The sequence below is a fragment of the Ornithorhynchus anatinus genome, chromosome 2, assembly GCF_004115215.2.
Source record: "Ornithorhynchus anatinus isolate Pmale09 chromosome 2, mOrnAna1.pri.v4, whole genome shotgun sequence".
Taxonomy (NCBI): domain Eukaryota; kingdom Metazoa; phylum Chordata; class Mammalia; order Monotremata; family Ornithorhynchidae; genus Ornithorhynchus; species Ornithorhynchus anatinus.
The window spans coordinates 127,426,343-128,003,058 of NC_041729.1; the positions used below are offsets into that span (position 1 = coordinate 127,426,343).

At 40.2% G+C, this 576,716-nt stretch overlaps 1 protein-coding gene, 2 long non-coding RNA genes and 1 other non-coding gene across 4 annotated transcripts; 1 reads left to right on the plus strand and 3 right to left on the minus strand.

The window, feature by feature from the left end:
- Positions 1–50,262: 50,262 nt before the first annotated feature.
- KLHL1 (kelch like family member 1) lies at positions 50,263–318,182 on the minus strand. The gene is made up of 11 exons (XM_001505519.3): positions 317,602–318,182; positions 233,905–234,087; positions 223,909–224,045; positions 211,574–211,770; positions 156,845–157,057; positions 136,477–136,663; positions 115,850–116,074; positions 92,324–92,486; positions 73,289–73,501; positions 58,903–59,074; positions 50,263–51,718 (listed from the first exon to the last, which is right to left on the minus strand). Exons 1-11 carry the CDS (start codon positions 318,171–318,173, stop codon positions 51,659–51,661), a joined length of 2,322 nt encoding a protein of 773 aa, XP_001505569.1. The 5' UTR covers positions 318,174–318,182; the 3' UTR covers positions 50,263–51,658.
- Positions 265,220–265,357, minus strand: LOC114809668. Its single transcript, XR_003757445.1, has one exon. It is a non-coding gene; the product is annotated as a small nucleolar RNA SNORA7 (small nucleolar RNA).
- A 48,129-nt stretch (positions 318,183–366,311) lies between the features above and the next one.
- LOC114805734 lies at positions 366,312–370,420 on the minus strand. Its single transcript, XR_003753762.2, has 2 exons — positions 370,307–370,420; positions 366,312–366,667 (listed from the first exon to the last, which is right to left on the minus strand). It is a non-coding gene; the product is annotated as an uncharacterized LOC114805734 (long non-coding RNA).
- Positions 370,421–398,125: 27,705 nt separating this feature from the next.
- LOC114806411 lies at positions 398,126–399,618 on the plus strand. Its single transcript, XR_003754437.2, has 2 exons — positions 398,126–398,230; positions 399,484–399,618. It is a non-coding gene; the product is annotated as an uncharacterized LOC114806411 (long non-coding RNA).
- Positions 399,619–576,716: the final 177,098 nt, after the last annotated feature.

Here is a 576,716-nt window from a genome sequence, read left to right on the forward strand (position 1 = left end):
ACCTTGGTGCTCACCTACAGTAGGGGTTGGAAGACAGCTACAGATACCGTGGAGATACATGGACTGGGGTCCAGCAGGTGCAGAAAAGAAACCTTTGTCCATGAGTTCCCTGAAGCCAGTCCTGAGAAGAGGGTTGGTTTTGAGAGATAACTTGGCTCAGTTGAATAGCAGCAACAGAGTATTAAGCATGTGAGTTTCCCCAGTAGCAAAGATTCCCAAAACTTGCAAGACAAGAATGTGAAAACTGCAGGGCTTTAGGATCTAGTGGAGACTGATGGACTCCAGGTGCTCTTTAGATTATACCAGGGGCTCTTTTGGGGCCGGATTTAACCATTCATTCACTCATTCAATCATATTTATCGAGAGCTTACTATGTGCAGAACACTGTACTAAGCACTTGGAAACAACAATTAGGCAATAGAGACAATCACTGCCCAACAACAGGCTCACAGTCTAGAAGGGGAAGACAGACCACAAGACTAAACAAGTAGACAGGCAACAATAGCATCAAAAACCAGAACCAGAAAGAGGAGCAGCATGGCCTAGTACAAAGAGCACTACCCTGAAGTCAGAGGGCCTGAATTCTAAACTGGCAGAACTCAGACTCTGCCAGTTGTTTGTTGTATGACCTTGGGCAAGTCACTTAACTTTCCCATGCCGCATCTTTATAATTGGAAGTCAATGGCTGTTCTCCCGGGGATTAAGACGGCGAGCCCCGCGTCGGACGTGGGCTGTGTCCAACCTGATTTTGTATCTAGCCCAGAGCTTAGAGTGCCTGGCACAAAGTAAGCACTTAAATACCTTTAAAAATAAACAACAACAACAAAAATGGGATTAGAATCCAGATCCTCGGACCCCCGCAGGCCTAGGCTCTTCCCACTAGACCCTGCTGATATTCCAGGCCATGGGATGAAGACAGACGGTGGACCGGAGGGAAAAGAACAGCCGCCCCCGCTCCGACCAGCCTATGCTCGCCTAGAAGCCAGTCTGGTTCCCTGTCCGCCTGTCACGAGGGGGGTGGCAGGTGATCCTCCAAACAATCAATAATCGTATCTATCGATAACTTCCTGGAAGTTGGTTGAGGATGCTGCGGGAAGGGGCTACGGCCTTTCCGTTGCTCTGGGAAGTTCGGAGGGCAGAGAGGGAGGGTCCAGCCCCAGCCCCTCCTGCTTCTCAAGAACTTTCCAGTCATTCCCCACCCTCCTCGCCAGTCATCTGGCCCCTCTCTGCCTTTACCTTGCTGATTTCCTACTTGGGCCCAGCTGGCACACTCTGCTCCTCTCAACGCCGACCTACTCGCCATACTCCATCTCATCGTCCTCGCTACTAATCCCTTGCCCGTAGGCTCCCTCGAATTTGGAATTCCCTCTCTCTCCCCATACGACAGACCACCACCTTCAGAGCCCTATAGAAATCCCATCTCCAAGAGGCCTTGCCCGATTAAGCCTCCTCTCCCTCTCCCTTCCGCGTCACCAATGCACCTGGATCTGATCCCTTTAAACACTTGATAATCTCTCCACAATCAGCCCCACAAAACTTAGGTACATATCCATTTATTTATTTTAATGTCTCTGTCACCCCTTCTAGGCTGTCAGCTCCTTGTGGGCAGGGAACCTGTTTTTTTGTCTGTCCGTCTCCTCCGATTAGACTGCAAGCCCGTCAAAGGGCAAGAACTGTCCCTATCTGTTACCGATTTGTACATTCCAAGCGCTTAGTACAGTGCTCTGCACATAGTCAGGGCTCAATAAATAATGAATGAATGAATGAACCCCCATGTTGGACTGTAATCCAACCTAATAACTTGTAACCACCCTTGTGCCTTAGAACAGTATTTAACACATAGTAAGCATTCATTCATTCATTCATTCATTCATTCAATAGCATTTATTGAGCGCTTACTATGTGCTGAGCACTGACCTAAGCCCTTGGAATGTACAAATAGGTAACAGATAGAGACAGTCCCTGCCTTTTGACGGGTTTACAGTCTAATCGGGGGAAACGGACAGAAAAGAACAATAGAGAAATGTATATACTAAAGGCTTCTGAAGAAAGCCAAGAGTCATTTTAATAAAATTATCTGGAAAATAAAGTTAGGTCTGGAGAAGAGAGAGGTTGGAGACACACAGGACTATGAGGAGGTTGATACAGTTTTCTTGCCAAGATATGATGAGCATGAGGATCAGGATGGTATCTGTTTAAATGGAAAGGAAAAGGAGGATCTGGGAAATGCTGAGGAAGAAAATTGGCAGGATTGATGAGAGAATGTGAGAATTGAGAGTGTGAAGAATCAAGAATAATAGCATGGTTGTAGGTTTTGAGTGTGACAGTATTTTTGAGTGGAATGCCAACGTTAAAGGAGGAATATATTTGAGAGATGTATATCTGAGAGCAACTTTTCAGAATGCCATAGAGTACCTTTTCCCCCAATCTCACCAATCCAATATTCTGTAATTTCTAATTCCAGTACTAAGGTAGAAATATTTCACTGAAGATGAGATTCTCTCTCCCTCAGTTTATAAAGTAACCATCAACCTTCTTTGAAACATTCATCAAAAAGTATTTTGATTTTTAATGTATCCTGCCCACAATGTTACAAAAAAATTTACATTTTCCAGAATATATTTTTCTAGTCTCCAGAAGCAAAGGATTTTAGCTAAAAGCACAAAGGACCATAGTGGAAAAAAAAGAACAAAGTTTCATTTTTGCTTTTATAGTTCTTTGCTATATCAAATTAACAGCAAGTCAGCAGCGAACATTTGGTTTGCCTGAGGCAAACATGAAATCGGCTTTCCTTTTTGTAGTTACATTATGCTTTGTTCTCGTCTGATAACTCTTCAAAATACGTGCCAGTCTTCCTCTCTAGTTCACAGTCAGCAACTGTGGTGCTCCCCCTTGAATTTATTCATTTTATTACAATCATCTGAAGCTCTGCTGTACAGTTTGCGTTCATAAGCAGAAGTGATGATGCACTTCGAAAGAAAAGCTTGGGAAAAAGGACTCTTCCATCAGAATAAACAACTTTTCTACCCACCCAGCTTTCTTTCCTTATTCTCTCTCATTTCTTTCTTCATTTTGACTCCATTCCTTTTCCTCTTCCATAATTTCTTTTTCTCCTATTCTCCTCTTTCTCCCTTTCTATTATTTTATGTGGTATTTTTAACTGCTTAATGTGTGCTAGGCACTGTATAAGCACTGCTGTAAATTCAAGATAATTGGGTTGGGGGGCAATCCCTGTCCTACATAGAGTTCACAGTTTTAATCCCCATTTTTCAGTAACTGAGACACTAAGAAATTAAGTGCCTTGCCCAAGATCACATAGCAGGCAACTGGCAGAGCCAGATTTATAACTCAGGTCCTCTGACTCCCAAGGCCCATGCTCTTTCCCCTAGGCCACACTACTCTTGCCCTTGATCATCCCTCAATCATTAAATCCATGGTACTTATTGTGTGCTTACTGTGCAGAGAGCTTTCTAAGCAGTTAGGAGAGTACAAGTCAACAGAGTAAGTGGATAACTTCATTCATTCATTATTCAATCATATTTATGAAGCGCTTACTATGTGTAGAGCACTGTGCTAAGCACTAGGGAAAGTACAACAATAAATTGTGACATTTCCTGCCCAAACTGAACTCAGAATCTAGATGGGGGGAGACAGACATCAATTCAAATAAATTACATTTATATACATAAGTATTGTGGGGATGGGTATGGGGGGAGCAAAGGGAATAAGTCAAGGAGACACAGAAGAGAGTCGGAGATGAGGAAAAGTGGGGTTTAGTCTGGGAAGACCACTTGGAGGAGATGTGCCTTCAGTAAGGCTTTGTGGTCGGGGGAGGGTAAATGTTTGTAAGATTTGAGGAAGGAGGGTATTCCAGGCCATTGGCAGGACATGGGCCAGAGGCCGGCAGTGAGACAGGCGAATTGGGGCACAGTGAGCGGGTTAGCATTTAGAGGAGTGAAGTATGTGGGCTGGGTTGTAGAAGGAGGGAAACTAGGTGAGGTAAGAGGGAATAAGGTGATAGAGGGTTTTAAAGTGTTTTAGAGTGATTTTTAGTGAGGAGTTTTTGTTTTATACAGAGGTGGCTGGGCAATCATTGGAGATTTTTGACGGTGAGCTGGGGAGTGACATGATCCAGTGAGCGAAGTGAAGTATGGACTGGAATGGGGAGAAGCAGGAGGATGAAAGGCCATCAATGAAACTGATGCAGTAATCTAGGCGAGATAGGATGAGTGGTTATGTTAACATGGTAGTAGTTTGATGGAAAGAAAAGGGTGGATTTTAGCTATGTTTTTTTAAGGTGGGACTGACAGGTTTGTTGACAGATTGAATATGTAGGTTAAATGCGAGAGAGGAGTAAAGGATAACGCTAAGGTTATGGCTTGTGAGATGGGAAGTTCTCTGTCCACAAGGAACTCTTCTCTTATTATTCTTTCTTCTTTTCTGAGGGAAATTTCAAAAGTATATGACATGGGTCCTAAAGTCCATCTGTTCAATGGATGAGTATAGTTTAAACGAGCTAGATAAATCTTTATGTATGTCTCATACATTACTGGTGCCAAATGAAAAGCTTCGTATGGGAAAAGAGATGAGAGGGCATAGGAGAAAACAGCACCAGACTCTGTAATCATTATGGTAGCACTACAGTGTCCTCTGTGGTCAGGACATTGGCCTTCTCAGTCTCCTAAGTGCCTAATAGTTGAACTTCCTCATGAGTGGTATCATCTGAAATATGGAGAAAAATGAATAAACTGTTGAACTACATATATGAATATGTAAATGTATATATATATACACACACATATATATACATATATTATGCAATGTATTAAGTGTATTATATTTATATATACACACACATATACATATGCAAGTACATACACTGGTTACTGCCTCCATTTTTTAAAAGTTCCTTATTGCCCCAGTGTACTAGAAAACACAATCTGCCTCACATACAGCCTGTCCTACCTTTCCTTTACCTTAGAATCATCTATACAGGGATCCAGTAATTCCCATTGTCAAGTCACGCTTGGCATAGTTTTCAATCTTCCATCTAGACTGTAAGCTCATTGTGGGCAGGTAACGTTCCTGCTAATTTTGTTGTATTGTGCTCTCCCAAGCACTTAGTATAGTTCTCTGCGCATAGTAAGCAATCAGTAAATATGATTGATTGAATGGTTGTGGGCAGGAAGCATGTCTACCAATTACAGTATTCTACCAAGTGTTTGTTAAATTGTTCTACACACACAGTCCTCAGTAAATACCACTGATTGATTGACAGATTCTTTGCATAGTCCACTATCTGGTAAAATTAGATAAATACTTAGAAAAATATAACTTGCTGAATGTCCAGCTGCTTCTAGTGAACTTTCCTGATGTACTCACTAGAGTGAGAATAACCAAGGCACTTCTCTCTCTCATATGCAGTATACAGCTATTGGTATCTTAATGGGGGAACCATGAAGTTAGCAGCTGTGAATTTCTTCGGCCCAGAAATAAAGAGCAGTAAAGCATTCTTAAGGTGTTTTACTTTGAATGTATTACCTTTTTCTTTGGCTTCACAATAGTCCATTTTGCTGCCTTGGGGGCAAAGTCAGATTGCTTTCTTTCTTTTCCAGTTGGTTCACAGAGAAGCAGCGTGGGTCAGTGGAAGGACACGGAATTTGGGAGTCAGAGTTTGTGGGTTCTAATCCTGACTCTGCCACTTGTCAGCCATGTGACTTTGGGTAAGTCACTTAACTTCTCTGGGCCTCAGTTACCTTATCTGGAAAATGGGGATTAAGACTGTGAGCCCCATGTGGGACAACCTGATCACCTTGTATCTATTCCAGCACTTAGAACAGTGCTTGGCAAAGAGTAAGCGCTTAAGAAATCCCAACATTATTATTAAATGAAACATGACATTCATTTATATTATGGCATAAACATGTTATCTTGCTTGGAAAAAAGAAAGCTGAAAACATTGGTAAATGAAAGAGGAGAGAAATATAAAATCTCAAAAGGCATTTTCAATGCTGTTTATAGATATACAAAGAGTAGCAGAACAAATAATGATTTATTCACTGAGGATTTTTATTACCAAATGTTGAAATTGGTTTATTTTAAATATGGCCTGTCAAATAGGATTAATGGTAATTCACTTATGCATTTGTTAAAAAAGTGGTTGATAAGTGCTTAACAAAGGATTTCTTGAAATTGGACAAATAGGAAAAAGATATCCCATTTTCCATACTTTATTACCTAATTATCTGTATTTGTAAGAAACTATAGGGGTTATTTATACTTATTGCTTTCATTAAGTATGTTATCTATTGATAACATAAAGAAGTCTCAGTTTTCTATAAAGAAAGGTTGTTTGGTACTGACAGCAAATCAATGAAATTCAGAAGAGTTCTTATCTACTCTAACTAAATGGTTTTTCCACCTTCCCTTTAGATGCATAAACCTATAATGATCCAATAAAAATCCAAGTGAACTGTAACATTTCTTTGGGTATTTGGCTGGATAAACTAGTAAAGTGATAACATTTATGAAAACCAAACCAAAGTATAGTTATAACTTAGTACTAACATTATCAATATACTTAAAATTTGAATTCTAATTATGAAAATATGTCTTCAAAATATGTAAGTAAACTTCCATTCTGTCACTTTCACTTTCTTCCTATAATGTTCAATACAGTTACAACATTCTGAGTTCTTATGGCAGGATTTCTAATATGTCATTTAAATGGGAAAAATGAATCCCAAAAAGACTTTTCCATAGTTATGTATGGCCAATTTTTCTAATTCTTCAAAATCTTTGACCACAGGATACATTTTCACATTTATCTCTTTTATCAGAATGAAGGCTCACTATGGACTGGGAATACGTAACTGTTTTGTACTTACCAAGCAACCAATATAGGGCACTAGAGGGGGGGTCATTCAACAGATTTTGATATTACTATTACTTCATCTACTGCCACTACTGCATGCAAATGTAGGTTTCTCTAATCTCTATAAAACCATATCAAAGCATATCAAAACCACAAAACTGAAAAATTCAAAAGCTGTCAAGTCACTTAGCGGACCTTGAGTTTTACAGATAGCAAAAATGTACCAGAGTGTTGAAAGTCAACCTGAGCTTCACCTACTTCTCTTCTTCTCTCCCCCTTATAATCCAAGGCTCCAGCAGAAAAGGTCTTGAATGATTCAGAATAGAGGAGTAAGTAAAAATAGAGACCAGGGAACCAGCGGTCTTGACCATGCCCATTGTCAAACAGAAGCATTATTCAACTTTTCAGAGAAGTAGAGCCAGATGAGTGTGTCTCTCTAGCTTTCATTTGCAAGCAAACTCTGTCATCAGATCATCACTTCTGCAAGATCTAAGTTATTCAAGGAGAGTTAATAATCAGTGGTCTTGAATAAAGTGGGCAGGATTAAGGGATGAAACAGAATGGAAAAAGGTAAAAAATATCAGGCAGGGGTATTAACCTGCAGCTTCCTCTGATAAACAGGAGCTCACTGTGGTTGCCATCCCCTTACCCTTATACAACAGTGAGCTGTGTAAGTGATCGTCCCACTTTCCTGATGTGTGACCCTGGGCAACTCACACAACTTTTTGTGCCTCAGTATCCTCATCTGCAAAATGATGTTTAATACCTTTCCATCCAGACCCCTTAGACTGTGAGTCTTAAGTGGGTCATGGGTTGTGTCTGATCTGATTTTCTTGTATCTACCTCAGTGTTTACTTCAGAGATTAACACATAGTGTTTAACAAATATCCTTTTGATGATGAGTAGGGGAAGGAGGCACTAGGGAGAAATACTGGAGTTCCACTGCTCTGTCACAATGCACTAACAGCTGGAGACAAGGGGCTGGCTTGTGGGAAGGATGAAGAAGTGAGTTTAAATGTAGGAGAGGGGGAGAGAGATTCAGCCCTCTTTTGACCTAAGTACAGAAGCTGACATGAACAGATGGTCACCAAGAAGAGAAAAAAAGAAGGAATGGAGACATGGGGGAAGATCCAAAGCTCTTCTCAACTCCCCTTTCTTTCACCTCATATCCACCTGCTTTGGATGTAAAAGGTCCCCTGAGGCCCGGAAGTAGAATGTAGGGAAGAGTTCTGGGAGCTCAGCAAGGGGATTAAGGAAAGCCTAAGATCCACAGAGCAAATCCTGTGGATGACTTCCTGTTAATAATGTTGGTATTTATTAAGCGCTTACTATGTGCAGAGCACTGTTCTAAGCATTGCGGTAGACATGGAGAATCAGGTTGTTCCACGTGGTAATTAACAGTCTTAATCCCCATTTTACAGATGAGGTAACTGAGGCACAGAGAAGTTAAGTGACTTGCCCTCAGTCACACAGCTGACAAGTGGAGAGTTGGGAATCAAACTCATGACCTCTGACTCCAAAGCCCATGCTCTTTCCCACTGAGCCACGTTTCCTGTGAATGACATAGTGGACAGGGCAAAGGCCTGGGAGTCAGAAGGTCATGGGTCCTAATCCAGGCTCCGCCACTTGTCTGCTGTATGACCTTGGTCAAGTCACTTAACTTCTTTGTGCCTCAGGTCCCTCATCTGTAAAATGCGGGTTAAGACTGTGAGTCTTATGTGGGACAGGGACGGTTACCAATCCGATTATCTTATATCTTCCCCAGTGCTTACAACAGTGGATGGCACATAGTAGTGCTTAACAAATACCATAATGATGATGATGATGATTATTATTATTATTGATAAATCTCCCCCTCTATAGGCTGTACCCTAATCTTCTGCTCACTCATTCCTTGTGAGGAAGGAGGAAACTGGAATAGGGAGATGGAATTAATGAGTATGGACTTGGGATCCCTTATTAGTCAGTCAATCATGTTTATTGGGCACTAATTGTGTGCAGAGTACAGTAAAAAGCACTTGGGAGAGTACACTACAACAATAAAAGCAGACACATTCCCTGCCCATATTAAGCTTACAGTCTAGAGGGAGACATTAATGCAAATAAATAAATTACATATATTTACAAAAGTGTTATGGGGTGGGAGTGGGGATAATAAAGGATGCAACTAGAGAAGCAGCATGGTTCAGTGGAAAGAGCATGGGCTTTGGAGTCAGAGGTTATGAGCTCGAATCCCAGCTCTGCCACTTGTCAACTGTGTGACTGTGGGCAAGTCACTTAACTTCTCTGTGCCTCAGTTACCTCATCTGTAAAATGGGGATTAAGACTGTGAGCCCCACGTGGGACAACCTGATTCCCCTGTGTCTACCCCAGCACTTAGAACAGTGCTCTGCACATAGTAAGTGCTTAACAAATACCAACATTATTATTATTAGAGTGACACAGAAGGGACTGGGAGAAGAGGAAAGGGGCTTAGTAAGGGAAGGCCTTTTGGAGGAGATTTACCTTCAGTAAAGCTTTGAAGATGAGAAGAGTAATAATCTGTTCAGTGGAAAGAGCATGGGCTTTGGAGTCAGGGCTCATGAGTTCGAATCCCAGCTCTGCCACTTGTCAGCTGTGTGACTGTGGGCAAGTCACTTAACTTCTCTGTGCCTCAGTTCCCTCATCTGTAAAATGGGGATTAAGACTGTGAGGCCCACGTGGGACAACCTGATTCCCCTGTGTTTGCCCCAGTGCTTAGAATAGTGCTCTGCACATAGTAAGCGCTTAACAAATACCAACATTATTATTATTATTATCTGTTGGATATGAGAAGGGAGAGCATTCCAGGACAGAGGCAGGAAGTGAGCGAGGATTGGTGGCAAGGTAGATGACACTGAGGTACAGTAAGAAGGCTAGCATTCGAGGAGCAAAGTGTGTGGGCTGGGTTGTAGTAAGGAGAGTAGCAAGGTGAGGTAGGAGGGACAAGGTGATTGATGCTTAAAAGCCAGTGGTAAGAAGTTGTAAAGCCAATTGTATGGATAATGTGGAGGTAGATGGGCAAACATGGGCAAACATTGCAAGTTCTTGAGGAGAGAGGAAACACAGCCTGAATGTTTTAGCAGAAAAATGATCTGGGCAGCAGAGTGATGTATGCATTGGAGGGAGGAGAGACAGGAGTCAGAGAGGTCAGGAGGGAGAGTGATACAATAATCAAAGAATAAGTGATTGTATTAACATGGTAGCCATTTGAATGAAGAAAATAGGGAGGATTTTAGTCATGTTGTGAAGGTCAAATCGACAGGATTTAGTAATGCATAGAATATGTGGTCGTATGAGAGAGAGGAGTCAAGGTGAACGCTGAGGTTTCAGGCTTGTGAGAAAAAAAGGATGGTAGTGTTGTCTACAGTGATGGAAAATTTAGGGTTGACAATGTTTAGGAGAGAAGATAAGAAGTTATGATTTAGACAAGTTAAGTTTGAGGTGACGGGAGGACATCCAAGTAGAGATATCCTGAAGGCAGGAGGAAATATTAGACTTGAGAGAGGGAGAGACATCAGGGCTGGAGATGTAAATTTGGGAATCATCCACAAAGATGTGGTAGTTGAAGCTATGTGAGTAAAAGACTTCTCCCAGGAGTGGTTGTAGATGAAGGAAGACAAGGAGACCCAAACTGAATCTTGAAGGACATCCACAGTTAGGAGTGAGTTAATAGAAGGTTTTTAAGATGCAAGCACTAGACAATCAGGTAGAAATTAAAGTTAATTCCTAGTCTTCAAGACACAATTGATACACTTGGCATAACTGAATCATTCATTCATTCATTCATCATATTTATTGAGCCCTTACTATGTGCAGAGCACTGTATTAAGAACTTGGAACAGTAAAATACAACAATAAACACATACCACCTTTCAATCGAAGAGAAGTGACATGGGAAATTTTCACCAGTTGACATTTATGCAGTAATTGGATATATACTCGATTATCGTTGTTAACAGAATCAATTGTAAATCTGTGTGCAGAGCATTGTACCAGGTACTTGGGAACATAATACAGGAATAAGAACCACAATTAAAATATGATGGGGGGGAGGGGAGCTGGTGTGTGTGTTCCTCATCGTGCACGTGAATATGGCTCAAAAGTCTATGGAAGTCCGTACTTCTTCCCTATACAAGGTGTGCAGTAAGGACAAATCCTTCCTGGGCTAATGGCTTTGTTACTGACTCTGCTTTTAATTTTATGTCTTGAAATCATGTTTTTCAGGAAGACTTTTTTCTACTGGTAAACTCCTCTCCAGATTAACGTCCTCTTGGGTGATCTGCCTGCAGCAGTGGCCAATAAGAGTATAAGCAGAGATACAGATGATGAAAAGAAAAATAAGCAAGCATGTAAATTAGTAAGAAATATGCTAAACAAGAGGGCTAAAGTGATTGATGGGCAGGCAGCACCAGGAAGGTGGAGATTAATCAGGGAATGCTTCTTAAAGAAGGGAGATCTTTTTGCTTTGATTGAACATAAGGGAATACAGATGAACAAATGGCAGAGACTACCATTTATCAAGATATTACCTATAGATCATCTGGTAAGAATGATTTGTAAAAGTTATTTTTTTTTTATTATCATTGGAAACACTCTCACAAGTTTAGGAATAGTGCATATAAAATAAAATATATGTGCATTGTCCAAAACTCTTCATTCAATGTAGACATCATAATTGATTTCATAAATCTATAATGAATCTTATAATTTAAAGGTGGCAATACAACTTTAGTAACCTTGCTGGTTAAAATCCATCATTTCACTTTTCTGTAGTTCTTAATGCCACAATGATTTGCCTGCTGCATGGATAAGCTTCAGTAAAATTTCATGACACAAATTTGTTTAGAAAGATTGCATTTGCACTTAATGTGACATTACAACGATGACTTATCATTTGTCATTCTTTAATGTAGAAGTTCCAAGTATAAATAGTTCAATTTAAAATATACAGCAGAAAATCAAGTTGTATCTGATCTATTTAATCATTCCTGCCTGAAAGATTTAGTCACATACCATAGCTCTAAATTTTGCTATGATTCACTACTATGCTATATCATAGTTATAGTTTTTCTGAATAATTTATGTTTGGTTGCCTCTGTATGCTAACAAGTGAATATAAGGTGATACAATAAAACTAATTAGCTCACAGTATTCTGCCTTTCTATGTATCTTGGCATTGCATGAGGATTTATTCCCAGAATGAATTTATTTATGCACATTTTCTTTGGAGACGGACTTCTGAATCAACTATTTTGTGGTAATTTACACAGGCCATCAATAAATTTTCATTCATGCTAATTCTGCTATCACAAGCTGCTTCAAAGTATTTCTCAATTGGATCTGTTTTCTTGACTTAAAATTTTTTATGTTGAACTCAGCATATTTTTAAGAAAGCATTTTGCAATTCTTTAATGAACAATTCATACATTCTACCCTCTAGTTCTGCTTTCTAAAAACTTTTTTAGAAAATGGGGAAAATTTGAAATGCCTGTAAATGATTTCAAAACTAAAGAATGCAGTCAACAATCTCCCAAAAGAAAAGTGATTTACTCCATAAATTTTATACTTTTCGATTTTAAATCTTTCTGACAGGTTCTGGAAAAATTTAGTTTATTTTACATAACCTTATCAGTAGGGTATTCAAAATAGCAATATTTAAACTGAATAAAATAATATAGGGAATGTTAGGAAAAATAAAACTAAACTTTAAATATTGGAAAGAACTGCTGCTTTTTAAAAATCACCTTATATTCTTTGGAAATTAATTTATTCTGAAGATGCTAATAATCAGCTTAACAATAATATCAATAATACAATTATATTCTTCCAAATTCATGCACAGTATGTGCATCTAGAATGCTTAGAAATTATCTAGCATGTATATATTAACATTTAGATTGATATTATGATTGGTGTCCCTCTGTTGGCCCCATTATATGGCAAAACCTTGAGGAATCAAGACCTCCCTTTAATTCTAGTTCCCTTCCACATTCAGTACAGTGCTTCACAAATTGTAGGCAGGCAATAAATACGACTGATTGACTGAGAGCACATGATTGTCTCTGTGGTAACTATCATCATTACCACAAAAACACCTCAACCTTACATCCTCTTCAGCCAAATGGCAAGTGGGCAGAAAATAGGCTCAATTGTATTTTCATGAACATAGTGTGAAAGTGAAATCCTCTCTCAGTGATATACGGTCATGAAGACAATCTCAGTGAAAGCAACATCATCTTTGAAACAAAGGCCAACCCTCCATATTACAAGCATGGATAATATCACCATTAGCATCATCTTTGGAACTGAGGGCAAAATTCTTAGTAACTTTCTTTCCAAGTATGACATTAGGGAATACTTGGCCTTGCAACTATTACAGCTGAAACTAAGGAAGGATTGTTTCCTCTTCCTACATCCTCATCTACCATTAGTTTCATGGGCAACAAGAACCACAGAAAACCAAAGAATGGCTTAAAAAGCAGCATTAGAAGGAGCAGGTAAAAGAATCAACCCATTCAGCATTCTTAGACTTCACTTTAGGCTGAGTAATCAACTTATCAATCAATCAATCAATTGTGTTTTTTGAAAACTTATTGTGGACAGAGTACTGCCTTAAGCTCTTAAGAGAGTACAATGTAATAGATTAGTAGAATGTTCCCTGCCCACATGGAACTTACAACCTAGAGGGGGAAACAAATTGAAATAAATTATGGATATATAAATGCCATGGCACTGACATTAGAGTGAATATCAAGTGCATAAAGGTTACAAATCTAAGTACAAGGGTGATGCAGTGCAAGGGAGAGAGAGTAGGGAAAATGAGGGCTTAATCAGGGATAATAATAATAATGATAATAATGATTACAATTGCAGTATTTGTCAGTTGTTTACTATGTGCTGAATTCAGTGTAATCAGGTCAGACACAGTCCTTGTCCTCCACTTTGCTCATGGTCTAAATGGGAGAGGGGTCAGGTATTGACAGGTATTAATAGGACAGGTATCTCCATTTAACAGATGAGAAAACTGAGGCACAAAGAAGTTAAGGTTACACTACGGGCAAGTAGTAGAGCTTTGATTAGAAACCAGATCCCCTGACTCCCAGGCCCATGCTCATTCCACTAGCGCATGCTGCAAACAGTCAAAATATTAACTCCTTCTTGTAGCCTCCCATGACCCCACCTCCTTCTTCCCCAATCCCTGAAATCCTTTTTGTCTTTCTCCTGCTTCCAGTTACCTCATCTGTAAAATGGGGAATAAAAAACTCTGAGACCCATGTGGGACAATCTGATCACCTTGTATCCCCCAGCGATTAGAACAGTGCTTTGTACATTGTAAGCGCTTAACAAATACCAACATTATTATTATTATTATTATTACTATTTTTCAAGAGAAAGTTTTCTGGCTGTTCATTAGATCCAACTCCTCCAAGAAACCTTTCCTGAATAATATCTTATTTCTTTACCCTGTTGTACCTCTCTTCTAATTTATCCATGCACTGGAGTTTGTGTCCCTTAAGCACTTTAGTACCACGTTCCTGGGCCCTACAGCACTTATTTAAATATCCATATACTCTTTCACTTTCCTTATCTGTAATTTATTTTAATTTCTCTCTTCCCCCAGTACATTATAAGCATCTTGAGAGCAGGAATCCAGTCTAACTACTCTATTGTATTGAACACCTCCAAGATCTTAGAACAGTAAGTTCCAAGTCAATACTACTGATTGATTGATCCCCTCTACCACCTACACCCCCCGCTCATGCTGTTGCCTTCATTTGCAGCTAATTCCCTCTTCACAACAGACAGAACTCATATTCAAATCCCTCCTCAAATGCTACCTCTTCCTCACAAACTTGAGAAGCAGCGTGGCTCAATGGAAAGAGACTCGGCTTGGGAGTTAGAGGCCATGGGTTCTAATACCAGCTCTGCCACTTTTCAGCTGTGTGACTTTGGGCAAGTCATTTAACTTCTCTGGGCCTCATTTACCTCATCTGTAAAATGGGGATTAAGACTGTGAGCTCCAGATGGGACAACCTGATCACCCTGTATTCCCCCCAGCGCTTAGAACAGTGCTTTGCACATAGTAAGCACTTAACAAATGCCATCATTATTATTAGTAGTAGTAGAACAATGTACTAAGCCCTTGGAAAGTACAATTCACACATGTTTTTATGGGCAGGGAATGTGTCATTTCACTTTTGTGTACTTCCCATACTAAAAAACAGTGCCTTGCACAAAGTGAACCCTCAATAATTGCTATTACTACTATTATTATGATTATTACTACTACTATTACTATGACTATTATTGCTACTGCTACTGCTTCTACCATGAGCCTTTTTCTCAAGGAGCTTTCAGTCTAGTAGGGGAGGCAGACATGGGTAAGGGCAAGCAAAATCATTTAAAGATATGTGCATATGTATATAACATGCAACCCAGAAGAGAGTTGGTTGATACCCACATGGTTAGGTAATGTGAAATGTTAAAGCTCAGTGGTGTGCTAAAAATCTGTCCAGATCTCTTCAGGGTTGGAGGGCTGCACAATCCCTGCCTGTGTCTTCTGCCCACTCCTCCACAGAAGAGAATTACCCTCAATTCATAACTCTTACTCTAGCAATCCCTAATCTTGAATACCACATTAGCATTTCAGAGTAAAATTCCAAATAATAATAATCTCATATGAATGTAGATTCCTGTCCAAAGGACTTTTGATTACTTTGAACAGATTATCTCTGAGATGCCAAATTCCAAAAATGCTTTTCAATAGGTAAATCAAATTCCTCTTCAAGCACTGATGTCTCTGTGCATTTGTATGCATCACATGCACATGTGTGTAACTGGCATGTTTCCTCTGCCACCATAATTCTGCCAATTTCAGAAAAAGTGACACATTTTTTAAATTACTTGCTCTGTCTACTATTCTCCCTTAAATATCCTAAATGCTACACAAGTTGGAATATGAGTGGCAAAATTTATCCCATACATTAAAAATCCAGTTATAATTTAGCTCATATTTCAACAGTGCATGCAGAAAGAGCCTCTACCTCCTCTATGGGTTCTGAATAAGATTATTAATAATAAAAATAAATCCTTCATCACAGATTCTCTGGTTCATGCATTAGTAATATCTCTCCCTACCCCAAGAGAAATAGCTAAAAACTAATAAATATACTTTAATAAAAGAAACTTCCAAAGTCATGGTCGGCCACAGAGGCTATGAAATACGTACATTATAAATCGAAGTATTACTACCCCGAAGACTATAGAAGTGGCAAGCTCAGTCTATGCAGAATCTGAAAACTCAGTCTTCAGAGATGTGTGTTGTAATACATTCTATTATGCTTCTTCTCTCAGTGTTTTCACTGCCGTAGCCTGATGGAAAAAAATTAGAATTACAGCCAAGATAGCTATACTATTGAGGTTTTATGTGCCTCACTATGCTGACTGTTGTTTTAATCTCCATAAAATTGCAAAATCTATCAACAACTATCTAAAACTAGAAAAAATATTGAGGCTGATAAGACCTAATGTACTAGAGGGAGAAAGCCCAAATTCTCCAATCTTAAATAAGCACCATATTAAAGGGCACATGAAGAATGCAAATACTTATATAATTTGCCATGCACCCATTTTATAAAAGTATTGCAAATTCCTTTTGTGGCCTGTGCTCTGAATGGCAAAAAACACAGCAACAGAGTGAAATAGAGTTCTAATGTTTTGTTTTTTTCATTGAATTTTAATGTCACAGCACTGCCTCAGCATTTTAAAACTATGTCAAAATGAAGAGTGTTCAAACACATTGTTATATAGCATTCAGTTCTCTTTCCACCTTTATGTGTGAAAGGTATGCATTCCTTTTTGTTAGCTACTTAAATAAATGAAATTCAGTTTTTAAAAATGTGATTTTCCATCCAGCTCACAAATCATATGTCCTGCCTGCCTGCTTCTAATAATTTTTGAAGGAAAATCCCTCTCCTCCACCTCCATCTGACTCGTTCCCACCCCTGCACCACCCCCATCCTCATCCCCCACCCCATCCCTGTTACCTTGTCCCAGAGCCACTCTTCATCCCCCTTCTCCACGTCAGTCCTTATCAGCTCACTCCCATTCACATTCCCTCCCCACCCATCGCTCCATCCCCTCCTCCCACATCCCCTGCTCCCCAGCCTCAGCCAAGTGAAGCCTATGGAACCCTGCTTCATTATGGGAAAGCTTCTCTTCATCCATGATCTGATCCTGACCAGATCACTGCTCCTCCTCACCATTCCTGAAACCTGGCTCTCCCTAGATGACACGGTCTCACTTCTTCTCTCTCAAGAGAAAAGCTTTATATTCTCACATGAAGTAAGGCACTGGAGACTCTTTGTTCCATTATTATAGAGATATACACTAAGTCTGTTGGAGAAATCATGTCAGTCAGTCATACAACAATCACATTCTGAAGGATTGTGCTTGATAATAGAGGTGAGTTTGGACATTATATATACTAGATGTAGATAGACCAGATATACTAGATATATCAAGAACCCTTCCTTTTATGGTGTGTTAGATACCAAAGCATGCATACAGACGTGACAGAATAGGCAAGGAATAAAAAGAAGGAAGGTATAAGGATACAACTAGAAAAAGGGTGAAATATGCAGAAAGGCTATTCTTTTGCTTCTCTGGTGCCTTTCTGCCTTTTAAGGTTGCCTGATTTTTGCCCAGTATAGGAATAGAACAGCTTCAGTTGCCACAGACAGAGTGCTATACCAAACCTATTCCTGAAAGGGGTGGGATTGAGGTTGTGGAAGCAGTGACCTGGTGTATAGGTTGGGGAAAGGAAAAGTTGCCTTTCTTAGGACCACTTTCCTCATATGCTTTCTGAGAGAAAAGCTGCAGAAGGTTGGAGAGAAGTACCTTAAGCCGTATTGACAGTTTCCATTAATCAATCATTTTTTGAGCAATTACTCTATCTAAGACATTGAGTAAAATATCTGTCAGTATGATAAAGCTTTGAAACACACAGGATTCCTGCCCTCAAGAAGCAAGAGAAGGGAGATGTAAAATCATAGCATCATATAAAATCATATAATCATTTAAATTCATAAAATCATATTAGATAACTTGCACCTTCCATTATGCCCTTCATGACCACCATTTCAACTGCTCATTATCCAACAGTTTCTTCCCTACTGCTTTCAAACATGTTCATATCTACCCTATCTTAAAAAAATAAAAATAAACTTCTTCCTTGACTGTCATGCTCCCTCCATTTATTGCTGCATCTCCCTCTTACTATTCCTCTCCAATCTCCTGGAGAGAGTTGTCTACACCTATTGCCTTTACTTTCTCTCCTCAATGCCCTCTAATCTGGCTTCCATCCCCTTTCCACCAGAGAAACCGCTTTCTCAAAGGCCATCAGTGATTTCCTTCTTGCCAAATTCAATGGCCTCTACACAATCTTAATCCTCCTTGACCTCTTACTTGCCTTTGACACTGTCAACCCTTCTGGAAATATTATATGACTTTGATTTCACTGACCTTGTCATCACTTAATTCTCCTCCTATATCTCTGGCCACTCCTTCTCAGTCTTTTTCATGGGCTCCTCTGTTCACTCTCCATGACTTCTTCCCCACTGCTTTAAAACGTGTCTTTCCTATCCTAAAAGAACAACCCCTCTCTTGACCCCATGGAATCCTCCAGTTATCAACCCATATCCCTCCTACCATTCATCTCCAAACTCAATGACCAAGTTGTCTGCATTCTCTGCTGTCTCCCCCTCTATACTGTAAACTCATTGTGGATTTTGGTAAAGTATCATTTGCAATTTATAAATATACTCAAGTATTCCAGAAATAAAACTGATTAAAACTGATCTGGTTAAACCAGACAAATACTGTGCATTGATGTTCATTTTCTTTTACTCCATTAAGTGATTTATTAACAGTGACCTAACTGAAACCTAGGTCCCACAGTCTTCGGGGGATCGTAGAACTGATGTCCAACAAAGGCAGAGACTTCCATCACAAATTATCATTACCATCAACTCTCATGCTTGCTAAGAGGGAAAAGAAGATGTACAGTCTTGGAAAAAGAACCGTTTTTCTCATTCTTCACCAAGAATGATGGAGAATCCATCAAATAATTGGTTTTAAAGAAAATTCAATTTAAAAAAATATTTTGAGGTTTAATAGTGCCCACAGATTAGAAGTGAGGGGAGTCTAGTGTTCTGAGTTCTCAGTATCTCTTTTTTGTTTTTTGTTTTTTTTAAGGTAACTGTTAAGCTTTTATTATGTGCCAGGTACTGTACAAAGCACTGGGGCAGATACAAGCTAATCAGGTTGGACACAGTTCTTGTTACACATGGGCACACAGTTTTAATCTCTATTTTACAGATGTTAACTGAGTCACAGAGAAGTTGTGACTTGCCCAAGTTCACCTAGCTGACAGTGGTGGAGCCGGGATTAGAACCTTCATTCTTCTGTATTTCCAGGCCTGTGTCTATGTCTCTTGTACCAAACTCGAAGACTTTTTCCACATCAAACTGATGATCTGAAAAATAACTCATTTATAGCCTGATAGGTTACATATTTTTTTTCTTCATATCATTCAGAGAGTCTCTAGGAAAGATGAGATATGGATTACCAATTTATTGAAAGCACAGTTGGTAAACTATTTTGGTTCTCTGGGTATTTTGCTGACTTTACAACACTTAGTTTCGGTTTTAGTTTATCTGTACAAAAAGTGTTATCTGCTCCTATGTATTAATTCTACTTAGCCTGAAGTTTCTAAGTACAGGCTATTTGACTAAATAGTGTTAGCATATTATAGCAATTAAATAAATATTACTTGGTAGTGATAATCACTCATATTCAATCTACTTCCTAGAAAATGTTTGGTTAAATACCAAGTTTAAAATAAATCTGAATGTAACAATGAAAGCTATTGTCATGAGCATATGCTAAGGAATTTAAATTTCAAAAATTCTGAATTCATATGTAGACATGATGTGAATCAAAGTTCTATCTCATCTCAGGTGACAGACATATAAAATTATTAATTCAAATAAAAATAAAGGGAAAGAAAAAGGTTTTGGTTCAGGATGTGTTTTGAGATTTTCAGTGCAGCAGAGGATGAGTGATTTAAAATGACTGCTCCAGTAAGGAACACCATGAAATAGTGAAACTTACATAAAAAGAAAAAATAAAAGGAGCAAACTAGCAGTAGTCTATGGAGACAGAACAGGAATGAATTATTCTAAGTGCACTTTCTCACTGAAAACATATTCTTGTAAAGCTGCTTCTTCCATTTTAATATTTAGTAGCCAATATTGCTGATAACTAAAACCAATGATAGGAACCCAACGTCTGCCCTCATGGCAAGTGTGTTCTATTCAGGATTTTATTTTGAATTACACACAAAACATATCCTTCATTAAAAACATCATTTTAGAAATATTTTTTTCATTTATCATTTTTAAACTTGTAAATATTATTCAAAAGAATATCCTAAGCACTTCAGACATTGACAAGAAATTTCAACATAGTAGCATGACAATTAGCCTCTTTCAAAAGTGCATTTATTATAATGATTATTGTTATTACTATTACAGTTAAGTGCTTACAATATGTCAAGAACTGTTTGAGGCACTGGGTGGATATAAATTATGAGAATTCATACAGTCCCTGTCCCACATGGAGTTTACAGTCTGAGTAAGAGGGAGAATATGCATTGAAACACAATTATTCTGTATATAGACAATGTAGCTATATAATGGTGTTTTAAATGTGTAAATTTCATATTTCTTCAAAAGCATATTTTCAAGGAAATTTGGGCTTCTGTAATCTTAGATTTATTTCCCCAGGTCAAACTGTCCAGATATTCAGACTACTATCATCTAAACTACAAACTCGCTGTGGGCGGGGAAACATGTCTACTACCTCTGTTGTATTATATTCTTCCCAGTTCCTAGATTAGTGCTTGAACACAGTAACCCCTCAATAAACATAACTGATTGGTTGACAGATTACCAAGGTAATTTCTCATGTTTATTTTTAACTTCAATCATAAAATCCAACAATAGACTGAGGCAATAGACATTAACTGATACTAAAAAAAATTGTGAGCACAAATCAAAGAGAGAAATTCAATTAATTGTCAAGAATAGCTTTAGGCTTTGGGAATTTGTAAATGATTTTTTACACATCTTATACATATGATCCTTTGTGAAAACCCTCCTTTGTTCTTCTCCCAATCTCTTCTGGGTCACCCTGAGTCACTCCCTTTATTCATCCCTACTCCCAGCCTCACAGAATTTATGTTCATATCTGTAATTAATTTATTCATATTAATGTCTGTCTCCCCTCTAGACTGTAAGCTCACTGTGGGAAGGAAGGGAATGTGTCTGTTTATTGTTGTATTGTATTCTCCCAAGCACTTACTACGGTGCTTTGTAAATGGTAAGTGCTCAATAAATACAGTTGAATGAATGAATGAATCAATTGTGTATATGATTCATTACATATCAATATGCAATGATTCTTTTTATTTTCATATGACTTTTACCCTAAAAATATTTCCTTGTTTTGCTATTATTTCTAATATTCCATTTTTTCCATTGTACTCTAATTGAATATGATAATCATTTGAATGTGAAGCTATAACCAAATCCAGTATGGGTCGAGCGGCAGCAACTGGTATTGGAACCAGACACTTAACTTGAGAAAGCGAAATTAAGATAGGAAGAAATTCTCAATTAGCACTTTCCCGGATTAATTTCCAATGGTTTATGAAACTACCCTCACTTTCATCTCTTAGTAGTGAAGTTGTGGATAACCTGAAATGAAGACCTAAAGGATGCTTTCTTAAGAGTACATTCAAGATTCTGTTTTTGTCATTACATTTCTAGATCTAAAAAAGCCTGCCACATCAGCTATTCATATTCTGTATCAAATGCATCAAAAACACCTAAAAAAAAGATTTTAATTCTTAAATTTTGGAACTGCAACACTAAGGAAATCAATACTGGTATTAAAAAAAACTGACAAAGCAATATATCTCATCCTTAACTAGGGATGTCATCTCTTTGAACATAGTGACAGAGACTTCAGGTAGTGTTGATAACTTATATCTGAGTCCTTGAAGTCCATCACACAATGAATACTAACAAATGCAATATAATTTCAATGACTTTTCTCACTAAAAGATTTTGAATTTTTGTTCAGTATAAATTCTAAGTTTGGGCAGTACTGGTGCACACTGAATCATGTACTGGAATTTCAAATACAAAAAAAGTGATCTGCATAGGTGATAATCACATGAAAACAATGTTATTAAATGTTTCATTCATTATCATAAAGAAAAAGATTTACTGCTGTAATTTCAGGAATGTTATCCAGTGTTGACTCCAGGTCTGATCAATAAACTGGTTGATGAAACTGTAATTTCCGTCTAGGCAAGTACAATCTAGTATATATTTAAAATCAGAAACTTTTCCTTGCAAAATTGATTATGCTAGATGAAAACATTGATTCCCCAAGTCAGAATGTTTAATTTAGCCTGAGGTCCTGTTTTCAAATGGACCTTTAAAATGATATCACAAATTGAAATGAATAATTTAAAGTAGAATATCTGCTCATATCTTCAAAGAAAGTAGATCAGGATGTAACGATCTGTATTCAGTTATGTATTGGCTAGTTCCTGTTCAGAGCTATCAAAATAATAATAATAATAATAATAATTTTAGTAAATCCCTTGCAAAATTATTCAGTATCTATTTTCACTTGTAACCACTGAATACAGATCATTCTTATTAGGAACCTCCATCCATCATGGGATTCAAAGGTTTTTAATTTTAATTTTTATGTTTGCATAGAGAAAATGATGGAAAAATCCATACTAATCTAACAAAAACTTGAGCATTATCCAGTACTTGTTTGGTTAATAGCTTTGCTGTAATACCAATATTTACTTGCTTTTGACTCTGGTCTCTCCAAGCCTCATTCCCATTTCCAGATGAGCATAGAAGTCTTTAAAAACCTCTCTTTGACTATAAGTAACCTTGTTATATAAACATAATGTGGCACTTGCTGAGGAAAGGAAACAATGACAACAGCTGATCCCAAATATGATTCTACTAGTAAAACACTTAAGAAAACAAATTTCCCTCATTTATTAAAAACCAGACTACATCTCTCAGAAAATGTACAAATGATAGAAGCCCTTCAGATATAATACTATGACCAAAGCTGTACCCCAGAGCTTAGAACAGTGCTTGACACACAGTAAGTACTTTACAAGTACCATCATTGTTATTATTATTTTAATAGCTCTGAACAGGAACAAGCCAATTATTTATGTTATTTCCTTTTTAGTGGAATTTTGAGTAAAAAATGTTGAACATATTGGTTTTCTCTTAGGTATTACACCCTTGCTAGTTAGTGAAAGTGTTTGTATTGCATATTGTTAACATGATGCTCTAAAAGATTGCTTTTTCTTAAGACTATTGCATTTGTGCCATCGTAAATTGTTATTCTGTTATATTGTTATTACATGTCCACTTTTAATTATTAAAAATTAAAATAGGATTTGTACAGGATTACTATGCAAAGCTCGGTCAGTCCTCTCTCCATAGGCCCCCCCCCACGTCCCTCCCCCCCCGCCCCATGCAGAATATTGTTTTGTTGCATTCACAGGTGCTACAAAAAGCAGGGTGGCTCAATGGAAAGAGCACGCGCTTGGGAGTCAGAGGTCATGTTTTCGAATCCCAGTTCTGCCACTTGTCAGCTATATGACTGTGACCAAGTCACTTAACTTCTCAGTTCCTCAGTTACCTCATCTGTAAAATGAGGATTAAGACTGTGACTTTCCCCTGGGACAACCTGATTATCCAGTATCTACCCAAGTGCTTAGAACAGTGATCTGACTGTAAGCCCGTCAAACGGCAGGGACTGTCTCTATCTGTTGCCGACTTGTTCATCCCAAGCGCTTAGTACAGTGCTCTGCACATAGTAAGCGCTCAATAAATACTATTGAATGAATGAATGAATGAATCTGCACATGGTAAGTGCTTAACAAATACCAACATTATTATTACCATTATTATTATTATTACAAGATTATCCAGGTAATACAAGATACAGTTGTAGTGCATTTTCATACATATTAGGTATCAGAAGATTCAGTACCTCTTTTCGAGTCAAATGGGTATTTTTATAAGTTACTAATTCAGTTTAATAAATAGTTAATTCATCTTACAAGAATGCCTAACTTTGAATGAGTTCTGCACACATTATGTGCTCAATAAATGCCATTGATTAATGTACAGATTTTGGTTTACATGTCAGAAGACAAAGGATATCACTATTTTGTTAAAGTAATGGCTATCAATATTACCAAATGATGCGTGAACTGGGTTTCAACTCTTTTTTTTTAATCTATTAATTCCTTTTTAGCTACTTTAATGGGAGAGATTTTGCCTTGTTTGGAACCAGCAAATAGCTTTCACTATGCATTCAGGGCTATCACATACCTTTAAATACTATTTTAGCTAAATTCAAATAGAACAAGGAATTATGATCAATCAATCAATAGTAATCATTGGACATTTACTACTGTGAGCAGCGTACTTAACTAAGCACTGGGGCACGTGAAATACAATTGACAAAGTATTTTCCCACAAGTTACTTATGGTCTATTTGGTAGACTGGCATTTAAAATAAATTATAGCTAGGAATAGCAGTAAAGTATAAGAACATGTACATAACTACTGTATATACTTTGGGTGCTCCAACATCACCTCAAACTTAACATGACTTATTCAGAACACCTTATCTTAGAACCCAAACCCTGTCTACTGATTTTCTTGCCACTGTAGATAGTACCACCAACCTCCTTGTATCACAGGCCTCTAACCTTGGTATTACCCTTGACTCATCCCTTTCATTCAACTCACATATTCAATCTGTCATCAATTCTATCGGTTCAACCTTCAACCTTCAACATTGTTAAAATCCACCCTTTCCTCTCCATCCAAAATGCTATCATATTAATCCAAGCACTTGCCCTATTTCATTTTGATTACTACATCAGTCTCCTTATTAACCTCCCTGCCTCCTATCTCTCTCCAGTCCATACTTCATCCTGCCACCAGGATCATTTTTCTACGAAAACACTCAGTCCATATTTCCCCACCCCTCAAGAACCTCCCATTCATCTACACATCAATCAGGAACACTATGCTATCAATTTTAAAGCACTTGATCACCTTGTCTCCTTCCTACCTCACCTCAGAACTCTTCTCCTACAACCCAGTCCACACACTACACTCTAATGTCAACCTATTCACTTTACCTCAACCTCGTCTATCTCGCTGCATATCTCTTGCTTACATCCTATCTCTGGCCCAGAATGCCCTCTCTCTTCATATTCGGAGACTATCAATCTCCCCACCTTCAAGCATTATTGAAGGCACGTCTCCTCCAACAGATCTTCCCTGACTAGGAACTCATTTTGTCTTCTCCCTCTCCCTTTTGTATTACCCTTGTACATAGATTTGAACCATTATTCACTCCTCCCTCAGCCCCACAGCAAATATGTACATATCCATAATTTATTTCTTTATTCATAAATAATTCATAATAATCATCTTTCCTTTGGACTGCAAGATCATTGTGGGCAGAGAACCTGCCTACCATCTCTACTATACCGTGCTCTTGTACTATACTAACTCTGTTGTACTGAATATTCCCAGGTGTTATAACAGTGTTCTGCACAGTGGAAGTGCACAATAAATGCCACTTAGTGACTGATTAATGTGAACGGGGACATTCTAGGACAGTGGAAGAATTTGGGCAAGGAGTGGGTGGTGAGATAATTGAGATTGAGGTTGATTTAGTGGAGTACAGCATGAGATTATCACTGTAGCAGTAATGCAGCAAGCTATGTCAGGAGGGGAAAAACTAGGTGCTTTTTTTTTACAGTATTTGTAAAAAATACTATGTGTTACATCTACATCTGATCCCCAACCCCATGCTCTTTCCACTAAGCCACACTGCTTCTCTCCCCAATGTGGTAGTCATTTGCGTGAGCAAAGAATGGATTCCAGATATGTTGCGAAGGTATACCTAAAGGATTTTAAGACAGATTGAATGTGTGCATTGAATAAGAGAGATGAGTCAAGGATTATGCAAGGAATACACAAAGATTACAAGTTTTGAGACAGGGAAGCTTGTGGCCACGTCTACAGTGATACGAAAGCAAGAGGGAAGGGGGACAAGAATTGGATGGGAAGATGAGGAATTCTCTTTTGTACATGTTAAATTTCAGGTGTTGGCAGGTCATTTGAATAGAGATGTTCTGAAAGCAGGAGGAAATGTAAAACTGCAGAGAAGGAGAGGGGTCAGGCCTAGAGAGGTATATTTGGTAATTATCCACATAGAGATGGTAGCTGAAGCTATGGGTTGAATAATAATAATGATAATTATGGTGTCATTTATTAAACACTTCCTCTGTGCTAAACATTGTACTATGTGCTTGTATTTTCTATCTATCCAAGTTAATCAGGTGAGATTGAATTCTTATCGTAGATGAGACTGACAGTCTAAGTAGGGGAAATAACAGGCATTGATCCCCATTTCATAGATGAGGCACAGAGATGTTAAAGGACTTGCCCAAGGACACACAATAGGCATGTGACAGGGTAAGGATTAGAACATAAGACCTATTCTCTTTCCACTAATCCACAAAGTAATTACAAGGAAGTAGTTGTAGATTAAGGCTGAAAGACTCAGAACTAAATCATAAGGAACCACAATGCTTAGAGGGTAGGAGAAGGAGGAGGGACTAGCAAAAGAGACTGAGAAGTCATGGTCAGAGAGATAGCAGGAGAATATCAGGATAGCAGTGTCAGCGAAGCCAAGGTTAGACGATGTTTTTAGGAGAAAGGGCTGGTCCACAGTATTGATGGCAGCAGAAACTTTTGAGGAGGATTAAGGTGGAGTAGAAGCCATTCAATTTGGCAAAAAGGAGGTTATTAGTGATCATTCTCTTAAAGAGTAATTTATTTTAATGTCTATATTCCTCTCTATACTCTAAGCTCCTTGAAAGAAGGGAAAGTGTCCATTAACACTCAGTAATGATAGCAATAAGAATAATAGTATTCTTATTGATAATACTAATACTAATTTAGTAATAAAAGTTAAGCGCTTACTATGTGCCAAGCACTGTTCTAAGTGCTGGGATAGATTAAGCTAATCAGGTTGTACATACTCCCCGTCCCATAGGGGTCTTACAGTCTTAATCTCCATTTTACAGATCAGGTACCTGAAGCACATAGAAGTTGTGACTTACCAAAGGTCACACAGCAGAGAAGTGGCAAAGCCGCATTAGAACCCATCAGTGTTCATTCATTCATTCAATCATATTTATTGAATGCTTACTGTGTGCAGAGCACTGTACTAAGCGCTTGGAAAATACAATTTGGCAACAGATAAAGAAAATCCCCATGTCTTCTGACTTCCAAGCCCATGCTTTTGCCACTAGGCCATGCTGCTTCTCTATACTGCTCTCTCCTGAACACTTGGTCCATGCACACAATAAGTGCTCACTAAATGGATTGATGAGTAAAGCGATGTAAATTCCAAACAGTTCTTGAAGGTAGGAATAAAGTTTATTAATTCTATCATACTCTCCCATGCACTTAGCTTACTGATTCACACACTGTAGGTGCTTAACAAATACTGTTGATTGATATTGTTTGATTTGACGCCTTGTGTCACTTCAACCCATCAGTAACCTCTAGCACATATTTATTTGAACCCTCCCTCAGCACTTATGCTTATCTTCTTAGATTCTGTAAAGTCCTTTCTGACTTACAGTGACTCTATAGTTCTTTTTTCCATAGAGTTTTCTCAGTAAAAAATAAAGAAGTGGTTTACCATTGCCTTCTTCTGCACAGTAAAAACTTTAGTCTCTGCCATTGTCTTTGATCAACATTTTGATCACCTGATCACACGGCTTTGACTCTTTCCCATGCAGCTGCTGCGCAGCACATGAGAATCAACTTTTCCTGATGCTTCTCCTTGGACTTTTCCATTATGGATAACGCTGGCAAGAGAATAGATCTTTATATCATAGCTCTAAGCTTCATTAGCATGTGTAAACTCTTCTGCCACTTTAAGAAATTGATTCATAGGAGAGACTTATGAATAGATGCATGTGTAATTTATTCTAAAGTGAATGTATTTATTATTTATTTGTAAATGTATTTGTGGCAGTGTCCTCCATTAGCGTATAAGTTCGATATGGACAGTAAATCTGTCTCATGCTTTTCTCAACCACGGTGTATTCAACACTGAATCCAGTGGATATTCCTGCCCTGTTAGCCTATTTACAATCAATCAATCGATAAATCAATCCATATCATTTTGGGAGTGCTTATTGCATGCACATCACTTCATTCAGCACTATGGAGAATAAAATACAAAAGAGTTGGCTGCTGTGATCCCTGCCCAGAAGGATGTTTTTTGTAATGACATACCTCTGCTTTGTACTTTCTCTGAAATTTGTTGCCTTTGATTCCCTCAATTCAGGTAACCTTGCCTGCAGAAAGCTAACTTTTTATGGTATGGGCTGGGCATACAAATGAAATAAGGGAAGAGAAAGGGAAACAACATGAAAAAAAAAAACCAGAAAGAGAATAAAAGGAAAAAGAAACACAGCATTACATGGATCATTTGTGATGCAGGACATACATATATGCACAATGAAAACAACACTATCCATCAATCAATTAATATATATATTGAGCCATTACTGTGTAGAGGTCAGTACTAAGCACTTGGTGAGTACAGTAAAATAAACTACAGTGCTATAGGAATTAGATATTAGAAGCAGTGTAGTCTAGTGCTAAGAGCACAGATCTGAGAGGTAAAGGACATGTGTTCTAATCCTAGCTCTGCTACTTACCTGCTCTGTGACCTTAGGTAAATTACTTAGCTTAATTTTCTTCAGTTCTCTTACCTTAAAATTTTAATACCTGTTCTCCCTCCTACTGAGACTGTAAGCCCCATGTAGGCCCTGATTATCTTTTTAACCACTCAATCTCCAAGGGCTCCTTCCCCTCTGCCTTCAAACATGCCCACGTCTCCCCCATCCTAAAAAAACCCGCTCTTGACCCCACTTCCCCCTCCAGTTATCGCCCTATCTCCCTACTACCCTTCCTTCTGTGTCAGCCTTCTCTCTGATTTCCCTTCCTCCTCTCTCGCCCCGCTCCAGTCTATTCTTCACTCCGCTGCCCGGCTCATCTTCCTGCAGAAACGATCTGGGCATGTCACTCCCCTTCTTAAACACCTCCAGTGGTTGCCTATCAACCTCCGCTCCAAACAAAAACTCCTCACTCTAGGCTTCAAGGCTCTCCATCACCTTGCCCCTTCCTACCTCTCCTCCCTTCTCTCTTTCTACCGCCCACCCCGCACGCTCCGCTCCTCTGCCGCCCACCTCCTCACCGTCTCTCGGTCTCGCCTATCCCGCCGTCGACCCCTGGGTCACATCCTCCCGCGGTCCTGGAACGCCCTCCCTCCTCACCTCCGCCAAACTGATTCTCTTTCCCTCTTCAAAACCCTACTTAAAACTCACCTCCTCCAAGAGGCATTCCCAGACTGAGCTCCTCTTCCCCCTCTACTCCCTCTGCCATCCCCCCTTTACCTCTCCGCAGCTAAACCCTCATTTTCCCCTTTTCCCTCTGCTCCTCCACCTCTCCCTTCCCATCCCCACAGCACTGTACTCGTCCGCTCAACTGTATATATTTTCGTTACCCTATTTATTTTGTTAATGAATTGTACATCGCCTTGATTCTATTTAGTTGCCATTGTTTTTACGAGATGTTCTTCCCCTTGACTCTGTTTATTGCCATTATTCTCGTCTGTCCGTCTCCCCCGATTAGACTGTAAGCCCGTCAAACGGCAGGGACTGTCTCTATCTGTTGCCGACTTGTTCATCCCAAGCGCTTAGTACAGTGCTCTGCACATAGTAAGCGCTCAATAAATACTATTGAATGAATGAACTATCTCATATGATTATCTCATATCTACCCCAGTTCTTTGTACATAGTAAATGCTTTAATATTATTATAATCATTATTATTAACCCTTGGTATAGGCTTATCTCAATTTACACATATTCAGGAGGTTAAAAAAGCTAAAAAAATGCCAATTCACCTGCAGATAGTCATGTAGACATCTATAACTAGGATGAGATGTGCTCAAACAAAATCCAGACAAACCCTTCTGCAACATTTGAAACACTAAACAGTCTTTTCTTTCTTTGATACTACAAAAGTCACCTGTTTTAAGTAGAAATACAGGGAAGTGATTGTAAAAATCACGAGGATATGTCACCACTTTCTATTCCTGCATTACTATCAGAATTTACCTCATCTGGCTTCTGAAAATTGTAGTTGCTCCCGAATATAGCACAGTTAATGTGACAATAAGCAGAACCACGGACACATATAAGTCCACACATCAGTGCTAAGACACTGTTTTTACAATTTCACACTGTGACAACAGACCAGTATTCTTGAAAATAGTGAGTTTATTTGGATACTTTGGAAATTCACAAATAACCATAGTAACAAACTCAGTGATGGTTTAGTCAGTTGAGTTGGGTAAGGATTGTCTCACTTTGTTGTCAAATTGTACTCTCCAAGCGCTTAGTACAGTGCTCTGCACACAGTAAGGGCTCAATAAATACAATTCTATGAATGAATTAATTAATATATTCTTTCACAATCATTATGATTGTATAGAAGAGATATACTATTTAGTTATGCCACTAGGCTTGAAAAAAGCAAGGAAAGGATTTTAAACCTGAAGTCAACATATAATAATGTTGTTATTTGTAAAGCACTTACTATGTGCAGAGCACTGTTCTAAGCACTGGGGTAGGTACAGAGTAATCAGGTTGTCCCACGTGAGACTCACAGTTAATAATAATAATAATAATAATAATGTTGGTATTGGTTAAGCACTTACTATGTGCCGAGCACTGTTCTAAGCGCTGGGGTAGACATAGGGGAATCAGGTTGTCCCACGTGGGGCTCACAGTCTTAATCCTCATTTTAAAGATGAGGTAACTGAGGCACCAAGAAGTTAAGTGACTTGCCCAAAGTCACACAGCTGACAAGTGGCCGAGCCAGAATTCGAACCCATGATCTCTGACTCCAAAGCCCATGCTCTTTCCACTGAGCCACGCTGCTGGTAGCTGTTATACTATAATACTATTGGTTGATTGATTAACCTAATTCCATTACTAGATCTAAGGTTACTAAGATCTTACTAGATGCCATATAATGATACATATTTAGATAAATAATTAGAAAAGGCAATTTGAAGGTTGCCTGACAAGTTTAGAGATTAAAAAGGGTCATCAAACCTCTTACCAAATTGAAGGTTCAGAAAGCTAGAGTTTTGTCCAATTTGCTCATCAACTAAATAGCCGGTTCTAGTGAGAGAAGTGGCAAGGCTTAGTGGAAAGAGACTGAGGGTGGGAGTCAGAAATTGTGGGTTCTAATCCCATCTCAGCCACTTGTCAGCTATGTGACTTTGGGTAAATTTCTTAACTTCTCTGTGCCTGTTATCTCATCAGTAAAATGAGACTAAGACTATGAGCCCCAAGTGGGATAACCTAATAACCATGTATTTATCCCAGTGCTTAGAAGAGTGCTTGGCATATAGTAAGTGCTTAACAAATACCATCATTATTATTATTATTGTTCATTAAAATATAAGAGATCATGGCTCAGAAGCAGAATCTACTTGTTTATGAATTCCCACTCCCACCTCAAAAATTTTCTTCCAGGCCTTGACTCAAAACACGTACAAAGATTGCTTTATTCTCACCTTTATGAACACGTTTTGCGAAGGTAAAATGTGTAGCATCTTTCTCAGTCTCTCTGTTGCTGCCACTGGCCATTTGTGATGATACTGCCAAGTTTATCTTTTTCTCCTAAAGAGACCTGTGTTTCTAACCACTAGTTTCCCCTCTCAGATTCTGAATCTTTTCAAACTCCCCAAATCAGTGCTACCGAGTTAGCCCCACCATTGGACACCATTTGTGACATTACTTGGTTTTACTGCCCTAAATCTCTTCCAAAAGATTCCCCTCCCTGAAGACACTGAAGGTGTGCCCAGATTCCAGTCAACCTCTGTGGGTCCTAAAGACCTGCAGTCTTAATATCTTCTATCACAGATTTTGGGGCATACTATTCAATATGCCACAAGTTCCTCAAATGTAACTCCTACTCTATGGCTCAAGTCCTGAAGCCTCTGAAGTCACTGGGCACTAGTCTATCACCCCCTTTCCAGTTCAAATATCTCCTCAGCAACCAGAGGCTATTCCCCAATCCTATACTGGGGAATGGAGAAGCAGTGTGGCTCTGTGGAAAAAGCATGGGCTTGGGAGTCAGAGGTCACGGGTTCTAATCCTGCCTCCACTACTTGTTAGCTGTGTGACTTTGGGCAAGTCACTTAACTTCTCTGTGCCTCAGCTACCTCATCTGTAAAATGGGGACTAAGACTGTGAGCCCCACTGGGACAACCTGATCACCTTGTATCGCCCCAGAGCTTAGAACAATGCTATGCACATAGTAAGCACTTAACAAAACCCATCATTATTATTATTATACTGCAGCAGACACCAAGAGCTGAGATCTCAAAAACAGGTAATATATTATTATACAATAAAGCAAATCCAGTTCAAACTTCAGTTCCCTGGATTTACTATTCTTCCCTTCCAGGTCTCTCTGTACTTCCCTGTCAGTGCTCTGGGGCATTTCTTTCTCACTCAGGGACCGCTTATCTCGCTCTTTCAGAATCCTGTTCACTGGAGTCTGAATCTTCAGGGATTCTCTCTGAGCCCTTTCTGGCCTAGGTCCATGGGAGGAGCTCTCCTTATGTCCTGCTCTCCCAGGCCCAAAGCTAACAGTCTCCTCATCTTAAAATGACTGAGGGTCATCTTCTTCTTCCTCCTGGCCCTTCCACTTCCTCTTCAATCATTTCCTCTGATTGGTTCAGCTACCTCTTCTGGGAGGGGCATCAAGGAAGACCTCTCCTGGTTTCCTCCTTACTCTTACTAAATCTAGTGGTCCTATGGAATTCTTTATCACAAAATCCACTGGAAAAGCCTGGGAATCATAACTATGAAATTGCAGCAACTATGACACAGGGCTAATGTTGGTCTATGGAGCACATGTTTGGGTGGATGTGGGGAAATATGTCCCAAGAAATAGGTAATTTAGCCATTTGTTCCATTCCCTGTACTCAGAGAGGGCTAAAGTGAAGCTGGTGGAGGAGTTTGTGCTCCTTGTCCTTTTATACTGCTTGTAATTTCTTCCTTCATCTCTTTCTATTTCCTTTCTCTTATTCCCTCTTCCATCTCCGTCACCTCCACTTATTCTTCCCCTGTTCTTTCCACCTTGACTGTTCCACCTACAAGTTCACCTGTACACTCACAAAGAAAAGTTGATGTCACTCTCTGAAGTGTTAATACCCTTTCCACAAAAGTGGAGGGCATAGTCCGAATATTTGAACACTGCAAGTACTTCAAAACTCTGGATCACTAGGATTCATTTCTGCCTTAATAATCTGATGATTCCTAAAATCTTTCCAACTTTTTCAATAGCTTGCAAAGTGTCTAGAATGATGCAAATTGGCCCAATGTCAATTTAATAAACACTAACAGCACTACTTAGTAAAAGGAAAGGGCTTGGAAACTAATAATTACAACTTATTAACATGTCAAAAATAACCATTAAGGACAAAAAATTCTAAAGAACAGAAGTTTCTTTATACTGACTTTATCAAAAGTGTAAAATTCTTTCTATTTTGTTTTCATCTATTTTTCCCTCATGATGACTTTACAAAATCCTTCAAATAACTTGCTTTTTTAGTTCCCAAACTGAACAATGTAGACACAAACAACACTTTTTAAAGCTACTTGTACATAAAGATAAAATAGAGGCCTGTTATATAGAAGAAATGGAATAGTTTTACAATCAGATATTGAGAGAATGTAATTCTAGAGAAAGTAAACAACATTTAGGTGAGCTAGGATATAATTAAATTGGAAGTTTGAAAACACATAAAACCCATTGTGATGGTGCCCTTATAAATAACTACAGCTGGATTTAAATAAACACAGGTTTCGATCCTTGGCAAACTAAAAGGGTCTGATAAAATTGGATTGTGTATATACGATAGAGGTCTATGCAATACTCTATTTTCAAATTTACATCTTTCACAAAGACACAGTTGAAAGACTACTGCAAAAGACTGACTAGCCTGGTGCATAGCAATTAGAAATGGGTGACTGTTGTAGAATAGAGCCTATGAAAAGTTCATGACACCAAGAGACATAACTCCAGGAACACCAAGAGACATAACAACTCCAGGAACTGAGAGGAACAAATCCAACAATACAGTCTTTGTAGACTGTGAGCCCGTTGGTGGGAAAGGATTGTTTCTGTTGTTGAATTGTATTTTCCTAGCACTTAGTACATTGCTCAGCACACAGGAAATATTCAATAAATACGATTGAATAAATGAATGAATGAACAATGCCAGCGAAGGCAATATTTACTCAGACTGCTTAAAATATTGCTGTAACTCAATAATGTATATTCCAGTACTCTTTGGTCCTCTAATGCCAGGCCCCCATCAATTCATCATTATTTATTAGGTCATTACCATACACAGACCACTGTACTAAGCACTTGGGAAAATACAACAGAGTTGGTAGTATAATCTCTGCCCACAAGGGGCTTATAGTATCCAGGAAAAGACAAACATTAAAATAAATGACATATAAGGAAAATAGTAAAGTAATAATATTTACCTTACTTCTGTAGGGTGGGATGAGTAACAGAGTGCTTAAAAGGTGCGCAGCCAATTGCATCGAGATGCAGAGGAAAGGTCATAGAGAGGAAATGAGAGCTTAGGGAAGGCCTCTGGGTGAAGATGTGATTTTAGGATAGGTTTGAAGTGGGGAGAGTGTTGGATATGAAGGGGAAGGAGTACCAGGCCCAAAGTAGGGTGTGAACCAGTAGTTGGTAATGGGACAATTGAGATAGAAGCTCAGGGCACATGCTGGCATTGAGAAGCAGAGTATGTGGATATAATTGTAGTAAGAGATAAGAGAGGCAACGTAGGATTGTTGGGAACTGAAACTTGAAACAGATGGCAAGGAATTTCTGTTTTATATGGAGGTGGATGGGTAACCATTGGAGTTTTTTAGGAGTGGGGAGATATGGATTGACTGATTTTTCAGAAAAGATATTCAGGCAGAAGAGTGAAATACTGACTGGAGAGGGGAGAATCAAGGGGCAGGGAGGTTAGTCAAGAGTCTGATGCAGAGGTTAAGGTGGGAAATGATAATTGCTTTAATCAGCATGGTAGCAATTGCTTTTGCCTCTCAAAAATATTTGCTCCTGTTCTATTTTCTCCCTCTCTTGATGTTTAATTCAACCTCTCACTTTTAAATGAGGCCTCTGCTGTCAAACACTGTCTCCCCTCTGTTGTGAGTCCCACAGCCCTCTTCAACTGTTACCTAATCTCCCTGGACCTATTCCTCTGTGTATAATTACTGCCTTCACTTCTCTTTACCGACTCGCTTCTTGATCCACTAAAATCTGGCTTTTGACTGCCTTGCTAACATTAATATGATAATCTTCAATTTTACCCATAACCTACTCATAATCAAATCCCATGAGTTTTCTTCTGTCTTTATCCACCTTGATCTCTATGAGGTCTTCAACACTGTGGACCAGAGTCTCTGTGACTGTTCCTTCTCCACTACTCTTTCACCAGATATGGATCCTCAAATTTCATTCACTCCTTAGGGAAGATCTTCCAATTTCATCAAGGATTCAGCTACAATCTCTAAGTGGATGAAGTCTATCTCCAGTTTTCTCTCCAGCTCCAACCTTAACCTAATCCACAATCCCACATTTCTTCTGACTCCAAAACATATCCATTTAGATGTCCCAATAACACCTCATAATCAACAGGTCTAAAGCTGAACTTTTCGTATTTCCTTCTAAAGCTAGTTCTCCTACCAATATTATCATCTGCACCATTAACATTACCATACGTTCTCTCCCTGATTCTGCAATCTTGGTGTCAAATTCGCTTGTCACTTACTTCTCACATTCAAATGGGAAAGCAGCATGGGCTAGTGGAAGGAGCAGTAGGAGTTGGATTTTGTTAGCCCTGCCACTTGCATGCTCCATGACTTAACTTCTCTGTGACTCCATTTCCTCAAGGGCATAGAGCGTATCTACTAATTCTGTTATATTGTACTCTACAAAGCATTTAATACAGTGCTCTGGATATAGTAATTACTCAATAAATACCATTGATTGATTTATCAATAAAATGGAGATTAAATACCTGTTTTCCCTCCCACTCCCAGGTGGTGAATCCCTTGAGGGACAGAAACAGTTTCTAACCTGATGATCTTTTGTCTACCTCAATGCTTAGAAAAGTGCTTGGCACATAATAAATGCTTAGCAAATCCCATTACTAAGAATGATTTAATCAATTGCTATATCTTCCACGTTTTTCTCCCTAGCATTTCCTGTCTGTTTGTCCACAGAACAGGTACCACCCTACCCCAAGGTCTTGTTTTATTATAATTAGATGATGATTATGCTGCTTTATCATTGTTTTCTTGACTCCAAACTCTCCACCTTTCAACTGATACTTGTTCCTGAAACATAGATCACCTCCCTGAAATGTCACTCAGCACACATCAGTCTAGTACTCCAAATCCACCCATATACCTAGCCATCATGCATAAATTCCTCATTTCAAGCTCTCCACTGCTGTGTCCCTCCTTTATATTGCCTTTTTACCTGCTACACTTAACTCTCATTTTTACTAAATGATTTTAACGTAATCCTCCCTTGATCACCTCCACTTCCTAAATGCAATTTGCTTAACTGGCTTGAGGAAGAAGTCTGCTTCAGAAATCAACAACATTTCTTGTTTGAGGCAATAACACTGGGAAATTACCAAGAATCCCATTCTTTAGGCATGCTGGTTTGCAAATGTTTACATTTACGGCTCTTTTGGGGATTTATGTCATTCCACCTTGATTACTAATCTTTCTCTGGCTTAATTTTTTAGCTCTTCATTAAAATCAATCATGATAATGCCCCTTGGCAATTCCTGTTAACAACTAAATATTATTTGATATTATTCACATTTGTATCAACAACTATTAGGAAAGATTCAAAGGACATCAACAATATGCTTCTCTCCTTCTCCCACTTAGCCCACACACTTCTCTTCTCTAGTGCTAACCTTCTCACTATGCCTCAGTCTTGCCTGTCACACCACTGACTGCTCACCCATATTCTACCTTTGGATTTGGCAAGATCCACATCCTGGCAAATAGGGCTGAAAACACTGGTGTATTATCACCAAGCCAAGTTTTTTTCTTTTTGCAGTTGCTTTTCTGTTTTCTAATCTGTCTCTTAGCATGAGTGATATAGGTGCTAGACCTAGTGATTGAAAAGTTTTTCACATTCATGAGCAACTCTTCTGTAGCTGAGTGACAGTTGTTTCCAGGCATTAGAAGGGAAAGGATTGTAATTGAGAAGCACCTATCATTGCTTCTCAAGCCCTCCCTCTTCCAATCCACAGACAACCACTCTCCACCACTTCAAAGTCTTATTGAAAGCACATCTCCTCAAAGAGGTCTTCCCAGACTAAGTCCCACTTTTCCTCATCTCCTACTCCCTTCTGCACTGCCCTGACTTAGTCCCTCTGCTCTTCCCCAGTCCCAGACCTAAAGTACTTATGTACATACATATCTGTAATTTCATTTATCTGTTTGTTCTTCCCCACTCCCTGCCCCCAAACATTTATGTATATATCTTTAATTTTATTTACATGTACTGATGTCTGTCTCCTCCACTTTATACTATGAGCTTGTTGTGGGCAGGGAATGTCAGTGATTATTGTTATATTTTACTTTCCCAAGCACTTAATACAGTGTCCTGAACACAGTAAGTGCTCAGTAAATATGATCGAATGAACGAATGAATATTACAACAGATAAATGGCTCATTTAACCAAGAATGTGCTATTTCAAAATTTTGTCTACAAAGGTTCAGGTTTGTTGTTGAATTTCAAACTAATTATTTGCAGATTTTTGTAGAAAACCTCTGTTAAAAAAGAGGTGTGTTTTGTTTCTCAATTTCAATATGCCAGTGTTAGTGAATTTTCCTTGTACTGTCATTCTTGTTAAATTGAAATGTATGAAGTAAAATCATAAAAGCAAGGTGCTTACATATCTCTGTAAGTATTTTGAAACATATTTTCTAGATTTAAATTTCTAATTACATATGTAATTACACTTGTCCTAATTACCTTTTGGTAGAGCAGGTTGATAATTAGGAAGTTCAGAAATTCTACTTAGATGTCCCAAATAACCTAAACCAAACTAAAGTTGTCCCAAACAGAACTCCTTATCTTCCCACTCAAACCCAGTTTTTTCCCATCAATGTAGACAATGCCAATAACATCCCAATCTCACAAGCCTGTAACCTTAGCATTGTTCTCGACTCATTTTTCTCATTTAAGCTGCATATTCAATCTGTCACCAAATCCTGTTAGGTCTACCTAAACAACAGTGTTGAAATCTGCCCTTTCCTCTCTATCCAAACTGCTACCATGCTAATCCAAGCACTTAGTCTATCCCATCCATCTTAATTATTATACTAGCCTCCTTACTGACCTCCCTGCCTCTTGTCTCTCCCATTCCAGTGTACACTTCACTCCATTATCCAGATTATTTTGTTGAAATAACATTAATGATAATGATTAATAATTGTGATATTTGTTAAGCACTTACTATGTGCCAGGCACTGTAGTAATCACTGAGATAGATACCAGCAAATCCGGTTGGATATAAGCCCTGTCCCATGTCGGGCTCACAGTATCAACCCCCACCTTCTAGACTGGAAGCCCGGCATGGGCAGTGATTGTCTTTATTTCTGAATTGTACTTTCCAAACGTTTAATACAGTGCTCTGCACACAGTAAGTGCTCAATAAATATGATTGAATGAATGAATTTTAATGATGAAGTAACTGAGGCCTAGAGATGTGAAATGATTTGCCCAAGGTCACACAGCAGAGTAGGATTTAGATGGCAGAGTCGAATTTAAAACCCATGACCTTCAGACTCTCAGGCCCATGCTCTATCCTCTATGCTATGCTGCTTCATTCTCTCCATGTCTCCCCAGTCCTCAAGATGGAGCTGCCCATCCAACACTGTATCAAAGAGAAATTACTTAACATTTGCCTTAAAAGACTCAAACATCTCTACACTTCCTACCTTACCTCACTGATCTCCTACTACAGCCTGGCCCACTCTCTTCACTCCTCTAGCACAAGCTTTTTCACTGCGCCCCAATATCATCTATCGTGGTGCTGACTCCTTTATCACACTGTCTCACTGGCCTGGAATTCTCTTACCTTCCATGTACGCCAGACAACCACTCTACCCACCTTGAAAGTTCTATCAATGTCACATCTTCTCCAAAAGGCCTTTCCCCATAAATCATCTTTTCCCTGGCTCCCTCTTCCTTTTGAGTCAACTATGACCTTTTGGCAGTTTATATTAGCCCCACCCTCAGTTTCACAGTACGTATGTATAAATATATAAATTATTTATCAGAAATCATTTATTTATATTGATGACTCTCTTTCCCTCTAGACTGTAATCTAGACAAGGTAGACTGTGGGCAGGGACCATAACTACCAACTCTATTGTATTGTACTCTCCAAGCACTTAGTACAGTGCTCTAAACACTAAGCGCCCAATAAATGCCATTGATGATGATGTGAAAATAAGGATTAAATACCTTTTCTCCCTCCTAATTAGACTGTGACCCTCATGTGAGACAGGAACTGTGTCTGACCTGATTAATTTGTATCTACCCTAGAGCTTAGAATAGTTCTTGACTTGTAATAAACCCTGAACAAATACCTAAAAATATATATTCTCAGTCTGTTGTGGTTTTGAGAAGGAGTTAACTCTGGACCCTGATGGAGGGACCAAAGAAGGCTATGTGACTACTGGGATTAACGGAAGTCTTTCTCCTTCTTCTAGTAATGCCTGGAAACAACTGTCACTAAGCTAAAGAAGAGTTGATCATAAATGTGAAAAGCTTTTCAATCACTAGGACTAGCACATATATCACTCATGAAGAGGCAGATTAGAAAACAGAAAAGCAACTGAGAAAAGAAAAAGCATGGCTTGATGATAACACTCCAGTGTTTTCAGCCTTACTTCCCATCATGGGTTGAAGTTAGCATTACAGGTATACGAAAGCATAATGAAAATTCACAGTGAAGGTGTATACTTGGGTAGATACCAACTTATATGCTCTACTATTATTTATTGAATTGTTTTTAATGATGAAGGTCTTGCATATGCAGTTTAGTCCTCATCCTCTGGCCATACATTGCCCCTAGTGACCTGGCTACATACTTTGTCAATAAAATTGAAACCTCACTTACTCATCTGCAGTCCCTTTCTCCTCCCCTTTTCAACTCTGTCATCCTTCCCAGGAGAATCTCATGAAGAGATCTCCCACCTTCTCTGAAATTCTGGATCTTCCACTGTGCTTCTGACCCCATTCTTCTTCACCTAATCAAAACAGCTGTTCTGTACCTTCTTCCTTCCTAGATCATCATATCCATCCATTCACTTTTCAGTGGCTCCTTCTGCACTGTTTTCAAGCATGTTATGTATTCCACATCCTTCCAGTTATTGCCCTATTTTCTTAGAGAAGCAGCGTGGCTCAGTGGAAAGAGAGCAGGCTTGGGAGTCAGAGGTCATGGGTTTGAATCCAGGCTCTGCCACTTGTCAGCTGTGTGACTGTGGGCAAGTAACTTCATTTCTCTGTGCCTCAGTTACCTCATCCGTAAAATGGGAATGAAGACTGTGAGTCTCACGTGGGACAACCTGATAACCGTGTATCTACCCCAGCGCTTAGAACAGTGCTCTGCACATAGTAAGCAGCGTGGCACAGTGGAAAGAGCACAGGCTTTGGAGTCAGGGCTCATGAGTTCGAATCCCAGCTCTGCCACTTGTCGGCTGTGTGACTGTGGGCAAGTCACTTAACTTCTCTGTGCCTCAGTTCCCTCATCTGTAAAATGTGGATTAAGACTGTGAGCCCCACGTGGGACAACCTGATTCCCCTATGTCTACCCCAGCGCTTAGAACAGTGCTCGGCACATAGTAAGCGCTTAACAAATACCAACATTATTATTATTATTAAGCGCTTAACAAATAACAAAATTTATTTTTATTTTTTATTTTATTTTCCTAACATTCCTCTCCAAACTCATTGAGCGATTTGTCTCACGTGCTGTTATCTACTTCTACTTAGAGAAGCAGCGTGGCTCACTGGAAAGAGCACGGGCTTTGGAGTCAGAGGTCATGGGTTCAAACCCCGGCTCTGCCACTTGCCAGCTGTGTGACTTTGGGCAAGTCACTTAACTTCTCGGTGCCTCAGTTCCTTCATCTGTAAAATGGGGATTAAGACTGTGAGCCCCACGTGAGACAACCTGATTCCCCTGTGTCTACCCCAGCGCTTAGAACAGTGCTTGGCACATAGTAAGCGCTTAACAAATACCAACATTATTATTATTATTCCTCTCCTCCATCCCTTTCCTTGCCCCCCTGCTATCTGGTTTTACCCCTTCTCCAAAGTCATCAATAATCTCATTCTTACCAAATCTAGTGTTCTCTACTCCATTCTAATCCTTCTTGACCTTTCAGCTGCCTTCAACACTGTGGACCAACTCTCCCTCCTTGAAACATTATCAAAACTTGGCTTCACTAACACCATCCTCTCCTAGTTCTTCTCCTATGTGTCTTTCCACTCTTCAATCTCTTTCTTTAGTTCCCCTCTGTCTCTACTTTTTTAACTATGGGATTCCTTCAGGGCTCAATTCTGGTTCTCCTTCTAGTCTATATCTACACCCACTCCCTTGAAGAACTCATTCATTACCACATTCAACTACCATTTCTATAGAGATGATTCCCAAATCTCTCTCTCCAACTCTGACCTCACTCCTTTTCTTAATTCTCACATTTCCTACTGCGACATATGCTACTTCCTTCTGGACATATCTACTTGGATGCATGCTGACACATAGAACCTAAAATGAGCAAAACAACTCATTTTCTCATCCAAGGCGTCTTCTCCCCAGGACTTTCTTATTATTCTAGGCAGTACCACCATCTTCCCTGCCTCACAAATCCAACCTTGGCAATATCCCCAATTTATCTCTCTCATTCAACCCACACATTCAATCTGTCATGAAAAGCTCTTGCTTATATCTTCACAAAATTTCTAGCATCCACCCTTTCTGCTCTATCTAAACTGTAACCATGCTGCTCCAAGCCTTCATTTATCATTTTCTACTTTCACTATTGCACTGTTCTCCTCACAGATGTCCCTGCAAATATGTCTTTCCCTTCTCCATTCCATACTTCACTCTGCTACCTGGATCATTTTTTCTGAAGAAACAGTCCATATCTCACCTTTCTTCAAAATTCCAATGGGTTATCCATCAATATTTGTGTCCAACAGAAACTCCTTACCACTGACTTTAAGCCACTCAGTCAACTCTTTCCCTCCTACCTATCCTCAGAAGTTCCATACTACAACTCAGCCCACACACTTCATGCCTCTATCATTAACCTAGACTCTCTGTACCTCAGTGTTATCTATTCTCACACTAACCCCATTGTCTACATACCCTCTTACGCCTAAAACTTTCTCCCTTTTCATATCAGAATAGCATCATTCTCCACACCTTCAAAACTTCCTAAAATCACATCTCACTAGAGAGGTCTTCCCTGATTAAGTCCTGTACTTCCCCTATCCACCTCCCCTCTGCATTGACTATGTACTTGGCTTATATATTCACTTCAGCCCCACAGTACTTACATAATTATTCTAATACTCTACTAGCTCTAATCTACTTTAATATCTATCTCCTCCTGTAGACCATAACCTTCTTTTGGTCAGGGATCATATCAACCAACTCTGTTGTATTGTACTTTCCCAAGCATGTGGTACAGTGTTCTGCAAACAGTAAGTACTCAATGAATAACACTGATGGACTGATCAATAACGTTGTTATGTATATATAAAGAGAAACATTTATTAACATTCCTCATTTTCCCAAAAAGAGAATCCATAAGGAAAAATGTCATAAAAACATGTTATTTATCGAGTCGTTTAGCTTTAGTCATACATTATCTTCAACCAAGGAGTTTGCCCAAGTACTTATTGTTACCTTGAACTCACAACAGACCCTTCCCTAGAAGAGGAAGAGGCATATATGATTCAAACAATTAGGAGTTTATTGCCAGGTGGATTCTACTGGCATAATATGCAGACAGCCTAACCTGGAATACAGCCTGATGTTATGTCCTGTCCCTCTCCTGACTCTGGGTATTCTGTCTACATAAATCTTGGTGAGGCTGTGGACCAGTACCTTGACTATAGTATCCTTACCTGGATTTTCTTGGTTGATCCCCTTGATCTGTCCATCAACAGATAGGGGTCCTGGGGACTCACCTCTCATTTCTTATTTTGTCCTTCACAGGGAAGATGGGCTTCTCCCCATTATGACTTAGAAGCTGTTTGTTATAATATGTGCATGAACCTTTCCACCACCAAATTTCCACATCTAACACTTATTAATTACTAGCATCCAACATTTATGTTACATTTTGAGTATCAGAATTATACTCAGCTAAAAATTTATATAGGTACCTTAATATATTCGAGAAGCTACCAGCAAGAAAGCACCTCTTGCCAATTAGAGAGAATATCTCCAAATTAAAAGTGAGGTGGTGAAGTTTCTTTGAAACAGTTAGGTATACTAGGAAGAGCACAAGACTGGGGGTCAGGAGACCTGGAAACTGCTTTGCCAATTGGAGAGCATATCTCCAAATTCAAAGTGAGGAGGTAAAGTTCCTTTGAAACAGGCATACTGGAAAGAAAACAGGACTTCCCAGTCAGTCAGGACTTCACAGTCAGAAGATCTGTGTTCTAATTTTAGTTCTGTCACTTACCTGCTGTAAGATTCTGGGTGACAGCTACTCCATGCCTCAGTTTCTTCATCTGTAGAAGAGAAATTCATTACCTGTTTTCTCTCTGTGTGAGATTGTGAATCCTCTATAGGACAGGAACTTTGTCTGATTTGATTGAATTGTATCCATCCAAGTTTATTTAGAAAAGTTTATTTAAAAAAGTGTTTGGACCACAATTATTGTTATCAGACTAGTGGAGTGTAGTACTGTGGACATGGCAAAATCTGAATATTGTGAAAGCTCATTTTACCAGCCAATTTTGAAGCAATATGAAGTTAGATAGACAAGGGATTAAGCTAGGAGAGCTGTGGTGGTCAAGTCTAATGAATTGAAGAGCCACAAACCAAAAGCACACTATGTATGAGAGCAGAAGTAACTGATTGTCCAGCAGGCATCAGATGGGAGGAGTGTCATAGGAATTGGGGAAGAGAGGGTGTTCTCAGGCTGGGGGTTGTGCCAATAGTAACAGTAAGCAAGAGACTGCGGAGAGGGGAGATGTGTTCTGAGCATGGATCCAAGAATGTTTGAGTCCACTATCACAACTTTGGAACAGTGGCCCACTGCAGTCCATCATGACAGAAGCATGACATCTGGGGGTCATGGAAAATTCTTAATTTAGAACCAACTTATTCCAAGTTAGAAATATGTCATCACCTAGTGAAAAAGCACAGGACTGGCAAAAGATCTGGGTTCTAATCCCACTCCCCACTTGTCTATTGGGTCATGCTTGTAGACTGTGAGCTCCATGTAGGATTGGCTCTGTGTCTGATCTGAACCCTGAAAAGAGGTATTGTACGCATATTTGAGGTGGACCAAGAGTAATGAGGCTCTAAATTCCTTTCCCTCTAATGGTCTAAATCATAGGTAAAGTTGCATGGAGATAAAAACAATACAAAATTTGGGAGTATAGATATTTACATATGCATTTTTCTCTACTCAAATTAGAAGAATCTTATATGTATCCAATCTGAAATGTTATAAATACACCATGAGACAATCAAATTATGATTTTATATGTAGCTTTTAGATTTGTGAGCTTGAAGAACAGGTAGCAAAAATATTTCATCCAATAACAGAATTTTGCCATAGAAAATACCACATTGAATATTTTCACTGTAAGATTGTAGGAGCTAGGATAACAAAAATATATTTTGTTCAGAAATGACAGATTATATTTTAAAATAACATAATGGCTTTATTTAATATTAGCTAATAATGACACATTTGATTGTATTATTTATTTCATTTATTGAAATGCTGAAATGATGATGAAGCAGTGTTATTTTTGTTTTATTTTAATTTATAAGGAAATGCCTGCATTTCATTCTGGACTCAGTTTATTGATTCACATAAAATTTAGACTCAAAGCATAATTGGGCTTCTCTACTTGTTAGGATGGATTTATATGCTACTTTTCAATAGCTAAAATGTAACCAATGCAGCAGTGAGGCATTTAGAATTTCATTTCTCTTAGTTGGAAGAAGGTAAGAATTTTCCAGTGGATAATGAGCTTATAATGAGCTCTAATCTCCTGAGGGAAAACAGGGATGCTTTAAAAGTGCTTAAACACATATTGCAGGTTTAAAGTGGCAGGGGAAAATTTAGTATCAGGATGCTAGAGGCTCAGCTCAGTCTCGGGGGCCTGCTGTGTGTAACAGACAGTCCCTTTGGGGATAGTCCAGTGTTACGTTACCCCACTAGAAGATTGCAATCTATCCAGGGAAAATTTCCTGAAATTCCACCAGAGATTTAATTACTTGCTATAACTCTGAATAACCACACCACATAGATGTTATGCTCCTGGAGAGGCACAGACCACAGCCACACTGAATTGCCAATCCTACATGGAGCTTACAGTCTACAAGGTTAGGAGAACAAAGATTTAGGAGTGATTTTACACATGAAGAACCTTAGGAAAAGTGATTTACCAACATGACACAGCAGACAGGCAGGGAGTGGGATTAGAACCCAGATCTCTTGTCACTCAGTCCTGTGCTTTTCCACTAGGTGACATATTTCTTACTTGGAATTAGGTGGATCTAAATTAAGAATTGTCCATGACTACCAGGTAGGTCCAGATGATTCTAAAGCTTACGATGGTCATAACCCCCCAAATCATCATCAATATATTTGTATTATCTGACCCAGTCTTGTGATTTCTTTTAGGAGCTCAGTTTCCTCATAGTTATTATACTCTTTGATATGGCTGGTAGTAAATTATGCTTTTCTCATTTCCCTATAGGAGGAAAGAGATTATTCAGTCTTGAAGCAGGTAATGCTAGTATATACCCTCGGTACTATCTCATAAACTACCTTTGTACCTTAAATGAGTAGTACGTTTTCTGGAACTCTACTATTAAGAAACTTAATCAAGAAATACAACCTTGAGATTTTGGTGTATTTATTTCTTTTGATAATATTAGTAGATATGTCTAGACTAGATTTTGAATATCTCCCTTTTATGATGATAGTTTAATATAAATTATTCTTTTTTGAATAATAAATTATTCTCTTTCTTTTTCTATAAGTTCATGCACTTAAGAACAGACACACAAAAACACATATGCACAAACATACAGTCTTTCAAATAAATGATCTCACACATCAGTCAATCAATCGTATTTATTGAACATTTATTCTGTGCTGAGCACTGTACTAAGCACTTGAGAGAGGACAATACAATAGAACTAGCAGACACAGTCCCTGCCTTCAAGGGACTTACAATCTTGTGAGGGAGACTAAAATAAATTACAGGATGGGGGAAACAACAATGTTTAAAGATATATACATAAGATACGTACATACGTTTACCTGGGGGAAAAACAAGTGCTTAGGGAAATTGTGCCCTAGTGTGTATGTTCATATACCATTTGACATGCACATACACTGAGACATACTAATATAATGACACTGTCATGTACAAAGTAGATACTTAGAGTTGTTCATTTTTGCTGAGATGAGCTGTAAGAAATCCAAAATGGAAATGATGAAAAGGAAAGTTGGATCATTAAAAAGTGTCACAGCTTTAATCACACTTGAGAATTCAAAAATTATCCTTCAGAAACCAGAAATGTATGTTGTTTACAATTACTGTATGTCTATTATATTTCAAATATCAAGTTATTGAAACATGAGCATTGTGAAATAGTTAGTTTTCTTTGAGAACTATACTTTTTCTGGATTTTTTTATTCTCATTTCTATTTTCAAAACAATAAATTGAAGTGTCTATTATATCTGTGACTTTCAAGACTTGAGACCTGACTGCCTATTACTTGTGACTTTAGCATAGAAGCTGAGGGAATTATTTTAAACTGTAATTTTATTTCACCCTTTTGTTTTATATTCACTGAACTAATATAATCAAAAATTAATATTGAGCCATAGTCTATTGCTGGAACTCCCAAGGGTGCTACAAATTCCCTCTCAAAATCTATAGAAAGGAAAAGAAACCCCTCAATTTCCTCCCTTCATCTCCTTTGGGAGCAAATTTATGTGTTTGGCTGCATAATGAGCTGACCTTATAACTGCCAACTACCACAGGAATCAAGACTCTGAAGGAAAGTTTATACTTAATGACTTGAAGCTCAGTAATTATTGTTCTGTTTAGAATACTTTTCCCAGAAATACTTATCAAACAAAATGGCCACCGATCACTACTACAACCATTGACTGCAATCTCATATTCGTGATAATCAGTTCCATCTCAATTAAGTAAAACATCCCATACAAGAGTTCCAGGTTGGGAAGTAGCTCAGATGAAATAAAATCAGTAGTTGTCAGGACCAAGCAGTCAGAATTGTTGAAAACGGTAGATTTTTTTGAACAAGTCTACCCAAATTAAAATATATGGTCTTCCTTATTAAGAGGGACTGCCCAGTCTGCTACTTGCCTCCTTCAGACAGGCTTGAGAGATAGGGGAACACAGCAGGAATGCTGTCTATACTGTTGGAAGGTTCATCTTAGGCATCCCAACATTGTCCCCCTTCACTCCCTCTTTGTTGACAACACCAAATTGTGTTTTTTGTCATCTTTACCATTCTAAATAGCATTCTTGCTCTTTGCGGAGAGCACACTTTGAATGTAATGCAGCAGTCCTTTCTCTAAGGAAAAGCATTTGACATAACATTAGTAAATAAACTAATTAGGCTTTCCAGGACAGTTGGGAATAAAATCATTTAAATCAGTTCCTATTTCATTTGATTTCAAGTACAATTCAATTTTAAATCCTTATCTTTTTCCTCACAAACAAGATATGTGAAAGAGAAATTATGTTCAAATTAGGAACATAAGAAATGTCAGTATGAATCAGACCAAAAGACCACTCAATCCAGCATTCTGATTCCAACAGTGTGGTCCCTGGATTCTTAGATAAAATTCCCGATAATTGCCTGCCTCGATATCTAATAGCAAGAGCTGACATTGAGTTCTTCATACTGTTTTAGAGCTAATTTACTAAATAAAAATAATTCTTTTGTCAATAGCAGGGTAATGAGTCTGGATTATCTATCTAACTTTCATTTAACTTAGCAATCAGTCAGTCCATCAATCATATTTATTGAGCGCTTACTGTGTTCAGAGCATTTTACTAAGCACTTGGAAGAGTACAGTACAGCAATATAACAAACATATTCCCTGTCCACAATGAGCTTACAGTTTATAGGGGGAAACAGACATTAATATAAATAAATAAATTACAGATATGTACATATCTTATACATCTTGTACATGCAAATATGTACATACTGTGGAGCTGAGAGGGGGAATGAATAAAGGGAACAAGTAAGAGCTACGCAGAAGAGAACTGAGGAAAAGGAAAAGAGCTTAGTCAAGGAAGGCCTCGTGGAGGAGTTGTGCCTTCAGTAAGGCTTTGAAGGTGGGGAGAGTAATTGTCTGTCAGATATGAGAAGGGAAGGTATTCCAGGCCAGAGGCAGGATGTGGGCTAGAGGTTGGGACTGAGATAGATGAATCGAGGTCCAATGAGAAGGTTAGCTTTAGAGAAGCTAAGTGTACAGGCTGAGTTGTAGTAACACTGTTGGCATAAAAACAACATATTCATGACATACATAGCCAGCTGAACAGTCCAAGCCTATTGTTAAACCATAAAAGCTGCTTTTCATAAAATAGTAAACGGCATACAACTCTTTAGTGTAAGCCAAAATGTTGAGTTGAGTATGGTAAAACCTCTGTATTTTAGTCTATCCATCAATCTTGAAAAATAACGAAAACACTGAATAGCGTAGGCCCAAACACACACATGCACGTACACATGCACACACAGGAAGAGAAAAACAAATGAGCAGTGTCTTTGTTGTTATCATTTGGTCCTGAACTCAGTTCCTACTCTAGAAAAGGGTGGTATCTATTATGGACAGTTACTTTTTCAAGCTTGAAAGATTCTTCTTTTCTAATTGTAGAGTTCAATGAAAGCTATCTTCAATTTAGACTATTCATACACTTTAGTGGATGTTATTTAATTTTAGTGGGTGCCAATGATCTTCAAAATGTCACTTAGAAAGAGTAATAGCATTCAGGCACATATCCACTATTAGAAGGAAATATATTTCAAAATCATTAATAATAGCAATGCATTGTTGAAAAACTCCAAGTTTTCCTTGAGCCTTAAGGCTCATCTCATCAATTTCCTGACAACTAATTGTGTCCAGGGAATGAGATGAAAAAAAAAAAACAAAACCAAAAACCAAAAACCCAAAACCCCAATCAGTGTAGAATGATTCTTAACTATTTCAAGATCTGAAAGGGGGATTCAACTTGTAATTGAAATTTCATTAGTTCCAAGGAAATGAATTCCTTGCTCTGCAAATTTTTGCCCATTTCTAAGAGTTGTTATTCCTCCTCAGTCCTCTGATGTGTAATTCCTATGGGTTATCACATTCTACTTGGTATTTTAGTGGTGCTAGCTGTCTCATCTGACCAACAATGAAGACCACAATAACCAAAACTCGTTGTTGACAGCTGTTGGTTACATAAGAAAGAAATCCTCCTGAGCTCTTATATTTATTGTTCAACTAAAATCTGTGCATTTTTTTCACTGTCAGTCATCTTCTTGAAACACAGGTGTGTGTGTGTATGCACATATATGTACATGTAGATTAATTTATAGTATATAGGTATATATATATGTGTATATATATATATATATATATATATATATATAAATATATATGGAAAGATACAGAGATACAGAGTCATAATGTTGTATATTTTCAGCAAGTGATTTTCTCATTTTGGAGCTCCTTTGGTCAATATTTCATCTAGATTTTACTGGACATTTTTTGGGACAGCTGGGTGGACAGAGGACATTACACTAGACAGTGAAAACTGGACAAAACATTGACAGAAGAACTTCAGTAAAAACAATCCACATGCAGTGCCCAATGAAAAAATGAAACCCCTTTCTATAATATAGTGAAAACCTATTCAAACATACACATATATATATGATCAATCTTTTCCTTGGAAACAAAATTTGTACTGAGAAGAATTGGATCATATTAGTGAATATGAATCCAAAAGGAAATCCTTTTAATATTCAAATATTCACAATATTGAAAATATTTTTCAATCCACTCTCATGAGGCATATAGCATTGTGTTAAGGATAGTACATAAGTCATAGATATGTTTTATATAACAAATTTTTTTGGAGTCCAAATTAGAACTTTTCCCACTGTTATTTTCCAGTTCCTACTTCTATTGGCTACCTTCCAGAAAGGACCGTCTAGTTTGGAACACAATAACTTTCTTCTGCAGAGTGTCTGGCTTAATTTTAACTTACTGTTCAGGAGAAAATCTGTCCTATTTCCAAGGATTTACATGCAAAGAATCAAATAACATTCAGTGTGACTATAGTTTCCATGCGTACACTGAATTGAACACTAAGGCTAAAGCCAATTAAGTCTATTTCTTTGGCAAATATTTCAATAAAAAGAGACAATAGGTTTGAATATAGCTAAAAATGTATATTTCTTATTTGCTTGCTAGGCTTACTCAGACATTTGGAAGAAAATGTTACCACAATCTTTTAAATGAACATTTCTAGTGATAGTGATAGTTTGGTTCAAGTTGAAGAGGCAATCACTGGTCTTCATTCTCTTAATCCTCCTTCTTTATGTAAATGAGGAAGAAAGAGTTCTGTCAAATTCCTTTGAACTATTCTTCTTCAGAGAATCGAACAACCTGCTTTAACAGAAGACTGGATGAGGTTTAATGCCTTATTATCTACCTACAATTTTTGAAAAGTAGCCACAGTACATAAAATCATGTAATATCTTATCATCAATATAAATAGCCAGGACACAAGTATATTTCCCTCATGAATTTTTTTTTAATTTTATTTTGCAAGGTAAATAGGGCCCTGATGCCTCTGGTTATCTACGGTTGTACAAAGCATCAAGAACATTTCTGAAATAGATACCCATTGGCATACATGCAGACCAGGATATGCTTTTTCTCCTACTTCTCTTTGATACCAGTGGGTGAATCTCTATGGCACTCCACATTCTTATAAACATATTCTCATTTTCTGATACAAAAATAATACTTCCAGCGAGTAAAATCACAAATAATGAGAACAAGTCAAGTTTGTTTGATCACTACAACACAGGCACCTGCTCTTCCAATATTTAATGAGGCCATCTGTTGAAAAAATAGAAAAGTTAGTTTACCATTAAAAACATTATGTTGAATGAACTATCATGCAAAAATATAAAAATACGGTATTTCAGAAGGGTCCAAACTTGCAATACCTAGAACTAGAAATTTTAAATAATTGATATGCTTATGGTATTATACAATGGAGATTAGTCTAAGTTATAAAAAGATAAAATTAACTACAATAGTAATAGGCAAATAATAATAATGATTGTGGCATTTGTTAAGTGCTTACTATGTAACAAGCACTGTACTAAGATCGAGAATAGGTTCAGTATCATCTGGTCTGCCTTGGGGCTCACAGTCCAAGTAGGAGGGAGAAGAGGGATTAAATTCCCATTTTGCAGATGAGGTAACTGAGGCACAAAGTAAGTAACTTGCACAAGGTCACATGGCACACAAGAGGCAGAACCAGGATTAGAACCCAGGTCCTTTGATACCCAGGCCCTTGCTTTCCATTTGGCCATGCTGCTTCTCAAGCACAAACTTTGTGATTAAACTGAAGGCAGCAAGTGGCATTAGTGCTATAAGGATCCCCATTGGAGCACTGCAGTCAATGTGTCCAGGGAACTAGGAGGAATGGCAATGTATGCATGAAGGGGATTTCTGCTTCCTTTCCCTAACAGAAGCTCATGTAAGGACCCAGTCCTTAGTACCTTAATGGAAGCTATGGGTGCCTGGGATTATAATTGAAAAGAAGCATAGACGGGAGATTAATTTTAAAGCAGTGCAGGAAGTCAACTGCAATGAGTCAAAAGCTTATCCATTTGCCTCAAATCAGACCATAGATTACCTGGGTTCAGTAATGGTAGAGGAATGGGAAATGAGGGGTGAAGTACATCTCAATCTGCAGAGTCCCAAGATGTTGGGAAACAATTTAAGTACCCTTGGGGAATCCAGGGTTTCTTTTCAGCTGATCCTGCTTGTTCATACTGAACTGAACATCCAGGAAAACCAAAGTGATTTTCAAAACAGTGTCTCCAGAATCTGTACAATCTGTTAACTTCTCAGGACAGAAAATAATAGTCATTTACAGATCCATGGATACCACAACCAGACTCAAGATGCTCATAATAATAATGATAATAATAGTATTTGTTAAGTGCTTACTATGTGCAAGGCACAGCACTAAGCACTGAGGCACTGTACTTCCTAGACCCACTGAACTCACTAAAGTATTGCAGCAACAGTGTTCTTCCTTATTCAGCTCCAGACTGATGAGGAACTTAGTCTCTCTGGAGGACTTGGGTTCTCATACCAAAATCACAATACTGTAATTTTGGTCTCATTTAAGCCATTTTCTCACTCATGGTTTACTAGGTAGGAAACAGCTGTTGTTGATGAAATACTGAATACTGCTCCCCTAATGCCAACTTTCTCACTGTACCTTAATCTCATCTATCTCAACTCCGACCTCTTGCCTCTTGTCTTCATACCTAACAGCCAATTACTCTCGACTTTCAAGCAATCTCGAAGGGACACTTTCTCCAAGAGGTCTTCCTCTGACAAATTTCTCCTTTCCCCTTCTCCCATTCCGTTCTGTACCACCTTGTCTTCCTCCCTTTATTCATTCCCCCTTAGTACAGTGCTCTACACACAGTAAGCACTCAGTAAAGGCAATTGACTGTCTGACTGACCGACTGAATTGTTAACTGTATGCTAATATCTGTAGTATATTTTTACTTGAAATATGTAACCTTGTGGCCAAAGACGGTATCTAGCAACTCTGTTGTATTGTATACACCAAGTCCTTAGTTACAGGGTTCTGCACACAGTAACCCTCAGTAACTACCAATGATTGACTGAATTATACATTAATGGTATTTGTTAAGCACTTACTATGTGCTAAGCACCATACTAAGCACTGGGGTTAATACAAGATAATCAGTTGGATGCAGTCCATGTCCCACATGGGCTCACAATCAAGTGTACTTATTGACCACTTACTGTGTGCAAAACACTGTTCTTAGCACTTGGGAGAGTACAATATAACAATATAGCAGACACATTCCCACAATGAGCTTACACTCTAGAGGAGGAGACAGACATTAACATAAATAAATAAATTACATATAGGTACTTGAGTGCTCTGGGGCAAGGAGGAGGGATGAATAAAGGCAGCAAGTCAGGGCAACACAGAAGGGAATGGAAAAAAAGAAAAAGAGGGACTAGTAAGGGAGGTTTTTTTAATTAATGAGGTAACTGAGATACAGAGAAGTTAAGCGACTTGCTCAAGGTCACACAACAGTAAAGCGGCAGAGTCGGGATTTAGAACCCAGTTCTGCTGATTCGCAGGACCATGCTCCTCCACTACGCCATGCCGCTTCTCTAAATCTGTGAAGATTTACCTCATACTTTGCCCTTTTTCACCAAGGTCCAAGCTGCAGGACCAGGACAGGCAGAAACTGAGGCTACAGCAGGGCCCTTTGGGGTCAGTGTATTCTGTGAAACTCTTTCTTATAAGGCTCATCATTAAGTTAATAATAATAATGGTATGTGTTAAGCACTTACTATGTACCAAACACTGTTCTAAGCACTGGGGGGAGATACAAGGCAATCAGGTCGTCCTACTTGTGGCTCCCAGTCTTAATCCCACTTGCCATATGAGGTAACTGAAGCACAGATAAATTAGGTGACCTGCCCAAAGTCACACAGAAGACAAGTGGCAGAGATGGGATTAGAACCTCTGACTCCCCAGACCGTGCTGTTTCTACTGAGCCATGCTGCTTCTCTCTCATATCACTAAAGTGAGGTCAGGCATAATCCTGTGGCTCACATAATCAGATTTTTGTAAATATTGACTTCAGAGCTCTTTATCACCTTACCCCCTCCTACCTCACCTCCCTTCTCTCCTTCTACAGCCCAGCTCACACATTCTGCTCCTCTGCCACCGCTCACCTCCTCAGTGAGCCTTGTTCATGCCTGTCCCACCATTGACCCCTGGCCCTTGTCCTACCTCTGGCCTGGAATGCCCTCCCTTCTCACATCTGCCAAACAAGCTCTCTTCCCCTCTTCAAAGCCCTACTGAGAGCTCACCTCCTCCAGGAGGCCTCCCCAGATGAGCCCTCCCTTTCCCTCTGCTCCTCCTCCCCTCCCCATTGTCCCCAGACCCCAGTCCTCCCCAGACTGAGCTCCTCTTCTCCCTCTACTCCCTCTGCCACCCCCCCTTTACCTCTCCGCAGCTAAACCCTCTTTTTCCCCTTTTCCCTCTGCTCCTCCACCTCTCCCTTCCCATCCCCACAGCACTGTACTCGTCCGCTCAACTGTATATATTTCCATTACCCTATTTATTTTGTTAATGAATTGTACATCGCCTTGATTCTATTTAGTTGCCATTGTTTTTACGAGATGTTCTTCCCCTTGACTCTATTTATTGCCATTGTTCTTGTCTGTCCATCTTCCCCGATTAGACTGTAAGCCTGTCAAACCGCAGGGACTGTCTCTATCTGTTGCCGACTTGTTCATCCCAAGCGCTTAGTACAGTGCTCTGCACATAGTAAGCGCTCAATAAATACTATTGAATTGTCCCTACTCCCTCCCTCTGCTCTTCCCCCTTCTCCTTCCCAGAGCACTTGTATATATTTGTACTTGTTTATTGCTCTATTTATTTTATTAATGATGTGCATTTATCTATGGTTCTATTTATCTGTTTTGATGGTATTGATGCCTTTCTACTTGGTTTGTTTGTTGACTGTCTCTCCCTTCTAGACTGTGAGCCTGTTGTTGGGTAGGGATTGTCTCTATTTTTTGCCCAATTGTACTATAATAATAATGTTGGTATTTGTTAAGCGCTTACTATGTGCCGAGCACTGTTCTAACCGCTGGGGTAGACATAGGGGAATCAGGTTGTCCCACGTGGGGCTCACAGTCCTAATCCCCATTTTACAGATGAGGGAACTGAGGCACAGAGAAGTTAAGTGACTTGCCCACAGTCACACAGCTGACAAGTGGCAGAGCTGGGATTCGAACTCATGAGCCCTGACTCCAAAGCCCATGCTCTTTCCACTGAGCCACGCTGCTTCTCCAACTATCCAAGCTCTCAGTACAGTGCTCTTCACACAGCAAGCACTCAATAAATGTGATTGAATGAATGAAATATTTTAATTGTTGAATTTTATGTGGCCAAGACAGGAAAGGTGAGGGGCACGGAAATTTTTCCTTTATCAATAATGTTCTAGAGTTTTTATGATTATTGTTATTATTATTGTTATTGGCCTTATTATTGGTGTGTATTTATCCCATTATTTCTTTACTTGTATGCATGCTGTGAGTTATTCCTTTTAGGTTCTAAGCTCCTTGTAGGCAACTGGCGAAGTCTGATTAGCATCCCTTATCTTTCATATACACTCAGTATAGTGCAAAGCCTGATAATTAACAAAACTTATATATAATTATAATTATATTAAGATATGCAATTCATTTGATTCTGAGAAAATATTACTTTGCTTATTAAAATTCAAGCAATATTTATAACTATTGCTTAACTCAATCTAGTTTCACTAACTAGTGTAAATATTTTTTTTGATAAATACCAAGATTTAAATAAAATTGGAATGCATTTTCAAACTTTAGACACTATTTAGTTTATTTTGTCTTCCACACTGCTATTCTTCATGATTGCTCATTCACTAGTTGATCTTTAGGAATTCATATTAAAGCACAGACCACAGAAGTGTGCAAGTCAAACACATATGATGGAAAGAATGAATAAGCATAACCACAAATCAAACTTCTTCTTCTGAAAAGGACAATTAAGAAGCAGTGTGGCTCAGTGGAAAGAACACGGGCTTTGGAGTCAGAGGTCATGGGTTCGAATCCCTGCTCAGCCACTTGTCAGCTGTGTGACTTTGGGCAAGTCACTTAACTTCTCGGTGCCTCAGTTACCTCATCTGTAAAATGGGGATTAAGATTGTGAGCCCCAAGTGGGACAACCTGATTGCCCTGTGTCTACCCCAGCGCTTAGAACAGTGCTTGGCACATAGTAAGCGCTTAACAAATACCAACATTATTATTATTATTATTAGCCCAGCCTACAGGTGTTAAAAAGAAGCCTTGTATTTTTCTTGTCCCCTATTCCCTCTCTAGCCTCTCCCTAAAAATACTTTAAAAGTATTTAAAAATATTATTTTTTTCCCATAACTAACTTTATCCTTGTGGTTAGGTCAATGATTCAATCTATGAAACCTATTGGGAGCTTACTATGTGCAGGCCACTGTATTAAGTTCTTAGGAAAGTCAAATACAATATATTAACAACTCTTAAATAGTGTAGAAAAAAAGTTGCTATGGTAATGTTTGCATGTTGTGAATATTAATATTAGAAAAGGAAAAATATTACTTGAGAAGGACAAATAACTAAAGCCTATAAGAATGATGAACATTTAAAAAAATATGAATTTCACCAAAATAAAGTTTTTTCAAAATATTTTAAAGGCCCTTGCTGCCCAAAACCACTCTTTCTAAAGCAATGTATAGCATTACTTCAAATATTACTACAATTTTAATTTTGGAATAACTAGAAGTAAAATAACTAGTTCTAAATAAGCAGTAAGACTATTATATTACATTCTCCTCATACCCATAGCCTATAACTTATTTGTTCTGTTCCCATACTTAGAAATAGACAATGTTTTTTTATCCTCTTCAAGCCCAGAAGGATGCTAGCTGTGAGTCTGGGCATAAAGGGCCTCAGGAGAAGCAGTGTGTCCTAGTAGAAAGGGCCTGGAAGTCAGAGGACCTGAGCTGTAATCCCAGCTCTGCCACTTGTCTCCTTTGTGACCTTGGGACAGACAGTTAATTTCTTTGTTCCTCAGTTGCCTCACCTGTAAAATGGGGATTATGACTGTGAGCCCTATGTGGGACAGGGACTATGTCCAATCCAATTATCTTGAATCTATCCTAATGCTCAGTACAGTACTTAACACATAGTAAGCACTTAACAAATACCATTTATAACAACGACAATAAAAAATAGGTCTTCCCACAGGTCTGCTCTTGAATTGTTTAATTGTTTACCAGCATTGGGCTGATACTTGGTATCAAGAATGACAGTAGACCTGCTCCATGGCCAATGAAATATGACTTTTTGTATTTTTTTGCCAGGGAGAAAAGCTATTAAACTACTGCAGCTATGATTTTCATCAGTAGCATTTATTGAACATCTCTATGGAGAGTACTATACTAGTCACTTAGAAACCTGTTAATTAAAATGGAAGACATGGCTAAACTAAACAAAAATCAATAGCTTAATAAATAAGGGAAAAAAGTGGAATAGCCAGTAAAAATAAAAATACTAAGGTAGCTAGTGGGATAACCTGGCCAACTAGATGGGGCTTATTTGGGTAATGTCTCCGGGAGAAGGGAGTTTGGGAGAGGGCCACATTTTAGGTATAGTCCCTTGTGTAGGTGCACACCATGACTCTACACAAATGCAGCAAGTCTATGAAGAGAAATAAACCAAAGTCTTCCTCTGTGGTTTTAACAGAATTCACTTTTCACCACACAGTTGGAAAATGAGGTCCTAAAATTGCAAGTCTGGAAGGAAAAGCAAAAGAAAGGCATTCCAATTATCCCCCTTCTCCCGCCCCCAAGATGACTGTTGTTTCATTCTAGATTTTATCCAGTCCATGTTGTACTTCAATTATGGGGCTCCAAATTGAGCAGAATATAACTGAAAAGAACATAAAGTCAAAATAAATTTGACTAATGGTGGTTATAGAATGTGCCTATAGAGACAGTATATTCTACAATACTTAGTATTGATTTTTCTTCTGTATCTGCTTACTTCCATTTGAGATTTCCTGGGCTTCCACATGTTTTTCTGTTATATCTAATTCTGTGGATGCTCATCCCATCTTGCATTTATGAGTTTATTCATTTTCTATCAGTTATTGACCTTAGAAAATATTTATTCTTGTTTATATCCACATCCTTTGAACAGTCATATTTTAATTAGTTTCTTTAAGGACTCTCCAAACAGCCCATTTTTGTTGATCAACAAATTTAATGATCATTCTTGTGAGGTCTTCATTTGCAGCCCAGATCTCCAGGTCTTTAGGGTGGTTTTCTTCTGGGACAAGACACTATGTCATGCAAACTTACTGAACATTTTCCAGGTATTTTGGAAAAAGTTTAACATTTCTGTTTAACATCCAGAAATGTAATGCTTACCTGAGTCCATTCATTAGTTTGTGGGTCATAGGATTCCATAGTGTTCAAGTATGTCTGTCCATCATACCCCCCTACTGCATACAACTTATCACCAAGAAGACAGACACCAACAGCATCTCTAGGCATACTCAGTGGAGACACCATTGTCCATGTATCTGTTTTGGGATCATATCTAAAATTTAATGGGAAAAAAAAAAGAACTCAGGAATAAAGACACAAGTGAACTACTTTCAAAAAAGACTTCTGAAAAATAGGATAGAAATAAAAATAGAAATAAAAATAGAAATTATAATAATGGAAAAGGGAGTATATTCTTATTGCTTAGTGATTATATTCCTAAATATTCAAAAGCAGTGCATAGTCTCTAATCTGGATTCAGAAACATCACTACACATATTTAAAGTCCTTACATATTATTTACAAAACCGAAATACTACACATTGTGGCCTTGCACACATCTAAAAATGTACATATTTATGTCCTAACTCAAGTGTTTCAATGCAAACACCAACTGCATGATTTTGGAAAGCTGTGTAAGTCTGTCACTAATAAAGATTTACAGGCAATATATGTAGGGACCTTTTGTGACTCTTTTAAATCTCTGTTAGTGACAGAGAGAATTTAATACTGACTGATTTCATTTCCAAAGGAGTAGTTCACAATAATCAGGCCAGGATAAGTGTGGGTTTGGGGTACCACTGAACCTATCTTCCCCACAATTCTGTGTAAACATCTGCTTGACTGCTGGGATTAGTAGGAAGGCAGGAACATTCTTGAGAAGTATTAGAAAAATGTTGCTTCTGTTACTTCCCGAGATACAAAGGTGAACCTAGACATTAACATGAATCACTTCAGCACTAAGAAATTCTACTGAGAAACCACTTTTGCAATTACCATTCACTTCCATAAGACTGGTAATAATGTTCAAGTATCTCGAGTTTGTAATGTCTGGGAATATAGGCTCCTTGAGTCAGGAATTGTGTGTTCCAAATCTCTGTACTGTCTCAAGTGCTTAGTACAGAATTCTGCATACAAGTGCTCAGTAAATACCATTACCTGATTGATTGTAGGAGAATAGTCATTTATATTAATTGCAAAACATAGTCACACAACAAACATCTACTTAAGTGTTCTTAACTAGATGCTCCTATGATTAAGTAGGAAGAAACCTCTACTTCTTCTTCTGGTTTGCAGTCTTTAATCATAGCTGCCCTCGACAAGGCTCTGTCCTGGTTCCCCATTTTCCCACTATTTACAACTTTCTCAGGGAACCCATGCACTCTCATTACATCAGCTATCATAACTATACAGATTATACTCAAATCTACCTCTACAGCCCTGATAGCTTATTTAGCCTATAATCCCACATTTTCCCATTTTCCCAGGATATATAATTATAATAATAATGGTATTTGTTGAGCGCTTACTATGTTCCAAGCACTGTTCTAAGCACTGGTGTAGATAAAAGGTAATCAGGTTGTCTCACGTGGGACTCACGGTCTTAATCCTCATTTTACAAATGAGGTAACTGAGGCATAGAGAAGTTAAACGACTTGCCCAAAGTTACACATCTGACAAGTGGCAGAGCCGGGATTAGAACATATGACTTCCAACTCCCAAGCCTGTGCTCTTTCCACTAAACCACATTGCTTCTCTCCACTTGGATATTCCCCTGGAACCTCAAACTTCAAATGTATAAAATTCAACTGCTCATCTTTCTTCTTTAACCTTCTATTTACCATTCTGCTCCTCCCAGCTTTAGTATCTCTAGTAGTGACGCTGTATTCATCCCAGTCCCAGAAACCTGAAACCTTGGCGTCATTAGCTTTACTTTGCAACTGCCATGTTGTTGACTGCTAAATTCTTTTGGTTCTTCTCACATAATATTTATTGTATTTACCAATTTCACTCCTTCCATACTGCTACCTCTTTGGTTCAAGCTCATGGCGTATCATGGCTTTCCTGTTTTATCATCCTCCTCACTGATCTCCCTGTATTTAGGCTCTCACCTCTCCCAACTATACTGAATTCTGCTGCACAGATCATCTTCTTCAAGCATCATTCACCCCACATCTCTCTTTCCTTCATAAATACCTTCTCTCCATTAGGAAAAAAATCAACTTACCATTGGATTCAAGACTCTCCATCTCTCCATCTACTGTTCCTATCGTTTATATCTGCCCTACATTCTTGCATTTATCCAATCACATTTATTAGGTGCTTACTGTATTTGGAACATTTGGGAAAGTACAATACAACAATTAAGACTGACATTCCCTGCTTACAATGAGGTCACAGTCTAGAGAGGTGGAGACAGACATCAATACAGATAAAAAAATTACAAATATATACATAAGTGTTGTTGGGCTGGGAGGGGTGGGAAGAGCAAAGGGAGGAAGTCAGGGGTGTGGGATAAGGAGAATAGGAGAAGGAAAGTGGAAGATGAGGAAAAGAGGGGCTTAGTCTGGAAAGGTCTCTTGGGGGAGCTGTGTCTTCAATAAGGATTTGAAGAGGGGGAGAGTAATTGTCTGTCAGATTTAAAGAGGGAGACAGTAGGACAGAGGCAGGACATGGGTTAGGGGTCGGCGGTAAGACAGACAAGAAGGTTAACAGTAGAGTAGCAAAGTATGCCTGCTGGGTTGTAGAAAGAGAGAAGTGAGATAAGGTTGGAGGGGGCAAGGTGATGGAGTGATTTAAAGCCAATGGTGAGGAATTTTTGTTTGATACAGAGGTGGATGGGTAAACACTGGAGATTTTTGAGAAGGGGGTGGCATGTCCTGAATATTTTTATAAAAAGATGATCTGGGCAGTGGAGTGAAGTGTGGACTGGAGTGGGGAGAGACAGGAGGGAGGGAGGTCAGAAAGGAGGTTGATATAGTAATCTAGGAAGAATCAGATGAGTGATTGTATTAATGTGATAGCAGTTTGGATGGAGAGGAAAGGGTGGATTTTAGCAATGTTGGGAAGGTGGGACCAAGCGGATTTGGTGACAGATTGAGTAAGTGAGCTGAATGAGAGATAGGAGTCAGGGACAACACCAAGGTAATGGGTTTGTGAGATGGGAAGGATGGTGGTGCCATCTATAGTGATGGGAAAGTCAGGAAGAGGAGAGACCTTGGGTTCATTCTTCCTAAACTCACCTACTATCTGAAACTTGTTCTCAATTTTTCCATGTCTGCTACCTTGTTCATACTTTACACCAGTCTGTAAATTCCTATTCACCTTAAGCCAAGAGATAACACTTTTCTCTACTTTCAAAGCCTTCCTAAGATTCTACCTCTCCAATAAATCTTAAACAATTAGGACTCCTCCTCTTCTCCTCCTCAACCCTCCTGCTACCTTCGACCACTCCCTTTTCCTAAAAACATTATACAAACTCAGCTTCACTGACACTGCCCTCTCAGGGTTTCGTCCTCTCTGGCTGCTCGTTTTCAGTCTCTTTTGCAAGCTGCTCCTCTGCCTCCCATCCCCTAACTATTGGTAGTCTTTCAAGGTTCAGTTTTGGGTCTACTTCTTTTCTCTATATACACCCACTCCCTTGGAAAACTCATTCATTCACATGGCTTCAACTTCAAGCTCTATACTGATGCCACCCAAATCTACATCTCCAGTCCTGATCTCTCTCCCTCCATGCTGTTTCACATTTCCTCCTGCCTTCAAAACACTCTACTTGAATGTTGTCCTTTCACCTCAAGCTTAATAAAATAAAACTAAATAAATAAAAATGAATTAAACTGAAACAGAATTTATTATTTTCCCACCCAAACCCTGTCCTCCCACTCACTTTCCCATCTCTGTTGGAGGCACCACTATCCTTCCTGTCTCACAAGCCCATATCTTTCGAAACTGTGAGCCCATTGTTGGGTAGGGATTGTATCTATCTGTTGCCAAATTGTACATTCCAAGTGCTTAGTAACAGTGCTCTGCAAACATTAAGTGTTCAATAAACATGATTGAATGAATGAATTATCCTTGATTCCTCTCTTTCATTCATCCCACATATTCAAGCCATCACTAAATCCTGTCAGCTCTACCTTCACAAAATGGCTAAAATCGATCCCTTCCTCTCCATCCAAACTGCTACCACATTAATGCAAGCACTTATCATATCCTGCATTATTTTATCAGCCTCCTTGCTGATCTCTCTCCCTTCTCTCTTTCTACTGCCCACCCCGTACACTCTGCTCCTCTGCCGCCCACCTCCTCACCGTCCCCCGTTCTCATCTATCCCGCCGTCGACCCCTGGGCCACGTTCTCCCGCGGTCCGGGAATGCCCTCCCTCCTCACCTCCACCAAACTAATTCTCTTCCCCTCTTCAAAACCCTACTTAGAGCTCATCTCCTCCAAGAGGCCTTCCCAGACTGAGCTCTCACTTTTTCCTCTGCTCCTTCTGCTCCCCCTCTACCCCCCTTTCACCTCCCCTCAGCTAAGCCCTCTTTCCCCCCTTTCCCTCTGCTCCTCCCCCCTCCCTTCCCTCCCCTCAGCACTGTACTCATCCGCTCAACTGTATATATTTTCATTACCCTATTTATTTTAATGAGATGTACATGACCTTGATTCTATTATTTTGTTTTAATGAGATGTACATCACCTTGATTCTATTTATTTGCCATTGTTTTAATGAGATGTTCATCCCCTTGATTCTATTTATTGCTATTGTTATTGTCTGTCTGTCTCCCCCGATTAGACTGTAAGCCCGTCAAAGGGCAGGGACTGTTTCTATCTGTTACCAATTTGTACATTCCAAGCGCTTAGTACAGTGCTCTGCACATAGTAAGCGCTCAATAAATACTATTGAATGAATGAATGATCTCCCTGCCTCCTGTCTTTCCCCACTTCAGTCCATACTCCATTCTGCTGACCAGATCATTGGATCATTTTCCTTCAAAAATGTTCAGAGCATGTTTCCCCACTTCTCAACAAACTCCAGTGGTTGCCAATCCACCTCCTCACCAAACACAAACTCCTCACCATTGGCTTTAAAGCACTTGATTAGCTTGTCCCCTTGTACCTCAACTCATTACTCTCCTACTACAAACTCAGCCTGCACATTTTGTTCCTCTAAATACTAACCTCACCGTACCTCAGTCTTGTCTGTTTTGCTTCTGACATCTCAACCTCTAGCCTGGAACCCCTTCCTCCTCATATCAGACAGATAATTGCTCTACCCCATTTCAAAACCTTATTGAAGGCACATCTCCTCCAAGAAGCCCTTCCCGCACTAAGCCTTCCTTTCCTCTTTTCACACTCCCTTCTACATTGGCCAAACTTGCTCCCTTCATTCAACCTCCCTCCCAACCCTACAGCACATATATATATATTATATATATATATATAATTCATTTATTTACATCTGTTTCTCCCTCTAGACTGTGAGCTCATAGTGGACATTAAATATGTCTGTTTGTTGTGGCATGTATTCTCCCAAGTGCTTAGTACAGTGCTTTGCATGCAGTAAGCACTCAATAAATACGATTGAATGAATGACTGAGGAAATAAGCCCCAACAACTCAAGTCACTTCAACCCAGCAGTTATTTCTACTATCAATCAATTAATGCTATTTGAAGAAGTGGTCCATTATGTATGAATGGGGAGTGAGTTCCAAGGCCAGAGAGAAAGACTAAGTTGCACGATAGATGAGGTTGATCTCCAGAGAGTCAGTTGATGTTAGAAGAATGAAGCGTATGGTCTGGGTTTTAGTACATCAGCTAGCTGAGATAGAAGGAAAGAGGTGACTGAATGACTTAAAGTCAATGATAAGAAATATTTGTTTTATGTAGAGGTGGCTAGGCAACAATTAGAGTTTTCTTTAGAAAAATGATCTGGATAGCAGAGTGAAATACGGACTGAAGTGGAGAGAGACAATAGGTGTGAAGGCCAGCAATGTGGCTGATGCAGTAGACAAGGATGGCTATGATGAATCCTTGTATCAGGATAGTAACAGTTCAAATGGAGAATAAAGTCTGGATTTTGTAATATTGTGAGGTACAAATGACAGGATTTTCTGACAGATTCAACTATATGGGTTGAGTGAGAGAGATTAGTAGGGATAATGCCAAGATTATTATCCAATACCCACATATTTATTTATCTATACCTGCTTTTGTAATCCCTTCTCCATCATTAGAATACATAACTTTCTCCCTGTGTTCATCTCCCCTCCCAATCCACGGCACCTATGAACATATCTGTAATTTACTTATTTATAGTAATGTCTGTCTTCCCGGCTCTAGAGAGTAAGCTCATTGTGGGCAGGGAATGTGTCTATTTATTGTGGTTTTGCACTCTTCCAAGCACTTAATACAGTGCTCTGCACACAGTAAGTGCTCAAAAAATACAATTGAATGAATGTTCTGTTCTAATAGACAGGAAACATGTCTAGTGATTCTGTTGTATTTGCCCAACACACCCAATCATCCCTCAACAAATATCATTACTACTACTAGTAGTACTACTGTGTTAAAAGCCTCAGGCCAGCAAGATTCATTCAATAGTATTTATTGAGCACTTACTATGTGCAGAGCACTGTACTAAGCACTTGGGATGAACAAGTCGGCAACAGATAGAGACGGTCCCTGCCGTTTGACGGGCTTACAGTCTAATCGGGGGAGACGGACAGACAAGAACAATGGCACTAAACAGCGTCAAGGGGAAGAACATCTCGTAAAAACAATGGCAACTAAATAGAATCAAGGTGATGTACAATTCATTAACAAAATAAATAGGGTAACGAAAATATATACAGTTGAGCGGACAAGTACAGTGCTGTGGGGATGGGAAGGGAGAGGTGGAGGAGCAGAGGGAAAAGGGGAAAATGAGGCTTTAGCTGCGGAGAGGTAAAGGGGGGATGGCAGAGGGAGTAGAGGGGGACGAGGAGCTCAGTCTGGGAACGCCTCTTGGAGGAGGTGATTTTTAAGTAGGGTTTTGAAGAGGGAAAGAGAATCGGTTTGGCGGAGGTGAGGAGGGAGGGCGTTCCAGGACCACGGGAGGACGTGACCCAGGGGTCGACGGCGGGATAGGCGAGACTGAGGGACGGTGAGGAGGTGGGCGGCAGAGGAGCGGAGCGTATGGGGTGGGCGGTAGAAAGAGAGAAGGGAGGAGAGGTAGGAAGGGGCAAGGTGATGGAGAGCCTTGAAGCCTAGAGTGAGGAGTTTTTGTTTGGAGCGGAGGTCGATAGGCAACCACTGGAGTTGTTTAAGAAGGGGAGTGACATGCCCAGATCGTTTCTGCAGGAAGATGAGCCGGGCAGCGGAGTGAAGAATAGACCGGAGCGGGCCGAGAGAGGAGGAAGGGAGGTCAGAGAGAAGGCTGACACAGTAGTCTAGCCGGGATATAACGAGAGCCCGTAATAGTAAGGTAGCCGTTTGGGTGGAGAGGAAAGGGCGGATCTTGGCGATATTGTAGAGGTGAAACCGGCAGGTCTTGGTAACGGATAGGATGTGTGGGGTGAACGAGAGGGACGAGTCAAAGATGACACCGAGATTGAGGGCCTGCGGGACGGGAAGGATGGTCGTGCCATCCACGGTAATAGAGAAGTCTGGGAGAGGACCGGGTTTGGGAGGGAAGATGAGGAGCTCAGTCTTGCTCATGTTGAGTTTTAGGTGGCGGGCCGACATCCAGGTGGAGACGTCCCAGAGGCAGGAGGAGATGCGAGCCTGAAGGGAGGGGGAGAGGACAGGGGCGGAGATGTAGATCTGCGTGTCATCTGCGTAGAGATGGTAGTCAAAGCCGTGAGAGCGGATGAGTTCACCGAGGGAGTGAGTGTAAATGGAGAACAGAAGAGGGCCAAGAACTGACCCTTGAGGAACTCCAACAGTTAAAGGATGGGAGGGGGAGGAGGCTCCAGCGTAGGAGACCGAGAATGATCGGCCAGAGAGGTAAGAGGAGAACCAGGAGAGGACAGAGTCCGTGAAGCCAAGGTGAGATAAGGTATGGAGGAGGAGGGGATGGTCGACAGTGTCAAAGGCAGCAGAGAGGTCAAGGAGGATCAGAATGGAGTAGGAGCCATTGGATTTGGCAAGAAGGAGGTCATGGTTGACCTTAGAGAGAGCAGTCTCGGTAGAGTGGAGGGGACGGAAGCCAGATTGGAGGGGGTCTAGGAGAGAATGGGAGTTAAGGAATTCTAGGCATCGATTGTAGATGACTCGTTCTAGGATTTTGGAAAGGAAGGGTAGTAGGGAGATAGGACGATAACTGAAGGGGGAAGTGGGGTCAAGAGTGGGTTTTTTTAGGATGGGGGAGACGTGGGCATGTTTGAAGGCAGACGGGAAGGAGCCCCTGGAGATTGAGTGGTTAAAAATAGAAGTTAAGGAAGGGAGGAGGGCAGGGGCGATGGTTTTAAGAAGGTGAGAGGGAATGGGGTCCGAGGCGCAGGTGGAGGGGGTGGCACTTGCGAGGAGGGAGGAGATCTCCTCTGAGGATACTGCAGGGAAGGATGGGAAAGTAGGGGAGGGGGTTGGTGGGGGGGAGGGGAGAGGCGGAGGGGTGACTTTGGGGAGCTCAGACCTGATCGTGTTGATTTTTGTGAGGAAATAGGTGGCCAGATCATTGGGGGTGAGAGATGGGAGAGGGGGAGGAACAGGGGCCCTAAGGAGAGAGTTAAAGGTCCGGAACAATCGGCGGGGGTGACGGGCATGGGTGTCGATGAGGGAGGAGAAGAAGCTTTGTCTGGCAGAGGAGAGGGCAGAGTTAAGGCAGGAAAGGATAAATTTGAAGTGTGTGAGGTCGGCTTGGTGCTTGGACTTTCGCCAGCAGCGCTCAGCAGCTCGAGCATAGGAGCGTAGGAGGCGGACGGAGGAGGTGATCCAGGGCTGTGGGTTAGTGGAGCGAGAGCGGCGGAGGGAAAGATATACTGCTAGCCACTAGTGTAAAATGGGTGGCCCCTGGGAACCATAGTATATGGGAGCAGATTCTAGGGTGTGGGGATTTACAGGGAATGTTTCTACCAACTCTGTTATATTGCTATATCGTACTCTCCCAAACTCTTAATACAATGCTCAGCACACAGTAAGGATTCCATAAAAATAATTGATTGATGTTTTGTTTAAAAAGAGTGCAGGGGAGTTTTGGGGAAACAAATGTGTAAAAAGAATTACTGCCATAAAAGAAGCTCTCACCATGATGTTGACATGAAAGTATTGACAAGCTCAGATAGAAAGAAAATTTAGAAACACTATAGGTGACTAGCATTGTAACAAAACAAGTTTGTTCATAAGTACACACATATACACAGATAAGCAATACACAAATATACAATAAACACACATACATATGAACATGCATGCACATGTTGTTTCTTAAATCTACTCATACTATTGTGATTATTTTAGAAAGGACTTTTCTTGCCAATTGAATATCTACAAAAGGTCCATTTTGTTCATAGTGAATAGCATCACATATCTCATAATGCAAATCATTAAAATTGTATTGTTTGAATGATAGTAAGGACATGCTTTCTTTTCCTTTTTTTTTTTTAACTCTTTGTTCTGTATACAGATATTTCCCAAAAAGCCCAAGAGACTTCTAATTTTCTTCAACTTTGAGTAGCACTTGCTCTCTTTTTCATTACTTAATTCCCAGGAAATTGAAATAGGTCAGAGGCAGTGGAAAAGGTCAATACCACCGTATAAATAAGGAATTCCTCAAGACAACAAATATAAATAGACTGCAATTTATCTCTGTGGACTAAAGTTTGAGGGGTGGCAAATGTGAATGTAAAGAGTAGAATCTTAAGTTTATAAGCTAACAATTTGGAATTAGTTCACCTAGTCCTATTTGCAAATATTTTCTGATGTTCTAACAGGTAGAGGAATAAGTCTCTGACAAACTTTCCTTTGTCTTAATCTAATAGATTTTTACATTTTGAAAGAGGTTTTAATGAAATAAACATTTATTCATGGGGAAAACAACATTGAAACTATTGATAAAATGCCCCAAGTTAAAACACTTGTTAGATGCAATGAAAAAGCTCATGAGATTAAATAATTTTATTTGCTTGCATTACTCAATACAGTCATAGTAAGTGGACAATGGCCTGATTATGGAGTTTTAATTCCACATTTAGGATACAAACCTACTCTAATAATTTTCAGTAGTTAACAGAGGTCAATGTTTTAGCTAACTTGGAGCAGAACTGATGTAATTTCTGATTCTCATCAATACACTATTTAAATTATTATCATATCTTCTTTAAGGGGAAATGATGAATAAATGCTCATGACTCAAGAAGTATTATTTGTGAAATTAAATTGTATAGGAGGTATTGCAAGGGAAGGGTGCCAGCTGCCACCTAGTAGATTCACCAAAAGTATAATTTATTTATATACCAGACTTGAGGCAATAGATTTGGGGATAACAAACATCAACAGAAATCAAACAAAGCTCTCATAAGGGGCAGCCATAGAAAAGAGGGATCTAGAGGCCCCTTTACAGTAGAAAGGAACAAAATGCTTTTTTCTTGATGGCAGTGCTGTGGGAGGCAGGAGACCCAGGAAAATTGGGGATAAGTGGATGAACTCTGAGGAGGTTATGAACTTTTGAGATAGGGAAGATGGTGGCACTTGTGACTTTGAAAAGAAAGTTAGAAGGATTATTCTAGGTTTTTCATTTGTATAGCTCCATGTTAGGTTGAAAAGAAGCTGCTTAGTTAAACTGGGATTATCAAATTTACTCCTGCAATCTCCCAAGCTTTCCTGCAAGGAGAGCTTTCCTTCAAACAGGTAAGCTGACTCCACTGTGAGATGATCTATATTGCCATTTAAGATTGAATAAGGCTTCCCACCCAAACTATGTCCCTCCCCTGCTTTTCTCATCACTTAGACAACACCATTACCCTCCCTGCTTCACAAACACATAATATTGGCACTGCATTTATGTTATTTCTCTCATTCTATTCATGTATTCTATCTGTCACCCAATTCATGACAGTTTGACCTTCAAAACTTTACTTAAGTCCCTCTGTTTCTGTCCAGCCAAACTACTACTACATTCTACTGGGCCACTGGGCATGACATGCCATCTGTGGGGTAATTGCAGGCAGATATCTACACTGAATCAGCATCAGTCCTAGATGGACAATCTGGTTTACTCTGAAACTGTTCAATAGAAGCTTTTTACATACCAACATTGAAACAAAGATTTCTAAAGGAAAATGAATGTGTATTATATCAACAGGATATATTATCATGAATTTCATTTGAGACTCCTGAAGGAATTTCCTTTGTGAACAGATTACCTGAGAAGAGATAGTCCCTCATACTCTCAGAAGAAGAAAGAATGAACTTCCTCATCCTGAAGGACTCTAGGTTGGACTAGGATCTAAGGACAGGTATCTGGGAAGCACTCTGGAGTTCAGATTTCCTTAGATATAAAAAGTACAAGCCTTTGTTTCAAAAGTGAACATCTACCAGACGATGCTGGGATAGTGCACCCTGCTTACATGTGGGGCCAATGGGTCACTTTAATAAATGTGGTTTGTCATAAACCATGATCCTGCTGTGTGGTCCCTTTGATAATGGTTACCTAGTGGGGCAGTCCTGTTACCAAAGCAAATCAGTGGTAACACTACACTGATCCAAGCACTTACCATATCCCACTATGACCACTGCATCAGCTTCCTCAATGACAGGCCTTATATCTCCCCAGTCCTTACTTCACTCTGCTGTCCTGATTTTATCTAAAAAAAGTTTAATTCAATATCCCCCCCTTTTCAAAAACCTCCAGTGGTTTCCCATCCACCTCGACATTAAACAGAAACTCTTTACCATCGACTCGAAAGCCCTCATTCAGCTCACCCTCTTCTATTTTACCTCGCTGACTTTTTACTACAACCCAGCTGGCATGCTTCACACTACTCCACCACCAACCTATTCACTATACTTTGATCTTGTATAGGTCTCTCCCATTACCTTGTCCACATCCTTCCTCTGGTCTGTAACTCCTCCACCACCCTATCTGCCCTTCATATTTGACAGCCTACCATTATCCCTAATTTTTAAAAGCTTATTGGAATCATATATCCTCTTCCGTGACTGAGCTCTTGTTTCCCCTATTCCTCTCCCCTCTATGTTGCCTATGTATCTGGATCTGTAACTTTAAATAACCTCAGGATAGTAATCCCATCTTCAGCCCCCATAGCACTTACATACATATTCTTAATTTATTTTAATGTTTATCTCCCACTCTAGACTGAAAGTCCCTTGTGGAGAAAGAGAGTGTCTACCAGCTCTATTTGTATTGTACTCTTCCAAGCACTTAATATAGTGCTTTGCACAAAGTAACTGCTCTGGTTGACTGGCTGACAAGTAAGAGCAATGTGTGCCAACTATCCCTCCCACATCAAGGGCTTTTAATGGTTGGCCTCTACAGATTAAACTAAATGTTTAGCACCATTTTAGATTACCACCTTGGTAATATACTCTTCTTAAGCTTTTGTACAAAGAAAGTAACTCTATTTCTAATATATGTAGATAGGCCAGGCTTTCGAAGACTTTCTTTTAGCTATATACAGCTTATACACACACACTCTCACAGTATTCCTCACATAATGGGTTACTTGATGCCCAGATGAATCACTGATTTAAGCATATTAATAAGGAAAAAATCTTGCCCAGAGATATACTAAAACTATTAACCCTCTATCTCAATTACTCTTTTGAAAACTCTTGGCCAGCATATGTGTCTTTTGTATTTGGTTTTCCTGCTTTTTCAGCTATTCATCTAGATGACTGCAGTTACAAGAACACTGCATCCAAGACTCTATTAAAGTTTACGGCCTTCAGGCAGTGGAAGATATAACATGTGGTTGCTAAAGTAAGTCGTTAAAGATCTATAACAGCTAGAGGCATCCCAGAGTCCTAGAAGAAAAGTTGGACTGTCTGAAAAAGTCATTTACCTTTTTCTGGTTTGACTTTCAATTTTCAAGCATTAAACATCATCACATTGAAAGCTGGGATTGTGTCTACCAACTCTGTTATATTGTACTTTCCAGCATACTTGTATAGTGCTCTGTAAATAGTAAAGGCTTGATAAATACCATTTCTTTTATTGATTGGTTTCAATATCTTGTCAGAAAATTCATTAGAGATTTTAAAGGAAAAAAAACATTATTTTTCAAAGTTTAAATATTTACTGTGGTGGTAAATGTATATTTGGTGGTATCTCTTAATAAAATTAGAACTCAGAAGAAACTATAGGTTTAATCCTACTTTTTAAGAGATCTCTGTGAAAATATGAGACTATCAATAAGCACCATTGGTTTAACCTCCAACTCACAAAAATGATGGCTTCTAATTGCAAGACCCTGAAATCCCATTTGGCACTCATTCTGAGCTGGATATTTACAGGGAAAGTGATATAAATATAAAAAACTTGAGTTATGTAGGGAGCTTATCCATTTATATGGTTTTAGCCACTACTGTTGGATGATTCCTAAATCTTTTGTCTGGACAATTCATCTGCTTTCTTGTCTTGAAATTCTTCCTACCTCAAGGACATCTCTACCTGACTGTCCCATCAATATCTTAAAATCAATTTGTGAATAGCTGAACTCATCTTTCATTTTCTTTTCAATACTATACTGTTCACATCACCATCCACACTTCCTCACAAATTCATAACCTTGTGTTATTCTTGACTACCCCATGAAATTTAAGTGCTATAGTCAATCTGTTTCTACATACTATCTGTTGTTCCTCTTTAACATTACCATTGTACTGTCTTTCCGGACAAAAATGATTCTCATAAGCATATAAAATTAACCAGAATGTAGAGACATAACCTCAATCCCCATATTCAAGGAAGTAACCTACACAGTCAAGCTTTAAACAAATTTAAACTATTCAGATCTGTTGAAGAAATCCAGAATAGAACATTATGAGAAGCAGTATGGCCAAGCATAAAACGCATGGACCTAAGAGTCATTGGACCTGGGTTCTAAATTCTTTTCAGAATTTAAATTAGGGGCTCTGCAGGATATCAACCTATCCAAGAGAATAATGCTTTGATCTCATTTTTTTGTTTTCCAAGTACTGACGCCAGAGGAAGAGAGCAACAGTCTGTAGATACAGAATTTTTATGAATCCTCAACACTAGTGAATATCACTGTACACATGTGAAACACACACACACACACGAGCATACATGGACATAAATCCATATGTAAACACACCCAAATTATTCAAGAGTGGGCATCTCAAACTGCAGGTTTGGCTATTGAATCAAAAGTCCTTTCACTCCCTATTCATTGGGCAGATCACATTTGGAGGAAAAGGGCAATTTTCATGCCCTGAATTATCCAAGATTGATCACTTTTCATCTCTCCAGCAAATTTTGCCAGGAGAAGACATAGCTAAGGAGTCCCACAGGTATACATTTTAAAATCCATACCTCTCAACATAGTCTAACAGCCGAGAACAGTGATTGGAAGCAGGAGCATCATGTCCTCCTACCGCATAAAGAAAACCATCACAGGTGGCTACTCCTACACCTCCTCTTCTCTTACACATAGGGGCACACATGTTCCACTTGTTTGTGTGAGGATCATAGTACTCCATTGAACTCAAACAGGAACTTCCATCCCGACCACCAACTGAGTACAACCTGAAATACAGAGCAAAAAATTCAATAAAGTATTATTTAAAACACAAGGAAGGCAGTGATCAAATACATAGTCCCTGAAAGTGACTTTTCAAACCCACCATAAAATCAAATGGTCTATAACGATGATAAAAGTAATAAAACTGCCAACCATTCTATGCCAAATATTATAGTAAGAGCTAGAATAAACACAAACTAAACAGATTAGACACAGCTCATGTCCTCTGTATGGGTTGGAAAAATCAGTATCTTATTCCTGCTGTTACTGATGAGAGAAATGAAATGCAGAGAAGGTAGATGACTTCTTATGTGCCAGATAGTGACAGAGCTTCAATAAGAACCAAATCTCTAGACTTTCCATCCCATGTTTCCCCCCATAGGCCATGCTGTTTCTCAAACTGTATTCCCAGTCTTAAATGAACAACTTTAATGTGTCAAATATGCTTTTTTAATCAAGTAATTTTGACTGATCTTTAATAAAAGGGCTTAACACTGAAGAAACAGGAAACATTTTATCATCAGCACTATTATAAGAAATTTTGAAATGCCTGCAGGATTTGAAATTTCATTCAACTTCAATTTCCTTCGAAAAAGCAAAAGTTACTTCTGCCTGATAATATTTTCAGTGAAACTACTAAGTAGCAGCTTATCATTTTGTTGTCATTCATAAGGAATACAAGTATACACATAATTAAAGGTAAAAATAGCCCAGTAGTGAAGAAATATTTTAAGTTCTTAACAAATAAATCCCATAACTGACAAATTTTAAATAATAATGATAATTATGATTATTATTAATAATAATAATCATGATATTTGTTAAGCACTTACTTTGTGCTAGGCACTGTTCTAAGCACTGGGATAAATGCAAGCAAATTGGGTTAGATACAATCCCTGTCCCACATGGGGCTAACAGTCTCAATCCCCATTTTACAGACAACGTAATTTAGGTCCAGAGAAGTGAAGTGATTTGCCCAAGGTCACATAGTAGACAACTGGGGGAGCCAGGATTATAACCCATGACCTAATGACGCCCAGGCCTACGCACTAGCCACTACACCATGCTGCTTCTCTAATGTCATTGATGTGACAGAATAATTGTCTACTTACACTCTCCTTATGGAAAATATACTTACATAAAAGTAAAATGATTCCATTGCTTTACTATTCAATTTCTTTATTTACTCAAAGTTTTCCTAGGCAGAAGCCATTTTTAGGATTCATGAAGCTTCAAGTTATTCTCAGGTGAGGGAAGAGAAGGCCTGATATGAATGAAGTTAAGCAGGAGTCTCCACCAGGGTCTAGTCTTATTCCTTTGGTATCTATATCGGTGAGTTATCCCATAAAGAAAAGGAGTCAGGTCACTTGGAGGAAAAGTAGTGTTGAAGTAAAATGAATGACTACACGGGTAGCATGGCAATTGAAAGTGTGTAGCAAAAAACCTTTGGGGCTAAGTTAGTTTCCTTTGATATGAGCTAGGTCCTTGATTGCCATTTTCTTTTCTGCACTAATGGCATGTCTTGAGTTCTTCTGGGTTTAGCCAAATGCCCAGTTAATTAGTATACTGCCATGAAAATGGATGCCAAAAGGAACAATGCATAGGACATAGCAATGTAAATCTCCCTTAGAGTGTAAGCTTTGTGTAGACAGGGACTGTATGGCACTTAACAATGCCATAATTATTTGTGGTAAAAGCATTTTACTTCTACTGCTACCATTACTAATTATTACAAGCATTTATCATTATTAGTAATAGTAGCTTTTACATGATAAATGCTTGTAATAATTAGTAATAGTAGCAGTGGAAGTAAAACAATTAAAAATGCTTGGCTATTTTTAATATTACAGAAAATATTTTAAATTCCCAAATGCATGTTTCTCTTTTATCCAATCCCTTGGTTACTAGTTTCCCACATTCTATTTAATATATTGAGATTAACCTATTCAAACAAGTTAAAGTCCAAACATTTGGTGATTTGAGTTGCCTAACCTTCTGGTACTGAAGCTATTATGCATTTGGAAGTGTTTACTGATTGTCTAAACATCCCATGATTCTGACCTGAACTTCTGTTAAACTCAAATTAAGGATATCCTGGAAATAACTCCAAATATGAATAATATGATCTTTATATTTTCCAAGAATCCATAGGGTTCGACTGAAATTTTATGAAAGGCCTTCTTATTCCACCTTTTTCATTTTTATGTGTTAAGGGGATAAAAAACTTGGACACACTCCAGAATATTTATCCATTTATATATAGTTATAACATCTTAAATTCAGTAACAGTGCTTTGTTTCACCCAAAGACAAATCAGAGGTTCTCTTGGAATCAAATTAAACTATAAGAAAGAAAATGAGAATTCCTCATATATAAAATATTGAATTATTAGCAGTATTGAGAGAAAACAAATTACTTGCTTCATTTTAACAGACCTGGTGAAAAGGAGAAAATCAATTTGAGGAACTGACATTCTGTATAGTGCCTGACTAAAAAAAAAAAGAATAAGAGTAAGATAGTCTGGGTAAGGTGATTTGACTGAGTGTCTTAAAGCCCAGTGGTAAAGAGTTGAATGGTCTCCTATCCAACCAGTCCTTGAATATGGCACTGTTTCAGTTGTATTTATTAAGCATTTAACATGAGCAAAGCACTGTACTAAGCACTGGGGAAAGTACAGTATATCAACAGACTCATTGCTGCCCACAACAAGCTCACAGTCTAGAGACAGATGCTAATATAAATAAATGGATAGGTAAATAAATAAATAAATTACAGGTATATATATATGTGCTGTGGGGTTGGGAGGTGAGATGAATGAAGGATCAAGTAAGAGTGGCAGAAAGGAGTAGGAAAACAGGAGAGGAGGGCTTAGTCAGGGAAGGCTTCTTCAGGGAGATGTGCCTTCATAACAGTTTTGAAGTAGGAGAGAGCATTTGTCTGCTATAAGGAGGGAGGATGTTCCAAGACAGAGCTAGGATGTAGGTGAGAGATCAAAGGCAAGATAGACAAGGAATAGTGAGAAGGTGAGCATTAGAGTATGTTGTCTGGGTTGTATAGGAGAGTAGCAAGGTGAGGTAGTAGGGCGCAAGATGATTAAATCCTTTAAAGCCAATGGTTTGTTTCATGTGGAGGTGGGTGGACAACCAATGGAGTTTCTTGAGGAGTGGGGAAACATAGTCTGAATGTTTATGAAGGAAAATGATTTGGGCAGCGGAATGGAATACGGAATAGAGTGGGTAGAGATAGGAGGCAGGGAGGTCGGCAAGGAGGCCCTTACAATAATCAAGGTGGGATACAATAAGTGCTTGCATTAATGTGGTAGCCATTTGGACAGAGAGGAAGGGACAGCTTTTGGTAATGCTGTCAAGGTGAAACTGACAGGGTTTAGTGAGGGCTTGACTATGTGGGTGGAATGAGAGACAGGACTCAAATATAATGCCAAGGTGAGAGGCTTGTGAGACAGGAAGGATGGTCAAGTGACTAGTACAGTGTTCTGCACACAGTAAGTGCTCAATAAATATGAATGAATGAATGAATGAATTAATTAATTAATTAATTAATGGTGCCATCAACAGTGACGGGAAAGTGAGCAGGGGGAAAGGGTTTGGGTAGGAAGATAAGAAGTTCAGTTTTTGCCATATTAAGTTTGAGCTAATTGGAAGACATCCAATTAGAGATGTCTTGAAGGCAGGAGGAAATGCGAGACTGCAAAGAGGGAGAGAGATAATAATAATAATGTTGGTATTTGTTAAGCGCTTACTATGTGCAGAGCACTGTTCTAAGCGCTGGGGTAGACACAGGGGAATCAGGAGAGATCAGGGCTAGAGATATAGATTTGGGTGTCATCAGCAGAGAGGTGATAGTTGAAAACATGCGAACAAATGAGTTTTCCAAGGCAGTGAGTGTAGATGGTAAAAAGAAGGGGACCCAGAACTGAACCTTGGGGAACACCCCCAATTAGGGGATGGGAAGCAGAGAAGCCCATGAAAGAGATTGAGAATGAGTGACCAGAGAGATAAGAAGAGAACCAGGAAAGGACAGTGTTAGTGAAACCAAGGTTGGATAATGTTTCCAGGAGAAGGGAGTGGTAGATAGTGTCAGAGGCAGCTGAGAGGTTGAGAAGGATTAGGATGGCATTGGAAGCCATTGGATTTGCCGAGGAGGAAATCTTTGGTGATCTTTGAAATGGCGGTTTCTGTGGGAGTGAAGAGGATGGAAGCCAGATTGTAGGGGATCAAGGAGAGAATTGGAGGAGAGGAATATGAGGCAGTAGGCATAGGCAGCTTGCTCAAAGATTTTGGAGAGGAATGGTAGGTGGGAGATGAGGCAATAACTGGAAATAATTGTGGGGTCAAGTAGGATAGGGGAGATATGGGCATGTTTAAAATCAGTGGAGAAGAAGCCACTGGAACAGTTAAAGATGGCACTTAGGAAGGGGAAGAAGGCAAGTGTTTTAATGAAGTGTGAGGGAATGGGGTCAGATGCACAGGTGGAGGGCGTTGATTCTGAGAGAAGGCAGATTTCCTCTGGAGATAGTGCTGGAAAAGATGGAAGAGTTGACAAAGGGACAGGAAAGTGGAGGGACTGGAGAGGGGCAAGGAAGGCTTTTGGGAGATCATGCCTGATAGTGTCAATTTTGTCGATGAAGTAAGTGACCAGATCATTGGGAACAAGGGATGGAGGAGGTAGGGGAACAGGAGGCATGAGGAAGGAGTTAAATGCTTGGAACAACTGAAGAGGGAGATGGGCATTAGTGTCAATAAGGACAGAGAAATAATTTTGACAGGCAGAGGAGATGGCAGAATTAAAGCATGCCAAACCAACAGTGAGAGTACATCTAGCACCACTACCATGAAACTGATCTCCCAACATTGGAAACCACATGGCTCTCTTCTTCATAGTCCACAAAAAATGTACCTGCTCCAGAAGGCATCTCAAGATTAATAAGGAGCAGCATGGTTTAGAGGAAAGAGTGCCGATCTGGAAGTCAGAGGACCTGGATCCCAATCCCCAAACTTAGTTGTTTGTTTATGTGACTTTGGGAAAGTCACTAAATTTATCTGTGCCTCATTTCCCTCATCTGTAAAATGGGGATTCAAAACCTATTGTTTCTCCTATTTAGGCGGGAGCCCCTTAAGGGACAGGGACTGGGACAGGACAGGGACTGGCACAGGACAGGGACTGTGTCCAGTTCCAATAAGTAGTTTAGTGCTTAACACATAATAAGAGCTTAAGAAATACCGTAATGATATTCACAACTTCCCTGTCTCACTGTACTATCATTCACATCAGAAGTCCTACATTTTTTTTTTTAATTTATTCATCATTTATTTATTCTCACAGACTCTGAGCTCCATGTCAGACAGGGAATGTATCCAAGTTGATTAGCTAATATCTACCCCAGCACTTAGAAAAGGGCTTGTTACATACCAAATGCCAAACAAGAACCAACTTGAACTAATGCAAAGAGTAAGGGCCTATGAGTCAGAAGAATCTGGGTTCTAATCCCACCTCTGCCACTTGTCTGCTGTATGACCTTGGGTAGGTCATTTGACATCTCTGTGCCTCAGTTATCTCAGTAAAATGGGGGATTAAGACTATGAGCCCCTTGCTGGACATGAACTGTTTCCAACATAATTAGCTTATATCTACCCCAGTGAATATTACAGTGCATGGAACATAGTAAATGCTTAACAAATGCCATAAAAATAGAATTATCATTTGAGTATTGCTTATATCAACTTATCACTTTTAGCAATCAATTAGTTAATTAATCCTTTTTAAATAATCCACCCATTAGATTGTAAACAGCTTGAAGAAAGCATGAGATCTACGTTAATATGTTACCCATGTGTACAGTGTGATTATCTGGACACAATAAGCACTTAAAAATGATTATGAGGTGAACTTGGTTCCACATTAGCCAGGCATCAATCACTTAGTAATAACAATATAATTCTGGTATCTATTAAGTGCTTAGTATGTGTCAAGCACTGTACTAAACACTGAGGTAGATACAAGCAAATCGGGTTGGACAAAGTCGTCACATTGTCAACTTCCATTTTACAGATGAGGTAACTGAGGAACAAAGTTAAATGACTTGCCCAGTGTCACTCAGCAGACAAATGGTGGAGACAGGATTAAAACCCATGACCTTCGGACTCCCAGGTCTATGATCTAGCCACTACACCATGCTGCATAGTGGTTGGGTGTCTGCTGTAGTGAATTCAACAGAGAATTACTGCTACATCATTTTTCCTATTCTAATCCTCCCATTCTCAATGGTTTCCTGGCCTCTCTCTTGCTAACATGTGTCCTGCATTTGCTTTCCACTTCCTCTGTTCAACATCTAAATCTGTTCTAGTGGCTCCAACATGGTGGACCTTACTTTCCCTCCTATTGGTCCATCAACTCCTTTGATGGCAGGCAGTCCTTTGATCCAGTGCCACAAAATCAGTGGGCTAGAGCTAGATCAGGGTAGGTTATGGAAAGAGCCAGTGGTGGTGTCAGAGAATGTATGGTGGAGGGATAGGAGACTTGGAGGTTCATAGATGATGCTGATAAAAACACTGGATGTGTTTTCAGTACAGATCTGGATTTCATGGTCATACAGAAAGTTGGACACCACATTATTCTTGTAGCCCATCCACTTGATACGCAGTTGTCACCTTACTCTCTTCTGGTCTCAACCAAAGGTGGTGCATTCTTTGATTCTGTTTTCTATTTCTTCAACACTCATTGTATAATTCTACAGAAAACTGTTGAGGAAGCCAAATTTGATGACTGCTTTCAATCACTGTCAGGAATCAAAACCTTCAGTTGTATGAGCGCTTTTGAATGACTTTGATTTCTTTCAGAATTCAAGTCAGGTTATAGTACTGTACTGTAGATACAAGACAATTCATCTGCATGTCTTTTTGTGTACATAGTTCTAGAATTTAGGAACTACATTCTAAATACTAAACTACATTTAGTTTCCTGAATCACTGTCTTCTAGGCAAATCTTTCAGCCAGTCATTTATTGAGTGCTTACTTTGTGTAGAGACTGCAGTATTAACAATATAACACACATTCTCTGCCCACAACGAGCTTACAGTCTAGAGGGGGAGACAAATATTGATAAAAATAAATAAAATTACGTATCTATACATAAGTGCTGTGAGGCTGGGAGAGGGAATGAATAAAGAGAGCAGGTCAAGGCTACTTAGGATGGAGTGGAAAAACACACGATGACGTTTTTAACCCGATGATCAGTAAACGTTTCCCAGTAGATTAGAATAAGCATATTCTGATGCCAGACTACTCACTGCATCCTCAACAATGGTGGCATGGACTGTGTTGAACAGACCTACCATACAAATGCACTATCATACAATTAAGTAACATAAGAATCTTGTTGAATTTCTCAGGACAGACCAATTTGCTTAGCAATTTCCAAAATTTTGGTCAATTAATTTTATCAAAAGCTTGAACATAGCACATATTGACATTTAATAAATACCATAACCAGCTATCTTTATTTTTTATACTACTTTTAGATCCATTTATTCAATTTCATCCTTAAGTTAACTCCGAGATAGGTATCATTATTAAATACCATTTTTCAAATGAGAAAACTGAGGCATAGTGAGTTAAAATGCCTTTGTCAAGTCACACTACAGGAGAAGAGTGGAGTTGTGCCCAAAGGATATGTCTCCGAATTCCTAGACATGCCCTCTAGAATTCAAACAGGGAACTAGTGTACCAACTCTACTGTACTGTAAGCATTTCTCAATTGCTATTTCAACTATCAATGGCTGATTGATCGATTGTACCTTTCCTACTAGTCCATACTATCTTTGTCCTGCCTGACTGGAAAAAGTAAAAGCAGTTTTTACTTCCTTAGTTTCCAATTTCAAAGATGAAGTTTATTGTTATATTGTGACACTAAATGTTTTTGCTTTTAATCTTGGTATCAAATCAAAATTTTAATTCAACCTTGTACTGAAAGTAATCTCCAAATAGAAAGAAAGACATCTTGATTACTAATAATCATTGCTCAGTGAAAGTCATCAGGCACAATTAAGGGTATTTTCTAATCTTGATTCATGAGAATTAATACCTAAGTCGTTATGAATCAAGATGAGAATATTATTTAAATTCTGCTTCTGATGAAAAAGGTTGAATGTTCCTATTCCAAATTGCCTTTTTTAAACTACTAAGAAGGTACTTGACAAAATAAACAGAACTATTTATTTTCATATTCATATGACATTTATTCAATTTAAAAATTATTGAATTCCTTATCCTGGAGTAAAAAGATCTTAAATCCATACAATTCCATAGAAATATTCTACTGGGGTCCTTGTTTTATTAGAATTTGGATTAAACGATTCAAAGATACTCCTGAAAAATTAAGGCATTTTCTTTTGGGGAAGGAGAGTCCCAATGGATGTAGTCAGGAATTTGTTAGTATTTTACTTAAATATGCTTGGAAACATTGATTTAATGTCTTCTTAAAAATGAGGACACAGGTTTGCACTCTTCGTGCAAAAATTCAGGAGAAACTGGTCTTTTGGACTTCTACTGTGTTTACCTTGGAGACAATGTGATGTCAGTCAAACAATCAATAAGTGGCTTTTATTGAGTACTTATTATATACAGAACACTATACTAAAGTGCTTGGGAAAGTACAATAAAATTGGGAAATACAGGCTCTAATAATAATAATAATGATAATAGCACTTTTTAAGCACTTACTATATGTCAAGTACTGTTCTAAGCACTGGGGTAGAAACAAGATAAGCAGGTTGGAGACAGACCCTGTCCTACATAAGGCTCACACTCTTAATCCCATTTTACAGATGAGGTAACTGAGGCTCAGAGAAGAAGACAAATTGTGGAAAAAGATTTATACCCAGTCCTTTTGACTGTCAGGCCTGTACTCTTTCCAGTAGCCCATGGTTATCCTGAACAACCCACTCAGGGAAGACTCAGGGAGAGCTGCTGGTTTCCTGGCTCTCCCAAGCAGACCCACATGGCCTCAGAATTTGCTAAATCAGATCGTGTTTACGTACACCGATGCATGAGATTATACGTCAGCTGTTCCCACACCATCTGGCATCTGAATGCAAATATTTCTGTCCTCTTAGAAACAGATTTACAAGGCCAGAAAGAAACTGACTGTCTTGTTAGGTTTCTGTCCTCAGAAGGCGCTAGACAGGGAAAACTTCTGAGGGGATTTCCTCCTGAGTCCACTCTGTGTCATCCCGACTGGGAGCAATGGCTAAGAGTTTCCTATCTTCACGGAGGTTATAATCTAATGGGAGAGACACACATTAAAATAAATTGCAGGTAAGGGAGAAGACACAGCATGTAAAGATAGGTATACAAGTGATGTGAAGTATAGAAATCTGGGCTAATGTTCAGGCTTTAGCCAGTTTTAGGCAATCACCACTGGATGTTTACTTGAAGTTCCACTCTCACAAGGGCCCCTTAGCCACCTTCTGTAGTGGATTCTCAAGGTCTATCAGCTTTTCAATATCAAGCTTGAATTCCATGTCATTATTAATTACTAAGTGTAAAAAGGAGTCAGAAAGGTCTTTACATTTCCTCCCCCTCTTCACATAACTCCTTGTATTACATACAACATACATAATAATTATAGTATCTATTAATCATTAACAATGTGTCAGGCCCTGCATTACTGTACTAAGCTCTGGAATAGACCCATTCTATATAGATGGGACACAGTCACTTGTCTCACACGAGACTCAAAGTCTAAGTAGGAGGGAGGACAGCTATTAATTCCCATTTTACAAATGAGGAAGCTTGGGCAGAGTGAAGTTAAGTGACTTGACCAAAGTCACAGAGCAGAGAAATGACAGAACTGGGATTATAACCAATGTTCTCTGTCTCTTAGGCCTGTGCCCTTTCCAATAGATCACTCAGGGCAAAAGAAACTGGCCCAGATGACTAACCTCAGGAACTGAGAAAATATGGCAAAGAGCTTACTTGGTCATTATGGAGGCCATATTTACAAAACTAAACCCCAGTTTTTATGTCTACTCCTCTGAAATAAAAAATTCCATAGGATGGGAGGGTAAGAACAAACACATGAAGGTGAAGGTGCATATGGAGGTGAAAGCTGCAAAGAGATGGGATTGGTTTGGGCTCAAACATGTCTCAATCACCTCCAGTTGTCTGCCTGCTGCCAAGCATCACTCAAAGTCATGTAAATCAATTCTAACCAGATACTGCTACAACCTAAACTGCTGGACCTCATGGAACTACAGTGGATGCAAACTGAGCAATGCTGGGTTTTATATGCAGCCACAGGATGGGCTAAATTTCAAATAAGCATGCTTCCTTTCAATACTACCCTTCCGGTTTTGGTAAATTTTTCAGAACTTTGAGATTTCTGTCACAAGTCTTTATCCCTGTGTCATCTTTTCTGATTTCATTATAAATATTGTCATTGTTACTATTATTTTATTTTTTAAGTGTTCCCTATTTTAAGTGTTGTAATAGATACAAATTAATCAGGTTGTTCACCTTTCGTGTGCCACATGGGGTTCATACTCTAAATTGTTCTCCTGTACTTTTGCTCAAACTTGTTCCTCTGTCTTTCACCTTCCCATTTTAACACCCTTCCTCTTCTCCTCATTTTAACCTCTTCTTCCCATGTCTCCATTTCTCCTCTCTGGCCCTGCCATTATATATCTCTTTCAGTCCAGAGATTTGCTCCTATTTTTCAGGTTTCTTTCCTCTTCTCTAGAATGACCAAATGTCCTTCATTAGATAGAAGTGTCATAAAAACATATGACTCTCCCACCAAAAAAAAAAAAAAAAAAGTAAAAATGAACAAAAGGGTCCTGGCAATCTAGCCTTAGTAAGTACAGTCATGCTGGCAGCTTGCTGAAGTAACAGTGACCTCATGTGTATTTTTGTGCATATGTGTTTGAGGTGCTCATGTATGAGTATGTTTGATCTGCGTGTGTGTGTGTGTGTGTGTGTGTGTGTGTGTGTGTGTGTGTGTGTGTTTGTCTAAATGGGCCTATCACTTCTGTCTGTATTTCTCTTTCTTTTTCTGTCAATCACCCTATATCCTCTTTTTGTCTTTCAACTCTCTCTCCTTGAATACCATTTTACTCCCACTTTACTTGTGCCTTTGGCCACATTTCTGAAAGCACCCCCTTTTATAACCTTCCGGAATCTTCCAAAGCCCTGCCATGTATTTCTAATTGAAATATTCACAGTCATTTCCCAATTCCTGATCTCATTTCACAAGTCATACTGGGTGAATGGTCAGGATACAGGAATATAGGGAGGCAGAAGGAAAAATATGGAAATGGAAGGAAGAGAAGAGAAGGAAAAGTAAGATGGAAGAAATGAGAATGTCAGGTAAAAATGATGGAGGGAAGAGGAGTTAAGACAAGAGATTCAGACAAAAATATGAGGCAATGAAATGCAGGAGAAAAAAACAAGTTTTTTAAAGTCATGCTATTTATTAATAATTCATTGTTATGTATTTTGACATAAATTTCACTGCTATTATAAGGCAGCTAATGGTCCAAATCTCAATTGAACTGTTCATGTAACTACATGTTTGAAAGCAAAATGTAGTTTGGAATATTGCTACTCTTCCTGTAGATAAATATATCTTGAGACACTAGAATAAAATTTTGGCTCCATAACCAGAAAATGCTGAAAGAATAAAAATATGTAGTTCACAAGTTTATTATAAAAATCAATTGGATTTATGCTACCTGCTGTGGGCAATAGAAATAAATATGATATAAAATTTGAGGTCATAATAATTATATATAGATATCAAATGTATAATCGTGTGAAATATATTAAATTACACAAAACTCAATTTTAATGAATCCCTAACCCCCATGTAACAATATATTTTCTCCAAACATTTCTTAAATATTCATATATGCAAGTATATGTTCACCTAGGAACAGGCCTATTTACATGTCAGGCAGGCCTCTGGTTTTTTGGCAAGACATTACAGTCTGACAAGTGGAAGATAACCAGATGTGCACAGTCTTTGTTAAGGCCATAACTAAAATTCGCTGCTTTTGTCTGCCCTATTAGCACTGTGCTTTTTGTCCTAGTACATTATCAAGAGGCTTAAGACAGATTACAGAGTCAACATCAGCAATACCTGCATCTCTCCCTCTAGACCGTAAACTCATTTGGGGCTAGAAATGTGTCTGTTATATTGTTATACTGTACTCCCAAATGCTTAGGACAGGGCTCTGCACACAGTAAGCACTCAAAAGATATGAATGACTGACTGGGGAAAAGTAGAGTGCCATTTGTTTCATACTTTAATAGTTTAAAAATTTGCATTCATCACCATCACCCTATATCTGTAGAGAAGAGCAAAAAACTGTACTGAGTTAATCTTCAGTGACAAGTGGAAAAATCAAAATTGACTAGTCCCCCTAGAACATGAATAAAAAAGAATAAAATTACAAAGAAAATGTCATACTGGATCACCTGGCCCAACGATAAGAAACAATGCTGAAACAAACAAAATGATACGGATCTTGCAAAATCCTCATAGTTAGTTATGCACCATATAATAAACTTATAATTATCCCATTACATATGTATCTACTCAACCTTCTAACTTCTCCTAACATATCCGAGTTTTTCTTTAGCAGTTCTTTCTCTACAATCAACCATTATTGATTGTATAATCACCAAACCTGTCCACATGAAATCAGAAAAATAACCAAGAGAAAGTTCCTGGGATATTAACCTAATAAAAATAAATGAACTTAATATGTAAATAAAAAATAATCCAAAAAGTGCATTCACACAGAAGCCAAGAGCTCTGTGTGATTGTGTCTGACTAATTAACTAAGTAGTGGTTGTTGAGCCATTATCTAGGTTGTTAGAGAAGCAGCATGGCCCAATGAATAGAGCACGGGCTTGGAAATCAGAAGAACTTGCATTCAAATACTGGTTCCACCACTTGTCTTCTGTGTGACCTTGAGCAAGTCACTTTACTGTCCTATGCCTCAGTTACCTCATCTGTAAAATGGGTATTAAGATTGTGAGCCCCATGTGGGACAGGGACTGCACCCAACACAATTTGCTAGTTTCCATCCAGCACTAAGTACAGTGCCTAGCACAGTGTAAGTGCTTAACAAATACCACAGTTGTTGTTGTTATAATTATTGCCATTGTTATCATAATAAACTTTCCATTTTGCTAAAGGGAATCATATACTCTCTGAATAAAAGATGTATTTTCTTCAGCAGATTGAAAGTGATGTAGATGCAGAATTTAACAAAATTTCTATTTTCTGCCTCTGGCCATGTCAGGTAATATTTTTGTGATATGTTCTCTTATAATTCATGCTAACATACACAAAACTGTACACTGAAAATTAGCTATGGGAAATAATGTAGAAAAAAAAGGCCAGAGGAAACAAGTACAGGGGACAAAAATAATATGAGATCATATCTACAGAAGAAAGAAAATACAAACAAATTTGATAGATGCCATAGGGAACAATTTTCTGCCTAACTTTATCATACGAGTGACTATCCTTCTGTTTGAAGCACAGAGTAAGAAAAACTGCAGTTCAAATATCACTTTACAGTACTGTACAAATTGAGACATGATCATGCTCAAATGAAAGATAGATTGTGAACCAAAGGAAACTAAAGTTATAATCAGAAAATAAACTTCTAGAAAATAAATTTACATTTAAAATTAAAATAGAAAAGTGTTTCTTCTTTCCCATATTCCATATTAGGACATGGTATTTGATAGGAAATTCACAACAGATAGAACTATAATCCTCTAAAACAGATCTTTAAGGCCAAAGTCGGATTCTTTTTGTTGTAATTATTATATCTATCTTCCCATTTAGAGTGTAAAACCCTAATAAGCAATATTGGTTGTATTTTCCTAAGAATTATATACGGTAGTTGGTTAGTAAGTACCTTTACTTGTCTCATCTTATGCTGTTGACTCATATCCGACCCACAGCCACACCATGGATACATTTCTCCCAGAACACCCAACCTCCATCCATAATTGTTCTGGTAGTGTATCCATAGAGTTTTCTTGGTAAAAATATGGAATTGATTTACCATTGCCTCTTTCTGCACAGTAAAGTCGAATCTCCATCCCTGACTCTCTCCCTTGCCACTGCTGCCCAACACAGGCAAGTTGGTTTGTAGCAGATTGCCTTCCACTCACTAGATCAAACTAGGATTAGAATGGATATGCCTCTGCTTGACTCTCCCTCCCATAGTCAAGACTGGTAGAGTACCGGAAACCCTCCAGGTGCAACTCCGAGAGGGGAAAGTACCATTCTTACTTCTCTCCAAACAACCACCACTCTTGGTCAAAATCCTGTCATTTCATCAATACCTTTACAACTGATTTCTCAATTTACAGCCTTTCTGCACTTTCAGTATATTTTAAAAGCTTCAGACCTTCATTTTTCTAAACCATCGTTCAGTAAACATCTCATCACCCTCCAAAAACCTTCAGTGGTATTGTTTCATTGCTCCTGATGTGTCTGTCTTCACTCTTCTCCCAATCTATAGTCATAGATTGTTAGACTCTCGAAGGCCACAGTTCATGTCTATTTCCAATTTTTGTACACTTTTTCTGCTCTAAATACATTGCTCTGCACCATGAAGCACTTAATAAATACTACTATTATTACTACTACTACCACTGAATATGACTGTTGAGAGGGACACCAGTAACAGAAGATGAAGAAGTAGATATTTAAAATGGGGAGAGCTGCTGGAGCTGCTGCCTTGAAGTCAGTTGTGAGAAGGGTTTTCTCGCTGTGGAGAAATATAGGGAGCCATTGGAAGTTTATCAGACACTGAATAATCACCTTGACACTCCTGCTTCCAACAACTTGATCATGCTGTCTGCCCTCTCTGGAATTTCTTCCCCCTTAAAATCTTCCCTTCCTGTCTTTAGAGGCCTAATGAATCCCAATCTCCTTCATGGAAGTAATCGCCCTTCCTCCCTTTTCCAACTAACTGGTATCTCTGTGTACAATCAGTTATTAGTCATTATTATTATGTTAATAATATTCCCATTAAGTGCATAGTCTATGAATACTGATATTAGCTATGAATATGCCTAAAGAAAAAACTGCTTATGAAAAACCATAAAGTCTTTATAACATTGCAATAATTGACTACTGTAATGGTAATAATATTCAAATTCTAATCAAATATAAAGTTAATCAAGTTTAAGATTTAGATGCATTCCACTTACCTCCCACTGAATTGTTCTAAAATTCACTTTACCCTACTTCCTTCCTTATGCCTTAAACCATGAGAATGAAAATTGCTTTTTTTAAAAAAATTATGACTTCAGGAGCAAACAAGCTGCGATTAAGACCAAATTATTTATTTCATGATAGTGTTTCCCTTTAAACTAAAATTAATGTCTGTTTTCATTTCACATCACTTCTGAAAAGTGAAACAAGTTTTTTTGATATAAATCTGGGAATGACAAGGTGGCAAACTAAATGATTGATGTTTCACCCTCGTGGAGAGTTATTTACCATCATTGTCTATTATTACAGTCTGTAATGGTGATTTCCTCTTCTAAACGTTTCTTCACCCTACACTATAGATTTGTTGTGGGCAGAGATAATGTCTATAAACTCTGTTGGTACAGTATAGTACAAAGCTTAGTACAGTTCTCTGCACACAGAGTAAGCGCTCACTAAATACCATTTGATTGATAATGGTACTGAAAAACAATTAAGGAAATACAGTTTAAAAGAATCTCATATTTCCAAATATCAAAAAAACTTTTTAAAATGCAATAAAAATAGATGCATTTGCATAATGAAAATTCACTTTCTTTGAAGTTTGTATGGTATCATATAAGGGATCAGTTTATAAAAGGAAGGAAATAATTTTCTCCATTGTAATTCATATCACTGTTTCATTTCTGTAATTTAGGGAAGCTAGGTTAACCTCAGGAGAGTGGTGCTGAAGTCTCCTCAAAGTGAGGAGGTCTGTTATGTATGGACTGATATTTGGAAAACTGGGCCCAAGAATGGTAATGATCTGATCAGGGCGACTTAGTCTCCCACCAATCATTATCTTAGTGTGCGTCTCAGGGGAGTTTGAGTTTGTGCAAACTTCCCTTGTTTTTTAATAATGGTGGTATTTGTTAAGCACTTACTATGTGCAAAGCACTGTTCTAAGCGCTGGGGGGATACAGGGTGATCAGATTGTCCCATGTGGGTCTCACAGTTTTATTCCCCATTTTACAGATGAGGTAACTGAGGCCCAGAGAAGTGAAGTGACTTGCCCAAAGTCACACAGCTAGCAAGTGACAGATCTGGGAGTCGAACCCATGACCTCTGATTCTGAAGCCCAGGCTCTTTCCACTGAGCCTATGTGTTCCCTAAAAATGGATAGAAAGGAAACTGTATACATGTTCAGGTTGTAAATGAAGTATTGCAACCCCTTACCAAAGGGAAGACCTTGTATAATGATGTATAATGGAAGCAGCAGCTGAACATCAGTGAGTAAGGGAGATGACTATGACAGACATTCTTGATGCAAATCCAGACTCCATTCCTGATCCAGCTATTATTCATATCGATATGTATTTAGCAGTAATTATGAATATAAGCTTTGGTGAGGTTACAGTTTAATTATTTCCATTTTTCTTTGCAAGGCTACGTTGAGCTTACTTTAAATATGAACAAATTTATATTACTGCTTTGGAACATTTTATTCACTTAGAAATTGATTCTGTTTAGGTTACATTGAGCTTCAGAAGAATAGTTCATCATTATGATATTTTCAAAGTCAAATTCAAGACATCTACATTTTAAAGTAGGCAGCAAGCAGATGGGTTGTGCACTTTAGAATATGTAAAGCTGTGGCTTCCTGCTCCTGCTACAATATCAGGTTTCTCTTAAACAGGGCAGGATTAACATAGCAACTTTAAAGGTGAAGTCCAGGGCTAAGGTGGGGTTGTTGGATGGGGACGAACACATCACAATGTGGCTCCCAGGCTGCACAAATGGCTACTGCCAGTGGCTAGATGTGGCTCACTAGAAAGAGGACATCCCTGTGAGTCAGAGGACCTGGGTTCTAATCCAGGCTCTGTCACTTGTCTGCTGTGTGACTGAGCAAGTCACTTAATTTCTTAGTGCCTCAGTTCCCTCATCTGCAAAATAGAGATTGAGACCATGAGCCCCACATGGACAGGGACTGGCTCCAACTCAATTTGTTTGTATTCAGCCCAGCACTTAGTGTAGTGCCTGGCATACAGTAAGTGCTTAACAAACACCATTATTTTATTTCTATTATTATTTTTATTACCTGTTCTCCATCCTACTTAGACTGTGAACCCTATGTTGAACCTGATTACCTTGTATCTTCCCCAGCAATAGTATGGTGAATGCTTGGCACATAGTAAGCACAAATACCTCCTATCATCACCAAGAGCATACCCACCACAAAGAGCATACCCACCCCCACCAAAATATATCCCCTTTGCAGCTTCCTGCAGTTCCCAGCCATTTAGGAGTGAAGCCCCAACCTTGCAGAAGCCATGGCTCTGGAAGACCCCAGTCACCTTTCATGAATAAGGAAGGAGAGAGAAATCACACCCTTCACCTGTCTTCTCTCCTCCCTAATCCCAACACAAAAACACTTAGCAGTGAGTGTGCCTAACTTTGGATGAAGTTGCACTGCTACAGTCTAGAGAAAATTCCAAAAATGCAAATAGCTCCATTAGCAGTTGTTAATGGGAGTGGCACCAGACATACAAGCAATCCAATTTTAACTGGGCTAGAGTGGTGATGTTGGCTGAGAGGGGAAGGCTTTTCTCCAGGTCCTAATTAATAAAGGTGGGGATATGAATCCATGTTGTTATATAATCATCACATCATAGCAGCATCATGTGACCTGGGGGTAAAGAAGAGCTGAAAACAATCTATTCACCACAGGCCCATGCGAGTGTCTATCACAACCATGGTCTTCAGAACTACTAGCTCATTGCTTGAGTCTCTGGTTGTTTAAGGGACCTAAAACCAAACCCTACCATTCACTGGGCTAAGTACTCCATTGGGAAAGCAGAAAAAATGGGAAACTTGCATCTGGTTCTAGAGGCAACAGTTAAGAGATGCTAGAGTCTCAACCAAAGATGTAGCCAGTGAGCCAAAGATATAGCCAGTGAGCCAAAGCTTAATTGCAACTAGAGAAATGCAATTAAGAGAGTGAAAACAGAGTAAAAAGAAAGGTACAGAAGTCTAGAGAGGGAAATTCAAAGATGAAATAGAGACGGCAACAGCATGCAGGACAAACAGTGACAGACAAAAATATATAAACTACCTTGGGTCTACTTTTGTAGTATTTCAGGGTGAACACATCATGCCCTGAAGGAGAGGAGGCCCAGCCCACTGATGTCTCCAGTGGAAGGCTGAGAAAAAAAGTCTGCCATACCAGTGGGTAAGGGAGAGTACAGTGAAAAATGATAGAAATTGGACCTACCATGAAGGGTTGGGATGGAAGCTAATGGTCAAAGCAATCTAGGGACTGAATTGCAAACATTCTCCACCCTGAAAACAAGTCACCCATGTACCACCATATTAATTGTTCATAGATCCCTGATGGTTTGATACACAGAGAAGGCATGGTCTGGCATTACACTGGTATTAAGTGGTAGCAAATTTAACAAATAATTATATAACAAAGAACTCAGTTATTTTGGGAGACAGAACACTTTGGATGGTAGTGTCATCTTTAAATATGATTGATAACTATTTAGGATTGTATACAATGCAGAAAGAATAAACATCACCTACTCACTTGCCATTTAATGCTGCCACACCAACTGTGCTTCTGGCAATTGACATACTTGCCACAAAAGTCCACTGTTGACTTTGTGGATCCCACCTTTCAACTGTATTCAAATAACTCCAGCCATCATGGCCTCCAACAGCATACATAGGTCCTTCCAGGACAGTCACGCCTACCAATTGAGAGAGACGATACGTAAATTGAGTTTGTTTCACAGTAATCCATGTGAACATTTTCCATAGCAAAGCTAAAGTTTCTAAAATTCAAACACAATTTGTCCTTTATGATTCTGCCAGTATGAGTCATTTTTATAAAGTGCATGTTAGAGAAGGCAAAGTAAACAAAATTTTAAAAAAATACAGTAAACTGAAACTGAGATCACAGATCATGTCTATTAATTCTATTGTACTCTGCCAAACATTGTAACCTAGTATACAGCCAGTGCAATATTACATGATACTGATTGATTGATTGATTGATTAATGCATTGTGTTGGCTAAAATCTATGCTACTACTTACATGTTCCACTATTTGGTAGGTTTACTACATTCATTCAATAGTATTTATTGAGCAACTACTTTGTGTAGAGGAGTATGCTAAGGGTTGGTAGATAAAAATACAAGATTGGCAGTTAAGATATGATCTCTGATTTGCAGGGTGCTCCTACTAGCCCTGCACAGTACCCAGTGTCTCTCAGGGGTTAATAAGAGAAGACTGCCAAAGGACTGCCAGGGAGAATTAAAAAGTTAATATAGTAAAGAAAAATAAGATTACAAGGACAATAGTAAACACAGTGAGTTGCAATCTCTATGGCTCCTGACTTATCTGACCAGAATGTCCAGTGTCCAATCGTTATAGCAGCCAAAACCACCCCCAAATTTGAAACTTTGGCAAAATAGTCTACTCCTGCCACTGCAGCCAATCCCTTTCCAGTGGAGCAGGTTTGGATCCCCTGTCAGGATTGAGAAGAGACAAGCAGCATTTCATTCATGGACCTTGATAATCTGAAAGAGCAGGATATCCTTCACTGCTGGAGAAGTTTAATGTTTTTTGAAGTGTTCTCAAGAAGCACTTGCAATTAAGTGATTAGTGGAGCAGAAAAAAAAAAAAGAGCCAGGAACTGTAAACATTAAACATAACACAATACGCTACAGCTGTCTTGTGTGCATGATCTCACTTGGACTGTGGGGTGCAGATTGCCCTTTCAGTCAAACATGTACTCATAGGTCAGTCAAACTGTCAATAGTGTCTTCTTTGAAAATGAAAGACAACTATATCATTTTCAATTTCATTATATTTTAGACTCAATTTTTAAGGATGCAGCATGAGTTCTGGGTGTGAGTGTGAGTGAAGAGTCAAAATTCAGATGGAGCCGAAGCAGGGCTAGTCACAAAAATATGCACCTCAGCATAATGATTACCTCCCCTAGAAAGCCAAATTTCCTCAGTGGTAGCCAGATGTTAGTAAATTTCCAGTGAAATTGTACTTTTCAGTTTTACTGTCTTATGCTATTAGTAGTGTATGGAGCTATCAACAACTAATAAAGAATAAGATTACCATAGAATATGCAGAATTAGTTATAGTTATTTTGTGTTCCTTAGAGAAATCTCGATATTTCTGAAATTTTCATTTGGTTCCAAATTCCTTCTTTATCAAATTTTATTTTGAATAAATAAGAATGATAATGACGAGCTTTGGCACAAAAAGCCCAGTGCATTATTTTTATATAATGAAAACAAAACTCTGAATTCAGATGAACTATTACTTAGGAATGAAAAGATGATGGTAGTTGGTGATAAGTGAAGGAACTCTATTTTGTGAATCAAATCAGTCATATTAAATAAGCTTTAGGATGAACAAAACTGAATATATTCTATTTTCTTATAATAAAGATAATCTTAGCTCTTTATTAATATCATTTTGACAGACTGGGAATTTTGAACAGCTTCTTCTCCTTTAAAGATTTACTCCTTCAGGAATTCAAATAATTTCCCAGGAGTGTTATTTTTACAGTGCTCAGCACCAGTAAGCACTGAATAAATACCATAAAAAAGCATGAGCATTACGTGGGAATGTAACATGTGTCAAGTTGGTGGGATAACATTGTGAATACAAGTTCTTGTCATCTGTGTTAGTATATGTTAGCTTAGCATATATTGGTGTTGTTCAGGGAGCATCCCCAAAGTGCACTTTTAAACTTGCAAAGCTATTTCAGTATCTACTTGCATATTAAGGATATAGAACTCTACTTTACTTTCCCCACAACCTTTGTAATGTTCCCAGTAAAAAGAAGCCTGAAACTTAGACCAGCTCCACAGTAATCATGTAGAATCAAGAAAAGTCTACACACTTTAGCAATTTTAACAATGAGAAGAATAAAGGTGTTTGATTTTCTTTACTGTCTTCAACTGTCAGATGCAACTGCAACTATCAGATGCAGACAATGTAAGTGGAATATAAGACTCTAATGTGAACGTCAGTTTCGTGAACTTCAGTTACAGAAAGGGAGTTTTTTGGTCATACTGTTCCCCATGAAAACTTGGTTTGTCTAATTTATGTCTTCATTCACTTAAATAATCATGTAATTTGCCTATCGAGTCACTGGTAAAACACACATTCTTAATTACATTTAAATATTTTGAGAAAGTGAAATGATGGGTTTATAGTAGTAAATTATAATGACAGAATTTCAGATAAAGGTTTTTGAGGTACATTTGTTTGTTTTTCTCCTTCCAATACATAGTACTGTAGTTTTTGAAGTATTACTAATATTAATGACAATAATGGGGGCATTACAGTAATATTATTTTAATAGAGAGATTTCATAAATGTATAAATGGATTAAGACATTAAAATCACAAAGGTATTTAGGTCTTTAATACCTACAGTACTTTTGAATTTTACAAGAAATATTTTTCCTCATCCATATTTACATCTCATCTGCATCTCCAGGTATAAAATGTATCAGATAGCCAAATCCAAATATTGATTGTACAAATTACAAATCAAATTATGGTTGAGGAGGGGAAGAAGGAAGGAAAGCTGTGCCAAGGTGAACCTGAGCACCGGCTATTCCGAGGTCCAAATGCTCTCTGTGAGGTAACTTCTCTGGCCGGAAGAAGCAGGGAAGAAAGATAGGTGTCCCTCACCTCAGTGCCTACCAAATAAGCTGTTGAGGATTCATTCATTCATTCAATAGTATTTTTTGAGTGCTTACTATGTGCAGAGCACTGTACTAAGTGCTTGGAATGTACAAACCAGCAACAGATAGAGACAGTCCCTGCCCATTGATGGGCTTACAGTTTAATCGGGGGAGACAGACAAAAACAATAGCATCAAAAATGAATAGAATCAAGGGGATGTACATCTCTTTAAAAAAATAGCAATAAATAGAATCAAGGTGATGTACATCTCATTAACAAAATAAATAGGGTAATAAAAATATATACAAATGAGCGGACGAGCACAGTGCTGAGGGGAGGGGAAGGGAGAGGGGGAGGAGCAGAGGGAAAGGCGGTGGGGGGGGGAGGGGGCTTAACTGAGGGAAGGTGAAGGAGGAGGTAGAGAGGCAGCAAAAGGAGCAGAGGGAAAAGGGAAAGCTCAGTCTGGGAAGGCCTCTTGGAGGAGGTGAGCTCTCAGTAGGGGATGAAAGGGGCTGGGACAACCCAAGCCACAGGTAATAAAATACCTGTCACCTCTGACCTTCTGGGCAGCAGACTGAGATGTGCAGCAGCAGCAGCAGGAGCAACAGCAGGCTCTGCACCCATGAGTTTTTGGGTGGCCGGAGTATCAGCCGGCCGCTGTGCAAGCAAGAACAGTGGCCCGACACAGGGGCCAAGGGCCGGGTCAGTGTCTTGCCCTACGGCCGTTGGTGGGAGCCAGGCCAGCTCGCCATGGGCGGGGAAAGCACAGGTGGATTTCTCCCGAGTGTGAAGGGAGCATGGGTTCATCCATTCATTCATTCAATTGTATTTATTGAGTGCTTACTGTGTGCAGAGCACTGTACTAAGCGCTTGGAATGTACAATTTGGCAGCAGATAGCGACAATCACTGCCCAACAACGGGCTCACAGTCTAGAAGGGGGTGTCAGACAGCAAAACAAAACAAGTAGTCAGGCATCAAAACCATTAAAATATATAAATAGAATCATAGATATATACACATCATTAATAAAGTAAATGAAGTAGTAAATAATATATACAAATATGCACAAGTGCTGTGGGTAGGGGAAGGGGGTAGAGCAGAGGGCGGGAGTAGGGGCAATGGGAAGGGGAGGAGGAGCAGAGGGAAAGTGAGGGCTCAGTCTGGGAAGGCCTCCTGGAGGAGGTGAGCTCTCAGTAGGGCATTGAAGAGGGGAAGACAATTAGTTTGGCAGATGTGAGGAGCAAGGGCATTCCAGGCCAATGGTAGGACTTGGGCTAGGGATCGACGTGGGACAGGTGGGAATGAGGCATAGTGAGGTTAGCGGCAGAGAAATGGAATGTGCAGGGTGGGCTGTAGAAGGAGAGAAGGAAGGGGAGGTAGGAGGGGGCATGGTTATGGAGAGAGTGGGAGGTAGTTGCCTCACCACTTGTGAACAAGCCCTAAATCAGCTTCGCCTGGATGGAACCTGGGGATTCTGCCACTCTCTACTAACGTATAAGTATATTCCTCCTGATAGGCAACCTCTAATATCATTAAATTATCATATTTCTCCTGAAAGGAAAGTTCAATTCATTGCCTCTAAACAATCAAATAATTCAGTTCACCTTGCAGAATCAATTTTATAGAAAACTCAGGCTTTCTGTGCCTGGCCTCTCTCTCTCTCTCTCTCTCTCTCTCTCTCTCTCTAGCCTCGTCAATTCTGAATGAAGTCATCCCCGGGCGACGGGTGACAAAAGCTAAATAAATTAAAGAAACAAAGGGAGAAAAACAACTTGGATGGGTGGATGAAGGAAGAGGAGGAAGTATAGGGTACCTTCTTCAGTTTTTCTATACTAAAAGAAACCAGACTGTACAAAATAACTTAGGAGAAGCAGCGTGGCTTAAAGGAAAGAGCCTGGGCTTGGGAGTCAGAGGTTGTGGGTTCTAATCTTTCCTCCGCCACTTGTCAGCTGTGTGACTTTGGGCAATTTGCTTCACTTGTCTCAGTTACCTCATTTGTAAAATGGGAAATAATACTGTGAACTCCACATGGGACAAACTGATTACCTTGCATCTACCCCAATGCTTAGAACGGTGCTTGGCACTTAGAAAGCAGTTAACCAATTCCATCATTATTTAAGCCCCATGTGGGCAGGAATTGTTTCTCTTTATTTTTTCTAGATTGTGAGCCTGTTGTTGGGTAGGGATTGTCTCTATCTGTTGCCGAATTGTGCTTTCCAATCACTTAGCCAATCACTTAGTACAGTGCTCTGCACACAGTAAGCGCTCAATAAATATGATTGAATGAATGAATAAATGACAGTCTATTAGTACAGATAATTATCGAGTGCTTCCTTGATGTAATGCACTCTATGAATGCTTAGGCGGAACAGAAGTAAAATTGATACGTTCCCTGTCCTAAAGGGAAGAATCCAACATAAAAATTTTGACAGAAGTCACAATAAAGGAAAGTCGCTCCCATGACAAATATTGTATAACACCAGTACTAGCTTGGCTTATTGATAGCAGAATTATATTTCTGTCACATGATGATATTCAAGTCAGAGCTTCCAAGTCTTTTCTAACCCTTATTTCCCCATATTTGATTTGCATCGTTTTCCTCTTTAATCAATAAATATATGATATTTATTGAGCACGTATTGTGTGCAGGCACTATGGGCATGAGCACTGGATAAATATGATATAAAGAATATATGATAAATACTACTGCTACTACTATTAGATATAAAAATGATGGTATTTGTTAAGCGCTTACTGAATTATGTGTCTGGCACTGTACTAAGCACTGGGTTAGATACCAGCAAATTGAGTTGGACACAGTGCCTATCCCATGTTGACTTCACGGACTCAATCCTCAGATGAGGTACCTGAAACACAGAGAAGTGAAGTGACTGGTCCAAGATTACACATCATATAAGTGGCAGAGCCAGGATAAGAACCTATGCCCTTCTTTCTCCCAGGCCCAGGCTCTAGCCACTACACTGTTTCTCTCATATTTTTGCTTGGACAATTACAGAGAGAAGAGAATTCAGAAGAAAGGACTGTGAATATGCCAGAAAAAAAGAAGGATTTGAGCTTGTATAAAGATCCAGTTTAGGTTTTCAAACAGAAAGTCTGATTTCTGGTTTGCTTCTCATATGATTAAAGACCAGAATACATCAGAATACTGCCCTGTAACACTATGTATAGCCACTAACACTGCAAGTTTCAGGTTACCTCAAGCTGAACAAGTCTAAGAATTCTTGAAAGGATGTACAAAGTTATATGGAGAAGAGGGAAATGAACTGCAACTGTTTAATGTCTTATTCGCTGTAAATCTAGGAATCTAGGAAAATCTAGGAAATGGCATTTTCTAATTTATATTGTTAAGATGATCAATAAATGCACATAAATTACTCAGGGAATACACATATTTAAGCTGGTAATATTCTAACCACGGTGCTTATGTTTAAATCTGCAAAAGGTTTCCCACATTATAAGCATAGTACAAAGTCAGAAGGGACACTGGCCAAGCCCTGTCCCTTCCTGCAGGGGCAATCCCATAGAACTGGGGCTTGCTGCCTGAAAGTCATAGATACTTTTGTCTTTTGGAGGAGATTATTTGGAAGTTACGGTAGAGCTGGCAGCAAAATCAGAGTTCCCTTGAGGAAGACAGCTAGAACTGCCTGGAAGGGAAAAATTCTGAGGGGTTTTAGGCACTCTATACACAGAGAGAAATTTATAAAAATTTTTGCCCTGAGTAAAATTACCTTTTTCAAGTCAACTTGTTAAAGCAGAATGTATTCAATATATTCAACAAAATATAAAGAAAGCTAGTCCTCTGGAGGAAGTCCTGAGCTGAAGGCTGACCCAACATGAGGGAGCCTTTTGAAGAAGAAATTCTGATTTATAGAATGGCTATTATAGTTGTAAAAACAAATTGTCACTATGCATAGCAGAATTTGTGAATTAGTTTGATTTATCAGGGTATAAGAGGTTTATCAGTTAAAATGAGCATACCTACATTTGAATTACTTTGATTCATTAATTTAAGAGCCCTAATTCTCATCTGACTTTCAGACTATTATTTTGGAATGAAAACTGAAAGTATGGAATTGACAGACCTGAAATAAATAAAATGAAATGAAATAACATTTTTCTAAGCATGAAAACAATCATAAGAATAATCGTGGTATTTGTTAAGCACTTACTATGTGCCAGGCACTATACTAAGTGCTGGGGTGGATACAAGCAAGTTACTTCACTTCTCTGTGCCTCATTTACCTCAACTGCAAAACAAGGATTGAGAGTGTGAGCCCCATATGGGACTGGTCTGTATAAAATCCAATTTGCCTGCAGGGGTTCCTGGACCCCGATCAGCCTTTGCTTGGTTCTAAAGTCCTTTAGATTTCTCATTTCCATACCCTAGGTTTAGTTCAAGATGTTCCTAGTCACTATTTTCCAAGTCCCAAGCAAGTCTCTTGCTGCCACGACTGTATGATTGAGAGCATCTCGCCAAGGTATGGAAGTCATTCAGGACTACCTATCTAGTGGGTAATAAGGGCTGGTGGACAGAGCACTAGCTTGGCCTAATGGATAGAGTCTAGGCCTGGGAGTCAGAAGGACCCAGGTTCTAATCCTGACTCTGTCACTAGCCTGCTGTGTGAAATTGGGCAAGTCATTTCTCTTTACTTCTTTATGCCTCAGTTACCTCATCTGTAAAATGGGGATTAATATTTTAAGCCCCATGTCAGCAGGAACTGTTTCCAACCTGATTAACTTGTATCTAACCCAGTGTTTAGAACAGTGCTTGGCATATGATAAGCACTTAAAATATTATTATTATTATTATTATTACTTCCTTCCCCTTCCCAGGGCTGGCTGTGTGAAGTCCACAGACAAAGCACTCCTACCCGTGGATCTCCTGACCATGTTTTCCTGGGCTCCTGGAGCTTCTCCCCTAAACACCACAGTAGGCATACACCATTCATTAATTCATTCAATTGTATTTATTCAACACTTACTTTGTGCAAAACACTGTACTAAGCACTTGGGAGAGTACATTATAACAGTAAACAGACATATTCCCTGCCCACAACTGGGATCTTAAAATTTTTAATACGTTCTTAATAAGGTAACCACCAAAGCAAATCCAAATCAAACCACTCTTCCCTGAATTTAATACTGTTCCTACCAGGATCCTCTGTATTTCTCTGTAGGCATCCTGAGACTCATGCTATTCTCTCACTCAGGGTCAGGCATCTCGGTCTTCTGGAATTATGACCACTGGATTCCAAGATTTTAGGGATCCTATCCAATCCCTTTGCTGTATACTGTGTCCGCACAACGTTTCTCCCTATGTCCCGCTCTCCCTACAACACTACATCCTTTCAACTTGCCTCAAGATGGCTGAAGGTCTCCTTCTTCTTCCCACCTAATCCTCTATTATTGGTTAGGCTTACAACCTAACCAAATGATCTCTTGGCTCCATCTCCATTTCTTAAGTATGGGGGGGCCAGTAGAACTGGTCATCACAATACAACAGAATTAGTCACTACATTACAACAGAATTGGTAATCATAATACAACAGAATTGGTAAACATGATCCTTACCTACAGGAGCTTCCATTCTACAGGAGGACATGTACATTACAATGGATTAGAGTTAGGAGAAATAATGGAGTATAAGAATACAATAATTGTACATTTTGTAAGCACTTACTATGAGTTCAGCAGTGTCCTAAGCTCTGGGCTATATACAAATTAATCAGTCCAGATATTGTTCTAGTTCTATGAAAGCGCTCACAGTCCAAGTAGGAGGGAGATCAGTTTCTGTAATAGAGTATCTTTATAAGTACTATGGAGCTGGGGTAACTAGCAAAGTGCTTAAGGGAAACACATCAAATTCAAAGTTTGAAGGGTGGATGGGGAATAGGGGGTATATAAAGAGCTTAGTCTGGTAAACCCATTGGAAGAGAGGTGATTTTAGGAAGATTTTGTGAAGGTGAGGAGTGTGGCAGACTGTCAGATATGAAGTGGGAGATAGTTGGCTTAGTGGAAAGAGCACAGGTTTGGGAGTCAGAGGTTGTGGGTTCTAATCCTGGCTCTGCCACTTAGCAGCAGTGTGACTTTGGGTAACTCATTTAACTTCTCTGTGCCTCAGTTACCTCATCTGTAAAATGGGGATTAAGACAGTGAGCCCCATGTGGGACATCCTGATTACCTTGTATCAACCTCAACACTTAGAACAGTGCTTTCCACATAGTAAGCGCTTAACAAATACCATCATTATTATTATTATCAAGGCCAAAGAGAGAATATGTGCAAGGGATCAGTGGTGAGATAAATGATTTTGAGTTATAGAGAGTAGGTTGGAATTAGAGGAACAGAGTGGCCATTTGGGGTATAGTAGAAGATAAGCAAGGTTAGGAGGGAGGGAGCTGATTTAGTACTTGAAAACCAATGAAAAGGAATTTTTGTTTGATGCAGAAACTCCCTCTCTAAACTGTAAGTTCCTTTTGATCAGGGACCATGTCTGCCAACGCTGTTATATTGTACTCTCACAAGCGCTTAGTACAATGCTCTGCATACAGTAAGTGCTCAATAAACGCAATCGATTGATACAGGGGAGAGAGATAACCATTGAGGGGTGGGAAGTTGTGAACTACACCATTTTCACAAAAGTGATCTTTACAGCAGAGAGGTGTGGATTGGAGAGGGGAGAAAGAGAATTCAGGCAGGTCAGTGAGGAGTGATACAATAAAGGAAAGAAATGACAAGTGACTGAATAAATGTGGTAGCAGTTTGGATGAAAAGAAAAAGGTAGTAGTAATAGTAAGTAGTAGTAGAAATAATTATAGTAACAGAAGTAGCATTTACTGTGTGTCTATTGGTGTGGTACACTGTAGTAGGCAATGGGGAAGTACAGTATGATGAATCAATAAGTTCCTGACAACAAGGAACTTACATTTTAAAAGGAGAATTGAAGATAAAAGTATGTACAATACTCTAAATATAATAAATTGAGTGTGTATATATACATAAGTGGGAAAGAGGCTACATATAAGTTCATGAGTCCAGGAGGAGCAACTTGAGGTAGGGGATAGAAGTGAAATGTAAGCTCTTCAAGGATATGGACCATATCTAGTAACTCATTTTGACTATTCCAAGCATTTAATACACAAGAGATACTTAATAAATACTACTGCTTGATTAATTTTAGTTAAACATCCAACGAATAAGCCTTCCCTCTCTATTCCCAACACCATTCTCCATCAAAAAATAAATTGCATAATTGCTTTCCCTCTCACCAGAACCTAATGTTTAAGAGAGAAGGAATATGAGAGATAGCCAGAAGGTGGAGCAGGATGTCTCATTCCCTAAACTTTTTTTTCTGCCTATCACATAATAATCAAAAAAACATTCTGGGTTTCCTTTAGGTTCCCTTCAAGGCAACTTCTGGAGACTGTGAACTCAGATAGAAGTGATAGCGGAGAATGAAAAAAGAGATAGTCTATTATGGCCCCTCATCCTAAGTAAACAAAATTTTATATATTAAAATGCAAAATTATTCAAAGAATACTTTATAGGAAATTTTCCGCATAATTTTGACTTTGAAAAGCAGAATTCAGTTTTGCAATGTAAATTTTTAATATGATATTCAATTGATGTTTAATATACTTCCTTGAAACACAGAGGTAAATCAATATATTGTAATTCTTTATTTTTTTTTTAATGTAGCTGCACAAACTTCCAGTCAACTTTTTTGCTTCAATCATTTTCTGTTGACTCAGCATAATAAGCAAGGATAATACTCCTTTGATTATTTTCTTTATGCAACTGCTTCATGATTAAAGTAAATTCCTATGGCACTGTGATTTAATCTAGTGCAAATATTGACAGTTTTTCTACCAGCTAGTTATGGACTGTGATTAAGATAAGGATGAAGAATGAACAAGCTATTGTTAACAGGATTAATGAGAATGACTTGATCTAAAGTGCAAGAAATGTCTTCTATAGAGTAGAGGATCATTAACATTATGAACTTCCAATTAATTGAAGTAGATTTATAAAAACAAATCATTATACATTTTGGCCTCCCTTACTATAAAATATCAAAGGCATCACATTAAGTTCAGGCAAGTGGATAACCATGGGTGATATATTTCCAACTCATGGATAATTTTCAGTTTACATAATTATTTCCTAGTGAGAAATCAATTCAGGTCTTCTGTACAATAAATGTGTAGAGTAAGCTTTCAAGCCTAGAGTCATTATGTTTTCATTTTTCCTTCTTGTCTATCATTGAAGGTAGCAATAATTTAATCAATATTCAATAATGATAGTAACATGTTTTTTCCTATCTGACTTCAAAGCAATTCCCATGCCCAAGCATTAGAGACTTCATAGAGAGTAATTTATTCTTATTGAGATGAATTTTAAAAAGCATGTTTTTGCTCCATTTTATCTCTGTAAATGTCTTCATTAGTGTGTTTAAGTGCTTTCCTAGAAAATTTCCACTAGCAAACAAAATGGAAGCTAAATTCTGGCCTAGAAGCATGTGAAAATTGCACATAATATTGATACCTTTAAAGGGAACAATAACTGAGTTTAAAACTGAAATTGCTAGCAAATCTGGAATGCTACATATATAGATTTAAACTTTTATTTTATTTAAAATTAATTAGCTTTGCTATAGGAAGTAAATTAAAAGTGTTTCCACCATTAAAGTAAAAATAAATCTTGTATTTAATGTGAGGAGGATAAATTCTTGATAACAGTTGTAAATCACAAATCTACTCTTAAAGCAACCATTTCATACTAAGATAATCCTTCATAAGAAAAAAAAAATAATGAAAATCATATTTTTTTCTACTCCAAATAGCTTTTCCAAAACCTGTATTGGTTGAGAGATGTTCAAATGGCACATAGTAAGCATTTAATAAATACCATTTTAAATAAAATAATTTAAAATGTCATAAATGTTTTAATTGCATAATGATGAATTGGAGCAATTATTAGTGATAAGTGCATCTTATTTATTTTATTTATTTAATGGCATTTGTAGAGCACTTACTAAGTGCAAAGCACTGTTCTAAGCACTGGAGAGGATACAAGGTGATCAGGTTGTCCCACATGGGGCTCACAGTCTTAATCCTCATTTTACAGATGAGGCAAGTAAGGCACAGAGAAGTGAAGTGACTTGCCCAAAGTCACACAGCTCACAAGCGGCAGAGTTGGGATTTTAACCCATGACCTCTGACTCCCCAGCCCATGCTCTTTCCACTGAGCCACGCTGCTTCTCTAAATATAATGCACATCGAGGCTAAGTTTTAAAGTACAGAATAGATTGTAGAGCTGGTTAGAAATTTAAGAGTTCATTTTAAAAAATTATCTCCCTACTGCTACGAAGGCTATACCTAATCATCTGTTTTAAATACTGTAGAGGTCTATGTCTGTCTATCTAATCTATCTTTATATCTATCATTTTAATGTTGGAAAAGTCAGGCTGGTTCTAAACAATGCCTGCTGAGAGCTTATAAAACTGGATTCAGTGGAACAGGGGAAAGATCCTAAATATTAGGGCATAAGAAGGGACATTAAAGGAAGCTCATTGGCTCATTCAGCCCAGTCTTCTGTATGCACAACAAAAAGCAAATGCTGGGAGGAAGAAGGATCCTTGATATACATCTTAATTACTTAGTAAATTTCACCTGACATCTTTAATTTTTCCCTTTATATCTCTGAATAAGCCATAATGTAACACTCCATTGTGATTCAAAGATACTGCAGGCTAGAATAACCCTCTATTCAATAAATGACATCACCTTTATCACCTTTTCTTCATGATAGTTCAGTGATGTGAAGGAGTAAACTCCCAGTCAAATAATTGTAAGCAGAATGCTTTACTTACTGCAGTCTACTTCACTGTAAAATCCTCATTCACAAATGAAATATTTCTTCCTGAAAATTGTATCACATGAACTAAGATTGAAATATGAATATTCGTTCAATCTCTCACATAAAATGCCTTTTATCAGGTCCACCTCTAATCCTACTGGACTTCTAAGGTTCCTATCTTTCAGGAATCCGAATTACACCCATACAAGGTTGTTTCTTGCCATTAATAAGTGTTTGGTTACCTCAAAACAATAAAACCCTAAAAACACTCTATGCGTTTTTACACTAGAAACATATAATCACGTCAAAGTAAGCCATAGATCTAGGAAGAAAGAATGAACAGTTATTTTTCTGTCCTGGAAGATAAAATTTGGTGAAATAAAATGACAAGAACAAATAATCCATTCAATAAAATGCAAACATCTTTAGCATTAGCATGACACTCTAGAATGCGATACCTAACCCTGCTCTGTTTAACTACATTGGGAAGCTGCCATCTGCTAGACTTTTCACACTCGGCTACTGCGCACATTAAGGCTGCTGACAGTGCAAAAAAAGCAGCCCTGACGAATTGTTCAATAACTCCATTCCGTTTCAGTGGCAATTGAATGCTACTGCTAAAAGCGAATGTGTTTACTGTTCAGTAGGTGGAAAAAAGAGTCGCTTAAGTGTGAGGGAATGCTGATGAAAAGCCTTAGAGCCATAGGAATTTCAGTTTGATGCAGAGTGGAGAGGGCAACCGCTTTTTTTTTGGTTTGTTTTTGAGTGGGAAGACGAATGAAATTAAAAAATATATATATATCTGGGCAGCAAAGTGAAGTATGACCAGGAGGGGGGAGAAACGGTAAGAAGGGAAACCACTGAGAAGGCTGATGTAGTCTTTAAAAATGAAGGAGCTTCTGCCTGAATATAATTTCACTCTCTCCACTGCTCTTTCTTTTGCCGCCTGCTGAGCTAGTTTTGACATTGTCCAAGCTTCTGCTCCCTAAGAGTTCCCATGATAGAAAGATCAACTTATCACACCTTTCATTTGAAAGGGGGTAGTTTATTTGAAATGCAAATAGTTGTCAAGTACCTCTCTTTAACCAATCAATCAAACAGTGGTATTTTATGAGTGCTTACTGTATGCAGAGCACTCAGGTAAGTGCTTGGGGAGGACAATAAAGTAGGCAGACACAATCGCTGACCAGAAATAGTTTTAAGATTAGTGGAGAAGATAGACATTAAGATAAATTACAGGTGGATGTGTTCATAAATGCTGAAGTGGTAGGTTTGGGTGAATATCAACTTCTAAAGTGCCTAAGGTTTGCATACCAAAGTGCATATGTGAAACTGAAGGGAAGACAAATCAGCGACGTGAAGACAGTTTGGGAAGGCTTCTTGGATTTTAGTAAGGCCATTTGAAGGTGGGTGGTGCAGTGGTCTGCCAGATATGAATGGGAAGGAAGTTCCAGGCTAGATGGAGGATGTGAGCAAGGGGCCGGTGGCAGGACAGACAAGATTAAGGTACAGTGAGTAGGTTGATGTTAATGGAATAAATTGTACGTGTTAGGTTGTAGTAGGAGATCAACGAGGTTAGGTTAGGAAAGCTGATTAAGTGACCCTACATGAATGGTAAGACATTTCTTTTGTAGGGGAAATGAACCATCAATGTTTAGAGGTTTACAGGAGACATGGGCTGAATTTTTAGAAAAATGACCCAGGCATTAGAATGTAGTATGAACTGGAGAGGGGAGAGACCGATCAGTGAGGTCAGCAAGGAGCTGATGTAGTAGTGAAAAGTGCTTGGACCATTATGTTTGAAGTTTATTTACAGAAAGGGTAAATTCTAGAGATCCAAAGTTAGAACAAACAGGATTTGGAGATGCACTGAATATGTGGATTGAATGACTTTTGTTCTCTGCCTGCTCCTTTGATCTGGTGATGATGTTATTGTGTGGAAGAGCCCAACTTCATTTCTTAGGTTCCTAGGTCATGAGTCCCACAGGAGATAAGGGACCATGGCCAAAGCCTACAAGCATATTCTCTCTTAGCATTTAATTCAGTTGATCCAGAGGGCAAATGCTTTAATAAATACTATCACAACTACTAACTCAGTTATTTAATAATAATAATAATAATTCTGGTATTTGTTAAGCGCTTACTATGGGCCAAGCCCTGTTCTAAGCGCTGGGGTAGACAGAGGGGAATCAGGTTGTCCCACGTGGGGCTCACAGTCTTAATCCCCATTTTACAGATGAGGTCACTGAGGCACCGAGAAGTTAAGTGACTTGCCCACAGTCACACAGCTGACAAGTTGCCGAGCTGGGATTCAAACCCATGACCTCTGACTCCAAAGCCCGTGCTCTTTCCACTGAGCCACGCTAAACTCTTTATCATCTGCTTTAAAACACTTAATCCATTTGTCTGCTTCTATAAATCAATCAGTCAATTGTATTCATTGATAATTTACTGTGTGGAAAACACTGTAATAATAATAATAATGTTGGTATTTGTTAAGCACTTACTATGTGCCAAGCAGTGTTGTAAGTGCTGGGGTAGTTATAAGGTAATCAGGTTGTCTCAAATAGGGCTCACAGTCCTCATCCTCATTTTACAGATGAGGTAACTGAGGCACAGAGAAATTAAGTGACTTTCCCATGATCAAACAGCTAATATGTAGCACAGCGGGATTAGAACCCACAACCTCTGACTCCCAAGCCTGGGCTCTTTCCACTAAGCCACACTTCTTCTCTGTACTAAGCACTTGGGGGATTATAATAGAGAAGCAGCATGGCTCAATGGAAAGAGCCCGGGCTTGGGAGCCAGAGGTCATGGGTTTGAATCCCAGCTCTGCCACTTGTCAGCTGTGTGACTTTGGGCAAGTCACTTAACTTCTCTGTGCCTCAGTTACCTCATCTGTAAAACGGGGATTGACTGTGAGCCTCACATGGGACAACCTGATTACCCTGTATCTAGCCCAGCGCTTAGAACACTGCTCTGCACATAGTAAGCGCTTAACAAATTCCAACATTATTATTATAATACAACAGAAACATTCCCTCCCACGGTAAACTAACACTCTAGTGAGGCAGAGGCAAACATCCAGCTGTGTGTAATCAAATGTTATTATTATTATTGCTGGCACCTCATCGATGTTCCCATGTGTTACTATGCTAGCAGGGGGAGTTGCTAGTGCGGCTGCTGAAGCTGCGAGCTCTGCTACTGCAAATACATCATCGCCATTAGCACCAAGAGGTGCTGAAGGTAATCGCCCCACCCCAACTTCTACCTCACCTCACTGCTCTCCTACTAGAGAAGCAGCATGGCTCAGTCGAAGGAGCACAGGCTTGGAAGTCAGAGGTCATGGGTTCGAATACCGCTCTGCCACTTGTCAGCTGTGTGACTGTGGGCAAGTCACTTAACTTCTCTGTGCCTCAGTTACCTCATCTGTAAAATGGGGATCAAAACTGTGAGCCTCACGTGGGACAAGATGATTACCCTGTAAATCTATCCCAGCACTTAGAACAGTGTTCTGCACGTAGTAAGCATTTAACAAATACCAACATTATTATTATTATTATTACTACCACCCAGCACGCACACTTCACTTCCTTAATGCCAACCTACTTACCGCACCTCAATCTCATCTGTCTTGCCACCGACCTCTCAACCAACGATCTACCTCTGGCCTGGAACACCCTCCCTTTTCATATCTGACACACAGTTACTCTCCCTACCTACAAAGCCTTATTGAAGACACATCTCCTCCAAGAGGCCTCCCCAGACTAAGCCTTCAGTTCCTCTTTTCCCACTCTCTTCTGCATTGCCCAGCTCCACAGCACTTATGAAAATATCCATAATATAATTACTTATATTAATGTCTATTTCCCCCTCTAGACTCTAAATTCGTTTTGGTCAGGGAGTTGTTATATAGTTGTGTTGTACTCCTCCAAGCACTTAGTACAGTGACCTGCACACAGTAATCGCTCAATAAATATGATTGATTGGCTGAAACTGTCTCTAATTTTTAAAAGATGTTTTTCTTTAGAGAACCTCAGTTTAAACCAACTTAACCTCTTTCTCTCAGGTCCCTCTCCTAGCAAATCTGAAAGGCCCACACATGGTTTCTCTCATACAGCTGATCATTGCAGTGGTAAGGCAAGAATTCATGTCTATGAAAAAACTCTTCCTGTTTAGACAGCATGCAGCGTGGCTCAATGAAAAGAGCACAAGCTTGGGAGTCAAAGGGTGTGGGTTCTAATTCTGCCTCCGCCACTTGTCTGCTGTGTGACCTTGGGCAAGTCACTTAACTTCTCTGTGCCTCAGTTCCCTTATCTGTAAATTGGGGACTAAGACTTTGAGCCCCATGTGGGACAAGCTGATTACATTGTATCTACCCCAGTACTTAGAACAGTGCTTGGCACAAAATAAGCACATAACAAATACCAACATTATTATTATTTGGTCACTACCTGAAATCAATCAATAAGTGACTCAATACTATGGTGGCATGTGCTAACCACTTACTGTGTGCCAAGAATTGTAACAAAGTGCTGGGGTAAATACAAGATAATCAAGTTGGACAAAGGCCACATGGGACTCATGGTTTAAATTAGGGAGTAGTCAGTCTATCATATTTACTGAGGGCTTACTGAATTCAGAGCACTCTACTAAGCGCTTGGGAGAGTACAATATAAAAGACACATTTCCTACCCACACTGAGTTTACAATCTATAAGGAGCAGCAATTTAATCCCCATTTTACTGATGAGGAAACAACAGCACAGAAAAGTTCAATGATTTGCCCAAGGTGACATAGACAACTGGTAGGGGCAGGATTAAAACCCAGATCTGTGTGTGCAGAGCACCCAACTAAGTGCTTGGGAGAGTACAATATAGCAGGGTTGGTAGATAACATCCTTGCCCTCAAAGAATTTACAGCCTAGAGGGAGAGTCATATGTAAAAATAAGTTTGGACATGTGCAAAAATGCTGTGGATCTGATTATGATGTGAATAAGGGGTATAAATCCAGGTACAAGGGTGACATGGAAGGCAAAGGGAGTAGGTGAAATGAAGGTTTAGTCAAGGAAGTCCTCTTAGAGGAGATATGACTTCAATGTAGCTTGAAGGTGGGGAAAGTGATCATCTGTCGGATTGTAAGCCCAATGTTAGGTAGAGATTGTCTCTATCTGCTGCTGAATTGTACTTTCCAAGTGCTTAGTACAGTGCTCTGCACATAGTAAGTGCTAAATAAATGTGATTGAATGAATTAATGAATGAATGAAGGGGGGAGCTAGTTCAAGGCCAGAAGGAGAACATGGACAAGGGTCAGCATTGAGATAATGAAGCTGTGGCACTCTGAGTAAGTTGGTGTTAAAGGAGCCAAATGAAGGTGCTGGGTTATAATAGGAAATCCATGTGGTAAGCCTAGGGCTATGATCTTCTGTTTGACATGGAACTGGATGAGAAACCAGTGGACGTTCTTGAGTGGGCAAACATGGACAATGTTTTTTTAGGAAAGTGATCCAGGCAGTTGAGGGAAGTACAGACTGGAGTGGAGAGAAACAAGAGGCAATCAATCAATTGTACATTATTTAACAGCTACTGTGTGCACAGCACTGTGCTAAGCACTTGAGAGATTACAGTATAACAGAGTTGATATACATGCCTCCAGCCTAGATCAAGTTTACAGTCTAGATGGGGAGACAAGATGAATATCAATAAATAAATTATGGATATACATGAGAGTTGTGGGGTTGTGGGAGGGGTGAATAAAGGGTTCATTCATTCATTCAATAGTATTTATTGAGCGCTTACTATGTGCAGAGCACTGTACTAAGCGCTTGGGATGAACAAGTTGGCACCAGATAGAGACAGTCCCTGCCATTTGACGGGTTTACAGTCTAATCGGGGGAGACAGACAGACAAGAACAATGGGAATAAATAGAGTCAAGGGGAAGAACATCTCGTAAAAACAATGGCAACTAAATAGAATTGAGGCGATGTACAATTCATTAACAAAATAAATAGGATAACGAAAATATATACAGTTGAGCGGACGAGTACGGTGCTGTGGGGATAGGAAGGGAGAGGTGGCGGAGCAGAGGGAAAAGGGGAAAAAGAGGGTTAAGCTGCGGAGAGGTAAAGGGGGGATGGCAGAGGGAGTAGAGGGAGAAGAGGAGCTCAGTCTGGGAACGCCTCTTGCAGGAGGTGAGTTTTAAGTAGGGTTTTGAAGAGGGAAAGAGAATCAGTTTGGCGGAGGTGAGGAGGGAGGGCGTTCCGGGACCGCGGGAGGACGTGACCCGGGGGTCGACGGCAGGATAGGCGAGACCGAGGGACGGTGAGGAGGTGGGCGGCAGAGGAGCGGAGCGTGCGGGATGGGTGGTAGAAAGAGAGAAGGGAGGAGAGGTAGGAAGGGGCAAGGTGATGTAGAGCCTTGAAGCCTAGAGTGAGGAGTTTTTGTTTGGAGCGGAGGTTGATAGGCAACCACTGGAGTTGTTTAAGAAGGGGAGTGACATGCCCAGATCGTTTCTGCAGGAAGATGAGCCGGGCAGCGGAGTGAAGAATAGACTGGAGCGGGGCGAGAGAGGAGGAAGGGAGGTCAGAGAGAAGGCTGACACAGTAGTCTAGCCGGGATATAAAGGGTGCAAAATCAAGAATTGTGACAGAATAGAGTTGGAGAAGAGGCAATGAAGGCTTAGTCAGTAATGAAAGTTATTAGTGAGGGAAGCAGGGCGATCAGCTAGGAGGCTGACACAGTAGTCAAGGATAAGATAGTCAAGAATAGGATAGTACTTTGATTAATGTGATAGCACTATGGATGGAAAATAAAGGGTAGATTTTAGCAATATTGCGAAAGTAGGACCAACAGGATTTGGTGACATTGAATACATGCATGAAAGTGAGAGATGAGTCGAGGATAGAATGAAGCTTTTAGGCAGATAATATAATGTTTATGGAGCTGTGAGACAGGGAGAATGGTGGTGATGCTACAGTGATAGGAAAGTCAAGGGAAGGAGAGGGTTTGGGTGGGAAGATGAGGAGTTGTGTTTTGGAAATGTTGAGTTTGAGGTGTCAGCAGGACATCCAAGTAGGGATTTCTGTAGGCAGGAGGAAATATGAGACTGTGCAGAAGAGATCAGGGCTGGAGATATAGCCTTGAGAACCATCTGCATAGAGGTGGTAGTTGAAGCCATGAGATCCAATAGAGTAATTATAGTATTCAGTCTTCCTTCTGTCTTCCACATAACTTACATATGAAGTTTTAGAGGAGTTCTTCAAGCACCCTGAATGTAAAATACATTCTACAGCTAGACTGTTAGCTCCCCTTTTGACTGTATGCTCATAGTGGGCTGGGAACTTGTCTACAAACTTTGTTGGGTTGTGCTCTCCCAACCACTTAGAACAATGCTCTGCATATAGTAAGCACTCAATAAATGTGATTGATTGATTAATTGATTGAATCAATGGTATTTAATGGGTTCTTACTGTGTGCAGAGCACTGTACTAAGTATTTGGGAGAGTGTAGTAAACAGGGCTGGTAGACACAGTCCCTGCCTACAGCAAGTTCATGATTTAAAGGGAAATGACGCTTACAGGACTTGTGTGACCTGGCTTTTCCACTTTCTAAGTGTTCAAGGTTTAGAAAGTTACAGAAATGCCTCTTCTGTGTCTTGAGCAGAATTTTTCTTTTGCCTTTAGTCATTTATTCTTATGAACAAGTCAAATGCTTTTATAAATTGTTGCCTCATGGGCAAAATTTGCTGACAGTTTCAAATTGCTAGACACTTTAGTTATCTGAATAGAAGTCTTTCCAAACCAGTTTTTTCAAGCAACAAATAAGTTATTCATTTTTATATTAAACTGTTTATAAGTGCATTTTTGATACTTTCTTTTCCTACTATTCTTACTCCTTGTGAAATTATTTTGTGTGAATCTTAAAGGGGAAGAAGAGTTGAAGGCTATATAAATATGCTCTGGTGAACCAAAAGTTTTGTCTCAGCCATTTTGACTCCCTGGGCACAGAGCTGGGTGGACCTATAAGGGCAGCAGCTCAGGACAACAAATGACCAAAGTACTACAAAATTACCTCATATTGGGCTCACAGCCCTGCCTGTGACTCAACTTCTGATCTGACCCATTCTCGGGGCTTCTGGTGAGGTTACAGCTACCTGTTTGTGTCATGTCTGAAACTCCTTTTTACACATAGCCATGGATTCTGCCTGTCCCATTAAAGTGTCAGCTCTGTCACTGGGGGGAATGTGTCACCCACTGGCATGTTTTCTACAAGCGCTTAATTTTACATGGGGGTTATACTATAAATAAATATTTATTAATAATACTTTTTTTTTTTTGGATAAGGGAGACATGAGCATGTTTGAAAGCAGTGTGGAAGAAGCCACTGGAGAGTGAACAGTTGAAGAAAGTGAGAAAAGTAAAAAGGGAAGGATAAAGTAAGAGGATTACAGCAAGAGAACCACAGAAATTAGAGAGACACTGAAGATTGAAAGGTAAACAGCAGTGACTACCGTTTGAGAGTAAAGGAATCTCTTCACATGTATTCACAGAGGAAGGACCACTAGACTTACTATAATTTTCCCTTTCCATCTATAAGAATAGTAGTAAGTTCCACAGAATTATGCTTGAATAGCTCTCTTCCCCCTTCAAAGCCCTACTGAGAGCTCACCTCCTCCAGGAGGCCTTCCCAGACTGAGCTGTTCCTTTTCCTCTGCCCCACCTTTCCTCCCTATTCCCGTACTCCATCCCTCTGCTCTACCCCCCTCCCATCCATACAGTACTTATATATATTTGTATATATTATTTACTACTCTATTTTATTGATGTGTATATATCTCTATGATTCTATTTATCTTCATGGTATTGATCCCTGATTACTTGTTTTGTTTTGTTGTCTGTCTCCCCATTTTAGACTGTGAACCTGTTATTGGACAGGGATAGTCTCTATCTGTTGCCAAATTGTACATTCCAAGTGCTTAGTACAGTGCTCTGCACACTATGAGTGCTCAATGAATACGACTGAATGAATGAATGAATACAATAGATTAGCATTCTCATATTATCTGTGCTGTAGGGGAAGATCCTATTTTCCCAGAAGAAGGGGAGAAAAGATATTAAGGAGGATGTAAAGTCAAGACTGGGCAGCCTAGGAGGACTTATTGATAAGCAAACCATATATGGAACACATAGACACATACGCACACACATAAATATCCTGGCTGTCCTGTGATATATTCTTTGAGCAAAAGATACTATTTTTCTCAAGAAAATTTCCTCCTACATAACTCACATTGAATGGCAAATTACGTCACGTGATGATGCTTCAATTTCAGCAGGAGGATACTTCAATTTTCGAGAATAACTTTACTCTGCTTAGCTTTTCAGCATATTGTAAGCCGAGTTATTCACCATCAAGCAAAAATTACATATTTAAACTGAACTGAATTACCGGTGTCTTTCAATAAATTTCTCCAAGGCTGAGATATTTATCTACATTTTTTTTTGAAAATTAGCTATCTTTCTGATGCTTAGATTGTGCATAAGTATATATATATTCATAAGTATATATATATATATATGCTGTATATATATATACATATATTTCTACTGGAACATGGAAAAATTGTACTTTTGAGTTAATGATAATTTATATTTTAGATGATTCAAAAATGGAATCACACAAGTTCATAATTTGTTTTTGTCCATCATTAGTAGAATGTTTTACAATTGCTACTTGTTGCTATTCTACAGTGTTGAATTATGCAAAACTGTAAAAAGACAAATAAACACAAAATACCATATAACATAGTGAAGATACATCAGAAAGTGTTAAAAGCAGTATCCTGTAATGATGCTCAGGTATATGTGCATCTATCCTGAAGACAGTTTTGCTCACATGTAGATTGTACCATACCAAAATGATTTGTGTAAGAAGCCATCATGGAGTGGAAGCACCTGCTAGAGATAATTAGGTAAGAGGTAGTGTTGGAAAGAGTAGAGACTGTGTTAACTACTTAACACGGTAATGTATCCTCTGTTTTCTTGAGTCATTGAGATTTCGTTCCATTCCTAATTGGTATAACCCAACAGAAAAACATTTTCATCAATGTCAACATTGTAATTAATTATCTTTGAAATAAATGATTAAGAAATATTTGGACATATTTTATATGGCTCTGAGGGCCTTAGGATGTATGCTAAAATAATTTGAAATGCATTCAGGTAACCCTTAAACGTTTGTGGCAATGCCTTGAAAAAAAACAACTTTTTTAGCTTTACTAGATATGTGTATATATATATACACATGTGTGAATATATAAATATTGCACAATCTGTGGTTTATATTTTGTATATTTATGTATTTATTAATTTAGACTCTCATACAAGATGCAAATCTGTGATATTAGCTCCTACTTTGATACATCTGTTTAATTACATTTCTGTGATTTTAATAAGTAAAGATTGTGTTTCAAAACATTTTCAAGGTATATTGTTTTAGTTTGAGAATCTTACCTAGGCCATGCCTATGTGTTGACATTGGAGGTAAAACAGTCCAAGTCTTGGTTTTAGGATTGTAACATTCAACAGTGTTCAGTGTCTTTAAGCCATCTCGACCTCCAATAACAAAAAGCTTTTCATCAATGACAGCCACTCCAAACTGTAATCTCCTTCCATTCATCACTCCAGCTTGTATCCATAAATTTGTTCTGAGGTCATACTTTTCTATTGATGTAGCACCTGGTAAAACACATAATGGTTTCAGAATCAATTCATAACTATTTATTGTGTTACCAAATATATGCATCACACTGCCCTACTCTCAATAACACAATTGAACTAAAGCCTGAAGAGATGTTTTTTGTTATTTTTTTTCTGATATTCTAATTCTGATGTCAGCATCACTCTTCCCAAAATGTATGACTAGATTCATTTGTAATCTGAAACATTTTGCCACAAAACTATATGAGGAGTTCTCTGGATTGTTGACAATATTACTTATTTCTCCTGAAAGATTGTCTACTGATCAATCAATTCAGTGCACTTATTTTCTGTAATTTACTTTTATTCATTTTCACAAATAATGGGCATAAAGTATTTTCTAATGAGTCAAATATTCCTATTTTCAAACTTCTGAAATTGTCATATATTTTACTCATATTATCTACTGGAATGTTTTCTATTTTTTTAACCTATACATTTGACATATGCAGTAATAGAAGCCCAAGTTGCAAAAGCATGCATTTGCTAAGCACAACATGATTTATGGGAATAAATGGTTTCTTAAACAATTCATGGAAAATATAAAATACAGGAAATGCAGTACAATTTAGTAATCCATACAGAGAAATAACGCATAAATGAAGAGCTTAATCACATGTCCAAGAAAATCTAAATACCCTACACTTCATTGTATTAATTGCCTTATAGTAATTACCAATTTTAAACATATTTTAAATTTCTTGAATGATAAACCTTAGGCTATTTTATAAATGGCTATTTTACTACCTTTGTATGCAGTGATATTTTAGTCAGATGTTCACGTTACATTCAGTAATGCTTATTTCCAATGATAGAATCCCACAGAAAACATCAGCACAATTTCATTTCTTCAATTAAGCTTTCATTCCATCATATTTATTGAGCATTTATTATGTGAAAAGCACTGTACTAACCTTGCCAATCTTATTTTTCACACTAAGAAATTTTTGAGTACTCTCTCATTTTTTTTCTACTTCCCTATTCTCTCTCAATCCCTCCAGGCTCACATCTCCTCCTGCCTCCAGGACATCTCCAGCTGGATGTCTGCCCGCCAACTAAAACTCAACATGTCCAAGACTGAGCTTCTTATCTTCCCTCCCAAACCCTGTCCTCTCGCTGACTTTCCGTACTGTCACTGGCACTACCATCCTTCCTGTCTCAGAAACCTGCAAACCTGGTGTCATCCTTGATTCTGCTCTCTCTTTCTTCCCACATATCCAATCTGTAACCAAAACCTGCAAGTCTAACCTTAGCAGCATCACCAATATCTGCCCTTTCCTTTCCATCCAAACCTCTACCATATAAGTAATCACTTGTCCTATCCTGACTGGATTACTGCATCAGCATCCTTTCTGATCTCCCAACCTTCTCTGTCTCCCCACTTCAGTCTGTACTTCACTCTGCTGCCCAGATTATCTTTCTACAGAAACATTCTGGACATGTCACCCTGCTCTTGAAAAATCTCCAATGGTTGTCTACCAACCTCCATATCAAGCAAAAATTTCTCACTATTGGCTTCTAAGCTCTCCATCACTTTGCCCCCTTCTCAAATCAGCCAAACAATCACACTTCCTCCCTTCAAAGCCCTACTGAAGGCTCACCTCCAGGAGGCCTTCCCAGACTAAGCCCCCCTCTTCCTCAGATCCCTCTCCTGCCCCATCATCACGACTTGCCCCCTTTCTGCCCTGGTCTACTCCTTTTCCGCCCTATAGCACTTGTATATATAAGTACATATCTAAAATTCTATTTATTTATATTAATACTTGTTTACTTGTGCTGATATGTATATATATATATATATATATATCTATAATTCTATTTATATTGATGCTATTGATGCCTGTTTACTTCTTTTGATGTCAATCTCTCCCCTTCTAGACTGTGAGCCCCTTGTGGGCAGGGTTTGTCTCTCTTTGTGGCTGAATTGTACCTTCCAAGTACTTAGTACAGTGCTCTACGCACACTAAGCGCTCAATTAATACGATTGAATAAATGAATTTTTTTTGAAACAGCCGTAAACATCAGATTCCTAATCAATTTTTAATAATTGAACTCAAATTGTTTATTGGCTTCACTACCTAATGGAATCCTCAAAATTTAGATATCTACCTGAATATAATGAATACCTTACCCACTCTCTTATGCTGCATGAATTAAACCTATTCCACTTTCATTTGAGGTATTTTTTAATGAACTTAATTTTCATTTTTAAATTATATGAATGAATAAATATTATGATTAGGAACCACGGTATCACAACATTTGGTTAGATATGATTTCCTGAAGCTATCTCATATAAATATAATGCAAAATGTAAAATTTATATATTTAATATTTTTACATGGAGAATTAGAGAAATTTATGAACATGTCTATTCTATTCTTTCAAAGTTTTCTAGTAATTGGTCTGTAAATACATTCACAAACACCACATTTTTTATTGACCTTCTAACGACCTAAACAATGAGTCACATATATTATACACTAGATTATTTCTACCTAACTGTGAGGTGGGTTCTATTATTTATAAAAACACTCATGATAATCTAGAAAGTCCTAGCAAATACAAGAAAACTGAACAGAGCAAAACATTACAAAACACACAGTACTTTCTTTTTGCATACTAATTCATTGGCAATCTACAAAAAATTCACTACAGTGTCCTGCATCCAGAAGCTGTTAACTTAATGTTACTAGTAGACTAAATTAGTCTATTTTATAATCAAGAAATGTGTTGTTTGAACCTGATTCTATTATTTATATTTATAAAATATATTTTATATTCTATTTTTCTATTATTACATTCTATTATTTATAAAAACACTCATGATAATCTAGAAAGTCCTAGCAAATACAAGAAAACTGAACAGAGCAAAACATTACAAAACACACAGTACTTTCTTCTCTATTGAGTAGACTTATCTACACTTATCTCTGAAAAATAAATCCTCATATATCTCATGAGACAACAGTTTTGAAATATATATAACACAATTCATATATTTTCAAACTATGAATTTCAAATTAATTGAAAATTTGAAACCCAAAGGAACTCCAGGCAAGATAAAAATATAACTTTTTGCTATTTTTAGGAAATTGAGGATACTTTGGATAAACATTAAAAATAGGAAACATTCCAATTAAATACAGATTTATTCAATTGTACCTAAACTGAACTTTTGGATTGAATTAAATTGAATATATTTAGATGAGTTTTATCCAAATGTTACACTAGCTTTAACTGATGAAAGAATATTTATCCCTAAGCATTTTCTGTAGTAATCTGCAGAAAGGTTATAACAAACATTTGAAATACTACTTCATTTGAAATACTACTTCATTAAATTGCTCCTTAGGGAAAAATGATTTTTAGAAAAAAATTCTACTATAGTATGATGCCTCCATTGTAACAGAGTTGCTTCTAAAAAAGTAAAAATGAAAAATAATAGAAAATGAATCAAGTCAAATACCATGCAAACAGTAAAAATCTATAAATAAAAAAGTGATGCCAAGATAAGAGCATTAAATAATACATTAACCAATTAATTCCCTTTATTCATGGCAAAATCATATCTCTTCATGTGTTGTCACTCTCCCTACCTTCAAAGTCTTCCAAGTACAACTCCTCTAAGGAGACTTCCCCAACTAAGCCCTCATTTTCTCTTCTCCAACCTTCTTCTATGTCACCCTTGAACTTGGATTTGCAACCTGTATTCATCCTACCTTCAAACCCACTACACTTATGTACACATCTGTAAATTAATTATTTATATTGACATCTGTCTCCCCCTCTAGCCTGTAAGTTCCTGTGAGTAGGAAATATGTCTACAAATCTGATGCTTTCCCCTAAGCACTTAGTACTTAGTGCAGTGCTCTTCTTACAGTAAGGACTTAATATATTCAATTGATTGATTGATTGATACTAATTACTGAGCACTTACTGTGTCCAGAGAACTTCACTAACCTCTTGGAAAGAACAATACAACAGAGTTGGAAGGTACATTTCCTGTTCATAAGGAGCTTACCATCTAGAAGAGGAGACAAGTGTTAAAATAAATTACTGATATATACATAAATTCTAAGGAGCTGAGGGTGTGGTGATATCAAGTACTTCAAAGGTACAGATCTAACTGCATAGGTGACAAAGAAGCAGAGGGAATATAGGAAATGAGGGCTTAGTCAGGGAAGGTTTAGTAATTTTAGTAAGGTTTTGAAGGTGGGGAGAGCGTTGAACTCATAAAAAGGGGGATAGTGTACCAGGCTAGAGGAATGATGTTTGCAAGGGATTGGCAGTGAGGTACAGTGAGTAGGTGATATTAGGGGAACAACGTGTGCAGTCTGGGTTATAGTAGGAAATCCAGGGGTTAGGTAAAGAGAGATGAGCTGACTGAGTGCTCTTGAGGAATTTGGAGACCTAGACTGAACGTTTTAGGGGGAAAATGATCTGGATACCAAAGGAAAGTAATGACTTGAGTAGACTGAGAGAGATGCAGGGAGGAAATGGAAAATAAAACACTCTGTGACAACTTCCCAGAGTCTTATTTAAACAAGGTCCCAGCTTCAAATGAAAACATTAATTGAGAATGGGTAGTTCTCAGAAACACTGTCAATCAGGCAGCCAGCAAGACTGTAGATTTGGTAAAAAGAAAACATCAAATCAGCTAGAGAGAAACAACTCAGATAATTAAATATATTTTATTATTATTGTCAAATGCCATTGAGTCATTTGCAATTCTTGGCGAAACTATGGATACATTTTCTCCAGAATGTCCTATCTTCTACTATATCCTGTAACCTTGCCAACAGGTTACCGTTGTAATGCTTTCTATATATCTAGCTGCTGGTCTGCCTCTTCCAAGTTTTCCCTGGACTTTTTCTAGCATTAGGGTTGTCTCCAGAAAAAAAGCAGCAACAAGATTTTGCAGCTTTTCATATTACAGAAATATAAATACCTGAGGCATACCATAAAGTTCAAACTCAGAAATACGTGCGACAGGTGACGGAATTCTAAAGCTAGAGAGACAAAGAGATTGAGTGTGTAATATGTGCAGCACAATTTAATAGCAGCTCAAAAGGATACAATAGATGCAATTTATGCCCTGGTATAATATGATCACTTAAAGTATGCCCCTTTTTCTTCAAAAGATTTTTAAAAGCTATCAATTATTACATTTTAAAAAATACAAAGTTTTCCTTTCTTCCTAGTTTGGATCAATAAATTTTCCTTCCCTTTCCTTCCCATGAACACCTTATCTAAATGCTTCAAATAATTCCTAATAAAAGATAATGCATGTTTGCTGAATGATCCACAGCAATCATAAATTCCTTCGTAAATCCAACAAAAATGGTTCAGGAAGAAGTTTTCAAGTTTATTGCATTTCCTTTAAACCTTGTTATCTAATTTTCTTTAGGCTCTGCTCAATTTAGGCCCTTGCTTAACTGAAATGCTGAATTGCCGAGAATTCACAACATCCTCAGTTTAATGGAAAAAAGTCTACCAGTACAACATAGGACAGTTACTGAAGCTATTACCTCTAGTGTTAAGATTTAACTTCCCTTATGGGGAAAATAACAAAACAGAGACTTAGCAAGTAAAAATATTACTTCAAAAGCATTTCATGTCCTTAGTAAACATTCCATGGACATAAATCCAAGCTTTGTGACATTTGCCCCATAAATATTGTATTCTCATAACGGGCAACAGTTTCAAAAATCCAAAAGAGCCCTTGGTGAGTTGATTCATTTACTAAAATACTCTAGGTGCAGATAAGCATTTACTATCCAATATTTATAAGAGCTTTGTAAGCCTTTAAATGTAACTATAGTCCCTTTGATGAATGATTGGGAAAATGTCTACTTTCCCCGTATTTTCTCATACTAGCACTGAATGTTTGCTAAAATCATATGGTCTGTCATTTCTCATAGGGAAGACTTACCAAGCCTAGGTATACCTGAAGCTTTCATTTATTCATGCAATCATATTTATTGAGTGCTTACTGAGTGCAGAGCATTGTATTGAGCACTTGGAGAGTACAATTCAGCAGTAGAGACAATATCTGCCCACAACAGGCTTACAGTCTCAAAGGGAGGAGACAGACATCAAAACAAGCAAATAGGTATCAAAATAAATAAATAGAATTATAGATATATACATGTCAAAACAAGAAAACTGGCATTAACATGTAAACATAAGTGCTGTGGGGGGGGAAGAGGGGTAGAGGAAAGAGAGCAAGTCGGGGTGGCATGGAGGGGAGAGGGAGCTGAGGAAAGGGTGGGGGCTTAGTCTAGGAAGGCCTCCTGGAGGACGTAAGCCTTCAGTAGGACTTTGAAGGGATTAATATGATTGTTTGGTAGATTTGAGGAAGGAGGGCATTCCAGGCCAGAAGTAGAACGTGTGCCAGGGGTCGATGAAGGGACAGGCAGAATGAGCAGTGCAAGAAGTTAGGACCAGAAGAGCGGAGTGTGTGGTCTGGGATATATGAGGATTTTGAAGTGCATTTTTCAACTATGAAAGCCCACCACAAAAAAATAGTGGTTAAAGAAAATGAGTGATCCTTGAATCTAAGTTTAGTCATTTCAAAGGCAGGTCTTCATCACTGAGGGTGACTTTTTTATTTTGATATTTGTTATGTGCTATGTGCCAGATCCTGTAATAAACTTTGGAATACATACAAGCTAATCATGTTTGTCACAATTCCTGTCCCACATGGGATTCACAGTCTTAATACCACAAAGTAATTGACGCGCAAAGAGTTAAGTGACTTGTCCAAGGTCACATAGCAGACAAGTGACAGAGGCGGGATTAGAACCCAGGTCCTTCTGACTCAAAGGCCCATGCTCTATACAATAGATCATGCTATACAATAGATCATGCTGCTTCTCTTATATTAGGTTCAGTGAGAGACAAGGAAAATCACCTACCCTAGCTGAAAGCTTATCAATTTATTTTTTCCTTCCATTTCTATTTTACAGGAAGAGCAATCCTCTCCTCTTAGATGTGAGTCCCATGAAGGGCAAAGATTGTCAGATATGATCATCTTGCATCAGTCTGAACAAACAGTAAGAACTTCATAAATGTCACAGTTACTATAAAACATTATTTTCACTGAATTGATTACACAACTATTTGAGGGCAAGGAATCATGCCTACTAATTCTAGAAGTATTCTCCTAAGTACTAAGTACAATATTCTGCATGTTGTGCACACAGTAAGTGCTCAGCTAAATATTATCAATTGAAATCAGTTCCAGGAAGCATTTTTTATTATTGCTAATTTCCTTCCCTAATAGTGAAGCCACATTTCATAATCCTTATGTATTAATATGCATCAACATCAAAGGTGTTATTGAGGGCTTACTGCAAGCAGATCACTGTACTAAACGTTTGAGAAATTCAGCACAACAGAGGTGGTAGTTACGTTCCCTGCCTATAGACTATAAAACATGTACTATGATCTTATGTTCTAAAGACTTCACAAATATGCACATATGTACATATGAAGAAGATTCATCAAGTAATTTAGCATTTATTCAGTGAACATAATCAAACAGAAGGCATGGACATTAGCAAGTAGTGTTGTGTACAAATCATTATTGATAATGTTGACTACAAAGGTATACATATATAAACCACCTCCTGTCTCTCCACGTTCCAGTCCATACTTCACTCCTCTGTCTGGATCATCTTTCTACAAAATCGTTCAGAACTTGTCACCCCTCTCCTCAAAATCTCCAGTGGTTGCCCATCCACCTCCTTATTAAAAAACAAACAAACAAAAAAACAACTACCTCACCACTGGCTTTAAAGCAGTCCATCACCTTGCACCCTCCTACCTCACCTTGCTTCTCTCCTTCTACAACCCAGCCTACATACTTTGCTCCTCTAGTGCTAACTTTTGCATTGTGCCCCGATCTCACCTGTCTCACCGTTGACCCCTGTCCTGCCTCTGGCTTGGAAACCCCTCCCTTCTCAAATCTACATAAAATTACTCTCTCCCCACTCAAAGCTGTATTGAAGACACATATCCTCCAAGAGGCTTTCCCATACTAAGCCCTACTTTTCCACATCTCCTACTCCCTTCTGTGTCATCATGACTTGCTCCCTTTGCTCTCCCCCTAGCCCAAACCAGCCTCAAAGCACTTATGTATATATCTGTAATTTTATATATTTGAACTGATGTCTGTCTCTGGGAATGTCACTGTTTATTTGTTGTATTGTAATTTCCCAAGCACTTAGTACAGTGCACTGCACACTGTAAGTGCTTAATAAACACGTTTGAATGAATGAATATACATGAATTGCAATTAGCTTGCATCAATCCCAGCATTTACTATAGCATCTGGCACATAATGCTTAGCAAATATCAAAATAAAAAAGTCATCTTCAGTGAGGAAGAACACCGTTTGAAATGTCTAAACAGATGTAAGATCACTCATTTTCTTCAACTAGTGATGTTTTGTGTATACCTTTATAGTCGGAAAGTGCTATTCAAAAGCTTCTGGTATTGTTGCCCCTGGTAAGTCTTTGTATTTGTTATAAGAAATGATAGACCATATGATTTTAGTGAACATTCAGTGTTACTTTGAGAAGCTACAGGCAAAGTAGACATTTTCCCATTCATTCAACAAAGGGACTGTAGTTTCATTTAAAAGTTTGCACATATATTGCATATGTTATCCCAAGGACCTTCAGGATACAGGTTGCATATGGAGGATGAAGATTGGTCACTAGCATGTAATGTTGTATACAAACCATTGTATTGATAATGTTGATTACAAGGTATGGGTCATTTAAGAATGACCCATACACCATACGAATCTACAAAGGAATTTTCCGTCATTAATTTGTAAAGCTGTTTTGTGGAAGAGTATATGGGCCTGTTAATATTACATTTACTTTATTCCTCTGATGTATGTGCTGGCTAAATTTCTTCTCTAGCCTCTGCCAAACAACTCATGCTCTCGTTAATGTGGCATTCCTTGAGGTGCAAAAGAAGCCACTGACTCACAGGTACAAGGTGCCAAGTGGGCAGTATCCATTTTTACACCCTACCTGGCAGACTGAACTCCATAAACTACTGCTTCTGATATCAGTGAGAGAGGAAAATGGAAAAGTATAGCATTAAAGTATTATACTCATATGTCTCTCAACCTAATAAGTTATTTTTATCTTATTTTGAGATTTGGGGCATTAAATTTATGAATATTAATCTTAACATATATTAAACATATATGTAGATGATATTTACTTGCATGCACAGAAATAACTATGCTGGAATAATTTTTCTGAGAAGGCCCTTCAGAGAGCTCTTTTCATCCAATTTTTCCTAACCCATTTATCACAAAAACTCCCACATCTTTGAGACACTCTCTTCTAGTTCTAGACTGAAGAAAATTCTGCATGCAGGATAACCAATAGAGAAAGCATGTTCAAAAATAGTCTGGCTGGATTAAAACACATACTGCTGCTTCTAAACCCTGTTATGAGCCACATTAATAACAAAATTAAATTGGACATTTATCTGGAGCACCTGTTTTCAAATTGTAAGGTTTATTTTTAAAATTAACAAATTATTAAAAGTCTTGGCTTCCAGACAATTATAACAGATGAAATATTTGTGAGTATTTTTTTCTCCCTTATCCTTTGCGTTTATAAAAGAGATGAGGGATGCACCCTTAGATTCTCAATCGGTCACTTTCAATGAATAAATCAATCAATGGGGAACTGCTTAATCTAGTGGAAAGAAGACAAGTCTGGGAGACAGGGAACCTGGACTCTAATCCAGGTTCCAACACTAGGATGATGTATGATCTTGGACAAGTCACTTAATTTTGTTCTATCTCAGTTTCCTCATTTGTACTCCAGCCTATTTACACTGTGAGTCTCATGTGGGAGAGGGACTGTGTCCAGCCAGATTATCTTCTATCTATCCCAGCACTCAGTAGCATGCTTGGCACATAGTAAGCTTTTAATAAATCGCATAATTGATTAACTATTGTGTTTATTTATTAAACATCTACTGTGTGCAGTGCACTGTACCAAGTGCTTGGAATAGATTATATGGACATAATCCCTACCCACAAGGAGCTTGCAGTTTAGTGCTTTTGCTAATGGATTTACTACAGTCCTTATCCTCAAGAGCTAGTTACACTGATGTGAGCTGCATTCCACTTCCAGACAGATTGTACCCTTTTCTAGATGACCTATAAGGAGGAGGCGGTTCCTGAGGCTCTGTCAAATCATTTTCCACTGACTCACTAAAACAGCACCCTATGGTCCTCGGTAAACATTATTTTGTTCACTTTCTGTCTCAACTCCATAAACATCTCTCATATAGCAGGTTCCCCAAATACGGGTCCTTTGAAAGAATGGGAAATTAACCCAAGGCATATTCTGCCCATTGCCCTGTGGGAAGATCAAGGAAATGTAGGCCCATTGTTGAAGAAATATTTCTGAAAATGCAAATACTCATGCCACAATTACTGTTTTGGGCTTTGATGTTTTACTCAAGATTTAGAGTCATTTCTGTTGCTGCAAACTGATGACCTTCATCTGGTGATCTGCAGTGTTACACTTCAAGCTCAAAGGAAAAGTGCTGAAGTGGAACTAATGTTAAGTGAACCGGGTTACTGAGCCAGACATCAAGTGGAGCAATGCTACTGAGAACAAAGATGAGAAGATAAGATTTTACTATCCATTCCCTGTGTGACAGGAATATGTCTCAGAGTAGACATATGGCTTCTTTATGATTATTTTAAATTCATTTTCCCACCTCATAAAACTCACCAATTTCTCTGATGCTAAAATCTTGTTAAGTATAAATTCATTTACTATTTATATCAAATAGGAATAGCTTACTCATTGAAGTTTAACACTGAACATTTGGATTCTTACTACTGTAATAAATAAATTTATTTTTCAGCATTCTTATTCCTTGTTTTTTATCATTCTGTGACCTGTTGAAAGCCAAAACATGAAATGGAATTAAATAGTTGGGTACTGTTATGTGGTATTGATGATTACTTACTTCCATATTGTTTAAATATGCTACGAAGAACCCCTGGTAAGCAGTAATTGTTCTGCTATTCATTTAAAAGTGTTTGTGCATTTTGGACTTTAACATTTTGCATCTCTACCAAGAGAGCCAAGGTAAAGATATCTGCACAAAGAAAGAGCTCAATAAATGCTATTTATTTATTGATTAGAGGCAGCATGGTATAGGGCAAAAGACATGGATCTGGGAATCAAGAGACCCAATTCTTTTCCTAGAACTGTTCTAACCTCGGGAAATCAATAAATCAATCATTCATCCAATCATATTTATTAAGAGCTTAGTGGGTGCAGAGCACAGTACTAAGCATTTGTTAGACTACAATGTAACAGAGTTAGTAAACATGTCCCCTGCCCACAACAAATTTACATTCAAACTTTCTGTGACTGAATCAATTCTTTTGAACTGCGGTGTTAGAACAGGCTTTGCTAGGCTATCGTGTCATGGACAGCCCAGAAAACATATAGATGAGTTTTGGAGCAAATTAAGCCAATATGGTTTTTAGAAGGCCAAATGACTCAACATAGATTAGCATATTTTGGACACTTCATCACAAGGACTAATTCTCTGGAGAAGACACTAATACTAGGAAAAGTCCAAGGAAAATGTGAAAGAGGCAGGCCATAGCAGCTAGGTGGATAGAAACCATAACAATATAACAGAAAAACCATTAGAAGGGTAATGGATTATGGCAGAAGATAGGGCATTCTGGAGAAAATATATTCATAGAGTCTTTATGAATCAGAAATGACTTGATGACATGTGATAATAATAATAAAATAGGGATAAATTAGCTGCTTTTCTTACATGGCAAACCCAATATGGGTAGAGACTGTCAGATATGATTATCTTTAATCAACTCCATAGATTAATATCTAGTAATCACTTAATAAATGTCAACATTACTAAACATTATTCTCACTGTATTAAACCCAAAACTCAGTCATGCTAGTTACAAATAACCAGACTATGAGTTTAAATCTAAGTAGTTTGAGCTAAGTGATCAGCAAATCAGAGGCATTTAATACATTAATTCATTAATTAAATGGCATTTCTTTACCACTTTACTCAGAAAATCAGAGAGGTGCTTTATCTGGAGTGTCCAATTATTTTTAATTTTGAAAATTTGAGAAATTTTCTCAACACAGGGGTGTCTTAGTATTTAACGTAAAAATAGACTGTTTCCAGATTTATTAACACAACTAGAGAATATAATTTGTTCTGCAATGTCACATTTTTCCATATTTTAAATGAATAACATTTTGAGGGAAATAAATTTCATGATGACATTTAGATGCAGCCTTTTTGTATGTAAACACAAATGAAAGTGGCATGTGCCTGGTAGGAAGAATACAGGCCTGAGAGTCAGAGTACCTCTGCCACTTGCCTGCCATGCTACCTGGGACAGGTCACTTTTTTTTTAAATGATATTCAAGTCACACAGCAGAAGTGGTGGAGCTAGGATTAGAACCCAGATCGTCTGACTCATAGTAATCTTTCCATTAGGCCTCATAGCTTCTTCTTCTACCATATTGGCCTCCAGGACACTCTCCACTAACATCACTGCCAGAACCTAGAATTGTCCTCTAACTCTTCTCTGTCCCCAGGAGGTTTGGGGCTTTGAAGGCAGGGAGATTATAGAGGGGAATATCCCAGGCTGACATGACCTTTTCTGAGTAATGGTTCAGTACAGTGGTACAGTAGTCCCTTACCCCAGGAGTGGTGCCATAGAACAGGCTTTCCTCAGCTGTACCCTTGAGTACTTAGTCTCTGGAGCTTAGGACTGACATAGAGGTTTATATGATCTATCCCAACTTCAGTGGAGACCTGGCACAAAAAAAAGTTGAGAAGGAAAACTGGATTTCCTTGACTAAGAATGGATTGGAAAAGCCTCTGGCTGGGCCACCCCACAGAAGGGGCTTTGGCTTCTGAAGTTCTGTGGTACCTCACGGGATCCCCGGAAAGGTGGCTCCAGAAACCCACCAGAATCTCCAGATAGTGACTGTGGGTCTTTGGATAGCTCACCTGGTGTGGGGTTCCACCATTCTCTGGGCCTCATGATCTAACCTCTGTTCCCCCCGAGAAGCAATGTAGCATTGTGGATACAGCACAGGCCTGGGAGTCAGAAGGTCATTAGTTCTAATCCTAGCTTCACCACTTGTCTATATGGCCTTGAGAAAGTCACTTCACTTCTCTGGGACTCAGTTCCCTCATCTGTAAAATGTGGATTGAGACTGTAAGCCCACTTGGGACAAGGACTGTGTCCAACCCGATTTGCTTGTATCCACTCCAGTGCTTACAACAGTGCTTGGCATATAGTAAGCACTTAACAAATGCTGTTATTATTAATTATTCTCTTGAGGGGCCTCTAGGAGCCTCAGGGTCAAGGTGAAGACATACCCTGTGGGACATTTTTCATTCTTTCAACTGTACTTATTGAATGCCTACTGTGTGCTAAGCTCTGTACTGAAATTAATCAATCAATGGCACTTTCTGATCACTTACTGACTGCAGAGCACTGTACTAAGTGCTTTGGAATGGAGTTGGAAAACACTATTCCTGCCCACATGGAACTTACAGTGTAAATAATAATAACAGCAATAACAATAATAAAATAATAATACAGTATTATTTATAATATAATTTTGGTATTCACTGTGAGTCCCCTGAGGGATTGGGATCATATTTATTCGTCATTATTATTATTATTATTATTATTATTATTATTATTATTATTATGTACTGTTGAGTCATTTCTGATTCATAGCAACTCCATGGATATATTTTCTTCAGAGCTTCCTGCACTCTGCCATATCCTGCAACCTATCTAACGGTTCTTCCATTATCTTTGTTGTGGCCTCTATCAATCTAGTTGCTTATCTGCCTCTTCAATGCTTTCCCTGTACTTTTCCTTATATTAGTGTCTTCTCCAGAGAATTAGTCATCCTGATTATGTGTCCAAAATATGTTAATCTAAGTTGAGTCATTTGGTCTTCCCAAGACCACTTTGGCTTAAATTGCTCCAAAATCCATTTGTTTGTTTTTTGGGCAGTCCATGGTATTTGCAAAAACCTTCTCCAAGACCACATTTCAAAGTAATCTATGTTATTTCTAGCCTGTATTTTTTACTTTAGAGCTTTTGGACCCTTACATTGTCCCTGGAAACACTACAGAATTGATCATTTGCTTTTTTTGTGGTAATTATTACATCAGCATATTTCATGACCTTTTCCAAATTCTTCATAGCAAGTCTTCCTAACATTAATCTTCAGTGTATTTCCTGACTTTGAGTTCCTTTAATATTGATTATCAATCCCAGGAGATAAAAATTGCCAACTATTCCAATCTTCTCTCCATCCACTACATATGTGTTAAAACTTCCAGTTGACATGATCTTTGTTTTCCTGACATTCAAATGTAGGTCCATCTTTTTCCTCTGTTCCTTAACTTTAAATAATGAGCCCTTCAAATCTTCTTCACTTTCTTTTATTAAGGTAGTATCATCAGCATATTGAAGGTTGTTCATATTTTTCCTCCAATCTTTACTCCCCATTCATCTTTATCCAGTCCAGCTTCCCTCATTATGTATTCAGTATGAAGGATGAAATGATAAGGTGATATGATACATCTTTGACTTACACCCTTACTAATGGGAAACCAATCTATTTCTTCAAATTCTGTTATTATTGTACACTCTTGTTTAACATATACATTCCGTATTAATGTAATTAAATGGTCCAGTGTGTCCATTTTCCTTCATGTGCTCCAGAGTTTCTCATGATCCACACAGTCAAAGGCCTTATTATAACCAGTAAAGCACATGATGACTTCCTTTTGATATTATCTTGTCCTTTCAATTATCCAACAGACATCAGCAATAATATCTCACATCCCTCATCCTTTTTGGAATACTGCTTGAATATTGGGCAATTCATGTTCCATGTAGGTCTTCATTTGATGCTGCTGTATAACTTTTACCAGTACCTTGCTGGCATGTGAGATCAAGGAAACTTTACGATGATTGTCATAATTAGTTGTATCTCCCCTCTTCAGTACTGGAACATAAACTTATTATCTCTTCCAATCACAGCTTCATAGTTCTCCATCACCTTGCCCCCTACCACCTTGCATCTCTCCTTCTACAGCCCAGCCTGTACACTCCTTTCCTCTACCGCTAACCTCTCACTATGCCTCATTTGCATCTGTCCCACCATTCATCCCTCGCCCTCATCTTACCTCTGGCCTGGAATGCCCTCCCTCCTCACATCTGCCAAACTAGCTCTCTTCCCCCTCTCAAAGTCCTACTGAGAGCTTACCTTCTTCAGGAGGCCTTTCCAGTTCACCTGCTCCTCTTCCCCTCCCCATCTCCCCTACTCCCTCCCTCTGCTCTATCCCCTTACCTGCACTGCAACACTAGTTTATATTTGTACATATTTATTATTATATTTATTTTATTAATTATGTGTATATATCTATAATTCTATTAATCTATTTTGGTGCTATTGATGTCTGTTTACTTGTTTTGTTTTGTTGTCTGTCTCCTCTTTCTAGACTGTAAGCCCGTTGTTGGGTAGGGATTGTCTCTGTTCCTGACTGTACTTTCCAAACACTTATTACAGTGCTCTGCACATAGTAAGTGCTCAATAAATATGATTGAATAAATGCATGAATGAATGGTAACTCAAATCTGACATAATTTGGTAAGGACTTTAAACGATTGCCTGATGAGAAAATATCAATGGTGTTTATTGAGCACTTACTATGTGCAGAGCACTGTATTAAATGCTTGGTAGAATAAAATGCAACAGAGTCAGTAAAAGCATTCCCTACCCACAAGAAACATAAAGTGTAGAGAAGAATTTAAAGTCTAAAAATCAAGGAAATGCCATGATGCACAAATAGTGAGAGATTGGGACTTAAAAGGTAGATTTGTTAGAGCTAAAGCCATGGAAGTGTATGTGGTCCCTGAATGAGTGAGGGAGTGTAAACTGAAGAAAAAAGAAGGAAGCCCAGAATAGAGCTTTCCAGGGAACCAACATTTGGTGAGGGGAGGGTGAAACTATTTAAAGGAAGTTGATGATGACAATGATGATGATGATGATTCATGGCTCAGTGGAAAGAGCAGGGGCTTGGGAGTTAGAGGTCATGGGTTTGAATCCACTCTGCCACTCATCAGCTGTGTGACTGTGGGCAAGTTACAACTTCTCTGGGCCTCAGTTACCTCATCTGGAAAATGGGGATTAAGACTGTGAGCTTCACGTGGGACAACCTGATTACACTGTCTCTGCCCCACTGCTTAGAACAATGCTCTGCACATAGTAAGCGCTTAACAAATACCAACATTCGATTAGACTGTAAACCCATCAATGGGCAGGGATTGTCTCTATCTGTTGCTGAATTGTACATTCCAAGCACTTACTACAGTGCTCTGCACATAGTAAGTACTCATTAAATACTATTGAATGAATGAATGATGATGATGGTATTTGTTAAGCACTATGTGCCAAGCATTGTGGGACTCACAGTCTTAATCCCTATTTTACAGCTGAGGGAACTGAGGCACAGTGAAGTTAAGTGACTTGCCCAAAATCAGAAAGCTTACATATGGCAGAGCTGGGATTAGAGCCCATGACCTCTGACTCCCAAACCTGTGCTCTTTCCATTGAGCCACGCTGCTTCTCTAAATTATAAATGAAGGACAAATATATATCCGTTTATCAATCCATTTAATTGTTTTTTGGTTAAACCACAATGGTAGTCATTTGCAGGAAAGATTGTCAGTTTTCCTTTGAAATTTGCCTTGTGCATTGAGTGTGTAAGGCAGAAACAAAAAAAAAAATAATATTGCATGTATGACCTTTTGTAGGATGAAGTGGAAAATTTTTGCATATTACCTTATTATCTGAGGTTAAGTAAAGTTAGTTAGATAAAGAGCACTCTCTAAATCACATCTGCCCCTTGGTAGGAATTAGCAAAAAGCCATCATATGGCTGTGTAGACAAGGATTTTCTCTAGCAGCTCAAATTAACTTCATAGCAACTGGTGTATTTTTGTCCCCACAAATGAGGACCTTTCTATTCCATGATAATGTTCTAAGGATTCACTGTGACACCTCTGAGAATAAAAGAGGAGCACTTCTACATATACAATCATGAATGCTATTTAGTATTTATTATTCCCACAGGAACAGTCTTGGTGGCTATTTTCAAGGTTTTATTGTATTTGCTTAACAGAAACAATTACCTGCCTAGGGAATGTAGCTTTAATATGTGGCTACAGATATTGAAATCACAAATACCTGTCTACTTACTGTCTGTTTTTTCAAATTACAAAGATTGTAGCATTACTGTCTCTGTGCTCTCTAAAGAGTCATAGAATATGAATGAATGCAAATTATAAACCAGGATAAACAAAGGGCACAAAGTCACCACCCATAACTCTAATGATAATGTTTTAAATCTCTTTCCCCATGTCAGTTAAAGTAGATCCCATAATTGACATACTATTCCAGAGACAGGCCCAAATGAATGCATTTCATGCATTCATTCTTTCAATCATATTTATTGAACGCTTACTGTGTGCAGAGCATTGTACTAAGCACTTGGAATGTACAATTTAGCAACAGATAGAGACAATCCCTACCCATTAATGGGCTCACAGTCTAAACGGAGGAGACAGACAATAAAACAAGTAGTCAGGCATCACTACCATCAAGATAAATAGAATAACATATATATATATATATATATATATATATATATATATATATATATATATATATATATATATCCATCATTAATAAAACAGACACCTTTTATATCACAAACCCTTGGGTTCCTTTTGTTCTTGATCATTCTGGCTCCATCTGGAAAAATAGGAAGGCCTTGATCATAGATATCTTCTACATGCATACCTATTCCTGGGCCCTGCTGGAATTTGTGATGTCCACAATTACACTTTATTTCTTGCAGGTGGGAATGCAATCAACAAGGATCTATTGAGCACCCACTAAGTAAATAACACACTGTACTGAGTGCTTGGGAAAGTACAAGAGAAGCAAAATCAATGTTCTATGCTCTCAAAGACTTTAAAATCTAATGGGGAAAACTGGCTCACAAAAACTAGTTTTAAATAGTGGGAATATGAAGGAGAATGAGAATGAAGTAGAATAACAAGATAGCAGTAAAAGTATGTCAGCCTGAAATTGATCAGTTAATCAGCCCAGGAGGGAACAAACATTCTGTGGCTTCATCTGTCATTCTTCAATGAGGCATTCTCTTCCATTTATATTAATATTAATAAAATATTCAGTTTTGTAATGTTAATACTATCAATACTATTTTCATGGGATGCAATGAAAAACGTTGTGATATTAATAAAAGAATTGAGAAATTGTGAAAAAGTAGCACAACAGTATACTATGGTCCTGTTTCAGATATTTTTTTCTGCTTGTGCATTAATTATTTTGATGTATTTGATGCTTATAGGGGTGAAATATAAACTTTTAATAACAATTGAAAAGGCAGTATTTATTAAATGGTGAAATCGGGAAGAATTATGGGATAAACTTTAGAAATTGTACAGGAGGTGACTTTTAACATAGTGCCCTCTTCATTTTATCATGAATATTTTTTCCTCTCAGAATTAGAATAATTGGGCGTATTTAAGGCAACTCAGGACAGTGTATCCATCCATTATTACCAAAATTTAAAACTGAATTTTGAAAGACTAGTAATGTTTGCCTCATGATATTTAAAAAAATTCTGTTTCGTTACCTGATGATTAAGTGACTTACACTGGACCATTCAAATTCTCAGTTTGTTAAAGAGTCAGGAAAAAGTTCTGCTTGTGGAAACTATCTGGAGCAAAATAACTGGATACATTGTTAAAATAAAGATCAGGAAGTAATTTGGGGGGGCTTCCTAACATATTCACAAAAAAGAGCCAACCTGAATTTTGTGCAAACTAATGAGTTGGTTAAATCTGCAACCTCAGTTTTCTTTAGCCAGTCATGGATGTTATTAGTCTTACATTTGAAACACAGGTGATTAAAATTAAAGGATTTTTCTCAAGTATTTTCAGTTATCATTTAACCTATTATTCCACATGAATTTTTAAAATCTAAAATATGTACAGTATGCATGTGGAATGTATTCTCACTTAACTGGGAAAATGGAAAACGTAACATAATTGTAGGAATGTTAACACTGCCAAAAAGGGATTATTCTACATCTTGGATTGCTCACCTGCTAATCACCATACTTTTCCACTTACAAGATTCTTAGAAAACATCCTGGTTTTCACTTTACAAATTTCATGAAACTAGAGCATTGAGCAAAAGAACACTAAGTGTAATCTCCCACTGTAGATAATAGAAAGTGCAGTAATGTACTTCTCCCAAGATTTAGTAATTGACTAAAACAATATTACAGTCTTTGAAATTAGTCAGTGGTATTTACTGAGTGATTACTGTTTGCAAAACACTGTATTAAGCACCTTGAAGAGTATAAATCCATCAAAATTGACAAACACGTTCATTGCTCAGGAATTTACGACTTAGAGACTTAATATATCATAACACTGTATTGTAAATACTAACCTTGTAATGAAAGATTATGAGTTGTGCTCAATATTCACAATATGCACGTGTTTAAATTTGCAATTTTCAAAGTGATATTTTCTCATATTATTCAGCAAAATAGACACTCTCTACTAGCATATTAAACATATCTTTTATGTGTTCCTTTAATCTCTTCATTCAAGTATTAGTTTTTTGAGCAGCTACTGGGTGTCATGCACCGTAATAACACTGTCAAGTCTGTCAAAGCACTTCAGAGATTGAGGCAGGAGGAGAAGAGATAAAGAGTAAGGATTGACCAAAGGCAAAATTTTCAAGGACTGTAAGTCCTGACCAGTACAACACCAAAATATAAGCATCACTTACTGGTGATAAGTGCTCACAGAGCATTGTGAAAAGTTATTGCTGCAATTGTCTTTTTTCATAAAAAACATAGTACATCTTTCATAGTACATCTTTTGAACAAAACATAGTACATTGGAACAGTGCATGGCTCAGGGGCAAGAGCACGGGCTTGGGAGTCAAAGGTCATGAGTTCTAATCCCAATTTTGCCACTTGCCTGCTGTGTGCAAGCCACTTAACTTCTCTGTCCCTCAGTTACCTCATCTGTAAAATGGGGATTAAGACTGTGAGCCCCATGTGGGATAACCTGATTATCATACATCTACCCCTGCGCTTAGAACAGTGCTTGGCATACATATTAAGCACTTAACAAATACCATTATTATTATCTTCAATTTCAGAACCACATACCTTTATTGTTGTCCATCCCTCCTACAGCATACAACATTCCAACAGTAGACTTTCTGGGTTTAGTTCTGGGACTTTGCATTAAAGTTCTTCTTTCTGGCAAGAGATGGTACTTCATAGCTTCCAGAATCAATTTTTGACATTCCAAGTCATCCTTAAAAAGAGCGTGATTTTCTAGGTCTGCCAAAATCTGTGAATTATAGATTCATAATAAATAATGATTCCCTTTGTTAATAAAAATGAATAATTATATGCAAAGTTAGTATTAGATTATATTTCAAAATTAATGATTGACCAGCAAAAAGTCAGTACAATAAATAACTGAAGTAATATGTTATTCGAGTCCACTTTCCCATCAATAGCTTTAGATTAATGTTCTGTTCAATGTGACTGAATAGATTGTGAGACAGTTATTCATTGTGACGGCATAAACTCTGTGAGACAGTTATAAACACATTTCCTTTCAGGTTTTGTGACAGCTTGCCAGATTCTGATGTGTTTGTCCACACTCTCCATCTTCCTTCATTAATTTCCATGATATATAATAATATTGAACAGAATTTCACCATCCTGAGCTTCCTGTAGTGAATTGAAATATCCCCAGGAAGCCAAAGAGGAGAAAGAAAATTCATTTTGCCCACCTCTAATTTCTTATTTGAATTCTTGCATCACCAGCACATTACTTCCTGGATGAATACTGGTTAGGTACTTACACACATTCTGCTCTCTTTGAACACACATTTTGAAGCTGTAAAACATTGCCTTTATATGTCTGCGAAAAAAAGCAGGGATTTTCTGGTTCCCCATGTCAGAAGAAAGAGCACTAGCCTTGGAGTGCTGGGTTTATCTATATATATGTATGTTAATGTATATCATTCATTCATTCCTATTTATTGAGTGCTTTCTGTGTGCAGAGCACTGTACTAGGTGCTTGGAAAGTACATTTCAGCAATAAAGAGATCTAATCCCTGCCCACACTGGATTTACAGTCTAGAAGGGGCTTATAGTCTCCATATATATGCTCTTGTAAACTTGGAGAAGTCTTTAAATATTTATTCATTCATTCATTCAATCTCATTTATTGAGCACTTACTATGTGCAGAGCACTGTATTAAATGCTTGGGAAAGTACAATATAGCAGTAAAGAGAGACAATCCTGCCCAGAACAAGCTCCCAGTCTAGAGGGGTGAAGAAGACAACACCAGAATCTACTCACTTCCAGAGCACAGTAAGGCATTTCTAAATAAAACCACTTGGAAAATCAGAGGACCTTCTAAGTGTAATAAGTTTCATCACTGCACTAAATTGAGCTATCAGCCAAACCAAATTAATGCAAGGGCCTTAGAGCCATGGGAAAAAGGGAAATGAAAGGAAAAGAAAAAAGACTAAGTAATTTCCCCTACTGGAAGAGAAGCACAAGATGCAGCAGCCACTGCTGCCCCACTGAAAGCAACCTACAGTGTGCCCATATCAAACACAGTATTCTACATTCCCCCACCATTTCCCCATACTACCAAGAGATCAATGCAAAACAACTCTTTGGGACAAGGAATAGCCAGCCTGTCCCCAGCTACTAAATTCTTAATATATACATTTCACTTAAACCCAGTTTCCTCTCACTAAACTCTTAGTTTATCAAAATAAGCCTCTCTCTGTCAGCTTGCTAATTACTACTCTTTTCACGAAGTAAACAGTATCTCCCGGTCAGGTAATTTGTAATGTAAATCCTAGCCTCAACCTCTGTGGGAACACTAGCATATGCAGTTTTCAGTTAACTTTCCGTGTAAGTATCTCTTTTGCTATTAGATGTTCCTGGACATTTTAAAACCTCACCCCTCCTCTATCACCACCAGGGCAGCCCCAGGATCAGCCAGGACACTTAGCTTGATTAGAGGGATAGAGCACTTCCCAAGCCTCTTGGCTTCTGTGTTGATGACACCATATTGTGTAATGCATCACAAAATCAAAGATCCCAAATCCCATAATCTGTTGTTATGGTCCTTCTTCCAGTGGGTGGAAACCTATTTTAGGACTATAAAGGGGAAAGCGTCTCCCCTGCCCTCTATCCATGGCAAGACATTTATACTGTATCTTTCATAAGGATCCCTGGTCTCTTCGGTGTTTATTTTCATGGAATTTTCCCTGCAGGAACCTGCTCAATCCAATGCAAGACATTTTGATACAGAATCGTTTCTACACTGTCATATAAATTTCTGATTGTTAATGAATAAAAATTATACATTAAACATTTATATCTAATAATATTTGAACTTTTTCAAATCACAAATCAATCATTATTGTTTAATATCTGTGATATTTGTTGAATATTTGTATTTGTTTTGAATATTCTACTACTAGCTAGTCAGTCTATGCCCAAGAACAGCTATTTTCTTAGAAAGGTACATTGGATGAAGGTATTGTTGCCTTTGGATAGTACATTGTTTGCAAAGTACTTTCTTTTTCCAAGTGGATTCATGTTTGATTTTGCTCTCACCATCATCCATTCAACAATACTGAGTGCCTCTCTCCAATGGGTTTTTGCCTGCCCTGAAAAGGGGAAGCCAAGGCATGAAATGCATAAAGACAAAGGGAACAGGAGGAAAAAAATATGTATATCTGAAAACAGTATGAGTGTGCATTTCAAAATATCCATAGGTGCTAGAGGACGACTTTTATTTGGCATTAGTGTGGGCATATAAATTTGTTGGTGAATGCCTTCAAGAAAACGTGTAATAAAGATACAGAGATAATTTATATGGTGTACTTAAAATGTGAGAATATTTTGGGAGGAGAGAAGAATTGAGAGCAAACTGCAATAGTATGCTACCTTGGGAAAAGCAAAGAGCAAAACCGGAATGTAGCACTAATACCAACACTAAAAAGCAGAAAGCACTGGTGGACTCCAGTAAAATCAATCATCAATAACTTTTCTTTGATGTAGAGGGAAATGGTTAGGCATTGGATGCTTTTGCAGAGTGGAATGCTATGTTTTGAAGAAAATTTTATGAAGCTGAGCCAAGCTTCAAGAAAACAGCATGTCCTAATAGAAAGAGCAGAAGCCTGGGAGTTAAAGGACCTGGGTTCTAATCTTGTCTATGCCACTTGTCTGCTGTATGACATGTGCAGGGTTCAACTTCAAGTGCCTCTGTTTTCTCCTCTGTAAAATCAATCCATCATATTTATTGAGTGCTTTCTGTAAAGTGAGGATTCAAAATCTGTTCATTTTCCTACTTGGACTGTTAACCACATTTCATTCATTCATTCAGTAGTATTTATTGAGTGCTTACTATGTGCAGAGCACTTTATTAAGCACTTGGAATGTACAATTTGGCAACGGATAGACACAATCCCTGCCCAATGACAGGCTCATAGTCTAATCTGGGGAGACAAATGCCTGGACAAGGACTTTGTCCAACCTAATATTCTTATATCACCCCTATGGTTAGTACAGTACTTGGCACATAATAAGCACTTACAAGTACCATAGTTATTATTATATGTCCTTTGGGATACTGATAAGCATATACGACATCCACTGTCTACCATCAAGTGCATAAAAACAACTGTTTAATGATTATGGCATTTATGAAGTACTTATCCAGTTCTGCAAAGCCCATCTCTTGTAGATCCTCATATCTGGTGAATTCCCTGAATATTTTCAACTTTAGATGTGGCTTTGCAAAGAGAATATTCTCTTATGCAAATATTCTAAGGGTCGAGCTTGGCATTGGTAGTGAAGAGGGGCAGGGCTGTGGTGAAGAGGTAGGGTGTATCAGTGAACTGCTTGGGTTTTGCCAGTATATTCAGAGGGAAGCACAAGGAAAACTCCAGTATAAAATAGTATTTACCATTCTCTGCAGTTTCATATTTCCTCCTGCCTTCAGGACATCTCCACTTGGATAGCCTGCTGAAAACTAAAACTTATTATGTGCAAAGGAGAAGTCCTTATCTTCCCATCCAAATGCTGTCCTCTCCCTGACTTTTCCATCACTGTAGACAGCTCCACCATCCTTCTAGTCTCAAAAAGCTCTCAACCTTTACATTGTCCACAATAATGACGGTATTTTTTAAGCACTTACTATGTGCCAAGCACTGGGGTAGATACAAGGTAATCAGGTTGTCCCATGTGGGGTTCACAGTCTTAATCCCCACTTTACTAATGAGGTAACTGAGGCACAGAGAAGTTAAGTGACTTGCCCAAAGTCAAGTGGCAGAGCACGGATTAGAACCCACGAACTCTGACTCACAAGTCCATGCTCTTTCCACTAAGCCACTGCTTATCATGTCTCATCTCTCTCATTCAACGCACTATTCAATCTGTCACTAAATCCTGTTGATTCAACCTTCACAATATCCCTACAATCTGTCCTTTCCTCTCCACTGAAATTGCTACCGTCTTAATTCAAATAATTACAGTATCCTGCCTTGATTACTATAACATCCTCCTTGTTGACCTCCTTCCCTCCTGTCTTTCCACTCCCCATTCAGTTCATACTTCACTTTGCTTCCCAGATAATTTTTCTACAAAAACATTCATTCAGTCCATGTTTCCTTGCTCAAGAACCTTAAGAACTTTACACTAACCACACGTTGAGATTCTGTGCTTTTAACCTAAACATAGCTCAAATTTCAGCTAAGTAGGGAAGATAGGATTTTATATGATAGGCTCATTTTGATATGCTCATGAAAAAATTATCATCTTATGGCACAAATGTTCAAATATGGATCTTACTGTAGACACTTAGAATCTTCTGAACTTTTTCCATTTGAGTATTAGACCTAATATCATCTAGTTCTAAAACTTTAATGTATAATATTAAATTAATTTAGGTTAGAGGAGACAGTTCCCTCAATCCTGACCTAGCAGCCTCCTGTCTTTCCACTCTCTGCTCTTCTTCACTTCACTCTTCAGTACTTCATTCTGCTGCCCAATTCATTTTTCTACAAAAATGTTCAGTCCACATTTCCCACTCAAGAATGTCCAACAGTTGCCCATTAACCTGATAATCAAATGGAAACTTCTTACTATTAGTTTTGAAGCTCTCAGTCACCTTGCCCATTCCTACCTCACCTCGTAGTCCCCTACCACAACCCAACTTGCAAACTTTGTTCCTCTAATACCAACCTACTCACAATGTCTTGGTTTCATCTTTCACACCACTGAACACTAACCCACATCCTGCAACTGGCCTGGAACACCTTCCCTTTTCATATCTAACAGACAGTCACCCCACCTTCAAAGCCTTCTCCAAGGCTTTCCCTACTAAGCCCTCATATCCTCTTTTCCCATTCCCTTCTGCATCACCTTAAGTTGCTCCCTTTATCCACCACTCCCACCTCTATCCTTCAGCATTTATGTATATAACCTTATTTATTTATTTATTTATTTATTTATTTATTTATTTATTTATTTATTTATTTATTTATTTATTTATAGTATTGTCTTTCCTTCTAGACTTTAAGCTTATTGTGCAGAGGGAAAATGACTGTTATATTGTTGTTTGTACTCTCTCAAGTGCTTAGTACAATGCCCTGCACACAGGAAGTACTGAATAAATATGATTAATTGAAAAGAAATGATGGCTTTTCAACTTCTCAGAAAGGCTCTTAAATGGAAGAAAATAAATCATATTAAATAAATGAGATAGGATGAGAAGATTTTCTAAGAATAAAAATTTTCAAATAAGGATCCACAAAATTACTGGAGTTTGTACTGAAAAAATTCCACGATTCATTCAATAGTATTTATTGAGCGCTTACTATACTTAACTATAGCCTTGTGTTGCCATTGCTCCATGTTCTGAACAGGACTATGCTCATGGGCATAGGTCAGTTTACTCCAAACTTAAGAGAGCAATCCTTCTTCTCCCTCTGTTTCCCATCATGGATAACACCACCACCATCCCTTCTCTATCACAAGCACACACCCCGGTCTTTTCCTTAACTTATCTCTCTCTCCTTTAACCCACATAGTCAGTCTGTCACCATATCCTGTTCTATATTCACAATATTCTAAAATCAGTTATTTTAGGCAATTTTGCCAACCTGTTACCATGCTGACCCAAGCACTTGACCCATATCATCCTCGACTACTATGTCCTCCTCTAAGACTTCACTTCCTCCAGCGTCTCTTTCACCATTTTGCTTCCTGTATCATTTTTGGTCAGTACACGGCTTCCCACTCCTCAGAAATCCACAAATCACTGTCCATTCATCTCCACATCTCCATATATTTGCTTTTAAGCCCCATTTACCAAAATTATGCTTGATTTAGCTATTGGGTTCTTAATAGTCACATATGTCTTTTCCTGTTATGTAGATTTTCCTGTTCCATATTCTGAATGTGAAAACTGATCTTGACTATGAGAACACATCTTGAATAATCACTGTGAGATTTCTTTTCCCAAAGAATTCCTGTAGGGGTGTCCCCTCCTTTTTGGAAGGTTAGATATATATAATGGAATCTGATACAGAATACTTTTGCTAGCAGATTTTCCTATTTATTAGGGCTAAAAATTTATTTGTTTTCTACTATGTCCCTGTTTAAACCTTAAGAGCAATTCATATTTGTAGAAATAAATAATTCATCATTCTTTGAATAACCATCCCTGTGGAACTCACTTTCCTCTAGGAAGTTTGTCCATTTTGATTTTTGACATTAATTTAATTTATTGAATTAATTTAATTCAATAATGATATTATTGAATCTCAGTTTAATAATTTCAGCACAGTGTTGATAACATTCAATTAACTTGAGGTTACTTTATACTGCATGCATTTTGCTAATTTTTCTCCTAGGAGATGTGTAATATTATGAAGTAATTTCAAAATAATTTCTAAAACATTCCTGTATTATTTAAAAAAAAAGCTATAACTAACATTACTTTGGTTACCTAAAACAGAGTTGATTGATTAAACACATTTGAGGGATTTGCTCACAAGGAAAAGTGTCATTATTCTTTCATTTATCAGTAGCTATAGTAAAGGTAATAATAATAGCTGTAGTAGTTATTGTAGGAGAAATATTTATTGAATGTTCACTCAGTGCAGAATACTCTATTTTGAAAATATAGAATAAAGAAGTGGCATATTCCCAGCCTGGATCTTATAATTTCAATGGTAGAGCAAATGTAAAAATACATAATTGAATGATAAAAAAATAATTGAATGTACAATTGAATCTAGGTTCCTTCTATAGAGAGCTAGATTCAATTGCACACTCAATTATTTCTTTTATTGTACACTCATATATTCTCTCTATAGACAGAGGTTTACGGTGGGCAGGGAATGTGTCTACCAACTCTGTTGTATTATGTTATCCCAAATGCTCACAGTATAGTGCTTTGCACACAGTAAGTACTCAGTAATGACTGTTAGTTCGGTGTAGTTAGGGAACTTGGCTTCCAACTTGGTTATATTATATTGTCCTATGTGCTTAGTGCATGCTCTGTCGATTAGACTGTAAACTGGTCAATGGTTAGGGGCTGTCTCTATCTGTTGCGGATTTGTACATTCCAAGTGCTTAGTTCAGTGCTCTGCACATAGTAAGTGCTCAATAAATACTATTGAATGAATGCTCTGAACACAGTAAGTGCTTAATAAATACATTTGACTGAAGAATATTGAGGATGGGCATAAATAAAAATGCATATGTTTCAGAGATTATTGAGTCCTGGAAAGTTAATCAAGGTAGGCTTATTAAAGGATATTTCATTTTAGGAGAGCTTTGAGATCAGTGAGGTGGCTGGTGCATGAGTTTATCCATGAAACAGTCAGAGCTTATACCATGGCGCTAGTAGTTTGGGTGAATCAGAAGGGGTGGATGCAGGTGATGTATAGGAAAAACTGGTAAAGTGTGAAAGTAATTCAAATGTGAGAATTGAAAAAGAGTGACGAGTCAAGGATGAAACGCAGAGGTGGGGTTCTCCATCAGGGATGATAGTTAAGGAGGATAGTGGCATTATTGGTTGAGGCTAAAATGTTAGGAGATGTGGAATTAGAGGAAAATATGAGTTCTGTTTCAAACACATTGAGTCTGAGGTGCCAACGGGGTATCCGAGTGGAAATGTCCTGGAAGTAGGAGGAGATGGGGGATTGTAGGTCTGATGAGAGAGCAGAGTTAGAGTGACAGATTTTGGAATCTGCTGTGTAGAAGTCCTGGGTGACAATGAACATGCCAGGATAATATACTAAGATAATTTAATAGTGGTAAATATGAAAATAAACATTTTATAGGAATAATTTCCTTCACTCTTTAAAATGTTAGACTAATATTCAAGACAAATGGGCAGATATGTGTTTTTAATGGTATTTTTTAATTAATTCATTCATTCATTCAATAGTATTTATTGAGCGCTTACTATGTGTAGAGCACTGTACTAAGCACTTGGAATGAACAAGTCGGCAACACTTTTTTAAATTGCTTACTATGTGCCAGGCACTGTTCTAAGAGCCACTATCTTATCTTATCTTATCTTATCTTATCTTATCTTATCTTATCTTATCTTATCTTATCTTATCTATCTGGAGTAGATACAAGGTAATCAGTTGGACATAGTTCGCATGGGACTCCCAGTTTTAATCTCCATTTTACAGATGAGGTAACTGAAGCATAGAGAGGTTAAGTGACATGCCCAAGCAGCAGGCAAGTGGCATAGGTGGGACTAGAACCCAGGTCCTACAGACTGAAAAAAAATATGTGGAAGAATCAGGGCTAGATTTTTATTGCCATGGGGAAGATTAAATGCAACTAGCACAGTTTCAGAGGAGTCATTTAGTCTAAAATTAATGCCACACTGAGGCCACATTCTGCCATCTTCTAAAGGAAATGTGGCCTTTTTTCTTCAATTTCCTGCTTCTATGGCTATTCAATATATTGTTAAGTGGTGGTATACCAAATAGAGAAGGACTCAGTGCCTATTTCCATCTTGTATTTTTATCTTCAAATATATGTAGCATCATTTTATGTCTGCTGTTTCTAGTTCTAATTCAAATGTTTCTTTTGTTTCCTATACTATGCTGAATCTGAAAGGGTAATAATTTGTATTTTATATTATACATGGTCTTTTACAGCATCTCCTGGATTACTACTGTCTCAAGGACCTTCATTGATGCACAAATATATCGAGTGGGAAGATTTCCCTAGATAATCAGATATATATTCCACTATAAGGAAACTATTCTCTTTCTTCTCCTTAAAGGATGGCTGACAACTACTAGGTTGAATATGACTGGGATTTTGCACAATAATGTTTCATTCATTCATTCATTCATTCATTCATTCATTCGTATTTATTGACTCATTCATTCATTCATTAGTATTATTGAGCACTTACTATGTGCAGAGCACTGTACTAAGTGCTTGGAATGTACAATTCGGCAACGGATAGAGACAAACCCTGCCCAATAACGGGCTTACAGTCTAATCACTGTGTTAATTATGGGCAAAGAGTGGAGCAATGAACCTTCATTCCTAAAATGAAATCATATCATAGGAATAATGATTATTAATTTATCATTTATGTTAATTGAACTCTTACTGAGTGCAGGTTACTGTACTAAGCACTTGAAAGAGTACCCTATAACAATATAACAGTCGATAGACACATTCCCTGCCCACAACAAGCTTACGGTCTATAGAGGAAGACAGACATTGACATAAATACATAAATAATGGATAGTTACATAAGTACTATAGGGCTGAGGGAGGGGTGAATAAAAGCAACAAGTGAGGGCCAATGCAGAAGGGAGTGGAAAAAGAGGAAATGAGGGTTTAGTCAGGGAAGCCCTCTTGGAAGAGATGTACATTCAATAAGGCTTTGAATATGGAAGAGTAATTCTGTCGGATGTGAAGAAAATCTGCAGTGGTTGTCCATACATCTCCACAACTCTGTTCTTGAGCACCCTTCCTCTATATAATAACAATAATGTTGGTATTTGTTAAGCGCTTTCTATGTGTAGAGCACTGTTCTAAGTGCTGGGGTAGATATAGGGTAATCAGGTTGTCCCACGTGAGGCTCACAGTTAATTCCATTTTACAGATGAGGTAACTGAGGCACGGAGAAGTTAAGTGACTTGCCCACAGTCACACAGCTGACAATTGGCAGAGCTGGGATGCAAATGCATGACCCCTGACTCCCAAGCCCGGCCTCTTTCCACTGAGCCAAGCTGTTGACAATTACTCTCCCCATCTTAAAAGGCTTATTGAAGGCACATCTCATCCAAGAGGTGTTCCCTGACTAATACTTTCTATTCATTCCCTTTGGTCCCATCCTAACTTGCTCCCTTTATTCATCCTCCGCCCAGCCCCACAACATTCATGTGAATATCTGTAATTTATTTATTTATATTAATGTCTATCTCCCCTCTAGACAGTAGCCTCATTCTGGGCAGAGAAGATGTCTATTAAATTGTTGTAAAGTACTCTCCCAAATGCTTAATATAGTGCCCTGCACACTGTAAGTGCTCAATAAATACCATTGATTGATTGACATTCAAAAAATGCTATTGCTCTAATTGATTGGAAGTTGTGAGAACTTAAATCCTTAGGTGGCACAAGAATGCTAAAGTGGCAGATTGAGGGGTATATATGAAGAGATAATGAACTGGGATATTATAAATTAATCAGGAAGGGTCTTCTGAATTAGATATGATTTTAACAAGGCTTGGGAAATGGGGAGAACTTCAGTGTGTTGGATATAAAAGAGGCAAAAGTTCCAGGCAAGAGGAAAGGATGTAAGTAAAATGTCAGAGTCAGAAGAGATAATAAGGTGGAGAGGAATGAAGAGTGTTACTTGAAGTGTTGTGAGAGAAGAAGGAAAATAAGTAGGAGGGAGAAAGCTGATTGAGTGTCTTAAAGCTAATGTCCAAGAGCTTCTGCAGAAAGGATGGACCATTTTTTGAAATTTTTGAAGTGAAGAGCATAACTAAATTGCAACTTTTAAATGAAATGATTTGGGAAGTGGTTTGGATTAGAAGATGATGTGTATTAGCTAAGGCTGATGGAACTATCACAAGTGCCTGGACCAATATGGTGACTGGTTGGATAAAGAAGAAGGGGCAGATACTATTATACTTTCCCTTGTACTAACTGCCAAGAGTAGAATGATTTGTCTGATTGGAAATGCTGTGGAAGAAGGACTGACATGATTTGGCAACCAAGATGATGGAAGGAGTAATAGCAGTGATAATACGAAGGTTGCAGATTTGAGATATAGGAAGGAATTTTTTTTGTCATCTGTGATGGGAAAGTTAACGTACAGGAAGGGTTTTGGGAAAGGAGATGAGAAATTTGGTTTGGACAAATCAAGACAATGAAATATCCATGTGGAGATATCCCTGAGGCAGGAAGAAAGGATAAATCTCAAAGAAGTAGAGAGGCCAAGACTAGCAAGATAGATTCTTCCCCACAAAGGAGATAACTGAAGCCATGATTGCTGAAGAATTGCTTCCCAAGTGAGTACAAACTAAGAAAAGGGAACTAAGAATGGAGCTTTGAGGGACTTTCACAGTTAGCAGGTGGTAAGCGGAGGAAAAGCTCCCTGAAATAACAGACTGGCTCGTAATGTAAGAGGGTTAGTAAGAGAGAATTATATCATAAAAACCAAGGTAGGATAGTGTTTTAAGTAGAAGGGAGTTGTTTGCTGTATTGAAGTCAGTTGAGAAGTCACTAAGGATTCATGAAGATGAGAGAAATGTAGAGTCAAGAAAGGAACTGGGGAAGAGACTGTGGAGGCTATCAGTGCCTAGATCGAGGCTATGGGAGTATATATCCTATTAAAGGGGGGGATGAGAGACAGTAAAAAAGGTATTAACTGGAAAGTGCGATGGGACCCAGAGAAGTATTTTTTGGAAAGGTGAAATGTGGGCCTGTTTGAAAGCAGATGGGAAGGGAGCCTTCTGAGAGTGAGCAGTTGTAAATAGAGGTAAGGAAATGAAAAAGTGGCTGAAAGTGTTTCTAGTAAATTCAAAGGAATGGGTTTAAAGGCATACGTAGAAGTGGCAAATTTTGAAAACAGTTGTGAAATATCTTGAGATGACCTAGAAAGATGAGAAAGTTTTTATGGGTGTTGGAGGGAAGTGGGGAGATGAGGGGGAGATTTTAGAGGGATCATGCCTGATGGCTTTCATTTTTTAAATATAATAAAATGTCTGGGTATATTATGATTTAAATTTCATAATTTTGAAGTCAATTTTATTGAGTTTGAAATTAATTTAACAGGCAATATGGATTTATAATAATAATAATAATAAATGTGGTATTTGTTAAGGGCTTACTGTATGCTAGGGCCTATATTTAGTGCTGGGGTAGATACAAGCAAATTGGCTTGAACACAGTCCCTCTTCCATGTAAGGCTCACAGTCTCAATCCCCATTTTAGAGATGAGGTAACTGAGGCACAAAGAAGTGAAGTGACTTGCCCAAGGTCATGCAGCAGACAAGTGGCAAAGCTGGAATTAGAACCCATGGTCTTCTGACACCAGACCCATGCTCCCTTCACTAAGCCATATGAAATCTGGGAATCATATTTGTGATGACCAGTTCCACTGGCCCCTACACTTTGGAGATGGAGAAGGAAACCAGGAGAGAGTCACTCCATGGCTACCCTTCCTTAGGTGTAAGCCAACCCAATTGGAGAGACGGACTGGGAAAGAAGTGGAAAGTCCAGACTGGGGAAAGTAGGAGACATTTGGCCATCATATGGTAAAAGGAATTAAGCTGTTGGTCCAGGGGAGCAGGACCAGTGAGATCTCATGTGTGGACTCTGGACAGACATAGGCAACAAGGAGAAATTGGAGAGGATTCCCAGAGGTACAGAATCCAATGGCCAGGCCTCTGTAAAAACGAGGCCCCTTCCTTTGAGGTGCAGAAGAGTGTGAGCCCTGGAATGCTGTCAGAGCAGTATGGAGGAGCCTGGAGGGGGAAGTAGTAGCCAGGAAAAACTAGTTGAATTGTATTTGTTAGGACTGTTATCTTATTAAGAACATGTTAAACATTGTGGAGTTCTCAGATCTTGGTGTCTACCCATAGTACAGGCTAGGGGAGAATCCTCAGGTGATGGGAAGACATGTGACCTGGGGAGCCAATTGAGGACTTTAAAAAATACATCACCAGTTTCTCTGGGAAGAATATGTTCCTGCAAAATAAAGATACTTTGGAAATCAACAACACAAGTTTGTTTCCCATGTCACATTACTCTCCTTCCATTGGAGTTAACTACTTTCTACATTACTTTCTTTCTACATCTGTGTCAGAGTTCAGTGCCTTTCTAAATTTCTGAAAAGAGTTTAATCAGGAAAGTCTTCTTGAATGATATGCTTTTAGAAGGGCTTTAGGATGGGGCAAGTAGTCATCTTTGGGATATGAATGGGGAGGGAGTTTCAGAGCAGAGGGAGGATGTGAGCAAGGGGTCAGCTATGAAAAAGTCAAGATCAAAGTAGAGTGAATAGGTTGGATTTGAAAGAGCAAAGTGTAGGTTGGATTATGCTAGGATCACAGTGAAGTTAAGTAAGAGGGAGAGAGCTGATTGTCTTAAGAGGTTCGGTAAGGTAAGGAGTTTTATTTGTTCATAGATTGGTGATTTTTGAGGAGTGGGGGGAGTGGGGAAAGAGTGATGGGAATGTCGGTGGGAGAAGATAATTAAGTGAGAAGATAATTAAGGTTGAAGATGAGGAATTCTGTTCTGAACATGTTAAATTTGAGGGGTCAAAATGACAACCAAGTAGAGATGTTTTCAAGTAAGGAGAAAATGTGAGATGCAGCAAAGAAAAGAGGTTGGAGCTTGAGAGACAAATTGGGGAATATTCAATGTGTAGATGGTAGTTGAACCATGGGACTGAGTTTTATTTAGAAAAAAATGATCTGGGCAACGGAGTGAAGTATGGACTGGTGTGGGAAGAGTATAGAAGCAGGTAATTCAATGACAAGACTAATACAGTAGTTGAGGTGGATATAATCAATCAATCATATTTATTGAGTGCTTACTGAGTGTGGGGCACTTTACTGAGAGCTTAGGAGAGTAAAATGTGACAAATAATATATTAGAAACATTCTCTTCCCACAAAGATTTTACAGTCTAGGGCTGAAGCAGACATTAATATGAATAAATAAATTACAGATATGTATATAAGTATTGTTGAGGGGGCTGTGAGTAGAGATGAATAAAGGGAGCAAGTGAGGGAGATGCAGAAGAGAGTAGAAGAGAAGGAAAATAGGGCTTAGTTAGGGAAGACCTCTTAGAAGAGATGTGCCTTCATTAAGGCTGTGAAAGTGGGCAGAGTGATTGTCTATTGGGTATGAAGAGAGAGGTTGTTCCAAGTTGGAAGCAGAATATTGGTGAGATGTCATCTATGAGATAGATGAGATTGAGGTACAGTGGTAGGTTGGCTTTAGAGGAGCAAAGTTCATGGGCTGTGTTGTAATAGAAGAGTAAAGAAGTGAGGTAGGAGAGGGAGAGATGACTGAATGCTTTAGAGCCAATAGTAATAAGTTTCTGTTTGATGAGGAGTAGAATGGACAACAACTGGAAGTTCTTGAGGAGGGGGGAAACATAGACTGAATATTTTTGTAGAAAAATGATCCAGGCAGTGGAATAAAGTATGGATTGGAGTGAGAAGAAACCGGAGGTAGAGAGCTCAACAAAGAGGCTAATATAGTTATCAAGGTGAGATACGATGAGTTCTTGGATTAATGTGGTAACAGTTTGGTTGGAGAGATAAGGATGGGTTTTAGCCATGTTATAGTGGTTGAATCAACGTGATTTGGTGATGAATTGAATGAATATGTGGGTTGAATGAGAGAAAGAGGAGTCAAGACAATGCCAAAGTTGTGGACTTGTGAGGCAGGAAGGGTGGTGGTGTTGTCTACAGTGATGGGAAAGTCAGGGCAGGGAAAAGTTTTGGTTGGGAAGATAAGGAGTTCTGTTTTTGACATGTTGAGTTTCAGAGAACATCAAGACATCCTAGTGGAGACATCTTGAAGGCAGAAGGAAATACGAGCCTGCAGAAAGGAAGAGAGATCAGGGCTGGAGATGTTGATTTGGGAATCATCTGCACAAAGGTGGTAGTTAAAGCCATGTGAGTGAATGAGTCCTCCAAGAGAGAGGGTATAGATGGAGAATAGAAGGGAACCCAGAACTGGACCTTGAGAGATCCCCACAGTTAAGGGGTGGGAGGTGGAAGAGAAGCCATAGGAGCAAGTGAATTCTCCATGGGAGTGGATGAAAATTCATTCATTCATTCAATACAATTTATTGAGCACTTACTGTGTTCAGAGCACTGTACTACACACTTGGAGAATGAACAGTGACCTAGAATTGAGCCTTGAGGAACTTCTACAGTTAAAGGGTGGGGTACAGAGGACGAGTCCATAAAATGAGAAGGAGCGGTCAAAGAGACAGGAAGAAAACCAGAAGAGGACAGTGTCAGTGAAACCAAGGTTGAAAAAGTTTCCAGGAGAAGGGGGTGGTCCACAGTGTCAAAAACATCTGCGAAATTAAGGAGGATTAGAATGGAATAGAATTTTCTTTCACAAAAAGGAAATTACTGGTGATCATAGATAGGGCAGTGTATGTAGTGTTGAGCGGCAGAAGCAGAAGCAAGATTGAAGAAAGTCAAGGAGAATATTGGAAAATGGGAAGTGGAAGCAAATTCTCACAAGGAATATATAAAGGAATGGTAGGAGAGGGATGGTGTATTAACAGAACAGTGTGTGAGGTAAAGGAGAACTTTTATAGGTGAGGAATTATGTAAGTATATTTGAAAGGTCTGGGAAAGGAGATGCAGGAGAGTGAACAATTGAATATAGCAGTCAAGGAGGGGAAAAGGAGGAGCTAAATATAGTAAAGTACAAAGAATGGGGTCAGAAATGAAGGGGGCAGATTGTGAGAGGAGGTGGGAGAACTTTTTACATACTACTAAGAGTATTGGAGAGTTGAAGAGGAAGCAGAGGATGGTAGGTCTGGTGAGAAGCAGGGGATATTTTAGGGAGATTATGAATGATTTCAGCTTTATTGATGATATAGATGGGAAGGTTCATTAGGGGTAAGAGATTAGAGGAGGTGGGGATGGCTGGGAGTTTTTTTATTTTTCCTTACTGTATTTGTAAAGCACTTACTATGTGCCAGGCACTGTTTTAAGCATTGAGGTAGATACCAGCTAACCAGGTTAGATACAGTCCCTGTCCCACATGGAGCTCATAGTCTTAATCCCCATTTTGCAAATGAGGCAACCAAGGCACAGAGTAATGAAATTACTGACCCAAGGTCACACAGAAGACAAGTAGTGGAGCTGGAATTAGAACCTAGTCCTTCTGACTTCCAGACCTATGCTCTATTTATCTTTATCTATCTTAGAGAAGCAATGTGGCTCAGTGGAAAGAGCATGGGCGTGGGAGTCAGAGGTCATGGGTTCTAATCCAGCTCCTCCACTTATCGGATGTGTGGCTTTGGGTAAGTCACTTAACTTCATTCAATAGCATTTATTGAGCGCATACTATGTGCAGAACACTCTGTAAAATGGGGATTAAGACTGTGGGCCTCATGTGAGACAACCTGATTACCTTGTATCAACCCCAGCAATTAGAACAGTGTTTTGCACATAGTAAGCGCTTAACAAATACCATTATTATTATAATTATTATCCACTAGGTCACACTGTTTCTCTAAACTTAAGGAGACAGTTAAAAGTCTGAAACACCTGGTGTGGGCAGGAGGTATGGGATTCAATAAATGTAATGCATCATGTTTGGTCTGAGAAAAGGTCAAAGTTATATCATGTGAGAATAAATTTGCGATGGACAAGTTCAGGCCTGATATCAGGATTTCCACCAGCAGCAATCCACATCTCAAGCATAAGGATGGAAGATGCATACTGTGGAGGTGATCTTAGATGGTGGATTGATGGTATGGAAGGAATATTGAAGGGACAGGGGAACGAGGGAATTGACTTCAGTGGAGAAGGTGGAATTGAGGGTGAAAATTGGTGTGTCAAGAAATGACTATGGGAACCAAATGGGGAATGATGATTTTGGATAATTAACTATTAATCAATCAATCCATCATATTTATTATCATTAATAATAATAATAATAATAATAATAATAATATTTGTTAGGTACTTACTATGTGGCAGGCATTGTACTATGCTCTGGGGTGGACACAAGCAAATCAGGTTGGACACAGTCTTTGTTGGTATTTGTTGGTATTTGTTAAGCGCTTACTGTACCGAGCACTGTTCTAAGCGCTGGGGTAGACACAGGGGGAATCAGGTTGTCCCACGTGGGGCTCACAGTCTTCATCCCCATTTTACAGATGAGGTAACTGAGGCCCCGAGAAGTTAAGTGACTTGCCCAAAGTCACACAGCTGACAAGTGGCCGAGCTGGGATTCGAACCCATGACCTCTGACTCCAAAGCCCATGCTCTTTCCACTGAGCCACGCTGCTGCTTTGTCCCACATGGGTCTCATTTCCCATTTTACAGTTGAGGTACCTGAGGCAGAGAGAAGTGAAGTGACTTGCCCAAGGTCACACAGCATAAAAGTGGCAAAGCTGGGATTAGAACCCATGATCTTCTGACTACCAGATACCTGCTTTACCACTGGGTAATGCTACTTCTTAATATGCGACTTCATTACCATCACTGCCCATGTAATAAAGTTTTGAAATGCATAAACTTTTGAACGTTAAAGTAATGAATGCTGCTGTCTCTGTCATGAATAAGAAAAGGATTCTTATAGTACTCTTTTCAAATATGATCAAGTAGAAAGGGCAAGGAGAAGCACTGTGGCTCAGTGGAAAGAGCATGGTCTGTGGAGTCAGAGATAATGTGTTCAAATTTCTGACTCAGCTGCTTGTCAGCTGTGTGACTTTGGTAAAGTCACTTAACTTCTCTGTGCCTCAGTTGTCTCATCTGTAAAATGGGCATTAAAACTGTGAGCCCCACGTGGGAGAACCTTATCCCCTGGTATCCTCCCCAGCACTTAGAACAGTGCTTGACACATAGTAAGCGCTTAACAAATGTCATCATCATCATCATCATCATAAGCTTGGGAGTCAGAAGATCTGGGTTTCAATTATGACTCTGCCACTTGTCTGCTATGTGACCTTGGGCAAATCCTTTACTTCTTTGTGCCTCAGTTTTCTCATCTGTAAAATTGGGATTCAATGGCTGTTTTTCCTCTTAGTCTGAGAGTCCCATGTGGGAAGGCAGAGTGTCTGACCTGATTTTTTATTTATTTACCACAGTGTTAGGACTGATCTTGACACACAATAAATACCACAATGAATATAATTATTAAGTACTTACATCAGTTTTGTTACTCTGAATATATCAGGTCTCCTCATTCCGCCTATTGATTTCACCATACCTATTACCCTTTGCTTATACACAATCATTGTCCCATAAATTTATAATAAACCTTTCCGATCATAATCCTGTGTAGAAGCTTTCAAGGCATTTATTAATGCCCAGTTATTCAGAGAAATAGTAATTACAGGCTCAATTATAATGGTAATAGTATTTTCTAAGCACTGTTTGAAATAAGCACTGAGGTAGATACAAGATAATCTGGTAGGGGACAGTCCCTGTCCCACATGGAGAGTTGCATTTTGAGTAGGAGAGAGAACATGTATTCAATCCTCATTTCAAATAAGTATTTTTTGAAAAGCAGTGTGTCATAGTAAATAGAGCACAGGTCTGGGTGTTAGAAGGACCTGTATTTTGATCCTGGCTCTGCCACTTGCCTGCTGTGTGACTTGGGCAAGTCATTTCACTTCTCTGTGCCTTGGTTACCTCATCTGCAAAATGGAAATTAAGAGTGTGAGTCCCATGTGGAACATGGACCATGTCCTACCTTATTAGCTTGTATCTACCCCAGTGCTTAGTACAGTGCCTAGCACATAGTAACCACTTAATATCCTAAAAAAGACAAGAAACATGAGACAGAAAGAAGTTAAGTGACTTGTCCAAGGTCGTACAGCAGGCAAACACTGGAGCTGTATTTAGAACCAGTCCTATAATGGGCCTTAAATGTATGTCATAAATCATCATATTGGCATCTTCTTACCTGCCCTGAATAGGTCTCACTAAAGTTTCTGCTATCTTTAGAAGATGCAGTAGGCTTCAGTAGGGAAGATATTTTCCCTAACTTAAAATATGTAAAGGACTATAAAACAACTCCTCTTTACTCACTTGTTTGTGCTTCTCTCATCTATCTACTAATTTTTGCTCCTCAGATTGTAAATTCCCTTTTTCACCTTTCTTAGTCATTCTAAGTCCCTTATCATTAATCTTTTCTTTTTTGTACTGGGCTCTGGGAAGCATTGTCACCCAGTGGAAAGAACACATGTCTCAGAGACAGAGGATCTGGGTTCTTCTAATCCAGGAACTGCCACGTTCCTCATGTGTGACCTTGGACAAATCATTTACCTTTGTGTTTCAGATACTTCATCCGTAAAACAAGAATCAGTACTTTGTTCTACATTTCCCTTAGACTGTGGGCCTCATGTCTTGTCATCTATTCTGCATTCAGTACAAAACTAGTCATATAACTCTTAAGTAGCTCTTAAGAAATACCACAATTAGTTATTATTTGGGGTCTCATAAGTTTGCCTTCTTTTCTCTCCCTCTCTCTCAAACTTGTTTCCAGTTGCTCATTTCAAATCTGATCATTACAGATTTCCTTGTCTTCTTAACCTATTGTTTGAAAAATAGTCAGAATATCATCACTATTATTCTACTTCGTTTAATTTCATCAGAGTGCCCTTCAAATATTGAAACACTTTCTTTACAATCCTAGTATGCCTGCTGCCCCTTTATTATCCTTCCCCAACTTCTTAGGCATTTACTGATGATCCTAACTTTCTGGCTCACTGAAATTAATCTAGAAAATATCTCCACTGATGACAACAAAATAATCCACATAAGAAATATGTAATATATAATAATCCACATCCTTAGGATATTGTTTTTATACTACTAGTAGTAATAGTAATGATAGTAATAATAGTAATTATTCATCATTTACTTTGTGCCAAGCACTGTTCTAAGTACTGAGGTTGATACAAGGTAATCAGGTTGGAGACTGTGAGCCAGTTGTTGGACAGGGATTGTCTCTGCTGCTGAATTGTATATTCCAAGATCTTAGTACAGTGCTCTGCACATAGTAAGCGCTAAATAAATACGATTGAATGAATGATGTGGTCTCTGTCCCACATGGGGCTCACAATCTAACTAGGAGGGTTTAGGTGAGTTCTTTCAAATGCTTTTATAGAGAAACATTTCATTAAAAGAAAACTGATAAAAATACTGAGTTCACATTTTCAACTATTCACTTTCCACTTCTTGGTACAAAAAGAAAGCATTCATTCTATTACCTGTGGCGGAAGAAGAGGCAGTCTTATAAAGGCAAGCAACATACTCAGATCACTGCATCTCCTCTGCATGTCATATTTAACCCACATCATCAGTGCATTGAAGATGGTTTCTTCATCCGGAACATTCACATCATCACTAGCCAGAAGTTTATGGAGTTCATCAGCAGGAAGCAGTAAGAACTCTTGATTTCTTATAACTTCGATTATGTTTTCCTGCCAATAGATTAAAAAATAAAAAAAAGCCCTCAAAATAATTTTTATGGATTCCTGTTCAAGTAGGAAAAAAAAAAAAATGATAGTCAATAAGTTTATCACACATTATAATACTTCTTGAAAACCAGTCCTTAAGAAACAAGAAACTGTTAAACTTAAATATGGTAACTGAAGTGATAGCCTTCCTGAGAGACTCCCTGAGAGACTCTACTGCTTGTATTAAATGGAGGTACATAGCTTTGAGCCTGTTGATGTAGGCAGCATTTTCTAGACTGTTAAGTGAACAGAGCTCATGTTAACTGCCACATAATTTAGTGGTGTCCTCAACAAATTTGTCTGTCAATCTCCCCATTAGACTGTAAACTCTTTGAGACAGGAAAAACTTATCATTTCTTTTATATTCTCCTAAATACTTATTACACTTCCTAGAACACAGTAAGTATGCTTTCTATAAGCAGCACTAATAAAAATGATAACTTTAAGGTAGATATTCTAATTTACAAATTAATATTAATAAAATTAAGGAACACATACCATCTTAAAATCATTGAAATATGACCCATTAAAACATCTTAATAAAACACCATAAACTAATCCCAGAAGGGACAAGCTCTTGGAGATCTTCCATCTTGGTTATCTCGCTACTGACCTATCATCCACTTCCTGCCTGTGACCTGGAATGCCCTCTCTTCATATCCAACAAACAATTACTCTCCCCACCTTCACCACCTTATTCGAAGCATGTCTCTTCCAAGAGGCCTTTCCCCACTCAGCCCACATTGCTCTTCTCCTACTCTCTTCTGTGTTGCCTCTGCACTTTATTTTACACCCTTTCATCTCTCCCTCAGCCCCACTGCATTCATGTACATACCCATAGTTTATTTATTTGTAATAATAATAATAATAATAATGTTGGTATTTGTTAAGTGCCTACTATGTGCAGAGCACTGTTCTAAGCGCTGGGGTAGATACAGGGGAATCAGGTTGTCCCACGTGAGGGTCACAGTCTTCACCCCCATTTTACAGATGAGGTAACTGAGACCCAGAGAAGTGAAGTGACTTGCCCGCAGTCATTTATATTAATGTCTGTATTCCCCCCACAGACTATAATCTCATTGTGGACATGGAATAACTCTCCCAAGCATTTAGTCAGTGTTCTGTACATAGTAAGTCTCAATAAATAATAATAATTATTATTAATAAATAAAAGTGACTGATTGGAATTCTAATTTAGCATAGAAGTGTGCCTGTCATACACTGCTTTTGATTATTCTAAATTTTATATTTTAACAAAGGTCTACATTTACTATTGCTCATTCTTCAGTCAAATCAAAATTCATCTAAGAATTTTTGAGCTCTGGTAATACATTACCCAAGTTTGTACATATTCTAGCATACAAGACATCAGGATTGTTCTGAATTTCTGATTTCTGATTTTCTGAACCATTTGGTAAATAATTTAGAGCAAAATGCTAATCAAAGTTTATATTTCCTTTCCTTCAAAAGCAACTATTTCTTACGTGCATTTTCATACTCAGTAGCACTTTGCTATTCACTCCACCCCTACAACACCTATGTAAAAATGTTGGTATTTGTTAAGCGCTTACTATGTGCAGAGCACTGTTCTAAGCACTGGGGTAGACACAAGGGAATCAGGTTGTCCCACGTGGGGCTCACAGTCTTAATCCCCATTTTACAGATGAGGTAACTGAGGCACAGAGAAGTTAAGTGACTTGCCCACAGTCACAAGGTGACAAGTGGCAGAGCTGGGTTTCAAACACATGACCTCTGACTCCAAAGCCCGTGCTCTTTCCACTGAGCCACACTGCTTCTCTATGTACATATTCTTATATACTGTTGCTTTGTCTCTCTGTAATTCATTTTATTGTCTTTCTCTCCAACTACATTATAAACTTTTTTTGTGAAAAGGGATAGCATCTGTGAAGCGTACTGTACTCTCCCAAGAACTTGTCCATTGTACATTATTACAATAACCTTCAGAGAGCAAGTATTGAATAAATACCACTAATTGATTAACATGCTGTTTAAGATTATATTGCCTTCCATATATGATTCTCACCCTCTACTCCTTTTTTAAGGTATCTATTTATCACTTACTATGTTCCAGGACCTGTACTAAACACTGGGATAATTAAAAGCTAACCAGGTTGGATGTGGATTGTATCCATCTCCCACAGGGAGCCACAGTATTAATCTCCATTTTTCAGATGAGGTAACTAAGTTATGGAGAAATTGAGTAACACGGTAAGCAAGTGGAGGAGCAGGGATTTATTATTGAAATTATTATTATTATTAATATTAAGCACTTACTATGTGCCAGGCACTATATTAAGCATGAGGTATATACAAACACATGAGGATGAATGCAGTCCCTGTCCCATGTGAGGCTCAGAGTTTCAATTCCCATTTTACAGAAGAGGTAACTAAGACACAGAGAAGTTAAATGAATTGCTCAAGGTCATAGGACAGACAAGAGGAGGAGCCAGAATTATAACCCGTGTTCTTCTGACTCTCAGGCTGGTGCTCTATTCACTAGAATACGCTTTTCTCAGGAAATATGTTTTCCCTAGGTTAAGTGGAAAAACATACTTTCATATTATTGCTAAATTTTCTCAAATTATATTTCAACAAGGATATAAAAAGACCTTGTCTTTCCTAGAAGCAGCACCGATGGCTTTATCATTTCTGCATAACTTTGTCCATAAGAGGAAAGTAAAGGGCACATTTTAATTCAAAAATCTGGAGAGTGCTTGGGGATGCTACTTTCTTTTTTTTGCCCTTGTCCTGACTGAAAGTTACCACGATTTAAACTCTTGGACATAAGAGACTTCATTCCAGCTGCAAAGTACCTGACCCTCTGCAAAGTTGAAGTTCTTTCACCTTCACGGCGGCTAAGTAGGAAGGGGTTTCCTTGATTTTACCTTAATTACTTACCTGACAATTGGTGACCTCTTTTACTTTCAAATTTATTTCCTTTTGAATACTTATAATATTGTTCATAGCCATCATTTCCTGGTATTTTGGTATTTTTTACAAGATACATACAAACACAAAATATGACCTTACTTTTGAATCAAATAAGTAATTCTATTTGTAGTACATCAGGTCTTGATAAAATAATCAAATCAGTCACTACTGGGAAGAAAGTTTCATTTCCTAGGCATGGGGGATATACTGTACCATTCTAGGTACAATTTTTAATTACAATAAAAAATATATTAAAGGTATGAGTAGGATTTATGTTATAAAATGTTATCATTATGAGTACAGGAACTAAATGTAATTTATATTTCAAAGTTATATTGTAAACATTTTTAACTAAATTTCATTTTTTCTTTCTCTTTTAATTTCACTATTACTTGAATCATACCACTAATGTATAACTGCATACACATATTATCAGCTACATATCCAGTCAAATAATTTGAGAACATTAAATTAAATTCAATTTTAAATAAGAATTTTTGCAATAACCCTAGTTATAATCTTCCCTACAAACCTTGTATATCAAATTTTAGCAAAGAATTGATGCTGGCTAAAATCAGAAGAATACCACATTCATTACTGAATTGAAAATAGCTTTAATTTCATGTATCTCAGATTCAGTAGTATAAGAATCTTAAGTTCTAGAAAGTCCCAACATACTCTATTATGATATGAACAAGAAATTAGTATCCTACACATATTTCATGATAGTACAAATCAGGCCTTCGAGATGCTCCATTTCACATTTCCTAGTTCTGCTACTGGGAAAACTGCTTGTTTAAACTGGAGTCGAAGATGTGGGTGTGATATGCATGAGAGTGATTTGGTTGGCTTACACATTTGTGTAGGCAGTTTATCAGTATTACAAATCTCGAGGCAAAGGATTGAACTTCAATCTAAGATGACACCATCTTCTCTTGACACTCAGATGACACAATCTGATGCTGGTCATGCTGGTCTGGTACCTGTTCCTCACGTGCATCCCAGATGCCACCTTGTCTACAGTCCCAAGTATGTCATTAAGCATGGCAGCAACATTAATTCTTTCATTCATTCAATCATATTTAATGAGCATTTACTGTGTGCACAGCATTGTACTAAGAGCTGGGGAAAGTATAATACAGCAATAAAGACAATCCCTGCCCACAACTAGCTCACAGTCTAGAGTGGGATGACAGACATCAATAAAAATAAAATTACAGATATATACATCAGTGCTGTGGGGCAGGGAGAGGAGGGAAGAGCAAAAGGAGCAAGTCAGGGCAATGCAGAAGGGAGTGGAGATGAGGAAAAGTGTCTCATTTTCGTCTCTCCCGCCACTTTCACTATTACCTGGAAACCTGGAACTCTTACCCACTTTATATCAAATAGTTCTCTACATTTCAAAGGCTCTCTGACCTTCTAATATTCCCTGCCATCTAAGAAGTTGTTATCACAGCTCCCATAGCACTTTGGTAGCTATCTATCTACATTACTCCCCTTACCTGCGATTCATTTAAGTGTCTGTCCCCCTGCTAGACTACAAAGTTCTTGAGGGAATGGATCATACTTTATAACTCAAGCACTTAGTAGAGTGGTCTGCACATAAATGATGCTCAGTGAATGCCACTGATGTTGATGATGATTGATAATGATGATAGTGATGGTGATGATGATGATGATGATGCTGACAATAATGACAATTCTTGGGCAAGGATTTGCTTGAAGGAATCCAGCCTTGGTCCTGTGGGGCAATATGTACCCATCTTCTATTCCTGTAAGGCAAAGAAGACTGAATACTTCCTAGTAAATATACATATAAAAAAGACCGCCGGTCAAGACCAGGTGCCAGTGAAAAAGGGATATACGTTTTGCATTTGATGTGGGAAATAGTGGAGGAAAAAGAAATCTGTTTTTTCAAGGAATCCAGCCTTAGTCCTGTGAAGAAATGTGTATCCTATCTTCCATTCCTGTAATGGAAAGAAGTCTGAATAATTACTAGAAAATATATATGGAAGAAAGTTCTCAGTCCAATCTCAGGTGCTAGTAAAAAAGTGATTTACATTTTTCATTCAGTGAAAACTAATAGATGAATAAATGATCTGTTTCAGCACCAAGCAATTTTGACTACCTGTCACTGTTGTTTTTATGTAAAACTAATCTGTTGGTGTTCTAGGCATTGTTTAGAAAAAGGTGAAAGCATAGTAGCATAGGAAGCCATGTGGCCTAGTTAATAGAGTACGGGCCTGGAGTCAGATGACTTGAGTTCTATCCCAGCTCCACCACTGGTCGCCTGTGTGAGCTTGGTCAAGTCACTTAAGTTCTCTGTACCTCAGTTATAATAATAATAATGTTGGTATTTGTTAAGCGCTTACTTTGTGCAGAGCGCTGTTCTAAGCGCTGGGATAGATACAGGGTAATCAGGTTGTCCCACGTGAACCTCACAGTTAATCCCCATTTTAGAGATGAGGTAACTGAGGTACAGAGAAGTTAAGTGACTTGCCCACAGTCACACAGCTGACAAGTAGCAGAGCGGGATTCGAACCCATGACCTCTGACTCCCAAGCCCAGGCTCTTTCCACTGAGCCACCTAATGTGTAAAATGGTGATTACAACTGTGAGCCTTACGTGGGACATGATTGTATTCAATCTGATTAGCTTCTCTCTACCTTAGTGCTTAGTACTTAGTACAGTAACTGGCACATACTAAATGCTTAACAAATACCATAAAAAAAAACAAATAAAAATCTCTGTTGTCAACTTTTCTTTCTCATGCACAGAACATTAGCCCTTGCATGCTTTTGAAATACAAAGTTATATAAATAACAGGAAAAAAATATGATAATTGGATGTGTTCTGCAGGTGAGTATGCTACTCCTGGACTATGAATTATGAACTTCCCAAATCCTTAATTAAACAATTCTCTCTCTCTAACAAAATCAGCTAATGAATAGTTGAGCCCAATTCTCTCAATACCCACATTTCCTCCCTGACAGTAAATTTGGCACTTTGGAAGGAGCATTAGCTCTTTGGGAACCCATAGCATAACTGGATCCTCAAATCAACTCTAGAGCGTGTGTGTTTTTATTAAGCTTTAGACTTAGATGAAAGGTGCAGGATGAATACCCCTGGAGCAATCAAAATAACATCAATATAAGAAGTCTTACTGAATTGCCGCAAGGCAGTTTACTTCTCTTTTGAGAGGAACAAGTCTAAGGATGTGAAAATTGTTTCGGCTACGTGAATGAGACCTTGAGGTAGTAACTTTGTAATGATCTTCAAACTGAACTGCTTAGAAACAGAAAAGGGAATTCTCCTACTGACTGAAAACTAAAATTATTTTCCAGACAAAAGGTCGATTGCTACTAATTTAGACCTACTGGTATTCTGTTCAGATCCTGTCCCAAAGTGACTCTGGAGTACTGACCATCTCAAGGTCAATTGCTATCTTGTGACCTTTTAAGTCAGCAAGCGAAACTCAGAAGTGAGGGTGGGATACCTTCCGCACAACCAAAACTTCCAGAGTGACAGCCCAAACTGGGAATACAGAAGGTGCCCCTCACCCCCATGCCAATCAAACTAGGTATGGAGGAGGGAGAAGGGCAGAGATTCGATAAACTGAGGCTGGAACCTAGAATGGCCTAAGAGCACAGGTGATAAAAAGCTGCAGCCTCTAACCTTCTGTGCAGAGGAAGAAGACTTGAAGCAGCTGGCTGCAGGTTGCCTCTGTCCAGAGCGTGAGAAGGTTGCTCTGTCTGCACCAAGTGAGGAGCCGTGAAAGGGGTGAGTGAACACTCATGGGGCTGGAAGCCAGAAGCTTTGCCATGGGTATGTAATGTTTAAGTGGAATTAATGACTAAGTGGATGCCTCCCTAGTGGGATGTGAATATGGTGGGAGCTAGCCGCCTCATCATATGCAGGTAATGCGTAATGGGTAACGCATATGTGGGTAATGCATAAGTGGGTTTAATGCATAAGTGGGTTTAACACATAAATGGATTTGCATAAATGGATTCCTCCTGGGAGGGGCATTTAGATGGTAGGAGCTAGCCGCCTCACCACGTATGATTGAATCATAAGTGGGTTCTGCCCAGGTGGGCCCAGGTGTTCTGCCATGCGCAAGTAACATATTCCTCCTGTTAGGGAAGCTCTAACACCATATTCCTCCCAAAAGGGAAGGTCAATTTGTTGCATCTAAATAAGCAAATAATTCAATATGCCCCGCGGAATAAATTTTGGACAAAACTCAGGCTTTCTGCCCGGCCTCTCTCTCTCTCTCTCTCTCTCTCTCTCTCTCTTTCTCTCTCTCTCTCTCTCTCTCTCTCTCTCTCTCTCACCACACCAATTCTGAATGAACTCGTCCCCAGCGAAGGTGACAGATCCCCATAATCCACTTGGTGCTCAAAGTCAAAATGCTGACAGTTCTAATCACCCACTAATTCAATTTTACCCCAGTACAAATACATTTTACTCTAAACTCCTATATAAATTTGGGAATGTCAGGGAAGTACATCATCCATTCAATTATTATTTTGAAATTCATTTACAGTATTTTAATGAAGGAAATTGGAGTATATTTCTTCTGGTCTTGATCATTTTATAAAACTAACAGTTACATGTACCCCTATTAGAAAATTGTAGTTATAAGATTTCCTGGGACTGAACCTAATTTTAAAACTTAATAAGAGTAGCCGTAATTAGGGTCATCAAAAAATGTATTAAGAAGCAAGACATGAGAATCAAAAAAATTACTACAGTAGAAATTAGATAATATTACAAAATGAGGGGCACAATTCCTGACTCTATCCTACAACATAAAAAAGTCATGAAAACCGCATGAAATGAATGATATGAAAGTGTGTTATTGAAATAGAAATGATTTAAAAAATCAAGGTTAACTGTTTTTTGAAAAACAATACATTGATGCACACGATCAATTAACTCCTGAGTAAACAGCAGAATAGGAAGGAAATGGTAGAAGATCATTTTGAATTATACTTTGCATCAAATATGACATAATATCTTGGTCTATGAAGTGCACTTTTATTCCTAAAGCGCACGTTACTTTCTCTTTTCTTTTCCCCTCAGAGCAACTCTGTGAGGTAGTTATAAAGCCAAATATTACTGTTTCCATTTTGCAAATGAGGAAAGAGTTAAAAAGAGGCTAAGTGACTTTCCCTTGATCACACAACAGGACCGTGACAGATCTCAGACTCAAATTTGAACTCCAGTTTCCAGACTGTCACTCTTGCGAGGCTTGTCCATCTATTTACCATGGTCTTTTATCTAAAGAAATATATTAAAATACCATTCTGCTATCGCATATCTCAACTTTCATAAGATATGCCTGAAGAGTCAATTTTGGAATTCAAGTTGCAGTCCTGCAGTGACTCATGAATGGACTTCACTAAAACAGTGCATTTTGAAAAACACATTTTGGTGGCATGCCAACACATCTTACACTCCTCCTCATGGCTAGATTTGGATCTAAAATAGGTGACATGACTTATCTTTTCAAAAATGTTCTTAGTTTATACATGGACTGTTAAATGTGAAAAACACTGAGGAATGATCGTATATAAATTCTTACTTATTTTATACCTCATTCATTCTTTATCAAAACTACTATCTCTTCTAGCAATCTCTATCCTATCACTCTTGTTCAAACATTTGATCATATTTTTTCTATCTGCTGCCTCCATTTTTCCTCTACTACTCTATCTCCTTGACTCCTGACAATCTAACTTCCATATAGTCCAGTCCCCTGAAACTGCTCTCTCCAAAGTTAACTATGACCAGCTTCTTACTAAACACAACCAACTCTATTCCACCTCAATTTTCCTTGACCTACTCATCAACCTTTAACACTGTGGGGCACACACTTCCTCAAAGCACTATCTAAGCATGGTTTTTCTGACACTGCCCTTTTCCTGGTTCTCTTCTTATGTCTCTGGCAATTCCTTCTTGATCTCTTCCTCTGTCTCTCACCCCATAACTACCGTACCACTAAAAGCTCACTAAAACCTGTTTTCTTAATCTAACTTCACCCCCTTAGGGAGCTCATATCCCTTAGGCTTCAACAACTACTTCACATGAATAATTTTCATATGTATATTGCTAACTCTGACCTCTCTTTTCTGCAATCTCATATACCCTCTATTTCATGGACATCTTTACCTGGCTATCCTGCCAGCACCACAGTTTCAACATACCCAGAGTGGAACTTTTCATCTTCCCTCCTCCTAATTTTCCCATTACTGTAGAAAACACCACCAAACTCCCCTATGAACAATTGTGTTTTACAGCATCCCTGCAAAAAGAAAAACAATAAACACAGAGCTTTCCCTCAATTTATAGATCATTGATAAGGTGCACAATTCTTAAAGAATGCCCTTAGAAATCCCACATGAATTTTATAGTCCACATGGAGTTCATGGTCTAATCAGTGAATCCCCTTTTTGCAGTTGGGCAAACAGAAGCACAGAGAAGCCAAGTGACTTGCCCAAGGTCCCTTAGCAGGCAAATGGCAGAGGCAGGATTAGAACCCAGGTGTTCTGACTCCCAGGCCTGGGCTTTTTCCACTAGACAGGTCTCTTTCCACTAAGCCACGCTCCTCTTCCACTTACTGTGTCCAGAGCACTATAGCAAGTGCTGGGGAAAGTAGAGTAGAAAGGAAATTGTACAGAAAATCTCTGCCCACAAAGAATCTTGAAGATAAAGCTTTACTATTACATACCCATCCTCCCTCCTAAGCACTCTTATCTTCCCATATTCTCCATCTCTGTTGGCAACAACACTACCTTCTGAGTCCCAAACATACAACCTTGATATAATTTCTGACTCATCCTTGTCATCAACTCTATTATGTTGCAAAACCTATTGCAAAATCCTACATATTTCCTCAAAAAAAGAGCATGCAAATCTGTCCCTTCTTCTTTAATGACATAACCTTTACCTTAGTGTGAATGCCCATCAGTATTGAATTAAAGTATCAATCTTTGTGCCAGTCTCCCTTCCCAGAGTCCATCCCTACTTCAAGGCTGTTGCCTCGCTCAGTTTTCTTAAAAACCTCTCCTCAAAAGCAGTATTGTCTAGTAGATAAAGCTGGGGCCTGGAAGTCATAAGGACCTGGGTTTTAATACCGGCTCTACCACTTGTCTGATGTGTGACCTTGGGCAAGTCACTTCAGTTCTTTGGGGCTCAGTTACTCATCTGTAAAATGGGCAATGAATTGAGCCCCTTGTGGGACATGGACTGTGTTCAACCTAATTAGCTTGTATCTAACCCAATGCTTAAGCTCAGTGCCCGGCACATAGTTAGCACTTAACAAATATCATTAAAAAAACACCTTTATAGGCTATCTCCCCAAACAGAATAATTGCCATTAGCCTCTATAATGTCTATCAGTTTTCTTGACACTCCTGACTGTAACATGCTGTCAACTTTCTTGTCTCTGACTCCTTGTTCACAGTGTACCTTCATTCAAATTGGCCAGATTTCACCTCTCCCCACTTGAAAACCCATCCAAAATCCAATCACCTCCTTTCTTCCCCAACTAATCACCACTTTCCTGAATGCTACTAACCCTTTAGCAGTATATTGCACTTATGTAATTTTATTCCCATCATTAGAAATCTGTATGTATTTGTATATTTAATTCTATATTCATTTTTAAAAATTACTATGCTTGGAAATAATAACAGGCCTGTCTCCCCCATTGGATTATAAGCGCTCTGTGGTTGGGAGAGTGTCTTGTACTTCTCTTGTTCTTTCAAGCTCTTAATGTAATAGATTCAGAGTTGTGAAATAAGCATCATTACTATTATCACTACTAAGCTGGGCTGGATATGTTAAAATAAGTCAATCAGTCATATTTATTGAGTACCTGGATATATTGAGTGTGAAGTGAATGACAGAAGGATATCAAGCAGATGCTATATGATCAGCTTAAAAGGGGCACATCTGAGTAAGAACGGTAGATTAATGATAAAAACAAGTAGGATAGAGTCTCGACAATATGGCATAGCAGTACACTGCTGAAGGACTGTGACAGCAGGCAGACCAGCCTGGTGGGCAGAAGTCCAGATGGTGGCTGTTCTCACTGAGTAAACTATTTGCAAAGTTAGAGATATGTTCTTAAACTGAGATAAGATGAATGCAAGTGCAGTTAATTAAGCAGAGTTTGTGGGTCAAATTTCAGTCTTCTCAGTTATAGTTGCATACATGGATAAGGCTCCTATGATCAGCAGTAACTTCACAAATAAAGGATAGCTGTCTACAGATCTATTAACATAATAGTTTAACCTACTGTTACAATTGGTAACACTCATAATTCAAAGTACTCATTTTCTAATAATTATGTCCCCCTCTTATCTATCTCTCCATCAACACCTTTCCATATCTTCCCCCTAGCCTGGAACTCCCTACCCCTTTATATAAACCAGATCACTACCCTCTGCACCTTAAAAGCATTATTAAGATCACATCGATTAGACTGTAAGCCCGTCAAACGGCAGGGACTGTCTCTATCTGTTGCCGACTTGTTCATCCCAAGCGCTTAGTACAGTGCTCTGCACATAGTAAGCACTCAATAAATACTATTGAATGAATGAATCTTCTCTAAAAAGGCCTTTCCCGAGTAAGCCATCTTTTTCCTGCCTAGTTCTCCCTTCTGCATCATCTATGCACTTAAGTCGATAACCTTTGAACCTTTGATATTCACCCAATCCCCAACTCTCAGCACTTATATACATATTTTTAAATGATATATTATAAATTATTTCTTTATTCATATTAATATCTACCCTTCTAGACTGTAAGCTCATTACGGCAAGTAACATGTCTGCTGATTTTGTTGTTTTGTATCCTCCATAGTGCTTAGAGCAGTGTTCTGCAAAGAGTAACCACTCAAGAGATATGATTGATTGATTGTTTGGCAACATTTATAATGTTGCACTAAACCCTCAGTACATCTGATTGTGAGGAGATACAGAAGAATATCATGTCAATTTCCCTTGGCTAGTATAAAAGTTTCTATTAGCAAAAGACATTCAACAGTAAAGAAGTTTAGGAATCTGACCAAGTCTCAGAAAAACTCTGCATAAATATATGACAAATTGCAAAGTTCTATTTGAACATACCTGGGAGAGAATTCAACACTTAATAATTGACAGCAAATATTTTAATAATAAGGATATACTTGAAAGGTAACTCAAGAGTAAATTAAAATTTAAACCATAAAATCCCCAGTGTTTATTTTCTGGCCTATTTTTCCAGAAGTATTGATCAAACAGAGGCATCTGAGAACATTTAAAAGCCTGGTTCCTGGATTTATAACTGAACATCTCTTACAGCCCTACGTACCAGATCCTGTCCCATTCCCTGATTGCTACCAAGAGAATTCTGGGGTCTTGGTTCCACTCATTTCAGTAAATGCATAATTCTTGTGAAATCTAATGAACTATTCTCTTTGCTTATTGGTAAATGTAGTTTCCCCTTTCCTTCTCCAAATTCCCAGGCCAGTCTTCAACAGGAGCTCAGTTTGGCAATTGCATAGCTTTCACCAAAGATGGATAGTAATACTGTACATAAAGTCTGGCATGGTATTTTAAAAATCATATCTATCACGTGTTTGTTGCGTGCGCAAAACTGAGCCAAATGATAAGGTAACTATAAGAAATCAGGTTGGGCACATACATAGGAAGAGAGCTATCACCCTCATTTTACCTATGAGGAAATTCAGGCACAGAGAGATTAATTGATTTGCCCAAGGTCAGCTAGGAGTCCAGATTCTTCTGCCTTCCAAGCCATGCTTTAGTCAACACTGAGTACTTTTTTATGGTATTTGTTAAGTGCTCACTATGTGTTGAGCACTGTTCTGAGCTTTGGGGCAAATACAAGTTAGATGGGATACAGCCCCTCTCCCACATGGGCTCACAGTACACATAAAAGGGAGAACAGATATTTTAGGAAATTTTTACACATAAAATTAAGTGACTTGACTAAGGTTACACAGCAGGCAAGTGGTGAGTCAGAATTAGAATTCAGGTCTCTTGGCTCTCAGGACCATGTTCGTTCCACTAGGGCATAATGCTTCCCCTACAAAACCATTGTAATTCAACAAAACCATCAGAGTGTATTTTTGAAAACCATACTAAAGGTATTATTCTAATTTAAAAAGTTTCTATCTTCTTCCTACTGAGCACCAAATAAATAATTATAAAATGTTACTCTTTATTTCTAGATGAATAAATATACTGCTGATGATGATAATAATAGATTCTCTCATGAAGAATGGCAGGCAGACCTCAGTCCTGATACTTTCAGGGCTGAAAACCTATGTGGAGGAATGTATTATAATGGAAATGCTATTTACATGCCATGTCATCCATGACAGTCATTTTTACCCTGGGACATAGAGTGTAATGAGTGGACAGGTAGTATATTGCAAAGGGCTCACAAAGGGGTTTATTTAGTTTTTATGCATAGAACCATTTATGATTTAACTGACTGCAGCAGTGGTGTGGACCTTAACATATGAACCAGATGGTAGTTGCCTTGGTAGTGAAAGTGGCGTAGCTTTCACTGTCCACATTAGTCCGATATTTTCTTCATTACTGAATGTCCTAAGTGGTTATTTGGTCAGAGATTTTTACCACTGATTACAAAACTACAGCCATCATTTCCTTAGTTACAGAGCCAGGACTAGAACCTGATTCTTCCCGAGTCTTCTGATTTCTAGACTGTGCTCTATCATTGGATCAGCAGACAGGTTAAATCACACAAATTCATACATGCACACACAAACACACACACACACACACACACACACACACACACACAACTACACACTGCATCAATGTAAAAGCATTATCACTGCACAGGATATAAGCTCCTTGACTGCTAATCATCATTTAGAAAGTTTACTAAGCTTTTCCTTATAGGGTTATTCCAATGTGTAACTGATCTCCAAGGCAGTATTTGTTACCATATTTTATTTTAGGTTACCAGATACCTAAAAGTGCAGTGTAAAAGTACAGTGTTCAGCATATTGTATGGGGGGAGAGAGAGAAGATAAGGGAGGAAGAGGAGAAATAAAAAGAAGTAAATGAGAATCAGCAAAATAAAGAGAAAAATCATGTAGCACTTTCAAAAAACATTGGTTTCGAATATCTAAAACTAAATGTAGAATATCTGAGAAGCAGCCTCCGCTCCAAACAAAAACTCCTCACTCTAGGCTTCAAGGCTCTACATCACCTTGCCCCGTCCTACCTCTCCTCCCTTCTCTCTTTCTACTGCCCACCCTGCACGCTCCGCTCCTCTGCCACCCACCTCCTCACCGTCCCTTAGTCTCGCCTATCCCGCCATCGACCCCTGGGCCACGTCCTCCCGCGCTCCTGGAATGCCCTCCCTCCTCACCTCTGCCAAACTGATTCTCTTCCCCTCTTCAAAACCCTACTTAAAACTCACCTCCTCCAAGAGGCCTTCCCAGACTGAGCTCCTCTTCTCCCTCTACTCCCTCTACCACCCCCCCCTTCACCTCTCCGCAGCTTAACCCTCTTTTCCCCCCATTTCCCTCTGCTCCTCCCCCTCTCCCTTCCCATCCCCTCAGCACTGTACTCATCTGCTCAACTGTATATATTTTCATTACCCTATTTATTTTGTTAATTTTGTTAATGAAATGTACATCGCCTTGATTCTATTTAGTTGCCATTGTTTTTACGAGATGTTCTTCCCCTTGACTCTATTTATTGCCATTGTTCTTGTCTGCCTGTCTCCCCCGATTAGACTGTAAGCCCGTCAAACGGCAGGGACTGTCTCTATCTGTTGCCGACTTGTTCATTCCAAGCGTTTAGTACAGTGCTCTGCACATAGTAAGCACTCAATAAATACTATTGAATGAATGAATGCCCTAGCGGAAAATAATGGAAAGAGCACAGCCTTGTCAGTCAGGGAACCTGGCTTCTAATCCCATCTCTGCCAGTTACCTGCTTTGTACCCTGGAGCAAGTCACTTAGCTTCTCTGTAAATCCCTACCTCCTCAAATCCACCAGACAATCACTCTCCTCCCTTTCAAAGCTCTACTGAAGGCAGATTTCCTTCAAGAGGCCTTCCCAGACTAAGCCCACTTTCCCTCATCTTCCACTCCCTTCCGCATCACCCCGACTCACTCCCTTTGCTCTCCCCGCCTTCAAAACCTATGTATATATATATCTGTAATTATATTTATTTATATTGATGCCTGTTTACTTGTCTTGATGTCTGTCTCCCCTCCGCTAGACTGTGAGCTCATTGTGGGCAGGGATTGTCTCTCTTTATTGCTGTATGGTTACTTTACCAAACACTTAATACAGTGATCTGCATGTAGTAAGTGCTCAATAAATGCAATTGAATGAATGAATGAATGAATGAATGAATGAATGAATGAATGATCCTTTGGTTACTGCATGGAACATAGAGTCAAAGAGGATGGATGAAGAATGGGGCATGGAGAGAAACAGGGGACATTTCAATTAGATTGTGACTGATAGTTTTAATTTTGTTGAAGCAGGTAGTCAGAAGCAGCATGGCTCAGTGGAAAGAGCAAGGGCTTGGGAGTCAGAGGTAATGGGTTTGAATCCCAACTCTGCCACCTGTCACTGTGTGACTATGGGCATGTCACTTAACTTATCTGTGCCTCAGTTACCTCATCTGTAAAATGGGGATGAAGACTGTAAGCCTCACTTGGGACAACCTGATTACCCTGTATCTACCCCAGCACTTAGAATAGCGGGCCTCATATAGTAAGTGCTTAACAAATACCAACATTATTATTATTAGGGGAAAGAGATGGTGCAGGGTGGTGAACAGTATGTTTGTGGAGGGAGTTGAATATCTGAAACAGCTGGGTATGGAAGTGAATTATAAAGGAGAAGTACTATTGCCAGGCAGTGGAGAGGGCTAATTTGAAGCAGATAAGACACGATCAGAAAGATGTCTGGATTTATTCCAAAATGGTGCCACATCATGGGACAGGAACATAGGAATATACTGTAGAGTTGATCCAGGTTTGCTGGTTAGTGGTGCAAGACTGGAGGGACAGAGGAGCAAGGAGTTCATTCAGTTCAGGGAATAGGTGGTGTTGAGTGTGTTGATTTGTGCATCAGGAGAAGGTGGTTTGGGAATGGAGTTCAAGTGGAACTGGGTGGCTAGAGAATATTCAAGGATATCTCTGTGGTGGAAAAGGGTAGATTTACAGTGGGATGGTGTATGGGAAAGAGAGCAGGTGAGGAGGTTGTAGTCTCATAGAGGAAATTTAGAATTGGTGAGGATAAAGATAATAGAGTTACTAGAGTTCACAGATCAAGTGTGTGCCTAAATAGGTAGGTGTGTGAGGAGGGGTGGAGCAGAAGGTCACTGCATTATAGGACTAAGAGGAGATGGACATTGGAAGTATCGTCGGGAACATCCACATGGCTATTAAGTCCCCAAGGATCAATGTAGGGGGAGATAGAAGGAATGTGAAAAAGGGATTAAAGTGGTTCAGAAATTGGAGGTGGGGCCTGGGGAATGGTAGATGACCATTTATATTCATTTATATAACCATTTATATTTTATGAAAAAGGGATTAAAGTGGTTCAGAAATTGGAGGTGGGGCCTGGGGGATGGTAGATGACCATTTAGATTCATTTATATAATCATTTACATTTTATTCCTTAAGACACAGAGAATGAAGAAATTGAAAACAACAGTTTCTTAAAACATTACTGTGAACAATCAATCAAAACCAGTCCATCAGAGGTATTTTTTAAGTGCTTACTCTGTGCAGAACACTGTACTAAGTGCTTGGAAAGCACAGTAAAACAGAGTTAGTCAACAGGTTTCATGCCAGTAAGTGGGTTTTTTTTCCTCCCCACATTTCTTGTAGCACTGCGTCTGGACTGCTCCACGAACTCCCTTCCAGAGTCATCTTTTTACATTAGATTTCCTTCCTCTAGATTTTAACCCGGAAACATATCTATCAACTCTATCACCAAATCCTGCTGGTCTCACCTTCACAACATCGCCAAGATCCACCCTTTTCTCTCCATCCAAAATGCACACCATATTAGTACAATCACTCATCCTATCCTGACTGGATTACTACATCAGCCTCCTTTCTAACCTCCCAACCTCCTGCTTCTCCCCCCTTCAGTCCATACTTCAATCTGTTGCCCAGATTATCTTTCTACAGAAACGTTCAGGACATGTCACCCCTTCTCAAAAATCTCCAGTGGTTGCTTATCAACCTCCATATCAAACAAACTCCTCACTACAGGCTTCTAAGCTCTCCATCACCTTGCCCCTTCTTACCTCACCTCCCTTCTCTCTTTCTACATCCCTTCCCATACACTCTGCTCCTCTGCTCCTCTTCTCAATGTGCCTTGACCTCGCCTGTCCTTCTGTCGACCCCTGGCCCATGTCCTACTTATGGCCTGGAATGTCCTCCCTCCTCAAATCTGCCAATCACCCTTCTCCCCTTCGAAGCCCTACTGAAGGCTCACCTCCTCCAAGAGGCCTTCCCAGACTAAGACTAAGCATTAAGACTAAGCACCGCTTTTCCTCAGGTCTCCCTTCCTTCTGCATCATCTCAACTTGCTCCCTTTGCCCTTCTCCCGCTTCCCACCCCACAGCACTAATGTATACATGTGTATATCAAGAATTCTATTTATCTACATTGATGCAAATTGAATTGTTTTGTCATCCATCTCCCCACCTGTAGACTGTAAACCCTGGTAGAGAGGCTGTAGAGAAGCAGGGTGGCCCAGTGTAAAAAGCATGGACTTGGGAGTCAGAAGTCATGGGTTCCAATCCCGACCCCGCCACCTATCAGCTGTGTGACTTTGGGCAAGTCACTTAACTTCTCTGGTGCCTCAGTTACCTCATCTGTAAAATGGGGATTAAGACTGTGAGCCCCACGTGGGAAAACCTGATCACCTTGTATCCCCCCAGTGCTTTAAACAATGCTTCACACATAGTAAGCGCTTAACAAATGACATCATTAATGAATTAATTAAACCCGGTGTGGGCATGGATTTTCTCTCTTTATTGTTGAATTGTACTTTCCAAGTGCTAAGTACAGTGCTCTGCACACAGTAAGCATTCAATAAATATCACTGAATGAATGAATGAATGAACTCTGTTACACTGTATTCACCTAAGCATTTTGTACTTTTGCTCAAATAAATAGGGCTCAATAAATTTGATTGATTGACTCCTAAGTACCATAATTATCATTATTAGAGAACTATGAAAATCTGATATTCTCTTCACAGTGTTCTGCACAGAGTAAGCACTCAAAAAATACCTCTGATGGACTGGTTTTGATTGATTGTTCACAGTAATGTTTTAAGAAACTGTTGTTTTCAATTTCTTCATTCTCTGTGTCTTAAGGAATAAAATGTAAATGATTATATAAATGAATCTAAATGGTCATCTAACATCTCCCAGGCCCCACTTCCAATTTCTGAACCACTTTAATCCCTTTTTCATAAAATGTAAATGGTTATATAAATGAATATAAATGGTCATCTACCATTCCCCAGGCCTCACCTGGGGATTGTCTTAATCTGAAGCCTATTTAAATGAGCATTCTGTAACTTGCTAAATTCCATGTCATAGATTATTAAGTCTGTGAGTCCCATGTGGGACAGGAATTGTGTCCAACCTGATTAAATTGTATATTCCAATGCCCTTGGAACAATAGTTGGCACATAGTAAGCACTTAACAAGTACCATAATTATCATTATTAGAGAACCATGAAAATCTGATATTCTCTAAGAAGTATTTTTCCACTACTAGGAAAAAGAATGATGACTTCTACTGCTCCTTACATCACTGATCAATTTCTTAGTCACTGTCTGCTAAACCAATTGTACCACTGAGTTTTTCATGTTCATTTGAACTTAATGTTCCTGTTCTTCATAACAATTTTTATTTAAAACATGCTTAAGAGCAGTGGTTAGTGATTATTGACTATAAATGATGGGAAAGGTAAGGAGAGTGTCTTAGTGGAAAGAGCCATGGCTTGGGAGTAAGAGGTGGTGGGTTCTAATCCCAGCTCCACAATTTATCAACTGTGTGACTTTGGACAAGTCACTTAACTTCTCTGTGACTGTGAGCCCTACATGGGACAACCTGATTACCTTGTTTCTACCTCAGTGCTTAGAACAGTGCTTGGCACCTAGTAGGTGCTTAATAAATGTCATCTTTTGTATGAGAAGCAGTATGGCTTAGTGGAAAGAGCTCGATCTTGGGAGTCAGAAATCATGGGTTCTAATCCCAGATCTGCCACCTGTCTGCTGTGTGACCTTGGACAAGTCACTTCACTTCTCTGTGCCTCAGTTTCCTCATCTGTATAATGGGGATTAAGATTGTGAGCTCCATGTAGGACAACCTGATTACCTTGTATCAACCCCAGTGCTTAGAACAGTGCTTGGCACAGACTAAGCACTTAACAAATCCCATTATTATTATTATTTTGATAATTTATTTTATGCTTCCTTTTCTTTTTTTTTCCCTATAAATGAAAATGAAACATTGGGTTGAGGAGAACCATCAAATGGTTGTATTCATGAGTTTAATCACTCTTGTTAATCGTTGTCATCTGATCATTAACGTATACCAAAATTTAACTTAAAAATTAGAAAAGTGAAAATTGAAAATTTGGGGAAATTATCAGAATAATTTTCATTGAGATGCTATATTGCCTACCTAGTGGATTAAACAAAATCTGAAAAAAATTAATTTTAACTAGAAATCAGCATTTCAGAAAAGCTAAATAACTGAACATGTTTTAGTGTCCTAATAAAATATAAGGCAAATATAGCTACAGCAAAACTTGCTTTCTAAAGCCCCATTTCATAAAAATAAACTACAAGGGCTAATATTTATATTATAAAGTTTACATACATATCTATATAATTCTATGATTTCTATGTTTGTGCATACATATAAATCTGCCCTTTAACAACAACAATAATAATAATAATAATAATGATATGAATTGTACTTGTTAAGTACTTAATATGTGCCAGGCATTGTACTAAGTGCTGGGGTGGATACAATTAAATCAGGTAGGACACAGTCCCTGTCCCACATTCTTAATCCTCATTTTACAGATGAGGCAACTGAGGCACAGAGAAGTTAAGTGACTTGCTCAAGGCCAAATAGCAGAGAAGTGCCAGATCCTGGATTATCCCCTTTCTAAACTGTGAGCCCATTGTTGGATAGGGATTGTCTCTGTTCCTGAATTGTACTTTCCAAGCACTTAGTATGGTCTCTGTACACAGTAAGCACTCACTAAATATGGTTGAATGAATGAATGAATGAATGAATGAATGACCTTCTGTCGGCCCTGCCCTATCTAATACACCATGCTGCTTATTTTGCTAATTGGGAATTGTATCATGCTAAAATGTGACCAATAATTCTAATATATGGCTGATCAGACCTTCTCCATTATGGGTATTCATGCATTTTCACTGTCTTAAATCGATGTGTTCTACTGCCTGTTACTAAAGTATTTTTCATCTCTCCCTGTCTGGTTATTTCAAATAATCTCTTTAGAGAAATCTAGGATTGGAGAGGGGCAAAATAAGGAGTTTAGTTTCAGATAAATTATTCATGAGATGTCTTGGGGCATTCTTATAGAGTAGTCCTGGGAACAGGAGAAGAGCATGAGGTAGATTTGGGATGTATCCATTTAAAAATGGTAGTTGAAGTTGTGGGAGTGGAAAGGATTTCTTTCCACTTTCCCCACCAATTGATAATGCCTTCCACCTAGTTTTCTCTTCGCAGTTCATACCATTACCATCCTCTACATCTACTAATCTCACAGTCTTAGAATTGTCTTTGACTCCTATATCTCTTTCAATTCCCAAATTCACTCTTTCATCAAATCCCCTCATTTCTTTCTTCACAACTTCTCTGGAATTCCCTTCATCTCCATCTCAATGACCACTACATTTGTGCAGATATTGTCATTAGCCTTGACTACAGCTTTAGCCTCCTCAATGATTGCCGGGCCTCCAGTCTCTCTCCTCTAGTCCATATTTCTCTGCTGCCCATATTAATTTTTCTAAAATGGTGTCTGAACACATCTTTACACTTTTCCAAAACCCACAATGGTCATCCATTCATTTTTGGATAAAGCTTAAACTCCTCTATAATGACTTTAAAGCACTCAATCAGCCCCTTACATCACATTTGCTCAGTTTTCTCTCCCATTATGTCTGACCTGGAAATCTTTATTTATTTTAAATTAACCTACTCATTGTGCCTCATTCTTGACTCTCCTGCTGCTGGTCTTTCGATCATGCCTCTCCTTCTGCCTCCCACTCATATTCCAAACATTACAGCTCTCTTCTCCTGGGAGTAAATCTCCTACTTGAGGTTTTCCCAATTAATCTCTCATCTCAGCACAGAACAACCATCACCTGACCTTTTAACCCAGTTTCATCATTCACTTAGCAACTAATGTACATATTATGGGTCCTCACCTTATCTGTAATTTGCTTATATCTCTGACTCCCTTGCTAGATTGGAAACTACTTGAGGGCAGGAAAGGAGTTTTTTAACTATTGCATTCTCCTAAGTACTTATTTCAGTGCTCTCCACATAGTAGTTACTTAATAAATGTTATGGATTTATTGTAATAAACTGGGTGAAATGAGAAAAAATGATCCAGCATAGAGTGCAATACATACCAAAAAGTACAGAGGCTGGGGTAGAGAGACTAGTTGGGAGGCTGGTTCAACAGGTAAGGTGGGATATGATGAGCAACTGTTATCAGCAAGGTGGCCTCTACACTGAAAGTAAGTTTACTGTAGACAGCCAATGTGCCTACCAACTCTGTTGTATAGTATTCTTCCAAGCACTGAGTACAGTGTTCTACACATGGTAAGTATTCAATGCTGCTGCTGCTGCTGCCGATGATGATGGACATTATTGTGGCTAGAAAGAGGAGGCTCCCCAAAATGATAAATGTGGAAAAACTGTCCACATTTAGTGACAGAATGAATGGATCAGTTGGAAGAGAGTGAGGAATCAAATATAATGCCAGGGTTGTGGGATTCTGGACCAGGATCAATCAATCAAAACTAATTATTTAGTATCTACTGATCAGAGCCATATTTATGAGCTCGGGGCTCATATCCCCATGTGACTAATAACGCAGATAACATAGAATGTAAAGTTCCACGGTGATGTCACCAGCAGCATGTTAGAATCCATCGTTATGTTATATGGCACTTTGACACCCAGGCTATAAGTCCTTTTCCTTTCATATCTCCCAAAATACAGCTCACCCCAGCGTCAAAGTCCTTCTGAAAAGACACAGACACACACACAGACACACAGACACAGACACACACACACACACACACACACCACCTCTCCATGAGAGATACTGGTGCTTCAGCGGCAGTGGTGGCATGACTGGAATGGGAATGGTTAAGAACACTGTCGATTCTGTAGCTGGAGATAGTGTCACTGAGCTGTAATGGGGGTCATTCCATTATCAGTGGCAACAGCAGTGACAGCACAAAGTTAGGATCTGCTGATAGGAGCAATAGCAGCGTGGGAGTGGTGGAAGATGGTGGTGGCAGCATATCATAGTGATGTCTTAGGTAAGTGCTCTGCACGTAGTAAAAATGTTCAATAAATGCCACTGGTTGAGCGATTGGTAAGTGGAAAATGAAGGCAGGAGGCAGAAGGTGGGGATGGAAGCTTGAATGGTTGTGTCACTAAGTGTAATAGGACTTTAGGACAACTTTCATATAGCAACAGTAACATAATATGAGGGAGTAGGGCATCTGAATCCCCTTTGGCCCTTAGTTTAAGCCCCATAAACCCCTTCTTTAACCTGGATTTGCAACTGAGTACAAAATACTGTACTAACTCCTTGAGGGTGTATAGAATTAGTAGATATGATCCCTATCAGCAAAGAATAATTTACAAGCCATTAGGGTGGACGGACATTAAATTGTAGATAAGAGGAACACCGATTAGTAGGAAGAAAAAGATAAGATTTCAGAGTGAAAATGAGGAATTGAGATCTTGCAAAAGTCAGTCATATTTGAGCACTAACTCTATGCAAAGTACTGTACTACTCACTTGGAGGTAGTATAGAATGACAGTGTAACAAACACATTCCCTGCCCACATTGAGCTTACAGTCTATAGGACGAGTTTACATTCTAGATTTAGTGAGCTTAAGTAATCAATAGGATATACGTGGGCAGATTTTCAGGATAAAAGAGATAACCTGAGATTTCAGAGGATAAGAGAGAAGTGAATGTAAAATAGAAAATTGGTCCCATTATAGACCCTTGAGGGACACTTACAGTTAGAGGGGGGTGAGTAGTGAGAAATCATCTGGTGATAGAGTTAGCTATGAAGAGCAGGAGTAGCTGGAAAGATAGGAGGGGACCGGGGAGAACTTATGCATGACATATGACATGACATGATTTGATCAGACTAAGTGTTCATTCAGCCCATTGTTATGGCTCAGCAGTGGCAAAACATAATTCTTGGAGGAATTAATACGTAGCTTAATATTTAGGAATATGCACCTACAATCCCTATCACTTCTCATTCTCTAAACCCTCCCTTTTTGCATAACCTCAATTAGTTAAGCAATGGTACTTACTGAGCATTCAAGGCTCTCCATCACCTTGCCCCTTCCTACCTCTCCTCCCTTCTCTCTTTCTACCACCCACCCCGCACGCTCCGCTCCTCTGCCGCCCATCTCCTCACCGTCCCTCGGTCTCGCCTATCCCGCCGTCGACCCCTGGGTCACGTCCTCCCGCGGTCCATTCATTCAATTCATTCAATAGTATTTATTGAGCGCTTACTATGTGCAGAGCACTGTACTAAGTGCTTGGAATGAACAAGTCGGCAACAGATAGAGACAGTCCCTGCCATTTGAGGGGCTTAAAGTCTAATCGGGGGAGACAGACAGACAAAAACAATGGCAATAAATAGAGTCAAGGGGAAGAACATCTCGTAAAAACAATGGCAACTAAATAGAATCGAGGTGATGTACATTTCATTAGCAAAATAAATAGGGTAATGAAAATATATACAGTTGAAGAGATGAGTACAGTGCTGAGGGGATGGAAAGGTAGAGGGGGGAGGAGCAGAGGGAAATGGGGGGAAAAGAGGATTAAGCTGCAGAGAGGTGAAGGGGGGCAGTAGAGGGAGTAGAGGGAGAAAGGGAGCTCACTCTGGGAAGGCCTCTTGGAGGAGGTGAGTTTTAAGTAGGGTTTTGAAGAGGGGAAGAGAATTAGATTGTCTGAGGTGAGGAGGGAGGGCATTCCAGGACCGTGGGAAGACGTGGCCCAGGGGTTGATGGAGGGATAGGTGAGAACGAGGGACGGTGAGGAGGTGGGCAGCAGAGGAGCGGAGTGTGCGGGGTGGGCAGTAGAAAGAGAAAAGGGAGGAGAGGTAGGAAGGGACAAGGTGAGGTAGAGCCTTGAAGCCTAGAGTGAGGAGTTTTTGTTTGGAGCGGAGGTTGACAGGTAACCACTGGAGGTGTTTAAGAAGGGGAGTGACAAGCCCAGATCGTTTCTGCAGGAAGATGAGCCGGGAAGCGGAGTGAAGAATAGACTGCAGCGGGGTGAGAGAGGAGGAAGGGAGATCAGAGAGAAGGCTGACACAGTAGTCTAGCCGGGATATAAAAAGAGCCTGTAGAAGTAAGGTAGCCGTTTGGGTGGAGAGGAAAGGGCGGATCTTGGCGATATTGTAAAGGTGAAATTGGCAGGTCTTGGTAACAGATAGGATGTGTGGGGTGAACCAGAGAGACGAGTCAAGGATGACACCGAGAGACAGGAAGGATGGTCGTGCCATCCACGGTGATAGGGAAGTCTGGGAGAGGACCGGGCTTGGGAGGGAAGATGAGGAGCTCAGTCTTGTTCATGTTGAGTTTTAGGTGGCGGGCAGACATCCAGGTGGAGACATCCTGGAGGCAGGAGGAGATGCGAGCCTGAAGGGAGGGGGAGAGGACAGGGGCAGAGATATAGATCTGTGTGTCATCTGCGTAGAGATGGTAGTCAAAGCCCTGAGAGCGAATGAGTTCACCGAGGGAGTGAGTGTAAATGGAGAACAGAAGAGGGCCAAGAACTGACCCTTGAGGAACTCCAACAGTTAAAGGATGGGAGGGGGAGGAGGCTCCAGCGAAGGAGACCGAGAATGACTGGCCAGAGAGATAAGAGGAGAACCGGGAGAGGACAGAGTCCGTGAAGCCAAGGTGAGATAAGGTATGGAAGAGGAGGGGATGGTCGACAGTGTCAAAGGCAGCAGAGAGGTCAAGGAGGATTAGAATGGAGTAGGAGCCATTGTATTTGGCAAGAAGGAGGTCATGGGTGACCTTAGAGAGAGCAGTCTCGGGAGTGGAGGGGATGGAAGCCAGATTGGAGGGGGTCCAGGAGAGAATGGGAGTTAAGGAATTCTAAGCATCGATTGTAGACGACTCGTTCCAGGATTTTGGAAAGGAAGGGTAGTAGGGAGATAGGGTGATAACTGGAAGGGGAAGTGGGGTCAAGAGCGGGTTTTTTTTAGGATGGGGGAGACGTGGGCATGTTTGAAGGCAGAGGGGAAGGAGCCATTGGAGATTGAGTGGTTAAAAATAGAAGTTAAGGAAGGGAGGAGGGCAGGGGCGATGTTTTCAATAGGCGAGAGGGAATGGGGTCCGAGGCGCAGGTGGAGGGGGTGGCACTTGCAAGGAGGGAGGAGATCTCCTCTGAAGATACTACAGGGAAGGATGGAAAAGTAGGGGAGAGGGTTGGTGGTGTGGGGGAGAGGTGGAGGGGTCTCTCTGGGGAGTTCAGACCTGATTGTGTTGATTTTTGTGATGAAGTAGGTGGCCAGATCACTGGGGGTGAGAGATGGGGGAGGGGGAGGAACAGGGTGCGTAAGGAGAGAGTTAAAGGTCCAGAACAATTGGCGGGGGTGACGGGCATGGGTGTCGATGAGGGAGGAGAAGAAGTTTTGCCTGGTGGAGGAGAGGGAAGAGTTAAGGCAGGAAAGGATACATTTGAAATGTATGAGGTCGGCTTGGTGCTTGGACTTTCACCAGCAGCGCTAGGCAGCTCGAGCATAAGAACGTAGTAGGCCAACAAAGGAGGTGATCCAGGGCTGTGGGTTAGTGGAGCGAGAGCGGTGGAGGGAAAGGGGGGCGAGAGAGTTGAGATGAGTAGAGAGGGTGGAGTTGAGAGCGGAGACCTGATCATCGAGAGTGGGAAGTGAGGACAGGGTGGCAAGGGGAGGAGAGATGCTTTTGGAAAGACGGATTGGATCAAGAGAGCGGAGACCTCTGTGGGGCAGTAGCAAAGATTTGCAGGGGGAGGGAGTGTGAGGGATGAGGCTGTTGAGAAGGTTATGGTCAGAGAGAGGGATTTCAGAGTTGGTGAGAGAGGAGATAGTGCAGCGGTAGGAGATGACGAGATCGAGGGTGTGACCGAGTCGGTGAGTGGGCGTGGTATGGTGGAGCAGGAGGTCGGCAGAGTCAAGGAGGGATAGCAGGAGGGTGGCAGAGGAGTCATCGGGTACATCCATATGTATGTTGAATTCTCTGAGGATCAGAGTGGGCAGAGAGAAGGAGAGAAGGAAGGTGAGGAAGGGGTCTAGGTGGTTGAAGAAGTCGGAGGTGGGACCGGGAGGGCGGTAGATGACAGCGACAAGTATCTGGAGGGGGTGGTAGAGGCGAATGATATGGGCTTCGAAGGAGGGGAAGTAGAGGGAGGGGGGAGGAGGGATAGTGCAGAAGCGGCAACGGGGTGAGAGGAGGAAGCCGACGCCTCCTCCCTTACCGGTGAGTCTGGGGGAGTGGGAGAAGGAGAGGCCTCCGCTGGAGAGAGCGGCGGCGGAGACCGTGTCTTCGGGAGTGAGCCATGTTTCTGAAAGTGCGAGGAGGAGGAGAGAGTGGGAGAGGAAAAGGTCATGGACGAAAGGTAGTTTACCTGTAATGGAGTGGGGGTTCCAGAGGCCACACTTGAAAGTAGCTGTAGGTGCAAGGGGGGGAGGGGAGAAAGGGCTGGGGGAGGGGAGGGTTTGAATGGGAAGGAGGTGGTGGGGCCCTGGACGGGGAGGGGGGATGAGGGGTAGCGGTGGGACAGGAGGACTGGGATGGGGCGTGGGTGGGGAAGAGAGAAGGGGGGAGGGGGTGAGGAGGGGGTTTGGTGGGGGGGAGAGTAGGGGGAGGGCGAAGAGGGGTAGCGCTGGTAAAGTGGGGTTCTAGGTCGGGGGAGGGGACAGGGGGAAGGAGGCAGAGGAGAGAGCGGGAAAGAGCTGAGCGAGAGAGGGGAAGGGGAAGGGGAGGATAGGAAGGGGCGGAAGGGGGGAGGGGGGGAGGAGGGACATGGCGAGGCCAGAGAGGTGGGTGGCAGCACTGACAACAATAAACAGTAACAAATGAAATCGGTAATATAGCAACATGATACAGTATGATAGCCAAACACTGTACTTTGTGCTTGGGACAGTAGAACAGAGTTGGTAGCCATGTTCTCCCATAAGAAGCTTACAGTCTAAAAGAAGAGCTAGCTTGGGTCTTTTCCTATTAAGCTCTTTAATAGTTACCCTCTCCCAAACCGTATATACATATCCATCTGTAACTTATTTTAAAGTCCACTCACCCACTAGTATGGGCAGGACTTGTCTATATCTACTCTGTTATACTGTATTCTTCCAAGCATTTAGTATAGTGATCTGCACACAGTAAGCACTTGGTAAATACCAGTGACCGAATAATGGATTGATCCTTACCTTGTTATAGATAACCTGCTCAGGATAGTTCTTACAGTAGGTTCCAGATACCTTCAATGTTGTTTATAATTAAAATACATCATATACATATTATTGATGAACATTCCTACCATTAGAAATATTTAGCAAAATCAAAGGATTAAATGTTCTTACCCAAAAGTCTGTTAATTTTACCTGGTTGTGAAAATCAGCATCGTTCATTAAAGAAATTATCTCCATAGGGGTCAATTTTCTCCTCTCTATGCATAATTCGCTCCCATTAATGTCACTTGGAATTGCACATAGTTATAGAAAGGAGAATATCCCCTCCAGCGAGAACTAAAACCAAAAGCTTGGATTAAGAAATTAAAATGAAAAGTAGGTTCTTTAGGATTATTATAAGATGTTTTTCAATAGTTACACTATATTGAATAAAGAGAATTATTACCAATCCACCCCTCCTTGGTCTTTGTAATAGAGGCACATTTCTCTAGCTCTATTATGTTGTCAGAGGGAATAAAATAAATACCAGACTTGGACTGTAGAAACATGTGTTAGAAAATGTATTGGGCAAATTATTCATGCATTGCTAAAATCATTTATCAGAACACAATCTCATAATTCTTTTAACTTGACCTTTTTTAGCATGTATCTATTCATATTGCAACTTATATTCTTTAAATTATATATGGAGAAACTAGCTTAAGCAGAAATGCATTTAATCTGTTCATGCAAAGATAGAAAACATGAATTTCTTTGTTTCTTCTGAAGCAGAGAATCCCATATTTCAAATTGCTGTTATTTTTCCCTTTTGTACATCATTGCTGGACATAAAGTGAGGAGAAAAAACAAACAATGAACTCCAATTCCATCTCTTCACCCATTCCCCTTCACCCTACCAATATCCTGAGGAGAACATAGCACAACTGGGAACCGATTGCCCCATTGTACTTCAGCATATGATAGCCACTGCAGCAGAAAAGATTAAAGTTATTCTTTCCCTTGTGCAGCCCCAACAGGAAAAATAACATCAATATGGCTGCAGTTCTATTCTCTGCAGCACATTCTGGAGTACCTTCTAACTCTAAACCACTGTCTGAGTTGGGTGAAGTGAGAGATACTCTTCTTTTGAAATGAGTGTAAGGCATCCTTATATAGCATCCTTATATACTTTTAAATAATATTGTTATCTCCACAGGCCAGAGAATAATAAGATGGCCATTCACTGGCAATCATGTTTTTATAATTGCAACCATTTAGTAGCAATAGTAGCAGTTGCATTTATTGAATGCCCACTTGGTGTGATGCATTCAGTGAATAGAGGATGTAATTCAGTCCTAATAATAATGATAATAATTGTGGTATTCGCTAAGTGCTTACTATGTTCCAAGCACTGAATTTAGTCCTGGTATGGATACAAGGAAATCAGGTTGGACACAGTCCCTGTCCCACAAGAGGCTCACACTCTCAATCTCCATTTTACAGATGAGGTAACTGAGGCACAGAGAAGTGAAGTTAGTTGTTTAAGACCACACAGCAGAAAAGAAGCAGAGCTGGGAAAAGAACCCAGGTCTTTTTGACTTCCAGATCAGTTCTCTATCAGTTAAGCCATTCTACTTCTTTGGCAGACACTTGAGATGTGAAAAATAAGGACGTTATACATTCTCTGCTGACAAGGATTTTATATTATAACAGGAAAGACAAACATGAAATATGTGTCAGTCTGATAGGAATTGAACTGACATAGGTATATGAGTGCTAAGGAGAACATTCATTCTTAAGCATGTATTGTAAGTATTCAATAGTTTTAATGTTCATCATCAGCTGGCTATTTGTCACTGAAAATTTGGGTGTGTGTGCTTGTATGGGTGTGTATGACAACTAGGAATTTGCAATTGAAAGGGGGAGAAAAACAAATCTAAAGACATGAACAAGCAACTGGTTAATCAATTAAAGCAGTTGGTTAATCAGTTAGAGGAAAAAACAATGCTGCAAATATAGATAGTCAACTTTGAGGAACTAATCTGCTCATACAGGTTCAGCTATCATCTCTATGCAGGTGACTCCCAAATTTATCTCTAGCTATGACCGCTTATCTGAACTGAAATCCCACATCTAACTTTGTTTCAGAACATCTCCACTGTTGGAATTTAAAAATTAACATATCTAAAATAAAGCAACTCATCTTTCTTCCCAACTTTCCCATGTCAGTGAGCAAAATTGCCATCATCTCATAACAGAATTGCACCATATTAGTGGTGCCTTTACTCTTCACTATCATTTTGTTTAGACGTGAGTCCATTGTTGGGCAGGGATTGTCTCTATCTGTTGCCAATTGTACATTCCAAGCACTTAGTACAGTGCTCTGCACGTCGTAAGCGCTCAATAAATACCACTGAATGAATGAATTTAATTCTCACATTCAGTCCATTGCCCAATACCACCAGTTTTTTCCTGATCAGCTTCTCCCATATCCACCCCTTCCCCTCGGACTAAACAACTACCATCCAGGGACAAGGTCTGGTCTTTCCATAGCTAGAATATTGCATTATCTTTAACCTACTCTCCTTTAACCTACACAGTAGGTTCCTTCCTGGATCACCACCCTGAAGCATCACTCACCCCACATCTCAGCCTCCAATGACTCACTGCTTCTCTTCGATGAAGCAAAAACTTCTAAGTCAGCTTTAAGACTTTCCATTATCTGGCCCTAGTGTGGAGCATGGAAAGCCTTAAAGCTGATTCTAGAAGTCTGAGAAAATTTAAGTAGGGCAGAGACTGGGGCAGAGGCTGGGGGCAGTGAAGAAATTGATAGTTATTCATTTCATTGTCATCTGACAAAGATCTTTGACCTAAGTGGTAGCTGTTTGATTGGAGATGAAGGGATAGATCTAGGAAATGTTTCAAGGATCCAGGCATAATATAGTTCATTGAAAGGGCTGCTCTGCTACTCGTTCTGACATTCAAAATGTGGAACTATCTTTTAGGAACACTCTAAACATGGTTAAACTGTAAAATTGTAATTAAAATCTTCAGCTGCATAATCTTCACCTCTCTTTTCTATTATCCTTCTTAAACCACACTCTTGAATGAGCAATACCAAAAGTGGCTTATTGTCAGCAAAAAAAAAAAAGTCAAAAAAGAAAAAAGGCTAGGAAAAGGTAACATTCAGAAAATTGTATTGTCAGACCAAGTGCAGATTAGTTTAGAAGTCATTTTCAGTGACTTGGCTACATATTGAAGATGCCAAAGTGACAGTGATCAAGTATAATTTCTAAGGAGATCAAGGATTATCAATTTAACACCATGTATAATTAAGGAATGTCTCATAATTAACATCCCAAGGTGAAAGGGATTTAAAGTTAATTTGATTTCATGAATACAATCTTTTTTTAATTTTCTCTGAGCATATTTTGGTGCATGCTAAACATACTAATATCTGCAAACATTTGGTAAACCCTAAATTGCCATACACATATATGGCCCTGTGGGTAATCTAAAATGTTTGCTTCCTGAGAAACATTGTAATTAGAGTTACTGTGGTTTCTGTGTCCATCTTTTTTGTCAGAGTCTTTGAGCATGCATTCTACTGTGCCTCCATGACAGAATGATGCTTCAAGCCTTATCACTGTATGCAGGAGTACCAGGACAGGATAAAGCCTATTACATTCTACATATTATTTACTGATTATCATTACTGACATATCTACTCAATAAATCTTGATACCCTGTGACATTCTCTATAAACCTAAATCAACAAAGTGGCAATAGCATCATTCTAATTATATTTGACAGTATCTTACATGTTCTTAACTAATAAACAAGTTAAGGAAAGGTGCACATATGATCATTTTTAATCAATCAATTTTATTCAGCCAAGCATGAGAACACCAGAAGTTATTTCACTACTCTTGAATGCTCTTTCAATTCAACCATGATGAATGTCTTAAAACATTTTACACAATCTTATAAACTCCATTCTGGAAGGAGGCATGCTATTCTATGAAATCAGCCTTCTGGAGAGTTTTGGGAAGAGGGCATTGTTTCATCCTGGTGGGCAGACCATATTAAGAACCTCATTTGCGATACTATCTTGCCACTTAATGTTAAGTACAGCATTTTTAGAATTGCTCTAGAAGTCAGATGTGGTATGTAGAAGAGATTGAGTTCTTATAAAGTTGAGAAAGTTGGTTGCTACAGTGAATCTACTGTCCTGTAGTTATTACATTTAGTATAGTGTTCTCTGCACTCAGTAGATGTTCAATAAATACCACTGATTCAGTGATGGATTTGTGCAGAATCTTACTGTTTAATTGATACCATTCTCTATCAGTTTCATCATAAAAGAAATGCCAGCTTTTTTGAGTCCATTTTCTACACTCTGGTACCTGCAGAATTCAGTGACGATATTCAGCTCTGCGTATCTACATAGAGGTCTTCATAAATAATCACCTTAAGGCTATTTGCCAGTCACAGCACTTTGTCAATTTAGAAATTGTTTAGAGAGCACAGTAAAAGGCAAGAAAAGCTCCAGCTGACAGCTGATGCCCCCAGCCTGTTGAATTCAAGTAGTTTCCCAGAGGATAGAATTATGTTTTAACAATTTCCAGAGGTTTTACTGCCACCTTGAATAAGAATGAATTCAAGAGCTTGAAGAAGACTTGACAATACACTTCTGCTTTACTCTGTTGATGGTTGGGAAATTTCAGAAAAGGACCTTCCAAACCCTATACGTGCACAAATATCATCATGGAGTTAACTTAGGATTTTAATAAACATTTCCAGGCAGCCAATTATTTTTAATTTTAATAATTGTTTGAGTACATATTTACTGATGGTGTCAAGTACTTCTGAAAAGTAAAAGAATATTGCTTAAAGGTGTCTCTTGGACCCTTTTCTCCAGTTCCATTACCTCTTTCACTCTTCACACTTTCCCGGACAAATTCCTAGCTACCTTTTTCAGGATTCTCCTCTCTCCAGCCCATGCTCACAAGTCTTCCTCTTCAAATCCTCTAATAAACTCCCACTAACTAGTCATGCCACCCTATTAGACACATTAGTACTTTTCAGTGATAGCTGCCTCTTTAGAATTTGTGTATTCTTGTTTCTCTCATTAGATTGTAAGCTCTGAGAGGCAGTGATTGTTTCTTTTAATTTTGATTTATGTTTTCCAACTTCAAGTACAAAGTTCTACACACATTAGACACTCAATAAATTAGGTTTATGAAATTATGTAAATGATTAGGATAAAGAAGGATAATGTATAGATTTTTTTTTTCTGATGTAAATCTAAAATAATTTCTTAAAAGGAGTAAAATATATATTATCGATTAGACTGTAAGCCCATCAAAGGGCAGGGACTGTCTCTATCTGTTACCGATTTGTACATTCCAAGCGCTTAGTACAGTGCTCTGTACATAGTAAGCGCTCAATAATTACTATTGAATGAATGAATGAATAAAAAAAGGAATGTTTTCTGAAAACAGAGCAATAAATAAGAAAAGTGGGGGCAGAAAAAGCAAATAACCTCAGATTTACTTGCTTTTTGGGCAGTTAATATTCAAAGTCTTTATTAGAGGGCCAACAGAGTGGGTATACTGAATAATCTTGAAGATAAGAATTATTTTGTAGATAAGCATTCAGAGCAAGTTTTCCTGTGTTTCCTCACCTGAAAATTGTTTAAAGAAAATTATTTTATCCAAATCGCTAATGTCCCTTAAATCCGTGTCTGTTGGAATATGAAATATACCCTGAACCGAAAATAAATTGGATAACTTTCAAATCAAAACATCTCAGACTTGCTTCTCTACCTTTAGGGCAGTGACAAGCCACCAGGATTATATTTGAATTCAGATGAAAATCACAAGGCAGTAGGAAATTTAAGCGAAGACCATTATCACAAGACTGATAAAATGATGATTCCAAATCAGCTCTTGAAACAGTTTAGTAGCAATTTCAAATATCTGGTATTAGTGAGAAAAATGAATTTACATTTAACAAAGTGGGATCCAGAGAAGTGACAGGACAGCAAATCTGTGGAGAGCATATTGTCCACATGTAATGTTGCCCATATGTCTAGAGAAGCAGTGTGGCTCAGTGGAAAGAGCACAAGCTTGGGAATGAGAGGTCATGGGTTCTAATCCTGGCTCTGCCACTTGTCAGCTGTGTGACTTTGGGCAAGTCACTTAACTTCACTGTGTCTCAGTTGCCTCATCTGTAAAATGGGAATTAAGACTGTGAGTCCCACATGGTACAACCCGATTATCTTGTATCTCCCCTAGTGCTCAGAACAGCGCATGGCACATAGTAAGCGCTTAACAAATACCATTATAATAATAATAACTTCTCTCATTGCTGCAAGTTCATCCTGCAGTATTTCTCCCTGGCAACCCTGGCAATAAGGACCTGCCAGGAAGGAAAGTATCACCTCCCTTAAAAGTTGATTTAACATATCACCTTACAAGAACAGATAGAATTTTCAAGTGACAGATGGAGGAGAAATTGAAGGTGCAGAAATGAAGAGGAGCAGATACTGTACCTGAATACATACAACCCATGTGGAATTGGATCTTTACTTAAGCACCTCACTACAAAACAGCTCTCAAGTCCTTTCTCTTCCTTACAAATTAGTCAACTTGTATTAAATTATAAAATTGTAAGTGCAGGTGGCATTAGTTTGTTTTTTTTCCCTCAAACTATGCAAGCTGGACTCATAAACAGAACAGGGCAACTACCATGTGTCTAGCAAATTCATTAGTAAGCTTATCTATTGGCAGGTCACCAGGGCAAGCCATCAGGGTATCAGTGGGCTAGCCAGTCAGGGAGCTTCCCTTCCCTTTACTTGGAGGCAACAATCATTAATTAGTCATTACAATGTGGCTAAAGGGAAGAAGCTTGCTCAGATAAGTGAATAATGAAAGAGTTATTTGGATTGTAAGAGAGACAGAGAGAGAAAAGAACAAAAGAGATCCCTCACTGAGTCCACCAGGGAAGGAATGTATGGGTCAGCATCAATGACCATAAAGCATTCCATGGCAGAATAGTAATAAAAGCAGTAGTAGTATTTCATTATTTTTGTTTTGGAATTTTTTGAGTGCTTCCAAAATATAATTCAATCCTTATTAATCCTTGAGAAATACAAAACACATACATACAAACATCTCCATGCCCTCAAGTAGCATACAGAGGGGAAGCATGTTTTAGAGGTGAAGAATAAATAAGGAAAGAAGATGCCAACAGCCATTGGCAGAGATGTGAAAAGGAATCCAAGCTAAACAGTGGAAAAGCTGGGAAGAGTTTGGTGCTTGTTCTCCAGAAAGACTGAGGTGGGGCTATGACAGGGCTTAGGATGGTTGCAGTAACATCACAGAGCACCATCATCCTCAATAGACTGACACTCAAGCAAGTGAGATATTCACACTGACAAAAGCAAAAGGCAGTCACACTGAAGTTATGATAACCGAAAAGAATTGGGGACTTCTGGCCATACTATTTCCACATTCTACCCTCTCCACTCACTTAAAGCATGCAGCTTGGGAACATAAACACACCTACACAAATCCTCATACACAAACATATTAGAATTACCTGGCCTCTTACACAGAGGGATAAAGAAAGCAGTATGCAATAAATATAGAGATAATAAGGACAACACATAGCCAAATAGGGATTTTCTATTTGCAATGTTTTGCTGGAATAGCAATGTCTTCCTACCTTGAACTGAGAACTAAATATCTGCTGTTCTTAGAAGGCATATATAGTGTCATAGTTTGTTTTCCTTGGAATTTGTCCACCTTCCTATCCTAGCACTTTTATCACTTATCCTTTACCTTGACCTTTTCCCAAGCTGAAATTTTCTCCATCACACTTTAAGGTCTGCCAAGTGGTGATGATATATGTCTTTCTCTGAATGTCTTGGTGTTGTACTCTAACAGACTCTTGAGGAGGAAAGTTAAGTGATTTGCCTAAGCTTAAATTGTGGAACTGAAATAATTTCTTCTGGCAATGTCTTCTACCTGGAACTGAGTCAGTTGTGACAGGGAGTGACACCAGTTGTGATGCTGAGAAGCAGTGTGGTATGTGGTCCTAATCCCAGCTCTGCCACTTGACTATTATGTAATCTTAGGCTTAATTTAACTTCCCTGGGACTCAGTTTCCTCTCCTGTAAAATGAGAGTTAAATACCTGTTTTCTGCCTACTTAGACTATGAATCCCATGTGATACAAGAGACTGGGTCCAAATTGAATGCTTGAATTTACTCTAGTGCTTAGTTCAGTGCTTGGCACATAGTATGTGTTTAACTGTTTTTATTATTATCATTATTAGTCAATTAGTAACTCCCACTAACCACTGTTCCCAGATTCCCTGTATGTTAAGAAATGTATCTACAATTGTTATGGGGCCAGCTGTGGTGTGCCATAATTACTGATTTGGAGGCAGCCCACAATGAAGAGATTAGATTATGTCACTAGGCAGTTTAAATCCATCCTGCAGGCTATATCTACCCCCTGTTTACTGTAGCACAAACATTTATTGCTTTTACTGGAAACTGCTTAAATAATTTTACAGGGCATGAATCTACCAGACAAAAACTTTTGAGAACATCAGCTGAAGAGGCTCAGCTACCCTAAACCTTTCTCCAGATCTTAAGGTCAGTCCAAGATGATATATTGGACTGCATCAAAATTGAAAGGTTGTCTGATATTTCTCCCATCTCCAGTAAAGTAAAGCACTGTTGTACATTAATTACAGTCCTTTTTAACCCATTTTGTACAGTAGTGATCTAAGATACAGAAAGACATTGGAAGAGATTTGGGAATATCTTCCAACTCAGTTTACTAGAAGCATTGTTGAAGTAACGGCACCAATCATTAAGGAGCAAAGATGACTGACCTCTTTAAGAAACTCACCCAGAAGATAGCACACAGATAATTCTGAACTATTTTTTCTGGGGATAATCCAAAGTTTTATCAACACAGAATTTGATGCTTTCACCACTATAAAGCAAGACGCTGTCCAAAAAGACAACTGTAGACCAGGAAGAAGAAAACTGCTCAAAATGACCACCATGCCCTTCGGGTCACATTTGAAAGCATAATGTGCTCTCAAACTGGCATTAAGCTTTAGACCAAAATGAGGGACTACAGGGCAAGTTGTGTTTCCAGGCCTCTATTCAGTGATGACACCTAGATTACCACACTCATTTGACTTCTGGAGCCATTCCATTAGCACCAGCTACATGTCACACTTACCATCAAAAGGCAAGACATAAACAATGAAGTCCTGGCATGCTGTCATTTTACCACCATTGAAACAATGCTTGTCCTAGCTCACCTTTGCTTGGGATACGTGGGGTTAATAGATGTCCTCAGGGTACCCATACAGCTGCTGAATGATGAGCTGAGGTGGAGTGGAAGGACTGTAAACAAGGAGGACAGAAGAATTGTTTTAAAGACTCAGTGAAACAAAATCTCAGAAGATTTGGCATAACTAAAGGGTAGCTGTGAGGCAGCAGCAGAAGGCGAGCCAGCCTGCAACATAGCCATCAAAAAGGAGTGAGATTTTTAATGCAAAAACTATGAGAAGATCATCACAGCCAAAAACTGAAACCAAAATGAATTCAGGCATCACCAGAAGCAAGAGTTCAGTACATTTTAGGGAAATTCTATATGTGATTATAATGCAGATGGAAATTAAAATCATGCATAGGGCTTATCAGCCACATTTGCACACACTGATAAAACTGTCTGTTCAAATGTGCATTGATGAACTTCTGTTGATATTTTTATATAAGCAAGAATAATACAGTCAGAATATATAAAGGTAATAGGACTTTCCTAGATTATAAGATTAAAGGCTCATTAATTTATAAACTTAAATTGTTGAACTATTCTTTCACTTGTTTTAAAACTAGGTTTTAGCAATTTCCAAGCTAGTCCCTCCCTACAAATGACTACAGAGGATATACATACACACAGGAAAAACATATATATGCTTTAATAGCCCTAAATCATAATGCAAAACACAGACTTAGAATCCAACTAGAAATATAGACAGATTCACACTTAAAGACTGTTGGACTCAGCTACCCCAAAAGATGAGATGGGAACCAGATGAAAATCTGACTATGAATTATAAATCCCACTTTTTTGTCATATCCACCCACACAAATTGAAGAGTTTAAAGGCACTTTGAATGATTCTGTGGAAGCTTTGGGACCCAGTACACATCTTACTAGTACGGGTCATATTTACAGGTTCACTATTCTAAAATAAGCAAGAGTTTAATAAGGGAAGACCTGGAATTAACATGGAAAGGGAAAATCCCGAGAACTTTCAAACATTCATTACTTAGCCTAAATTTCTTCTATAAACTTAGCAAAGTGAATACGATGATTTATTGAGTGATCTCTCACCAGGCACAAAAGGAATGTGGTCTGTAAACACACCTCAGGCACCAAATGAATAGCCCAAAAGAGAAAGGCAGAGTCTGAAAGATAAAATGGTTCCAACATCCCCTTTGAATGCCCCAACTCTGGGTAGGTAGGTTGAGTAAGGCAAAAGGATTACAGGAAGTTTTGGTGTTTCCAGTCCTATTTAGGAGCAGAAAGTGCCACCTCCAGAAAGAGAGTCCCCAGTCCAAACCTATCTTCCCCTCAGTCATTTGTCTCTGTCTAGAAAAAATAGTTTTAAATGTTTGTCTAAAAGACAACACATTCCAATAAAGTGGGTACTACTTCAGAGATATCTTGGTTGACTGTGTTGCTTTCTCAGGGGTACATTTTATAACAGATGGAGCAGTCTACATCTTATACGACAATGTCACTGATACTAGCACAAAATTAGAACCAAACCTGTAATAGCTAAAAATGCATAAGAGGTGTTCAATCAGGTTTTCTGTTACAACATTATGTTCATCAGAAAGTGTAAAAAAAAAGAAAAATTAAATGTTTCCTAAGTTTTACAAATGCATATGATACTTCTGTAAATGTAACAAAATACTGTCAAGAAAAACAGTCTTTTAACTATATTGATATTTTTCATTCAATTGTACTCCTAACCCTGAGGCTTTATTTTCATTTAAAGGAGAAAATAAAACAAAGGGAGCACAAAATGAATAATTAAGTATACTTTCCTCACCATCATTAATGACCAGGAGTCATTAACTCAGCCTTTAAGCATTTTATAAAGCAAAGACTGTTATGGAGAGCCAGAACATTAAATTCACATACACATAAAAAAGTCATAAAAGCAATAACGTCTGTTCACTTTAGGCATATTCATAAAATTCTCTTCTACATAACAATTAAAAACTCTGGTGCTGTTTCAGCACTTATTTGGCATGTATAAGTTGTTTGCTCTATTCTAAAACGTAAATGATCTTATTGCCCAAATAACAGGGGACAAGTATTTTTCTATTATAATATCTGGTGTATGTAGGCTTAAATTCAAGTGTAATTGCAATGCTTGATTCCTAGGGAAAAGTACTCTAAAGAAGTATTTATCATCAAATTACATATCTAATAATGCCCTGGATAGTATATTCTGTAACAAACATTTCTACTAACAGAGTAAGTGTCCAAGAATATTTTAGTAGTCGAGAATTGCCTCATTATATTTTAGTATCCCAAGTGCTCCCAAACAATCCCTATTTCAATGTTCTGGCCATTGTAAGTGCTCAATAAATATCATTGATTTATTGAATGTTCATTAAATACATCTTGTCTTGTTTGACAGTACTTATTTAGGCAGTCTAAAATGGAAATGGTCTCATTAAACCTTTCCTTTTTTTAATCTTTGAAGAATTTGAAGGTATTCAAAGTTTAAAACTCCAGAACAAGGGAAAATGAATCACTTCAAACAAATTATAAACTCTTCTTATCTGAAGAATTCCTTGTAGTTCCAGAATGTACCTCCTCCTACTTTCACTCCTTCCCTCAATCTTAATTCTATCTTTTATTTTATTTTTATGACACTTGTTTTAAGTGTTTAATCCGTGCCAGTAATTTTACTGAGCTTTAGCATAGATATAAGGTAACTAGGCTGGCCACAGTCCCTGTTCCACATGGGGCTCACAATCTAAATTGAAGGTAGCAAGAATTAACTCCGATTTCACAGAAGAGGTAACTGAGGCACAAAGAGGTAAAGCGACTTGTCCAAGTCACACAGTAGACAAGTGCCAAAGCCAAGATTTGATCTTAATGGTATGGAACTATCTACTAACATAGTAGTTCTAAGGTCTCTCTGGAAGATGGAAAGCCAGGATACATGAAATTGCAACATGGGAATCAATGCAAACATAGTTTGCAGGGATGGTTAAAAGATGAATACGTGATACAATATGTTAGTGCTGTGACAGTAGTGTGTTTTAAAAAAGAGGCAGGTTGTTGGGTTGTATAGTTGTCTGGCCACCTTATCAATTCTACCAGTCCTGAGGTGAAGGGGTTTGAATTACTGTCCAACACTGAACTAAATCCCACTCTCTCAGTCATTGACACAGTCTGATTCTGCCCTATTACCAATCCCCCTGTCCATTCCCATTCCTGACCCCTGCAGTCATAGGCAATCCAGACACATTCTTCAAGTCTTGGGAAGAGACTTGTTGTGAGTGGTCCAGGTCCATGGAGGCATGATGGAGTTGGAGAAGATAATTTACAGTGTCACTTGTTCCTGTAACAAGTTAGAGATGGACAAACAGGGAGAGGAGACAGGCAGATGGAGAAGAGAATTTACAAACTTGTAAATTATGCTCTTCTCTCATTTACAAGTTTTTGCCAAGAGCAGGTGGAGCAGACAGAGGTGGAAAAACAGGGGGCAGAGGCGGGCCACAGCAGATGTAGAAGATAATTAAAGTAGTCCATTTTCTTTGGGATCTGCTTTTTATTCTGACCACTTATTATCAAGCCTGTCCTTAATTTTTATTTTAAACAATTCCCACTTCTAGAGTTGTTTCCTTTCTGAAATTCTTATTTACCCCACATATCTGTAATTTATTCAAATGTAAACGCCTTGTGGGCAAGAAACATACCTAGCAAATCTGGAACATTATATTTCCCTAAGCACTTAGTACAGTGCTTTACCCACAGTAAGCACCCAATAAATAACAATATTTGATTGATTATTTGATATGAAATTTGTGATAGTTTTATCAATTGTCTTGTAATCAGGAGGAAAGAGAAGCACACCCTAATGAGGAATCCTACTCCCATCCAACACACTTTTCCAAGAATGCAATGCATTGCAATGCAGTTATTAAGTGCTCATTAAATACCATTAAGGAGCATGTCCGCCAACTCTGTTACATTGTATTCCCCAAGCCTGTAAGCCCGTCAAATGGCAGAGACTGTCTCCGACTTGTTCATTCCAAGCGCTTACTACAGTGCTCTGCACATAGTAAGCGCTCAATAAATACTATTGAATGAATTAATAGAGTGCTTTGAATGCAATAAAGTGCCCAATGAAAACAATTGATTGGTTGATTGGAGTGGCCCCAAATTTCAAATTTAACAGACAGAGAGAAGTGAAAGAGAGATGGATGGAGGAAGATTGTGGAAGTGTTACTGAAGGATTTTTTTCCCTAGGTGACTATATAAGCAGATCAAGGGCATGCCACTGTTTCTTGATTATAACAAGACAATTTACAAAGCAGTCACCGTGTTTCATTTTAATCAATAAACTGTACTTATCAAGCACTTATATTTATCGAGCATTTACTGTGTGCCGAGCATTGTACTAAGCACTTAGAAAAGTACAATACATCTGTTTCACGCAGTTTCCTAGCAAAAACCTGAAAATGGGAGAAGGGCATAACTTAAGTATTAAGTATTTTTAACTGTCTGTACCTTCTTCCCATTTCTCTACCTCTATCTTGCCTCAGGAGCAAAATTTTTCCTCCAGGTCAGAGAAGCAGCGTGGCTCAGTGGAAAGAGCACGGGCTAGGGAGTCAGAGGTCATGGGTTCAAACCCCGGCTCTGCCACTTGTCAGCTGTGTGACTTTGGGCAAGTCACCTAACTTCTCTGTGCCTCAGTTACCTCATCTATAAAATGGGGATTAAGACTGTGAGCCTGATGTGGGACAACCTAATTACCTTGTATCAACCCCAGCACTTAGCACAGTGCTCGGCACATAATAAGTGCTTAACAAATGCCATTATTATTATTAGGGTAGTGAGGTAAGGTAGGATGGGAAAAGTGATTTGATTGCTTTAAAGCCAACAGTAAGTAGCAAGTTTCTGTTTGATGCGGAGGTGGATGGGCAACCACTGGAGGTTCTTGAGGAGTGGAGACACGTGGCCTGAAAGTTTTTGTAGGAAAATGATCAGGGCAGCAGAGTGAACAGGCTCCTACACAAAGTATATTGGACAAATCATTCACTAAAAAACAGCTACCACAGTCATCAGGGCAGGCTTATACTTTGGCATGTCCCAAAAAAAGACTGATAGTACAAATCCTAATTCATTTCATCTGATGTTTTTCTTTAAATTAGTATAACAAAAATTAAATAAAAGTTTAGTAATATCTAATGTAGCACTGTTGCTGATCCACAGAGTTAATGTGGAAACTAAATGTCACCACACTATCTCGCCATCTTTTGAAGGCCACGCTGATCTTCATATATATGTTTTCTGTCTCTTTAACTGTCTGGAAAGATACAGTACATCCTAGGTATCAAAATTTGTTGACTTTTGCCCAGTAAATCTTCCATCATATGTAAGCTTTCCTGGTTGTAAGAAAACACAAGCAAGAGAACACTTCCATAAGATCATATATTCTTCCTTAGATCACATTAACAATTACGAGATCATATCTATTCTCACAGGTTATTCCTGGAAAGATGGAGCTCTACAAACAAAATAACTTGCAATATGAGCTCTTAAAGATTGTGCTTTCCTGCAGTGATACACATTTCAACTGCAAGGGCTCTTAGCATATCAATCTTCCTAAAGCATTCTCATGAAGAGCAACAATTTCAGATCCTGAGACTGTGATTTATATTTTCATATATGTCTTATGTCCCCTGCACTGGATAAATGTGCATGCATTTAAAAATATATTTGTTTTTATAGTGAAGATGACATCATTGACACTAATGTTTATGAATGATTGATATGATGTCTAAAAATACCAATTGGACTGATATGGACCAATATGGCCACAACCATCTCAACCAAAATATTTTTAATGGACTGTCATATCTGTGTTATTTAGGATGCAGTACTATTTACATCTCCTCTCAGGGTCTCACCTAGAGAGTTTCCAGTACTATACTAGTCTCGACTATGAGAGGGAGAGTCAAGCAGAGACATATCCAGGCTATTCCTACCTTGGGTAGTGACTAGCAAGTAGAAGGCAATCTGCTACAAGTCAAAAGCCCCCTGTGCTGGGCAGCAATAGTATGGGAGAGAGTCAAGGGTGGAGACTAAAATTTAGTACGTGGAAGGAGGCAATGGTAAACCACTTCCATATTTTTACCAAGAAAACTTTATAGATATACCACCAGAACAATTGCAGATGGAGGTGGGGTGCTCTTGGAGAGATGTATCCATAGGGTTGCTATGGGTTGGAGATGACAACATAAGACAAGAATATTTTCCTTTCATCACTTAATTTTATTCAATATGTCAGCAATTCCTGATAGGTTTATCTTAACCCCTCCAGAATCTGCCCATTTCTCTCCATCTAATCTGTCGCTATGCTGGTCCAAGTACTTGTCATATCCTGCTTTAATTAGAGAGTCAGCCTCCTTGCAGACATTCGTTTCTCTAGCCTTTTCCCTGTCCAGTTCATACACCACTCTGTTGTCCATTACATTTCTCTATATTTCCTTTTACACCTTCCCATTCCTCAAAAATTTTCCGATGGCTACCCATCCATCTCAGCTTCATAGAGAAACTCTTCATGCTCAGCTTTAATATAATCAGCTTCCCCCCTCCCAGGTAACTTTGCTGATCTCCCACTATGACCCAATCCACACATCCTCCCTCAGCTCTGGAACACCCTTTCTTTTCATATCCCACAGATCATCCTTGTCCCAATCTTCAAAGCACCATTAACCCTACCTTATTGTCCCTTCTTTCTGAGTCACCCATGCAATTAGGTGCATACACCCTAGGCATTCTGATACTCACCCTACCATTTTGATACTCACCCTACCTTTACCCCCAAAGCACATATTTTTATACTCCGTTGTCATTTATTTTGATGATTATCCCTTCACTAGATTAAACTCCTTGAGGGCTGGGATTTTGTCTAACAACTCTGTTGCAAGTCTCACAAGCACTTAATACAGTACTCTCCATTAAATAAGCACCCAATAGCTACTCAATGGTTGATAGATATTAGAGTTCACCAGCTATAATCTACTGAGCCTAGTTTGTATTGTGCATATAGGTGATATTTAAGACCTGTTCTCAAATTGGGGAGAGCAGAGTATTCTGAGATAGGGCTGCTCAGGTGCCAGGTTGTAACACAATAATATTAATGTATCAGGGAGTCAAAATCCTGGACCTTTAACTGAAGAGATCTTTGTTCAGGATGAAGCAAAAAATATCCCATGTTCAGTAGAACATAAACAACTTATGTTTTCAGTAGTAAAAATAGGTTCATATTCTCTCATCAGCTCCTTTGCAACTGTTAAGCATTGCAAGACAACTGATTGGAATAGGATTCATTTTGTGATTGAGATGAAAATTTTTAGTATAATTACATTGCTAGCTTATGTTTGAGGTTTTTCAGCCTATGGTTAATCTGATATTCTGGACCCTACATGGCTACAATGACCCATAAATATTTTATCACTTAGACAATGTTATAAATTATGTTGTTGATGTATAATTCAATAGATATTTTCCTACTGACATTCAGACAGTTGTAACAGTGACTGTTTATCAATCACTTAATATTTAAAACCCCTCTATACTGTCAAGTGCCTGATTAATGTGCTTCAGTCACCTCGATGAACTAGGAGCTGTTTTTCTGCTTTGCATAATCATCCTTTTTTACTACTTATAAAGTGAGATAGAACTTCATATTGTCATACTTCAGACATGTCTTTCTGAAAATACTGTAAATGGAAGTTGGAAGAACAAAAAGTGATGATTCAGAATTATAGATTCTCTCATGTTCTGGTCTAATTTGCATTTATGATCCTTTTTAAGTACTTAGAGAATTTCAGGAGCTTAAAGGACTTTGGGAGATCCCTTCCCCAAAACGTGTTTCTGCAGGGAGAAGAAAATCACACCACCTGTTCCCATATCCTAAACCATCAATGTAAAAATTTCTCAGTTGCTTCTTGGAACCCCCTTTTTGGGGCAAGGCAGCATTAGGGAGAGTTTTCAGTAAGCATTTCCAACCACCATTTTCACTGAGAAACATTGGCCTGTGGTAATTTTCATGTGTGACTCAGTTAATTTAAGTTTTCTATTGGTCAGAATTGTATTTTTACCCCATCTTGCAAATCTCTCATTGCAGCCTTGAACAGGGCAGCACTGAACAGATTGAGCAAGGCTGTACCTACCACTTAGCCCTGCTTCTCTCTGACACTGTAGAAGGGAATTGCCTGAATACCCTTTAACTCTGACTGGAGCAATAACTCTATTTTAGGGAAACTTAAAAATATATGGGAATATTTCAGAACAGTCAAATCTGTTTACCAATTTCCCAAGCTCTGATCTATTGATGGTGACTAAGGCTATAAAAGAACAATAAACACAGGTTAAGAATTACTATATGGACTAGTATCACACTGTTGATGAGTATGTCCAAAACCTCCCTCATCATAAACATAAAGGGAATGCTACCCAGATGGAAAGACTTCTACAATTTACTTTTGAACACATATTTTACCATAAAAGAGGAGATCTTCCAACCATTGAAAATTGACCAGAATGTGGTTACTTGGTCATGGCCTAATTTTTGAAGTATCCCTCTAAGACCAAAGCCAAAAATACATCTAAGTGTTGCCAGTACCACAGAAAGCCCGAAAGACCTGGTAGCATTAATCACTGGAGGCTGAAAATGCATTTTCAATGCCTTGTAATTATATAAAAAAGTATGATATTTTAGTATATCAATAGAACTGAACTTTCATGAGCTGGAAAGTATGGAATTATATGGAATTAATTGTATGCTTAGTAATCACTGTGTTCAGTTTTGTTCTCTACACTAATATATGTCAAGAGGATCAAAAGAAAGGAAACTGGAACCAGAAGAAAGTAACTGAACATTGGTTTTAAGGGAAATGGTTCAGGGAATTGGGAAATGGAATTTAGGGAAATAAAAAAAAGATGTGCGATTGCCTTCAGAAAGATAAAAGTACATTTTTTTTGTTTAGCTTATGAGGAAGCCAATCACTGTTTTTGCTGCATTTCTCTTAGTTTCTATGTTAACAGAAGGTCAAGAAAGAGAAATTTGCTCAAGTTAAAATCAGAGGGCATTTGGTTGCTCCTAAAGAAAACATTTTTGATGAGAAGCTATATAATTTGTCCTGGATATTGTTATTCTTTTCATTCAATAGTATTTATTGAGCGCTTACTATGTGCAGAGCACTGTACTCAGCGCTTGGAATTAACAAGTCGGCAACAGATAGAGACAGTCCCTGCCGTTTGACGGGCTTACAGTCTAATCGGGGGAGACAGGCAGACAAGAACAATGGCAATAAATAGAGTCAAGGGGAAGAATATCTCGTAGAAACAATGGCAACTAAATAGAATCAAGGCGATGTACATTTCATTAACAAAATTAACAAAATAAATAGGGTAATGAAAATATATACAATTGAGCAGACGAGTACAGTGCTGAGGGGATGGCAAGGGAGAGGGGGAGGGGCAGAGGGAAATGGGGGGAAAAGAGGGTTAAGCTGCGGAGAGGTCAAGGGGGGTTGGTAGAGGGAGTAGAGGGAAAAGGGGAGCTCAGTCTGGGAAGGCCTCTTGGAGGAGGTGAGTTTTAAGTAGGGTTTTGAAGAGGGGAAGAGAATTAGTTTGGCGGAGGTGAGGAGGGAGGGCGTTCCAGGACTGCGGGAGGACATGGCCCAGGGATCAACGGCAGGATAGGCGAGACCGAGGGACGGTGAGGAGGTGGGCGGCAGAGGAGCGGAGCGTGCGGGGTGGGCAGTAGAAAGAGAGAAGGGAGGAGAAGTAGGACGGGGCAAGGTGATGTAGAGCCTTGAAGCCTAGAGTGAGGAGTTTTTGTTTGGAGAGGAGGTTGATAGGCAACTACTGGATGTGTTTAAGAAGGGGAGTGACATGCCCAGATCGTTTCTGCAGGAAGATGAGCCGGGCAGCGGAGTGAAGAATAGACTGGAGCGGGGCAAGAGAGGAGGAAGGGAGATCAGAGAGAAGGCTGACACAGTAGTCTAGCCGGGATATAACGAGAGCCCGTAGCAGTAAGGTAGCCGTTTGGGTGGAGAGGAAAGGGCGCATCTTGGTGAAATAGTAAAGGTGAAACTGGAAGGTCTTGGTAATGGATTGGATGTGTGGGGTGAATGAGAGAGACGAGTCAAGGATGACACCAAGATTACCCTTCCTTTCCAAAATCCTAGAATGAGTCGTCTACAATCGCTGCTTAGAATTCCTTAACTCCCATTCTCTCCTGGACCCCCTCCAATCTGGCTTCCATCCCCTCCACTCTACCGAGACTGCTCTCTCTAAGGTCACCCATGACCTCCTTCTTGCCAAATCCAATGGCTCCTACTCCATTCTGATCCTCCTTGACCTCTCTGCTGCCTTTGACACTGTTGACCATCCCCTCCTCCTCCATACCTTATCTCACCTTGGCTTCACAGACTTCATCCTCTCCTGGTTCTCCTCGTATCTCTCTGGCCGGTCCTTCTCAGTCTCCTTCGCTGGTGCCTCCTCCCCCTCCCATCCTTTAACTGTTGGAGTTCCTCAAGGAGTTCCTCTTCTGTTCTCCATTTACACTCACTCCCTTGGTGAACTCATTCGCTCTCACGGCTTTGACTACCATCTCTATGCAGATGACACGCAGATCTACATCTCCGCTCCTGTCCTCTCCCCCTCCCTTCAGGCTCACATCTCTTCCTGCCTCCAGGATGTCTCCACCTGGATGTCGGCCCGCCACCTAAAACTCAACATGAGCAAAACTGAGCTCCTCATCTTCCCTCCCAAACCCGGTCCTCTCCCAGACTTCCCTATCACCGTGGATGGCACGACCATCCTATTCTTGATTTACTTCGCTGGATCAGGAGTGAAGGGAACAAACTGAAACAGTGGACCAACCTCCTGTCCCAAATACTTCTCCATCAGTCATACAGAAATTTCATATAGAAATGCAGTTCCTTCCCTGCCACTCTAATGGCTTCTTAGAGCTTCTGTGAATTTGGAAAGGTCCTGGCATCCACTCCCCTAGCCTGGGATATACTGTTCCACTAGATTGGCCTGGAATTTGATAATTGCTGATTCCATACTCTGCTTCCTTTGCATTTAGATGAATTTTATTTGGGATACTTCTGTTTCTAACTCAGCTATTGCTATGACATATAACCTTATGAAATGATATGTAGTAATGATTATTTTGCATTTCAAAATGGAAAAAACAGTGTACATTAACTATAGGAATCAATCAAAATGGTCATTTTAGACATATTAATTAGAAACTAAATATAGTAGTAAAATGAAATCATTTTCATGTGCAAAGTGAGACCTCCATCTACTGTACAAATAATAAATGGCAGCAAACTGTTAATCCTGTACTTACCAGAATAAGTTGTTTCACTGAAGACATTTACACTATTTCAATGAAAACATCCTAAAGAATATAAATTATCTTCAATTCACAGTCAAGCATAATACATAAAATTCACATATGATCAACAGAATAAATATAGATGCAATTAGACACGAAGAAGGGTATAAAAATCATGTTATTTTATAATTATAAATGTGTATTAATCTTTTCATTGTGAATCACTCTGAAAACCTGATATATTTCTTGATGTATGGATATAATATTTTAATAATGTTTCTTTCCATCCTCAATCAATCAATCTTACTGTGCACAGTGCATCATGCTAAACTCTTGCAAGAGTACAGTATTACTCAGTTTGTAGAAATGTTTCCTCCCACAAGGGGAATATATGCTGGAGAGGGGGAGAGACATTAAAATATATATTATGGATATATATGTAAGTGTTGTGAGGGTGAGGGTCAAGAAACTAAGGGAACAAACCCAAATATAAGGGCAATCCAAAGGGAGTAGAAGGTAAATGAGGGAAGGCCTCATGGAGGAGATATAATTTGAATAAGATGTTGAAGGTGTGATAACCTGTTGATAATGAAAGAGTAGAAGATTCCAGACCAGAGGCAGGATATGGACAAGATGTCCTTGAGTGTTACAGGAGTGAAGTTTGCATGCTATGTTGAAGTAGTAAATCAGTAAGTTAAGATAAGATCAATCAATCAATGAATCATATTTATTAAAAACACTTGCAGAGCTTGGGGAAGAACATTATAACAATGTAAAAGACACATTCCATTCCCACAGTGCCCTTACAGTCTACAGGGGAAGATAGACATTAATAGAAATAAATAATGGGTATGTACATAAGTGTTGGGGGATTCAGAAGGGAATGAAGAATGGGACCAAATCAGGGTGACAAAGGAGGGAGTGGAAGAAAAGGAAAAAAGGGCTTAGACAAGGAAGGCTTCTTAGAGGAAATGTGCCTTCAATAAGAGGCAAGTAATTCTCTGTCAGCTATGAAGAGGAAAGCCATTCCAGGATAGAGGAAATATGTGATATGTCTGCAGTGACATAGATGAGAACGAGGTTCAGTGAGTAGGTTTTTTTTAGAGGAGTGAAGTGTGTGGACTTGGTTGTAATAGCAGAGTAGTGAGGTGTGGAAGAAGGGGGCAAGGTGACTGTTTTAAAGTCAATGATGAGGGTTTATGTTTGATGCAGAGGTGGATGGAGAACTACTGGAAGTTCTTGAAGAATGGACACAAAGACTGAAATTTTTTTGAAAAAATTATTGGAGCAGCAGAGGGAAGTAAGGACTAGATAGGGGAGAGAGAGGCAAAGGAGGGAGTGGAAGAAAAGGAAAAAAGGGCTTAAACAAAGAGGTTGATGCAGTAGTCGAAGCAGAATCAACAAATCAACTGTATTTATTGAGCACTTATTGCGTACAGAGTACTTTTTATGGTACTTGTTAATTAAGCACTTGGGAGAGTATGATATAGACAAATTCCCTTCCTACAACAAGCTTACAGTCTAGAGGAGGAGACAGACATTAATATAAATAAATTAATTTCAGAGATGAACATAAATGCTGTGGGACTGGGATGAATAATAGGAGCAAGTCCGAAGGGAGTGGAAGAAAAGGAAAAGAATGATTAGTCATGGAAGGCTTCCTGGAGAAGATGTGCCTTCAATAAGGCTTTGAGAAGTAGAATGATGTAGTAGATAAAGCACAAGCCTGGGAGTTAGAAAGTCATGGGTTCTAATCCCACTCTGCCACTTGTCTGCTGTGTGACTCTGGGGAAGTCACCTCATTTCTCTTGTGCCTCAGTTACCCCATCTGTAAAACAGTTAGAATGCTTAGTAAAGTGCCTGGCACATAGAAAGTACTTAACAAATACCAAAATTATTTCTATTATTATTATTAAGGGGGGAGAGAGAAATTGTCTGTCAGATGTAAAGAGGGAAGGCATCCCAGACCAGTGGCAGGATATGGGTGAGAGTTTGGTGGTGAGATAAATGAGATCTAGGTACAGTGAGTAGGTTGGCATTAGAGGAGTGAAGTGTATTAGCTGGGTTGTAGTAGGAGAATAGCTAGGTGAGGTAAGAGGGGGCAAGGTGATTGAGTACTTTAAAGCCAATTGTAAGGAGTTTCTGTTTGATGCGGAGATGGATGGGCAACCTCACTCCTGAGCAGTGAGAAAACAGGGATGGGATAAGTGCTTGGATTAGCATAGTAGTAGTTCGAATGGGGAGGAAAGGATGGATTTTAGTGATGTTATGATGGTAGAATCAACAACATTTGAATCAGCAGATTGAATATGTTGGTTTATTGGGAGAGCTGAGTCGAGGAAAATGCCAAGTTTACAGGAATGTGAGACATGGAGGATGGTGGTGCTCTCTATAGTGGGGAAAAGGGGATAGGACAGCAGAGAAGGAAAAGGATCATGTTTGGAGATACAGAATTGGAAATCACCTGCATGTTGGTAGTAATATGACAGGGGAGCAAATGTGTTCTCCATGGGAATGTGTATAGATGGAAAATAAAAAGGGACCCGGAACAGAGCCTTGAGAAATTTAAATCAATCAACTGTATTTATTGAATGCTTCTTCTGTGAATAGAATTTTACTAAGCACTTAGGGGAATACAATATGACAGAGTTGGTAGACATGTTCCCTACTCAATTAATGTTGGTATTGTTAAGCGCTTACTATGTGCAGAGCACTGTTCTAAGCGCTGGGGGAGATACAGGATCATCAGGTTGTCCCACGTGAGGCTCACAGTTAATCCCCATTTTACAGAGGAGGGAACTGAGGCACAGAGAAGTGAAGTGACTTGCCCACAGTCACACGGCTGACAAGTAGCAGAGCTGGGATTCGAACCCATGAACTCTGACTCCCAAGCCTGGGCTCTTTCCACTGAACCACGCTGCAAATTGAGAGAAGGACATTAATAGGAATAAATAAATTACAGATACGTACATAATCATTGCAACCAAGCACTGACAAACACCCTTTCCTCCTGGGAACATCATCCAACCTAGACTTCACTGATACTGTCCTCTCCTGGTTCTCTTCCTAGCAATCTGGATGCTCATTCTTAGTTTCTTTTGTGAGCTGCTCCTCTGCTTCCCATTCATTAAATCTTGGAGTCTCTCAAGACTCAGTCCTGGGGACCCTTTATTCTCCAACTAAATCCACTCACATCTCAATGCAGATGATGTCCAAATCTACATCTCCAGCCCTGAAATCTCCTGTACTGCAGCCTTTCCTTTCCTTCTGATTTCAGGACATTAATGGTTGACATCTCCAAAACAGAACTTCTCATCTTTCCACCTAAATCCTGTTCTCCCCAGGCTTTCCTGTCACTGTAGATAACACACCATCCTTCCTGTCTCACAGACACAAAAACGTGGTGCTATCCTTGTCAACCTCTTTCATTCAACCCACATATTCAAACTGTCACTAAATCCTGTCAGTTTAACCTGTCAGTTCCTACCTGCCAGCACACCTTGCTCCTCTAGAGCCAGCCTGCCCATTGTTCCTCAATCTCATCTATCTCACTTCTGAGCTTTTGCCCACATCCTACCTCTGGCCTGGAACACCCTCTCTCTTCATATCCAACAGAAACGATCACTCTCCCCACCTTCAAAGCCTTATTGAAGGCACATCTCTTCTCCTCTTCTCCCACTCCCTTCTGTGCTATTCTTATTTTCTCCCTCATTCATCCTCCCTCCCATGTCCACAGCACATATGTATATACCTGTAATTGATTTATTCATTCATTTGTATTGATGTCTGCCTCTCCCCGAGCTCTAGATTTAATTTGTTGTGGGCAGGAATTTGTATGTTTGTTGTTATATTGTATTTTCCCAAGCTCTTAGTTCAGTGCTTTGCCTCTAGTAAGAGCTCAATAAATACGATTGAATGAATGAATATGAAATCTTTTCTTCAGCCCTTTTTTACCACACATTCATTCATTCATTCCATTGAATTTATTGAACACTTACAGTGTGTGGAGCATTCGACTAAGCAGTTGAGAGATTACATACAACAATTAACAGACACATTCCTTGCCCTCAACAAGCTTACAGTCTGGGGGATACAGGCATTAATAAAAATAAGTTACAGATATGTATATATGTGCTGTGGAACTGGGAGCAGTGTTTGAAACAGAGAGCAACTCAGATTATATACAAAATTTTTTCTTCAGCCTTATATGAGCAGTATTTCAAACTCAGGCAGCACCTCAGATCACGAATGGGAAACTACTTCAGTCAAATTGACTAGCCATTTCTAGTCATATAATAATTCTAGACATATAATAATTAATGTTATTAATGTTATTCTAGACATATAATAATTCATTTCTAGACATATAATAATTAATAATTGTATTTGTAAAGCACTTACTATGTGCTAAGCTTTATACTACATCCTGGAGTAGATACAGGATAAACAAGACACAGTCACAGTCTGTGTCTCATACAGAGCTCACAGTTTAAGTAGGAGGGAAAAACTTCCATTGTACAGATGAGGAAACTGAGGCACAGAGAAGTTAAATGACTTACCCAAGATCACACAGCAGGTAAATGTTAAAGGCACGATAGCCCAGTTCTCCTGACTCTCAGGCCTATGTTCTTTCTACCGAGTCATAACAAAATGGAGTTAGAAGAAAGAGCACAATGTGGAGCATAGTCTTCCATAGGAAATGATGCAAAGTTGCCAGCAATGGAGGGAGAATCCAGGTAATAAGGCAAAGGACGGTAACAGACACATTTTGGAGGAAGGGACATGACTGCTGGAGACAGAGAGAACCATGGAAGGGCCCTACCAACTTCACCTGATTGTTTTTTTGAGAGCAATACTATAATGATTTTGATTCTTCAGAAATTCTGATGCATGCCTAGTAATTTCTAATAGTAGGTCATGTCTGCACTAATATATAGGATTATAGAACAAGATATTTATTTGGCACAGACGTTCTAATACAAAGCGACATACAAATAACTTGGAAAAACATTAAAATAGTTGCTTTTTTGTAATGAATTTTTGTTCCCTCAAAGCAGTTGCATGAAACAGTTCTGTTTAAATAATGATTTCAATCTAGTCACTAAATGCAATCAGATACTTATGGGGATAAGGGGATTTGGTCTTTAGGCTAGCTGTAGAACAGGATATTCATTTTAATCCCATATACAAATTAAATGCTATCAGCAGTATAGTGGCTTGTTCTTTACAATTCTCTAAAATAGAGTTTAACAATAATGAAATAAATCATTTCCATATTTTATTCAATCCAATAATTTACTTAATTTTAAATAAATTGTCTAAATAATATGAATTAGATGTTTGGTAAAAAGACAAAATAAATAAAGCATTTGAAAGAATAATTAGTCCCTCGGGTTTAAGAATGGCTTGTAATATGATCTCCTAAGTGCAAATGGGGCAAGACCCTCCGAAAAGATCCTTCGAGATTCACCTTTGCATCTGGACTTCGGTGAATGAATATTTGGAGAAATGTTGCAAAGTTGTATAGCCATAACCCTTACAGTAATGGGGCTTTGTCATTACTTCTTATGGATTCAAACAAAATCCAACCCCGTGAAAAATTGGAAGTGACTGAAAGAGGAGAGATGAGAGAGTAGACACAGGGTAAGAAAAATAAGCTAAATTATCAAGGAAAGAAGAAATAAAAATGTTATATTTTATAGGTATATTCATAGCATTTGTTGAGTCAGTTTTATGTGCCAAGTACTGTACTATCTGGAGTAGATACAGATAATCAGGTAGGACACCATCCCTGTGCCAAATGGACCCAACTGTCTAAGTAAATCAAAGTAAAATTTTCTAAATCATTGGTGAATGATAAAATAAAACGCTATATCTCTCTAAGCCTCTGTGCTTCTGCCTAGAACAAGTACTCCACATGATCTGGAACGTATAGAATAGTTTTACTGTACACTGAAGGGTGATCACAGTGTTTATTGTTTCATTAAATAGCAAGAAAATAATGTCTTCAAATAACATTTTTGGAATTATATGATAATGCCCTGAATATTTGAGTATAGCAAGACATTCTTACCATAGTATAACTGTGAGCCACTTTCATAAGTTCAATGCATCCTTGAGCATCAGCAAATGCTCGGATTCCAAGACAGTTGGATGGATGTAAAAGCTTCATGAGAAAATGACAACATACTTCCACTACTTGAGGAAGCTGAAGGAGACAGGCGGCTGACAAAAGGTTTTCAATAGAGTCCTCCTTCAATTCCAAACAACCTGAAAGATGAAGACAATTTTAAGTTAACCTTACAGTAATTATAGTACTTGTTTAGCATTTATTATGTGCCCAGTACTTGTCTAGGTCCTGGGGTAGATACATGTTAATCAGGTTGGACACAGTCCATATCCTACATAGGACTCACATTATGATTTCTCATTTTACAGATGAGGTAACTGAGGCACAGAAATGTGAAGTGACTTGCCCAAGGTCACACCACAGACAAGTGTTAGAGCTAGGATTAGAACCTAGTTCCTTCTGACTCCCAGGTCTGTGCTCTATTCTCTAGGCCTTTATGAATATATAACACAGTCAAATGGAAACAGTCAAATGTAAATCGGCAGGGGGCAGTGAATATCCCTGTGAGTTGGTTATGAAGTGCTGAAGTAGTAACTGTGGTATAAAAAGCTTGGATAAATCTATCATTTCAAAAGGGCCTTGAAGAGGGTAAAATAGTGGTCTGCTGGAGGTGAACCGGTTGGGAGTTCCAGTCAAAAAGCAATATGTTGCTAATCAGTCACTTAAACTATGTGCAGATTAAGATGATGACTTATGTACCTGCAATTAACTTGGTGACCCAGTGGCACCTCCTGAAGCAATGTTATGATCTGTTCAGTATGGCGCAGGAGTAAGTAAATTCTGCGGTAGAATTGCATTTATCCTATCCTGATAGTACACTGCCAGGAGGAATGGCTTACATAGCTTACATTCTGTCTTGTCCCATGCCATAACCGATCTCTTCTCTCTTATTTCCATCCTCCATTTCCACCCAACTCTTCTGCTTCTGCCCAAGGACATGATGATCCGGTATCCCTCCTATGAATTTCCCACCTACCTTTTCACCCTTTGGGATTCATACTTTTATAAGACTTAGATCGTACTATGTCAGAGTCTCAAGGTAAGAGGAAATGGGCAGTACAAGCTCATTGTGGGCAGGGAATGTGTCTGTTTGTTGTCATTTTGTACTCTCCCAAATACTTAGTTCAGTGTTTTGCACACAATCAGTGCTCAATAAATACCATTAAATGAATACACAGGCAGTCACTCTAACATAGAGACCTGCATATCAGAAAACACAGCTCTCAGTTCCACGTGACGGTGTTCCTGATCCAGCCATGCAATGAATTTTTGCTTTGTGACTTGGTATGGATGTGACTTTAGTATGGATAGTCTTCAGATATTGTCCTCTAGATTCAGGAAGCCAGAGATTCTCTGACTGCTGTTTACCTCAAGAGAAACAGTGTACCCAAAAGTTGTATTCAGTGCCTATCCCTGGTGGTTGCCCTTCTGCCGTTAAGCTGGGTTTGCTCAATGCCCTATTTAGACAGTTCACAAGGAATAGTGTCATCCTTCTACAGAAACAACTCCTATTATTGTAAAGTTGGACAGGGTATGTTTAGTTAGGCCCTGCTCCTGTGATCCTTGATGACATCACTCTAGCAACACCAGCCAGAATGACAGTGGAGAGGAAAGTGAGCTGTAGGCAGCCTCAGTCCCAGGAAGCTTTTTGTCTTGGGGGAGATGAGGAAGGGAAAAGGAGAACCAATATCAGGATAGGTGGGACTTCACTCTTCTCCTCTTCATCATTCTCTTTGCCCTCAAGTAATAAACTGAAATTAAAGAATGCTGCTGGGTGGCAGGTGAAGGGTAAAGGGTGGTGGGAAGTCCCCCTCTTCCCACAAGTTATAGTATCATTCTACATTAGGTTATCATCCTATGAGTAGAGAAGCAGCATGGCTTAGTGGAAAGAGCCCGGGTTTAGGAGTCAAAGGTCATGGGTTCTAATCCTGACTCGGTCACCTTTCATCTACGTGACTTTGGGAAAATCACTTAACTTCTCGGTGCCTCAGTGACCTCATCTGTAAAATGAGGATTACGACTGTGAGCCCCACTGGGACAACTTGATTACCCTGTATCTACCCCAATGCTTAGAACTGTGCTTGGAACATAGTAAGCGCTTAACAAATACCAACATTATTCTTCTATGGGCTGGCACAGTGGAGTCATCTCTGCACTGTAGAGGATCCCCATCTAATCCCCAGTGCCACCTCTTAAACATCAAACAGAATGTTCCCCTTTCTACTCACTAACTAGTAGTTTAATGATTGCTCCCAACCAAGAATTCAACAAGATTTCCTTTAGAGACATTGAGATCTTCATAGCTCCATCTTCAGCTAGTGACTAGGCTGGTAACTCGCACTTTTATTTTTCATGGCATTTAAGGGCTCTTATGTTTCAAGTGTTGTTCTAACCACTGGGATAGATACAAGTTTTATCAGGTCGGACACAGTCTGTGTCCCATATGGGTCTCACCTTCTAAATAAGCACACCTAATTGTGCTATTCATTAATCCCCAACCCCCAGTGGGTGGACTGAGGAGTGGGAGGAGGCTGAAGCTCTGAGAACTTTAAGGGTATAGCCTCAGGACATGAGACTCCTTTGTGCCTTTCTCTTAAGAACCAGATACACTAACACAGGCAGCTTGGAGGCAGCTATTTTGTGAAGGACACCATCTTCATAATGCTTAAACAGTAGCTATATAAATAAGGTTGAGCGGGGACATGACGGGGAAAGGGCAGCCAAACTATAAAGAGGCCTAAAAATCAAGCAATCCATACATACTAATGCATGTATACAACATATAAAGGTCTGCTTTAAAATTTGGATTTCAGTTCCACTCCTTCCCTTATTTCAAAGTTCTTCTGATATTCTACTTCCTTTCAGAAAGCTTCAGCAGTTCATTCCTAACACTTCTAATTTAATCAACCTAACAGTTTTTCTTAGGGATGTTTGTTTGTATAACCATGCTCAGCAATAATGTATGAATGTGTTTATATTCAATTGTATATATTCATTTCTTCTGGTTTACTCTTATTTCATCCCAGAATATTTGATTTACTGCCTATTTTCTTGTGTTCTCCCCTGGCTCTCTCTTTCTGTAAATAATTATGGGAGTTTGTCAACCCATTGGACTGCAAAATTTTCACGGACTAAAATTATTTGTTTTGCTTCAACTGTACTTTCTGAAGTATTTAGTAAAGTGTTTTGCAGTCAGCAGGTGCTAATTGATAAATTAGTTTAGATCTTTAGCTCCTGCTGGACTGGTGGGAACCTAGTCACTTCTTTCATTGGTCATAAGAAACAATCTCAAAATTATTGACTATCTACGCTGTGCACAAAACTAGACTAAATATCCAGGGGGAATTCAGAAGAAATGAAAAAAAAATGACTCCAAGAAGTTCACAGAATAATAATTTTGATATGCTACCCTATGAAATAATTACAATATAATAATAATGCTAATGATGGTGGTATTTGTTAAGTGCTTACTATGTGCCAAGAACTGTTCTAAGTGCTGGGGAGATACAAGATAATCAGGTTATCCCACATGGGGCTCACAGTCTTAACCCCCATTTTACAGATGAGGTAACTGAGGCCCAGAGAAGTTAAGTGACTTGCCCAAAGTCACACAGCTGACAAGTGGCAAATTCGGGTTTAGAACCCACAACCTCTGATTCCCAAGCCTGTGTCTCTTTCCATTAAGCCATGCTGTTTCTCTGTAACGTACAAGGTTTTGCAACTCATTCTAAAATATATATGGATGCTTGTTTAACCTGAATATGTAAAGAATAAAATGTGTAACACAAGTGAAGTATATCCTCTAAAACTTTAAAATAATTTAAAAAAGGAAAATGAAATTTTGAATGAGTTCAAACATCAACCGTTTTATGTTAGTACTACTAAAGTTAGGAACATAACTATAATATATGGTTTTGTTGCCAAACTGTCTGTAGGTGACTTCTCTCTATGTAATCCTATGTAGTGACTTTGATCAAGTACTAAATTTAGAAAGTGAAAAATGGCTTCTTTTCTCTCTGAAAGACACTGAATGTAACCATTTATGAAGGTAACAAGGAACCACTAGAGTATTTGAAAGGCACGGATTTCAGTGAAAATAACTGAGTATTATGGATGATAACCTGGACATCTTGATAAAAGCAGTAGTAACAACATAAGGCTAAGGTAGAACAATGCTAAATAAGTAAATTATCCTTTTAAAAAAATGATTGGCAGGTAAAATTTTTCAAAAGCAATTTAACATCTACTAAAATACAAATGGAAAAATGTTCTAAGTTTGTTCCAGCTTTAAGGGAGCTGAAAACCTAAACCGCTTATCTGAATTTTTGTCCTAAGTGAATCCTGGATTTCCAATGGTGTTTATATTCAGAAAAAGCATTTAAGAGCACTAATTCTCCAAAAGTGAAGGTGAGAGTATTTGAATTAAAAAATATGTACAATTATAAATGCTTAAAATATATCCAATGGAAGGAAACAAGCATAATATGGATTGAGTTCCTAAATCCTAAATCCTAAAATGAAACTAATTATGGGGTATGGTAAAATACTTGAGTAGGAGTAAGAAATTTAAAATACTTGTATTTGAAATTAAAAGCAACAATCCTTTATATAATAAATAAATGCAAAATGTACCAATTAATGTCAATATTATTCACTGAGCTGTTAGTATGTGCACAGCACTGAGCTACGCACTTGGGAGAGGACAATATAACACCCTTGTATTACACATGCCTTTCCTACAATGATATATATCTGTATATCATATAGATATATATATGATGATATATATCTCTATATATAGATAAATATGCAAAAGACTGGGGATTGTCATTATGATGGTACATATGTAATTATGTATATTTATTTCTCCTTTACTCCTATATTTCATATTCCTTTATTACCTATATTCCTTTACTACCTATTTTACTGGGTTCTTCCTTTGGCTAACATCAAAGTGAAATAAAGAAAATTTACAAAATTATGAAAGGTGTAAACAGGATAAACAAAAAACAGATCATTACATTCTACAACACCAAGATTAGGGTTACCCACTGACACTTGAAGATTAGTAGATTAAACACAAACAAATCAAAACACTTTTTGAAACAGTGGGTAGCAAATACAGGAATTAGTGTTCAGAGGACGTTGGGCAGAGAGAAAAATTCAATAGGCTATGTGATGATTGATTGATTGATAATTAGATAATTTAATAATAATGATAACTGTGGTATTTCTTAAACTATCATTGTGTGCCTGGCACTTTACTAAGCTCTGGAGTGGCTACAAGCAAATCAGGTTGGACACAGTCCCTGTCCCATGTGGAGCTCATAGACTCAATCCCCATATTACAGAGCAGAGAAGTGAAATGAGTTGCCCAAGGTCAATCAGCAGACAAGTGAAGGAGCTGGGATTAGAATCCAAGACCTTCTGAGTACCAGGCCCGTGGTCCATCCACTGCAGCATGCTGCTAACCAACAGACAGGGACAATAGAAAATAGACATGGACCTGTATGATAGGGAATAATAATGTTGGTATTTGTTAAGTGCTTACTATGTGCAAAGCACTGTTCTAAGCGCTGGGGTAGACATAGGGGAATCAGGTTGTCCCACATGGGGCTCACAGTCTTAATTCCCATTATACAGATGAGGTAACTGAGGCCCAGAGAAGTTAAGTGACTTGCCCACAGTCACACAGCTGACAAGTGGCAGAGCTGGGATGAAGCCCAAGTGTAGGGCAAATGGCATGAGGTTATTTCTGATTAATTTCTGGATTTCAGGGGAGGAGTGGGAAGAAGGACAACAGTGTGGGCCAGGAGAAAAGAGAAATACGTGAAAACATTGTTCCACTTTGGAAACATGTCTGAGGGTTTTGAGCGTGGCTCAGTGGAAAGAGCACGGGCTTGGGAGTCAGAGGTCATGGGTTCGAATCCTGACTCTGCCCTTTGTCAGCTGTGTGACTGTGGGCAAGTCACTTAACTTCTCTCTGTGCCTCAGTTACCTCATCTGTAAAATGGGGATTAAGATAGTGAGCCTCATGTAGGACAATCTGTTTACCCTGTATCTACCCCAGAGCTTAGAACAGTGCCCTGCATATAGTAAGCACCTAACAAATACCAACATTAATTGATTAATTAATTAATCTTTTATCCAAGATGACACTTTCTCCATATCTAGAGTACGCCTATGAAGTAGGATGACAATCAACTATTCAGGCTGTGGTATTTGTTGAACATATACTGTGTACAGAGCATTATATTAAACCCTTGGGAGAATATAAGACGGTGGAGTTGGTAAGCATGATTCCTCTCCATAAGAGCTCGAAGTAAAATTGGTCTGTAAAATGAAATATATGCACACATCCGAGAAAATGTCTCATGAAGGTGAAAGGTGACCCATAGAAATACAAATAGATTTGAAAGCTCTTAGACAAAACTGTATTTTTCAAAGATTTTTTTCATCTCTTACTCTTGACAAAAGATGTGACTAATACTCACTGAAATACTTTCTATTCTAAAATGAAATCAAATGTTATGAGTTCCACATAAAAGATGAAGTCAACAATCAGTGTATTATGTCTATGACAAAAGCTGACTTGCAGTAACTTTTTTGATACATTTCATCAAACTGGGTGCACTATCAAACAACAGCCTAGCACCATTATTAAATCGAGTTATTAAACAATGTCCTTACAGAAGAAAGCCCCACCCCATCTGGATCTAATCAAGTTCAATCTTATGAGAACTCAAAAGAGCACAGCTTAAATTAGCAAGTATTCAGGTGCCTTATTACGTTGCATGAAAGAACACATTGTACTTGCACGGGGAAGCAGCGTGGCTTAGTGGAAAGAGCATGGGTGTAGAAGTCATAGGTCATGGGTTCTAATCCTAGCTATGCCACTTGTCTCCTGTGTGACCTTGGGCAAGTCACTTAACTTCTCAGTGCCTCAGTTACCTCTTCTGTAAAATGGGGATTAACACTGTGAGCCCCACGTGGGACAAACTGATTACCTTGTTTCTACCTCAGTGCTTAGAATAGTGCTTGGCACGTAGGAAGTGCTTAATAAACATCATTATTATTATTATTAGACCCTTTCTATATTTACTGGCAACACTAAATGTTAGACCCAATCCAAATTTAACACTCCCCTGATTTTTGAAGATATATCTATCCACCAAATACATTAGCCTTATTTAATGTCTTTTTAAAATTTATCACTTAAAATGTCCATTGTGAAGCCATTTAAATACAGATTTACTGTCATTTAAGGTTAACTGGGGTCTTTGAGTCCTAAATTCAGTCCAGTATTTCTTTATCAACCAATTCAGCCATGAGTAACCCGTACTTCCCTCTCTCAGGGATTTTACTTTCACCCACATACAAAAAAAATTTTTTCTAAGACTCCAATATTTGATGGCAGTGAGAATAAGAAAGTAAAAATAGTTATCACTGCCACTAAGCATTAGTCTTAGAAATTGTTAAAAGAAATTTTAGTTCTCAATTTTCCATTCAGTGCATTAACCTTAAGTATCCAATGGCTGAGTTGCTTTCATTTTTCTCTTCTTAGAGATTTCCAAAGATGGGTTTATTGGTGCATTTATGTAATTGTATTTTGAGATTTGTAAACCCATATACTAATGCAATTATTCAGAAAACAGTGAGGTGCAAAGTAACACATGAGCATTCTGAAATATTTTAAGATTTGTGGTGGGTATACAGTAAAAGGCAGTAGCATGGGACTTGGACTCATTTTCCTTGGAGAAAAGAGGGAAAATGAAGAATTAATTTAGTACATGGACTCTGACCCTTCCTCAAACTCCAATATTCATCTCAAATCCCGAATAAATACCTATATAGAAAAAGTTATATCCTGTAAGCACTCAGTCAAGCAACAGTATTTATTGTGCCTTTACTGTGTATAGATCACTGTACTAAATGCTAGGGATAATACATTTCAAAAGAGTTCTTAGGCACAATCCCTGCATATAAGGAGCTTACAGTTTTCCATAGTTTGATTGATTCATTCATATTTGGAAACACAACCTCTTTCTCTGGCAGAATCTACCAAACTCTATATACCCTGTCTATCTACCTGCTCCATTCCCATCCTCAACTTTGTATTCACCGTCCCCTCCCCTAATACAAAAGATTACTATCTAAGACATTGCCCTCACTTCCAAGTAATCCTCTGTTTCTCCATTACTCATGCAATACTAGTCCCCAAATCTGCTTTCCCTCATGCATTCATTCATTCAATCATATTTACTGACTACTTCCTGTGTACTAAGTGCTTGGAAAGTACAATTCAGAAATAGAGAGACAATCCCTGCCCACACTGGGCTTACAGTCTAGAAGTGGGAAGACAGATATGAAAACAAGTAAACAGGCAATAATCTAAAGAGAATTATAAATATATACATTAGAACAATAAAACATCAATATAAAAAAACAGAATAATAGATATATACATATATACATAAGTGCTGTGGGGTAGGTAGAGGGGGAAGAGCAAAAGAGATTGAGTCGAGGTGATGTGGAAAGGTGGGGAGATGAGGAAAAGGGGGGCTTAGTCTGGGAAGGCCTCTTGGAGGAGGTGAGCCTGCTGTAGGGCTATGAAGGGGGCAAGATTAATTGTTTCGCACCTTTGAGGAAGGAGGGCATTCCAGGTCAAGGTAGGACGTGGACAGGCGAGATTGAGGCATAGTGAGAAGGCTAGCACCAGAGGAGCAGAGTGTGTGGGCTGAGATGTAGAAGGAGAGAAGAGAGGTGAGGTCAGAAGGGGCAAGGTGACAGAGAGCTTTGAAGCCAATAGTGAGGAGTTTTTGTTTAATATGGATGTTGAGAGGCAACTACTGGAGATTTTTGAGGAGGGAGGTGTGACATCCTGAATTTTTCTGTAGAAAGATAATCCAGGCAGCAGAGTGAAGATGGACTGAAGTGGAGAGAGGCAGGAAGTTGGGAGGCCAGAAAGGAGGCTGATGCAGTCATCCAGTCGGGTCAAGATGAGTGACTGTACTAACGTGGTAGCAGTTTCAAAGGAGAGGAAAGGGCGGATCTTGGTGATGTTGTGAAGGTGAAACTGGTAAGATTTGGTGACTGTTGGATATGTGGGGTGAATGAGAGGAGCAGAGTCAAGGATGACACCAATGTTGCATCTGAGCATCACTGTCAAGAAGTAAACCAGACACCGGTTTAACTTTTCTCACTTCTCCCTAACCTTCCCTTTCTTCTCCTCAGAATGGATAATTTTACAATCTTCATCACTTTCAAGTGTGGCACACTCTTTTAGTAATTGCCAGAACCATTATTCTGGTGTGCATAAGTGCTTAAAAGCTTTTGTGATTATTTTAAATCCCTTAGATAGATCTTGTTGTTGTGTCACATTTTATAATGTATCATCAAAGGTCAGCTTGCTCTTTTGAACCATCCCAAGCTACCTTCTCACCATTACTCTTTCTCAACTTTCCTGCTTCTTGCCCCAAGGGCCTGTCATCATCCAGCTAAGAAATCCTCACCTCTTCAAATCCTTTAAACCACAGCATATCCTGCTTCAAAGTTTTCCTGAATCCTATCTTATTGGGAAGAATTAATTTCTCTTTACCCTTGGTTCTTCCTCCCAGCAATTAAAAACCTCAGCAATTATGAATTCACAGCCTTTGAGATGACCACTGTTTCTTGCAATCTTGGATTCCATGGCAGAGAGATGAGCCCTGGGCTTCTTCCATCAAGGAACTGACACAAGTTCTTGCCCTACACCTTCCTGTCCATCTGCCATCATGCACCCAAACTATATCACTGCATGCCACAGAAACCCTCTCACATCCCCGTGTACATAGTTCTTCTACTCCCATGGGGTGTTCCAGATGTTCCTCACTCCTTCTCATCTTTCCCACACAAATTCTTGTTCTAGGTTGAGCTCCAAAGTTCAAGGGAGCTCCAGTAAGTACCATAGTTCAGAAAGGGAATGTAAGTATGATTGTAAGTACCATAGTTCAGAAAGGGAATGCCAAATCACTCTGTGATCCCTGTGGTCTGAGGTGAGCCCTGCGACATCGAGCTCTGATCTGCTTCCACCGTGGAGCTAACGCCACCTCCTCACCCCTAACTCCTCCATGAGCTCTCATGTGTGGCACAGTCAGAGGGCCTGAACTACTGCTGCTACAGAGCAACTATATTGTATTTATTGTGTTGTTCCACTTTCTCCTTACCGTGAACAGTACCTTACTTTCCCATTAGTCCTGGGGCCAATTCCACTTCTGGACTGGCTCTAGCGTCTCAAGACCACTGCCTCTCCCCTCCCTCCAAACACACCAATGCTGAGGTGCCATGGTACATCCCCCAAAACCTGTCCAGGAGGGCAGCAGCCCACAGCATCTTCTCAAGCCGCTGCCAACCCAATTCAGCCCCAATCCCGGCCCTATCACAGCTTGGGATTGACCCCAGTGCTCCATGACATAGGCTGGTTGCCAAGAGTGATGAATGGGGACCACTGGAAACTGGAGGGTGCCACTTTCCTGCTCAACTACCAATGACAAGCCATGGAATCTGACTGCCATCTTTGGGAGAGCCAAGGGATGTTGACTGTCTCAGCCTATGCAATGGAATGGATGAACTAAATCCTACATGTGTTAGCAGTCTGCTCTCAGAACCCAGACTGGCAAACTTGTGCTGAGGCCTCCTGGGAAGAAGTGGGATGACAAGTGCTTGACGTGGAGGAAGCTATTTTCCCTATCTTCTGTATGCTATACCTCTGTGGCAGTGTAATAGTTTAGGAACACACTATAGAATAACATTAAAATTAAGTCTATGTGTACCATAGACAATGTTAATGTATTTCACTATGAGTCAACAAGTCATTATTTGGCAGTTTAATTTTCTCTCCTTCCTCCTAATACCTTTTGGAGCTGGGTATCTTATTTTATTTATTGAAGTGTTCACGGTATCAATCCTTTATAAGATCTGACACTTTGCTCTATCTCTGTAATTGTATTGCCCACATTTGTAAGACTTTTATGTGATTACACTTCAGTGAATTAAGTATATATTTTAGGCTATGTACTAGGGCTCTGTAAAACATAAAACAGAATTTACAGGCAAATTTTAAAGACAAGGTATCACAGCTTTATGCAATATTCTCATACTCCCCACATCCAAGGAGCTATGCAAATGATTGTAAACTAATTAATAAAAAACAAAAGTAATGTATCAGCCTGGACCAGGGAAGCCATATCCAAGAACACCTAGACTGAGGTGTCAGGCTTTAATAAAGAGAGAGCAGCTCACCATGTCCAGAGGCTTTGCAACAATAGAGATACAAAAAGACAATTTAAAACACAGAGACAAGTCCTTTATAGAACATACACATCCATACATCCAGGAACTATTTTTACTTGGACTCAAGGTGGAAGAAAATGTCAACATGCATCTATATTTTCAGCCACAGTGAAAGCACTGATATAATCTCACTGTCAGTAATGACATCATCAAAAACAAGTCAGCTATATTCGTGAGTATATGTCTAGCTGTTGTTAATTACTGATGTGTCCCTTGATGTTTATTTTAGAACCTAAATTCCCAGAAGAAAGGAGTTATGTCTAGCTTACTGATGCCAAACTAGGCTTTGGAAAAGACTGTGCACTAATCAGAGGGGAAATGGAAGGGATCCACAAAATTTGATGCTTGGAAATCACATTTCCATCAGGCCAGAAGCCTTCATTTCCTGGACTTCTGAAAAAAAAAATCTAATCAGCAAGCCAAGTAGAGCCTAATAATTCAGGTGAAGAAATGATTGCCTACTTTCTTCCTGAACCATGATCTGGTAACTTTATCAGATTATGTGCAACATGTGCTAACTTTGAGTGTGCTAGGTTGTAAGATCCTTGTGGACAGAGAACAGGTACACCAACTTTATTGTACTATACTCTCTCAAGTGCTCATACACTACTCTGCACACAGTAAGCACTCAGTAAATACCAGTGAGTAATAATACATAATCACACATTCATATATAGAAATTTGCTTTATTTATTTGATCATTTATTGGGTACATGTTGACACTGTTAAGTCTCCTGGTAAGTATTCAGATTTAGTTTAACTTTCCCCCTTTCTCTGTTTTTCAAACCTAAAAGTCTATATCGAAGTTCTGAGTGATACTCAGGTTGATTAACTTGGGAAAGATTCTCTATAACTATAGGAGTAGAAAGTCTGTACCTGACTTCTGTAATATAAATTTGCAACAGGAAACATTTTTACAAAGGTATAATTTTATAATATTACAATACCTGTGTATGCAAACTGAACAAGATCCCAGAGAGCATTGGGATCTATGCCTTCCATTTTGATTTCTTCTTGCTTGGCTTCACAAACATCACTTGTAAACATTGCAGCAAAGTAGTCAGAAACAGAACTGAGAACAAGCCTACGAAAAAGGCAGATGGATGCAAGTTAAATGAGATCATTTAAATCAACTATTAAAAATGTTTTCAGACAGAAAACAGCAATAACCTTGTGAAATTAATGTACTTGCTTAACATGGCAGTCCACAAGGAAAATTCAGTGTTATAAATTACATTATAATAAGGATATGCAGTTCTGTGTATTTGATTGGTGTCTGAACCCGATCAAGCAAACAATGATATTTACTGAATGCTTTCTGTTTGCAGAGCATTGTACAAGTGCTTGGGAGAGTATAAAATGTTAGTAGACACACATCCTGGTTGTTTTTTCAATCATAATTATTGAGATCTTACTGTGTGCAGAGTAGTGTACTAAGAGATTACCATTACCTAGTAGGAATGGTGTCTCAAGTCAAAATATTGCAAAATCAAAACTATTTTTCGCATAAGGAATAATTTTTACGCACAGAACTGATTCCGTTCTGGCTGGCAATTTTAGTTCTCAATTGTCTCTCTTTTGAGAACAATTGGCATCCAAGGCTGGAATCCTGTTTTTACCCAAATTATCTAAAGTTCTGTGTCTAACCAAATTAAGATGAAAAATATAGCTGCACTGTTTTTCATATTGTAAATAGCAAATAATTCATACATGAAAATCATAGCAAATAATTTATATATGAAAATCATATCAAAAGTTAAACATGGAGTTCTGATTGTACTGTCAGATCTCTGAGATTGTTTTCTGCCATCTTGTAGCTGGTGCAGCAATTTTTTGGCTCTCCTTGCAACGCTCCCCTTCTGACTGGGGGGAACGAGGAAACCCGAAACTATGAAAGGGGTAAGATTATTTATGCACATTAATGCCTATCTCCCCATTTAGATTGCAAACTCATTAAGGGCAGGGAAGATGTCTGCTAATTTCTCTTGTACTCTTCCAAGTATTTAGGGAAGCTGCAAGGCATAGTGGATTGAGCACAGGTCTAGGAGTCAGAGGGTCATATGTTCTAATCCCAGCTCTGCCCCTTGTCTGCTGTGGGACCTTGGTCAAGTCACTTCACTTCTCTGGGCCTCAGTTACCTCATCTGTAAAATGGGGATTGAGACTGTGAGACCACGTAGGACAGGGACTGTGTCCAACCTTATTTGCTTGAATCCACCCCAATGCTTCGTACAGTGCCTGACACCTAGTAAGTCCTTAACAAATACCAAAATTGCTATCATTAGAACAGTGCTGTGCAGACAGTAAGCACTCAAATACCCACTGATTGACTGATTACATAAAACAGATTTTAATGCCTAATGCTGTAAAGTTGAATATAATGTTGTAAACCTGAAACTCTGAGTAAATTGAGAGATGGCAGAAGTGCCTTTTATTATACCTCAGATGAGCTTATTTATCATGGAACATGGAATTGAAGAAAAGACCGCAATGTAGCCTCTAGTTTTCCTACATGATGAGACCTAATTCACCCAAGACAGTTTGCTATTTTACCTATTCTTCAAATTTTCGAGGGATGGAGAAAAAATTAGAAGATATGATTTTTAAATTGGGCTCTAAGAGGTTAAATTTAGATATTGGTGGATTCCAGTAGAGTAGGTATTCTTATATTGGGCTTTGGTTGGAGTTTGACTTCAGTTTTTTGGGTTTTTTTCAGATTGGTTGTCAGCTGTAAGCATTAAGCAACTCATACAAAAGATTACTGAAATTTGTTTGTTTTCAAGAGCACTGATATTGAGAGAGCAATCAATCTTGGATGGTAGCTTCCATTTGATAACCTTTGACACATTTATCTGGATACAAAGTGTTACAAAGTGCTACTACCTGTCTAGGAAATATTGCATATAGAACCCATATTGTATGCTTTTGAATGCACCAGTCAGAAAGGCTGGAGAAGTACAATGACCTGTTGGAAAGAGTACTGTTTTGGGAGTCAGAGAACCTGAGTTCTAATCCCAGTTCAGCCACTTGCCTACTGTGACACCTTGGACAAGTCACTAACTTCTCTGTATTTCAATACCTACCCTTCCTCATACTTAGACTCTGAGTCCCATGTAGGACAGGAACTGTTTGATCTCATTTTCTTGTATCTAGCGCAGTGCTTAGTACAGTGCTTGGCATGAAGTAATCAATGAATCCATCAATAAATCTGGCTCTGCTTCTATTCTCCATCTACACCCACTCCCTTGGAAAACTCATTCATTCCCATAGCTTCAACTACCACTTCTGTGCAGATAACACCCAAATATACAGTTTCAGCTCTGATCTTTCCCTCTCTGCAGGTTAACATTTCCTCCCACTTTTAAGACATCTCTACTTGGATGTCCCCTTAACATGCCCAAAACAGAACTCCTTATCTTTTCTCCCAAACTCTGTCTTCTCCCTGACTTCTCCATAACTGTAGACAGCACCACTATCCATCCTATTTCTCAAGCCCATAACCTTGGCATTATCCTTGACTCCTCTCCTGTCTCTCTGCACTCTTCTGCCACCCTGGATCATTTTCCTATAAAAACATTCAGGCCATGTTTCTCCCCTCCTCTAGAAACTCCTTTGGTTGCCCATCCACTTCCTCAACATAAAACAAATTCCTCACCACTGGCTTTAAAGCATTCAATCACCTTGCCCCCTCCTACCTCACAATGCTTCTCTCCTACTGCAACCCAGCCCATACACTTCTCTCCTAGAATGGGTCCTTGCTCACATCCTGCCTCTGGCCTGGAATGCCCTCCCTCCTCAAATCCAACAGACAATTACTCTTCCACTTCAAGACCTTATTGAAAGCATATCGCTTCCAACAGGCCTTCCTTGACTAAGCCCCCCTTTCTTCTTCTCCCATAACCTTCTGTGTCACCCTGACTTGTTCCCTTTATTAACTCCTCTCTCTGAGGCCCACAGCACATATAATACATATTTGTAATTCATTTATTTGTATTAATGTCTGTCTCCCCCTCTAGAGCTCATTGTGGGCAGGGAATGTGTCAGTTTATTGCTATATTGTACTCTCCCAAGTACTCAGTACAGTTCTCTGAACATAGTAAGTGCTCAATAAATACAACTGAATGAATGAAGTTCTTACTCAATACAGAGCACTATATCAAGTTCTTGGAAAAGTACAATATAGCAAAGTTGGTAGATTTATGCCCTTCCAACAGGGAGCTTACAGTCTACAGAAGAAATTTATAGTCTACGGGAGGTGTTTATGGTCTATAGGAGGAGCTTATCAGCATCATCATCATCTACAGTATTTCTAGTGCTTAATGATGGAAGAACCTTACATTAGTGGCTCGGAGAATATACAATTAAACTATAAAACTCAATTCCTAATTAATTCATTCATTCAATCATATTTATTGAATGCTTACTGTGTACAGAGCACTGTACTAAGCACTTGCAAAGTACAATTTGGCAACAGATAGAGACAATCCCTACCCAACAAGGGGCTCACAGTGTAGAAGGGAGGAGACAGACAACAAAACAAAACAAGTAGACGGACATCAATAGCAATAATGATGGTATTTACTAATGATTTATTATGTGTAAAATGCCCAGGTAAATTCGAGATAATCAGACTGGTCAGAATACCCTTCCTACATGGGGCTAACAGTCTAATAATAATAATAATGTTGGTATTTGTTAAGCGCTTACTATGTGCTGAGCACTGTTCTAAGCGCTGGGGTAGACATAGGGGAATCAGGTTGTCCCATGTGGGGCTCACAGTCTTAATCCCCATTTTACAGATGAGGGAACTGAGGCACAGAGAAGTTAAGTGACTTGCCCAGAGTCACACAGCCGACAAGTGGCAGAGCTGGGGAGATAGAATGGATATTTTATCCCCACTTTATTATTTGGAAAACTGAGGCACAGAAATGTTCAGAGACTTGCCCAAGGTTACACATCAGACGCATAATGAAGGCAGGACTAAAATCAGTGTCTTCTGACTCCCAATCCTTATGCTTCCATATAGCCTCTCCCACGGAGCTTCCAATCTCATGAAGAAGACAAGCAGAAATAGTATTATAAAAATGAAATAGAGGAAAATTATAGGATATTTAAATAATAAGGCAGTAACATATAAGCAGATGAAAACCTGAATGCTGAGGCAAACGGTGACATAACTATAAATGTTTGGGAATTCTGCGGGAAATCTCACCTGGTGAAGATTACTTTTTATGAAGACTATGGTGGATATACATCTGTGCCCCTGTCCTCTCCCCCTCCCTTCAGGCTCATATCTCCTCCTGCCTCCAAGACGTCTCTACCTGGATGTCTGCCCGCCACCTAAAACTCAACATGACCAAAACTGAGCTCCTCATCTACCCTCCCAAGCCCTGTCCTCTTCCGACTTCCCTATCACCGTGGATGGTACAACCATCCTTCCCGTCTCTCAGGTCCGCAACTTCGGTATCATCTCTGACTCGGCTCTCTCACTCACCCCACACATCCAATCCGTCACCAAAACCTGATGGTCTCACCTTTATAATATCGCCAAGATCCGCCCTTTCCTCTCCACCTAAACGGCTATCTTTTACAGACTCTCATAATATCCCGGCTGGATGATTGTGTCAGCCTTCTCTCTGATCTCCCTTCCTCCCCTCTCTCCCCCTTCCAGTCTATTCTTCACTCCACTGCCCGGATCATCTTCCTGCAGAAACACTCTGGGCATGTCACTCCCCTTCTTAAAAACCTCCAGTTGCTGCTTATCAACCTCCGCACGAAACAAAAACTTCTCAATCTAGACTTCAAGGCTCTCCATCACCTTGCCCCCTCCTACCTCTCCTCTCTTCTCTCTACTGCCCACCCCGCACACTCCGCTCCTCTGCCACCCACCTTCTCACCATCTCCCATTCTTGCCTATCCTGCCGTCGACCACTGGACCTTATCCTCCTGCGGTCCTGGGATGCCCTCCCTCCTCACCTCTGCCAAACTCTCTTCCCCTCTTCAAAACCCTAATTAAAGCTCACCTACTCCAAGAGGCCTTCCCAGACTGAGCTCCCTTTTTCCCTCTACTCCCTCTGCTCCCCCTCTACCCCACCTTCACCTCTCCTCAGCTAAGCTCTCTTTTCCCCCCTTTCTCTCTGCTCCTCCTCCCTCCCTTCCCCTCCCCTCAGCACTGTACTCGTCCACTCAACAGTATATATTTTCATTACGCTATTTATTTTGTTAATGAGATGTATATCACCTTGATTCTATTTAAATGCTATTGTTTTAATGAGATGTTCATCCCCTTGATTCTATTTATTGCTATTGTTTTTGTCTGTCTGTCTACCCCAATTAGACTGTAAGCCCATCAAAGGGTAGGGACTGTCTCTATCTGTTACCAATTTGTACATTCCAAGTGCTTAGTACAGTGCTCTGCACATAGTAAGCACTCAATAAATACTATTGAATGAATTAATGAATGAATGGAGTGTTGGGGAGGGGAAACAGTGTAATTTTTGAAAGCTGAGTAGGGAAGCCACTCAAGGTAGAGAGAAAGGAGTGAAAAATGGTTAGAGAGATTGAAAATGAATGACAATTATAATACTAACTTTGTAAGAACAAAGCTTACATGCTAGAGAGTAGCTGATGAAGTGAAAGATGTTGAAAAAATGATATTTGTTGACTGTGAATTGGGAGCAGAGCACTAAGCTAATTACCTGCGAGGTTATGGCACTTTGGCAAAGCATCAGAATTTAATCTCAAGTCACTTAAATGGGTCCTGTATTTAACAATATCCTGAACACCCTGCTCCCCCACTTAATTGCTACTGGAGGACTATGGTTGGGAGAAGATAGTGTGAGTGAGGCTTATCACACTCTAAGCACTCTATTCAGGTTGTTTGTCAAGAAGTAATAATATAGGGGCTCTACATCATCAAACTAATTTCTGTAGTCCCCATCTTTGAATAGCTTGTGATATAGAGGTAAATCATATAGTAATCTTTCCTTCATAATGTACCTCTACCGGGACATGCTTTAAGGCACATTTTTTGGTATACTAGTTTTGGGAGAACCATAACTTCTATGTTTAAAATTAGACCTAAGAATTTCATTTCTTTACTGATTCAAAAAGTTACCAGTTGATTTCACATTATGCTAGTTCTTCCACAATGGTAAATTTTCTAGTTGTTATTTTTTATTTGATCTGTGTCTGTTATGATCTGCAGAGTGATATCTGTCCCCAAAGCTCAATAAGGGTCTTTGTATTTCACCCAAAAGTATCAACATTTCATCACACAGGTAAGTTTGAAACCTTGTGTTCATTTTATTTTGTTTTCATCTACTTCAGCGATAAGCACAAATAATTTTCAGAACATATGCAAATGCAAAGCAGTTTTTCATTTTAACAAATATATGACAATCAAATTCTGGCATGCAGTGAAGCAATAAGGACCTTTTTGGTTTTCTGATTAAACCATAGAATTCCAAATGGTTTTACATGATTTGAAAATATTTGAAGAGCTGAATCAGGTTGGGCACAGTTCCTGTCCCAAATCGGGCTCACAATCAATCCCCATTCTACAGATGAGGTAACTGAGGCATAGAGAATTAAGTGATTTTCCCAAGGTCACACAGCAGACAAGTAAGGAAGCCGGGATTAGGTCCCAACTCCTTTTGATTCCCAGGCCCGTGATCTATTCACTAGGGCGTGCTGTTTTTCTTTAATGATACTTAAACTTGTGTGATTCCATAATTGTGTTCATACGATGATTTCTGGGAGAATACAGTAACATCTTAAGTGATTCTACCTGCATATCAGGGCAAACATTCCAATGGACAGGATTTTTCAAGGCAGTGAGCAGTGTTTCATTTGGGAGATGGTTTCCTCTACTTGTGCTTTTCTAAGTATTTAAATCACCAAGAATTCTTTATAAGTCACTTTATATATGCCTTGAAAATCATTTTGACAATAAAGCAAATTTCTCTCTGATGCTTTCCTCAATCTCTGCAAGAAAAGAGCTGTTAGAGTGAAACCAGTAAATTATGAAAAAATGCTAAACCACTACAGGCTGCTTTGTCCTTTAGGCAAACATACTAAAAACCCCCACTTCTTTCCAGGTTATCAAAATCATCACACTTTCCCCATCCCTCTTTTTCCCTTCCTTTGAAGTACACCTTCCTTTGGGGTGTTGCCCTCCTCCAACTTTCTGAACCATTTTGATCCCTTTCTCACATTCTTTAATTTCTTTCTCAATCCCCATATTGATCCTTGGGAACTTCAATATCCATTTGGATGCTCCCAAAGACAGTTCTTTTGCCCACTTCCTCTTACTCCTCAACACCAATGACTCCTAATCCACCCCACCTCATCCACTCACCAACTTGGACCCATGTTTAATCTCATCATGTCTAATCACTCTAAAATCTCTACCCTCATCAGCTCTGAAATCCATCTATCTGACAAGAATCTTATCTGCCTTCTATCCTACATACCCATTCCCTGAAAATCTGCCTTGCTTGGCCCCAAAGTCCTGCAAATTTTTGACTCTTCCATTTTCCAGTCAACTTGCCCCATTTGCTCTCCATACCCGATCTACTTTCTCTTAATGCACAGTTGACACTGACTCAACACCCTCAATTCCCTATCCCTATGTTGACCCCTCATATAACTAATCTGCAATCCTGGATTACCTCGACTATGCTTTATTGCTGTGTTCAAGCTGTGGGGTGCTGCTAGCAGAAATCCAGACACCAACCTGATTTGATGAACTCAAATTCATCTTTGTCGGATCTAATTCTGCCCAACAACAGTATTCTTCATCTTTATTGATTTTCATACCTATTGCTAGTGCCAGCTGTTTCATACATTTAATTTCCTCCTCAAACCTTCCACCCCCTATCACTTTCCCCTAATGACCTAGCCACCTACTTCTCTGATAAAATTGAAACTATCAGGCATGGTTTCTCTGAAGTCTTTTCTGCCACTCTCCAGTCCCTCCATCCTCTTGACCCTTCTAACACTCTCATATCTTTCCCAACTGGCTTAACTATTGTATCAGACTCCTCACTAATCTCTCTGATTCCAGTCTCTCCCCTCTCCTGTTCAATTTCATTAGGCTTCCAGGATTACTTTTAATAATTTTAATAATAGTAAATAATGATTATGATGATAACATTTATTAAGCTCTATGTGCCAAGCATTATTTGATGTAGATACACAATAATCAGATTGGACACTTAAGGGCTCCCAGTCTTAGAAAAAAAGTAGAAAAAATTATTTATCCCATTGTATAGATGAAGAAGTTAATATATAAAGAACTTGAGTGACTTTCCCAAGGTCACACAGCAGTTGAATGGTGGAGCCAGAACTAGAACCTCTATCTCCTGAGTCCAAGTCCCATGCTCTTTTCATTATTTTCTGCATATGTCTCTCCTTTCCTACAACCCTCCAGTGGTTGGCTGACCATTCCTCTCTGCAACAGCCATTGGTTTTAAGGCACTCAATCATCTCTCTCCCTCCTACTTATGTACTCTCTTTTCCCAAAACATAACCAATCACTTTCCAGCTACCCTATCCACTGTATCACATTTTCATATCTCTCATTTTCACCTCCAACCTCTGGACACATATACCCCACTAAGCTCCACTTCCATTTTAAACTGTCAAACCATAACTCTCCCTGTATTCCCAGAACTTCTGTGATCATATCTCCTCCAATTAGCCTCACCTGATTATTTTCTCTTCCTCCATGAGTTATATGCTCCAAAATGCCACTTTAACCCTTCTGATCAAATTGACCAGTCAATCATTCAGGCAATTGTATTTATTGATTGCTTACTGTGGACATAGCACTGTATTAAGGGTTTAGGAAAGTACAATAAAACAATATGAGACATATTCCCTCCCCACAATGAGCTTACAGTCTTGAGGGGGAGATAGACTTTAATATGAACAAGTAAAATTACAGATATGTACATAAATGCTGTGGGGCTCAGAGTGGGGGACTTCTTGTCATTTGTGTGCTCTCAGTATCCCTTGGTACATACTCTGTGGATTTGTAATTCACATGCAACTAATTTTCAGATATACACCATTGAACCAATAATTGCTATAAAATGCTTCTAATTCAAAGTGAACTGGAATTATAGGTAGGTGTAATGAATAAACATTTGAAACTGGCAGTACGAATACTTCAGTACCTTGAGTATTAATGAGATAATAATATTATTGCCAGGTATTTACATTTTACATTAGATTTAAGATTACCAGTAAAAATGTGAGCCTTTCTTAAAAAGCCTCAAGAGCATCATAATATATGAAAAGATTGTAAACAGCAGTACTTTCATACATATAATAATGTAATATGCACAAACTACTTTAAGCTTTCGAAAAGAAAAAAAGTGATACCAGTGTGAAGAAGTATTGGTCATTTTTTTTTAATGACTATGGGTTTTTAGGATCTTGGTTTCACCATCATGTTAAAAGGGTATAATTACCATAGTCTACAACCATCACAGCTTTGTAATGTACTTGGCCCTAATTCTAATTATGTGCCTAATATATATAGAATATATGCTTCAGGGATATTACTGAAGAGCTCTCTAGATTTTTCTGAGGTTTGGGTTCTCAGATCTACTGGAATTGCAATAGAGCATTCCCTTTTCAAAATAGATTTTCCTACATCATCTAATTTGAATTAACATTAAACTAAGTAAATTAGATAACTTTCAAATTAGAAAAAATACTTTTGCCCTATCACACTGTGTATGTGAGAAAACTTACATATTGCTTAAACTATTCCTGTCCCCTTTAATAGAATGAACAAAGAATGCTCCCATTATGAAGGGAGCATTATGAATGCTGCCTTCACCAATGTAAGATCAAGATCCATACCTTAACAAATTCTATGAAATTGACATTTTAAAATGTGTGAATTTTAGGGTTTGAAAAATACTCCTGTACCTATGTGCAGGTATCTTGCGATTCCCCACAATCAGGATAACATCACAGAGTTGCTGTTGCTTCAAGTAGCTTTCCATCTTTCTGAAAGTTTGTTCTGCATGATGCATTGCTTGATAGAATTCCTCAGAATTACTGGAGTCCATATCACTTTGTGGTGTCAGAGGACGGGCAGATGCTGACAGCCTGTGAAGCATAAAGGTAATTTGTTTAAGTGCTTCAGTTGTCCAGATATAACAGTGAATTTACAAGTCCAGCAGGGTTAATAAATGATCTCTTATTGTTGACTTATTTAAAAGAGTAATCATGTTTCAATTCTCATTATCTTTGGAGAAATTTTATAGTACTTATATCAAATTCAAAGTTACAATAAGCAATTAAGATACTGATCCTAAATTAAAAAAACAACAACACAACAAACAAGTTAAGTATATAAGAACCAAAACTACTAGCTCAGGTCACCGGTCTATCCAGCCTTGTGCTTGGTCTCCAACACTGAAAAAAGGATCCTTGTTGATACTAGGTGTCATAATTGCCTACTCTGACATCCATCCTTTATTTAGGAATGTACCAGGTACTATTCTCACCCTTTCTCTTAATATTCCTAGCTTTTCATTTGTCACCGTTTGGTCATTGATGAAATTATAAAAGTCCATTTTAACCACATGATATTTCCTTCTCAACTTATTTTGGGAACAAGTTTCACATGCACATGTGCAGTAGAGCATTATTTTTTAACAAACTATCACCTGTAAGTAAATTTATGTGCATATTTATAATCCACCGAGTCCTGTTTCATAGTTCCTAAGCTTCTCTATGATTATAATATAGACATCCTTAGAAGGTCTGTGGATTATTTTTCAGGTGATTGATATGTTAGAATGTAATATTATTCAGATACTGGAAACTATTCTTTGGTTTGACAATGTGTGTTATCCTACTTTTTTTGTATTCAAAATTCCAATATTCTATTTCTATTTTCTCCTTATTTCAATACTGATAAATGAAACTCATAGATGTCTTTCTTCACCTCTTTATAAATTCACATAAGGTGAGGTTATAGATTGTAAACTTGTTGTGGACAGGAAACATATCTACCAGTTCGACAGGAAACATATCTACCAGTTCTGTTGTACTGTATGCTCCCAAATTCTTAGTATAGTGCTCTGTAGAGAGTAAGCTCTCAGCAATACTATTGAAGAAAACAATGAAGACAAAAACATTCCAAAAACATGAAGTAGCCATGCAAGAAAGCAAAAGACTAGATGGGAAGAGCTTTTCTTCCAAGGGAGAATACTGAAGCTAAATTTCAATCACTGGAGTAACCATTGTCCACGAGTCATTTAAGATTTCCTCCCGTGAGGTTATAAAGCACGAATTTTAAAGAAACAAAATTCCACTAAAATGCTTACGTATGGTAACCTTTGTTTTGGAAGTTATAGAAAATAGAAAATATATGAGCAATATAGCATTGAAACTGCTGCTGCTACTTGCATTCATCTCTTGGTACAATTGATATAAATGGAAAACAGAATACAGATGTCTCATACAGACCATAAGATTTGCATAAGTATTTACAAAATATTTTATTAGTTGATATTCATTCATTCATTCATTAGTTGAAATTTATTTCATTTAAAAATTTATGGACAGAATAAAAATGATTCAATTTGAAACACTAAAGAAAAAAAAAACCTGAAAAGAGAAGAAATGACTTAGAACAATCAGTTAATCAGTGGTATATACTGGACAGCTTATTGTGTGTAGTGCACTCTACTATGAGCTTGGAAGAGTACGAAAGAACAAGCTGGTAGATATGTCCTGTCCACAAGGAGCTTACAGGCTAGAAGGGGAGACACATTCAAAATAAAATACAGATAGAAGAAATGCTTAATGGTTAGATCATGAGACTGGGAATCAGAAGGACCTGGTACTATTCTGATCACTACAACTTTGCTCTATGAACTTGAGCAAGTCACTGTGCCTCAATTACCTCATCTGTAGATTGGTGATTAAGACTGTGAACCCCAGGTGGGATATGGAGTTCCTTATCTTCTTATCTTAACTGCACTCCTTATCTTCCCTCCCACGCCCTGTCCTCTTCCTGATTTTCCTATAACTGTGGATGGTACAACCATCCTTCCCATCTCTCAAGCCCTCGATATCGGTGTCATATTTGACTCGGCTCTCTCATTCACCCCACACATCCAATCCGTCACCAAGACCTGCCGGTCTCACCTTTATAATATTGCCAAGATCTGCCCTTTCCTCTTCACCCAAACAGCTATCTTACTGCTACAGGCTCTCATAATATCCTGGCTAGATTATTGTGTCAGCCTTCTCTCTGATCTCCCTACCTCCTGTCTCTTCCCGCTCCAGTCTATTCTTCATTCCGCTGCCCACCACATCTTCCTGCAGAAACGCTTTGGGCATGTCCCTCCCCTTCTTAAAGCCTCCAGTGGTTGCCTATCAACCTCCGCACGAAATAAAAACTTCTCACTCTAGGCTACAAGGTTCTCCATCACCTTGCCCTCCCCACCTCTCCTCCCTTCTCTCGTTCTACTGCCCACTCCAGGCCCTCTGCTCCTCTGCCGCCCACCTCCTCACTGTCCCCCGTTCTCGCCTATCCCACCGCTGACCGCTGGGCCACGTCCTCCTGCTGTCCTGAAATGCCCTCCCTCCTCACCTCCGCCAAACTAATTTTCTTCCCCTCTTCAAAGCCCTACTGAAAGCTCACCTCCTCCAAGAGGCCTTCCCAGACTGAGTTTCCCCTTTCCCTCTGGTCCCTCTGCTGCCTCTCTACCCCCCCTTCACCTCCCCTCAGCGAAGCCCCCTTCCCCCCCTTCCCTCTGCTCCTCCCCCTCTCCTTTCCCCTCCCCCCAGCACTGTGCTCGTCTGCTCATTTGTATATATTTTTATTACTCTATTTATTTTGTTAATGAGATGTATATCACCCTGATTCTATTTATTGCTATTGTTTTAATGAGATGTACATCCCCTTGATTCTATTTATTGCTATTGTTTTTGCCTGTCTCCCCCAGTTAGACTGTAAGCCCCTCAGTGGGCAGGGACTGTCTCTATCTGTTGCCAATTTGTACATTCCAAGTGCTTAGTACAGTGCTCTGCACATAGTAAGCGCTCAATAACTACTATTGGATGAATGAATGAATGAATGAATATGGACTGTGTTCAAATTGTGTGGTTCAGTGGATACAGCATGGGAATGGGAGACAGAAAGTCATGGTCCCAACTCATCCATACGTCTGCTGTGTGACCTTTGGCAAGTAACTTGACTTCTCTGGGACTCGGTTATCTCATTGGAAAAACAGGGATTAAGAGTGGTGTGGGACAGGGACTGTGTCCAACTTACCTTGTATCTACCCCAGTGCTTAGAACAGTTCTTGGCACATAATAAGTGCTTAACAAATCCCATGGAAAGTAAATGGCATCATATAAGGATATGTGCATAGTACCAGGGATGAGGTGAATATCAAGATCTTACAGGATGCTGATCCAACTGTGTAGGTGATACAGAAGGGAGAGTGCATGGGCAATGAAAGCTTAGTCAGGGAAGACCTCCCAGAAGAGATGTGGTTTTAGTAATGTTTTGAAGGTGGGGAGAGTGGTGGATGGTCAGCTATTTAGGGAGAGGGTGTTCAAGGCCAGAGGGAGGACATGGGTAAGATGTCAGTATCAGAATTGTTGAAATTGAGGTACAGAAAGTGAGTTGGCTTTAGGAGTTTGGAGTGGTAAGATAAAATGGAGAGAGCAAAATGTAAGGAGTTACTATTTGATTATGGTGATGAATTGGCAATCATTGGGGGTTTTGGAGACATGGGGAGTTATAAATGGAGCTTAAAAATATAAAATGATTAGCAGAATGAAGCGTGGACTGAAACCCAGTAGAAACAAATGATTCCTATTAAAATGACATCTGTAAGCGTTTCCATTTTAGCAGACTTGCCATTTAAATAACACTACCCACCCTCTCTTCCCCAAGCCCCGCCACCACCCATCATGCTAAATCTTAGACCACAGCTTTCCTGCTCCCCTTCACATGCTGAATTTCCCTTGTTGTGGATCCATACTCTGTGTTCATTCACTCAATCGTATTTATTGAGTACTTACAGTGTGCAGAGCACTGTATTAAATGTTTGGGAGAGTACAATACAACAATAAACAGACACATTCCTTATTTACAGTGAGCTATGTCCCCATGCCTTCCAATTATTGTTCATCTCCCTCCATATCAAAAAAAATTATCTCTATTTATATCAATGTCTATCTCCCTCTCTAGACTGTGAACCTCATTGAGGGCAAGAATGTGTCTGTTGTTATATTAATACGATTACATGAATGAGTTAATGAAAAAAGTGCCTTCTCTTTCCTACGCACTGGCCTGCTAATACATTGTATGTCACAAGGATTCCACAATCAAGGTGGGAATAGACAGATAAAAACAATGGTAACAAAGAAAAAGAAGCAATAGAGTCAACCAACAGAGATGACAGTGTGAAAGAATAGATATCAGAGTAGGGGGTCTTAGTATTACCCATTACACCAGGTAAACAGAACTTTGTTACAGACCATCACATTTTCTCCAGTTCTAATAGTTTAAAAGTATGTGGTGTCTTGGAGAGATTTTGCAACAGGACTGTTCATTTTTCACTGTGGCTCATTATCCTGGTGAAAATTCTTCAGGATGATCTATGAGAGAGCAGCCTCACATGTCTTTAGGACAATCTGTTGTCCATATTGTATTACTAATTCAATCAATCTGGAGAGTAGTGGAAGGAGCCGGATAGGAGGGGGTGGGACTAACCGTGAAGCTGGAAAGGAAGGAACCAGGCTGACTGTCAAAGCAGGTGTTATTTCTTCTGAAACTGAAGCTTGTGTAGGGTGAACCTGGAGCTGATCTCGGTGGCAGAGGGGATTTAAGTTTGGACCTATGACAGAGAACGGCTACTGTTCTGGCCCCTGGGCTGCCAGTACTGCTGCCCTAAATAAAAAAAAAATTATTTCCCAACTTTTGAGGCTTCTCCCTCTGTTGGATGTAACTGGCCATGGAGAAGTGGCAGTAGTCATTCTTTAAAAAAAATATATTTCTGGTGAGCTCTGCTTGTACATTCAAGCTGACTGCACCCATCCCCCTCCTGCCACCCCTATCCTGTATCTTCTCTGTTCCCTTCCATGGCTCTGAGTCCTGAGGAGCTGGGGGTGTCGTGGGAGGCCCTAGTTCTGGTAGGACAATTTGGGAGCCCGGTTTCTATCCTTCCCGGCCGTCTTCTGCCTCAATCAATCTATCCACGGTACTTATTGAATGCCTACTAAGTTCAGAGCACTGTACTAAGCACCTGGGAGAGTACAACAGAATTGTATTGTACTCCTTCCTCTCTGTCCCCCTCTGCAACTCTGTGCACTGAGGAGCCAAGGACCTGTGGGTGGACCCAGCTTCAAAGGCACATTTGGTGAGACTGCCTTCTATCCCTTCTGGATCCCTCTGCCTCCTCTCTGTACTATCTGTGACTCAGAACCCTGAAGAACAGGGGAGGTTTTGGGTTGCCCTAGCTTTGGTGGGGAATTTGGGACTCCATCTTCTACCCCTTCAGGCCCCCTCCTCCACCTCTGTGACCCCTTCTTGGCTCTGCACCCTGAGGTGCCAGAGTGGCTGCAGCTATGGAAAAGCAGTGGTCCCAGCTCCAAATCTTTTCCATAGCAGGGGATGTGGGATTGGTGCCCAGGAAAGATACTGAATTTGATTTTTCAGAAACATTCTCTCCATCTCAGTCTCTGTGTCCAATTTTGATCTAATTATTACCTGGGATCAGTGGAATTTAATAAAGCTTCAACTGACATGCAGGGGCACTGACTCCAAACCCCTCCCATAGCAGGGACAGTTGAGCTGGGGATGGGGAAGGATACACATTCCCTAGGTCACTAATAAAGTTTTAATAAAGTTTCAGATCCTGTCAACAGGAAGGTCCTGGCTCCAAACCTTACCCAGATGCTAATTTTGATTTTAACAGATGTTTTCTCTGTCTCAAATAAAGTTTTAATGATGTTTCAGATCCTGCCAGCAAGGACCAATCAAAGAATGAGTTTGAAAAATGACGTCTTATATATAACCTTGCTATAAATTAACCTCTTCAACTGCGTGAAGGTAGATTAGACAGAGGCTCAGGGGAAGCCATAATCCAATCATAGTGTAGACATTATGTACCCACATTGTGTAACCTCCCGGGGCACATGAGTAGGCTGGGAGTGGTCAGGGAACATGACTACCATCTCTGTTATACGTAATCTCCCTCGTATTTAGTACATCTTCTGAACACAGTAAGAGCTTAATAAATACGACTGATTGGCTAGTCCAGTCAGCAACAGCAGCCTGGAGCTTCTGTACTAGGTGTTTTATCATAGTCTTGGCAGAGAAGAAGTTGGGGGGAAAAGAACTTAGTCATGGCCAAAGTCCCCCTGACATTAGGAAAGTTGGAAAAGTCTCAACCTACCAATTCATACTCCTTCAGCCATGCTGGAACAAGGGCTGCTTTGAGTCTTCATGGTGTGTGCGCTGGTTGGCTTCAGCCTGGGTGGTGAAGCACTTACTCCATGCCATGCACTGTTCTAAAGACTGAGGTAGATATAAGATAATCAGGTCCCTGTTCTACATATAGCTCAGAGTCTAAGGGGAGGGAGGAGAGACATTTAATCCACATATTATAGTAGAGGCAATGGAAGCACAAGGTAAGTGCCTTGCCCAAGGCCACATAACAGGCAAGTGGCAGAGCCAGAAGTAGAATCCAGGAACTCTGATTCCCAGGCCTGTCCTCTTTCCCTTAGGCTATGCTGCTTCTGCTTCAAAAGTCCCAACCACTGGTTTAAATATCCTCCAGAAGCTGTCTTTATTATTTATCACCCATCTTCACTCACTACCCTTCAGCCCACCCTTTAATGTTCCTTATACAGAAACCTTCTCACTGTTCTTCCATCTCACCCCACCTGCCTCAGGCCCTATGCTCATGTTCTTCCTATTTTGTTGAATTCAAATCTGACATACCACAACTTCAAAGTTCTCCAGAAACCTTACCTCCTAATTAATTTCCTTCTGTCCATGGCATATCCTTGAAACTATCAATTGGCAACTTACATGCTGGCAGCCACCCAGAGTGTACTTTATTATTTAAGCACCTACTTATTAATTTGTTCACCTTTGTCCTCTATTACTAAAAATACTCTTTTTCTGTTTAAGTGTTAATCTTTTGTGTGTGTCTCTACCATTAAACTGTAAGGTGTTTGAGGACAGTCATCTTGTCTTTTACCTCTACTGTGCACAGTGGGAACTCAATACTACAGAGAGACAGGAAACTCCAGGACATAATTTTTCACATACATTACAAAAACTGCAAGTTATTTCTCGGTTATTTTCCATGAGATTTTTCTCTTCCATCAGTAAGATGTTCCAGTGGGAAAATACCAGTGAAATTATTTTGGCTTTACAAAACCTCATAAAAATCCTAGCAGGGCTCTTTTGAGTTTGGCACATCCCTGAATGTCAGCTATCTCACCGCTCAGAGCCAGTACCTTGTCAGAAAATCCTTACAGACATCCCTTTAGGGTCCTGACCCAAATATTTAGTCGATAACTTTAGTGGCTTATTGTAAAGTTGCAACAATGCAGAAGGATACAACCCTTTTTCTATCTAGGAATGTAAACCCAACCAGATTGTCTGACCACTGACGCCTTCCTTCACTCTTGCCCTGTTTCTCACACCCAGCATATGCCCTTATGTTCTATCTCCCCAATTATCCTGCATCCCTTGCTTTTCCCTAACACCTTTCTATTCTAGTAGCTTCATACATTTTTAGCAGATGCTATTGTACCAGTTGTTGCATTTTCTGTCTTTCAGGATTGAACTGGGGTGGAATAGAGGGAGGACAGTAGGAGGATGGTGGAGGAGGGCAGTTGCCTGGGGCAGCAGTGCCCTTCCATGCCACCTCCATTTCTGCCACAACTGATCTCTCCCCTGCAACCCATTCTGGTCTGGCTCCAGTCCTTAAGTTTTGAAGCAACTTAAAAGGAGAACTGTAAATCTGGAAAAAGGCTATTAGTAAAAAAAAAAAAGATATGAAAGTTGAAAAAATAGAAAAGCCACACAGAAGGGGATAAAGGAACTATATAGCAAAGTAGTTAATCCAAGCACTTAACCTTCCCCATCATCAGCCTCCTAGCTAGCCTCCCTACCTCCTGTCTCTCCGCACCCTAGTCCAAACTTCACTCTGCTGTCCTGATCATTTTCCTACAAAAACATTCAGGCCACGTTTCCCACTTCAGTGGTTGCCGATCTACCTCCACATGAAACAAAAACTCCTTACCACTGGCTTGAAAGCATTCAGTCACCTTGCCCCCTCCTACCTTACGTCACTACTCTCTTACCATAACCCAACCTGCACACTTTGATCCTCCAATGCTCATCTTCTCACTGTACCTCGACCTTGTCTATTTTGCTGCCAACCTCTAGTCCACACCCTCCCTCTGGGCTGGAATGCCCTCCTACCTCATTTCTGACAATCTCCAATCCTTCAAATCCTTTTTCTTTTCCAAGAGGCCTTCCCTGACTAAGCCCTTGTTCCCTCTTCTACCCATCCCTTCTGTCACCCTGACTTGTTCCCTTTATTCATCCACCCTCCCAGCCCCACAGAACTTATGTATATATCTATAATTTATTTATTCATATTAATGTCAGCCTCCCCCTCTAGATTGTAAGTTCAATATGAGCAGGGAATTTGTCTGTTTATTGTTATATTGTATTCTCCCAAGTACTAAGTACAGTGCTCTGCACACAGTAAGCACTCAATAAATATGATTGCATGAATGAATAGTAGGATTAGTAGAAATAGTAATATTATTCACTAGAAGCAGCGTGGCTCAGTAGAAAGAGCCCAGGCTTGGGAATCAGAGGTCATGGGTTCAAATCTCAGTTCAACCGCTTGTCAGCTGTGTGACTTTGGGCAAGTCACTTAACTTCTCTGTGCCTCAGTTACTTTAATTGTTAATAATAATAATAATAATGTTGGTATTTGTTAAGTGCTTACTATGTGCCGAGCACTGTTCTAAGCGCTGGGGTAGACATAGGGGAATCAGGTTGTCCCATGTGGGGCTCACAGTCTTAATCCCCATTTTACAGATGAGGGAACTGAGGCACAGAGAAGGTAAGTGACTTGCCCACAGTCACACAGCTGACAAGTGGCAGAGCTGGAATTCGAACTCATGAGCCCTGACTCCAAAGCCCGTGCTCTTTCCACTGAGCCACGCTGCTTCTCAACAAACTGACAGGCATCAATACTATCAAATATCATGTTCCCACATGAATCTCACACTCTTAAACCCTATTTTACAGATGAGGTAACTGATGCCCAGAGAAGTAAAGTGACTTGCCCAAGGTCACCCAGCAGACAGGGGCCGGAACTGGGATTAGAACCCAGGTCCTTCTGACTCCTAGGCCCAGGCTCTATCCACTAAGCCATTGTGAATTGTTAAATGGGGATGAAGACTGTGAGCCCCACGTGGGACAACCTGATCACTTTGTATCCTCCCCAGTGCTTGGAACAATGCTTTGCACAAATAAGCACTTAATAAATGTCATTATTATTATTAGTAGTAGTAGTAGTAATGCTATTTGTTCAATGTACTATGAACTTCACTTAAATAGAAAAGCAGCATTGCCTAGTGGATAGAGCATGGACCTTGGAATCAGAAGGATCTGAATTCTAGTCCATGTTCTGCCATTTATCTGCTGTGTGACCTTGGGCAAGTCACTTCACTTCTCTGTGCCTCATTTACCTCATCTGTAAAATAGGGACGGTAAATCCTGTCTGGGACATGGACTATGTCCAACCTCCTCCAAGAGGCCTTCCCAGACTGAGCTCCTCTTCTCCCTCTACTCCCTCTGCCACCACCCCCTTTACCTCTCCGCAGCTAAACCCTCTTTTTCCCCTTTTCCCTCTGCTCCTCCACCTCTCCCTTCCCATCCCCACAGCACTGTACTCGTCCGCTCTACTGTATATATTTTCATTACCCTATTTATTTGTTAATGAATTGTACATTGCCTTGATTCTATTTAGTTGCCATTGTTTTTACGAGATGTTCTTCCCCTTGACTCTATTTATTGCCATTGTTCTTGTCTGTCCATCTCCCCCGATTAGACTGTAAGCCCGTCAAACGGCAGGGACTGTCTCTATCTATTGCCGACTTGTTCATCCCAAGCGCTTAGTACAGTGCTCTGCACATAGTAAGTGCTCAATAAATACTATTGAATGAATGAATTATTACCTTGTATCTACTCCAGTGTTTAGAACAGTGTCTGGCACATAGTGAGAGCTTAATAAGTACCATTAAAAAAAAATGAAGGTCATTCATTCAATAGTATTTATTGAGCACTTACTAGGTGCAGAGCACTGTACTAAGCACTTGGAATGTACAATTCGGCAACAGATGAGACAATCCCTGCCCAATGATGGGCTCACAGTCCTTGGAAACAGTCCAAAAGAAGAGCCCAAGAAATGTTCCTCCTAAACAAGCAGTTTATGCCCTAATGAAAAAAAAATACAAAGATATTTACAAATTTCAATTCAGAATAAGTTCACTTGTATTCTCAATTGAGCCTACAGAGATATGCAGTGCTTCGGCCAGGAATAAGTAGAAGCATAAGTTCTAGAGGGTCTGTTAGTTTGAAAAAGATGATGGTAATGAACTGAAAAAAAGCTTATTGGAGAAGGTGGGATTTTATGAGGAGTTTGAAGGTGGATAGAGCTCTGGTCTGGAAGTCTTTAGTGATAGGGAGTCCTGGGGTGGGAAACATCAGGAGCAAGGAGTCAGAGGCAGATAAGGCTAACAGCAGGATACAGTTGGGTGGGGGTTTAAGAGAAGCAAAGAGTGCATGATGGGTTTTACTGGGGAAAGAGAACCAATGTCTCAAATGAGGAGTGCTGTTGGAGAGGAGTTTTGCTTGATGCGATGGATACTGTGAAACAGCTGGAGATGCTTAAGGAGTGGAGATAGATGTGCTGAAAGACACTTTAAATGATGATCCATGCTGCGTAAATTAGAGGAGAGAAAGTAAGGGATTTCACTGAGGAGACAGAGACCAGTGAGGAGGCAGATACCACGGCCTACCAATCAATCAGTCTAAGTTCTGCTTACTGTGTGCAGAACACTGAAGTGCTTGGGACAGTACAATACAACAGTGTTAATAGACACGTTCAACTCCGACAATGGGTTTACAGCCTAGAATTCTAATTTGTTTCATGTCACATCTCATTGATTAGTTTCTGGGGTCGTTCATCCAAATATCCAATTTGATAGTCCACATCCTCTCAGTAATGGAAAGAGATCATGCTGTTCCACAAGAAAGAATATTACTTTGATGATCATTTGACCAGATATAGGAGAGAGACTTGTGGTGGAGCAGAAGCATGCTTAGGGGACACTAAAGGAGGGTAAAGGATATCACCACCATGCAGTTACCTGATCAGAAAGAGAACATAATAGAAGTAGCACTTGTCAATAATGAAAGTGGGGAGAAAAAATCAAAAACCAAAAGATATAAGATCACACTGTACCACATAATGAAGGCCAGTTGAAGTAGGGATTAACCCTATTTAATTAAGCCTTTTGAGTACCTGGATCTCATTCATTCATTCATTCAATCGCATTTATTGAGTGCTTGGAAATGCACTGTACAAACTGCAGAGCACTGTACTAAGCGCTTGGAAAGTAAAATTCAATAAGAGATAGTGACAATCCCTACCAACAATGGGCTCACAGTCTAGAAGGGTGTAGTGTATACATGGATCTCATGTATACACTAATGCTGAGTAAGACTTCAGTTAATGTTGGCAGTAGAAGTTACAGGTTTAGTGAAAGAAATGGAATAAAGAAATAAAATATGTATATGCCATAGTCACAGAACTTCACACTATTCACAACACTAGCCAGAAAGGATTGAGTGGGAAACCACACTTCTCCAGAAACCTGACTTTCCTGGGCCAAACCAGTGGGAAGACATGGAGGTGAAAGAAAACACAAAGCTAAAGTGAGAAATGTCTTCTCACCTCTTGGTTACCTCCTCCTGCCTCCTCCTGGTTCTGGGTCCAAAGAAGTCTTTGCCTTTTCCCTCCCCATTTAAAATCTATTCACAGGCTCAGTGTGAAGGAAAAGATATCTTGATTCTATTATGTAATGTAAAATTAAGTATTCAATCAATTACTGTTTGCATTGATTAGGAACTGCATTTACCTAAAGTACTGGGTTTGTAAAAGCACCTAGAAGAGAATCCATAAAAACAGAATCCAAAGAAGTTCACAGGTGTAGGGCTGGGTTCAATATTGATTTAATTGATTTCTTAGCTTGTATTCTGACTTCCAAGTACAATTACACTCTTTAATAGGGGAAAAGTCCTAATTTCTTCTACTCCCGCTTGCAATTAACAAATTACAAAATTTATCAAGACATCTCTTTAAAAAAGCATTATATACCTTTGTACATTTGGGAGTGACAACTAGGACAAGGAAAAGTCAGACAGTCAGTCAGTAAGTCAGCCAATTGTATTTATTGAGTGCTTATTGTCAGCAGAGAACAGTACTAAGCATTTGGGAGAGTACAATATAACAACAAAGCAGACACATTCCCTACCCACAATGAGCTTACAGTCTAGGGGGGAAACAGACATTAGTATAAATAAAGTTACAAATATTTACATAGGTGCTGGAGGGCTGGAAGTGGGGGTGAATAGAGGCAGCAAGTCAGAGTGACAGAAGAGAGTGGGAGAAGAGGAAAGGAGGACTTTATTAGGGAAGACAGGTAAGTTATACTGAAAATAGGTTTCAGAAATAATGTCACAATAAGATGCAAAGTTGAAAATACTTATGGTGTTACAAATAGCAAATACATAAGGAAGAAAACAATGTTTGCATGTAAGCTCCTTCTCTAGACTAAGCTCCTGGTGGGCAGGTGACATGTCTATAAACTATGTTGTAGTCTTCCAGTAAGCACTCAGTAAATATGATTGACAGTCAGTAGGACACATTTCAGTGTATATTATATTTCATGTATATTAATAAACATGGATATTTCAGTCTTTTCAGTCATATTAATTAACACGGATACTATTTCCTATTTCCTCTTTCATCCTCTTCAAATGATCAATCAGCTTTTCTACAATCTGTGTTTTCATTACAAATTTTGAATAAAGCTGATACTTTTGTGAAATTAGGGAAGACTCTTCCAGCAACACCCATCTGTCTGCATAGGATGCAATTCTATCTCATAAAAAAAACTTGTTCATGTTTACTCAGTGCTACATGTAAGTCCATACATGAGTTTTACTTAAGACAAGCATGCAGTCGCTAGGGTAAAGGAGAACTGACTGTACAATTGATGGCATACACTCAAACACATACACACTCATTCAGATTTGAAATAACTGAAAGAAATTATTCACTTGATAATCTATTAGTCTTATTGCTTATTAAAATCTCAATATCAAATCCTTTTTTCCCTTTTCAAAATTCTTCTGTGGAAATCAGAGGGCTGAACCCTTCCAGATATTTCCGGAATCAATAAATCAATCATATTTGTTTTAGAATTTATGTGCAGAGCACTGTACTAAGTGGTTGGGAGAGTACAATACAACAGAATTATCAGACACATTCATTCACCCATTCATTCATTCCCTGTCCATAATGAGCTTTCAGTGTAGAGATGAGTGTAAAAGAAAAAAAGTTCATCTGGTAAAATTTTTCAGTCTTTTATGTGGATATTGTACTCATTATATCCCATCATTGCTTAAAGAAAGGCTTAAATATATAAAATACTTTGGTGAATTAAACACAATGTGATTACTCAGATGCAGATCTATGCCATGGGCCTCCCAGGCTTTTCCCACTCCTTGTGAGCATGGGGGAAGTCAACACATGTGACACATGTGACACATGTGCAGCTCCCATGTGTTTGTGGCTATAGTGGTAGCATTTAGCAGGGTTTTGCAGTATACAGGGCTTGGGAGGCCCAGTTTGACTAAATGTAGGTGTTGATGAAAGGGTTGGAGCTTTTCCACTCGGGCATATCACTGTATCATTTTTACTGGTAGTACCTGAATGGAGGGGAGTTTCTAGACTTTGCTAGGTGTCTCTGACCCTGAGATATCAGCAATTTTCTGACCCAGCACTTATCACAGACGCTGTTCAGCTGGTATGCCGGAGAAGATCGATTTTCAGCCTGTACAACATGGCTCTCACGATGGATCCATCTGGCAAGGATGGAAATAGCTTCTTTTAGGCATAGCACCCAAATTACTGATGGGACAACACATCTGCACAGAAAATCCTCCAACCTAGGCCACAAAAGATATTTTCATATTTTCTGGAATTTCCAGTTTTCTTTCTTGGCTAAGTATGGATCCTTCTCATGACCCAGTTGAGAGGAATAAGCCCACAGTACCATGGAGATAACTGGCCTAGCTCTGCCTGATCCCAACCTATGAGCTGCGATGCAAAAATCCTCATTTTTTAAAAAATGGTATTTGTTAAGCTATTACTATATGACAAGCACTGTATTAAGCACTGGGATAAATAAAGCTAATCAGGTTGGACGTAGTCGTCCATGTCCCTCATAGGACTCACAGCCTTAATCTTAATTTGATAGATGAGGTAAAAGAGACAAGTTAAAAGTTAAGTGAGAAGAACTGAGACGGGATATAGTATAAGTGCTTGGATTAACATGATAGTTTGGATGGAGGGAAAAGGGTGGATTTTAGTGACATTGTGATGGGAAATTCAAAAGGAGGACAGAGTTTGGGTGGGAAGATGAGGAGTTCTGTTTGGGACATGTTAAGTACTATCCAGAGCACTTTAACACAGTTCTCTGCACACAGTAAGCCTTCAGTAGATATCACTGATAGTTAACTATGTACATTATTTTAAAATTCTTTAAGAATTATGGGAAGTTGTGGGAGTAGAAACTTTCAAAAATTAAAATGGTCTCATACATTAAGTAGTGAGAGGTCCGTAAAGGATTATCAGAAGTCATATTAAGTGATATTAGAAAGTGCATGCTTAAAGAAAAAAATGAGTGTAGGTGGATGAATAGCATACTAGACATCCATGTGTTCTGGACTAGTTATGATATTGGACTGGCACAGCATGGCATTTGTGGACTCTTTAAAATCACTCCTGTAGTACCTAAAAGAGAATGTGCACACTTTAAGTAGTTAATAAATATTAATTAAGATTAGTTCTCTCTCAATTGGTTAGCTTTCATCTGCTACTATTGATTATCTTCCACTTTATGCTTAGGATTATTTTCATTAATTCTCTTGGGTATCTGAATTTCTCCCCATGGTTGGTTACATTAGACAGCTTAATTTTTGTGTTTGTATATTTGCACTTGGAGTATAACCAAATATACAGCTCACTAGTCTCAATATGCAAATGATTATTTAGTGAATTCTTGGAAGATTGTCTCTTTCCATTACTTTGGTTACTAACTAAGCATTGGTTACTAACTAAGCATTCTCATACTTTTTCTGAAGGTACACACACAGAAACACACAGACACACACATACACACAGTCATCTATGTTGCCTTTTCTCTCCCTCTAGTTGATTACCCCATAAAGATTACAGCCTATAATAGACTGAGTCTAAAAGTTTAGTCTCCTATCCAAAAACGTCTTTTTTTACATTTTTCCCCATGAATCTATTTGTGAAAAATGATCCGGTTCTCTTTGTTCCTTTAGCAAAAAGAGGTTTTAATTACATCATATTTCTACTAATCTTTGGCAAAAGTTAGTGTGGTTTTCATTATAACCATGATTTCTTAAAAACTGTAGCTGCCACTGTGTTGGAATCAATGGTATTCACTGAGCATTTACTCTGTGCAGAGCACAGTTATAAGACTTGGGAGCATCTTATAATACTATCACCCTCATCACTGAATTCATTATAAAATGATCTTTCAGAAAGAAAAAAAAATTAATATCTCCTCTGCCCAATTCATCAATCTACTGCATCACTTATGCACTGAGTTGTTACAGCCTAAGAACTTGGGTAGGGTTTCTACAATGGACTTCCACAAGTGGTATTTGGTTGGCTTGCTAATTTGCTCATTTTTCTTGACATTCTATGAACTCTCCCAGAAAGGGTAGACCTATAATCCAACATTGCATCATATGACTGGCAGGGAGAGGTGCCATCTAAAGGTCAGGTAGCACAAATCCTCCTAAGTAGCTGGAAGAGCCTTGACTATGGCAGCTCAGGCCGAGGTTCCCTCTTGCGTCCTGTTGTCAGGACAAATCCAGGTTCACTCACACATCCTTCAGTTTCAGAGGAACCATATGCATACTTTCCCAGAGGACTGTCTGTATGCTCTTAATAAACCTGGGTTCCCTCCAAGAACTTCACAGAAAGTCCTGCTTCCCTCTTCTCTGGTGCCACCTCTTCCTTGAAGATAGGATGATCTAGTAATTATGAGCAGATTGATCAGTAGCTATTAAAAAGCTCAGTTTGTCATACCATCTTAAAGGATTTCACCTGACAAGATTCATAGAGCAACATGCACCAACCTGTCATGGAACATTTAGGTGCTCATCCCAACCCTTCTCCCCAGCAGTACTTTAATCATATTTCTTTATAATTGTTTGCTTGGCCTATCTGCAATTAATTCTTGTGTGTCTGTCCTGCTAGATTATAAATTCTTATGATCTAGGGATCTATGAACTCTATTGTACAATGGTCTTCACAGAGTAAGAGCTGAGTAAATGCAGTTGATCAAAAGATAAAAATTACTAAAACTAATTCAGTGAGAGAGGGACTGAGCCCAACATAATTACTTTGAATCTATCCCAGTGTTTAGATCAGTGATTTACATATAGTAAGCATTCAATCATTCATTTAATCATATTTATTGAGTGCTTAATGTATGCAGATCACTGTACTCAGTGCTTGGAAAGTACTATCTGGGAACAGAGATAATTCCTACCCAACTACTTCCTCACAGTCTAGAATTGTGAGAAGCACTGTGACCTAAAGGAAAGAGTAGGGACCTTGGAGTCAGGGGAACTGGGTTCCAATCCCAGCTCTGCCACATGTCTGCTGTGCAAACTTGGGAAATTCACATAATTTCTCTGTGCTTCAGTTACCTTTTGTAAAATGGGATTAAGACTGTGAGCCAAATGTAGGACATGGATTATATCTAACTTGATCAGCTTGAATATACCCCACCAATTATTACAGTGCTGTTACATAGTAAGCACTTAAATACCATTAAAAAAAGTAAATGGTTAACAAATACCACAAGTATCAATACAGAGTTAGAAAAGTTAATGGGTTCTTAGGATACATGTGCATATTGTATACCCTATATGTGCATATTAGATGAGCATTAGAGCATGTTGTTCTATGAGTTATGTACTACATATTCAAATGACACCATTGATGGACCATGAGTGTGTGCTGAAAAAGCCAATGCAGTGTGGGTGTGTGTGGGTGGGTGTGTCTGTGTGTTTGTGTGTGTCCTTGAATCAATCAATTGTATTAATTGAATAATTATAGGGTGCAGAGCACTATGGTAAGCACTTGGGAAAGTTCAATATAACATCCTCCTTATCCACAGTATTAAACATAGATGAGATCAAGTTACAGTGAGGATTCTTTAGAGTCAATGGACTTTCTATTTAATGTGGAGTTGGATGGGCAGCCACTGGAGGAACCTAGATTTTTTTTTTTTAAGCTTTTTTTTAGAAAAATGATTTGGGACTTCAGAGTGAAGTATCACTGGATTTAGGAGATAGGAGGTAGGTAGGTCAACAAGGGGGCTAATGCAGTAATCAAGACAGGATAGACTAAATTCTTGGATCAGTGTAGTAGCAGTTTTTATAGAAAAGAAAGGGAAGATTTTAGTGATGCTGAGAAGACAGAACCAACAGGATATGGTGAATACGTGGGTTGAATGAGTGATGAATTAAGGATTATGCCAATGTTACTACTGTGTTGTTAAATAGGGAGGATGTCTACAGTGATGGCAAAGTCACGGGGAGAACAAGGTTTAAGTTAGAAGATGAAGAGTTCTGTACTACATTTTCAAATGACACCTTTGTTGGCCTATGAGCATTTGTGGGCCGATAAGAACAGCACAGGATCCACAGTCCCAGCCACTTAGGGAACAAAAAAATGTTGTACCTATTTGTGTTGTTGAGCTGAATGTGAGCAACATCTAATTTATATTTTGCCTCCTTGTCTCTCTTAGAAAATACTGACATGTAATTAAAATTCTGTAATAGCATCTATGTTGTAGTGACTATAACATTTTTAATGGCTTCACATAAATAATAAAAAGTAAGCTATGGTGAATTATAGAGCTATAATTTCACTGAAGTAGTCTCAATATTATAAGCTACGTGAGCTCTGTTAAGTGCTATTAAAATATTACTTTATCTTATAGGTATGGAAAATCTTTTTAATTCACTTTAATTTCATCATTACAGCAACATATTTCTGAAAGTCTTAGGTGACGAAGTATCTATTTTATTCTTTCTGTTATTTGATATTGATTTTAATAATTTATCCAATATTGTCTTTCAGTTGGTACACTTCATTTCACATACTTCACCTTCCACTACTTAACTCTTTTACCTCTCTAAAACCTGATAATAAATGAACTTATATTGAGCACAGGTGGTACCATATGTTGTAATATTCTGTGGTTTTCATGACATTAAAACAGCTGTTCATCTGGAGTGTGATTCCTTTTTCACTTAGCAGGAGGAAGGGATACACTGATGACTTTAAATATGCAGATGGACTAAGGCAGAAGTCAGACTAAGTCATTCCAAAATTAGTAAAATTAACTAAGCACTTGAGAGAATGAAATATAACAGCAATGGTAGACATGTTTACTGTCTTCATCGACCTTGTGAATGGCTCTAAGACACTGAAAAAATAATTCAAATTTTCAAGTGTGTGCACTATTAATGGAGAATTATTATGTCTCCATTAAGTGCAAAACAGTGTACTAAATGTCAAGGGAAATGTGTGTAAGAATTAGGCATGGTCCCTTGGACTGAACTGGCTTGCAATCTATACACCTAAAAATAAGTACTGCAGGATTAAAAGATTGACAAACATAGGAGGTAGGTGAAAATATAAAAAACAGCATAAGAAACAAGGACAGTGATCAATACAATAGCAATATACATTGAGGCTAGAGTAGCAGAGTTGCAGGATTTTCCTACAGTCTAAGAGGACAAATTGTAGGTTCATGCTGCTTACCAATTTTATTATTTTTTCATTAATAATACAATTCACCACAAGGATTAACTGTTAGAATCTTCTCCTCAGCTATCTTGAAAGATCTTTGAGAAAGAAAATTGTGTCTATTTACTCTATAGAATTATCTCTATCTCAAGTGCTTATTATCAGTGCTTTTTACTCAGTAAATGCTCAACGATAAGAGAAGCAGCTTGACCTAGTTGGTAGAGCATGTGTTCAGATTGGGAGTCAGAGGTCATGGGTTCGAATCCCAGCTCTGCCGCTTTCCAGCTGTGTGACTTTGGGCAAGTCCCTTCACTTCTCTGTGCCTCAGTTCCCTCATCTGTAAAAATGGGGGTTAAAAACTGTGACCCCCATGAGGGACAACCTGATCACCTTGAATCACCCCTTTGCACATAGTAAGCACTTAACAAATACCACCATTATCATTATTAATACTACCTGAGTTCTAATCCCTCCAGACTTGTTTTGCTGACAATTGTGACCTTGGGGAAGTCACTTAACTTCTCTGTGCTTCAGCTACCTCACCTGTAACATGGGATTAAGACTGTGAGTCCCCTTTGGAACATAGATTGTTTCCAAACTGATTTGCTTGTACCTACCTCAGCACTTGGTATGGTGCTGCCACATAGTAAGTGGTTAACAAATACCACAAAACAATTTTGAAAAATAAACACCATTGATGGATAACTGCAATAAGAAAATGAATGATTCTATGCAACTTTAAATAGGTCATTGCAAGAATACCAACATCCAGCAAACTGAGTATGATGAGAAATTTCAACTCTTTGAATTGGTAATAATTCCCCCAAATGGGAAAAAGATAATTGGGCCTTATGGGATTGGCAAAGTAAGCAATCATGTCCTAGGTGTACCAAACACTACCTTCTGTGTGTCAAAACAAAGAAAAACAGCTTATAACCTAAATGACAGTGGCATCTACTTCTTATATCCTATTTTACCAAGTGCAATAATGAACATGATTAGGTGTACAACTCACAGGAGTCATCTATGGAATGTAGTGATAGATTAAGTACCATTAAGTATGTTTCATATTTACAGAAATGATAAAGTCAAATATCTTGAAAAAGGAGTCTCCAAAACACCAAGAGCTTAATTAATGTTAGGCACTAGGACAATGTAAATATCTGCAGAAACCCTGTAGCAGCATTCAGCAAATCAAAAATACAAACTCCAGTGCTAGCAGTAAATGAGATCCTACTCATTTATAAGATCATTTATGAGATTATAAAATCATTATAAGATCACTATATTATATATATTATATATTACAGATATATTATTATAAGTAATATATTATAGATATATAGATTATTATAAGATCATTTATGAGAAGCAGCATGGCTTAGTGGAAAGAGCCTGGGCTTGGGAGTCAGAGGTCATGGGTTCTAATCCCAGCTCCGCCACTTGTCTGTTGTGTGACCTTAGACAAGTCACTTAACTTCTCTGTGCCTCAGTTACCTCATCTGCAGAAATGGGGATTAGAAAATGTGAGCCCCACGTGAGACAATCTGATTATCCTGTATCTACCCCAGTGCTTAGAACAGTGCTCTGCACATAGTAAGCACTTAACAAATACCATAATTATAATTTTGAAAGATTTCACTTGGTTAATACGTCTATGTGCAAAATGTGCTAATTTGTCATGGAACACTATAGTCCCACGCTCTTGCTCATGGCTTAGTGTGTGAAGCATGGGTCTGGGACTCAGAAGATAATGAGTTGTAATCATGACTCTGTCATCTGTATGCTATGTGACCTTGCACAAGTCACTTGACTTCTCTGTGCCTCAGTTACTTCATCTGCAAAATGGGGGTTGAGACTGTGAGCCACATGAGGAACAAGGACTGTGTCCAATCTCATTTGTTTGTATCAACCGCAGCACTTAATACAGTGTTTGGAACCTAGTACTTGTTTTGTTGTCTGTCTCTCCCGATTAGACTGCAAGCCCATTGTTGGGCAGGGATTATCTCTTCTGTTGCTGAATTGTACATTCCAAGTGCTTAGTACAGTTCTCTGCGCAAAGTAAGCGCTCAATAAATATGATCAAATGAATGAACAAGTACCATAATTATTATTATTATTAGCTCCTCCATGATTCTGTTAAAATACATATTATCTGTTTGACCTCCCAGATAATACAAATTATCTGTATTTGTACAGGGTGAACTCAAGACAGGAATTAATATCTTTTGTTGCCCAAATTCTTGAAATTATTTTTTTTAATTTTCTCCCTTTTAAATCTCCACTGGGAGAAGTATAAAGCTAGAACAAATTATTTATTAAAGTAATAAGACCAGGGTTCTAATCCCGGCTCCAAGATAGACCTGCTGAATGGCCAAAGCAAGTCACTTAACTTCTCCTTGCCTCAGTTCCCTCATTTGTAAAATGGGGATTGTTCTGTTTCCCATTTAGACTGTGAGACTCATGTGAGACCTGATTATCTTATATCTAGCCCAGTATAGTAGTTGGCACATAATAAGTGCTTAATAAATACCACAGCTTCTCAGGGGGTGGAATAATGAAAGAACTACAGTATGATTGAGTGTGAGACAAATGGGAAGAAAAATAAGCTTTTTCATACGTTAACCCCTATCTGTATTTCCAGTAAAGAACATTGAAAATTGGCCCCGTTTACCATACAGGTCTTCATTTGTTGATAATTAAATATGACATATGAATTATTTACCCTTGATCACTTTAATCACATTTTAATCATATCCTATAGTTGCTACTTAAAACATTCAATAGTATTTATTGAGCGCTTACTATGTGCAGAGCACTGTACTAAGCGCTTGGGATGAACAAGTCGGCAACAGATAGAGACAGTCCCTGCTGTAAAAGCACTGCTATCAATCAATCACTAGTGCTTATTGAGTGAAGACTGTGTTATATCAATCATTCATATTTATTGAGTGCTTACTGTGCAGAGCACTGTACTAAATGCTTGGAAGAGCACAACAGAATATAACAAAAACATTTCCTTCCCAGAACAAGCTTACAATCTATTATATGAAACAATATTATAAAATGGTATATAAAACAATGGTAGGAATTCAGCTCTGAATATAACCACCACCAAGCTGTTGGGTCTTTTAAGATTCTTCCTTCTCAACTGAGATAAGAGGGAAGAACAACTGGGTAAGTGGAGGAGCAGTGATTAGAACCAACTTCCTCTGACTTCCAGGCCGTGCTCTCTCCATAAGGATTCCTTTTTCCTTCTAGTCCATCTGTCTTCTACCTTTCCTAACCTTCTCACACCTTACATTTTTTCACAGGAAATGAAAGGAATCCCTCTGTATAAGGTAGAGTGGTAAAAGGGATTTGGTGAAGGAATCTTGGTGGACAGAAGGACAATGGGATCTTCCCATGCCTCCAGGTAAACTCCCAGTTTATTGTCTTATCTCTCTGGACTAAGAAATAATAATATTGGAATTTGTTAAGTGCTTACTATGTGCAGAGCACTGTTCTAAGCGCTGGGGTAGATACAGGGTCATCGGGTTGTCCCACGTGAGGCTCCCAGTCTTCATCCCCATTTTACAGATGAGGTAACAGGCACAGAGAAGTGAAGTGACTTGCCCACAGTCACACAGCTGACAAGCAGCCGAACTGGGATTCAAACCCATGAAGAAAGGGGATGCCAGAGATATTGCTTACAAAGGCAAAGCTTATCTTCTTAGACAGGTTAGTATACTTACAGCTGGATGTGATAAAGAACCTGCGGATAGGAGATAAGAAATAATACTGGGCCTCTCCTTTGGCTTCTACCCTTAGGTTATTTTAGCTGGGATTCCTGAAGAAAGAGACCATTAACCTGGCCAAGGAAGGATCAACACAGCCAGGGTCATTTCTAAATCAAGATAGTTTCTTCAAGGATTTAAATTATGAATGCCATTTTTATGCTGAATTGCTTGCCTTCTCCTGACTCAATGAGCTTTATTCAGAGGATAATCAACCCTAATCAATGGTATTTATTGTTGCAGAGCATTGTACAATACAGTACAAGATAAGTAGTGTGGCTTAGTGGAAAGAGCATGGGCTTGGGGGGGGTCATGGGTCCTAATCTGGACTCTGACACTTCTCAGATGTGACTTTGGGCAAGTCACCAACTTCTCTGTGCCTCAGTTACCTCATCTGTAAAACGGGGATTAAAAGACTGTGAGCTCCATGTGGGACAACCTGATTACCTTGTACCTACCTCAGCGCTTAGAACAGTGCTTGGTTCATAGTAAGTGCTTAACAAATGCTATCATCATCATCATTATAGACATGATCCTTGGCCTCAAGGATTTTACAATCAAACACACTAAATTGCTGATAGGAGCAGCAGAGTTCAAGGATAAGTACATAAGTGTTGTTGGGCTGCTGGGGAGGGAGTATCAAAGTACCTAAGGGGTACAGAACTAAGTGCACAGAAAATGCAGAGGATAGGACTATTAGGATGAAGCAATGAGGGGTTAGTCAGGGAAGGCTTCTTGTAGGAGATATTATTTTAGTAGGACTTTGAGTGAGGAAGAGTGGTGGTCTGCCGTAAATGAATAATAATAATAATAATAATAATAATAATAATGGCATTTGTTAGTGCTTACTGTGTGCAAAGCACATCTCCAAATAGCTATGATGATTGGGACATGAGAGGAGAATAACTAACAGTAGAAACTCAAACAGTGTTCTATGTTAATTGTAATTTGGAAACCGAAAGCATGAAAGTTAGAGGAAATGTTACAAAGTAAACTAAAACATCATAAAATGCTGCATCTCAGCTGAAAACTGGGAGCTGTCACTGATGCATAAATGGTACACTGTAATAAAGAAGCTGCTCTTTTTCAGCAGAGATTTCATAAGGATCATGATATAAAGAGATAAAAGTGAGAATAGTTGCAGACATTTCAAACATCAAACCTAACACCCATATTATTGTGGAGTATAGGGTCAGGTTTGTGAGTAGAAGTGCAAGTGCTTAGTACTTATTGAGCAGTAAGGGCTCAATAAATGTAATTGAATGAATGTGCTGGTTTGAAGATTGCCCAATCCTCTTCTTGGACAAAAGTACACCTAAAGATTGTTACAATGGCTTGGATGTCCATATATGTAACTAGAGCCTTATTACTATTATGTTTGTCCTTGCCTGGGACAGGGAAAGTTTTAGAAGTCCAGGAAGAGTTCCATAACCATCATTTCCCTTGCCCCTCTTGATAAGCTACACCAAATGGCAAAGGGACTATTTAGGAAGCAGCCGGCCAGCCCTGCTGTTGAGAAGGTTTACTGGTACTTGGGAGAAGTTTTTCATCCTCACACTGACATTTTCAAAATGAGTGCTTTTTCCAGTTGGTGTGAGTTGGACGTTTTCTCTTCTTAACTCAACTCAGTTATATAACAGATATGCACTCAGCAGAAAATTGCCTATCCACAAACTTAACACATCCACTATGAAGTTTTTGGAACATACTTGCGCAAATGTTTCCTGGATCCTATCAGGTCTTGAGGTGTTTCTGAACAACGTGATCCTGGTAAACTCCAGCCCATTCTCTATGACCTTTCTTTAGGCGTTCCAGAGTGAACTTGAGAAATCTTGAGAAGATTCCAATACTGGATAATATGCTTAAGAAAACAAATAAGCCTAACAAAAGAATCATTGTGACAAAGCTCAAAATTTCATACTCACTGTTTGAAGTGGAATGTGGCATATACATATGCTTTTTCCTATAGATGAAAGTAAAAAAAAAAAAATCCTTTTATCAGAAAAGCGAGTTAGCACAGCTGGAAGCAGGAAGAGGTGGGATACTGTTGTCAGGTGTGCTAGCCTAAACTTTGGATGGCAGGTCATTCCTCATTTACTTCCTGTCTTCCTTTCCTTCATTTAATCATATTTATTGAACACTTACTGTGTGCAGAGCACTGTACTAAGTGCTTGGAATGTACAATTCAGCAACAGGTAGAGACAATCCCTGCCCACTTGACCTGTTGCTCCTCAAAATAACTGTGGGGCCTCCTCGTTCTCCTGACCAACCAACTTTAGCCAGACTCAGGGAAAGGTTCAGATCAGGGAGTCACCTCTCAAAAAGGCTACCTTAAGCAGGGGGGTATGAACAACTAAGAAAAATTGAATAAATTGGCTTGAGGTATCGTACCTGTAGATCCTGCGAGTCCTTCATCTTACATTCTTTCTGTCTATTTTACCCATCCTTTCCTGCCTTACTACCTGACTTCTTCCCTTGCTGAACACAGCCAGGCCATGTCTCACTCTCCTCCACCCTGCCTCACACTGTGCACAAAGTGGATCATCTTCCCCACCAGGCCTGTGGACATTGATTTGGATAGAGGGTTGAGAGAAAATTAGAGGTAGAGCATGGACTGGCTTTCCATCTCATTTCCTAACCCCAGCAGCCGTTGAGGGCAAGGGGTAGGTCTACTAATTCCACTGTACTGTTACCCAGACTTAGTACAATGTTCTGCACAGAGTATTGCTCATCTTTTATGGCATTTGTTAAGCACTTTCTATGTTCCAGCACTGTACTAAGTGCTGAGTTAGATATAAGATAATTGGGTTGGACACTGTCTCGGCTCCACATAAGGCTCAGTCTCACTCCCCATGTTTACAGATAGGGCAACTGAGGTGCAGAGAAATTTCACCTTTTCCAAGGTCATCCAGCAGCAAAGTGGTGGAGCTGAGATGAGAACCCAGGTTCTCTGACTCTCAGGCATGTGTTCTTTCCAGTGAGCTATGTTGCTTTTCCATATATGCTAAAAACTTTCATAGCTAGGTCCTCATCTTGCTGGTATAGGATTTGGTGAATAACAATTCCATAATCTCCCTGATCACATCCTTCATCCTTCCTTTCCAATCAGCCTTCAGATCTCAGGCCACTCTCATATCAAAGGTTCTTCTTCATCTTGATCACTCTTCACTGAATCTTTTCCTTCTCCACTTGGCCCTTGGTAGGCCTTCCATTACACCTCACTCAGTATGGTCCAGCACTGCAGTAAAGCCATGTGTTTCATTTTTTATTTCTTTTCTGATATTGCCTGATACTTTTTGGCTCTTAGTAAACGTTAAACCAATGTTTTAAGGGAGAAAAAACTCTAAAATGTGTTCACTGAATTATGATTGACACTAAATCTCATGTTCATGGAGATGAAGTGAAGCTTATTATTTTTTCACTTCATAAATGACATTGCAATTGTTCATCTGAAACTTCACTGCGAGTTTTCAGGACAGTCACTCAAATTATGAAGCCTATCTGCAGTTTTTTTCCTATCTCTAAGTATTTCACCAAGTGCAAGAGCTTAGTACAATGTGCATATTTTATGAAGCTACCAAAGAAAACTGCTCCAGACCTCAATCTGGAAGATCGTATTCAAAATTCTTCACCTGGGATAAGTGGTTGTTCAGCTCCACCCCAGATTCTTTTGTTTTGTTTTTTCTTTATATTTATTTCCCTCCAAATGCTGGATTTTAAAAAAAGCATTAAGTGTGTATTCATGTCAAGGTTTCTTGAAAATATTAGACATGTAGTCACTGGTTCTTGTCTAGTAGATAGAGCCTGTGCCTGGGCGACCAAAAGACAGGGGTTCTAATTCCAGCTATGCCACTTGTGTGCTGTGTGACCTTGGGCAAATCACTTCACTTCTCTGTATCTCAGTTACCTTATTTGTAAAATGGGGATTAAGACTGTGAGCCCAATGTGGGCCAGGTACTCTGTCCAAACCAATTACCATGCATCTACTTTGGCACTTAGTATATTAAGTGCTTAACAAATAGCGCAATTATAATTATTATTATTAGCCACATGCTTATGAACCTCTTCAAAAAACTTCTAGATTACTAACATGGTTTGCCCTTGAAGAAATCATAACATTTTGGCATTTAATGAGTACTTACAATATATAAAGCCTGGGGTGGATACAAAATAGGTCAAACAGAGATTCTGTCCCACACAGAGCTCAAAATCCACCTCATTCCCATTTAATAGTTGAGAAAACTGACACAGGAAATTTGTTACATATCCAAAGTCACCCAGTAAGCAATTGTAAGAACCATGGAGATCAAAATCAACATGATCTCCATTTTACGGAGGAGGACCTTGAGGCATGAAAAGTTAAGTCACTTGCTGAAGGTCTACGGGGGCCAGTGGTGGAACTGGAAATCAAACATAGGTGTCCTGACTCCAAGTTCTGTATTCTTCACAATAGACCACACATAATAATAATGATGGTATTTGTTAAGCGCTTACTATGTGCCAAGCATTGTTCTAAGCCCTGGGGTGAATACAAGGTAATCAGGTTGTCCCATGTGGTGCTCACAGACTTCATCCCCCTTTTCCAGATGAGGTAACTGAGGCATAGAGAAGTGAAGTGACTTGCCCAAAGTCACACAGCTGTTAAGTGACAGAGCTGGAATTAGAACCCACAACCTCTGACTCCCAGTCCCATATGCTTTCCACTAAGCCACGCTGCTTCTTTCCCTCCAACAAGGTGTGTTTCTCATTGCTCACTGATGTTAAATTTAATTATAGAATTTACCAATGTGCCTCCAAATAAATCAGCCTTCTTTGTCTAAAATCTGTGCTTACTTTTTGACCTCAATTTTTGGTAAGAGTTGGATTTCTACCTAGTCAATCAATCATATTTAGTGAGTGCTGTGTGAAGAACTCTTTACTAAACTCTTTGGAGAGTAAATATACTCTGAAGAAGCATGGTTTAGCGGAAAGAACATGGGCTTGGGAGGCGGAGGACGTGGGTTCTAATCCTGGCTCTGCCACCTGTCTGCTATGTGACCTTGGGAAAGTCACTTAACTTCTCGGTGCCTCAGTTACCTCATCTGTAAAATATGGATTAAGACTGTGAGCCCACACGGGACAAGGACCATGTCCAACCTGATCAGTTTGTATCTACACCAGTGCTTAGAACAGTGCTTGGTACATAGTAAGTGCTTAATAAATACCATTATTATTATTATGATTCTATAATGAAGTTGCCCTGCCACAGGAGCTCACAATCTGTGGGGTGCAATAGGACTCTCATTTTAAAATCCCTCATTTTAGTTAGACACTCCAAATTATAACCACCATTCAATATAGCTTGGACATTCAAACTATATTTACAAGGAAATCATTTTAACCACACTGTACTTTTCCCAACTGTTTAGTTTTTCTGCAATCACACATGATGCAACAGTGTGGAAAACATCCATATGCCAAGAGGATACAGGGTCACAGAAGGTTACATGCCTAAAAAGCTAAAATCCTAGCAGGTCTGAAATGCAATTTCTAAAATGGCCTTTAGACTGAATAGTACCTCTTCCCTCAACCTGCCCCTCCAATCTTCATTTATTCTCACTCCATGTCATTTTCTGATTGGCACGCCTAGCAAAAAAGTCAGTGCTTAGCACATAGAAGGCACTTCATACACACCATTAAAACAAAGTAAGCTCCTTCTAGATTGTAAGCTCTTTGTGGGCAGGGAATGTGTCTTTTTATTGTCTAGTGTCTTATTGAAGGCACATATCCTCCAAGAAGGCTTCCCTGACTATGCCGTCCTCTTCTCTTACTACCTTCTGCACCCCTCTTACTTGCTCCTTCATTCATCCTCCTGCTCATCTCCACAACACATAAGTATATATCTGTCATTTATTCATTTATTTACGTTTGTCTCCCCCTCTAGGCTCTGAGCTAAATGTGGGCAGGAATATGTCTGTTATACTGTACACTCCCAAGTGCTTATTACAGTGCTTTGCACACAGTTCAGTGCTCAATAAATACAATTGAATGAATGAAGGAATAATGAAATCCAATCTCACTATCATGTCTCCCCAGGTTATCTCGCTCCACCCTGTATTTCTTTTGGTAAATCAGTGAGGTACACAATAGTCTCAAGTCATTCTCCAACAGCCCCCGCTAGGAAGAGTAGGGAAAAAATTACTAACAAAATCACCCCTTCTAGTTGGATGAATACCTGGGATCTGGCCCCAAGGGACAAAGGAAATGACTGTTTTTGACTTGGCTGCTTCAGTGCTCTCTGGCTGGCTCATCTCTATCCCCCCAACACTGTGGTGCATTTACTTCTTAGTGGTAACTGGATCCTATCTGACCTCTGCTTGCTCCCCAGGAATACCAGAAGCTCTAATGTAGCCACCAACAGACATTTCTTCCCATCTCTTGTCCCTTCCCTCTGAGGTTGTGGAGATTAACTACATCCTTGGTGACTATACTGGATGAAGTTGAAGATTGGCAGTGGCTTGAAGGGAGGTGAGAGTTTAATAGCATGTCTTGAGAATAGCACTGGCAGCTCTGAAGTGAGGAACTGATTTAGGAGGGTTAGTAAAACTATTCAGAAGGTCAGAGATTGAACTGAAAAGTATAAAGGGAAAAGGGGGTGGGAGAAGAATTGATTTCCCAACAGTAACTGGATGCAACATATGGAATGGCTTATGGATCTTAGGCTACTTCATCAATTAGTACTTGCTAAATCTCTGCATTTTACATAACGGGGTCATTTGGACCTGGGGATATACCTATGTTAACATCCATATTTAATCTATTGAGGGTGTTTTCAAATAACACACGGGCTACTGAAATTAGAAGCACCTTTTTGCTGTACTTTCATAACTAGCATTTTCAATTAATAAGAAAAAACCTGTAAGCTGTAAATGATCCACTATTTCTCTTTCTTTACTTTTTATGTACACGTATATCAACTGGAACCTGTATCTCAGAAGGTCCTATATATTTTTCCCATTATCAAATTTTTTTTGAGTTTGTAATACTGTTCTAAGTATGGAACACAAGCTTTCCTAGTAATGAGCTAGGGATCTGGATGAACTGAAGTGCATTAAATGATGCTTAGTAGTAGTGATATAATAAATGGCACCATCTCTGGTAGCTGTGGGGATAGAATGGAGGGAAAACAACTGCCCTGGGCATTCCCTTCTCACCCATTCAATATTTCAGGCATCACATCTACTCTTATATTGTACTCTCCCATGTGTTTATTACTGTGCTCTGCACATAGTAAGCATTCAATAAATACAATTGATTGATTAATTGAAGTCTAATAATTCTAATGCAAGCAATCCTTAGTATTTATTTCACAGACTACTCTAAATGCTTAGGAGAGTAGAAGAGAGTTAATAAATACAAATCATGTCTTCAAGGAGCCTATTGTCCCAAGCATTTAAAAGCAACCTGTGCAGAGCATAAATGTTTAATAAATATTATTGATTCATAACTCCTTGAGGGCAGGATTGTGTCTACTAACTTTATAGTACTCTCCTGAGGGCTTAGTATGGTGCTCTGCATAGAATGAGCATTCAATACCATAGATTGATTGTAGGAGCCATCCCAACTTTGAGAACACAGGTAAGGATGCAGCAGTCTGGAATACACCTGGAGTAGGACCAAGTACCATTTAGTGGGTAATCAAATGTATTTACTGTTTATGGCTTTATCTGTTCATTTACCTCAGTTTCATTGTGTTTGAATTTTATTCTTTTTTATGGATCAGTCCTTTCCCTCTTAAATTAAGAGCCCCTAGTGGGCCAGAGAGCAGGTCTTTAATTTTTATTTTGTAATTAACTGAACTTATAGTGAATAGTTAACTATAGCTTAGTAATAATGAAAAGAAAATAAGCATGAGAAACGGGAGGCTAGGAAAGAGGAGGTTTCCTTTGAAGACACACCAGGGCTTCACCTTGAAATAGGTAGGGGAAAAGGAAGGCAGTTCCTTTTATTCTGAAGGAGACCTTGTCATCTATATCTCTTGTCTTATGCTGTTGAGTTGTCCCAATGCCTAGCGATGGCATGGATGCCTCTCTCCCAGAACACCTCATCTCCATCTCCAATCATTCTGGCAGTGTATCCATAGAGTTTTCTTGGTAAAAATATGGAAGTGACTTACCATTGCCTCCTACCGCACATTAAACTTGAGTTTCCACCTCAATTCTCTTGTATGCCTCTACTGCCCAGCACAGATGAGTTTTGACTTGTAGCAGATTGCCTTCCACTAGCTAGCCACTGCCCAAGCTAGGAATGGAACGGGTAGGCCTCTGCTTGACTCTCCCTCCCATAATCAAGACTGGTAGAGTACTGGAAACTTCCCAGGTGTGACCCTGAGAGGGGATCTATAACTCTACATTTAGATATTGTATATATCTAGAGATAAAAACACATGGAGAATGTCAAATATGTGAAAAGACCATAATCAGAAAAGACACATTAACACTGAAATACAGTTATCAGTCAATCAATGGTATTTATTGAATACTTGTGCACAGAGTACTGTACTAAACACTTTGGAGAGTACAACAGCATTGGTAGTCATGGTCCTTGCCCACCAGTAGCTTACAGTCAAGATGGGTAAACACACATTAAAATACACTACAGATATAATAATAATTAGGGTATTCATTAAGCACTTACTACGTGCCAGGCACTGTTCTAAGCACTGGGGTGGATACAAGCTTATTGGGTTTGATACAGTTCCTTATCCAATGTGGGGCTCAGAGTTTTAATCCCCATTTTACAGATGAGGTAACTGAGGCACAGAGAACTAAAGTGACTTGCCCAAGATCACATAGCAGACAAGTGGCGGAGCTGGGATTAGAACCTATGACCTTCTAATTACCAGGCCCATGCTCTAAATTCTACACCATGCTGCTTCTCTCTGTAATTTCTGTGCAGCTGAGGTGAATATTCAGTACTTTAAGAATACAGATCCAAGTGCACAGGTGACAGAGGAGAAAAAGAGTAGAGGAAATGTTGACAGCTTGGGAAGACTTCTTGGAAGGGAAAGGATTTCAGTAAGATTTTGAAGGCAGAGAAACTGGTTATCTATTAAATATGAAGAGGGAGGGAGTTCTAGGACAGAGGGAGGATTTGGGCAAGGGGTCGGTTGTGACATAGACAAGATCGAGAGTTACAGTGAGTAAATTGGCAATGGAGGAGTGAACTGGGTGGGCTGAATTGTAGTACGAAATCAGATATATTTATGATGTACTTGTTCAAATACAAAATTTGATTTAGACAGAGTTTATACTCTTGAAAGAATACAATTTTTGTGACTAATAATTGGGAACTAAATTTTGTTCTGGTAGGATACGTGTGTAAATACAAGACTTTTTAAAATACAATGCAATATTTAACTTGAGTACCATTTTTTGATGGGTTAAATAATGTCCAGGTCATCCACACTCAGAAGGAAATAAACTTAGTTCAATAATAGTTGAATTTTTGATTTCATATCACTCCAAATATATAACAGGCATCACATTTTCAGAATGATGCATCTAGAACACAATGTAAGAAAGATGACTGGCTTTCCTAATTCCTATTTCTTTTCTGCCAAATATTATTTGCACAAGAGGAAGCTTTGCAGACACCAAATCTTTTGGGATTAACAATAATGTCACTTTAAAACGTAAAGGAGAAGAAAATATCAAGTTAGGAGGAGAAACTACAGCAGTGAAAGGGACAGTTTGCCTAAGTTTAGTACACTGCAGAGTGCTGGTAGTATGCTCTTGGGAGCTTACTCTACATTTTTCTCTCCTCATTTTCCCTACTTCCTCCTATATATTGTCTCAGCATCATGTGAAAAATTTTCTTAACTAAATCTATTTTTCCCAATAACTAAATCACATTGGACCCCATCAAAATTGCATTAACTCTTTCGTACTACTTGGTTATAATTATTGAAATACCCACTGAAAATTATTACACTAGCCAGAGCTAGGATTAAAACCCACATCCTTCTGATTTCCAAGCCTGTGATTTACCCATTAAACCTTGCTACTTCTCACCATTGAGAACAATAGAGTTAATCAATCTATCAGTCACTGGTATTTATCGAACATTTACTGTGGGGAGAACACTGTACTAATATCTTGGGAGAGTACCCTACAATAGAGTTGTATGTATGTACACATTTACAAATAATATGTGCATACATATTCTCTGCCCACAGGGAAGTCTGAAGTCTGAAAGTGAAGATAAACATTAAAATATATTTTGGACATGTACATAAGTGCTGAAAGGCCTAGGTTGGAGTGAATATCAAATGTATAACATATACAGATCAGAGTGCATAGATGATGCAGATTGGAGAGGGAATATGGGAAAAGAGGGCTTCATTGAGGAAGGACTCAAAAGAGTTGTGATTTTAATAATATTAAATATTTTATAGCAAGAAAGTGCAAATACAAACAAGAGAATCAAGAGATTAACCTTTTTGTGGGCTCACTCTGCCTTTATCATCAGTAACCCTTATGAGGAATCTTCTTAGTTCCTCTCTTGGATTTGTGTGCTATATATGCTTGATGTCTGCAATTCTTCATGGGACACATCTTAGGAAAATACACTTTTAATTAAGGCTCCAGGGTAGCATTGGAGCAGATGACCCACCTGACCTGGAGTCTGCAAGAATTTTTTATTTGGTGTTTTGCCACCTTCGTAATGGAACGGTGCCCTTTATTACCCCAGTTTCATTCTGCTCTTACATATAGCTCCCCATGTAAGTGCCAGTAGAACTTTGTATAAAATGGATTTGGAATTTCCCCCAACCTAACCTCTTCCTGTTAGTCTTGGTAGAATTCATAGACTGATAAATCAAAATCCTTAATTTTTAAATGAATTACCAGAACCTGGAAATGGATGGTTTCTTAGTGGAAACATTCCAACTTTGAAGGGTTGTAGATACATTCTACACTTGCAGAATGCCAACTCATAACCTCCCTGTACCTGCTAAAAAAAAAAAATCTACTTACCTGGACCAACTTGTATCTTTACTGAAGGTACCTGGTTTCAAGCCAGTTAATGGTAAATCTCTAAGGAAGATGGGAAATGCCTGCCATTATCTCAGCCATATCATGGGCTGGCTGATCATTCTGCCTGAATTTCCATCTTCTCACATAAAAGTAGTGGTGCCAGCTCAGGTGGTAGAAGGGTAAGAGTGGAAAGAAGTGATAGGAAGTAAAAGCAAAAGGAAGGCTAGGTTGTTCAAAATAGGGTGTAAGGTGTGATTCTTACTTCTGCACAAAAGGTATTTCAGACACCCTGTTGAGAGATAGTAGTCACAACTCTTAAAGGACTCTTGAAGGAGTTGTGATTTTAATAATATTAATTTTTTTAGAGCAAAAAGTGCAAACACAAGCAGGAGAATCAAAATATTAACTTTTTGTGGGCTCACTCTGACTTTATCATCAATAACCCTTAAAAGGAATCTGCTTAGTTTCATTCTTGGATTGCTGTACTAAATCTGCTTGGTGTCTGCAATTCTTCATGGGACCACATCTTAGGAAAGTACACTTTTAGATAAGGTGCCAGGGTAGCATTTTTTCATTCATTCAATGCAGCTGAATTTACATGCCCTGAACCCTATTGATATCTGCACTCCTCATCCCTGCATCTTGACACATGTGCTCTTCCCTTTTGCTATGTCCAATGACTAGTCAGTTTGATTCAGTGTGCATATGTAGGTTTTACTGCCAGGTGCTTTTGGCTAAGTGTGTCACTTTCATAGGTCAATTTGTGCATCTAATGTTTTCCTTAATGCAGAGAAAATTACAGACTAGAAAGTGAAGTTATTCCTCCAAACTAAAGAAAAAAGTCCCTTTTGAAAAATTAAGGGCTATACTAGACTAATAAATGTGAGTGTATAGGGTACATTTGAAGACAGAGAGTAGCATATCCAAACCTAGCCAGACTTGTAACAGAGACTTGTAACAGAGACTTTCACATTTGGCACTCAGAGGTTTGTAAAATTATCATTAGGGGAGTTTAAGGTTTAGTCACTAAGTATGGTATTCTACTATATTTATATATCTATGTATTTATATACACACACACATACATATCTGTAGTCCTTTGTGCTTCTTGTAATATATATGGAGAAGTAGAGAAAAAGAAGTGAAGAAAGGAGGAAGTGATAGGAGAAGGAAGAGGAAGGTAAGAAGCACTTGAGACTGCATATCTTACTTCTATTGCACTTTCCCAAGTGCTGCATATAATAATCACAAGATTTTTCACTTCTCCACCCCTTCTGTGTTGTCCTAATTTCTCATCCTTCTGCATTTTGTACCCTGGTCTATCGCAATTGTGTGAATCAACTGCCCCCACCTGTTCTGTAACATTCTCATTCATCCCTTTGCTGCTGCTCCTACCTCAGCATAAGGGTGTCACTGCTTACAACTATTTTATCACAAATAATCTTTAATTTCCTCCTCAACATTATCAGACAATATGTGTGTAAATATGGGAACTGTATGCACATATGTTCTAAGGATGAATATTAATAAGTACACAAGTGCTAAAGACTCCCCATTAATAAACATTGCATTTGGGAATGCATTTGCTCTCATGGCTTCAGTTACCCTCTATGCATGATTCCCAAATTTACATCTTAGCCCCGACCTCTCTCCTTCACTGTAATCTCTCATTTCCTCCTGCCTTCAGGATATCTCTACCTGATGTCCTGCTGACACTTCAGACTAAACGTGGCCAAAACTCCTTATCTTCCCACCAAACCTATTCCTCTCACTGTCTTTACCATCACTATGGACAACACCAATATCCTCCCTATCTCAGAAGCCCATTGTCCTTGACTCATCTCTGGATATTGCAGATGTGGAAAGAGAGAAACATAATAAAAGGAAAACCATAAGAGTACAAATTGGAAAAGAGGATAGATAAAAAAATGAATAAAGTTTGATTATTTAGAAAGTCAACGAGACTAATAATAATTATATTCCAGTAGATGAATAGTATCTCTCTCTCTCTCTATATATATATATCTATAGATATACATATATCTATAGATATATAAGAGAGAGAAATACACACACACACACACACACACAGTAGAGAACAAGGGAAAGTGCACAGGCAAACAGGAAATTTTAGGTTAAAGTAATTTGAGTAATTTACTTAAATATTTAATTTCTGTTGTAGGGATTATTTTCAACAGTTCATCAATGGAGGTTTAGAGAATCACTTTTGAGATTTTTAAAATTATAATAATTTCCCAGGTGCTTGGATTGGTTTAGATAGAGAGTGCCTAACTCTTTGGTTGTCTTCCAGAACAAACTTGCAACCATGATAAATATTATATTTGGATAAACTTTGAGTCCATTTCCTGCACAGTATTATCTAATTGCTCCAAATCCATTTTTTTAGGATCAAGAACACTAAAGTGTCCTCTTTTTGAATGTTCTGCTAATGCAATCAAGCAATCAATGATATTTATTGAGCATTTACTATGAACAGAGCATTATACTAAGCACATGGGAGAATCCAACCGAATTAGCAAATACATTCCCAACCCATGAATTTATAGTTAAGTTAGGGAGGCAGATACATTAATATGAATAATTTGTAGTACAAATTTTAAATAGATGTACATAAGTGCTGTGGGCTTGGACATGGTATGAATATCAAATGTCCAAAGTCACTGATCCAAGTGCATGAAGACACTCTCCCAAGTGCTTATTAGAGTGTTCTGCACACAGAAATCCTTGATATGTTGGATTAATTTATTGATTGAGAGCAAGCCAGGGAAAAGAAGGCTTAATATGGATGGTCTCTTGGAGAAGATGTGACCTTAATAATGCTTTGAAGGTGAAGAAAGTTGTGGTCTAGAGTTAATGCAGGAGTAGGGAGTTCTAGGCTATGGGAACAATGTGAGAAAGGGGTCAGAGGTGAGATAGGTGAGATTAGGGCACAGAGAGAAAGTTAGCGCTAGACAAATGGAGTGGGTGGGCTGGGCTTTAGTAAGAGATCATAGATGTGAGTAGGATGGGATGAGCTGATTGCTTTAAAGTAAATGGTAAGGAGTTTCTGTTTGATATGCAGTTGAATGGGCAGCCATTGGAGATTCTTGAGGATTGGGGAGACATGGACTTAATGTTTTTGTTGAAAAATGGTCAGTGCAGCAGAGTGAAATTTGAATTGGAGTGGGGAGAAACAGGAGGCAAATGCAGGAGTCAAGATAAGAAGGGATAAATGTTTGGATTAGTATGGTAGCAGTTTGGATGGAGGAGACAGATGGATGTTAGCAATGTTGCGAAGGTGTAACTGATAGAATGAGTGAGAAGCAGCGTGGCTCAGTGGAAAGAGCCCGGGCTTGGGAGTCAGAGGTCATGGGTTCGAATCCCAGATATGCTACTTGTCAGCTGTGTGACTGTGGGCAAGTCACTTAACTTCTCTGTGCCTCAGTTACCTCATCTGTAAAATGGGATTGAAAATGTGAGCTTCATTTGGGACAACCTGATTACCCTGTATCTACACCAGCGCTTAGAACAGTGCTCTGTACATAGTAAGTGCTTAACAAATAACAATATTATTATTAGTGACAGAATGAATATGTGGATGGAATGAGAGAGAGAAGAGTCAAGGACAATGGGCTTCTGAGATAGAGAGGATGTTGGTGTTGTCCATAGTGATGGTAAAGACAGTGAGAGGACTAGGTTTGGTGGGAAGATAAGGAATTCAGTTTTGGCCATGTTTATTTTAAAGTGTCAGCAGGACATCAGGTAGAGATATCCTGAAGGCAGGAGGAAATGAGAGAATACAGTGAAGGAGAGAGGTCAGGGCTAAGATGTAAATTTGGGAATCATGCATAGAGGGTAACTGAAGCCATGAGAGCAAATGCATTCCCCAAAGGAGTATGGGTATAGGGAGAAACAAAGAAATCACAAATTACTAAATATATTATAGGGAAGAAAGTGAATTCATAAGAAAGTGAATTTATATGAATAAAAAATAAAGATAATCCATCAATAAATTCCAATGAGTAAACAAAACAATTAGACACATATGCATGCTGAAATGATGGGAAAAATCGAGTCATTCATTCAATAGTATTTATTGAGCGCTTACTATGTGCAGAGCACTGTATTAAGCGCTTGGGATGAACAAGTCGGCAACAGATAGAGACAGTCCCTGCCGTTTGACGGGCTTACAGTCTAATCGGGGGAGACGGACAGACAAGAACAATGGCAATAAATAGAGTCGAGGAAGAACATCTCGTAAAAATAATGGCAACTAAATAGAATCAAGGTGATGTACAATTCATTAACAAAATAAATAGGGTAATGGAAATATATACAGTTGAGCGGACGAGTACAGTGCTGTGGGGATGGGAAGGGAGAGGTGGGGGAGCAGAGGGAAAAGGGGAAAAGCGGGTTTAGCTGCGGAGAGGTAAAGGGGGGGTAGCAGAGGGAGTAGAGGGAGAAGAGGAGCTCAGTCTGGGAAGGCCTCTTGGAGGAGGTGAGTTTTAAGTATGGTTTTGAAGAGGGGAAGAGAATCAGGTCGGTTGGGGAACAACAATTCTGCAACAGATAGAGACAAACCTGCCCAATGACAGGATCACAGTGTAATCATAAACTGCCTTCTTTAAGATTTGGATATGATGCTACTGACATTTTTTTTTATAAATATTATATGATAAGGCTTAAGAATGGTCAAATTTCTTGTTAATCATATGCATGTAAAGACTACTTTTGTTATACTGTTATACTATTACAATAGCTATCCACAGTGCTTGGTGAAATTTTTATTTCTCCCACTTGATACTGTAATTCTTTCAAGTTTTTGTTTTTTTTTCTCAAAGTGACTCACTCCATTCTAATTGCTGTAACCCAGTTTGATCTGTCTCTGCTGTTGATTCCCTACGGGCTATAATTATATTGCAAAAATGTCCCATTTAATCCTCTGTGATTGTTGATCAGTGATAAGCTTGGATTCCTGCTGGTCTTTTAATATTTATCTCATCCTTGTCTTATATGTGTTTGTTCACTTTTCCTTCATTGTCTCCTACCAATATCACCCCATACCACCAAATTTTTCAATTTTCGTAGAGAGGGACCATGGCAATTACTTCTGCTGTATATTGCTTTCCCTAGCACCTAGTCCAGGGCTCTGCACATAGTAAATATTCAGTAAATACTATTACTACTATTATGACTATATTCAAGGTTCCCCATCAACTATCTTTCTTTTACCTATCTGTTCTCTTCTAGAGAACAGCTTCTAGAGAACAGCTTCTCTAGCTTCTAGAGAAGCAGCGTGGCTCAGTGGAAAGAGCATGGGCTTTGGAGTCAGGGCTCATGAGTTCGAATCCCAGCTCTGCCACTTGTCGGCTGTGTGACTGTGGGCAAGTCACTTAACTTCTCTGTGCCTCAGTTCCCTCATCTGTAAAATGGGGATTAAGACTGTGAGCCCCACGTGGGACAACCTGATTCCCCTATGTCTACCCCAGCGCTTAGAACAGTGCTCGGCACATAGTAAGCGCTTAACAAATACCAACATTATTATTATTATTCTCCTGAAAAGCTTGTTCACAGTATTCTCTTTTCCTAAGATAACCTTTCACCATTACTTCATGAATCACTCCCACTTTCAAAAATCAACATTTATACTTTCTCCTGCATAGACATCACTGCCCCATCAAATCTATCCAGCAGATCTCTCCTTCCTTCACATTCTTTCTAAAAAGTCACCTTCCAAAGAGGTGTTCTGTAAAGAATTACAGTATCAAGTGGGAGAAATAAAAATTCTCCAAGCATTGTGGATAGCTATTGGAACAGTATAACAAAAGTAGTCTTTACATGTATATGATTAACAAGACTTTGACCATTCTTAAGCCTTATCATATATCAATAAAAAAAATTGTCAGTAGCATCATATTCAAATCTTAAAAAAGGCAGTCTATGATTAGACTGTGAGCCTGCATTGGGCAGGGATTGTCTCTGTTGCAGAATTGTACATTCTAAGAGCTCAATAAATACTACTGAATGAATGAATTTCTCCATCTTCATGAAGAAACTGAGTCATGAAGGATTCTGCCCTCAAAAAAGCAGGCCAACCTGACCATCCACAGCTTAGACATTTTCAAAATAATGCCCTTTGTGAGACACTTCTCCTCAGTGACAATTGCCACTGGGGTAAGTGGTCCAGGAAACTCCTTTAGGTGCCAATACAAGTTGTAGAACTGGCCCAATGGGCCCTGGGTTTGTATGAGTTGAGGCCAAGGTGATGATTTATCATTTCAGTACCATCAATCTGATTAGATCCCCTACCCTTAACTATTCCTTGATAGGGTAGGAAACAGTTACTTGAGCAGTAGCAAAACAGTCATGTTATATCTACCTAACAATTCACCTGTCAATGAGGTAATCCTACCCTTTCACTTTCCCCATCCATCTTCCCGCTGAAAATTTTCCAGAGCCTCCAACTACCTCCTCTTGTCCGGTCCAACACTATTTTTCAATCTTCTGTGTTTTTTTAACTTGCTTCATGATGAAGATTCTGAACCCTTCTGAAGATGTAAGGGCTAATCTAAACGCAGGGACCAGATTGTGCTATGCAATCTGGTCCCTTTGGTTAGATTAGCCCTGAAGAGGATTTGTTAAGAAGAAATTACCACCTAAGGGATACCATTCCTACCATTCCTCTGCAAACTCCTCGAGCAAGTCTTCTACACCTGCTGCCTTTAATTCCTTTCCTCCAATTTTCTCCTTGACCCCCTCCAATCTGCCTTTTGTCCCCTTCAGTACATAGAAACTGCCCTGTCAAAGGTCACTAGTGATCTCCTTCTTGCCAAATCCAATGGTCTCTACTCCAACCTAATCCTCCTCAAACTCTCAGCTTCCTTCAACACTGTGGGCCACCCCCTTCCCCTGGAAATGTTATCCAACCTTGGCTTCACTGACTATCCTCTTCTTGTTCTCCTTCTTACCTCTCTGGGAGTTTATCTCAGTCTCCTTCATGGGCTTTTCCTCTGCCTCCCACCCCTAACTGTGGGGATCCCTCACGGTTCATTTCTGGGCCCCATTCCCTTAACAAACTCATTTATTCCCACGGCTGCAACTTCCACCTTTATGCAAATGATGCCTAAATCTTCATTTCCAGCCCTGATCTCTCTCCCCCTCTGTAGTCTCACATTTCCTACTGCTTTCAAGACATCTCTACTTAAGTGTCATCCTGTCAGCTCAAGCTTAAATAAATGTCCAAAGCAGAACACCCAACCCCTCAATTACAATTTACAATTACAATTTAATTGTATAAATTGATATATTTTTGTTTAAAATCCAACCCTGGTAGTCTGATAAACCTGAGTAATTGCTCAGGTGTATCATTTTTCTGGTCGATGAACCACTCATCCTTTTTTTTTTTGATAAATTAACATTTGTCCATATTTAAACACATCATTAAAAAAAGGAATATCACTAACTTGTGGGTTCCAAGACTATACTACTTATAAGATTTTTTTAGCATTTGACATGACTGAGATACTAGAAAATTCTTTCTACTTCATATGCACATAAAGATAGACCTTCCTACACTTTTAACTATGTTATGCATACAAACCTTATTTTGTCTTCCTTATTTGGACAGTGATCTTCCTGAAGCTTCAGTTCTAATGCAGTCACCTCATTTTTAGTTGCTGTAGATGAAGTTAATCTGTCTTCTGATGCTGTTTATGTAATGCACATTATTTTAAGCTTTGCTGTATGATATCTATAAAACATTTCTCTGGTCCACCCTATTTACCATCTCCCTATTTTAGCTCACAATAAAGCAGTTTGGCTAGCTTGCTCCATCCTTTCTCTCCATATGATTTACCACATTAAGGTACGATGTTGAAGAGACTCTTGTTTCACTCTTTCAACTTTTTTAGGAAAAAGTTGATATTGATTGAAAGTTCAAACGAGAATAATATGAAGCAACTATGTAAAGCACAATTTTCATTTTAGTAAATCCTGCCTGCTTCTCTTGAGCTTGAACACATCCGAACTGCAACCCCATTTTTAATATTTTATGATCTCAAACCTCATAAAAGTTTAACTCTTAGGATGAAAATTTCATACATAGGCAGAAGCTGGTTACCAAATATGAATGTGGCAAAAAGCTTTATTAAAAGGGGGAAAGGAAGCACTGAAATAATGTGTGAATATTTCAGGTTACTGAGTCAACCTCAGTGCAGAGCTTTCATTCACACTTTTAACAGACACATCAACAGTGGATTACTGATAGTCTTTTATAAGGGTTCTAAAATGAAGCTACAATATTATACTATAAATCTTATTTTTTTAAGAATGTGTGCATGTCTTACTTTATTCTACAAGGTAATGTTTTTAGGCTTTTTTGTTTGCTTATGCTCTGTTTTTCACATTTCCCCTAATCTGGCTAAAATGTCTTTTTCAGTTAACGAATTTGCCCTTTAGTCCTTCTCCAAGTAATTACATGACTTCTCTGCAGACAAATGGAAATGTTCTCAATGTTTCCTATACCGGAAAGGATCACATAAATTCTGAGCTATTAATAGGCATAGGACCTTGTCTTAATTGATTTGTGTGTAATTACTACAGAGGTTAGTACAGTGCTTTGTGCCTTTTAATATATAAATGCATGTGAGGAATAATAAGATGAAATATGAGATTGGATCACATAATATTATATAAAATGGATGAAAGCACAGCAGGGTCTGCTGCTGAGATGCTGATTCATGACTCCTCATAATCCAGGTTAGCCACCTTTGCATGTAGGCTGCTGTCACAGAGAGCAAAACTCAATTCAAATGCAAAAGCAAATCGATTATCCACTCCTCAGGTAGCAAGATGCACCACCCTGACTCTTTAAAAAAAAAAAAAGGCTCAAACTACTAGATGGTTTAGTTTATTGGTCATTTAGTTGTTAAAGATGAAAGAGCGGCATTTGATAATATTTTGAAATAGTGAATGGCCATATTTAAGGATGTACCGCTACTTTAAAAGAAAGCTTTAGGTTTAGAACTAAACTCCAAAGAAAACTTATTAAAATTTTATTTAAACAGGTTAAATTAGTTCAAATGGGCTTCAATGTAACCAAATTCAAAGCAACAAAATAATGCAGACAACTCCGTTATAATCCTCTGAGTTATAAGCAACATTGAAGCCCCTTTCCTTGAATCACCCACATGGCATATGTCATTAGCCATTAGCAGTGAGATGCACCCGGGTCACCTTATTTTGTGAAGGGTGCATTTTTGACAACCTTTGCATTAAGGGAACTAGTGTGGTAGTACCTACCCTATATCTTCATCTACGAGCCTGAAAACAATCACAGTTCTCAACAATGTATAGAATGATATACAGACAGGTAAATATCATAAAATCTTCTAGCCATTTTATCCTAGCCAAAACATTGATAACAAACTTGCATTATGACATAAATAACAGAATGTATTACGCATTTTATATTGTGAACCCCCTGCGGGATGTATGAATTCCTACCTATAAATTATTTCCTAGCATTTAGTACAGTCCTCTGCATATATTATGCATTTAATAGTTTTTATGCTATTTGTTAAGCGTTAACTATATATCAGTCACGATAGTAAGCACTGGGTAGATACAAGATAATTAGGTTAGACATAAGCCCTTTCCCACAAAAGGCTCGTAGTCTTAATCCTCATTTTAAAGATGACATAACTGAGGCACAAAAAAGTTAAGTGACTTGCACAAGGTCACACAACAGATGAGTGGCAGGGTCAGAATTAGAACCCAGGTCCTCTAACTCCCAGGTCTATGCTCTTTCTAATAGGCTATGTTGCTTCTCTGGCCAATGTTTCTCAATCGTTTTCCTTCTCTTCCTCTACATGACAGCTTCTAATTGTGAATGTCAATCAAGGCTCTGTTCTGTCTCCCCCTTTTTTCATTTCCATTCACTCCCTTGGGTAATTCGACAATCAGTCATATTTATTGAATATTTATTGTGTGGAGATCACTGTACTAAGTACTTGGGAGAATACAATGCACACCCAGCATCTTTCAACCTCCATAAAAGAATCTATCTCCAGATCTTGTTGTTGCTTCTGACTCTACATTTCCAAGACTGACCCATGTTTCCTCATTAAGCGGAAACTCCTGGACAACATTTACCCCAGTTTGCTTTCTACTCACTATGACATTCTTCTTTCTCTCACACTGACCCTCTTGTCGTCTCTTGTTCATATCGTACTGGTTGCTTGGAACTCTCTCGTACTTCACATCTGACACACCCAACTCAACACTTCTTCAACCCTTCAGAAATTATATCTCCTGCAGGAGGCCTTTCTGGAACAATCGCTAATTTCCTTACTGTACAACTCCTACATGCATACCAGAACTTCCACACATTTGAGCACTTAAATACCTCCATCGCACTTAAGTATATTTTATATATTCTATTACTAACATCTATAATTTAGTTTACTATCACTTAACTAAAATCTCATAGCTAATGTGCATTTTTCTCAATTAAGCCCAGAAAGAATGAAAATAGTAGTGATCGGTGTGTGTTTTATTTGTCCCCTTTCCTTCCTCATCTCTGTAAAATCCTGAAGTATTTATTCTCTTGTGTATATCTGCACTAACCTCCATCCTTCAGTTTCTGAAAACAAGTAGAGTAACTGTCACTGCACTTTCCATCCAACTTCAATACCTATAATCATTCTGCTGCTTTTCTCAAACTTAATTGCATGCACTCTACCACTTCTTTTTTTGAAGTAGAATTTATCATCCTATAACCATGATGGTTTTGTTTCTTTGATATAAAAGACTTAGTTCACTCTTTTTCAACTTTTGCTATAATGTTTTAAGAGTTTCATCCTTCCTGTCCTAGTGGAAAGAGAATCGAAGAACCTGGATTCTAATCCCAGCTCCACCACTTGTATGCTATGTGATTTGGGGCAAGTAACTTCACTTCTCTATGCCTCAGTTTCCTCACTTGTAAAATGGGGATTTGATCCTGCTCATTCTTACTGAGACTGTGATTAGAGACGCAGCATGACTCTTTGGAAAGGGCATGGGCTTGGGAGTCAGAGGTCATGGGTTCTAATCCAGGTCTGCCACTTGTCAACTGTGTGACTTTGGGCAAGTCACTTAACTTCTTTATGCCTCCGTTACCACATCTGTAAAATGAGGATTAAGACTCTGAGCCCTAAATGGGACAACCTGATTACCTTGTATCCCCCTCAAATGCTTAGAACAGTGATTGGCACATAGTAAGCACTTAAATACCAATATTATTATTATTATCTCTATGTGGTACAGGGACTGTCCAACCTATCCTGTACCTACCCCAGTGCTTAGTACAATGCAAGGTACGTCATATGCATTTAACAAGTGTTGTTATTGTTATTACCATTATTACTCCTTGATAATCAGCTTATGTTAGAGATAACTTTACACCCCACTTCTGTAGCTATTTGAATCAAGTCAAAAATCCTTTGGATTGTATACTCACTTCAGTGTCAAAATTGCCATATTTTCCCTGTTTAAAATGATACATTAGGCTCTCTATTCCTAGAGTCTGTAATCCCAAGGCCCAATAGAAACTATTTTTCATTACACAGTCTGGTTCTGTTAATTCTGTTTAAATCTAAATCTAATGTCCCTGTCAGTGGTTACTTTCCTGCATTTGACAGGACCCCACCTGTAGGCAATTTTCTTTATTGCCCTATAAAGCCCTCCCAGTTTATATTTTAGTGTCCAAGCAATTTTTTCTTTGAGACTTGTTTTCTGTTAATTCTTATATGCTTTTGCTAGCCCTTTTGAGAAAGGAGAGAGAGAAAAATAAGACAAGATAGAAATCTTGCTACTCTCCTCTTTAACATAAAAAAGCAGCCTTTTTGTGTGCATAGTGGAAAACATGGTGGGTCACACTGACCTCTCAGTCATCCACATGCAGTCTATAATTTGAACATATAGAAGCAACGTTGTCTAGTGAAATAGGATGAGCCCAGCATATACTAAGCCAGTGCTTAGTACAGCGCCTGGCACATATTAAGGGCTTAACAAATGCCATTATCATCATCATCTAGCAGACAGGGCACCTGGGTTCTAAACCTGGCTCCACCACTTACCTGCTGTGTGAACAAGAGAAGGGCACATAAATTCTCTAAATTTCAGGTTCTCATCTCTAAAAACCAAAAGTACATACCTGTTCTCCCTTCTACTGCTTGGACTGTGAGTCACCTGTGGAACAGGGCCTGGGTATTACCTGATTCATCTCATATCTCCCCCAGTAATTAGTACAATGATTGGCACATAGTAAGTCTTTACCAAATTACTATGGAAATAATTACATTAGCAACTTTAAATATGATGATGATGATTATTACTATTATTATACTAAGGAAAATCAGTAACACTGTAGTGATGACCATAATAGAAAAGCATCATGGCTCAGTGGAAAGAGCACGGGTTTGGGAGTCAGAGGTCATGGGTTGGAATCCAGTCTCTGCTGCTTGGCAGCTGTGTGACTATGGGCAAGTCATTTAACTTCTCTGTGCCTCAGTTACCTCATCTGTTAAATGAGGATTAAGACTGTGAGCCTCATGTGGGACAACCTGATTACCCTGTATCTACCTCAGCGTTTAGAACAGTGCTCTCACATAGTAAGCGCTTAGCAAATATCAACATTATTATAATAAACAGTCTGTATTTTGAGTCACATGTATTTTAGCTAATGTGAATAATGGAGTTATAGGACTTGGCCTTTAACTCACCTCAAAGACAAGCTAGGGAGAATTTGGAATGTTCTATTTTACTGACTGAAAAGAAAGAATTGGAAAAAAAAGGATACTATGTTATAAAGCATTTAACCAATGATTGGTTTTAAACATTTTCTTTCAAACAAGGTTATTCTTTGTATTGTACAGTTATTCTTTGAGCAACACAATACAATGACTTAACAAGAAGGGGTACTTTATGTTACTGTACAAAGGAACATGAAACAGAATATTTTGGAGTTGCTAATATAACTTTAATTTCATGCAATTATTTCCGTAATTGTGCATATGGTTACAATTATGTAACTTTTTGATCTATTCATTGTATGTTTACATTATCAGTAGTACTATCTAATAGTAGTAGTGTGTACTAGATAATTACTTTCTTATGGTATTTGTGAATCACTTACTTCATGTCAAATACTGTTCGAAGCACTGGGGTAGGTGCAAATTAATTAGGTTGGACACAGTCCCTGTTTCGCATGGGGCTCATAATATAAGTAGGAGGGAGAACAGGAGAACTGAGGCACAGAAAAATTAAGTGACTTGTCCAAGGTCATCCAGCAAAACATGCAGGTGAAAATTAGACATCATCCCTGGATTTCAAGGGGGCTCATAATCTAAGAATAAAAGGGGAAAGGAGATAGGCAACTGATACATGAAGAAAAAAAGGAAAGTAATAAGGTTACTATTAACTGAAAAATTGATATTCATGTAAAAGTATTTAGTATGAGGCATGTCCAATATATTTTTTAAATGATCTGAAATAAAACAGCTATTCTGTTTATGCTGTGTATTTAGTAATGTATTTTTTTTCATAACTAATAAGACTTTTGTTAAATGACATTATAAACCATTAGATTTCCAGTGTCTTTAGGGCAGAGACCATGTCTACAAATTCTACTATGCTCTCTTAAGTGCTCTACACACGGTAAGCACTCAATAAATCAATATCAATCAATCAATGGTAAATATTGAATACTTACTATATGCAGAGCACTGTACTAAATACTTGGAGAATAGAACACGGAGTTTGAAGACCCAATCCCTTCCCTCAAGAAGCTTAAAGTACATTGATTGATTAAATTCCTTTCAATAAAAAGTGCCAAACCAATATCATTTTCTTTGTTTTATATGGTTTCTTTGCAAAACATCTATATAGGTTGGCTTTCATTCTGTTTCCATGGTTTGCTATTAAAAATGGATTGTATCCTTCCTTGGGAGAGGCTGGATCACTAGTATTAACAAAATAACTTAATTAGATGTTTGATCAAATTTTTGGTATCTATATGAATCAAATTGTTCTATGGTTTCATTCCTTTAATGACCAAATTTACACCCTAAACACCACCCTCTCAACAGAATTCAACTCACCCTTCCCCTATCCCTTTACCAATATCATACCACCAACCCACAACCTTGAATGTCTTGATTCTATTTAGTTGCCATTGTTTTTATGACATGTTCTTCCCCTTGACTCTATTTATTGCCATTGTTCTTGTCTGTCTCCCCCGATTAGACTGTAAGCCCATCAAACGGCAGGGACTGTCTTTATCTGTTGCCGACTTGTTCATTCTAAGCACTTAGTACAGTGCTCTGCACATAGTAAGCGCTCAATAAATACTATTGAATGAATGAATGAATCATCTTCACAATCTGCTTCCTCCTCTCCTGATTCAAGCTGCCAAGTGCTGCTGGCAGAAATCTAGATATCTGGACAACCCTGTCCATCTCAAAATTATCCTTGTTGCTTTAACTCTGACCTCTCTTCTGAGTGGCAACACTAGATCTCCATCCTTCCTGACTTCCATGCTTACTGTCCTTACCAGACATGCACCTCCATCCTCATATTCTCTCCATCTCTTGTCCCTAAATGACATGGTCACAAATTTTATTGAGAAGATTGAAAGCACTGTGATTTCCCTAAATTCTCCTTGGCTTCTCTCCAGTCTCTCCCACCTCTTTCCCCATCTTCTACTGGAAACATCATTCCCAATTGTATCACAAGAGGAGATCTACTACCTCTTCCACTTGAGTCCCAACCACATCCCTTTGAACCCTATTAATCACTTATCCAATATTTTTCCCTCCCTAACCACCATCTTCAACTGTCTAATCTTCAAAGGATTCTTCATGGCTCCTAAAAAACTCTGCCTTGAATCCATTACTCCCTCCAGTTATTGCTCCATATCCCTCTGACCATTCATTTCCAAAGTTCTTGAGCTAGTTGTCCACACTCACTCTCTCCATTTTCGCACCTCTAATTCTCTCTTTGATCCCCTCCAATCTGGTTTGCAATCCACTCCACTGAAACTCACCAATGAGCCCTTACTTGGAAGTCAGTGGTAATGTGTTCCAATTCCGGCTCCACCACTTAGGTGTGTGACTTTAGGCAAGTCACTTAACTTCTCTGTGCCTCAGTTACCTCATTTGCAAAAGAATCAGGACTGTGAACCCAAGCAGGACATCCTGATTACTTTGTATCTACCCCAGCTCTTAGAACAGTGCTTGGCACATAGTATGCGCTTAACAAATATCATTATTATTATTACTTTCCAAATCCAATGGCCTCTAATCCATCCTAATCTACCTCAACCTCTCAGCTACCTTTGAGACTGTGTACCATTCCCTACACCTGGTAACATTAGCCAACTTTTGCTTCACTGACTCTGACCTTTCCTGGTTCTCCTACTCTCTCTCTGGTCACTAATTCTTGTTCTCTTTCACAAACTCCTCTTTTGCAAGTATATGACTCGATGAATGAGGATGATTTCCAAGACTACATCTCCAGCCTTGATCTTTCTCCTTCGCTGAAGTCTCAGATTTCCACCTGAAAACTATAGTTACATGTCCCACCAAAACCTCAAAGTTAACATATCCGAAACAGAACTCCTCATCTTCCAACCTCAACCTTACCCTCCATATGAATTTCCCATCACTGTAGTCAGTACTATGATCTTCCCTATCTCACAAGGCCATAACCTTATCATTATCGGTCAATATTTCCCCTCTGCTGCCCAGATAATTTTTCTACAAAATGATTCAGTCCATATTTCTCTACTCCTCAAGAACTTCCACTGGTTGCCCATCCACCTCTGCATCAAACTCCTTATTATAAGCTTTAAAGCATTCAATCACTTTGGTCCCTCCTACTTGAACACCCAGATTTCTTACTCCAATCCAACCCACACACTTTACTCTTTCATTGCCAATCCAGTCACCTCACCTCTATTTCTTCTATCTACCACTGAACTTTCACTCATGTCCTGGCTCAAGCCTGGAACTCTCTCCCCCTTCATATCTTACAGATGAACACTTTACCCACCTTTTAAGACTTATTAAAATCATATCTCTTCAAGAGGTATTCCATGACTAAGCCTTCATTTCTTCTTCTCCAATGTCTTATTGGATTTGTACCCTTTATTCTTCCTTCTCTGAGCCCCACTTACATATCTGTAATTTATTTATGCATTAAGCTTAGCTGACTCTCATAACTGTAAGCTCCTTGTGGGCAGGGACTGTATCTAACACATCTTGTTATATTTTGCTCTCACCAGTGCTCAATCTAGTGCTCTGCATACAGAAATCACTCAAGAAATACAAATTATTATTTTGCTCTTCTTATGCTGTGTAAGAAAATATTTTAGTAAAAAGTAGCATCTCTTCTACAAGGATTACAAAATTCAACTCATCAAATTTAAATTAGAATGGGAAAGAATAATTATTCTTCCTTTCTGTAAAATTATGGGACATTAGGAAAGACCTTAGTTTTCTGTTTTTCCTGCATTTTAGAAAAGGCCTAGTCCTACCCAAGCAGTAATGCTTAGACATTTGGTAGTCATGGTAACTATTTCATGAACCTGAAAGCAGGCACTATAGGCACTATTTGAGTCTTTTTGACTCAGACATAGACAAGTAAACATAAGTCCTCACTGGGAACCTCAGCTTTTTAATGCCAGACATGAGAAGCCACTTAATCACAGAGGAGTGAATGTTTTTCATCCACAAAATTTTAGTAATTATGTTATTCCTCTGATGGGTAAACTCTAAAAGTGAAACTATTTTGTAAATAAAAATGCATATGAATATCAACAATGATAGAAATATCAACCCATGTGATTTTTTTTCCCTACTTTTTTACAGTATTTGTTAACCATTTTCTATGTATCAACTCAGGTGTCCTACCTGACAGGCCTGTGCTATTTCACTAGGCAATGCTGCTTCTCTACGTTCAATTTATAGGCTTTGTGTGGATGACTGGAGAGGTCAATGTGGGATCAGCAGTACTTTCACATTGTACACACACAAAGACCGCCTTTGATTTGTTAAAGAAAAGGATAATAACATTTTTATCTTGTTCTTTTTTTCTTTCCTCTGTGAGAAAGAAGGATAAAAGGTATTTAATCTACATTTTAGAGTTGAAGAAACTGAGGTGCAGAGGTTAATGACTTGCCAGAGATCACACAGCAAGTGGTTGGCAGAGTCCAAATTAGAACCTAAGTCCTCTGACTTCTAGGCCCAAGCTCTTTCCACTAAACTACCTTGCTTCTATTAAGAATAGTTTATCTGCCACCATGTGAAAATTTAGCTCTTGCTCCAGTATCATTTTTATGGTATTTGTTAAACACTTATTATGTGCCAGCACTGTACTACTTACTAGGGAAGATACAAGCTAATTAGGTTGCACAAATTCCCTGTCACGCATAGGTCTCACAGCCCTAATCCCATTTTACAGATCAGATGAATGAGGCATAAAGAAGGTGACTTGCCCAAGGTCACACAGCATAATAAATCACAGAGCATAGTAAGTAGTGGAGCTGGGCTAAGAGCCCAGGTCCTTCTGACTTACAGGCCAGTGCTCCTCTATCCATTAGGCCATGATTGATAAAGTCTTGTTGCAGTTGGATCAGAGAGGATTGATCATCTTCTGAATAATAACAATAATAATAATGGTGGTGTTCTTTAAGTGATTACTATGTGCCAGGCACTATACTAAGCACCGGCGTGGATACAAGCAAATAGGGTCCCTGTCCCTGTACAAGTTGGGGGTCACAGTCTCAATCCCCATTTTAAAGATGAGGGAACTGATGCACAGAGATGTGAAGTGACTTGCTTAAGGTCACAAAGCAGACAAGTGGCAGAGCTGGCATTAGAACCCATGACCTTCTGACTTCCAGGCCAGTGCTCCATCCACTATGCTATATTGCTTCTAAATGTGATAATATAACAAGTGAAATGAACAAGCCAAAACAGGTATTGATCCCCCATCCCCTAATTTGGCCTTTTCCACAATATATGAAGGAAATATTAAGAAATGCATTAATATTTCTGGGCTACCAACATTGTCACCATACTGAAGAATAAAGTGGGATAGCTGACTTTGGAATTATTTTGAGAATTCCTTATTCTCCATTGCTGATCAAAGTTGGAGTCTTCTCATCCTTCCCAGAATTGAAATGTGATTAAGACCACAGTGGGCATAGCAGACATGATCATGGCTGCATGAGATATGTAGTAGAAATGCAGAGAACAGAAATGCATCAAGACCCCTAAACTGTATTTATACACCCTACAAAACACTGCAGGATCAGTAGAACCAGACTCTAGTAACCACCGAAAGAGTTTGACTGTCCCCAGAATAGTCTCAGAGGATATGTTTGACCACATCAACCCTATCAATTCCTTATCAAATCATGAGAACAGCATGGCCCAGTGGAAAGAATATGGACCTGAGGGTCAGAGACCTGGGTTCTAATCCCAGCTTCATCACTTACCTGCTGTGTGACCTTGGTCAAGTCACTTAACTTCTCTATGCTTCAGTTACCTCACTGATAAAATAGGGAGTAAGACTGTGGGACATAGACTGTGTCTAACTGATAACCTATCCCGACTGGATTACTGCATCAGCATCCTTTCTGATTTCCCAGCCTCCTGTCTCTCCCCACTTCAGTCTACATTTCATTCTGCTGTCTGGATTATCTCTCTACAGAAAAACTCTGGGCATGTAACCCCTCTCCTCAAAAATCTCCAGTGGTTGCCTAATCTACCTTTGCATGAAGCAAAAGGTCCTCACTGTTGGCTTCAAAGCTATCAACTTTTCCCCTCCTACCTCACCTCCCTTTTCTCCTTCTATAGCCCAGCCTGCAAACTCCACTCCTCTGCCGCTAACCTCCTCAGTGTGCCCCATTCTCACCTGTCCCGCCGTCGACCCCTGGCCCATGACCTACCTCTGGCCTGAAATAACCCTCCCTTCTCACATCTTCCAAACTAGCACACTTACCTCCTTCAAAGCCCTACTGAAAGCTCACCTCCTCCAGGAGGCCTTCCCAGACTGAGCCCCCATTTCCTCTGCTCTTCCTCCACTCCCATTGCCCCAACTACCTCCCTCTGCTCTTCCCTCTTCCCAGCCCCACGGCACTTGTGTATATATGCACATATTTATAATTCTATTTATTTTATTAATGTGTACATATCTATAATTCTATTAATTTATATTGATGCTATTGTTGCCTTAGTACTTTTGTTGTCTGTCTCCCCTCTTTTAGACTGTGAGTCCGTTGTTGGGTAGGGATTGTCTCTATCTGTTGCCAAATGGTACTTTCTAAGCACTTAGTATAGTGAGCTGCACACAGTAAGCGTTCAATAAATAAGATTGAATGAATGAATGAATTCAGTGCCCTAGAGCTACACACACAAGAAGACATGAAAATGATGCTAAAGTTCTTCACCCATCAGCTGGACATTAGTAAATGATACAGGTGATTCATCATTCAGTATCAGGAAAGCTACAAAGATCAGAAAATTTGTATTTACAACAAAAACTGTGACAGATTTATGTAGTTCAGGCACCACAATAATGTAATAATGGACAAGAAAATAGAATCAAAATGCCAACACATCCATTGAGAAACTGTCATAGTGACCCCACACCAAACTAAAGGTCTAAAGCTCTGTAGTGTTGACCTTTCTTCTCTACTCACTATGGCTGTGACAGCTGGACCCTACAAAGGACTCGCATCTTGCTCCTTGAATGGTTCCATCAAGGTTATTTACTGTCATACTCAATATCAAAGGCCAAACCAGATCAGGAACAATGAAGTTCTGGAAAACAGTCTCCTAGCATTGAAGCTATACTCACTTTACCACAACTACACTGAGTGGGGCAACTATATTTATACATAAATAAGTTACACCTTTCTCTAGCTGCTTGTGGCAAGTAACTGCTGCTCATGTGGTGGCCTTGACAGGGACCAAGCCAAGACATGGGCCCAATTCTGTGTCCCCCATGAGCATGAGCTGCCCACCTACCTTAACCATGGTACACCCAAGAAGCCTGGAGAATCTTCTGGGGATGAGACTGGGGTTATAGCTCTGGTTCATTCATTCATTCAATAGTATTTATTGAGCACTTACTATGTGCAGAGCACTGTACTAAGCACTTGAAATATACAATTTGGCAACAACTGGCAACAAGTGATATTGGTGATTCTGGTGATTCTGGGACATGGAACCCAGGACAGAGAAAAACACGGCTTCATGTCCTACAGTTGAGCACTCTGCCCACCTCCAAAACCCTCCTAAAACCACATTTCTTTCAAGAAACCTTCCCTGTCTAAATCCTCATTTCGTCTATCCACTCTCCTCTCTGTGTTGACTATACACTTGACTGTGTATTCCTTAAGCCTTTTGAGAATCACTGCCCCACAACATTTATATATGTATTCTTGTACTTTACCTCCCCTAATTCATTTTAATGTTTGTCTTCTCCTGTAGATGGTAAGCTTCTTGTCGGCAGGGGTCACACCTACCAACTCTGTTGTATTAAACGTTCATAAGTACTTAGTTCAATGCCCAACACTCAGTAAGCACTCAATAAATACCTCTGATTGACCGATGGATCAATGAATTGACTGATTGATTCAACAATGACTATTTTGCCTCATCTCTTTCCATCTTTCCTTTTTTTGTCTTTGCATTTTTCTTTTTCTCTCACACACCTCCTTTATCTTATTTTACTTCATTTCTTCCTTCTTTCATTCCCCTCCTATTTCATCCCTCATAAATAAATAGGGCAATTGAAGGTAAAGAAATAATACAATGCTTGGCAGAAAAGCATATAAATCATTTAAACAAGAAATATAACACTTGTGAACTTCTTTGAACACAGTCTTTAATATCTCTACTGCTTTCCTTTCTAATGCGTTGAGATTTGCAAAGGCATCAGTAGCATAAAATAAATCAGAATTCAATTCAATTCCTCAGTTCTTTCCTAATGCGTATTTTCACTACTCATTATGGATAAATTGTGGTTAGAGAATTAGGAACTATTCTAATGATAACACACATCCATCTGATTAGTACACAATTCAGTATCATTACATAGGCATGCCACATCTGAGGCATTACTCGGCCATTCATTCATTCAATAGTATTTATTGAGCACTTACTATGTGCAGAGCACTGTACTAAGCGCTTGGAATGTACAAATTGGTGGCACACATACCACCATGCGAGTTTTCATTTAAACAGATTTATCAAGAAAGTAATCACCGTGCTATAATAAGGCATCATTTCCAAAACACAAAAATTTTATTTTTATGGTATTTGTTAAGTGCTATGTTCCAGGTACTGTACTAAGCACTGGTTGTCACACGTTAATCAGGTTGTATATAGCACCTATCCCACCCAGACTCACAATCTTAATCCCCATTTTATGGGTGAGGTAACTGAGGCACAGGTAAATTAAGTGACTTTACCAAGGTCATCCAGCATACAGGTGACAGAGGAGGGATTAGAATCCAGGTCCTTCTGACTCTCAGGCCCTAGATCTATCCACTAAGCCATGCTGCTTCTCAACTTCATATGAAGCAGCGTGGCTCAATGGAAAGAGCGCGGGCTTGGAAGTCAGAGGTCATGGGTTCTAATACCGACTCCGCCGCTAGTCAGCTGTGTGACCTTGGGCAAGTCACTTAACTTATCTGTGCCTCAGTTACCTCATCTGTCAAATGGGGATTAAAAAAAAAACCTGTGAGCCCCATGTGGGACAACCTGATCACTTTGTTTCCCCCAGCACTTAGAACAGTGCTTTGCACATAGTAAGCGCTTAACAAATACCACAATTATTATATACATATATATATATATATATATATATATATATATATATATATATAGTTACATCACTTCAACCAAACTAGATCTATTTGGCCTTATCTTGGGTTTGAGTAACATGAGATTTGCTGAATATTGATCAACTGATCAATCAGTTGTATTTATTCAGAGTTTTCTATATGCAAAGAATTGTACTAAATGCTTGGGAAAATACAGTATAGTAGAGTTAGTAGACGTGATCCCTCCCCATAAAGAACTATAGTTACAGGGAAAAATATTCACTGTAGTAGATTAGGGATAGATGAGATTGTCTTTCTTAAAGTCATAATTGCTTTGCAAAATTTTCCTGGTTTTGTCAGTCTGATTAAAAAATATATATTCACAATATGTATCAAAGATATCCTAAGAAGGGTTTATTTTCAAGTTCATGTCAAACTTCTTTAAACTCTGTATTTCCAACCTATTTAGAGTCATTCAAATGGTTTTGACAAGGGAACGATTTAAATATGAATAATGTAGGAAGATATAAGATCATTTTTCTACTTTTCATTTAGGGTGCTCTCCTGGGATCCTGAAAGTAGTTATTAGATCCAGAAGAAATTGATTTGAAACAGATGGATTTGGGTTGCATTTTCTGAAACTTCTAATGAGGTCTCCTGTCTAGGCAGCGTTTTCAGAAATGAGGCAGCCGGGCCTAGAAAACACAAGGGGCAAGAATAATCTTCCTCTACCTCTGCCAATTACACTGCTCCCTAATGGAATGCTTCACTTAAACTAGGGTATTAATTGAGTGCTTACTGCATTCAGAACACTGTTCATAGCACTTGGGAGAGTATAATAGAGTAGACTGCATGATTCTCAGTGACATGGTTGTTGGGGCCATCTTGAGGGAAAGTCATAGAAGAATCAAACTGTGCCTGCTCTAATGTCATTGAATAATCTTCTGATGAAACAAGTTGGTCACTGCTAGTTTGCCCTTGTAGTCCTGCTCCTCCGCTTCTTAAAGTTTTGGGCACCCAGCCAGGCGCAATTTCTGACTGAGGTGTCACTCAGTAATAATAATAATGATGGTTTAGTTAAGTGCTTACTATGTTCCAAGCACTGTTCTAAGCACTGGAATAGATACAAGGTTATCAGGTTGTTCCACATGGGGCTCACAGTCTTAATCTCCATTTTACAGATGAGGTTACTGAGGCACCAAGAAGTTAAGTGACTTGCCCAAAGTCACACAGCTGACAAATGGTGGAACTGGGATTAGAACCTACAACCTCTGACTCCCAAGCCCATGATCTTTCCTCTAAGCCAAGCTGCTTCTCTGCTTTTCTTCTCCTCAGTAGAGCAGGAGTAGGAGACTGGGAGTCAGAATGACCTAGGTTCTAATTCTGCTTATGCCACTTGTCTACTCTGTGACCTTGGGCAGGGAGCTTCAATTCTCTAGGTCTCAGTTACCTCAACTGCAAAATGGGGATTAAGACTGCGAGTTCCATGTGGGACAGGGACTTTGTCCAACCTGAGTAGCCACCCCAGTGCTTGGAACAGTGCCTGGCATGTAGTAAGTGCTTAACAAATACCATACATAAACAAACAAATGGAGTCCAGAAGCAAGGAGGTCTCTACTCCACCTCGAGCTGTCAGCTGCCTTTGATAATGTTGACCTCTCCCTTCTCCTGGAAACATCAACCAATCTCGGCTTCAGTGGCACTGTCCTCTTCCGGTTATCCTCCTATCCCTCTGGCTGCTTATTTTTAGTCCATTTTGTAGGCTCCCCTTCCGCCTCCCTCAAGGTTCATTTCTGGGTCCCCTTCTTTTCTCCATCTTCACTCCGTCAGAAAACTCATTCATTCATATTTATTGAGTGCTAACTGTGTGCAGAGCACTGTAGTAAGTGCTTGGGAAGAACAATACAACAATAAACAATAAACCTTGACAATCCCTGCCCATAATGAGTTCACATTTGTTCACATTGGCTTCAACTTTCACCTCAATGCTAATGATACCCAAATCTACATCTCCAGCCATGATCTCTCTCCCTCTCTGCAGTCTTGCTTTTCCTCCTGCCTTCAAGACATCTCTACTTGGATGTCCTCCTGTCACCTCAAGCTTAATATGGCTAAAACTGAACTTATCTTCCCACCCAAACCCTGTCCTCCTGCTCATTTTTCCCAAAGTTGTTGATGATACCACCATCCTTCCTGTTTTACAAGTCTGTATGCCTGCACTATCCTTGACTCCTCTCTCTCTCTCATTCCACCCACATATTTAAGTCATCACTAAATCCTGTCAGTTTTACCTTGACAACATCACCAAAATCCACCCCTTCCTCTCCATTGAAATGGCTACCATAATAATGCAAAGCATTTGTCCTTTCCCACCTTGATTATTGTATCAGCCTCCTTGCTGGCCTCCCTGCCTTCTGTCTCTCCCCTCTCCAGTCCATACTCCATTCTGCTGTCCAAATCACATTCCCTCAAAAAGGTACATACCATCTTTCCCCACTCCTCAAGAAACTCTAGTGGTTGCCCATCCACCTCTGCAAACAAAAAAAACTTCTCACCATTGGCTTTAAAGCACTTAATCACCTTGCCCCCTGCAACAACACCTTGTTACTCTTCTACTTCAACCCAGGCCACACACATTGTTCCTCTAATGCTAACCTTCTCACTGTACTTTGAGCTTGTCTATCTTGCCGCCCACCTCTTGCCCACATCCTCCGACCTGCAAAACCCTCCCTCCTCATATCAGACAAGTAATTGCTTCTGCCACTTGAAAACCTTATAGAAGGCACATCTTCTTCAAGAAGCTTTTCTTGACTAAGCCCTCCTCTCCTCTTCTCCCACTCCCTTCTGTGCCACTCTTACTTGTTCATTCATTCATCCTTCCTCCTATCCCCACAGCACATATGTATATATCTGTAATTTACTTATTTATCCATTTAATTTATCCATTAAATTAACATCTGCCTCCACCTCTAGACGGTAAGCTCATTGTGGGCAGGAACATGCCTGTTATATTGTACTCCCAAGTGATTAGTACAGTGCTTTGTACACAGTAACTGCTCAGTAAATATGATTAAATGAATGGTGTCCTGCCTCTCAAGGGCTTCTGCAGGGATCAAGGAGGTGGAGTCTTTTCTTCCGCTTGCACCTGGTCCTTCCATGCAGAATCTCTGTCCTGTCTCCCACACCACCCTGGAGGTGGCAAAGGCCCCTGGAAGTGCTCCCCACTGCTGAATCTGGCAGATCAGAGACCCTACTGTTAAGAACCTACCACCTACCTTTCTTTTGCCTTCCATCACCTCCCTATCTGCTCTTGCCCCTGTTTCATGACACATTCTTAAGCAGTGTCAAAACCAATCCAAAGAAACCCTAGATAAAATAATACTTGTTTTGTAAAGTTGTTCAACATATGAACATTAGACCAACATGATGATTGCTTGGACCAAAGTTGGCTCGTGTGCATATCCTTTCCTCGCAACATTTTTGAATAAAATATTCTCTATTTAATTTCCCCAAACCTAATTGGCACAGAACTTAGTATAGTGCTCTGTGCATAGTAAATTATTTAAAGACACTATTGCTATTACTAAGAAAGGTGAAGAAATATTGTATTTTATACTCACTCATCAGAGCTTAACTGCCATGGAATGAAAGCAAAATTAATCAATGAACTCTTCATTGTTCCCAGTGAAAGGTTTCTTATTCTGCTGTTTTTCATTCTCATTTTTCCTCCATTGATAAAGATAACTAAGATAATATTTCTGTCCATCTTTGAAAAATCATGAATTTTTCAAGCTTTTCATTATAGGTTTGGAAAAAGCCAGGTATTACTCTATTTAGCTTGTAGATTCATTCCACTTTATTCTCTCTTGGTTTGTTAATCTGATTTCATATTATGTCCAATTATTTAGACAGGATAATTGTATTTCTACTAGAAATTTAACTCCTTTGTAAATGTAATAGAACATCTTTGGGGAATTATGGGAAATTATTTGATATAATTATTCTAAGATATTTTAAATTTTTTCAAGTTGGAAATATAAAACCTCTCTCTATTTCCTATCAAGTAATGCAGGTTGCATAAGCAATATTCCTTTGTTAGAATATCTCATGACCCTATAAATTTGTTTCCCTAGTACAGGAACCATTGAGTGTCAAACTGTCACTACAACCTGCCGGTCTCACCTTTATAACATCACCAAGATAAGCCCTTTTCTCTCCATCCAAACCGCTACCATGTTGGTACAAACTCTCATCATATCCTGACTAGATTACTGCATCAGTCCCCTTTCTGATCTCTCAACCTACTGTCTCTCCCCACTTCAGTCTATACTTCACTCTGCTGCTTGGACTATCTTTCTACAGAAACTCTCTGGGCATATCACCCCCCTCCTCAAAAATCTCCAGTGGTTGCCTATCAACCTTTGTATGAAGCAAAAAATTCCTCACTATTGGCTTCAAAGCTTCTCCTTCACCTTGCCCCCTCCTACCTCACCTCCCTTCTCTCCTTCTGCAGCCCAGCCTGTAAACTCTGCTCCTCTGCCTAACCTCCTCATTGTGCCTTGTTCTCACCTGTCCCACCATCGACCCCAGACCCACATCCTACTGCTAATCCTGGAATGCCCTCCCTCCTCACATTCACCAAACTAACTCTCTTACCCCCTTCCAAGCCCTACTGAGAGCTCACCTCCTCCGGGATGTCTTCCCAGACTGAGCCCTCCCTTTCCCTATGCTCCTCCTCCCCTCCTCCTCCACTCCCCATCACCCCTACTCCCTCCCTCTGCTCTACCCCCTTCCCCACTCCACAGCACTTGTGTATATTTGTACATATTTATTATTCTATTCATTTTATTAATGATGTGTATGTCTCTATAACTCTACTTATCTATTTTGAAGCTATTGATGCCTGTCTTCTTGTTTGGTTTCACTCTCTGTCTCCCCCTTCTAGACTGTGAACCCACTGCTGGGTAGGGATTGTCTCCGTTTCCAAACTGTACTTTCCAAGCACTTAGTACAGTGCTCTGCAAACAGTAAGCACTCAATAAATATGATTAAGTGAATGAATTTATTGTAACCTACTGTGCAAATGTAATTTATTAATAGATATAGTCTGTATTACTGGTTTATAATCCAGAATTATACATTTTTTCACACGTTTTTGGACTGACAAATTTCAACCAATTTCTACTATTTTGATTATATTTCAATTTGTCAGTTCATTTTTATAGTATCAGGATCTTAATAATAATAATGCTATTTGTTAAACACCTACCATTTACCAGGAACTGTACTAAACACTGCGGTGGATACAAGTTGGGTTGGACACTGTCCCTATCCCCATTTTATAGAGGAGGTAATTGATGAACAGAGAAATGAAGTGATTTGCCCAAGGTCACACAGCAGACATGTAGCAGAGCCAGGAGAAGAACCCCATGACCTTCTGACTCCCAGTCCTGTGCTCTATCCACTACACCATGCTGCTAGTGTTCATTAGCTGCAGTTATTAAATCTTACATCCAGAGAACAGGTGCAAAGTATTATAATATATAACTCCCACTCAAATCCACCATGAGTTTTCAAAGACAATAAAACATTAGTCTAGTGATCTGCAAACAGTAAGCAGTCAACAAATGCCATGAATTGATAAAATTAAGATGGAAATGACTACCTACTGCCAAACCTTCTGCCAAGAAGTAAATACCAGCAAGTGTTTGCAGAATAAAAATGAAGATAATAATGATTATTATTGTGGTAGGTGCCAAGCACTGTATTACACACTGAAGTTGATAAGAGGTTAGGCATGGTCCCTATCTCATACTGGGCTAACAATCTAAATTTTCAGAATTGAATGAGCTTGAGGAGAATTCCTACATATTTTTTTCATTCCTTTATTTATATTAATGTCTATATTCCCCTCTAGTCTGAAAGTGTTGTGAGGAGGGAAGGTTTCTACCAACTGTGTTACATTATGCTATCCCAACTACTTAGGTACAGTACTCTATGCACAATAAGCACTCAAATATCATTGCTTGATTGATTTCACACAATTTTTCTTTGGATGGAAATAGCTTTTAGAAGCTATCCTTTGAAAGGAGAAATCAGGATGCTTAATTGACTAATATTATTCTTGCCTCCTAGTTGCCATAATATATAGCTCAATATTTATTGAGGATTTGGGCATGATAAGTAGCACCAAAGGAGCTGGTATTCATTTTCAAAGATGAGGCTACAGAAGGAAGGGTAGTCCCTATGTGGCACGATAACAGTACACAAGGAGAGACCTCTGATTAGATGGGTTTGAGTTTGGTGAGCAGGCAATGCTTAGGATATCCCTTCTAGAGCTCGCTTCACTGAAGGTGATCAGTTTGTCCCTATTTAGGGTTGTTCTTTGATTTAGGTTGTTGCTGGGTCCTGCTATTGCTTCATGAGTGATCAAACCACCAAAATCCGAGCTGCCTATTTGCACTGTGCTATTGTCTTTCAATTCCCTCTCAAAGTGGCACCTGGAAAATACCCAGTACTCTATCAGTCGACTATGGGAAAGTCAAGTAGAGGCCTTCCCATTCTATTCCTAGCTAGGGCAGCGGCTAGAGAATGGAAGGTAATCTGCTACAAGTCAAAACTCACCTCTGCTGGGCAGCAGCAGCATGAGAGAGAATTGAGGGCTCTCAATTCAAGCTTACTGGGCCAAAGGAGGCAATGGTAAACCACTTCTGTATGTTTACCAAGAAAACTCTATGGATGCACTACCAGCATGATTGCAGATGGAGGTGGAACATTCTGGGGGAGATGTGTCCATGGTGTTGCTATGGCTCAGAGACAACTGGACAGCATAAGACCATTGTCCCTCAAAGGTATTGGAAGCATCAGCCAAATGGAAAGAGAACAGGCCTGGAAGGCTAGAGACTCAGTTCTAATTCTGGCTCTGCCACTTGATTACTGTGTGACCTTGGGCAAGTCTATTAACTTCTCAGTGCCTCAGTTTCCTTATCTGTAAAATGGAGGTTTAATGCCTGTCTTTTTATCTATGTCCCCCCTTGGACTCTGAGTCCTGTATTGAACAGGGACTGGTCATTCAATCAATAGCATTTATCGAGAAGTTACTGTGTGCAAAGCACTGTACTAAGCACTTGAAGAGTATAATACAGCAATAAAGAGAGACAATCCCTGCCCACGATGGACTGTTTCCAATGTGACCATCTTGTACCTGCACCAGTGCCTGGCACAGTGTTTGGCACATAACAAACACTTTACAAATACCAAAAAGACAACAGGTTCCATAGCCACAAAACTGCACCTCTAAACCAAATTAACCACCTCACAACGCTTGCTTCCAATCATATACTCACATGCAGATTAGGTTAAGCAGCATGGATTTCTCTGCATAACTACAGTCAGAGGTATCCAAATCCACTAACACACAGCAGCAGCCACAAAGATAGACCCTAAGCACAGTCTCCAAGATGTTTCATAATCTTCATAAGGCTAGCAAATGGCAAGCATACATACTCAGAGGTAGAGACCCAGGAAAGTTGAAACATAAGTTAGAATTTAGAAGACAGAACTACAGAGGTGATTTCTTTTAGGAATGTCTTATGCTATTAAGTAGCAGAAATCTATTTCAACCCTGAACCAAATGTTAGCCTGCTTTATCAATTAGTTAACTAAGAAATCTTAGAAAGTATTTTACTTAGAATGCTGAAGAAACCTAATGAAGAAAAAACAAAAAGTGATTGAAGTGAAAAAGTGCAGAAAATGGCAGTAATAATGAAAATAAAGTTAATGAACAACAAAGCAAGGTGGGGAAGAAGCAATACCCTTCATATTCTAAAGTGATCCTAATGGCTTCAGTATATCTATGTGGGTGTTCTAAAAATAGCTATTACCAGGTACACTCTTCTACATTTAATGTGTCTAAAAACTAGAGTGAGTTTTAGAGGTGGGGAAACTGAATAGTTACCTGGAACAACAATAATTCAATAAGTAGGCTGATGGGTTTTACCTCACATGGTGCCTGAAGAGGCAGATTTCTCCAGAGCCTGTGGCTAGGTACAACACCAGGGGCAGAACACCTCAAGGATTTTTCCACAGTCAATTTTTCTTCTGGTTCAATGAATGGTATTGATCAGCTTAGTGGAGGCGGGAAGAGGGTTACAAAACTAAATTGCTACAGCTGTTGCAATTGTCTTCTCCTGGGAATGAGCCTCAGATGGTGGGGGATACAGAACTCATGACTCCAGGGCTTGATTTAGTGAGAGGTAAATTCAAGAAATGGTTCCATTATGTGGAAAAGGGTGCCACTCTTTAAATCCCTTATACTTCTACCTCTTTGAACCTAGAATCCTGAATGCTATCCTAGGGCTGTTAAGGTCTTAGCATTTAACCTGGCATATTGCCCATGTTCCCTAATACATAGATTCTACATTTCTATACTGGATTGAGAGTTCCATGAGTTTACATACATAGTACAGCTCTATGTAAATAGAAGCATGCAACAAATACTACTGATTGAATTGCCATTTACAGTCTCCAAATGGGCCTCTGGAAATGTTGATCTTCTAGATGCTTCTGCCTAAGGTGAGCAACCTGTTCTCTGTTCTCTGTCATGTGTGTAACAATGTGACTCATATGACACACATAATGTAATGCAAAGTTTTTTTACTTCCACATTGGCAAAGACTCTTCTGGTGGTATTCCCAAGTATCATCATGACCATTTTACTAAGGGAGCAGATCATACAGATAATGTTCAAAAGGGTATGAGAATAAAACATAACTCAGAGGACAATGATTCTAGTAAAACAAAAACAAGAGCTGGAAGGGATTTTCTAATATGTATCACCTGGAATGGTCGTGCTTCACTTCACGGCTGTGCGTGATTTCACATTGACTCTGGAGGGGGATGCAAAATGTAGGAGCAGGTTGGCAGCTGAGAGATGTGCAGGTGCTAACATGAAGCACCAGTGAGCCAGGCATGACTCCAGGCAGAGATCTCCATTCTGAGTCAATGTTCAGATCACTGGTCTGGTGAGTGGATACGATTTTCTATTTAGGTTATTAGTGCAATTCATTAATAGTTTTTAAGCAAACGCACTAGGGATCTTCATGTAACATTGCTCACCTCTTGAAACATGTGATGTTGTCAGCAAGATCTTTGCTTGCTTTCATTCCTGAGTCAAATATTCTGAATCAATCATTGCTTCATTAATTTTAGTAAACAGTAGAAGTATTTAAAACAACTAAAACTCATAAAGTTCTGTGACTTCTAAACTAATCTACAGTAATTATTTGGGGAAAGAGGGAACAATGATAATTATTTCCATCAGTTTATTCAGAAAAATGTTTATTAAACTACTCACTTCAGTGTAATTATGTAAAATAAACAGTAATTAACAATAATAAATAAAGCAACATGAGTGTGTATAGCTTTCCCTGTGGTCTACCAACTATGATAGCTATTCCCTGTATGATGAATTTAGAATTAAGTTTTAATTCCCTCTAATTCATAGGTGGCAGAAATTGAAAGCAAGTTGAAGAAAAAAAAAAAAGTAATTAGTTAATCATGCTGTTTCATTTTCAAACAGCCTGAAAATGATGATCTCCTTATAAAGTTGCAACTAGACATGCTGGTGAAAGACAAGGTGGACTCAGGATCTAGGAATTGTTTCATATCCTGTTTTTGGACATATCATATTATTTCTCTCTGATTTTGAGGGATTACATGTAAAATGAGCAGACTGAACAAAGGACTAATTAAAAATGTAGGAAAGAGAAAATTATTAATAGGTTTGGGATACAAATACTATGTGTTTAAATGTTGACTGCTATAGAGTCATTGCTGACAACTCATTTGGCTTCTGTTTTTTCATGTGTAAAGTATTAATACTACTTCACTTTACCTCTACCTCACTGCCAAACTCTCACTCACATTCTACTTCCAGTCTGGAATGCCTGCTCTCTTCTCATCTGACAGATGATCACTCTCCCCATCTTAAAAGCACATCTCCAAGAGGTCTTCCCCAACTAAGCCTCATTTCCTCTTCTCTCCCTGGCTTCTGTATCACCCTCCTGCTTGGATTTGCACTCTTTATTCACCCCACCCTCATCCCCACAGCACTTATGTACATATCCATTATTTACTTATGTTAATGTCTCCATCCCCCTCTAGATTGCAAATTCAATGTGGGCAGGAAACCACTTAGTATAATAAGCCCACTCCCAAGCACTTACTACAGTGCTTCGCACACAGTCAAAATTCAATAAACATTATTGATTTTTCTAGAGAAATACATTTTAAAGAAGATGGATGTTGCCAGCTAATCAAATATCTTGACTAAGAGTCAGGGGCCACAGAATGGGGTTGAGAGAAAAGCTAATGGAGCAGGGCCAGTTTATTTATTTATTTATTTATTTATTTATTTATTTATTTATTTATTTATTTATTTATTTATTTATTTATTTATTTATATATTCATTTATTCATTTATTCAATAGTACTGAATGAATGACAAGAAACAGCATGGCTCAGTGGAAAGAGCACGGCCTGGAGAGCCAGAGGTTATGGGTTCAAATCCCCTCTCAGCCGCGTTTCAGCTATGTGACTTTGGGCAAGTCACTTCACTTCTCTGTGCCTCAGTTACCTCATCTGTAAAATGGGGATGAAGACTGTGAGCCCCACGTGGGACAACCTGATCACCCCAGCTCTTAGAACAGTGCTTTGCACATAGTAACCGCTTAACAAATGCCATTACTATTATTATTATTGAGCGCTTACTATGTGCAGAGCACTGTACTAAGCGCTTGGAATGTACAATTCAGCAACAGAGACAATCCCTGCCCAATGACGGGCTCACAGTCTAAACGGGGGAGGTGGGGTCTAAACGGGGGAGGTGGGGTTGGGTAGCAGAGCTGGGCAGGGCTGGAGGAATGAAGTGGGTCAAAAAGCAGGACTGGAGAGACCTCTTAAGCACTTTGATAGCCACCTCTGCTCCAACAGCACATATCTTTATACTCTGTCACTTCCTCTATCTCTAATTTACTGGCAAACTCCTTGAGGACAGGGATTCTGTCTGCCAATTATACTGCACTGTACTAAACCAAGATCTGTTCAAGCAGTGTGGCCTCCTGGAGAGAGCACGGTCCTGGACATCAAAGGGCCTGGGTTTTAGTCTCAGCTCTGTCAATTGCTTGCTGCGAGATCTTGGATAAATCACTTAATTTCACTGTCTCAGTTACCTCACTGTAAAATGAAGATTAAGACAGTGAGCCCTATGTGGGACAGGGACTGTGTCGAACATAATAATCTTGAATCTACCGAAGTATTTAGTAGAGTACATAGAACTCAAGCACTTAACAAATACTATTTTTGAAAAAAGTGCTTAGTTCATTGTTCTGCACTTGCCCAGTATTCAGTAAGTACCACTGCTGGATAGACTTATTGTTCAGGCAGAATATTGCATGCTCACTCATAAGACAGGAACAGATGAGGGAGCATTTTAGTTGCCATTGTTTTTATGAGATGTTCTTCCCTTACTCTATTTATTGCCATTGTTCTTGTGTGCCTGTCTCCCCCGATTAGACTGTAAGCCCATCAAACGGCAGGGACTGTCTCTATCTGTTGCCGACTTGTTCATTCCAAGTGCTTGGTACAGTCTGCACATAGTAAGCGCTCAATAAATACTATTGAATGAATGAATGAATAATTTACTTATTTGAAAGAGAGTCTGTAACTGAGACACACTAACTGATAGTGAATTGATTATCTTTGTGAATTAGAGTAGAACATCAGTAGTGCTTACATACAGTAGAATAGCTATATACCATTTGATAGAGAAGTCCAAAATTGTAAACTTTGTTTCTAAAGGAAATCAATGACGGAAGTTTGCTTGAGTATATTTCAATTGTCAAATTTTAGCAATTATGAGAAGGGAAGGAGCTGAGTAGGGTGGGGATGGGGAGGAAGGAGAGAGGATGGGGAAAGGGGGTGGGGTTATGAGGAGGGGGGGGCTGGAATGGGTAGGGGACAAAGATGGGGAGGAGGGAGTTGAGGATTGGGAGGATAGGGGTGAGGACGAAGATGAAGAGGCAGGGATGGTGGGGAGGCGAGTGGTGAAACCAGCGGAGAAGGAATGAACAAGCCCACAGCTGTTCTCAGTGGCTTCTGATGGGAAGACACCATGGGCACTGCTGCACTAGGGACTGAAGCTTCTGGAGATTACAGGCAGTGGCTAAGACCACATGACAAGGGGTAGGAAGTCAGAGCCAGTCAGGAGGCAATAAGAGGGATGTGGCAAGGTCACAAGAAGTAACGTGGCTCAGTGGAAAGAGTCCGGGCTTAGGAGTCAGAGGTCATGGCTTCTAATTCCGGCTCTGCTGCAGGTCAGCTGTGTGACCTTGGGCAAGTCATTTAACATTTCTGTGCCTCAGTTACCTCATCTGTAAAATAGGGATGAAGACTGCGAGCCCTACGTGGAACAACCTGAATACCTTGTATCTACCCCAGCGCTTAGAACAGTGCTTGGCAAATAGTAAGCGCTTAACAAATACCAACATTATTATTATCAAGGTCAGTCCAGACCAGTTCATTCATTCATTCAATGAATATTGAGCGCTTACTGTGTGCTGAGCACTGTAGTAAGCACTTGGGAGAGTACAAAATGACAATATACATACATTTGCTGCCCACAATGAGCTTACAGTTTAGAGGGGGAGACAGACATTAATATAAATAAATGACAGAAATTTACACAAGCTCTGTGGGACAGTGAGAGGGGATGAATAAAGGGACTAAGTCAGGATGGTGCAGAAGGGAGTGTGAGACAAGGAAAGGAGGTCTTTGGGGATGAGCCCTAAGGCCCAGGCAATAACCCAGAAGCATTTTCCTGCCACTCTCTCCCTGAAGAAGTGACATTTGGCTTGTGTTAGGGCTACCCATGTGCCTAGTTTCAAAAATAACCCTAAAGGAGAGCTGTGGAGATGGCCAGTCAAGAGGTGGCTGAATTTGGGGTGCAGCAGGGATTAGGAAAATCCTCTAGGAACAAGGAGTCAAGGGTTGTGATGGGAGTGGAATTTTCTGTGTCATTTCTATTACCTCTGGGGCTTGGCTGTTGTCAAGTGGGTTGAAGAAAGGACATTAACTATTTGCACAAAAGCCTGTGGGTAAACATCCTCCACTGTACAGCCATTCACCACACAGACATATTTTTGAGGAACATAACCAACTGAATCAGTATGTCAGTTTATTTTTAGCCTGCCTTCCTATTCCTAGTCTGGAGCTACTGGTTGGAAAGTGAAAACTGATGAGACCCAAGAGCATCGTCTTCCAACTTTACTCACCTTATGGTGATCCACTCTGAGCCTGAAGCTGCTGGCAAGTGGGAGTATCTTGTTTTCATTTCTGGACTCATGACCCTAATTCAGAAAGGGAACAGACCTAGCAACTAATGGGAACAGGGTGTTCTTTGCATATCCCTTCCACAAATCCAAAGGTGCAAACGAATAAAGAAATCTTGGGTTGCATGTCTGATGCAGTTGCCAGGTTCAAGAGGTTTCCTGGTGTTACCCCAGAGTCAGAAAGAAGACCCTTTTTTTCCTATCTCATTAGCAGTTCTGGACTCAGAGTGGGCAGTAATTATTTTTAATCTGGATCTCCTTTCTGATTACTAAAAAATGCAAGGAAAAACTAGGAAAATAAAATCATTGTTTTTATAAAAGCCATTGGCAGTGAAATCCAGTGTAAACAAGAATCACAAAGTTGTGCAGTTAGACTTCCAATAGTGTATAGCTCTTGCAGTAGTAAGGAATGTGTATATTTTGATTTTATTTTTTCTGATATGGTTGGTGAATTTTACTTTTTCTGGTCATTTCATTTTACGGGGCCTATTTCAGATCAGTAAGTGGATTTAACTTGTTAGAGATTATCTATAAGAAATTTTGACCCTACTTTAAATACCCCCCATAAGTAAGAATGAACAGTTGGTCTCGTGCAATTATATTGAGTCACTGCAATTTAAAACTATCAGTCATTTCCAGCAACATGACAGAAGATTGTCCTATGCAAAATAATTTAAGAAAAATCTAGGTACCTATTTTTAAATGGACTGTGATCTAGACAGTCATTGAAAGAAATATAAATGAAAAGTTAGAGGCATTTTTATGATAGCAATAGAAATAAATACTTCCATCATGAATAAATGTCAGTGTTCTCTTTCTTGTGTTGGGCAAAGAGTAGGGCATCTTCAGCTCTGTTTTTTCAGGAAAGGTTGTGCAGAAGGTGGGATTTCAGAATATGTTGATATGGGGCCAGGAGGCAAGGGAGAATGGGGGGGTGGGAAAAGAGTTCCAAACAGAAAGTGAATTGCAAGAGTCTAGACTGAACTGAAGAAGGAATGACGGACAGGAATGCTAGGAAAGTTTCGGAAGTAAGCCAGAATCAGCTGCCATTTAGCAACAGGGCAAGTAGGAGTCCCGGGGAAGAGTGTTGTAGGGCAGTGGCAGGGGGCTTATTGAGATGGGACCTGGGTGGGGAGGGGCTGCACCTCCCAGTCCTGACCCCAACTCCTGCTGGGTGATATCTCCTGGTTCACCAGAGGTCCCAGCCCCTCCTCTCCCTTGACCTCAGGCAATGAGCTTAGCATCATCAATGGCTGGTTGCCAGTCCCTCCCTTAATAGACTTTTGTGGGCATTGTTCTGGATGGGGAAGCACTTGGTTTAGTAGATAGAGCAGGGGCCTGGGAGTCAGAAAGACATGGATTCTAATCCTGACTCTGCCACCTGTCTGCTGCATGACCTTGGGCAAGTTATTTAACTTCTCTGTGCTGCAGATACCTCATCTGTAAAATGGGGATGAAGATTGCAAGGCCCATATGGGACATGGACTGTGTCCCACCTGATTAGCTTTTATCTTCCCCAGTGGTTGGTACAGTGATTGGCACATAGTAAATACTTATCAAATACATCAAAAAAAGCTTTTATGATATATAACATTTTCATTCCCCTCTTAGACGTACACCTGAAGAGTTTCCAGTACTCTACCTGTTTTGACTATGGGAGGGAGAGTCAAGCAGAGGCATATCCTTTCCATTCCTAGCTTGGACAATGGCTAGCGAATGGAAGGCCATATGCTACAAGTCAAAACTCACCTGTGCTAGGCAGCAGCAGCATGGGAGAAAGTTGAGGGTGGAGACTCAAGTTTACTGTGCTGAAGGTAATCCACCTCTGTATTTTTACCATGAAAACTCTATGGATACACTACCAGAACGATTGTAGATGGAGGTGAGGCATTCTGGGATAGATGTGTCCGTGGCGTCGCATGGGTCAGAGATGACAGCATAAAACAACATTTTCATTAATTCCCAAATCACTAGTTGGATATGGAATCATATCCTCAAATTTTCATTTTAGACTAATATTCCTCTTTTGATGCATTTAAATGAATTAAACGAGACTAGTCTGTCAGAGGAACCTTCATTTTGAAGATAGAAAACAAATATGCCTTCTAGGCCAGACTATCTATATTTCAAGCCAAAATAAAAATGAATGACTTGCCATTTTTACTACAGAAGTATTTTGGTAGTTTCCAACAGTCAGGGGTAGTGGAGATCAAATTATATTTCTGTAGCAGTATAGTAATTGAGAGATATTTTGCTAAAATTTACTACGTTTATATTTTGATGGATAGCTAAAACAGTGATTTCCACTGATGACTTTGGATGTCGGTGAAATTTTCTGGAAGAAGATTGTTATTCATCTTCTTTCATTAATGCAAGTCTATTTTGTGAGCTTTGTAAAGAAAATTATCTTTTCTAGAGTTTTCTTATATAAAATTATTTTAATAAATTTTGAAATATCTTCAATTTCAAATTAGAGCTAAGAAATTTGTGTTATTTTGCAACTAAATACAAAAATAAAGAAGTGATTTTAGCTTAAACATTAAAAATTATATAAATCAGTGCTGCAAAAAAGTAGAAATTTGAGAAGGGATAAACGTAATAAGTACAAAAACTTGTAATATCAGTTATCATGTGTGTTATCATTTTTGTAAAAAAAATCATAAAGGAAAAGTATTGTTTAACTCATTTTTCATTTTTAGAAAAAAAGCAAAACATGACATTGACTTTGATGATATTGACCTGATTTTGAATCTGTAGTAATTAGGTGATACTTTTAATTATTTAATCATTTCTATGGCTTGGCCACTGTCTCTATTTTCCTCCTGAATACTAACTAAGAAGATCAAGGTAACTTGAATTCACCCGGTAGGCCTCAGTCTTTCTTTAGCTGCACAGGCCAGTTTACAACAGTGGAATTAAATAAGGGATACTTTCTCACCCATAGTTCTGAGGGGAAAGGTCAAAATGGACAAAGTTAACTTGGTAATAAAGTGACCAACCAGCTTTAGATGAGATCACAAAATCTGAGACTACAAGTAGCAGCTTGGCCTAATGGAAAGAGAACAGAACTGGAAATCAGGAAACATGGGTTGAAGTCCCTGCTCAACCACTTGATAGCTGTGCAACTTTGAGCAAGCCACTTATATTCCCTTTGTATCAGTATCTTCATCTCTAACACAGGGATTGAATTCCTGTTCTTCCTCTCCCTTACATTCTGAGCCCCATGTGGGACAGGGACAGTATCCAATCTGGTTATCTTGCATTTAACCCAGTGCTTAGTGGAGTGTTCAGCATGCAATAAGCTCTTAAATACAGAAAATTATTACTATTATTACTACCACCCAAAAATAGATTCGATTGGACTATTGGAAGTCCTACCTTTAGCCAGACAAAAACAGGTGCCTTGATAGTTTTTGAAGCAGCAGCAGTAGCAGCAATGGCACTAAATAAAATGGAGAAGTGACTGCCCAGCTTACTTCTTTTTTGAAGCCACCATTCATTCATTCGATCGTATTTATTGAGCGCTTACTGTGTACAGAGCACTCTACCACCACAGTAACCTGTGATGTTTCTGGTGAGGCTAGAAATGCATGAAAGGGACAACACCAGTAACAGCCACAGAGAACCCATGGCTACTATTGGCATAACCTGTAGCTACTGTACCATCTGATTCAGCTGCTGTTTTCCATGCTATTATGATAGAGGGAGTAGTGGATAGTTGTATGTATTTGCTGATGATGATAATAAATTATATTTCTTAAGCGCTTATTATCTACCAAGTGTTAATTTACTCACAAACAAAAACCAGTCAAAGGCAAAGAAAATAACAATTTTGTTCCTGAACATGATTATGTAACAAGACATTTTCCAGAAAATATATTTTGTACACATGGAACTAGATAGATATAGAGTCAGCATTTTAGCCCTGAGCAAATAAGAGAATTTTTGATGATGAACAGCTCATGGAAATTGGGGCTGTTTACTAATTTATTTACAAAGGTCACTGTCTTCTGGAAGAATCACCAAAGAAGGATCATCAAAATCTGACTGGAAGCACTAGTGAACATTTAATGACCCTGAAAGCATAGTTCAAAACTGAAGCCCCTACTATATGACTGAAAGTTGATCATCGAGGGAATATATGTTTGGACAGGGTTACTGAAACAGGGAGAAAAATTCAAACTTAGTATATAACAAACGCATAATAAATGTTTTAAGGTGTGTTAATCAACTAACAACTAGTGTAGGATGATATAGTGCTGCATTTTGAAGGAAGCAGTATCACAGATCCTAAGGACTCTGCATTATTAAGAATATTTGGAACTGCAGCTGGAGAAGGCTGGAAGTCTAAGCATGTAGGCTGCATGTGCATATTAACAAATACCAATCAGAAATAGAAGTAAATTTAGAAGTTTCCATCCAGTCTTCATGGAGTGCTTGAGAAAGAGATTGTTTTGGAAATCTACAACTAGAAGTGGCAAATGCATGTCTATCTGCAATTCACTTCACTTCAGGATCTCCAAATTGAAGAGAACTAAACACTTAATTTCACACTTATAGCTCGCATTAGATTTTAAAAGAACTGAATGCCCACAATCCAAAATCACATAAGATTAATGCTATGATGGAATAATGTATGAACAATCTCCTTGTGAGTACCTTGCCATAATTGTTCTCATCCAAGCATTTAGTAGAGTGCCTGGAACACAGTGCAGAAGCTTGATTGAAGGAGCTCACATTGACATACTTAGTGCTTTCTTCATGACAAATAAACTGGGAAAGAGGAAGGCCTACTGGAAAGAAGATGGACTGTGAGAGTTGGAGATTCTGAAAACCATCAACCATGCTTCCTTTGGCCAACTTGGGCAAGTCATTTCTCTTTTCTGGGCATCACCTTCTATCTTGGTAAAATGGAGATGATAAAATAATAATAATAATTGTGGTATTTGTTACGTGCTTATTTTGTGCCAAGCAGCACTGTTCTACTCACTGGGGTAGATAAAGGGTAATCAGGTTGTCCCACGTGGGGCTCACAGTCTTAATCCCCATTTTACAGATGAGGAAACTTAGGCCCAGTGAAGTTAAGTGACTTGTCCAAAGTCACACAGCAGATAAGTGGTGGAGTTGGGATTAGAACCCATGACCTTCTGATTCCCAGGCCCATGCTTTATCCGCTAAGCCATGCTGCTTCACATCATAGAAGTGTTGTGAGGATAACATCAGCTAATTAATGTAGAAGTACTTAGTAAAATATGTAAGTGCCCTAGGCATTCATGGTGTTCTTAAAACAGGTTTAGAATGTGTCATTAAACCAGGTCACCAAATGGGACTTGGAATGATGGGACTTTGAGGAAGCAGAGACTCAGAAGAAGAAATAAACAAAAACAGAAATATATTGAGGATTAGTAACTGATTCTAATTTTTTTTTAAAAAAACTATCTCATTTCTCAGTTCCTCAATTGATCTATCATATTTATCGAACACCTGCTCGTGGCTTTTTTTGGTAGTATTTGTTAGGAGTCATTTGTTACTATGTGCCAGGTACTGTACTGAATGCAGAGTAGATCAGGTTGGACACAGTCCATGTCCCACATGCATCTCCCAGCCTAAGCAGAAGGGAGAACAGGTATTGAAACCCTATTTTACAGGTGAAGAAACTGAGGCCCAGAGAAATTAGGTGCCTTACCCATTCATGCAACAGACAAATGGCAGAGCTGGGATTAGAACCTAGGTCTCCTTCCAGTCTTTTGTTCTTTCATCTAGACCACAATCCTTCTAGAAATGGCCAAAAGATAGTTTGGGCAATGGGTGATTTGGGGCATGAGAGAGATGAGAGTGTAAATGGGGAAGCAGAGGGTGGGATGATGGAGGTACCCAAGAATACAATGGACAAGTCTAAAACTGGATGGTGAAGCTGATAGCAAGTCACATGAGTAGATATCAGGTCACTTCATTGTCAGAGGAGCAAAGTGATAAAGACAGAGGAAAAAATGAGTAAACATTCCCATGATTGGGACACAATAGTTAGGGCTACCACTGAAGAGACATATAGACACCAGACTCTGAGATGTGATGTCTGTTGCATCAGGACCGCTGCTTAGCATACTAACATCATCATAGAAAAACACTTTACCAAAGTATGGTCTTCTTTCAGAGCCATTAAGGACCCATCCTAGATCTCTCTGAACACAGGCCCCACTCTGAGTCATGAAACTTCGCAGCAGGAGCAGAGGCGGCAGGGGCTGAATGCTGAAAATAGAACTGCTGTACATAAAGGTGTCTGATGCCACGTCTGTACCAAACAGGGGACAGACCAGCTGAAAACATCTAGAAATAATACTCTTATTTTAAATCTAAAAGTTTTACTTCTACCTCACATTTTTATCGGATGCTCAAGATGAGTTCTATTTTAGATTTCATAGATTCTAATTTATCGTGTTCTAAACCTACTTCATGTAAGTAGCATTTACTCTTTCAGGCTTCAGAATACTCAAGTAGAAATTGTCCAACTCAAGAAGTGGAGACTTGAATACAGTTCAGGACCACTGAGAATGGATTAAGTCCCCTCAAAGCCATATGAACCTAAATAAGTCCCCAAGAACTCGAGAGCTTTCCTGAACTCTCAGACTGAACTTCAGTTTATCCCACATTTATGCTTATGGACTAACTAGTGTTGTCTAAAATGAGGCAAAGCCGGAAAATACCGATAAATTGATTAATATATTTTTAAGAAGTAATTTTTTTTGCCATAATTGGCCAGTGCAACAGTGAAGATGCCTGCAAAGAACATTATTCTTCTTTATACACAGCTCTGTTTCTGAACCCTGGAGAAGTGCAAACATTCTGAGGCTCTGTCAGCACAAACAGCAAACTCACCACAATCCATCCATTGGTGTGAAGATTTAATTTATATGTGTAGCTCTTATACATACAAATGTGCTTGTATTCCTGAATGAGAAAACAGTTTTAGAACATTGTATGTTAGCTATCATTGGTAAGTGCACACAGTACAAAAGGGATACGTAGTTAACCAAAAGTCTCTTTTGTACCACTTAGCCAGATAAGATTCTACTGTCAGAATCTATCATGTTCATACTATGAAAGGTATATATTTGAAGCTGACATTCCTGATAATGTTTAATGCATTAGGCAACCTGGCTTATCATGTATCATTGAGACAGATTCTATGGATGCTCCATCCTTCTTTCTTATCTCTTCCTTTCATATCCCTTCCCTTCAACTTTTCTTTTCTAATCACACCTTGATTACTGCATTGAACCTCCCTGCTGACCTCCCTGTCTCCTGTCTCTCCCCACTCCAGTCCATACTTCACTCTGCTAGCTGGATCATTTATTCCACAAAATCCCTGAGTCCCTGTTTCCCCACTCTTCAAGAACCTCCAGTGATTGCCCAACAACCACCGAACTGAACAGAAACTCCATACCATCATCGTTAAAGCACTCAGTCACCTTGCCCCCTCCTAACTTACCTCACTGATTTTCTACTACATACCACCCAGCCCACACACTTCACCCTTCTAATGTCAATTTACTCACTGTACCTCAATCTCGTCTACCTCACTGCCAACCCCTCGTCCAAATCCTGCCTCTGGCCTGAAATGCCCCCTCTCTTCATATCTGACAGACAATCTTTCTCCCCACCTTCAAAATCTTATTCAAAGCATATCTCCCCCAAATCTACATCTCCTCCCCTGTTCTCTCTCCTCCCCTCCAGGCTCACATCTCCTCCTGCTTTCAGGACATCGCCACCTGGATGTCTGCCGCGACCTAAAATTCAACATGTCTAAGACTGAGCTCCTTATCTTCCCTGCCAAACCCTGTCCTCTCCCTGACTTCCCTGTCACTGTGGACGGCGGAACCATCCCTCCTGTCTCACAAGTCCACAACCTTGGTGTCATCCTTAACTACACTCTCTCATTCACCCCACATACCCAATCCGTCACCAAAACCTGCCAGTCTCACCACAACATTGCCAAGATTCGCCCTTTCCTCGCCATCCAAACCAATACCTTGTTGGTAAAATCTGTCATCATATCCCGACTGGATTACTGCATCAGCATCCTCTCTGATCTCCTCACCTCCTGTCTCTCCCCGCTTCAGTCTACTGCCTGGATTATTGTTCTACAGAAACACTTTGGGCATGTCACCCGCTTCCTCACAAATCTCCAGTGGTTGTCAGTCAACCTTTGCATGAAGCAAAAACTCCTCACTACTGGCTTCAAAGCTCTCCATCCCCATGCCCTCTCCTACCTCACCTCCTTTCTCTCCTATAGCCCAGCCTGCAGACTCTGCTCCTCTGTCGCTATCCTCCTCACTGGGCCTCGTTCTCTCCTGTCCTGCCATCGACCCCTGGCCCACATCCTACCTCTGCCCTTCCTCCTCACATCAGCCAAACTAGCACACTTCTCCCCTTCAAAGCTCTACTGAGAGCTCACCTCCTCCAGGAAGCCTTCCCAGACTGAGCCCCCCTTTTCCTCTGCTCCTCCTCCCCTCCCCATCACCCTGACTCCCTCCCTTTGCTCTACCCTTTTCCCCTCATCACAGCACTTGTGTATATTTGTACATATTTATCATTCTATTTATTTTATTAATGATGTGTATATATCTATAATTCTATTTATCTAATTTGATGCTATTGATGCCTGTCTGTTTGTTTTGTTTTGTTTTCTGTCTCCCCCTTCTAGTCTGTGAGCCCACTGTTTCATAGGAATTGTTTCTATCTCTTACCCAATTGTACTTTCCAAGCACTTAGTACAGTGCTCTGCACACAGTTAAGTGCTCAATAAATATGAATAAATGTCTTCCTTCACTAAGCCCTCACTTCCTCTTCTCCCACTCCCTTCTGTTTTACCCTTGCTTTAGGATATGCACCCATTTTTCATTCCCCACCCTCAGCCAACAGCACTTTTGTACATATCTGTAATTTATTTCATTCTCATTAATATCCGTATCCCCCATAGACTTTAAGCTCATTATGGGCAGGGAACACATCTACCAATACTGTCATACTTAACTCTCCCAAGCATTTAGTACAACACTCTGCACAAAGTAAGAGATCAATAAATGGGATTGATGGATTGATCCTGTCTTCTAGATGGTCTTTTTCTTCTCTGCTTTTCTCCTTCAGTCTCTCTTCCCTCTCATCACACATCTTTTACTCCTCCAGTTTTTCTACCTTTCACTCCTATAGTTGTATCATTTCTCTCCTTCCTAAGTGCTCCATGACCTTCAGCTCCACCCAGATTCTCTCACCACTCATGTCCCATTCCTTCCACTCTGCTTTTCCCAGATCCCTGACTTACCTTCCTCCAAAGCCTGTCCACTGTTGCACATCTACTATCTGCCAGGCTCCACTCCTTAATTTTTTCATTCCACACCTCCTCTCAAGTGAACCTCATCTGCTCACACAGACCTGACCTCTCATCTAAACTACATTTACACATCCCACTTTGCCTCCAGATATTCTCACTCAGATATTCCACCATTCTTCAAATTTAACATGTCTAAAGCTGAACTGGGTTTTTTTTTTCCTCTAAAATTCACTCCTCCTCCTAATTTTTCCATCTTGGTCAATACATCATCCTTCTTGCCCAATATGGCACCACTGAGGTATTATTCACAGCTCTTCTTGTCAACTCTCACATTCAATCTTTTACTAAATACTCCCAGTTTTTCTACACAGTATTACCCAGATCTGTCGATTTCTATCCACAAAACCCCCTACCACCTTGGTACAAAATATTGCCCTATCGCAGCTAGGCTATTTTATCAACTTCCTCACAGGTGTCCCTTGCCTTCCCATCTTTCTTCAATCTATATCATATGTTTTCACACAGATCATATTCTTGAAGCACCATTCATTGTTCATCCCCTTCTCTTCAAAACCCTACGACGAATTCTCATTTCCTTCCACATCAAGGAAAATCTCACATTCAGTTTCAACCCTCTCAACCAGCTCTACTTATCTTACATACCAGATCTTCTCTCCTCTAAAGCTTACCTAACCACAGCTTATTCTTTACCCTCCACCCTCCAGCCCTCTGTATACAACTATTCCTATGCTCTGGACCTCTCTTCCGCTTATGGTACAAGAGAATGCAATTCTTCCACCTTAAAATGCCTCTTACAAATCTCTTCTCCTTCAAGAAGCAGTGTGGCCTTGTGGTTAGATAAAGGATCTGGGAGTCAGAAAGATCTCAGTTCTACTCCCAGCTCTGCCACTTGTCTGCTGTGTGACCCTGGGCAAGTCTCTTAACTTCTCTGTGCCTCAGTTACCTCCTCTGTAAAATGGGTGTTAAGACTATGACCCCATGTGGGACATGGACTGCCCTACCTGATTAGCTTGTATATGCTCCAGTGCTTAGTACAGTGCCTGGCCCACAGTAATCACTTAACTAACACCTTAAAAATTCCTGCATTAACTCCCAAACCTCCTGAGTCATGTCAACCCACCAGACACTTCTAGCATTAGCAAATATATTTATAACCTTCCTCAGCATTTGTGTAGATATGCATAACACTGAAAAATAAATTATTTATTCCAATTACCCTATAAGTAGCCATTTTTATGACTGTCCCTGCATTAGAGTTCATGTTTCATGTAAGCAGGAAATTTGTTTCAAGCTTCCATTACCATATTTACACCCAGTGGGTGCTTATTCATACCAGCTACTACTTTAGAGCATCTCCTTAGAAGACACATCACACACCTCACACATCCATCACACATCTTCCAAGGCCTTTTCACACACCTTAACCTTGTTTATCTTATTGGCCCCTCCATGCCATCCTCTCCTCTCTACCATTAGAAGCATGTCCTTCAGATCTATGGAGAAGGTTTGCAAAAGACTGAAAGAATGACCCAGGGCTAGGTCCAGGGATGTCCAGTCCATTGCAGTTATCTAAAGAAATCATTTTGGCAAAAGAGGATCAAGTTAATACTTCTCAGATTTCTGTGAGTTGCCCGAGTATGGATAATGATTAATTACTAAATTTAGTATGGTAATATCTATCAATCACAGAACCAAAACTCTATGAAAAGAACATCCACAATTCAACAAAATCAATCACCCCAAAATATGTTACTAGTGAGAAACTAAGATGCATCATGCCTATGTAAATACCAATCTTCAAATAAAATGAAGACTGCAGTGGAAAATTTTCCAGTTATGATCCAGAATTTCTTATAGCATTTACATCAATCAAGAATCAATCAATCAATCACTGGTGTTTATTGTGCACTTACTGTGTGCAGACCATTCTACCAGGCAGTTGGAAGAGTGAATAAAGCAAAGATGGTAGATATGTTCTTTTCCCACTATGAGTTTACAGTCTAAAGGACCATAGAAGCAGTAATAATGAATGTGTTTTGTGGAATATTTTTGCTTCCAGAAAATGTGCTAAACTAGATTAGCAAAGTTTACATGTCTGTATTTTTCAGGTGGTAGGATTACACTTTTATCATTAAAAAGAACTTTGTGATTCCACTGTTTTTTCATTCAAATTTAATTTAATCACTTTCTTAATTAAAGGATCTAAATTTTTTGTTTCAATTTTCTCCATTTGAAACTAACACACTTGCATTTTAAAATCCTCTCACGCAACATATAGCTCATTAATTTAACATTCAATAGTTGAGAGTTTAATTACTGTGAATTGAACATTATTCATTTTTTCCAACCATTAAAAGTCTATTTCAAGTAGTCCAGATGAAGAAGCACAAATCAGGAATGAAGGGCCTCCATTCTAATCCCCAGTTTTGCTACAGCCTGCTGTGAAACCTAGGGTAAGTCACTTACCATCCTTGGGTCTCAGTTTCTTCATCCGCAGACCGAGGTTAACAGGGATATTATCCAATCCTATAACTTTACATCTACTCCCAGACATGATGAATGTAATAATAACAATAATGATAATATTATTATATTATTATTAGATCTACTATGAAAGCCCTACTAACTTGAAACAGTTTTCTATCAGTTCAGTTTTTCCAAGGGTTTTGAGTCAAGAAAGCCTGCAAATAGCTAAATTAATGAGCAGTAAAATTTAACTCAGTGTGTCTTATTTTGAACTATGTGAGCTCTTGTAATGGAATACTAAATTTCTGGGTGGTTTGCTAATTCCCAAGCAAGCTTCCAGGTTTGTTTCTCTTTGGGGCAGGGGGGAAGAGAGGAAGGAAATGTAGAATAATAGAAGCCAAATGAAAATTTCCTAAAAGTAAAATATGATGTGATACCAAGGCAGAAACATATGCAGTACGTCAAACTTGGATACCTGCACTTCTATTACTTTAATTTTTGCAATTAATCACTAACTGATAATTCAGAGCACTGTATTTACTAAATAAGTGAGTAAATTAAGATTTTTGAATTTGTGCTGAGCAGTATGATTTTACACGGCAATCTATGAAAAGCCTCCTCATAGATTGAAACCGTGAGGAAAGTGTAGGAAAAAGAGGTCAATTGTCTGGAAACCAATTTTTATCCAACGTAGAATTCCATTTAACCTAATTATTTTCCATGAAGCTTGTTTCTGATTTCCCTGGAGTCTGACACCAAAGGATAAAACTTTCAGCACGCATTTTAGATAGATTGTAATTCTTCACCAAACACAATAAAGTAACTTGTTCATAGGTTAGCATCGTGTTCTCAGTCTATCAATTACCCTTAAAACAAATATTTACTTGAACTTTTAAAAGAAACAGAAATGAAAACTTTTAAAAATAGTTAGTATTTATGCTGAGGGCTTTTAAGGTAAAATTACCATTGTGCTTAGCAATGAAATCAATATTGCATTTTCCTGCACTTGCCCCATATTCTCACTCTAAGAGTAAGCGCAACTTAAAAGGGAATAATCATGCATTTTACATAGTGCCAATAAAAGGGGTTATGGAATATCTTCTAGACTGCGAGCCCACTATTGGGTAGGGATTGTCTCTATCTGTTGCCGACATGTACTTTCCAAGCACTTAGTACCATGCTCTGTACACAGTAAGCGCTCAGTGAATATGATTGAATGAATGAATATCATGCAATTAGCGTATGTCAGTTTTCTTAAACATTGAAATGTCACAAGTCAGGTGGTCTATTCTTTAACCCCCATTCATCCAGCTAAGAGCAGCCTGGCAAAATATGAGCGTCTTCCAACTTAAATTTCGGTAACCAATTGGCCGTCCTAACTACTAAACGTATTTAGATTCAGCACTTTGAAGCAATTTTATTGTCACCTAGGAGAGGAATACTAGGATTAATTCTAAATGGGATTGAGAATTATGTGGGCAAAGATGCCAAATGATTGGATTTTTAGGATAAAAAAAGTTCTCACTCAAATAGGATGCTGGATATAACTGTGACACCATCATAGACCGATGTCAGCTCCACAGACAGTTTTTATCTGCGGAACAGTCGGTGGACAACAAAGCCCTAACATGATTTCTCCAAATCTATTTCCTCTCCCTCCCTTTGAGTACCCACACCTCTCATCCTGAGCGCTTTGCAGGCCAGTACCTTTGAAGAACTTCTAAAGGATCACTCTCTCTGTTTCATTACCCGTTGCCTCAATCGGTCACTCATAAAATCTTGGGGGGAGTGATATTCTGCCACTGATATTTCACCACCTAATTCGGTCATCTGCTCTCATCGGTGACTCGATACATTCTGGTGACTGACATATTAGTTTTAGGGAGCGAAGCCGAGCTCACTACCCACTGCAGATACTGGTGACCTGGTAAGAAGATGCACTCGTTATTGGGCAGGGTTTGTCTCTTATCTGTTGCTGAATTGTACACTCCAAGCGCTCGGTACAGTGCTCGGCACACAGTAAGCGCTCGGTAAATACTATTAAATGAATGAATACTCAGACTAAAGACAGTGTTCCAATGGGTCAAGACGGGCAACTGTCATTTGCCCGAGGCTCTGTCCTACAGTAGCAGAAGGCTGGATCCCCCGAGACCCCCTGCCCCGCACGGAAAAAAAGAAAAATTGCTCGAGTTGTGATCAATTTAAGTTGAATTTGTAAACTCTGAAACCGTGGCCCCCCCAACTCTTCGAACACGGGTCTTGTCCTACGACTTTTCATTCACTCAACGTCATGATCGAGCCCGGAGTGCGTGCGGAGCACTGTGCTAAGCGCTTGGAATGTAGAAGTCGGCAAGAGAGAGAGAGAGAGAGAGAGACCGGTCCCTTTTTTCCCCAACCTTTTTCCCGGAGGCCAAGGAACGGCGGGCAGCGTGCCGGCCTTGGAAGGGACAACTTGCAAAGCGGTGGTCTAGACCCTCTCGGGAGCGGGGAGGGCAGAGTGTGAGCGCTCCGAGGGAGGACCGTACCTGCGTCCACACCCTTCACCTGTTGCCCGGCCGGGGTCGGCCGGCTCCACTTTCACCTCCTGCAGGACCAGGGCCTGGGGAGGCTGGACGGACAGGTCGGTGCCCGCAGACACCAGCTGCTCCTCCCGGTCCAGGGTCTCCACGTAGAAGATGGTCCTGGGGGGCGGCGGGGGCTGGCCCTGGCCCTGGCCCGGGGTGCCATCGAGGGGGCTGCAGGAGGAGGAGGAGGAAGAGGAAGCCGGGGAGGAGGAGGAGGCGGCCGAGGGCTTTTTCCAGAAGACCCCCCTGCCTCCGTCCTGGCTGCCCCGCTCCTGGCTCTTGAGCAGGCGACTCTGGCTGGGCCCCCAGTGCTCGAAGCCGGCTCCTCCGTCCCGCTGCAGCTGCTGCAGCTGGGGCTGCTGGGGCTGCTGGGGCTGCAGAGGGTGCAGGCAGCCTCCCCCCGCCGGGCCGCCCGGGGAGGACGAGCAGGCGGCGCAGGGCGAGGACGGCGACGAGGAAGGGTGGCTGAAGAGTTTCCAGCGGAGCCGCAGGATGTGCTTCACATCGAAGTCTTTCCTGGCCGAGCCCGACATGCTGTCGGAGGGGACGGCTCCGGGCCGGGGCCGGGGCCGGGGCCGGGGCCGGGGCCGGGGTCGAGGTCCAGGTCGCGGGGAGCTCGGCAGCACCGGGGCGCGGAGGTCGGAGACACCCGGGAAAGGAGATGCGCTCCGAGAGGCCAGCGGCAGAGGGAAGGAAATGTGCGCTCGCTCCCGCGCTCTCGCTCTCTTCTCCCTTCTCCCTCCCCCTCTCCCTCTCTTTCGTTCCCTTTAGCTCCCTCTCTCCCCCCTTCCTGCTCTCTCTCCCTCCCTATCTCTCACTCTCTCTCCCCCCTCCCTCTCTGTCTCTCTATCCCTCGCTCTCCCTCTCTCTCCCCCATCCCTCTCCCTCTCTCTCTTTCTCTCTCCCCCTCTCTGTCTTTCTGTCCCCCCGTTCCCTCTCTTTCTATCCCTCTCTCTCCCTGTCTCTCTCCCTCTTTCTCTCTCCCTCCCCCTCCCTCTCCCCCGTTCCCTCTCTCTCTCTCCCTCCCTTTCTTTCTCTCTCCCTCTGTCCCTCTCTCTCCTTGTCTCTCTCCCGTCTCTGTCTCTCTCTCTCCTCCTCTCTTTCTCTCTCCCCCACGTTCCCTCTCTCCCCCCTCTCTGTTCCTCTCTCTCCTTGTTTCAGTCTCTCTCCCCGACTCTGTCTCTCTACCTCTCTTTCTCTCTCCCCTTCCCTCTCCTCTCCCGTTTCCTCTCTTTCAGGTTCCCTCTCTTTCTCTCTCTCCCCCCTCTCTCTCCTTCTCTCTCTCTGTCTCTCTATCCCTCTTTCACCCTCTCTCTCTCTTTCCCTCTCTCTCTCTGTCCTTCTCTCTCTCTGTCTCTGTCTCTCTCCCTCTCTTTCTCCCTCTCTTTCTCCCCCTCCCTCTTCTCCCCCGTTTCTTCTCTCTCTGGTGCTCTCTCTCTCGTTCCCTTGCTCTCTCTCTCGCCCACACTCACACAGACACACAGAGACACTCACAGACACACACAGGTCTTGGAAACCGTACTAGGCCACGAGGACAGAATGGCAGATGGACAAGGGTTTCAGTGGAAAGGGAGAGCCTAGGGGGGCAAAAGTAGGCGACACCGCCCCAGCCACCCAGCGCATCCCCCAGACCTCGTCCCTGCGAAACGGGTGGACTCCTGACAATAAAAGGACGCCGGACAGCTCCCCAAACCAGAGGTTTTCTCCGTAAGGGCTTTATCGGTGGCGCTGGCTTCAGTGCGCTAGAGTCGATGAGTTTCCCAACTCAGCCAAGGATGGCCTTGCTCTCCATTCCTGGAAAGCCGGTCTCGGCGATCTCCATAGGAACCCCGGGATCTAATATTAAACAACAGGTCTATTGCCGTTCTGTGAGTCTATCTTAGATCACTAAGCCGAAGTCAGCATCGGAAGTCAACCCGGCATAAATTCGGGCCATTTAATAGCGTGGGAAATTCAGGAAGCAGCCTAATTTTCAGAGGGGGTGGGAGGGAATCACTAGAATGCATTTTAAATATTGATTTACGCTACACCAGCTGGACTGTAACGTCCCCCGTGCCTTGATTTTTCTCTCTGTATATAGTAATAAAAAAAAAAAAAGCCTTTTAAAAGAAATCACTGTGATGGGTTATGTTTATCCAAGAGCTGAATCCAGTGAGTATTTTCCATTTGGGAACAAGTTTGAAGAGGAAGTTATATCACACAGGGATGGGACACACACACACATACACACACACACACATACAGAGCCTCCCCAGACCCAAAAAATTTACATTACAAAAATCGCATTGAAAATTCCAGGTAGATTTTATATATTTCTACTTCAGTGATGTTTGGTGGATTCTCTTAATCCTTCAACATTTTGGAAAGATATCAAAGATGAAAAATGTCGATAATGATTTTATTTTAAACTAAAGAGCACGAGAGAACCGTGGTGAAATCTCATTGCAGCTAGTTTATATCTCCTTGCTATTTTGTAAAAGCTAACTATAAACCATCATCAAAATACTCCCCCACACACTAATAAATAATGGTAATTGAAGTGATTCAAGGTAGTTCAGTATGGGAAATACAATTTTTTATCACAATGACCCAAAGTAGATTGTTGAAAGAGCGGAAAACCTCTTTCTTTTGGCTTCATTCAATTATATCCAAATTTTGTTTAAAATTGAAAAATTCAGTTTCTCCTGAAATAATAATAATAATGGTGGTGGTATTTATTAAGCGCTTACTATGTGCAAAGCACTGTTCTATGCGCTGGGGGATACAAGGTGATCAGGTTGTCCCAAGTGGGGCTTACAATTTTAATCCCATTTTACAGATGAGGTAATTGAGGCACAGAGAAGTGAAATGACTTGCCCAAAGTCACACAGCTGGCAAGTGGCAGAGCTGGGATTAGAACCCATGACCCCTGACTCCCAAACCCGGGCTCCTTCCACTGAGCCATGCTATTCCTGAGCAGTTTGAACTCAGTCAATCAGTAGCAGTGGCTTGAAAAAAAGTGGGTGCTCTTGTCAACGCTAATCTGTTTATGAGATCACACAATAATTTCACTGTCAAATTATCTGTACAAAAAGTTGAAGATAGTGTGAAGCTTAAACTTCAGGATACAGTTTATACATGTTACACATCTACATTACAGTCAAACCATTTGTATATATTGTGGTTTTTAATCCCTGTGTAAATAATACAGGTCTATTTTGGGATCTTCAGAACACAGTAAGCACTTCACATGACTTTCTAATAAAATTATCCCTGGGTTAGTGCTTCAGGTACTATTCTATTTTCAGGGAACAAATTGATTTTCTATTTCAATTAACCATATTGGGATTTACCCATCCTTGCTCTGGGTGTTATTCAATAGTATTTATTGAGCGCTTACTATATGCAGAGCACTGTACTAAGCACATGGAATGTACAATTTGACAACAGAGACAATCCCTGCCCAATGACGGGCTCACATCCAGCTAACCCTCCTTATACGCATTTTTTGCTTCTTATCCTGAACTCAGGACATCACTACTTACCTGTCCCACTGACACCTCAAACTGAACTCTCTCCCTTCCCAACCAAACACCCTCCTTCCTGCAACTTTCCCATGATACTCAACTACACTATCATGCTCCTCATCTTTCAACATTTAATCACTCTTGAGTTTCCCTGTACTTCCAACTTCCATATTGTCTTGAGTCAATCTTGCAGGTCCTTTCTGCACAGGATTCCTAGGATTTGCCTCTTTCTTGCCATCCATATGGCCACTACATGGGTCGAGGCAGTTGTCATATACTACCTGGTCTAGTGCATCTGACTCCTTGCTGATGTCTCAGTCTTGCCTCTTCAGTCCATAGATGACTCTGAAGCTTGAGTCCTTTTCTAAAGCATGGTTGCCCAAACATCTAAGCATTGAGCAGAAATTCCTCTAGCCTGACTTTAAAGAATTCAATCAGCGATCTTCTCCCTAAGCTTCTTTCACAGGCTTCTGACTACAACCAAGCCCACACACTTTGATCCTCTAATATCATCCTATTTTATGTGTCTCATTCTGGAAAAAGCATGGGCTTGGGAGTCAGAGGTCATGGGTTCTCATCCCAGCTCTGTTGCTTGTCAGCTGTGTGATCTTTGGCCAGTCACTTACCTTCTCTGTGCCTCAGTTATCTTATCTATAAAATGGGGATTAAGACCCTGAGCCCCACGTGGGGCAACCTTATTACCTTGTATCTACCCCAGTGCTTAGAAAAATGCTTGGCACGTAGTACGCGTTTAACAAATACCATCATTACTATCATTATTATTATTATTCCTCTCTCTTTCCCCTTGTTCACTCTCACTTCACACTTGATAGACACGACTCTCCCCATCTTCAAAGCCCTACTAAAATCACTAAAATCATCCATGAAAACTTCACTGAATAATCTCTCATCTACCCATCTTTTTTTCCCTATCTGCTGTGTCACTTCTGACCTCCAGTCCATGTGCCCTAAGTACACAGATAGTCACACACTGCTCATCCCCTAAGTACTTATGTACATATCTTTATCCTCAGTTACTTCCCCTACCTGAAATTTATTTGGGTGCCTGTCCCCTACCCACTGGAATACAAGTTCCTTGAGGGTAAGGATCAGATTCATTTATTCTATTGTACTCGCCCATGCATTTAGTATCGTGTTCTGCACTATTAAGCCCTTAATTAATGCCATGATTGTTGCTTGAACTCCAAGGATAATAACTACTACTTCTTCTTGAACTTCATCTAACTAGATTTATATAAAATGCCAGCAGAAACCTTTAGGTTGAAAAAATTGTTTGAAGCAAAATTTTTAAATCTGATTCTTTGTTGTAATATCAACAGATTCTTCTGGTTCTGCAACTCAATTTCTTATGTTGGATTATATAAATTTCCTTGAATTATCACACATTTCAGTTAAAAAATACCACATTAAAAGTATATAATTATTATTTGGCGACATTCCTGTTTGGACTGCCATGCATCAGGAACTGCGTAAAATATTTTTTGATGTCACGTATGGAAGGCATACCTAAAATACCTTATGCTATGAACTGCTCTTTTTTTTTTTTTTAGGAAAGGGTTGCATTCATATTGTTTTCTTGTTTCTAGAATTGAGTTGAAATAAAAATCAGGGAGCCTAAGGCAATAGCTAGTCTCTAGTCTTAAAGTGGAATTTTTCACTGTGCTCCGTCCTTTGTATTTTGAGAGAATAAAAATGAAAAATCAACACCATGAATTTAGTAAGCAATTTCAACTGTACTATTTTAGTAACATAATCAATTGATTAAAAATACAGTAATCATGTAAACAAAATAATAATATCTCAGGTTGGAAAGAAAGCAAAGAAATGTAGTAAATTCTCCCAACATTTAATGACTAAGGAATATCTTATATGGCTGTCTATTGGATATATTAAAAAAAAAAAAGCTTCAGGTGAAGGTTAGACCCTATTTCACTTTAAAATATATAATGAATCCAGTGGATGTTAAATATAAATTAGTAATGCTTAGAAATTTTTTGTTTACATTATTCTATTTATGATATATTTAGAACATTTTCCACCAATTTCAAAATCAAACCCACTAATAATTGACAATATTAGGATGAGTAACAATATTTAGTGCCTCCTGAATATAGAGCACTACGCTAGGTTCTTGGGGAAGTAAAATGAAGTTATCATTCTATCTTGGAGAAGTGTACAATCATATGGGGGATGGAATAGTCATAAATTGATTAATTGACCATAATTCATAAAATTAGAGAGTATAAATCAATAACAGACCCAAGGGACTAAGGACATAATAAAAAAGCAGAAAAATTCATGTGGTTGAATGATAGGAAAAGTGGAATGAATCAGGGAATGTTTCCAGAAAGGATGGGTTCACAGGGTTGTTATGACTACTGGGAGGACTTGAATTGGTAAACTAAAGCTTGGGGAGAAGGTTCAAGAATAGAGAAAGGTGTGATAAATGGGTAGGATGGAATTTGTTCAAGGGTTTTTGTCTTTTAGATGAGAAGGTATGGAAACCATAGAAGGTTTTCATCGAGGGACAACACACTGATAATATGATCAGATATGCTTCCCCATAAAAGTAATGTGTTACTTTTTTCTAATTGGTAATAGGACAGGCTGTTATAATGCACAAGGGTAACCTTGTTTTAAAACAAACAAACAAACATTATTTAGCTTGGACTCCATTCACCCCACTCAATAGCATTGATTAAGTATTTATTCTGGACAGAACACTGTATAAATGCTGCAGAGATGACAATAACTTTAACAGACATAATCCCTACCCTCAAAAAGCTCACCATCTATTGGGGGAGACCGACATTAAAATAAATTACAAGTATTGAGAAACAAAACTGTTTAAAGATGTATACAGAAGTGCTACCAGGGAAGGGAAGGAGTTAGTACCCAAGTGCTTAGATAATGCAGAAGTTCTGAAGATTCACTAGGGGGGAAAAGAAGGGGGTGGACATGAGGGAAAGGCCTCTTGAAGAAGAGATTATTTCAGAAGGGAGAGTAGTAGTCTGCTGGATGTGAAGGGGAAGGGAGCTCCAGGCAGGAGAGAGGGTGTAAGCAAGAAGTGGGTGTGAGACCATGGGAAAGAAGCATAGTGAATACATTGACATGGGAGAGTTAAGAATGTGAGCTGGAATATATTAGTAGAGAAGTGAAAATAAGTAGTGGGGAGACAGAGATGATCAAGTGTCTTGAAGCGAATGATCAGGGTCTTTTCCTTCATGTAAAGAGGAATAGACAAGCAATGAATGTGCTTGCTAGATGGTTGAGAGCAGGCATTATGGGTAAAGCATCCCAATCTCTGCATTGCAAGAACAAGGAAAAATAAATCGGGCAAATGGTAGGAGTGAAGAGCACCTATCTCTACAAGCCATCTATGTGATAGCTCATATCAATTCTGGTCTTCTCTCCAATTGATGTAGTTGTTCCCAGTCCTTCCAGGTCTTGTAAATCTTCACCTAAACCTCTGGGACTCCACAGCTTTTGTGTCCAAAATCTTTGTCAGGGGTAGTAATTATCTTTAAAACTATTTGGGCCAAGGGGTTAGCTTGATCATAAAAAATCACAGGTGCCAATGTTACATCTTAAATTTCCATAGTTTAGGTTTCTTGAAGTTCATTTGTTCCCATCACTCGGCATCCCATTTCCAAGTTTTAAGAAAGTTCTGGGGCCAGTTGAGACTTCTGTGAGTGTTTAACACTGTACAGTTCACGTCACAATTAGTTTAAAGGAAACCAGGAAGGGAATCATACTCGGGTGCAAAGATAAACTTAGGAGTCAGGAAACTGTTCAGAAATGTGTCCAGAAGCACTACCAGGAATGAGAAATGGGCAATACCCAAGTGTTTAGTTGATTAAGTCCATTTACAGTTCATTTCAGATACTGGGGTGTTTTGTGACTTCAGAGCATGTAACCTTACTCTGCCTCGGCTTTATATCTGCAAAATGGGGATAATTTATATCCTATCCTTACTCCATAGAGAACAAGTAATGCTAAAGTAGTATGGCACAAATTCTCACAAGTCAGGGGGCCGACAACTTTATATGAGACAGACAAAAATTCTTTATGAACAGGGAACCTGTCTGTGATTCTACTGAACTCTCCCAAGAACTTTCCCACCCACTTTTACCATTGATTTTCTTCATGCATTCACTATCCCGGTAGGAATCTGACTGGAAAAGACAGCAAGAGTGTGGGAGACTATGATCAACTACTGACTATACTCTAATCTTTCATGCAGGTTTTTGATGTCTGTTTTCTGAGATTTTCCTGACTAGCCTGAGAGTCTATCCTGCATTAGTGGAGATTCCATCATTACTGTACATTCTCTGAAATGCTGCAGAAATCACGTTCACTGTATCACTCAGTGCTCTAAAAGAAATGTTATGAGATTATTGTCAATACAATATTTAAGTGCTTGTGCTACATGTGGCCCATCTTGTTAGGCAAAAAATAACCAAAATAATTATAGTATTTGTTAAGCACTTACTATATGCCAAGCTCTGGGGTGGATACAAGCAAATCGAGTTGGACACAGTTCCTGTTCTACGTGGAGCTCACAGTCTCAATCCCCATTTTACAGATGAGGTAATTGAGGCACAGAGAAGTGAAGTGACTTGCCCAAGGTCACCTAGCAGACAGCAGACAGAGCTGGGAACCTATGACCTTCTAACTCCCAGACCCATGTAAATGAGAGAATGGAAGCAGTAACAGTGATTCCTAAAAGAGACAGTGTTGCCTAGTGGAAAGAGCATAGGTCTGGGAGTCAGAGGACCTGGTTTCTAATCTCTGCTTCAATACTGGCCTGCTGTGGGACCTTAGGCAAGCTACTTAACTTCTGTGTGCTTGAAATTTCCTCACTTGTAAAGTTGCCATGTAAGCCCCATGTGTACAGGGACTGAGTCCAACCAGATTATGTTGCATCTACTCCAGCACTTAGTACACAGTGTGTGGCACAGAGTAAGCTCTTAGCAAATAGCTCTGTAATTATTATTATTAAAATTGTTATTAGTAACACCAATTAAGTTGCAGAAGGACTACCCAAAAGAGTCCCTGGCTACTCCAGGATTTCTCATGAGCTCATGCTTTCATGGCCTCAAGTACCACCTCTACACTGATGATCCCCAAATCTACATTTCTTGCCCTCATACCTTTCCCTCTAGACAGTCTCCCATCCTCTCCTACTTTCAAGACATCTCTACTTGGATGTCCTCCCATCATCTCAAACTCAACATGTCCAAAACAGAACTTATCTTCCCCCCCCAAACTCTGTTTTCCCACTGACTTTCCCATCACCATAGATGGTACCACCATCCTTCCTGTTTCACAAGCCCCAAACCTTGGCAGTACACTTGACTTCTTTCTGTCATTCATCCTACATTCAATCCATCACTAAATCCTCTCAGTCCCACCTTCACAACATTGTTAAAATCCACCCTTTCCTCTCCATCCAAACTCCTATGACACTAATCCAATCACTCATCTTATCCCACCTGGATTCCTGCATCAACCTCCTTGGGACCCCTGTCCACCGACCATCTCTCCCCACTCCAGTGCAAACTTCACTCTGCTGCCTCGATCATTTTTCTACAAAAAACTTCAGGACATATGACCTAACTCCTCAAAAAACTCCGCTGGTTGCCCATCCACCTCTACGTCAAACAAAAACTCCTCACCACTGGTTTTAAAGCAGTCCACCACCTTGACTCTCCCCCACCGCTCCACCCCCAACTTCACCTCACTTCTGTTCTACAATCCAGTCCACACACTTCGCTCCTCTAGTGCTAACCTTCTCACTGTGCCTCAATGTCGTCTGTCTCATAGCCGACCCCAAGACCATATTCTTTTTCTGGCCTGGAATGCCCTCCCTCCTCAAATTCAACGGACAATTGTCTGTCCCCACACTCAGCCGACCCCAAGTCCATATTCTCTTTCTGGCCTGGAATGCCCTCCCTCCTCAAATCCGACAGACAATTGTCTGTCCCACACTCTCCCACACTCCAAAACGTTATTGAAGGCACATCTCCTCCAAGAGGCCTTCCTAGACTAAACCCCACTTTTCCTCATCTCCAGTTCCTTCTGCACTGCCCTAACTTGCTCCTTTGCTCTTTACCCTTTCCAGCTCCCCAGCACTTGTATATATTTCTGTCATTTTATTATTTGTATTGATGTCTCTCTCTCTCTCTCCCCACAGACTGTAAACTCGTTGTGGGCATAGAATGTGACTGTTTATAGTTGCATTGTATTCTCCCAGAAGCTTACTACAGTGCTCTGCACACAGTAAGTGCTCAATAAGTATGACAAAATGAAAGAATGAATGAATGAGTGTCTACCAGAACACTTTGCTTTGTGAAGGTGGCACATAATAAACCAAGAAATAGCTAATAGGTTCTGCAAAGTTTGAATTGGAAATTTACATTTCCAGGCTGCACTGGATTCCCATATTCTTTCCTTCAATTTTGGGAAATGCTTCCTACAAAACAATATTCTCTATCATTTCTAGGTAACAAGTGACAGTCACAGTATGGTTCAAATATGACACCTCTTTAAAGAAAGGACAAATTGTGGTATTGAGACAGTGCTTGAAAAACCTAGCCTGAAGTAGTTATTTAGTAAAAAAGAACTCGAGAAGCCTAGCATTCATGATACTTATTCTACTCCCTGCATGTCAAGTACAGGTATATTTTTCAGCCTACTTTATTATAGGTATCAAAAGAGGGAAAACCAAACAAAGATTCTCAAATATACAGCTTGATTTTTAAGTCCTTTTTTTGAAAGTGTTCGAATTACTTCCTGGAATCTGGGAACTTAGACATATTTAGGATCTGGTTGAACATCATCACTCCGTCTCTCCTAATGTTGGCTTTTAGTGTGAATTATAAGAAATAATTTAATTGTAGACTTGGAAACAAAGGAATCATTAAGCTAGTAAGAAAATCCCTAGGTGTATAATCTATCAAACTGTATTATCTTGTCAATGCTTCAGTTCCAGCACCTTGTTGAAATCTGTTTTGCTTATCTTTGTCCATTAAAAACTCAAAGCAATTAAAATATTGCAAATGACACTTATAAGACATAATTATTCCTGGAGGACAAGTTATATCAGAATGACATTCCTTTGAAAAATGACATAGAATGATAATGAAATTAAGTTTGTATAATCTACTATAAACAATCATAACACAGAAAACTGTCAAAATTTTACTATATAACCATACACTGAAAATGAATTATGATGCTCCAATTTATATATAATTAACTGGTATTGCATGAATTATAATATAAAATTTGGCAAGCTTAATACAAAGTGACAGGTAGTGTTTTTAAATATTCCAGTGGACAGTAAAGTGAGTAAAAGTAGTCATCTTTTAGGTTAAGGGTCAGTTTGGGGTCCTTTCCTACTCTGCATCTACATTCCTTGGTGAATTCATCTGCTTCCATGGCTTCACTCCAAATGAATACCTCCCAAATCTACCTCTTCAGCCTGAGCTTTTCTCCTTCTCTTCAGTCTCACATTTCCACCTGCCTTCAGGACATCTGTACTTAGATGTCCTGCTGACACAAACTCAGCACAAGAAGCAGCATGGTCTAGTGGATAGAGCAGAGTTCTGGGAGTCAGAAGGACCTGAGTTCTAATCTCAGTTCCACCACTTGTCTGCTGTGTAATTGTGGGCAAGTCACTTCACTTCTCTGTGCCGCAGTTATCTCATCTCTTAAATGGGGATTAAGACTGTGAGCCCCAAGTGGGACATGGACTGTGTCCAACCAGATTATTGTGCATCTGTCCCAGCACTTAGAATAGTGTCTGGCATATAGTAAGTGCTTAACAAATACCATATAAAAACAAAAATAAACAAATAAAAAAAACCTCAAGGTGTCCAAAACTGAGCTCATCTTACTATTCAAATTCTCTCCTTCCCCAATTTTGCCATTTCTGTTTATAAAACCATCTTCCTCCATGACTCACAATCATACAATCTTGGCATTGTCCTTGATTGTCTCTCTCATTCAACTCTTATATTTTTGTCACCAAATCCTGTTGGTTATGTCTTCATAGCCCATCCTCTCTATCCAAACTCTTCTCATGGAGGTCCAAAGAATAAAAATATTCCATTTCAACTACTGCAACAGCTGCCTCAGTGCATACAATTGAATGAATGATTTAAAGGATACAGTGAGTAAGTAGGTTGACATTGGAGAAGCAAAGTGTGCAATCTGGGTTGTAGTAGGAAATCAGTGGGGTAATATAGGAAAAGATGAGCTGATAGAATATTTTAAAGCTGATGGTAAGGAGTTGATGGACAGTCACTTGGGGTTTTTGAGAAGTGGCAAGATGTGAAATAAACAACTTTTTAGACAAATATGACTTTAATGGTATTTGTTAATAAGCCAAGTACTGTATTAAGTTCTGATGCTGATACAAGATGACCCGCCCCTGCCCCTCATGGAGCTTTCAGTATAAGGCAGAGGAAGAACAGGTATTTAATCCCCATTTTAAAAATCAGGAAAAGGAGCACAGAGAAGTAAAGCAACTTGCCCAAAATCACACATCAGGCAATTGAGTGGAATAGAACAAAGATCTTCTGACTCTTAGGCCTGTGCTCATCACTAGACCACAATAGTTTTTACTAAGCCAGACTACTTACAAATGTATTATAGTTTATCAACAGATAGAGGGAAAATTCAACTATATTTTGATATTGAGTGTTTTGATAATTCTGCTATTTAAATTCATTTTTCAGTGATTCTGTCTAATGGTATTTTCAGATGAAATGCACAGTAAGGATCCTTAAAATACCTCAGATGTTTTTGCCTACACCTTATTTTAATCGATTATATTTTGTCTATCATCAGCACTTTCAGTTAATATTCATATTATTCATATCGTATTTTAATTTCATCATGCAAATGTTATGCTGTTCATTGATTTACTGTGTGCTACTTCTCATATAAATTTCACACTGCTCTATCTGTATTTCTGGACCCAGCCCCTCTCACCTCCTTAAAGGACTGGCTTCTTAATCTTCCTCTGCCCTCCCTTGCTCTTATCATCAACCTCTCATGCTTTAGTGGATTCTTCTTCTATATTCTCTCCTTTACTAAAATACCTTCTTTGGAACCAACTGCCCTCTCTAGGTATCACCCCATATGTCTGCAGACTGTCCTGACCCCGACTTCTCCACCCCCAGACTGTAAACTCATTGTGGGAAGGGAATGTGTCTGTTTATCATTGTGGTGTACTATATTGTACTCTCCCAAGTGCTTAGTACAGTGCTCTGTACATAGTAAATGCTCAGTAAATATGATTGAATGAGTGAATGCTGAGTTATAATACAGTCCATGTCCCACATGGGCCTCCCAGTCTTAATCCCCACTTTACAGAGAAGGAAACTGAGGTGCAGAGAAGTGAAGTGACTTGCCCAAGGTCAAACTGCAGACAAGTGGCAGACCAAGGATTAGAACCCAGATCCTTCTGACTCCCATATCTCTGTTCAGTCCACTAGGTCATAAAACTTCCTTGCATCTTGAAGTACAGCCTCAGTTAGGGACTATGAGAAGTATTTTTCTGCACATTTGGTTTATAAATATAATACCAGTAACATTTTAAAGTGTTTGCTATGTGCCATGTACTGTAAGAACATCTGGAGTAGGTACAAAAGGGTCAGGTCACAGTCTGGAGGAGAGAGGTAGAGCAGGTCTTGAATCCACACTGAATCCTGTGTCTGGGTGGCAGGGGAACTGGAATTTGATTACAGATATGCCACTTGCTGTGTGACCTTGGACAAGTCACTTAACTTCCTTGGATCAACTGAGATCCACTAGCCACTAGCTTTTTCCACTAGCCAAGATACTTCTCTAAGTGGTCTATGGCAATAATAACTAATATAGAAGATATGGCTTATTCCCAGAAACCTTTGGGAATGGAAGTAAGAAGATACTTAAAAAATGCTCATTCTTGGACAGAGCCATCTTCAATTTCCCCTTCCACTGTGACATATCCATATATGATGACCACACCATAATGTTTATAAAAGCACATTAATGTAAAGTAATTGAATGGGAACCAATGCTTAAATTTATTGAATACTTACTATGTGTGAGGCACTATACTAAGCATTGACAGAGTTGAAGTTGTGACCCCTGCCTCAAAGGCACTTACAATCTTCAGAGGCGGTCATTAAACTAAATTACAGATAGATGAAATAGTAGAGTATAAAAATACTTTCAAAAGTTCTGTGAGGCTGGGGTGAATATCAAGGTACTTAAGGAGTACACAGTCAAATGTATAGGTGACACAAAGGAGAGTGGGGGAGGGGACAGGTGGGCTCAATCTGGGAAGGCCTCTAGGAGACAGTATTTTAGGAGGGTTTAAAAGGCAGGGAGAGTGGTAGGCTGACAGATATGAAGGAGGAAGAAGTGCTAGGCAATGGGGAGCACACGGGAAAAAGATTGGTAGTGAAATAAATGAAATCAAGTAACAGAGAGTAGGTTAATGCTAGAGCTGTGAAATGTACAGCTTGGGTTGAGTATGAAATCAGCAAGCTAAGGTAGGAAGGTAGAGCTAATTCAGTCTCTTAAATTCTATGGTAAAGAGTTTCTGTTTAGTGAGGAATTGGATGGGTAAGAATTGGAAATCCATGACGAGTGGGGAGGTATAGATTAAATGGATTTGGTCTCAGATTTTGTTGTCTGCCTGTGATAGGGACTGGAGAAGAAGCTATGGAGCCAGGAAGACATATGAAGGGAGCCAGAGGTGAAGGAGGAATTATTTTCTCTGCAACCTTCCTTTAATCATCTCCAAAGAAGGGATTGGTAGGCTAGCATCAATGACCCCTTGGCCTATGTGGAGGTTCCTGGACTTCAGTCAAAGAGTGATGGCAGTGAGAGGGATGTAGGGACTTGGCGAGCAATGAGTAGAATGTTCCCAAACCTGCATTACAAAGAGGAAAACTTGGAGGGCTTAATGCCGTAACAGAGGCTTAACAGGGTCAGAGAGTTCTTAAAGCAACTCCTGGGGATGTTTTGGCTGATATTAGGGTTGCAAACCCCAGTAACATCACACTGCAAGATGAATTTACTTACCCCTTAATCATTTTGATGGCTATATGAAGTTCACCGGTAAGGTCTCCATCTAGTCTCTGCTGACATCTGAAGGCATAAACAGCATTTAACCTCATATTCTCTTCTGGATTCCTCAGATTATGAATAGATATTGAGTTGTCCTAAAAGGGATACGATTCAAAATACGGGGCATTTAGAAAAGAATGTCTAATGCTGGATTCTTCGGAGACCAGTTAGCTTATTTAGAGTATTGTACTCTTGATTTCTCCCATGAGGAACTCTGTAAATTACTGGTGAAAAAGAGCATGTTCAACTATCAGCACTATAATTGAGGAAACAGGAAGGACGTGTTTCATCAGAGACTCCAGAAGAAAAAAATTGGTTAATTTTACGTTGCTTTTCCTTTTACTATATGTAGACTAGTTCTTTTAATATTCTATTTGATATGTAACAAATCTCATATCACATTTTGTTATGTTCAAATGCAATTTGGGGAGTTTGATTTACAGGGTAAGAAAATGATTTTAAATGGCCTAGAACAATCTAGACTGTCCAAATTCAAAGGATGTGTTTACTGCTCTGCTTTCCTGGCAAGAAAAATTGTGAATTAAATATTCAATTTCAGCAGTGTTCTGGTGGAAATGTATTTCATATTGTCAACGTTGCAATGGCCAGAAAACAATTGAAAGCTTCTACACATTTAAGTTTACAAATTTTTACAATGTTTGGGTACAGCATAGATCATCATCATCATCATGTTATGCAGTACTTCAGATTCCAAGGGACATAATTGATGGTGGATTTTTTTTTTTTCAGTGAGTATGCAGGCGTGGCTGTTAGACTAAAAATTTCTTTTCACATAATCCCTTGCTTGCACTGTGACTTTTATTGCACAAAATGTAAACTACAAATGTAATTTTTTTTATTCTGTCAGGATTTGGGAATTCATGACCCCAGAGGGCTAACTGGATCTTTCTGGAAGCAAAAGTGGCTCTCTAGTCTGGATGGGAGGGAAAGAAGGCACTTAAAGCTATCATATAGTGCTTTAGGTTCAGTAGCACACAGTGTCACAACTAGTCATAGAACTACCACAGTCAAGAAGTCATTGCAGGTAGTGCAGGGCAGGTTGTGCAGGGCAGTTGGACTCTAAGTACTGTGAGATGGCCTTGAAGGCCTTCCTCTAGACTGTAATCTTGTTGTAGTCAGGGAATTTGTCTACCTATTATGTTGCATTATATTCTCCCAAGCACTTAATAATGTTGGTATTTGTTAAATGCTTACTATGTGCTGAGCATTGTTCTAAGAGCTGGGGTAGATACAAGGTAATCAGGTTGTCCCACTTGAGGCTCACAGTCTTAATCCCCATTTTACAGATGAGGTAACTGAGGCACCGAGAAGTTAAGTGACTTGCCCAAAGTCACACAGCTGACAGGTGGTGGAGCCGGGATTAGAACCCATGACCTCTGTCTCCCAAGCCTGTGCTCTGTCCACTGAGTTACGCTGCTTCTCTGAAGCAGTTCCTTAGACACATTGAGCTCACAGAGAAACATCATGGCCTAATGGAAAACAGTAGGACCTGGATTATAATCCCAGCTCCACCAATTGCTTGCTGTATGACCCTGGACAAGTAACTTCACTTCTCTGGCCTCAGGTCCCTCATTGCAGAATGAGGATCAAAACTGGGAGTCCCACATGGGCAGGGACTCTGTCTAACCTAATTATCTCAGATCTTCCCTAGAGTTTAGACCACTGCCTGACACCTAGTAAGCATTTATCAAATACCATAAATAAGTAAATAAATAAGTAAATAAGTAAATAAATAAATACACTCATATATACATACATACATACAGTTGGTAGAGATGTGATTTGGGGGGGGGGGGCGTTTGAAGCTGGGTAGAGTGGTGTGAACTGTCAGACATAAAGGGGATGAGACTTCCAGGCTTAAGGAAAGAATTTGGGCAGGGGGTGGCTGGAAAGATAAGTAAGATCAAAGTACATACAATGAGTAGATTATTGTTAGAGGAGCTAGCGTATGGGTTGGGTTGTAGTAGACAAACAATGTTAGTTAGAAGGGATAGAGCTGATTGAGGACCTTAAAGTCATTGGCAAGGAATTTCTATATAGTGGATAACCACTTGAGGTTTTTAAGGAGTGGGAAGATATGGACTGAGTGATTTTTCAAAAACCTGATCTGGGCAGTAACCGAGTATAGTATGGGCTGGAGATGGGATGGACAGGAGACAGAAAGTTCAGGGAAAAGACTAATACAGTTATTAAAGTGGGATATGATGAATGTTCGGAGCTGGGTGGCAGCAGTCTGGATAGAGAGCAAAGGGTGGATTCTTGAGATATTTTGAAGGAATAACTGGCAGGATTTCACAACATAATCAATAAGTGGGCATAGTGAGACATGAGTTGAAGATAATGCCAAGGTTATGGGCTTGTAATGTAGGGAAGATAGTGGTCGTGTTTAGAGTGATTGGAAAGTCAGGGGGAGACCAGTGTTTGGTAGGAAGATTAAGAGTTCTGAGGAAGATTAAGAGTTCTGTTTTGAACATAATACATTTGAGCTGTCAACAGGACATCAACCTAGAGATGGCCTGAAGGTAGGAGGAAATGTGTGACTGCAGAGCAGGAAAGCAGACAGGTCTGGAAAGTTACATTTAGGGATTACCTGCATAGAGCATGGATCATATCTACCATCTCTTACTTTTTATTTATTTTAAAAAAAATACAGTATTTGGTAAGCACTTACTATGTGCCAGGCACTGTTCTAAGCTCTGGAGTTGATATAAACTAATCAGGTTGTACTGTCTTGGGCACTTAGTTTAGTATTCTGCATAAAGTAAGTGTACAATTAATACTTTAGATTGGTTCAGGCCATTTTGGGTGGCTAATTTGCTGTGTATTGAAAGTTCATTCTGTTTTGTCTTGACAATGCTGGGTTTGATTTGTGCAGGAAAGGCATCAGGTCCCCACAGAAACTCAGAATAATGGATCCTCAGGGTACCTAAGAGCTTTTATTAGACTGCATGTTGGCAGCAAGTGCTGGTGGCAAAACTGAAATCAATCAATCAGTTTCATTTATTTGAGCACTTACTGTGTTCAGGGCACTATACTAAGCACTAGGGAGAGTAAAATATAATACAAGGAGCTTACAGTCTAGAGGGGAACATTTCATCAGTCAGATCCTGCTACTGTCAGTGTTGCTAGTATGGTCTGGAAATTACTTCTATTGAACCTGAAAACATTTCGGTAGATTCCTTATTTAGGTGGTTGGGGAATAATGTTTATTTTTAATCAAGAATTTCAAATTTAAATTATATTAAAAATAATGATGATAATATTTAAAAATTCCACATATATCATGGATTTCTTTAAAATATTTCCAAGTGTGTGCAACTTCACTTCAAAAGTTCACCCAATCGCTCCTTTATTTAGAATATTCATCTTAGACTTTATGCACATGATACAGTATTAGGAGGCTCTAGGTATCAAGCTTGCCTCAAGGCACTAGGATGAAGAGTTAACTTTACTATAATAAAGATTGGTAAATAAAAAAAAACATGGATGTCAATGTGTGTATCCCATATATAAGTATATGTATATATATATTTGAAGTGTGGTGAAGATTTTCACTGAAAGACCAACTGGCTTGTTTTTTACTATTATTTTGCTTTTTAGGAATTGTAACTTGATGCCTAGCTTCCTTAAGGGAAGAATTAGTACCATAGAGTGGTTTTGGCAGTTTTAGATGGCAAATCTGCTTTTTATTGAAAATCGATCTTGTTTTGTCATGACAACATCAGGTTTGGTTTGTGTAGGAAAGGCATTGTACAAGCTTTTCTGATAACTGATAATGATAATTGCACAATTGGCATTCCATCCTTGCTCTGGCAGTATAAATGATTACACCTTAACTTTTACAAAAATATATTGCTTTTGCAACTCATCTTTCACTTTAATAAGTTTTTGAATGTCTTGTTTCAGCCCACAAACACCTTCATTTATTAATACTAATCTTATCATAGCAATTCATTTTTCCTCACAAGAAATGATGAAAGCCAGGGCATTTTGATTAATATCATCCTAATTGGAGTCTCTAGGAGGTTCTAATATCAGCCCAGCTTCAGAAGGCCAGGGAGGCAGTTACTTATCGGAAGTGTTTGACAAGATGTCAGGCAAGGTCCTTGTATGCATTGAATAATCAAACAATAACAGCAGCACCCTAATGAAGTTGTAGTGTACTGTCTATTGAGAAGCATCCCGGCTTAGTGGAGCACTGGCCTGGGAGTCAGAAAGACCTGGGTTCCAATCTCTACTCTGCCACTTGTCTGCTGTGTGATATTGGGCAAGTCACTTAACTTCTTTGTGCCTCAGTTCCCTCATCTGTAAAATGGGAAATAAGAATGTGAGCTCCATGTAGGACAGGAACTCTGTCGAAACAGATTGCCTTGTATCTACCCTAGTACTTGGGAAGTGCCTGGCACATAGGAAGCGGATAATAAATACCACAATCATTATTATTATTACTATTGCAAAGCAGATGTAGCCCAGGGTAAGACAACAAACACAATAGGTAGGATTGTAAACAATGTGGGCAGGGAATGTTTCTAGGAATTCTGTTATATTGTTATATCGTACTCTCCCAAGTGCTAATTCACTCATTCAGTTGTATTTATTGAGCACTTACTTTGTGCAGAGCACTGTACTAAGTGCTTGTAAAGTACAATTCGGCAACAGATAGAGACAATCCCTACCCAACAACAGGCTCACAATCTAGAACAGGGGGAGACAAACACAAAACAATTAGACAGGCATCAATACCATCAAATTAGATAAATAGAATCATAGATATGTACACATCATTAGTACAATAGAGTAATAAAAATATGTATGAATATACACAAGTGTTGTGGGGAGGGGAAGGGGGTAGAGCAGAAAGAAGGGGTAGAGGCAATGGGGAGGGGAGAAAGGGCAGAGTGAAAGGGAGGGTCAGTCTTGGAAGGCCTCCTGGAGGAGAATAGCCCTCGTAGGGCTTTGAAGAGGGGAAGAGAGTTAGTTTGGGGAAGAGAGTTAGTTTGGCAGATGTGAGCACTAACGCTCTCACGGCTTCAACTATCATCTCTATGCAGATGACACACAGATCTACATCTCTGCCCCTGTCCTCTCCCCCTCCCTTCAGGCTCGTATCTCCTCCTGCCTCCAAGACGTCTCTACCTGGATGTCTGCCCACCACCTAAAACTCAACATGGCCAAAACTGAGCTCCTCATCTTCCCTCCCAAGCCCTGTCCTCTTCCTGCCTTCCCTATCACTGTGGATGGTACGACCACCCTTCCCATCTCTCAGGCCCGCAACCTCCGTGTCATCTTGGACTCGGCTCTCTCATTCACCCCACACATCCAATCCGTCACCAAAACCTGCCTGTCTCACCTTTATAATATCGCCAAGATCCGCCCTTTTCTCTCCACCCAAACATCTATTTTACTGTTACAGGCTCTCGTAATATCCCGGCTAGATTATTGTGTTAACCTTCTGATCTCCCTTCCCCCTGTCTCTCCCCACTCCAGTCTATTCTTCACTCCGCTGCCCGGCTTATCTTCCTGCAGAAACACTCTGGGCACGTCACTTCCCTTCTTAAAAACCTCCACTGGTTGCCTATCAACTTCCGCACAAAACAAAACTTCTCACTCTAGGCTTCAAGGCTCTTCATCACCTTGCCCCCTCCTACCTCTCCTCCCTTCTCTCTTTCCACTGCTCACCCCACATGCTCCGCTCCTCTGCTGCCCACCTCCTCACCTTCCCCCGTTCTCGCCTATCCCGCCATCGACCCCTGGGCCACGTCCTCCCTCAGTCCTGGAATGCCCTCCCTCCTCACCTCTGCCAAACTAATTCTCTTCCCCTCTTCAAAACCCTACTTACAGCTCACCTCCTCCAAGAGATCTTCCCAGACTGAGCTCCCCCTTTTCCCTCTGCTCTCTCTGCTCCCCATCCATCCCCCTTCACCTCCCCTCAGCTAAGCCCTCTTTTCCCCCCTTTCCCTCTGCTCCTCCCCCCTCTCTTCCCCTCCCCTCAGCACTGTACTCGTCCACTCATTTTCATTACCCTATTTATTTGTTAATGAGATATACATCACCTTGATTCTATTTATTTGCTATTGTTTTAATGAGATGTTCATCCCCTTGACATTTCTTAAAAACTCAGAATTTGATAAAAAGATATAGCCATAGATAAGTGGACCAATCAAATGGTACCAAATGTTTACATACTGCTAATTTTACAGATCTCAGCTCACACAGAAATTAGTGTGTATATGAAAGTAAGCTGTTTTAGATTCTTGGACAAAATTCCAGAAATGGATCACAAGTAAACCCAGATTCAGGACAAACAGCATGTCTATTACACTTTATTCCATCAAATAGAATGAAAGCAAGTTTTCCTTATCCTGAATGGAAAGATTTCAGGTATCTTGCTGATTGGGTCTCCCTACCAGAAAAGTCTAGATAACTGCAGGATTCTTTCTTCTGGGAAGTGCATTTCCTTAGCAGCAAGTAGGGAAATAAGTTCCTTTCTCATGGTCAGTCTCCTGACCTCAACTTTCAACTTTAAGCTGCTTATGGGCATGGGTGGTGTCTACCAATTCTATTATATTGTAATTTCCTAAGCACTCAATAAATACCATTGGTTGATTAATTGGCTTAACATTCTCATAACCAAGTTCAGCCTCACTCATCAGTAGCCATGACAGACATTACTGTCTTATTCAACTAAATCTATAAATTATTGCTTGAGAATTCAATTAAGGTAAAGAAGAAGAGGAGGAAAAGATGAGGAAATTTATACCTAGGCAATAAATCCCTCATGCATTCAAGTGTCAAGTTTTCACAAACGGGTTTTCACAATGTCATTTTCTTTGTAGAAGAACAACAATTGAAGGATATGTAGCTTTGTTGCAGTGTCATTTTAGACTGTTCATCTACCTGAGAAAAACACTTTTCTACAATATCCCTATTTAAAAGCTCTGACAGGATGAGCCATTTAATATTTTGACTCTCATGCTGGCATGTCCTTGGGTAAAATGTGTTAATTACTTTGTTTTCTGTGCTAATGGTCGTTAAGTGAAATAGGCATCTGGAGCAAAACAGCTGTGGTCCAAGTTACCAAGATCCTTCTTAACAGTAGGGAAGCCACCTGATGATCCACTCCCACTGTTCTATGGAATATTAGTTCACTATAACTAACAGTTGTAACAAAAATCATTTGCTTCCCTCTCTCCATTTATCTCCCATGGAAACCATCACAATACTTAAAGTGTTTTCCAGAAAATCTTGGGAGTACTTGCCTTTACTAGCTGTAGTAACGTTGTTAAAATGCATAAAGTCCATTTTGGATTAAGGTGAAAAGTCATGATCTTATTCTTATGTCTCAGAATTCGGATATTGATTTTTTTTTAAAGATATAACATACGTAATGTCTATCTTACCACCAAAACTCCTTTTCCACATCCTCCCTTTGTCTGGAATTTTTTTCACTTTTATATGTCAGACCACCATTCTCCCCACCTCCTAAACCTTATTAAGATCACATTTTCTCCATGTGGCCTCCCCATTTAAGCCTACTTTTCCCCAATGTTCTCTCCCTTATTCTTCTCTAATGCACTTGGATTTGTAACCTTGAGGCCCTTGACTTTCAGATCTTTAGTACTTACGTACATATCCATAATTTATTTTAATGTCTGTCTTCCATCAAAACTGTAAGTTCCTTGTTGGAAGGAAATGTGTCTGCTAGCTCTGTTGTATTGTACTCTCTCAAGCATTAAGTACGGCACTGTACACATAATGAGTGTTTAATAAATTCATTTGAATGATTGATTAAAAGCTTTTTACATTAAAGTACAATAAAATCTGACTCACATTTTGAATCTCCAACTTGGCTTTGCTGTTCAATGAGTGTTGACACTGACTTTCAGGTATTGACATCACTACTTCTTATTCTTTGCTAGGGCACTCCCTAGTGACAGGAGTGACCATAGTCTCATGAACTGAAGATCTGCAAAGCAAAATATATGGTAATAATAATCATAATGATGGCATTTGTTAAGCACTTACTATGTGCAAAGCAATGTTCTAAGCTCTGGGGGGATACAAGGTCATCAGGTTGTCCCACGTGGGGCTCACGGTCTTCATCCCCATTTTACAGATGAGGTAACTGAGGCATAGAGAAGTTAAGTGACTTGCCTAAAGTCACACAGCTGTCAAGCAGCAGAACCAGGATTTGAATCCATGACCTCTGACTCCCCAGACCATGCTCTTTCCACTGAGCCACGCTGCTTCCCTATGGTAGAAATACGGATTTAAAAAAAAAAGAAAAATTAACTAGGACAGCAAGCAGGGACTGACAGAGGTGGGAGAATGGTAGTGAGGGGCAGTGGTAAGCAGGAGACAGTGAGTAGAGGGGCTGGGTGTAGAGTTTGGAGTCGCATCTATGCCCTGGCCCTGAACTGTCATAGCATCACACTTAGGTCTGCTGGCTCTGGTGAGGAGAAATGAAATGAATAACAAAACATACGTTACTTAATTCTTCACTGTGAGCCATACTCCAAGTGAAGAAGAGCCACGAGTAGCTAGGGAACCTTAGTTTGATCTCTTTGGGCATAGGACAAATCTAACTAAAGGTTGAAAAAGGCTTATAGAATCCATGTGTTTACTAACTGTCATAACAATATCAGGTGTCTTAACCCACTTACAAAAGAGACAGTTTTGCTAAAGTTCAAAATGGAAAGACTGAACAGCACCTAGGCTAGAGTCATAGACACAGGGCATTTACTTCTGGAATATGGCACCTTTTATGATAGTTTTCTTATTGGTCCTATGCCAACAGGGCTTTTCAGGACTTAGATGTGGATCATCTGCCAGAGTTCTAGTATTATTGCTATTGGCTGTTCTTGAAAATACTTGCTAACACAAGCTGTCTAATGGCTTCCCCCAGGAAGATTTAGGGCAAAAATGAAGTGACCTCTTTGAAATGTCCTTCAAAAAGGCCTGATACTCTCTTTTAGGCATTATCATTTAGTGGATGTTGAAGGCAACCATTAAGGCTACAATTGGGTTTGATGAATCAGATAACTAACCCAGGAATGGCATTTCTTATATCCCTATGTGCAATCCCAGAAAAATAAGCTGAGTTTCTACAGGGCCCGACTCTGTGAAAATAATTCACTTGGGCATTAGAGAAAAAAGAATCCAGTATTTCCCAGCCCTCTCTGTACTTAACTAATAAAAAGGGAATTACAATCATCCCTTTGAAAATATGATCATGTTGTTTTTAGCCATTGCTACTTCCTAAATATATTTTCCAATTTCAAGATGTGTTTTTTTCCCCCCACCCATGTTGAAGAACGTTTTTCATGTGAACAACTTATTCTTTCTTTCTTTCCCAAGAGACTGACTATTATTAATAACATTTAGAATGAAGAGTGCTATTAATATTTAATGTATAATTATTAATGGTGCAATTATTCACCACTGACAGGAGTGTAAAATAAACATTACATGATAACAGATGAAATTCAAATCTCAGTCTTTAAAAAATAATAGACTAATTATACAACAATTCTTAAAAATATGTGGGTTTTCTGAAAATCTGAAAGGAGATATAACATAGTATACAACATCAGCATCTTGGGATTTGTAAAATGGATAGTATTCATGAGCCGTTTGCCCATATCAATCACTAGGGACTAACAGAAGACCCAGTGTTCTGCTAATGATGTCTTGGATTAGTGTCTTCTAATTTAAATAGAATGCAGGGATTGCTTTCCATAAGATTAATAAGGAAATAACAGCTGTTATATTTTCTTGGAAAAATATGGATTTTGAAATTGGTAGATGTTGATGACTTTTTGCAGTGAATAATGATAGATTTATATATTAAAACATTATTATATATTTAAGCGGTTCTCATATTTTAAGTTCATCTGGGTTATGTTTAGGTGTATGTTAGATTTTTGTTAATCTAATCCATCAGTACTATTTATTGAGAATTTACTCTGTGCATAGCATTGCACTGAATATTTGGGAGAGTACCAATATTTTCTAAGACCTGATCCCTACTCTTAAGGAGTTTCACAATCTAGGGTTGTCTTTGGGTAGCCGGAGTAGGAGCCAGGCCGCCTCACCCACAGGGAGGGAACGCACGAGTGGATTCCTCCCGAGTGGGAAGCATTGGTGGGTGGGAGGTAGCTGCCTCCACCACCTGCAGGTAAATCCTAAATCAACTCCATCTGTGTGGGACCAGGGGGTTATGCCAAGCATAGGTAACCTAAAAGTGTATTCCTCACCTTAGGGAAGCTCTAGCATCACCAAATAGAGAAGCAGCGTGGCTCAGTGGAAAGAGCCTGGGCTTAGGAGTGAGGGATCATGCGTTCTAATCCTGACTCCACCACCTGCCAGCTCTGTAACTTTGGGCAAATCACTTAACTACTCGGTACCTCAGTTACCTCATCTATAAAATGGGCATGAAGATTGTGAGCTCTACATTGGACAACCTGATTACCCTGTATCTACCCCAGTGCTTAGAACAGGGCTTGGCACATAGGAAGTGCTTAACAAATACCAACATTCTTATTATCAAATAATCACATACCTCCCGAAAGGGAAATTCAATTCGTTGCCTCTAAATAATCAAATAATTTAATTCGCCTGGCGGGGTCTATTTTATGTGAAACTCAGGCTTTTTGTCCCGGGCCTCTCTCTCTCTCTCTCTCTCTCTCTCTCTCTCTCTCTCTCTCCCCGTGTCGATTCTGAAGGAAGCCATCCCCAGGCAACGGGTGACAAAAGCGAAATAAATTAAAGAAACGAAAAGAGGAAAACAACTTGGGTAGATGGATGGATGGGTGGATGAAGGAGGAGGAGGAGTTATAGGATACCTTCTTCAGTTTTTCTATACTAAAAGAAACCAGACTATACAAAGTAACTTAGGAGGAGCAGCGTGGCTTAATGGAAAGAGCCCGGGCTTGGGAGTCAGAGGTTGTGGATTCTAATCCTGCCTCCATCACTCTCAGCTATGTGACTTTGGGCAAATCATTTCACTTCTCTGTGTCTCAGTTCCCTCATCTTCAAAATGAGGATTAGGACTGTAAATCCCACGTAGGACAACTTGCTTACTTTGCAATAATAATGTTAGTATTTGTTAAGTGCTTACTATGTGCAGAGCACTGTTCTAAGTGTTGGGGTAGATACAGGGTAATCAGGTTGTCCCACATGAGGCTCACAGTCTTAATCCCCATTTTACAGATGAGGTAACTGAGGCACAGAGAAGTTAAGTGAATTGTCCACAGTCACACAGCTGACAAGTGGCAGAGCCAGTATATCTACCCCAACGTTTAGAGCAGTGCTTGGCACATAGTAGGTGCTTAACAAATTCCATCATTATTTAAGCCCGGGGTGGGCAGGGATTGTCTCTCTTTATTTTTTCTAGACTGAGCCCGTTGTTGGGTAGGGATTGTCTCTGTTGCAAATTGTACTTTCCAAACACATAATACAGTGCTCTGCACATAGTAAGCATTCAATAAATACAATTGAATGAATGAATATTGACTTTTTTTCCAAATTACTACATCTAATGTCAAAAGAAAGCAAATTTGCACTCTAAATTGGAATGGGACATGCATAAATCCAATCACCTAATCAATGTTAGTAATAATTTAGCTGGGTAGCAGAGCCCTAGTAAAAATAATGGTAACTGTTAATTAAGCACTTACTACATTCCAAGCATTATATTAAGCACTGGAGTAGGTATAACACAGTCTCTGTCCCATATGGAGCTCATAGTCTAATCGAAAGGACAAGTTTTAAACCTTATTTTACAGGTGAGGAAACTGAGACATAAATAAGTTAAATAAATTATCCAAGGTCTCCCGCAATCAAGTAGCAGAGTTAAGATTAGAACTAAGATTCCTTGACTGCCAGTCTCACACTCTTTCCACAAGGCCACACAGCTTCTCTAGTCCTGTTCAGTCTCTCAGAACTCTATGGGTCCAACAGAGGCAGTGCGATAGGGCATGCCAGTCTGGCTTTATCTGATAATTCATCTGGGTTGGGCCATAATCAGATCCTCTTCAGGGTCCTTTCATCTACCTTTATTTAGAGTCATTAAAGATGGAGTCACTACTGATTAATTGATTAATGCAGTTATTCACAAATATGTAGGGCACAGTTGAGCACAGATGACTGTGACCTGGAGCTTCTGGACTTTGTTAACTTCCCATACTGCTTTTATCTTCAATAGTCCAACTACTGGATAAATGTTCCAGTTCTTCTAACAGGATGTATCCGCAAGGATTCACAAAGAGAAGAAAACAGTCTGAACAGCAGGTCATTATTAGCATGGTATCCCGGTTTCATTTTATATCTTATTCACATACTGAATATCTCCAAACTAGGTAAATACCTGGAATCTGTTAACAGATTCAATTTACCATCATTTTCTCCAATTACTTGCTGTGCTTTTATAAAAAAATGACCAAAGTATATGTCTTCTCTCTCTTGGAATATTTTCATAGATGGATAAGCCTGCTTCTCATTTGTTTTCCTCTAACTTTCTTAAAGGGCTAATCAAAAAGGAAATTTCCTTGTCTGCCTACCTAGAAAAAAGGCAGCAAATCATGCCCACACTTGGGGAATACAATTTTTTTGTAAGTGAATATTTTGTTAGGACATTCTATTTTAGCCATTAATCAACTGGAAGAAATCCTGCTGGTCAGTTTCCAATTAAGTTTCACAATTTGGTGCTAGATCTGACCCAGCATCAGCTGAGGCTCACATCAAGAGTCCCCAGTCTGAACCTACTCTATGAATCTGATGTCAGCTCATTTATCTGATTGATCCACAAACAATAAGGCTTCCACACCTTTTTCACTAAGTCCACTGTAGACTGGATAACATCAAGAAAGTTGGTAATTTGGAGTGGGCAGAATGGACTGATTATGATCACACTTAAGTATCAACTATAAATCGATTAGAGGCCAAGAATAAATAAGGAGACATTCATTCATAGAGAAGCAAACACATCCCCAATCTTTTCCTCCCTCCCCTCCTTCTGACGTTTATCCCTTTCTTCTTTCCTAAGTACTTCCTATCTTCCTTCTATTTCATAAGAACTAAAAGCATTACAGTAAGAAACTGTGCAAAATTAATGAATCATACGTGGTTCCTGGGCTTAGTTTGTAGTTTTAAATGTAAGGGGAGTACAGACATACTGGGAAAAAATGACTCACAAATTAATAAAAAATCATAATTTAATTACAGAATGCATAGAGAGTAGTGGTACTTCCCAACTGGAAAGGAATAGCATTCGGGCTTCTCACTATTTCATTCAGGTCCTGCCCTTGGTATAAATAGTCACAACCACCCTGATTTCTAAATATTCAGAATGGCTGGTCTTCCTCCCATAAATGGGTAAAGAGGAGATGGGTAGATGGGTGGGGAGAGGGACTGCAATTTCAGATATGGAATCTGGGACCCAGTGGTGGGAAAATCCAGCATCATGTTTGCAAACCCAGACTCAACCTGTCCTGCTGAAATGACTGTTGATGGGTCTTGTCTCCACAAAAACGATCAAGAATATTCACAGTGATGGGAGCTGAACTGCTACAAAAAATACTACTTAACAATCCCCCATTTTCATACAAGGAAAATAAACCACAACACTATACCTGTTTAACATCAAATGCTATTCTTCTAGAATATTATTATTTTTAATTGATGTACATTTCAACAGCCACATACATGAGACTGTTGAAGATTACATAATGAATTTGTTTAATGATGCAATCTTTTTTTCTAAATAATTTGCCCACACTTCACTGTGCCCATTAAGCTCAGACCATTTAAAGAAAAAAATGCTTATAAAATATTACGTAAAAGGAATATACTAATTGCTCAAACTCGATAATACTATGATTCCTATAGTGATGTAATGATTTAATTAAAAAGTATTTGGTATTTTTGCAACTAGTATTCTGAATTCTTGACATGTTTGTAAAAAAGAGTAAGGTACAAACACTGATGCAAGTTGAGGAATTCATACTCCCTCTTGCTCCTTGTTCAGAGGAATTCTTTGCTGGGCCCAAGCAAGGGCAACCCCTATTATGGCACAAGAATGACCTATGCCATTTGGAAGAGGTCTAGCGTTAGAGATGTTGCTGTGTTTCAGGGGTGATGCTGTTCCCGTGCTGCAGGAATCTGAATATTCCCTGTTACATTTCCCCTAAACTTTTTTTTTGGGGGGGGGGGGGCTGTGAACATATGCACAACAAAAAGTATTCAATTTCCATATTGACTTGGATTCTGCCAGGATCCTAGGGTGCCATAGGGTTCATGGCAACCTCAAGGGCTTTGTAGTCAGCAGTAGGCACAGCTAGGGAAGTCAGGCGAGGTTTACCTGGATTGGACAGGGACTGTGTCCAACTCAATTTACTTGTATCCGTCTCAGTGCTTAGTACAGTGCCTGGCACAGAGTAAATGCTTAACAAATATGACAATTATTATTATTATTGATTTTTTATATGCAGAAATGTTTTAAGTCTAAGTAATCCTGGCAATTTTTCTGGTGTTTTTTCCTGTAATAAAATTTCAGGGTATTAGCTGTGTACAATGCTGCCTCATTGAATAATGATAGAATTAATCCTCTCTTCTGTTGTTTAGTTAGCATCTACCTCACCAAGGTACTAGATTTACTTGTAGTCAAACCTTTAGAAGGCTAGGGTTTATGAGGGTTTATGAGGCACATAAAGAGAAGTAAAGAGTTATACAATTATCCAAGAAATTTGATTCATTTAGACAATCAATCTGGATCATTCAAACATTAGCATGCCTCAAACCCACAAATTACTGAGGTAATTTCCTCAATTTTCTACTTCAATCTCTAGGCACAGCCAAAGGGATGGATGGAAAACTGATTATGGAGTTTAGCTAGATCCCTGTTCCTTTAAAAAAAAATCTACCATTTCAGAGCATTTGACTCTTATTCTTTTTTGCATCTTAAAGAAAATTTGGGATCCTGATATATACCTCTTGGTGGTAAAATTAAAATTCAAGAAAATGCAAATTATTGAAAATACTACAGATAATATAAAAATACAAAGCTAATCAGTTTTATAATAATAACAGTAATAATGATCTTATTTGTTAAGTGCTTGCTAGGGGTCAAGCACTGTTCTAAGCACTGGGGTAGATAAAAGCTAATCAGGTTAGACATATCCCTGTCTCACATGGGACTCATAGTCTTAATTCCCTTTGACGGAGGAGGGAATTGAGATACAGAGAAGTGAAGTGACTTGTCCAAGGTCACAGGCAGACAAGTGGCAGAGCTCGCAGTAGAACCCATGACCTTCTGACTCCCAAGCCTACGCTCTAACCACTAGGCCAGTATGGTTTTACAGATGTTAAATTATGAAAATAATTGCTACAAAATTAATCTTAATTAGTGTTGTTTCATGACTTTTCTGATGAAGTAGAAACAGAAGCACAGATGAAGTAACTATCTTTATGTCAGTAAAATGCATCAAGCTTTACATTAATTTGGTAGGTAGAAGCTACAGTTTGATAATGATGTTGCCAATGGTGATTTAGTAAGTAAGCCCAGTGAGGTTCTGATAGAAAAAATTACAGATCATATAACAGTGTTGGTTCAAGAAATACATTTCATTTACTTGAATTTCTTTTTGGGTAAATGAAATCAAATAAATACTTGACAATTTCATAATTTCAATTTAATTCCAAACTATGCATGGGATTAGTGGGATCAGTTTAATAACAAGGCTATTGAGTGAAATTATCTAATTGTCCTTTACTGTATCAATTAGTAATATTAGTCATACTCCCCATGCCATTAATTCAAAGACCAAACTTGAACCATAGCATCAGATATAGGCTATAAAACTAAAGTGTAATAAAAAAATTCTGAATAGAACTTCTGATTTTTACCATCAATGTCACCACTAATATCCTTGCACTAATGCACTAATATCCTTGTATTCAAAGAGTTTATAAGTTTAGGAGGAATACACAATATTTAAAAGATTGTGAGAGTAGATAGAAGAAAATAGTCCAAGTAGATTAATCAATCAGTTTATAAATAAGGAGATAAGGGTAAAAGTGAACTCTGAATGATAGTTGAGGGGTGGCATACAATTATAGAGGTATTCATAAAGTGGCATGTGTATTTACTAGCCTGAAATTAAGGAACTGATTTTAAAGTGAATAAACTGTATTGCATACAAGATTTTGGTAAATTTGATTAATTGACTTTTGGATTTTGCAGTAAACTATCTCATGTGGTAGGCTAATAATCTTTCTACAATTTTTAAAGTGTTAAAAGCAAGGAAACATTTTTACTTCATCATTTTATAAAACTGCACTAAGTGGGAGAGCATCAATGTCAGTATCAAATATGCATCTCTGTAGAATTTTGTAACCGAGGCTTTTTGAGGACTTGATTTATGAAGAAATTCACCCTGGTGTCCACCCAGCAATCCTTCATTTTTTAGTTGCCTGTAGCTTTCTGATGATTAGTGATATGTCTATGTGAAGGTGATAGTGAGCTCAGCTGCTCCTTGTAAAGACATTAGACTTGTAAGATCTCATCTCCTGACAAAATTCTTACTGCACTTGTAAACTTCTTTTAGAGTTTCTTTTCACCAGTAGTTAGGTTTTGCTCTCTTTTTTCTTTTAATATTCATATGTGCTCTTTTGGACCTGCTTTGTCTTTCTCTTTTTCACAGAACAAGACAAAATAGTTTGGCTTTGTGCAAATAGCCTGGATTTGAAAGTCAGGAAGCATGATTACTAAAATCACTTCAAAAATAGCATTTCTTTATAGTTATCTTTTCTTAGCAAAGTTGATACTAGTAAATTATATTCACATCTGGCATATATAGTCTCTTTTTTACAGCTATAAGGAGAACATTCCCTAATTTTGGTTTATCCAAAAGCCACAGTGGAATGAAGTATTACTAGTTAGTTATCTAAGCCTCTCATTGGTACTATGCTCATCCCCATCCTCTTTTCTCCTTTCTTCCCCCCATCCCCACCAACCTGCCCACTGCCCGCCCCGCACGCTCTGCTCCTCTGCCGCCCACCTCCTCACCGTCCCTCGGTCTCGCCTATCAATCTAATTCTAAGACAATCTAATTCTCTTCCCCTCTTCAAATCCCTACTTAAAACTCACCTCTTCCAAGAGGCCTTCCCAAACTGAGCTCTCCGCTTTTTCCCTCTGCTCCCTCTACCCCCCCTTCATCTCTCTGCAGCTAAACCCTCTTCTCCCCCGTTTCCCTCTCCTCCTCCCCCTCTCCCGTCCCACCCCCTCAGCACTGCACTCATCCGCTCGACTGTATATATCTTTATCACCCTATTTATTTTGTTTAATGAGATGTACATCACCCTGATTCTATTTAGTTGCCATTGTTTTTATGAGATGTCCTTGACCCTATTTATTGCCATTGTTCTTGTCTGCCTGTCTCCCCCGATTAGACTGTAAGCCCGTCAAACGGCAGGGACTGTCTCTGTTGCCAACTTGTACATTCCAAGTGCTTAGTACAGTGCTCTGCACATGGTAAGTGCTCAATAAATACTATTGAATGAATGAAAGAATGAACTTCCAGAGTGTCATTATGGTCAGGGAATACGTCTCCAACTCTGTTAGATGGTGCTCTCTCAAGCACTTAGAACAGTGCTCTGCACACATTAAATGCTCAGTAGATGATTGATTGATTGATTGATTGATTGAAATAACCTGGAGAACACATAGCTTTGGGGCCATAGAATGGAAAGCTCCCCACCAGGAGATGGATCTGAGCTTTGGAAGAGAGAGAGGAAGAATGCTTTGGTAATTTTTTGCTGCTAGACGGGGAGGAGGTAGTAGGTTGTGATCGTTGTTCCAAGAAACCTAAACCCTGTGGAAAGGCATTTCTTTCTCGCTAAGGTAGCCCCTGGAAAAAGAGGAAGGCTTCTGTAGGTTACTATATCAGCCGCTTTGTTAACCAACTGCTCTCCAGTCTTTCCCCACTTCAGTCAGTACTTGACTCTACTGCAAGGGTTATTTTTCTCCAGCTTTGCTTTGAAATCATATCCCTGTCCTCAAAAAGCCTTCACTAATTTCACATTCTCTGCATCAAGCAGAAACTCCTGAGCATCACTTTAAGGCCTTCACATAGCTGATTTTCATTCCTCTCCTACAATTCAACCTACACATTTCACCACTTTAATGTTACCTTACTCATTGAGCCTTGTTCTTGACTCTCTGCCTATAAGCCATCTTCCTGGCTGTAACTCTCTCTACTTTCCTATCCAGCAGATCAACATTCTCTCCATCTTCTAAGCTCTGCTAAAATCATGTTTCTTCTGTGAGACCTTCCATAGCTACTCTCTCATCTTCTTGCTCTATTTTCCATTCCTTCAGCATCCTAAGTGTACCTGAGTCTGCTCCACTGAATGCTTAGGTAATTTTATACAATACTTTATACTCTGCTGCTTAAGGGGATCAAGTGTTTTTCTGACTGCTGTACAACCAAGCAGGTCTGTCTGCTGGAGACATTTCCCAGGAGTCTACTACTTTATCATTCAATTTGAGTCTTTATTTCACTATGTTATTCAAAATGGTACTTATTAAGTGCTTACTCTGTGCAAAGTACTGTACTAAGCATAATCACTGCTCTGAAGGAATTTATACCCCTCTTATAAACATTTGATGTCATTTCAATAGATAGCTGCATCTGCTTTGGTTACTAGTTGCAGTAGTAATAGAATTTATTAGGCATCATTTAGTGCAATCAACAGTGGCTATTTATGGAGGTTACTGTGTGAAGAACATTATGCTAAGCACTTGGGAGAACACAAAAGAATTGGCAGTTCCTACCCTCAACAGAATTACAACCAGTCAGGATAGGGGCGGGGACGGGAGTGCTGACGTTAAAGCAGATTATGAGAGGAGCAATAAGAGAGTATAAGGAAATGCACAGAAATGCTGTGGGTTGGGTTATAGATGAGAAATTAGACTTTCAAAAGGAGATATCATTTTAATAGAGCTCAGAAGGAGAATGATGGTCTGTTAGATATGAAGGAGGAAGTAGTTTCAGGAAGAAATTCTATTGCCTTCACTTCTTTGCTACCTTTGTACTCAAGTCAATACCAGTTAGATACTCCCCCTGCCACATCATTTATCAGGTACCCACTTTTAAACTTTCATGTTTTCCTCCTTGTTTTAATATGTGTATCTCTGCTATCCTGCAAGTTCTTTGTTGGTAAATACTGTCATTACTCCATTTTACTCTCCCTGAAATATTATAATCTTGCTTTTGCTCCCTTTAGGGAGTATCTACCAACTGTTTTATTATTATATTCTCTTCCAAGTGCTTAGTGTTCTGTACATAGTAAGTGCTCAATAAATATGAGTGATTGATTCATTTCACAGAAACTGCCCACGCTAATCACCCATGATCACCTTCTTGCCACCTCAAATGACTTTTATTCCATCCTAATCCTACCTTGACCTCTGAGCCGCCTTTCCTGTTTTCCTGGAAACATTATCTAACCTTGGCTTTAGTGACACTCTCTTTTGCTGTTTCTTCTATCTCTTTGATTTATCTGTTTCTTTCACAGGTCCTTTTCTATATCTCCTGCCCCCTAAATATGGTAGAAAAGCAGCATGGTTTAGTGAAAAGAGCATGGGCTTTGGAGTCAGAGGTCATGAGTTCAAATCCCAGCTCTGCCATTTGTTAGCTTTGTGACTGTGGGCAAGTCACTTAACTATTCTGTGCCTCAGTTACCTCATCTGTAAATGGGGATTAAGACTATGAGCACTACGTGGACGACCTGATTCCCCTCTGCCTACCCCAGCACTTAGAACAGTGCTCCACACATAGTAAGCGCTTAACAAAAACAAATACCAACATTAGTCTTCAAGGACCAGTTCTTGGTCCCTTTCTGTTCTCCATCTGCCCCCACTCCCTTGGAGAAGTCATCCACTCCCATTGCTTCAATTACCATCTCTATGTAATCTTAAAATTGATAATCTTTTAAAAAAAATCTCTGTAAATCCCCCAAATCAAACTCAGATTAGGGTAGAAAACAAATAATGGCCAAAATTTAAATAATGAAATATAACTTTCAATTTAAAAGATTATGTTTATCCCTCCCTCAGCCCACTCTGTGTGTGTATATATATTCATATATATAATTTATTTATATTAGTATCTGCCTCACCCTTCAGACGCAAGCTTGTTATGAGCAGGGACTGTGTCTGTTAATTCTGTTATATTGTACTCTCCCAAATACTTAGTACAGTGCTATGCATATAGTAAGCAGTCAATAAAAATAATAATAATGTTGGTATTTGTTAAGTGCTTACTATGTGCAGAGCACTGTTCTAAGTGCTGGGATAGATACAGGGTAATCAGGTTGTCCCATGTGAGGCTCACAATTAATCACCTTACGGATGAGGGAACTGAGGCACAGAGAAGTTAAGTGACTTGCCCACAGTCACATAGCTACCAAGTGGCAGAGCCAGGATTCAAACCCATGATCTCTGGCTCCCAAGCCCAGGCTCTTTCCACTGAGCCATGCTGCTTCTTTAAAGCACTGATTGATTGATCCTTCAGTATCCCTAATGTTTTCTAAAATGGTTTCCAATTCCAATAAAAAAAGCCTTCATTTTTAATCATAGTGAAACACCTGTTGATCCAAATAATAAATACAAAAAAAATTAAACTACAAAACTGTAATTTCACCATTCATTTAGGTCTATAATAGTGATTATAGACATAAAAAGATCTAGTAGAAATTAATTATACTGGAAATGAATTGCACTAATATGCTAAATGTACTTTCTAGTAAAATCAAATCCATCTGCAATTTCAAAAATGAATTCCATTAATAACACTCATTATGTTGATGTTAGATGCCATATCATTTTGAGCAAACTGTAAATAGTATTAGTGTAATCTGTGTTTCAATGTGTTTCTAACAATTTTTCCTTTGTTACTTTATACATTGGATTTTTTTTGTTGTTAAAAGTTACATGCACTCACTGCATGAATACATTCCAAGCTCTTGCATTCTGAATAATGACTGTGATAAAGAAAAATTGGGTCTATAATGTTTTCCATAATTAGGACTTCATGGAAAAAAAATCATTTTGTTTGAATCTTAGAAATAGAAATTCTGTTCAACTTGTTGAGAGCAATGTTATATCCTCTCCCTGAAAATGATTCATGTGGAGAAGTCTATTCTATCCAATTTTCCTACAGATCAAGCCTAAAGTTCAATGTGTAACAAGGCTAAAACTTAAAAAAAAATTAAAAATGAATGCAGTTAATTTATCAATAATATTCAAACAATTATGACAGCAACAATAACAATGGTAACTATTGTAATGAAAGGGATTCTAGACAACAATGCCTTTGTGCAGCAGGCAGCATTTTCAAATTTTCATATTAAATTCTTTAAATTTTAATTTTAATCTAAATTCAACAAAAATTTACTAATTTTGAACAGATCATTTTTGTGATAATGGAATCCATTCACTCTATACAATCAGATTTGCCATTCATAAGGATCCAGAGAGAATTTGCGTTCCCTCTTAACAGAATTCAGAGCTGTTATGTTGAAGATGATTGAACTCAGGCTAGGATAATGCCAAGGTTAGATGGTTGTGAGGCAGGGAGGGTGGTGGTGCTGTCTACGGTGATGAGGAAGTCAAATGGAGGACAGGTGTGAGTGGCAAGAAGAGAAATTCTTTTAGAAGTTTTAGATATCAGTGAACCATCCAGGTAGAAATGTCCTGTTGGCAGGAAGAAATACAAGACTGCAAAGAGGGAGGAAGATCAGGGTGGGGACATAAATATTTGAGATGCATTTGAATAGAGATAGTAGTTAAAGCAGTGGGAGTGAGTGGGTTCTCCAAGGGACTAGATGTAGATGAAGAGTAAAAGTGGACTCAGAATTGAAACTTGAGGAACTTCCAAAGTTAGGAAGTGAAGGGCAGATGAGAAGCCAGAAAAAGGGACTTAAAACAGTATCAGTGAAGCCGGGTTGGATGGTGTTTCCTTGAGAAAGGGTGGTGCACAGTGCTGAAAATAACTAAGTAGCCCAGGAGATTAAGGATAGAGTAGAGGCAAAAGCAATAGGATTTGGCAATGAGATGGTCATTGGTGACCTTTGAGACAAGGGGGTCAAGGAGACAGTTGGAGGACAGGATCTGAAGGCAGTGGATGTCAAGGAGTTTAGAAGGGGAGGTAGGATGGGAAGATAACTAGAGGGTGTAATGGGTGTTTTTGTTTTTTAATAGGGGATATGTGGGCATATTTAGAAGCTATGAGGAAGGAGCCATTGGATATAGAGTGGTTAAAGGTCCTTATCCCCCTAGGAAGCCCCATCCCTCTTATATCCCAGCTTCACACCTCATCCCCTACCAGTCCCTGTCACAGCTCACTCCTCTCCAACTGTTTCCTATCCCACAGTCCCTGGCACATAGTAATTGCTTAACTAACAATAATTTCTAATTATTATTATCCCCTCTATCCCTAAGGACTCCTTCCTACCACAACCTCAGTCAAGTATAGCCTGTGGACTCCCTGCTCCATCACTGGGAAACTTGCCTTCAACTTTTCCTGTTCCTGAGCTGGTCACTCTTCTTCCTTACCATTACTGAAATCTGGCTCACTCTATATGACAAAGTCTCACCAACACTCTTACCAGAGAGGGCTGTGTATTCATCTTGCCAAAATAGATTTGATCTAGGTACACTAAGTAGGTTGGCATTAGAGAAGCAAAGGGAGCATTAAGTGTTATGGATAGGAAGGGGCAAATTGAGTGTTTAAAGACAATGGTAAGGAATTTCTGCTTGATGGACAGCTGCTGGAGATTCTTAAGGAAGAGGAAACATAGACTTATTGTATTTTGAGAAAAATGATCCAGGCAGTAAAGTATGGACTGGAGAGGGAAGAGACAGGAGGCAAGGTGCCCGATTCAGTGGTCAATATGGTATATGATAAGCAATTGGACCAACATGATAGCAGTTTGGATGGAGAGGGGAGGATGGATTTTTAGTGATATTGTAACGGTAGAGCAGATAGGATTTGGTGACAAAATGAATATGTTCTTTGAATAAGAAAGTGAGATGAGTTGAGGAGAAATCCAAGGTTATGGCTTGTAAGACAGGGAGGATAGTGGTGCTGTCTACAGTGATAGGAAAGTCAGATGGAGAACAAAGTTTTATAATTATGTAGTTTTGTAATTGCCCTCTATGCCTCAACCTGCATATGTGGCTTGTCTAGCGCCAACTTGCTTCTTATCTTCCCACCTAAACCCTGTCCTCACTCTATCTTTTCCATCATTATAGACAATACCACTATCCTTGCCTTACAAACCATAACCTCAACTCATCTCTCTCATACAATTAAGATTACTGTGTACAGAACACTGTACTGAGGGCTTGGAACTCTGTGTACTATCTCTACACTATTGATAGTAGACATGATGCCTCTCCTCAAAGATGATTTATCGTGTGAACACAGAAAGTGCTTAATAAATTCCACTGATTGATTAATTGAAGGAATTTACAATCTAGTGGGGCATTCAGTAATTAAAATAAATTGCAAGAGGAAGGAACAGAATAGAAGGATATTTATGACTGATTGATGTATATAAGTAGTGAAAGAGTGAAATATAAAAATACTTCGGGAGTACAGTATACTGGTGAGCAGAAAGGGTGAAAAATAAGGTAATAATATGAGTGGTTATTTAGGGAAGGGTTCTTGGAGGTGACATGATTTTAGTAGGGTTTGAAGATGGACAAAATATCTGTTGGATAAGAAGGGGCAGTAATTCCAGGTATGAGGGAAGGTGTGAGAAGGGGTTGGTAATGAGAAAGATGAAAGTAATATACAGTAAGTAATTTATGTTTAAGGAATGAAGTGTGCCAGCTGGGATGTATTCATTCAATCACATTTATTAAGCACTTATGACGTGCAGAGTACTGTACTAAGTTGTTGTGGGAGAAGAGTGAGGTTAGGTAGGAAGGAGATGTTTGAGTGACTTAAAAAAGAACCTTTCATAGACCACTGATACGGAGTTGGATGAACAACTACTGAAAGGTTTTGAAGACTGGGGAGATAAGTGCAGAAATATTTTTTAGAAAAATGATACACAGATGAGGTGAAATGTGAACTGGAAATAGGAAAGAGTGAAGGCAAGTGGGCCAGCAAAGAAGTTTGGAGCAATTGAGGCAGGATTGAAGAGTTCTTGGACCAGTGTGGCACTGTTTGGATTGGGAGGAAGGGAGGTTGTGATGGCTGGCCCCTGAAGAGAAGGAGGACGTGGAGGAGGAGGAGAAAGCCAGGAGAGTCCCTCCATTCTACTGCTTCCTGAGGGAAGTGCAAATATTTAGCCTAGACAATCAGAGGGAAGGACTGGGGAGGATGTAAGGTGCCTGAGTAGTTGTCATCTTGGAGGTAAAAGGCAATGAGTTACATGTTGGGGATAGCAGGTCACAGAGGAAGCCCATGCTGTGATCCTGGATGAATACAGGGCACAATTCCTCAACTCCAACTCTCTTCTGGACCCCGTCCAATCTGGCTTCCATCCCTTCCACTCTACCGAGATTGCTCACTCAAAGGTCACCCATGACCTCCTTCTTGCCAAATCCAATGGCTCCTACTCTATCCTAATCCTCCTCGACCTCTCAGCTGCCTTTGACACTGTCGACCATCCCGTTCTCCTCCACACCTTATCTCACCTTGGCTTCACGGACTCCGTCCTATCCTGGTTCTCCTCTTATCTCTCTGGCCATTCATTCTCGGTCTCATTCACAGACTCCTCCTCCCCTTCCCATCCTCTAACTGTAGGGGTTCCTCAAGGGCCAGTTCTTGGCCCTCTTCAGTTCTCCATCTACATTTGCTCCCTTGGTGAACTCAGTCGCTCCCACGGCTTCAACTATCATCTCTATGCAGATGACACCCAAATCTACATATCCTCCCCTGTTCTCTCCCCCTCCCTTCAGGCTCGTATCTCCTCCTACCTCCAGGACGTTTCCACCTGGATGTCTGCCCACCACCTAAACTCAACATGTCCAAAACTGAGCTCCTTATTTTCCTTCCCAAACCCTGTCCTCTTCCTGACTTCCCTGTCACTGTGGATGGTACGACCATTCTTCCCGTCTCTCAAGCCCTCAATCCTAGTGTCGTCCTTGACTCAGCTCTCTCATTCACCCCATACATCCAATCCATCACCAATGCTTGCCAATCTCACCTTTACAGTATCGCCAAGACCCACCCTCTCCTCTTCATACAAACAGCTATCGTAATGGTACAAGCTCTCATAATATCCCAACTGGATTATTTTGTCAGCCTTCTCTCTGATCTCCCTTCCTCCTGTTTCTCCCCACTCCGGTCTATTCTTCATTCTGCTGCCTGGATCATCTTCCTGCAAAAATGCTCTGGGCATGTCACTCCCCTCCTTAAAATCCTCCAGTGGTTGCCTATCAACCTCCGCACGAAACAAGAACTCCTCACTCTTGGTTTCAAGGCTCTCTTTCACCTTGCCCCCTCCTACCTCTCCTCCCTTCTCTATTTCTGCCCACCCCATACACTCTACTCCTTGCCGCTCACCTCCTCGCTGTCCCCGTTCACGCCTATCCCGCCATTGACCTCTGGCCCATGTCCTATCACTGTCCTGGAATGCCCTCCCTCCTCACCTCTGCCAAACTAACTCTTTTCCCCTCTTCAAAGCCCTACTAAAAGCTCACCTCTTCCAAGAGGCCATCCCAGACTGAGCTTCCCCTTTTCCCTCAGATCCCTCTCCGCTCCCCCTCTGCCCTCCTCCCTCTGCTCCCTCCCTCTTCCCCCCTTCACCTCCCCTCAGCTAAGCCTCCTTTCCCTCTGCTCCTCCCCCCTCTCCCTTCCCCATCCTTCAGCACTGTGCTCATTTGTATATAGTTTAATTACCCTATTTGTTTTGTTAATGAGGTGTGCATCCCCTTGATTCTATTTATTGTGACTATGTTGTCTTGTTTTTGTCCATCTGTCTCCCCCGATTAGACTGTGACCCCATCATTGGGCAGGGATCGTCTCTATCTGTTGTCAAATTGTACATTCCAAGCACTTAGTACAGTGCTCTGCACATAGGAAGTTCTCAATAAATACTATTGAATGAATGAATGGATGAATGAATGAATGAAAGAGATAATGTCAGGTGTAAGTTTGGGATATAATGACTAGGATTCTGAAGGAGCAAGGTTCCTGAGCCTGATGGGTTGAAATGACAAAAAGTTGCCCCAGTGTCTGAAGGATTAGGAAAGGGTGGGGTTAGAACCTAAGATGCTCTGAGAGAAAAGAAGGTCCTAGCAGGAAAGCATGAGACCCAGAATATCTACCAGGAAGTAGGAACATCCTCAGTGGAAATGTATGAGATCTAGGGAAAGGCAGTTGGAAACAGAATTTCTTTCACTCTTATTTAAATAAGAAACTAATAAACACTTTTGAGAAGTCAGATCTTGGTGTCTGCCTGTGGTAAGAAGGGAAGAGAAGTTCTGGCAGCTAGGGAGATGTGTGGAACTGGGGAGACCCTCCCTGCAGCTAGCCCCAGGAAGGAAGTGCTGAACTAGTCCCTGATAGCTCCTTCACTTTTGGGAGATGCGAACTTCATTTCAACGCTGGTAGCAATGATAAGGGTACAGCGTGATCTTGGATGCACAGAGCAGAAGATCCCCAAACTTGTATTTCAAGAAAAGAATGGGCCTAAAGACCCAGAAGAGGCTGGTCTGGTTCTGGGAACTCCTAAAGTGATTCTGGGGCTTCTTTCATTTGGGATTTAGGAGTAATTCTAGATGTCATTTATTGTTATGAATTGAGCACTTAACATGGGCCGGACACTCTTGGAAAAATACAATAGAATTAGTAGATACATTCCCAGTCCATAATGAGCTTACAATCTAGTCTGTCACAGGCAGAGTTTAGAGTTCTGAAGATGTAAATGACATAATTTGGTGACTGACTATACAACAAATATGTAAAACCAGCTTCAGATAGTGGCTGTTTTTTGGTATTTGTGCTTACTAAGGGTTAAGCACTGTTCTAAGTGCTGGGGTAGATGCACCACAATCAGGATGGATACAGTTCCTGTCCCACATAGGGCTCACAGTTATAATCTCCTTATAATAGATGAGGTAGCTGAGGCACAGAGAAGGTGACTTGACCAAGGTCACAGAGCAGACAATCATAATAATGATGGTATTTGTTAAGTGCTTACTATGTGCCAAGCACTGTTCTAAGTGCTGGGGTAGATACAAGGTAATCAGTTTGTCCCATGTGAGGCTCAAAGTCTTAATCCCCATTTTACGGATGAGGTGACTGAGGTACAGAGAAGTTGACTGGTCCAAAGTCAAACAGCTGATAAGTGGCAGATCTGGGATTAGAACCCATGACCTATGACTTCCAAGCCCATGCTCCTGCCACTGAGCCATGTTGGAAGAGCAGGAATTATAACCCTGCTTGAGTGACTCCCAGTTCTGCGCTCTTTCCATTAGAACATGCTGCTTAGTTTTTCCCCTCCTTTCTTCATTGTTATTGTTTCATTCCTTCCATTATTTTCACCAAGCCAGGTTGGATGTCTAGCTACATCCACAGTCTTGACAGCTGGCTGATAGATAACATGTCAAAACAGTGCCCATTTCCTCTTTCTTGTTGGTATGGTACAAGTAATGTATTGGTATTTGGTTCTGGGATTTGTGTGATATTGCCTCTAAGTCTTGCAATCTTTATTTAAATAAGTTTTATGTTAAATCATTTGATGGTTGAAAACTGCTTTTTAATTCACTGGTTGCCCTGGCAGCTCAGGTTTTGGATCGTATGTATTACCCAAAGGTTAAATCACCAGTTAGTCCCACCATAGCTCCACTGATCCAAGTATCTTTTACTTTATGCTAACAGGTGATGATGAGATTACATTAATTTTACTTTGGTCATTATCCACAATGTCTCATATTCTAACTTTCCTGTTAGAAAAGATATGTGAGATGTGATTATCTCTTGGAAGAATACAATACAGTACATAGCTCTTGGAAGAATACAATAAAATACATTAGTTTCTTATTTAAATAACAGATACATTCCCAGTCCATAATGAGCTTACAGTATAGTCTGTCTCAGGAAGATAGATTTTAGAGTTGTTCTGAAGATGTAAATGATATATTTTGGTGACTGACTATTCAGCAAATATGTAAAACCAGCTTCAGATGGCTTTTTTTGGTATTCGTGCTCACTAAGGGTCATGTGAAATGGTCCTAATGTTCATGTAAAATGTTTTTTTTTCTTTCTGTTCCACTTCCCCAAGTCCTAAGAGTGGATGCTCAATGAATATAATTACTACCAATACTATTATTAGAGTATAAGAAAATTGGTCTGGGTGATTGTGAGGCCTATGGCTGAGCAGAAGTAGACTACTGATATTTCGTTTTGAAATTTACATGATGACAATTTTCCCCAAGTCTCAGCAACACTCCAATCAATGACTCCATTAGTGATATTTATTGGGAACTTACTGCATGTAGAACACTATACTAAGCACTTGGTTTAGTATAACACAACAGAGATGGAAATCATGTTCCTTGCCCATGGAAGACAGCTGCTCAGGTTTTGGAGTCACCATATGGAGACCATCAGTATTGATCACTCTTTTTTGCAATGCCTCATTAGACATGTGTTCTAATTTTGGCAAGATTTTAATGATCAAACTGTCCATTATGCTTTTGGGCCTATTTGGGATGCTAAAGACTTATTATACCATATTAGTCAATCCATCACAGAGTCACATTTATTGAGTGCTTACTGTGTGAAGAGCACTAAACTATAAGCACTTGGGAGAGGAGAATATAATACATTCCCTGACCTAGCAAGCTTATATCTCATATATGTCTATTTAATGGCAATGGCGTTTTTGTTAAATCATAGAAAGTGATTAAGTTTGAGCCCAGATAGCCAAAATAAGAGTGTATATGAGCTGATTTAAATATCCATATATCTTCTAGACAACTGTCAAACTCAGAAACACAGTCAGATTTTGGTACCTCAGTAGTTATCATAACATGGGTCCATCACACAGATTTACATATCATTCAGGTGACAATTTGTGAAAATATTTGACTTGAAACAGCCTCAAATTACTTAGGACGTCATGGACATGGGAATTTGTTTTTTAACAAAGGACATTTTAAGATGGAAAAATAATACAAAATATAAATGATTGAACTGCAGGAAGGGAAAAATATAAACAAAAGTCCTTTCAGGAGTCATTCCTCTATTCTTTCTCCCATTTTTTTCATCTTGCCATTTCATCAAATTGCAAGGCGGTACCAGATGGACCAAGGGTTTTGATGCAATTCAGAACATTGTACGTAAGCGACACAAATTTCCAAAACCACCACAGAGCAGTTAGTTATTAACCCTAAAAACATTTCGAGAGAGCTTCTATGATCTTTTCATCACAGAAGATGAGTTTTTGAGCAGCATGGCCTAGTATAAAGAGCAGGACCTGGGAGTTAGAGGACCTGTTTTCTAATAACATCTCTGCTAATTGCCCGGCCACTTGCTGGCTGTGTGACCCTGGGCAAATCGCTTCACTATGCCTGTTTCCTCAACTATGTAATGGGATTAAATACCTGTTTTCCCTCCTATTTAGATTGTGAGTCCCATGTGGGATAGGGACTCTGTCCATCCTAATTAACTTACCTACCTCAGTGCTTATAAGAGTGTTTGACCTATAGTAAGCGCTCAACAAATGTTATGAAAAAAAATTGGCTTGCTTATGTCTGAAGAGAAGCCTTCTCTTTAACACCTAATGAAGTAAAATCGCCTTAGGAGCCATAGAGAATGGTTAGGGTTAACTGTGGGATTTTACAGGAACTCATTGCTCTCCACTTCTGGGAAGATACTAGTTAAAATGATGATGACAGTAATAATAATTGTGGTATTTGTTAAGCATTTAGCTAGGTGTCAAGTATTGACTCTTTCTACCATATTTCACTGATAAGGTGAAATCATGCTTATCACCTGTGATATCTCACAGCCCAGCCCACACATCTCTTCCAGAGCCAGATTGCTGACTCTGTCCTGATTTTCTCTCTCTTTCCATCAACATCTTTCCTATTTCCTGGAATTCTTGCCTGTAACTCCTTTCCCCTTCATATATGCCCAATGACCACTCTCCTCACCTTCAAAGCCTTATTTTTTGAGATCGCATTTCCTCCAAGAGGACTTTCCCAATTAAGCACTTTTTTCCTCTGGCTCCTTCTCCCTTCGGTATCATTTATGCACTTGGATCTGTGACCTTTGGGCATTTAATATGTGTCCCACGGTCCTTATGTACAAATCTTTAAATTATACATTATAAATTATCAATGTCTGTATTGCTCCCTAAGCTTGTTGTATATTAGAGAACACATCTACCAGGTCTAATGCACTGTACTCTCCCGAGGATTTAGTACAGTGTTCTACACTCAATAAATATCATGAATGATGATGTACTAAATTCTGGATATATGCAAGACCATCCAAATGGACACAGTCCTTTCCCACATGTGGCCTGTGGTGATGTATTATAGCAGTACATTCAAACCCACAAAATGTGAGCATTTCTGGGGGACTGCTAGTTCACCCTTGAGTTCTTTTTCCCTGCAAGTCTTGGTTAACACATATGCCAATTGACTGGTTTGTCAATTGAAAATTTTAATTAAGGCTGTCTACCCTTCCATCTTCACCTATCTAGTGTTGCTACCATTGCCTCTCTTCTGATGATGGACCTTGATGTGCTTTCTTCAGTCATTCACTAAATGAAATCAACACTGTGCAAGAAGGAAAAACAAAAATGGTGCCAAATTAGTTAGGGGACCATCTTTGTAAGCAGTCTTTATGGAAAAAAAAAATGTTCACCTTGCAATGGTCTTAACAGCCACTTTCTTTCGATAAAAGTCTCATCTTATGTAGTCTCATAACCAGACACACAGCCTTTAGTCTACTGCCTTGATAGTACAAAGTGTATTATCAAGGAGCACAGTTGCCTTGAAAATTACATGAAAAGAAATGCATGAGATACTGGAATCTAATTGACAGTCCTTCTTCAATTTAGAATTCTTGTAGTCTATCATGGCAGAAGCATTCTTCTTTTGAATCACTTGACTTTCAGCATACCAGAAAATACCTGAAAATTTTGCCTGGATAGAGACCTTGATTTATGTACAGTTGGAATTCTGATTCAGGGGTTTAAAATTAGTCTTTAAGTAATAGTAATAAAGAGTTGTATTCCAAAATTCTATGAGGTGTGATGCTATAGATTCACCTGACACTTCAGTTAACATGACTTTTCACTCTATAAACAACGGTTATAATCATAGTATTATGAAATATGATGAGTATGCATATCTGGGTTTTATTATATCAACTGGAAAACTGTAGTTTGGCCAACACAGTATGACCTAATTCTATTAGCAGACAAGGAAATACTTTAAAATATAGGAATAGGGTTTCATAGTGAGCTGAATATTTACAGATACAGTAAAAATAATTTCACAAATAACTAAAAGCATATTTTAATAGGGAGGCTACAATATTGTTGAAGGTGCACAATGGACATACATTAAAATTTCACAAAACTTTCTTCCTGCTTATCTCTTTTCAAAAATATGAACCGGGTTGCACAATTCTGAAAGGTCATATTTAAATTAAGTTGCTAAACTTTAGTTGTACAGAATATTAGGCTCTCATATATTTAATGGAAGAAAGATGATTTTTCAGGATACATAATGTATTCATCCCAAGATGCTCTTGAACATATGCTGTATATTTGGATTATTTTTTTTAGCAGTGCCTATGCTGCTGAGCATGCACTTCCTTGATACCTTATTCATTTTAACTGTATTTCATACTGTGGTATGTGAAGGGTAAGGTTCAGAGGTTTAGCATTAATAAGTCTCAAAATTATCCAAGTAATCAAAACCACAGAAAATTAGCAAGATTTTCCCCATTAATTTTGCTCAGACAACTCACCCTTACTAATCCTATTTTTTCTCTTTGCATTCATTAATTCATTCAATCATGTTTATGGAGCACTTACTGTCAGCAGAGCACTGTACTAAGTAATTGGAAAGGACAATTCAGCAACAGAAAGAGACAAACCCTACGCAACAATGGGCTCACAGTCTAGAAAGGGGAGACAGACAACAAAACAAAACAAGTAGACAGGCATCAATAGCATCAAAATAGATAAATAGAATCATAAATATATACACATGATTAATAAAATGGAGTAATAAATATGGACAAATATACACAAGTGTTGAGGGAAAGGGAAGGGGGTAGAGAAGAGGGAGGGAGTAGGGGTGATGAAGTGGGAGGAAGAGCAGAGGAAAAGGGGGGCTCAGTCTGGGAAGGCCTCCTGGAGGAAGTGAGCTCTCAATAGGGCTTTGAAGTGGGGAAGAGAGCTAGTTTGGCAGATGTGAGGAAGGAGGACATTCCAGGCCAGAGGTAGGATTTGGGTCAGAGTTCAACGGCAGGACAGGTGAGAATGAGGCACAATGAGGAGGTTAGCAGCATAGGAGCAGAGTGTGCAGGATGGACTGGCTGTAGAAAGAGAGAAGCGAGGTGAGGTAGAAGGGGACAAGGTGATGGAGAGCTTTGAAGCCAATAGTAAGGAGCTTTTGCTTCATATGAAGGTTGATAGGTAACCCCGGAAGATTTTTAGGAGGAAGGTGACATGCCCAGAGCATTTCTGTAGAAAGATAATCTGGGCAGCAGGGTGAAGGATAGGCTGAAGTGGGGAAAGACAGGAGGTTGGAGATCAGAAAAGATGCTGATGCAGTAGTCCAGTCGGGATATGATGAGACATTGTACCAACAATGTAGCATTTTGAATGGAGAGGAAATGGCGTATTTTGGTGACATTGTGAATGTGAGATTAGCAGGTTTGGGTGACGGATAGGATGAGTAGGGTGAATGAGAGAGCAGAGTCAAGGATGATTTGGGAGACAGTAAGGATGGTAGTGCTGTCCACAGTGATGGGAAAGTCAGGGAGGGGACAGGATTTGGGAGGGAAGAACCCTTTACTATAAGTGTTGACTAGATTTCAACATTAGCAGTTGCAGGGTGGGGTGAAGTTTCTTTTTTTTTAATTAAAATCACTTCCCTATTTCGTAGCCTACCATTTTTTTTAACCTTACATTAGTCAATTGTAATATTATTGGGGATAATGAGAAACATCAGGAGGATACTAAGCTTAGAAGATTTTGGTTCTATAATTCTGTCTACTAGTTCTAAAAAGTGATGTCCTTATAATTCTCAATACAACACTGAATCCATGATATACCAAAATATATTCCATAATATACTATAGGGGTATGCACTAACAAAGGATGTAAGGTCAAAAGCTAGGTTTACTTAGGGCTGTAAGACAGAATGCTAGGAAGAAGTCTCCCTGGGGACATGGAAGTGAATTTATCACAAGCCCTAGCTGAAATTGGTTGAGACCAGGAGTTGGAGTGAACCAAGTAGAGAAGCAGGCACCAGCACACCTCACCAGCCAATCACAGAATGCCACCTACTGCAGACAACACTACAATGAATGGATCCGAGGGAGGGATAATATAAACAGATGGATTGCAGTTTTCAGTGTGACTCACTTTGGATGACAAGATAGAGATCACCCATCAGATCACAACTGATGTGGTGCTTCCCCTTGATAGGTGGGCAATAAAACTGCAAATGCAACTTCTAATCATCTCCTTGTTGTAGCTTTGTGGTACCTCACCCCCACCACCAGAGGATGAAGATGAAGCTGCTTCATGCAGCTCTGAGCACCTTCTTGGTGAGGGTTTGCAGCACAGGTTTCTGTGGATAAAGCATACCGTCTTCTAAGAATGGTGTTTGAGGCAAAATCCAAATTGATTCCAATTTATTTTCTGCCTCCATTTTTACCTAAAATAGTTCTCTATCTCAAATTATGGTAATAGAGAAAAGGACAACAATGTGTATCACAATTAAAATAGTAATAAAGTTTATTAATAAGCTCTCCAAAATGACAGTGGTAAAATTCCTCTGAACAATTCCAGACAAATCTACACACTCGGCTCATTCTACTCAAACTAAATTGAAGATGCTGACTTCAGGAAAACACTCTTTAAATCTTCCATCCAAGTGCTGTCAGTGCCAAGAATTGATGGCTCTGTTCTGATATTCTTTACATCACAGTAGTAGTCTTTCACAGGAACTGACCAAAGTCATTTTTCATATAATTTTGTCCTTTCAGTCTTGTTTTGACAATCTTCTTCTCGTTGTTATGTTGTTTTTAGGTGTTTTTTTTTCCCCTTAACACAAGCTGCCTTGTGTTCTTTCCCTTTAACACAATGATAAAAGTGGGTAGTAATCTCAAAATAATTTAATGCATTTTGCACACTTCTAAAAGAGCAAGTATTATGAGCACATTTCTGTAGGGGTATTATTTCCCAACCATTGGGAAATCATTAAATCAGAAAGTACACAGTTTAAAAAAAAAAAATCTGATAGCTTTGTTACAGACATCTATAGTAGAAATTGAATTGATGCTTAGATATCTTCCCATGCATTTAGTAATCATATTTAAGCATTTACTATGTGCCAAGCAGGGTAGTAAGTGCTAGGGTAAATACAAGATTATCAGGTTGGACACAGTGTTTCCCCAAAATGGGGCTCAGGTTTCAGAAGAACAGGTGCTCGATCTCCATTTCATCGATGAGGCAACTGAGACACAGAGGAGTGACTTGCCCAGTACCACACAGCTGGCAAATGGCAGGACTGATTTAGAACTGAGGTCTCCTCACTCCCAGTCCCTTGTTCTGTTTACTAGACCATGCTGCTTTGCTAGAAAATAATACCTTGGGTTTGTATAGCACTTTGATTTCCAAAGGTCTCACATTAATTACATCAGTTTTTGATCTCACAACAATCCTATGCAGAAGGTAGAAAAAGCAACTATAATTATCCCCATTTTTCAGGTAGGAAAACTGAAGTAGAACAAAATTAAGTGCCTTGCCCATGAATTATATGTAAATGTGAGGAAATAATATGGAACTGCAGAAGACAAAAGAGCAGTGGAAATGGAAATTACCAGTATAACAATGTTTCCTACTACTGACAGAGTTCTAATCCAAGATCCTCTGGTTAGTTATATGGAAAAATGATTTCAACAATGTCATTTTTCAATCTTAATGTGCTTCATATAAGAACACAATTTATGATCTTTCAATAGGTCAGACCCTAGAGAAATTTAAGGATCAATGCCAGATCCCTGTATTAAATTCATTGCTCTGACAAAAGCATTTGACACACCCATAGACACAGATTCTGCAACTTCTCATAGTACTAACAGCATTTATAGAGTGCCCACTCAGCAAATAAAACACTTGGGAAATTCAAAACAAAGAACTGAAAAATTCCCTACCCCAAAAAGAGCTTTCAATCTAATTGGGAAGACAGACATAAAATTATTTCCCAATAGGGCAATCAAAATAAATGATTGAGGGTACTATTGAAAAAACACATAAATATTCTGCATCTAAGTGCTAAAGATAGCTGATGCATTTATAGGACTTGGGAGCTGGGGATTAAGAACAAAAGTCTGGTTAGAGGAAGTGGAATTTCAGGAAGGCTTTGAATAGGGAAAGGCCAGTGGATTTGGTGGTGGGGAGGGACTTCCAAGGTGGCGAAATAGCATGAGCAAGGGAATGGAATCAAGTTCAAGGTACCATTAGATTAATTGGGAAGGAATGGAAAGAATGAATTAGGGAATAACAGGTGAAGAGAGCAGATATGTAAGATATGGTGATGAACAGCCCTCTAGCTAATTGTGCAGAGCTTTGCTTTACTCAGACACCAGAAGCCAGTTGAATTTTGAATATTGAAGAAATTTATTAGCTCAACGGTTTGACGGGATTGTAAGACAACTCTTCGCAGTTATAAGTGGTTAAATCAGAGTTGGTTGTTCTGCCTGACCCTTTCCCCTAACCCTACCGTAATTGGAAGCAGCGTGGTACAGTGGAAAGAGCGTGGGCTTGGGAGTCAGAGTTCATGGGTTCGAATCCCAGCTCCGCCACTTGCCAGCTGTGTGACTTTGGGCAAGTCACTTAACTTCTCTGTGCCTCAGTTATCTCATTTGTAAAAGGGGGATGAAGACAGTGAGCCTCACGTGGGACAACCTGATTACCTTGTATCCCCCAGCGTTTAGAACAGTGCTTTGCACATAGTAAGCGCTTAACAAATACCACCATTTTTAAACAGAATTATGTGAAACGTTTAGGCCTGATCAACTTATTCTATGTGGTAATGCTTGAAGTTTTTAAAAAAATAATCTATGAGAATCATCTGAAGTTTAAAATACTTTTCCAGGAGGCATGTATGCTGCAACTATGTTCTAGACTTACTAGTTGTGATGATAGTAACTGAATGGAATTACTGAAGGACTTCATTTTCACAACTCCTGGTCCTTTATGCTAATTTTGTCAGGCCAAGGCATGAGGCCCACTGCTGACTGTAGCCCAAACACAAAAAGATTAACATTAACTGTTGTCCTGCACTTGGAATTTACTTTTTACCAAGAACATTTCTCTTGTGTTGTGGAATTATTTGTCTTAAGAAGTTGGATAGCTCCATGCTTTTAAAGTTTTGAGAGAGTGTTCATGGGTGCATGGGTGTGTGTTTACTTAGGTGTTCTTCACAATGTGAGCCAATGGAAAGAGCATAATCTTGGAGTAAGAGTAGTAATATTAACAGTATTTATTAAGAGCTTACAGTGTGCAAATCAAGGTACTAACTGCTGGAAAATAATATACCACTTTGAATTAGACCTCGAGGGTCTAGTGATCTATGAAGGACATGGGTTTCAATTCTGGATCAGCCACCTGTCTTCTGCGTGACCTTGGACAAATCACTTTACTTCTATATGCCCTAGTTTTCTCATCTTTAAAATGGGAATTCAAAAATATTTTCCCTCCAGATTAGTCTATAACTCCCATGTGGGAAGGGTACTGTGTCCACCCTGATTAGGTCACACTTACCTCTGCTGTCAATCATATTTGAGTACTTACTATGTGCAGAATACTGTACTAAGCACTCGGGGGAGTACATTATAACAATATAAAAGAGTTAGTGGGCACATTCTCTGTCCGCAAAAACGAGCTAAACTTAGTACAGTGCTTGGAACATAGTAAATGCTTAACAAATATTATTATTATTATTTTTGAAGAAGATACGTCTAATACACAAATTTTACTGGAGATTTATTTGTGACAGAAAATGCCAGATTACTCCAATTTACTGGCATCTTCACTCCCAAGGCCCCAGCAATTCAACCATCTCCTCAGGTTTTCCCTAAACACTGAGTCAGAAGGTCATGGGTTCTAATCCCAGGTCTGCTACTTGCTTGCCGTGTGAACTTGGGCACTTCTCTGTGCGTCAGTTACCTCATCTGTAAATGGGGATTGAGAATGTGAGCCCTACATGGGACAGGGACTGTGTCCAATATCGTTTGCTTGTACACACCCCAGCACTTAGTACAGTGCCTGGCACATAGCGCTTAACAAATACCATTATTATTTTTATCATTATTATTATTATTATTCACTCTCAAAGACCCAAGGACAATTCTCCTCTGGGTATCACCGGATTAAAAAAATTGTTATTGCTGTTTTTTATTTCACTGACCCACCATGACCTTTAAATCCTTGGTTCCTGTTTAGCCCAACCAGTCCTCTTCTCTTCTTCTCCCAACATACTTCCTCAATCCCTTCTGCCACCCAACTCTTCCCCACGCCTTGCACCGTCCCCACCCCCCATTACCTGCCCTATCCTGAAATCCTGTCCCAGCACAAGCCCTCCTCCCCCTCTCTCCACACTTGCCCTCATTAACTCACCCCTGTCGATACCCTCCCCCAACCCCTCACACTGTCCCCTCCCCAGCTATCCCACCCACAGCTTCAGCCAAGTGTGGCCTGTGGAATACCTGTTCCATCTTGGGAAAGCTCCTCTTCATGTTTGACCTGTTCCTGACTCAGTCATTCATCACCCTCACCATCACAGAAACCTGGCTCTCCCCAGATGAAACAGTCTCCCTTGCTGCTCTCTCCTCTCACTTTCCCAGAATCAGTGGGAAAGGAGGAGACGCTGGCTTCTTTCTTACATCATAATGTCACTTTTGCACAATTCCACCCACCCCATCACTTTCTTTCTCTTCCTTCAAGGCCCATATAATCTCCAGATTCTAGTAATGGTCATCTACTGTGCCCCAGGACCCACCTCCAACTTTTTAACCATTTTTATCCCTTTCTCACATTCTTGTCTCTTTCTCTATTGATCCTCGGGGACTTCAATATCCACATATATGTTCTTGATGACCCCTCTGCTGACCACCTCCTATTGCTCCTCAACTCCACTGACCTCCTGCACCATCCCACCTCTCCCACTCACCAATTTTGGACCAGACATGATCTCATCATCTCCAGCCACTGTAAAATATCTACCCTCACCAATTCTGAAATCCCTCTATCTGACTACAACCTCCTCACTTGCCTTCTCTCCTACACACCTCTTCTCTGTAAATCTGTTCTATTCTCCCACAGATAATCTTTTTACCCCATCCAATTTTTCAACTCATCATGATCCACGTAGCCTTCATACCCAAACTACCTTCCTTTGAAGACCAAATTAACCCCCTCAACACAACCCTCTCTACTGAAATCAACTCACTTGCTCCCCTATCCCTTCATCAATCTTGTACCACTAACCCTCAGCTCTGGGTCACTTGCATAGTCCACATCCTTTGCTCTTGTGCACGAGCCACAGAGCGCTGTTGACAGAACTCTAAATATCAGGCCTCCTTCATCTACTTCAAATTTATCCTTGCATGCCCTCTCCTTTGCCAAGCAAATAGAGTTCAGTAGGGTTTCACGCCTATTGAAATCCATCGCCATCACCCTTGCTAGTTTTTCTAGTCATTTAACTCCTTCCTCGGGTCCCATATCCCCCCACCTTCCTCCTTTCTTTGACCGCTGTCGCCTGGTCACCTACTTTATTAAAAAAATTGACAGTGAGCTCCCTAAAATTGCCCCTGCCTCTTCTCATTTCCTCTCTCCTCCCACCCCCACTTCAACTTTCCCATTCTTCCCAGCAGTATCTCTAGAGGAGATTCCCTGATTCCTCTCAAAATACACCCTCTTACCACTGCACATCTGACCCTCACACCTTATCAAAACATTTGCCGCTGACTCTTCCCTAACAGCCATCTTAAACTGTTCTCTCTCCACTGGTTTTTTCCCCACTGCTTTCAAACATGCTAATGTCTCACCTAGCCTAAAAAACCTCCCTTGAATCCACAGCTCTCTCCAATTATCACCCCATATCCCTGCTACTATTCCTCTCCAAACTCCTTGAGTGAATTGTGTCCACCTGCTGTCTCAAATTCATCTCCTCCAATTTTCTCCTTGACCCACTCCAATCTACCTTCCATCCCCTTCACTCTATAGAAACCACTCTCTCTCAAAGGTCACCAATGAATTTCTTCTTGCCAAATCCAACAACCTCTATTCCATCTTAATCCACCTCTACCTCTCACCTTCCTTGAAACTGCCGACCACCCCATTTTCCTGGAAAAAATATCCAAGCTTGGTTTCATTAACACTGTCCTCTGCTGGTTCTCCTCTTATCTCTCTTGCCATTCATTCTCAGTCTTCTTCACAGGCTCCTCCTCTGCCTCTTACTCCCTAACTGTGGAGGTCCCTCAAGGTTCAGTTCTGAGTCTCCTTCTATTCTCCATCTACATTCACTCCCTTGGAGAACTCATTCACTCCCATGGCTTCAAATACCACCTCTATGTGGATGATTCTCAAATCTAGATCTCCAGTCCTGATCTGTCTCTCTCTCTCTCTCTGTAGTCACACATTTGCCTCCTGCCTTCAAAATATCTCTACTTGGATGTCCTCACATCACCTCAAGATAAACATGTCCAAAACAGAACTACTTATCTTCCCGCCCATATCCTATCCTCTCCCTGACGTTTCCATCAATGTAGATGGCACCACCATCCTTCCTGTCTCAAGCATGGTGTAATAATGATAATAATAATTGTGGTACTTGTTAAGTGCTTACTGTGTGCCAGGCACTGGATAGAGCACAGCCTGAGAGTTATAAGCTCTTGTCTTTCAATACCAGCTTAGCCACTTGCCTGCTGTGTAACTTTGGGCTGATCACTTCACTTCTCTGTGCCTCAATTGCCTCATTTGTTAAATGGGGACTGAGACTGTGAGCCCATGTGGGAACGGGACAGTGTTCAACAGGATTATCTTATATTCACTCCAGTGTTTAGAACAGTGTCTGGCACATAGTAAGCACTCAAATACCATAAAAAAACCCTTGGTGTTATCCTTGACTCCCCTCTCTCATTCAACCCACATAGTCAATCCATCACTAAATCTTTTGGTCCACCTTCACAGTATCACTAAAATCTTCCCTTCCCTCTCTATAATTCACTCTGCTGCCCAGGTAATTTTTCTATAAAAATGTTCAGGACAAGTTTCCCCACTTCTCAAAACACTCTAGCGGTTGCCCATCCACCTCTGCATCAGACAAAAACTCCTCACAATTGGTTCAGAACAGTCAGTCATCTTTCCCCCTCCTACCTCAACTCACTACTGTTCTACTACAACCCATTCTGCACACTTTGCTCCTCTAATATAACCTTTTCACTGTTCCTTGATCTCTTCTAACTCTCAACCTATGGGCTGAGGGAGGAGTGACACAGAAGGAAGAGGGAGAAGAAGAAATTAGGGCTTATTCAGGGAAGGCCTTTAGGAAGAGATGTACTTTTAAAAAGGCTGTGAAGGTGGGAAGAGTGATCTATTGGATATGAAGGAGTATGTTAGCAGAGGTTGGCAGTCAGACAGAGAAGAAGCATAGCTTATAGAAAAGAGCACAGGCTTGGGAGTCAGAGGTCATGGGTTCTAATCCTGGCTCTGCTACTTGTCAGCTGTGTGACCTTGGGCATGTCACTTAACTTCTCTGTGCCTTAGTTACCTCATCTGTAAAATGGGAATGAAGACTGTGAGCCCTAAATGAGACAACCTGATTACTTTGTATCTACCCAAGCCCTTAGAGCAGTGCTTGGCACAAAGTAAGCGCTTAACAAATACCCACATTATTATTATTATTAGATAGATGGGAGCAAGATGTAGTGGGTTGGTTGGCATTAGAGGAGTGAAGGTTTCAGTCAGTGTTGTATTAGAAAGTCAGGGAGTTATAGTAGTAGAAGACAATGAATGCTAGAGTGCTTTAAAGCCTATCATAAAGAGTTTGTTTAATTCAGAGGTGCATGGGAAACCACTTAAGGAGTGGGGAAACATGGACTGAATGGTTTTGCAGAAAAGTGAACCAGGCAGCAGAATGAAGTACATACTGGAGTTGGGAGAGAAAGGACAAAGGGAGGTCAGCAAGGAGGCTAATGCAGTAATCAAGGATAGCTAGGGTAAATTCTTGGATGAACATGATGGTAGTTTGAATTGAGAGGAAAGGGAAGATTTTATCAATGTTGGAAGGTTAATCTGACAGGATTTGGTGAAAAATTGAATATGTGGGTTGTATCAGAGATTTGTCAAAGATAACTTCTGAGACAAGGAGGATAACACTGCTGTCTAGAGTTATGGGAAAGTCAGGGGGAGGATAGGGTTTAGGTGAGAAGATAAGGAGTTCTATTTTGCACATGTTAAGTTTGAGGGGTTGGCAAGACATCCAAATAGAGATGTACAGAAGGCAGGAGAATATGTGAGACTGCAGAGAAAGAGTGAGATTAAGGCTGGAGATGTAGATTTTGGAATCTCATCCATGAGTTCTTCAAGGGAGTGGGTGTAGATGGAAAATAGAAGCAGACCCAGAATTGAACCTTGAGAGACTCCCACAGTTAGAAGGTGGGAGGCAGAGGAGGAGCCCCCCAAAAAGATAGAGAATGGCCACAGAGAGATGAGAAGAACCAGGATGGGATATCTGTCAGTAAAGCCAAGGTTGGATAATATTTCCAGGAAAAAAGGAGTAGTCAATACTGTTGAAAGAACCAGAGAGGTTGAGGAACAGTCAGACTGGAGTAGTAGTCATTTGATTTGGAAAGATCATTGGTAACCTTAGAGAGGGCAATTTCCTTGGAGTGCAGGCAGCAGAAACTAGATTGCAGGAGGTCAAGGAGAGAATTAAAGAAGAGGAAGTAGAGACACTGGGTGCAGACAATTTGCTCAAAAAGTTGGTAAAGTAACAGTCGTGGGGAGAAAGGGTGAGAACCATTTCTTGTGGGTTGGCAGTACCTGGAACAGGTCTGTTTTTTTACTCCTTGTATCAGAAGCAGTGTAGCTCAGTGGTTAGAGCATGGGTTTAGGAGTCAGAGGTCATGGGTTCTAATCTGTAAAATGGGGATTAAAACTGTGAGCCCCACGTGGGACAACCTGATGACCTTGTATCTACCCCAGCACTTTGAACAGAGCTTGGCCTATAGTAAGCGATTAACAAATACAAACATTTTTATTATTATTACAATAATTTTAAAACTTCTGGTCAAAAAGAGAGCCCCTTTGTCTTGATAGTGTGGTGGACAGGTCTTTTTGAGGTTTTGACCCCAATTTCCAGCTATAATGCAGTATTGTCTTAGAGCTTGTTTTACTATTTCTTGAAAACATTTCCTCTGTTCTTGTTGCTTTCAATTTACCAGTTTCAGTTCACCATAAAAAATTATTTGAGTATTCTGATGTTTTCTCATTTGTAAAGTGGGGATTGAGAAATTGAGATTGAGTTATTCGCAACCTTCCTTCCTCTTTTCCTTTACAAAGTGAAACAGAATCAGATTCACATTCTAACCGTTATATTCGTTTGACATCTCTTTTCCTGACCATCTTTTGATAAACTTTATTATTCTATTCAAGGATCATCAAGCAGGATTTTAAATATTTCACAACATAATTGTACAGTGAAGTTTCCAAAGAATTAAGTTTTGTGCTTTAAAGTTATAAAATAACCTATGGATGTGAAATATTCAGTAGATGGTTGAAAAGTAAGCCCTTTTATTTTTATTAAAGTTTAATATGCTTTTGCATTTCAAAAGAAAAAAATTGATCCTTTTTATCAATTCTTTCTTGTTAGTTTTCATTCTCTAGTTCAATCTATTATAATTCTACTCATTATTATAATTATTATCACTATTATTCTATGCAGTTCTCATTTTATCCTCAAATTCAGGTAGGTGTGGATGAAAATGAATATGAGTATGTATTAAGAATATCGAAAAAGTCAGGAGAGGAGGGAGGAGAAAAGGGAGGAGGAAAGGGGGAGGGGGAAGGAGAAGAAGCCTTAGCCAGCTTTGAGTCCAACAAGTTGGAATAACCAGCTTCCTACTTCCCATATAAAACTCTATTCCGTAACTCATTCTGATGTTATAGAATGTTAATAGTTTCTGGGTTTCTAAAATAGAAAATAAAAAAAAGATTATGCATCAAACATGGTCTCCATTCCAGTAGGCATCACAAATAGAAAATATTCAAAATTTCATAACGATGGAAAATTAATAATAAGTGCAATTCCAATTACAGACAGGAACTAAGAACACACTGACACCCTGTTACATCAAAGAACTTATGGGCAGATGAAAAAAACTCAGTGTTATTTTTAAAAGGATCAAGCACCATATTAAAGGACTGTCATCCTCCACAAAATTTTCAAAGCTAAGCTAGACTATCTTCTTTTATTACAAATCTAATCTTTTACTTGCGTTATTGGGCATGAACCAAAGCCAAACATATTTAACTACCAAATATGTGCAGTTATTTCAGAATTGCTCATTCAGATGGGTTATTGAAGTTATAAAATGGTGCTTTTAAAATGTTAAAGTGATTACATTTATCAGAGGAATCATATGGGAATGGAATTAAAGGGCAATATAAATTCAACAGACCAAGTTTAGTTTGGTGTTAGGATTCTTGTCTACATATTTAAAACGAAGCCTGTTTTTATTTTCATCTCTTTATCAATAAAGTTAGAACACTGAAAGTAAAATTTTATTTGATCATTTCTCTGTTAAGATTCTCTACTTCCAACTCACCAGTTACGCTTACTATCCTTTTAAATGCTGTATTTAACTTTTATTAGATTGAAATGGTAAAAAAAAAAACAACAGAGTATTTAAGTAGGTGTTAAATATTTTGTTTTGGTGTTTTAATACATTGGAAAATATTGATAGGCTTGGTAAAATTTGCCTTTATATTTTCAAAGAAGGGGAAGATAAAATTGCCTTAATGTAGTCGTCGTGGTTGCAGTGGTGATATTTATAGAGCCCTTGCAGGATAACTAAGTGTTTACATGACAGGGATGACACATTTTTCACTATGAATCATGATTTAGGTGAAATCCTTCAAGTTGATGTATTAGGCCACATTTTTTAATGTCTTTGAGGCTATGTCTCAGTTTGAATTACCAAATCATGCAATCTAAAGCAAGAGGAGGAGCCCCAGAAGAGGAAGCTAAGACTTCCTGTGAAGGTGTGGAGGAAGGATGATCAAGAGATTTCTTCCAAAACCAAAGCCTGTGAGGGTAAACCTGGAGTGATCCCTGCGGCAGATGGGACCCCAGTCTAGCTAGGACTGCTGCAGCCTGGAGGTCTGCTGACTGGTTGCACAGAGCTCCTTTTCCCGGTGCCACCACCAATGCCACTCCTGGGGTTGCAGGAGGGAACGTGGAGGAGCTGGGGAGCTTCCATTAGTCAGTCAGTCAGTCAATCATATTTATTGAACACTTATTGTGTGCAGAGCACTGTACTAAGTGCTTGGGAGAGTACAATATAACAATATAAAAGACATATTCCCTGCCCGCAGTAAGTTTACTTTCTAGAGCGGGAGACAAATTGATATAAATAAATAGGTGCTGGTGAGTCTGACTCCTCCTACACCTCCTTACCCAGTCTTCCCCCACCTCCTTTCTGTCTCCTCCAGGGCTCTCACCCTGAAGAACTGGGTTAACTGAGGATAAGCCAGGCTCCCGTGGGATACTTTATAAATCTGGATTCTGCCCCCTTCTAAACACCCCCTCTACCTCTTCTGAGAGCACATAGAAGTCACAGTGGGGTTGGAGACAGGGAAGTATACTGATTTTGATTTTTCAGAAATGTTTTCTCTGTTTCTAATAAAGCTTCAGATCCTGTTGGCAGGAAAGGCCTGGCTCCAACCCCTTCAATCAGCATGGATAATGTAACTAGGGTGGGGGGAGGGGCTGCCAATAAAACCACCCGCTTCAGCAGGTCAGTCTAGCTGGAAATCAGTAAAAAAATGTGGCTCATAACCATGCAGTAAATGAGTCCCTTCCACTGAGTTGAGGAAGTTCAGAAAGGGACCCTAGGGACAGCTGTAATCCAATCAAATGTAAACTAGGAGAAAGTCTACATCTTGGTCGTGTACGCTACTAACCACTTGAGAAAATACAGCTGAAGTAAAAGACATGTTCTTCCCACAAGGAACTTGCTTGAGGAAGCACATGGGGTCCTGTATAGAGCATGGGCCTGGGAGTCAGAAGGTCATGAGCTCTAATCCCAGTTTTGCAACTTCTTTGATGTGTGGCCTTGGGCAAATCACTTAACTTCTCTGTGCTTCAGCTACCTCATCTGTTAAATGGGGATTGAGATTGTGAGGCCCACTTGGGACGGGGACTGTGTCCAACCCAATTTGCTTGTATCCACCCCAGAGCTTAGTGCAATGCTTGGCACATAGTAAGCATTTAATACCATTATTATTCTTCTATTGGGGAAGACATGAAAATATTTACAAATATGGGAAGCAGCATATGCCTAGTGGATAGAGCATTGGGCCTGGGATTCAGAAGGACCTGGTTTCTAATCTTAGCTCCGCCACTTGTCTGCTGTGTGACCTTGAGCAAGTCACTTCACTGGGTCTCAGTTATCTCATCTGTAAAATGGGGATTAAGACTGTGAGTAATTCATGGGACAGGGATGTGAAAAACCTGATCAGCTTGTATCCACCACAGTGCTTAGAATAATGCCTGATACATGGTAAGTGTTTAAAAATGTCATATTATTATTACTCTTATGGAGGCACAAGAAATTACTGAACTTGCAACTGGAAAAAAATGTGTACACAAATGCTGAAAATGAGAATAAAAGTATTCATGATAGTAGTAGTAGTAATGCTTTTTAACAAGCATCCACTATGTGCAATAACTACACTAAATTCTTCCTAAAGTATAACAAAAGGATATGATACCATCTCTAACCACAGATAGCTTACACTTTTATAATGAAGACAGATATAAAAATATTTACACTTAAACTAATTGTAATTATCATTCAATCAATGGCATTCAACACTTCCTATGTGCAGAGCACTGTACTTAGTTTTTAAATAGTTAACTGCAAAATTGACTGTATTACATATTATATCTATTAGTTTATCAGTCGATATATAGAGACACACAAGTGTTAAGGATGGACATATACTAATAGGCAACCAGAGTTGACTAGTATGACTATGATTTGGGAATTAATCAAGAAGATTTGTTAGAGGATGTTAAATGTAGGCAGAGCTGGTCTGTTTGGAATGGGGGGAAATTGTAGGCTGAGAACGTGGTGTTAATGAGGGAATGGAGGCAGGAGACTAAAGAGTGTTGTAGAGTTAGAAAGTTTGAGAAGAACACAGATTGAGATGAGGAGCAGTGATTGAAAAGATTTACTATGTAAAATGGAAAGACTTGATGGAGAACTCTGAAACAATCGAACGATTGATATTTATTTTACCCACTGGGTGCAGAGTGTTGTATTAAGCACTTGGGAGATTTGAAGTTAACTGTGAGAAGTTTTTGCTTGATGTGGAGAGAAATAAAATTGAATGAAAATATGAACCCATTGGAGGATTTCAGGAAAGGGGGGAATGCAACCTGATGAATGTTTCAAAAAAGAAACTGTGCAACTATTTATAATGTAGCTTGGAAATGAGTGAAACTGGAGGCTAGGAGTTCAGTGAGGAAGTTTAGAATAATCTAAAACCTCAGCATAATTTAGCATTTGTGAGAATGTCAAATTTGAACACTGCAAGTGCCAGAGGCAGCTGTCCCATTGATTATTTTGAATCTGTAGTTGATGATGGCAAACAACGAAAGAAAATTGTAGTTTACTAGATAAACTGGGCTTTATAGAGCATATTTTCTACATGACAGTCTTGTGGTTACCAGGTGAAGATGCCCTCAGTATCTTCTAATTGCCTTATTTATAAACTAAACAGAGACTGAATTATATACTACCTTGTTGCCCAAAGCAATCCACCATCACAGCTAGAGCAACTACTTACATTTCTTTGTGTTGTCCTGGGCACAAAACATTTTTGAAGCATGTGATTAGAAGGTTATGGCAACTCATCCTGCAACCATGCTTCCAGCAAAGTAACTAAAAAGATTCAACAATTGCTCAATATACTCATGATTAAAAATTTTTATGACTATTACCATATCAAATATTTATTAATTTGCCAATTTTAAAGGACTAATTAGCAAATCTGCAACAAAGATACATCATATTTGCTAGGTGTTTCTTTTCATTTTATATTTATAGTCCATATAATTGTTGGATAGCAATTTTATCTCAGTGAATTTTCTGTAATATCAAAAAACTCCTTATTGATTGCTTTTGTAGAGGCAAAGCATAATTAGAGAGCAATTATGCTGTTTCCCAAGGAACACATAGTAAACTTGGAAAATATAAAATACCAAAAAAAAACCTTGTTAAAAGTATTTGGTCCTTAAATCCTTTGAATTCACTTTTTCACAAATCATTTCTTGCATTGCCACAAAATCTTATATAAAAATGGGCCAAAAATAATTCAATCCTTCTCTATAATTTTGTATCTCTGCTTTGTAGTATAACTTTTCTATCTTCCTTCTCTGTATTTTTTAAGCTTTTAAGTTTGCAGTGTAACACATATTGAGAAGTTACCAAACAAGATTGTTTTTAATAGGGACTAATGCATTTCTGTGTTTTAATATATCCTAATTATGAGTATGACCATGGAAAATTAAATATGATTATGATTTTTCTTCCCATGTGGAGGAAGAAGTCAATTTTGCATATATTTTTAAGGGCTGGTCCCTCCAGGCTGACACATCAGGGGAGAATCTGATTCTCCTCCTGATCTTCATGTATGCCATACACCACTTGTGTATAAGGTTTCTATGCCCCTAAGGCTTCCATAAGAGAACAACACTATATGGGGAAGGGTAACTTGCTGCCTGCTCTAACCAAGACTGAGAAAAACAACCTCACAGACTTGTTTCTGTGGAAATTTTGGGGCCCTCTCATTCATTCATTCAATAGTATTTATTGAGCACTTACTATGTGCAGAGCACTATACTAAGTGCTTGGAAAGTACAAATTGGTAACAGATAGAGACAGTCCCTGCCCTTTGACGGGCTTACAGTCTAATTGGGGGAGACAGACAGACAAAAGCAATAGCAATAAATAGAATCAAGGGGATGAACATCTCATTAAACAATAGCAAATAAATAGAATCAAAGTGATGTACATCTCATTAACAAAATAATAGAATCAAGGTGATTTTCCTCCGTGGTCAAGCGAAAGAACAGGAAACAGTCCAATCCACAGGATTCATTCAGTGCTTACTGTATGCAGAGTACTACTATAAGCACTTGGGAGAGTACAGAGTTGGTAGAAACTCCTGCCTTTCCTCCCCAGTCCTGAGGACCTCTGCTCCTGACATGCTCTATATGTTCTGGCCTGAGAGTCAAAGCTGTAGCTGGTCATTCTCAACATTTGCCCAGGCACACTGCTTTCCTGAGAACCAGCATCCTCTAGTTCTCCTCTGTGCCATCAAGGAGAAACCATACCATCCTGCCTTCCATCACCCCAACAGAACAGAAGAAAATGTCTGCATCATGAGGCCTCCACAAAATTGAGAGAAAGCTGATGGTTGTGATTTGGGGTGTACTTTAGACTCAGCTACAAGGAGCTTATCAATCTACTGCTCTAGCCTTAACACTCCACTCATCTTTGTTTTTATTTTGTTTATTTGCTCTTGTATTTTATGTGGCTTTAACTTTTTATTGTTTCATCACTGATGATGTGTCTCCAGTCCTCTCTCCCCAATTTGAATTGAAAGATTGTGAGCCTCCTGAAAGCTAGACATTGTGTCCATCTACCATCTATGTATACTTTTCCAGTATTTCAAATGGTGCACTACACACAATAAGCACTTTAACACTATTACTACCGCTATAATAATAATAATAATGTTGGTATTTGTTAAGCGCTTACTATGTGCAGAGCACCGTTCTAAGCGCTGGGGTAGACATAGGGGAATCAGGTTGTCCCACGTGGGGCTCACAGTCTTAATCCCCATTTTACAGATGAGGTAACTGAGGCCCAGAGAAGTTAAGTGACTCGCCCACAGTCACACAGCTGACAAGTGGCAGAGCTGGGATTCGAACTCATGACATCTGACTCCAAAGCCCGTGCTCTTTCCGCTGAGCCACGCTGCTTCTCATGCTATAGTAACCAACAGATGACCAGTGTCTCAGATAGTGGCATTGTGATTTCGAGAAGGTGGTGGCATGAGTTTCTGACAACTGTGGTTGTTTAGGTAGATAGGTAACCCCAAAACTGATAAGGATATCCTGGGTTTGGGTATGTACATGTGGATACATGTTGTTTCTGAAATGGTTCTTAAAAAAAAAAACAAAAAAAAAAAAAACAACTAAACCCCCACATGGGCCTAGAACTGTAAACCCCTCTGTCCCAGACCCACTTGGAATGCCTATAGCTCCAAGGAGGCTACTAGTGTTAGAAATTATATTTCTGAGTACTTACTGTGTACTTATTGAGTGTTAATAGGACTGAATCCTGCACAGCATCATGAGGTATAGGTCTCAGACTTCTGATTCTTCCAGAAGGCAGTCCCAAGTTGGGCTTCCATTTGATGTTTTAGAGTGCACACCTGTTGCAACATAAGATAATTTACTTGGGGAGGGGTGGGCAAAAGGAAGTGGGGAATAGTGTGTGCAAAGAACAGGTTAGTGGAGAGTTTTAGAGCCAGATGGTGGAGAGCTTTAAGGCTAATTGAAGTTTTTTTTTTGATGCCAAGAGATACCAGATACTAGGTGAGGATTTTAAGAAGACGTGAGATGTGGGCTGAGTAATACTTCAGAAAGATGATCTGTGCAGCACTATGTAGAACAGGTTGAATAGGTGAAAGGCTGCAGGCTAGGAAACCAGAAAGAAGGTTACCTGTCACAACCACTCACCAGTTTATACCAACCAGGACCTTCCTGGACCAGGGGAGTCTCAGCACCACAAAGTAGAAGTCAATCCACACTTCTGATCATTAAGGTTAACATAGAAAGTTTTTTACTTAGTTTTACCAGCACACAAGGGAGTGACACAAACACACATTCACTCCACCAAGGGTCCAATACCAATGTGTGGTCAAAGGAGTCTACACTGACAGTGCTTCTTCTTTCTGCTTCCAAGTCATCCTCCTCCCTGTGTTTCCTGCAAGAGAGCAGATGCTCTCAAGCAACCGCCTTTTATCTTCCTTAGTCACGGCAGCTGTGACCCTAAATGCTGTCATTGGTTGATCCAGGCCTATTACTGGTAGAAGAGGGAGAGAAAGCCACGCCTCCCTCCATGCTCCACCCCTACAGTTCAGCAATCACCTGTCACTGAGAGAGCCCATTAATAACTTGGCAAAGTCTCTCCCTCGTTCATGAGATCCCAAACAGTCACTAACAAGGCAGCTGGTTGTGGACTCATCACAGTACTAAAGTAAGAAAAGAGCTACAAGGATGGTAGCAGTTTGGAAAGATAGAGACAGAGCTGGTAGATTTTTTTTTTCTTTTACAGGAAGAACCGGCAAGATTTGGCAGGAACCGTTAGTGAATGAAGACTTGAGTATGACAGGATAATTTAATTTTCTTTCCCTGGGATTAAAGCTTGAAAGAATTGCCAAGGGTAGAATCAGAGTCCCCAACATTGACTGTCCCAAGATATTTATCTTTACATGGAAGAAAAAGCTTTAGAAGAATTTATTCCAGGGCAGGAAGTGTTAATGTTTTTTTCCTATGGACAAAACCAAAAATGATGTACAAATGCTGGGAAATGTAGTAAATTTATCCAATTCCTGTATCTCAGTGAGTCACAACCTTTTCTAGGAATTGTAGAACAATGGAGCAAATTGAATATAATTGTACATCTCCAGCCTTATCCTCTCTCCGTCTCTGCAGTCTCACATTTCTTCCTGCCTTTCATTTGTCATTTCAGTTGTTATTTCCTCATGACAACTGTACTTGGAGATCCCACTGACACTGTCCATTAACTCCCTCCACCTTCATGTCTGACAGACCATCATTCTCCCCATCTCCAAAGCCCTACTTAAATAATTCTGCTCCCAGAAGTCTTCCTTCACTAACCTCTTATCCCCCCCACACACTATGCACCTGCCTTCTGCATTGTTTATGAACTTGGGTTTGTACCATTTAAGCACATGGAGAGTCACCATGGTAGTTTATGGAGGTAGCTCTGTTCCCCCAGCATTTATCCTATGTTACATTATGATATGCCACCCCTTAACTAGATAGTAAGCTTCTTGAAGGCAATCAGTGATTATGCCTACCAACTCTATTGTATTGTACTCTTCCAAACACTTAGAACAGTGCTCTGTATATAATAAGTGCTTAAATATTGATTGGATTGATTGAGATTTATATATGTGCTTCAAAATAAATTATGTAAAATAAATGTCTCATTCTATGTGATTTCTATAATGACAATCAATGCCTAGAAACTGTAATTCAGAAATTGCTTCTGAGATATCTCTGCATGTCTTGAACTATCTGTCTAATTGTAGACCTCTTGATGTGTCATCTCATTCCTGGGTCGGAATCAGATAGGGAGGACTGGTAGTTCTTTCCCTTTTTGGGTGGTCTCTTATAGAACCACCTGTTGTTGATGGGAGGTGAGTAGTAGCAGTGATTGATTCTGAATATGGTTCATAATCAATGGGATGGCTTTGTGCATGTGCTTCTAGAGCATACATCTTTGTAAGATGATCTCAACTAAGGTAGCCAGATCAGTCATATAGTGGTTAGTCCTGTAACACAGAACCCTGACTGGTATTGTGGTTGTGGTTGTGGGGTCGCCTATCGACCTCCGCTCCAAACAAAAACTCCTCACTCTAGGCTTCAAGGCTCTCCATCACCTTGCCCCTTCCTACCTCTCCTCCCTTCTCTCTTACTACCGCCCACCCCGCACGCTCCGCTCCTCTGCCGCCCACCTCCTCACCGTCCCTCGGTCTCGCCTATCCCGCCGTCGACCCCTGGGTCACGTCCTCCCGCGGTCCTGGAACGCCCTCCCTCCTCACCTCCAGCAAACTGATTCTCTTTCCCTCTTCAAAACCCTACTTAAAAATCACCTCCTCCAAGAGGCGTTCCCAGACTGAGCTCCTCTTCCCCCTCTACTCCCTCTGCCATCCCCCCTTTACCTCTCCACAGCTAAACCCTCATTTTCCCCTTTTCCCTCTGCTCCTCCACCTCTCCCTTCCCATCCCCTCAGCACTGTACTCGTCCGCTCAACTGTATATATTTTCATTACCCTATTTATTTTGTTAATGAAATGTACATCACCTTGATTCTATTTGGTTGCCATTGTTTTTACGAGATGTTCTTCCCCTTGACTCTATTTATTGCCATTGTTCTTGTCTGTCTGTCTTCCCCTATTAGACTGTAAGCCCGTCAAACGGCAGGGACTGTCTCTATCTGTTGCCGACTTGTTCATTCCAAGCGCTTAGTACAGTGCTCTGCACATAGTAAGTGCTCAATAAATACTATTGAATGAATGAATATAAATTCACTATCTATTCCACGTGATCTCTATGTACAGATTGACATGTGGTGAATTTGCAACTGCTTCCTCAGGACTGCTGTCATTTTCATTTTTACTTCATTGGTTAGAATGTTCTCAAAGCCACATCTGAGATAGCCCATTTCTAATTGCTCACCACCAGGCTGGTTATAGTACTAGCGCTAGCTGTACTGAGTTATCATATTTATTACGCTACTTAGATGTGCATAGAACTGTACAAGGAGCAGGTAAAACTGTATGAATGAGAACTAGATAGGGGATTGCCAAGGCTCAGTGGTTGGCTGTCTGATCGATCATATAAAGTACTTACTATGTACAGAGCACTATACTAAGCACTTGGGAGAATACAATATAGCAGAGTTAGTAGATATGTTTCCTGCCCAAATGGAGCTTACAGTCTAGGAAAGGATCTCACAATCTAAAGTCTGATGGTAAAGGAACTGGTTAGCAATTATGCGGCCTGGTGTCTCCTCATTCTGGATCACTTGATGGCATAGATGTTGAGTGGCTTCTCTCCAATTTCTTTGGCTGTCCTCTTGATTCTGAGAAAATCCTAAATCTCTGGAAATCTTTGTATGTGCATGTGTCTCAAGCAGTTTCCAGTGGGAATTTCCATATGAATTCACAAATTTTCAGTGTTGTGCTGAAGCTATTGATTATGAATCCCAGTTTCCAGATTTCCTGTTGTGTCCTCAAGGATGGCTACATAGAACTGTTCAACAAGACTGCATCTAACCTCTACTGAAACCTAAGGGGCCAGGAGCCTTCATTCCACTGGGGTTCCCATTGCTTCTGGCAGTATTTCTCCGTCTGTATAGGAAGTTGAAACTCTATTAACCCATAGTGGTGCAGATATCCTGTAAAACTTATGTTACAACAGCTCTGTAGAATGGAAGAGATACCCAATGCCAGTGACAGCCTCCCTATGCCAATCCTACTTCATGGTAGCAAAGCCTTGACTAACCAGGTTCACTGGTGACCAGAAATTGCCATAATAACATTAAGAATGCTAGGAAAATTTTGACTGTTTCTCAACCAAAGGCTCCTCACCTGGGATGTTGATATGCTCAGAAATGGCCCTCCAAAATAATATTTAATTCCCATATTATATTGTTAAAATATGTGTTAACATGCCATATTTTCTTTGTTGCTTGAACAATATTTTTAATGTTCTATGTGTCATACATAGCCAGATTAAATTAGGAGCCTAAAGCTCCCAACCACCATAGATTTGTGGCCAATGGGTGAGCATTTGAGATTCTGGTGCCTTTTTTTTTTAATGGTAGTTGTTATAATAATAATGTTGGTATTTGTTAAGCACTTACTATGTGCAGAGCACTGTTCTAAGCGCTGGGGTAGATACAGGATAATCAGGTTGTCCCACGTGAGGCTCACGGTTAATCCCCATTTTACAGATGAGGTAACTGAGGTACCAAGAAGGAAAGTGACTTTTCCAGAGTCACACAGCTGAATATGCACTTACTATGTTCCAAGAGCTATTCTAAATGCTATTCTTCCCCTCTAACATTGCCAAGCAGGACATATGTCCCCTCAAAATCTTCATTTTCAACTATTAAAGCATTACACCAAAGATGCCACTTTGAAAGGCAAAAAGTCTAAGAATTACTCCTGCCACCAGCTTTGTCTTGAAGACTTTGTTGCATTAGTAAATGGTTTCATTTGTTTATTTTGTCCATTTATCTCCAGTTGTTGCCCATCCATCTCTGCCTCAAATATCTGCCTTAACGTATTTAATCAGGTTTCCTCCTTCTAAGTTACTTCACTGATAGAATAATAATAATAATAATAATCATGGTATTTGTTAAGCGCTTACTATTTTCCAAGCACTGTTCTAATCACTGGGGTAGATACAAGGTTATCAGGTTGTCCCACATGGGGCTCACAATCTTAATCCCCATTTTACAGATGAGGTAACAGGCACAGAGAAGTTAAGTGTCTTGCCCAGAGTCACACAGCTGACAAGTGACGGAGAAGGTATTAGAACCCACGACATCTGATTCCCAAGCCCGTGCGCTTTCTACTAAGCTTTCCACTAAGCCACTCGCTTCCTACTACAACCTATCCTGCACATTCCTCTCCTCCATTGTTAGCCCATTCACAGTAACTCCATCTAGTTTATCCCACTACTGACTCCTTACTTCATTCGTTCATTTAATCAGATCTATTGAACATTTACTCTGTGCAGGGCACTGTACTAAGTGATTGGGAGGGTTCATTAAAACAATAAATGGACAAATTATCTGCCCACAAGAGCTTACACTCTAGAGGGGGAGACAGACATTAAAATAAATACATTACAGACAATGATAATTGTGATATTAAGCACTTACTGTGTCCCAGGAACTGGCTCAGTGGAAAGAGCACAGACTTTGGAGTCAGAGGTCATGGGTTCGAATCCCAGCTCGGCCACTTGTCAGCTGTGTGACTTTGGGCAAGTCACAACTTCTTGATGCCTCAGTTACCTCATCTGTAAAATGGGGATGAAGACTGTGAACCCCACATGGGACAACCTGATTCCCCTGTGTCTACCCCAGAGCTTAGAACAGTGCTCGGAACATAGTAAGTGCTTAGCAAATACCAACATTATTATTACTAAGCACTGGGGTAGACACAAGTAAATGGGGTTGGACAGAATCACTGTCCTACATGGGGCTCACAGTCTCAATCCCCATTTTACAGATGAGGTAACTGAGGCCCAGATGAGTGAAGTGATTTGCCCAAGGTAACACATCAGACAAGTGGTAGAACCAGGATTAGAACTCATGGCTTTCAGGACTCTATGGCCTGTCCTCTATCCCCTACTCCATGCTGCTCCTCTAGATACATACTTTAGTACATCAGGGCTGGGAGGGAGAACCCACGTCCTCTCTCTGGCCTGGAACTCCCTCCTCCTTTATATCTTATACTTATTTTAATGTCTTCATGCCTAGTTTGTAAGCATCCTATTAAATAATAACAATAATAATAATAATAATAATAATAATAATAATGGTATTTTTAAGTGCTTAGTATATAATAATAATAATTTAGTATTTGTTAAGCACTTACTATATGCCAAGCACTGTTCTAAGCACTGGGTAGGTACAAGGTAAACAGGCTGTCCCACGTGGGGCTCACAGTTTTAATCCCCATTTGCCAGATGAGGTAACTGAGGCACAGATAAGTTAAGTGGCTTGCCCAAGGTCACACAGCAGACAAGTGGTGGAGTCAGAATAGAAACCCATATCCTCTGACTCCCAAGCACATGCTCTTTCCAGTAACCCATGTTTCTTCTCTGGGTAGGTAACATGTCTAACAAATCTTAAATTGTACTGTCCCAAGGATAGAGTAGACACTCAATAAATCCAAGTAATTGGATGATTGATTATCCAACAAACCAAAACTTTCCTCATCTTCCTCATCTTTCCTCATCTTTCTTCATCTTCATATCCCTTCCAAAAGGCCTTCCCTAAGTAAACGCCTCACACTCATTTCCCTAACCTATTATCACTCCCTTTTGCAGATCTATGTACTTGAGTCTCTATCCCTTATGTGCTTTGATTCTCTACCGACGCTAGTCCCACAGCACTTATCCTTTATTTATTTTCATTTCTTTCTCCCCCACTAGACTATAAACTCATTGCGTGCAGGAATATCCTTGGAAGACTACTGTATTTTTCCCTCCTAAGCACTTAGTACAGTGCTCTGCAAACAATGTGATCAATAAATACCCTTGTTTGATTAACTGATTGATTTCACAGTCCCTGTTCAACCTTTTTAAAAAATTTTGAGTCCATAGTGGGCAAGGGAACCGGATCAGATCCAATATCATTTTACCATTCCAAGCACTAAGTACAATGGTCTACTTAAATCAGGTGGTTAATAAATATCAAGAATGGATCTTGTATCCTCAACTTGCAGCCCTTGATTAACTCCATAGTATGTTCCCTTTACTCTTGTGCTCAAGATTAAGCCTCCTGCTGGTGGAAATCCAGACACCAGGCTGACCTTGTTCATTCATTCTCTTTTGCTCTAACCCTGCTCTCACCTCTGCCTAGCAAAAATATTTCACTAATCTTATTGTCTTTCATGCCTATTTTCCATGCCAGCTGTTTCAGGCTTTTAATTCCCTCTTCCATTACCCTGTCAGACCACCACCACCATCTATTTCTCCCACCCCTTCCCCTCACATCCCCCTTGACCCCCCCCCCCTTAAATTTTCCCTTTATTCCCAGCTGTATTTCAAGATGAGACTTCCTGCCTCATCTCAAAAATCTACTTTCTCCACCTGGGTGTCCAACCCAATCCTCTACTATCTTATTATAAAACACTTTACCTCTTCCTTCTTTTCACTCTGTCATACTGAACTGCTCCCTCTCCAACAGCTCCTTTTCCACTGCTGCAAATCATTTTTACATATCTGTATTTAAAAAAAAACAACAACACTCCCCTGATTCTTGGGTACCTTCCAGTTATAACCCTATCTCCATCCTTCCATTCCTTTTCAAACATCTTGAGTAAATTATCTACACCTGCTGACTTCATTTCCACTCCTGTAATTATCTCCTAACTCCTGTTATCTGGTTTCACTTGCCTAACTATATTCATTCAATAGTATTTATTGAGCGCTTACTATGTGCAGAGCACTGTACTAAGGGCTTGGAATATACAAGTTGGCAACAGATAGAGACAGTCCCTGCCCTTTGATGGGCTTACAGTCTAATCGGGGGAGAGAGGCAGAGAAGAACAATGGCATCTCATAAGAACAATCGCAAATAAATAGAATCAGGGTGATGTACATCTTATTAAACAAAATAAACAAAATAAATAGGGTGATGAAGATATATACAGTTGAGTGGATGAGTACAGTGCTGAAGGGGTGGGATGGGAGAGGGGGAGGAGAGGGAAAGGGGGGAGAAGAGGGTTTAGCTGCGGAGAGGTGACGGGGGGTAGAGGGAGCAGAGGGAAAAACAGGGGAGCTCAGTCTGGGAAGGCCTCTTGGAGGAGGGATTTAAGTAGGGATTTGAAGAGGGGAAGAGAATTAGATTGACGGAGGTGAGGAGGGAGGGCATCCCAGGACCATGGGAGGACATGGCCCAGGGGTCGACGGTAGGATAGGCGAGACCGAGGGACAGTGAAGAGGTGGGCGGCAGAGGAGTGAAGCATGTGGGGTGGGCAGTAGAAAGAGAGAAGGAAGGAGAGGTAGGAAGGGGCAAGGTGATGGAGAGCCTTGAAGCCTAGAGTGAGGAGTTTTTGTTTGGAGCGGAAGTTGATAGGCAACCACTGGAGGTGTTTAAGAAGGGGAGTGACATGCCCAGAATGTTTTTGCAGGAAGATGAGCCGGGCAGCGGAGTGAAGAATAGATTGGAGCGGGGCGAGAGAGGAGGAAGGGAGATCAGAGAGAAGGCTGACACAGTAGTCTAGCCGGCATATAACAAGAGCCTGTAGCAGTAAGGTAGCCATTTGGGTGGAGAGGAAAGGGCGGATCTGGCAATATTGTAAAGGTGAGACCGGCAGGTGTAGGTAATGGATCAGATCTGTGGGGTGAACGAGAGAGATGAGTCAAAAATGACACCGAGCTTGCGGGCCTGAGTGACGGGAAGGATGGTCGTACCATCCACAGTGATAGGGAAGTCTGGGAGAGGACTGGGCTTGGGAGGGAAGATGAGGAGCTCAGTCTTGTTCATGTTGAGTTTTAGGTGGTGGGCAGACATCCAGGTGGAAATGTCCTGGAGGCAGGAGGAGATGCGAGCCTGAAGGGAGGGGGAGAGGATGGGCAGAGATGTAGATCTGCGTGTCATCTGTGTAGAGATGGTAGTCAAAGCCGTGAGAGCGAATGATTTCACCAAGGGAGTGAGTGTAAATGGAGAACAGAAGAGGGCCAAAATCTGACCCCTGAGGAACTCCAACAGTTAAAGGATGGGAGGGGGTGGAGGCGCCTGAGAAGGAGATTGAGAATGACCGGCCAGAGAGATAAGAGGAGAACCAGGAGAGGACAGAGTCCGTGAAGCCAAGGTGAGATAAGGTGTGGGGGAGGAGCGGATGGTCGACAGTGTCAAAGGCAGCTGAGAGGTCAAGGAGGATTAGAATGGAGTAGGAGCCATTGGATTTGGCAAGAAGGAGGTCACGGGTGACCTTAGAGAGAGCAGTCTCGGTAGAGTGGAGAGGACGGAAGCCAGATTGGAGGGGGTCCAGGGGAGAATGGGAGTTAAGGAATTCTAAGCAGGAGTGTAGATGACTCGTTCTAGGATTTTGAAAGGAAGGGTAGTAGGGAGATAGGGCGATAACTGGAAGGGGAAGTGGGATTGAGAGAGGGGATTTTTAGGATGGGGGAGACATGGGCCTGTTTGAAGGCAGAGGGGAAGGAGCCATTGGAAATTGAGTGGTTAAAGATAGGAGGTAAGGAATGGAGGAGGGCAGGGGCGATGGTTTCTATAAGGTGAGCGGGAATGGGGACCGAAGCACAGGTGGAGGGGGTGGCACTTGCGAGAAGGGAGGAGATTTCCTCTGAGGTTACTGCAGGGAAGGATGGGAAAGTAGGGGAGAAGGTTGGTGGGGGTGAGGGGAGAGGGGGAGGGGGGACTTTGGAGAGCTCAGACCTGATTGTGTTGATTTTTGTGAAGTAGGTGGCCAGATCATTGGGGGTGAGAGATGGGGGAGGGGGAGGAACAGAGGGCCTAAGGAGAGAGTTAAAGGTCCAGAACAATTGGCGGGGGTGACGGGTATGGGTGTCGATGAGGGAGGAGAAGAAGTTTTGCCTGGCGGAGGAGAGGGCAGAGTTAAGGCAGGAAAGGATAAATTTGAAATGTATGAGGTCGGCTTGGTGCTTGGACTTTGGCCAGCAGCGCTCGGCAGCACGAGCAAAGGAGCGTAGGAGGTGGACAGAGGAGGTGATCCAGGGCTGTGGGTTAGTGGAGCGAGAGTGGCGGAGGGAAAGGGAGGCAAGAGAGTTAAGATGAGTAGAGAGGGTGGAGTTTAGAGCGGAGACCTGATCAGCGAGAGTGGGAAGTGAGGACAGGGTGGCAAGGTGGGGAGAGATCCTTTAGGAAAGACGGATGGGATCAAGAGAGCAGAGGTCGCTGTGGGGGAGTAGCAAAGATTTGCAGGGGGAGGGAGTGTGAGAGATGAGGCAGGTGAGAAGGTTATGGTCAGAGGGATTTCAGAGTTGGGAATCGTTCAACAACAATAACATAAATAATACTTATGGTACTTATTAAGTGCTTACTATATGCCAAGCACTAAGTGCAGGGGTAGATACTAGTTAATCAGTCCTCTCTAAGGTTTTCAGTGGCTTCTATTCTAACCTAATCCACCCTCCACACCTCAGCTGCCTTTAACACTGTGAACCTCTCTTTCCTCCTGGGAACTTAATCTTACCTTGGCTTTACTGACACAATGTACTTAGTGCATGAGACAGTACAACACAACAGAATTGGTAGATATGGGGCTTAGAGTCTCTTGTACTGGAAGCAACATGGTCTAGTGAAAAGAGCACAGGCCTGGGAGTCTGAGGTTCTAATCCCAGATCTGTCATTTGTCTTCTGTGTGACTTTGGGAAAGTTCCTTAACTTGCTTCCTCAACTGCAAAATGGGAATTCAATACTTGTTCTCACTCTTACTTAGACTGTAAGCCTCATGTGGAACCTGATTATCTTGTATCTACCCCAGCCAGTTCATAGTGCAGTTCTTGACATGTAGTGTTTAATAAATACCATGATTACTATTAAAATTATTACTGTTAGAGTACAGTGCTCTGCAAACAGTGCTCTTTTTCCCTTAGTCCTATACTGGAAACAGCAAGCATGTCTCTCTTCACTATGGCCTGGAGGGAGCAGTGGTAGCAGCTGTATATTTCCTTGACAGATTAGAATGAGCCCCAGCTGTGGTGGACCAAGATTTGGTAATGGAAAAAAAAAACTTGTGCTGGCATCTCCACATTGCACCACAAACATGAGTTTCTCACTTCTGCAGAGCTTAACAGAAATTCCCATCAGCAGTGTGGCTTAATAGAAAGAGCCCGGGGTTGGGAGTCAGAGGTTCTGGGTTCTAATTCCTGCTCTGCTTCTTGCCAGCTGGGTGACTTTGGGCATGTCACTTAACTTCTCTGTGCCTCACTTACCTCATCTATAAAATGGGGATGAAGACTGAGCCCCACATGGGACAACCTGATCACCTTCTATCGCCCCCAGCACTTAGAACAGTGCTTTGCACCTAGAAAGAGCTTAACAAATACCACCATTATTATTATTATTATTGTTATCTCCATTTCTCCACTGCTCAGAAGATTGGGTAACTTAGTAATGCAAAGTAAGATACGGATGAATTAGTAGTCTTTCAAAAATACCAGTTTGTCATGTCATCTTGAAGGACTTCACCTGAATAGTATTTTGTACGGCAAAATATTCCAACCCATCGTGGAACTTTGAGATGGACAAGGTTAATTCAGTCAATCATAATTTATTGAGCGCTTACTGTGTGCAGAGTACTGTACTAAGTGCTTGGAATGTACAATTTGGCAACAGAGATAAAATCCCTGCCCAACAACGGGCTCACAGTCTAAAAGGGGAGATAGACAGCAAAACAAAACAGGTAGTCAGGCATCAATACCATCAAAATAGATAAATAGAATCATAGATATAGACACACATCATTAATAAAATAGAGTAACGAATAATATATACAAATATACACAAGTGCTGTGGATTGGGAAAGGGGGTAGAGCAGAGTGAGAGAGTGGGGGAATGGAGAGGGGAGGAGGGGTAGAAGGAAAGGGAGGACTTAGTCTGGGAAGGCCTCTTGGAATTGCTGTATGGATTTCTATCAGCGGCATTCAACAATTTGAGCACAGGAGTGGAGGAAACATACTATAGAGACGATCCAGGGCTGTATGTTAATGGTGTGTGATGGGAAGAGACACAGGACAAGGAAGAATTGTGATGGAGTGAGTTGATTGGAGAGGGGTTTGATTTGTTCATTAAGAGAGGGTAGTTTGGGTATGGAGACAAAATGGGACATGGTGGCTTTAGAAAATTGGAATGATTCAAACGGTTGGACGGCTCTGTGGGGAAACAGGACAGATTTGCACAGAATGGATGTCTGGGAGAAAAGACAAGTGAGGCAACTGTGGTCAAATATTGAAATTTCGAGTTGGTAAAGGAAGAAATTTTACAGTGCTTAGAGATGACAAGATCAAGCTTCTGTCCAGGTGAGTGGGTGAAAAAAATGGGAGCTGGAATTCATTGGAATTGAGGAGTGAGAGGAAGTGGATAGTGGAAAATAGATAGGAACAATAATATGGAAAATGGAGTCCCCAAGGATCAAGGATGGAGAAATGAGGAGGAATGTAAGAAAGGATTACAAATGGTTAAGAATTTTTGAGGAGGGGTTTGGAGGGTGGTAAATGACCATAATGAATAACTGGAATGGGTGGTAGAAGCAGAAGTTATGGTCTCCAAAGGAGGGAAAAGAGAGGGATGGGTGAGGTGGAATGGTGCCAAAGTAATACTTGGGAATGAGAAGGAAGACAACTCTTCCTCTTTCCCAGTAAGTATTGGGAAGTGAGAGAAAAAAATCCACTTTCACATGACAAAAATCTGTCATTTCCTCTCAATCTACACTGCTATCATGTTAATCCAATCACTTATTCTATCCTGCCTTGATTATTGTAACAGCATTCTGCCTCCTGTCTCTCCCAAGTCCAGCCCATACTGCACTCTGCTGCCCAGATCATTTTTCTACAGAAATTTTCAGGCCATGTTTCCCCACTCCTCAAGATCCCCCAGTGGCTACCATCCACCTACCATCAAACAAAAACTTCTCACCATCAAGTTTAAAGCACTCAATCACCTTGACACCTCCTACTTCTCCTCACGAGGGACAATCTGATTATCCTGTATCTACCCCAGCGCTTAGAACAGTGCTCTGCACATAGTAAGCACTTAACAAATACCAACATTATTGATATTCTCCTACAACTCAGCCTGCACACTTAGCTCCTCTGTTAAACTCACTGAATCATGATCTCATGTATCTTACCTCCAACTATTCACTCACATCCTGCCTCTGGCTTAGAATACCCTTCCTCTTCATAGCCAACAGACAATTATCTGTCCCCATTTAAAGTCTTAATGAAGGCACAGGTCCTCTAAGAGGTCTTGCCTAAGCCCTCCTTTCCTCTTCTCCTACTCTCTTCTGTGTCATCCTGACTCACTCCCTTTATTCATCCCTCCTCCCAGCCCCAAGCACATATATATATATATATACACACACACACACACACACACACACACACACACACACACACACACACGCCATTTATTTACATTAATGTCTGTCTTCCCTGCTAGACTGTAAGCTCATCATGGGCCAGGATGTGTCTATTGTTGTATTGTATTCTCCCAAGTTCTGCACATGGTAAGTGCTCAATAATTACAAATTAATGAGTGAATGAATGAGATATGAGTACCACTCTGGAGAGAGTGGCAGGGAAGACACTGTCATCTGGGGAAACCCGGGTTTCCATAATGTTGAAGAGGAAAAATTGCTGGTCAAGGATGTAGCAAAATTTTCCATAATGGAGCCAGGGTTCTATAGGCAGTACTTGGTTGAGGCTGTTGAAGGGGACAGTGAGAGAGGTGGAGAGGGGTGGTTAGAAACTGAAAGTTCATTTTGGGAATGCGTCTATTATATTGTTATATTGTACTCTCTCAAGTGCTTAGTAGCGTGTTATGCACAGTCAGAGCTCAGTAAATATGATTGATAAAGGGGTTGTTAGAAAGGAAGGATGGATGGGGTAATTAGATGGAGGGGATTGAGAGGACAAGATGAGGTCAGAGAAGTTTAAGTGATATAAAAAAAGTTCTCAGCAGAAATAACTGCTTAATCTAGTGCTTCTTTGATTAATTGCTGTACTGAATGTAGGTCTTGGGAGTAAAGGTGTGAATGTTATGAGAAGCAGCATGGCAGAGTCAGTAGAGCATGGGGCTGGGAGTCAGTAGGTCATGGGTTATAATCCCAGCTCCACCACTTGTCTGCTGTGTGACCATGGGTGAGTCACTTCACTTCTCTGTGCCTCAGTTACCTCATCTGTAAAACTAGGATTGAGACTGTTAGCCCCATATGGGACACTGTGTCCAACCCGATTTGCTTGTATCCACCCCAGTGCTTAGTACAGTGCTTGGCACATAGTAAGTGCTTAATAGATGTCATAAAAAATGATTGTGAGCAAACAGCTGAGTTTGTATGTTAAAAGATGGGTAAAGGTGTTTATGAGTTAACAGGCAGAAGCTGTTGATATGTCAAAAGATAGGTCTCTGTAACCAGCATTCCAGACAGCCATTTCCTGTCCTGTGTTCACTCTGCTGTGTATTCAGGCCAGACGACAGGCAGAATGGGAGCAGAGTAAGATAAGATGAAGGAATAGTCACTTCTTGGGGCAGCCATTTGGGAGAGAGTTCAGTGTGTCCTGACTGCCATGGCAGTGGTTCCAGTGTTAATGGCTTCAATTTTTCAATCTGCGAATGACTCTCCAAGATGAGTTATCTTTAGCTGAAGCTTGGTATGTTGGGTCCTGCCCTACATTTTTTTTTGCCATAAACACCACCACAAATACAAAACCTTGGCAGTATCCTTGAGTATCTCTCTCTCACCTTGCATATCCAATGAGTCACCAAATCCCTTTGATCCTACCAAGTTCCTTTGTTTCTACCCTTATGACTTCTCTAGAATCTGCCCCATCCTCTCCACCAATTGATACTACCCTCCTCTAAGTTCTTATCATATTCCACCTTGACTACTGCATCAACCTACCATGATGAACCCCTGCCCAGTATCTTCCCTCTTCATTCCATACTTTGGTCTGCTGCCCAGTTCATTCCTCTACTTAAACATTGAGTTCATATCTCCTCATTACCCTAAAACTTCCAGTAGTTGCCTATCCAGCTCCACATCAAGCAGAAACTCCTTAATGGAAGCTCTAAAGTATTAATCATCTCTCCCCTTCCTACCTTGCCTCGCTCATCTCTTACTACACCTCAACCTGATCACTTTTCTACTCTAACACCATTCTACTCTCCTTATTTCAATCTCATCTTTCTTGCCTCTGACCTCTTGCCCACATTTCCTTCTGGCCTAGAACTCACTCCCCTCTCAAATCTCACAGATCATTTCTCTTCCCACCTTCAAAAACTGACAAAATTGCTCAACACTAAGAGGTCTTCCCTGACTAAGCCCTCATTGTCCCATTCACCCCCCCTTCTAAAATACCAAGGCACTTGGATCTATGCCACTTAAGGACTTGATGTTCAGTACATATCTCTATACTCTCTCATTACCCCAGCAGTAATTTATTCTATTGTCTGTCTTCTCATCTAGATTATCTAGAAGCTGCCTGTGGTCAGGGAACGTCTATACCAACTCTACTGTATTGTTCCCCCCTTGTGCCTAGCACAGTACATGGCACATAGTAAGTGCTCAATAACTATCATTGATTGATGATGATAATGATGGATTTCCTTTCTAGAATGACAGTCATGCCTCAGTCCTGAAATACTGGAACAGAAAATCTTAGTGAAGCAATTGATTATGATAGTAGTAATTCATTCAATCAATTGTATTTATTGAGCTCAAAAGCTTCAGAGAGTATGATATAACAATAAGCACACATTCGCTGCCCACAACGAGCTTACAGTCAGTGCCGCAAGTATGCTCATGTTTCTAACAGCCACAGTCCTGCTAGGATATGGAATGCACCTGTGAGTATGTGAGCAGCGGGGTAGAACATTGTCCAAGACTATCTAAGGCCCAAGTGATTGTGGTCTAGCACTGATGTCATATCCTAGTACTATGAGCTGGTAGATGCTCCTTGATAGGCTGTGGTCCCTAGAGTCATCAGATTTTTTGAGTCCCTACTGAGTGTGAACTTCTGTGTTATAGAACCAATATTTGCCAACTATTTTTCAAGATTCCTGTCTACTACAGGTCTGTTTTCACTGCTAAACTCTAAATTCCTTGATGGTAGAGATTATATTTACTAATACTATTGTACTGTACTAAGCAACTTTTTTTTTTTTTTAGTATAGGGCTGTACTCATAGGAGGCATTAATTGATTGATTAAAGTAGCAAAAGTGCCTAGGGGATAGACTACTGGCCTGGGAGTCAGAAGGACCTGGGTTTTAATCCCAGCTCGGCCATTTGTCTGCTGTGAGACCTTGGGCCAGTCATTTTGCTTCTCTGTTCCTCAGTTACCTCATACATAAAATGAGGGTGTAGACTATGAAACCCATATAAGACAGGGACTGAGTCCAACCTGATTACCTTGTATCTACCCCAGTGCTCAATACTGTGCCTCAATGCTTAGTACAGTGTCTGGCACTTAGTAAGCACTTAAATTCTATCATTATCATCATCAAATAGTAAGTGCTTAACACATACCACAATTATGATTATTATCATTATTATTACTAATTGATTGACCAGGAATGAATTAGTGCCAAAAGGCACCTATCTACTTGCAGAGCTAAAAGTAAAGTTCACGTTTCTAGTTTCTTGTTCATCTGTATACTACTTTAAGCAATATCATCAATAGTGTTCATGAAACTGAATTCAGTATAATGAGAATGGAAATATGTGAGCAACATCCCCTCAGTCAGTATAAGAAAGGAGCTTTTTATATGCCACATATATTTCTTGAGATTCAAAGACTACAATTTTTATGGCTTGTTTATTTCTGTTATAACATAATATGTTGTTTGGTTTGATCTTCTTTGTGTTTTTATAACACAGAATTAATCAGAACTCTTTCACACCATGAAATCACCCAAATGATTTTAGAGAAATCTTAGATTTTCCAGGAGAATTTCCTTAAAAATGTTAATTTCAATATATTACAAGAGACTTTAACCTCTCAATCTTTCATTTTAAATAGATTTTAGGAATTGAGTATATTCACTTCACTTCTTCGATGTCAGTGTATTGTACAAGTTCAACATAATTTGCATTAATAGAGATTTATGCATGTTTATTAAATTTGACTTGTAATGAATTCAATGTGTTTTCTAGTCTTCTGTGCATTATTATAGATATAAGTGGCATTTGTGCATCATTTCTGCATCACAATTTCCATGCAATATTATAATATCAAATGAAATGTACATTTCTATTTAACATAATTTTTGATGTCCTTAGATTTAAAATCCATTTCCCCAATAACTGTCTCTGTCTTTAAAAACAGACAGATGGTGGAGTACAGAACCTGCCAATCAGGCAAGAGAACAGTGAAAGCAGAAAATGAAGAAATCCTCCAAGGACACTGCATCAGTCCAAGGGCAGTGTTTATTAAACCTGAAAAATAGCATGATGATACAAATCCTGGGTAAACTACAATCCACTGCAAACAGCATCCAAACTGATGGGTCTGCTTCAAGGAGTTGTTCTAATTAACATAATTTGTAGGGTGAGGATAGTATTATTTAAGTGTAAATTGTTCGGGGAAGAATATGTTGACTGAATCTACTTATTTTTGTAGATGTGAACCTACAATAATGAAATTTTCCATCATTATGCCAGCTATAGGAAACTGACATTTTAGAGGAAAAAAAATCTCATTTTAAAGGTTAATTACATTAGCTAGTTCTTCTAAGTGATAATTTATTATAATATTGAAGACGTCTTAAAGGAAAAGACAAGAAATCCCTGTAGCATCCAGACTTGTCTACAAAAAAATGCACATTTGACCTTCAACCATGAAATTACAGTCATGGCATTTACAAACACAAAACTATATTATCATTTCACTTCAAAGAACTCCTATTTTACAAGACATATATATATATATATATATATGCATATGTGCGGATATATATACACACACACACATATATATATATATATATATATATATATATATATATATATATTATAGCTATATACATTATAGCTATATACATTTAGACAAAATTGGCCTCCAGTGAGATTGTTCATGTCTCATATATACCCATATGACCAGTTTTGAAACAACCTTATTTTTATATAGGTTCCTAACAATTTGACTTCCCCCAAATGTATTTGTCTAATCTACTCATGTCTATCATTCAAAATGGAACAATAGTAAAAGTTCCAGTTCTCAGTATTAGAGGCAATGAAGTATTCATTCTGCCCATGGAATGGAATATATGTCAAGCTATGCCAAATTCAACATATTTAGCCCTAACTGAATATTTTTCAAATTTTTTTCTTTAAATTATAGGTGTCATTCATGATTTAACAATGCACAAGAATCATGTTAGTATAGTAAAACTTTGGTTATAAATAACAAATAACATATTGTATGAGCTGCATGTAGGTGGGCAAAGTTAAGAAGTTCAAAATGGCATAGGAACTACCCACTGAGAAAGAGGAATAAAAGAGTCAGGAATTAGAAAGATTAAGAAATGCCAAAAAAAAGACAAGTCAGATATAGTCATAAAAAAATGGAGAAACTGAGATGAAAGATACCGTAAGAAAGGTAGAAAGGGAAGGAGAAAGAGTAGGCATGTATATAAAAGGAAAGTAGTAGGGGAATCATCCCACTGCAAACATCCCTTCCCTACCTCATTTGTATAAAAATACTTTAGGTTTAAGAATGATGCTATTAGACCTATGGTATTAATGTATGTGAATGCTGCTGCTATGACCAATGCATGACAAACAACCGTTCAAAATTGTTGGTATGCATCGTATCCTCCTTGTTGAACTGCTGGAATTTCTACCTGCAGTGCTTACTCTCATTTTATGGCATTTTCATCACTGGAGTGAGTCAGGTAGACCCGAATCATGTTATGCCACATTGTATAAAGTTACATTTCACTGGGTATTTTATTCCTGTGCATTTTGGTCTTACTGTCACTAAGGTCACCTGTACAACAGGAGGACTTCCTTAATTAAGACCCTTTTTCTCTGATTCCCTATGCCTTTTTTATCATCTTTGTGCTTGAATCTGTACCTTACCATAAGCCCCACAGCTGTTTTGTACATCTCCATAAATTATTTATATTAATGCTTGCTCTCCCTCTAGACTATTAGCTAGTTATGGGCCAGGAGCATGTGTACCAACTCTGTTTCACTGTACTTTCCCAACTGGTTAGGGAAGCAGCACGGTTCAGAGGAAAGAGCACAGGATTCAGGGCATCTGGATTCTGATCCTGATTCCACCACTTGTATCCTGTATGGCACTGGGCAAATCATTTAACTTCTCTATACCTTAGTTACCTCATTCATAAAATGGTGTTCGTCCGTGGGCCCCATGTACATGGACTGAGTCCAACCTGATTAGTTTGTATCTACCCCAGTACTTATTACAGTGCCTAAGACACAGGGCATACAAATACTATTAAAATAGCACAGCTGTTTAGCTCACCTGTGTGTAATATGATTAATGATCCCGTCTGTGCTGCTGGATTTAATGGATTTCGGGACATCTTTGTTTGTGAGCCTATAATGTAGTAGAATAGATGTTTAGGTGTGTTGATGAAGTAGGGTGTGACCACTGTGATTAACCCAGGACTCACAGCTAGAGTAAAGGTTAAGCACTGATATTGCTTTCTACATAATAATAATTATGGTACTTGTTAACTGTTTACTATATTCTAAGTGTTGGGGTAGATACAAGTTAATTAGGTTGGACAAAGTCTCTGTTCCACATGGTGTTTACAGTCTAAGTAGGTGGAAGTAGGATAATGATTTGTGCATTTTCTGTTTGCTGTGAAAAGTGATGTCATGGTGGCTCTACACTCTACACTTAATGATCCAGAGGACAGAGTACACTTTAAATTCAGTTCACTACCCCTTTGGCTTCTCATTCATTGTAGGGCAGTGTTCTGCCTATGTATCAGAACTCACTGTCAGCTTTCAAATATATGCCACTGACAACTGAGTGGTATAAAACCTCTTTTTTCTTCAGGCTAATCATTGTTTGAGAGATTAAGCACTGAGCCTGAGGGGGCATGTGATCATACAGCCAGAGGTGGATTAATCGTGACTCAGTGGAAAGAGCATGGGTTTAGGAGTAAGAGGTCATGGGTTCAAATCCCAGCTCTTATACTTGGCAGCTGTGTGACTGTGGGCAAGTCACTTAACTTCTCTGTGCCTCAGTTACCTCATCGGTAAAATGGGGATGAAGACTGTGAGCCTTATGAGGGATAACCTGATTACCCTGAATCTACCCCAGCGCTTAGAACAGTGCTCTGCACATAGTAAGCGTTTAACAAATACCAACATCATTATTATTATCACTTTACTAAGTACTTTGGAGAGAACAATATTACAGCATTGGTAGATATATTCCCTGCCCACAGTAAGCATTAATATAAATCAATGAATTACATATATGAGTGCTTTGGCACTGAGAGTGGACTGGATAAAAGATGCAAATCCAAGTGTAAGATTGACCCAATGGGAGAAGAGGGCCTCATCAGGGAAGGCATATTGGGGGTGATATGCTTTTAATAAGTCTTTGAAAGTGAGGAGAGTCATCGTCTGTCGAAAATGAAAAAGGAGGATGCTGTAAGCCAGAGGTAGGATTTGAGTGGTAGATCAGTGGCAACATAGATGAGATTTAGATATAGTGAGTAGATGACTGGCATTAGAAATGCAAAGTGTGTAAGTTGGGTTGTAGTACTAAATCAGGGAGGTAAGGTAGGAAGGGATCAGGTGATTGCTTTAAAGTCTGTGGTAAGGATTTTCTGTTTGATGTGGAGGTGGATGGGCAACCAGTGGAGGTTTCTGTGGAACTGGGGAAATGTGGACTGAACATTTTTGTAGAAAAATGATCCAGGAAGATGAGGGAAGTATGGACTAGAGTGGGGTGAGAGAAGAGGCAGGAAGATCAACAAAGAAGCTGATTCAGTAATCAAGGTAGGCTAGAATAAGTGCTTGGATTCACATGGTAGCAGTTTGTATGGAGAAGAAAAGACAGATTTTAGTGATGTGGTGAAGGTGAACACAAAAGGATGAGGAGATGAGGGCAGTTACAAGAAGAACGGAAAAAGGACAGTAGGACTAAAAGAATGGATAATCTCATCACCACCGGAAAAGTATTGATGCTGGCAGCACCAAAGGGGCAAGAAAGCATCCCACTTATTTTCCTCCTGAGAGTCAATGCAAGAAAGTCATATTAGCTGTCCTTTTCCTAGGACTGTGCAAACATCTGAACAAGGCCCTTTCTGAAAAATGCAGACACACCTGCAGAACATCCCACACTGACTTCAGCAGTGAAGAAGTCCACCTTCAGGATGGAACCAGGAAGGAGCAAAGAGTGAGGATGTAAAAAAGAGTCCAAGCATCAATATTCTTTGCTCTGTGGAGTGCAGTTCACTGGTTCTTACACCAAAGTAATGGTGAGAGGAGTAAACTGTATAATTGTAGACCTCTTGATGTGTCATCTCATTCCTGGGTCGGAATCAGATAGGGAGGACTGGTAGTTCTTTCCCTTTTTGGGTGGTCTCTTATAGAACCACCTGTTGTTGATGGGAGGTGAGTAGTAGCAGTGATTGATTCTGAATATGGTTCATAATCAATGGGATGGCTTTGTGCATGTGCTTCTAGAGCATACATCTTTGTAAGATGATCTCAACTAAGGTAGCCAGATCAGTCATATAGTGGTTAGTCCTGTAACACAGAACCCTGACTGGTATTGTGGTTGTGGTTGTGGGGTCGCCTATCGACCTCCGCTCCAAACAAAAACTCCTCACTCTAGGCTTCAAGGCTCTCCATCACCTTGCCCCTTCCTACCTCTCCTCCCTTCTCTCTTACTACCGCCCACCCCGCACGCTCCGCTCCTCTGCCGCCCACCTCCTCACCGTCCCTCGGTCTCGCCTATCCCGCCGTCGACCCCTGGGTCACGTCCTCCCGCGGTCCTGGAACGCCCTCCCTCCTCACCTCCAGCAAACTGATTCTCTTTCCCTCTTCAAAACCCTACTTAAAAATCACCTCCTCCAAGAGGCGTTCCCAGACTGAGCTCCTCTTCCCCCTCTACTCCCTCTGCCATCCCCCCTTTACCTCTCCACAGCTAAACCCTCATTTTCCCCTTTTCCCTCTGCTCCTCCACCTCTCCCTTCCCATCCCCACAGCACTGTACTCGTCCGCTCAACTGTATATATTTTCGTTACCCTATTTATTTTGTTAATGAATTGTACATCGCCTTGATTCTATTTAGTTGCCATTGTTTTTACGAGATGTTCTTCCCCTTGACTCTATTTATTGCCATTGTTCTTGTCTGTCCGTCTCCCCCGATTAGACCGTAAGCCCGTCAAACGGCAGGGACTGTCTCTATCTGTTGCCGACTTGTTCATCCCAAGCACTTAGTACAGTGCTCTGCACATAGTAAGTGCTCAATAAATACTATTGAATGAATGAATGAATGAATGGGTCAATAAAGGAGGTTTATTCTCGAATGCTGGCAGTGGCCATCCTACTCTCGTTCTGATCCCAACTTTCAATTCCTTATTGGGAACACCAACCATGGCTGCTGATTGTCTCTATCTGTTGGAGATTTGTACATTCCAAGTGCTTAATACAGTGCTCTGCAAACAGTAAGCGCTCAATAAGTACCACTGAATGAATGAATTTATTGAATAAGCTGAATAAAACCAACTAAAATACAGATCTGATTAACTCTTCTCCAAAAGGCCTTCCCTTATTAAAGCTTCTTTTCCCTGGCTCCTTCTGCATCATCTGTACACTTGGGTCTGTGACCTCTGGATATTTGACACCCCTGACCCCACAGGATTTATGTAGGTATCTTTAAATTATATATTACAAATTACCCAGTTATTTATATTACTATCTGTCTCCCATCTAGACCGTAAGCTCATTCTGGGCAGGGAACATCTCTATTAATGCTGTTATGTTGTACTTTCCCAAGTGCTCTGTACACAGTAAGCGCTCAATAAATACCATTAATTGATTGCTTGATTACTCTGTGGATGTTGAGTAAAACATCAAAAAAGATTCCTCTACTTTGGGTGACCATAAATATCATTGTCCAAGAATCTTATGTTCTTGATAGACAATTCAAGGTAGCTAAACATTTGTAGCAGATGACAGAGCTCTGGCTTAATAACAGTTTCAAATGTATTGCTAAAACCTATTAATCTTGATATTTTATCCTGCAATTTTCTTCAATCTTACTCTTGTAAAAATCAGGTGTGCTGTCAAATGAAAGTTGAGATGCTGGAAGTTAATGGTTTCTAGTTTGCCTTTGAGTGGTTTCTAGCATACTTCCAGCGTCAGTCCAGAAGTAATTTTAAGATTTGGCTCACAGTGGAATGTAATGATATTTCATGTTTTACCTTTCTTCTTGAAGATGGTAATAATGATGGCATTTTTAAGGACCCAGTGAAATTTCTCTTAGAAGAAAGGCTCTCAACAGCTCTCATGCGATCTCTATTGTCTCTATTTGTTGCTGAATTGTACTTTTCAAGTGCTTAGTACAGTGCTCTGCACACAATAAATGCTAATAAATATGATTGAATGAATTCTTAATAAGATTTTAGTATCTTACACTTGATACATTAAGTCCTTATAAGCAGGGAAAGCAACCAACTCTGTTGTACTTTTCCAACACAGTGCACGGCTCTGCATTTAAAAGTGCTCAGTAAATACCTCTGATTGATTGGTTGATTGACCATATTGAAATTAAAGGAAATGTGATGGTTTCCCTGTAGCACTGGAGGATTTTGTATTAAGTAACATTAATCTCTGCTTTACCTCTTTTACACAACCATGCTTGCAAAGGACCACAGAAATCTGGAACTAGTGTCAAGGACAATGATATTATCTAGGATCGTACTCATACTTAAAAAAAATCCAGTATGAGCCCTCTGCATCAGTGTGTTTGTGTGGCATTGGAAGCATTTTTGTTAAAAATCAATGATCATAATGCAGAGCTTTTAACCTTGTTTATGAATTGCAACTACAGAGCCACATCTATACTAATGATATCAATAATAACAGTATTTATTAAGCACTTACTATATGGCACTGTAATAAGTACTGGAGTGGATACAAGCAAATTGGGATAGACACAGTCCCTGTCCAATGTGGGGCTCACAGTCTCAATAGGCATTTTACAGCTGAGGAAACTGAGGCACAGAGAAGTCAAGTGATTTACCCAAGGTCACACAGCAGATAAGTGGTGGAGCTGGAGTTAGAAGCCATGACCTTCTGACTCCCAGACCCATGCTCTAACCACTACTTCATGGTGCTTCTGCACATAGATCTTCTGTCTTCATGGGGCCTCCTTGGGATACCTCAGTGGTTTTTGCATTGTTCCCTTCCCTACCATACCCTGTTCCAAACCATGGTCTGAGTTGATCTATATGTTACAGAGAAAGAGATCCTAACCACACTGTCATTCCCATCGTCTAGGGTGAGCTTCCATCACCACGGAACCAATGTGATGCTCTTCTCATCCTATTACCTTATCTGTGGCACCCCAAGGACCCAAACTATTTCACTACAGACCCCTGAAGGGTGCTCCAAGGCCTGAGTGCCCATGCACTTCACCCCCCCAACCCTACCTGTTCTGGAGCCTGACTCCATTGTTGGACTGCTCCAGCAGCTCAGGACCACCACCTCCTTCCTAAATGCACCCTGATACCAGCCTCTTGCCCCTGGGCACCACCTACAAGGAGTCCTACTTGGTTCCAAGATAATAATAATAATAATCATGGTATTAAGCGCTTACTATGTGCTGAGCACTGTTCTAAGCGCTGGGGTGGATACAAGGTAATCAGGTTGCCCCACGTGGGGCTCACAGTTTTAATCCCCATTTTACAGATGGGGTAATTGAGGCACAGAGAAGTTAAGCAACTTGCCCAAGGTCACACAGCAGACAAGTGGCTGATCCGGGATTAAATCCTGTGTCCTTTGACTCCCAAGCCCGTGCTCTTTCCACTGAGTCACACTGCTTCCCATAGTAATGTTGGTATTTTGTCAAGTGCTTACTATGTGCCAAGCACTGTTCTAAGTGCTGGGGTAGATACAACATAAACAGGTTGTCCCACGTGAGGCTCACAGTCTTCATCCCCATTTTACAGATGAAGGAACTGAGGCACAAATAAGTTAAGTGACTTGCCCAAAGTCACATAGCTGACATGCGGCAGAGCTGAGATTCAAACCCATGACTTCTGACTCCCAAACCCAGGCTCTTGCCACTAAGCCACGCTGCTTCTCAGTTGGAGACCAATGAGCCCACTGGAGGAGAGAGCAAGAGTGATGACCACTGAAAGTCCAACTTCCAACTTCTGCTCAGACACCAACAAGAAGTTACGGAATCTTACTGATTGAATGGGGACTACTGAAGGTTTGCATTGGTGGTATCATCTTGGGAAGGGCCAAGGGAAACTGACTCTGTTGGCTAGGGACAGACTTATGAAAATGGATTGATGTGTTAAAACCCCATCTGGGTAAGTGGCCCCTATTTGGTGTCTGAACCTCTGGAGGTATTCTGGGAGGGAGCGGGAATACAGCTCCTTAAAACTAGAAGAAGTGTGGCTTAGTGGAAACAGCACGGGCTTGGGAGTCAGAGGTCATGGGTTCTAATCCCAGCTCCACCATTTATCAGCTGTGTGACTCTGGGCAAGTCACTTAACTTCTCTGTGCCTCAGTTAAATCATCTGTAAAAATGGGGATTAAGAATGTGAGCCTCATGTGAGACAACCTGATTTCCCTGTATCAACCCAGCACTTAGAACTGTGTTTTGCACATAGTAAGTGCTTAACAAATACCATTTTTATTATTATCATTATTCTGGTGATTTCTATGTTATGCTCATCGAACAAGTGACAGCAAATATCAAATCTGATATATTTAAAACCCATAATATCACAAATAATGAGGTCTTGGAATTATGTTAGGTCACCAGTATAAAACATCACTTGTAGCATCAAACTTTGCTGAGCAGAGATGTGGCAGAAATGATCGTTATCAGAATAGCAAGCAACTGTTCTTTGGTAGTTAAATATTGAGGAGGAGGAGGATGAATGAGTATTAGTATTTGTATGTAATGTATGGTGGGAATACTTGGGGGAAATAGGGTTGGGGCCAGATACACAAATAATTACAGAAGGCATCCTTTAAGAGATTTGGTTTCAGAAGGGCCCTGAGGATAGGGAGAGTAATGGGCTGCCAGGTGTGAAAGGGAAAGAGTTTCAAGGAGAGGAAGGGGTGAGCAAAGGGTCAGCATTGAGAGAAACAAAAAATAAGGCTGAGTGGGTATGTTGGCTTTAGAGAACAAGTGTGTGAGCTGATGTAAGGAGGAATGAGGAGTATGAGTAGAAGGTAAAGAGATCATCAAGTACCCTAAAGTAAATGGTCAGGAGTTTCTCCTTTGAGCCATAGAGGAATGGGCAACCACTGGAGGTTTTTGAGCAGTGGGGAGACTTGTGGAGAATGAAGTGGTAGAAAAAAATGATCCAGTCAGAAGAGTGAAGACTGCTCTACAAAGGAAAAATGGCTGGAGGCAGGGCATCCTTTAATTAGGTTAATGCAGTAACCAAATCAGGTACATCAAGAGCTTGGATTAGCATGGTGGTAGGTTGGATAGGGAGGAAGTGGGACACTCTGGATATGTGCAGGAAACACTGACAGAACAAGGTGACAGAGGAGTGAGGGATAATACTAAGAGGAAAATAATGTCAATTAGAAGGGAAAACATATCTTCTAGAGAGGAAGACAGACATTATAATAAATTACAGATGGATATTCATGAGTGCTGTGGGGCTAGAGGTTGAAGATATATCTTGGAGAAAACTGTGATTTTAGTAGGACTTTGAAAGTGGGGAGAGGTGTCTTATTGGCTATGAAGGGGGAGAGAGTTCCAGGTCAGAGGGATAATCTGGGCAAGGGGTCTATGGCAAGAAAGACGAGATTGAGGTACAATGCGTAGGTAGGTGTTAGAAAGCAAGCTGTGTAGGTTGGCTGTAGTAGGAAATCAGCAAAGCAAGGTGGAAGGTGCAGAGCTGATTGAATGCCTTAATGCTGATCATGAGGGGTGCCTGTTTGATGCAGAGGTTAGTGGGTAATCACTGGGGTTTTGGAGTAGAGGAGTTAGGGACTGAATATTTTTTCAGAAAAATCATCTGGGCAGCAGCGTGAAATATGAACTTGAGAGTGAAGAAACTGAAGGCAGGGAGATCGACGAGGAGATTTATGCAGTAATCAATGCAAGATATAAGTACTTGGATCAGCAAGATAGCAGTTTGGATGGGGAGGGAGAGGTGGATTCTAGAGATATTAACCCTATCGTCATCATTCATTCATTCACTCTTATTTATTGAGCATTTACTGTGTGTACAACACTGTACTGAGTGCTTGCAAAGTACAATTCAGCAACAGATACTGACAAGCCCTACCCAGTAGTAACAGGCTCACAGTCTAGAAGGAGGAGACAGACAACAAAACAAATAGGCATCGTCATGATTTTGATATTTTCAAGTACCTACTGGGTGCACTGTACTAAATTAAACTTTATTTTATTTTGGGGTGGTGTTTTTAAACCATAAAGAAGACATATGTGTTAATAATAATAATGTTGGTATTTGTTAAGCACTTACTATGTGCAGAGCACTGTCCTAAGCACTGGAGTAGATACAGGGTAATCATGTTGTCCCATATGAGGCTCACAGTCTTTCATCCCCATTTACAGATGAAGTAACTGAGGCCCAGAGAAGTTAAGTGACTTGCCCACAGTCACACAGCTGACAGGTGGCATAGTAAGGATTCGAACCCATGACCTCTGACTCCCAAGCCCGTGCTCTTTCCACTGAGCCACGCTGCTTCTTTAAGAGGTGTTAAGAGGTGTAGGATATTGTATAGTGACCTTGAATTACGAATGATAATGCTTCATAATGTTAGGGGGGACTAGCTCATTTAAATATTTGATTTTACAATATGTTTGGTACTAAAGGGACATTTAATACCTCTGTTTCACTTTATGGAACAAGTTTGTGCCCTACTTATGTAAATGTCTTTTTAGATCCCTAAATGCAAAATGAAAATGCGTAGTCGGTAATTTCATTCTGCTTTCATTAAATTATATGACGCCCATGTGAAAAACAGATGAGTGAAATTTGGAAGCTGTATGAAGGTTGTATTCCTGGAATGATGAGTTGTTTTTTATTTTCTTGCTAGGGGAAAGGATCATTATTTTCTTCTCTGCTTTAACACCTACTTTCCTAAGGATGGATATATAGTAGAACATTTAATGGTGCAACTTTTAAAAACAGTTAAAGGAGCTCATTTCATTGTCTACAATGATATCAATTCAAAACATGTTTGTTACCTTCTGAAATACACCTTAATTTTATGACTTATTCAACAGGGAACATGTCTGTCAACTTCGTTGTATTGCACTCTCCCAAGCGCTTAGTACAATGCTCTGAAAATAGGAAACACTAAATAAAGATCATTGATGATGGGGATTAAGACTCTGAGGCCCACCTGGGACATGAACTGTGTCCAACCTGATAAGCTTGTATATCCAGCCCAGCCTTTAGTGTGGACCTGGCATATAGTAAGTGCTTAACATATATCATTTAAAATAACAGCATGATCTGATGGATGGAGCACAGGCCTGGGAGCAGATGAACCTAGATTCCTGATTCTGTCTCCGCCATTGCCTGCTGTTGACCTTGGGCAAATTTGTCTCTGCCTCAGTTTCCTAATCCTGAAAATAGGAATTAAATATCTGTTCTTCCTCCCAACTAAACTGTGAACCCCAAATGGGACAGGGATTTGGTCAGAAAACCTACCAACATGGCCTACAGAAGCGGTATGGCATAGTGGATAGAGCATGGACCTGGGAGTCAGAAGGTCATGAGTTCTAATCGTCACTCCACCACTTCTCTGATGTGTGACTTTAGGGAAGTCACTTCACTTCTCTGTGCCTCATTTACCTCATCTGTAAAATGGGGATTGAGGCTGTGAACCCCACGTGGGACAGGAACTGTTTCTAATTTGATTTGCTTGAATCTACTGCAGCACTTAGTACAGTGCCTGGAACAGAGTATGTGCTGCTTAACAAATACCACAGTTATTATCATTAAATTGAAATTAAACTAAATTATTAAATTATATAAAGCAATGACAAAAGCAAAAAGTTATTGTGCCCAATCTGATTTGCTCGTATCTACCCCAGTGCCTAGTAGAGGGCCGCTGTTATTATTATGGTTTTAGAGGATAGTTTGGAATAAAAATATGGACATCAAACAAAACCATATCAAAGATTTTTTAAGTCCATAGTGGTATTCATTATGGCTTTGCATGCAGCAGAAGCATTTTAGGCATTTGTCTAATAGACCTCAACTGCATACACTGAAAATATTTAATTTGAATATCATTTAAATTCACATTTAAGTAAACACACTGAAAATATTTCACCATTCACCAAATATTTATATCTGTTTCAGAGACAGAGGGTTATATATAATGTATTTTTATATTATTTAATGTATTATATATTATGTATATATTTATAATATATAATGTATTTTTATGGCATAAGTAACAGTCTAGTAATGAAGATTACAGATCTGAATACCTGGGCAAAAAATGGATTATAATGTAAAGATTTTCACTGTGCCATAACCTGCTAGTCATGTTACCATGGAGGAAATTGTTGTATCAGATGCGTAAATGGGCAGGGGTCAAGTATATTTTTAAGTTCATGCAACAATTTTACTTTTAAAATACATTTATAATCGAAATGAACTCATCAGAGTGTTGATGCTTCAAATTAATTGTCAAGAAGTGTAGTCAGCTTTCTGGTTTTATACCAGAAAATATATCAGTGGGTCTGTTGACTTTCTGATTCTGTAATGGTGTTGAACGCTTTTATACCAAATTAAAAATTTTTAATGTCAAACCTCTGTCTTGAAGCCATGTTCCATGGCTCAGACATTCCTCAAGACTCAGACTAACCTGGATTGGAAAAGCAAGGCTGTCAAGCAAAATTTCTTCTAATTTTACACTTAATTATTTGAGTAGCTCATTCTCTCCCTGTAATCTTTCTTGAGTTATGGGTTTTATTGGGAAAATCATTATACATCCTCCACAACCTCTATTGGCCTCAAAGGTATTTGAAACCCACTGACTACTTAACCTACATTTTAAAGTCTCTACTACAAAAGACATTCAGATTATTCTCTCATTCTAAGATTGGCAGAGGAATTTGATCATATATTCATCTATCTACAACCACATCTAATCATTTCCACCAAAGCGAAGGATTATAGCTTGATTTATACCAAGGCCTACAGTATCTCAGGTCTTTGGGGATAGCCAGAATGAGACTCTTACATTCTTCCGATGACCAAAGATTCAGAATCTGAACTTTTATGTGCAACAAAAATCATCTCAATGGTTGAATACACAGCTAATGGAAAACACATCTCCTATGGCCAAATTCATTTATTTTATCTAGTGAAATTAGTTTTGAAATGAAATTTAATAGGAACATTTATTAAAATGTTAACATTCATCTAATTATAAAAAATGTTAAAATTTCTAATTCTTTCCAACTTTTTTTAGAAGAAACTGAGGTTACTGTAATGAGATTAAGGCTACCATTTAGGTGAACAGCACAGTATAGCAATATCACTTAATCTATGTCAAACTGTGATACCCTTTGGGCACTACAATGAAACTCACCACTAATGTAGATTTAAAATAATTTGTCTTTGAAAGACTTTCCCTCAGAGTTCCTGAAGAATTTTATGACTGAAATGAGGTTGGCAAATGAGTTGATTTTATATTAAGAACTTTTAACTTTTGAGTTTTCCATCCATGCTTCTTAAACTTATCTCTAGACTGTAAACTCACTGTGGACAAGGAATGTGTTCATTTATTGTTGCATTGTACTCTCCAAGCACATAGTACAGTGCTTTGCAGACTAAGCACTAAAATATAATTGAATTATTTGTCAGTTAATAACAGTGAAAAATAATTTCGTGAAGATAATTAACATAAAGCACCTTTCATTCACCTAAATAAATCTTAATGGAATACCTTTGAGTTCAGGTCCATAAAATCCAATTTGGGTTTGATGCTTCAGTATTTTAGAAGTCTCAACTTCAGTCAAATAGTAGTTAACTAAGTTGTTACATTATAATGACATATATTAATATATCATAGATTATGTTATACAAAAATGAACAAAGTAGTCTGAGAAAATGAATTAATTTTCCTAGAGTTAAAAAAAAACAAACCTTAAATTACTTTTAATGGATAGACAGGACTAACACCTACTGTCTTGAAAATACCATTCCTAATACTAAAAATGTTCCTAAAAAATTTGATGTTGCCATGCTAAAACTTGTATTTATACGAATTTCTACTATCAGGTTATGTATAAATTGTAACCTAGAAACAAGGGATATACAAATAACCACAAATGAAGTGTGAGAAGGTTTATTAACTTAAAAATAACTAAAAGAATCAACTTAGACTTGCTAATTTACTATGACAGGAAAATGAAAATGAAGTGCAGTGAGAAGGCACGATCATTGAATAATCGATCAGTCAATTAGTAATAGAGCACTTGGTAGTAACTGCTTGGCAAAGTACAATATAATCGAGTTAATAGGCAGCATCTCTTTGCATTCATTCATTCAATCATATTCACTGAGCGATTTCTGTATTTCCGTGTACACAGCACTGTACTAAGCAGTGAGGAGAGTGCCATACCAAAAAAACCAGACATATTCCTTGCCCAAAACGGGTTTACAGTCTAAAGAAGGGAGACAGACATTAATGTAAATAAATAAATTACATAAATTACAGATATAATAATAATGATAATAACTATGGCATTTTTTAAGAACTTACTATGTGCCAAGCAGTGTTCTAAGTGCTGAAGTTGAAATGAAATTTAGTAGGAACATTAAAATGTTGATCACAAGGTGATAAACTCATCCCACGTGGGGCTCACAGATTTCATCTCCATTTTACAAATGAAGAAATTGAGTCCTAAAGAAGTGAAGTGGCTTACTTCACACAACAGACAAATGGCAGAGGTGGCATTAGAACCCACAACCTCTGACTCCCAAACCGGGGCTCGTTCCACTAAGCCATGCTGCTTCTCCATATGGACATAGGTGCTGCAGGAATGGGAGAGGCGAAGAGCAAAGGGAGCAAGTCAGGCTGATGCAAAAGAGAGTGGGAGAAGAGGAAAGAAGGGCTTGGTCAGGGAAGGCTTTTTGGAGGAAATGTGCCTTCAATAAGGCTTTGAAGTAGGGGTGAGTGATTACCTATCAGATATGAGGAGGGAGGGCTTTCCAGGCCAGAGGCAGGATATGGGCTAGGCATTGGTGGTGAGATAGACAAGATTAAGGAACAGTGAGAAGCTTTGCATTAAAGGAGTGAAGTGTTGGGGCTAGATTGTACTAGAAGTACAATCCCCTTCCAGGTTTCGCCCTATCTCCCTCCTACGCTTCCTTTCCAAACTCCTAGAACGAGTTGTCTACACTCGCTGCCTTGAATTCCTCAACACCAACTCTTTCCTGGACCCCTCCAATCTGGCTTCTGTCCCCTCCACTCTACCAAGACTGCTCTCTCAAAGGTCACCCATGACCTCCTTCTTGCCAAATCCAATGGCTCCTACTCTATCCTAATCCTCCTGGACCTCTCAACTGCCTTTGACACTGTCGACCATTCCCTTCTCCTCCACACCCTATTGCACCTCGGCTTCACAAACTCCATCCTCTCCTGATTCTCCTCTTATCTTTCTGGCTGTTTATTCTCGGTCTCCTTTGCGGGCTCCTCCTCCCCATCCCGACCTCTAATTGTAGGGGTTCCTCAAGGGTCAGTTCTTGGCCCTCTTCTGTTCTCCATCTATACTCACTCCCTTGGTGAACTCCTTCACTCCCACTGCTTCAACTATCATCTCTATGCAGATGACACTCAAATCTACATCTCCTCACCTGTTCTCTCCCCCTCCCTTCAGGCTTGTATCTCTTCCTGCCTCCAGGACGTCTCCACCTGGATGTTTGCCCACTACCTAAAACTCAACATGTACAAAACTGAGCTCCTTATCTTCCCTCCCAAGCCCTGTCCTCTTCCTGACTTCCCTGTCACTGTGGACGGTACAACCATCCTTCCCATCTTACAGGCCCACAACTTTGGTGTCATCCCTGACTCTGATCTCTCATTCACCCTACACATCCAATCTGTCATCAATGCCTGCCAGTCTCACCTTTCAATATCGCCAAGATCTGCCCTTTCCTCTTCATCCAAATGGCTATTGTACAAGCTCTCATAATATTCCAGCTGGATTACTGTGTCAGCCTTCTCTCTCATCTCCCTTCCTCTTGTCTCTCCCCACTCCAGCTTATTTTTCATTCCCCTGCCCGGATCATCTTCCTGCGGAAAAGCTCTGGGCATGTCACTCCCCTCCTTAAAAACCTCCAGAGGTTGCCTAACAACCTCTGCACAAAACAAAAACTTCTCACTCTAGGCTTCAAGGCTCTCCATCACCTTGTCCCCTCCTACCTCACCTCCCTTCTCTCTTTCTATTGCCCACCCCATACGCTCCTCTCCTCGGCTGCTCACCTCCTCACTGTCCCCCGTTCACGTCTATTCTGCCGTCGATCTCTGGCCCATGTCTTACCACTGTCCTGAAATGCCCTCTCTCCTCACCTCCACCAAACTCTCTTCTCCTCTTCAAGACCCTACTGAGAGCTCACCTTCTCCAACAGGCCTACCCAGACTGAACTTCCCCTTTTCCCTCTGTTCCCTCTGCTCCCCTTCCACCCTCTGCTCCCTCCCCCTTCCCCCCTTCACCTCCCCTCAGCTAAGCCCCCTTTTCCTCTGCTCGTCCCCCTCTTCTTTCCCCTCTCCTCAGCACTGTGCTCATTTGTATATATTTTTATTACCCTATTCATTTTGTTAATGAGGTGTACATCCCCTTGATTCTATTTATCAAGATAGAATATGTTTGTCTTGTTTTTGTCCAGCTACCCCGATTAGACTGTACGCCCGTCATTGGGCAGGGATTGTCTCTATCTGTTGCCGAATTGTACATTCCAAGTGCTTAGTACAGTGTTCTGCACATAGTAAGCACTCAATAAATACTATTGAATGAATGAATGAATGAATGAATAGGAAAATAGCAAGGTGAGGTAGAATAGTAGGTGATGGAATGATTTAAAGTCAATGGAGAGGAGTTTTTGTTTGAGGAGGAGGAGGATGAGCAAGGACTGGAGATTTTGAGGAGTAGGGTGACATGTCCTGAAGGTTTTTGAAGAAAAATGATCTGGGCAGCAGAAAAATGATCCAGGCAACAGAGTGGGGAGAGGGAGGAGGCTAGGAGATCAGTAAGGACACTGATGCAGTAATCCAAGCAGGATAGGATGAGTGACTGTATTGAAGTTGTAGCAGTTTGGATTGAGAAGAAAGAGGGGATTTTAGCTATGCCAAGAAGGTGGGACCGACAGGGTTTAGTTATGTATTAAATAAATAGAGGAGTCAAGGATAATGCCAAGAGTTGGCTTGTGAGACAGGAAGTTTGCTGGTGCTGTCTATAGTGATGGGAAAGTCAGGGGGAGGACAGTGTTTGGGTGGGAAAATAAAGAGTTCTGTTAAGGACCATGCTCTTCCTTACACAGGAACTTTCAGTTCAGAGAGTAAACAGACATTAGACTAAATAACAAATAAGGATAGAACATAAAGTTTCATGGGGATACAGATATTAGGAGTATCAAAGTGCTTAAGAAGGACATAACCAGAGGTATAGGAGAAGGGGTATTCACAGAAGGGATGGCGAATAAGGTGGAAAATAAGTATTGTTACACTACTATGAAAGTGATAGTTTATAATAATAATAATAGTAATAGTGATATTTATTAAGTGCTCACTTTGTGTTAGGCGCTGAACTAAACCTTGGAGTGGATACAAGAAAATGTATTTGGTCAGAGTCCCTGTCCCATGTGGAGCTCACAGTCTCAATCCTCATTTTACAGATGAGGTATCTGAAGCAAAGAGAATTGAAGTGACTTGCCTTTAGTCACACACCATACAAATGGTGGAGTGGAGATTTGAACCCATGACCTTCTGACCCCCAGGCCCATGCTCTATCCACTAAGGCAACCTGTTTCTTGAGCAGTTTTATCATTGTCCCCTATAAAATCAGATGCATTCATTCAATCATTTTTATTGATCCCTTACTGTGTGCAAAGCACTGTACTAAGTGCTTGGAGTACATGTGTCGCTGGAAAGGTCATTCATTGTAGTACCCCCAGCCTTTACCACACAGACACACATCAAAGACCATCCTTTTCTCTGCTGTTTTAGATATATATATATATATATATATATATATATATATATATATATATACATATTGTTTTTGCAGTGGCTGGTGCTGTTTTCGCTTTTGCCTCTTCATCTTCTGATCCCTTCAAAGCTCCTTTCTTTATTGCAATGGTCCCAAGCTGATTTTTCAACTTTAACTTTTCCAAGTTTTCAACTGAGATGTTTATATTTGGGTTGAAAATTACCTTAGTACAATGTTCTGCACACAGTAAGTGCTCAATAAATTCGACTGAATGAATGAAAGAACAAATGAATTTCATTTAAGGATTTATATTGGTTTGTGTGAATTTGATTGTGAGTCTTTTGAGGTCAGGGATCATGTCTACCAACCATATTGCATTCTTCCAAGTGCATAGGACAGTACTCTGCATAAGGTAAGTACTCAGTAATTGAACGGATAAATACATTCCTTTGAAAAGGAAAAGATTCAGAATTAGAAAATTCATTTTTTTTTCCATTTTTAATAGTCATTTTAAAAATTGATGATAGCACAGTTCTTCAACAGTTTAATTTGTTTTAAGTTATAATGTTCAAAACTAAGTGTACTATTATATAGTCATGATGATTTTCAATGGGGCTGGAATATTACATAGAGGAGCAAATTAACATGGGGATCGGAGAAATTCTTGGTTCAGGAATAGTTTTCATTTGGGTTGTAAGAATACTAGGTAAAACATGAAGCAAAAAGTTATTTCATATCATTTTTCATGTTATGAAAATCCTTCAAGAAAATCAGGTACTTATTCTCATATTATTTCCTTTTTAATGAGAAGCAGTGTGGCCCAGTGGATAGAGTATGGGTCTGAGCATTAGAAGGACCTGGCTCTGCCACTTACCTGCTGGTAAGTCAAGTTACCTTGGTCAAGTCACTTAACTTCATTTCTCTATGCTTCAGGTACCTCATCTGTAAAATGGGGATTGAGTCTATGAGCCCCATGTGGTACAGGGCCACTGTCCAACTTTATTTGCTCATATCAGCCCGAGAGTTTAGTACAGTGCCTAGCACACAGTACTTAATGAACACCATAGTTATTATTATTATCATCATCATCAATATCATTATTATTAATGTCAGTTTTCTTATCTTGAAGATTAATTTATTTTACAAAAAATAATTCTCTTTAGTATTACAGTCCTTGAGTGTTTGCTTGAAAAATTTCATTATGTCTCTTAAAAATGAGCTGTGTAAACTTTTTAAAATATCTAGGTCCTAGCCACAATTGTTTCCAATAAAGGAGAAAAAATTGTATTAAAATAATCCATGCTTAATTCAAATGGAGAATTTTAACTTTAAAAATATAGACAGAAATATTTTCCTCCAAAAGATGAGGTATTTGAACCTACTGGCATTCAACTGACAATTGCCATACAGAGATAAACTTTAATTTCACTATCCATAAACAATTAATGAGTTGCATCCAAGAATTTTGCCTTTTGTTCTTTGAACTTATTCCTGGTATTGTTTCATTACAATTAAATAGTTGTCAGTAAAACAGAATTTGTCTTCAAGTAATTAGACAATGTGGAATTAGAAAAATATCAAGTGTTCACTGATTCCATTTCAAGATTTCATTTAAATTTACATTTAAAGAAAGAGCTGATTAATATTCTATCAAAGCATAAAGCGTTTCCTGGTATGGTTTCAGTACCAAGCTGAATTCATTCAGCCTGCTATAAATATAAAATGTGTGCTAGCAGTACTTATAAGGACAGAATTAAATTTCAGGGTACAATACGCAGTGCCTTTTATAGGTGCATTCATATTGATTACATGCAATTTTATAAGACACTTCTTTTAACTTTATAGGTCAAATAGGTAATTAGATGTCGACAGTTTTCATTTTCACTACTTGTCCTATCCAGCATAAGTACTACAAAAAACCATCTGTTCAGAATATAACTAACAGATTGAAATACTCATTTCCTCAACATTTTCCAAAATGTATGAATAGCTTTTATAGAAAGTGTTTGACCATAAGAACATAGGACCACAAGAAATATCCTGACTGAGGCAGACCAAAGGTCCATCTGCACCTAACTCTGGTTTCTAACAGTTGTAACATGACTTTTGGAGAAATTATATTAGTACAGTGCTCTGCACACAATAAGAGCTCAATAAATATGCTTAATTGATTGATTAATTAATTGATTGATCCCATGGCCTCCTAGCATTGGATAGCTGTGCTGCCATGCCGCTGGATCTCTTTGCATCATCTTGGGCCTGTGATCCCATCCTGCCTTGCAGCACTAGCTTAGTGGATACAGCATAGGCCTGGGAGTAAGAAGGACTTGGGTTTTAGTATCCTGCCTCCCCTACTTGTCTGCTGTGTGACCTAGGAAAAGTTGCTTAACTTCTCTGTGTCTCAGTTCCCTCAACTGTAAAACGGGGAATAATACTATAGTACTATAATAATAGTCCTATGTGAAACATAGACTGTGTCCTACCTGTTTATCTTGTATCTACCCAGAGCTAAATGCAGAAATTTAAGATAGTAAATGCTTAACAAATACAATAAAAGAACAACAGAACACCATGGTGAGACAGAGAGAATTGTTGGCAGCATAAGATCCCCAAAACATTTTGGGTATTGGATAGGTTGTGGCAAGTTCTACAGTTGTGGTGGTAACTGGTTGTTGATGTGGCTGTTGGAATTTGAGCTACGAAGAGCCTGCAATTCTGCTATTCTGGCTGCATTACCCTCCAATAACATTTGTTAAACACTTTGTGTTAAGTTAATTAGGTCAGACATAGCACTTGTTTCACAGTTTATGTTGGAGGGACAAATTTTTGTTCTGTTTGCTTTTACTTCACGTATATTTGTTCTTATTTCATATTGCTTCACTGTTTCTATTGTTTTGTCTCTCCTTAAGTTCTGTTGCTTTGAAGAGGGGAGAGCAATTGTCTGTCTGATATGAAGAGGCCAGAGGCAGGATGTGGGCAAGGGGTTGGTGATGAGATAGACAAGATCGAGGTACAGCAAGAAGGTTAGTATTAGAAGAACAAAGTGTGAGGGCTGCATTTGTATTAGGAGAGTAGCGAGGAGAGATGAGGGGGCAAGGTGAATGAATGCTTTACAGCCAATGGTGAGGAGATTTGTTTGATGCGGAGGTGGATGGGCAACGACTGGAGTTTTTTGAGGAGTGGGGAAACATGTCCTGAACATTTTTGTAGAAAAATAATCTGTGCAGCAGAGTGAAGTATGGACTGGGAGAGGGAGGAGGCTGCGAGGTCAGCAAGGAGCCTGATGCAGTAATCAAGGCAGGATAGAATAAATGACTAAATGAATATGTGACTATATGACTATAGTTGCAGTTTGGATGAAGAGTAACGGGTGATTTTAACAATCTTGTGAAAGTGGAACTGACAGGATTTAGTGATGTATTGAATATGTCTGTTGAATGAGAGAGAGGAGTCGGGATAAAGCCAAGGTTACAGGCTTGTGAGATAGCAAGGATAGTGGTGCCGACTACTGTGATGAGAAAGTTAGGGGGAGGACAGCCCTTGATCGCTGAGCCCTTGATCTTTTGCTAGTATTCATCCTTCTTCCTGGAACTCCCATCGGGCAGACCACTGTTCCTCCCTTCACTGAGTCCCTGCTGAAACCATGTCTCCTAATAATAATTTTGGTATTTGTTAAGTGCTTACTATGTGCCAAGCACTGTTCTAAGCACTGGAGCACTACAGGAGATGTAGCGTGACCCAGTGGAAAGACATGGGCCTGGGAGTCAGAGGATCTGGTCTCAACTCCTGACTGCATCACTTGTCCACTGTGTGATCTTGGGTTAAGTCACTTACCTTCCAAGTGCCTCACTTTCCTCATCTGTAAAATGATGATGAAATCCTATCACTTTTACTTACCAGTTAGCCCCATGAGGGTTAGGAAGTGAATATTTTGTAACTACCTCAACAATTAATGCAGTGCTTGACACATAATAAGCACTTTACAAATACCATAATTATTATTAGGAGGGCTTTCCTGATTAATCCTTCAACTCTCCAACCTATATATACCCTCAACTAGTGCTTTAGCAAGTATACATCTCCTAAGAACCTGGATAAAATTTGAGCTGAAATGAATTTGGATTTTGAAAAAAATGTGTTTGAATCCTGTTTCAAGTTAGCTAAATATGCTACCTTATCACTGGGATGATATCATGTTTTTCTGTTATGAAACATTCACAATATTAAAGGGCGGGACAAGAGTACCAACAACAAGATCCCTAAATGAACAGACAAGATTACCAACAACAAGATCCTGAAATGAACAATAACAAAACTTGCTGTCTGTGGTATGAAGAAAATATATTTTAACAGGATATACAAGCTACAGATGTACTGTGATCTGAAAGAGGTTATATGCCAATTGGGAGGGAAGACTGAATGGTTTAAGATAGAGTGAAGTACTGTCTCAAGCAACAATAGGAGAGAAGACAGAGCAGAGCAGTCAGGCAGCTACTGGGAAGGGGACTGTTTTCCTAGAGAAAAGGTTAATGGAGTCAACCATCCTAAATGATGGATGAGCCTCAGTCCAGTCACAAAGACTTTATGCCAGGAAGAAATTAATACTAGTGACCTGTGCAATACCACTTGAAATCAATCATTCAATTAATGGCATTTATTGAGTACTTCCTGTGGGGTTGGAGGGTGGGCACTTGGAAGAGTTCAAGACAACATGATCTCTGCCCTCTAGGAGCTTACAATTACAGTTTACAATTACTCCCTTCCTTGTACCTACTGATTATGGTCCCACTGGGACATTGAGTGCAGCAGTAATTATGTAGCAGCAAAATATTGAGACCACGTCTTAGAGCAGTAGACCAGTTAACAGCCGCTTAGGGTAGCTGTCTTGGTGGACACTGCTGTCACATAAAGCAGTTTTTTTGGCACCTGAACCTGTTCACCACACATTCTTAGATGGTTCTGTGATAATAAACCATCACTCCTGACGGTAATTCCTATGCATCAAGGTTGTATTCTGAACCCTGCAAGCCAGTATCTTGGGCCCATCTTGTGTATCCATTTCAAAAATAAGTACATTCATTCAATCATTCAATCATTTATTGAGCACTTACTGGGTGTAGAGCCCTATATTAAACACTTAGGAAAGTGTGATACAATAATAAACAGGCACATTCCCTGCCCATACTGAGCTTTATAATACATATGTCAGTTCATTAGAATGAAATGTAGACTGGTCTGAGAGTCAGATGGTCAGACTTTCGGTACTACCCTACCACTGAATCATGTGTCTTTCTATACCTTACAGGCTTCATGGAATAGATGAGGACTTCTGGGAAGATATACAGAGGTGATGATGATGATGATGAAGATGGTATTTGTTAAGCGCTTACTATGTGACAAGCACTGCTCTATGCTCTGGAGTAGTTACAAGGGAATCAGGTTGTCCCCCATAGTCCTCACAGTCTTAATCCCCATTTTATAGATGAGGTAACTGAGGCACAGAGAAGTTACCTGTTGAAGTCACACAGTTGAAAAGTGTCAGAGCCAGGATTAGAACCCACAACCTACAACAACTCCCAAGCCCAGGCTCTTTCCACTAAGCCATGCTGATTCTCAAGGTTGAAGGACCAGCCTGGTATATAACAATGAGGAATAGAGTTGTTTCTTCTGACCAGAAGTTTCAGATTAAGCATGATGCAAAATAATTGGAGCAGTTAACAACTAAGTGAATACCAAATTCAGTGGTACAGTAAAGGGTCATCTTTACTGTGCCCCAAAAGTAAGGAATTGATACTGACCCACTGAAGTGCCAACCTTTGGTTTTCACTAGATAAAGCAAAAATACCAAACGTTGTGACATAATAATTGTGATTTGTTAAGCATTTACTATGTGCGAAGCACTAAATGATGGTGTAGTTACAGTATAAGGAAACGGGATACAGCCTCTGTCCCTTTTGGGGCATACAGTCTAAGGGTCAAGAAGAACAAGTATCTTATTTCCATTCTACAAATGAGGTACAAAGAAGCCAAAAGTCACACCACAGGCAAGTGGCAGAGCCAAGCGTACAGCTGAAATTTCCTGACTTCCAAGCCTACAATTTCCCACTATCTATACTTCTTGTTTGAGTGTTAATGGTTAACTTCAGGTGTGTCCCAGGAAGACAACAGTGATACTGACCCACTATAAACTTGTGCAACTTCTCTCTGTCTCAGCTGCCTTATATTTAAAAGGGTAATTCAAAACCTGTACTTCTACTTAAACTCTGAGTCCCATGTGGAACAGGGACCCTGTCGATCTCATTATCTTGCTTCACAACAGTGCCAGTGCTGGGCACATAGTAAGTGCTGGACAATGATACTGTTGTTATGGTTGTTGTGATTATTATTATTGTTGTTTTTGTTATTGTTGCCAACTTTTAAATTTGAGTGTGGAGGTAAAGGGACTTGAGTTTCTAGAGCTAGCTATTTTGTACTGGGGAGGAATACACTACTGAGAAACAGGTTTGTAAGAGAGGGATACAAATGGCTTGGTGAAAGGGAATAATTGGCCTAATGGATACAGACTTGGAGTCACATTTGGGAAAGGCACTGTGTGTAACATGATTAGCTTGTACCTACCCCAGAGCTTAGAACTGTACTTGGCACATAGTAAGTGCTTAACAAATGTCATCGTCATCTCATCACCAATATGAGAATTGATTCAAATCTGAGGAAGTTGCATACAGAGGAGAGTGAAGAGGTTAGCTTGGGCAGTAAAAAGTATCCTCTGGGATATGGAAAGAAAGGTTTTGCTAAATTCTTTTTTGGGGGTTATTATTTTTGGCATTTGTTCAGCACTGTTCTAAGCACTGGGTAGATACAAGCTAGTCATTCATTCATTCATTCAATAATATTTATTGAGCGCTTACTATGTGCCGAGCACTGTACTAAGCGCTTGGGATGAACAATTCGGCAACAGATAGAGACAGTCCCTGCCGTTTGACGGGCTTACAGATTTGTTTCCAGTCCATGTCCCACATGGGGCTCACAGTCGTAATCTCCATTTTACAGATGAGGTAACTGAGGCAGAGCGAAGTAAAGTAACTTGCCCTAGGTCACAAAGCATACAGGGGTCGTCGCTTTTCTCGCCGACAACCCCTGGGCCACATCCTCCCACGGTCCTGGAATGCCCTCCCTCCTCACCTCCGACAATCTAATTCTCTTACCTTCTTCAAATCCCTACTTAAAGCTCACCTCCTCCAAGAGGCCTTCCCTGACTGAGCTCCCCCGTTTTCCCTCTGCTCCCTCTACCCCCCCTTCACCTCTCCGCAGATAAACCCTCTTCGCTCCCCTTTCCCTCTCCTCCCCCTCTCCCGTCCCATCCCCTCAGCACTGTACTCATCCGCTCAACTGTATATATCTTCATTACCCTATTTATTGGGTTAATGAGATGTTCATCACCCTGACTCTATGTATTTGCTATTGTTTCAATGAGATTTTCTTCCCCTTTATTCTATTTATTGCCATTGTTCTTGTCTGTCTGTCTCCCCCAATTAGACTGCAAGCCCGTCAAAGGACAGGGACTGTCTTTATCTGTTACCAATTTGTACATTCCAAGTGCTTAGTACAGTGCTCTGCACATAGTAAGCGCTCAATAAATTCTAATGAATGAACTCCCAGGCCGTTACTCTATCCACTAGACCACACTGCTTCCCAAGATGGTCATTGGAAGACAATATTTTTTAGAATGAACACACAGCAATTTAGAAGAGTGAATGAAGCTCTTCTATCTGGAGTGGAATGGAGTGGGCAAACAGGAGTGGCAAAACGACCAGCGTTACACAGAATAAACATTTTCAGGGCTATCATTACTACTATTACCTCTACTAGTGCCTGGCACGTAGTACGTGTTTAGCAAATACCATTGTTATTATTATCATTACTATTACTACTACTACTGTAGAGAAGCAGCGTGGCTCAGTGGAAAGAGCATGGGCTTTGGAGTCAGAGGTCATGGGTTCAAATCCCGGCTTGGCCATTTGTCAGCTGTGTGACTTTGGGCAAGTCACTTAACTTCTCGGTGCCTCTGTTACCTCATCTGTAAAATGGGGATTAAGACTGTGAGCCCCACGTGGGACATCCTGATTCCCCTGTGTCTACCCCAGCGCTTAGAACAGTGCTCGGCACATAGTAAGCGCTTAACAAATACCAGTAAGAAGAGAGTAAGGGCTTCTATTAAGAAAGTGTCTCTCTGAATAAAAACAAATGGGTGAATCAATCGAATATTGATGAGAAAACATTGTTCAACTCCTGCTCAATCTGGATATGAAAGTACATAATGAAAGTCACATATAATTCCAAGATTAGGAGTCTGATATCCAAAATTGATAGGGGTTTTCAACAAGGACTGATAGAGGACAGGATTGGGGAATGAAGATGAAGAGCATGCTTATAAATATACTGTGTTTGAGTTTGTATGGGACTGATCTTTCTTTGGAAAGAAAGCCTCTGCTTCATTCTTGGCCTCTTAGCTGCCTTCGACACTATAGACCACTCCTCTCTCCAGGAAATGTTATCCAACCTTGGCTTCATTAACTCTGCCCCTCAAGGTTTTCCTCATCTCTCTGGCCATTCATTCTCAGTTTCTTTCACAAGCTCCTCCTCTGCCTCCCACCCCCTCATTGAGGTTGTCCCTCAAGGTTCAGTTCTGGTTCCCCTTCTATTCTCTATCTACACTCACTCCCTTGGAAAACTCATTCACTCCCATGGCTTCAACTGCCATCTCTATGAAGAAGATACTCAAATCTACATCTCCTCCCCTGATTTCTCTCCTTTTCTCCAGGCTCGTATCTCCTCCTGCCTTCAAGACATCTTAATTTGGATGCCCTCCCATTACCTCAAGAGCTCATCTTTCCTCCCAAACCTGTCCTCTCCCTGATTTTCCTATCACTGTAGATGGCACCAACATCCTTCCCGTCTTACAAGCCCTTAACCTTGGCGTTATCCTTGACTCCGCTCTCTCATTCAACCCACATATTCAGTCCATCACCAAATCCTTTTGGTCCCACCTTCACACATTGCTAAAATCTGCCCTTTCCTCTCCATCCAAACTGCTACCATATTAATACAACCACTCATCCTAACCCTTCTGGATTATTGCATCAGCCTCCTTGCTGACCTCCCAACCTCCTGTCTCTCCCCAATCCAGTGCTTACTTCAGTCCATTGCCCAGATCCTCTTTCTTAAGAAATGTTCCAGACATGTCACACTGTCCTCAAAAATCTCCAGTGGTTGTCCAACCACCTCCGTATCAAACAAAAACTCACCATTGTCTTTAAAGCACTCCATCTCTTTGGCCCCTCTCACTCTCTTCACTTCTCTCCTTCTTCAACCCAGCCTACATAATTCACTCCTCTATTGCTAATATTCTCACTATGCATAGCTCATGCCTGTCTCACTGCCGAACCCTGGCCCACATTCTGCCTCTGGCCTGGAACACCCTCCCTCCTTAAATCCGATAGATAATTAATCTCTCCTCCTTCAAAGTCTTACTGAAGACACATAATAATAATAATAATAATAATAATAATAATAATGTTGGTATTTGTTAAGCGCTTACTATGTGCCGAGCACTGTTCTAAGCGCTAGGGTAGACATAGGGGAATCAGGTTGTCCCACGTGGGGCTCACAGTCTTAATCCCCATTTTACAGATGAGGGAACTGAGGCACAGAGAAGTTAAGTGACTTGCCCACAGTCACACAGCCGACAAGTGGCAGAGCTGGGATTTGAACTCATGAGCCCTGACTCCAAAGCCCGTGTTCTTTCCACTGAGCCACGCTGCACATCACTTCCAAGAGGTCTTCCCAGACTAGGTCCCACTTTTCCTCATCTCCCATTCCCTTCTGCATCATCCTGACATGCTCCCTTTATTATTTCACCCATCCCATCCCCACAGAAATTATGCATACATATATAATTTCATTTATTTGTATTCATGTCTATCTCCCCCACTCTAGACTGTGAGGTCATTGTGGGCGGGGAATGTCACTGTTTACTGTTGTATTATACTTTTCCAAACTCTTATGATAGTGCTCTGCACACAATAAGCATTTAATAAATATGAATGAATGAATGAGTGAGTATATATATATTCATATATATGTACATATATATATATATACATGCCAGGAAAAGGAGAAATGGTGGAATGAATTACACAAATGAATTTTCCAAAAAAGCAATTTTAAAGAGAAGACCAAAGGACCCATGGTGAACATGCTCTTCATAGTGAACAGGTAGTATATATTCACATGATGCTATATACTGATCATGTCTTCTTGAGGTGCTTAGAGACAGTAAATTAAAACTCTACATCTTCCCAGACCTGTGAATCTGTTGGATACCAAATCCTGGCTCAGATGGTCCCAAAGTCAAAATCTGCTGGGGTGAGGCTTGAATTAAAAGGTTTCTATCTTTTTCCCAAGTGCTTAGTACAATCCACTGCACTCAATAGGTGCTCAATAAATACTATTAGTATTATTGACTGGTTTGAGATAGTTAACAGTGGCATCAAACCAAAAGTGCTTACTGCCAGATTAAAAGTGATTGCAGGATGACATGTAGGTCAAAGTCTGAGCTATCTACAGATCCATTTAGGAGCCAGAGTATGTTGAATTGGGCTCTAGACTTACAACCCATTGTGTTGCATTGTAATATCCAGCTTACAGTGTGCATCCATTATAGCAGCACGTAGCAGTGAAAGTGCCTTGAATTTGGGGGAGAAAAAGATAATGTATTAAAAATCATTTTATAAGGGTAACTTTTTCTTTCATTGTGAAATCATGTTTTGGGTAAATGAATCAAGTAATCTAATAAATCAGACAATGAAGCAGGATATCAAGATTTCGGTATCTCGCTACATTTACTTTAAAAACACAGTAAAGAAGTATATATTGAGAACTGAACTCATATTATAACTAGTAGAGAATACACTACTGTTAGTCACACTGATCCAATTCAAATGTGGCTAAACATGAGCATATGTTTTATTAATTTGTTGGACTATTATTTACGTAGAACTTGGAACAGTGTCATAGAGTTATGCATGAACAGCTGGCTGTGAAATATTTTAGTCAGCCACAGCAGAGAAGCAGTTAAACTGGGGAAATGTTGCAAATAAATCATATGTCACGTCAGCACACTATATACAAAGTGTTTACCCACTATATTTCATCAAGAACACAAAGTCAAGGGAAGTAAAGATGTCACAATGTAAAAATAGTTCTAAAAGAACAATGCTAAGAGCTCTCCTTAAGCTGCTGACTCTGCTGAATATGTAAGTCCACTGCTAACAGCTTAGAGGTGAAACATACTTTCCTTTCAAAGTGCTTTTATCCATTATCATACAACATTTTTCCATTTCCTGGAAGGTAGTATATAGATGTTATCAGAAGTTAAACTGTTTATCAGCAAGGCCTTTTGCAATCTAGAAGTAAACTGCTTCTTGGACATGGAACAAAGAGCAGATTTTTTTACCTACATAGTCCTGTTTATTTGTTTTAAGAGTTGTAGGATGTTAGCAAAATGGCAATGCTACTTTAATTTATATTTTGCAAAATTGCCTGCTAAAACCTTCTTTATAATTTTATTGTTGCTATCTAAGACATAAACCTCATTTCTTTCTGAATAATAGTAAATCTTCATATTCTTGCCTGGCCATATTAATTAATTGATTAAATATTAATGATAAAAATTCAATTTTAATATAGTTGCTGCATTACTAATATGTTCTTGCCCTATTTGTCGGATACTATGCCAAAGATAAATCAAGTAATGGAACAGAAAAATTTACTTATGTACATTTTATGTATATGTAAATTTACTTATGTAAATCTCTATATTGTTACACTACATAATTGAATAACATGCATATAAAGGATTGTAACAAGTGAGATTTGATAGTCTGCTTTTATTTCAAAATATTTTACTGACAGTGCGCAAGATGACTATTCTGTATCTGTGGAATCAGCAGAACAGCAGTCAATTCAATAACTGGTTTGAATAGTTGGATTTGTATGTTTGGACTGGTCAAATCAAAATGTCAGTAAAAACATTTATTTAATACATATTCTGTGCAGTTTTTTTTCTCTTTTAGTATTAGATTTTTGTTATATTCATGCTTTTCTTCACATATGACCACTTCTCCCTAAGGTCTTGTCATCTATCACCATTTCCCAGCTCTGCCACTTGTCAGCTGTGTGACTGTGGGCAAGTCGTGTCACTTCTCTGTGCCGCAGTTCCCTCATCTGTAAAATGAGGATTAAGACTGTGAGCCTCAGAACAACCGATTACCCTGTATCCATCCCAGCGCTTAGAATAGTGCTCTGCACACAGTAAGCGCTTAACAAATACCAACATTATTATTAGAGTGTATCAATCAGAATTGTCATCTTCCTGATGCTTCTCTGAAATAAATGTAATTAAATGCCAGTCTTCTCAGTTTGTTCTCTTCTGAATGGCAATACACTGAAATCTGTTTTAGTAACTTTACTGTATCATTGTTATTGACCTAACACTCAGGGACAAATGGCACATAGAGTCCTCCTGTTCTGGTGGCACATACAGTCCTTCTGTTCTGTTCTTAAACACCTCCAGTAGTTGCCGATCAACCTCCGCTCAAAACAAAAACTCCTCACTCCAGGCTTCAAGGCTTTCCATCACCTTGCCCCTTCCTACCTCTCCTCCCTTCTTTCTTTCTACCGCCCACCACGCACGCTCCGCTCCTCTGCCGCCCACCTCCTCACCGTCCCTCGGTCTCTCCTATCCCCCTGTCGACCCCTGGGATACGCCCTCCCGCGGTCCTGGAATGCCCTCCCTCCTCACCTCCGTCAATCTAATTCTATTCCCCTCTTCAAATCCCTACTTAAAGCTCACCTCCTCCAAGAGGCCTTCCCAGACTGAGCTCCCCCCTTTTCACCTCTGCTCCCTCTACACCCCCTTCACCTCTCTGCAGCTAAACCCTCTTCTCCCCCCTTTCCCTCTCCTCCTCCCCCTCTCCCATCCCACCCCCTCAGCACTGTACTCATCCGCTCAACTGTATATATCTTCATCACCCTATTTATGTTGTTTATTTTGTTTAATGAGATGGACATCACTCTGATTCTATTTAGTTGCCATTGTTTTTATGAGATGTTCTTCCCCTTGACTCTATTTATTGCCACTGTTCATGTCTGCCTGTCTCCCCCAATTAGACTGTAAGCCCGTCAAAAGGCAGGGACTGTCTCTATCTGTTGCCAACTTGTACTTTCCAAGCGCTTACTACAGTGCTCTGCACATAGTAAGCGCTCAATAAATACTATTGAATGAATGAATGAATGGTGGTGTCAGGTAGCATTCTTTTATTGTAAAGCTCACAGTATTTCACCTCTTTCTTTTTGTCTTAATTTTTCTATGTACTTTTAAGATTTTAGGCCTGACACTATAAACATATGGATATATCCAATTCAGCATAAACTCATGTTTTCATTAGAGGTTTTGGCTAAAATATTATAAAATTAGGGAACAGTTATTTGTTTGGATAGTGGTAACCATGGTGATCAGAGGGAAAGTACACCTGTCCCCCTCTTTGGCTCTCCTTTCCTTTACTTTCCCTCCTCCTTCCTCTACCTCCTACCTTCCCCTCTTCTTCTTTCTCCCCTACCTCCTTAAAACCTTGGTCCTCAAAACACCCCCTGATTTGCATCCCTCCTATCAAAGTGAAGAGTGAGTGCCTCTCCACTGAACATTTTACACTCCCTTGTTCCTTTATTTGAACTAATTTTCTCTATTTTTCTATTATATTGTAAGCTCATTGTGGGCAGGGAAAGTGTCTACCAAGTTTGGGATAGTATACTGTCCCAAGCACTTAGCACAGTGCTCTGCACACAGTAAGCACTCAATAAATATGATTGATGATTGATTATTTCACTAGTTGGTTGATTAACTATTCAGGTCTGAGGAAGAGTTGGGTATGTAAAAAAACTGAGCCCACGGGATCCAAGTCCGGTTGTATGAGAACACTTAACTTACATTCAGTGGTTTGTTTATAATAGAGATCATGACATGTCTCATTTGGTATTTGGATGTGTATGATCACGTCCTATTCGATGTGTTGAGACAAATGCACTTGATCTCTGGAAGATAAGAATGCACTTTATTGTACAAATGAATATATTTGACACCACTGAAATGATGTAATTTTACAATGCTCAGAATTACATCCAGGAGAAGGGATGGACAGGTAGCGAAAGGGATGTAGAGACAAGGAAGAAGTGGTAGAATAAGCAAACCATTCCCTCCAGTCTATGTTCATTGAAGACCCTCATGTTGAGTAGATCATGGAAGGTACTAGTTTCTCCATGATTCTGAGAGTGTCCCTCCCTCTGCTTAGCCCTCAGGCAGCATTTTACCCATATTTATGAGCCACAACCTGCTCAAATTGCTGTCCAGCTCTAGGATTCTATTATTTCCTAGAGGAGTGAGAAGAAAAAGGAGTAATTGTACAACAGATGTTGAGCTGTTCTGAAACTGGCTTCTTCAGCCTTAGGCCAGCAATGGAGAGGTCTGTGGAGTTGGATTTGTGGCACAGAACTTGACACCAGATTTATCTCATTAAATACACTCACATGGTGCCATGACATCATGGCACGACCCACTGTATGATTGCTTCTATTATGTATTCATTCATTCGATCATATTTGAGCACTTAGTGTGCACAAAACACTGTACTAAACGCTTGGGAGTGTATAATACAAGAATAAACAGGCACATTCCCTGCCCACAATGCACTCATAGTCTAGAGGGGGAGACAGACATTAATATAAATGAATAAATAAATAAATAAATTGCAGATATTTACATAAGTGCTGTAGGGCTAAGAGAGGATGAATGAAGGGAGCAAGTCAGGGTGACATAGTGGGAGTGGGAGAAGAGGAAAGGAAGATTTAATCCAGGAAGGCCCCTTGAAGATGTGCCTTCGATAAGGCTTTGAAGTTGGCAGGCCAATTATTTGTATGATATGAGAAGGGAGGGTGTTCCAGGTCAGAGGCAGGATCTGGACAAGTGGTTGGCAGCGAGATGGACAAGATCTAGGTACAGCGAGAAGGTTAGCATTAGAGGAACGAAGTGGGTGGGCTCGGTTGTGTAGTAGGAGAGTAGCAAGGTGAGGTAGGAGTGCTTTAAAGCAAATGGTGAATTTTTGTTTGATGTGCAGGTTTATGGGCAACCACTAGAATTTCTTGAAAAGTAGGGAAACATGGTCTTAACATTTCTGTAGGAAAATGATCCAGATAACAAAATGGAGCATGGACTGGAGTGGGGAAAATCAGGAGGCAGAGAGGTCAGCAAGGAGACTGATACAATAATTCAGTTTATACTGAAACTGATGTTTCCCTAGGGTACCTTGCTAGTTAGCTTATTCGCTATTCAAGTCCAGGGTTATATACACAAAATGTTAATAATAAACTTTAAAAAAAATGAGTAAAACCAAATTTTGGAAATCATTATAAAAGAGAATCCTGTTAAGCCTCAGAAGTTAACCTGAGTTTGGTTGTGCTGCATTATGCTTTTGGAAAGTACTACGTTTAGAATGAAGCATAGCATTTGAGGTTCTGACCTCTTCAACTCTGTTGTATTCCACTTTCCCATGTGACTAGCATAGTGGTCTGCATACAGTAAGTGCTCAGTAAGTGCTAATGGGTAGAGAATGGGCCTGCGAGTCAGGACTTGGGTTCTAATCCCAGCTCTGCCACTTGTCTGCTGGGTGACCTTGGCGAGTCTCTTAACTTCTCTGTGCCTCAGTTATCTCATCCGTATAATGAGGATTAAGATTCTGAGCCTTTTCTGGGATAGCGACTTGGTCCCACCCGATATCTTGTATTTGCCTTAATGCTTAGAGCAGCACAGATACATTTATTTACTTTCAGTACATGTGGATTTCCTTTATTTTGCCTGGTCTCTTCCCAACAAAAGTGTTCCTGTTGTTGTTGCTATCTTATGCTGTTGAGTCGTGTGCAACCCATAGCTAAGCCATAGACACATCTCTCCCAGAATGATCCACTTCTATCTGCTATTATTCTGGTAGTGTATCCTTAGAGTTTTCTTGGTAAAAATATGGAATTGGTTCCACTCAGTAAATGAGTCTCTGCCCTCGAATCTCTGTCCTCAACTCTCTCTCATTCCACTGCTGCCCAATACAGGTGAGTTTTGACTTGTAGCAGATTGCCTTCCATTCAATGGTCACTGCCCAAGCTAGGAATGGAATGGTTATGCCTCTACCTGACCCTCTTGTAGTCGTGACTGCTAGAGCACTGGAAACTCTCCAGGTGCGATCCTGAGAGGGGAAAGTGTTTCTAAGAATCTAAATAATCAGAAGTCTATCTGGACAAAACATTTTATCCAGTAAGCTCAGGTTTCAGAAAATATGCATTTGGGAGAATATAAAAAAAATTATTACCAGAACATGAGAAATACCCTGTGTAGAGGGCATTCAACAGCATGTGTGTTCCAAATTCACCATTTCTAGGAGCCACAAATTATTTAAAGATAACTCAAGATGAATCATTAAAATTAGATACTTGTTTTCCCCAGGTAGTTAAGGAGAGGTAATCAATTAACAGTAATCACTCCAGGGGCCAGTTGAAAGTTTAACCTAAGAATACAGCACATGACATAGTAGCTAAATTATGAGCTTGGGAGTAAGATGGACCTTTATACTAATCTGGGTCTGCTATGTATCTACTCTATGACCTTGGCAAGTCACTTCATTTCTCAGGGCCTCAGTTACCTATTCTGTAAAATGGGGATTAAGACTCTGAATCCCATGTGAGACATGAACTGTGTCCAACCTTAGATTGTATCTATCCCAGCACTTGGAACAGTTCCTGGCACATAGTAAATGCTTAACAAAAAACCATAAACAAACAAAAAAAACAATCAGTGGTATTTATTTTTCACTTACTGTGTGCAGAGCACTGTATGAAGAGCTTACTGTGTCCCTACTGAAAGCTTACTTCTTCCAGGAGACCTTCCCAGACTAAGCCTCCTTTATCCTCTGCTCCCCTTCCTTTTCCCCTCCCCTCCCCATCACCCCAACTCGTTCCCTTTGCTATATCCCCCTCCCCGCTCCACAACACTTGTGTATATATGTACATTTCTATAATTATAATTCTACTTATTTTTATGAATGATGTGTATATATCTATAATTTATCTGATTCTACTGATGCCTATTTACTTGTTTTGATGTCTGTCTCTAGACTGTGAGCCCGTTGTAGGCAGGGATTTTCTCTATTCGTTGCTGAATTGTACTTAGTACAGTGCTCTGTGCAGATTAAGTGCTGAATAAATATGATTGAATGAATGAATGAAATATTCACGGCATGAGAGAGTATAGTACAACAGAGTTTACAGTCTAGAGGGCAAACAGAGATTCATAAAATAAATTATATTCAGATATGTACATAAATGTTGTGACGCCTAGGTTGGGGTGAATACCAAATGCCAAAAGGGTATAGATAAAAGCACACAGGTGACCAGAAAGGAAAGGGAGTCAGAGGAAAGAGGGCATAATAGGGGAAGGCCTCTAGAATAGGGGAAGGCCTCTAGGAAAAAATATGACCTTAATAAGATTTTGAAAATGGGGAGAGTGGTGGTCTGGAGAATGTGGAGGGGGAAGGCATTTCAGGCCAGAGGGTGGACATGGCAAATGGGTCAATGGTAAGATATATGAGATTGTGATGCAATAAGCAAGTTGATGCTAGAGGAGTGAATTGTGCTATGTGGGTTTTAATAAGGAAGGAGGGTGTAAGCTGATGGAGTTTCTGTTTGATGCAGAGGTGGATGGGCAACCAGTGGAGAAGTGGGAAAATGTGGACTGAACATTTTTTTGAAAACTGATCTAGGCAGCAGAGTGAAATAAGGATTGGAATGGGGAGATATAAGAGGCAGAAAGGTCAGTGAGGAAGCAAATGAAGTAGTCATAATGTGTTAGGATAAGTTTGGATGAGAAAAAAGATATCTGACTCTCAGATAAGAGGTTTCTAAAATAGGGTCATACCTGCCTGTCAACTCATTCTTTTAAACTGTGGTAAAGACATTATATAGCTGAACCTCTCTATATAAACAAATGAGTCATTTTTTCAGATGATTCAAGTGGAAAAAACCCTTTTCAAATAAATTAGGTTCACAGTTTAGGAAGAGATCATTGCTTGATGAACAGCTTCATTATATCACTGGTTCTACATTTTCCAGACCTATCCCCCAAAAGAGCTCTTCAGGGTTCAAATTCAAACAGCACTGGAATCTTTTCTTCCATATAACCCCATCACATGAATCCTGCAACCCCAACCTTCAAGATATTTCTTCTTTCTAAGTTTACCTTTAGCAGCTTAGTACAGTGTTTGGCACACAGCAAGCATTCAATAACTATGATTGACTTACACCATCTTGTCCATCTTCTGGCATCCAGGTGTCTTGATCTCTTTCTAGGCTGCCAGGTCTGTGAACTCTGTATGATAGCAATGCCGTATATCATCACTGAAGTCTAATTCTTCACCTTTACAGACTTTGCATATGAAGTCTCCTTATTTTGAGCACATAGACTGCACCCCCTCCACCTGCGCTTCGGACCCCATTCCCTCTCACCTTCTTAAAACCATCGCCCCTGCCCTCCTCCCTTCCTTAACTTAACTTCTATTTTTAACCACTCAATCTCCAAGGGCTCCTTCCCCTCTGCCTTCAAACACGCCCACGTCTCCCCCATCCTAAAAAAACCCGCTCTTGACCCCACTTCCCCCTCCAGTTATCGTCCTATCTCCCTACTACCCTTCCTTTCCAAAATCTTAAAACGAGTCGTCTACAATCGATGCCTAGAATTCCTTAACTCCCATTCTCTCCTAGACCCCCTCCAATCTGGCTTCGGTCCCCTCCACTCTACCGAGACTGCGCTCTCTAAGGTCACCCATGACCTCCTTCCTGCCAAATCCAATGGCTCCTACTCCATTCTGATCCTCCTTGACCTCTCTGCTGCCTTTGACACTGTCGACCATCCCCTCCTCCTCCATACCTTATCTCACCTTGGCTTCACGGACTCTGTCCTCTCCTGGTTCTCCTCTTACCTCTCTGGCCGATCATTCTCGGTCTCCTACGCTGGAGCCTCCTCCCCCTCCCATCCTTTAACTGTTGGAGTTCCTCAAGGGTCAGTTCTTGGCCCTCTTCTGTTCTCCATTTACACTCACTCCCTCGGTGAACTCATCCGCTCTCACGGCTTTGACTACCATCTCTACGCAGATGACACGCAGATCTACATCTCCGCCCCTGTCCTCTCCCCCTCCCTTCAGGCTCGCATCTCCTCCTGCCTCCAGGACGTCTCCACCTGGATGTCGGCCCGCCACCTAAAACTCAACATGAGCAAGACTGAGCTCCTCATCTTCCCTCCCAAGCCCGGTCCGCTCCCAGACTTCTCCATCACCGTGGATGGCACGACCATCCTTCCCGTCCCGCAGGCCCGCAATCTCGGTGTCATCCTTGACTCGTCCCTCTCGTTCACCCCACACATCCTATCCGTTACCGAGACCTGCCGGTTTCACCTCTACAATATCGCCAAGATCCGCCCTTTCCTCTCCACCCAAACGGCTACCTTACTATTACGGGCTCTCGTTATATCCCGGCTAGACTACTGTGTCAGCCTTCTCTCTGACCTCCCTTCCTCCTCTCTCGCCCCGCTCCGGTCTATTCTTCACTCCGCTGCCCGGCTCATCTTCCTGCAGAAACGATCTGGGCATGTCACTCCCCTTCTTAAACAACTCCAGTGGTTGCCTATCGACCTCCGCTCCAAACAAAAACTCCTCACTCTAGGCTTCAAGGCTCTCCATCACCTTGCCCCTTCCTACCTCTCCTCCCTTCTCTCTTTCTACCGCCCACCCCGCACGCTCTGCTCCTCTGCCGCCCACCTCCTCGTCGTCCCTCGGTCTCGCCTATCCCGCCGTCGACCCCTGGGTCACGTCCTCCCGCGGTCCTGGAACGCCCTCCCTCCTCACCTCCGCCAAACTGATTCTCTTTCCCTCTTCAAAACCTTACTTAAAAATCACCTCCTCCAAGAGGCCTTCCCAGACTGAGCTCCTCTTCCTCCTCTACTCCCTCTGCCATCCCCCCTTTACCTCTCCGCAGCTAAAGCCTCATTTTCCCCTTTTCCCTCTGCTCCTCCACCTCTCCCTTCCCATCCCCACAGCACTGTACCCGTCCGCTCAACTGTATATATTTTCGTTACCCTATTTATTTTGTTAATGAATTGTACATCGCCTTGATTCTATTTAGTTGCCATTGTTTTTACGAGATGTTCTTCCCCTTGATGCTGTTTAGTGCCATTGTTCTTGTCTGTCCGTCTCCCCCGATTAGACTGTAAGCCCGTCAAACGGCAGGGACTGTCTCTATCTGTTGCCGACTTGTTCATCCCAAGCGCTTAGTACAGTGCTCTGCACATAGTAAGCGCTCAATAAATACTATTGAATGAATGAATGAATAGTTGAAATAGAAGTATTCATTCATTCAATAGTATTTATTGAGAGCTTACTATGTGCAAAGCACTGTCCTAAGTGCTTGGAATGTACAAATCGGTAACAGATAGAGACAGTCCCTGCCCTTGACGGGCTTACAGTCTAATCGGGAGACAGACAAGAACAATGGCAATTGATTTCCTTCTTGGTGTGGTACCCTGCACCAGGGCTTCAGAACTACAGAATAATGAAGTGACATGTTTTCTGTCTATGAAGAACTTCTGATGAAGGAAACAGACACTGTCAAAATAAATACATTGAACAGTCATTTATACACTAGAATTAGGGAGATGGTAAATCAATCGATTGAGCGATCAATCAAGTGTCTTTATTGAGCACTTATCATGTGCAAAGCACTGAACTAAGCTCTTGAGAGAGTATAATTGAACAGTAGGTAGACACATTTTGGTAAATGAGTTCAATATTTCAAAACATGTCAAAGATATTGCAGGTTGGAAACCTCCACTTCAGAAGTATTTCTATCACTCTGTCTTCCTCCACATAACTGTGCGAGTCCCTTTAGGATCTTTTCTGAGTCTCCTTCAATTCTTCATCTACACCCACTCTCTTGGAAAACTCATTCTCTCCCATGGCTTTTACTACCATCTCTATGTGGGTGATTCCCAAATTTACATCTCCAGACCTGATCTTTATGCTTCACTGCGGTCCTGTATTTCCTCCTGCCTCCAGGACATCTCTATTTGACACCTCAAATTTAACATGTCCAAAACGGAACTCGTCATCTTTCCACTCAAATCCTGTCTTCCTACTGACTTTACTATCACCGTAGACAGCACCACCTTCCTCCTTGGCTCACAAGCCTGTAACCTTGACATTATCCTCGACTCTTCTCTTTCAATCCACATATTCATTCTGTCACCAATCTGTCAATTCTACCTTCACAACATACACCAATTCCTCTCTATTCAAATTGCTACTTTGATCGAAACACTTGTTCTATCCTGTCCTATCTAAAGCATCATCAGTGTGCCAACCCCACTCCAGTCACCTCCTGCTTCTGCCCACTTTATTCCATAATTCACCCTGTTGCCTGGATCATTTTTCTAAAAATAAAGTTCAGTCTGTATTTCCCCACATCTCAAGAACTTTCAGTGCTTGATCGTCCACTTCTGCATCAAACAGAAAGTCCTTGCCATTGACTTTAAAGCACTCAATTACCTTGGCTTCTCCTATCTTACCTATTGATTTCCTACTACAACCCAGCATGTTCATTTTGCTCCTGTAATGACAAACTACTTACCTTGGTCTCGTCTATCTTGACACTAAACCCATGCCCACTTTCTTTCTCTGGCCTAAAATAATAATGATGGTATTTGTTAAACGCTTAATATGTGCCAAGTACTGATCCAAACATTAAAACTCCCTCCACCGCCATATCCTACAGACCATTCATTCATTCATTCATTCATTCATTCATTCGTATTTATTGAGCGCTTACTATGTGCAGAGCACTGTACTAAGCGCTTGGAATGAACAAGTCAGCAATAGATAGAGACAGTCCCTGCCGTTTGACGGGCTTACAGTCTAATCAGGGGAGACAGACAGACAAGAACAATGGCAATAAATAGAGTCAAGGGGAAGAATATCTCATAAAAACAATGGCAACTAAATAGAATCAAGGCGATGTACATTTCATTAACAAAATTAACAAAATGAATAGAGTAATGAAAATATATAACAGTTGAGCAGACGAGTACAGTGCTGAGGGGTTGGCAAGGGACAGGGGGAGGAGCAGAGGGAAATGGGGAGAAAAGAGGGTTAAGCTGCGGAGAGGTGAAGCGGTGGTAGTACAGGGAGTAGAGGGAGAAGGGGAACTCAGTCTGGGAAGGGCTCTTGGAGGAGGTGAATTTTAAGTAGGGTTTTGAAGAGGGGAAGAGAATTAGTTTGGTGGAAGTGAGGAAGGAGGGCGTTCCAGGACCGCGGGAGAACGTGGCCCAGGGGTCGACGGCTGGATAGGCGAGACCGAGGGACGGTGAGGAGGTGGGCAGCAGAGGAGCGGAACATGCGGGGTGGGCGGTAGAAACAGAGAAGGGAGGAGAGGTAGGACGGGGCAAGGTGAGGTAGAGCCTTGAAGCCTAGAGTGAGGAGTTTTTGTTTGGAGCGGAAGTTGATAGGCAACCACTGGAGGTGTTTAAGAAGGGGAGTGACATGCCCAGATCGTTTCTGCAGGAAGATGAGCCGGGCAGCGGAGTGAAGAATAGACTGGAGCGGGGCAAGAGAGGAGGAAGGGAGATCAGAGAGAAGGCTGACACAGTAGTCTAGCCGGGATATAACGAGAGCCCGTAGCAGTAAGGTAGCTGTTTGGCTGGAGAGGAAAGGGCGGATCTTGGCGAAATTGTAAAGGTGAAACCGGCAGGTCTTGGTAGCGGATAGGATGTGTGGGGTGAACGAGAGGGACGAGTCAAGGATCACACCGAGATTGCGGGCCTGAGAGACGGGAAGGATGGTCGTGCCATCCACGGTGATAGGGAAGTCTGGGAGAGGACCGGGTTTGGGAAGGAAGATGAGGAGCTCAGTCTTGCTCTTGTTGACTTTTAAGTGGCGGGCCGACATCCAAGTGGAGACATCCTGGAGGCAGGAGGAAATGCGAGCCTCAAGGGAGGGGGAGAGGACAGGGGCGGAGATGTAGATCTGCGTGTCATCTGTGTAGAGATGGTAGTAAAAACCATGAGAGCGAATGAGTTCACCAAGGGAGAGAGTGTAAATGGAGAACAGAAAGGGCCAAGAACTGACCCTTGAGGAACTCCAACAGTTAAAGGATGGGAGGGGGAGGAGGCGCCAGCGAAGGAGATCGAGAATGACCGGCCAGAGAGGTAAAAGTGGCTCAGTGGAAAGAGCTTGGGCTTTGGAGTCAGGGCTCATGAGTTCAAATCCCAGCTCTGCCACTTGTCGGCTGTGTGACTGTGGGCAAGTCACTTAACTTCTCTGTGCCTCAGTTCCCTCATCTGTAAAATGGGGATTAAGACTGTGAGCCCCACGTGGGACAACCTGATTCCCCTATGTCTACCCCTCTTTAGTAATAAAGAGTGACAATACCTGCCCACCATGAGCTAACTGTGTAGAAGGGAGGAAACAGACATCAATACAAATAAATGAAATTACAGATATGCTTAAATGCTGTGGGGCTGGGAGGGTGGGGAAGAGCAAAAGGAGCAAGTCAAGGCAATGCAGATTGGTGAGGGGAGATGAGGAAAAGGGGATTAATCTGGGAAGGGTTCTTGGAGGAGATGTGCCTTTAGTAAGGCTTTGAAGTGAGGGAGAGTAATTTGTGGATTTGAGGAGGGAGGACATTCAAGATCTTGGGAGAGTACAACAGAATTAGCATGTTCCCTGCCCATAACAAACTTACAGTCTACATGGGGCGACAGATGTTAATATGAATAAATAATTTATAATATATAATTTAAAGACAAGTATGTAAATGTTGTGGTTTGGGGATGGGGCTACTATCAAGATTCCAAAGCAATTCTCTAATTCGGGCTGTGAAAAAGGATCATTATAGTTGTGTATTTTTCAATAAATTCAAGCTTATTCTCTACAATATTTTTACTCTGATTTTGCAGTATTAATTTTTTTCTTTGGATATTCTTTAATTTTTGGTCAATCTTTTCTGTTTCCCATTACTGTTTCCCATCTTCTATCTCTGTGCCCATAAAAGCTCATGGCAACAAATAGGTGCTATAAAGTGGGTTAGTCCCAAGTCTTGATTATTAACTTTTATAGATCCCATATTGACTGTTAAACTCCATTATAATATTGCCTCATAGAGAAATAAACCTGCTAAGTATATTAAAAAAATAGATTCACAGTATGAAGTCCAATTATTCACTAATGTATCTAAAAGAAAATTAGGTACCTGAACATGAACAGTGACATTAATTCCTATACCTAAATAATATGATGTTTTTTCTGCCATGAAATAGTTTAAAATATAACATTCGTACTGATTATTGCACATGCCACATATTGAATATATTTAATATTGCATAATCTTTTCTAATTTTAGTCAAGGTATTCTAGAAAGTTAACTAAAATAAGCAAAATGTTCTCTGCACTTCACAAGAGCAAAGTTAATGAAGAATTATATCTGTATAGTCTACTCCACAACATATGGGAAAATGGTCTATGCGACTTTGACATTTTAGTCAGACTTTAACATATATGTTTTATGGTTCATGGCAGATATATCTTTTGTTTTGTATGGTATTCAGTTTTATATTATTTCCATTGTTAGAGTTTTTTTAAATGTAGTACAATCATACCTATACCAATACTAATGCCTATACTGTAATTCTCATTACTAATCAGTTTTGGATCTGAGGTGTAATGCATTATTTTATAAACATGATTTAATGACCGTTCTTTTTCCTTTTTGTGCTTTGTGTGTGTGTGTTTGTGTGTGTGTGTGTGTTGTTGATGATTATGGCATAATTGTAAAATCTCTAAATGTTTTGCTTTTCATTTGTTCACTCTTCTGATGTATATTCTTGGATTTTAAGAGTCTGTTAAGGTCAATGTTTCATTGCATGCCCAAGGTATGAAAAAACATAGTAAATAGTACTCTGATCTGAAAGTTATTGCTTACTACAATTATTTACTAGAATAGCACCCCACAAGAACATAGTGTAAATAAAATAATTAAAATGCAAACACTATGAGGTATGGAAATATTTGGTCATAATGATGGTAAATTGTAAACTCAGCACCCAAGTGGTACTGTTGAATTCTGACATGTCAGTTGTCATGAGCCCATCTCACATTGTCAGGAACCTACTCTTTAAGTCCACCCCTGGTCTTATCAGGCACCTCTTGTATAAGTCCATCCCTGTCTCACCCTATCATTAGCGTGTCTTAGTGGCAAGTGCATGGGCTTGGGAGTCAGAGGTCTTGGGTTCTAATCCCACTCCACCACTTATCAGCTGTGTGATTTTAGGCAAGTCATTTAACTTCTCTGTGCCTCAGATACCTCATCTGTAAAATGGAGATTAAGACTGTGAGCCCCACGTGGGACAACCTGATTACCTTTATCTAACCCAGCGCTTAGAACAGTGCTTGGCTCTTAGTAAGCAATTACCAAATACCATCATCCGGCACTTATTCCATCAGTCCATCCTTGGAACTGTCAGGCATGTATCCTATAGAGCCATCCCTGTCTCACCCCCTCAGGCACTTATTTTATAAGTCTGTCCCTGGTACTGTCTCACCCTGTCAGGCTCTCACTGACAAGTCAAACCACCATGAAACCAAACCTCCATGATATATAGCAGAAAGCTTTATACAATTCTCAGTCTAATGGAAGGTGCAATTAGAGTGAGAATTGAAATGCAGATATTCCCACATCTGAAGAGTTTGAGGAGTCTGGCTGCTTGCAGCACATCATCCTTGTGCAAGCCTTTAGGTGGTTCTTGGCCTTAGGCGTCTCAGCTCAGGTGGTCTTTGCCGCCTCCGAGGGGCAGATTCTTTAGCTCATGGTGACTACCTGCCTCAGATGTTCGGACCCCTTGTTTGATGCACGCTTGCTGTCCTTACTCTCTTCTCTCTATCAGATGTACCTTCCCTCCCCACCCCCCTTTTTATCTACTCATGTTGATTGTTTCAGAGGAGTCATGGTGGATCCTGATTCACTGCTTTAACTTGCCTTCTGTCTGAAACCTCTTACCAGGTAAAGCCAGGGTTGATGGCTACCCAGCTTCCCATGCCCACCCTATGGGCTGTTTTTGCAAGATAGCTTATCTCGTGTACCTCCAGCAGCTTCCTTTTGCCAAATGGCAAGACGTTTCAGTGCCTCCTCAAGGTCCTCCTTCTATGTTATTGGTTCCCTCTCAAATTTCTCCTTCTTTGTTGTTGTTCAAGGGGTCAAATGATCGTTGCTCGTAAAATGGTTTCTGTTTTACAAAATGGAGATAGTCGTGCTCATCACATCAGCTATATTAAACATTTATTTATAAGGAGTTTACTTTGGATCCCAACAGTTTCTATCTCAAATTAATCTGCAACAGATCAAGTAGTGAAAAGTAATGTCACACTGTGCCAAATGCTAGTCTTTTCCTCAGATAAGTAACTTCAAGTAAATGATTTTGATTAAAACAGAGGTTACCAGCCATTATTATGAAACCAATGATAACAGTAGTCTATAAAGTAATTATTAGTGAGCTATTGTACGTACCAGAATAAAAACAGGTCCACCTTAGTATTTCTAAATGAAATTCAAGTCTGAAGCAGAATTAGTATGTACAACTTTGTTTCTGAAAATATGGTTCGCTCAATCATCTCTTGAACTTTGTAGCTCCATCAGAGCTATATCACCTTTATCCTGCATATTCCCTAAACCTAAAAGATTGCTATAATTATGTATGAAATGACCAAAATTTTGAAAAAAACAAATACAAGAAACCTGAGGTCTTATCTTTCTCCCCACTCTCTCTCCAACAGTGGGTGTTCCAGTACTTAGAACAGTGCTTGGCACATGGTAAGCGCTTAACAAATACCAACATTTATTTTATCTTTTTTTGACTTTGATCTTGATTCTCCCATCCGGGGATAACCATCACACCTGGCAGTTTCCCATCCTCTCTTATCTGTTCTAAAGTCTTCTGAAGAATTTTCATCCCCTATATTTGGATTTCTGCAAATTTCTGTTTCTCTATTATCAGCTTTGAGTATCCATATTCACCTGCTTTCATCCCTGATAACTGGATGGGCAATTTCTGTTCTGTACCCACCCTTCAGGACTGAACGATCGCTACACCTTTCTCTTTGCTTCTTATCTCCTGCTTTGAAATTGCACTGGTTTCCTGTGAAGCCCTATAAAGTCCAGAAATTTCGGCAGTGCCTTGATCCCTCTGGCGTGTTCGATATAGCAGGGCTTTTTCAACTCCCTTGTTCAGGCCTTGTCTTGAGGGTGTTGGATCTAATGAAACCTGACACATCTTGTTCACATTCTCAAAGTCATATCTCCCCAAAAAATCCTCTCTAGTCTGAGTCATTCAATAAATCAACAGTATTTATTTGGTGCTTACTGTTTGCAGAACACTGAGCTAAGTGCTAAGGGGAGTACAATACAATAACATTAATAGGCACATTCCCTAGCCACAAGGAGTTTGCTGTCTAGAGACTTGTTCCCTACACTACCATGCTTACTCTAAAACTTAGCCACCTTTTTCAGACCTATTGATGCATACTTAAGTATGCATTATTTATAATAAATTATTAACTATAATTTTTTTACTTAGTCATATAAAGCATATTCTTGTCCTTCCTCAACCTTATAACTTCTAACAACCCTAGATTTTGTTTTTGCATTTTCCCTGTCTTTAAATTGAAAAGCTTGGCACTGGCTTTGACTCCTCTCTCATTTTTCACCATATTGAGTCTATTGCTACAGTTATAATTTTTATCTAATGTATTTTGTGATTTCTTTCCTTCCTCCACACTTTGACAATTACTTCCCTGATACAATTTGACTCATTTTCATCTGTATGGGCTACAAGCAATAGAATCTTTAGTAGCTTTCCTTTCAGCAGCTTTTCCCACTTTAGCTTATATTCAGTTGTGGGAAGTGTGTTTAAACACAATAATATAGATCAATTCATGATATTTGTTGGGACCTTACTTGGGCAGAGCATTGTACTAAGCATTCATCCTTTAGTTATTACAAAGAATGAATTCCTGACCCTAAGCATTATGAATTACTTTCAATTAGCTTCCCTTCCTTCCCAGTCATGTCGCTTATCAGCATTCTCAGCAGATTACTTATTTTCAATACTCAATGCTTATTTGCTTATTCTTTCAGGTTTATAATTTTTCTATTTTCTCCCACTTAAGTATATATTAATTTGTTATTATGCGAATAATGAATTCTGATGACTTTGTTACTGTGTATTGGTTATTAATTATTATGATTGTCTCCTCTATTATATCATTCCTTTAGGGCAGGGATTATTTATTTTACTTCTTTGCTATGTTCTTCAGGAACTTAGTACAATGCTCTTTATACAGAAGTTGCAAAAAATTATTCTGATACTGTAGTTAACTTGTTGAAAATTAATTAATTAATTCATTCTGTCATATTTATTAAATGCTTACTTTGTGCAGAGCACTGTACAAGGACTTGGGAGAATTCAAAGTACAGCAGGCATGATAATTTTTTGGGGTAATTATAAAGACATGGAATTCAGAAATATTTGAGAAACTTTACAAATATGGACTATTATTAATGCATTCTGATTTTTTTATGTAAAGAGGACTTGGGTAATATGTAGGCTATCTTCAGAGATAATGCTTTCTTCATCATTTTTGTCAATATTAGTCTTGGTAACTTCCAATTAAATCTGTCTGGTATGTCTCATTTGCAATACATTTAGTACTGTGGGCAAACAGTGGAGCATGATATTTATCTCCTACAAATAGAAGCCATTTAGCTGGCTATGGTAAGTAGGTGCTTTTTAGTTGTTATCATCATACATTAGAACACCTCTGATATGAAATACAGAATTTAAAATTTGATAATAATTTCAGATATGCATACTTCAAACACACTTAATTGTCAGTTTAATATTCAATTTCCAAGTACATGAATTATTAATCAGAGGTAAAGTACCAATTTGCTGTCACCAGCAAAAGTTACCTTATGGTAGTCTAAAAATCTCTTAGCTAGTCTAAAAATCTGTTATACTAGAAGTATAGTCCATGAATGAAATATTCAGTCATAACAATCTCCTAGGTGACATTTTTAGAATTTACACAACCTATTTACATGAGAGTTGTGACCAACTGTTCAGTAACCACTTTTTTATTGTTCTGGCCTCAAAAAGCATTTTGTCAAAATGATAAACAGATGGAGCGTAATTTTTTGAGGGATGAAATGAAAAATACCATCAGGGAAAAATCAGCTTTCAGATATGTATACTAATGTCAAATGAAAAGTAGGTAAAGTTAATGGAGTGGCACATATTTGAGCAAAAGACAACATTTTGGTTATTAGAGTATAAACTAGACTATAAATAGTTCAAACTAATTTATGATCAAGGATTTAGTTGTATACTCATGATTTGGAAACTAATCAGATGTAACAATTAATGAAGAAACTTTTTTTTTTTTTTTTGCAGACTTGAATGAGCTAAGCATAATGATTAAGGGGTTAAAAACTACAATTTAAACACCATTTTGTCACCTATTTTCACCGCACCTGAAATGATATAGGCAACCATAAACACCAATCCTGAAACTGGGACTGTGAGGCAAAGTTTTTAACTTCACTCCCACAGCACTTTTGGTAGGATTCCTTGGTGCCAGATTGAAGTAGGCCTCAGAAAGCTGTAAACAACATTGGCTGGAAAAAATACTGAAGCACTTCTCATGTCGTAGAAAGGCCATGGAAACCTTCTTTTCCTCTCAGTATGTTGAAGGTAGGATGAAGTGAGAAGCCAGCCCCAGGTTCTAAGAAGCAGCATGGCTTAGTGGAAAGAGCATGGAGTTAGAGGTCGTAGGTTCTAATCCTGGCTCTACCAATTGTCTGCTGTGTGACCTTGGGCAAGCAACTTAATTTATCTGTGCCTCAGTTACCTCATCTGTAAAATGGGGATTAAGACTGTGATCCCCAAGTGGAACAACATGATGAGCTTGTATCTACCCCAGTGCTTAGAACAGAGCTTGGCACATAGTAAGTGCTATACAAATACCATTATTATTATCATCATTATTATTATTCTCAGTCAATCAATGAATCAATAGAATTTATTGGGCACTGTGTGTGTTCAGAGAACTGTATTAAGCACTTGGAAGAATATGATACAATGGAATTGGAAGACATGGTCCCTGCCTGCAAGGAGTTGCAATCTAGGGAAGGGAATGGCACTCCTCTTTATAACTAACAGGGAAGGAATAAGGTCAGGAAGAGCCTGAATGAGGTTTTGTTTTTGCCTTGTCTCAGAGAAGCAACGTCGCTTAGTGAGAAGCAGCATGGTTTAGTAGAAAGAGCACGAGCTTGGGAGTCAGAAGTCATGGGTTCTAATCCCAGCTCTGCCAATTGTCAACTGTGTGACCTTGGGCAAGTGACTAAATTTCTCTGTGCCTCAGTTATCTCATATGTAAAATAGAGATGAAGACTGAGCCCTACATGGGACAACCTGATTACCCTCTATCTACCCCAGTGCTTAGAACAGTGCTTGGCACATAGTAGGTGCTTAACAAATAGCAACATTATTATTATCATAATTATTTTTCTCCATCTAAGTCTCTGGCTTGTTTTAGGCTGTGTTTATCACTGTAATCTCTGTACCCCTAAATTTGAATAGAATCAACAAATCCGCCTTGCCAGAAAATTGTTGCAAAACTACCATAAACAACTGAGTGATTAACAGCAGGGCATTTGCAAAAGCAGCAATCATCCTTCAGTAAGGAGAATGGCACTGTGTGTTAGCTCGCTGAATCTGGAGCTGGTATCTATCAATCAGTGATTGATTACCACCTACTGTGTGAAAGCACTATACTAAGAGCTTGGAAAAGTACAATACAGTATAATTGTTAGACATGACATCTGTCCACAGGGAGCTAGCCGTCTACATGAGAGCTTGCAGCAAGAAATGAAACAAACAATAAATTCCTTTGAAATTCCTAATGAAATTTGGTACTCCATATGCCTTTTTTGAAGAGATTAATCCTCCTCTGAACAAATGCTTACAGGTGTGACATAGCAATCAGACAATTATCTTTCCTTCCAAATATGACCATAGATATTAATGAATGTCTAATGATATTTGTTTTTTTTTTCAAAAAAGGATTTTTCTACAATAATAGGTATTATTACAAAGAAGAGAAAGAGCCCATAGGATCTAGAGAGATGAATTACAGCAGTCCTATAATTTGATAAGTCCATTCTCATGTGAGGTTGTGATGTATGTGTGAGGGAGTCTTGTTTCATGTCGTCAAGTCATTTCTGACCCATAGTGACGCTACGGACATATCTCTCCAAGAACGCCCCTCTCTCCATCTGTAATCATTTTGGTAGTGGATCCATAGAGTTTTCTTGGTAAAAATCCAGAAGTAGGTTACCATTGCCACCTTCTGCGCAGTAAACTTGAGTCTCTGCCCTCGACTCTCTCCCATGCTGCTGCTTCCCAGCATGGGTGAGTTGACTTGTAGAAGATTGCTTTCCACCCACCAACCACTGCCCAAGCTAGGATTGGAATGGATAGGCCTCTGCTTGACTCTCCCTCCGGAAGCTGAGACAGGTAAAATACTGAAAACTCCAGGTGGAGAGAGAGGGTATGTGTAAGTAGTGATGTTTAAATGAGGAGAAAAATTATTAAACAATAGTATTGATAAGCCAAACAGCTACAACTCTCTCTTTCTCAGTGAATGTGTTATACCTCAGCCCAGACTTTTGCTCACCAAAATAAATGCACCATGGTGTGGTATTTTAGTATTCACATATTGTGCATAGCAAGGCCTGAAGATGATCACATGTGGAGTTGAATGATGCACTGACCATCCCTTGACATGTTCTAAATGTTCCCTACCAATAAAGTAAATATATCACAAAGCAGCATACAGATCAACCTTTCATTCATTCATTCATTCATTCATTCATTCAATTGACTTTATTAAGCACTTACTGTGTGCAGAACATTGGACTAGTTAGGGCTTGGGACAGTACAATACAACAATAAAGAGTGACAATCTCTGCCCACAATGAACTCACAGTCTATAGGGGGGCAGAAGGGAGTGGGAGATGAGGAAGAGTCAGGTATATTCTGGGAAGGCCTCTTGGAGGAGATGTGCCTTCAATAAGGCTTGTCTGACAGATTTGAGGAGGGAGGGCATTCAAGCCAGAGGCAGGAAGTGGACCAGGGGTTGGTGGCAAGACAGGTGAGATTGAGGCACACTGTCCTTAGTGAAGCAGTGTGCCAGTGGAAAGAGCATGGGACTGGGAGTCTGAGGACCTGCATTCTCATCCTGGCCCTGGCAATTCTCTGCTGTGTGAGCTTGGGCATGTCACTAAATTTATTTGAGCCTCAGTTTCCTCATCTCTAAAATGGGGATTAAATCTTACTCCCTTTTACCTAGACTGTATCCCCATGTGGGACAGGAAATGTGTCCAACAAGATAAACTTGTATCTACTTGGTATTTAGAATAGTGCTTGGCTTTGGAACTTCTATCTTCTTCTACTGTCTTCCCAAGTTAAGTCCTTCTGAAATCACATTTCTTCCGTTAGATCTTATATGATTAATGTATCTCCCCAATCTATTTTACTCACTGGTGCCACCTCATCACCTTTAAGATTATTAAGCACTTAATTACTAATCTTCCCAACCCTCTTGCTAGAACTTCTGTGACTATCTTAAAAATCTGTAATTTCTTTTTGTGCCCATTTTAGCGATCTTACACCCCTTATGTATACAAACACATAATTTTCAAATATAACATTGGCAATTATTTGGCACTTTATATATCAAAAACTCTAGATAACCAAAATTTCTGATATTTCCCAATCCAAGAAAACCCTAGGTAATCAATACCTTCTGGGGAATACTTCCAGGTAGCAAGAACAGGAACTGATTATGGAGAAGAGAAGCAATGTGGCTTAGTGCATGGGCTGGGGAATCAGGAGGTAATGGGTTCTAATACAGACTCCTCTACTTCTCTTCTGTGTAGCCTTGAGCAAGTCATTCAGTACCTTGTGTCTCAGTTCTTCATCTTTAAAATGGAGATTATGACTTTGAGCCCCATGTGGGAGAAGGACTGTGTCCAACCTGATTTGCTTGTATCCACCCTAGCTCTTAGTACAGTGCCTCGCACATAGTAAATGCTTAACAAATATCACTGTTTCCCAGGAGTCTTCCCTGTCAGGACCTCCAAGGGAGTCCTAGCTGTCAAAGACAGCTAGAACATGTAAATACTAGAGTTCTGTTAATTTTCAAAACAAAAATCTTCACTAATAACAATTAACCCCTCCCTTCTTCTCACCCCACTGATTGTCATCTCCCATGTTAAATCCATCACCACTCACTTCAACCACACTCTTCATCTACTCACTTTCAGTGGCTTCATCGTCACTACTTTAAAACATTCCCATGGATTCATATCCTAAATAAACCCTCCCTTTCACCCTCCTACCATCCCTCCCCAAATATCCCTATTAGTTTAACATGACACTCAATTTTAGAGAGAGGCTGCCATTTCAGGACCCTATAAAGGTATGCATGGCCCCTTGGGCTTGAGGTTCAAAATTCTGTTAGTGTGGTTTCTGAGTTCCTCATTAGTGGAGGGTCCTCTTCCATAGCCAACCAATTAGAAACTACTATGACTCTTGACTTTCAATGATCCGCTCTCCCTCATGGGTTTATCAGGCTCCTGAAGAGTTGTGTTGGGGTCAGTCATGGGGCACCCCAAAACTGGGTGAATGTTTGGCCTGGGCTTGACTCTCAGAAATGCCTCGGGAACTCTTTGATGAAATTCAGGAGCTACAGGGACCCCAGTCATCGTTTTCTGGTGGATTTTGTAAGTATTCCCCTTCCCCTTCCATGAACTTCAGTTAGGTTTTACTTGAGGTTTGTGGTTTCCTTTATCAGATGCACCCCTTTGAAGATATTTTCCCTGATGGATTGCCCTAGGACTTCATTAACTAGGAGGTTCTGATGCCTCAATCTCGCCTATCTCACCGCTGACCCCTCACCCACATCCTGCTTCTGTCCTGGAATGCCCTCTCTCCTCAAATCCAACAGACAAGTACTCTTCCCTCCTTCAAAGCCTTATTTAAGACACATATCTCCTAAAGGTCTTTCCTGACTAAGCCCCCTTTCCACTTCTCCCACTCCCTTTTGTATTGCCCTGACTTGCCCCCATTTGTTCTTCCCCGTCCTATCCCCAGAGCACTTATATACATGTCTACAATTTATTTATTTATATTAATGTCTGTCTCCCCTCCTCTAGACTGTAATCGTATTATGGACAAGGAATGTGTCTGCTTATTGTTGTATTGTACTTGAAGCAGCGTGGCTCAGTGGAAAGAGCATGGGCTTTGGAGTCAGAGGTCATGGGTTCGAATCCCAGCTCGGCCACTTGTCAGCTGTGTGACTGTGGGCAAGTCACTTAACTTCTCTGTGCCTCAGTTACCTCATCTGTAAAATGGGGATGAAGATTGTGAGCCCCACGTGGGACAACCTGATTCCCCTGTGTCTACCTCAGCGCTTAGAACAGTGCTCTGCACATAGTAAGCGCTTAACAAATACCCACATTATTATTATTATTATTAAGCACTTAGTACAGTGCTCTGCATACAGTAAACACTCAATAAATACAATTGAATGCAGGAATGAATCATCTATGAATACTTAATTGGTTACTGTTTTCTTTGTTGCAACTTTTACAATAGGTTTGCTGTTGTGGCTGTGACTACATCTGCAGACACTCACAGGTCTCCATTACCCTGAGTCCTGCAGTCTTGATACCCAGGCATACCCTACCACTGGTGTGGCAGTCCCCCATTCTAAAGAAATGACCCCACATCATATTCCTTTTTCTCTCCTACCAATTTTCTCCAGATTCATTGAGGGCATTGGCTACACTCTTTTCCTCCAGTTCCTTTTCTCCCAACTGTACTCTCTATCCCCTATCTGGCTTCCATCCTCTTCACACCATGAAGATTCCATCTCTAATTTCACCTGTGACCTCCTTCTTACCAAATTCAATGACCCCTACTTCATACTAATCCTCCTTGATCTCTCTAGTGGATCACTCCTTAATTCATTCATCCAATTATATTTATTGAGCTCTTACTGTATGAGAGCACTGTACTAAGCACTTGGAAAGAACAATTCAACAGTAAAGAGAGACAACCCCTGTCCACACCGGGCTTACAGTCTAGAAGAGGGGAGACAGACATCAAAACAAGTATAGAGGCATCAATACAAATAAATAGAATTATAGAGGAAGGGAAGGGAAGCTGAGGAAAAGGGGGGCTTAGTCTGGAAAGGCCTCTTGGAGGAGGTGAGCCTTCAGTAGGGCTTTGAAGGGGGAAAATGTGATTGTTTGGTGGATTTGAAGGGAGGGCATTCTAGGCCAGAGGTAGGGCGTGAGCCAGGGGTTGATGAAGGGATAGGCGAGAACAAGGTACAGTGAGATGGTTAGCACCAGAGGAGTGGACTGTGCAGGCTGGGATGTAGAAGGGGAGAAGGGAGGTGAGGTAAGGAGCAAGGTGATGGAGAGCTTTGAAGCCAATAGTGAGTTTTTGTTTGATACAGGGGTTAATAGAGAACCATTAGAGATTTTTGAGAAGGGGAATGACATGCCCAGAAAGCTTAAGTAGAAAGATAATCTGGGCAGCAGAGTGAAGTATGGACTGAAATGGGGAGAGAAAGGAGGTTGGTAGTTTAGAAAGGAGGTTGATGCAGAAATCTATTCAGGATAAGATGAGTGATTATACTAATATGGTACCGGTTAGGATGGAGAGGAAAGGGAAGATCTGGCCAATGTTGTGAAGGTGAGACTGACATGATTTGGTGATGGATTGGATATATGCAGTGAATGAGAAAGCAGAGACAAGGATGACACTAAGTTGCAGGCTAATGAGATGGGAAGGGTGGTTGTGCCATCCACAGTGATGAAAAAGTCAGGGAGAGGACAGGGTTTGGGAGGCAAGAATAAGAGCTCTCTTTTGGACATGCTGAGTTTTAAGTGGCGGGAGAACATCCAAGTAGAGATGTCCTGAAGGCAGGAGGAGATGCAAGCTTGGAGGGAGGGAGAGAGAACAGGGGAGGAGATATAGATTTGGGTGTCAACCGCATAAAGATAATAATAATGATGGTATTTGTTAAGCGCTTACTATGTGCAAAACACTGTTCTAAGTGCTGGGGGGATACAAGGTGATCAGGTTGTCCCACATGGGGCTCACAGTCTTAATCCCCATTTTACAGATGCGGTAACTGAGGCCCAGAGAAGTGACTTGCCCACAGTCACACAGCTGACAAGTAGAAGAGCTGGGATTTGAACCCATGACCTCTGACTCCCAAGCCTGGGCTCTTTCCAATGAGCCATGCTGCTTCTCTAAAGATGACAGTTGAAGCTGCGGGAGTGAATGACTTCTCCAAGGAAGTGAGTGTAGACAGAGAATAGAAGGGGATCAAGAAACCCCAAAAGTTAGTGGATCAGAGGGGGAGGAGGAGCCCGTGAAGGGAACTGAGAATGATAGGCCAGAGAGATAAGAGGAGAACCAGGAGAGGACAGAGTCACTGAAGCCAAGGTTGGACAACGTGTTGAGGAGAAGAGGATGGTCGACAGCATCAAAGGCTGCTGAGAGGTCGAGAGGATTAGGATGAAGTAGGATATGTTGGATTTGGCAAGAAGGAGGTCATCGGTGACCTTTGAGAGAGCAGTTTCAGTGGAGTGGAGGGGGTGGAAGCCAGATTGAAGGAGGTCCAGGACAGAGTTGGATGAGAGGAATTTGAGGCAGCAGGTGTAAACAACTTGTTCCAGAAGTTTGGAAAGGAAGATGGGGAGATAACTAGAGGGGGCTTTGGGGTCAAGGGAGGCTTGTTGGTTTTTTTTTAGGATTGGAGAGACATGGGCATGTTTGAAGGCAATGGGAAAAGAAGTCATTGGAGAGTGAGTGACTGAAAATGATAGTTAAGGAGAGAAGGAGGGAAGGGGGAGAGAGTTTTAATAAGGTGTGAAGGAATGGAGTCCAATGCGCATGAGGAGGGGGTGGCACTTGAGAGGAGGCAGAAAATCTCTGAAGATACTGCTGGGAAGGATAGGAAAGTTGAAAAAGGAAATGAGAAGAGGGGGGATGGAGGAAGGGGAGGGATGATTTTGGAGAGCTCAGGCCTGATGGTGCTAATTTTCTTACTGAAGGAGGTGGCCAGATAACTGGGGGCAAGAGAGTGGGGAGAGGGGAGGACAGGGGCCTGAGAAGGGAGTTAAATGTCCAGAACAACTGACGAGGGTGATGGGCAAGGGTGGAAAGGGAAGAAAAATTGTTTTGCTAGGCAGAGGAGAGGGCAGAGTTAAAGCAAGAAAGGACACACTTGAAGTAGGCAAGATCAGCCTGATGTTTACGTTTCCACCAGCAGCGTTCAGTGGCTCAGCATAAGATCAATTGAGTAGTTACTGTGTTCAGAGAACTGTACCAAGCTGGTGGACAGACCAATGGCCACAAAAAACTTTGAATACATTTCACCGCAAAGACTATATTAAAATAAACAGAATGTTTAGAAGATAGTTAAACTGTGAACTCGATTCTACCTAGAAATAAATCATTTTCTATATCCAGCTTAGGTCATATTTTGAACACTGAGAATGAAGCAGTGTGAATGTTATCATTAAAATATACTTAGAGAAAGAAGATAGATGTTTTGAAAACAATCTTTGTGCCAGAACAAAAATAACTAAAAACTAAGTGGCAATATGTTTCTGTCTATATCTTTTCTGCCTGGTTAGTTGCACTCTTCCACACATAAACTCAATTTTAGACAAAATGATTCGTTGTCACTTGGTACCATTTACCTGTAGTACCAGGCAATAGCATGACAGATTTTATAGAATGGGTGGTTATTATAAAAAAAGGAAGAAAGTAATTTCGAAAAACCTTGTTCTGAAACTTGAGAATGAGTGTAGGAGAAAAATAGGATACTGTCTATCCTTCCGCCATATTTTACCATCAAAGTCACCATATACAAAGCCAAATACATTATGCCCTATTTTGGCATAGTACAGAAGGACACAATAGAAAAGAAGAAAGAAAATTAAAAGTTGAAAGAGAATTGAAAAGATGAAAATTTATCAGCATTATTCAAGCTTTCCACAGCTTGGGAAAAAAATCAAACTACTTAAGTACCTCTTGATAATAAGTATCTGTATGATGGAGTCTCTTACCACCCATACTATTGGATAAACCTTGGCTATTCAGTGAATCAGTAGTATGTACTGAGTCAATCAATACTATGCATTGAGACACACTCATATCTCCCGTTTCCTGAAAAAACCAAAACACTGCCTTCGACCTCTTAGCTCCCTCCAGTTTTCATCCCATCTCACCACTATGATTTCTCTCCAAATTCCGTCAATGAGTTTGTTTCTACAACTGCTTCCTCTACTTCTTCTCTTCCAATTCTCTTCTTGACTCCTTCCAATTTGGCTTCAGCACCCTTTACTCCACCAAACCCACTCTCTCAGAGGTCACAATTAATCTCCTTCTTACCAATTTCAATGGCCTCTACTCCATCCTAATTGTCAACTGCTCATCTGCATTCGACACTTGTAGACCATCCCCATCTCCTGGAAAAATTATCCAAACTTTCAATTAATTCCATTGTATTTATTGAGCACTTCTTGTGTGCAGAGCACTGTCCTAAGTGCTTGGGGGAGTACAATACAACCTTAAACAGTCACATTCCCTGCCCACAATGAGCTCACAGTCTAGAGGGGGGAGACAGATATCAATGCAAATAAATAAAATTACATATAGGTACATAAGTGCTGTGGGGCTAAGATGGAGGAAGAGGAAAGAGAGTAAGACTGGGGAATGCAGAAGGGAGTGGGAGATGAGGAAAAGTGAGGCTTAGTTTTGGAAGGCCTTATGGAAGAGCTGTGCCTTCAATAAGGCTTTAAATGAGGGGAGAGTAATTGTCTGTTAGATTTGAGGAGGAAGGGAATTCCAATCCTGAAGCAGGACGTGGGTGAGATGTTGGTGGAGAGACAGGTGAGATTGAGGCACAGTGAGAAGCTGAGCACTGGATGATCCAAGTGTGTGTGCAGGGTTGTAGGAGAGAAGTGAGGTGAGGTAGTAGGAGCAAGGTGGTAGAGTGCTTTAAATCCAATGGTGGGGAGTTTTTGTTTGTGGAGATGGATAAGCACCCACTGGAGTTTTCTGTGAAGTGATCTGGACAGCAGAGTGCAGTATGGACTGGAGTGGGTGGAGTGGGGAGAGACAGGCAGCTGGGAGGTCAGCAAGGAGGCTGATGCAGTAATCCAGAAGGGTTAGGATGACCGATTGTATTAACATGGTAGCAGTTTCAGTGGAGTGGAAAATGTGGATTTTAGTGATGTTGTGAACGTGGGGTGACAGGACTTAGTGATGGATTGAATTTGTGGATAGAATGACAGAGAGGAGTCAAGGATAATGCCAAGGTTAGGGGGTTGTGACACAGGAATTATTGACACTCTCCTCTCCTGGGTCTCCTCCTATCTTTCTGGATGTTTATTCTAAGTCTCTTTTGTACATTTCTTCCCAGCCTTCCAACCCCTAAGTGTCCCTCTTTCAGAGTCCCTTAAGACTCAGTTTTGGGTCACTTTTTATTCTCTATCTACACCCAGTTCCTTGGAGAACTCGTTTGCTCTCATGGCTTCAAATATTATCTCTATCTGGATGGTTCCCAAAACTATACTGATTTTAGGATTAAGACTGTGAGTGCTTAGAACACTGCCTGGCACCTAGTTAGTGATCAAAAGATACCATTAAGAAAAAAACAACAACACCGTGTTACATTTACTCTTATTAAATGAAAATGATTCCCTCCAAAAAAGAATGTCAGAAAATGCTTTTTTTTTTGGATGGACAAAATAAAATCAGTATTGTCTTTGCCTGCCTTGTTTATTCATCATTGTTACATTACATCTATCTATTGCATCACTCTAGTGAAGAAATGTATCACAGAATATTTTGACAACTACCTATTTTTACCTACACCAGCCACTGGGACTCAGGCATATGGTAGCATGCTCTGCCCTGGGATAGCTGCTTCCCCACTGAGGTTTCCACATCTCCATCTCCATCCCTGATCTCTTTAATTCTCTGCAGTCTCATATTCACCCCTTCCTTCAGGACATATCTACTTGAATGTCCAGTTGACATCTCACACTTACTATGTCCATAACAAAACTCTCAGTATTCCTCACAAACTCCGTTCTCCATCTGACTATTCTACCCTGTAAATAACATTACCTTCCTCCTTGACTCACTAACCCTCTGCTCAGCCTCTTTTTGGTGGAAATGTCCTGGCTACTCTCAACTAATGGTACCTTCTTATAGCAGACCTTATTGACAATATCCAGGCTGTCAAAGACAAAGCAAGAAATCTCTTTAATCTCCTTCTTATGTCTCTCACAGCTAACAAATCCATGTAGAGAGAATGCCCATAGCTAGGAAGGTGCATAGTAAGACCCTTTCTGAAACCTAAGGGTCAGTGTAAAAGTGCAACAATGTAAAAGTGCAAATAAAATAGCAATGTTTAAATATTCACTATGCCATTCTGCTGCACTATTTTAGAAAAAGAAAACTGACAGTATCTGTATGTTGTAAATGCTTTAATTTTTAAACACTATTTCAGTAGAAATGCATTGATGTGTATATCTATGCAAACTTCTCTCTGAAAATAAGTAAAACAATAGACCTGCAATATTTGGGATTATCTTAGCTCATGTGAATATGAGGTTAGTTATTATCTCATATATAGTTACATGTATGAGACTATTTTTTGTTGGGATTTTGGAGAGCTTCAGGAGTTTAAAAATTAAAACTGTTTTTCAAATTTCATTTCTGTTTTTGACAGCTTTGGTAACAGTCAAAATCTTGATCAGAAAAATGTTGGCTGCATGTTTATAAAGTTCACAGCTTCTGCATCTGAGGGGATTTAGTGTCATTTCAATCAGAAAATTGCCCCTAGACAAATGCAGTAATAGATTCTAGAAATCATTTTCAGCTTTTACTTCTACTGGGATGAACCTGAACAAGCTGGGAAGTGAGAAAATACGAATCATAATGAAATGGATAACAGTTAATATTCTATCTACTACTCTTCTCATTCTGTGACAGAAATGAGACCTCTCCCTTATAAGCAAACATACACAATTGCTTTATGTCATGACTTTAAATAATGGGAGTGCTTGGTAGAGAATAAGCCTGGAAAAGGTTTTCCATAAAGTATATTTTTAATAACTTGGCTTGCAGGGTTTCTCAGGATAATATACTCTCAGAACAGATGTCAACACTAGCCAGAAGACATATCTGCTATTGTTACCAGTAAGGCAATGGATTCATTACCAACTCAGTCCCAGGATCTACAAACTATATTTTTCTTATGTAAATTTAATGTGATCTATTATCAGTTTCTTGGTTTAAAAGATGAACTTATCTCACTAGTCAAAGCATATTTTTTCTGACTGAACTGTAAAAATGCCTCTCGTGATTTTAGGCATTCTAGCTAAGAGTCAAGCTCACATGCTCTCAGTTTGCAGCTTGTTTTTTGCACGAATTTCTGTGCTGGAACTTCATTTTCTGACCAGCTCTTAAAGAGAAGAAATGATACTCTTCACACCAAACAAAATCTTGTTGCCAAAGTAATGAAAATGTGTTACAATACACTCAACAGTCACAGCCACTGTGTCCACATGTAGACCTAAATGGCAAATAAAATAGTCTGTCAGAGCTTTCCATCTCCTACTCCACCCTCCCATTATGTCCTCAGGGCAATTTCCAGAGTCCAGAAAGTTTGGTGGCGGGGTTAAGAGGCCAACAGGACTTCCAGTGTGCCAGCATCCATTGCCTCAATGGATCCACATATCTTTTACCCTTGATAATTACAGAGATTTACTTAATAATAGTAATAATGATGATGATAATAATAATTGTGGTATAATAATACCAGTTCTAGCTTGCTGTCAGCTTGTTTTGGGCAGGGAATTTATCTATTTATCTATCAGTTCGGTTGTATTCTCTCAAGTGCTTAGTGACAGCACTCTGCATACAATAAACACTCGATAAATATAATTGACTGATTTATTGATTTGTTAAGTGACTATTATCTTCCAAAACACTATATAGATCCTGGGGTAGACAATCGGATAAATAGGTGGAGGTAGTCCCTGATAGACTGGGTTCAAAGTCTAAGTAGAAGAGAGAATGGATACAGAACAGAAAAGTGAGGTGCAGAGAAGTTGAGTGATTTGCCCAATATCATACAGCAGACAAGTGGTACAGGCAGGATAATTACACAGATCTTCTGATTCCCAGGTCACTATGGTCATGATGCTTCCCACTATTATAAGTTTTCTCGATGGCAACTATATTCATTTTTTACCATGCTATTATTAATTCAAATATCATAGAATAACCATGATAAAATAAATATTAAAAATAATATTTGGTCATTGTTCATTAAATGAGAGAATGAATGAATTGAACCATCTGGAAAAGGCTATTTTTCATTTTACATTCCATTTTATGTAATTCTTTCTGCTATCCCTTGAAGTGCCCTGAATGAATAAAACATTCCCTCTCTAAATGGGGAGGTTAAAAAAAGTAAAAAAAAAAATGACACTATTAGGGCATGCCTGTTTTATGAATGAAATATGAAGGCCTTTTTTGCAACTGAATGTATTCCTTGGTTCTTGAGTGGTTTGATTCAAATTCCTAAGACAATTCATGAATAGCAAGTCAGAATACAATTGGTAGTCATTTATCTACCTTTGGCATAGCACTGACTTCTCCTCAAGTGAAATAAAATTTGATGATTAGTCACTTTATTTTGTTGGAGAACCCAAAAACCTCAGAATAACAAATTTTTAAGTTTAAAAATCAAAGCTTTTTTTATTTTATTGCTTGTGATTAAACTGTTTGAAGGTCTAAAATATTTCTTGTAACAATGTAAAAGCCAGATACTATGTAAAAGCTAGTATTAATCTTAAGGGTCATTAATAAGCAGAGTTAAAGGACCTTGTGTATGCTGAAAACCTTAGGCCTTGCTAAGACAAACCTGAATTAAGATAACCAAAGATTTTCAATGGCCAAACAGAACTTAATGGGCCATTTTTTAGACGTGAGTATTCTATTTACTGGACTTGCACAGCTCAATGCAGTGCTATTAATGGTAACTATGAGGGGAACAGTAAGGTTAACAGGCAAGGACAACTTTAAAGATACTTGAAAAAATAGATTGGGAACACAAATTGGATGTCTGAATTTCTTTCTCCCTTACATGAAGGTTGACAGCATGGATATCCAGCTAAAACTGCTGGTTAAGGAGAGGGGAGATCATTTCTAATCTCCCCATTTTATTTCCTCAATGTACATGTCAGCACTTTGGAGCCACCTAAGTACTTAAAAACTCTCAACTCTATATTTTATTGTTACTACTAGTATTAGAATTACTATTACTATTATTGTTGACACTATAAATGAATAGTAGTAATAATAATAGTAATGATGCTAGTGATAATAATAATTGTTAATTGTTAAGTGCAGAGCTAAAGTGCAGATCTTCTTTAAAAACAATTGAGTGTTGGTGTTTTTGAGTGTTTTTTTTTCAAAGAATAATTGAATAATTCATTTTACAGTAAAGTAGGATTTTTTTTGTTTCGTTTCAAGTGCTGCACCATGGTAAATACAAGTTAATTAGGTCAGCTACAGTCCCTGTCCTGCATGGGTCCCACAGTCTAAGTAGGAGGAATAACAGGTATTTAATCCCTATTTTACAGTTGAGGAAAGAGTAGATTGTGAAGCAACACGACCTTGTGGAAAGAGCATGGTTGGAAGTCAGAAGTCCTGGGTTTCTAAGTTTGGCTCTGTCACCTACCGTATGACCTTCTTAAGGGTCTCAGTTGCCTCATCTGGAAAATGGGAATTAAAACCTTGAGCCTTAGAATGAGATAGGGATTGTGTCCAACCCATTTACCTTGTAACTACTTCTGCGCTTAGCAAAGTGTTTGGCACAGTAAATTCCTAATGATTAGGAATGATTGGTGTGTTCATATGCCTAGTACTCTATTATTCCCTCCTATTTGTAATATACCTTTAAAGAAGCAGCATGATTTTGTAGATAGAGCATGGGCCAAGTCAGAAGGTTATGACTTCTTATCCCATCTCTGCCACTTGTCTGCTGTGTGACCTTGTGCAAGTCACTAGTTCTCTGGGCCTCAGTTACCTCATCTGTAAAATGTGGATAGAGATTGTGAGCCCCATGTGGAACACCTAATTTGCTTGTTCCTAACTCAGTGCCTGGCACATAGGAAGTGCTTAACAAATACCATAATTAAATACCTCAGTGTCCATCTTCCCTGCTCTTATGAGCTTCTCTGGGCCTGTGATCAGGCTTCATTTTTTTTTTTTCTTTCAAGGGGTATTTACTGTGTACTTACTGTGTGCAAAGCACTGCACTAAGCACTTTGGAGTGTACAGTACAACAGAGTTGGTAGACACATTCCCTGCCCACAGTGAACTTACAGTTTAGGGGAGAGGCAGACATTATTATGAATAAATAATTTATAATATATAATTTATAAATATGTACATTAGTTCTGTGGGGCTGAGGGTGGGGCAAATACCAAATGCCCAAATGGCCCATATCGAAGTGTATAGATAGAAGGGGGAGTAAGCTCTGGAAAAGAGAGATTTATCAGGGAAGGCCTCTTTGAGGAGATCATGTCTACTAAATCTACTGAGTTCATGCCACAAGTGTGCCCTTTCTTTGAATGGCCTCCACCCGTGGCAGGGATGATTTATGTCATTTTCATGAGCCAGATCAGAGGATTGCCATTTATCTTATGCAGATAGGGGAATCCAAGCAATTTCCATGATTAGCATGTGCATATCTGCTCCAGCTCATCAGGCAGAGTAGGAATAGGTAGCTTCTAGGTATACCCCTAGTGGGTAGATAAAGATCACATAACTCCAGGCAGTGAGATGTGATCTTATTGGAACACAAAGAAAAATAACCCTGTTTGCAGTGAAAGACACTGGGAGACTCTGAAACTTAAACCAGACAAGATGATAGCCCATTGGCTTTGAAACTATGCTCAGATAAATCTACGACAGAAAGATCCAGAAAGACAAAGATACAGAGAGAGACACATATAGAAAGACAAATAGAAAGAGGGATAGGGAGGAACAAAGAGAGTGAAAGAGGCACAGAGGAAGAGATAGGAACATTGAGACATGGACATAGAGACAGAGAGAGTGATTTCTGCAGTCTACATTTTATGGTTTACATTTGGTGAGGCTTTATTAAAATATCCCCATTCCTAGGTAATACTGATATCAGAGTGGGACTATCACTGTCCTAATAGGACTCAAAATCCCCCTCCAGAAACCATAACCCATGTCCCGGCCTTCCTGGACCCCTTTATAAGCCACAGTTCATGCCTGCATAGACAGAAGGAGGAAGAGAAGAAAAACAAAACAAAACAAAAAAGCAAATGTGGATTCAATCTGAGTTTCTCAGGAAGAGTTGTGCTTACCCACTGCATTCCCCTTCAAAATCCCTGGTCCCCATGAATGCTGTCCTGGAGGGAAAGAAAGAAAAGATAAAGGAGGAAAAAACAAGGAGCTGGTGGCTCATTATAGGCAGGAAACATGTCTGTCAGCCCCATTGTAATATACTCTCCCAAGTGCTTAGTGATTGATTGATTCATTGTTTTACTGAGGAGTAAAAAGCAAAGTGGCTCTAGAAGGGATAGAAGCAGGGCTCATCACCCATACTCCTTTTTTCTCACCCTGGTCCTTCTCATTAGGTCAGTGACTAAGAAAGCTTAACGGACTTTGATAATGGTTGATGGTGGTTCTGGTTTTCTTCTATCTCTCTGGCATCTTTCACAGGATCTTCCCTCCTCATCCTCCTATCACTTAATGTTGGGAGTTTAAGCTGCAGTTCTGATTTTCCTTCTTTTCCCCACTACACCCATTCCCTTGGAGGACTTGTTCACTTCCATAGCTTCAAATTACCATCTCTCTGCCGATAATTCTCAAATCTACAATTCCAGCCCTAATCTTTCTCCTTCTCTTCAGTATCATATTCACGCTTTCCATCAGTATCTCTCTACGTGGATGTCTCACTGACACTTCAAACTTAACAGAACTCTCTATCTTCCCATCCAAACCCTGTCCTGCCCTTGACTTTCCTGTCACTGTAGAAAACACTACCACTCTTCCTGCTTCAAAAGTCCATATCCTTGGCATTGTCTTTGACTCCTCTCTTTCATTCAATCCATATATTTGATCTGTCACCAGATCCTGTCATTTCTTCCTTCACAATATTGCTAAAATCCACTCTTTCCTCTTCAAACTACCACAATTTTCCAAGCATATTTCCTGGCTGGCCTATTGCACCAGCTTCCATGCTGACTTCCCTGCTGCTTGTATCCCCCACTAAATTCCACACTGTACTCTGCTGTCTGGATCATTTTCCAGAAAAAAAAGTTCAGTCCACATTCCCCACTCCTCAAGAACTTCCACTACATGGTCATCCAGCTCCACATCAAACTGAAACTCTTTACCTTTGGCTTTAAAGCACTCAATCACCTTGGCCTCTCCTACCATACCTCATTGATTTCCTACTATCATAGAGACTCTAGTGAACACAGCAATGATAGTACAGCACTCAACATCACACATAATAGCAGGATCATCCTTTAAGATGATATAATAAGTATGGAGAAACTGTTTAGGTCTTACACTCTTCTTACACCAATTCCTTTACTTTACCCTGCTCTCATCTTTGTTGTTGCCATTAAGTCCAGTCTCTTCCTTGAAACTCCCTTCCACTTCATATCTGACAGACCATTACTCTGCCCATCTTCAAAGCCTTATTGAAATCACATCTCCTCCATGAAGCCTTCCCCAACTAAGTCCTGCTTTTCCAGACTTCCTCTTCTTTCTACATTGCCCTTGCACTAGGATTCACCTCCTATTTTCACTTGACCTAGAACCCCATAGCACTTCAATGTTTGTCTCCCCTTCTAAACTGTAAGCTCCTTATGGACAGGTTATATGTCTTTCAACTCACTGTTGGGTTGATCCTTAGTGAGTATTTATATTCACATGGGGCCATCGATGCTGATAAAACCTATACATTTGAATTGATAAATTAAACATTAGCTCAGTGGAGTTGCCAAATACCAACTCATTATCACCAACGGTTTTATGCTTTGCCCTTTTTGAATAAGATCAAAGGAACACCTAAGACCTAAACAGTTTCTCCTTACTTATTATATCATCTTAAAGTATGATCCTGCTATTATGTGTGATGTTGAGTGCTGTACTATCATTGCTGTGTTCACTAGAGTCTCTATGATAGTCTAATCTTGTACTCTTACAACAAAATACCACAGTTGGCTTGATGGTAATTATTTTGAAATCAAAGAGGTATTTGCAGTTAAAAAATGCAATATATCAACCACACTAAGAGTAAGAAATGTAAAGTTGTATGACCAATCAGGGCCTGGATAGAACATTCTCTATCTTTATGACAGAGTGAAAACTCTGAATGAACATACCATAGACTTCCAGTCGCCAACCTGAGAGGTGTGGCTTCCTTAATTCAGAAGGCCCAAAGGGTCACTAACATCGTAAATTGCCCACCCTTTGGATGAGTTCTATCACATGATCCCATCATGCAAAATATGGACACAGAAGGGAGGGAGATCAACAAGTAGGAGGGTATATATGGGGAGGTGTCTCCATGAACTCTTTGCTGTAGGTTGATACTCTGTCACACCAATGTAGTGAGTCACCTCTACCCAGTTTCAGGGATGCCTACTCTGTTGTATCATGCATGGAGCAAGGAGAAGTGAGTATCTTCTTGGGGAGGGAGCTCAATTCCCAGGTGATTTGAAAAATAGTCCCTGAAGGTAACCAGTGCCTTCTTCATAGTTCCACCAGCTGCTAGAAGTCGGGAACTGTGCTGGCCATATAAGTTTATTCCTCCTGAGAGGAATAGGAATAGCCTTCAGTTTGAGAGTGTGCAGGATTCCAAACTAAAATGAGTGTATTCCTCCTGAAAAGGAAGTTCTATTTGCCTTGTGAAATAAATCTTGCATTGCTCAGCCTTTCTGACTCCCATGTCATCACTCGCCTTGACCCCAATTCCATGCGATTGGGTGACAGGTTGTTCAGACCAAAATCAAACAAAGAACAGAAGTAGGTATTACAGGAATAGACTCATATGAATGACCACTCTACTAATGAAGAGTAGAGGTAGTTTCACCCACATCACAAAGAAGAAATCTTAAAACAATGGTCATGACACTTCAAAGATTAACTTAACATTTCTTCATAAATGATGATTAGTTGTGGTATTTAATTTAATGCCTACTATGTGCCAAGCATTATGCTAACAGATTATGCTCTTCAAAGAACTCTTTGCCTAGGAATGCATTGAACAAATTTACTTCTGTTAAAGTTTTAAATAAAAAGCTTCAAATATAATAGTATGCCAGCTTATATCTCCTAATATGCAGAACCCATGTAGTTAAATAGCTTTTCCTCAAGATTTAGAATAATGAGGAAATGTCTTAAGATTTCCAGGATGTGACCATCATCATCATCATCAGGAAATAAAAAAACTCTGGAAATTATCTTGAGATCTCACAAAATATATTTTTAATATTTAATATAATTAATTTAAATATTTAAAGACCTAGTGAAGCAATATATCTAATGAAGACAGCACCAGAAGACAGGTAATTCTTCTGGAGTGGAGGATTTATGAAACATTCTTTTGCTTTTATTTCATTGTATCTGTTAAGCACTTACTATGTGTCAAACACTGTTTAAGAGCTGGGGTAGGTACAAGTTAATTAGGTCTACACAGTCACTGCCCCTCATAGGGCTCACAAACTAAGTAGGTGGGAGAACACCTCCATTTTATAGTTGAGGAATCTAAGGCACAGAGAAACAGCATGGTCTAATGGAAAGAGTACAGGCCTCTGAGTCAGAGACCTTGGTTCTACTCCCAGCTCTGCCAGTTGCTTGCTGTGTGACACTGCTAATTGACAGAGCCCAGACTAGAACCTAATGTTCTCTGACTCCCAGGCCTGTTGCTCTTTTCTCTAGACCATGCTGCTTCTCAATCATTGAGAAATGAAATAGAGATAGACATTGGTAATGAAACATTTAAAATTAGAAAAAGGCAATCTTTACCAATACACTATGGGAAAAGGAATATCAATTCCTCATTGGTTTTATCATCTGAACTTATACACACTGATAAAACTCACTTTTAGTAATATAACCTCTGAAGCCTAGGATTATTTGAAAGGCTTATTCTTAAATAAGCCTATTACCTTTTCTATGTTGATTTTCAATTTCTAACTGGTATTATAAATAGCATATTTGGCAGATTTGGCAAAAGCAAATCAGTGATTAATAAAATATTTCTAAAGTCTTACCACTAATACTCAGCAATGATAAGTACAGCTGACCTCAAAATTTAGTTCATTTATATTCTCCAAAAAACACACTGAGTTTAGGACTTAATTAGAATGGCTCAGAATTAAATAAAGGATTGGGGTTAGAGGCCTAGGGCTAAGGTTTTTTCATTTGGAGGCTGGGGAAATTGTTGGATATGTTAACTTAAACATCTGTAATATTTAAGCTCCTAGAGGGCAGGATTTGGGTCCTTTATATTAACCCTACTGTATCTGCCATGTACATAGTACAGTGCTCAGTACGGAGTAATGAATACTTTTCTTGAATGATTATTTGTTTCTGTTTTTACAGTGGGAATTTTGGGCATTCTCATTGCACTGAACTTCCACTGATACCAATCTCAGAGGGATATGTTTACATATTTTAAGATAAATCATTTGTGTCTTGAAACTAAACTAGGCTATCCTTTTTCCTCTATTGTACCCTAATTTTGTACTTTGCTCTGAGTTACTCCAATTGTGCAAACTTCCCTTTTTCTCTCAATCTTCTTGTGAATGATATAGGTTGCCGCTGGATTGTCATTCTTTTCATTCTCTAACTCCATGGATTAAAGTGACAGGTCTATTTTCAAAGTTTCCAGTGTGGATTTATAGCACCCTGTCAATTTGAAACACTGAGCTTCCATTTCATGGTCATCACCCTTTTTGTCTCAATGAATTTCCAATTTTATGAGGCCTTATTCCTTCCAAGTCTTGTGTGAATTTCAACAATCCCATGGGTTGATCATAGAAGGAAAATACTCCAATTCTCTTTTTAGAAGTGATTTAAGTCTTTCTTCTTCATGGCAAACAGTTTTCTTCTGTGAAGCTATTGTGCCAGTGAGAAAAATGATAGATTTCTTTAATCTCTGTAATATTATGACCTACCCGGTGCTCATCTTCTACTGAATAGTTCCTTTTACCTTTATCCAATTTTGGGATTTACACTTGTACCTATCTTGATTAAGTCATCTATTCATGTTCATAAGAATAGTTCTCTATATTATCTGAACAGGATGAACTCTGTTTTCAGGAACCTTTAAGGTTATTCTCTAATTTGTCTTTATTAAACCTGACTCTCTGTGATAGGTCACGGGGCACAGGTCATACAAGGAACCTTAAACTGCATGTTCTTCCCAATCCTGCTTAGGAAGCAAATTTGGTCTCAACCACACCTGACCAAAAGGGAGGAGTACAGGCCAATGGAAAGGCATTTAACCCCCAACTCTATTGTTCTCAGAAATGTAGCCATTTCAGCTAATTGAAGTGTGAATCTTTCACTTCAATCTGCACCCTTGGCCACTGATATTCATGCTAATCTCAACCCCACAGTATTTATATACATGTCTGTAATTTATTTATATTAATTTCTGTCTCCTCCTCTAGACTATACATTTGTTGTGGGCAGGTAATGTGCTGTATAATACTCTACCAAGCACTTAGTACAGTGATCTGCCCACAGTATGTGCTCAATATGCCATTGATGGACTGATTGATAATCATTGGTGTGATGTCTCTCAAACTCCTGGAAGATCTTATATTAAACACCGACTATTCCAGACATTCCAAAGTTTGCCAGTGACTCAGGCAAACCTAGAGAAGCAGCATGGTCTAGTGGATAGAGCATTGGTTTGGGAGTCAGAAGGACCCAGATTCTAATCCCGGCTCTGCCACTTGAATGCTGTATGTTCCTGGGTTCTTACATTTACTTTTTCTCTTTCTTAGTTACCTCATCTGTAAAATGGGGATTAATACTGTGAGCCCTATGTCAGACATGGACTGTATCCAACATGATTATCTTGTGTCACCCCAGAGCCTGGCACATAGTAAGCGCTTAACCAATACCAATGAAAAAAAAAGAGACATCTACTATATAGGCAACTGTTCACTGGGGAAGAAGTTCTAAGATTTCCAGAACGGAACTACACTGCTTTAAGACTCATGCATGGGCAGTTTAATAACACCTTTTAAAGCCTTAGCTAGGGAAATAGGTTGTGAAAAAATCTGTAAATCCCTGGGAATCATGGATTGAGTAATGCTAATTCTATATTAAAGCTCCTTAGAGGTAAAAGGAGCCAGAGGCAGACTGGAATAAAGAATACAGTTTATTCTTTTTGGTTACTTAGTCTCTCCTCCAAGGAGAGCTGCCCGTGGGAATATAGGGGAGAACTAATCAGAAGAAGCCTGAGGTGAGGGACTAGGGGAACTAGAAGACCAAAAAAAGTATATAAAAGGAGAAAAAATAGATGAGCTTTGGAGTTGCTGATAGATGGTCTGAATTCCCTCTGGTCCTTAGTTGAAGGATTCAGAGTACAGAAGCTGGGAGCTTTTTAAAAAAGGAGCTGCAAGGGACTGAATCACAGATCAACCCCTTGAAGGAGGGTATCTTGGCTTAGAGTGGAGGGAAGCCAGACTTGAACTCTGAAGAATCACATAATCAGAAAAAGAAAGGAGCAAAAGGCTAGATCTCTCAACAAACACATATCATCCAAGAGCTGTCTGGGATGACTGAAATTCTTCTTGACCCACTTACTTCAAGAAGGGATGCCCGAGTGGTGTTGGCAGAAATTACTGTGAAAATAACTTTTCAGGAGGGTCCCTGTACAGTCCCATCCCCCAAATGGGGAAAAAACAAAACAAACCTGGGAGGATTTGAAATCCAGTACTTGCTGTGGAATCCAAAAACTCATTTGTGGTGACCAGGCACAGGTGCTCATTGTGGGTCATACACCGAAATGCATGATGGGGAAGAAGTTGGGAAGACTGCACAATTGCTGAATCTTCCCCTCTCCTCACCACTGCTGATGGAGACAAAAAGGATGTATCCTCTAAATAACACTGGGTCACTGGAGATCAAGCAGGTGTGAGCTGGGTTCAGGAACAATGCATATAACCCTAAAAGTAGTTAGAAAGGGGAGAAAAGAATAGTCTACCTTGTTAACATGCTTCAATCCATGGAGAAAATTGCTGAGAGTTCAAACCCCTTCCACAATAAATATAACTGATTGATTGATTGAGCTCCCCAGGAGACGTTACATATTTTCACCAACATAAGCCATGTATTAGAAACAATTTAAAACCAAGGTCCAAACTGTGTGAAGTCTGTTAACTCCACTGCATAGACTTCAGAGACCTTTTGGTCTGATTCTTTCCAACTTTGAATGTTGCGAGGCTTCTCGTCGAAACATTCCACCTAGAGGTAAATGTTAAAGGAGTGCTTTAACTTGCCTTCAGTTAGGAGGGAAATGACAGACAGTCAGTGGAGAGCTGGATGAATTTTTGAAATTGGTTCTTGAAAAAATCAAAGTTTTTTCTTTCAAGATGAAATGTTTGTTATTGCTTTACAAGTAACAGTAACACATATGTAAAGAACATTCTGCACACTCAAGACCTTCATTCTAAAGCATACCCAAAGTTGCACCCAAATTATTGGCTATATGGATCCACTAAAACACAGCTGTGTAGTTACAAAGATACAACTATACAGACTTATACAGTTATACAGGCTTACTCATCTATACTCGCTCTAAATATATCAAAGATCTATTGAGCACTATGTGCCTTGCACTGTAATAAGCACTTGGGAGAGTACAATACAGTAGAATTAACAGACACCTTCCTTTCCCATAATGAGCTAAGAGGGGAGGCAGACAGTATTAGGAATAAATAATTTGTAATATGCAATTTGAAGATGTGTACATAAGTGCTGAGGGGTTGGGGGAAAAAAACTCAAGAACCAGCACCCTGAGCCCCCGCATCACTAGGATTCTATACCCGCTGGTGCCAGGTTAGGGCTAGTAGAGCTCCTTCCTTCTCCACTCATCAATAGACAGCAAAGCCAGCCTAAATATGAAACTTTGAGAAGAGTCTAGACTATTAGAATGACAAGGTGATGGTAATGAAATTCAATTTTGGCTGGTGAAAACATTTGGTTTGTTGGCTTTCCTGGCCCTAATTCACTCTGCTGCAGACTTCCTCTTTTCCTTTTTGAGCTTGACAGTCCTTCGTGGGTCGGCAACACATCTGGTTGGTTACCCATGAATTCTTCCCATTGCTTATATTGTGAAGATCTTGTTAACGATCTTTAGAACGACAGTAGCTTTCAAGGATTTACTTTGTGCCACTAATTGTGCAAGTAAATCAGGTCAGACACAAGGTCTGTCCCATAAGGGGGGTCATGGTCTATGTGGGAGGGAGATTAATGAATGTTAATGGCCATTTGATTTATTTCTTTTATTGAGTGATGAACACTAAACTCTTCTTGAGCCTCAGGAGGTGATTCAGAAGCAGTGTGGTTTAGTGGAGAGGGCATGGTACTAGGTAACTGAAAACCAGTGTTCAATCCCAGTTCTGCCACTTTTCTGCTGTTTGACCTTAGGCAAGTCACATAACTTTATTGTGCTTCAGTTTCTTCAACTGTAACAATGGAGAGAAGATACCTGTTCTCCCTCTCACTGAGATTATCAACGCCTTTAGGGACAGAGACTGTGTCCTATTTGCCTATATTGTATCTCCAGTGCTTGACATATAATCAATACTTAACAAATGCCACTGTTATTATTGTTATTCGAAGTCTGACAACAAGCTCTTGTTCTAATACCAGCTGTCTCATTTCATTCATTAATTCAGTTGTATTTACTGAGTGTTTACTGTGTGAAGAACACTGTACTAAGTGATAAGGAAACTACAACACAACAATAAACAGTGACATTCCCTATCCACAATGAGCTTCCTGTCTCGGGGAGGGGAGACAGACATCAATACAAATAAATGAAATGACAGACATGTACATAACTACTGTGCAGCTAGGAAGAGAAGAGCAGAGAGAGGAAGTCAGGGTAATGCAGAAGGGAGTGGGAAATGAGGAAAAGTGAGGCTTAGTCTGGGAAGGTCTCTTGGAGGAGATGTGCTTTCAGTAAGGCTTTTAAGAGGGAGAGAGTAATTGTCTGTCAGATTTGTAGAAGGAGAGCATTCTAGGCCGGAGGCAGGACATGGGCTGGGTGTCGGCAGCAAGACAGTAGAGATCAAGGCACAGTGAGAAGGTTAGCACTAGAAGAGCAAAGTGTGTGGGTATAGTTATAGAAGGAGAGCAAGTGAGGTGAAGTAGGTGGGGGCAAGGTGATGGAGTGCTTTAAAGCCACTGGTGAGGAGCTTTTTGATACGGAAGTAGATAGTCAACCTTTGGAGATATTTGAGGAGGGGAATGACATGTCCTGAACATTTTTGTAGAAAAATGATCAAGGCAGCCTAATGAAGCACGGACTGGAGTAGGGAGAGACAGGAGGCTGGTGTGTCAGCAATGAGGCCGATGCAGCAATCCAAGGGAAATAGGATGAGCGATTGTATAATGTGGTCGCATTTTGGATGGAAAGGAAAGGGTGGATGTTAGGGATGTTGTGAAGGGGGGACCGATAGGATTTGGTGACAGATTGAATATGTGGGTTGAATGACAGAGAGGATTCAAGGGTAACACCAGGGTTATGGGCTTATGAGACAGGAAATTTGGTGGTGCCATCTACATTGATGGGAAAATCATGGGAAGGACAGGTTTGGATGGGAAGATAAGGAACTCTGTTTTGGTCTTGTTAAATTTGAGGGGATGGGAGGACATCCAAGTAGAGATGTATTGAAGGCAGGAGGAGATGCATGACTGGAAAGAGTGAGAAATCAGGCCTAGGGATGTAGATTTGGATGTCATCTGCATAGAGGTGGTAGTTGAAGTCATGGGAGCAAATGAGTTCTCCAAAAGAGTGTGTGTACCTGGAGATTAAAAAGGGACACATAACTGAACTTTAAGGGACCCCCATAGTTAGGGGGTGGGAGGCAGAGGAGGAGGAGACTGAAAATGAATGGCCAGAAAGATGAGAACCAGGAGAGGACAGATCAGTGAAGTCAACTGGATAATGTTTCCAGAAGAAAGGGGTGGCCCAGAGTATCCAAGGCAGCTGAGAGGTTGAGGATGATTAGGATACAGTAGAGGCCAGCTTCTGTGTGAACCTGGGCAAGTCATTTCACTTCTCTAGGCCTCAGTTTCCTCAACTGTAAAATGGGGATGAAGGCTGGAGCCCCATGTGGGACAGGGACTGTGTCCAACCCGATTTGCTGGTATCCACCCGAGGTCTTAGAACAGTGCCTGGCACATAGTGTTTTAAAAAAACCCAAAATTATTATGATTATTAGAGGGGGAAAGAATTGAATGGAAATCCGTGAGGAGCCATTGTGACCTAATGGAAAGAACATGGTCCTGGGAGTCAGAGAACCTGAGTTCTCATCTTGATTCCACCACTAGCCTGCTGTGTGACCTGGGGGTAGTCACTTCACTTCTCTGGGCCTCTATTTCCTCAGCATGATTAAATACATGTTCTCCCTCAGACTTAGGTTGAAAGACATCGGGGAGAGAGACTGTGTCTCACCTGATTGAAGTGTTTCTACCCCACTGCTTAGAATAGTACCTGACACATTTGTAAGCACTTAACAAATACCATACCCACCTGGTAGGAAGCATATGCTAGAATCCTGATCCTGTTATCCCTGCTTGATTGAAGGTAATTGTTGTCACTGGGATTACTTCAAGCTCATTCTTCTTTCCCACTTTCACCACTTCTTATGCAGGACAACTAATCATTTAGTATAACCTTCAGTCCTGGTCTATTTGGGAGATTTCTCATTACATAGTACTGTCGTGGAGAGGCTCACAGAGATCTTAGCTACTGACTCAGACCTTACGGACATGGAGGAGGACATTAGGTTCAAACAGGGTTAAGCCAGCAGGCAGTTAGACTGCCCTACGAGAGTGAAGAACCGGAATCATTGCAGAGGAAGCCAGAATGATTTCTATGGTGGTCACCAAGATGATAAAGCAGGTCACCTGTGGAAGCATATTCAAGGCGCTAAGACCTGGAGCTTATCAGGTACCAAATATCGATATACATTGGCTAACCTCTATTTGAATGGGTTATGGACATACCCAGAAGATCATATCTGATCGTCTTCCACCTACTTGAAGGGGTTGATTTAGAGCACGCCTATGAGCTGACTCCTTGGAACTATTCCTTTGCAAACTTGTCTTATGCCATCGAGTCGTTTCCGACCCACAGCGACGCCACGCTCTCCATCTGCAATCGTTCTGGTAGTGGATCCAGAGAGCTTTCTTGGTAAAAATACAGAAATGGTTTACCATTGCCCCTTTCTGCACAGTGAGTCTCCGCCCCCGACTCTCTCCCCTGCCGTTGCTGTCCAGTACAGGCTCCACTCCTCTGCCGCCCATCTGCTCACCATCCCGGGAGCTGAGCTCTGGACCACCGGTCCCCTTATTCCTGACTGAATCGGCCCCAACATGGACTTGGGAGCTCCTCTCCCTTGCAGCGGAGCCTTGGACCGCCCCGGCCCCACGCCCGGCTGCACTTTTCACAACCCGGACCTCTGCACCCCCGCTCAAGGACTCCGCCACTGAGGATCTCCCCGTCACCCCCGCAGACACTCCAGCCACCAGCTCCCATTGTGCTCCCATTGTGCTCCCCTGCTCGGGCCCGGGGACACTGTGCTCCCCTGCTCAGGCCTGGGGACATTGTGCTCTCCTGCTCTTCCCACCCTGGGCCTTGGGACATTGTGCTCCCCAACTGCCCTCCCCCCAGTCTGCCCGAAGCGGCCATTTGGGGAAGCCCTCACTCTCTTCCCTAGTGAGGTGATTGATCTCCCCCCGCCTCGGGCGACGATGTCCTTGTTCTCACCGTGTTACCTTACCTTAGCCACCGCCTACGCCTGCAACCCACCCCGGACATCCTCAGGGCTCCCACCGCCACCTCAGAGACATTTGGACATGAGCCCCGGGACTCTCCTTCCTGCTGGCCTTTTGACTTTGATTTTGATCAGGTCGACCCTTAGTCAACCCCCGACCCTGGTCATCACCCGCTTATTAATACTATTATATTGTATCATGTTACTATATTACCACTTTCGCATGTTATCGTTAATTGTTGCAGTGCTGCCACCCACCTCTCTGGCCTCACCATGCCCTTCCACCCCCTCCCCGCTGCCCCTCCCAATCCTCTCCTTCCCCTTCCCCTCTCTCGCCCAGCTCTTTCCCACTCTCTCCTCTGCCTCCTCCTCCCCTCCCCTCCCCCGCCCTAGAACCCCACTTTACCAGCGCCACCACTCTTCCCTCTCCCTCTACTCTCCCCTACACCAAACCCCCTTCTCCCACCCTCCCCCCTTCCCTCTTCCCCACCCACGTCCCATCCCAGTCCTCCTGTCCCACCGCCACCCTTCCTACCCCTCTCCACATCTAGGGCCCCACCACCTCCTTCCCATTCAAACCCTCGCTCTCCTCCCTCTCCCCCCCTTCCAACCACAGCTACTTTCAAGTGTAGCCTCTGGAAACCCCGCTCCATTACAGGTAAGCTACCTTTCATCCATGACCTTTTCCTTTTCTGCTCTCTCCTCCTCCTTGCCCTTACGGAAACCTGGCTCACTCCTTGAGACACGGTCTCCACCGCTGCTCTCTCCGGCAGAAGCCTCTCCTTCTCCCACTCCCCCAGACTCACCGGAAAGGGAGGCGTTGGCTACCTTCTCTCACCCTGTTGCCGCTTCCACACTATCCCTCCTTCCCCTGCTTTGAAGCCCATATCATTCGCCTCTACCACCCCCTCCAGATACTTGTTGCTGTCATCTGCCGCCCTCCTGGTCCCACCTCTGAGTTCTTCAACCACCGAAACCCCTTTCTCACCTTCCTTCTCTCCGTCTCTCTGCCAACTCTGATCCTCAGAGATTTCAGCATTCACATGGATGTGCCCGGTGGCGGAGATGTCAACATCCACATGGATGTACCTGATGACTCCTCTGCCGCCCGCCTGCTATCCCTCCTCGACTCTGCCGACCTCCTGCTCCACCATACCTCACCCACTCACCGACTCGGTCACACCCTCGATCTCGTCATCTCCCACCACTGCACTATCTTCTCCCTCACCAACTCTGAAATCCCTCTCTCAGACCATAACCTTCTCACCTGCCTCATCTCTCACACTCCCTCCCCCTGCAAATCTTTGCTACTGCCCCACAGAGACCTCCGCTCTCTTGATCCCATCCATCTCTCCACAAGCATCTTTCCCCACCTTGCCGCCCTGTCCTCACTTCCCACTCTCGATGATCAGGTCTCCGCTCTAAACTCCACCCTCTCTACTCATCTCAACTCACTCTCTCCCCTTTCCCTCTGCCGCTTTCACTCCACTAACCCACAGACCTGGGTCTCTGCCTCTGTCCGCCTCCTTCGCTCTTATGCTCAAGCTGCTGAGCACTGCTGGCGAAGATCCAAGCACCAAGCCAAACTTATCCATTTCAAAATTTATTCTTTCCTGCCTTAACTCTGCCCTCTCCTCCGCCAGGCAAAACTTCTTTTCCTCCCTCATCGACACCCATGCCCGTCACCCCCGCCGATTGTTCCGGACCTTTAACTCTCTCCTTAGGCCCCCTGTTCCTCCCCCTCCCCCATCCCTCACCCCCAATGATCTGGCCACCTACTTCATCACAAAAATTAACACAATCAGGTCTGAGCTCCCCAAAGTCACCCTTCGCCCTCTTGCCTCCCCCCCCACCATGCCCAACCCTCTCCCCTACTTTCCCATCCTTCCCTGCAGTATCCTCAGAGGAGATCTCCTCCCTCCTCACAAGTGCCATCCCCTCCACCTGTGCCTTGGACCCCATTCCCACTCACCTTATAAAAACCATCCCTTGCCCTCCTCCCTTCCTTAACTTCTATCTTTAACCGCTCTTCTCCAATGGCTTCTTCCCCTCTGCCTTCAAACATGCCCATGTCTCCCCCATCCTAAAAAAAAACCGCTCTCTTGACCCCACTTCCCCTTCCGGTTATTGCCCTATGTCCCCACTCCCCTTCCTTTCCAAGATCCTAGAACGAATCATCTACACTCGCTGCTTAGAATTCCTTAACCCTCATTCCCTCCTGGACCCCCTCCAATCTGGCTTCCATCCCCTCCACTCTACTCTGACTTCTCTCTCTAAGGTCACCCGTGACCTCCTTCTTGCCAAATCCAATGGCTCCTACTTTATTCTAATCCTCCTTGACCTCTCAGCTGCCTTTGACACTGTTGACCATTCCCTTCTTCTCCATACCATATCTCACCTTGGCTTCATGGACTCCGTCCTCTTCTGGTTCTCTTCTTATCTCTCTGGCCGGTCATTCTCGGTCTCCTTCGCAGGCTCCTCCTCTCCCTCCCATGCTCTAACTATTGGGGTCCTCAAGGGTCAGTTCTTGGCCCTCTTCTGTTCTCCATCTACATTCACTCCCTTGGTGAACTGATTCACTCTCACGGCTTCAACTACCATCTCTATGCAGATGACACACAGATCTACATCTCTGCCTCTGTCCTCTCCCCCTTCCTTCAGGCTCGTATCTCCTCCTGCCTCCAAGATGTCTCTACCTGGATATCCGCCCGCCACCTAAAACTCAACATGACCAAAATTGAGCTCCTCATCTTCCCTCCCAAGCCCGGTCCTCTCCCTGATTTCCCTGTCACCATGGATGGTACGAACATCCTTCCCATCTCTCAGGCCCGCAACCTTGTATCATCTTTGACTCGGCTCTGTCATTCACCCAACACATCCAATCCGTCACCAAAACCTGCCGGTCTCACCTTTATAATATCGCCAAGAGCCGCCCTTTCCTCTCCATCCAAACGGCTGTCTTACAGTTACAGGCTTTCGTAATATCCCGGCTAGATTACTGTGTCAGCCTTCTCTCTGATCTCCCTTCCTCCTCTCTCGCCCCACTGCAGTCTATTCTTCACTCCGCTGCCCGGCTCATCATCTTGCAGAAACGCTTTGGGCATGTCACTCCCCTTCTTAAACACCTCCAATGGTTGCCTATCAACCTCCGCTCCAAACAGAAACTCCTCACTCTAGGCTTCAAGGCTCTCCATCCCCTCCTACCTCTCCTCCCTTCTCTCTTTCTACTGCCCACCCTGCACGCTCCGCTCCTCTGCCACCCACCTCCTCACTGTCCCCCATTCTCGCTTATCCCGCCGTTGACCCCGGACCTCGTGTTACTGCTGTCCTGGAATGCCCTCCCTCGTCACCTCCATCAAACTAATTCTCTTCCCCTCTTCAAAACCCTACTTAGGGCTCACCTCCTCCAAGAGGCCTTCCCAGACTGAGCTCCCCTTTTCCCTCTGCTCCCTCTGCTCCCTCTCTACACCCCTTTCACCTCCCCTCAGCTAAGCCCTCTTTTCCCCCTGGTCCTCCCCCTCTCCCTTCCCCTCCCCTCAGCACTGTACTCGTCCACTCAACTGTATATATTTTCATTACCCTATTTATTTTGTTAATGAGATGTACATCACCTTGATTCTATTTATTTGCTATTGTTTTAAGGAGATGTTCATCTCCTTGATTTTATTTATTGCTATTGATCTTGTCTGTCTGTCTCCCCCGATTAGACTGTAAGCCCATCAAAGGGCAGGGACTGTCTCTATCTGTTACCGATTTGTACATTCCAAGCGCTTAGTACAGTGTTCTGCACATAGTAAGCGCTCAATCAATATTATTGAATGAATGAATGAATGATTAATTTGGAAGATCTGCCAGTCTTTTCATGCAGTGAAATCACAATGGGGCAGAGATCAAAAGAGAGACAGAGAATATTTTTTTGAAAATCAAAGTCAGTATTCTTCTCCATTCCCAATCCTGTTGCCCCAACACACTCATGTCCTCCCAGTCTCCCAAAGCCACATCCCAGCTATTCAGATTTGTGGTCTGTGCCCACCTCCACCACATCCACCACCCCCACTAGCCTCATGACACCGAGAATTATACCTCAGGCTTGAGTGTTCATGTGTGCCACCGCTTTCCAAGACAGAAAAAAGGCAGAAGAAAAAAAATGAAGTCTACCTCTCCTGGCTCCTCCAGAGGGGTCATACACGTCTGGAATAATCCCATTGGCCCCTGTATCCACCATCCATATGGGAGACAGAGAAAAAGAAGGTGGAGAGGGCCTATAGGAGCTGTGCTATTGGTGGAGAGGGTTTGAGAGGCCTCTCCTGGAAAGGTAGGAGCTGGACTCAATGGAATATCCTAACTCCCTCTTCTCCAGATTCACTTCTTTGTTAGGCCAGCCACTAAAAAACTTTAAATCCCTTAGAAATTGGATGAGGTGGTGAGATACTACAGAAGCTTATCCAATCATTTTATGGGATTTTGCCAAAAACAAGGATCACAGTTCATAAAGAAGACAATCCTTCATGGAACCAGCTAGTCAAAGAGCTGCCTCAAGAGAGCAGAGGGAACAATAGAGATCAGAGAGGATGGCTATGCTAAAACTGGTTCAGTGTGGGAAGGAGCCCAGTCCCAATATCTCTGGATCAATCAATCAGTTGTACTTACTGAGTAAAAGCACAACATTATAACAAACACATTCCCTGCCCACAGTAAGCTTACATCTAAAGGAGAGGTGTAAATGAACAGTAACTGAAACTGTACTATAACTGTAAACTGAAAATGAAAAGTCACAGTGACTAACAAATCATTTCAAAATGTTTCTGAATTTAACTAGCAGGACTTATGAACTAATACAGGAAAGTGAAAATGATAAATTTTATTACCGAACATGAAAATTCATAAAAAATCCTGTGTGTGTGTGTGTGTGTGTGAGAGAGAGAGAGAGAGAGAGAGAGAGAAAGAAAGACAGAGAGACAGAGAGACAGAGAGATGGAGCAAGTTGGTTGGAAGCCTTGAAGCTGATTGTAGAGGGTTAAGGGTTATTGTTATATGTGGAATGAACATGGAGGTGGAAAAAACTAATGGAAAGAAGTTTTCTAAAAAGGTGCTTTGCATTTTCAGAATCTTTCCTTTCCCCCCTTCTCTACCACCAACCTCACTCATATCCAGAAGTCTACATTACTGAGCAATCTTTACTACCTTTGTTCCTTTCCATCATCTTTTCTCAGATTCACAACTTGAAATAAATCATTTTGATATCTTTCTTTTGGCAACAAACAAAAAACTGATACTAGGTGTATTTTTAATGTTTAGTAACAAAAAAAATATCACCTTGATTAATGCTAGGGGAACATACATATTTATGGCATTATCAAAAGCTAGGGTGGAAAAAAAGCAAATATAGGATCACAATACTAAAACTTGATTCAGACAAATCTCCACATACCCTCCTTCTGGAAATTCTGAATTCTAGAAGTATATTTCTTTTTTAATAGACCCACAAAGTTAGAAATGTTTTCCTCATTTATTTCATTTATCTCACTTTCAAAGACAGTGAGGGTTGGTTTGTGAATAAAACATAATAATGCTACCAAGATAGTAAATTGAGGCTTCTAATTCGATATATCGGTTAATGAACCTTCAAAAGAATCTATAATGTTTGGTGTCAATACTAGTATTCCAGGTTTGAATAATTACTCTCTCACTTATTCAATAATATCATATTTTTCAAAGCCAGAAGTTTGTTACATGCTTGATTAATGCTGACAGAGGTCATTTTTATTGCTTTGTTAGAAGACAATGAATATAGAGCTAGGACAACAGGGATTTTTTGTTTAGCTGACCAACATAAATCAAACATGACAGTTGAATCTTGATGAACAAGTATGTGTTCTATGCTGGCCATATTCTATAGCAGTTGAATTTGGACTGTAAGCATAAGAGATCAATACTACAAAAGAATAATGCTATATTCAGCTATGAATGAGCACAATTTAGATAATTTGCTGTATTCACCACCAAAATGTAATAGTATATAGCAGTACAAATTGGGATGTGAACCTCAATATGAAAGATGATGATACACAGAATCAGGAAATGCATCTTGTTAGTTCACTTGAAAGTTTCCATTTACCTAATTCAGCACTTCCCACAGGCTTGGCCACCATATTAATTTTCTGAGAATTTCTCAGGGCCAAACAATACTACCAGGTGTGGTCAAAGGTGATAAAACTGAGTTCAAAGGAAAATTCTGAAATGACATTGATAGGACCTATTGGGCTGAAGAATATAAATGGAAAAGGCACTCAATGAGAGCTAGTTAAAATATCCTGTATTATTACCAGAGGGCAATAAAATGGAAAGTAAGATGAGGATGGTCCTTTGCTACCTCTGCCTTCAGAATAGAAATGACCAAGCAAGGGTTTTTTAAATACATTTTCCATAGAGGTATTTTCATTATTATTATTGACTCTCAGGTAGATAAAATACAATCAGATTAGACAAATTCTTGTCCCACAGTCTAACGAAAAGGAAGAAATAGCATTTAATTCCCATTATACAATTAGGGAACTGAGATTCAGAAAGTTAAGTGAGTAGCCCAAAGTCACACATCAGGAAAATGAAAGAAGCTAGATTAGAGACCAGTTCTTCTGATTCCTAGTCCTCTACTCTTTCACTTAGTCAATCTACTCTCTTAAAGGCACATGAATATAAACAAGAAATTCCTAAAAATATTTGCTTGTAAAAATACTAAATAATGGCATAGGAAACTTTTCAGTTGAAGACTAGATGGAAAAAATTCATGAGAAGTATTAGAAGAATTACTCTTTTCATGAGTTTTTCAAATTAAAATTTACTATCATCTATGTGGAACTAGTGATAGAGGTTTTCTAAGGATGTACCTCTGGTAAATTTTGGCTATGTTTAAAAACTGCTTAAATATATCATTACAAACTATATTAATCAATAAGTGGCAACTACTGAAACACAATGTATGCAAAACATTTCCCCCCTGTTTCTCTCTGCTCCTCCCCTTATCCCTTACCCTCAGCACTATGCTTGTCCCCTCATTTATATATATTTTTATGACCCTATTTATTTTGTTAATGAGATGTACATCCCCTTGATTCTATTTACTGCTATTGTTTTAATAAGATGTACATCCTCTTGATTCTATTTATTGCTATTGCTTTAGTCTGTCTGTCTTCCCTGATTAGACTGTAAGCCCGTCATTGGGCAGGAACTGTCTCTATCTGTTGCCGAATTGTACATTCCAAGCACTTAGTACAGTGCTCTGCACATAGTAAGTGCTCAATAAATACTATTGAATGAATGAAAACCCTTACTAAGCACCTGGGAGAGTTTACAATCTAACAGACTGATATTAAAATAAATGTCTTGCAGGGAGAGCAAAATAATAAAAGAATATGAATGTATGTGCTGAGGCGGAAAAAACTACAGTGGGTGGGTATTAAAGTGTTTAAAGGTTCTGGACCCGAAGATGGCACAGAAGGAAAGGAGAATAAGATGGGGAGATCAGAGATTAGTCAGGTAGGCTTCCTAGAGGAGATATGAATTGTCTTTGAATATGGGGAGAGTGATGGTCATTGTAAAAATGAAGTAGGAGGAGGTTCCAGGCAGGTTGGAGGGTGAAGCAACAGGGCACCAGTGAGATGAAATCAAGGTACTGCAAGTAAGTATTGATATTGGATATTCTTAGAATTTAGAGGTTTGCATTCTATGTAAGCAGGGTCTAGCAAACAAACTAGCCTACTCATTAATGGAGAAGGGATTCTAGTATCACCCCAGGCATACTTGGAGAAGTAGGCTCATATAATACACAACTCAGTAGGACTTGTTGCTGCTTTCAGGTAACAAGGCTAACCTCCTAAGGCTTCCTAAGGTTGCCCTGAGCCCTGGATTCGCTGGATCACCAGTATACACTTAAATTCCATCTATCAGACTGGTAGAAGATTCTGGGCAAGTATGTGATCAGAATGTCATTTACATGTGAGGCATTTGTTTGTATTACAAATGTGATTGGGTGTCTTATCAGATCTACCGGTCTCTAGTAGGAGTAAGCTATGATCCAACATGGCATTTTACATCCCCTATGAATGACCCCTGCCAATCATATGAGCCAATCTGGTCCAAGCCTCCTAATCCTCTCCCCTGCATCTGTAATCTAAATGTGTTCCTGGTGGAGTAAACCCCACGCAAGACTCTACTGCAAGGCCTTTTCCTTGAGCCAGCGCCATCCGGATCAGTTTCGAGAGACCCAATAGAAATATGAAGACATAATCAAAGGGCAGCTTCTTATGAATTAATAACAAGCAGCTAGGCTTAGTGGATAGAACATGGGCCTGGGAGTCAGAAGGACCTGGGTTCTAATCCCAGCTCCACCACATGTCTGCTGTGTGACCTAGGGCAAGTCATTTAACTTCTCTGGGCCTCAGTTACCTCATTATAAAATGGGAATTAAGAGTGTGAGTCCCATGCAGGACAGGGATTGTGTCCCACCTGCTTAACCTGTATCTACACCAGCACTTAAATCCATGCTTGGCACATAGCAAATACTTAACAAGTACTGTTTAAATAATCAAAATGAGAACTTCCTGTAGGCAGAGAAAATATTTACCAGTGTTGTTATATTTATTATACTCTCCAAAGAACTGAGCATTATGTTTTGAACACTGTAAGTGATCAATACAATTGATTAAATGTTTGGGAGAACAGCATAATTTAAGTATGCTTAAATTCTCTTGCCTTTCCTCCTAATGTGGAGAGAAGTCTCATAATCAGCCTGGGTCCCTTTTTCTGGAGCTGATCCCCTTGGTGGGATAGGGAAGAGGTAACTCAAGGTCCTTCTCCAGAGCTGACCACTATGGTAGGGGCAGTGAGGGAGGTTATCTAGGCTACTCCTACATGACTGAAGGGTCAATGCAGAGAGTCTGCTAAGGGTCAGGGAAATTTCCAACTCCCTTGTGCCTCTCCCTGGTCACAGGATCAGGAGAATTCATAATTTAAACTGCGCAGACAATCAACCAGAGCCAATAAAAACTGGGCTCCTAATCCTTGCTCCTTAGTTCAAAGCAATTAAATAAAAAATTGACTGACAGAAAAATTTATTTTCAAATAACACGATCAACTTCATTTTGTATTTCCTTTTCCTTTATTCTGAAAAAAAAATTGTAATAGTAATGACATTTGACATATAATCTCATGCCTGTTAATCATCTCAGATAATCTTATTTAGTTATGTTTTAGCTTATAATGGTTTTCTTTTTAGGAGAAAATGTTAGTTACTTTCACTCTAAATAGCTTATCTTTCCTTTTTTTCAAAATCTTTTCACTTGCAATAATTTACTAGACAGCTAAATCATTAAGCTTATTCATTAGGTTTAATGAAAGAAAACAAGCATCAAATAAGGCTAGTATATATGTAACAGAGAAATTTTGTTATAACTTGAATCTTGAGCATCTAATAGCTAGCAATGACCTGAGAGTAATACTTACAGATAACAGCTTCCCAGTATGTCACTTAGAAATTGCATTATAGCACATACATTCATTTTCCACCCTAAAAAACATCTGTGCAATACATTATATTATCAATATTCACTTCAGACCCTGACAACTTATGTTAAATAGTATAACTCAAGGAATTTTTTTTTTCATTTAAAGGACTATTTGAGGAACCCTCACATTTTACCTTAATATATGATTCAAGGAAATAGCTATATGAAATTATTGCCCAATTCCTAATAAAATAATTTACTCTGTCTATTGAGAATGATGTAATTATCTAGTAAACACTTGCCCATTGTTTATAGTTAAAAAGCAAACTGCATTAAATGGGACAGACTATCCCATCTTGATTACTGTATTAGCCTTCTTGGTGATTTTCCAGCTTCCTGTCTCTTCCCAATCTAGTTCATACTTCACTCTGCTGCCCACATCATTTTTCAACAAAATTATTCAGGACATGTTTCCCCACTCCCCAAAAACCTCCAGTGGTTGCCAATCCACCTCCACATCAAATAAAAATTCTTCACCATTGATTTTAAAGCACTCAATTACCTTTCCTCTTTCTACTTCACCTCACTACTTTCCTACTACAACCCAGCCTGCACAGTTTGCTCATCTATTGCCAACCTTCTCATTGTACCTTGATCTTGTGTTTCTCACCACTGACCTAAAGGCCCCAAGTCCTGGCTCTGGCCTAGAATGTGCTCCCTCCACATATCCGACAACCAATTACTCTCCCCTTTTCAAAGCCTTTTGAAGTCACATCTCTTCTACAAGTCCAGACCTGAAAAATCCCTCCTTTTCTCTGTTCCCATTCTCTTCTGCACTGCCCTCAGTTGCTCCATTTATTCATCCCCTCTCCCAGTCCTATAGCACTTATGTACACATTTGTAACATTCATTTATTTTAATGTCTGTCTACCCCTTAGACTGTAAGCTTACTGTGAACAGGGAATGTGTCTATTGATATACTGTTGGACTGTACTCTCCCCAGTGCTTAGCACTTAGTATGAGAAGCAGTATGGCTATGAGAAGCAGAGTGGCTCAGTAGAAAGAGTCCGGGTTTGTGAGTCAGAGGTGATGGGTTCTAATCCCAACTCCACCACTTGTCAGCTGTGTGACTTTGGGCATGTCACATAACTTCTCTGGACCTCAGTTACCTCATCTGTGAAATGGGGTTTGAGACTGTGAGTCCCATATAGGACAGGGGCTGTGTCCAACTCGATCTGCTTGTATCCACCCCAGCTCTTAGTACAGTGCCTGGCACATAGCTTAAGTGCTTAACAAATAGTATAATTATTATTATCAGTAGTAGTTACAGTGCTCTGCAAACAGTAAGCACTTAATAAACATAATTCCCTTTCTGTTTTGAAGACAGGTGCCAAGTGGTTAGTCACATTTCTAAAAAGATAAAGAGAAATGCAAAACACAAATTCACCATGACTCCAGTTCAATTTAAAATTAGGTTCTTTTCTGATAAATAATTTTGTCTTGTGAATTAAGAAAAAATTCTTATCTTACCCATCTCCAATAAGCTTCAAAGGATTCTTCTGTCTGCAGCCTTCTAATGGAAACTTTACCCATTTCCAGTTGATGGACAGTCTGCAATTGATTAATCCCAAGAAAAAACAAAATTGTTTTACAGTCCCTCTAGACCCTATGCTCCTTTTGAGCAGGGAATGTAAGCTCACAATAAATACCATTGACTGATTGTGTGAGACAACAGATCAATCTTCAGCTTTCCTTCTTCATTTTCTTTTAAATTTAAAGTTAACATCCATGGATTTTTTTCAAGTTCTTCAAGAAAGATGATTTTATATGGTGACAGTTTATAACGAAAACTCTCCAAAAGAAACTTATCGGAGAATATTGATTCTAGTGATTTTGATTTGATCAGTGGCACTTGCACTCAGTCTTTGATAGACATCTGTCCACTGAAACAGAGTGCAGCAAGGAACTAACAAGGCAGGGTGCAATACGTATGGAGAACATGCAATGTTTTCTTACTTACAGGATCCATTTATCGCCAAAGCGACTATAGCATCCAAGTCTCCCGACTCCCAGCACCCCTTTCTTACCATTAGACAAATAACAAAGCTATCTATGAATCAATCAATAGTATTTATTGAGCATCTATTCTATGCAGAACACTGGAAAGGCTTCCCGGTTAGGTAACATGGTTCCCATATTCAAGGAGCCTACAGTTTAGCTGGGGAAAGAGGTGCTCAGCAACAACAGTGAGAGGGTAACTAACTTAGACTAGACCAGTATAGCCCACAGTTTACCACAGTTCACATATTGGAGAGGAATGTTACAATGGCTCCAGGTAGCTTGTCTTCAGTGGACAGAGGATGAGAGGAGTCTCTGGCCTGGCTTTGCAACCTGGTGAGGATAAATTAAGCAGTGGTGGTGGCACTGGAGAAGGAACCAACTCTACTGTACTGTACTTTCCCAAAGCACTTAGTAAGCACACAGTAAGCAATTAATAAATACCATTTATTGATTAAGAGTTAGAGTGAGATAGTGAAAACACAGCAAGAAGAGTGAGTTATTTCATTGAATGCCTGTTTCATAAACCTTCCTCTTGTTTATCCCTTCCTTTTCCCCTCCTCTTCCTTCTTTTTTATCTTCACTCTTTTATCCTCTTCCCCATACTGCTAGACTCCATTCTTACATGCTCTATATTAATGATCTTCCTATATATCAATGTAGCAAAAATTGTATAAACAGATAAAGCTGTTAAGCAAATAAATATACTGTAATTATGTTTCATTTATAACAGCTTTCCAATTCACCTATTTCTAATTTCAATGAAATAACCCAGAGCTTATTTTTTGAAAAAGCATTCACAATTTTAACAAGTATGGAAAACTTGAAAAAAATGCAGACAAGTATACAGATTAATCACTTTAAACTTGTCATTAGTCTATTATAGATGTATTGTGAGGATTAAGAGATACATTCTATAATAGTGATGACAGAGAAAAGTTTTTATAGTACAAATTAGGTTTCATTTTGCTGTCTGCTCATGCAGTCACACATGCCTGATATGCCAATCATACTCTAGATGAAATTTTTAATAGCACTAGCCACAACCAGTAATTAGGAATTCAGGCAATACTGATTGAGTAGAGCAAAAAAAAATATTAGGTGTACCTGAAACCTAGAACAAAAATAATTTTAAACATACTTGAAACCCACATTCTGTTTAGAATATCTAGTACTCTGCTGTGAATCAATTATAATAGTCTTCAAAATAAAACATTTACTTGAATGGAGGTTAAGGAGTTTTGGGTAAAAATAATGATAATAATTGTATTGTTATATGCTTACTATGTGCCAGTGCTGTACAAAGTGTGGATTAGATACAAGATCATCAGTCAGATACAGAACCTGTCCCACTACAGAGTACCAGTACTTTGCTTGAAAAGGAGTTCAACAAACTGCTGCAGTCAATTGTATAGCACAAATACCTGAAGAAGGTAAACTGGTGGCAGGGTGTTTACTGGGGAGTGAGCCTATCCTTTTCACCCCAGACAGCTGTTAATAATGTCTTTACGATGAGTCCTGAGAACAAAATCATTAAGCAATCTAACGTGGTTTCAAGGGTAGGCTTAAGGCTGGGAAAGCTAAGAGTTCCTTGAATCTGTTTGGCACACAATGAACATAAATTAGGTCTCTGTCAGATCGTATCAGAATATTTTAAAAGACCACAGGTAATGAAATTCAGACATCTTTCTTTTAAAACATGTCTGGTATCTAAATTCAGTTTTTTGTTTGTTTTTATTTTCATATAGCTAAATTCAGTCACATGAATTGGTTCCCACATATTCCAGTTTGGCTGGACAGCCTTGGCAATTCAGGCTCATCCAGGGTCTCATGAATATACTGTATTTCTCCCCTATCTTGAATTTACTCAGTTGCCCTAGCTTTTTAAATTTTTATTCATAAGTGCTACTTTCCAACCCTCTGAGAACTCTCCATACAGGCTTTACACATTAGCTAAAATTAGTGATGGCATGCACTGATCCAAAATCCTCTGGTATAGGCTGGCTAAAGGAAAAATATCTTGTTAATTCCCGAAAAAGCACTATAATATGACCAGTATATTCTGATAGTGGAAACATAGATGGTTCCATTTTCTTGTTGATAATTAACTCAACACAGATCAGATAAAATTTAATGTGTGCAAGCAATATTAATATCAAGTGGCAGTAGTCTAATAAGTTATATTTTATTAGGTACTTTGGGCAGCTATCTTTGTCTTGCAAATTCTAATAAGCATTTCCCTTGACTTTTTTCTATTACTGCCTTAGCAGAATTTATATGCTAATTAGGCCAGTATATGCTAATTAGTTTTCTTCTCTATTTTTTGTGAGGCCCTCTGTTAGTGCTTACCTAATCATTACTGCAGGATTAATGGATAAAATGATGATAATATTGGATTAGCACTTTTCTATTCATAATCTTTGTGTTTGTGTATATCCTATATATTGATATAGCATGACTTTTCCAGAAGTGAATATGCATTTCTACAATAGAAAAATGTACATCAGTTTCCAAGCTTTATACAGTACAAGCTTTATACAATTGGATTTGCATACTGTGTATCTCAATTACCTATATCAACTCAAGTTAGTTTTCTACAGATATAGAGTTGGTGATGCTGTCTTTCTGAGACTATCCTGGTGGATGCCTTGGAGTGATTTGAGTTATCAGCACACTATATCAGCCAATAAATATGATCATGGTGGCATTGTTGGCAATAGTAGTTGGAGATTGTCTTCATATCTGCCCTACTGCTCTGGTAGTGTATGGGAATAGAAACTGGATTCTGTTGCTGCAAGAATTGTCTACTGTCTCTCATTTTTAAAGGTGATACTACTGAAAATAGCCTCCCTACAATGTGTAACATTGATACTCCTAATACTAATGATAATAATAAAAATTATGGTATTCATTAAACACTTACTCTGGGGCAAGAACTGTACTATTGTGACCTTGGTTGAACCATTTAACTTCTCAGTTAAATACAGTTATCTCATCTGTAATGGGGATGAAAACTCTGAGCCCTATGTGGGATAATCTGATTACCTTGTATTTACCCCAGTGATTAGAACAGTGTTTGGCACATAGTAAGTGCTTAACAAATAGCATAATTATTATTATTATTACTAAGTGCTGGTGTAGTCAGGTCAGACACAGTCCCTGGTCCATAGGTGACTCACAGCCCAAGTCTGATATTTGAAATGGAGTATGGGAAGAGAAAAAGTAAAGTGTGTGAAATAGAGACAGGGATTTCCTGAAAAAGAAAGTGAGTGTTATATTATTCATATAACAAGGCAATAGAGTCAGAAGTCTTTCTTGATAAATATCACTGGCAGCATGGAAAAGAAGCAGCATGACTTAGGGGAAAGAGTATGGGCTTGGGAATCAGAGGTTGTGGGTTCTAATTCTGGCTCCACCACTTATCAGATGTGAGATTTTGGTCAAATTCAACTTCTATGTGCGTCAGTTACCTCATCTATAAAATGGGGATTAAGACTGTGAGCCCCACGTGGGAGAACCTGATTACCTTGTATCAACCCCAGCACTTAGAACAGTGCTTCGCACATAGCAAGCACTTAACAAATACCATTATTATTTAAAATTCAGTATATGCTTCCCCCTCACCAAGAACATCTAGTCATTGATTACCCACCTCTGCACCACACAGAAGTGCCTTGCTACTGACTTTAAAGCATTCAATCAGCTTGACCCCACCTACCTTTCCTTACTGATCTCCTACTATAGCCCAGCTCGCACACTTTGCTCCTCTCTATTCAGCTGGCTCACCATGCCTTGATCCCATCTACCTCCCCCCTACCCCTTTTCCTTATCCTCCCCCTGACCTAGAACTCATTTGCCTTGGATATCATACCAGACCACCAACTTTTCCCACTTTAAAAGCCTTACTATTTAATTCAATTCAATAGTATTTATTGAGCCCTTACTATGTACAGAGCACTGTACTAAGTGCTTGGAATTAACAAGTCGGCAACAGATAGAGACATTCCCTGCCGTTTGACGGGCTTACAGTCTAATCGGGGGAGACAGACAGACAAGAACAGTGACAATAAAATGGGGATGAAAACTCTGAGCCCATTTTACTAGGTTGCATTGGCTCCAAGAGGCCTTCTCCAATTGATCCCTCTTTTCCTTGACTCCCTCTTCCTTCTGCATCATCTATGTGCTTGGATCAGTACTTTTGAAGCATGATATTTACTCCCAGCACTTATGCAAATATCCATAGTTTATTTACTTATATAAATGTTTGTAAACCCCTCTACATTGCTATGGGCAGTGAGCATATCTACAAACTGTGTTATGCTGTACTCTCCCACTTAGTACATTGCTCATACAAAGTATGCTTAATAAATAACAGTGATTGAGCCAAATGCATTGGAGACACAGAAGAGAAAGGGACTAGTGGAAATGACGGATTAGTCAGGGAAGACCTCTTGGAGGAGATGTGATTTTAATAACACTTTGAAAGTGGGGAGAGTGGAGACCAGATGAAAGACATGGGTAAGGGTTTAGTGGTGAGACAGACAAACTCAAGGAACAATTAATAGGTTGGCACTAGAAAATAACCTTGTGGAAGCAGAAAATTGGCAGGGTAAGGTAGGAGTTGATTGGATTGAGTGGTTTAAACCTGATGATAAAGAGTTTCTTTTTGATGTGGATAGACATTTTGTGAGGAATGGAGAGATGTGAACAGAAACTTTTCAGAAAAATAATCTGGGCAGTAAAGTGAATTAAGGACTGGAGTTGGAAGAGGCAGGGAGGAATCTGTAGTTTTTAAGCACTTGTTTAATCTCTCAACCTTTAGCCGCATAGCACTTCTACTTCTATCCATCACACATTTATAATAATAATAATTATTCTATTCATTAAGCACTTACTATGTGCCCAGCACTGTTCTAAACACTAGGGTAGATACAAGGTAATCAGCTTGTCCCACGTGGGGTTCACAGTCCTAATCCCCATTTTACAGATGAGGGAATTGAGGCCCGGAGAAGTTAAGTGGCCTGCCCAAGGTCACACAGCAGACAAGTGGCAGAGCTGGAATTAGAACCCACATCCTCTGACTCCCAAGCCTGTGCTCCTTCTACTAAGCCATGTAATATCTACCTCCCCCCTCTACATTGTAAGCTCACCTACCAATTCTATTGCCTCGTTATCTCCCAAACTTTACTCACTGTGTGCTCAATAAATACTATTGATTGAATCCAGGTTTGACAACTACTAAGGCTATCTTAATCCAGATGATTTCAACTCAGTGGATGTAGGAAGAAATGCCGTTTACTTATTTCTGTAAGGAAACACTAATTGAAGTCACATGCTACACAGAGAAAGCTCACTTAGCAAGATATGTCAGTCAATATCCTGAGCCAGTAAAAGAGAAATCTGAGGGGGAAGGGATTTTGGGAGAAAGCAAGAATAAGCAAAGAGGAAATGAAGTTGAGTTATATTCTTACAAGCATAATGATGTTTTTCACAAAATATCTGAGTTGGGAGAGGTTCCTTTTTCCTTCACAGGTTTTACATACTGGAAAATGAGGTGGGTGGCTCTTTTTCTGGCAGATAAGAAGAGAGGGCAATCATGAGAAGTTAAGTTTATTAAAGAAGAGGTAAGGCTAAGTGAATTGTTCATATAGAGGTTAAGGTGGAAGATCCCATGGAGAACTACCAAGAAAGTAAATGCGTCTTGGGGTAAGGGAGAAAATATATGGTGGTAGCCATCTAAGCAAGGGTAAGGTGATTTGTCTTCATATTAACTGATTCTTCATATTAATTGATAAAGAAGTGCATATTACTTACTCTGTGACTAAATGTTAAAGCTGGTTTAATTTATATTCCTGAGTATTTGAGCAGGATCCTGACTTAGGGCCAAATGATATACTACTGAGTAATGGTGGTGAAGAATGGACAATAACAACCAGCCCTGGAGAAATAAAACCTCAAACTCTTTTATTTTTTAAGTATTTAAGGGCTTGCTATGTCTCAGGCACTAACTATACTAAGCACTGGGGTAGATGTAAGATACACAGTTGTCTATCATAGATATCACAGTCCTAATTCCTATTTTACAGGTGAGGTAACTGAGTCACAGAGAAGCTAAGTGACTTACCCGAGGTCACAGAGCCTACAGGTAGCTAGGATTAGAACCCAGGTCCTCTTGATTCTTGGGCTTGTGTTCTGTTCACTAAGTCATGATATTTCACTGGTTTGACAAGGACTGTGGTGATAGGTGCCTCTTTTCTTATGCAGATGGGAAAGTTCAATGTGCTCTTGAACCCTGAGGTGGAGTACAAGTGTCTCATTCTAGTAGACTTTAGAGTTCCTTTGGTAGAAAATGGAACTCCAACATTCCACCTTAAAGGTGAAAAGACTTACACCATCCTGCCCACATAAGATATTCCATACTGCACTTGGGAGGCCTAATGGATGAAGCATGAGTCTGGGACCCAGAGGACTTGTGTTCTAATCCTTACACTATCACTTATCTGTTGCATGAGCTTGGGGAAATGACTTACCTTATCCTTTTCATTCATTCAATCAGCTGTATTTATGGAGTGCTTAATGTGTGCAGAGCACTGTACGAAGTGCTTGGAAAGTACAATTTGGCAATAGATAGCCATAATCCCTACCCAACAATGAACTCAGTCCAGAAATAGGAGACAGACAACAAAACAAGTACTCAGGCATCAATAACATCAAAATAAATAGAATTAGAGAGATGTTTCAGCTTTCTCAACTGCAAAATAGGATTCAGTCCTCATCCTCTCTCCTACTTAAATTGTGAGTCCCATATGAGACAGGGACTCTATCTGGCCTGACTAACTTGTATCTACCTAGTGCCTAGAACAGTGTTTGACACATACTAAGTGCTTAACAGATACCATTTTTAAAGAATAAGGTACATCTTTGCTCTGGCCCTTGTCCCATGCAGTCTTCGTCTCCTGTTCAAGCCTGTCTTTTGCATGCTGCTCTTTCTGAGATTTTTGCTCAAGGAGAAAAGCCCTGTTGTTGGTGGCTGCATGACAGGCTGATCTTTTAGCTTCTGCAATCTCCTAAAAGTCTATTTATATACCTCATTATTTTACATTTTACCTTTGAAAGAACAGGAAGGGAAATCATCTAGAGATGTAAAGGTAGAGCTGACAATTTGGGGACAACTGAATATGTGGGTAGAATGAAAAAATCAAGTCAAGGATAATGCAAAGATTACTTGGCTTGGAAATAGATGATTGTGCTGTTGTCTGCAGTTATAGGGAAACTCTGGGGAAGGACAGGGTTTGGTTGGGAAGATGTGTTCTGTTTAGAGGTGTTTAAGTTTAGTTAACTAAAAATATATATCGAAGGCAGGAGAGACTCCAGTGTGAGATGTCAGGGCTGGGTAGGTTGAGAATCATCTGTGTGGAGATCAGAGTTGAAATTGTGGGAGCTAAAACAACGACATATTGAAGAGGCTGGTGTTACTCCCTGAAATTGCTGCAAAAATACCTACTCAGTTGTGCTTTCACATACTTCCTTGGGAAGCTCATTTTCCCATGTTTTTGCTAATATTTCTCACAGATGTTTTCTAAATCTACAACACCAGCCCCAATCTCTTTCCTTTTTTCCATCCTATATTTCCTGCCTTCAGGATGTCTCAACCAACTTGGATCTCAAACTCAATATGTTCCAAAATGAATTCCTCATCTTCCCTCTCCTGCCATCACTCTTCCATCACTGATTACAACAACACTATCCTTCCTGTCTCACAAGCTCCCAACCTCTGCATTTTCCATGATTCATCTTTCCTTTAAATCCTTTTAATCAATTACCAAATCCCACCTGTCAGTCCTCTTTGACAACAGATTCAGAATCCACTCCAGCTTCTCCATTTAAACTGTTAGCACCTGGTCCGAGCACTTATTTTCTAAATTAATTATTACATCAGCCACTTCACTGTTCTCCCTACCAACAGCCACTTCTTTCTCCAGTCCATACTTCATTCTGCTGCCAAGATAATGTCTCTATAAAAAATTCAGTCCATATTCCCTACTCATTAACAATATCCAATGGGTTGCCCCTCAATCTTTGTATCAAAAACTAGAAGAAACAATGAAAAGGAGTGTGTCTGTTTGGGTACAGCATAAGCCCAGGAGACAGAAGGACTTGTGGCAAAATTAGGATTAGAACCCATCTGCTTTGTGCCCTTGGGAAAGTCACTTAACTTCTCAGTGCCTCACATTACCTCATCTGTAAAATGGAGATTGACTGTGAGCCACATATGGGGACATAGCTTATACTAGGTGCCTGGCCCATAGTAAGCACTTAAATACTATTTATAGCAAAACAAAAACAGGTATTGAATCATTATTTTACAGTTGAGGAAAGTAAGGCACAAATAGTGACTTACCCAAGGTCAAACAGCAGGCAAAAGGAAGAGCCAGAATCAGAACCCAGGTCCTCTGAATTTCAGGTCTGTGTTCTTTCCATTAGGTCACACTGCTATTCATTGGCTTTGGTTTTTATAAAGCCATTTGGTGATTTAGATTACTGAAAAACAATGTTAATTGCAAGCAATCTTTTCAGAATGATTTGGACTACAATTTTACCTACAGTGGAAAGCAGGATTATTTCCTTGTGGTGTTACTTTCTCAATTCTTCTTGAGGCATTGGTGGCATTGACTGTGGTCCTATCTGTCTACCATCCACAAATACTAGGATAACTATTGGAAGTGTGCAAACATAGTCATTGAAATATACAAGAAAATGCATGCATTATACCAGTGCCACATGAAGGTCTTGTACATGCCATTTTATATAATTACACAATGTGTGCTAAACCTGGGTAACCTCTTACCCAACCACTTGCTCCTGAAGAACACCTCTTCAAACATTCACTTGCCCCTGAACTACACCCCTCGACTGAACCTTGCTTAAAATGGTGGTGGGAAACACCATTTTATATATATTTTTTCCTTTATCAAAGGTAAGACTGGAGATGTTTATATACTGATGAATTACTTCATAAAGTAAAAATCCGCCTTGAGTTTTGCCTGTGTAGGTTGTCAATGCACAAAAATTCCTATAATGCAGCATTGGTGATTGACTCAATAAGCAGGGGACACAATTTTAAAGTTGACACAGTTCTAAGATTGACTGTCCAAATTTACAGAAAATGATCCTAAACTTACCTTTTTGAGTCACCTTATCAAAGCAAATATTCCCTTTCCCAAGTGTACTAAGATTGTTTTAGAATTTCTAGCATTATGAAGTTAGGTTTGGGAGAGAGTAGGTGAGGGTTCTGCCTGGATTTTTTTTTTATTTTTGGAAGATATTTTCAGCAAAACAGGAGAATATTAAATACCAAAATTATTAGTTGTGCAAAAAATAGGTTTCCAAACCATACTCCAGCTATCATATCCTGATAGTAAGGAAACAGTATGTCCTAAAGAGCAAGTATATCTACCTTCCAGGTTCAGTTGGTGCTCCTGAGTGAGCATGTTGCGGCTTCTCAGTCTCATCCAGTTTCCTTCCCTGTGTCCCTGTCACTCCCACACCTCCCACAGTTTCTGCTACAGTAAAAACATGGAACCAGGCAAAATGAGTGGTCACTGTACCCACCCTCTGCACTGAAGACTCCTTTGCCCCCAAATCAGATCCTATCTTGGAATAAGCAGTCAGAGGAAGAGAGAAGGCTCCTAAAGCAAAGGAATCCAAACAACAAAGGTTTCCAAGAAGCATTTCAAATGGAAAGTAGTTGTAAATTAGCAAACCACATCCTGTCATGTACCCCATAGCATTTCATGTAGCTACTCATTTATTTTCTGGAAGTCTTGTTGTTTGCTCACGTTTTGGCTTAATCAAATCTGTCATAAATTTTCATGAAATACTTTGAGATGCTCCAAAAAGGAGAAATTTCTCCTTATGGAATCAATCTAAAACCCATTTTATTTTCCTAGTGGAGGCAATCTATCAGAAGCTTATGGGTAGGTATAATCACATACGAAATTGTACATATTACTTGATTAGAATTTTGGCTTTGACATTTTTCCTCCAAAACAATCATTGATGTTGCTTTATCTTCAAGGGGATTTAACCACAGTTTGTCTATAGTACTATATTTTATTGTTTGTAATACATTTCACACAATATAAAGTTAGAGATGCTACAGGGATCATATCCTAGGCATAAGTTTGTGATCTGAGAGTGCTACAGCATTCGTTATTATATTTTAAGCACTTAGTATGTGTTAGACTCTGTACTAAACACTAGGTCGGATATAAGGTTGAACACACCATGTCACATGTAGTGCTCACAGTCTTAATCCCCATTTTACAGATGAAGTGCCTGAGGATCAGTGAAGTGACTTGTCCAAGGTCACAAAGCAGACAAGTGGTAAAAATATTATGGAGGAAAATGACAGGATTGATTGTGACAGAGTGGATATAGAAGTTGAAAGAAAGAGAGGAGTAATAGATAACACTAAGGTTGAGAGTTTTCATGATAACTAGGAAGGTGCTGTTGACTAAGTTTGGAGTAAATACATTTAAGGGAAGATGAGGAATTCAGTTTTAGCAACATTGTGTTTAATTGGACATTGTACTGGAGAGATTTGAGGAAAATTAAAGTTTAACAGTAGCTGAAGAGGTAATAATGTTGGTATTTGTTAAGCACTTACTATGTGCAGAGCACTGTTCTAAGCGCTGGGGTAGACACAGGGGAATCAGGTTGTCCCACATGGGGCTCACAGTCTTAATCCCCATTTTACAGATGAGGTAACTGAGGCACAGAGAAGTTAAGTCACACAGATGACAAGTGGCCGAGCTGGGATTCGAACCCATGATCTCTGACTCCCAAGCCCGTTCCCTTTCCACTTAGCCCCAGTAGATCTGGGAACTACTCAGATGTGGCAACTAAAACCATGAAAGCAAATGACCTCTGTGAAAGAGGAAAAATTATAGCGAAAAGACAGAGGATCCAAGACAGAGCTTGTAGAACATCTGTAGTTACAATGGAGAAGCAACACTGCTTAGTGGTTAGAGCATGGGCCTGGAAGTCAGAAGGACCTGGGTTCTAATCCCCTATCTGCCATTTATCTGCTATTTGACCCTGGGCAAATCATTTCACTTCTCTGGGCCTAATTTACCTCATCTGTAAAATGGGGATGAAAAGTATGAGCCCTATGTGGGACAGGGACTGGGTCCAAGCTAATTAACTTGTATCTACCCAGTGCTTAACAAGTACTACTACTATTATTATTAGAGCAAATGACACAGAGAAAAAGAGTAGTCAGGTGGGAAGAAAAATCAGGAGAACATTCTGGTTAGTTTTCCAGGAGATGTGGGTGGTGCTAAAATCAGCTCAGCAATCAAGGAACATTTAGAGAGAGACTATTAGGTCTGGTTAAGCAGTTCCTTCATAGCATTACAGCAGAGTAAAAATGTGTATATATTGAAAAAGTTAGTGGAAACATTAAATAGTTCAGGCTGCCTTCACTTTTAATTGATATTCACATATATTTCTAAACTGTGATCCAAGCTAAATCTGCAGAACTAAAAGATGCATTTGTACCTTTTTTATACTATGAATAACTATAACATTTGATAGTATTCAAACTCCTTCTGTTATTCTCCCTTATTAATCTGTCATGTTCTATCTGATTTTGGAAAGATAAGAAATAGAACTAATGTTGAATAGCAGGCTGCCTCTCCATACATCAGATATATGTAGTACATAGTAAGTAGTATTGACTTAATTTTCTGGTGAAGTTTTGAAGAGAAGCAGCATGGCCTATGGATACAGCATGGACACGGGAGTCAGAAGACCTGGGTTCAAATCCTCACGCTGACACTTGTCTGCTATGTGACCTTGGTCAATTCACTTAAGTTCTCCATGCCTCAGTTCAATCATTTGTAAAATGGGGAATAAGACTTAGCCCCATATGGGACAGGGACTGTGCAATCCAATTACCTTGTATCTACCCCAGTATCCTGTACAGTGCCTGGCACTTAGTGCTTAAATGTTGTTGTTCAATCATATTTGTGTGTAGACCACTGTACTAAGTGCTTGGGAGAGTACAATATAACAGACAGTAGACATATTCCCCACCCACAAATAACTTGATTTCCTCAACTAGAAACTCCTGGTCATGGGCTTCAAGGCTTTCCTCCAATTCTCTCCTCTTTGTAGGTTGCTATTTACCGACTCACAACTTCTTCAATTCTTTCCCCTTCCTAACCTTATTTCAGTATCTCACTCTCAACTTTCAGTACTCAATACACAATAGTCACTCAAATACCTTTGATAAGTAGACACCCTCTGACCCTATCCATATCTAACTACTTTCCTACTACAACCAAGCCCACAGACTTTGCTCCTCTAATGTCAATCTACTTACTCACCGGAACACTCTGCCTCTACATTTGTAACTCAAACTCATTCTAGACTGTGATCCCTTTGTTGAGTAGGGATTGTGTCTATCTGTTGCTCAATTGTACTTTCTAAGCACTTAGTACAGTGTTCTGCACACAGTAAGCACTCAAACATGATTAATTGAATACAGATGCTCACTCTCTCCATCTTCAAATCCTTATTAACAGCACATCTCCTTTCCTGATTAAGTCCACATATCCTCTTCTCCCACTCCCTTCTGTGACAGTTTTGGGCTTGGATTTTCACCCTTTATTCACCCCTCCCTCACCCCATTCCCCAACTCTCATATTCATAGCACCTATATCATTTTTATTATTTATTTATATTAATGTCTGTCTCCCCTTCTAGACTATAAGTCCATGGGCAGAGAATATGCAATGGTGGATTTGTTAAGTGCTTACTATGTGCAAAGCACTGTTCTAAGTGCTGGGGAGGACACAAGTTGATCAGGTTGTCCCACATGGGGTTCAGTCTTAATCTCCATTTTACAGATGAGGGACTGAGGCACAAGGAAGTTGTGACTTGCCCAAAGTTACACACAACTGACAAGCAGCAGAGCGGGGATTAGAACCCATGTCCTCTGACTCCCAAGCCCATTCTCTTTCCACTGACCCATGCTGCTATGTCTATCAACTGTTACACTATACTTTTCCAAAAACTTAGTACAATGCTGTGCATACCCTAAGCACTCAAGTACAATTGATTGATAAGACTTCTTGGTTTTGACAAGGATAAGCATTTTAATGATATTTTCCCGAGTGGGTCTGTCTTGGGTTTCTTAGAAGTTTCTGCTTCGGTGAGAGATGTGCTATCTAGGAAATATTTGTTTCAGAGGTAGACTAGGGAGAACTGAAGGGTTTGGAAGACCAATCAATCAATTCTATATATTTAGCACTCACTATGTGCATATCACTGTAGGTACATGAGTGAATACAATATAACAGACACTTTCCCTACTCACAGTGAATTTAGGCAACTAAGCCAACTACATTCTAACAAATTTAGAGGAATGCTTCTAATGTCCATTTGGACAGTCTTCAAATCATGTTGCTTCAACTTTCTACAACATGCAGATCATTCTCTGTGTCATGAACTATCGACCTAGTGATGATGATGATGGCATTTAAGTGCTTACTATGTGCAAAGCACTGTTCTAAGTGCTGGGGAGGATACAAAGTGATCAAGATGTCCCACTTGGGGTTCACAATCTTAATCCCCAATTTTACAGATGGGGTAACTGAGGCCCAGAGAAGTTACGTGACTTGACCAAAGTCATACAGCTGACAAGTGGCGGAGCTGGGATTTGAACTCATGACCTCTGACTCCCAAGCCCGGGCTCTTTCCACTGAGCCATACTGCTTCTCTAGTGTGTTAAGATATTTAAGAAAGTAGTGAAGATCCTAATTATTTAGGTAATAGGATGATGTTCACATTAAAAATAGTTACAAGTAGCAGATGAGGGTTTGAGTGTCTGTTGCTGGTGTAGGATCCTTAAGATACTTAGTTCTGCTAGAATGTATGTTTTCACTTTGCATTTTGGATAGATGTGACAAAAATCAAGAAACATTTCAGTGATTCACATCTGTCTTGAAACAGCATTCCAGATATTCCAAAGAAATGGTATGCACGCTCTATAGAACACCTTTTGCTTAATTATAAGGTTTCAAAAAGAATTCACCCCCCACATTATAGGAGCACTAGATCTATTCTCCTCTAAGGTACCAACTCCATTCATTCATTCATTCATTCAATAGTATTTATTGAGTGCTTACTATGTGCAGAGCACTGTACTAAGCGCTTGGGATGAACAAGTTGGCAACAGATAGAGACAGTCCCTGCCGTTTGACGGGCTTACAGTCTAATCGGGGCAGATGGACAGACAAGAACAATGGCAATAAATAGAGTCAAGGGGAAGAACATCTCGTAAAAACAATGGCAACCAAATAGAATCAAGGCGATGTACAATTCATTAACAAAATAAATAGGGTAATGGAAATATATACAGTTGAGCGGACGAGTACAGTGCTGTGGGGAAGGGAAGGGAGAGGTGGGGGAGCAGAGGGAAAAGGGGAAAAAGAGGGTTTAGCTGCGGAGAGGTAAAGCGGGGGTGGCAGAGGGAGTAGAGGGAGAAGAGGAGCTCAGTCTGGGAGCTCAATTCTATTGTATTCCCCCAAATTGTACTATATTCTACTGAGTAAATACTATTAATTTACTACAGTTATCTTGCAATGGGTGTCAAACGTATTTATGGTATTAAAAAGTAAATCCATCACACAACCTGCTGGGTGGTAACCCCATCAAAAAAAAAAAAAAGGCATGCAAGAAGATGGCCGGGAAACAGCTATGTAAGACTCTGTTAAGATTAAGAAGCATATCATTCAGCCAAACACCCTAAATATTTTTCTGTTTTCAAACAAGATGGTTATAACTGGGTTTTAACTTCATGGACATATCACATCTGTTCAATACAGAAACTGCATCATGGAACATCAAGATACTACATAACAATAATGAGTAATTTTAAAGCACTTATGTGCCGAGCACTGTTCTAAGCACTGGAGTAGATACAAGATTATCAGTTTGTCCCAGGTGGGGCTCACAGTCTTAATCTCCATTTTACAGGTGGGGTAACTGAGGCACAAAGAAGTTAAGTGACTTGCCCAAGGTCACATAGCAGATAAGTGGTAGAGCAGGGATTAGAACCCATGACCTCTGATTCCCAAGCCCAAGCTCTTTCCACTAAGCCACACTGCTTCTCATGTGTTGATAATGATGGTATTTAAGTGCTTACTATGTGTTGAGCACTGTTCTAATAACAGTTACCCAGAAAGAATAATGACATTATGTTCAACATAGCTAATACCTCAATAGCTTGACAAAAATGGTGTTGAATAAATTTTTAGAGGCTTCTCATCTGCACACAGCATCAGTATCCAATCACACACAGTGCAGGCAGTTCCCCTTTTTATGCATTGAGAAATAACTCAGGCCTACTTCTAGCTGAAACTCTATGTCCCTTCCAATAGCATATATAATCACCACTAGAGTAGATGATTTGTAGAAAGAAGTAACTTGCATGTGCACTGCAGTCTCGCCAGAAAGTCTGAGTGATGTTGAAAAGTGTGATAATATCAATAAGCAGTGGCCTGTTTTTGACCAGTAACTGAACCAAATATCTTAATCTACACAATCCTCCATTTACTGAATGAGTCAGGCATTAGAGAACTAAACAATGGAAACTGATTCATTCATTCAATAGTATTTATTGAGTGCTTACTATGTGCAGAGCACTGTACTAAGCACTTGGAATGTACAATTCAGCAACAGATAGAGATTATCCCTGCCCATTGATGGGCTTACAATCTAATCAGGGGAGACAGACGGACAAAAACCAGACAACTCAATAACAAATAGAATCAAGGGTATGTACACCTCATTAACAAAATAAATAGGGTAATAAAAATATATACATGATCACAGTGCTGAGGGGAGATGGAGGAGCAGAGGGAAAGAGGGAAAGGGTGCTTAGGTGAGGGTGGGCAGAGGCAGCAGAGGGAAAAGGGGAAGTTCAGTCTGGGAAGGCCTCTTGGAGGAGGTGAGCTCTCAGTAGGGCTTTGAAGAGGGGAAAAGAGTTTGGTGGAGGTGAGGAGGGAGGGAATTACTGGACAGCTGGAGGAGGTGGGCCAGGGGTTGACAGCGGGATAGGCAAGAACAGGGGACAGTGAGGAGGTGAGCGGCAGAGTAGTGGAGCGTGTGGGGTGAGCAATAGAAAGAGAGAAGGGAGAAGAAGAGGTAGGGGGCAAGGTGATGGAGAGCCTTGAAGCCTAGAGTGAGAATTTTTGTTTCATGCGGAGGTTGATAGGCAACCACTGGAGGTTTTTAAGAAGGGGAGTGACATGCCCAGAGCGTTTCTGCAGGAAGATGATCCAGGCAGCAGAATGAAGAATAGACTGGAGTGGGGAGAGACAGGAGGAAGGGAGATCAGAGAGAAGGCTGACACAATAATCCAACCGGGACATTATGAGAGCCTGTACCAATAAGATAGCCGTTTGGATGGAGAGGACAGGGTGGATCTTGGCAATATTGTAAAGGTGAGACTGGCAGGCATTGGTGACGGATTGGATGTGTGGGGTGAAATGAGAAAGCTGACTCAGGGATGACACCAACGTTGCGGGCTTGAGAGACGGGAAGGATGGTCATACCATCCACAGTGACAAAGGAGTTAGGAAGAGGACAGGGCTTGGGAGGGAAGATAAGGAGCTCGGTTTTGGACATGTTGAGTTTTAGGTGGTGGGCAGACATCCTGGTGGCGATGTCCTGGAGACAGGAGGAGATATGAGCCTGAAGGGAGGGGGAGAGGACGGGCAGAGATGTAGATTTGGGTGTCATCTGCATAGAGATGATAGTTGAAGCCGTGGGAGGGAATGAGTTCACCAAGGGAGTGAGTATAGATGGAGAACAGAAGAGGGCCAAGAACCGACCCTTGAGGAACCCCTGCAGTTAGAGGATGGGAAGAGGAGCCTGCGCAGGAGACTGAGAATGAACGGCCAGAAAGATAAGAGGAGAACCAGGAGAGGACGGAGCCTGTGAAGCCAATGTGAGATAAGGTATGGAGAAGAAGGGGATGGTCAACAGATTGTTTGGGGTGAGGGATGGGGGAGGGGGAGGAACAGGGGGTCTGAGGAGAGAATTAAAGGTCCGGAACAATTACTGGGGGTGACAGGCATGGACATCAATGAGGGAAGAAAAGTAGTTTTGCCTAGAGGAGGAGAGGGCAGAGTTAAGGCAGGAAAGGATAAATTTTGAAATGGGTGAGTTTGGCTTGGTGCTTGGACCTCGCCTACAGCGCTCAGCAGCTTGAGCATAAGAGCAAAGGAGGCGGACAGAGGCAGAGACCCAGGTCTGTGTGTTAGTGGAGTCAGAGCGGCAGAGGGAAAGGGGGGAGAGTGAGTTGAGATGAGTAGAGAGGGTGGAGTTGAGAGCTGTAACCTGTTCTTCGAGAGTGGGAAGAGAGGTTAGGGAGGCAAGGTGGGGAGAGATGCTTTTGGAGAAATGGATGGGTTCAAGAGAGCAGAGGTCTCTGTGGGGGAGTAATGCAGATTTACAGGGAGGGGGGAGAGTATGAGAGAGGAGACAGGTGAGAAGGTTATGGTCCTAGAGAGGGGTTTCAGAGTTGGTGAGGGAGGAGATGATGAGATTGAGGGTGTGACCAAGTTGGTGAGTGGGCGAGGTGTGGTGGAGCAGGAGGTTGGCACAATTGAGGAGTGATAGCAGGCGGGCGGCAGAGGAGTCACTGTGTACATCCATGTGGATGTTGAAGTCTCTGAGGGTCAGAGTGGGCAGAGAGAAGGAAGGTGAGAAAGGGGTCTAGGTGGCTGAAGAAGTCGGAGGTGGGACCAAGAAGGAGGTAGATGACCGCTACAGTTATCTGGAGGGGATGGTAGATGCGAATGATATGGGCTTCAAAGGAGGGGAAGGAGAGGGAAGGGGGAGGAGGGATAGTGCGGAAGCGGCATCGGGATGAGAGAAGGAAGCCGACGCCTCCTCCCTTTCCCGTGAGTCTGGGGGAGTGGGAGAAAGAGAGGCCTCCACTGGAGAGAGCAGCAGAGGAGACCATGTCTTCAGGAGTGAGCCAGGTTTCCGTAAGGGTGAGGAGGAGGAGAGAGCGGGAAAGGAAAAGGTCAAGGATGAAAGATAGTTTACCTGTAATGGAGTGGGGATTCATATAAATATAGGTTCAATAATATGCTTAGGATTTGTTTACGTGGTAGACTGTCCACAATAATAGGAGCCATGCTTTGGTTAGGAATAAAATAAAAATACCAAGAAGTAGTATTCACCACTATTCATGTTGTACATGATATGTATAATAATTTGGAGAGAATACATGATATACTGTGAGGCCAAGACTGACCTGATCCAAGAATTTGAAGCCAAATGCCACATCAAAAATTTCTTGCAACAGTTATACAAACAGCTTTTTATTTCAAGTATGAGCTTGTTGTGGGCAGGGAATATAACTACCAAATTTATTACATTGGACTCTCTAAAGTGCTTAGTACGGTGCTCTGCACACACCAAGCACTCAATAAATAAATACAATTGATCAGTGTCAAATATATGCCAAGAAAGACATACTACTAAATATTGATAATCTATGAGTAAAGTATTTTATAAATGTTTAAAAACACATGTAGGGGCTGAGTACAATAAACATAGCTTAGTTCTCTTCTATCAGTTAGTCTCTCATAGAGACATCAGAATTCTGTCACCACTTACCTCTCAGAAGTCTATCCTTGAAAACATGAATATATCATATTACAGTATGATTATTGCTTAGAATAAAAATTCAAGCAAGTAAAAGAGTAATTAATTTTTTTTTAGCAAAAATCAAAATCCAATGAAATCACACAGGTGTGGAAAAAGGCTGAATTATTTACCACCTTCTCCCCCACCCTGGAGGATGAAACGGGAACTATCATTCAGGGTAATTTTAACATGTTGATGCCTAGAGAATTTAATGAGCACCATCTAGAGGTTGCCTCTATATTTCATGAAGCAATCAAGAGGAGGTTTGAATGTTAGAAAATACCTGATTATATGGGTACCATTAGTTGTCTGCTCTTGCAGCGATACAGATCACAGTAGGTTTTATAGTTATGAGTATGGTCACAAAGAAATAACTAATTTGGAATACCTCCACATTATACTTTCAGATTCATAGAATGCATATCATTATAACACAAATACTATAAATACACTTTGAGAAAATTACATTTATCCAGCCTGAATTTATGGTCCTATTTCTAAAGTATTTTACATAGAAAATAGACATAATAACTTACAAAGGTCACTGAGACAAGGTATAGATTTAAAATCAAGTTGATCTGCAGTACGTAATTTAATCTTAATGTCATGAGGAAAATATTTGCCTAAGAAATATAAAGCTCTGAAGCTCTAAGCCTAATAATATTTAACCTGCTTTTTCCCGGGGCAGCTCCCAAGTGTGAAAAGGCATACTTTGAGAAATCACGTGAAGCAGCACAGTCAGACTTTGTAACTACTTTGTCTCCGTAAATCTAGGACACACTGCCTGTCTTGCTGGTCAATTTAGCCACACAATTACCCTTTAGACAACCAGCCTGGGACTACAATGCTTTCAGACAACTGTCTACAATTTCTATGGAGGTCATTTCATCCAAGTCTAGGCACCCTGAACATCTACAGGTCGAAGCATCTGCTCACAAGCTCCTGCTGCATGAATCGTGACAAACTCAGATTAGCCCAGGGGCCTTAGAGTTCAGAATCTCTAATCCTCTGTCTGATAGCAAAGTGGCTCATAGGATTTCACTGTGACATTCATAACGGACCCAGCTTGTTCAGTGAGCAGTGATGTCCAGTGCTTGCAGATTGGTAACACTGACTTACCTTCCCTGACAATAAATTTTTACTGTTGATGTGGGATAGAAAATAGGAGGCAGGATATTTTAAGTTTTAGTCCCCCAGAATTTGGACATATTCATACTTCAAAACCCAGTGTATTGTGCCTGACACTGACCATGTAGAGAGCATCCTCTTGCCCTGATAGGGAGCTGCAAGAATTTGAAATGAACAGGAAATCTGTAATGATGGAGCAAAATACACTGATCTTTTTAGGACAGTTCCAATTCTAGAACACTTGTATCTTTCTTTTTTTCCCCCTAAAATTGCTCAGGAGATTGGTCATTTTATTATTCTAGAACATTATTGTATCAGACAAAACAAAGAAATGAACTCAACTGAATTCTGAGAACTTTATTAAAATCAAAACTACCAGTTCTTGTCTCTGGACTATTATAATAATGTTGTTAATGAAAAAATATTGAAGGTGCTTTCATCTATTTAAAGCTAAAAGTTTCAGGAGAGAGTACCTGTGTTCATTTGTTTCTGATTCTTTCAAACCCAGGTGGCAATACAATCGGTGTGGAAAAAAATCCGCTCCAATCATTTGATTTAGGATAAGGTCACCACTTGTATTTCTAAAACTCCATTATTATAAATAAATTCAAAATTGCTTTGCCTTTACTAAGGTCATCACTTTATAAGTTTTGACACTCAATGTTTATGAATAAGGTATTTCTGTTTCAAACAAGGTAATCATAGTCGCCTCCAAGCTACCTGTTTGCCCACCTAAATTGTTATTCTGATTTTAATAGTGAGCCCAACTCTCTATAGATGGCACTGAAGAATACCATGATTTAGACACAGGAATTATAAAATCAATTTGACCACTTACCTAGTAAATATGGTGATGCCCTCTGCTACTGGAAAGTAGTCAAATTGCAGTGGTCTAAATTAATGCATGCTTAGCACCTTCCTAATATAAATGACAGCTTTTTTGACATGGTATAAGAGGAGGATTCCTGGTACAAGTGGTACATAATCTAATATTCAGAATTATCAGTTCTTTGTTTTACTTTTTTATTCTCTCCACTTGGCTTGAATATTCTAGCAAAATGTGAGGCATATCCTTCCCACCCCTGTGCTCCCCAAACCTAGACTCTAAGATTATTGTGTACAGGGAATGTGACTGCTTTTTCTTATATTGTACTTTCCTAAGTGTTGTGTACAGGGAATGTGACTGCTTTTTCTTATATTGTACTTTCCGAAGTGCTTAGTTAATGCTCTGCATGCAGTAAGAGCTCAATAAATATGACTGAATGAATGAATTTTCAGTATGCCAATGTAAGTATATACTCAATAATGATTCCCACAATAGATGAAGGTAAAGCAGTTTCTCTGGCTGTAGAGGTATGAGAGAGACTTGTTTCCCTTACTATCTCAATATGTCAATGTGTGCCATTGACTCAGTGGGTGATGAGAAGGTGAGGATAGTACAGCACAACCAAGAAAATGAAGTAAGTTTCATGTATTTTTAAAAATGGGAAACTCTTCCTCAGGCCCTGCACTGCCTCCTGTTTCTCCCTATTCCAGTTCATACTTAATTCTGCATCACTTTTTCTGAGCAAAATAGATATTGGGGAAATGGTGGCATATAGGGAAGGATATGTTCATAAATGCTACAGAGCTAAGGGTGGGACAAAAATCAAATGTCTGAATGGAGAAGCTCTAAGTGCATAGGTAACCAGAAGGGTGAGTAGGATAAATGAGAGCTTAGTCTTATAAGGTCTCTGGGAGAAGATGTGATTTTTAATATAGCTCTGCAGTTGGAGAGAAGAGGTCTGTAATATAGGTGAGGGAGTTCCAAGCCAAGCCAGAAGGAGGACATGGTCAAGAGTGCTCAAGGAAGAGAGATACCTGAAATCAAGGCGTTTAGGTTGATATAGAGAAGCATAATGTGTGGGCTCGATTGAGACGGTAAATCAGTGAGGTAAGTTGTAAAGTGGAAAGCTGCGACTGCTTTAAAGTTGATGGTAAGGAGTTTCTGTTTAGTGTGTAAGAGCCTGGGCAATCACTGCTGGTTTATGAGTGAGGAAACACAGGCTCAATGTTTTCTTAGGAAAATGATCTGGGAGGTAAAGTGAAATATTGAGTGGGTGGGGGAGAGATTAAAAAGAAGTCAGAGAGGAAGCTGATACAGTAGTTTGGGCAGGATTTGATAGCCATTGGAGCTTTTTGAAATTTTTGCTTAACCGCTTCCCTGCAACCCCAGCTATCCACTTTAACCCTCACTCATCCCCTTCAATAGCACATCTTATTTTTTAAACCTGTCTCCATCCCAACTTGCCACCTATGAATATGTCATAGCTATGGACACTGGATCAGACAGTGTAGAATGGAGCAGAAGCTGGATACCAGTGGTCTTCTCTACTACTCTGTGCACCCCTGTGGCTGCAGTGTTCCCTGGGGGTTGCAAGATGTAGAAGGAGTCACCGTGACTGTTGTAGAGGAAAAATATTTAATAGAGGAAGTGGACAAAGTCTATTAAGAGGATGATTTGGTGATGCAGGAGAATACATTTGAGAGCTGTGAAACCATGAAAATAATTACAAAAGTAATGTTGTAGTAGAGGGACATATATAGTTGGAATGTGTGTAGGAGTAGGTTGGTGTTCAGGAAAGGTTGTAGATAGGGTCAATTTACCTGATAGCCAGCTGGGGGCCCAAAGTGAAACGATATGGTAGATATAATTCCAATGAAATGGTCAGCTCTACTTCCTCCTGCTTGGAACTCCCTCCTATCTTCAAATCCAACAGACTATATCTCTCCCCATTTTCAAAGCCCTTTAGAAATCACATCAATTCCATGATGAATGGTGCATTTTGTAGATGAAACATAATCTGAAATCCTTCAAGATGTTCCCATAGTTGAGCATTTCATAGTGCCTTCTGCTCTGGTGTCTACATATTTTATACAATTAAGTTGATGGACTTTCTGCTCAGGGGGCAACACAGGAGAAGAGGGAGAGGAATTTTTCTCCACAAGTGACCCTCACCAGATGCGGGGACTGTTATTCCAAGGACATATGTGGATTGCAGGAGTGAGGATAGACTGGGGAGTGTGCATCTTGCTACAAGACCTCTTCCCCAGGACTGATCCCCATAGTAGAGCTAAGGGGTAGAGAGTCTATCCAGGGATGCATGCAGCTTGTGCGGGTGGCATGGAGTGCTTGTTTTTCTTCCTCAGAGTTAATTCTGGGAGCCACAGCAGCCATCCACCAGCTGAGACAGAGCTGCTTCAGTTTTGCTGCCACCTTCATGGACTTGTGCAGGGCTACTTTTGCTCTTGTGGCTGCAGGAGGGGAAGGAATCAGTGAACTGTTAGTGCTTCCCAGACTATGTGCCATGTACAGGACCACATCAGATTGTGAAATATGAATGGGGTGAGTGTGACACCATATTTGATTCTAGTTCATTCCCTTCAGCTAGGGATTGCTATCATTGATAAGCTCCTGAGATAATGTTAAAAGCCAAGAACTAGCTTCATATGCAACTCTCATCATTTTTCTTTTTTTCTCTAAAAGGATTCCGTTTAGCATGCACTATAGTGGATTCTATATTCAGGGTAACAGCATGGTGAAGTGATCAAGTACGGGTCTAGGAATCAGAAGCTCATGGGTTCTAATTCCGACTCTGCCACTTGTCTACCGTGTGACCTTGGGGAAGTCACTTAACTTCTTGGTGCCTCAGTTATCTCATCTATATAATGGGGTTTGAGACTGTGAGCTCCACATGGGACAAAGAATGTGTCTAACCTGATTTGCTTGTATCCATTCCAGTGTTTAGTACAGTGACTGGCACATAGTAAGCGCTTAAATATTATTATTCTATATAGGAAGGTAAGAAACAAGAGGGTTTGAGAATTTAAAGTTCTTTATAAGAAACTAATCATTTACATTTAAAATTAGAATATCAGAAATTATTTGTCAAGACAAGAATGATCCCAAGCTTATATACCTTTCTCTTCTATCTTGGCATTTTTCGAGATGTGTGGATGGTTGAGAGAGATATAAGGGAAGGACAACAGTGCAGGGTGAAAAATCTTCCAGTAGTACATGGTAGCCTACTTGTGTTTTATACCTTTCTAAGTGGTTAGCACATTGTATTCCTACTGACCTATAACTACAACCTGCATTTGGGGAGTTTTCATTTCACGGCTCATAATGCTGTGGGCTAAACTGAATAAGTACTGTGATATGTCCCATCCCAGTCATGGAAGACCAGATAAACAGCAGCAACTGAAAGTTAGTGCAAGATAGGTTACCAGATTTAACCAGTAGAGTCCAAATCTATGATAACTGTATGTCTATCTAAAATTGCTTTGACTCACTACAAGAAGTAGTGTTGGCTGGCCCTAAATCATGATACGTGGAAAGAATCATATTTGTACTTTAGAAGCCAGACTTCACAGCACTGTAAGGCATGTATAAATAAATGTTTTTCATGGACATACCACAAAATGAGGTCATCGGTGGAAACACTGCTTCAAATAAAGTGAAGCAAAACTCAAGAGTAAAAATAATCAGAGTCAGAGTAGAGCTAAGCCAAATCACTTTTATTTTTCACTGGCTTTCAATTGCCTACTTTTCAATTAGACATTTGAGATCTTTAGTGAAGACCCCAGAGCCTCATGCAGAACAGACTGAATTAAAAATCTACATTGTATTTCAATTTCCTGCACATATCAGGACAGAACTGGCCTCATGATACCTCGCTGATGTTAGTTAGCTTGTTTCAGGCAGATTCAGGTCAGGACCAGAAAATTACTGAAAAAAATAATTTTTCCTTACTAGGGACATTAAATATATTCCCAATTCTTTGCTACTTTTGTGTATTTTTCTTCAGGAAACAGAAAAAAGACAATGATTCAAAGGTATTTGGAAAATAATTATCACATAGTGATAATTGTAGTATATATTAACTGCTTAATATGTCTAAAGCATTGTACTAATGCTTGAATAGAGTCAAGATAATCAAATAGAACACAGTCTGTGTCCCACAAGGACTTGACAAACTAATAGGTAAAGGCGTCAGGTATTTTATCTCTCCTGATTAGTGAAGTAAGACTAAGAGAAAATGTGATTTACTGAAGATTACATATTAAGATAGTGACACTGCTGGAACTAGAACCCTGGATTCCTGGATTCCCAGTCTGGTGTTTTTTTCCATTAAACCTTACCACTTCTCATGAAATCTCATTTTCAAGGAGGGAACATCAAATCTTTAGGTTTGCCTCAACTCAGAAGTAATATTTACTACACAAATCACAATCCAAATTCATCATTTAGGACATTGAAGACTAAAGATAATAAATTTGCCTCTCTTTCAAATAAATGCATAGTCCTTCCACATGGAATGATTAACTGTTGTTTTTCATAGTTTCCACATTCTATAAGATTCAGAGTTATCAGTGTCTTTCTTTTGCCTCCAACATTTACCTTCTCCAGTCCATACTTCAATTGGCTGCTTGTATCACCTTTCAAAACATTGTTCTCTGCTTTTCTCAAAAATTCCCAGTAATCATTTTGGTCCAAACCTTCTCCTTTTAATGACCACCTTCTTCCTAAACTTCTTCTTATTAAAATCACATCTCCTCATAGAGGAGACTAAGCCCTTTCATGACTAAGCCCTCTCCTCTTCTTTCATTCTCTTCTGTGCCACCCTCATATTTGGGTTTGCACCCTTTATGCACCCCTCCTCTGCCCCACAGCACTTGTGTATATATTTGTAATTTATTCATATTAGTATATGTCTCTCCTTTCTAGACTGTAAACTCATGGACATGAAACATATACCAACTCTACTATAAAGTACTCTCTAACCCCTTAATACAGTAAACACTCAAAAAAATATGATTGGTTGATTCACTGATCCTCCTCCATCTCCTAACATACTTGAGTTGATCCTATTCTAGAAAAGCCTTCTCTAAATCACACTGTATCATCCATCTATTGACCCATGTCTTTCGAAACATCACAATCTGTTACAACTACCTTGTTGACCCACTAACAATTGGTATTCTGCCCCCTTCCTTCCACTGAAACATCAGTCAACAGTCGCTGACAGTTCCCTTCCATGCTAAATCCAATGAACACTTCTCTATCCTAATTCTTGGGCCAAATTTGAAAATGTAGAAGCTGCTAGCTGGAAAACTCATGATTCTATCCTGGTATTCTGAATTCTCTGGTTCCTTTTTTTCAGTCACTTTCAGAGGCACTTTTCTGTCTCTTCATTCCTACTCGGTGTCCCACGTAGAATTTATTAACTCACATGACTTCCACTTGAATGTCAGAGAGAAAGACATCAGTACAAATGTCATCCTTAACTCATCTCTCTCGTTCACCCCACACATCCTATCTGTTACCAAGACCTGCCAGTTTCACCTTTACAATATCGCCAAGATCCGCCCATTCCTCTCCACCCAAATGGCTACCTTACTGCTACGGGCTCTCGTTATATCCCAGCTAGACTACTGTGTCAGCCTTCTCTCTGATCTCCCTTCCTCCTCTCTCACCCCGCTCCAGTCTATTCTTCACTCCGCTGCCCAGCTCATCTTCCTGCAGAAACGATCTGGGCATGTCACTCCCCTTCTTAAACACCTCCAGTGGTTGCCTATCAACCTCCGCTCCAAACAAAAACTCCTCACTCTAGGCTTCAAGGCTCTCCATCACCTTGCCCCTTCCTACCTCTCCTCCCTTCTCTCTTTCTACTGCCCACCCCTCACGCTCCTTTCCTCTGCCGCCCACCTCCTCACCGTCTCTCGGTCTCGCCTATCCCACCGTTGAATAAAATGCTGTATTCATCAGACATATGACAAAACCGTGGATTATCCTGAAATACCTGGTTCTTTAAATCCCATGAAGAGCAGATTTTTAATGTTTCATTTTCCCTCGCCCCTCATTTCCTCTCATATTCTCTTGTATTGTGCTCCTCTTCCTCCCGCGGTCCTGAAACGCCCTCCCTCCTCACCTCCGCCAAACTGATTCTCTTTCCTTCTTCAAAACCCTACTTAAAATTCACCTCCTCCAAGAGGCCTTCCCAGACTGAGCTCCCCTTCTCCCTCTACTCCCTCTACCACCCCCCCCTTCACCTCTCCGCAGCTTAACCCTCTTTTCCCCCCATTTCCTTCTGCTCCTCCCCCTCTCCCTTCCCATCCCTTCAGCACTGTACTCGTCTGCTCAACTGTATATATTTTCTTTACCCTATTCATTTTGTTAATTATTTGTACATCGCCTTGATTCTATTTAGTTGCCATTGTTTTTACGAGATGTTCTCCCCCTTGACTCTATTTATTGCCATTGTTCTTGTCTGTCTGTCTCCCCCGATTAGACTGTAAGCCCATCAAATGGCAGGGACCGTCTCTATCTGTTGCCGACTTGTTCATTCCAAGCGCTTAGTACAGTGCTCTGCACATAGTAAGTGCTCAATAAATACTACTGAATGAACAAATGAATGAATTACAGATATGCACATAAGTGCTTTGGGGCTGGGACTGGGGAAGAGCAAAGGGTGATGTACAAAGGAGTGGGAGATATGAAGGGAGAGGCTTAGTCTGGAAAGGTCTCTTGGAGGAGATGTGCCTTCAGTAAGGCTTTGAAGTGAGGAGAGTAATTGTCTGTCAGAGTTGAGGAGGGAAAGCATTCCAGATTAAAGTTAGGATGTGGGCTTGAGGTCGGTGGCAAGATAATAATAATAATGTTGGTATTCGTTAAGTGCTTACTATGTGCAGAGCACTGTTCTAAGAGCTGGGGTAGATACAGGGTAATCAGGTTGTCCCACATGAGGCTCACAGTCTTGATCCCCATTTTACAGATGAGGGAACTGAGGCACAGAGAAGTAAAGTGACTTGCTCACAGTCACACAGCTGATGGGGGCAGAGCCGGGATTCAAACCCATGACCTCTGGCTCCCAAGCCCGTGTTCTTTTCACTGAGCCAGGCTGCTTCGAAGCACAGTGAGAAGGTTAGCAATAGAGGAGTGAAGTGTGCATGTTGGGTTGTAGATGGAGAGAAGTGAGGTGAGAAGAGAGGGAGTACGGGAGTGAAGAGCTTTAATACTAATGGTGAAGAGTTTTTTTTGATGTGGAGGTGGATGGACAACCACAGGAGTTTTTAAAGGAACTGGGTGACATGTCCTGATTGTTTTGGTAGAAAAATGATTCATATAGCAAAGTGAAATATGGACTGAGCTCCTTATCTCACCATCAACCCCTGTCCCACATCCTACCACTGACCTGGAATGCCCTCCCTCCTCACATCTGCCAAACTCTCTTTCCCTCTTCAAAGCTCTACTGAGAGCTCACCTTTTCCAGGAGTTCTTCTTAGACTGAGCCCACCTGTTTTCTCTGCTCCTCCTCCCCTCCCCATTGTCCCTACTTCCTCCCTCAGTTCTACCCCCTTCCCCTCCCCACAGCACTTGTATATATTTGTGCATATTTATTGCTCTACTTTATTATTGATCTGCCTTTATCTATGGTTCTAGTTATCTATTTTGATGGTATTGGTGCCTGTCTACTTGTTTTATTTTGCTGTCCATTTTCCCCCTTCAATACTGTGAGCCCGCTGTTGGGTAGGGATTGTCTCTGTTGCTGAATTGTACTTTCCCAGCACTTAGTACAGTGCTCTGCACACAGTAAGCACTTAATAAATATGATTGAATGAATGAATAACTGGAGTGGGGAGAGACAGGAGGCAGAGAGGTCAATTGAGTGATCCAGAAGGGATAGGATGAGTGCTTGTATTAGTGTAGTAGCAGTTTGGATGCAGAGGGAAGGACAGATTTTAGCAATGTTGTGAAGGGAGGACCAACAGGATTTAGTGATAGATTGAATATGTGGGTTGAATGACAGAGAGAAGTCGAGGATAATGCCACATTTATGGAATGGTGAGACAAAGGATGGCGATGCCATTTACACTCATGGGAATATCATGGGGAGAACAGGGTTTGTGTGGGAAGATATGGAGCGCCATTTTGGACATGCCAAGTTTAGGTGACAGGAGGACACCAAGTAGAGATATCTTGAAGGCAAGATACCAAGTGGATATGCGAGACTGGACTGAAAAGGAATGGGCTACAATTTCAGGTGTGTGTAGTGTGGGTAAGAGGTGTGCAGAACAAAGGTGTAGAAAAATTGGTACAAAAGCGAAATATAGCCTGAAAAGGAGAGAGATGAGGTAGGAAGACCATGGGTAGTCTAATGCTGTAGTCAAGATGGAAAATGCAAGATCTGTAACAGCCATTTGGATGAACGGGATTTATTTATATTGATGCTGTTCATTTGTTCTGATGTGTATATATCAATAATTCTGTTTACTTATATTGATGCCTGTTTACTTGTTTTGATGTCTGTTTCCTCCCTTCTAGACTGTAAGCCCAGTGTGGGCACAGATTGTGTCTTCATTGCTGAATTTTACTTTCAAAGCTAGTGCAGTGCTCTCCACACATTAAGCGCGCAATAAATACGATTGAATGAATGAATAGAAGAGCCTTTGTATAATGTTGTGGAGAAAAAAATTAACGGTATTTGGTAACTTAACTGACAGGATCTGGTGTTGAAAGAGGAAGTGAAGGATAATTTCAAATGTGCAGACTTCAGATATGGGGAATATTGTTGTGCCATCGATATTGATGTGGTAGGTGGAGAAAATGACTTTGAAGGAGAGTTCAATTTTGAACATATTGAGTATGAAGTGCTATTAATGCATCTCTAAGGAGATATCCTGGAGGCAGGAAGAATTGTCTATTTTGCCACTAATTCCTTGCCCATGGCTTCCCTCTGACCCAGAGCCTCCATCTCCCTTCATGTATGATAGACCACCACTCTCCCCACATTCCAAGCTTTATTAAAATCACATCTTATCCAAGAGGCCTTCCATATCTAAGCTATGTTCCCTGCTCCCTCCCCTTTCTATGGCCCCTATGCATGGTCATATCCATAGAACATATGTATATACCCATAATTTATTTCAATGTCTGTTTTCTTCTTCTAGACAGTAAGCACCTTGGGCAGGGACTGTTGTGGGCAGGAACCACTCTATTGTACTCTCCTAAGTGCTTATAAGGTACAGTGCTGAGCATACAGTAAGCCCTCAATAAATACCACGATTTATTGTGATATCACTGAGAAATCAATTAACTATCTGTTTATTGAGGGCATATGTATAGAACACATATAAAATGCTTAGGAGAGCACAGTAAATTTAGTAGACATAATCCAGGCACTCAATAATTTAAATCTAAAAAAAAAAAAATGTTGGCATTTGTTAAGCGCTTACTGTGTGCGGAGCACTGTTCTAAGCGCAGGGGCAGATAGAGGGTGATCAGGTTGTCCTAGGTTGGGCTCACAGTCTTCATCCCCATTTTACAGATGAGGGACCTGAGACACTGAGAAGTGAAGTGACTTGCCCAAAGTCACACAGCTTCAGCTGGGATTAGAACCCACAATCTCTGACTCCTAAACCCTGGCTCTTTCCACTGAGTATGCTGTTTCTCAAAATATCTAGATCTAGAAAGAGATATAGACAATAAAATAAATCATGGGCAGGAGGAGGTAATAGGGTATAAAGACCTATACAAAGGTGCAATGGGATCTGTGAGCACCCAGGTTCTTGGTGATGCAGCCCCTGATTACATGAAGAAATTATTGAGGGTGAGGAGATAAAGGATTAAATTAGGGGGGAATCCTGGAGGAGATGTAATTTTAGGAGGGTCTTGTAGATGGGAGAAGAAGAAATCTCCTAAATGTAAATGATGAAGGAATTTCAGGCATAAGTTTGGGCATGGGTAAGAATTTTGTGCCAAGAGAAAAAAATCATAGATCACAATCAATTGATCATATTTAATGAGTGCTTACTGTGTGTAGATCCCTGTACAAAGCACTTGGGAGAGACCAAAATAAACAAATTCCCTGCCCACAATGAGCTTACAGTCACAGTGAGAATAGACTTGGCCAATGAAATAGACTGGGGAGCTTTCTACATTAGAAGTGCTATTTGAAGCCATGAAGCTGATCAGCTCCTAGAATTGAAGGAGATGAGAAGGGGACCCAGAGCAATACCTTGAGGAACACATTCAGTTGTGGAGGTGGATAGGCTAAGCCAGAATGGTAAGAGAAAAAGCAGGAGAAAACTCTTCTATAGACTAGGCATTGAATTGAGGGGACTCTTTAACTGATGTTGGGGTGCTCAAATTGGATGTATGGGGAATGTTGGAAGGAATGGAAAAATGAGGGTGGGCTGTAACACAAGAAGGCAGATGCCAGGAGCAACACAATCATAAATAGAACACAAAAGGAGGGGAATGGGATAAGGACAATTAAAAGACACATATAATAGAGCTCCAACAAACAATAGATAATGCCATTGCCACCAGGAAAGCTATTGATATTGGCAGTATTGAAGAAACAGGGAAATTTTCCCATACTGTAAGCCCTAGAATATCATACTAGCTGACTTGACCCTGGTGACTGTGAGAAACATCGTGGACGGAGCATGGGCCAGGGAGTCAGAGGGACCTGGGTTCTAAACTCAACTTTGCCACTTGTCTACTGTGTGATCTTGGGCAAGTCATTTAATAGGGACTGTCTCTATCTGTTACCGATTTGTACATTCCAAGTGCTTAGTACAGTGCTCTGCACATAGTAAGAGCTCAAAAAATACTATTGAATGAACCTCTCTGTGCCTCATCTGCCTCAACTATAAAATGGTTATGCTATGAGCCCCATGTTGGAGCATGTCCAACATGATTAGCTTGTATCTACCCTGGGACTTTATACAGTGTCTAACACACAATAACTGTTAAAAAAAATGCTATTAAAACCCAAATAACTATGCAGGCTTCCAACCAGGGAACACCCAAAATAAGCTGATACCACATCAGGAATTCCCTAGACCAAATAGATTGTCAGAGGTGAGGGGAACCATGGAGAGGCTAGGAGACTTGAAGGATTATAAAAAGGGTCCAGGGAATAATGGTCTATGCTCTGTAGGACAGAGTCCACTGCTCCTTACACTGGTATAAAGGTAAACCAGTAAAGTACGTGGTTGTAAACACTTTGATGTGCCATCACCTTCTTGGACTGGCAATTGTAGTGGGGTAATGGGTGGGTCCTTTCGTTTTTTGTAGTGGTTCTCTTATAGGAACTTCAGTACATTGCTGATAGGAGGCAGTTTTTGTTGCTGACAGCCATGTCAGTAAAAGTAAGAGCAGAATTCAATATCTCAGCATGGTTTGCTTATTTGGTCTCATTTCCAGATGATTCTGGATATGTATTCCTTTGACCTGTGGAAAGTTTAGAACCCAATCAGTAGGTGCACAAGGCTGTTTCCTATGTTCCCCTCCATCCCTTAATCTCATCTCATTCTTCAAAAAGGTGGAAACACTTCATAACCAATATCTCCAAAGAAATGGATCCACCACTAAAGAACATGTTTTCAATATTTTTGGGAAATTAATGTTATTTTTGCTCAGTGTGAACTGAGATGGGTGAATAACAAGATCCCCAAAATTATCTCATCTACCAGGAGAGAGGCAGAACAGGAATCCCAAGTAGAGCCAAGCTTGGCATATTGGGAAACCCATACCATCCCCACTTCTGCCTACTTCCCTCCTCCCACATTTTCCATTTTACCCATCATCTTAACTGGTGGAGAAAGAGGGACATAGAGACTCTGAGGTTTGTTTTATGATGGGGTTCAACTATTTTGGTAGGAATAAAATTAGTAATGTTCCAATAAAAGGATTAATTAGACATAACCACATGTGAAATATATATGCATTTGTATAGAGTAGCATTTATTTTGCATGTTAAAAACCAGTGAGTTCAACACAGGGCTTACAAAAGGTACATATAGTGAAGTGCAGCTTCCCTATGTGATTTCTTCAGGAGAAGGATGAAAGCTTAGAAAGCGGCTGGTGTTGGAAACTTGCAGCTCGAAAATGAAATCCTGAATGCCAAGAGCATGGCATTCAAGCTCCTTTGCTTTAAATGTCAGGACTGTTGGACTGCATCAAGCCCCAGCCTGATAAAAGCATCCCATAAAAGGGGAAGTAGAAAGCCAAAAGTGACCTATGGAGGAACACAATATAATATCATAAAACTTTAACATTAATGAGGTCCATTCTAAATAAATAGAATGAATTACTTTATTTTAGATTCATTCATAATTGAGGCATGAAACAAAGTACAAAACACCCATAATAAAGCTGCTTTTATGCATATTGGTATCTGATGAAAAATTGAATAAACACATTTCTAGTCATGCAGTCAAATTTCCTGCTTGGAGCGTCATTTGTAGAATTAAAAAAAGAACCTAGAAAGACTTTAAGTTCATCATTAATTGCACATGGATTTTTTTAATCAAATGTTCAGTTTATATAATTAAAAGATTTAATTAGTGAAAAATCCACTTTGATTAAGCTGAGTTAAATGTATTGGTTTCAGGAAAGGAAGTGAAAAATATAAAGGACATTGTATTGAGGATGGACTAGCACCACCACAAAGCCAATCTAACTTTTTTATACAGAGATCCTCCTTTTTGGTGAACTCCCCAAAGATTGACTGTTTTGGAGCCAACTTATCAAAGCAACTATTCCCTTTATCAGTTGTACCAAGGCTCAGTTTCAGCACTGCAGACAGGAGAGACTCATTCGTCATCCTGGTCAGGCACCACCAGTATCATTTCCCTGGGGAGCCACTTCTCCATGGAAGAACCTACTCTGTGGGTTCCAGGTCTGTTCCTCCCCACTTTCCCAACTCCATTCAGTTGCGTCACAGTCGGCATCTGGTTTGGGATGGAGAAGATACAAGAAAGTGAGTGTGACTTGGCTCAGGCACCTCAGTCACATCCTAACTGCTCCCTGCCCCTTTCTTCCATTCCTCCCAGTTTCTTTTTCTATAAAAAGGGCAAGGAATTGCCAAGGCAAGAGATCCCAGAAGAAGAATGTCTGATACCCTGCTTCTCAGAGTTTTTGCTTTAGCTAGAGGAACAGCTCCTATTCTACATGGTGTCCAACCTAATTAGCTTATATCCAGTGTTTGGTACAGTGCCTGTCAGATAGTAGGCGCTTTACAAATACCATTAAAAATAGCATAGACTTACCTAGAATGCCAAGATTTAGTGCAGTTATGCAGGCAATACCTTTTTTCATGCATTCATTCAGTAGTATTTGAGTGTCTATGGTTTGCAGAGGGCTGAAGAAGATCAAAATAGAAAACAGATTACATAGCAATCAATCAGTAATATTTGTTGAGTACTTTCTCTTTGGTGAGCACTGTACTAAGCATTTGAAAGAGTACAGTACAATAGAGTAGGCATTAGATAATCTCTGCCCACATAAGTGACTCGCAATTTAAAAGGAGGTTGATGCTTGGCAGATGAAAAAAGAATTGCAACAGAAGTTACATTTTGTGAGCTAGAGATCACCATGCCTTAGAATGAGAAGTAAAAGGATCCATACACTAATCTAGTCATTCAGGAGGTATGAGAGATATATGAATTCTGGCCAGAATGTGAAAGGAAAGTGTGCCTGTGTCCTTTAAAGAACTCTCAAATTCTGATTAGATGTCTGTTAACCAATAATGTTTTAAATCTACATTCAAATGAAATGAATGGAGAAATTAAGTTCAACTAGAGATTTTGCAACAAGAACAATGATTGAAACCACAAAACCTCAAAATACATCACAAACCCCTACTTCTCTGTGCTTCCATCTTAGCCTAAATAGGTGTTAGCACCATTTTCCCAAGTGGGAACTGTTTTTATGAGCTGAAGGAAGAAGCATCTCACTGTACCAGCACTTGGTGGAAAGGAACTTTTCCACTGCACCCCAAGTTAATTTTGGGGGCTAACCTCAGTATAGACTCTCGTGCTGTTGCAAAAGGCAGTAGGATAGCTCCTTTGTTCCCTGAGAAATGTTTTTACTCCTTTCCTTCTCTCTGAGTCCCTTGAACTTCTAACAGGAAGATTTATTGTAGCACAGATAAGTCTGCCAAAAGATCTGCCAAACACTGGGATTAAAGGAGCTGTTTCCAGGCTCCTTACCACCAGCAGGGCTATCTCTAACCCATCAGTCACAACAGTCAGAAACTTCCTAATGTTCTGAAGATTGGGAAACCAAGCTATTGTAGCCGGAGCAGGACAGGATGGGAGTCTTTTTTTTTTCTTTCTTACCATTAAGGTATAGACCTTTACAAATTGTTTTCATTTTAATCTTTAAGAACAGCTTGGATCGATGTTGATAAACAGAATGAAATAAATGAATTTTAGAAATAGTCTAATCCAACCTATTATGTTATCACTTTTAAAATAAAAACCAAATATCTTAGAATAATTCATTTGATTCTTGTAGCAAATCTACTGGGTGCAGAGTATACTGCATGAGACTATATCCCTAATTAGCCTTCATAATTTCAAAAAGACACTACTGATGATAAAATCCACATGAGGGTGTTGTATAACTGAGGGCTAATGCAAGACCTGTAGACCCTGCCTGACACATTATGTTCACAAAAAGGGGTCTTCTGGTGTTGTCAGTTGAGAATTTAATATAACACTTACAAACATGGTTCATTTAAGGGGCTGAAATCTAATTTTCTCATCCCTCTTCCTTTCACCATCCCAAGTAATGAAAGTGTATTATTAAAGTTGCTTGTATGTTCTGTACTTCAGAACCAGCAATTCCTTTAATTTAAGGAATATTGCAATTTAAACCTAATAAGAATAATTTTAAGATTGCAGCTGTCAATTACTGATTGACATGCTAACTAGATTGAATAGAATGTAATGATTTTATCACACCTACTTTATTACTAGTAACATAAATAAACTCTGCAAAGAACCTAATTGCAGAATAAGCAATCCAAAGACAAATTAGGCAATGAAGCTAACTGAAAACTCGCAGTGGACCTAATGAGAATAGGACGCTGGCCCTAATGAAAAATTCAATTTCCTTGTGTCTTTCTAGTCTTCTAATTTGGTCTTCAGAGGATTCTATATTTGTGAGGGGAAATTTACATTGTTTTGCTAAAAAATAAAAATAAAAAAAAACCACCCTAAAATCCTTTATGCAAGCTACAATAAGATGGGAAGGAAGAATTAATGTGGACAGAAGAAATTCAAGTTGCGAGGTGCAAATGGAAATGTTGAAAGTGTGACACTTCTTGAATTCAGACGGGTGACTTTCCCCTATTCCCTTTCTACTACATTCTTCATTGTATCTAAAAAGGGGAAAATAAATCATGATAATCCCCAAAGTATACTTTTAGAGGGGAATTTGGAGACAACACAAAAATACAGAACTACAGTGTTTATGCTGTTAGTGAAACATTGAACATGAGCTCCAAATGCTAAGACCCACATATTCAAATCACAATAATAACAATGATGGTATTCGTTAAGTGCTTACTATGTGCCAAGCACTGTTGTAAACTCTGGGATCGATACAAGGTTATCAGGTTGTCCCACATGGGGCCCACAGTCTTAAACCCCATTTTGCAGATGGGGTAGCTGAGGCACAGAGAAGTTAGGATTTGCCCAAAGTCACACAGCCTACAAGTGGCAGATCTGGGATTAGAACTAATGACTTCTGACTCCCAAGTCTGGGTTATTTCCACTAAGCCACACTGTTTTCTCATTCCAAAGACTGCAGTGCACTCTGTCAGTCAATCACATTTATTGAGAACTTACTATGTACAGTATACTAAACCGTTGGGACAATACAATATAATAATAAATGGACACATTCATCACACCACACCCTGAATTAGGTATTTTAAGTCATCAATTCCTACATTCTCCCCTGCATGAGAGAGCAGAGCACTATCAGTCTCCAGATTTTTACCTCTATGAAACTCTTTGGATTTGGGGGATAATTTGCTTTCTCCCATTTGCTCCTTTCTCAGAAATGGCATTGGGATGATACTGTGTTCCCGCCCATGGAGTCTTCCCTTATTCCAATGGAAGGTAATATTAAGTGGGGCAGAACTAGAGTTCGGAAAAGTCTAGGAATCTCAGGCAGCAGCATGCTTAGTAACAGGCACATTTGGTTTTAAAACATCATGACTATGGACTCAAAAGGGGTTATTGCAGGATTTGGATGATTCTTTATAACCAGAAACAAGCCAGGTGGAAACCAGATCTTTAACTAAAGCTTAGAGCATCAGCTTGTTGTGTTACTCATATTACCGATTTCGTTTATTACTGTTTATTGTTGTCAGTGCTGCCACCCACCTCTCTGGCCTCGCCATGTCCCTCTTCCCCCCCTCCCCCATCCCTTCCTATCCTCCCCTTCCCCTCTCTTGCTCAGCTCTTTCCCGCTCTCTCCTCTATCTCCTCCCCCCCTCCCCCTCCCACCCTAGAACCCCACTTTACCAGCACTACCCCTCTTCCCCCTCCCCCTACTCTTCCCCCCACTAAACCCCCTCTTCACCCCCTCCCCCCTTCTCTCTTCCCCACCCATGCCCCATCCCAGTCCTCTTGTCCCACCGCCACCCCTCATCCCCCTCTCCCCGTCCAGGGCCCCGCCACCTCCTTCCCATCCAAACCCTCCCCTCCCCCCGCCCTTCCCCCCCTCCGCCCCTTGCACCCACACTTTCAAGTGTGGCCTCTGGAACCCCCGCTCTATTACAGGCAAGCTACCTTTCATCCATGACCTTTTCCTCTCCCGCTCTCTCCTCCTCCTCGCCCTTTCGGAAACGTGGCTCTCTCCCGAAGACACGGTCTCCGCCGCCGCTCTCTCCGGCGGAGGCCTCTCCTTCTTCCACTCCCCCAGACTCACCGGTAAGGGAGGAGGCGTCGGCTTCCTCCTCTCACCCCGTTGCCGCTTCCGCACTATCCCTCCTCCCCCCCCCCTCCTTCCCCTCCATCGAAGTCCATATCATTCGCCTCTACCACCCCCTCCAGATACTTGTTGCTGTCATCTACCGCCCTCCCGGTCCCACCTCCGACTTCTTCAACCACCTAGACCCCTTTCTCACCTTCCTTCTCTCCTTCTCTCTGCCCACTCTGATCCTTGGAGACTTCAACATCCATACGGATGTACCCGACGACTCCTCTGCCGCCCGCCTGCTATCCCTCCTCGACTCTGCCGACCTCCTCCTCTACCATACCGCGCCAACTCACCGACTCGGTCACACCCTCGATCTCGTCATCTCCTACTGCTGCACTATCTCCTCCCTCACCAACTCTGAAATCCCTCTCTCTGACCATAACCTTCTCACCTGCCTCATCTCTCACACTCCCTCCCCCTGCAAATCTTCGCTACTGCCCCACAGAGACCTCCGCTCTCTCGATCCCATCCGTCTTTCCAATAGCATCTCTCCCCACCTTACCCCACTGTTCTCTCTTCCCACTCTCAATGATTAGGTTACCACTCTCAACTCCACCCTCTCTACTCATCTCGACTCTCTCGCCCCCCTTTCCCTCCGCCGCTCTTGCTCCACTAACCCACAGCCCTGGATCACCTCCTCTGTCCGCCTCCTACGCTCCTATGCTCGAGCTGCTGAGCGCTGCTGGCGAAAGTCCAAGCACCAAGCCGACCTCACACACTTCAAATTTTTCCTTTCCTGCCTTAACTCTGCCCTCTCCTCCGCCAGGCAAAACTTCTTCTCCTCCCTCATCGACACCCATGCCCGTCACCCCCGCCGATTGTTCCGGACCTTTAACTCTCTCCTTAGGCCCCCTTTCCTCCCACTCCCCCATCTCTCACCCCCAATGATCTGGCCACCTATTTCCTCACGAAAATCAACACAATCAGGTCTGAGCTCCCCAAAGTCACCACTCCGCCTCTCCCCTCCCCCCCACCAACCCTCTCCCCTACTTTCCCATCCTTCCCTGCAGTATCCTCAGAGGAGATCTCCTCCCTCCTCGCAAGTGCCATCACCTCCACCTGCGCCTTGGACCCCATTCCCTCTCACCTTATTAAAACCATCGCCCCTGCCCTCCTCCCTTCCTTAACTTCTATTTTTAACCACTCAATCTCCAATGGCTCCTTCCCCGCTGCCTTCAAACATGCCCACATCTCCCCCATCCTAAAAAAACCTGCTCTTGACCCCACTTCCCCCTCCAGTTATCGCCCTATCTCCCTACTACCCTGCTTTTCCAAAATCCTAGAACGAGTCGTCTACAATCGATGCTTAGAATTCCTTAACTCCCATTCTCTCCTAGACCCCCTCCAATCTGGCTTCCGTCCCCTCCACTCTACCGAGACTGCTCTCTCTAAGGTCACCCGTGACCTCCTTCTTGCCAAATCCAATGGCTCCTACTCCATTCTAATCCTCCTTGACCTCTCTGCTGCCTTTGACACTATCGACCATCCCCTCCTCCTCCATACCTTATCTCACCTTGGCTTCACGGACTCCGTCCTCTCCTGGTTCTCCTCTTACCTCTCTGGCTGGTCATTCTCGGTCTCCTTCGCTGGCGCCTCCTCTCCCTCCCATCCTTTAACTGTTGGAGTTCCTCAAGGGTCAGTTCTTGGCCCTCTTCTGTTCTCCATTTACACTCACTCCCTCGGTGAACTCATTCGCTCTCACGGCTTTGACTACCATCTCTACGTAGATGACACGCAGATCTACATCTCCACCCCTGTCCTCTCCCCCTCCCTTCAGGCTCGCATCTCCTCCTGCCTCCAGGACGTCTCCACCTGGATGTCGGCCCGCCACCTAAAACTCAACATGAGCAAGACTGAGCTCCTCATCTTCCCTCCCAAACCCGGTCCTCTCCCAGACTTCTCTATCACCGTGGATGGCACGACCATCCTTCCCGTCTCTCAGGCCCGCAATCTCGGTGTCATCCTTGACTCGTCTCTCTCGTTCACCCCACACATCCTATCCGTTACCAAGACCTGCCGGTTTCACCTTTACAATATCGCCAAGATCCACCCTTTCCTCTCCACCCAAACAGCTACCTTACTGCTACAGGTTCTCGTTATATCCCGGCTACACTACTGTGTCAGCTTTCTCTCTGACCTCCCTTCCTCCTCTCTTGCCCCGCTCCAGTCTATTCTTCACTCCGCTGCCCGGCTCATCTTCCTGCAGAAACGATCTGGGCATGTCACTCCCCTTCTTAAACACCTCCAGTGGTTGCCTATCAACCTCCGCTCCAAACAAAAACTCCTCACTCTAGGCTTCAAGGCTCTCCATCACCTTGCCCCTTCCTACCTCTCCTCCCTTCTCTCTTTCTACCACCCACCCTGCACGCTCCGCTCCTCTGCCGTCCACCTCCTCACTGTCCCTCGGTCTCGCCTATCCCGCTGTCGACCCCTGGGCCACGTCCTCCTGCGGTCCTGGAACGCCCTCCCTCCTCACCTCCGCCAAACTGATTCTCTTCCCCTCTTCAAAACCCTACTTAAAACTCACCTTCTCCAAGAGGCTTTCCCAGACTGAATTCCCTTCTCCCTCTACTCCCTCTACCACCCCCCCTTCACCTCTCCGCAGCTAAACCCTCTTTTCCCCCTTTCCCTCTGCTCCTCCACCTCTCCTTTCCCCTCCCCACAGCACTGTACTCGTCCGCTCAACTGTATATATTTCCATTACCCTATTTATTTTGTTAATGAATTGTACATCGCCTCGATTCTATTTAGTTGCCATTGTTTTTACGAGATGTTCTTCCCCTCGACTCTATTTATTGCCACTGTTCTTGTCTGTCTATCTCCCCCGATTAGACTGTAAGCCCGTCAAATGGCAGAGACTGTCTCTATCTGTTGCCGACCTGTTCATCCCAAGCGCTTAGTACAGTGCTCTGCACATAATAAGCGCTCAATAAATACTATTGAATGAAAGGTCAGGTATTCTCAAGCCATTCTCAGTGTGAGAAGGGGCCGCTTGCAATTACTAGTGAATAGACGATCTTGGTAGTCATGGTAAAAGGACACCTAGAGTTTCTAGTTCCATTCTGCCACTCAGTGAGTGAATCCATTATGCAATTGGTTTAATCTGTGCTTCATGGAAGTGTCAGAGGTACAACACTTTCCATTATGTGGCCCTAGGGAATGTGTTATGCTGTCAATAAATTAGTTAATGGTATTTAGTGAATGCTAACTGTGCGGTGAGCCCTGCAGCAAATGCTTAGGAAAGTGCTAAACAATAGAGTTGTAGACACCATCCCTGCCCTCAAGGTGCTTACAATCTAGTGGAGGAAAAAGTTGTTAAAATACATTTCAGATAGGGAAAGCACTAAAATATGAGGGCATACACTTTAGTTGGAAGGCGGATGTGATGCGTCAATGTGATTGAGTACACTCCCAGTGCAGAAAAGATGGAAAGACGATGGCAGATATGGTGAGGAAATGAGAGTTTTATCAAGGATGGCTTCTTTGAGGATATATGAATTTAATAGAGATTTGAAGATGAAGAAAATGGTGGTATGTTGGATACAAAGGGGGAGGGTATTCCAGGTAGGAGAGAGGATGTGAGGGATTGTGGATGAGAGAGATCCTGCTGCCCTGATCATTTTTTTTTTTTAACCTACCTTGTCTCCCTGCCTCACAATCTATTTACCCAGTTAGACTTCATGCATCTCAAGTATCAAAAGCATCACAGTGGTCCAAAATACTTACCTTCTCACTTCCTGTTATGCATTGTAATCTGTACTGGAGCTCTTCATTACACACTTAGAATACTATTTTTTGTGGAGTAGAACAGTAAATGATATTGGCTCTTAATATTTGAAATATTTGAAGTATTTAATATTTAAATTTAAATACTTGAAGTACAATAAATAGGTGGTTGTTAGAGGAGAAAAGTGTACAGGCTTGACGGTAGTGCAGATGTAAGTTTTGGAAGTTGGAGGAGAGTTGACTGAGTGCCTTAAAACCATTGATAAGGAATTTCTGTTTCAGGTATAGATGGAAGGGTAACCATTGGAGGATTTTGAGAAGTGGGGATTTGATCCAGGCAGCAGAGTGGTCTATGGGTTGGAACGAAGAAGGATGAGAGGCAGGAAAAGTTGCTAGGGAGTCAGGGGTGGAAATAAGATTACCAAAGAAAAACAGGCCTCATATATAAACAAGAACCATAGATCATTTTTCAATTAAACCATTCAGTTCATGTTTCCCCACACAAGAACCTCCAGTGGTTGCCCATCCACCTTCACCTTAAACAGGAACTCCTTATTATCAGATTTAAAGCAATTACCTTTCCCCACCCTACTTTACCTCATTGCAATGCTACTACAACCCAGCCCTTTCACCTCGCTCATCTAATGCCAGCCTACTCACTGTATATCTCAAGGCCAAACTGTCATCAACATACTGCCTCTGTCTCTGACAGACAACCATTCTCTCTACCTTCTAGGCATTATTGAAGGCACATCTCCCTTAAGAAACCTTGCCTGACTAAGCCCTCTTTTCCTCTTCTCCTACTCCCTTCTACATTGCCCTTGTTCTTGGATTTGTACTCTGTACCCAAGGGCCATCCCCAAAGCCCTTACATATACATCCTTAACTTATTTTTTGCATTAATGTCTATCACCTCCTCTAGACTGTATGTTTCACTATGGGCAGGGAACATATCTATCAACTCTGTTTACAGTGTACTCTTCCAAGCACTTAGTACAATGCACTGTACACTGTAAGTGCTTAATTAATACAATTTATTGATTTTTGTTATAGTAGTTGATAAGCATTTATTATCTGCCAAGCACTGTACTGGTACAGATATGAGAAAATCAAGTTAGACACAGTTTATGTCCCACTTGGGGTTCGAGGTCTTAATCCCCATTTTACAGGCCCAGAAAAGCTATTACTTGTCCATACAGCAGACAAGTGAAGGAGTAGGATTAGAACCCAGGTCTTCTGATTCCCAAAGATCTGCTCTGTCCATTAGGCAATACTGCTTCTTGTCACTCTTTTTTCACATGTATTTTTTGTTGATAAGAATCTTCCTCCATCAACAATGTAGTCTATGGGGGCTGTCCCTGAAAGAAAGCCCACGATAGCTTCAACCCCATTATCCCTACCAAATTTCTCAAAGAATGTATTAACATGCTAGGAAGTCAAAAGCAATACTTGTTGCTGCATACAAGTGTACGTGGCCATCCACAAAAGTGAACAAACTGGTGGTCCCTTCTTGGTAGAGTGGAGAAAAGATCACACATAACTCAACAAGCCTCTTTAACCACAACCAGCATCCTCCCTTGCTCCTCCCAGGGCAGGTTTCTTACCTCTGACTGACTGACCTTCTTCTGGGTTTCTTGGTGTCCCTCGATGTTGTTCACATGAGGAGGAGGAGGAGGCTGTATAATTTCTTCTTCCCACATCTCTCTCCTAATCCAGTATCATCTTTAGAGGTAATACTATAAAGTGCTTATTGATACAAAGTACTTCACTAAGAGCTGGGAGAAAATACATAGGTGGGAATTACATAATCTACTCACATCCTTCTGATCAAAAGTTATCTTTATGGTTCTGCTTTTTGTATGGGAATTCCCTTATCTTTTTGATTTCTTGATTATTTGCATTCCCTGTCCTTAAAGTTCCTGTTTTGATATTTGCTGGAAAAAAAAAAATCTGCATTCCTGTAAAACAATCTCCAGTTTTTCTTCCCTTTGTATTCTTTCATCCTGCTGCCTTCTGGGTCAATTTGTTTTTTTAACCTACCTTGTCTCTCTGACTCACAATCTATTTACCCAGTTAGACTTCATGCATCTCAAGTATCAAAAGCATCACAGTGTTCCAAAATATTTACCTTCTCATTTTGTTATGCATTGTAATCTGTACTGGAGCTCTTCATTCCACACTTAGCATATTATTTTCTGTGGAGTAGAACAGTAAATGATATTGGCTCTTAATATATAAATGCACTTTTTTTCTATTGGTAATATTCAGTTTCTGTTAGGAAGATAATGCATGGGTCTCACTTTCTTTAACATAAACATTACTGTGAACTTTACACTATCAATCAGGTTACAAATAAAAGGGACTATGTAAAACCTCATTTTTTTATGCAATCTTGAGAGAATTTCTTTTTCCACTCTATAAAATTGCTAATTCTTGTTTCAAACCTTATGAAAACTTTAATTCAACTTTACTTCTGATAAAGTTTGAAGATATCTGTGTTTTTTGTTTATCCTAAGACTAATGTTCTTTAACATGTTAATGTTTTGGGGATATAATGAAAGATTGTAGAGTGCTAAAATGAACTGAAATGAACACAGAGATTGTAGCCACACATCAACAGATGAAATTATTTGTAGAAAGAGATAATGTTATAATTTTTATACTATTATTCACATTTAAAGCACCTAAGGAACCTTTCTGTTTTTAATTGATGTCTGCCTATTGTGCTATAAAAGTTTGATAATGCAAATGGGATCTTTGGATTCATTAGAAAATGTTGGAAAGATGATATGGAAAATCTTATAATGATATTATTTTATACTTAGCTCAGTTGTATTGCCTGTGGGAGGATTTAATTGCTACTGTTTGTAAGGAAAGTATCATAGATACTACCATTTTGACCAGGTCTCTCCCTCCCTGCAACCGCCCAGCTCCCAATTAAATCATCTAAAAATTCAAAAGTTAAAGTTATAGTAAATATTTATTTAGTATTTGTTAAGTACGTGCCAAGCACGTACTAAGTGCTGAGGGAGGTGCAAGGTAATCAGTATCTGGGAGACAGTATCTTTCGCACGTGTTACTTATTGATTTGTAGGAAGGAGTTACAAATGACGAAACTGAGGCCCAGATATGTTTAATGCCTTGTTCAATGTCCAAAAGCAGACAGGGGCCAAATCTGGGATTGGAACCTAGATTCTCGATCTCTCAGGGCCTTTCTCTTTCCACTCTGCATGTAACATAGGCTCTGAAAAATCCAGTATACTCTAGACTACTTTTCTTTTAAAGCAGTGTTAGGTTTGGCAGATGTTTTCACATGCATCTGGGAAAAAATTAGAAAAGCAAGACCTCAAAATATTCAAATCTGAAGCCATTAATAGAATAGAGTATTAGGCTGAAGTCCTTTATTAGCACCACATTTTCACATAAAGTTGTTCCTTGTTCTCTTGTTATAGTGTTTTTGTTACAATGGATGATTCTAGTTTTCTATGGTGATAGCACAATATCTTAGTCTTCAATTTACTGTATTCTAAAAGTGCTTCCTCTATCTTCCCTGATCTTAGTTGCCCCATATCAGTATATTGCATCTGTTAAGGTAAACCTAAAGTCATCCTGGCCTATTGAAAAAAGTCCTGACCTGGAGTCCAGAGGGTCTAGGTTCTGATCATGGCTTGCTGATTGCCTGCTTTGTGATCTCGAACAAGTAACTTAATTATCTGTGCCTGTTTCCTCAACCGTAAAATGAAGATTAAATACATGTTCTCACTCCTTCTCAGACTGTGAGCCCCATAAAGAACAGGGACTGTGTCTGACCTAATTAATGAATTTTATCTACCCAAGCACTTATAACTGTGCCCAACACAAAGTGATTAAAAAAATGAATTGTAGTTATTGAGCTCTTCCTGTGTAGAGCACTCTGCTAAGTGGTTGGGAAAGTACAATACAACAGATCGCTTTTGCCTCTATACATTTGGACAATAGGACTCCTGCTCACTGGGATCCTGACTGATCAGCATGGGACAGATTAAAGCCAGTGCGTACTTAGATATTCATTCATTCAATAGCATTTATTAAGCTCTTACTATGTGCAGAGCACTGTACTAAGCACTTGGAATGTACAAATTGGCAACAGATAGAGACAGTTCCTGCCCACTGATGGGCTTACAGTCTAATCGGGGGAGACACAGGCAAAAATGTTAGCAATAAATACAATCAAGGGGATGAACATCTCATTAACAAAATAAATAGGGTAATAAAAATATATACAAATGAGCGGACGAGCACAGTGCTGAGGGGTGGGGAAGGGAGGGGGGAGGAGCAGAGGGAAAGAGGGGGAAGGGGGCTTAGCTGAGGGGAGGTGAAGGTGGGGTAGAGAGGCAGCAGAGGGAGCAGAGGAAAAAGGGGAAGCTCAGTCTGGGAAGGACTCTTGGAGGAGTTGAGCTCTCAGTAGGGCTTTGAAGAGGGGAAGAGAATTAGTTTTGCGGAGGTGAGGAGGGAAAGCATTCAAGGACAGCGGGAGGACGTGGGCCAGGGGTCGACGGCGGGATAGGCGAGAATGGGGGACGGTGAGGAAGTGGTCAGCAGAGGACCAGAGCCTATGGGGTGGGCAGTAGAAAGAGAGAAGGGAGTAGAGGTAGGAGGGGGCAAGGTGATGGAGACCCTTGAAGCCTAGAGTGAGAAGTTTTTCTGTTTCGTGCGGAGGTTGATAGGCAACCATAGGAGGTTTTTAAGAAGGAGAGTGACATGCCCAGAGTGTTTCTGCAGGAAGATGAGCCGGGCAGAGGAATGAAGAATAGAGTGGAGCGGGGAGAGACAGGAGGAAGGGACATCAGAGAGAAGGCTGACACAATAATCCAGCCGGGATATTATGAGAGCCCATACCAGTAAGATAGCCATTTGGGTGGAGAGGAAAGGGTGAATCTTAGCAATATTATAGAGGTGAGACCGGCAGGTCTTGGTGACGGATTGGATGTGTGGGGTGAATGAGAGAGCTGAGTCAAAGATGACACGAAGGTTGTGGGCTTGAGAGACAGGAAGGATGGTCGTATCATCCACGGTAATTAGGGAAGTCAGGGAGAGGACCGGGCTTGGGAGGGAAGCTGAGGAGCGCAGTTTTGGACATGTTGAGGATTAGGTGGTGGGCAGACATCCAGGTAGAAACGTCCTGGAGGCAGGAGGAGATACGAGCCTGCAGGGAGGGGGAGAGGACAGGGGCAGAGATGTAGATTTGTGTGACATTTGCAGAGAGATGATAGTTGAAATCGTGAGAGTAAATCAGTTCACCAAGGGAGTGAGTGTAGATGAAGAACAGAAGAGGGCCAAGAACTTACCCTTGAGGAACCCCAACAGTTAGAGGATGAAAGGGGGAGGAGGAGCCTGTGAAGGAGACCAAGAATGCACGGCCAGAAAGATAAGAGGAGAACCAGAAGAGGACGGAGTCTGTGAAGCCAAGGTGAGATAAGGTATGGAGGAGAAGAGGATGGTCAACAGTGTCAAAGGCAACTGACAGGTCGAGGAGGATTAGGATAGAGTAGCAGCCATTGGATTTGGCAAGAAGGAGGTCAAGGGTGACCTTTGAGAGAGCAGTCTAGGTAGAGTGGAGGGGACGGAAGCCAAATTGGAGGGGGTCCAGGAGAGAATTGGGGTTAAGGAATTCTAGGCAGCAAGTGTAGACGACTAGTTCTAGGAGCTTGGAAAGGAAGGGTAGTAGGGAGATAGGGTGATAACTGGAAGGGGAAGTGGGGTTGAGAGAGGGTTTTTTTAGGATGGGGGAGACATGGGCATGTTTGAAGACAGAAGGGAAGAAGCCATTGGAGAGTGAGTGGTAAAAAATAGAAGTTAAGGAGAGGAGGAGGGAAGGGGTGATGGTTTTTATAAGGTGAGCGGGAATGGGGTCTGAAGCACAGGTGGAGGGGGTGGCACTTGTGAGGAGGGATATTTCTTCTGAGGATACTGCAGGGAAAGATGGGAAAGTAGGGGAGAGGGTTGCAGGGAAGAGGCAGAAGGGGGAAGGGTGACTTTAGGGAGCTCAGACCTGATTGTGTTAATTTTCGTGATGAAGTAGGTGGCCAGATCGTTGGGGTTGAGGGATGGGGGAGGAGGAGGAACAGGGGACCTGAGGAGAGAATTAAAGGTCCGGAACAATTGAGGGGGGTGACGGGCATGGCTGTCAATGAGGGAAGAAAAGTAGTTTTGCCTGGCAGAGGAGAGGGCAGAGTTAAGGCAGGAAAGGATATATTTTCAATGGATAAGGTTGGCTTGGTGCTTGGACCTTCGCCAGCAGTGCTCAGCACCTCAAGCATGGGAGCGTAGGAGGCGGACAGAGGCAGTGACCCAGGTCTGTGGGTTAGTGGAGCGAGAGCGGCGAAGGAAAAGGGGGGCGAGAGAGTTGAGATGAGTAGAGAGGGTGGAGTTGAGAGTGGTAACCTGATCATCGAGAGTAGGAAGAGAGGATGGGGGGCAAGGTGGGGAGAGATGCTTATGATACCCAGTCATTCTTGGGTGGAGATGGGCAAGTAGAAAATCATCATTTTTGATTCAGACAGGGTGCTCTGGGGGCAGGCTGCCACTCAGAAATTTTTCATGGTTGTTACATTCAGTGCTACCCCGGACTCTTTTTATCAGCTCAGGACTGTTATCCTTTTCTTCATTCAGTACCACGTATGCCAACAGTCACAAATTATTAGTTGTGTTTTTGGTTTTTTTTGAATCAGAGTTCTGGGAGGGGCAAGGGAGGCCCATGATCATGGAATTTACATTTCCCAGGGAGGATGTCAGTCTAAACTACATCGGTAGGGAGGGATGGGGATATGTGGCTGAAGGAAAAAATCTAAAATGAATGGAGTAGGGGGTGGGTCCAGATGTACAGAAGAGGAAGAGAGAAGCCTTCCCTCCTGTACTTCCCCTGGACCTGCTCCATCCCTTCCCCTCCCCCCGACCCCCAACCTGAAAATTCCTTTCTGCCTGCTGAAATTTCTAGAATTCCCCCACTAATTGAAAAGTCACCATCCAATCAGATCAGTAAGCAAAGCAGTGGCATTCAATGAGAATTTGTGCAGAACATTGAATCAAGTAATAATAATAATTATGGTATCTGTTAAGCACTTATTATGTGCAAAGCATTGTTCTAAGCACTGGGGTGGATACAAGGTAATCAGATTGCCCCATATGGGGCTAACACTCTTAATCTTAGTCTTAGGAGAAGCAGTGGGGCTTAGTGGAAAGTAAGTACAGTAGTATTTGCGGGGCCTGCAACACAGCATGGCTCAGTGGAAAGAACCCGGGTTTGGGAGTCAGAGGTCAAGGGTTCGAATCCCGGCTCTGCCACTTATCAGCTGTGTGACTGTGGGCAAGTCACTTAACTTCTCTGTGCCTCAGTGACCTCATCTGTAAAACGGGGATTAACTGTGAACCTCACATGGGACAACCTGATTACCATGTATCTACCCCAGTGCTTTAAACAGTGCTCTGCACATAGTAAATGCTTAACAAATATTAACATTAAATAGCATTAAAAAAAAATCAGTCCAACCTTGTCTTCACTGACACTGTCTTCTTCTGGTTCTCTTCCTATCTCTCTGGCCATTCATTCTCAGACATTTTAGTGGGCTCCTCCTCTGCCTTCCACCCCTTAATTGTGGGAATCCTTCAAGGCTCACTTATGGGTCCCCTTTAATTCTCCATCCACACCCTTATGTTGGAGAACTCATTCACTCCCAGCTTCAAGTACTATCTCTTTGTGGATGTTTCCCAAATCTACATATCCAGCTTTGATCTCTCTCCTTCTCTTCAGGCTCACAGTTTCTCTTGCCTTCAAGACAACTCCACTTGAATATCTTGCTGACACCTCAAATGTAACATTTTTTTAATGGTATTTGTTAAATGCTTACTTTGTGCCAGCCACTGCACTAAGCACTGGGGTAGATACAAGCTAATGAGGTTGCACAGAGTCCCTGCCCCACATGAGGCTCACAGTCTTAGTCTCCATTTTCAGATGATAATTAAGGCATAGAGAAGTGACTTGTTCAAAGTCACACAGCAGACAGGGGCAGAGCCAGCATTAAAACCCAGGTCCTTTGGACTTCCAAGCTTGTGCTCTGTCCACTAGGCAACACTGCTTCTCATGTCCAAAATAGAGCTCCTTATCTTCCTACCCAAACCCTTTCCTCCCGCTAACTTTCCTGTCACTGTAGACAGACCACCATCCCCCCTGTATTACAAGCTCGTAGCCGTGGCTTTATACTCAGCTTATCTCTCTTATTTGACCCACATATTCAATCTGTCACCAAATCCCATTGGTTCAACTTTCTTAACATCACTAAAATTGGCCCCTTCCTCTCCATCCATATAGCTACCACATTACTCCTATTATGCCTTGATTACTGCATCTGCCTCCTTGCTGACCTCCCTGCCTCCTGTTTCTTTCCACTCCAGTTCATAGTTGACAGTGCTATCTGGACCATCTTTCTACAAAACCATTCAGTCTATGTTTCCTCAGACAAGAACCTCCAATAGTAGTTGCCTAGCCACCTCCACATGGAACAAATTCCTTACCATTGGCTTTAAAGCACTCAAGCGCCTTACCCCTTCCTACCTTACTTACTGATTTCCTACTACAACTCAGCCTGCACACCCCGCTTCTTTAATGCCAACCTACTCCCTGTACCTCAGTCTAATTCATTTCTCAATGATCTCTCACCCACATCCTGCTTCTGGCCAGAAATACTTTCCCCCTTCATATCCACAGACGGTCATTCTCTCCACCTTCAAAGCCTTATTGAAAGTACATCTCCTCCAAGAGGCCTTCCCCAACTAGACCCTTGTTTCTTCCACTCCCTTCTGTATCACCCTTACAATTGGATTTTCACCCTTTATTCATCCCTCTCTCAGCCTCACAACATTTATGTACATTCATTCATTCAATCATATTTATTGAGCACTTACTGTGTGCAGAGTACTCTACTAAGCACTTGAAAAGTACAATTCAACCTCAGAGACAATCCCTACCCAACAATGGGCTCGCAGTCTAGAAAGGGGGAGACAGACAACAAAACAAGTAGACAGACATCAGTATACAATTATAGATATATACACATCATTAATACATTAAATAGAATGATAAATATGTATGTACATCCAAAAGTGCTTTGGGTTTCTAAGCGTTGTTCTAAGCACTGGGGTAGGTACAAGGTCATCAGGTTGCCCCACGTGGGGCTCACGGTCTTCATGTCCATTTTACAGTTGGACAAACTGAGTCCCAGACAAGTGAAGTGACTTGTCCAAGATGACACAGTGCACAGACTACAGACCTCCCCCTCCCCGCTGAACGATGGCCACTGGGCCAGCCTCACAAGCCCTCCCACCCAGACGGTCACAAGTGCTCCACCCCATTTTACAGGAGGTTTAACTGAGGATATGGTGGGTACACGGCCCATCCTGCCCTTCTCCCCAGCAGAGGAGCTAGGCTGCGGGCCAACCTGCCCACCTGTCTGCCGCCATTTCCCGGGCAAAAAATATACCTTCCGCTCAATAAATACACATCAGTTTGCTTCTAAGCAAAATGTTCATGAGCTTGTTTCTCTTCATTACTATTATTATTAGGCAGCTCACTGACTGTTGCTAGACAGGAGAAGGTGTTGTCCCATCAGGGAGATAAAGTCTTCCCCTGATCTAACTCTCCATCTACCTTCTTCTAGGGACTGACTTGGGGAGGTACATTTATACTTCATTGGCCCTGGGACTTTAGTACTAGTTGTTATTTCTGAACTGCAGGCAGGGTCAGGGGTGGCTTGGGAAGTTCCCTGCATCAAGATGAGAGGGGCCCCAAGGAGGGTGGAGGAGGAATCAGTAGGTTATTAATCAAATGGGTGGTGGACAATCAGTTGGGGGTGTCCAGGCACACCCATAATCCAATCAAAAGTGCCCTTTGGCAGTTAACACCCTTGTCACCTATCCTTGAGAGAAAAGATGACTTTCCTTTTGGACATAATGAGTTGAGGTACTGGTTGAAGGTCTATGTTCTGGAGATGAGAGGCAATGCAGTCTTACAGAGAAAGGTAGATTTGCAAGGTGTACTATGATTTTCTTATTCCAGGGCCATTATTATTGCCTCTTTTTATAAAGCAGCTATCAAAATCCTACTAGGAACCAACTGCCTTGACCCTTTATTTGATTAACTCTTTTTTCTCCGATCATTCCAATCTGTCCTTTAACTTTTGGAATTTTGCATATATCTTTACTATGGATTTCATTTTCCTTAAATTCAAATTTGTACCTAACTTTTACATATGAATATACTTATTTTTGATCTGTGTTCATGTGTTTGGTTTTTGTCTTACATTTATTTTGTTTCTTGTTCACCTTGTATTTCACTATCAATGCTGATAATCAATCCCTCTAGACTGTAAAATTGTGGGTGGGAATTGGGTTTATTATAATGTTGTGTTGTACTTGCAAATTCTTAGAGTGTTGTGCACACAGTAAGCACTCATTAAATATGATTATCATTGGTGCTCTCTGATTTATGAATTGAAAATCACTGTATTCTAAACTATAGAAGTGAAAATTTATCAGAATGACTGAATGAATATATTAAGTATATAAACACAAATGAATGGATGAAAAAGGTAAATCAGATAAAAATTGTTTGTGCTTATGGACAGGGATAATATTTTCAGAGTCTAGCCAATCAATACAACTCAAATTCAATGAATATATTATGTGATTATATAACACATTAAGAATATTTCTTATACAAATTTTAGTATTGTTATTGAGATTTTCCAAATCTAATCTAATAATCTAGTGTTAAAATGAACATTTGAATTGATAGACAGGCCTCTGGATCAATCAAGTTAATAGTTGGGATGTTGTTTGAAATAGTTCTGAGAACTACACTGTTGTATCTTCTTTACTGTCCATTACATAACCTTTTATTCTTAGCCAGACAGTGTATTCATTCATTCAATCATATTTATTGAATGCTTTCTGTGTGCAGGGCACTGTACTAAGTGCTTGAGCATTGTAGTGTATGGAGTCCACTTTTACCAGACAGTTTTATAATTAGTTAAAAAGTGTTAAAGACTTCAATCAACAGCTTTTGAGGGTAGCAAACTAGAATGTCCCTACTAATGCTCTAAACCATTTTGATAGAGTTGTGGTAGAATGTAAGGTTATTGTGTCCAGAGGAAATAACTACCAACTCTGCTACATTTGACTTTCCTAAATGCTTAGTAAGTGCTCTGCACACAGTAAGCACTAAACAAATATGGTTAATTGCTTGATTGTGTGGTTTTAGAAATCCCTACCAGACTTCCTTCCTTCTTACTTGGTTCCTGAACTCCACGTACTTCCCATGAGTCTGTATCTGCTCTACTGCTCTTCTACATTATTATTTTTTTTTTATAGATACAAGCTAATCAAGTTGGGCACAGTCCATGTCCCACAAGGTGCTTACAATCTTAATCCCCATTTTACAGAAGAGATAACTGAGGATCAAAAGTTAAGTGACTTGCACAAGGTCACACAGCAGACAAGTGGGAGAGGTGGGATTAGAACTCAGGTTCTTCTGACTCTAAAACGTACATTCTATCCACTGCTTCAGTTTTCTAGGAAAGGAAATGTGATATTAACTACCTGGGAAAATTGCTCAAGTATTTGTTTGAAATATCATAAATGGATAGAAATAGGAAATTTCAGGGGTATCAAGTTTCATTTTTCAGTAGTAAGACTATTTTAGTTTCATGTTGTTTATTGTAGTGAGCAAAGGGACATATGGTAGGAGAAAATGATTAATTACATAAGGATACGAGTGAAGGGCATAAATGATATTTTTAAATGGAGAAAAGGAACTAATGAATTAATAGCAGTTCTAAAAATTGGAATAAAGCATCCATAGAGAAAAATACGTTTGCATAAGGGTACATTTATTAACAGAGAATTATTAATCATGAAATATGACCTAATCAATCCCAGTTAAAATGACTGAATGATAGCAATCAATAATGTTTATACAGTAGACATTTTCTTAAATTTCTATCAAATTCACTTAGAGTTTTAGTACTTGGTTCAATGAGAGATTTTGTGATTACAATTACTTCGGTGAGAATAACCGAGAGTTTACTTTAAAACAAAGATGTTAAACCCCAAAGTGCAAGAAGACTAAATTCTTCTTTTAAAAACACAGTCTGGAAAACATGGATTGGCAGGAATTTGAGAGAGTATTAACAGAATGATGGAACTAGTTGCCACTGGTTCTCCTTGTTCTCACTATGTTACTTTAGCTGCTACCTGCGCCCGTACCTACTCACCCCGCCCATGTTGCTTGGTTATCTACTCCTCTCCCAAGGAGTTTCCTCTCCTCTGTCCCCCATCACAGCTCCACCCTTCTCCAAATCAGCCATCCACAGGGCTTCCTCTGCCGCCTCAGAGACATTTGGACCACGAGCCCCAGGACTCTCCTAGCTGCTAGTCTTTTGATTTTAATATGATAGACACATACAAGTCAAGATTCTACCCAGGATATCACCCGCTTATTAATAATATTTTATTGTATTATATTACTATAGTAAGGCTACTGCATGTTATTGTTAATTGTTCTCAGTGCTGCCACTTACCTTACTGACTTCACCATGACCTTCCAATCCTCACCTTCCCCTTCCCATCATTTATTCATTCATTCAATAGCATTTATTGAATGCTTACTAAGTGCAGAGGACTGTACTAAGCGCTTGGAATGTACAATTCGGCAACAGATAAGACAATCCCTGCCCAATGATGGGGTCACAGTCTAATCGGGGGAGATAGCAGAGTGAAACAGAACAAAATAAAAACAAGACAACATTATCACGATAAACAGAATCAAGGAGATGTACACCTCATTAACAAAATAAATAGGGTAATAAGTAATATATACAAATGAGCACACTGCTGAGGAAAGGGGAAAGGGGAGGAGGGGGAGCAGAGGGAAAGGGAGAGCTTAGTCTGGGAAGGCCTCTTGGAGGAGGTGATCTCTCAGTAGGGCTTTGAAGAGGGGAAAATAGTTTGGCGGATGTGAGGAAGGAGGGCATCCCAGGACAGTGGTAGGACGTGGGCCAGGGTCGATGGTTGGACAGGCAGGAACGAGGCACAGTGAGGAGGTTAGTGGCAGAGGAACGGAGTGTAAGGATTGGGCAGTAGAAGGAGAGAAAGGAGATGCGGTAGGAGGGGATATGGCGATAGCATTGAAACCAAGAATGAGGAGTTTTTGTTTCATGTGAAGGTTGATAGGCAACCACTGGTAGTAGTCTCGTTATATCCCGGCTAGACTACTGTGTCAGCCTTCTCTCTGACCTCCCTTCCTCCTCTCTCGCCCCGCTCCAGTCTATTCTTCACTCCGCTGCCCGGCTCATCTTCCTGCAGAAACGATCTGGGCATGTCACTCCCCTTCTTAAACACCTCCAGTGGTGGCCTATCAACCTCCGCTCCAAACAAAAACTCCTCACTCTAGGCTTCAAGGCTCTCCATCACCTTGCCCCTTCCTACCTCTCCTCCCTTCTCTCTTTCTACCGCCCACCCCGCACGCTCCGCTCCTCTGCCGCCCACCTCCTCACCGTCCCTCGGTCTCGCCTATCCCGCCGTCGACCCCTGGGTCACGTCCTCCCGCGGTCCTGGAACGCCCTCCCTCCTCACCTCCGCCAAACAAATTCTCTTTCCCTCTTCAAAACCCTACTTAAAACTCACCTCCTCCAAGAGGTGTTCCCAGACTGAGCTCCTCTTCCCCCTCTACTCCCTCTGCCATCCCCCCTTTACCTCTCCGCAGCTAAAGCCTCATTTTCCCCTTTTCCCTCTGCTCCTCCACCTCTCCCTTCCCATCCCCACAGCACTGTACTCGTCCGCTCAACTGTATATATTTTCGTTACCCTATTTATTTTGTTAATGAATTGTACATCGCCTTGATTCTATTTAGTTGCCATTGTTTTTACGAGATGTTCTTCCCCTTGACTCTGTTTATTGCCATTGTTATAGTTTGTCCGTCTCCCCCGATTAGACTGTAAGCCCGTCAAACGGCAGGGACTGTCTCTATCTGTTGCCGACTTGTTCATCCCAAGCGCTTAGTACAGTGCTCTGCACATAGTAAGCGCTCAATAAATACTATTGAATGAATGAATGAATGAATGAATGAATGGAGGCTTTTGAGGAGGGCAGTGGCATGCCCAGAGCATTTCTATAGGAAGATGATCCGGGCAGCAGAATGAAGAATATACTGGAGTGGGGATAGACAGGAAGAAGGAAGATCTGAGAGGAGGCTGATAAATTAATCCAGTCAGGATATTATGAGAGTTTGAACCAGCATGATAGCCATTTGGATGGAAAGGAAAGGGTGGATCTTGGCAATATTGTGAAGGTGAGACTGGCAGGCGTTGGTGACAGATTGGATGTGTGGGGTGAATGAGAGAGCAGAATCACAGATGACACCAAGTTTGCAGGCCTGTGAGATGGGAAGGATGGTAGTGCTGTCCACAGTGACAGGGAAGTCAGGGAGAGGACAGGGTTTGGAAGGGAAGATAAGGAGCTCAGTTTTGAGTTTTGGGTGGCCGGTAGGCTTCCAGGGGGAGACGTCCTGGAGGCAGGAGGAAATACAAGCCTGAAGGGAGGAGGAGAGAACATTAGCGGAGATGTAGATTTGGGTGTCATCTGTTGATGTTGGTATTTGTTAAGCGCTTACTATGTGCCGAGCACTGTTCTAAGCGGTGGGGGATATACAGGGTAATCAGGTTGTCCCACGTGAGGCTCACAGTTAATCCCCATTTTACAGATGAGGGAACTGAGGCACAGAGAAGTTATGTGACTTGCCCACAGTCACACAGCTGACAAGTGGTAGAGCCGGGAATCGAACTCATGACTTCTGACTCTGAAGCCCAGGCTCTTTTCCACTGAGCCCCTCTTCATCTGCATAGAGATGATAGTTGAAGCCGTAGGAGCGCATCAGTTCACCACGGGAGTAAGTATAGATGGAGAACAGAAGAGGGCCAAGAACTGACCTGTGAGAAATCCATACAGGTAGTGGATGGGAGGGGGAGCAGGATCCCTTGAAGAACTGACTGAGAATGAATGGCCAGAAAGATAAGAGGAGAACCAGGAGAGGATGGAGTCTGTGAAACCAAGGTGAGATAAACTGTGGAGGAGAAGGGAATAGTTGACTGTCAAAGACAGCTGAGAGTTCGGGGAGGATTAGGATAGAGTAGGAGCCATTGGATTTGGCAAGATGGAGGTCACAGGTGACCTTTGAGAGAGCAGTCTCAGGGGAGTGGAGGGGACCGAAGCCAGATTGGAGGGGGTCCAGGAGAGAGCCCAGCTCTTTCCTGAACTCTCCTCTGCCTCCTCCCCTTCTCTCCACCCCCTCCCTAGAATCCCACTTTACCAGTGCCACCCCTCAGGCTCCTCCCCTTACACACTTCCCCACGCAATCTCCTCCTCCCACTCCCTTCCCTTACCTCTTCTCTGCCCATTGTCCCATCCCAGTTCTTGTCCCATCATCATCCTTCATCCCTCTCTCCCACCCTAGGTCCCCGCCATTTCATTCCCATCCAAACCCTCCCCTCCCTTTGCTCCCTTCTCCCTCCCTCCTCCTCCCCCACAGCTGCTGCCAAGTGTGGCCTATGGAACCCCTGTGTCATTATAGGTAAGCTCCCTTTCATCCTTGACCTTTTCCTTTCCCGTTCTCTCCTCCTCTTTGACCTTATGCAGATCTGGCTCATTTCTGAAGACACGGACTCTCTGCTGCTCTCTCTTGTGGCGTCCTCTCCTTCTCCCACTCCCCCAGACTCACCGGGAAAGAAGGAGGCATCGGCTTCCTTCACGTGCCTCAGTGCCGTTTCTACACTCTTCCTCCTCCCCCTTCCCTCTCTTTCCCCTCCTTTGAAGCCCATATGATTCACCTCTGCCATCCCATACAGATTCTTGTAGCTGTAATCTACCGCCCCTCTGGCCCCACCCCCAACTTCTTTAACCACCTTGACCCTTTTCTCATCTTCCTTCTCTACTTCTCCCTGCCCACTCTGATCCTCGGGGACTTCAACATCCACGTGGATGTACCCATTGACCCCTCTGCCACCTGCCTGCTATCACTCCTTGCCTCTGCCAACTTTCTGCTCCACCACACCTCACCCACTAACCAAGGGCTACACCCTCGATCTCATCATCTCTCAACTCTGCACTATCTCCACCCTCACCAACTCTGAAATCCCTCTCTCTGACCCCAACCTTCTCACCTGCCTCCTCTCTCACACTCCAACACCCTTAAAATCTGTATTACTCCCCCAAAGAGACCTCCGCTCTCTTGACCCCATCTGTCTCTCCCAAAGCATCATACCCCATCTTGCCTCCCTTTCCTCTCTTCCCACTCTCGATGATCAGATTTCTGCTCTCAATTGCACCGTCTCTACTCAACTCAACTCTCTCTCCCCCCTTTCCCTCCACCACTCTTGCTCCAGTAACCCACAGCCCTGAATCTCTGCCTCTGTCCTCTTCCTTCGCTCTTATGCTCAAGCTGCTGAGCGCTGCTGGTGAAGGTCCATGCACCAGACCAACCTTATTCATTTCAAATGTATTCTTTCCTGTCTTAACCCTGCCCTCTCCTCTGACAGGCAAAACTATTTTTCTTCCCTCTTTGATGCCCATGCCCATCACCCCACCAATTCTTCCGGATTTTTAACTCTCTCCTCAGGCCCCCTGATCCTCCCCCTCACCCATCCCTCACCCCCAATGATCTGGCCACCTACTTCATTATGAAATTAACATTATCAGGTCTAAGCTCCCCTAAGTCACCCCTCCCCCTTCTCCATCTCCCCCACTCCCAACCCTCTCCCCTACTTTCCCATCCTTATCTGCAGTGTACTCAGAGAAGATCTCCTCCCTCTTCGTGACTGCCACCCCCTCCAACTGTGCTTCAGAGCCCATTCCCGCTCACCTTTAAAAACTATCACCCATTCCCTTCTCCTCTCCTTAACTTCCATCTTTAACCACTCACTCTCTAATGGCTTCTTCCCCTCTGCCTTCAAACATGCCCATGTCTCCCGCTTCCTAAAAAAAAAACCCTCTCTCAGCCCTACTTCCCCTTCCAGTTATCGCCCAATCTCCCTCTTACCCTTCCTTTCCAAGCTCCTAGAATGAGTCGTTACACTCTCTGCCTTGAATTCCTCAACTCCAACTCTCTCCTGGACCCCCTCCAATCTGGCTTCCATACCCTCCACTCTACCGAGACTGCCCTCTCAAAGGGCACCAGTGACCTCCTCCTTCTCAAATCCAATGGCTCCTACTCTATCCTAATCCCCCTGAACTCTCAGCTGCCTTTGACACTGTCGACCATCCCCTTCTCCTCCACACTTTACCTCACCTTGGCTTCATGGACTCTGTCCTCTCCTGGTTCTCCTCTTATCTTTCTGGCCATTCATTCTCGGTCTCCTTAGTGGCCTCCTCCACCCCCTCCCATCCTCTAACTGTAGGGGTTCCTCAAGAGTCAGTTCTTGGCCGTCTTCTGTTTTCCATCTATACTCATTACCTTGGTGAACTCATTCACTCCCACTGCTTCAAATATCATCTCTATGTGGATGACACCCAAATCTCCTCCCTGTTTTGTTTCCATATCCCTCCAGGTCAGTATCTCCTCCCGTCTCCAGGACATCTCCACCTGCATGTCTGCTCACCACCTAAAACTCAACATGTCTGAAACTGAGTTCCTTATCTTCCCTCCCAAACCCTTTCCTCTCCCTGACTTCCCTGTCCCTGTGGACGGGACTACCATCCTTCCTGTCTCACAGGCCCACAACCTTGTTGTCATCCTTGACTCTGCTCTCTCATTCAGCCTACACATCCAATCTGTCACCAACGCCTGCCAGTCTCACCTTCACAATATCACCAAGATCCGCCCTTTCCTTCCATGCAAACTGCTATCATGGTAGTACAGGTTCTCATAATATCCCGACTGGGTTATTGTGTCAGCCTGCTCTTTGATCTCCCTTTCTCCTGTCTCTCCCCACTCCAGTCTATTCTTCATTCTGCTGCCTAGATCATCTTCCTACAGAAGCGCTCTGGGCATGCCTCTCCCCTCCTCAAAAACCTCCAGTGGTTGCCTATCAACCTTCACGTGAAACAAAAACTTTTTCACTCTTGGCTTCAAAGCTCTCCATCACTTTGCCCCCCTTACCTCAACTCCCTTTTCTCTACTGCCCACCCTGTACACTCCACTCCTCTGCTGCTCAACTTGTCACTGTCCCCCATTCACGCCTATCCCGCCTCTGGCCCACATCCTACCTCTGTCCTGGAATGCCTTCCCTACTCACGTCCGCCAAACTAACTCTCTTCCCTTCTTCAAAGCTCTACTTAGAGCTCACCTCCTCCAGGAGGCCTTCCCATACTGAGCCCCCCTTTCCCTCTGCTTTCTCTCCCCTCCCCCCCACACCTTCTGCTCTTCCCCCTTCCCCTCTCCTCAGCACTGTGCTCATTTGTATATATAATTTATTACCCTATTTATTTTGTTAGAGGTATGTATCTCCTTGATTCTATGTATCTTGATGATGTTGTCTTGTTTGTTTTTCTGTTTTGCTTTGCTGTCTCCCTTGTTTAGACTGTGTGCCATCATTGGGCAGGAACTGTCTCTATCTGTTGCCGAATTGTACCTTCCAAGTGCTTAGTACAGTGCTCTGCACTTAATAAGCACTCAGTAAATACTATTGAATGAATGAATGAAATCCACATTAAAAAATATTCACATTAAAAAACTCACCCTGCTTTTGATGTCATGAATGCATGACTGCTTCTTCTGATTGTATCTTGCTGTGTCTAGGTAGATGTATTTTGAAAAAAACATCCCCTATTGGTTGGTCCCATTCTAACAAAATGCAGAGTTTAAAAATGACGAAATTAAGTATATTCTCCTTCTGTGACCTCTCAAATGCAACCCAACATCCAACACATGCAAATTCATATTCACACTCACTTGTATATAGGCTCACATTTCTCCCACTTATTATTTGCAGATTCATTCCTTGTCCTATACTTTCTAATAGACACAACCACTTGCCTCATCTCCTTAGCTCTTTATCTCTCTCTACGTCTCTACCTGGCTCTGAACAGAAAACCCTGAAACTAGACTCACCCTCTTATGTATGTGTACATATATACACATACACCTATATAACTCAACTTTCCGAGTGCTTAGTACAGTGCTCTGCAAATATTAAGCACTCAGATATGACTGAATATATATATGTTCACACAAATAAATACATATACACATATATGTTCATATTTACACATTAATATATATATGCACATATATGCCAAGGATTGTTGGGAATCTGGGAGAAAATCAGGTGGTTGTCAGTTTTGTTTAATAAACAATTCTGGCGGAAGAACTGATAAGTATTACGTGTGTGCAGTGCCCTCTCTGAAATGGAGGCTCACATTCACTCACCCATCCTTGTTCTATCTCTGTAATGTATATTAGTGTCTGCTTCTCATAGTAGACCATGAGCTCTTTGAGGACAGGATGTGGTTTTCTCACTGCTGTACTCTGCTAAACCCTTAATGCAGTTCTCTGCACACTTTAGGCACTAAATCAGTGCTGTTGATTAAATGATCAGAAACTTTGTGTGTCTCCTGAGGGTAATACTGTTCTCTTCCTTGAAGCAATGTTCACTGCCATATCGGTCCTTTAATAATAATAACAATAATAATTATGGTATTTTAAATGCTTATATTGTGTCAGACAGTGTACTATGCACTGAGGTGGATACAAGCAAATTAGGTTGGACACAATCCCTTTGTCCCACGTGGGGCTCACAGTTTCAATGCCCATTTTACAGATGAGGTAAGTGAGGCACAGAGGAAGTGAAGTGACTTGCCCAAGGTCACACAGCAGAAAAGTGGCAGAGCGGGAATTAGAACCCATGGCCTTCTGACTCCAGGGCCCATGTTCTATCCACTATGCCATGCTGTTTCCTTCTCCCCATATCTCCCTCCATATTCCCATGATTACAGTTACCCACTTCTTCCTTATTCTCTTTCTTTACTGTTTCTTATGAGAACTCCAATTAGCCATGAATTTGAAAATCAGTCAAACTAGAGTGCTGCATTTCCTATCTATCTTACTACTGTTCAAGGAATTTTTTGTCCTGGGCTTGAATTTCCTACTTCCCTTTTCTGGCTTTTAGTTCCACAATCACAATAGCTGAAGTCTCCAAAAATGTGTTCAGAGATTTGTAATATAATGCTCTATAATCTACCTGTGTATTTCAATATTCAAGTCACATATATGTATGTACAGATACATGCATATGCATCCAGAGGAATGAAAAGTTTGTGAAGGTACATCATAGGATGATGAACTAGTAATAATAATAATAATTACAGTATTTAAGTGTTTACTATGTGCTGAGCCCTGTTGTAAACACTGTGGTAGATAAAGGGTAATCAGATTGTCACATTTGGGGCTCAAATGTTTTAATCCCCATTTTTACAGATGAGGTAACTGAGGCAAAGATAAGGTAAGTGACTTGCCCAAGGTCACACAGCAGACAAGTGGCAGAGGCAGGATTAGAAACCATGACCTCTGACTACCAATCCCATGCTTTTTTTCACTAAACCATGATGTTTCTCTAGTATGTGGGCGAATTGCAGCGGGGGGTCTGGGGGATAAGGAATTTGAGTTGGGACTGAGGGGATCAAATCTGTATCTGACTCTGTATGTCTGGATAGGAGTCCATACTGGCAGCTTGGCCTAATGGAAAAGTCATGAGCCTGGGAGTCAGAGGACCTGGGTTCTAATCCCAGGTCTGCAGGTTCCTTGCTATGTGACCTTGAGCAAGTCACAACTTCTCGATACCTCAGTTTGCTCATCTATAAAATGAGGATTCAATTCCTGTTTAAACTGTGAACCCTAACAGAAACAGAGACTGATTGACCTGATTAATTCATATCTACCTCAGAGCTTAGAACAGTGCTTGACACATGGTAAGTGCTTAATTAATACAATAATCATATTCAGTGGTATCTACTGAGTCCTGATAATGTACAGAGCACATAATAATGATATATTGGGAGTATTCTTCTAAACCTATGGTGACATTTACCTGTGTATCTGAAAAAGTCAATGTGGGGCCCACAATCCCACTTAGAGAGAACACACTACATATACAAAAGCTTACTCTTGATATTTCCTTATATGCAAACTATAATAAATTCAGTGGGCAAGATCATTAAAATAGTTTTAAAATTAGCCTTGAGGATAATTCTATGCAAAAGCAAATAAAATTAGAAAACAAATTACTAAACTTAAAACGAGACAGCAGTTTTCATTGCATAGCAATTCCCTTTATTTGGCTGTTTTTTTTAAATGAAAATTTCCCATCCACAGGAATTACTAAGTTATGAGATGATCCCTGAATGCTGATTATCCCTAGTTTGATGGAAAACTTTGTAATTTACAGATAATAAGGGACAGTTACATACTTTCTATAGTCCTTTAGATATTTATTAATGCATGCAAATGTATGCAGTCCATAAGATTTCAAATGCCATATCAAAAATGTACATATCATCTGACCAAGATGATATTTGAGAGTCAACCTGATGCTAACCCACCCATCCCCTCAAGTGTTTTAGCTTGAAATGCTTAACAATAATTATTATAATTTTTGGAAATCAGTTTTTCCAAGTGGGAATATAAAGTATCAGGGAACTCAGTAAATAGATGAGGATCAAAATACAAACTATCAAAATCCCATTTCCTTTGAAAGACAAAGGTACTTAAGGGTTGATATGGGTAAAATTGCTTTTGATATCTCTGAAATTGAGCCTCTATCCCATTATTGACACCTGCAGAATGAACTGTGGCAAATATATTGCAGGATATTACAGTCCTTCCCATTAGATCTGGAGGAGGAAAGGGAACAAAGTGGCAACGTTCCAGAAAGATAAGGGCAGTAAAAGAAAACAAAACAAAAATAAAATGTCCCATTAGAAGTCTAATTTCTAGGATTAAAAAAAATTCACATTATTCAGTGTCTATATAAGCAGTCTATTGAGCACATAGTATATGCAGAACACTGAAGTAGAAACTTAGGCAAAGACAAATGTAAAATAAGAAGCCTTTGCCTCAGAGAGCTTTGCAAATAAAGGGGTTAGACTATAGATAAATTGTGTTACGAGCCCCCAGTTTGTACCAACCTGGACCTTCCTGGACTGGGGGAGCCTCAGTGACATGTAGTAGAGTTCAAACCATACCTTCATCACCAAGGTTACCCTGGAAAGTTTTTTTACTTAGTTTTACCAAGGTATAAGGGAGTGTCTCTCACATACACACACACACACACACACACACTCAGACACACACACACACAAACTCACTCCACTCCATCAAGGGGCCAGTACCAGTGTGTGGTCAGAGCCCATTCTGCCCATGCTTCTTCTTTCTGCTTCCAAGTGCAGCTGTATTCTGTTGTTTCTGCTGCTGTCAGCATGCTTCCTCATTGCTTCTCTGCATCCTTCTGAGCCTTAGGCATGGCAGTTGTGACCCTACAAAGCAGTTGTTGATTGGTCCATGCCTGTTATTGGATAGAACAGGGAGAGTAAGTCCTCCCTCCATGCTCTGCCCCCGCAGGCCAGCCATCATCTGTCTTGGGTAGAACCCATCAGTATGAGTCTGTTCACTATATCACAAACGGTCACTAAAAAAACAGCTTGTTGTGGGCTCACCTCAAATTATTTTATGAATAAAGTAATAGAGTATGTTACATGCTGTAATCTAGAGAATACTTTGAAAATAAAGTAGAGTTGGACAAGTTAAAATTTCATTAGTCTAAAGAAATAAAAATATTCAAAATAACAGACACATATTATTAAACATAACTCTTTTCAGTGACTCCAGAGTGCTTACAATTGACATGGCAAAGTGATTTTTGTATCCTTGGAGAAAAAAGTAATATACGTGGATTTGGGAAAAATACATGAATATAGCTAAGGAAACATATCATGGTATTAGTAGTATTTACTAAGTATTTTCTTCTGAACATAAGTGTAATACATGTTGTAAGAGAATGTCCAGAAGGAAATTGGAGGTCCTTGCCCCTCAGCAGCCTCACAAATGATCAAGAGTGACACTGCAATATTTTCTTATCCAGCTATTTCCGGAAACACAGACATTTCAAGGAATCATTAGTCAATCAGTTGTATATGTTGAGCACTTATTGTGTTGCAGAGCACTGTTCTAAGCACTTGAGAGAGTACAATATAATCATACAAAGAACTGTGTCTACATTTTTTTTACTAACCAGTGATTGTTCTTCTGTATTTATTTCGTAACTCTAAAAATCTGTATATTAAATGTTGCTTTTATTGCCTGTGAAGATTTTTCTATGAAGAATTCCTTGTCATTTGGGGAAATTAGTCCTGGATTAAGTGTTAAGTTTCATATGAGGTCCATATAATATAGTGTGCTACAAATGAGGCATGTTGGCTGGATTAGTATCTTCAAAATTTTGGTAGTGTGTTGAATTGATTGGAAACAAACTATCTTCAATATGAAAATAAGCCAGAGAACCAATATAGCTGGAAAACCCAACTGGATTGTGGATTTTTAGTATTTCAAATGACCAGTTGACCCAACAAATTATAATAAACATTGAAACCTTACAGAGTTACTTTATATTTGAATGCAGATCATTCAAATAATTACCTAAAGAAATTTGTAAAAAATCAAACCAATTGATATTCCTCATAATGGAAAATGACCAGTGCAACCACAAATATTAAATCTGTGTCACACATAAAAGCATATGCCTTTATATAGGCCAAGATATTCTTTTTATTTTCCTTGCATCTGACCATATTCATAATCAGTTAAGGGATTTTTAAGAGGTTATGACCTGGCATTTTGCTGTTGAGCTGCCTTCTAGCACACAGCTTGACTCCAGGGATCAACTACAGGGAGAGATTTATTCTAGTTACAGTTCTCTATTATGTATGAAAGAATAAAAGCTACATAGCTCTCCCTAAATGATTTGAGAATGAAATAGATTTCTTAGCAGCAAAGCTAGCATTTGGAAATAGTGGATAATGAGAGAAATTAAGATTATTTACAGCCATTACCTTATATAAAATTTTCAATATTAATGTATAAACTCTAAGTTTAATAAGGGATGGTTTCTAATATGGTAAGAACTGATGTCTGGGGCTCTTCATTTACCATGATCATAAAATAAGACCACATGCACTTTTAAGAACCAAATATTGTGAGTAGTGGAAAGAGAAATTAACTGGAAGCTATGTTTATACAATTGAGCCAGAGAATAAGGAGAGTATTTGTAAATCAATTTATTAAAAATAGTATAAAGTTATTTAACTTTAGGAAACATCTTGATGAGCACTCACAAGATGCATTTAAACCAAAGCTATTTTATCCTTTAATTAAATATTTGTCTCCATTTGATTCTCCCGTCTTTTTTTCATTTAATAATGTTGGTATTTGTTAAGCGCTTACCCTGTGCAGAGCACTGTTCTAAGCACTGGGGTAGATACAGGGTAATCAGGTGGTCCCACGTGAGGCTCACAGTTAATCCCTGTTTTATAGATGAGGTAACTGAGGCACAGAGAAGTTAGGTGACTCGCCCACAGTCACACAGCTGACAAGTGGCAGAGCCGGGATTGAACCCATGATCTCTGACTCCCAAGCCCGGGCTCTTTCCACTGAGCTACGCTGCTTCTCGTTTTTATTTGTTTATTGAATACTTGGAGTGCAGTACCCTGGTACAAATAAGCCTCAACATCATCAAGACCATTTATTGAGCTCCCACAGGTAGAGCACTAGATTTTTTTGAAAGTATACCCTGACGTCAAAAAGCTTAGTCTCATAACTTGAAGGGTTTAGCCACTTAGAAATCAACATGTATGAGACTATCATCAATTAATCATATTTATTGAGCACTCACTGTGTGCAGATCACTGTACCAGGTGCTTGGGGATTACAATTTAATGGGACAATAATAATGGAGACATTCCCTGCCTGCAACCAGTTCTCCTATGACATAGGAGATGTGTTCCCAAAGAACCCTCTGGTAGGGGAAAACTTGCATTTTAATGCTCACTCCATGTCCAATAATCAGTAATGATTAACTCAGAGAAAAAACCCAAGATAGAGAGGATCTCTCAAATGCTCCATAATTTGGTCTCTAGCTGTCCACCACTCCATTCCAAATAATCAATGAAACATTGGTGTCAAGTTACCAACACCAACCCTTATCCCCTCCCCTTGCACTCTTCCCCAGCGAACCCGTTCCTCCCATCCCCTTTCCTTCCCTCTTCCCTGCTCATGTCCCACCACCACCTCCCCTATTCCTCTCTCCCCACCCAGGTCCCCACCATCTCATTCCCATCCAAACCCTGCCCACAGCTGCTGCCAAGTGTGGCCTATGGAACTCCCGCTCCATTATTGGTAAGCTCCCTTTCATTCTTGATCGGTTCCTTTCCCGCTCTTTCCTCCTTCACGCCCTTACAGAAACCTGGCTCAGCCCTGAGGGACATGGTCTCTTCTGCTGCTCTTTCCAGTGGAGGTCTCTCCTTAACCCAGTCCTCCAGACTCACCGGGAAAGAAGGCGTCGGCTTCCTTCTCGCACCCCAGTGCGGCTTCCACACTATTCCCCTTCCCCCTTCCCTCTCCTTTCCCTCCTTAGAAGCCCATGTAATTCACCTCAACCACCCCCTCCAGATTCTTGTAGCTGTCATCTACCGTGCCCCTGATCCCACTTCCAACTTCTTTAACCATCTTGACCCCTTTCTCACCTTCCTTCTTTCCTCCCTGCCCACTCTGATCCTCGGGGACTTCAACATCCACATGGATGTACACAGTGACTCCTCTGCCACCCGCCTGCTATTACTCCTTGATTCTGCCAACCTCCTGCTCCACCACACCTCGCCCACTCACCAAGTTGGTCACACACTCGATCTCATCATCTCTCACCGCTGCACTATCTCCACCTTCACCAACTCTGAAATTCTTCTCTCTGACCATAACCTTCTCACCTGCCTCCTTTCTCACACTCCCTCCCTCTGTAAATTTGTATTACTCCCCCACAGAGACCTCCACTCTCTTGACCCCATCCGTATCTCCCAAAGCATCACACCCCACCTTGCCTCCTTATTATCTCAACCCACTCTCAATGATCTGATTACTGTTCTCAACTTCATCCTCTCTACTCAACTCAACTCGTTCGCTTCTCTTTCCCCCCGCTGCTCTCACTCCACTAACCCACAGCCCCTGGATCTCTGCTTCTGTATGCCTCCTTTGCTCTTATGCTCAAACTGCTGAGCGCTGCTGGAGAAGGTCTAAGCACCAAGACAAGCTTGTTCACTTTAAATTTTTCCTTTCCTGCCTTAACTCTGTCCTCTCCTCTGCCAGTCAAAACTATTTTTCTTCCCTCATTGACACCCATGCCCATCACCCCCCCCAATTCTTCCGGACTTTTAACTTTCTCCTCAGGCCCCCGTTCCTTCCCCTCCTCCATCCCTCACCCCTAACGATCTGGCCACCAACTTCATTTTGAAATTAACATTATTAGGTCTGAGCTCCCCAAAGTCACCCCTCCCCTTCTCCATCCCCCCGCTCCCAACCCTCTCCCCTACTTTCCCATCCTTCCCATCATTATCCTCAGAGGAGATCTCCTCCCTCCTCACAAGTGCCACACCCTCCACCTGTGCTTCGGACCCCATTCCTGCTCACTTTATAAAAACTATGCCCCTTCTCTCCTCCCCTTCATAACTTCCATCTTTAACCACCCACTCTCCTATGGCTTCTTCCCCTCTACCTTCAATCATGCCCATGTCTCACCCATCATAAAAAAAAAACCTCTCTCTTGACACCACTTCCCCTACCAGTTATCATCCTATCTCCCTCTTACCCTTCCTTTCCAAACTCCTAGAATGAGTCGTCTACATTCACTGTCTTGAATTCCTCAAATCCAACTCTCTCCTGGACCCCCTCCAATCTGGCTTCCTTCCCCTCCACTCCACCGAAACTGCCCTCTCAAAGATCACCAATAACCTCCTCCTTGTCAGATCCAATGGCTCCTACTCTATCCTAATCCTCCTCTACCTCTCAGCTGCCTTTGACACTGTTGACCATCCCCTCCTCCTCCTCACTCCATGTCCAATAATCAGTAATGATTAACTCAGAGAAAAACCCCAGGGACCCCAAGCTGGAGAGGAAGTCTCAAATGCTCCATAATTCGGTCTCTAGCTGCCCACCACTCCATTCCAAATAATCAGTCAAACAATGGCGTCAAGTTACCAACACCAACCTTTATCCCACTTCCCTTGCACTCTTCCCCAGCGAACCCGTTCCTCCCATCCCCTTCTTTCACCTTGGCTTTGCGGACTCTGTCCTCTCCTGGTTCTCCTCTTATCTTTCTGGCCGTTCATTCTTGGTCTTCTTCACGGGCTCCTCCTGCCCCTCCCATCCACTACCTGTAGAGATTCCTCAAGGGTCAGTTTTTGGCCCTCTTCTGTTCTCCGTCTATGCCCACTCCCTTGGTGAACTCATTCGCTCCCAAGGCTTCAAATATCATCTCTTTGCAGATGACACCTAAATCTACATCTCCTCCCTGGTTGTCTCCCCATCCATCCAGCTTAGAATCTCTTCCTGGCTTCAGGACATCTCTACCTGGATGTCTGCCCACCACCTAAAACTCAACATGCCTGAAACTGAGCTCCTTATCTTCCCTCCCAAACCCATCATCTCCCTGACTTCCCTGTCATTGTGGACGGCATGACCATCTTCCTGCCTCACAGGCCCGCAACCTTGTTGTCATCCTTGACTCAGCTCTCTCATTCACCCCACACATCCAATCCGTCACCAACACCTGCTGGTCTCACCTTCACAATATCACCAAGATAGCTGGTGGCAGATTGGATGTGTGGGGTGAATGAGAGAGCAGAGTCAAAGATGACACTAAGCCTGTGGGCCTGTGAGATGGGAAGAATGGTCGTGCCATCCACAGTGACAGGGAAGTCAGGAAGAGGACAGGGCTTGGGAGGGAAGATAAGGAGCTCAGTTTTCACCATGTTGAGTTTTAGGTGGTGGGCAGACATCCAGGTGGAGACGTCCTGGAGGCACGAGAAGATACGAGCCTGAAAGGAGGAGGAAAGAACTGGGGAGGAGATGTAGACTTGTGTGTCATCAGCATAGAGATGATAGTAAGTGCTTATCAAATATCATATTCATTATTATTATGTCCTGAATGTTTTTACAGAAAGATGATTCAGGCAGCAGAGTGAAATATGGACTGGGGTGGGGAGACACAGGATGTTAGGAGGTCAGCAAGCAGGCTGATGTAGTAATTTAAGTGGGATAAGATGAGTGTATTTATGTGGTAGTAGTCTGAGGAAGAATGGGTGGATTTTAGCGATGTTATGAAGGTGGGACCAACAGGATTTGGTAATGGATGGAATGTATGTTTGAATGAGAGAGAGGAGTCAGGGATAACACCAAGATTACAGGCTTGTGAGATGGAAAGGAAAGTGGTGCCATCTACATTGATGGGACAATCAGGGACTCCACCAAGTATTGATTCATTCAATTGTATTTATTGAGCGCTTACTATGTGCAGAGCACTGTACTAAGCACATTCATTCATTCATTCATTCAATAGTATTTATTGAGCGCTTACTATGTGCAGAGCACTGTACTAAGCGCCTGAAATGAACAAGTCGGCAACAGATAGAGACAGTCCCTGCCATTTGACGGGCTTACAGTCTAATTGGGGGAGATAGACAGACAAGAACAATGGCAATAAAAAGAGTCGAGGGGAAGAACATCTCGTAAAAACAATGGCAACTAAATAGAATCGAGGCGATGTACAATTCATTAACAAAATAAATAGGGTAATGGAAATATATACAGTTGAGCGGACGAGTACAGTGCTGTGGGGAGGGGAAAGGAGAGGTGGAGGAGCAGAGGGAAAGGGGGAAAAGAGGGTTTAGCTGCGGAGAGGTGAAGGGGGGGTGGTAGAGGGAGTAGAGGGAGAAGGGAACTCAGTCTGGGAAAGCCTCTTGGAGAAGGTGAGTTTTAAGTAGGGTTTTGAAGAGGGGAAGAGAATCAGTTTGGCGGAGGTGAGGAGGGAGGGCGTTTCAGGACCGCAGGAGGACGTGGACCAGGGGTCGACAGCGGGATAGGCGAGACCGAGGGACGGTGAGGAGGTGGGAGGCAGAGGAGCGGAGCGTGCGGGGTGGATGGTAGAAAGAGAGAAGGGAGGAGAGGTAGGAAGGGGCAAGGTGATGGAGAGCCTTGAAGCCTAGAGTGAGGAGTTTTTGTTTGGAGCGGAGGTTGATAGGCAACCACTGGAGGTGTTTAAGAAGGGGAGTGACATGCCCAGATTGTTTCTGCAGGAAGATGAGCCGGGCAGCGGAGTGAAGAATAGACTGGAGCGGGGCGAGAGAGGAGAAAGGGAGGTCAGAGAGAAAGCTGACACAGTAGTGTAGCCGGGATATAATGAGAGCCTGTAGCAGTAAGGTAGCCGTTTGGGTGGAGAGGAAAGGGCGGATCTTGGCGATATTGTAGAGGTGAAACCGGCAGGTCTTGGTAATGGATAGGATGTGTGGGGTGAACGAGAGAGACGAGTCAAGGATGACACCGAGATTGCGGGCCTGAGAGACGGGAAGGATGGTCGTGCCATCCACGGTGATAGAGAAGTCTGGGAGAGGACCGGGTTTGGGAGGGAAGATGAGGAGCTCAGTCTTGCTCATGTTGAGTTTTAGGTGGCGGGCCGACATCCAGGTGGAGACGTCCTGGAGGCAGGAGGAGATGCGAGCCTGAAGGGAGGGGGAGAGGACAGGGGCAGAGATGTAGATCTGCGTGTCATCTGCGTAGAGATTGAAGTCAAAGCCGTGAGAGCGAATGAGTTCACCGAGGGAGTGAGTGTAAATGGAGAACAGAAGAGGGCCAAGAACTGACCCTGAGGAACTCCAACAGTTAAAGGATGGGAGGGGGAGGAGGCGCCAGAGAAGGAGACCGAGAGTGACTGGCCAGAGACGTAAGAAGAGAACCAGGAGAGGACGGAGTCCATGAAGCCAAGGTGAGATAAGGTATGGAGGAGGAGGAGATGGTCGGCAGTGTCAAAGGCAGCAGAGCGGTCAAGGAGGATCAGAATGGAGTAGGAGCCATTGGATTTGGCAAGAAGGAGGTCATGGGTTACCTTAGAGAGAGCAGTCTCGGTAGAGCGGAGGTGACGGAAGCCAGATTGGAGGGGGTCTAGGAGAGAATGGGAGTTAAGGAATTCTAAGCATCGACTGTAGACAACTCGTTCTAGGATTTTGGAAAGGAAGGGTAGTAGGGAGATAGGGCTATAACTGGAGGGGGAAGTGGGGTCAAGAGCGGGTTTTTCTAGGATGGGGGAGACTTGGAATGTACACTTGGAATGTACAATTCAGGCAACAGATAGAGACAATCCCTGCCCAACAATGGGCTTACAATCTAAACGGAGTAAACAGACAACAAAACAAATAGCCTGGAGTCAATATCATCAAGATAAATAGAATCATGGATATATACACATCATTAATAACATAGAGTAATAAATAATATGTACAAATATGCACAAGTGCTATGGGTAGAGGAAGAGGGAAGAGCAGAGGGAGGGAATAGGGGGAATGGGGAAGGGAGGAGGAGCAGAGGGAAAGGGAGGGCTAAGTTTGGGAAGGCCTCCTGGAGGAGGTGAGCTGTCAGTAGGGCTTTGAAGAGGGGAAGAGAGTTAGTTTGGAGGATGTGAGGAGGGAGGGCATTCCAGGTCAGTGGTAGGATGAGGGCCAGGGGTCGATGGCAGGACTGGTGATCGAGAGACCGTGAGAGGTTAGCGGCAGATGAGCAAAGTGTATGGGGTGGGCTGTAGGAGGGGTCTAAGTGATGGAGAGCTATGAAGCCAAGAGTGAAGAGTTTTTGTTTCATGCAAAGATTGATAAGCAACCACTGGTGGCTTTTGAGGAGGGGAGTGACATGCCCAGAGCATTTCTGTAGAAAGATAATCCGGGCAGCAGAATGAAGAATAGACTGGAGAGGGAAGAGGCAGGAGGATGGGAGGTAGTCTGCATATAGTAAGGATCAATAAATACCACTGATTGATTGATCCTGTTCTTTGTGGTTTTATTTATTTTGTTTGAAATCTCCCAACTCCAAGCTTGGGATTGGAAGGAAACTTGACTACCACTTCTGTTGTACTGTACCCTCCCAAACACTTAGTATAGTTTTTTGTACTCTGTAAGTGCTCAGTAAATGCCATTAATTGGTTAATTGTTCAAATAGTGGAATGTGCAAATCGTTATATTTTAATAAGTGCTATGGATCAATGAGAGAATCTAAGTGCTCATGTGGAAGATCTTGACCTGGGAAAATAAAAGTAATCAGAGAATCAGGAATGATTTGAGATTTAAGAAAAGTTTAGAATACTTGAAGTATTAGGATAGCAAATTTGTAGCAGGAAGGAGTTCAAGGCAGAAGGGTAAATCATGAGAAAGTTTTGGAAGTGGAAGAGATGAAAGAAAAAGTGATAAAGTTCACTTGTTAGAAGCATAAGGGCACAATAGATTCAGGAGACTTAAAAAGGTAATTTAGCCAGAACAGAAGAGATGGTGATCAATGCTCAGAGGGAAACCAATAAAAACTTTTAGGAAGGAGAAAAAAATGTTTTTGGAAGATGACACAGGTATGTAGTGTAGTAGAAACTGAAGATGGGAGAGGTTGGAAACGGGAAGACCAATGAGAATACTGGTACAATAATTTAATAAAAAGATGAAGAGATCTTGGATCAGAGCGGTGATAGCATGGGAAAAAAAGGAGCTAGTACTAGAGTGTTTTTTTATTTCATGCTTTCATATTTCAGAGAAGCAGCATGATGTAGTAGATGAGAGTAAGGTGTTAGAAAAGTAAAGACCTGATGGTAATTGGCTACAAATCGATAGTCATATTTACTGAGCATTTACTATGTGCAGAACAGTATACTAAGCATTTGGGAGAGTACAGTGTAACAGAATTGGTAGACACTTTCCTTGCCTAGAAGGAGCTTACATTATAGAGGGAGAAGATACCAGTTTAAAAAGACTTGGTGGAGAGAAAGTGAGCCTACTGGATATATGTGTTTAATTTGAGGAGTTGCATAGTATCAGCAGCTAGATGGATAGAAAGCATAGCATCGATAACGGAAGAACTGTTATCACTTTTATCGATTATGGCAGAAGATAAGATGTTTTGGAGAAAGTACCTCCATGGAGTCTCTATGAATCGGAAATGACTTAATGGCATTTGATAATAAGAATGGGATCAGGGTGGCAGCTGCATGATTCTGGGGGACCCCAGACAAAAGGCTTTTTTTTTTTTTTTTAAGAACAGGAGAGATTCGAGCAGGTTAAAAGACAAAGGGGAAAGAGCCAATGGAAGTAAGGGATTAAATATGGCAGTAGGAAGGTAAGAATAACTTTAAAAGAGACTAAATTGTCATGGAATCTGCTACTGGCTTGAATTAGATAAGGAAGCATAAATTTCCTGGAAAGAGAAAAACTACATGTGTTAAGAAAGGGGAAAATTCATATTCTCAATGGCTGAATAAATTATTTCAACTATTCCATCGGGTCTGCTAGATTCAGTACAAATTGTCAACTCCCTCACCTATAACAAGCAGCCTATTTACATGCTATCTTTACAATTTTGTAAATTTGCTTACATCTGGATACCAAACCAAATTGAATCCATTTATTAACTGAATTAGTACTAAAGTTCCAAAATGAATCATATACAACTAATGGCTTGGTTGTAGGTTCAGGCAGGAGATGGAGAAGACAGAGAGTGAGATGTTACAAGAGAGCATATGGGGATGAAGCAGTGTGTAAGGGTTGGGGTACTATAATAATAATAATGAGGGTATTTGTTAAGCGCTTACTATGTGCCAAGCACAGTTCTAAACACTGGGGTAGACACAAGGTTATCAGATTGTCCCACATGGGGCTCACGGTCTTAATCCCCATTTTACAGATGAGGGAACTGAGGCACAGAGAAGTGAAGTGACTTGCCCAAAGTCACCCAGCTGATAAGTGGCAGAGCCGGGTTTAGAACCCACGACTTCTGACTCCCAAACCTGGGCTCTTTCCACTGAGCCACGCTGCTTCCCAGGGAAGAGGAGATGAACTAGAGGAGATGAACCTAGATTGGTATGAGTAAGCCATCTGTGTGGAAAGCTTTGAAGAGAGAAGTTTGTAGTTGATTCATAGGGTTAAAGGCTAGCCACTGGGAAGCTGAAAATACTATAGAGAAATAATATGGCTAAAGGCACCGATGTGACAGATAATTTTAGATTTAATGTGCCAAGCGTGTTGGTAGCTGAAAAATTGTCTATTTGGATGTGGCTATGAGGAATTTATCAGTGACCTCTAAGGGGAGAGAAAGATGAAAAACTGAAGTGAGTCACAGAAAGAGATGGAAAGAAAATGAAAATAACCAGTCTATCCAACCTATTTGAGGATACTGGGCAAGAATAGAAAATTGAAGATAGGGTGATAGCTAGATGAATATGAAGAGAAAGGAATAAAGGCCAGGGTTAACTACTGGGGTGTCGCATAAAGTAAGGGTAAAATCAGTGTAGGAGGGTCTCTAAAAATCTAATATACGAATATCATAAGAGAACTATCACAACATTGGGTGAAAACCACCTTGTCAAACTGGAAGATAGCTGAGAGAGATGATGATGGTATAAAAACGTTGGATTTGCCCGAAATGAAGCTATCTTAGATAAATTTGCATAGACAGATGAGGGTAAAATCCAAAAAGTAGACATCAAGAAAGCAAAGACAGAAAATACAAAGTATAGAAATAGCTATTACACTAAGGTTGCACAGTATTTATTCAAAAGACAAATTTAGGACAAAAAAAAAATCTTCATTTATTATGGCTATTAAAGCGCTTGCTATGTGTCGCTGTTCTAAGTGCTGGGCTGAAATCATTCTAAAAAATAAGCAGGAAAATGGCAGAATCAAGGGATGCTCTGCTTCCATATGAGGGTAGCCTGAAAAATGTAAGACATGTTTTGACTGGAAAGACTGACTGATGAACACTAAACACACACATGGGTTACAGCAAGTTCTCTTATCCTTGATTCAGTTGGGGGCGTGCCTTACATCCCTTAATTGCCTTTCTGAGATACCAAAAACATTTGAGTTGAGGTAGACTGGAAGAAGGATAGGTCACTGCCAGCAGAATAGATATCTGATTTGCTTTTGCATCAGTGGTGATGGCTTGTACTGACCTATGCCAGATTGTTCACCAATTCCCAGACAACAGAACTCACAGTAATGAAATGACTAAGAAAAATGTCTTTGACCACTTCAATTACTAATCACAGTCATTTTCTGCCTCTCAGACTTTTCCTCCAACATCCTGAACTGTTTTCGTTTCTTTCTAACATTCTGTCTTTCTCCATCCCTACCTTGATTCTTGTGGACTTCATTACCTATGTGGATATTTCTGGGTTATGAAAACCATTTCCATCCCTTTCTCAAATTCTGTCTCTATGTCTACACTGATTCTTGTGGACTTCAATATCTATGTGGATATTTTTGATGACTCCCCATCATCTGCTTCCTTTCAGTCATCTATTCCACACCACCTCAACTTCCCACCAACTTGGACTCACACTCTATCTCATCATCTCTAGTCACTGTGGAATCTGTGGAATCTTTACCCTTACCAACTCTGAAATTCCTCTATCAGAACACAATCTCCTCACCGCCTTCTTTCACGCACACCCACTCCCTTCAAATCTGTCCTGTTCCTCTACAGGGACCTCCAGTGTTTTTTTAACCCCTCCAAATTTCTAAAGCTATAATGCCCCAATTGATCTCCATGTTCAAACTATCTTCTCTAATAATAATAATGTTGGTATTTGTTAAGTGCTTACTATGTGCCGAGCACTGTTCTAAGCGCTGGGGTAGACACAGGGGGAATCAGGTTGTCCCAGGTGGGGCTCACAGTCTTAATCCCCATTTTACAGATGACATAACTGAGGCCCCGAGAAGTTAAGTGACTTGCCCAAAGTCACACAGCTGACAAGTGGCTGAGCGGGGATTCAAACCCACTCAGTGACACATCGAAGCCAGACTTTCTAATGAACTGCTCCCCAGTTCCCCTGTCAGTCTCGTGCCATTAGCCTGAAAACATTGCTCACCTCTAGAGTATAATTCCTCTGCTCCTATGCTCTAACTGTAGAGTGTTGCTGGCAGAAATCCAAACACCTGGCTGACATATGTGGCTGACCTTTTCCATCACAGATTCACCTCACTTTAATTCTACACTCTCTTCTGAACTGACAGCAATACTTCCCTATCCTCATTGACTCCAATACCTATTTCCCGCACCAGCTGATCCAGATGTTTGACTTCCTCCCCAAATCCCTTGTCCTCCCACCCTTATCATCTCTTGTGCCTAATGCCCTGGTAATGTACTTACTTCATTGATAAATCTGATACCATCAGACATGATCTCAATTAGAACCCAAGTAAGAAGGAGCTGGGTTCGATTCCCAGGATTGCCACCTGTCTGCCGTGTGGCCTTGGACAAGTCACTTAACTTCTCTGGGCCTCAGTTACCTCATTTGTAAAAGAAATACCATTCCTTTCCAAACTTCTTGAACAACCTATCCACACCTACTGTCTCCACTTCTTCTCTGTCTCCACTACTTCTCCAATTCTCTCCTTGACCCCCTCCAGTATGAGCCCCATGTGGGACAGGGACTGGGTCCAACTTGATTAACTTATATCTACCTTAGTGCTTAGAATAGTGCTTCACACATAACGAATACCATTCTCATTATCATCTCCCTAAAATCTCCTCCAATTCTCTCAGTACCTCCCTTCTCCTGTGCCATCTTTGACTGCCTCATCTTTCTAAGCAGTATCTCAGGAAGCAACCTCTCTTGTTTCAAAATTTATTCCCCTACCTGAATTTCCTGATTCCATGCCTTCACCTCACCAAAAAATTTGCCCCTTCTTTATTCCCTCCCTGACTGCCATGTTCAACTGTTCACTTTACAATGGTTTCTTTCGTAATCCTTTCAAAAGTGTTTGTATTCCAATTTTAAAACAACTCCCTTGATACCACCATTATTGTCCCATCTTCCTCATACCATTCCTTTCCAAACTTCTTGAACAACTTATCCACACCTACTGTCTCCACTTCTTCTTTGTCTCCACTACTTCTCCAATTCTCTCCTTGACCCCCTCCAGTATGATTTCTACCCTCTTCACTCCACAGAAACTGCCCTCTCTAAAGTCACCAATGACCTTCTTGCCACATCTACTGACTTCTACTCAATTCTAATCTTCCTTGATCTCTCAGCTGCCTTTGCCTTTGCTGTTGTTGGGTAGGGATTGTCTCTATTGCCGAATTGTATTTTCCAAGTGCTTAGTACAGTGTTCTGCACATAGTAAGCACTCAATAAATACGATTGAATGATTAATCCCCCACAGTCTTTCCCATTTAGACAACACAAGCCCATAATCTCATAAACCCATAATCTTGTCATTATTCTCAACCGTTCTTTCTCATTTAGTCAATATAGTCTGTCACCAAATCCTGTTAGTTATACTTTCAAAGGCACTATTTGAAGGCACACCATATCCTCTCCATCCTCATCCAAGCACTTGTCATATCCTGCCTTGACAACGGCATCAGCCTCCTTGCTCACCTCCCTACCTCCTGTCTCTACCCACTGGAGTCCATACTTCTCCCTGATATCTGGATCATTTCCTTAAAAAACCCTTAAATCCATGTTTTTCCCTACTTAAAAACCTCCAATGATTCTCCACTCACTTCTGCATCCAACAGAAACTCCTTAATATTAACTTAAAAGCACTCAATCAGATAACCTCTTCCAACCTTACTTGATTGATTTCATACTACAACACAATCCACACACTTTACTCATATAACATCAGTTTATCCACTATATCTCCATCTAGTCGATCTCAACACAGATCCCTTGCTCATATACTACTGGAACTCCTTCCCCCTCCATATATGACAGGCCACTATTACTATCTTAAAAGCTTCACATAGCCCACAAGAGATCATCTCCATTTAAGCACACTTTTTGCCTACTCCTTTTCCCTTCTGTATGACCTACACACTTGAATCTGTACCCTTTACTTGATATTCACCCACTCTCAACCCCACAAACTTTTGTACAAAGCTATAATTTATTAATTTGTATTGGTGTCTCTGCTTCTCTAAACTGCAAGCTCCTTTTGAGCAGGAAACATGTCTACCAACTCTGTTACAGTGTACTCCCCCAAGCTCTTAGAAAAGTGCTCTAAACACATAAACGTGCAGAGAAGCACATGGCCTAGTGGCAAGAGCATGGGCTTGGGAGTCAGAGGTCATGGGTTCTAATCCTGCCACCACCACTTGTCTGCTGTGTGACCTTGGGCAAGTCACCTAACTTCTCTGTGCCTCAATAATCTTATCTGTAAAGTGTGGATTGAGACTGTGAGCCCCACGTGGGACAGCCTGATCACCTTGTATCTACCCCAGCACTTAGAACAGTGCTTGGCATGTAGTAAGCACTTAACAAATATAATTATTGCCATAATTATTATAAACATTCAATAAATTATATTGATTTATTTAATTGAACTGTAAAGGACAAGACATTTTTTATCAATTGATAGTTAGATGAAACAGTGAAGTCAGATAATCTTTTTTAAAAAAAACTTCAGAAAAATGTGCTAAATGAGATAGCCTCTGCAATGTGAATAATTTTCACTCATTAATTTTATTCCCACTGATAAAGAAAAACTAAGCATTGTTCTTAGGATTGTTGAGGGATGCCAATAAAGCATGGATATTGAATAGAGGATGAGGAATTTAAATGTCTAATATTTCTATCAAAATGTGAAACTGATTTTTGTTTCAATTACAATTGGTGACAGTTCAGTGCATTGTTGTTGTTATTATTATCAATATTATTACGTGCCAGTGAGTCATTTCTGATTCATGGAAACTCCGTGGATATACTTTCTCCAGAATGTCCTGTCCTCTGCCATAATCCTCAACCTTTCTAATTGTTCTTCTATTATTGTTGTTATGGTTTCTATCCAGCTAGCTGCTGGTCTGTCTCTCCATGTTTTCACTGGACTTTTTCTAGCATTAATGTCTTCTCCAGATAATTATTTCTCCTGATTGTGTGCAAAATGTGCTAATATAAGTCAAGTTATTTGGCCTTCCAAAGACCACTTACTTTACTCCAAAATCCGTTGTTTTTGTTTTTTTTGAACAATTCATGGTATTTGCCAAAGCCTTCTCCAAAACGACATTTCAAAAGAATCCATATTCTTTCTATCCTGGTTTTTCAGTGTCCAGCTTTCAGTTCCATATATTGCCACTAGAAACACCATAAAGTTCACAATTTGTATTTTTGTGGCAATTGTTACATCAGTACATTTCCTGAATTTTTCCAGTTTCTTCATAGCAAGTCTTCCTAACACTGTCTAGCTTATTTTTTTTAGCTACTAGTTCCTTTTTTTACTGATTATTGATTCCAGAAGAGAAAAATTGTCAACTATTTTAATCTCCTCTTTATCTACTACAAATGTGTTAAAACTTCCAGTTGTCACGATTTTTGTCTTCTTGACATTTAAATATAGGTCCATGTTTTTGCTCTGTTCCTTAACTTTTAATAAAAAGCCCTTCAAATCTTCTTCACTTTCTGCTAGTAGGGTTGAATCATCAGCATAATCGAGGTTGTTTATATTCCTTCCTCCAATCTTTACTCCCTGTTGATCTTCATTCAATCCAGCTGCTCGGATTAGGTATTTAGTGCATTAACAATTGCTAATTCACAATCTATTAAATCTTACTGACTAGGCTGTAAAATGCAATATTCCACAAAACAATTTCCAAGCAAATATTGCATTTGGTTTTCACTTACTGTAAAATATCACAACAGCAACACTGCCTATAATTTGGAAATAACATTTTCTTGTGTATTTCGTCTTTTGAAGAACTAAAAGCAGCCATTACACTTAAAATCCCCTAAAGGTAACTAAGGCAGTAACAAAACAAGTATGGTAATGTAAAAAATAGTAAGTCCTAGAATGGAGTGATTTTTTTTACAGAGTTCTACAGTATACCTAAAGAAGCCTTGGCCACTTTGTAAAATATTAAAAATGCATATTTGAATTTGTAACATCTAAAATCTGCCCTATAATAAATAAGCATAAATAAATGCATATTTATGCTGCTTTTTTAAGTCTTATAATGTTTGAATTTGATGGTATTTGAGTATGTCCATGCCATAAGCACAATCTTAACTCCATTTAAATTGTGTATTCATAGTAGTCTATAACCTATATCTAGAAAATACACAAACTCCAAAGTCTCCCCTTGTATGAATCTGAGGACTATAGACTTTTGATTTTCTACAGTTGCAAAGATTTTTCTAAAATATGCTAATAATTATCATTTTATTAAATGGTTTCTGTGCCAGCTACCTTATTAGCAAATGAAATTCCATTGGTGGATTCATTCATTCATTCATTCATTCATTCATTATTATTTATTGTGTGCTTACTGTGCACTGAAATAAGCACTTGGGACTGTACAAAACAACAATAAATGAACACATTCCTGGCCCACAACGAGCTTACAGTTTGGAATGGGGAGACGGACATCAGTATAAAAAAATTAATTAAATATATGTACATAAGTGCTGAGGCATTTGGAGGGGAGAAGAGCAAAGGGAGCAAGTCAGAGCACTGAAGAAGAGAGTGAGACATGAGGAAAGGTGGAATTTAGTTTGAGAAGGCCTCTTGGAGGAGATATATCTTGAATAAGGCTTTGAATGGGAGAAGAGTAATTGTCTGTCAGATTTGAGAGGGATGGGTGTTCCAGGCCAGAGGACAGAAGTGAGGCTAGAAGCGAGGTGGTAGAGTGCTTTAAAGCCAATGGTGAGGAGTTTTTGTTTGATATGGAGGTGTATGGGCAATCAATGGAGTATTTTGAGGAGCAGGTTGACATGTCCTGAACATTTTTGGAGAAAAATGATCCAGGCAGCAGAGTGAAGTATGGACTGGAGTGAGGAGAGACAGGAGGCTGAGTGGTCAGCAAGGAGGATGATGCAGTAATTCAAGCTGGGTAAGATGAGTGATTGTATAGTTCTAACGAGAGAGAGGTCAAGGGTGAAGATGTATTTTGGTGTCATCTGCATAGATATGGTAGTTGAAGCCATGTAGCAGTTTGGATGGAGAGTAAAGGGAGGTCTTTAGCAGTGTTGTGAAGGTCAGACTGACAGTATTTAGTGATGGTTTGAATATCTGGATTGATTGACATACAAGAGTCAAGGATAATGCCAAGGCTATGGGCTTGTGAGACTGGAAGGATGATGGTGCTATGTACAGTAATGGGAAAGTCAGAGAGAGGACGGTTTGGGTGGAAAGACAAAGAGCTCTGTTTTGGACATGTTAAGTTTGAGGTGACGAGAGAACATCCAAGTAGAAATGTCTTGAAGGCTGGAGGAGATATGAGTATGGAGACAGGGAAAGTGGTCAAGGGAGAAGATTTAGATTTGGCTCTCATCTGCATAGAAATGGTAGTTGAAGCCATGGGAGCAAATGAGTTCTCCAAGGAAGTCAGTGTAGATGGAGAATAGAAGGGGACCAAGAACTGAACCTTGAGGAACCCCCATGGTTAGGGGGTAGGAGGCAGAAGAAGAGCCCATGAAGGAAACTGTTTCTGATATTTAAAGTTGGATATTTGGGGAAGAAAATATATTTAATGGAGACTAACCCAAAATCATAAACACAAACATGCCTTTATGAACTTTTTCACATCTTTTAACCTGATAGATGATTATGTATGTCACACTGGGATGACAGGATTTAATCTGACTTCACACTTGAAGAAATTTTAGGCATGGGTCAGAAATCATTCAGATTTCTCAATCAATGAATGAGCCAATCAGTGGTATTTATTGAATTTTTATTGTGTGCAGAGCATTGTTCTTAGCACTTGGAAAATGACAACACAACAAAGTTGGTAGATAAATTTCCTGCCCACAAATAGTTTACGGTCTCCAAAAAAAATTTTCTGAATTCACCTGCTTTAGGTGTCCATTTTTGCACTTATTATTTTGTCTATGTGCCAGTCACTCCTTCCCTCTGTGAGATATAGTGGATAGGCAAAGATAATCTTACTAAGTCATGCTTTTGTGAAGCATGATATAGTCATTGTTTCATTTTGCAACTTTTTCTCAACAGTATACCTTAAACTTAGTCCAAAATGGAGCCTAAACATGTTCCATTATATTTTACATGAAACTGTGTTACTGGGGATTTTATATATATATAAAACATATATATATATATATCTCAATGTATGACTGTGAACCCATCATTGGGCAGGGATTGTCTCTATCTGTCGCCAAATTGTACATTCCAAGCACTTAGTAGAGTGCTCGGCACATAGTAAGCGCACAATAAATACTATTGAATGAATAAATTAAATAAGGTGACTTGGTGCTGAGATTTCTGGATACATCAGGCACACGCAAAGACTATCTTGTGCTATTCCTTGATGCTTCTGATTTTAATTTCTTGAATTCAATGGACCAGGCTAGTGGGTGTCTGCTTCAGCTTTCTTCCCAAATTTAGCTGCTAGGTCACAGTGCCTAAGGCTTACAGCACTTCCTTCATTCCATTGAATTTAGTTGTCTGATTTAACTTACCACCTAGTAGCTGTTGGATAACCTTTCATCTATTCTTCTTAAAAGAGATGTTACCACCCATTGAAACCATGCTAAACATCTGTGGTTAAAGTATTTATGATATGGATAATCAGTCAATCATCAATTGCATTTATTGAGAGCTTACTAAGTGTAGAGCACAGTACTAAGTTCTTGTGAGAGTACTATAGAACAGAATAAGCAGACATGTTTTGAGCTTGTAGTCTAGAGGGGGAGGTAGACATTCATATGATTAAATAAGCTTAAATCTATAATTTAAGGTTATGTACATAAATGCTGTGGGATTGAAGGTGGGATAAATATCAAATGTCCAAAGGTCACAGATCCAAGTGCATGGATGACACAGAAGGGAGATTGAATGAGAGAAAAGAGGGCTCAGTTGAGGAAGGCTGCTGTTCTTTCAGTATGAAAATGATGCTATTGATGGGAAAGAAAAGATGTGCATGCAGTGCTTATTTTGCTACAAGTAGTTCTTTAATCTCTGAGTTCTTTCATCACACCATTTTGAGAAGATTAAGCTAGTCATGTCCAGGATTCTTAAATCTGCCTGGTAAACAGTACCATAAAGAAATGTCCATTCCAGATTTTGAAGCAGATTATAGAGTTTCTGTAATCTTACCATAGAGCTTCTTATTAATGTTTTAGTTTTCCAGGAGCATAAAAATTATCCGCATTGATCTTCATCAGTACTCCACACAGGAAGGACCCCAAAAGCCAGGACCCATGAGTGAGTATATCAATCATTCTATCTCTCTTTGTTAGAGAACCAGGCCACAATAGAACAAGGTGTCTAAAATAGATGGGAAGAGGTTTGTAGGGAAGGGATCACAGACTGCAAACCCTATTGTACAAAGGGACTGCCTATGCCTACATTTCCCAGAGCTCATTGGGAAATGTCAAGAAGAGAGTGGCTCCACTGACAATATTGGGGAAGCAGGAGGGGCCACATTATCATTCGAGGTGGGCCTAGGAGAAGGCCAGAATCCAATTTTGCCTTGGCTGTGGTGTGCTTCATCTGCTTGCCTGTACCCCCCGAGACTCATCCAGAAGATCATTTTATGGGGCAAAGAATGCCTTTCTGTATAAGCTATACCTGGGGTAAAAATCAAGCTATAGTAAGAAAATTTTGAAAAATTTTTAGACTACACCCTATTTCCAACCATTTTTCTGAAAGTATAAAACTCACACTCCCATTCTCTTATTCTTCCAAATATTGCAGCGTAGCAGAGTATTATACATAACAGAGGTCCTTCTAATCTGATCTCAGTTTTGCTCTTCTCAGTTCTCAGATCTGAAGATCAAGAAAAGGATCCAGACTTGATTTACCTATAAAAAAAAAATCTGCACCAGTTTGGTGATCAGCCTGGTGGGTGCCCCTTGCTCACTTTGTATCTTGGATTACATTTCTGTGTTTTCTGGGCATTCACTCATTAAGCAGTTAAGAATACAGTTGTTTCTACTACTATCATAAATCCCTTTATTCTTCAGTCTCCTCCACTAAAAGAGTGTTAACTCGGCTTTTAACTGCAGGATAGCAGTGTTGAACAATGTTAATGCAGTAGTTCAGAAACTGCAAGACGAGTGCTAGTTCCAAATAGGACCCAAAATAATGATAATAATAATTATGATGCTTAATAACAATTAAGTACACCAAGCACTGTTCTAAGCTCTAGGGTAGATATAAGTTAAACAGGTTTGACACAGTTCCTGTCCCACATGGGACAGTGTGAGCACTCTTAATCCTCATTTTAAAGATGAGGTCACCGAAGCCCAGAGAGATTAAAAGACTTGTAAGAGATCACATAGCAGATATGTGGCGGGGGCAGGATTATAGCCCAGTTCCTTCTGAAACCCAGGCCCGTTGTTCTATCCACCAAGTCACTCTGCTTCTCTAAAGAAAGTCCAATATAAGAAAAATCTGTGCTATTTATTAAGTGTTTACTGCATGACAAGCATTGCATTAGTAGAGAAGCAGCATGGTGTAGTGGATAGAATACGGGCCTGTGAGTCAGGGCATTGGTTCTTAGCCTGGCCCCACCACTTGTCTGCTTTGTGACATTGGGTAAGTCACTTTACTTATCTGGGCCTCAGTTATGTCATATGTCAAATGGGGTTTGAGAATGTGAGCCCCAGATGGGACAGGGACTATGTCCAATCTGAGTTGCTTGTATCCACCCCAGCGCTTAGTATTCATTCATTCATTCAATAGTATTTATTGAGCGCTTACTATGTGCAGAGCACTGTACTAAGCGCTTGGGATGAACAAGTCGGCAACAGATAGAGACAGTCCCTGCCGTTTGACGGGCTTACAGTCTAATCGGGGGAGACGGACAGACGAGAACAATGGCAATAAATAGAGTCAAGGGGAAGAACACCTCGTAAAAACAATGGCAACTAAATAGAATCGAGGCGATGTACAATTCATTAACAAAATAAATAGGGTAACGAAAATATATACAGTTGAGCGGACGAGTACAGTGCTGTGGGGATGGGAAGGGAGAGGTGGAGGAACAGAGGGAAAAGGGGAAAAAGAGGGTTAAGCTGCAGAGAGGTAAAGGGGGGATGGCAGAGGGAGTAGAGGGAGAAGAGGAGCTCAGTCCGGGAACGCCTCTTGGAGGAGGTGAGTTTTAAGTAGGGTTTTGAAGAGGGAAAGAGAATCAGTTTGGCGGAGGTGAGGAGGGAGGGCGTTCCAGGACCGCGGGAGGACGTGACCCGGGGGTCGACGGCGGGATAGGTGAGACCGAGGGACGGTGAGGAGGTGGGCGGCAGAGGAGCGGAGCGTGCGGGGTGGGCGGTAGAAAGAGAGAAGGGAGGAGAGGTAGGAAGGGGCAAGGTGATGGAGAGCCTTGAAGCCTAGAGTGAGGAGTTTTTGTTTGGAACGGAGGTTGATAGGCAACCACTGGAGGTGTTTAAGAAGGGGAGTGACATGCCCAGATTGTTTCTGCAGGAAGATGAGCCAGGCAGCGGAGTGAAGAATAGACTGGAGCGGGGCGAGAGAGGAGGAAGGGAGGTCAGAGAGAAGGCTGACACAGTAGTCTAACCGGGATATAACAAGAGCCCGTAGCAGTAAGGTAGCCGTTTGGGTGGAGAGGAAAGGGCGGATCTTGGCGATATTGTAGAGGTGAAACCGGCAGGTCTTGGTAACGGATAGGATGTGTGGGGTGAACGAGAGGGACGAGTCAAGGATGACACCGAGATTGCGGGCCTGAGAGACAGGAAGGATGGTCGTGCCATCCACGGTGATAGAGAAGTCTGGGAGCGGACCGGGCTTGGGAGGGAAGATGAGGAGCTCAGTCTTGCTCATGTTGAGTTTTAGGTGGCGGGCCGACATCCAGGTGGAGACGTCCTGGAGGCAGGAGGAGATGCGAGCCTGAAGGGAGGGGGAGAGGACAGGGGCGGAGATGTAGATCTGCATGTCATCTGCGTAGAGATGGTAGTCAAAGCCGTGAGAGCGAATGAGTTCACTGAGGGAGTGAGTGTAAATGGAGAACAGAAGAGGGCCAAGAACTGACCCTTGAGGAACTCCAACAGTTAAAGGATGGGAGGGAGAGGAGGCGCCAGCGAAGGAGACCGAGAATGATCGGCCAGAGAGGTAAGAGAAGAACCAGGAGAGGACGGAGTCCGTGAAGCAATGCCTGGCACTTGGTAAGCACTTAACAAAAACAATAATTATTATTACTGGAGTAAATACAATAAATATTAGGCCAAAGTTCTTGTTTTACATGGAGTTTAAAATCTAAGGGGAAGGAAAAACAAGTTTATAATTCACATATTGCAGGTGAAGAAACCTAGGCACAGAGAAGGTAAGCAACTTGCTCAGGGTCACATAGTAGGCGACCTCCCTTGACCGATGGTTCCCTCCACTATCACTCCATCGCCCTCCTACAATTTCTCTTGAAACTCATAAAGTGAGTTGTCTACACCTGCTGTCTCAAATTCTTCTCCTACAATTTTCTCCAAGACCCCCTCCAATCTGTCTTCCGTCGCCTTCGCTCCATGGAAACCACCCTCTCAAAGGTCACAAATGAATTACTTTTTGCCAAGTCCAGTGGCTTCTACTCCATCCTAATCCTCCAGGACCTCTCATCTGCCTTTGAACTGTCAAACACTCACTTCTCCTGGAAACATTATCCAATCTCGGCTTCAGTGACACTGACTTCTCCTATCTCTGATTCCCCTTCTATATCTCTGGCTGCTCATTCTCAGTCTCTTTTGTGGGCTCCTCCTCTACCTTCCACCCCTGAAGAGAGTCCCTCAAGGTTCAATTCTGGGTTCCCTTGCATTCTCTATCTATACTCACTCCCTTGGAGAACTAATTTGCACACATGGCTTCAACTAGCACCTCTATGCAGATGATTCTTAAAACATCTCCAGCCCTGATGTCACTTCCTCTCTGCAGTCCAGCATTTCCTCCAGCCTTTAAGACATCTCTTCTTGGATGTCCTCCTGTCACCTCAAACTTAACATGTCTAAGACAAGCCCTTATCTTCCCCTGATGTTCCCATCACTAGATGGCTCCATCTTCTTTATTGTCTCACAAATCTGTAACCTTCACATTATCCTCTCTCTCATTCAACCCATATATTCATTTGATCACCAAATCCTGTCAGTTTGACCTTCACAGCATCACTAAAATCTTCCCTTTCCTCTCCATCCAAACCTCTCCCATATTAATCCAAGCACTTAGCCTATCCTAGCTTGTTTGCTATATCAGTCTCCTTGCTGATCTCTCTGCCTCCTGGATCATTTTTCTACAAAAATACTCAGATCACATTTCCCCACTCCTCAAGAACTTGCAGTGGTTGCCCATCCACCTCTACGTAAAACAGAAACTTCTTACCATCTGCTTCAAATCACTCAATCACCCTGCCAACTCCTACCTCACCTCTCTACTATAGTGACCCAGTCCACACATTTCGCTCCTCTCACCTTCTCACTGTACCTCAAGCTTATTTATGTTGCTGTCGACCTCTCACCCACTGCCTCTGACCTGGCATGCCCTCTTGCTACATATCTGACAGACAACTACTCTCCCTCCCTTCAAAGCTTTATTGAAGCACATCTCCTCCAAGAGGGCTTCCCTGTCTAAGCCCTCCCTTTTCCTTCGCCCACTCCATTCTTCATGACTTTGACTTACTCCTTTATTCTCCACCCCCTCCTCGTCCCAAAACACTTATGTACATATATGTAATTTTATTTATATTAATGCCTGTCTCCCCCTATAGAATGTAAGCTTGTGGGCAGGGAATGTGTCTGTTATATCTTTATTGTAGTGTGCCAGGTACTTAGTACAGTGTTCTGCACATTAAGTGCTCAATCAATATAATTGACCTACTGACTGACTGAAGTGATTGGTGATGCCAGAATAAGAACTCAGATGTCCCTATTTCCAGTCCTATGATTTTTCCACTAAAGCATCCATCTTCTCCCCAAATAAGAGGGAGTCCCTGCTACTGGATGCAGATTGCTAACTGTTTCTCATACTGAGGATACTACTATGCTGAGAATGCTGCACGGGAAGCAGTGTGGCTCAAAGAAAAGAGCCCGGGCTTGAGAGTCAGAGGTCATGGGTTCTAATCCCAACTCTGTCATTTGTCTGCTGTGTGACTTTGGGCAAGTCACTTCACTTCTCTGTCTGTTATCTCATCTGTAAAATGGGGATTAAGACTGTAAACCCCACGTGGGACAACATGATTACCTTGTATCTACCCAGCACTTAGAACACTACTTGGCACATAGTAAGCACTTAACAAATACTATAATTATTAATTATTATTATTACCATCTGGTTAAAGAGTAGTTTTCTATTAAGTTAGGAAGGATAGGCAATTGTAGACTGACAATGGAAGGGCACCAGAAAAAAGGGTGAATAGAACAGTGAATCCTTATTTATATCCCTTTCTTTTGTGGAACCTACCCATTTTCCTCTTTCTATCTCTTTAGCAGCCCTCACCCCATATACATATTTACATGCACTGCAAGAAGGTTTGATCCCTTGTCACCTAGATCTACAGATAATTTCACTTAGGGAAGTAATTTGTCAGATGTAGGAAATGCATGTTACAGGATAGAAAACTGTTGTTTCCCAGATCCTTCTGGTATCATAGGTTTTTCTCTGGCTCTGGTATAGGCAAGTTGTTTAAACCATATGGTTTCTCTCCCCCATATGAAATGAACTATAACCCTTCATCTCTGCCTTCGCTGTGTCATTTCTGGTTGTAGCTGTCATCACTGTGGTAGATGATTTCATCCACTGGGGGATATGAAGCTTTGAAAAACTGTAGGCACTTGATTAAAAAATCAAAATCTAAGACTGCTTCAGGCCCTTGGTCACATTTAGGAAGTAAAAAATCCCCCCCCCCCTTTAATTCAGTTAGTCAATCAGAGGTATTTATTGAGTGTTAACTGAATGTAGGGCACTGTAGAGAGGAAGACAGACATTAAACTAAATTATAGACAACATGTACATAAGTGCTATGGGTAGGGTGGATGTTAAGTGCTAAAAGGATACAGATCCAAATATGGGCAACACAAAAGAGAGTGGGAGTAGGGGTAATGGACGCTTAGTCGGGGAAGACCTCTTGGAGGTATGCAATTTTAATTAAAATTTAACTGTGGAGGAAGAGGGTGAATTTTCATATTTAAAGAGGAGGGAGTTCCCGGCCAGAGGGAGGGAAGATGTAAGTGTCTATACCAAGAGAGTCAATATGGAGGTACAATGAGAAGCAGCGTGGCTCAGTGGAAAGAGCACGGGCTTTGGAGTCAGGGCTCATGAGTTCGAATCCCAGCTCTGCCACTTGGCTGTGTGACTGTGGGCAAGTCACTTAACTTCTCTGTGCCTCAGTTCCCTCATCTGTAAAATGGGGATTAAGACTGTGAGCCCCA

Bases quoted from the DNA above. Each gene is read 5' to 3' on its own strand.
- KLHL1 (XM_001505519.3), bottom strand. From the start codon at position 318,173: ATGTCGGGCTCGGCCAGGAAAGACTTCGATGTGAAGCACATCCTGCGG. The intron at 157,058-211,573 runs GTAAGAATGTCT...ATCTATTGGCAG, and splicing joins TGGCTCACAGTTATACTATG to GAAAACATAATCGAAGTTAT. The intron at 136,664-156,844 runs GTAATAGAATGA...TATAATTCACAG, and splicing joins TGCCTCTTCTTCCGCCACAG to ATTTTGGCAGACCTAGAAAA.